General features: G+C 44.8%; 2 protein-coding genes across 2 annotated transcripts; both read right to left on the minus strand.

The window, feature by feature from the left end:
- Window positions 1-39,076: 39,076 nt before the first annotated feature.
- negr1 (neuronal growth regulator 1) lies at window positions 39,077-364,767 on the minus strand. The gene is made up of 8 exons (XM_056277000.1): window positions 364,601-364,767; window positions 256,246-256,484; window positions 180,636-180,761; window positions 145,418-145,549; window positions 107,836-107,956; window positions 104,024-104,172; window positions 87,890-87,931; window positions 39,077-39,177 (listed from the first exon to the last, which is right to left on the minus strand). The coding sequence occupies exons 1-8, from the start codon at window positions 364,765-364,767 to the stop codon at window positions 39,077-39,079; spliced, it is 1,077 nt and encodes a 358-aa protein (XP_056132975.1).
- A 124,310-nt stretch (window positions 364,768-489,077) lies between these two features.
- On the minus strand, window positions 489,078-520,042 carry vtg3 (vitellogenin 3, phosvitinless). The gene is made up of 28 exons (XM_056275933.1): window positions 520,003-520,042; window positions 519,421-519,441; window positions 519,147-519,305; window positions 516,939-517,183; window positions 516,648-516,809; window positions 515,061-515,209; window positions 514,829-514,979; window positions 511,913-512,070; window positions 510,725-510,890; window positions 510,419-510,544; window positions 509,452-509,670; window positions 508,361-508,578; window positions 502,560-502,657; window positions 502,350-502,474; window positions 501,737-501,838; window positions 501,378-501,497; window positions 500,488-500,677; window positions 500,277-500,364; window positions 497,663-497,848; window positions 497,253-497,391; window positions 496,153-496,321; window positions 493,714-493,823; window positions 493,521-493,604; window positions 492,308-492,517; window positions 491,360-491,505; window positions 491,006-491,144; window positions 489,609-489,722; window positions 489,078-489,494 (listed from the first exon to the last, which is right to left on the minus strand). The coding sequence occupies exons 1-27, from the start codon at window positions 520,040-520,042 to the stop codon at window positions 489,615-489,617; spliced, it is 3,828 nt and encodes a 1,275-aa protein (XP_056131908.1). The 3' UTR covers window positions 489,078-489,494; window positions 489,609-489,614.
- Window positions 520,043-541,133: the final 21,091 nt, after the last annotated feature.

Genomic DNA, 541,133 nt, shown 5'->3' on the forward strand with positions numbered 1-541,133 from the left:
ACAGTGTCAGGAGTGATTTGCAACAGAAGAGTACCAGCAAGAGTTAAAGGGAAGGTTTACAAGATGGTTGTGAGACCAGCTACTATGTATGTTATATGGTTTGGAGACAGTGGCACTGACGAAAAGACAGGAGGCAGAGCTGGAGGTGGCAGAGTTGAAGATGCTAAGATTTTCATTGGGAGTGACGAACAAGGACAAGATTAGTAATGATTATATTAGAGGGACCGCTCAAGTTGGACGGTTTGGAGACAAGCAAGAGAGGCAAGATTGAGATGGCTTGGACATGTGTGGAGGAGAGATGCTGGGTATGGAGGATGCTGAATATGGAGCTGCCAGGGAAGAGGAAAAGAGGAAGGCCAAAGAGGAGATTTATGGATGTAGTAAGGGAAGACATGCAGGTTGCTGGTGTGACAGAGGAAGACGCAGAAGACAAGAAGAAAAGGAAACGTATGATCCACTGTGGCGACCCCTAAGAGCAGCAGCCGAAAGTAGTAGTAGCAGTAGTAGACTGTCGTTAATAATTAATGAATTGATCACAGAAAGTAGTGAATATTGGTTATCTCCTTTGAAGTTCAAGACAGGGGTGGCACGGTGGCGCAGTGGTTAGCGCAGTCGCCTCACTGCAAGAAGGTCCTGGGTTCGAGCTCCAGGGTAGGTCAACCTTGGGTGGGTCGTCCCGGGTCGTCCTCTGTGTGGAGTTTGCATGTTCTCCCCGTGTCTGCGTGGGCTTTCTCTGGGTGCTCCGGTTTCCTCTCAGTCCAAAGACATGTCAGTCAGGTGAATCGGCCATACTAACTTGTCCCTAGGTATGAGTGTGTGTGTGTGTGTGTGTGTCTCGGCCCTGTGTGATGGCCTGGTGGCCTGTCCAGGGTGTCTCCCCGCCTGCCGCCCAATGACTGCTGGGATAGGCTCCAGCATCCCTGCAACCCTGAAAGCAGGATAAGCAGTTCAGATAATGGATGGATCGATGGAAGTTCAAGATGATGATCATCACATTCCTGACATTGAAGTTATAGCGATATCATCCCATTCTCCTGAACCGGAACTTTTAAATTCAATTAATTTGCACATACAAGGATTTAAGTCACCCGAACAAAAGGAACACAATACAGCCTTGTGAAGGTTGAAAGACAACGTTTCTAAAAATAACGACATGGTGCCAAGCTGGTTAAGGATTTCAATATTAAAAGAGGATCCCTCCTGGCCCCTCATTAGCGCTGTGGGGCACTACTGGCAAAGCGGCATAGATTTGATCCCACCAGCAGAACATCTTTTACTCAGAGACTGACATTTTCCACACACAGCCCCCCGTAGGGAACGTTCATCAAAACTGGCAATTTATCAGATGATAAAATAATGACAACAATAATTAGATTAATTCTTGTGACGGTGGCCTGTGCACATTGAATGCTGAATACCATGTCAACACCATCTCTATTTGATGTTTTCAGGCTGATTGTTGTCGCCTATGTCAAGAACCAAGCACCACAAGAGTTTCCCGAGGTCTTGATGAATTAATAACTTTGGCCGCTCAAGCAGAGTGGAGTTTTACTTCTCTTTTTCATGGTGGTGCACTGCTAACAACAGCTCTCTTGTCTGCTACAAAACATTAGCCATCAATTAACTTGTAATTAAGACTGATCTGAGCTGGGGGCCCATAAGTAAAGACCACATTACAGATTCACTCCAGTTGACTAACTCTCACATAGTGAAAAAAAACAAAACAAATGAATTGGTATGTCAGTGTGTTAGCTCAACAAACCTAATTTCATTGACCAAAACATTTCATTTTTCAGTGAAGATTACCCCTCCAAGTGTGATGGCAGTGTCTATTTCTTTGAGATTCAACATTGATAAATATGCACGTAGCTGTGCCAGTGACTACTGTAATATAGCTATAGAACAAACCTCATTCTCTTTTCATGGCAAATAAACCCCACAAATAGACCGCAATTGACAGAAAATTTGTCGCTCTGTCAGTTTTTGTTTGTGCTCTAGAGAGCTGGTGTAATGATCGGAAAATATCCACCTTAACAATTTCTGTATGCAAATGTCTGTTTGTACGGCACAAATTGCAAATAGTGTAGGTATCATCACAGATGACAGTGGGTGTGCCACTACATGACCTGTCTGAAGTAGTTTGTTTTCCGCTTCTGCCCACGGTAATATCACCTCTACTACCAGACAGAGACATTCAGCCAGCCCAGCACCAATGGTGCTCCATCCCCGCTGTGTTAGGTCAATTATTTGTGTATCTCCACTACAGGTGTACCTACAACATGCTATGAATCATCAAGGAGCTTCAAAGGTGGTGTAAATCATTTATATTGTTTAGGTGTCAAGTGAGTAGAGCAGTGGTTGTGTCAGGAAGGGCATCTGACGTAAAATTTTGCCAAATCATTATGCAGACTGAAAAGACCGCCATTGATGCTGTGCTCTCAGAGGGTACCGATCGAAACTATCAAATCTGCTGTGGTGACCCCTGGGAAACAGGGAACAAGCTGAAAGAAGAAGTGTCAAGTGAGTAGAGGTATCTATTCACAGTTTCAGGAGACACAAGGACCAACTGGCACTTGGCAATGGTTTGCAATCGGTGGATGAAAAGAGTCAAATGGAGACGAGACTTATGCACCATGACATGGCTAAAATCAACATCTCCCTGATTATCTGCATCATAATTTGATGCACACAGATGTTACGGCCGAAGATCTCGCTGATGCGCTCGACTCTGCCCCGCAGCGGATATTGTAAATTATCGCCTGTCAAATTGGTGACATTTTAGCAGTGGTGCCTGATGCGATGGCAGTAAAGATATGAACCGTGGGTCGTTCGGGGGTAAGAGCTCTGCTGCCATTCGAAGCCCCCACCAGCCACCTCAGCACCTGCTCCACATCAAATCCCCCCCACCACCACCCCACCTCCACACTGTTCATCAGCGGCCCCCATCTTAAGAAGGGAGATCAAAATGTGAAAACAGTCGCAGGATGTCGTCTTGAGCGGAGATCGGAATTCAGATAGGCTCGTCTGTAAATGCAGCATGTCTAATCTGCTCCAGGCCAGATGTGTTTGTCAAAACAACAGTCAACAAGCTCTCGGTGCTGAAGGCAGCCAGTTCGTCTTACAGGGAGGAGCTGTGCTGTCTCACTGGAAAACACACACACACACACACACACACACACAAAAGGTCTTACAGCAGCTCAGGCACCTGAGTGGAGTTATAACCCACCTGTCAAGTGTGTACATTTGTGTGTTTGTGTGCCTGCCCTTTTTGCAATATAGGCCCATGGACAAGTCACATGTAATTAGAAGATATTTATCGTCCGACACATGCAAATGTCAAGAGAAAATAACCTCGCCGCGGAAGAGTGTTAGTATCACCTGTGAAAATGTCAACTTCTAGCATGAGGAGAGGGAAGGCTTGTGATGGGAGAGCGCAGAGTTGTGACTGGTCTAAAAGCAGATGTCACATGTTTCGGATAAAAAAAATCCACTGAGGGTCGCTTGCTTGGTTTAATTGGCTGGTGTATTTCATCTGAAATGTGTCCTGAGGGAGACATATCAGGGGAGATGTAATATGCGACACAATATTTCCATAGGTTCGGTTTCCCAGAAAATAAATAAATAAATAAATGAGTCTTAGTTTTAGAAAACAGAAAGGTGCTAGAAAAATTGTGGTGGAATATTTGTGCAGTGAAAAAAAAAATTGACAATGAAGTTGTAAGGAAATGAGAAAACATCAGCCAGATGCTCACGCTGCCCTCAATTACACCAACAAACGGCTGGTTTAATTTTCCATTTTCTGTGGGTGCAAGCCTTATATTGTGCTTAAAGCTCTCATTAATCGCTTAATAATTGCTTCAACTTAACCTGCAAAATACCATTGTGTTTATTTTTATATTTGTTCTACAGTTGCTATTATCCAGGCTTTTCATTATTATTAAATCTTACATAAGGCGTTGGTTGGCAGTGATTCATAAAAGCATCTCTGAAATAAAAATACATGGATCAGGTAAAATCACTTGTGCTGGAAATATTACTATTTACTGCATTTTCATAAATCCTTGCTATCTTTTTTGCAGCAGTTTTGCTGAATATATTAGATGTTACAATGGCATTTATACGGTTGAGAGTTATTTGTGCGTCTCTATCTGATAAAGGCATAAGTGGAGCCAAGGGGTGGCCGGACTTTAGTCTGGGGTGGCCACTCCACACAACACCGCTTTTCAGGCAGAACTTTTTTGCTGAACCCTTTCTTTACGACCGTTGTTCACATACAGACATATTTTAACAGCACAACCAGCCCCTATGATGAGTTGTTGCCTCAAGTGAAGGAGTTCAAGTATCTCGGGGTCTTGTTCATGAATGAGGGTAGGATGGAGCGGGAGATTGACAGGACTGCTGCACCATATATTTTGCTATTTTTATATATTCTGCTCTGTTTCTTTTAATTAATCAGTGTTTATGGCACTTTTATTTATTTATTTCACTAACTCAATGTTAAACTTGTTTGTACTTTTCTAGAATTTGCCCGTACTTTTATTTATCTATTTTTTGTGCGGGGAGGAGATTTTGATTTCATTGTTTTATTGTGTGAAGCACTTTGTGTTACATTTGTTTGTATGAAAAGTACTATACAAATAAAATCTGATTATTGATTTATTGATTGATTGATGCGGATGTTGTACCAGACTGTTGTGGTGAAGAGAGAGCTGAGCCGGAAGGCAAAGCTCTCAATTTGCCAGTCAATCTTTGTTCCAACCCTCACCTATGGTCATGAGCTTTGGGTAATGACCGAAAGGGTGAGATCGCTGATACAAGTGGCTGAAATGGGTTTCCTCCGTCGGGTGTTTGGGGTCAGCCTTAGAGATAAAATGAGGAGCTCGGACATCCAGAGGGAGCTTGGATTAAAAGCCGCTGCTCCTTCGCGTCGAAAGGAGCCAGTTGAGGTGGTTCGGGAATCTGATTAGGATGCCTCCTGGGCGCATTCAACTGGGAGAAGACCCTGGGGTAGACCCAGAACTTGCTGGAGGGACGGCATGACCAATCTGGCCTGGGAACACCTTGGGATCCCCCAGGAGGAGCTGGAGGGCGTTGCTGGGGAGAGGGACATCTGGAATGCCCTACTTAGCTTGCTGCCACCACGACCCAACCCCGGAGAAGTGGCTGATGATGAGATGAGGTGAACTACCCCCTATTCTTCCACATGTAACCAAGTAGTTCTCTTGGAGGCCTTCTAGCTAGCCCCAACCCACTGCCTGCAGCCTGAGGAGAGAACTCTGCAGTATAATCACAGGTAAACTTTTAACAAGTAGAAAGATGTGTATTCACTATGGTTTAAATTTATCTTGTTTAGTGTATCTTATGGCTGAGATACATGAGTTCAAGTAGATGTGAGCTCATAAAATTTATTACCAGTATTTCAGCCAGAAGCTATAAACAGCCTCACAGTGTCAGTTTTCTGGAAAAGGAAATATTCGGTTTGAAAAAGTATGTAACAGCTCCAATGCGGTTTTAAAAGAGCAACCATTTCAAGCAAGGCTGCCAACTTTCAATGCTGACTTGATGCAAGATCGTTTTGGTCAATCTTTGTCCATCACATTTTTGGCGAGGGGTGCATACAAGTCAATAGAATTTCTTTTTCCACACATTCATGCTAGTGTGAGATGGGGCTCAAATGCATGTCTCACATTCATTGTCTAAAAGTTTGCAGCCAAATGCTATGCAAAATAATTTAAATGGCTAACTTTGATAGTACTTCCCATAATGTTAAGGTTACTATATTTTGACCTGTCAGTAAAATGAAGAGGACATCTTCCTACGTCGGTCAGTGTTGCAAGAAGCCAAGTAAGGAGAGAAGGGAGAGTGGTGCATAGAGGGAGATGCAGGATGACAGTGAGACAGAGTCAGACTGTAACAGAGAAGAGCGGAAGTGGACTTACAGGTGCAGCACACCACCTGCCTTATGCATTTAGCTACAGTACCTCTAGAATTCTGCCTTCAACAGATGACGTGGAATATACATGTCAAAGACATGTAAAAAAGTTCATCACCGTAAAACCTGGCATGATGACGATTTTAACTTATGTGTCTTCATCAATAGATGAGCAGCAAGAACTCTGGCGTTCAGGCTCATGTTAAGGAAGTTGCAAAGCAGGCCTTGTATGTCAACTGTAATGCTCGTTGCCTTAATCTTGTTCTTGCTGTCAAAGCAGTCCCAGAAGTTGAATGCATACAAAGTGGCCCAACAATAAAAAAGAAATGTATGATGGGGCACCAATGGAACTGCAAAAGCTAAGCGACACAAGGTGGGCTTGTCATAATATTCTTGATAGACTGCCTGCTGTTATGTGTGCTTGAAGAAATAAGATGAAGAAAATTGTAGTGATAGGTCAGTTGAAGCATGAGGCCTGCTAGCTCAAATGGGCCTGAAGTTCATAGGACTTCTGGTAACTCTGACTGGGCTTTTTTGTGAGGCAAGATGCCTTTCTGATGCTCTCCAGTCCCCACACCTTGATTTAGGTTTAGCTGTGGAATTAGCTGAAGCTCTTGTAGACTCTTAAAGACTGTACGGAGAAACCTACTTTGAAGAATGCTGGAAACAAGTAGTACATTCTGCTGAACAATGCAATACTGACAGAACCTGCACCCAAAAGAAATAAAATGCAAAACAAAAGGCTGGATGGACATAGTGCGATGTCTCAACTAGGTGGATGTCCTGTGCACAACAAAGACAATTTCATGCAGGGATATTTTACCTTGTCCTTGATAATATTGTAGCAAATTCGGGGGGCAGCTGGAAACCACCGCAGCCGGGACGCAAACCCAGGTCTCCCACAACACAGGCGACGACGTTATCCAGTCGACTAAACGGTCTGACCCATTAGCCAATCAGCTAGCGACTCTACTCATTCATGATTGTTACAATACCCCGCCCCCCCTTCAGGAAGCGAATCCCCACGCTTCAGCATATCAGCTTCCTCACGTCTCTGGGCGCACGCGCTTCCAATGGCGTCACGGTTTCACAACAATCAGTCGACTAAAGGGTCTGACCTGTTAGCCAACCAGCTAGCGAGTCTAGTGATTCGTAATCATTACAATATGCTCATCAAGATGTCGCCGGGGATGGCAGCCTTGGTACAGTGCTCTCTAGTACTTTTTTGTTTTTGTTTATTCTGTGTCTGGTTATTCAGTTACTTTCACTAGAAAGTACTTAACTAGAACTGCTTAACATTAGGTAGTTAACTCCAGACTGTTTTTCACCAAGTTTCACAAACCCAGACGGTTTTTTAAGAGATCTTTGTTGGAGGAACAGTGGCTCTCTGAGACATGAGAGTGACGCAGACAGGGGAAGTGGGCCAGTGTGCTGGTGAGGCTCCAACAGCAGGGATTTTGATCTGCACTACCAACAATTCATCTGTCGAATTTCCATTCCATGCCCAAAAAAATTACGAGCTGCTTCTCCTCAACAGGACGAATAAGGGCTTTGCACATTCTGCTGTCCTTTGTTTCGATTAAACCTGGCTCAGCGAATCCATCCCTGATAGTGGATTGCATCTGCCGGGCTTCCGCCTACACCAAGCGGATCACGTTACGGCACTATCGAGGAAAGCGAGGGGTGGAGGAATTTGCTTGCATTGTAACATGTATGAAGTGGAGAGAGAAAGGTTACAGGATAAAGTCCGAGAGTCAGGATGGGGGTGGAATCTGATGGGGATACTGGAAACAGGAGGAGGAAGAGGGGATTAAAATCACCAGGAAGGCACTCTTTACGTTCTTAAGTGACACATGGTTGATAGGTAGAATTTAAGAAATAAGGTAAAATGACATGATGTTACACACTCTTGTACAGTAGGTGGCAGTATGCACCTTAAGGTTGCTTGCGATCCACCAGTAAACCGACAGAAGAACAGACATCACAGTGTTAAGTAAATACTGCAGCCCGAACTTGTAGTAGTTACTTATAAACTGGAAGCATCACACAGATTACCTCAGATACACAATCTGGTTTTATTAAAGGCCGATCATTTCATGACAATATACGGCTTATGCTTGACTTACTGGAATGTAACCATTTGATTGAAGGAGAAGGTTTTATTTTATTTTTATTTTACAGGTTTTATTTATTTTATGTGTCCGACATTCTTCTGTTGTTGTGAACCGTCTAGTGTGTTGGTGGAGTGTACTGTGCCTGTCACGTCTCACTCTCAACCTTCACCGCTGTGCTGTCTTTACCACCCAGGCCAAGTCCTTCATGTTAAAGACATCACAGAAGATTGTGGGAGCTGTGCTCCCGGACCTGTATGCTGTGTATGCTGGCCGCCTACAGAGAAAAGCCAGCAACATCAGCAAAGACGCAACACACCCAGGTCACTGTCTGTTCGTTCCCTTGCTATCGGGGAAAAGATACCGCACCATCAAAACCCAGACTAACAGGCTGAGGAACAGCTTCTTCCCCATAGCTGTAGCCTCCCCACACACACACACACACCTGCCTATAGCTGCTGAGGACTAACTGGTACTAAAGCCGCTGCAATATGGACAACTATGTGCAATAACCCTGTTCACTATTTTGAACTTTAAAAGCCGCTGCTGTCTTTTATTGTCTAATCATCATTTTTGCTACCTTACTTATTTTTACTACCTCACTTAGTTATAGTAAATGTTGTTTGTTCTTGTTTTTATCGTGGTTTTTTTTATTTTATTTTTTTTAATCATTTACATTGTCTAGTGTTGCTGGTCTGCGAGTCACCAAACGAAATTTTGTTGTGTGTACACAATGACAAAAGTATCTTATCTTATCTCTTATTCATTCATTCATTCATTCATTCATTCATCATCAGCCGCTTTTCCGGGGTCGGGTCGTGGTGGCAGCAAGCTAAGTAGGGCACTCCAGATGTCCCTCTCCCCAGCAACGCCCTCCAGCTCCTCCTGGGGGATCCCAGGGTGTTCCCAGGCCAGACTGGACATGTAGTCCCTCCAGCAAGTTCTGGGTCTACCCCGGGGTCGCCTCCCAGTTGGCTATGCCTGGTAAACCTCCAAAGGAAGGCGCCCAGGAGGCATCCTAATCAGATGCCTGAACCATCTCAACTGGCTCCTTTTGATGCGAAGCAGCAGCAGCTCTACACCAAGCTCCTCACCCTATCTCTAAGGCTGAGCCCAGACACCGGATGGAGGAAACTCATTTCAGCCGCTTGTATCCGTGATCTCACCCTTTCTGTCACTACCCAAAGCTCATGACCATAGGTGAGGGCTGGAATGAAGATTGACTTGAGAGCTTTGCCTTCCGGCTCAGCTCCTTCTTCACCACAACGGCCTGGTACAACAGCCACATTACTACTGATGCTGCACGAATCCACCTGTCAATCTCCCACTCCATCTTACCCTTACTCATGAACAAGAGCCCGAGATACTTGAACTCCTTCACTTGACGCAACGACTCATCCCCAAACTGGAGGGAGCAATCCATCATTTTCCGGTAGAGAACCATGGCCTCAGACTTGGAGGTGCTGACTCTCATCCCAACCATTTCACACTCAGCTGCAAACCGCCCCAGTGCGCGCTGGAGGTTGCGTTCTGATGAAGCCAACAAAACCACATCATCTGCGAAGAGCAGAGATACAATTCTGAGGTTCCCAAAACGGACGACCTCCTCACCTTGGCTGCGTCTTGAGATTCTCTCCATGAATATCACAAACAGAATTGGAGACAAAGGACAACCTTGGCGGAGCCCAACACCCACCGAAAACGTGTTTGACTTTCTGCCAAGAATGCGGACACAGCTCTCACTTTGGTTATACAAGGACTCGATGGCTTGTAGCAACTGTCCCGGTACCTCATATTCCTGCAGTACGCCCCGCTGAGTGCCCTGGGGTACACTCTGTGTTCTTATCTCTTATCTTTTCCTAATAATTCCCACAGACTTCGACTCCTTTTTGGCCACAAAATCAATTTGTTCTTTCCAAATACATTTTTCATCAACTATTACTTCCAAGAAGCAAGCGAAAGGAACTCTGTTGATTTTGTTGCCCTCAATAAAGAGGTTGGCTTCATCTATGTTATATTTTTTTCCTCGTTACGTTTATCTGTTGTCTTGTTTCACCACCGTTTATTGTAAAGCGACTTTGAGTGTTAGAAAAGCGCTATATAAGATTGATTTATTTTTTTATTTATTTTTTATTTTTTTTAAGCAGGCGACACAATTGAACACAAATTTATTTTTAATAGCTTAGAACTATTTGGTTTTGGAGAAAACTTCATTAATGTGGTTAAACTACTTTCTAAGGATACTAGTAGTACTGTCTTATTAGCACAAAGTACGTGTCCAAGATTCTCAATTAATAAAGGAATTAAACAGGGGTGCCCCATTTCTCCTTTGTTATTTCTCGCAGCAGCGGAAATGCCCTCTATTATTAAAAAAAAAATACAGATTTTGAGAAGTTGACAGTGTTAGACAAACACTGGCAATTAGCCAACTGGCAGACGCCACGGCCATATTCATGGAAAATAGTGACCAAATTCTAAAAGTCCTCAAAAGAACTGATTTTTTTTCTAAGGCATCTGGCTTAAATTAAACCTTAAAAAATGTGAATTGTTGCCAATTCATTATTCCCCACTAGCTACAATTCACAATATCCCTGTTAAATCCAATGTTAAATACCTAGGCATACAAATTTCTAAGGATAATAACACTCTAGATAATCTCAACATTTGGAATACTTTAGATAAATTTAAATCATATTCAAATCTCTGGTCTCAAAAGGACATCTCTATTATTGATGGAATTTTCCTCACAAAAACGGAATGCCTTTCAAGATTCATTTACCCAGCCTATTCGTTGTCACTCTCCCAAAAAATGCAGTAAAGTCTATAAACCAGGCTAACTTTAATTATATTTGGAATAGGAAAACACACTACATCAGGAAAGGAATTATGGTTAAAAGATATGAGGAAGGAGGTCTTAAAGCCACTGATACAGACTGTATTAATGGCACTACTAAAATTAACTGGCTAAGATCATTTTTGAGAAATGAAAACACCATGTGGTTCCACATGCCAAACCACATATTTAGGAATTTAGGAGGCATTAACTTCCTCCTTAGATGCGACTATGACCTAAATAAGCTACCCATCAAATTATCTGCCTTCCATCAACAGATATTGGAAACTAATCTACAAGCACAATTTTAGTCCCCATAACACCCCAGTATGGAATTGCAGGTATGTTTTACTTTATTTTTTAACACCCCATTATGGAATTGCAGGTATGTTTTACTTAGAAATAATTTTTAAAAAATTGGCTAGAGAAAGGAATATGGTCTGTGATTCATCTGTTGGATAATACTGGAAACATTGTACCCTTTGAGGGTTTTTGTTCTAAATTTAACCTAAATGACAGAAGACAGTACAACAATGTTATCAAAGCAATCCCCCTATCTATAATTGTGATGTCTTATAACTTATTTCAAAACAATGTAAACCCGAATCTTCCTTTGCTTTCGGTGAATGGTCACAATATCACCAATCTAAAACTACCTAATATCACAATCCGGCAAACCTTTATCGAAGAATTCCATCCATTCTCATCAAACACAAACTCAATTCTACAATTTTTCTCTAAAAAAGAAGCTGAGAGTTTGAGATCAAAATTCTTTACGTTTCCTATTGCACCAAAAGCAAAGGTATTTCCCTTTCAAATTCACAATGAAACATACCCCTCTGCAGAATTTTTAAGGCGTCGATTTGGTTTAGATCGCAACAATTGCTCATTCTGTGATGAACACATAGAAACAACTGATCATCTTTTTTATGAATGTAAATTTGCTAATACTTTTTGGGAAGATTTGCATGATTGGTTATGGCCTAAATTTGTTAATTTCTCTAATCTAACAAAAAAGAATGTTTTGTTTGGTATACATGTAAAAGATCCAACACATGACCTGGCAATCAACACAATCATCATCCTTGGAAAAATTTGTATACATAAAAATAGATTCATGAAAACAAAAACAAATTTCTATATTTTTCATATGGAGCTGTGTCATACTTTTTATTTCTGAAATGTATGGAGAAGAATGCAGTGATAATTTGCAATTTAGTTGAGAAGCTTGACCTTGCAGAGAACTCCAACTCCTTCCTTTTTTATTTTTTTGTTAAATTTATTTAAATTTCCATTATTTTCCTTTATTTTTCTTCAGTCTAACCTCTCGTTATATCCGTTTGTTTTGTATGTGCTCATTTTAAGGCTTGTCTGTTGTCTGGATAATTGTCTAAGACACTGTACCATGCCACTGTGTGTTGTAAATTTGCTAATAATAATAATAATAATTTTAAAAAAAATTATAAACTACAAGCCATTTTATTCACCACTGAAGTTTTCATGCTTCATCCTTTTCAGTGTTTACAGCCCACCCCAGGCCAGTGAATGGCGCACTGCAAACCCTGGCCGATCAGATTACTGGTTTGGAGGAATAACAAAAAAAAAAAAAAACCAAACAATCAAAAAACAAAAACATACAGACTCACCTTTAATAATCCTTGGGGACTTTAACAGAGCAAAGTTTAACCACAAACTGCCATAATACAGACAGCATATTAATTGTCCCAACACGGAAACTAACACACTGAACCACTGCTACACAATTCTTAAAGATGCATATGGCTCTGTTGTCCTACTCTCTTCGATCGACTGGTGCACTGTTTGGGTGTCTTCCTGGCTTTGACAAACACCCAGTTAGGATAACCACACTTAACCAGGGCCTGTTTAATGTGGGATTTCTCCCCTTCCCTGGCTGCTGTGTCAGTGGGGATGTTGTCAGCTATGTGGTATAGCGTCCTGATGACTGATGGTTTTGGTCGTTATGCCACTGTATTGTTTATAAGGGTGGGGATATCTGCAGTCAGTTGAGACTGAAGATGTCACTTAGATGAGTGATGAAACATTTCTCTCAATAAACGTTGTGTCCAAATGAACCGATTCACCTTTCTGTGACATCTTAAAATATTGCATTTTCCTCTGGTAGCATCCAGATGTGGGCCACTTCAGGCAATGATGCGGCACTGATGGCCTTCTTCTGGCCGTGACAAAATGGATATGTGCCTGAAGTGGCCCACATGTTTAATAGCAAATATGGCCCAAATATGCCAAATCAAATCTGCACCTTTTTGGCAAAGATGCGGTGCTCCCAGCAACATGTAATCTAGATGTGACCCTGAAGTGACCCATGTGGTAAATGGAGAATATGGCCCAAATATCACAAAACAAATACAGGCCACCTTTGGCAAATATGTGGCACATGTGACATTGCTACGGCTTGGTTCTGGCCCAGATCTAGCAAACATGAGTGGACTGCCAAAGTGCCATCACTCTACGCGGTATGGACCCAGATAGCAATTTTAGTGGACTCAGATAGCAATTTTGCTATCTGGGTCCACTAAGAATAACAATAATGTCAGCTTTTTTTTTAATCTTCGCAGACAGAAACTTGACAATTACGTGACGTGGACACAGGGTACACCAATATTGGCTATAAGTTGAAATGTTGTATGAAACGTGTAACTGTCTCAGAGACATGTTTCATTGAGATAGGGCTGCAGTTATCAATTATTTTAGTAGTCGAGTATTCTATCAATTATTCCATCGATTAATCGAGTAATCGGATAAAAAACCCTTTTGACTTATTAAAGAGCGATAGTAAATATACAAAAGGAAAGAAGCTAGGTCTCTTAAAATGAACAACTACTTTGTCTTTTTAAAAACATTTTATTACATTTTATAGACAAAATTTTATAGGAAATAACAGTAATGCCAAATGTAAACAAAAGATATACATGTAACTAAGGCACAAATCAAAATAGCCTTTACTGTCTATCTTCTTGGAAGGCAATGTTGCATTTGTAGGAGGCAAATAAATAGCTTTTTAATTTTCTTTAGTGCAACTAATGCATTTAAGTGCCATCTTGTTTTGTAAACATTTTTTGAAATGTAAAAACATAAAAAAAACAGTATAGGCAATTGTAAAAAAAAAGGTATACATATAAAATAAAAATCTTGGAAGGCTTTGTTGCATTTGTAGTTGGCAAAAAAAGTTCTGACGGGATCTTATCTCCTGAATGAGGTACATATGGTGTGTGTGGTGGTGGTGTGTGTCTGTGTGTGACAGAGAGAGAGGTGCATGTTCTATTTTACAGCAGCCAAATCTCGCGCATTCAGCGTGAGACATGCTAGTATAAACTCCATCTCACGCCAAACAAATGCTCCCGTTTAGATGAGTTTTTGTCAGTCTTCGTTAATCTCACTCCTAGTCAGCCTTGAAAGTTGGCAGCTATGGGCGACACGAATGGCTTTCACAACAAGTTTTCCCTGAGCTAAACTAAGCTAAATAACGTACGGAACACAACATAACTAGCTTCCATATTGATTTATGTTCATAACTAGCCAATACATACAGCCACATCTATGTTCTTCACTAGCATTCATCTCAACTAGCAATCATGTTAATTTGCACTAAAAAGATAAATTTAAACATTACCTTGTGTCGGTTCCGCCCTGAGACCTTGATGCATAGATGGGGTGCTTTCGGTTAAGGTGCTGCAGCATTGACGATGTGCTCTTATGGTACGCTAGTTCGGTTTTGCAATGTACACATTGCGCAGTGTATTCGGCTTTGTTTAAGTTGAAATGATCCCACACTTTGGAGAGTTTTGGTCTCTTCTTTGGGCCCATCTCTTGAGCAACTCCTCCCGTACTCTCCATCCCACCAACTATCAAAACACGTAGACGTAGCGCGAGCACGTTGTGCAACAGTAATAATTGTCCGTTCTGAACATGGTGACCAATAAACAGTAGTTTCACTAAACGAAGCGTGAATTTTTGTAATCGAATTACACGATGAATCGTTTCAGCCCTACATTGAAATGTTTATGTTTCTGTAATAAATTCATGGTTATTGAGTTCATCCAGCCATAAAAAAAAACGATTAAAATGTAATAAATAAGTGGTTAAAAGGGGTAACATTGATGTATTTGAACTATACCGTGGTAAATTAGTGTTTAGTTAAAAAATAAATGTAGTGCCCTTTATGCGAGGTTTATTTGAAGTTAGAGTGTAACCGGCCATGTGACCTGAGTTTAGTTAAGGGCATAGCCGTTGCATTATGGGTCAGAACCAATGTGGATGCAGAGGAAAGACATTGCCCACAAATTGTGATACACGTCCAGGCACGCAGGGAGATGTTTTAAGTAGGGGGGCTGCCAACTAAAACGAAAAGTATTGTGGCGAGCTGGTGTGGAAGAGTGAGTTGAGAGGCAGGGATCTCTTTTTAATTGCAACTCCCGTGCCCCGTACACCACACGACCCCGGGTCCATCCATATCCGAACTGCTTATCCTGCTCTCAGAGTTGCGGGGGTGCTGGAGCCTATCCCAGCAGTCATTAGGGGGAGACACCCTGGACAGGCCGCCACACCATCACACACACACACACACACACACACACACACACACACACACACACACACAGGGACAGTTTAGTATGGCCGAGTCACCTGACCTACATGTCTTTGGACTGTGGGAGAAAACTGGAGCCCCCGGAGGAAACCCACACAGACACGGGGAGAACATGCAAACTCCACATAGAGGATGACCCGGGACGACCCCCAAGGTTGGACTACCCCAGGGCTGGAACCCAGGACCTTCTTGCTGTGAGGCGACTGCGCTAACCACTGTGCCAGCGTGCCGCCCTGGGTACAACCCTGGGTGTGCTCTTTTATTCATACCAGCCAGAACATACCAGAACTAACAACAATGTAATGAGTACCCCCCCCCCCATGTCCCAAGTGGTGACATCAGTCCCAGTCACGGTCCTACAGTCAGTTAGTCAATAAGCAGTCTCCTACGTAGTCTGAGTCGATCCCCCAAAACAACAACACAAGAATAACCACACTGTTTCGCTTGTAAGGTGTGTGTGTAGCAGATTTGGAATGGCGTGTTTACTCACTTTATTATTAAAAATGTACATTCCCTGCAGCCCTAGCCAACTGTTTAAAATAAAGTTATGTTTTAGGAAAAGTTAAGCACAATGTTGGGTCTAAGCTGTTACACAGCCACCTGCCACTACTGGGGGGCTGCACCCACCACTAGGGGGAGCTGCAGCCCCCCCCCTTCCCACGCTAATTTACATGTCTGTGTCACTTGACAGCGTGGTGTCCCTGGCAGAGCTCAGGTTGTCTCTGGATGCAAAGTGAGCATCAGAATGTCTCCGTTGAAGGACGTGACCTTGGCAGATGGAATTGTTGGTGGTGCACAGCAGTTGTTTATAAGACTGCTATCAGGGATTTTGACAGTAAGAATGATAATAAAAAAGCAACCAAAAGCACTGAACACGGTGCGTGAGGCCAGCAAAGGAAGTCTTCACAAAGAGTTGAACAGACAAAAAAAAAAAAGGTGCCAGGGATGTCAAAACATCAACTTGTGGCAACTTGTGACTTTGTGAACAACATAAATCACTGTTAGCGGCACTGTGAGAAGACTGTAAATCTCCCTCTCGCCTGTGTCATCAGAATGGATTCGGCCCTCCTCTGTTTCAATACTTCCAGCCATTTTTTTTCGCCCCTTTAATAGCATGTCATTCATTTCAGAGACATTTTCCTACACGGGGAGGCACCCAGTTAACAGAAGGGAAAAGAAAAGCCATTAATATTGATGGCTTCCTAATCAACAGGAAGCAACCGAGGCACATGCGGCCATGAGTCATTTTCTCAAACCCCCTTCATCACCCAATGAACACAATTATTGTCATTGTCTACCATTTACAGCCAGCTTGCTGTGTGCAGCACCACGTCTGATGCCTGACAGACTGGCAGCCTCGGTCTGACTTGCTCAGATCCGCCGATTCAGTCTTGGACGCCTGAAGACAGAACAAGTATCTGTCCAAGCATCACACAGCTTAGTTTGATCGGAAGTACGATTATTTCATATTTTCACTTACATTACTCTATTTGAGGAGGGATTTTAAAAGAGGATCTGCACACTTCCGGATCCCACCGCTGCCACCAATGTAACCGAGCATATTTCCGCCGGGTGCTCCAGTTTCCTCCCACAGTCCAAAGACATGCAGGACAGGTGAATCGGCCGTACTAAATTGCCCCTTGGTGTGAATGTGTGCGTCTATGTCGGCCCTGTGTGATGGCCTGGCATCCTGTCCAGGGCCTCTCCCCACCTGCCGCCCAATAACTGCTGGGATAGGCTCCAGCATCCCCGTGACCCTGAGACCAGGGTAAGCGGTTTGGATAATGGATGGATGGATGGATTTTAAAAGAGAAGTCCTGTCTGTGTTTTGGGTATGCTGTCTTAAGTGGTGAGGCAAAGCAAACCCAACATGACAGAAAAGCTGGTCTTATCTCAGCAGGGCATCTTGAGAGAGGCTCCTCTCCATCGTGTTTGTTTCCCGGCCCGATGCACTCGTTAGTTCCCGCTTAGTTCATCCTCATTTAAGAATCTGGATGCCCGCTGAAGCTACAGCACATCTCCTGAGTAAGGGGATACATTCTTAACAGTTTATCAGAGCTCTCTCTCTCTCTCTCTCTCTCTCTCTCTCACACACATCTGTAACGACACATCTAGATGGACGTTCATTTTCTCAACACGTTTGCGGGGGCGGGGGGGGCATTTCTAGTGTACATTATGACAGCGGCGAGGACTGTTTATCAAATACCTTTCAAATCACATGGGGCTCGAGCCTTTGTTTGGCAACTTTGAATAATATACGAGGCGTCGCACAGGGCGGCATGCGGTGCCATGCTTTTTAATGACTCTTTTTTTTCGTGGGCTGCGTTTGAAGTGTCTCACAGCTCTGAAGCCGTTTGCTGTGGTCCAACAGCTAGCTGCAGAAAGACCAAAAACAAGACTTGATTATCGACGCCTCGACGGGGGACGCTGCTTGGTAAAACTGTACAGTTGTACTGACAGGAATGTATCAGCCAGATCCAAGAAGATGAGAAAATTAAAAACCTGAGGAGGCGACAGGCATAACAAACAGGTGTAGTGAGGACACTCTCTCTCTCTCTCTCTCTCTCTCTCTCTCTCTCTCTCTCTCTCTCGCTCTCTCTCTCTCTCTCTCAAGATGAGGAGCCTTGTGGGTCTGCACCGTGGCCTTTCCTCCACTTCACATAAAGTGACAAATTGGCATTAACCAGATAGTAAACTCTCCTGGGAAAGTTTATGCTTGACTTGGTTATCAGATCTAAAATGGGACACGGGACCAATTAACGACCTTTCCAGGTTATCTTCTCTGTTGATCACAGGAAGAAGAGTTAATCCCGTCTCCACACAAGACAAGAACTCTTTTCCGCAGAAGCGAAAAGAACTTTCTCATCTCATCGTTGGTGAAGATGGAAGTTGTGTATTCGATGATAAATACATTTTCTCTTAGGACAATACCTTGAGTTAATCAATTCCAAGTTTCATTTTCTCTCTCTCTCTCTCTCTCTCTCTCTCTCTCTCTCTCTCTCTCTCTCTCTCTCTCTCTCTCTCTCTCTCTCTCTCTCTCTCTCTCTCTCTCTCTCTCTCTCTCTCTCTCTCTCTCTCTCTCTCTCTCTCTCTCTCTCTGCGTTCACATGCAGAGTTAAAGTCAGGTACAGTTATAGCTCGTTTAGGACATGTAATTGGACTGTCGTTGTCCCAGTATACAAGAACTGGGGGAGAATCGATTTACTGGCGAAGTACGTCCGACCCCGGTACAGTAGGTGGCGATATGCCCCCTTTCAGCTGGTTGCTACTGCACCTTCTTCCGGTTGAACTATTGCGTCACATACCAAACAAGCGACAAACAAGTTAGCAAGTGGCAAGCAGGTTCCATGTCGAGTGGTGAGAACATGGACAACTTTACAGTCTGTCCAGAAATGCGTGGTTCTCACTCAAGCACTTGCCATGTTGATATTGTTGATACTACGCTGTTCGACTTCCGGGTGAAAGACCGCTGCGGGAACTATGGATCATGCGCAGAATGCGTAGGCCAGTTCGAGGCCGATTAAAGTGTATACATGCCAGAGTAAATCGATCCCCAACCGCATTATCTAGGTGTGTTAGTCCGACTTCGAGAAATTCGAATTAGTATGATTTCAGTGGGACTAACACGTTTACATGTATTTGAAAAGTCAAGTTTTAGTCCGACTAACACAATAAATCGACTTTTTCTAACATCATGTAAATGTACTCACACACACACACACACACACACACACACACACACACACACTCCCTCAAGCCCCCTATCTGAACTGTGCCATGGAAACTTTATATTAGAGTCATAAATTTCAGCATTCCTGGCCTTCAGTATCAGAAGCGCCGTAAGTGGGTATAATGTTATGAAGATTCTAAGGGCGCCAGACTAGAGGGGGTGCCACAACGGTGCTCAAAAATATTGAAAGGAAAAATAAATAAATCAGTTTTAAAAAAGTAATTCTTCAGAAGTGTTATTAAAATGACATAATGATTTAAAACGTACATTGAAATGGTTTGTTTGTAAAAAACAAAACAAAAAAAAACAATCCAGTTGACAGCATCTGTTTTGAACCCCGACCCTCGCTCCCCCTAAATGGTTTAGTCCACCTCTCAGTTTTGTCGAAGACCTCTCTGATTCGCGATCCACAGGAAGGAGAGATCCGCAGCAAAGAGCCCACAGGTTCAGTCTGGGCTATGGTGGTGTCACATTCTTTTTTGTTAAGAGCATTTTATATGTAAATTTGTCAAACTAAGAAGATGGGCCCCTTATTGGAGAAGCTGTTGATGAGGGGATTGTTGGGCAAGCTGGTAGCATGGGATGAAGGGAGATGAAGGTGTTTAATGTTTAGAGAAGTCAGGAAAATAATAAAATAATTATTTGATTAATTAAATAAATAAAGGGTGCTCAGTCATATTCTTTATAGGGGTGCAAAATCCCTGACGGCACCCCTGTGCAGTATAACACTTCTTTGTTTCAGTACATGTCTGAATTGATGTGAATTAACTCTAACCATCTAGTAATCCAGCTAATATTACTCAGCAAACAAGTTCATGAATGATGATCTAATGCCCCTGACTACCATCCATCCATTATCTGAACCGCTTATCCTGCCCTCAAGGTCGTGGGGATGCTGGAGCCTATTTCAGCAGTCATTGGGCGGCAGGCAGGGAGACACCCTGGACAGGCCACCAGGCCATCACACACACACACACACACACACACACACACACACACACACACACACACACACACCTAGGGACAATTTAGTATGGCCAGTTCAAACAACTTACATGTCTTTGGACTGTGGGAGGAAACCGGAGCCCCCGGAGGAAACCCACACAGGCACAGGGAGAACATGCAAACTCCACACAGAGGACGACGTGGGACAACCCACCAAGGTTGGACTACCCCGGGGCTCGAACCCAGCACCATTTTGCTGTGAGGCGACCGCGCTAACCACTGCGCCTTCGTGCCTACCACTTAAATTGACTGAGATATTCATTTAAGATTTTAAACGCGTTTCTACCATTTCACCAAACTGCCATCTAGTTAGGTCTTTCGGGTCAAACGATATGCTGTTAACTGTGTTTTATTAGTTGATTTCATTGTTCACATTTAGCATTTTACTCATAGATTCTTATGGAAAACACTACCATACTTGTAACCTCGTCACTTTGTCAGAACCACGGTCGCAGAAAACTAGTGTCATTGGATTTCATTCACAATGCATTTAGATAAGATTATATTGTTTTAATAGCCACACAACCAAGGCCAGTGGAATTTGTTTCTGGTACATGTACATAAACTCTGCAGCACAATACATACATGGACAACAGCAGACACTCCACATTTCATCCATCCACTATCCAAACCGCTTATCCTTACTCAGGGTCGTGGGGATGCTGGAGCCTATCCCAGCAGTCATTGGGCGGCAGGCGGGGAGACACCCTGGACAGGCCGCCAGGCCATCAATCCATCAAGTTGCATTTTATATAGCGCTTTTCTAGCTGCAACAGCCACTCAAAGTGATTTACATTTCTGGTCAAATCTGAATTTCAGACACCTGTTACAAGCCGTTTTCTGTACAATCGCTACCTATTTCGTATGCGTAAGACCACCAAAATGTGATTTACAACGATTAACTTATGCACACGTGTATTACAAAAAGATTTGACATGGGCCGTTTGAGACTACTGACATCAAGCAGAGCAGTGACCGACCTTAGTCGGTATGCAGATAATGGCTTGTCGACAGCAGTGGAATGGTCACCAGAAACTACAAAGTTATTTTCCTGCACCGAACATTACCATTTCCATTATTACCATGTGGGAATGAATCAGAGCCTCTGAACAGCACACGGGCTTTGCACATTAACACGGCCGAATGGGTCTCCATGTTAACTGTTCCAATAGATTTAATCCTTTCAGTGCATGCCAGGCTAACCACGTGCATAAGAAGCGGTTGTCACGCAACAAGTCAAACAGACAGAGGAATGGATGACGTCGCTGACTAGTGAGCCACTACTGCAGCAGTGTCGTTTACCGGCACTTGCTACCATCAGCATCACCGTTGGCCTAACATGATATTTAACATCCTGTGACTTTACAACTATATCATTCATCACTGCTTGATTTTCTAGTAACAAAAGATGTGAGATGAGTATTAATCTTAACAATACGAATGGATATTTCTCCCAAATTTACTGATTACACTGCGGCCCTATCCACGTGTCACTTTTTCTTGCATAGTGGCTGGGCAGCTTGCTCACACACTCAAACTCAACGGCCTGTGTCGTTTAACCATCACAGGGCTAAATAGTGTGTGAGAGTGTAGCTGAGAACTATGGCCTACACACCCTCTCTTGAGGCCGTGTAGGCCATGATGACAATTATGGCCTACACTGCCTGGTGAGAGGCCATGTAGGCCACAATTCTCATAATTCTCAGCTACACTCACACTTTAAAACCCTGTGTGTGTGTGTGGGAGGGTGTGAACACGCCACATATCACGAACAATACAGTTACACAACAGAAATAACAAATATATTACGCACAACAATTAGCGGGGTGATAGTATTGTAGCGAATTGGGGGGGGGGCAATCACAGGAGCTGCTGCAGCCGGGACGTGAATCCGTAGGCCCCGCACCGCGGGAGACACCGCTAACCGCTCGACTAAAGGGTCCGACCCGTTAACGAAGGGCCAACGTGTCTACTTATCCATGCACGTTACAGTATGCATGCCAATGGTGTGTGTCAGGAGGGGACTGTAGGGAGGCATTCAATGAGTAGCTAACCGTAGCTAACATAGCCATGTCTATGTAACGTTAGCCCACAGAGGGTGCGTTGCTGCCAACCAAGCTTCATGCCAATGATAGAAATCATTAAATACGGGAAATGTTGCTATGCTACATTTAAAAGCATTTCAGTTAAAAAGGGGGCATTAATGTCAGCTTACCTCCATGTAGTGCAACACGCAATCCTCTCTAGTCGAGTGAAAGAAGCCCTTTCATCCTCGACTGTTAGCTAGCTAGCTAACATACCGCTTCTTCTTCTTCGTCTTCTTCTTCTTCGTCTTCTTCTGCTTCTTCTTCTACCACTACTTGTTTATTGGCGGTTGGCAAACAACGAATCGACGCATTACCGCCACCAATTGGTAGGGCGTGTTGATCAAAATGTCTTAGTTACAATATCCCCCCCCCAAAAAAAAAACAAAAACAAAAAACAAACTCAAATCTTCCCAATTAAATTAGTTACCTGGTCGCCAGTGGTCAGATGAGCATGAAAACCACGGACCAAACAAAATGCACACGCATTTCCTGGGTGGTAGGCCTAAGTTCGTACCCTTCTTCGTGTACTTAGTAGGTAGCTGTAGCTTCAGCATCTAGCTTAACTTGGGTCGTCAGGCTCGTCCGTTAAAATATGTGAAAATTGTCTTTGAAAACTTGAAACATTGAAAAATGTCTTTACTTAACCAAACCCAGTTTTTTGGCAAGCTTGTTAGTAGTGCAGTGAATTTAAGGGGGGGGGCAGCCCGGGACCGCCACAGCCGGGACGCGAACCCGTATCTCCTGCACCGCAGGCGACAACGTTAACCAGTCGACTAAAAATCTAAACACGTGTTTGCTACTTATCCGTGCATCTTACACTACCCCCTCTTTCGGAAAGCGCGACCCACGCTTCAGCATTTCAGCTCCCTCACGCCTCTGGGCGCACGCACCTCCGATGACCTCACGATCTCACCATCCCACTTCTGACACCAGTGCAGCGAATTCAAGGGATCCGTACTTATTCGTGTACGTTACACTACCCGCCTCCTTCGGGAAGCGCATCGATGGAAGGAACCGCCTCAGCCAGGACGCGAACCCGTAGCTCCTGCACCGCAGGCGACAACGCTAACCATACTGCTTTTACACATTTTTACTTCTTTCCCAGGACTCTTCTTAAGTCTTCTTTATTTTCCAAGTTCCTTGAAAGGCGCTGTACAAAAGTAGCTAAGTTGTTGTTGTTTTCCTATTTTTCTACTTTCTTTTTCTACTTAGTATTTTGTGTTTTTTTCTACTTAGTAGTTTTGTGGGTTTTTTTCTTTATCCCACCAAGTTGTGCGCAATTCAACTTTATTATTATTTACATGTTCTTGAAGCAAGCCTCAGTTCCGTATCTCCTCTCAACTGAGTAAGCGTTGATCCTTTTTGATTACAGGGAAAACCTCACGTGTGATAATTTTTTGGAAGTTTTATCATCAGACCAATGAAATTACCTTCGGATTATTTTCACTGAGTCGGATCTTTTTTTATTATGAAAAAACATGCATGACACATATCTTTCTTTCTTTTTTACATATTGTAGCGAATTGCGTTTGCCCCCCCCCCCCCCCCGAATTCGCTACATTGGCGTCAGAAGTGGGATGCGCGCGGACGCGCTTCCCGAAGGAGGGGGTAGTGTAACGTGCATGGATAAGTAGTCGAGCGGTTAGCGATGTCTCCCGCGGTGCGGCACATACGGGTTAGCGTCCCGGCTGCAGCAGTTCCTGTGGTTGCCCCCGCCCCAGAATCCGCTATAATATTTACACAGGTATATGCTCAATCACGAGAACAAGAAGAAAACGCAAGATACAAGACATTCAACTAGAGTTTAACACACAGATAGACAAGACAGAAAAATAGTGAGGAAAATGAGTCGGATCAGTTTAAAGTCAGTGAAGCAGAATATTATTCGACTTTTGCCCAGACGAACCAACGCAGCAAAGATCCCCTTGCCTAAGAACCCAAGGAGAACCCTAAGGACCTCCAGACATTCTTCTGCCCAGGAGCTACACAAACTTCCAGCATCGGACTGTTTCCCCCCAGGGATAACCCAGACAGCTTTGCCCTGGGTACACTACATACAACCTGTAGTAGGGTATCAGCTGAGAACTGCAGCATCCGGACATCGTTGCCAGGCAACCTCGACTCCCGCGTGGGTTCATCCTCACGCCTGCGTTGCCTACAGACGGCCTCCAGTCAGACGGAGTCATCTCTACAGCGACGCTTCGGCTCAAGTGGGCTCGAGTCACTTCTGCTACCTTTGCGAAGAGTTGATGTCAAATAGTAATCTACAGTCTTCATTTTGAAGCCTTGGAAAGAGTTTGATCATTTTGGACCTTTTCTGGTAGTTCTGGAAATCGCATACCCTCTCATGCTTTCGCCAAACGGAGTGATAAGTTCCATTTGTCATTTGAAAGGATTATTTCATTCACCTATTCGATTTTGAGTTTCATTCATTCATTATATTCATGGTAGGACAGCACGGTGGTGCAGTGGTTAGCGCGGTCACCTCACAGCGAGAAGGTCCTGGGTTTGAGCCCCAGGGTAGTCCAACTTTGGGGGGTCGTCCTCTGTGTGGAGTTTGCATGTCCTCCCCGTGTCTGCATGGGTTTCCTCCGGGTGCTCCGGTTTCCTCCCACAGTCCAAAGACATGTAGGTCAGGTGAATCGGCCGGACTAGATTGTCCCTAGGTATGAATGTGTGTGTGTGTGTGTGTGTGTGTGTGTGGGCCCTGTGATGGTCTGGCGGCCTGTCCAGGGTGTCTCCCGGCCTGCCGCCCATGACTGCTGGAATAGGCTCCAGCATCCCCACGACCCTGAGAGCAGGATAATCGGTTTGGATAATGGATGGATGGATGATTCATGGTAGATATTTAACTATTAATAAATGTCTATTATTGAAAGTCATGACGCAAAGATGGAAATCTCTGTAAATGGGGAATTCACAACTTCAGATTTGAAACTGACTGATTTGGTTTTATCTTAATTCCTTACGTCCTGTAGGTGGTGCCCCCAAATTCATAATGAGAGCATAATCATATCATGGCTATTCATCGCTACACAGCTGATGGCCCCCGGCCTTGCCTGCCTGCCAGCCCTGCCAGCTGTGTTGGTGTTAATGACCAGCCGGGTCACTCTGTGGTGCAGATGGACAACAGAACCACTGGACTGGTGTGAAAGCGCAACGTGTCAGCGAGTACAATGAAACCCTTTCAGTTGGAAATTATATGTTAAAAAAAACATCCGACAGAAAATGAGGCCTGGGTTGGTGCGTAATTGCAGCCCGAGCTCCAACGTGATGACAGATCTCTTCGCCGCAGAGTGGAAAATGATTCCCATTTGACTTTGACCCACAAAGAAGTAGCAATCTCCATGAAAATCCCTCCTGTTCCAGCTCCTTTATCTCTAATCCATTTGGAGCACCGAGGTTGACTCTAACATTAGGCTTTAAAAAATGGTAAGTGGGGATTGATATTAGCATTAATTTTTGAGGCATTTCAGATAGCCTCTGTAATTATATGCACATCCGAATCAAAGCACTCAGTGGCCCTCAGTGGCAGCATGGCCCTTAGCAGAGATGAATTGGGTACAGAGGCAGTCTGGCACATTTCAGACACGTCCACTGCAGAGAGAATAATTATCGCATCTCCACCTTAAGTCAAGTCGATTTTATTTGTATAGCCTATTATCACAAATTACAAATTTGCCTCGGGGGGCTTTACAGCAATACAACATCCTGCCCTCACATCAGATAAGGAACAACTCCCTAAAAAATAGCAGCTTTAATTGGGCATATTTTAGTGTTTGCTTCAGGCCCTGGTTAGAATCAGAAAACACTGTTGTATGTACCATTGCTGCCATCCAAAGTAGTATTGTACAACTCTTGAGATGTTTGCTGGTAACACAGTATCACAATATCTTTGTACATTTATATTTACTTATTTAACAGACGTCCTTGTCCAAAGCAACTTACAAGAGAGTTAGCAGTTCATAGATACATTTGTGCATCTCCAACAAGCATCATAGAGTGTCATAGACTGTCCAGAGGGAGGAACAGGAGAATCAAGTTACAATTAGATGTGCACTGGCACATAAGCAGTATCACAGACACATCGAATGCAGGAGTGCATGTCATGTCATGTCATGTCATGTCAAGTCAAGCCATGGCATGCCATGTCATGTCATGTCATGTCAAGGCATGTCAAGTCAAGTCATGGCATGCCATGTCATGTCATGTCAAGGCATGTCAAGGCATGTCATGTCATGCCAATTGCAGGTAGCAGACGGGCACCACAGTAATAGAAGACACCTCAAACACTGCTGTGCAAATATGAACACAATAGTTGTCATTTTAATTTACATTAGCGGTGATGCCAGCAGAAGCACACCTAATGGGCATCACATTAGGCTCAGGAAGACAAGTTTTCTTCTTTCTTTCCTTGCTGCAACAGCACAAAAAAGAGCAGTGCTTCATGTGTAGGCTTGCACGTAGATGGCACCATAGAGTGCCTTAGACCATCCAGAGGGAGTGACAGGAGAATCGAGTCACAATTAGATGTACATTGGCACATAGCAGCATCACAGACACGTCAAACCCAAGAGTGCATATCATGTCATGTCATGTCATGTCATGTCATGTCATGTCATGTCATGTCATGTCATGTCATGTCATGTCATGTCATGTCATGTCATGCCATGCCATGCCATGCCATGCCATGCCATGCCATACCATGCTATGCCAGCTGCAGGTAGCAGACAGGCAACACAGTAATAGAAGACACCTGAAACACTGCTGTGCTAATATGGACACGATAGTGGTCATTTAATTTACATTAGCAGTGATGCTAGCGGAAGCAAACCTAGTGGGCATTACATTAGGCTCAGGAAGAGAAGTTTTCTTTTCTCTTTCCTTGCTGCAACAGCACAAAAGAGAACGGTGCTTCATGTGTAGGCTTGCATGTAGACAGCACCCAACTTCTATATGAAAATGGGCTGGACGTTACTGTGTGTTGTGTCTTTGCAGATAAAGGGTTTGCCCACAGTGTTGCCCTTCTGCAGATTTCTTGGCAGGACAAGATAGCAGGCACCCTATGAGACAGACGTGTGGTCTCAAAAGTATTAATTACAGCTAAACTCAAGGCTTTGTTCATACGGTTAATATGACGGGGCTGGTGGCTTGTTGGCTCAACACACATGATGGACTTTAAATGCGATGGGAGCAACATAGCATATTTCAAGCGCTGAAATGCTATATTTGCAATCACTGTATTCATTTTCATTTCTCTTTATTCATGTGAGCCTTGGGGGCTGTGGTGCACGGGTGCTATTGACAAGCAGCACACAGAAAATGAAAACATTTTGATGAATAACACAATTTCTGCCATAAATGATAGGCTGTGCAATCTGGTGCACACCAATTTTGATGTTGCCGTCTAAAGGAAGCTTCCGGGTGAGCTGCCTGTTGAGGTATTATCAGGCCTGTCTGTGCCGCCTGACCATTTGCAGTTTTCTTCTACTTCCTATCTATGGCATTGTGGCTCCTGTCCCCTCGTTGCTGATTGGATTTCCATTAGCCATGCTTGCTAGGTGCAGCGGTGTGTAAGGAGTGCCGTAGAAATGCTCCTCCAATGTAAAGAGGTTGTATAATAACGTGATAGAGGGATTTTATTTTTATATTTTTAAAGATGTTTCTGGAGTGGGGGGTCAGCATGTCTGTGACAGCTCATCTTTCCGCCCAATGTGTTTGTGGCTCCCATCTCGTCTGGGGATGCAGACTGTTGGGATAAGAATGGAAATATGAGGAGCCATCACCCTCACAGAGATTGAGGGTGTGGAGTTGGCAGAAGGTGGAGATTTCAGTTCAAATGCAACCATCTTTTCAACTTCGCCATTTGTTTGCCATTAAGATGAGAGAAACTACATGAGAATATTAAGCAAAAATAATCTTTCAAGAAAACTGAAATCAAGCTTGAAATCTTCAAAATCCATTAAAAAAATTTATGAAATGAGACATCTGTGTTTAGGGAATCTGATGATCCTTTATCCTCATATTAGGCTGTAGTGTTATCTGACTAGTCGCGGTTCTCTCCCCAGTCTCCGAAATGGTCTTCTGGATGGATTAGTGTGGGGAAGCAGGGCAGGCTGCATGGCCCGCTGCCTCATTAGTCTCAGTTTGCAGGTGTTGCAGATGTCTCACGGCCCCCGAGGCCCCGCTGAGTGCCTGCCCTGGTTTGCGCAGCGGAGAAGACGGAGAGCTGAGACCAACCCCGTCCATCTCGGTGAGCTGTGATGGGGTCACGCAGTAAGCCGCTCCGGCCCAGAGGTTAGTTGCTGGGAGCAACAGATGGAGATGCAGTGTTTGAAAGGGACACGGGCTCAGGGTGTTGGTTTTTCATCTTGTTAAGGCAGTGGGGCAGACGCAACCCTGAAGTAGGCATCCACTAGGCACACTATCCCGGTCATGTGAAGAACTCTAACGCCAAACATTTGTATTGCACTACATCTTGGCGAAGCTGCAAATGTGTACACTGATTGGGTGTTCTTTGCATGGCTACAACAGCAGCATCTGTGCACTCTGGCATGTATGCATTCATAAAGGACTGCAGCCATATCGAAAGTGGAAATTGTATTATATATGTGCATTTTCCACCAGGATTTCCACCTCCTCTGGTCGGTCGGGGCACCTGTTTGGGGGGGGGGATAGCATGATCCTCCCACGCGCTATGTCCCCCTGGCAAAACTCCTCACTGTCAGGAGAAAAGAAGTGGCTGGCAAGTCCACATGTATCGGAGGAGGCATGTGGTAGTCTGCAGCCCTCCCCGGATTGGCAGAGGGGGTGGAGCAGCCACCGAGATGGCTTGGAAGAGTGGGAAATAGAATATACAGCAGAGGTGTCTAAACTACTTTCTAGTCCAGTATTGTAGCACACAAACTGGATTCTGAGGGCTTTGGCTGACAGCTGTGCAGAATAAAGACGTGACAAAGTGTTTATTCCTTGTCTAAATCCTCATTCCTGGATAAATAACAATGTCATCAGTAAAAAAAAAAAAAACCCCGAAATGAAACATGAAAGAGCACATGCTTGTTCCCATGAGTTGTCTTGTGAAGTGACAAAGTGTGAGGGCACAAAGCCAGCCAGTTGGCCATCTAGCTTGTCACAGTCGGCCTAATTGCTGTGTTACAGCAAGGATCCAACTGAGACAGAGGTCTCATTATGTCGACTTTGAATCGCAAATACTTTGCAGATTCTCTCCACCAGTCTTCAGCCGCTGTAATTTATCGTTCCATCTCTGAGCAGAGCAGTTCTGGATCATAAACTCCATCCTCTCACATTTGCATATTCTCACCGTGGGGTGCAGTGCATTGCATTACCCAGGTAAGAGGGGGTTCAGCAACCCGAAAAACTTTCAGGCTCGGCCAACTGCAAGGACACTGCATTTTAATCAAGGTGACCCCAAATGTGGTCCAGATCCAATGAACTGATGTGCGTTATTGTTCCAGAGTGTGTTGTCATGACGATCATTGTGGGCTTTAATTACTGGGACACATGGAGTGAGGCTGTGGACTTCATCAATGCTGTGTTACACTGAAAACTGGTTTGTCAAGGATGAAGTGAGTAGGTGGGCAGGGGCAATTAGACTGCAGAGCTGCTTCCACTCAGCTCTCATCTCAGAGGAGTCCTGTCCTCACATTTTGGTTCCAGTCACTAATTCACACGCTGAATTTAACCACTTGTTATCCAGGCAAACTCCGGTGGCATGACGGGCTTTCTGGCTGAACAGCTGTTTTAAATGTGGTAGTGCATCCGAGACATCTAGTCTGCAACCAAAGACACCGAAGTCCGCTAATAGTCCTCAAATGTTATTGATCGACTTTCCACTCAAGGTGTTCCTCACCTTACTCCATCAATGCCAACAGATAATAACCCCCCCCCCCCAAAAAAAAACAGTATAAGGTTGGGTATGATTATTTTAGGTGTAAAATATTTATTTATTTATGTATCCCCCCCCCTTTTTCTCCCAAATTGTACTTGGCCAATTACCCCACTTTTCCAAGCTTTCCCGGTCGCTGCTCCACCCCCACTGCCAATCGGGGAGGGCTGCAGACTACCACATGCCTCCTCTGATACCTGTGGACTTGCCAGCCACTTCTTTTCTCCTGACAGTGAGGAGTTTCACCAGGGGGATGTAGCGAATGGGAGGATCACGCTATCCCCCCAGTTCCCCCTCTCCGAACAGGCACCCCGACCGACCAGAGGAGGCGCTAGTGCAGTGACCAGGACACATACCCACATCCGGCTTCCTACCCGCAGACACGGCCAATTGGGTCTGTAGGGACGCCCGACCAAACCGGAGGCAACATGGGGATTTGAACCAGCGAACCCCGTGTTGGTAGGCAACGGAATAGACCGCTACGCTATGCCATAAAATATATATTTAAGCATGGTTATGTAAGCATTGTTGGGGATGTGATTATAACTAAAGGGATGTGACTCTCTAATTCCCTGAATTGGCTACAGCAGCCCTGGGTGCTTCCATCAAACTGTGCAAAATAAAGATGCAGCTCATCAAGCAATGGGGAATATTTTGTACGGGTAATGTGATGCCACTCACTGGCCTCTCATTGTGAAACATCTGACCGGATATGTGAGGGCAGTTTTTCATTACACATTACCAAATGTCTGTTCATGTGGCTTAAATCATCGATTTCAGTTTGCTCATGGCCAAAGTTTTATGAATTGACAGCTGCTATTATTACACATTGGCCCTTTTCCTCCAAGGCAGGCGTAGTGATTTGCACATATTAAGTTTGCACCACATTAAACGGGTGCAAACTCAATATGTGCAAATCCCGGGCCCTTGGCATGCTTCTCTTAACGGTGTCTTTATGCATGCTCATATTGATCCTATTAAAGGTCACAACAGTTCAAATCAGTCAACACTAGGTATTCTACAATTCCATTATCAGTTGCCATTTATTAGTATCAAACCACTGCTACAAAATTACATCAAACATGATGAAAATGGACTTGCATACGTGCTCTACACAATGTCAGCTTCAAAGTAATTAAAGTACATGAAATCTGTTCTTTACTTGACAAATATCAATATATATTTATATATATGTATGTATATCAATGCCACTTAAAGCCATAAATATCAACCCAGTGAACTAGAGCCTATGACTGTACATCTGTATCCCTGCGGGCTAAAGAACCATCGCACACATCTGATTCAGGGTTTCCACTGCAAAACTTCTCATCACAGTCTCTCAGCATCATTATATGAGAATTGAATAAAATAAAACGAAATAAAACTGAAAAGTAATCCATACAAGTACTTTCGCCAAGGTATGCCATTGCCCCGAGCGAGGCCATCTGTTGTTAGGAAGAAGACACGAGGATGGATTGTAGATAGAAGAGAGACGACGCTAAACTTGATAGTTGGAAAGAAAATGGTCTCAGAAACAAAACGACTGTTGTCAGTTTTATTGTTCCTGCCACACAAACTACCAGCCAGGCGATATATCCATGTTCCCTCTCCATCAGAGGAAACCCGCAGGTCCCGAGTGGCGAACTTGTGCTACAGGACACGGGTTTTGTCACGTCAGGCAGTGTTTAAAAAAAAAAACTACACAATCTGTCTTCTGTGGCATTCTTCCAACAAACAAACAAAAAAGAAAGAAATGGGATTGCTTCTGCTGTTATCCATGTAATGACATTTTTACTCCACCAATCTACTCCCTCCTGTTTATGAAAGGGAAAATTGTTTGAGAGCTTCGGGTACAAAACCCTTCACCCTGGCGGTTGGGCTCCGGGTGGAGATAGCGTGCTATTAAAGCCGTGGCATTATCTCCGGCTCTGCGGCGCTGACTGGCACCTGATTTTCCAGCTCACTGGGAATAACAGGGGACAGGTTGACAAATACTTTACGGAAGCTCCTTTAACACCGCACTGTCATCCTGTATTGGCAGCTGCCAGGCTGCGTATCGGTAGAACGAACTGGGAGACGCGTTAATACTCGTCACATATGCAGTCCAGACCTTCTTACTGTACCCTCAGGGCCAAAGGCAGGAGGTTCCAACAAAGACGTCAATTTCAAAAACCTGATCTTTTTTTTCTTTCTCCCCCCAGCTAGCACAGAACATGGACTTTTCAAAACGGGTTTTATGGGAAGTCAGATGTTTTTTTCTTGGGTTTTGACAAGAGGAACATTTCTCACCTGCTGCTGAGCAGACGCGCTCACCAGGCTGGAGGTCAGCTCTTACCACACACACAGGCCTTTTGATGCACACAGCTCAGTATGCAGCTCAGGGAGGTGGACGGCGAGGGCCAGAGCCAGGCAACAGCCCTTATGTACGGGCGACCGAATCTCTCCGTTAAAACCCGACAAAGGCACAGGGAGGATTTTATTAACCGGAGGGTCAGACAGATCGCCTCTCCCTCCCTTCACTCCCGCCGCAGATGCCTTTGTGAGGAGCCAGGCCCGAGTGAAAGGGAAGGACTGTGGCAGCATGCTAATCATTGCTCCTGAACCGTAGCACATCTTGCCATATTTTTTTGCTGCTGGCTAAAGCAGTTCTTTATATTTATCTCTGGAATAAGGGACGGACCATTGCCGGTGCTCAATGACTGAGTCACAATGGACAGCAAAGCCCCCCCTCACTTTAATGTGCCCTCTTAAGGTCAAACCATAAAACATCCCCCCTAACGGGCTGGCAAATGGAGCCGTGTTATCCTCGGCACACTTCAATTTGCAGCGAGAGAAGATCTTTATTTCTTACGTAAAGGAACAGCTTATCACCAAGACTTGCTTATGCATGGTGCCCCCCCCCCCACTTATCACCACCCCGACCGTCTTCAGGGAGCGTGGGCACTGTCGGTGCGGCAACACAGCCGGATTTCACACACCAGTCTTTGCACTCGTACAGATTCCTCAGGACTGCACACCACATGCAGCTCAATCTGAAAAGCTGTCACAAATATTTCTTTTCTCAAAATAAGTTTGTGTGTTTATGTCGACCTGCTTGGACCAGCAGCCATGTGCAGCTCACCCCATCGCCACAATTCAGGAAGTGTCACTCAAGTTCTTCATTGACAGACCCACGCACCTCCTCAACACTGAGCTACATGTCTGGGATTGCCTAAAATTTCTGGCACTCCGTCCATCCATTATTCACACCCCTTATCCTGCTCTCAAGGTTGCGGGGGTGCTGGAGCCTATCCCAGCAGTCATTGGGCGGCAGGCGGGGAGACACCCTGGACAGGCCACCAGTCCATCACAGGGCCCACGCACACACACACACACACACACACACACACACACACACACACACACACACACACACACACACATAGGGACAATTTAGTATGGCCAATTCATCTGACCTATATGTCTTTGGACTGTGGGAGGAAACCGGAGCACCCAGAGGAAACCCATGCAGACACGGGGAGAACATGCAAACTCCACACAGAGGACGGCCCAGGACAACCCCCAAAGGGGGACTGCCGCGGGGCTCGAACCCAGAACCTTCTTGCTGTGAGGCGACCACGCTAGCTATGGCACCACAGTGCCTCCGCTCTGGCACTCGTTAAGTCTTAACTGCACAAAACCTCCACATCTGATGTACATTTTTAAAAGAAAGTTAATACAGGAGAACAAACACAAAAGAAACTAATGTGCGTGAATGGGATTGAACCCTGCTGCAAAGTATAACCCACACTGCATTGTTACTCTTAATGACACAACACGCCCATCGTCCGTTTTCCTACCAACGGCCTTTTAGTGCTGTCGTTTCATCTGTCATTTTATGCAAATTTGGGGCCCGCTTTTGAAAATGTTAGACTCATGTGGTTCAAACACACGGCGAATGAAGACTAACAAAAACGTTATCTGCTAAGTGTCCCTACATGCAGAGATGCTGCATGGCCGAGATAAAAGATGAACCGGAAGACGGCTCTCACATGACGCAGCTGATTTCCATCATCACATCCCCAAGGTTTCAGCATGCACTGCAGGATTCGCTGTTTAACTGACAATCAGGGTACTGAACTTATTATTCAAATACCTCTAAGGCACGTATAGCACTGTATTTGTCCTCCGTTGCAGACTCTGCTTAGACAACAGCTGTCTTCTGACCAACATGCTGCTTTGCTTCTTGAAATCAAAGCATTTGGCATTTAGACGGACCCGCACTATCCGCACATTGGATGTGTTTTCAGGGAGCTGCATTGAAACCGGCTCGGGCACAACACCTATAAACCCCCCTGGGACAAGTCAGGGCTCGTCCTGGCTGTAATTGTACGACTATTTAAAACCCTCTCCCCTGAAATGTGAAAGCTGAAGGGAATTTGCTGTCCTCCCTCTGCTGCGATGTTGAGGCGAGGCTCGTCTCCTGAAGGAGACCACCTCCTCCGGGTGTCACGGCCTCTTCCTGACAAAGCGATAAATCAACACCTTTTCTCTGATCTGGAGGAGATGGGTCATAACCGCTGCAGTCTCAAGTGTTTTCAGATCACTGAATTACTGTGACACCAATGCCAATTCAAAAGCTGATATAAACTCCAAAGACCCGGCCTTTTCCATCCCCAGTAGATAACTGATGGGTAGGAATGGATGGTGAAAGAATGGTGTACGTTGGTCTAAGTCTCCAGAAGAATACTGGAAAACTCTGAAGTCCGTTACTTGGTTATGCAGATGTTGGCTAGCATGACCGTGACAATAGATCACTTTACATAGGATTAACCATCAGACCTCAGTCCAAACTGCATGCTGTGTTGTGTCCTAGTGAGCGGGCTATGGACTGACAAGAAGTGTCCTAGTGAGCGGGCTATGGACTGACAAGAAGTGTCCTAGTGAGTGGACTGTGGACCAACAGGAAGTGTCCTAGTGAGCGGGCTATGGACCGACAGGAAGTGTCCTCGTGAGTGGGCTGTGGACCGACAGGAAGTGTCCTAGTGAGTGGGCTGTGGACAGACAGGAAGTGTCCTAGTGAGTGGGCTGTGGACTGACGGCAAGTGTGATGCTGCACAGCTAAGGTCTACCCATACCTAAGACAATGATGAGTATCGGGTGTGTGTATGAATATGCAGAATAGTATCCAGGAGTAGCACGATAAATCCCTTTGAGTGCATATTAACTCAGATATGTATGTATGTATTATAACATGAAGACTTTTATTGCAAATTATAGTGGTTCGATAAAAGGGACTTGTTATAATACCATTATGCTGTCTGATACAGTGCTGCTTGTTTTTTTACTGTGTTCTGTAAGGTGTCCTTGAGTGCTCTGAAAGGCGCCCACAAATAAAATGTATTATTATTATTATTATTATTATTATTATCTTCCAAGATAATGAACACCCAGTACAGTATTACACATTGAATGCTAGCATGGTCTTAAGTGCTTAGACGAGTGGCCGACAGGAGTCCATGCTGGCACTAATGGCGCCACAGTAAATTTGACTCGAAAAAGTTGCAGTTTCTTTACTTAAATATCACCCGCTTGATTCAAAGGAAACCGGGGACATGGAGCCTGGCGAGCTGCAGCAGGCGTGGGTTTTAGTCCAGCTCCGGAGACCAAGGTAGCTTTTTGGAAATTGTCTTCCCTTCGTAAAAAGTGTGGATTATTTGTAAAATGGCCACCTCAAAAAACACAGGGTTCACTTCGACATGCAGCACAACCAAACTCTCTGCACATCTGCAAACACGCGCGTGTGGAAACTAAGACTACACACCGGCTCTACAGACCAAAGGTTCCTACGGTTCTCCAAATATACACACGTCGACTCGGTTCTATAATACTGTTATATTGGTTCACACCTTCTCTGTTTCAAAAAGTAGATAATTAGATTGCAAACATTGGTTGTTTTTTTTAATCTATTTGTTTGACAAAATAAAATAAAGTTGACAGCAGTCATGGCATCTAAATGAACCTGACAACATTATAAACTATGCCATACTGTGCCTCATTCAGACATATTTCACATAGTCAGCTTTACATGTTTCAAATGTTTTTTTTCTTTACATCGTTTTCACAAAGCAAGAGAATAGATATACTTCAGACCCATGTTCAATATACCTTAACATTTAAACAAGATCATATGGTGCAGTATTTTCATAAGTCATAAAGAAGCCCACAACAATTCCAATACGAAACCAAAAAAAAGAGAAGCAAAACCAAGGGGAAAGGAAATAAAATGGTTGAGCAGACTGCAAAACAAGTCACCGGCAAAACGGGAACGTAATGACAGTGTTTGTGCTTTCAGACTTCTGCTGCGATGGCTATTTAAGTTCTTTACCGGTCTGCAGGTAAAGGTTCACGTGAAGATGTTCTGCTAACCTCCGTATCATCAGGAGCTGAGGCCTCCTGTCTGAGGGTGATATGTGAAATGATTTAAAAAAAACAAAACACAAACTGTAAAATGTAGTGAAAAACACTGTCTTCATCAGGTGCAGTTGACTTGTTTGAAAACACCTGTAGGTTGTTTCATTCAGTAACATCCAGTTGAGAAGATAAACCGGATGCTGTGTTTTTAGGTTCAGTATTGTGAATGTTGGCAAGTCAAACAGACGATGTGCGTTTGATCGAGACTGGCTAATGAGAGAGCTACTGGAGATTACTAACAAGCCCGACTACCATCCTGATGGAAGCTAATTCAATGTCCGTGGTGCTATTAAGGCATTAATACCGTATCTCTCTGCAGACGGTGGGTTGAGGACACGTGGAGATGGTCGTGCCACTTATACGGGCTTTAAAAGTCATCCCTAACCATCACATCCATGCTGAGAGGTCTGACGAGGCGGGACGCCTGTGTGTGTGTGTATGTGCAGAGACATATTTGCTTTGTTGAGAGAAGACGTGGTTTGAAATGATCTCACCTGCTTCACGTGACCTTTAGAAATGGCTTTGAATACATTGGGCTATTAAACTCATTTATCTGCACGGCGCTGTTAGCACCGTGGAGACGGTGGCCATGTTCGTAGTGATGAGCAAGAGCATGTCTGCAACCAATTACACTTCATTTTGTGCACCGTCACTCATAATTAAATACAGCAAAGTTCTGCCTGGTGAGTGATAGCGCTTGTTCATGACTGCAAGCTGACTGGAGAGCATGTTCTCCTCCACGGCTACCCTCTCCTGTCCCCCCCTCAGTCACTGGTTTTACTGCATTTTCACATGACTTGTTCAGGTGGACCTCAGATATTTCCCTCTGCTGAAAGTCACTCGTTAACTCAAGCCAATACAGGGGGTGAGGTTTCCCTTGAAGGGGCCGTTTGGAAGATGTGAATGAGTGAAATAAGAAGGATGAATAAGCGATGATCATCAGCGTAAAAAAACCCATCAAGTTAGATGGTAAAATGCCATCGGTGTACTGGACCTTAACACAGTCCATCACCTTGTGTATGCATGGCTGACCTGCCGTCGCTCACAACAGAAGGAAATTAGTCTGAAGAAAGCCAGCGGAGGCTCCGGTCCTGGAAATGTGAACAGGAACATCCAGCTTAAAGATGGAACGGCCATTTTCCCTGCTTGGGACACCTGTTGTTATAATACACGTTTGTTTTTTTCTTTTCCTCAGCTAAACTGTGGTGACATTAATGTAAAAGGGCTTTCTTGAAACCAGGGCGGAGGTGTAATTCTTATCTAAGTCTAGAAATATGTAAACAGGTCTACAGCATCCCTCCATCCATCCTGTACAAAGAGCCAAATGGTGGATGTGACTGGACAGTAACCGTTTCTGATCAAATGAGGAGAGCTGGTCCCACACCTCCAACAAAAACCTACACTATATTAAAATAGACGTGTACAATACAGTATAGTTGCTACGTTTGTTGCCGGCCTTATCCAAGACATCGCAGGCTGGCCCCCACGCTGCTCCTCCATCTATTAAACCATCACATCCACATAGCCCCCAAAAACCCTGCCACTTTTTGTTCTTTCCTTCTCCTTTTTCTAATGTTTTTCTTTCTTTTCTTTTTTTTTTACATACGTTCCATATTCATAATTTGTATTGTTAGGAATCTAAATATATGTCTTTCCTTTGTTCAACAACCCATAATACATTCAATACTGAATACGACATTGGTATGGTAATTGTGTGTACTTGAGAGACTTGGCACAATTGATTTCTTTTTAGCCATTTACAAAAAATAAAATAAAAAACCCAAAAAAAAGAACAAAAAAATAATAAAAAAATGAAACTCAATTTAGTGCCATCACCTCCCAGAGACAGACAAAGAGAAAGAGAGACAGAGAGAGAGAGTGAGAGAGAGAGAAAGAGAGCAATAGGAGGAAAAACAAGGGGGAAAGAGAGAGCGAGAAATGGAGGGGAGATCGGGTGAATGAGCCCATTTAAGAGCTTTCAGGGTTTTTGATAAGGGAGGACAATGAGCACTGATTCACAAAGTGGTCAATCATTCAGAATAGATAAAAAAGAGTGAATGATAACAATAAAAAAACCCAAACATTTCATATCATAGTATTTACATGATGAGAGAACGTTCACTGAAAAGCAGAGAGAGACAGAGAGAGAGAGAGACACAGAGAGAGAGAGAGAGAGAGAGAGAGAGAGAGAGAGAGAGAGAGTGAGAGAGAGAGAGAGAGAGAGGGAGGGAGGGAGAGAGAGACCAACACAAAGTGACGCTGATTATTTTTCTCCTCTGCCCTCAAACAAGCTGTACCAGATTGGACTCCAGCCATCAGCAATGTCAAAAAGGATTCAGAAATGCTTGAAGGGCTCTTTTACAGTCATTGTGTAGGGGGACGCCTTCCTTCGTTAGTACACACTGATGAAGGGGGAGAGAAGCAGCACCAGGAACCGGCAGGCCAGCGGGACTTGTGCACTTCCTGTGCTCCCATAGGGCGCAGTGTTGGGGGCTGCAGGCAGAAAACAAAAGAAACTGATTAGATATGATGGAGCCTTCGCTTCACTTCACACTTTTCTGAAAACCCCACCGCGACCGGTGCCATCATCACCCAAATCAGCCCTCCTGATTAGGGTTGATTTTCTCCTAGTTGAGGGAAATTATTTCATCAGTACTGTGTGATGCGGTTGCGGTGCAATGTTCTAAAATGTTGTACGGCACACGTTAGACGGCGTCATGCTAGTGTGATTGGTTCCTCTTTCACATCAGTAGAGGACAGATGAGGGCTCCCTGCCCTGCTGTCCACTGAGGGCTTTGTTTCCTGCTGTATGTGTTACTCTGTCCAGTAGACAGCCTAGTGATATGAACAAGTCCCCATAGAGGACAGAGAGAGAGAGAGAGAGAGAGAGAGAGAGAGAGAGAGAGAGAGAGAGAGAGAGAGAGAGAGAGAGAGAGAGAGAGAGAGAAAGAGAGAGAGAGAGAACATACTTTCATTTGTTAGGGCCACTCTACCTCCCGCTGTCTTCTGGGATAAAGCTTTACACTTCCACCTCTCAACAAACACGCGCACACACACACAGACACACACACGAGTGAATCCATACACACAACCAGACACACACTTAAAGAAACACATACATATGAAAATAGAGTGCCTTTGCAAAAGAGTGACCATACAAAAATGTGTAAACACAAACACACACACACACACACACACACACACACACACACACACACACACACACACACACACACAGCTGTACCTGGGGAAATCATGCAGTTCACAGCCACTTCAGCATACTGCTTATTTCTACATCCATCTAATTAGTTCACTATGCAACGCTGATGTGGACCATCACAAACACACATCATATGCACGCACGCACACGCGCACACACACGTAAACAAGTTTCGTTTCTGATGAACATGAGTTCACAGCTCTTCCTCTTCTTTCTGTAATGATGAGGTGAGGCTGAGGGTCCCTGCACGTGTTAAGTCCAAACTGATAATTACTGGCCCACCACGCTCTGGTCTGCGTGTCATACATTTATTCAGCACGACTCATCAGTCTGCTGGCACACTGTTGTCCCCATGGTCAAACTAGTGGTGAAACACACACAGAACTTTCCAGTTTTCTTTTTGCCAACACAACAGCTGGTGGATAACAACGTCCCTGCGCCGAACGACACAACATTTTCACAGGAGACAATTCCTGGTGTCATCTCACACGACCATGCTGTTACCTGATTGCATCCACCTTTATCTTACGGCTGTGCTTTCCTACAATGGTGGAAACTGAAGCCCCCACCCGTAGATGGAACAGCGAAAACAAAAAGGAGGTGGGTGAAGAGAGGGAGAAAAAAAAAGAGAAAATAATACCTACGAGTTTCCTGGGGGGAGGGTCACCGGGGAAACGATTATGGGTAATACTTCCGGTGTTCGGCGGAAGCAGTATCAGAGCGGCGGCAGATTTGGCTTGAAGAAGTGTTAGCTATTGCTGTTCATGTTTAAAAAAAAGACGATAAAAGTTGCTAACCTACATAAAAATGTCGTTACGGAGCGCGGGGACAACATGTGCTGTTCGTGGCTGTACGTACAACCAGACGAAACTTAACAAGTGGCTTAAACATGAGCGCTTCGACCATAGGCCTGAAACTAAATCAGACCGTTCCTATCAGCGATGGTACACTTTCCATCGCCTCCCACAAGACGGTTATTCTCAATCACGTGACCTTTTCATTGACAACGAACAGCTCCGCCATGTTGGAGTACAGCTAGACCTTAGCAACCAGTTTACGCTGAAGTTCTCATTGTCGAACTGTGTTTACAAGAACGACATTTTAAGTGAAAATCGGACAGACGTATGGAAATAAAACATCGTCGCTGTGATCCACTCTTCGAAAAACCGTTTGCAGAATAAATATTTGGCTACGTTTACACGACAAAGGCCTTGCTAAAAACGGAAAAGTGTTTCCTTTGCGTTTTAAAAAAAGTCCCGCGTTCAGACGACATAATACGATCCGCATGCACACGGATCCGCAAAAGACGACTGAAAACGCTGTAGTATGCATGCCAGGCCAGTAGGCGGCGGTGAAACTTAGCAGAGATAACAGTACAAACACAGCTCGGTAATCCGCCAGTTTTTTTACCCCCCCCCTTCTTTCTCTCCAATTGTATTTGGCCAATTACGCCACTCTTCCGAGCCGTCCCGGTCGCTGCCCCCCACCCCGCCGATCCGGGGAGGGCTGCAGACTACCATATGCCTCCTCCGATACACGTGGAGTCGCCAACCGCTTCTTTTCACCTGACAGAGAGAAGTTTCGCTATGCCCATTAGCTAAAATGCTAATGCTACTCATGCCTGTACATTGGAATGAATTTTGTCAATTGCAAATGTCAGTATAGACAGGTCAATGTCATGGTGTACCTTTTAACGTTACACTGAAATAACAAAGTTTTTTCAGTCTAGTTTATTTTATCATACCATTCACCATTTTGACTATGTCAAAAAAGTAAAAAACAAAACAACACAAAAAGCTGAAATCGCAAACCGTGTTCCTGCGCTCTGGTTTCTGTGGGTGGGTCTCTCTCTCTCCCCCTCTCTCTTCATCTCTCCCTCCACGTTTCTGTGAGCGTCTCTGTCTCTCCCCCTCTCTCTCTCTCTTCATCTCTCCCTCCACATCTGTCTCCACATCTCTGTCTCATCTCTCTCTCCACATCTTTCTCCTCATCTTTCCTCATTTCTCTCTTGCCCCCTCTCTGTTTGTCGCCCCGCAACCCCCCCCCCCATCTATGGATGGGAGCGGAGAGAGCACAGGATAATGACACAGTTTTCCTGGGCTTGCGAGAACGCGAGCTAAGAGCTGTAACCATGGCAACAGCTCCTGTCCTGCTCAGCCAGTCCAACCGTTGCAGGGTCTGAGTGCATTGTATTGTGCTGGCAAAACCATTTGGTGTGTGTGTGTGTGTGTGTGTGTGTGTGTGTGTGTGTGTGTGTGTGTGTGTGTGTGTGTGTGTGAGGGCTGTTGCAATGTCAGATTTTCTGCAGACGATTATGGCAAACACATATCATGATACTGTTAAAATCACAATAAGCAAAGAAACATTTTGACAAAATATTTAAATTGTCAGATTTTTTGCCCTCAGCTTGTGGTGTGTGTGTGTGTGTGTGTGTGTGTACATTTTGCGCAAAATAAGCACTGTGAGCTCAGCTTCATATTTGTCCACCAGCTACTGGGACTGTATGTTACCTGTATATTATCCATAAGAGAACACACAGGTCCTGTACAGAGATGTTTGTATGGGATGTCATGTTAGCTAGCTGAGTGTGTCTGTTTGTGACTGTGTGTGTGTGTGTGTGTGTGTGTGTGTGTGTGTGTGTGTGTGTGTGTGTGTGTGAGAGAGAGAGAGAGAGAGAGAGAGAGAGAGAGAGAGAGAGAGAGAGAGCGAGAGAGAAACAGAGAGCAAGAGAGAGAGAGCGAGAGAGCAAGAGAGAGCGAGCGCGAGAGCAAGCCGCGAGTGAGGGCGAGAGACAGTGTGAGAGAGAGCGAGAGCAAGGGTAAGAGAAAGCGAGCGAGCGCAAGAAAGTGAGAGAGCAAATGAGAGAGGGAGAAAGAGACAGAGCGAGAGATTTTTGATTTTAAAAAGGTGCATTTATTCAGAATACATTACAGTCCGACAGCTGATACTCAAACATAATCATCTCTTTATAATCCAGCTCATACAAAAAAAAAACAGTTTCGGGGGGGGGGGGGAGAGACCATTAGTCTAAACAAGTATTTGTAAAAACAGAACTTCAAAATAAAATAGCCCAACATAAACACAAATTCACCTTAGGGGGTTTGCAGCAACACAACATCCTGTCCTTAGACCCTCGCATCGGATAAGGAACAACTCCCTAAAAAAGACCTTTAACGGGGAGAAAAAATAGGAAGAAGCCTCAGGGACAGCAACAGAGGCGGGATCTCTCTCCCAAGATGGACAACATGCAATGGATTTTATGTATACACAACTGACATAACAAATAAATAAAATAAAAAGAAAACCAGATCTTCATCAACTCCCACTAAGCACACTATCACCCCAAGTTCGGGAAAAAAGGCCATGTCTGTGTGGATGCTCTGCTCCCGTCGTAGGCCCTCATCATCTTCAGCTCTTCTCAGACAGTTTTTTATGTTGTAGCTTTAAAAGGTCTCTTGTGCAGCACGTAGACCTCATGTTGAGCAGCTGAGCTACCATCTTGGGGTTGTTGAGTCCCAATCCTGCTGCATCCACTATGTGCTGTAGGGTGATGTTCGTAGTGAGAACTAGTTTCTGGGAAAGTCCTGGAGAGCACCAGTAGTGGACAACCAGCCTGGCTCCATGAATCAGTGGCTCCTCCGGCAGCAGTAAGAGGAAGATCGCCCAGTGCAACACACTCATTAACCAAACTCGTCTTAAACATCATCAATGAGTTGCCATTTTACTTTCCGTACAAGTTTTCTCAGTCTAAAGATTTCCTGGTCAGTAAATATGTTTACCACCAAATCTCCTGTGATTTTCATAAAACATTTGACTAAGTCAACGAACAGCTGCAAGTCTGGAAAAATAATTTTCCAACTTGACCATCCTCAAACCGTTGGTGACGTAAAAACGTCCTGATTTTCAGGAAAGCATAGCTCCCTTCGATGTCCACCTGTGTACAAGGAGTGGAAACTAACTCACAGTCACTTTCTTCTGTGTCCTCCTCAGATGAAGAGGATGGCTTTTTACCTTTTGAAACCCTCTTTGCTTTTAACGTTTCCTGTCTACCCTCTGTGGGCTTCCTTTTAAAAGACTTTTTTGATTTTATTTCATCATCCAATAGCATCTCTTCCTCTTCCCCAATTACAGAATGCCACTCTAATAGCAGTCTTTTGTATTTGCTTCTTCCGACCACAATTCAATTTGCTATACTCCCTGTACTCACTTTTCGTTTTCTTTTCTATTCTGTTCAACCTCCCCTACCTGCTCATCCTGGCCATCAACTTCCACCTGCTCAAGTTCTGTTACCTTCTCATTGTGATCAACTTTTTTAACCTGCCAACCTACACACCTCCCTCTCCTGCCTGCTCAGTCCGTCCGTTTTCCTTGTGTTCTCCAGCCTCGGTCTCTTTCTGTTTCACAACCTGGTCTATTTCTCCTGCCCCTCACTCCCCGGCCTCCTGTCTGCCCTGTGCCGACTCGGTAGCACCATCTTCAGTCGGAGATGTGCCGCTCGTGGCGGCATCGGGGGACATTGGTGGCCCTTGAGGATCAGACCTACCCTCACTCCTTTCAGGACAAGACCTTATTAAATGTCCCTCTGACCCACAGCCAAAACATTTCATCATGCCGGATGTAACAAAGACAATGTAGTCAAATTCATGGATCCTGAATTTAAGCTTCAGATCCAAATCCTCCGCATTATTTTTCAGAATCATGAAACCTTGCCTCCTATGGGACACATGTTTCAAGTGAGGAGACTTGCAACCTGTGGTGTATTGGAGTGCTCGATTGTGTTGGACTGTCACCACTACTGAGTTCTGTAATACACTGGTCGAGCAGCAAGAGGCATGTAACAACAACTCTCTGCCACAAGTGTGGAAGTAAACATGAGCCCCGTCAATGCCCAGCTTATGGTGCAGTGTGCCACAAATGTGGTAAGAACAATCATTTTTCCAAGGTGTGTAAATCAAGCACTGAAAAAAGCGGCAATTACAAGACAAAGACAGTGCATAATCTAGAAAGTGAAATTGATTCCTTATATATAGGCATGATTGGAAAATACAAAAACAAAGCAGCCCACCACGCTAAAGGCACTGTATGGTGTGAAACAGCCACGGTCAGAGGCGTAGCAATTAACTTCAAGTTGGACACAGGCGCCGATGCAAATGTGCTTCCTATGCGCGTATTCCGGCAGCTACCAGGTCCCGTTCAGTTACAGCCCACAAAGACTGTGCTGATTGCTTTTGGTGGTGCACGACTACCCTCAGATGGTGTTGCATCTCTAGATTGCCGCACGTCTAAGCATACGGCTATATTGGACTTCCATGTGTCTAGCCGAGCTGGCAAGCCAATCCTGGGTGGAGATGTGTGTGAAGAGCTGCAGCTGGTGAGAAGAGTCGAGGTGCTTGCAGTGGAGTCCCCACAACCAGCAAAACCTCCGGCCACCAAAGAGGAGCTGCTGCAGAGGTATGTGGAGGTCTTCACAGGATTAGGCGAATTTCCTGGAGTTCCTCACATACACATTGACCCCAGCGTCACGCCTGTGATTCACGCGTGCAGGAACGTACCACTCTCCATCATGGACTCACTAAGAGAGACACTCACAGACTTGCAGAACAGGAAAGTCATAACTCCTGTCAATGAACCTATAGAATGGGTGAACAGTCTTGTTGCCACAAAGAAAAAAAAATGGTGCGCTAAGGGTATGTTTGGATCCTTGCAACCTGAATGAGGCAGTCAAGCGTCAACACTACTCCATTCCTACACCGGAAGACGTGCGCAGCAGGCTAACAGGAAAATCCATCTTCTCCATCCTAGATGAAAAGGATGGATACTGGCAGATCAAGCTAGATGAGCCGTCGTCTAAGCTATGCACCTTCAACACGCCGTGGGGCTGGTTCCGCTTCCTCAGACTCCCATTCGGGATCAAATCGGCCAGCGAAGTGTTTCAACAAAAGAACTGTGAGACCTTCGGCGATATCCCAGGTGTGTACATTATAGCAGACGACATGATCATTGCAGCGTCATCAGATCGGGAACACGATGAAATCTTGCAGAAAGTAATGGAGAGAGCCAAGACCGCACATGTGAAATTTAACAGGGACAAGATCCAGTTTAAAGTTGATACTGTAAAGTACATGGGACACGTCATCACGGCAGCAGGACAGAGCTGACGACACAAAGATCAAAGCGATTGTCAACATGCCAACTCCGGAAGACAAACAAAGTCTCCAACGTCTGCTGGGAATGACAAAATTCCTAGCGCAATACATACCAAACGCACCACAGCTCAGCGCTAAAGGCACTAAAGACCACCCTCACACAAGCCCCTGTGCTGAGATACTACGATCACAAGCAGCCTCTCACTCTACAAGCAGACTCCTCAAAGGATGGACTGGGAGCCTGTCTGATGCAGGACGACCGCCCAGTGTGCTATGCCTCACGAGCGCTCACCGACACAGAAAAGAGGTACGCACAGATAGAGAAAGAGTTGCTCGCTATAGTGTTTGCTGCTAAGAGATTCCACCAGTATGTCTACGGCAGACCAGTAACTGTCCAGTCCGATCATAAGCCTCTGGAGGTCATCATGCGCAAGCCGCTGAGCAAAGCACCTGCGCGACTGCAAGGTATGCTTTTACAACTGCAGAGGTATGATCTGAGTGTAACATACACACCAGGCAAGCACATGTACATTGCCGATACACTCTCACGCGCTACAGCTAGCAGAGAAGGTGACCATATTGATGAAAACCCTTGTGATGAGAGAGTTGTGTATGCCTTGGATGCCTTGAGCGAGGAAACACTCAGCCAATTAAAGAAAGCAACGGCAGCAGATAGCGTGCTGCAAGCTGTGTGTGAGAAACACAAGAAAGGCTGGCCCATGAAAAAGAAAAGTTTGGACAGAAAACTACACGCCTACTGGGCAGTAAAGGACATTATAAGCATGGAAGATGACATTGTCTTGGTCGGAGACAAAATCATCATACCCCAGAGCTTCAGGAGCACGATTTTGGAGAAGCTGCATCTTGCACACCAAGGAGTGCAGCACACAAAAGCCAGAGCAAGAAAGTCTCTCTACTGGCCTGGCATGGCACGAGATATAGAGGCAATGGTGGAAAAGTGCGTGCAATGCCAGCAGCTACAGCCCAAACAGCAGGCTGAGCCACTTATGCCGCATCAGGTCCCAGAACTGCCATGGATGAAAGTCGGAGCTGACATCTTCGAGCTACACGGTCAGTCATACCTGTTGTTAGTTGATTACCTAACCAAATATCCTGAAGTGCTCAACATATCTGACAAAACAGCATACACAGTAATCCAGAAGATGAAGTCTGTGTTTGCCAGACACGGGATTCCTAGGGAGATAGTGAGTGACCATGTCCCATTTGCCAGCTATGAGATGAAGTCATTTGCAGCTTCATGGGAGTTCAAGCTCACACACTCCAGCCCAGGTTTTCCCTCTTCAAATGGCATGGCTGAGAGAGCCATAAAGACAGTGAAACCTGCGCTGAAGAAGGCAATGCAGACCGGCACTGACCCACATCTGGTGCTGCTGTCACTGAGGAACACACCGGTGACAGGACTGGACGTATCACCTGCACAAATGTTGATGGGGAGAGTTCTACGAAGCACACTTCCATGCTCCAGTGCTGTGCTGACACAATCAGTCCCACAGCACATTCACAGCAAAATCCGGAACCTGCAGTTCCGCCAAAAACAACGTTACGACCAGTGTGCAAAGCCCCTGCCAGTGTTGACCCCAGGAGACACCGTACACATGCAAACACGGCGCGGCTGGGAGCCTGCCGTTGTCATCCGACAGCGAGATGAACCACGGTCCTACACTGTGCAGACACCGGCTGAGAGGATGCAAAGAAGGAACAGGCGACATCTGAGGAAGATACATCCGAGCCTATTCAGAGACACGGACAGTGATGAACATTTTGACTCAGAGGTACAACCCTCACCCTCACAAGCGCCGGTGCCAGTCGACTCACCACCACATGACCTGCCACCACACGACCCTCCTCCGGTGACTACAGGCAGTACACCCACATGCTACACAAAGTGCGGCAGAGCAGTTAGGCGCCCTGCCAGATACAATGACTCACCTCAGGGTTCTTTTGTGTGATCATTCAAGTGTTTATTAAGAAAAAGAAAAAAAGAAGGTGAAACAAAGAGTACAAGGTGTGTTTAACCTGAAATGTTGCAAGATTGCTGAATGTTCAAAATGTTTACATGCTAACCACCAGAATGTGAAAAGGAAATGGTTTATGTTGTTTAATGAGAGTCATCTGTCATTTAAAAAACATGCTTTAGTAATCATTGAAGTATGCAAGTAGAAAAGACTTGTTCAGTGTTAATGCCATAGTGTTAATGGTTCGGTAAAGGGTCTACTGTTGAAGTAACTGATGAGTAGGCCACATCTCAGTTGGAAAAGAGGGATGTGGTGTATTGGATCGAGCACTCGGTGCTCGATTGTGTTGGACTGTCACCACTACTGAGTTCTGTACTACACTGGTCGAGCCTAGTAGTGTGTGATGTCTCCGTCAGTAAAGATCAGACTTGTGCCGCATCCTCGTCTCCGTGTACTTATATATATTAGAGATTAAGTTAGTAACCCACGAATAGTAACACTACAATAGTGTACATAAGAGAAGTCACAACACAACCCGAAGAGACCATTTTTATTGGGGAAACTAGCTGTCCGTATCTTGCAAGCTCCTTCTCCAAAGCTGCATTTCTCATGAATGGGGCAGCATTAGAAATGGTGATTCTCATGGCAGGATTAACCAGGGGCAGAACGGGAGTCAACGTGTTCTTAATCACCGCACCGCTGTCCACCACCTGCTTGGCTTTATCAACACTATTGATAAACATGACTACAGCACTGTTCATTCTGGATGTTGATTTTATGCTTCCATGTCCCACATGTTCACCACCGCGAGGCAGCACTCCTCCACTGAGCATTCGACCACCGGAGCCACTTTAATCGCACGCCGGCGTATCAACTTTTCAAACACCGTTCTTGCACCTCCCACAACGGCCATATTGCTCTGCTAAGGGTGGTAGCACCACTACCGGAAATAAAACAACTCCACTTAGACCTGTCACCGAAAAAACCTAACTAAAAGACAACAGAAAAAAAAGCACATGAAAAGGACAAGACGGATAGAAAAAAAGATCGTTGTGGATACTCGTTTATACCAAAGCAACACGCTGCTACGCCGCGCTCACTCGCACTTCCACTCCGCTCCGAGAGAGGGCGAGAGAGAGGGCGAGAGAATGTTGGTGTGTGTTTTTGAGTGTTTGTGACAGTGTGACTGTGTGTAGGAGAATGTGTGTGTTGAAATGTGACAGTGAGTGAATGAGTGTGAGTGAGTGACAGTGAGTAAGTGAATGAGTGACAGTGTGTGTGTGGATGTGAGAGAGTGCGTGAGTGAGTGTGTGTGTTTGAGTGAGTCAGTGAGTGTGGATGGGGTGGGGGTGGGAGGTTACAGATCATACCTTTTTTCAAGCCCGAGTTTCTGATCTGATCAACAACAACAAACAGGTGCCCGTGCAGCAGGCAGTGCAATAATCCCATTAATTTCCTGTACACCACTGCTGTTCTAGCCTCTTCAGGCAGCGCACCAGGTAATTACTGCACCTCTGCTCCGACTGATGAGGACTGTGCTGCACGCTGCAGCCCAACAATAGCTACAGCCCAGGGCTACACGCTAGCTGTGGAGAGGCTACACCTCTCCACAGCTAGCATGACTGCTCCGTGGGGCAGGGGGTTGATGATGTGTGTGTGTAAGGTGTGTTTGTTTTGTGCATGAGTGTGTGTGCATGTAGCGTAGAGTTTGTGTGTGTGTGTGTGTTTGCAGTGTTTGATTCTGCTCTCATTTAATTTCCCCCTGTGTTTTTCCTCTAAAAGCAGAGTCTCCATTGTTTTGTCTATGTAGGATGTAAGTCACCATTTTAATTAACTTCCCAACCAAGAAATGCCTGCAACACCATTTTCACTGCTTATTAAAATGAAAGGGACGGACAGCACAGAAAGGGGACGAGAGAGAGAGAGAGAGAGAGAGAGAGAGAGAGAGAGAGAGAGAGAGAGAGAGAGAGAGAGAGAGAGAGAGAGAGAGAGAGAGAGAGAGAGAGAGAGAGAGAGAGAGAGAGAGAGAGAGAGAGAGAGAGAGAGAGAGAGAGGCACACACAGAGAGAGACAGAGAGAGAGTGAGCGAGAGAGAGACTCATACTACCAGTCGGTCAAACGAGAGGGAATCTGCAACAGGTGGAAACTCAAAATAAAAGAGGAAGAAGACCCTGATAGTGTCTTAATAACAGTCAACATATATAAGAACGTGACTGTTATGGTGCAGGGTGATATCAGATATTTTGAGAAAGACTTCCAGTCTATAAAAGAGAGAGCACAGAGAGGCAAGACAACTCCCAATCAAACACCCTTCCCTGAGACAGACACAACCAACACTGCCTCTATGCCTTCCATCCAGGAGAGTAAAGTCAGCACCTCTCTTCCCAGTTGCACCAAGATGGTGGAACCACCTGAAAGAGAGCATGATGCCCTCTCCTACTCAGATCAAACCCAGATCCTCCGTACCATGGCCCTCCTGAAGGAACAGTTCACTCAGCTGGAGGTTGAACTGGTGGAACTCAGGGAACAGGTGAACAAACAACAGCCTGGTAGTCTAGAGGAGCTCCTAGCCAGCAAGACGAGAGCGAGCAAGCGAGAGAGCGAGCGAGAGAGAGAGAGAGAGAGAGAGAGAGAGAGAGAGAGAGAGAGAGAGAGAGAGAGAGAGAGAGAGAGAGAGAGAGAATCCAGAGCAGCACCTCTCTGGTTTAGAAATTAATTGATGTACATGAGCTACGATGAGGCAGCAGGATCTGAGACAATACTTCACAGAGGGACCAACAGTGTCATGGTGGACGGACACGGGGACGAAGACGAGCGGTGCTCTGAGGGGAGAGAGGAGCGAGGGAGATTAGCAAAGATGAAGCTGATATGCTTCAATTACTGTTTTGCAATACAGCCGAAATGAAATAGTAAAACCTCCCCAGCCCAACCCAAACTCATATACTCATATCATATCATAGAAGAGTAATCCCTCTCTCTCTTTCTCGAATTTTGAATTCAAATTCTCTCTCTCTCTCCCCTCTTTTCTCTTTTTGCACTCTGGAATGAAGCCATCCGCTCAAAATAGTATCACCCATGTAAGGCGAATGAGCCAGAGCTCTCGCTCTCTCTCTTTGCTCATCTCAGTGTTTCCTCTCCCTGTATCTCCCTCTCTCTCAGCACTTACAGCCAACAACCCACGTATCGTATGTTGACCAAATGCTTAGGCCCTGAACCTCAACCTCTGTTGAGACGGCGAGTCCTGCAGAAGCATGTGAGGCTGACACCCCACGCAGGGGTTTGTTTCCCACACACAGCTTCCTTATTCAACGTTGTCATTCACAAAGCCATTTTTTCTCTCTCTCTCCAGGCTTCAGAAGTGGCTTTCCTTCTCGTAAGAGTTGTGAAAGCACATGTTCCGTTGAAAAATCATCCACTCCATGTTTATTTGATATGTTGTTGTATTTGGTTGTGATAGAGTTCATAACTCAAAATATGTAAGTGTCAGTGACACACACATGGTGGTCAGTTGGGGTCAAGTATGACTGCCCTCCCTCTGGGTCCTCAGGTGGGCATAGAGGCCGATCCTGGAGCCGCATAATGGAGGGATGCCTGCATGTGACAGCATTTTTCATGGACAGGCTGATGCGCTTCTAGCCACCACACTGTCCTTGGCAGAGTCCAATGGCATGGAGAACCAAGATGATTAAGGACCACCCTCTGTTGCAGCCTTCATCTGCCCTCACTGCTGTTGTGACCTGGAGACATTTTCCACCAGTTCCGCTGTTGAGGTCTTTATTGGATTGCGCTTGGTCTGGAACCTCCCCCTTGACCTAGCCACCTTGGGTGATCCTACCAGGAGCCAAGCTCTGGACGACATAGCTGTTGGGATCACTGATACATGCAAGCTTCTCCACCACGACAAGGTGGCGATCCAGGAGAAGACACACACTCACGCACGCACGCACGCACGCACGCACGCACGCACGCACACACACACACATCACTACTGTCCCTGACCTCTACGTGACACTGAAGAGGTTTGTCAGCCAAGACAGACCAACAATGTCCAGAGCCTTCAGCATCTAGCATCTCAGGGCAAATCTCATCCACACCCGACGCCTTGCCACAGAGGAGCTTCTTAACTACATCAGAGACCTCTGCCACGGATATGGGTAGGGCTTCCCCCGAGTCTTCAGACTCTACCTCTTCCACTGAGGACGTGTTAGCCAGGTTCAGGAGCTACTCAAAGTTCAAAGTGTTCTTTCCACCGCCCGACAACATATCCCGTCCGGGTCAGCGGTTCCCCTCCCCGGCTAAACACAGCCTGAGTCAAGCCCTGCTTCCCCTTCCTGCATCGCTGGATGGTTTGCCAGAACTTCCTTGAGGCCAACTGAAAGTCCTCCTAAATAGCCTCGCCGACTCCTCCCACACCCAAGTCTTTGCTTCCGTGACTGCTGAAGCCGCAGCCCTTCTGGCCTCCCGGTACCTGTCTGCTGCTTCAGGAGACCCCAGGGCCAACCAAGTCCAAAAGGCTTCCTTCTTCAGCCTGATGGCTTCCCTCACTGCCGGTGTCCACCAGCGGGTTCTTAGGTTGCCACCTCGACAGGCACTGATGGACCTTTTGACCACAGCTCATACCTGCCACAACTGCAATAGAGCTTTTGAACATGGCCCATTCAGACTCCATGTCCCCAGCCTCCCTTGGTATGCATGAGAACTTCTTCCGAAGGTGGGAGTTGAAGACCTCACAGACAGGGGCCTCCACCAGACGTTCCCAGTTCACCCTCACTACACGTTTGGGTTTGCCAGGTCTGTCCAGCAGCCTTCCCCGCCATCTGATCCAACTCACCACCAGGTGGTCATCAGCTGACAGCTCTGATACTCTCTTCACCTGAGTGTCCAAAACATACGGCCGCAGATCTGATGATACGACCACAAAGTCTATCATCGATCTTCGGCCTAAGGTGTTCTGGTATCAAGTACACTTATGAACTACCTTATGTTCGAACATGGTGTTTGTTATGGCCAATCCATGACTCGCACAGAAGTCCAATAACAAGGCACCGCTTGGGTTCTGATCGGAGAGGCCATTCCTCCCAATCACACCCCTCCAGGTTTCTCCATCATTGCCCACGTGAGCATTGAAGTCCCCCAGCAAAACTATAGAGTCCCCAGGCGGAACCCTGAGACACCAACCAAAGACCCCAAGAAGGCCGGATACTTCAAACTGCTATTCGGTGCATAAGCACACACAACAGTCAGAGCCTTCCCCCCAGTGACTCGCAGTCGTATAGAGGTGACCCTCTCATTCCCCGGGGAGAACTCCAACATGGCGGCATTCAACCGGGGACTTGTGAGTATCCACACACCCACCCGGCGCCTGTAACCTTGGCCAACTCCAGAAAAGTAAAGAGTCCAGCTCCTCTCCAGGAATTTGGTACCAGAACCTATGCTGTGTGTGGAGGTGAGCCCAAATAGATCTAGTTTGTACCGCTCCACATCCTGCACCAGCTCAGGCTCCTTCCCTGCCATAGAGGTGACATTCCACGTCCCAGTCGATACCAGAAGTCGGCATGCCCTGGTCCCCGCCTTTGCCTGCCGCCCCGCCTGCATTGCACCCTACCCCAATGCTCATCCCCACGGGTGGGTCCATGGGGTGAAGTATATTTGTATAGCCCAAAATCACAAAGTAGTCTTGAAGGGCTTTACAATCGAGTTGAGGGTGTAAAGATAAGAAAAACTTTATCAGGAAATAAATGGGAGAAACCTCAGGGAGAGCAAAGGAGAAGCGATTTTTCTTCTAGGATGGACAGACATGCAATAAATGTGGAATAAACAGAGAAGATAAAAGTAACAGGGGTGGGGGGAAGTTCAATGTCCTTGACCATCAATCAGCAACCTGCAGTCATCCCCTCACATGGTTCCTCCAGAGGACCTCCCATGAGGCACTCCTAAGCCCCAACTCATCTTGAACACACACTGCTGAATGTCCACCCAAACCCTCCACATACGCATGGGCTGATCGGAGTGTAAATACAAGACAGTGACATTTAAAATGAGGCTTCTGTGCCTTCAGAAGGACATGGTATGATCCAACAGCTTCAGTAATAAGCCAAACACTCTTCAGCCCACCATTGATGAAAACACACCAAACTCCCATCTCACATCCTCTCTACTCTGAGCACTCAGCCATTTTGGTCACAACAACCATCAACTTGTTCATCCAGTAAAGCAAAGGACGGCGGCTCACAGGTCCGTCGTGTTCAGAGCTCATCGGCCTTCACGTCCTGTTCTGATAATGACATGCTGCAGGTCCACAGAGCACTTGTTTGCATGGCCCTCATAGCTTATTAGCCCCTCCAACCGTTTACATTAGCCCCGCTAATGAAAAGCCTCCATTAATAAGATGGCCTTCAGAGATCGTTTACCCTACACCGCCCCTAGCACCCTGCGGATCCAACTTCACCTCCCTCCATCCTTCCCCCACCCACATCTCTCTCTCTCGCTCTCTCTCTTTTGCTCTCTCTCCACCACCACCCCCCTCGCCATCTACCTGTGGGTTATCAACAACCAGCAGAATGGCTTTCAGGGAAGGACACTAATTAATTGTCTCAGCATCGATATCCAGGAGAGAGAGAGAGAGACTGCGAGCGAGAGAGAGAGAGAGAGTGAGAGAGACATACAGCACATCTTGCTGTGAGCTACATCTTCATTTCACATAACCTGAAAACTAAAGAACTCAAACAGAATTAATATGCTGTTAAACCAATGACTTGAATATTGTCTCATTTTACACTGCCCCTATATTCCCTTCCTTCTATAATTCTGTATACATATTTCATCATTTCCGTATGAATTTCGTTTACGTCTATTTATTTCTTCCTGTTAGTTTATTAATGTTTCATGTCATTGTTATTTTGGCAGAATTGTACACTGACATTCATGCCAATAAAGCCCTGCTGAATGGAACTGGGTTGAACGGAATGAGCGATAGAGAGGAAGAGAGGTACGGGTAAAACAGGGACACAGAGGAACCATGAAAGAGCTTGAGCGAGAGAGGTAGAGCGAGATGATGAGAGAAGGGAGAGAAAGTGGGGAAAAGAGAGCGAGATTGAGAGAGAGAGGTAGAGAGACGATGAGAGAAGGGCGACAAAGTGGAGGAGAGTGCGAGAGCGAGAGAGATGATGAGAGAAGGGAGACAAAGCAGGGGAGGGAGAGAGAGAGAGAGTGAGAGGGACGATGAGAGAAGGGAGACAAAGCAGGAGAGAAAGAGAGAGAGGTTAGCGGAGAGGTTCGTGAGAGAGCCTGGGGGTTTGGGTGGAAGGCAGCCTCTGGCCTTCAGCTTGACTTAATCAGCGTCTCGGCAGGGCATCCGGACAAATGAGAGAATACAGCCCATCAGCCCCTCCCCACACCAGCAGGGCTCCCTTAGCACAGCCCATCAGCCTCCATTCAGCCACAGTGAACGCTGAACGTCTAATGTGTGCCGTTGTAGCGGGCAGGAAGGCCGCTCCAGCTCACGGTGTTCTCCCAGAGAACCCGAATTCTGAGCGACCCGTACACGAGCTCACTAACCCGACGATCCAAGGACACACTATGCAGGAAACCAATGAGCTTGCAAATGAGGTACTTTATATGCACTCAGGGTGGATACATCTGCATTTTAAAACTGTTTTCTAAACTTTCCCTAGCAGTGTTTTTTTTTTGAGTTTTTCTTCTAAATTTAGAGGATAACTCCACGTCGACCTGCTCCAGGAGTACACAAAACAAAGCAGTGCAGTATGGATTGATAGTTAAAACAAAAAGGTTTTAATCAGGGCATTTCCAAACGCATAATTACCATCTGACTTTGACCGCTCCTGCTGAATCTGTTAAACTTTACCGGCTTAATGAGATGCGAGGGGATGCCAACAAATGGCAACAGCATTTAACTCAGTGGCGGCTGGTGCTAAAACATTTTTTTTGGGGGGGGGCGCAATTTACCTTGGCACAGCACACCTGACAGCTGCTTTAATGTCCACACAGTCACAGAGTTATTAAGAAGGACAATGCAGCCTATAGATTTTATCAGAGTTCGTAGATGGTGGATGATTGACAGTCGAGACGAGGCATCGTGGTGGGTGTGAACATGATTGACAGCCACGAGAATTTTCCAATCACATTAACTCAAAAAACATTAACACAATACCAATTTGCTGCCAATTAAAGTGGGAGTGTCTGGGGCGCACAGAACTGCGCCCCATGGAAACTCTGAAGAAACCAGTTAGACAGCAGCCTCAGGTCACCTGCTCGCCTCAAGTCTGAGGGCTTACATAAGGTATCGTTTGGCCGGCGCCCCTCACCCAGGAAGTATATGTATTCAGACAGAAATCAACCAAACACCATTTGGAACCAATATTTAATGGCTGCTGACAGGCGCTCACAGACTGAAAAACACTATTATTATTTCATAATCATTTGCATTATACAACTAAATTATATTTAACATGTTTAAGTAGATTTTAATTTCTTGATATTTGAAGGGGGCGGCGCCCCAGTGCCCTGTACTGGCCAGCTGCCACTAGTTTAGATGGAACAAGTTCTCACACAGCCAGTTTCTCTCTCTCGCCTCATCCCTCTCTCTCTTGCCCCCTGTCTCTCTCTAATAATCCCTCTTTCTCCCCAATTGGCTCCCTCACTTTTTAATGCTTATCGGAGCTGTATTTGTGAGCAGGTCCTGCTCTGGAGTCCAAGGATTCTGCTGAGTCAGGCAGCACTTAGTTATTGCACCCGTGTAGTGACAGCAGCCGTCCGGCCTGTTATGAGGAATCTCTCCCGGGGAAACCAGCGCTCCTCTCGCATCTCCATGAGCCGATCTGTCAACACAGCCCGGCCGCGTCACTCCCGCCAGGAGGTGAGAGTAACCCTCTCTTCTGACCTCGCCATCCTGCCCCAAACCCCTCTGCCTTACCTCGCCTCTGAAAAATAGCAATTCCCCACTGTTATGTATGTCCGATTATGATAAGGCAACTCCCCCTTTATCCCTTTCCATTATGGTGCCGATAACAGAGCTGGGCTGAATGTAGAGGGTTAAGTGCATTTTCCTCTCGATGGATACGAGATAACTTTATCACTGCAGCCTGCCCGGTTATCTCGGCTCACCTGGGGCTAGTCCGACCTGACTGGAATATGATTCCCCATGTGCCATGTAGCCCGCGCGCAGGGCCACAAGGTGCAGCCAGGGCTTGGCTTGGATGGGCGTTTACGGAGAGATCCATATTTTTTGTTCATATTTGCCTACACCCCGCTGTTAAATGATTTCTCCTCTGATCAATTCTGCGGTTTACAGAATTTGTCGGACCAGAAAGAACAGAATCAATCGCCTAGCGATTAGCACATGCAGTGGATTATTACGAGCTGAGGCACTTTGCATAAGCCTTGGTGCTGCATGGAGGAGTCACGACTCAGTGGCAGCACACGCCATATGTTTACATTAATTATTGTTGCCTGAGAGAGGTGTGAGCCCATAGGCTGTGTGGATGTCACACATGAAATATTCCTTTATTACAGCGAGACAAAACCCCAGGCCCTGCAGGCATCCCGGTTTCTGCTCTCCACCCTGTTGGCTTGATGGCCGTAGAGGGGTGCATAGAAAAGCTATGGTGTCCTTAGCTAAGAGCCGATCATTCGAGAGAGTTTTTATAGCAGCCCCCCAAGGTACTGGGGACATTCCCTCTCTGTAAACAGGGAATACTAAACAATCTGTTTGGTCTTAGTTTCTGAGCACCTTCCTTTGCTAATTTACTAACCGAGGGAACTACAAAAATGCGTAACATTTCAAAGTCCAAATCATGAATCATGAATCAGGAACATTTGTTTGTCATTTCATTCCATGCACCTACGCACATGAAATGAAATGAAATACTGTTTCCCCCTGCCCACAGCAGTGCAACACAAAGACAAAAACATATCAAAACTACAAGAACACCTATAATCCAAACGACAAAAAAACTACAAAAACACATACTATATCCAACAAATTAAAAAAATACATATCACTGTCCAAGAGAGCAAACACCAGGATGACTGTCGGATTGCCAGTCTGCATGGGCTAGCAGTTAGCCTAGCCTGCCTCGCTTCCGCATCCTGTCAGACCACCCTCGGCGTTTCCTCCTTGGGCACAGCTCCAAGAAGGGCCTTGGTCCCTCGGCCCACTGGACGCCGCAGTCCAGGTTCCCCCAGCCGATCCAACACCAGCTCTCCCAGCCAGACACCTTTGACACACCTCCCCACACACCACACAATGACACCAAAAACGCAGTCAACACTAGGCGAGGCTGCCGCCAGACCGCCCTCGGTGTTATCGGTACTGTCGGTCTGCATAGGCTAGCAGTTAGCTTATGCCCCTTTTCCACTGCATGGTACCAGCTAGACTTAACTCAACTCTACTCGCATTTTTTTTTGTTTTCCATTGGGCAAAAGTTAGGGATAGTACCTGGTACCAGGTACTATTTTTGGTACCACCTCTGTCAAGGTTCCAAGTGAGCTGAGCCAATACTAAAATAAATAAATATAAATATATTTATTTAAATATAAATAAAAACTTCTATAAATTAAATATTTAAATTCAAATAAAATATAAACAAAAATATAAATACAATTTATTTATATTTATTTAAATACAAATAAAATCTGACCACTGATTGGTCAGAGAGAAATTGAACAGCTCTGTTTATAACCAGGAAATGCCAAGGCCAGTCTTTCAAAACTTGTATTATAGTTGATAATCTATCTATGTAAAAATTTATTTGTTGTCAGTGAATCTCTTAGTTACACTAATATTGTAGCACACATTTAGAGTTGGTCTTGTTGATTTTTTTGAAAATGAAACACTCGTGTGGGACGCTAGTAGACAAGGGAGGAAAAACTACTCAACACGCCCGCATGTGACCAGCGGGGCTTCGCTGTGAGGGCATACTATCTGCAGTGGAAAACGAAATCCCAAAAAGTAAAGCGAGTAGTCAAATAGAGTAGAGTCGAGCTGAGCCAGTCCCGTGCAGTGGAAAAGGGGCATTAGCCTGTCTCACTTCCACATCCTGTCAGACCGCCCTTGGTGTTACCTCTTTGGGCACAGCTCCAGGCAGGGCCGTGGCCCCTGGGCCCACAGGATGCAGCAGACCAAGCTCTCCCAGCCGATGCAGCACCAGCTCTCCCAGCCATCAAATGAAAACACAAACCTAGACGCAGACGTGGACAAAGACACTGCATGGACGGTACCGAGTGAGGCTGCTGTAAATGTGAATTCTTTGCAAAAGAATTGCAAAGGAACATTTACACCCTTCTTAAACATCTTGACACTATGCTTGCTGCTGTTACTGCTGTGGAGAGCAGAAAGAAGATGAAAAGGAAAAAAAACCCCAAAAAACTTAATGCTGACGCGACCCTCTTGACACTTGTGGCTCTGGGAGACTGCAGCCTGGAATGAGAATGAATCCCCATTATACTGAAACTAGAATACTAATTATGGAGCTGTTAATTAATTGTTAAATAGTGCCCGTCTGTAGCCCTGGAGATGCGCTGCACTAATAAGGCTCTAAACTAAGTCGCTAATGTCAGAACCAATAGATCGGGGCAGTATATTTAGTGTTAAAGGGGTATTTGGACATACTGAACTGCACGCTTTCAGAACAAAGGGACAACAACCGTTGAATGGTAATAGATCTTTGGGTTGCTCATGAGAAATACAAAACAGCAGACGATGAGTGTCTACAGCAGGCAAGGCAGACAAAATCAATTTTCAGAGAAATGTCTACAAAGGGGGGGGGGCACTGACTGTTATCTACCCCCCCCCCCATCCCCTCCGCAAGTAGACCTTAGCCTTTCTTCTGTGGGCTTATCCACTCTGGCATGCCCACACTATCAGCCCGGCACTTCCACCGCTGCATAAATACCACAGCCGTCCGCCATGACACATGCACTTTCCCTGCGATGTGGGATCGTCTGTCTGGTCGCTCTGTCCCCCTCGCTGGCGAGTACTCCACCCTAAACCTTTGTATTTCCAGTGTTTCTTTTTTTCCTCCCGACAAGAGGTCAAACTTTATTGATTGGGGGTTTCTGAGGGAAATACGTCTGTGTTTACTGACAGAGTGGACAGGTAGACTGACCCTCAGTTCGACCCGGCCGGGTACACGAAACCAGCAAATATCGACGGTCCTGCTAATACTCACATGGCCATCGCTGACGGAGGAGCTGATCGGAAGCATCCTTCATATGCATATCCATCAGAGTTCTGCTGACTCACCCGTCACTGTGTCCACGGTGGATGTGAGCACGGGAAGTCATTTAATTATGGTATATTCATACTGTTAGAAGCAACTACGTCTGGGGGGCCATGCAGGAACACAAACTAGCCTGACCAAAGGGCCTTATGCCAATCTACCAGAGAGGGTAATTATCAAAGTGCTGCCAGCAATCTGAAAAAAAAAGTCTATTTAAGGATTAATAACCTCCAGAATCCAATTACTGACTTCCCCTATCGATGTTAATTTCTCTGGTGGAATGTGCAAGGCAAAAGAAAAAGAGACAAAACCCACAATAAACCCACTGGGATGACTTGCATTGCTGGGTGCTGTTTCCAATCAAAGATGTTATCCGAACAATACAAGGCGAGCCCCCCCCCCCAAAAAAAATAAAATAAAAACATGATTGCCTACTAAACCCACAGAGAGCATTAGACGACATGTTATGTCAGGTAACAAACGACTATCGATTTCAACACACGCTGTCTCAGTATGATTCATCACAACTGTCGTGTTTCGGGCCAACAGTGTTTAGCTACTTGTACGCTGTAATTAAGTGATTTTTCACTTTGAAAACTGAATTAGTCAACCTACAGCCAAGCGGACGCCAAAACTCTTCACTTCTAGTGTTACTTCAGTTTTTGTTTGCGTTATTGTCTCACCACAAATACACTTAATGGTGGTATTTTATTCAAAAACATACTTGAATCGAAAGTTAAATCCCTTACCACTAGAGTCTTTTGCAGGAGTATCTTCAATGTTTCAATTCAAGGGGCAAATATATCAGGAATCAGGAACACTTTGTCATTTCATTTCATGTACGGAAGTACATGAAATGAAATGAAATATCGTTTCCCCCATCCCACAGCAGTGCAACACAAAGACAAAAACACATATCCAAAAATTACAAGAACTTAAAAACACACATACTAACTAACAAATATATCTAAACTAACACATATATCTAAACTAAACAGGAAAAAAAAATCACTGCCCAAGGAAACGAACGCCAGCCAGGATGACTGTCGGAACTGCCGGTGCGCATGGGCTAGCAGTTAGCTTAGCCTGCCCTGCTTCCGCATCCTGTCAGACCGCCCTCGCTGTTACCACCTTGGGCGCAGCTCCAGGCAGAGGCCGTGGTCCTTGGGCCACAGGACACAGCAGACCAGGCTCCCCCTGCCAATCCAATGCCAGCTCTCCCAGCCAGACACCCTTGACACACTTCACCACACTCCACACGACAAGACCAAAAACACAGTCAACGCTAGGTGAGGCCGCCGCCAGACCGCCCTCGGTGTTATTGAAACTACCGGTCTGCATGGGCTAGCAGTTAGCTTAGCCTGCCCTGCTTCTGCGTCCTGTCAGACTGCCCTCAGTGTTAAGGCCCTGACACACTAGGCTAACTCAGGCCGTCGGTGAGCATCTGTGACACTAGTTTTTGCGGTGTGTCCCACACCGTCGGCACAAGTCGGACCCCTATAGGCAGCTTTTCGGCCGATTCAGCATCTTGAATCGGCGGAGCCCGTCAGTGAGAGAGATCACTATGATTGGCTGTTCAGCTTAGCGAATCAGTGCTAAGCTAGTGAATCAGGGCCGTCGGCTGTAGTCTTTGCGGGATGTTCAAGTGCTACTTTTTGGCCCAGTCGGCAGGCGACATGAGGCGACGCAACATTCAGCCTTTGTTGCCACTAGTTGGTTTGGTGTGTCTGGGCCCTTACCTCCTCGGTTGCAGCTCCAGGCAGGGCCATGGTCCCTGGGCCCACAGAATGCAGCAGACCAAGCTCTCCCAGCCGTTCCAGCGCCAGCTCTCCCAGCCATCAAACGAAGACACAAACTTAAATGCAGACGTGGACAAAGACACTGCATGCACAGTACTGGGTGAGGCCGCCACAAACGTGAATTCGCGCCGCCATCTTCCCACATTGGTACTGGGTGAGGCTGCTGCAAATGTGAATTCGCACAGCCATCAGAAATATAGGATGAATATATTCTTTCTTGGGGAAAATCAACCTGTTTTTGGTGTGAGCTGGGCAGACAGCAGACAGTTCCTGTTCACCTCAAAACCCACATCAGTCACCAAAATACCACCAAACAAAGCAAAGGACACATTATCCAAATCTAATCTGGTGACCAATGTGTACAGGCCAAAGAAGTAAACAACCGTGGTGAGAGAGCAGATTTCCTCCCATCATGCCTTTTGCTTGGCATTGTCACCTCACGGCAAAAAGATCCTGGGCTCGATCCCAGTCCTTCCCAGTTTAGAGCTTGGCATTCATGTGGGTTTCCTCCCACAGGCCGAAGACATGCACGGGCAGATGAACTGGAAGAACATATGAAGTGTGTGTGTGTGTGTGTGTGTGTGTGTGTGTCTGTCCTGTGATGAACTGGCATCCTGTCCAAGGTGTGTCCCTGCTGTGTGCCACAAATATCCCGCCCCTCATGACAGTGAACTGGTACAGAGAATAAATGAATGAAGGAAATACAGATCTGTAGCCGAGTGGAGCTTAATCCTAAACACTAACCCTTCCCATGCTGGATAGAACTGAACCAGAACTGGGAGGCAAAATGGCATAATCCTCTCTTTCCCCATTTAAATCTTCTTAGAATAAGTGGCTTGGATTCCTCAGCCGTGCTAATTAACAATGTCAGTGCTGACATGCCTCTGGATCCGGCACCATCGATAATCTCTTCTGTGTTCTGGTGACAAAGCAAAGTGGGACATGTTGAAATAATGACTCAGGAAGCCGGAACAGCCTGGGGGCTATGTTGGAGCACTGGCTCCTGGGATCATTTTGCCACAGGCGACGTGTTCATTGATCCATCTTCATCGTTACTTAGCATGGGGGGGTAATCTTCATCAAAGGCTTAAGTAACTCATCGCTCCAACGTGGGTCCTCATGGAGATGGAGACTGAGAATAAGGAAAGTATGGGAGTGTGTGTGTGTGAGAGAGACAGAGACAGAGACAGACAGACAGACAGACTCCACCACACCCACAATTATACTATTCATTGGTGGACCTTGACCATTAATTGCATACTACTTCAAACACACACACACACACACACACAGCACTAACCACCTCTTACATACATTTGGTAGAGAAGAGGGCTTTGGCTCGTTTCCACAGCATGAAGGAGGTCAACAAGCTTCCACGTCTAAGACAACCCACCTTATTTAGCAGCCAGGCATCCAAGCCGTTTCCCAGAAAGAGAATGGCATTTCTGAATGTCAGGGGCGTGCGCTCATTGTGGCGAGGGGTGGGGGTGGGGGGCATGATTGGCAGCAATCATGGAAAAAAGGGAAAAAACTTTTCTTTTCTTTTTTTAAGAAAAGATATCATAATTTAAGCACCTTTTAACAAATGCCCATAATACATTAAACACATAAATTAATACAACTAAAAATAGGTTAACTCATAAACAAGCAACTGACAGGATTAGTCTAATGTTACATTTTAAAACTCTATGTTCCATAATGTATCAGTACAGGTTGGCAGGTTTGCAGGCAGCAGTCGTAATATCTTTGATCAGTATCACGCAGAAGGCTTGGAATTCAGTTAACTACACGCTTTTCTTGTTTTTGTTTTTAAGGTTTAAAGTCATTGCAACTGCCATGGATATACGTAATCCCCCCCCCCAAAAGTTCCACCAAAAACCCATCCAGTGGGCAACGTTACCGCAAACCAAAATGTTACAGGTAGCAGCAGTGCCAATGCTAATGAAGGAGCAGAGGAAATGGGAACAAATCTTCCATGGGATGCTAGCTACAAGGATCATGGTGATGCTAGCCACCACCAGGTCGATGGTGATGCTAGCTCCCAGGAGAATGGCGATGAGGCGATGGGAACAAATCCCCCAACGGATGCTAGCTATGAGGATCAACAGGTCGATGGCGATGAGGCGATGGAAACATCCCAAGAGCATGAAAGCATCGGGGGTGAGTACGTACATGGATTGCCGTTCTCCAAGAGTAGAGTTGCTTCGTATTGTCAAAAAAGGACCCTGTCAGCCTGTTATCACGTTTCCAAAAACGGCAGATAAACGCTCATTCCAAGCTAGCTGGTATCAAATTCCAGAAGCTCAACAGTGGCTGGAATACTTGGAAAAATGCGGCTGAATGCTTTGCTTTGCATGCAGGTTATTTGCATGGAGTTTAACCGCATTTAATGACGCTGCTTTTATAACGAGAGGTTGTGCTAACTGGAAAATGGGGTTGCCAAAAAAAAAAACATGCAGTAGGGGATCAACATAAAACATCAATGTCTCAACTCAACTCAGTCATTTCAAACGAGAAGAAAAGCACGTAGACTTAATGTTGAGCCAGGCATTAACTGAACAGCACGAGAGACACAAAACTGAAAATGCCGTACACTGAGCAAAACAGGTGTACCCTTCGGAGGCCACGATGAACGAGAAACGCCAGAGAATAAGGGAGTTTTTCTGGAGACTCTCACAATCGCGCACTGCAAGTCATAGATGAACAATTTGGCCCAATAAGGGACACATTAGGCACTATCCAACAAAATGCAACAAAATCAAATGTGTCATCAAAGGCAAAGGCGTTGATGGTGCAGATGGATTTCGAGTTCATTCTCCTTCTGTTGGTCTTTATTGACATCCTGAATTCGCGTGAGTTTCACCAGTGTGTATGTACAGAAAGAAACCCTGGATTTTGTGTGTGCTCTCGGTGCGGCTCAGAGCTGTCTAAATGTCATACGAAGCATGAGAACAACCGCGAAGTTTCACGACTATTTTCTGAAAACAGAGAATGGAGCCACTGAACGCTGAATAGACCCACCACCAACACAGCGTAAAAGACGTCCTCCTAAAACTATGGACGCATTTTACGGTGCCACCAGTTCACCCCACAGCGTCGATACACTGGAGGATGAATACAGTGTATAACCTCATTTCCCTTCATTGTATGCAGCCATCAGGGAGATTGAGAGGAGACTTGATCAGAAAAGCACAGCGATTTTCACAGCCGTGTCTTCTTCACGGGGAAGCGACTTAAAACACCAGAGATTACCGAGGGGAACGAAGCCCTCATCAAACTCAACACAGAATTCCAGTGCAAAGTGCCAGAAATGGAATACGAACCGTTGGTGGGGCACTTGGATCGTCTGCCCCCACATGAGCGAGCAGCAGACTGTGCCAGCTTCCCTGACCTGTTGAAGTTATGCAAAATGCAGGAAATGGATTTAATTTACCCAAACATGTTTGACCTCCTGGTGCTTTTAGCTACCATCCCCATGTCGGTGGCAACAGCAGAGCGATGTTTCAGTGCGAAGAAACAGGTGCTAAATAGGCTTCGCAGCACTATGACTCAAGAACAGTGGAAGCCGACTTGACCAACGCACTCAGTTTGGAGGAATCAGTGGATTGCTTCATTCAACGTCCTCGTCACATAGACTTCTAGACTGGTGAGTGTTACTATTATTTTTTTAAATAGGTCTACTGTTTCAGTGTTCGTTTTTATTATTTATTTTCCAAATGTGTATTTATCTGACAAATTAGTGCTTTTTTTGTTTTATACGCAATCTGATCTTATGCATTATCATAATACAAAATAGGTCTAACTCATGCAACGTTCCCAACAAATAGCCAGTTCTCTATCTAACCCACCCAGCAGATGGTGTTAGTATACAAATTCTATTAATAATGCGATAATATACCAATGTACTACTATGCCTTTCATTTAAAATGTGAGTACTTACTAAACAAAAGTTAAATATGCTGTGGTTTAACATAGTTTGTCTGCACCCCCCCCCCTCCCATGAGAGGTTTATTTCAAATTCCTGCACACGCCCCTGCTGAATGTCATGACCTTCTCTCGCGGGGATGCTGGAGCAGCCTATTCCAGCAGTCATTGGGCGGCAGGCAGGGAGACACCCTGGACCTGAGAGCAGGATAAGCGGTTAAGATCATGGATGGATGGATGGATGACCTTTTCTAAACGCCTTTAAAAACCTTCTCAGTCCTTCAGGTGCGACCTGTCAATAGACCTGAGAGGAGGAGTGGTGGAGGGATGGAGGAAGATGAGGCGGTGCATGTACTGTGCTCCTCGCCATGAGCTGCCCGCCCGAGCTCAGTGCATGCTGGTAAAGACCTCAGCCGTGGAGCCAGATAAGGGCTAAATGGGTAACGAACAAGGTTGGATGGATGAAATCGTATGAATAGACATGTGGATGGATGGATGGATGTCAATGGGAGTGTCATCAAAAACTGTCATCTTCTGCAGCAGCTTATTAAGTCAAGTCAATTATTATTTAAAATATACAAAAAATATATAATACATATGTAAATGTATATATTTATAATATATTAAATATATTTATAATACATAATATATATACATATTATTTTATTATTATTTAAAAGCCAGATGACAGTGGCTGATGTGTGTTTATAATTTGTCTGTTTGTGTGTGCGTGTGCGTGTGTGTGTGTGTGTGTGTATGTGTGCCTGTGTTTTGTGTGTGTGTGTGTGTGTGTGTGTGTGCGTGCGTGTGTGTGTGTGTGTGTGTGTGTGTGTGTGTGATGGGGTGAGTGTGTGTGTGTGTGTGATGGGGTGAGTGTGTGAAGGCCAGTGGCTCTGCCTCTCCGGGCCTCTCACACATAATTTGTCTGCCAGAGTAAAACAAGATTGTGCGGCTCAGCCGGTCACACTTCATGAGATGTGGGGATGGAAAACACCGAACCTGACAAAAGACCTGAAGAAGAAGAAGAAGGAAAACAGCAGTTTGATCAAAAGAAACCAAAGAAGAGACCGGAGAGATGTCAGAGATGTGTCTAAGGTGCTATTTAAAAATAGAAAATAAGGACGTCCGGGCGGCGTTAGCCATCTATTCCGTTGCCTACCAACACGGGGATTTCTGGTTCAAATCCCCGTGTTACCTCCGGCTTGGTCGGGCGTCCCTACAGACACAACTGGCCGTGTCTGCGGATGAGAAGCCGGATGTGGGTATGTGTCCTGGTGGCTGCACTAGCGCCTCCTCTGGTCGGTCGGGGTGCCTGTTCGGGGGGAGAGGGAACTGGGGGGGGGATAGCGTTATCCTCCCACACGCTACGTCCCCCTGGTGAAACTCCTCACTGTCAGGTGAAAAGAAGCGGCTGCCAACTCCACATGTATCGGAGGAGACATGTGGTAGTCTGCAGCCCTCCCCGGATCGGCAGAGAGGATGGAGCAGCGACTGGCACAGCTCGAAAGAGTGGCGTAATTGGCCAAGTACAATTGGGGAGAAAAAAGGGAAAAAATAAAATAAAATAAGATGAGGATGGTGTGTGTGGATCCATTCAATCGGTAACACCGTATATTTTGGAGGGCGAGAGGAGCAGAGGAGGAACTGGGCGGGACTGGTTCAGCTGCGCTCGCTCTGTGGACAGGAACCGCCAATGCTGATGAGCGGTGAAACCTCCTCCAAGACAGCTGAACTGAGCCTCTCTTCCTATCATACAAACACACACACACACACACACACACACACACACACACACACACACACACACACTCTCTCTCTCACACACACACACACACACACATGCACTCTGTCACACACATACATACATACACACACAGACACACATGCTCATGGATGATCTCTCCAAACCGAGTCCAGAGACCAAACGCTCTCCATCACACTGTAGATGACCTTGGGCCTGTGCGACGGGGTGGGGCGCTTGATTTCCGTCACAGCCGTAACCGGATGAATTGCAAATCAAAGACGGAGAAAGTCGCATCTTCGCCGAACGCAAGGGCACTTTCACGGCTGTCTTGTTTGCCGGAGTTTCAAAATTGAAATATTCGGTGTTTACCCCGCTCTCGAACCCCTCCCTCCCCTGCTTGATTTGTTTTCGAGGAGGCGAGATCACACTAACCAAAGTCACGTGCACACACCTGCCAAGCGCTCCCTGTTCTGCTGTCAGCTGGGGTCAGGGGTCGTCCGGCAGCGATCCCTGCAGCGGGCTGTTTGAAGTGGGAATGCAGTTTCACGCAGATAGAAGAAGAAGCCGGGGAAGCTCGAGTCTCATTGCGCTGACCGGGTAACTTCCTGTCATGTTACCCCTCATCACCAGGGGGTGATGAGCACCTTGTGAGAATGTTGTGTCAGGCTGGATGGGGAAATTTCTATCATACTATGTATCCCACAAAGAAACTTCTGGAACCGGCTCATCAGAGAACGACTTGGCCAAACCCCCTCCCCTTTCTCCCTAATTGTACTTCGCCAATTACCCTATTTTCCCAGCTGTCCCGGTTGCTGCTCCACCCCCTCTGCTGATCCGGGGAAGGCTGCAGACCACATGCCTCCTCCGATACATGTGGAGTCACCAGCCGCTTCTTTTCACCTGACAGTAAGGAGTTTCACCAGTGGGACGTAGCGCGTGGGAGGATCACGCTATTACCTCCCAGTACCCCCCCCCCCCCCCCCCGAACAAGCGCCCCGCCTGACCAGAGGATGCACTAGTGCAGCGACCAGGACACATACTCACATCCAGCGTTCCTACCTGCAGACACGGCCAATTGTGTCTGTAGAGATGCCCGACCAAGCCGGAGGTAATGGGGATTCGAACGGGCGATCCCCGTGTTGGTAGGTGTAACCGAGCATATTTCCGCCCGCTGCGGGATTCAATCCGGGGACGTACTGCACCACGAGGCGACATCGCTAACCGCTCGACTAAAGGGGGCCGACCCCCTGACCGATCGGCCAGTGAGTCTGTAGTTCACAGTAGGCAACGTAATAGACTGCCACGCCACCCGGACACCCGTGACCAAAAATGCTTTAAATAAAGTTGATGCTCTTTCTGCCATTGCTTTCTAATTTGAGGAGAGAGTGATATTTGGATTGACCACTTCCTGTTTTTCCGTCTGTCATTTGGACCCGAGTCGCCAGATGGCTTTGATGATTTAAAACCTGGTCATCTTCAACAATGACAAACCAAACCATACAGGGAATTAGAAAAAAAAAATCCTCTGAAAACTTCATCTCTAAAGTTTGGAACTAATCCTGTTGCAGAATTACAGCTGGGTGGTTGAGGGTGGGCGATGCAGAAATAGGCTTAAATAATAAAACACCAGCAGTTCAAACGCAACTCCATATCCTCGTGTCTCCGAAATGGCTCCATATAGTATGTATGTGGGGAAAGAAATCCCTGAATAATAATTTCTATGCAAATTTGTCAGCCCAGGGTTTGAGCCGGGGCTGCTCGTGGAGACTGTGGGCACAGTATCTTTACTCTCCAGGCTGCTCCCGGCACCAGTGTCAGTCAGGGTCTGTCTGTAATGGCCCGGCTAATTACTGTGTAATTTCCAGCACTTATCGTGGGACGACATATAGGCATCCTACGCTTTTCTAACATTGAAATTCAGAGGGAGAAGTTATGCCAGAGGTTAGACTGCTGAAACACTATGTGGGATGGGGGTGGGGACGGGGGTGGGGGGGCAGACTGAAACCTACCTGGGGTACAAAAACATGAAAACAGCAGCAATCGACAGAAAGCCTGGTGCATACAAGTTACGAGCATCTTCCTGTGTATAAAAGAGGGAAATATTGTATACATTTTTTTTGATATACTTTATTGAACCCCATAGGGAAATTACGCTCTGCATTTAACCCAGCCTAGCTGTGTAGCTAGGAGCAGTGGTCAGCCGCCGTGCAGCACCCGGGGACCAATGCCAGTTCTTCTTTCCATTGCCTTGCTCGGGGACACAGACAGGAGTATTAACCCAAACATGCATGTCTTTTCTAACGGTGGGGGAAACCGGAGCACCCGGGGAAAACCCACTGCAGACGTGCAAACTCTACACAGAGGACGACCTGGGATGATCCCAAGGTTGGACAACCCCCGGGGTTTGACCCCAGGACCTTCTTGCTGTGAGGCAACCGCAGTAACCACTGCACCACAAACAAACAAACAAATAAACAAATACATAAATAAATGTGGCGCAGTGGTTACCGCAGTCGCCTCACAGCAAGATGGCCCTGGGTTTGAGCCCCGGGGTAGTCCAGCCTTGGGGGTCGTCCCAGGTTGTCCTCTGTGTGGGGTTTGCATGTTCTCCCTGTGTCTGCGTGGGTTTCCTCCCACAGTCCAAAGACATGTAGGTCAGGTCAATCAGCCGTACTAAATTGTCCCTAGGTGTGAATGTGTGTGTGTGGGCCCTGTGGTGGACTGGCGGCCTGTCCAGGGTGTCTCCCTGCCTGCCGCCCAATGACTGCTGGGATAGGCTCCAGCATCCCTGGGACCCTGAGAGCAGGATAAGCAGTTTGGATAATGGATGGCTGGATGGGAGGCGACTGGCCTGTCAGCTGCCACAGCGGCAGAGGATCTACAGCACATGTGGATGTGTTTCTGGGGCTCTCTCTGCTGGAAGTAGAAGGACCATGCATGGCGTGAACCTCTGGTCTCAGGGCTTTGTGATGTCTGACCGAAGCGTTAATGGAAGCTGGAGTCCGGGGTGGCCCAGCCTTCAGGTAAAGAAGCCCACTGTGAGGGGAAGCTGAGGGTAAATTAATGTTAGTAAAGACGGCCTCCCGCCAACTGAACTCTGCTCCTGAAACAACCTGCTTTCATCACCGAGCTCTCATGGGCGGCGATGGCGGCGCGTCCAAAGCCTCGTCTCCATTATTAAAAAAGCTCTCTCTCTCTCTTTTCTACTTAAAATTACAGCCATTTAACTTTGGGAAAGAGTGCTCGCGCCAGACAGGGCGAGGCTCGTAGCCCCCTGCTAAGTGTGAACCTGCAGCAATTGACAAATTGGCCAGAAAGCCATCTTTCGTGACTCACCGCCCGGCCCCTACTGTAAGAGTGTGGCTTTCTTCAATCATCCTCCTTAATGCACTGACCATTAGAGTCTGTCCAGACAGAAAAAATACCCTGGTGTCTCAATTATAGAGGAAGAGTGAATCTCCACGGCAGCCTTTACGTGACCATAAAAGGAAATGACTATCCATTTTCTGCTCCGGCTCTCACGCAGCCGGCAGACACTTCTGCTCGTCGTCGGGCACGCGGCACCGCATCCCTCCACCTGGGTCATCCTATTAATCACGCCAACCCGTGCGACAGGAGTGCCAATTAAGACCGGGGCAGGAAAAGAAAGATTTAAATGGGCAAACGGCATTCTTCTCTGTCCCAGTAAGGGCCTTTCCCCCCCCCCCCACCCCATACACACACACACCTACACCCCTGACGCCCTCATTTGCCACTTTGTAGTCTCCCTAGTTTCGAGGGAAAGATTTAAGTATGACATCCATGGAAGAGGAAGATATTACATGACCTGCCGAGTGCAACGGTGAGAACGTAGGATACAGGCGATGGGAGAAGGGACGGCGGAGAGGGGATTGTGAGCTGTGGCAGAGACCGGGATAAGGGTAACGTTTGTATTCCAAGAGCTGATATGGGAGGTGGGGAGGAGCAGAGAGGAGATTCACAACAGGTTAAACAGCCGCCGACATTATTGTCTGCACTAATGTAGAAAATGCCAACCGGCAGCGGAGCTGCAAGGAAAGTTTTGGATTGTGTTATAGTTTTCGTTCCTCCATCTCCTACAGCCAATTAATTGATGTTTGTGTGTGTGTGTGGGGGGGGGGACTGACAACATGCCTCAGCTTGCATTTAATGGCCAGCGCTCCTGAGAAGATGCAGAGTGGGAGAGATCATCAGAGAAAAGTGAGAGCGGTGCATGTGGGAGCGAGCGAGGGGGATAATGGAGTGGAAGAGAGAGACAGTGGAGAGAGACAGCGAGAGAGAATTGAGAGAGAGAGCGAGTGACAGAGCGAGAGAGTGAAAGCTAGAGAGAATTACAGAAAGAGCGAGAGAGAATCACAGAGAATGAGAGCGAGAGAATGAGAGCGACGGAGAGAATTACAGAGAGAGAATGAGAGCGAGCGACAGAGAATGAGAGCAAGCGAAATAGAATGAGAGCGAGAATGAGAAAGCGAGCGAGACAGCGAGAATGAGAGAGCAAGAGCAAGAGAATTGAGAAAGAGAGAGAATTACAGAGAGAGAGAGAGAGAGAATTACAGAGAGACAGACAGAATTACAGAGAGACAGAGACAGAATTACAGAGAGACAGACAGAATTACAGAGAGAGAGAGACAGAATTACAGAGAGAGAGAGAGAGAGAGAGAGAGAGAGAGAGAGAGAGAGAGAGAGAGAGAGAGAGAGAGAGAGAGAGAGGAGAGAGAGAGAGAGAGCAGTGTGTGGTCAGTAGAATTATCTGCTGTTTGGGGGGAGGAGGAGGAGGAGGAGGAGGAGGCATTGCCATCTGAAGTAGAGTCTGACAAACAGGTGAAAACGAGAGCAGGAAATGAGTCTTTGCAGGGGGGCAGCAGGGAAGAGAGAGAGGGCAGGGGCCCATCAAATATGGATGAAGACCTGTCTATGTAGTTAAGGTTGGAGGAGAACCACGAGCTCAAGATGTGTTCAGAATGCTGCAGGAGGCCACACATTACTATCACACAGGCACTACGCTCTGAGATCCACTGTTAATATCACTGTAGTACTTTAACAAACGTCTTATTTTTTAAATTTCAGTAACAAGTACTGTTGGTGCACGGCCCAAACGGGCTGAAAGGCACATCCACACATAACCCCGTTTGCCTAAACTGAACCAACATACCAAGACGGATTTCGCTGCTTACAGGAGCTGAGACCCATATGGCCGAGGCCTTGTCAGAGGGACCTGCTAACTGCTAGCCTACTACCTCGGTAAGCTAGCCCAACTCCCGGCTATTTCTCTAGTCTTGGAAATCAGGCCTTCTTCCTTGGAACTCAGTCCTTCTTCCTCCCTTGTTTCCATCTTTTCTAAACACTCCAGGTTAGGACTAGCATTGCGTGTTTAACTTTTAACCCCTAGACCCGACTAGTCCGTAACACTAATGAATATATTCTTTCTGTTTTTCTTGGGATTTGCAGTTAAAACCAACCATGTAAAAATCCCCATCCAAACCACACACCGACTGGACAGGGGACATTTCTCAGCTCGTACTATACAAGACATTAAAGCATTAGTTTAATCTGCAACATCGCCAACAATTAATTAACGAATTCACACATGCCCGAGTGTTGTGGAAGAGGGATTCTATGGAGCCCCCCCTGGGGTCAGCAGAGAAAATAGAGACCCGTGTGTAAATCTGTACTCGCGGTTTAAAAACCTGTGCACACGGTTTATAAACTGTGCTCTCGAATTCACAATCTATGCCTTCGAATTATGAAGTTCTGTAAAGTTGGAAATATAAGGGGCATCCGGGTGGCATGGCGGTCTATTCCATTGCCGATTAACATGGGGATCGCCGCTTCGAATCCCCGTGTTACCTACGGCTTGGTTGGGCGTCCGTACAGACACAATCGGCTCTGTGGGTAACTGCAGTCCACTGACTTCTGGTGTCTACTGCAGCGGTCATATCAGTTTCCTGTTTGTTGGCGTGTGCTACTGACAATAGTATATTTGTTTTTGCAATGCCTGCAAGATTTACGATGGAAAAATGTCAATTATGCGGATGAATATACTCATAACCGTGGACGTAACTTGGTAAGGACAACTTGAAACTTTTCAGCACCTACCATTTGCTGGTAGGTGCAGGTGAAAGTTTGTCGACAATTCTGTGCATGTTGTTGACATTTATCCATAGCAAATCTTTCAGGCATCGTTAAAAATATGCAACTGTCAATAGCACACGCCAACAAACAGGAAACTGGTATGACCGCTGCAGTAGAAACTGGAATTCAGTGGACTACAGTTATGCACAGAGATGATTGGCCGCGTCTGCGGGTGGGAAGCTGGATGTGGGTATGTGCCCTGATCGCTGCACTAGCACTCCCTCTGGACGGTCGGGGTGCCTGTTTAGGGGGGAACTGGGGGGGAATAGCATGATCTTCCTACGTGCTACGTCCTCCTGGTGAAACTCCTCACTGTCAGGTGAAAAGAAGCAGCTGGCGACTCCACATGTATTGGGGGAGTCTGCAGCCCTCCTTGGATCGGCAGAGGGGGTGGAGCAGAGACCGCGACGGCTCAGGAAGAGTGGGGTAATTGGCCGGATACAATTGGGAGAGAAAAAGGAGGGAAAAAAACAAGTTGAGAATATATTCACAGATTCGAACTTCCCGGACCAATAACTCACAAGCGAAATGTTGTTAAAAAACAAACGATGCCTCTTTAGTAGTAAGATAAACAATGAGCTCCAACCTAATTTTCACCAAAACGAGCCGTCCTCCGAGCTGAAAAAATAACATTGGTCTCTGTGTACAGCCGGCTGTGAGATGAGTGTTCAGGGACCATCTAAACTGTTCAACACTGAAAAGAGATACTACAAAAATATTCAATAATTTCACTCTTACAAATCCCTTCACACACCAATGGCCCCCTGCTAGTTATACTACAACACTTTGTAATTCACTTTTTAATCCTCCAAAGTTATGCAAAAGCCCCCCCCCCCCAAAAAAAAACAACTAAGTGTTGGCGTATAACCAGCAGGAGAACATTGATGTGTGAAGATTTTGGGGACACTACACTGTATACGAGTGACGTTATTGAATATTTTTGTAGTATCTCTTTTTAGTGCTGCACTTTTTAGACGGTCCCTGTGCACTCGCCTCATGTTATTTGTCCAGCTCGGAGGACAGCTCATTTTGGTGAAAATTAGGTTGTAGTTTGTTGTAAGAAAGAGGCATCATTTCTTTTTTTTTTTTTGGAGTTTTCCCCCTTTATCTCCTCAATTGTACTTGGCCAATTACCCAACTCTTCCGAGTCGTCCCGGTCGCTGCTCCACCCCCTCTGCCGATCCGGGGAGGGCTGCAGACTACCACATGCCTCCTCCCATACATGTGGAGTCTCCAGCCGCTTCTTTTCACCTGACAGTGAGGAGTTTCACCAGGGGGACGTAGCGCATGAGAGGATCACGCCATTCCCTCAGTTCCCCCTCCCCCCCAAACAGGTGCCCCTATTGAGGTGCTAGTTCAGCGACCAGGACACATACCCACCTTTGGCTTCCCACCCGCAGACACGGCCAATTGTGTCTGTATGGACGCCCGACCAACCCAGAGGTAACATGGGGATTCGAACTGGCAATCCCCGTGTTGGTAGGCAACAGAATAGATCACCACGACACCCGGATGCCGGCGTCGTTTGTCTTTTAACAACATTTCGCTTATAAATTATTGATCCAGAAGTTCGAATGTGTGAATATATTTCCAACTTTACGAACTTCATAATCTGAGAGCATGGTTTACAGCTCTGTGGGCATGGATTTGTAATTCAAGGGCACGGATAATGAATCCGAGAGCATAGGTTATAAAGCGTGCGCATAGAATTCTAAACCGAGGGTTCAGATTCACACATGTAGGGGGCCTCCGTAGGATTCCTCTCCTGGTACTCCATCAGATGTTTCTCCTGGCAAGGTTTGTGTGTGTGTGTGTGTGTGTGTGTGTGTGTGTGTGTGTGTGTGTGGAGGTTTTCATCTGAATCAAAGGTCTAACCATAGAGGGTGCCGTTTATTGTTATTTACTGCAACTAATTTTTTTCTGAATGCGTGAATCTAAAGCCTTCTGAGATTGGAACTGTGTTTTAGGGCTACACAAATGAAAATGATTTGCTATACGATATCACGTTTCATTTCATGTACTTGCGTACATGAAATGAAATGACGTGTTTCTGATTCCTGATAAAAGTAAGTATTGTAGCGAATTCGGGGGGCAGCCGGGAACCGCCGCAGCCGGGATGCGAACCCGGGTCTCCCAAACCAGTTGACTAAAGGGTCAGACCCCTTTAGTCGACTCGTTAACGTAGTCGCCCACGGTGCGGGAGATTCGGGTTCACATCCTGGCTACGGTGGTTCCCGGCTGCCCCTCGAATTTGCTACATTGGTGTCAGAAGTGGGATGGTGAGGCCGTGAAACCACTGGAAGCACGTGCGCCCAGAGGCGTGAGGGAGCTGATATGCCTCCCGGGGTGGGGGGGGGGGTTAGTGTAATGATCACGTATGACTACACTTGCTAGCTCCTTGGCTAACAGGCTGGACCCTTTAGTTGACTGATTAATGTAGTCGTCCGTGGTGCAGGAGAACCAGGTCCGCGTCCCGGCTGCCCCCTGAATTCGCTACAGTATGCTTTAAGGCACTGGTGCAGAAAGCCAAGTCTTCACACACACTGTCACCACTGATAACGACAATTAAATAAATAATAATACGTCTCAGTTTTATGCCCACACCATGACTAATATTATGCAAACAACCAGAGCCTGACTACCAACCAGCCAAACAGTGCTCACGGTGCTTCCTCTGATTAACAGTCACAGAAGAAATTACAAGCTGGTCATACAAGGCAACTGTACATTATTCTGCTATGATACCAAGCCAACGGTTTTCAGGACTAGAAAGCACATACTGTTGTAGTATGGTAATACAAACACAGCCACAAGAAACGGGCGCTGTTGATCAATTCAGTTAACTGCGGCTCCAGCTTTAGAAGCACTAGCACACTTTGGTGTTTGAGAGGATTACAGCGCTGTGGAGCTGGAGAGCCTTATCAAATCTGAGCTAATCTATGAATTTAGAAATAACGCTGACTGGATCTCATAGCTCTACTCTATAGCACATTATGAGGAATGCTGTATATGCCGTCACTAGAGGCCTCTGTCCTCCGCTAGATATATAATTCAGATTTGATAGAGAGAGGGTAGGATGCATGATTTATTCATCTGAAAGCAAGACTTGTTCTTCTGAACTTGTCCATACAAAGGAAATGCCTCCCAGCTCCACTGGATGAGACGCTAGGACGCACTCAGTCCTGTTTACTCTGTCCAGGATCCTGGTTGTCAAGTATGATGAATGATGTACTTTGTGCTCATCAGGCTTTTCCAAAGATAACTATGGCTGTTCCTGGCCGGCAGAACAGAGGCTCTTCCTCTTCCATAATATCTCATTAAGTAGGGATTTCCTGATCACATTTTTATTTTCACCCAATCTGATCTGAGTCATTTAATATTACGTATCTGACAATACCGATTCCCAATCCGAGATTTATATTTTACTACATAATACAGCTGCAAACTTCAAATACATTAGTTAGTCATACTACTCCAATCTCAGCAAGGCTTGACAGGCTAAAAGCTGACAATCCAATAGCATCACAGATGTCTATAAATGGTTTTCATTTATTTTTTAACAAAATACTATAATACTGAAAGCAATTTCTTTTACAAATGTAAAAGCAATAACCAATAAGAAGGGATGTTCCAGAGAGTAATGTGAGAACTCGTCCATTCATCCATCTATTATACCAACCGCTTATCCTGCTCTCAGGCTTGCGGGGAAGCTGGAGCCTATCCCAGCAGTCATTGGGCAGCAGGCGGGGGGACACCCTGGACAGGCCGCCAGCCCATCACAAGGCCCACACACACACACACACACACACACGTCTAGGGACAATTTAGTACGGCCGATTCACCTGACCTACATGTCTTTGGACTGTGGGAGGAAACTGGAGCCCCCAGAGGACATGCAAACGCCACACAGAGGACGACCCGGGACGACCTCCAAGTTTGGACTACTCCGGGGCTTGAACCCAGGACCTTCTTGCTGTGAGGCGACCAAATGATTTTTTTTAACTGTCTTTCTATATTTAGCCCTGTTGAACAAGCTGGGTTACTTCCACCTTGCCAAACACTGGCACAGCAGGTATTACGAGTGTCTGTATGACTACTTTCATTTTTCAATTGCAGATGTTTCACACTGCAGATGCAACGACCACGGATAACTAGACTCACTGGCCCTTGACTAATAAGTCAGACCCTTTAGTTGACCGGTTAACGTAGTCGGCTGTGGTGTGGGAGACCCGGGTCTGCGTCCTGGCTGCGGCGGTTCCCGGGCTGCCCCCCGAATTCGCTACATTGGTGTCAGACCGTGAGGCCATCGGAAGTGCGTGCGCCCAGAGGTGTGAGGAAGCTGATATGCTGAAGTGTGGGGACCCGCTTCCTGAAGGAGGGGCGTAGTGTAACGACCACAGATAACGGGTCGGACCCTTTAGGCAACTAGTTAACATAGTCACCCGTGGTGCGGGCGACCCGGGTTCGCGTCCCGGCTGCCCCCTGAATTCGCTTCACAGACCTTGTAAACGCTTGTTGTTGTTGACTTGTTAAAACACGTGTCTCGCCGCAGCGTGGTGTGGATAACCACAGTTTACGACACCAAGAGGAAGTGACGTGAGGCATCTATACAACCTATACGACAGTTGACGCAGATGGGGCGTGAGACGATAAAATAAACAAAGGATTGGAGTTTAATAGGGCCTTATACAATTGATTCTCATCAAATAAAATGTGTCCCGATAACAATCTCTCAGATTGGCTTGGGACATCCCTACTTATAAGTCTGGTAAAAAAAAAAAGAAGAAAAAAAAAAAGGTGATGCCAAAACAAATTAGCTGTGGGTCATCCACTCTCAATCCAGCATGTGTTCTGTGGGATCTCAGAGAGGAAGACAAAAATAAAAACAGAAACCCCCCCCAGCTTGAAGTAAAATCGGATTCTCGCCCCTTTCTTTCTAACCGAGCATCCAACGAGTCCGGTCTGGAGGGATTTACCAGGCTACCCAAACAAGAAAGCGATGGCAGCTTATCAGCGGGCTATATTCCGGTGCACTGCATATTTCATCAGTGTGGTTTATTTATACCTCTACTAGTTCACCGATGCTGTGTGCACTGAAGCTGTCAGCAGTCACCACACTGGTTGCCACAATAAGCCAGCCTGCCAATCATCTCCAGCCCTCGAGATGCGCTCCAGGTGGCCTCACTTGCTGAGCTCACGGCAACGCTGTCGACACCGGCTTCACATGTATGCAGAACCGGCCTCCTCAGCCCCCCCCCCCCCCCCGTTGTTCAGGGAGGCACTTATTTGGCAACAGTTCACTTCACATCTAAGAATGAGACTTAATCCATAAAGTCTACAGTACCTACAACTGAGGGAGGAGGAGATATACGGGGGGGGTGTTCTGGGACAGTTTCTGGGAAAAGCTTCTGCTGAGTGATGCTTCAGTTGCTCTGCCATGGCTGGTTTTTAAGGGTCAGGGTTACCGCTGTGTAAAGATAACACAAAAGGAGGTGGGGAAGAAAAAAAAAGTATAGACGATCCCCTCATAATCTGACAACCGGTTCTATTGGACTGTCCCACGGTATCAGATCGGCTGTGTGCTGGGCTAAAAGTGCCTGGATAGGACAAAACCAGGTTTCGTTATAATGGCAGGATATGCTCGACAACGTTACGTAACTGGGTGACGAGCGCCGACTGACGCGGGTTCGTCTGATCGACTGCATCTGAGGTGAAACAAAGGGCAGCCGGATGTATCCGGCTCATTTAATGGCATCCGAGGAATCCAATATCAATCTTTAAGAATCAGCGCTCCCTTGCACAAGGTCGGGGAAAAAAAATCCTGATGAAAATAAGGAACACTTTACACTCGCCTTCAAAGTCAACTGTATCTAATGAATGTGCCTCTGGCTTTCACCTCCCGGGTAATCAAACCCGTCAGTAGGTTGCACGTGCTGAGGGGCACGCACTGGTCAGGTTGACCAGGTATTTCACTCCATAATCAGTATTTCAGCGAGCTGAGGGCGTACCATATGCTGGACCATATGTTTGCATACATTACACTGAGTTTAGTATGCACTGCTACGAGGTCCAAGAGAAGGAAGATGCTGCCCTTTTGGAATGGGAAGAGAGAAACTGTTGGTTTTACAACAATATTTACTGGGCGACCAGGTAGCGTGGCAGTCCACTTCATTGCCTACCAACACGGGGATCACCGGTTCGAATCCCCATGTTACCTCCGGCTTGGTCAGGCGTCCCTACAGACACAATTGGCTGTGTCTGCGGGTGGGAAGCCGGATGTGGGTATGTCTCCTGGTTGCTGCACTAGTGCCTCCTCTGGTTGGTCAGGGCGCCTGTTCAGGGGGGAGGGGGAACTGGTGGGAATAACATGATCCTCCCACGTGCTACGTCCCCCGGGCAAAACTCCTCACTACTACTACTACTACTACTACTACTAATTTCGGCTGCTCCCGTTAGGGGTCGCTACAGCGGATCATCCGTTTCCATCTCTTCCTGTCCTCTGCATCTTCCTCTGTCACACCAGCCACCTGCATGTCCTCCCTCACCACATCCATAAACCTCCTCTTTGGCCTTCCTCTTTTCCTCTTCCCTGGCAGCTCCATATTCAGCATCCTTCTCCCAATATACCCAGCATCTCTCCTCCACACATGTCCAAGCCATTTCAATCTTGCCTCTTTTGCTTTGTCTCCAAACCGTCCAACCTGAGCTGTACCTCTAATATACTCATTCCTAATCCTGTCCTTCTTCATCACTCCCAATGAAAATCTTAGCATCTTCAACTCTGCCAACTCCAGCTCAAACCTCGTGTCTTTTCATCAGTGCCACTGTCTCCAAACCATATAACATAGCTGGTCTCACAACCATCTTGTAAACCTTCCCTTTAACTCTTGCTGGTACCCTTCTGTCGCACATCACTCCTGACACTCTACTCCACCCACTCCACCCTGCCTGCACTCTCTTCTTCACCTCTCTTCCGCACTCCCTGTTACTTCCCCATTTCTTACTCCCCGTTACTGGGGAAACTCCTCACTGTCAGGTGAAAAGACGCAGCTGGCGACTCCACATGTATCGGAGGAGGCGTGTAGTAGTCTGCAGCCCTCCCCGGATCGGCAGAGGGGGTGGAGCAGCGACCGGGATGGCTCAGAAGAGTGCGGTAATTGGATGGGTACAGTTGAGGAGGAAAAAAAAAAAAGGGGGGGGGGACAAAAAATAAATAACAAAAAAAACATTTACTTTATGTATTTGTGCTGTTACTGGTTACACGAGGGTCTGTCTGCTTAAAATCGTCATTCTTCAAGCCGGGCAGGGATTATTATTAGTGATGAAGTGGATATGGCAAGCATATTTCCATGGAATTGTTTCTGATGATGTGATTTTTGTGCTGCAAAGATTGCAACTGAGAATAACTTCTGCTTGATGTGACAGCAAATTGGGACCAGTCCCAATAAACAAAGCAAAGATGCAGTTCCAGTATCTGAGAAGAATAAAATGAAATTGAAAGTCAATATTTGCTCCCGTTGCAAGACAACACAGTAAACCATATGCACGTTGTGGAGCTTTTTTTTGTTGTTGCCCTTTTACACGGAGACGTCTCGGCTGAAACGCTTGAACAACTAAAACCTTTAATTTAAGGTGTTCCTTCAAACCCCTCACCCTTTTATCACTGTTAATTCCCACTGAGCCAAACATGAGAAAAACCTTTAAGTCCAGAAGGAATTAAATTTTGATGAATGCAGCAAAGGATGGAGTATATATATATATAAGGGCTTATGTTGGGACATGCACAACAGAATGTCTGAAAAACAGGATGAGACTTTTTAAATTTTTTTTTAAATAGATTCAATCAAAATAAGGCATTACATGGTTTCAAAGTGAGGCTCGATGTGCTCATAAGCTCTTCCCAATTACGGCGTTTAATATTTACAAAGTGACGGCCGAGAGAGAGTTCTCACTCAGAACTTCAGAGGAACACGCCAACTTGTTTGTTTCTCTGCGAGGGCTCCGCGTGCACGCCGATAGCAACAAAATGTGCCCTGGGGTCCCACTCGTACCCACATCAGATAACGAAATAAAGGAGCGAGAGAGGGAGAGTGTGGCGTAACCTTGTTTAAAGTTATCCTGCAAAGAAGACATTATTCCCAGTCTCTGACATAAATTAGCTAGCTACCCTTTGATTAGAGAAGCCTTGCGAAAATGATTTGATTAGCAGAGCTCCCTGTGCCCTGGGGAGCAAAGTGAGTGACTTTGGGATTTTGGGGGACATGGGGAGAATACTAAATAAGGTAGAGAAACACTTTGATGTTGTGGACCTTGACTTATGGATGATCTATGACCTACCCCGCTCCTAAAATCAATAAGAAACTGGCATTCACTGAGCTGGTCGAAGCCCAAGTGCAACACTGCTGTGCGCAAAAAGACACTTTGGATTCCTTCTTGTCTTGTGCATGCTCATTAATCCAGGTAGGGAAATCACAGAAAGATGAAGTTCATCTGGACACCACATTTATTGAGAGAAATGTTTTATCAGTCATCTAAGTGACCTCTTCAGTCTCAGCTGACTGCAGGTATCCCCACCCTTATAAACAATACAGTGGTATAACGACCGAAACCAACGATCATATTCAAATATGGGCGTGACCATTAACTAGAGTTTCAATGGCCATGTGTACTAGTCACAGAGGATTGGGGAATAGTTGAAATCACAACATGGTAAGATGGAGACAGATTTACTCTTAGCCCCCCCCCCCCCATTGGTTCAGGGATGGTTGTTCCCTCTTCACCTCTTTTGCCCCCTTTCCACCACATGGTACTGGCTCGACTCGCTTCTGTGTCGCTTTCCATTACCGTAACAGTACCCCCTCAGTGTAGGTTTTTGGTACCCGCTCCAGTTTTTTTGGAACCTCGACAAAGGTGGTACCAGAAAAGTGGTAACAGTTACCAAAATGCTGTTACTTTCCAGTAATGGAAAAAAAAAAGGGCGAGTCAAGTAGAGTCAAGCTGGTACCATGTAACGAAAAACGGGTATTTGACTCCCCATTAAAACCAGTGTTCCTCCTCAACTGACTGCAGGTATCCCCACCCTTATAAACAATACAGTGGCATAACGACCCAAACCAACGATCAGTTTCTTATGCAAATATGGGTGTGAACTCAGGGATAATTTCATTTCATGTACGGAAGTTACCAATTAACCAATTAATTGATTAACCAATTAATTAATTAATTAATTATCTTAGCCCCCTTAACTAATTAATTGGTTGGGGGGGGGCTAAGAGTACATCTGTCACCATCTTACAATGCTGTGATTGCAACTATTCCCCTATGCTCTATGAATAGTACACATAGCCATTGTAATTCTCGTTAATGGTCATGTAATTTGCATATGAAACCGATCACTTGTTTCAGTCGTTATGCGACTGTGCTGTTGGGTGAGTGATGAAATGTTTCTCCCAATAAGCATTGTGTCCAGATGAACTGATTCAACTTTCTGTAACAGACTCCTCCTTGTTTCATTTCATCGGCCAAATAGATATGGCATGCCTCGTTTAAGCAGGACAACATATTGAATTAAAAATCACAGACTGGAGTCCTTTTAAAGGTTGTTCTATCATGGCTGCCCTCATCAGACGGCGGATCAATGTTTTATGGCCTACTCCAAGACATTACCAAGACGCATAAACCTTCATGGCCTCGTTTATCACAGCCTCCCTCCCAAAGCTCCATGCCGAGCCTAGTTTGGGGAAGTGAAGTGGGTTCAGAAGGAAGCTTCCACTACATATGCCAGGCACCCGAGACTTATGACATCAGAGTCACCTCTGCTGTGATTATTTCACTTGATAATGCGGGAAACGGGGGAAACAATGTGTCATGAAGATTATCCAGAGCCATAAAAAGGGCAGAGGACAGGATTAATGGAGGTGTTAAAAAAACATGTGCATCGGCTTCATTGTGCATCATCTTCATCGCTTTAGTGTTGGGAGAGCCGTCTGCTTTGTTTATTTGGGAGCTGACACGACACTTGGGAATCAGAAAGATTTGTACACATTATGTATAATGCATGTAGTATTTTTTCAACTGATAGCACTAATCTTGCAAAGACAAGACATGTGCTTGGGTGCAGTGTTAGGAATGATGTCTTCACGCTGTCAGGTGAATTGTGGGAAATAAACAGAAAACAAATCCTATGGGAGTATATCCCATTATCACAGATCCATATTTTGCTGGAATGACAGTGTGGTGTCATGCCAGATGCTTCGGAGTGTTGGAGCAGTGTGTTATATTTAGCTAAACACATACAAACCATATGCTAACGATAAAACATGCCAAACACCTTCTGATGTCAACAAATCTGTGGTAGTGCCTCTTCAGAAGACAGGCGGCACCAACTTTCATGGTGCTTGATGATGAAAAACAAAATGCTGTCAAGTTGCTATGACAGATGGTTTCTATTTTTGTGTTTGTGTGGCTTACTGACAAATGTGAACACGAGGATAAGCATCAGAGTAAAAACACAGAAATATTCAAGTTAACACTAAATAATGTACAGTGAAGACATTAGACACACTTATTGCACTATTGTTACTGGACGGATGCTGCTACTGATGATAAAATGTTGATAATAATGGACCTTATTACGAATGACAAAGTTATTTCACTCAAATCTGTCTACATATATAGTATACCTTCTTCATCTATGGAGGAAATGTACAATATAGATGGCTTAAATGTGGGAGGTTACAGCTGACTCTAATGGCAGGGTTTAAACAGCAGTTTACCTAATCACCACCACCAACCACTTCCAACAACAACAACAATAATGATAATAATAAATACATTTGTTTGCATTTGTATTAATCAAGCTCCAACGTGCTTTCACCAAGGAAGCTAAACAGATAAAGGATATAGATATAGGGGCATATATATCACTAAAACTACCGGGATTTCACTCCTACCCAAAACGACCATGGGCGGTCAAAATGACTGCCGATTTTTAAACTCTATATTCTGTCAAGATAAATACCCAACTGAGATATTAATGCATTACATATGTTAGTATGTCTGTTAGGAAACGACCTACACAAAATTAACATTTTAAAAACTATAATACTATTTTAAACAATTTAAACTTCAGAGAGACATGGTCAAACTTGAATAGCAAAATTGAAAAAGTGAAAATATTACCTGAAAAACAAAACGGGAAACACATATTGCTAATCTAACAAACGTAACAAGGCCTACAAAACATGAAATGTAAAAAAAAGAACTGAAAATATATATTGAAACAGTCCCAAACAACGACCGGAATTTAAAAACTACTAGAACGACCGTGGGCAGTCAAAATGACAGCTTTTGAACTCTATATTCTGTCAAGATAAATACCCAATTGAGATATTAATGCATTACATATGTCAGTATGTCTGTTAAGAAACTAACTGACACCAAAATTAACATTTTACCAACTTTTAATACTATTTTTAAACAATTTAAAATCGCCGCTGTCCAACGCCTGTAAATACTGCAGCGCCTCGCTGGTAGTCATGGTGCGTCTGTAACGGCGTCTGTAACCAGACATGTTGGCAATAATCAAAAATCAAGTTTAGACTGTTACTCTGCACTGGAGGACGCTAGTGTGTTTCTAGGACAGAGCAGTACTTCACGAAGGAAATGACGCGACCAACACACGTCATAAATAGTGACATGACACACACCATGATGTGCAAATTACGAGCCGTCTTTTTGTTTTCAAATTACTTAAATTACATAATTAAATTTCATAAATTTAAATTACGTAATTTTTCAAATTACGCACAGTCATTTTGACCGTTCATGGTCGTTTTAGCTAGATTGTATAATAACTTTTTTTGTGTGCAATTGATCTAAAACTCATTTTGATGCAAATATATGCAATTTTAGGAGCATTCAGGGAGCGGCAGGTCTGTATCTTTTTTTCCACAAAATTATTAAAATTTGAAAACCCAAAACGGTCAGAATGACTGCCTTGATCATATGTATGTATGTTATATATACTCTTTGTTAAAATAAACACTCAATGGTAGGGAAAGTACTCAACAAGTAAGGAGCAAAATAATCAAGTGAGTAGGTATAACTAGTGTTCTTGACTCCCCTAACAGCCACAGCTTGTCAGAGTTCACGCAACAAAATCTGGAGTCCATATTCACCTCCCACAGAAGAAATGACATCCAGACAGAAAACAAACCACCATCCTTCAAATAGCCAGCTAATGGAAGAGTTCGTGGAGAGAGTACTCTGTTTAACACGCAAAATGAAACAGATTTTATTGCCTGAAAATGTAATTTTGGCCCATCTTAAAAGATACTTGATTGGTGAAAGTAGAGATTAAAGCATGCCTATCAAACCAGTTTTCTGTTCTGTGAATCATTTTCGGTCATTTCCACCTGATCAGTGAGCTGAAACATGCCATGCCGCGGGGGATGGAATGAATCATTCAAATGAGAGACTAGACTTTAGTTCTCTATTTACGGGGGAACATATCCCCCACCTTTTTCACGGGGGAAATAAAAGCAGATAATTGTCTGTTAAAAATAATTAATCGACGTGATTAAACGAGGTTTGGGAAAGAATACGTTTGCAGGGATCTAAAAATGATCCTCTTTGCCAAGCTTCACAGCAAGGGCTCTATCAAAAAATTAACTTCAAATACAATTTGGAACTTGGAACAAAACAAGAACAGTGGGACGTTGAGTTAGTTTATCTCTGTGATTGATACTGCTGGTGTTCCTCTGGACCATGAAATTGTCATTTGTTCTGCAAGCATAACATCAAATGAGAGTTCAGGGCAGAGCCAGGGCTGTTTGCTGCTGCCGAGCTTATTTTTACTTGCAATCTGACGGAATCTCCATGGGTAATTATATTTGGCTCAAACAGATAGGTAAAGGATGCAAGGTAAAGGCGTGCTTAATCCAAGTCAGTGTCTCCATATAATATAATGGCAAAGAGCTGTTCCATCTATTGGGAAGGATGAGAACTCACAGAAACGCTTAGTAGATTCATCATGCAGTGTCGATCCTCATGTGATTATTATGCTGTGAGAGTGGGTATGTGTGCATTTATCGAAGTATGAATACTTTTTGCATGTCTGCACCTTGGTGTATGTATGGCAAGTGTGACCACGCAAGCGAGGGCTTAGAGTGTGTGCATGTGCAAACAGCATTAAGCAAAATAATGTAACCGACATGAGAGATTACATTCTGCAACTTGCTTAAAACCATTAGAGAGGGAGAAAAAACGGCCCGGCAGAGAGGATTACTCTGAGCTGGAATGTGAAAGCGGCAGAGTAGAGTGTGTGTACGTGTGTGTGTGTGGGGGGGGCAGTATTAACAGTGTGTAGCGCTAGCAACAATGCTAGCAGGAAAACAGGTTGGGAAGGGCACCAACCAGTTGTGCCAGAAGGCGAAAGATAGAAACACAGAACTGGAAAGAGAGAGAGAGAGTTAGAGAGAGAGTTAGAGATAAGAAGGGGAAAGCAGTGACTCCATGTTGCAAATGACACACCAGCAAGGGCCTCCCCCATCAGCAAAACCCTGCTTTTCATGCACACTGCACTTAGCCAGCATTAAGGAAGAAGAGGGTGATGGTGGTGATGAGAGAGCCAAAGAGAAGAAGCATCAGCCCTGGAGGCACATGGAACCGTTGGTTTTAATGACGCCTCAGCGTGGCGGACGGGGAGGGAGGGGTGTTGCGATGAGATAGGATGTTTACATGGGTGGAAAAAAAAACAAAACAAAAAACAGTAAGTCAACAGGACTAGTCCAGCGGAGCTGACCCAAAATTAACAGAGAGAGGGAAAAAAATGTAAATACAAAAAAAAGAAAAAAGACATTCAGTGAAGCTGTACACCCAGCAGGCATCCAAGCCAGCCAATCAAAGGAGAGGAATTGAGATGGAGGCGGAGCCTTGGGTTGGGGTTAGTGTGAGACAGTGGACTTCTCTGCTGGTTTGGTGTACAGCATGGTGACATATACTGACCTGGGCTTGAGACAGCACTAGAGGTGGTGGGTTCAATAATTGCTACAGGGAGGGGGGAGAAAAAAGGGGGAAGAGAGAGGGGGAGGGGGAGAGGACATTCATGTATTATTAACTGAATGGAGACGCAAAAGAAAAAGAAAAGAGAGAGCATGCAAGGAGCAAAGGCCGGGGGGAAGGAGACAAACACCTCCCCATGCACTTGGATGGTTGTCTCTTCGGAGAAGATGCTAAATCCGCATGCTTCAACACGAGCACTCGGAGAGCGAAAACGTTTGCCAGACTCATTCCCCCAAAACAACATCCCCATCCCTTGACAGTCCAGTCTTTATCTCCCTGGTGGGGTAATAACTAAAAAGTCAATTTCCGGGAGAAAATGTGTGTTAAAGCTCACAGGGTTGTGAAGCATCTAAAGCTGCGATCACACTGGACGCGTTTTAACACAGTGCACTGCTTTTTTTTGTGTGCTTTTTTCCCCCCCAACAGCCCTGATCTAGATCCTATTGGACGTGTTTTCGGCAGTGAGAGGCGTTTACTGTTGCTAGGCAACCATAGAGTCACCTGCGAATTACATGTGTGCCAGCATTAGCTGTAAGTGAATTGGCTTCACGGTCCCAGTCTGATTACCTGTCCAATTCATCATGACCTCTTATTACTGCTAAGCAACATATTTATGGAGCGGCGGACAGCGCTTGCTTTGGCTCTTCTGAAAAGTGAAAAGTCAAAGTGGCTGACTGAGCCAGCGGTCAGTCTGGTTTTCTTTACTGTAATCCATTCAGTTGAGGAGGCCCCGCCCCTCTGCCACCCTCATTGGACAGTAAGGGCGGCTGGTGCTAAAAAAAATTTTTTTGGGGGAGGGGGGGCGGTGGTGCGATTTATCTTGGTCCAGCACACCTGACAGCTGCTTTAATGTCCACACAGTCACAGAGTTATTAAGAAGGACAATGCAGCCGACAGATTTTATCAGGGTTCGTAGACGGTGGATGACTGACAGTTGAGATGAGGCGTCGTGGTGGGTATGAACATGATTGACAGCCACGAGAACTGTCCAATCACATTAGATCAAAAAACATTGAAACAATATCAATTTGCTGCCAATAAAAAGTGGGAGTGTCTGGGGCGCACAGAACTGTGCCCCATGGAAACTCTGAAGAAACCAGTTAGACAGCAGCCTCAGGTCACCTGCTCGCCACAAGTTTGAGGGCTTACATACGGTATGGTTTGGCCGGCGCCCCTCACCCAGGAAGTATATGTACTCAGACAGAAATCAACCAAACACCATTTGGAACCAATGTTTAATGTCTGCTGACAGGCGCTCACAGACTGAGAAACACTTTTATTTCATAATTATTTGCATTATACAACTAAATTATAATTAACACGTTTAAGTAGATTTTCATCTGATATTTGAACGCGAACGGCGCCCTAGCGCCCTCTACTGGCCAGCCGCCACTGTTGGACAGTAGAAAAGAAGTGGCATCAACATGAGACATTTTTTTCTGCTCATCTGAACATTTTTCAGGCGCCGAGGGTGCTTCTGCAAAAAAATGTGTGGCGAACGGGGCACAGAAACGGTGTATGACCTGAACCCGTAGAAAAGAAATAGAAAAAGGCGTCTCTCACTGTCAAAACGTGTCCAGTGTGACTGCAGCCCAAACTGCTTTTACGAACTGAAACGTGACGTCATCAGTCCTCTCTAGTCTGGGATGATTTTCCAGACGTCCCACCGTTCTTTTCTGTGAGAAGTATTTTGCCAAAGAGAGTTAGACATTTCAGAGTGGAGAGAATTCTATTACCAAAATCTAAACGACCCTTCCTCTGCCCAGCGCCCGCCTGCTCAGTGAACGTTAAGAGGATCAACCCATCTGGTTGTGAGATATCGTACCGACAGACAAACAAAGACAGAAGCATCGTCTCTTTGGTGGCTGCACAAAAACCTCCCCTGAACTACTCCTGTCCCACTGAGCACCTGACATTTGTCTCTTTTGATGGTGAGAATGAGAAATAAAACTGGAAACGGGAGGGCCTCCGGGTAGTGTAGCGGTCTATTCTGTTGCCTATCAACACGGGGATCGCCGATTCGAATCCCCGTGTTACCTCCGGCTTGGTCGGACGTTCCAACAGACACAATTGGCCGTATCTGCAGGTGGGAAGCCGGATGTGGGTGTGTGTCCTGGTCCCTGCACTAGCACCTCCTCTGGTCGGTCAGGGCGCCTGTTCGGGGCAGAGGGGGAACTGGGGGGAATAGTGTGATCCTCCCACCCGCTTCACCCCTCTGGTAAGACTCCTCACTGTCAGGTGAAAAGAAGCAGCGGGTGACTCCACATCTATCAGAGGAGGCATGTGGTAGTCTGCAGCTCTCCCCGGATCGGCGGAGGGGGTGGAGCAGCGCCCGGGACGGCTCGGAAGAGTGGGGTAATTGGCCAAGTACAATTGGGGAGAAAGGGGGGGGGGGCTGGAAGCGGGGAAATCGAGAGCCTGTCAAAACTCTGAACTCGAGACGATAGACCGTCTCTCTCTTTTTTTGTTTTTTATGGTGTGGGGGATGACACCGAGCTCAATTAACACCCATAATTTCCTCTGCACCTGCCGGGCACGTCTTTAATCACATCATTTTAATTCGATTTTCATTTTTAATAGATTGGAGAACAACTCTCTATCGTGTCCTCAATTTTTGGGGGGAGCGAGCCCACTGAATTCGTAGGGGGACTTCAAGTCTCTCCTTGGTCTGAGGAGAGAACTCACGGTCCCAATCTGATTACCTTATGAACTCATTCCAGGCTCAGCCCCCGGTGGCATTTGGGAGATGAAATAATGCGACATCTCCAGAAATGTTCGCTCCAATGTGTCGAACTTACGAGGGCTGGGGGTGTTTATAGAAGTACTGCAGCAGGCACGTCCGGTACCCTTGTGAGATGTAGACGTGCACTTTAAATGCCACATAAGATGACTGCTTACAGTCCACTCCTCTGCTTCCAGTATGTTCTGTCTGATTTAACTGTATGTCAGGATTCTAGTTCGGGGCAATTCTGTACATGAATATGAGGCGAGCGGAGGCTGGATCATTTACATACTACTACTTTCGGCTGCTCCCGTTAGGGGTCGCCACAGCGGATCATCCGTTTCCATTTCTTCCTGTCTTCTGCGTCTTCCTCTGTCACACCAGCCAGCTGCATGTCCTCCCTCACCACATCCATAAACCTCCTCTTTGGCCTTCCTCTTCTCCTCTTCCCTGGCAGCTCCATATTCAGCAATGATCATTTACATAATGGTTTCTTTTTTTGGGGGGGGGTGGTTGTTGATTCCCCCCCCCCTTTTCTCCCCAATTGTATCCGGCCAATTACCCTACTCTTCCGAACCTTCCTGGTCTCTGCTCCACCCCCTCTGCCGAAATGGGGAGGGCTGCAGACTACCACATGCCTCCTCCGATACATGTGGAGTCGCCAGCCGCTTCTTTTCACCTGACAGTGAGGCGTTTCGCTAGGGGGACGTAGCACGTGGGAGGATCAAGCTATTCCCCCCAGCTCCCCCTCCCCCCTGAACAGGCACCCCGACCGACCAGAGGAGGCGCTAGTGCAGCGACCAGAACACATACCCACATCCGGCTTCCCACCCGCAGATATGGCCAATTGTGTCTGTAGGGACGCCCGACCAAGCCGGAGGTATCACGGGATTCAAACCGGGATCCCCGTGTTGGTAGGCAATGGAATACACCGCTACGCTACCCGGAAGCCCCGAGGGGAGGAGGGATTTTTCCCCGTTCCTCCCCAGTTGTACTTAGCCAATCCACCCCACTCTTCCGAGCCGTCCCGGTTGCTGCTCCACACCCTCTTCCAATCCGGGGAGGGCTGCAGACTACCACGTCAACTCCGATACACGTGGAGTTGCCAGCCGCTTCTTTTCACCTGACAGTGAGGCGTTTCACCAAGGGGACGTAGCGCAGGGGAGATTCACACTATTCCCCCCAAGATCCCCCTCCCCTCAGAACAGGTGCCCCGACCGGCCAGAGGAGGCGCTAGTGCAGGGAATAGGACAAATACCCACATCCGGCTTCCCAACCGCAGACACAGCCAATTGTGCCTGTAGGGATGCCCGACCAAGCCAGGGGTAACATGGGGTTTCGAACTGGCGATCCCTGTGTTGATAGGCAACGAAACAGACCGGTACACCACACGGATGCCCCTACATAAAGTTTCTATATGGTGCAAACGCCATGTAGCTGCACCCAACTTTTCCATAAGTTTACAGGGAGGGGCGCCCGGGTAGTGTAGCGGTCTATTCCATTACCTACCAACACGGGGATTGCCGGTTCGAATCCCTGTGTTACCTTCGGCTTGGTCAGGCGTCCCTACAGACACAATTGGCTGTGTCTGTGGGTGGCAACCCGGATGTGGGTATGTGTCCTGGTCAATGCACTAGCGCCTCCTCTGGGTGCCTGTTCGGGGGTAAGGGGAACTGTGGGGAATAGCGTGATATTCACACGCGCTACGTCCCCCTGGTGAAACTCCTCACTGTCAGGTGAAAAGCAGTGGTTAGCGACTCCACATGTATGGGAGGAGGCATGTGGCAGTCTGCAGCCCTCCCCGGATCGGCAGAGGGGGTGGAGCAGCGACCGGGACGGCTCAGAAGAGTGAGGTAATTGTCTAAGTACAACTGGGGAGAAAAGGGAGGAAAAAACAAAAATAATAATAAGAAGTTTACAGGGGATGCACGAACTGACGAACAGAACTTCATGTTCTTGTGTTTTAAGAAAGCCTATTTAAACTTCCCACAGACAAACATCCCACCTGTTCCAGAAAGCTCCACGGAGGAGGAGGAGGATCGAATCTGTCACAAGGGAAACCATGGCAGCCATTATCACCATTCACTCTGCCTTCGTCTATACTGACGGGAAGAAAAATAAAAAAAACAGACTACGCTCTCTCCTTTCTGCTGACGCAGTGGGGAGCTGTATCTAGGCCACGCAACAGCCCTCAGAAAGCAGCAGAGCTTCACTTTAATCCACTTACACGGCCACGCAGTGTGGCCGTGTGAACTGCAGGGCGGACGGGGCGCAGCATTGTCCACCCCGCTCTCCTCCGTCGGAGCTCCGTGTCGCTGCTCTGAAGGACCTTTAACAACCGCATAACCGCCACGTCGCTGTTCAACGGGACGTCACTGTGCTGCCAACACAGTGACGTCCACTTTCACTCGATTTCATCATTCCATCTGAATGGGAAAACGTATATATGGATCAGCATTCCCACATTAAACGGTGTGACTTCTCCCCCGGTTTATCGGAGGGAGGACCGGGTGAATTAATTTCTTCTCCCACAGATGGTTTCCCTTTTAAGTACACTTGGGGTAGAAGATATAACCCCCGCCCCTTCAAAGAGGCAGGCGTACGCTATCTGACTAATACAAGGGCATAAATTCACCAGTGGATCATTTTGCAAGCGTTCAGACACTCCTCCATTACCGCGGAGCATATCTTTTGACAAGCAATCTCTCCGTCACCGCACCAGACAGCCAGGGACTCGACAATGCAGCCCATCATTTGTTGTACAGTACACGGCAGCCGGCCTCTCCCCAACCCGCTCACCGCCAAGATAAAACACATTATGCTCCCGAGCCACTTCATCTCGGCAACCGATAATAAACATCCTCGTCATTTTCCGATAGAAGGACGGGCGAGGCAGGCGTCTGATGTGACATGATCTACTGAAGTCTGTATTTATGCACAGAGCTTCACCTGACATGCTTGTGTAGGCTGCAGACTGCTGGGGGGTAATGGATATCAAGATGTTTATGGAAAAGGCAGGAAGAGGAGAGGGGGAGGTCCAGGTAGCGTAGCGGTCTAATCCATTGCCAGCCAACATGGGGATCGCCAGTGCGAACCCTCGTGTTGCCTCCGGCTTGGTCAGGTGTCCCTAGAGACACAATTGGCCGTGTCTGCGGGTGTGAAGCCGGATGTGAGTAGGTGTCCTGATCGCTGCACTAGCGCCTCCTCTGGTCAGTCGGGGTGCCTGTTCGGGGGGGGGACTGGGGGGAATAGCGTGATCCTCCTATGCGCTACGTCCCTCTGGCAAAACTCCTCACCGTCAGGTGAAAAGAAGTGGCTGGTGACTCCACATGTATCGGAGGAGACGTGGTAGTCTGCAGCCCTCCCCGGATCAGCAGAGGGGGTGGAGCAGCAACCAGGACAGCTCGGAATATAGTGTAATTGGCTAAGTACAATTGGGGAGAAAAAAAAGGGGGGGGACCATACCCCCCACAGAGCCCCCCCCCCATAGCTTTCTTTTATTTTCTGTCTGGCCCACCTACCTGTATTTTCTTCTTTTTTTTTGATCCCCCCATTTTCTTCCCAATTGTATCCGGCCAACTACCTCACTCTTCTGAGCCGTCCCGGTTCGCTGCTCCACCCCACCTGTCGATCCGGGGTGGGCTGCAGACTACCACATATCTCCTCCAATACATGTGGAGTCGCCAGCCGCTGCTTTTCACCTGACAGTAAGGAGTTTCACCAGGGTGATGTAGCGCGTGGGAGGATCACGCTATCCCCCCCGAACAGGTGCCCCGGCGCTAATGCAGTGACCAGGACACATACTCACATCCGGCTTCCTACCCGCAGACATGGCCAACTGTGTCTGTAGGGACGCCTGACCGAGCCGGAGGTAACACGGGGATTCGAACAGGCGATCCCCAAGTTGGTAGGGAACGGAATAGACTGCTATGCCACGCGGACAACCCAGCCCATATTCTCTATGGCCAGTGTTCACACAGGACCACAATGTATGAAAGTAAATAGGATAAAGAAAATAAGAATAAATAACCAAATAATAATCAAATCAGTCAGTCACATTTCTGTTTCTGTCTTAACCAAATGAGAAAAAAATAACTCCTCCAATGGGCTGAGATAACTTCACTTGTTTTCTTTGCAAATCAAGTGTCAAGTTTTTCTTGAATCAGGTCATAATGTTGGGGGGGGGGTAGGATTTTAAAGTATTGTAACGACCACGGATGACTAGACTCGCTAGCCCGTTGGCTAACAGGTCAGACCCTTTAGTTGACTAGTTAGCGCAGTTGCCCGTGGTGCAGGCGACCCGGGTCCGCATCCCGGCATGCGGCGATTCCCGGCTGCCCCCCAAATTCGGTGTCAGAAGTGGGATGGTGAGACCGCCAGGCCATTGGAAGCACGTGCACCCAGAGGCGTGAGGGAGCTGGTATGCTGAAGCACGGGGACGCGCTTCCCGAAGGAGGCGGGTAGTGTCACGACCATGAATGACTAGACTCGCTACCCTTGGCTAATGGGTCGGACCCTTTAGTCGACTGGTTAACGTAGTCGCCCGTGGTGCGGGAGACCTGGGTTCGATTCCCAGCTGCAGCGGTTCCCGGCTGCCCCCTGAACTGGCTACAGTATTGTTACTTCATGGAAATACTCAGAAGAGCTCAAACTCTTTGGTAAACCAGTGAGATCATCACATCTCTTCTGGTAAACCTTTCCTCTTGTTTTCCAGATATTTACCACACCGCCCGACTAAACGACATGTTTTGATGGATATTCTTTTCAACCTAGACATTATCATGCGGCTCTTACTGCTTCTCCACCTTTATGCGACGCAGCAGCAGGTGTTAAATATTTCATTAACTTATGGGCCGGATCATTTGTTATTCCTCCCATGTCCTTGTTAATGCTGCTCTGCCTACACATCACTCTGTGTGTGACCACTGTGCTTATCCATCCAGGGACGGCCATTTGCATCCCCAGTGGGTGGGGTGTGTGTGTGTGTGTGTGTGTGTGGGGGGGGGGTGAGCCCCTGTGTCTGCTGGGCTGTACGATGACCGTTACGTAACAGCACCAAATTTTATTATTTTACTTTCTATTGGAGTCTGGAATACGGCGTGTTAGGTTGCAGGAACATGGACATGGGGACATTCTCACATTGGGAAAGGGGACTTTGCGTACGGGTGGCATGGTGGTCCATTCTGTTGCCTACCAACACGGGGATCGCTGGTTCGAATCCCCGTGTTACCCCCGGCTTGGTCGGGCATCCCTACAGACACAATTGGCCGTGTCTGCGGGTGGGAAGCTGGATGTGGGTATGTGTCCTGGTTGCTGCACTAGCGCCTCCTCTGATCGGTGGGGGCACCTGTTCGGGGGGGATGGGGAACTGGGGGGAATGGCGTGATCCTCCCAAGCGCTATGTCCCCCTGGTGAAACTCCTCATTGTCAGGTGAAAAGAAGTGGCTGGTGACTCCACATGTATCGGAGGAGGCATGTGGTAGTCTGCAGCCCTCCCGGATCAGCAGAGGGGGTGGAGCAGTGACACGGATGGCTCAGAACTCAGATAGCAAAATTGCTGTGCCCCAGACCCGTCCCACACCCGACTTTCATTTTTCTTTCATCCAGCCAACATACCGCATGGAATGATGGCACTTGAGCGGTCCGCTCCTGTTTGCCAGATCTGGCCCAGAACCAAGCCATAACAATGCCACATGTGCCACATATTTGCCAAAGGTGGCCCATATTTGTTTTGTGATATTTGGGCCATATCCACCATTTACCACACGGGCCACTTCAAGGTCACATCCAGATTACATGTCGCCGAGAGCACCGCATCTTTGCCAAAAAAGGCCCACATTTGATTTGGCATATTTGGGCCATATTTGCTATTATACATGTGGGCCACTTCAGGCTCACATCCATTTTGTCAGGGCCAGAAGAAGGCCATCAGTGCCGCATCACTGCCTGAAGTGGCTCACATCCGGATGCTATCTGGAAAGAGTGGGGTAACTGGCCAAGTACAAATGGGGAAAAAAAGTGGGGGGAAAAAGTAAAGAAAGGGGAATTATGTACTCTGCGGTTTCTTTTTCAGAGGGATACTGCAAAAGAACAGTTATTTTAGAAGTGCATTTTGTCCACCGCTTTACATTGACTTCATTCAAGTTTTCAGTAGATGTGACAATAATCAGCATATTTTACAAATGATCATCCATAACAACTCTTGAGCAGGTTGGAGATACTTCTCGTTTTTGCAGGTGCACGGACTCCATCAGTGAGGCTGACTGAATACTGTGGGAGACCACCTGGCTTCATGACTGATGGAGTCACAGCAACAGAAACAGGACCGCTGTGTTCATGTCAAAATCAGCTCGGTGTACCAAAGTGCTCAACGGCATCTCTTCTCCCCCTCCCCTCTGCGGGTTCAGTGGCGACAGGCTTTCACCGAAACGGCGTTATCGCACACCAGCTGGGTCGTGCAGGATCCACCTCTCAGCTCCAATTTCCCCCGCATCCTCGCTCCACCACTCAGGCACAGTCAACCCTCACCGGTACCAAACAAACACCGCCGACAACGTACGCGGCAGCTGAGCAGACGTGTCGGAAATGACACCTACACAGGTGCTGATTGATAAGCGTGACAAATGAACATGGCATTCATTAACTGACCAGCCGGGGGGGGGCAGTGGTGGGGTGGTGTTTCAGTAACGAGGAAAGGGAGAGTCGCTTCCTTCTTCCCCCATCGGTGTCTTCCCATTACGGGCCAGAAGGGAGGAGGCGGGGGAGAGGAGAAAATGAAGGCGAAGTGCAGGCTGGTGGTTATGGTGGTGGAGGGGGGGGGATCTCCCCCAGGGCTAAGCAGCGGTGGGCTGGGGGTGATAAGAGCTTGACCAATTAAGCTGGATGACTCCTGTGAAAACTGAAGTGAGCGGCCTCGCTCTTTTTGCTCGACTTCAAGTCCATCTATCACACGAACTGGGGAAGAGGAAACGGGGATTGTCAATTTTAGGAGGCACACGCCACAGCCCGGTTCATATGTATGTGTTGTGTGTGGAATTGTGTACCATTACGCACACCTCATATTCTTGTGTTTCCATGTTCTATTGCTTCCATATCGTATTATGGCATCACATATGATATATGTGACGACATGATACATGACACTGCACACAAACCTGTGCTTCTTTATACCATGTGGAAGGACACATGAAGTGAATGTCTGTCTGTCTGCTTGTCTGTCTAGCCATCCACCCCTCCCTCCATCCATCATCCATCCATCCATCCATCCATCCCTCCCTCCAACATCCATCATCCCTCCCTCCATCATCCATCCATCCCTTCCTGCATCCATCCCTCCATCCATCCAGCCTTCCTCCCTTCCTGCATCCCTCCCTCCATCTGTTTATATATTTCTGTATATATATTTTGTAGCACGTCCATTTGGTGACCATAGCCGTCAGTGTTTTGCAGTGTGTTTTCTCCGTGTACGACATGGGGCTGAAAGCGAGATATTCTGCCCGGCTGTTCAGAAACGCTGCGCTCTCTGAAAAAGCAGTACAGACTTTCATTTCAGGATAATTCGTTTTTTTGTCCCTGTGATGAAAAGCTTTTATTTTGGCCAGAGTTTTCTGACATCCGGCAAAGGGAGGAATGTGTAATTTTATTTTCCACCGTTTTGATTTAAGCTGAAAATGGATTGTTTTGTTTTATGTTGTAGTTACTGCAACACACACACACACACACACACACACACACACACACACACACACACACACACACACACACACACACACACACAAAAACATCCTGCCAAATGACACTTTCAAATCTTGATTTAAAATCCCTCTCTGTACTCATCTGAGGAGCTCCCTGTCTGTGTCGTTTTGTCTGTTCTTTCTATCCTCTCTTTTTGTTAGAGATATTGTACAGCACCGTGGTCAACACTGACTTTTTTTAAATATGCTGTACTGCAAGTAAACTTTCTTTTTTTTTTAGGCGTCTGGGTAGTGTAGCGGTCTATTCCGCTGCATACCAACACAGGGATCGCCGGTTCGAATCCCCGTGTTACCTCCAGCTTGGTCGAGCATCCCTACAGACACAATTGTCCGTCTGCGGGAGGGAAGCCGGATTGGGAATGTGTCCTGGTCGCTGCGCTAGCGCCTCCTCTGGTTGGTTCGGGGGCGGGGAACTGCAACAAGTCCTCCAACCCATACCACCACATAGGTCGTTTGTCCCCTAATACGACCCACATGAGCGTTTCCTAAATTAGCGCCCCTACTGGAGGCAGGAGGTATACCACAGATACATTTCGCCTGTGTGCATTGTGGGTTTTTAAAACAATGTGAGAACAATAGAATATGTAGTCAGTGCGTTTTTGTGTCGTCTTGCCATCTAGTATAGCAACTAAGATTGCTATTGGCAGTATGTTTACCTATGAATAACGTTATAAGAGCTAACTTAACGTTAGCCAAAAGTTAGAACGTCAGCTAGTGTGGACATTATAACTGCTATCTGACATTAAACTTTGCTTTTACTAATATTCGTTCTCACGATAGCTTATGGAAGGAGATCGCTTATTGTTACAGGGAAAGTAACGTATTATAAGTATGGAGGACTGCGAGGAAGTAGCTTAAAACATAACTATAGGTCGTAATAAGCTGCTTGTACAAATGACCTACGGGGTCAGTTTTTGGTGGAGGACAGTCTTTGGGACTGGGGGGAATAGTGTGATCCTTCCACGTACTACATCCCCCTGGCGAAACTCCTCACTGTCAGGTGAAAAGAAGCGGCTGGTGACTCCACATGTATGGGAGGAGGCATGTGGTAGTCTGCAGCCCTCCCCGGATCAGCAGAGGGGGTGGAGCAGCGACCGGGATGGCTTGGAAGAGTGGGGTAATTGGCCAAGTGCAATTGAGGAGAAAAAAAAACCTTTCATTTTTTACAAGTATAGCCTGCACTAACATGAGCAAAATTTGATAGAACATAGAGAAATTTCTACTCACTGTTTAAAGTTGACTGACAGATTTTTTTTTTTCAAGAAATTATTCCACCGGTTACATATTCCAATATTTTGGTGGCCTTTACTTTGTAGATGTTGATTTGCATCTGTCTTCTGTCATAACAGGAAACTGAGTGGGGTGCTTCACCCCAGACTCTTCTGCTTCCTTTAACTAAGGACCGATCCAGTCCCTCAGACAGCCCGGTCTCTTCGCTTTGTGTTGTGCCATCTAACTCTGACCATCACCACATGTAAGCTGACAAAAATGACAACGCCACATCCCCTGAAGACAGACACATCCTGACTTCTGATGACTACCTTTCTGCTGCTGCTCTGTGAAGTCTGCTGTGCTTCAGAGGCTCTTTGGGGGGAAAAAAAGAGAGAGAGAAGCTGTTATCTGGATTCTTGGCTGTGTTTTTTAGATGAAATGCGAGTGGTGCTGTGACAGGATGAACTCTGAACTCTGCCTTCAATTGTGGAAAAATGAACAAAGCCACTCCATTTTGAAGACGCAAGATCTTCTGAGTCTCTATCTACCTCAATATTAAGGCGATTTCATTACAGCTCAGTACCTTCACAGTTGTTTGGGATTGTGAACAATTGCGGCGGCTGACCCTCTGCTCTCCTATCGCTCAATTCACTGGTGACGGTGGCCATTTTATTTCTGAGCAGAAAAGCACACAGTAGAAAAATTTGAGCCAAAATAGCTAAAAGGAAAAGAATGAACGGCTGCCAAGAACAACAGGAAGTAGCACGCAAATTGGTCACCTTGTTTTTGCCCCGAAGGAACCCAATTTGTGTTTCACTAAAGCTTAAAACGATGGGCTGAAAATAGTATTTGGCTGAAACAGACCATAATCCCTGACTAATGGCTTAGCAGCAACAAAACTCCACAAGACTGTTACAGTTTGACAGATGTGAACGTCAAACCAAGCAATGATGGTCAGGAAACTCCCATCTGGCTCATGCCACATTGTCCTGTGGCCAGATTCACTGAGACACATGCCAGGCCAAAACCTAAAAGCTGGCTTATTTCATTCCTTCCTTATTTATTTATTTGGATATTCTCCCCTTTTTCTCCCCAATTGTACTTGGCCAATGACCCTATTTTCCGAGCCGTCCCGGTCACTGCTCCACCCCCTCTGCTGATCTGGGGAGGGCTGCAGACATGTCTCCTCCGATACATGTGGAGTCACCAGCCACTTCTTTTCACCTGACAGTCAGGAGTTTCGCCAGGGGGACGTAGCACGTGGGAGGATCACGCTATTCCCCCCGAACAGGTGTTCCGACTGACCAGAGGGGGTGCTAGTGCAACGACCAGGACACATACCCACATCCGGCTTCTCAGACACAGACACCGGCAATTGTCCCTTTAGGGACACCCGATCAAGACAGAGGTACCACGAGGATTCGAACTGCCGATCCCTGTGTTGGTAGGCAACGGAATAGACTGCTACGCCACCCGAATGTCTCATTCCTTCCTCATTTAGCTAGCTGTCTTGGGAAGGCTGCCTCACAGGGAAGGCAGGTGTGCTAGCTTCCTGTGGGAATAGTCTTTCCAAAGTAACAGCTCACCTCATTACTGCTAATGGCGAGCTTTTCTCCGACTGATTCAAACTGATTCCGTTAGGCGTAGACAAAGTGGATTTGCACCAATGAAGGATAAGGACCCGTTCAATGGACTGAGGATCTTAACACTTGTTCACAAAGACAAAAGGGCTCCCTGAAGAAGAGATAACCCTTGCTTGAACTCATCTTAATTAATGCATAACTTCTAAACCCTGTGCGCAATGCAAACGCCCTGAGAAATTAGCATACGGGGGAGTCCTTTAGCATGTAGAGAAATTCATTATCTACCGGAAATACGACAAAAAATGATTGAGACCGGAGAGGGAAAACTGTCCAACAAAACGTCTTCACTGCAAATGTAAAACCACACACGCTTGGCGCTGCTTAAAATTCAACCCGGTGTGAGATGTTTTATCAAATATGCATGACCCCGTCCCCGGGCCCATCTCCCTCATCAATAGCTATCGACTGGTGCTAAAATAGCAGTTCAAAGTCACCGGGGGTGAATTCCAACCTCTGGGTTTGGCTATTTGCGTGCGCAAGCCACAGAGAGCAGCGAGACGACTGGTCGCCATTTCTCATTAAAGGTCGACAACGGAATCAGCCGCTCCTCTATTAGAGAAGATTATGAGAGAGCGAGAGCGAGAGCGAGAGAGAGAGAGAGAGAGAAAGAGAGAGAGAGAGAGAGAGAGAGAGAGAGAGAGAGCGAGAGAGAGAGGGAGAGGGAGGGCAGGTGATGGATACACAGAAAAAGAGAAGGCTAGGGAGAGGGCTGGAGAGAATGAGACATGAGTATTGAGAGAAAGAAAGGGAGGGAGGAAGGCACAGTAAGAGACCACAAAGAGAGTGAGAGAAAAAAGAGAGAGAGGGAAAAATAGAGAGAAATCAAGATGGGAAGCAAGAGAAAGAGAACAGAGAAAAGAAGAAGGCCAAACCGGAGGTTTGTGGATGTGGTGAGAGAGGACATGCAGGTGGCTTGTGTGACAGAGGAAGACACAGAGGTCAGGAAGAGATGGAAATGGATGATCCGCTGTGGCGACCCCTAATGGGGGCAGTCGAAAGTAGTCGTAGTAGTAGTAGTAGTAGTAGTAGTGGTGGTGGTGGTGGTAGTAGTAGTAGTAGTATTAGTAGAAGTGGTAGTAGTAGAAAGAGAAGAGCGAAAGAAAGGAGAGAGGGAGGGAGGGAGAAGGCGGGCAACAGAAGGGAGAGAGAAAGGAGACTTGTGACAGCGCAGTTGATAAACATTGAGAAAAAGAGAGGGTGAGAGAAATATTGAGAGTGAGAGGGAGGAAGACAAGGTAAGAAAAACAAGACAAAGAGAGTGAAAATGAAAGAGAGAGAGAGAGAAGGCTGGTGAGCTGGAGTTACATAAAATGTGAAAGAGAGGGAGGAAGGGTGAGAAAGGAAGAGTGAAGGAAACAGAAAAAGAGGTTAGGTGTGAAAGACCAAGTGGGAGAACAAGTATAGAAATGGTGAGGAGAGATAGAGGCACCAAGAGACACGGAATTAACTAACCGGTGCTAACCACTGAGCGGCACGGTGGCCCAGTAGTTAGCACTGTTGCCTCACAGCAAGAAGGGTCCTGGGGTCGAACCCCAGGACATCCCGGGTCCTTTCTGTGTGGAGTTTGCATGTTCTCCCCATGTCTGCGGTGGGTGTCCTCCCACCATCAAAAAGACATGCATGTTAGGGTTAATACTCCTGTCTGTGCCCCTGAGCAAGGCAATGGAAATAAGAACTGGACTTGGTCCCCGGGCGCTGCACGGCCCACTGCTCCTAGCTACACGGCTGCCCACTGCTTCCAGTGTGTGTGTGTGCTGGGATGGGTTAAATGCAAAGGATGAATTTCCCCACGGGGCTTTATAAAGTACATCTTAGCTAATCTTATCTTAATCAGGGTTATTAGAAAAGAGAAGCGATACAGAAAGAGAGGGAATGAAAGAAAGAGGAGGGGTGCCACGCTGCCTCCACCATCTATTCTGGGGGTCTTTGTGCTGCTTTGCTGATGTCACATTAGGATCATCCGTGTGAGCATGTGGGCCGAGCCTTTGATGCCGTTCTTTGTGCATACACAAACTGCAGAGCGCCGCGCTCCTCTGCCGATTGCCAGCACTACAAACATATCTTTTTGTACTGGCGGTCCACGCCCTACGAGGGGACAGCGATCTCATCAGAGGGTGCAATGCAAACTCGTGAATTATTGAAGCCACCTGTTCATATTTCATCACTAAATATATCAAATGGAATTTTCCTCAAACCTCACAGCGGGGAGAAAAAGAAAGGGTTGGAGGGGTATGCCCTGCACCACACCCCCCACCACCATCAGTTCATTTTATGCTTTTTTTTTGGCCTACATGTATGCATGTGCACTGAAGCACAACACACACACACACACACACACACACACACACACACACACACACACACACACACACACACCTATAATATGTGTATATACACATACAAGCATGCTAACAGTATACACACACACACACTCACATGTAGCTGTGCTCTCATCTGAACATGGACAAACATTCATTGCTAACAGGAAGTAAGGACCAGCCATGTGCTGTGTGCAGGTCGTGTTGTCCCTGTATGGACACCCTTGAATAGGCAGCATGGCCTCAGGGATAGCTTCCGCTAAAGGATTTAGTTTTCTTCTTTAGGGGGCTGAGGGTGAGAGATTGCCACGTCGGTAATGAAAACAATTCACTCCCACTTGCATCACAAGACACAAGTTTCACTCCTCTGAGTGTCTCACCACTCACCACTGTTAGTCACATATATACGGTTAGCGACGCCAACTTACGAATGAGAGGCACGCTGGCGTTGGCCGTCCCGAGCATGTTGGAGGCGACACACGTGTAGTTGCCGTAGCGATCCTCTGTCATGTTGTTGAATGTCAGCACTGATCTGGAGTTGATGTTCTTGATGTCAATACCCTGACCCCTCATAATCCTGAAAAACCAACCACAAACAGCAAATGAGGCTTTTATCCCCCAATGCCCACACCCTTACCCATCTACCCGCCGACCCCTTTTCCACCCAAATGTCAAAGTGAAAGCCCAGGGAGTTAAGGAGGATGCAAATGATTAGCACCCTTGCTAGATCTTTGGGTGAGTATAGTCCTTCACGGCACTCTTCAGCAGATCTATTTATCCCTCAGCGTGACGTGCCTTCTTTTGAAGAAGGATGCTTGAAGGACTGGTAGGAGGGAGGGATGACCCCAGGGTGAGTGTAAACCAGCTGGGCGCCACTCGCCGTTCCTTGTTTTGCTCCAGCTGTGGTTGACATTGCTATAAATCCTGTTCCCAACAGTGTCTGACATCTGTGCTGTGAAATAATGTCGAATTGTTTATTTTGCTGGCCGTGGCGGTCTTTAATAATCTGTAGAGGTGAAAACTCACACTGAAAAAGCATATGCTGCCTGTCCCCTGTTGTTAGTGCTGTGCCTGTTAAGGCTGAGTACATCTCCGCTTGCATAACTGCTGTTACGGCCACAGTGTTGTGTTGGTTTTAAATGGCGGACAGCTTCCAGTGTGAGGACAGGTTTCTATTTTAACCTCACTGCAGCACCCCGTTAGCCTTGGCATGCCGGCACTCTGAGTTGAACGCCACGTGGGACCTTCTGTCCGGCAAATCTCTGAGCCTCTACTGTCCCCGCTCCCAGTGATGCCCTCAAATGTTAGCCCAACGGTCACTGATAATCTCTGCAGGAGTCAGCAAGTGAGCTCGCCTCTTTGCCACTATGACATGAAGCGAGTCAGAGTAACCCGCCCCCCCCCAGACCTGAAAGCCATGGCACATCAGAAGAGAGATTTGCTTGTCAAGCTGTCACATTAGTTCATATATACACCGGGTGGTGGCACCAACACATTTATAACATGGCAACAGCCATGCATAGCCAAAATGCACTGGGAAGCCCATGTGTCACTTACTGCTCAAAGCGATTCAGTGACGGATTGGCAACAGGCAGCATCCATGTCCTTCAACAGAACCATGCAAGTCAGTTTACTTGAGTCCTTTTCATGGCAGGAAGTTAAAGAGGAAATCCATACTCTGTCACGTCAGAAGTCATAATGGAGGAGCAAGCTCTTGAATTAAGGAAATGCTAGAATCGTGCCAGCATGCCTCCTTAGCAATTTGAATAAATTGAATCCAACCCATAATTACAATTAGCACAGTGTGAGCTGATGACTAAAACTGTGCTCACTAGGAGTGGGTAAGTGATTGGTAATGGGGATAATTTGAGTTTTGAATTCAAGAACTGAAATTTGAATCTACACTGACTGATGTATGTGCTGTGAATGATTTAAGCCAGTTGGCTGAGTTACGGGCGGCATGGTGGCGCAGTGGTTAGCGCGGTCACCTCACAGCAAGAAGGTCCTGGGTTCGAGCCCCGGGGTTGTCCAACCTTGGGGGTCATTCTCTGTGTGGAGTTTGCATGTTCTCCCCGTGCCTGCATGGGTTTCCTCTGGGTGCTCCAGTTTCCTCCCACAGTCCAAAGATAAGTAGGTCAGGTGGATTGGCTGTACTAAATCGTCCCTAAGTGTGAATGTGTGTGTGTGTGTTTCGGCCCTGTGATGGCCTGGCGCCCTGTCCAGGGTGTCCTCCCGCACAATGACTGCTGGGATAGGCTTCAGCATCCCCGCAACCCTGAGAGCAGGATAAGCGGTTTGGATAATGGATGGATGGATGGGCTGAGTTACATGAACATTTCATCAGGATGCAAGTTGAAGATGAGGCAAAAATGACATCTGTTGTTGGAGCACTTCTGCAGTTGCACCGCTCCCCGAGGGCTGGGTGAATGGGATGCCTAACAAATGCATCTGAATAATACTTCCACATTTACCCATTCATTGCACAGGGCAAATTGATTAAATGGCAAATGATGTCAAATATAAACATGGAATGTTTGGCTTTCAGATCACAAAACTTTCTGAATCTGTAAGGCTGTGTTTTTCATCAGACCTCCACGATATTATAAGTATTTAGAAATAAGTCTCAGGTTTTTTTTATTTTTTGTACTCCTCCCCCCTTTTTTTCTCCCCAATTGTATCCGGCCAATCACCCCACTCTTCTGAGATGTCCTGGGCACTGCTCCACCCCCTCTGCCGATCCGGGGAGGGCCGCAGACTACCACACGCCTCCTCCGATACATGTGGAGTCACCAGCCGCTTCTTTTCACCTGATAGTGAGGAGTTTCACCGGGGGGAAGTAGCACGTGGGAGGATCACGTTATTCCTCCGAATTCCTCCTCCCCCCAGAACAGGCGCCCCGACCGACCAGAGGAGGTGCTAGTGCAGAGACCAGGACACATACCCCACATCCGGCTTCCCACCCGCAGACACAGCCAATTGTGTCTGTAGGGATGCCAGACCAAGCCGGAGGCAACACAGGGATTCAAACCGGCGATCCCCCTGTTGGTAGGCAACGGAATAGACCGCCATGCTACCTGGATGCCCCCATTTTTATTTTTTCAAACCTGCATTAAATGTCAGATTGGAGAGATCTGGCACATCAAGACATTTCAGATGACTTGAGGTAGCTGAGATAGTTTCAGATCACTCCATCTATCTTCTACAAACTGCAGACAAAAGAGGATGTCATATGTCTTAGTTACTAAAAACTGTCTCTTTTCTGGTGAAATGGAGACTGGTTTCTTGGAGAGAAAGCCAATACAGCTTTCCAAGACCAGTCATTACCAGTCCCCCTGCTGGCCTCATATCATAGACACTGGCTTAATTAGGGGCGGCACGGCTGTGCAGTGGTTAGCGCAGTCGCCTCACAGCAAGAAGGTCCTGGGTTCGAGCCCCGGGGTAGTCCAACCTTGGGGGTCATCCTCTGTGTGGAGTTTGCATGTCCTCCCCGTGTCTGCGTGGGTTTCCTCCGGGTGCTCCAGTTTCCTCCCACAGTCCAAAGACATGTAGGTCAGGTGAATTGACCATACTAATTTGTCCCTAGGTGTGAGTGTGTGTGTGTGTGTGTGTGTGTGTGTGTGTGTGTGTGTGTGTGTGTGTGTGTGTGTGTGTGTGTGTGTGTGTGTGTGTGTGTGTGTGTGTGTGTGTGTGTGTGTGTGTGTGTGTGAGCCCTGTGATGGACTGGTGGCCTGTCTAGGGTGTCTTCCCGCCTGCTGCCCAATGACTGCTGGGATAGGCTCCAGTATCCCCGCGACCCTGAGAGCAGTGTAAGCGGTTTGGATAATGGATGGATGGCTTAATTAGAGTCCAAAACACTTGATTTAGAAATGACATTACACCTCTTAAGTAACGACGTCAGTTTCTATCCTTCAGCACACACCCAGATTTCCAACAATTTTTAAAACTTTGCTATTGCAAACTCAAAGCCCACAGGCATCTATTTCATCTAACTAAGACACTTGTGACATAATTTATGTCGAGAAATATCATGAAGTGCATTTTCCATCAAATTGAAATCCCATATTTAGGTGATGAAGTGACGAAGCTGTGCGAGGTCTGTCTATTCCAGGAACTAGTCTTGGCATTGTTCCTCAGACCCTGAACAGGAGAGAAGAAGCTTGTACAGCTGCTGGTGTTCTCTCTGCTTCTGAAGGCTGCGATGAAATGACAGAGACCATCAAACCTCAGAACCGGGCCTTACCTCTTCTCCCCTTTGTACCACTCGAATGTGGGGACGGGCACGGCGGTGGCCTCGCACCTCAGCTGGGCTGTGCGGCCCAGACCCATGCCATTGCTCTTCATCTCATGGATGGATGGAGCAACTAGGAAGAAGAGAGGAGGAGAGGGGGAAACATGCTAGTAGGCAACATGACAATCGCAAAAAAAAAACAAAAAAAAACTCAAGTTCAAAGTTCATCCAGATGCAGCGGACTTGAAAAATCCATCATTCGGTGCCATGGTAAACACTCACGTTTAATGTAAACTCAATATTCATGGTCTACAGAGGGAACAGCAGTCAGGAAAGGAACGGGGCATCCATCCCGAGCGTTCGAGAAATTAAATGAAATGCACTGCATGGTGATAACACTGCTTAATGGAAGTTCAAAGGCTCGGCGGTGAATGCAGGTTCTGTGAATCCAAAATGAGTCTCTTTCATGTGCCGAGACACGGTGTAAATCTCTGCACCAGTGTCAGGCAGGCGGCGTTAAACACGGACGCCCTCTCCGGCAACACGGGCCTTTTGTACTTCAAATATTTACCCTGCTTATGGCAAGGCGGCCTTGAAAGAAATTAAATTATTGCACCGGAATTATCTAGAATTCCGACAAAAGCATTCGGTCGAGTCCAATGTGTGTTCGGACAAAAGCTGAGAGACAAAAGAAATCCGTGTGCTCTCCCCCGGCAAGCAGGATCACAGGAATGAAAAATAACCTACATCCCTTTTTTCCCTCCCATTTTCCACTGGGATTCATCAGCCCTTATCAGAATAACATTAAAGTGGTAAGAGAAAGATTGGGCCAAAATCATCACATTATGTGTTAGACAAAGGGCGAGCCCTGTCTGGCGTTAAGTGGCAGAGCTGTTCACACTGCTGCATGCAGACCACACTTCCCTCCCCGCGGCGCCGCTGCAGGTTCGGTATGATAATGCTACAGGTTTACATGGCATAATGATGGAAGATGTGTCTTACAGCCTGCTGTAAGAGTCCGTCAGACTGCTGTAATGTTCATGCCAACGCTTTTATGAATTAGAAGAAAAAACATCGCGCCACCAGATAACTTCTACTGTGTCCGTTAAGCATGTGTGTACATGTGGCACATACAGTGCCACTGTATGAGTCAGTCTAAACTCGTTCGCCCAATATGGCAGCCTGAGCAGACGCTCTTTGCCACTGCTCGTCTGTTGTCGGCTGGATTTGCTGTTGTTTTCTTTTTTTGTCTTCCTCGCCTTTTGTATGTCTGTTTGTTGTTTAAGTCGGAGAGTACCGCTGGCGTTGTGTGTGGCTGCCGCTTCTCCCACCGTCTTGTCTTTCCTCTCTGTCCCCGTTTTTTCGGCCCTCCGTGCTAGCCGCCTAACTAGCTAACTGGCTAACCACCACTCGGCTAATGTTAGCTTTACGTGAGCTCTGACCTCCTGGCTCTGCACGCTAGCTTGCAGATCTGGCTCCGTCCCCCAACCCCCTTGGATTATTTATTTTATTTTACCTCGGCAGTGGACACTAACCCTCTTTGGACCATCATCAATTGGGACTAGCATAATCTGGGCATCACCATCCCTGGCGGCACTCCCCTTCATATCGTGAGTAGCTAGCCCCATCCCATCCGTGTTCTGCGCTATCCCTGCTATGCTTCCAACGTTATTAACCCACCCGTCTCATGGAACCAATACTCTGCCCGCTTCTGTTTTTACTTACATTACCCCCCTTATTACGAATACATAGAATACACTGGTTTCCCTTTTTATTGTCTCCCCTGATTCCTCCTCCTCCCTTACATTACTCCCCCGATGGACTCCTGTGCCTCAACAAAAACTACCGGCTATCCTCTATTGCACGCACTTCCGCTGCTGCCATTATCTTCATCGTGGCCCCAGACAATCCTGCCATCTACATCCTTCCACTAACCCCAATATCCAATCAGTATCCCACATCTAAACGCTATGTTCCCACCGCGCCCCCCCTCCACTGCACCTCCCCGCACTGCTAACCTGGACAACCTCAGACCTCTCCAGCATGCCCCCACTACATTGCCCTATCATTCGGTCAACCTTGCCCTCCTTAACACCCGATCACTAAATAACAAAGCCCTCATCCTACGTGAAATAATCCTTGATAATTCATTTGACTTTCTCCTGCTCTCTGAAACCTGGCAACAACCCGACGACTTTTCCTCCCTCAACGAAGCGCACCCCCCGGTTTTGGCTACATCTGCAGACCCCGTCCCTCCCGTCGTGGAGGTAGCCTTGCTGTTGTACTTAATCGGAATTTCAGGCCCACTGAGCTCTCACCATCTCATCATTTGAATTCCTCGCCTTTAAAACCTGCCCAATGACTGTCATTCTCATCTACCGGCCACCCACACCAAATCCATCTTTCCTGTCTGACCTCTCTGAAGTCCTCACAATAGCCTCATCTCTCTACTCACACTTACTACTGCTTGGTGATTTTAACATCCACATTAATTTACCCAACTGTAAGTCTGCATCAGAATTCATCACTCTATTGGACAATTTCAACCTCACCCAGTGCATCATTTTCCCCACCCACGTCAAAGGCCATATCCTTGACCTGGTCTACTCTGTCAATCTACCGGTACACAACATCCATTCATCCCCATTTCTTCTGTCAGACCATAATCTCATCCAGTTCACTATTCCATCCCCAACCCTTTGGCCACACCGCCTCAGAGAAATAACATTCCGTAATACTAAATCTATCGACCCCCTCCAACTCTCTGATCTACTCTCCACTGCTCTCCCCCTGGAACCAGCCTCTACCTCACCTGATGATCTCACCAGTCACCTCAGCGCCACTCTGTCTGCCTCCCTCAACACACTGGCCCCTCTCAAAACAAAAACAGTCTCCTTCAACACCTCTGCACCCTGGTTCACACCTGAGCTCCGCACAATGAAACAGACTGCCCGCCAACTGGAACGACTCGTCAAGAAAACATCTCACTATACATCAAGAAGCCCACAAACTCCACCTCTCCGCCTACAAAGATGCCCTCACTGCCGCCTATTTTTCCACCCTCATTAATGATTACAACCGTAAACCCCGCACCCTCTTCTCCACTGTGAACAACCTCCTCAAGCCCTGTGCCGATGCCTTCTCCAACTTTACTCCTGAACAATGCAACTCATTTCTCAATTTTTTTGCAGACAAAATCACCGCTATCAACAAATCACTGTCCCCTGCATCTGACTCGGCAGCCCCTACTCCGGCCCCTCTTCTCCCCATTCCTCTCGACCTCCCTACCCCTCCCCTTGATTGCCGCCTCTCCCGGTTTGTTCCAGTTGCCCCTACCACTATGTCTGAACTCATCAGCTCATCAAAATCCACAACCTGTTCCCTTGATCCCCTCCCTAACACCCTACTGAAGAAATGCCTCCCTGCCCTATGCCCCTACCTCACCAACCTTTTCAATTCCTCACTGTCCCATTGGAATTGTCCCCTCTGCCTTCAAAACTGCCGCTGTCACCCCAATTCTCAAGAAACTCGGTCTTGATCCATCCTGCCTCAACCACTACTGGCCAATCTCCAACCTCCCCATCCTCTCAAAAACCCTGGAACACATTGTCGCCAAACAACTCCAAACCTACCTATACACCAACAACCCCTCCAGTCCGGTTTTCGCCCACTCCACAGCACTGAAACGGCACTCCTTAAAGTACTCAATGACCTCCTCACCTCTGCTGAAACTGGAGCCCTTAACATCCCCATCCTGCTAGACCTGAGTGCAGCCTTTGATACTGAGCCACAACATTCTGCTCACCAGATTGAAAGATGTTGGTATTGAAGGCACCATACTCAGCTGGCTCAAGTCCTACCTCTCCAACAGGTCACATTTCATCTCACTTCACAACCACTCCTCTGTTCCAACCACAGTCACACAAGGTGTTCCCCCAGTCCTAAAAGACCTCCACTGGCTACCCATCTCCTACCGGATCAATCACAAAATCCTGGTTCTTACATATAAAGCACATCACAAACTGGCCCCCCCACACCTCACTGACCTCCTCTCCCCCTACCAACCCTCTCGGTCCCTCAGATCCACCTTGGCCTCCCTTCTCTCTACCCCCATGTCCAACCGCCGTGGCTCTGGTGACCGAGCCTTCTCCAGGGCATCTCCCAGGCTCTGGAACTCACTCCGCCAAATTATTAGAGACTCAGAATCCCTCCCACTCTTCCAATCCCATCTCAAGACACACCTCTTCTCCAATGCCTTCTTGTGCCCCCTGTCCTCTCATCCACCCTTAATCTGAGTCAGACTAAGGACGGAGAACTCGACCTGCTGCCCCCTCTTGGAACTCCCTCCCCAAGCACATCAGACACTGCTGCGATCTGCCCACATTCAAGTCATTAATCAGGACTCACCTCTTCCGACTTGTTTTCATCTGTGATTTATGATGTTTGTTTTTCTTCCCCTTTTGTATCTGTCTAAGTTGGAGAGTACTGCTGGCATCATGTGTGGCTGCCACTTCTCCCTCTCGTAGCCCCCCTTCCCATCTACCCCTGTATGTCTGTGTTATGTTTATCTGTTGTCTTGTTTCACCCCGTTTATTGTAAAGGAACTTTGAGTGTTAGAAAAGCTCTATATAAGTTTAATTTATTACTATTATACAAAACAACCACAATTGAGTTGAAGGTGAGAACGGTTGTCCTCCTCAAAAATAATAAAACGGGCTAGATGAAATATGGGGAAAATTTCTCAGTGTAGACTGTGAATGTCAACCCCCCCCCCCATTTTCTCCCCAATTGTGCCCGGCCAATTACCCCACTCTTCCGAGCCGCCGATCCGGGGAGGGCTACAGACTACCAAATGCCTCCTCCGATACATGTGGAGTCGCCAGCTGCTTCTTTTCACTTGACAGTGAGGAGTTTCATCAAGGGGGACATAGCGTGTGGAAGGATCACACTATTCCCCCCAGTTCCCTCTTCCCCCTGAACAAGCGCCCCGACCGACCAAAGGAGGCACTAGTGCAGTGACCAGGACACATACCCACATCCGGCTTCCCACCAGCAGACACAGCCAATTGTGTCTGTAGGGATGCCCGACCAAGTTGGAGGTAACACGGGGATTCGAACCGGCGATCCCTGTGTTGGTTGACAACGGAATAGACCACCATACCACCCAGATGCCCACATCATTTGTCAACAGATTGCTGGGAGTGAAGGGGGTTGTATTGACTTGCGCCACCTAGCAGGCAACAGATTGTTCGCTCAAGCCTGGTCGCAATATCCCGTGTTCAAATCCATCTCTTTTTTTTGTGGATTTTCCCCCCTTTTTCTCCCCAGTTGTACCTGGTCAATTACCCCACTCTTCCTAGCCATCCCAGTTGCTGCTCCACCCCCTCTGCCGATCCAGAGAAGGCTGCAGACTATCACATCTCCTCCGATACATGTGGAGTCGCCAGCCACTTCTTTTCACCTGACAGTGAGGGGTTTCACCAGGGGGACATAACGCGTGGGAGGATCATGCTATTCCCCCCAGTTCCCCCTCCCTCCGGAACAGGCACCCCGATTGACCAGAGGAGGCACTACTGCAGCGGCTAGGACACATAGCCACATCTGGCTTCCCATCTGCAGACACGGTCAACTATGTCTGTAGGGACGCCTGACTGAGCTGGAGGCAACACGGGGATTCAAACCGGAGAGTCCTGTGTTGGTAGGCAACGGAATAGACCGACATGCCACCCGGATGCCCCTGAATGTCAACTTTCAAAACTGAAAAATACATGTTTGACAGAGAAAGATGTGCATGTGCACTTGTTTGTGCTGAAGTGAGAACGTGTGCACAAATTCACATGATTATATATGACGTGACCAGTTTATGTAATCATATGAAACATTTGAGTAATCCATCCATTATCGAAATCATTTATCCGGGTTGGGGGATAATGGAGCCTATCCCAGACACCCTGGACAGGCTGCCAGTCCATGACAGGGCCCACACACACACACACACACACACACACATACACATACACATTCGCACCTAGGGACGATTTAGTATGGTCGATTCACCTGACCTACATGTCTTTGGACTGTCTTTTGACATTTGAGTCAATAAATTGTAAATAAGGATTTTGTATTTTTCTCAACCAATTGAATTGGAAATGAAGATATCCAAATAATAATAATAATATAATATAATAATTATAATAATAATTTGGATAATGAATGATTGAACTGAAGATATTGGGTCTGCTTTACGCCAATCTTTACAACAAGTAGTGATGTAAACAAACCTTACAGCATCAGAAAACATTAGAAAGTCAGATTTAGTTGTTGTTTAGCATTAGTCCTTGTATGGACAGACCTGTCGTAGCAGCTTCCAGTCCTGTGTTTTACATTTTGGTAGCAGGGTGACCTTTTGGTTTACGTCTGAATTAAGGATTGTACCTTTAAAGACTATGTTCCCATACATCTCCCCATCAAACCTGTTGGGGTGAGCCATGTTGGGTGTTTTGGGTAAACCATCAGGTACCGTCTCCTGGGACCTGTCTGTTGGCTAGCTTCTCTCTCAGACTCTGGTTCAGAAGATAGGCCAGGTTGTGGTTTTAGTCCATGGGCCAGAGCCCAAAATTTCCTATTTCGGTACACTCAAGGTGGCAAAATTTACTTATAATTTTTGAAAGGATCCATGTCTGTAGATGATATTTTGGTATGATAACCATTCCTGAGTGGCAGCTGTATCACAGTTATCAGCTCATGAAGTTAACCACCCCCTAAAGTAAATTGCATTTTAGACGCTGGTGCATATCCTGGTTTAGCCTCATGGTCAGGACATTTTTCAATGTTCTATAATATTGTCTTTGGTATCATTTTAAAGGGGACCTTCTTAGCTTTCATTCAAGCCCTGTTGTGGATATTTCTCACAAATATAGAGGTCACTTGAGCTCTTCAACCCGTCAATAACACACATCTTTCTGCAATGTTCGCCTAAACTATATACTTTCTTTTAGCCCTGTGGCATCTAGGAATATCAGGGACACAAAACACAAAAACTGGAATACTCACAGGACTGTAAAGATTCAGGAAATGTATAATATACCCATACTATTTCATTGTGTGAGGTGATTGTGAACCTTAAATTAGAAGGGCATTATTACTAAGAAACTAACTAGACCAAAGCCAGTTAGTCCATGGGTCAGACCAGATATCGATATCACCCAAGGTGACACAACTTCACTGGTGCCATTTTATTTGGTACACTAACAGAAGTAAAATAATACATGATAACCTTTCCAAATGAGCAGCTATTTCATTTTTCTTTCAGGAAACCTGTTTCTGTGCCTCTCACGATTGTGTATTTGCCCAGATTTTTACAAATATAGCATTTCAACACCCCTGGTACTGATTAGCCTAGCTTAAACTCTGGGACAGTTCTTAGTTGGCCAACAACCAAGGATAACCAGTACTGTGTACTTCCATTCATTGTGCTAAGCTAGGCTAACGTGCAGCCAGATAGCTTTCTACTAAACACATATAGAGGAAACTGGTATCTATCTTTTTGTCTCACTCTGGAGAAGATTGTAAGCTAATTTCCCATAATGTTAGCATGTTCTTTTAATGTATATGTTAATATGATTAGTTAAAGTGGCTACGAGGAACTTTCATCTTGTGTTGATTTTAGCGGCCTCATGTGGACAAAATACAGCTGTTGCATAGCAACTAGGTAATGTATCTATTTGTGGCTATGTAAGATAAATAATGGTAATATGACGCTGGTGAAGCAAAGTAAACTTTGTTTTAGTAGTGTTCATACACCTAAGTTACATGTATTTGTTTGTATGTGGCAGGTGAAAACTGACTGAATATGGCCACTGGTGAACAAGCAAGTTTTTACCCAATACCAAAGCGCCCACGGGTGGAGTGCATTATCCACTGTTCCGATGATACAGATAAGCTGGTTTCACTACAAAGTGTCGACTCATGGAGAACTCTGCTCAGGGCAGCTCAGATACGAAATCATGCACCAGTTTTGAAACTGGCAAAAGACATTCCTGAGGGACAGATTCCAGCAATCTACTACCACAGAAAGTGTTGCAGTATCTTCACTATGAAGCAAATTCTTGATGGCCTCCTTGCAAAAGAAAAGAAAAGTTGTGTCTCTGCTGAAGAGAAACAATCTAAGAGAGTAGCTCGACATGCTCCAAGTACATCTAGGACTTATGATGCACAGTGCATATTTTGTCAGAAAAACAGCAAATATTCCAAGAGACAGAATACGAGAGAAGTACTGGTGCAGTGTCGAGAACTGCGAGCTGATGCAAAGATCAGGAGTGCAGCCACAAAGAAAAGGGACAGCAGAATCCTTGCCATTGTGAGTAGAGACCTTGTAGCCGCTGAAGGGCACTACCACAGGTCATGCTATAGACTTTACACCAAAGAAGAGGTTTCCAAAGGAGAGGTTGCCAGCAATGAAGATGATGATGCTGCAGCCCAGTATGAAGCTGCTGTGAATAAGGCATACAATGAGCTGTTCCTCTTCGTCAGGATGGAGCTTTTTGGCAATCCTCAAGTGATGACAATGACTGATCTCTTTTCTAGACTGGTAGCTTCAATGAACTCCCAAGGCATTGCCCAAGTCAAGGAATCAACCAAGAAGCACATAAGGCGAAACCTGGAGAGTGAGTTTGCTGGAGCCTTGCAGATATTCCCTGATGAGAAAGGAAAATTCCTCCTCTATCCCGATAACTTGTCCATGAGGGAACTTGTCAAAGAAAATCAGTCTCTCAAAAGGGAGCTGCAGACCCTGAAAAGTGTCAGTGCACAAGATGTTATAGCCAAAGCAGCCATCAAATTGAGAGCAGACATTAAAAGTCCAACACCAATGTTACCAACTTACAATGCTGGACAACGGGTAGGGCCACCACAAAGCAAAAAGTCAGATGCCGATACTGCAGCCAATACTAAGCTTGCCAGAGAGAAAAACCTTCTTTGGGTCCTAGCACGCATGTCACAACAAGAAGAACAGTCAGTCAGCAGCTGGACAGGCTTCAACATCCTGACTCGAGGAGAGATGACGGTCATCCCCGACAATATAGGCTATCTGCCTACCATCAATGCTCCAGCGACAAAAATGTCTACTGTCAACGAGGTGCTTAACCAGTCACTGAGCATCATGCAGTGCTTAGGCCTGAGGAAGATTGTCTGTGTCTTTGACCAAGCCCTGTATGCGAAGGCTGTCGAGATCACATGGAAACACCATGACAAGTTCCATGATATCATCGTTAGGCTTGGGGTATTCCACACCATCTGCACACTGCTGGCAATAATAGGAAAGCATTTCCAAGATGCTGGACTCAAAGACCTCTGCATTGAGTCTGGCATGATTGCAGAAGGCTCAATTGCTGGTGTTATGGATGGCCGCAAGTACAACAGGGCAGTGCGACTACACAAGCTCCTGTATGAGGCTCTCATGCGACTGACCTTGAATGGTTTCCTGTCCTGGTTGGAAGAAACTCACAGGAATGACATGGTTCACCTGAATGAGACACTGAAGACCATTGACAGCCTTAGGAAAGAAGTCTCACAACATGCTTTGAAGGAGGTCCTCGAGAACAGCTCTTGTACACGCATCATGGATCTATTTGAAGTCTACCGTGAGTTCCTTAGAGGTGGAAACGGCAGCCTCTCGAACTTCTGGATGTCCTATTTGGACATGGTTGAAATCTTGTTGGGGCTCATCCGAGCATCCAGAGAGGGAGACTGGATGCTACACTTGGCTAGCATTCGAGCAATGATCCCATGGTGCTTTGCTTATGACAGGATGAATTATGCACGCTACCTCCCCTACTACTACGCCCAGATGTCTGAGCTGCCCATCACACACCCAGATGTGTACACAGAATTCATGGAAGGAGGCTTCTCAGTCCAACTGGGCTCCACCAATCCCTTTGGCCGAATCCCTGTTGACCAAGCTATAGAAGAAACGGTGAACAAAGACACCCAAACAGCTGGAGGGACAAAGGGATTCAGCTTGAAGCCAGGAGCTGTGACCAAATATTATCTCACAGCTGAGTATAGAAGCATGTACCTCAGACAGCTGAGAGACCTGACAGGTCAAGGCAGGTGCAAATGGTCTCATCCAGATCTACAGAGTCCAAGGATCAAGAGAGATGAAGCAGATGTCCAGTCTCTCATGGACCTTATGGAGAATAACTGGCTCAATCCTATGTCTCCTGATGAGATTGATTTGGTTAGCCTCTCCACTGGCAACATGGCTCCACCTGATGTGACCATAGATCTCTTGAGAGCTCTTGAGAAAGGAGAAGAGGCCTACCAAGCATTCCAACAAACAAGGTTAGATGCAGACCCACCACCTGTGAAATTCCACGACAAGATGACCAAGCAAAGTCTGAAAACATTCTCCAATGTCAGCACAAAACAAGCTCATGGAAAGAAAGCACAGGATGTGGTTCTGAAGGCAGATAGAAACCTTTTCAGTCACATGATCCTGGTGGCTGAAAGCAGGAAGGTGAATCTGAAGGATGTCCTTGCCTACCCATTGGGCCCACTACCATGGGCACTGGCAAATGCTGATGGGTCCTTACGAAAAACAAACAAGGCTGCACTTGCCAGAGAGCTTGAAAAGAATGTATCTCCTGCAGAAGACATCCCAATCCCATCTACTTCCATCATTGATGGGATGAGCCTGGTCCAAAAAATGAATGGCAACAACAAAACCTTTGCACAGGTGGCAGAGTCAGCCTTGACCCAGGTCCTCCATGAGGGAGCACAGAGTGGGAGGATTCATGTTGTTTTTGATGTCTATCACCAGACTTCGATCAAAGATGCTGAACGACTGAACCGGGGTGGAGACATCACTCTCCAGTACAAGAATCTTGCAGGGGGACACCACGTCCAGCAGTGGAGAAAATTTCTGTGCAGTTCCTCCAACAAGACCAGTCTCATCAAGTTTCTGGTGGAAGAGTGGAAACTCCCACGATACAGAGCTATGCTGCATGGCAAGGTGTTGTACATGACCTGTGAGGAAACCTGCTACAAGTTGACAGAAGATGGGTGTGAGGAAGCAGCAGAACTGCACTCCACACATGAAGAAGCTGACACCCGTCTGCTCCTGCATGCATTGCATGCAGCAAATGCGGGCTCAAAGTCAGTTATCATCACAGCTGAGGACACTGATGTCATGGTGCTTTGTCTTGGCTTCCAGAAGGACATCACCTGTCCCATCTACCAGAAGTGTGGGACTCAGAACCGCACACGGTTTGTCGACATCACCAAACTGGCAAGTTCACTTGGAGACAGCATCTGTGACAGCCTAATTGGCTTACATGCCTTCACAGGCTGCGACACTGTCAGTGCATTCGCTGGTCGAGGGAAGCTGAATGCCCTGAAGATAGTGAGAAAGCACACTTCCTGCCAAGAGACTTTTAGTCAACTGGGACAGACATGGAATGTGAGTGATGAGCTGTTCCAGAAAATTGAGCAGTTCACCTGTCGGATGTATGTTGCTAATAGCAGCACTGCTGAGGTGAACAAACTGCGTTACCAGCTCTTTTGCACCAAAAGGGGAGAGGTTGAGTCCAGCCAGCTGCCACCATGTAGAGACTGTCTCTTTATGCATGTTCAACGAGCCAACTATCAGGCAGCAATATGGAAGTGCTGTCTGCAGGCTAACCCTGTGGTGCCAAGCCCTACTGAGTATGGATGGACAGACGATGAAGGCAAGCTGGCCATTTACTGGATGCGCTCCCCACCTGCACCAGATGTGGTCTTGGAAATGCTAACATGCAAGTGTGTGCATTCATGCAAAATGCCAAGCTGCATGTGCCTGTCAAATGGACTTCCATGCACAGACATGTGCAGGTTACAGACCTGCAGTAACCAAAAACAGCAGGATGGTCCAGAACTGGACTTTGAACTTGGGGAGTCAGATGATGAGAGAAACGAGCAGTTTGATGAATGACAGTGTGATGATTCTGATGGTATTACTGTGGTAGTAGTCTATTGATGCACAGGATGTTGATTCTGGACTTGGTTACCCAGAGCTTGATAACAATAATGTAACCATATTCACATATACCCATTACCCTACCCATTACCATTATATATACCCACTAATGATATGGGATTACATGTATCATTGACTAAGTATATGTAAATGTCAATGTTGTTTAAAATATTAAAATAGTTCATTACCTCACTATGGTATTCCTTTTTATCATGTATTTTGATTGTGTATTTAAACAAATGTATAGAGACCAGTTTGTGACCAGCTGGCTTTGGTCTAGTTCTCATTTAAGGCTCACAATCACCTCACACAATGAAATAGTATGGGTATATTATACATTTTCTGAATCTTTACAGTCCTGTGAGTATTCCAGTTTTTGTGTTTTGTGTCCCTGATATTCCTAGATGCCACAGGGCTAAAAGAAAGTATATAGTTTAGGCGAACATTGCAGAAAGATGTGTGTTATTGACGGGTTGAAGAGCTCAAGTGACCTCTATATTTGTGAGAAATATCCACAACAGGGCTGGAATGAAAGCTAAGAAGGTCCCCTTTAAAATGATACCAAAGACAATATTATAGAACATTGAAAAATGTCCTGACCATGAGGCTAAACCAGGATATGCACCAGCGTCTAAAATGCAATTTACTTTAGGGGGTGGTTAACTTCATGAGCTGATAACTGTGATACAGCTGCCACTCAGGAATGGTTATCATACCAAAATATCATCTACAGACATGGATCCTTTCAAAAATTATAAGTAAGTTTTGCCACCTTGAGTGTACCGAAATATCGTCTGGCCCATGGACTATTTGAGGCCCAGGCAGCTAATCTCATGAACTGAATTATGTGAATCCAGTCCCGCTTCCCAAAGGCCACATTGCCATGATGAATAACTGAAGAATGAATAAATAAATAAAGAATGGCGTTGAACATCCAATCTGATGCGCTAACGTGGCCAACAGAAAGCCTAGTCCAGGGGCAGGCTGACATTTACACACCGTCACTGAACATGTGGGGAAAACAATCATAATCATAATAATAATCATCATTCTCAGCAGCAGTTGTGTCCAGTGAGGCGGGTTCTGGGTTAATTCTGAGCGGCTCTGCGTGGAGCTGTGTTCTGTGCACGTGTTTTTTTCCTGCTCGTGTGGGTTTCTGTGCATGTCGGACCAGCTGGAGGCTCTAAACTAGTTGCACATATGAACACTGTATAAGTACTTGTGTGTGTGGGCTCTCAATGACAACCTGGCCAGGTTGTCTCCCTGCCTCCTGCCCAGTGCATGCTGAGAGAGACTCCAGCATCTGCCTTCTGCCCACCCCATGACCCTGAATTGTATTAGGAAGGAAAAGAGAGGAGCATCTGGGTAGTGGCAGTCTATTCCATTGCGTACCAACACGGGGATCGCAATTTCGAATCCCCGTTTTACCTCCAGCTTGGTCGGGCATCCCTACAGACACAACTAGCCGCGGCGGGAAGGGAAGCAGGATGTGGGTATCTTTCCTGGTCGCTGCACTAGCGCCTCCTCTGGTTGGTTGGGGCGACTGTCTGGAAGGGGGAAGTGGGGGGAATAGCATGATCGTCCCACGCGCTACGTCCCCCTTGTGAAACTCCTCACTGTCAGGTGAAAAGAAGCAGCTTGCGACTCCACATGTATCGGAGGAGGCATGTGGTAGTCTACAGCCCTCCCTGGATCGGCAGAGGGGGTGGAGCAGAGACCGGGATGGCTCGGAAGAGTGGGGTAATTTTTTTTCCCATTTCACTTCATTATTATTTATTCCACTCATGGTAATGCACAGCTCCAGACAGAAACATAATCAAACACAAATCAATTTACACATTCCATGATTAAAAAGGAGCAGGGAAAAGAATATCTTATTTTACCTGCCCCTTACTCAAACCTAAATAAACAACAGAATAGACGGTCTGTCAGTCAGTTACTTAACAACTAATATGTACAGCAACATGAGAAATGAAAAAGAATCAAAAAGCCATACACAATAATTCACCATCAACTGAAAACCCATTACCTAACGACTCCATATTGTCTAATTATTCTTTCCTTATACATTTTCTTGAACTGTAAGATATTTATACAACCCTTCAGATCGTTCTCAAAAGAATCCCACAGTTTGACGCCACATACCGAAATACACATCTGCTTTAAAGTACACTGCTCAAAAAAATAAAGGGGACACCTAAAAACACAATATAGACCTCGATGAATGAAATATTTCAGCTGAAAATCTTTATTTATTAGACAGAGGAATGTGTTTAGAGCAAAATAACCTAAGAATGATCAATGGAAATCAAAATCATTAGCCCATTAAGGTCTGGATTCAGAATCATACTCAAAATCAAAGTGGAAAATGAGAACATAGGCTGATCCAACTTCTGTGGAAATTCTTCAAGACGATTCAAAATGAGGCTCAGTAGTGTGTGTGGCCTCCACGTGCCTGTATGCACTCCCTACAACGTCTGGGCATGCTCCTGATGAGACGACGGATGGTCTCCTGAGGGATCTCCTCCCAGACCTGGATCAGGGCATCGGTCAACTCCTGGACAGTCTGTGGTGCGACATCGCGTTGGTGGATGGTACGAGACATGATGTCCCAGAGGTGCTCGATTGGATTCAGGTCTGGGGAACGTGCAGGCCAGTCCATAGCATCAATGCCCTCGACATACAGGAACTGCTGACACACTCTGGCCACATGAGGACGAGCATTGTCATGCATGAGCAGGAACCCAGGGCCCACTGCACCAGCATATGGTCTGACAATGGGTCTGAGGATCTCATCCCGGTACCTAATGGCAGTCATGGTACCTCTGGCTAGCACGTAGAGGTCTGTGCGGCCCTCCGAGGATATGCCTCCCCAGACCATCACTGACCCACCGCCAAACCGGTCATGCTGGAGGATGTTGCAGGCAGCAGAACGTTCTCCACAGCGTCTCCAGACTCTCTCACATCTGTCACATGTGTTCAGTGTGAACCTGCTCTCATCTGTGAAGAGCACAGGGCGCCAATGGCGAATCTGCCAACCAAGATGTTCTCTGGCAAAGGTCAATCGGGCTGCACGGTGTTGGGCTGTGAGCACAGGCCCCAATTGTGGACGTCGGGCCCTCATACCATCCTCGTGCATTCTGTTTCTCACTGTTTGAGCAGAAACCTGCACATTAGTGGCCTGTTGAAGGTCGTTTTGTAGGGCTCCGGCAGTGCTCCTCCTGTTCCTCCTTGCACAAAGGACCAGATAGCGGTCCTGCTGTGGGGTTGTTGTCCTCCTGCGGCCCCCTCCACGTCTCCTGGTGTACTGGCCTGTCTCCTGGTACCTCCTCCATGCTCTGGACACTGTGCTGGGAGACACATCAAATCTTCTTGCCACAGCACGCATTGATGTGCCATCCTGGATGAGCTGCACTACCTGAGCAACTTCTGTAGGTTGCAGATACCGCCTCATGCCACCTCTAGTGGTGAGGGCACTAGCAAAATGAAAAACTAACCAAAGATCGGCCAGAAAAGATGAGGACAGACAAATGGTCTGTGGCCACCACCTGCAAATCCATTCCTTTTATAGGGGTTGTCTTATAAATTGTCTAATTTCCACCTGGTGGAAATTAGACAATTTACCAACAGGTGAAATTGATTCACAAATCAGTGTTGCTTCCTAACTGGACAGGTTGATATCTCAAAAGTGTGATTGACTTGGAGCTACATTGCATTGCTTATGTGTTCCCTTTATTTTTTTGAGCAGTGTAGTATGTGCATACTGATGTTTAAAATTACATTTCCTTCTATGGTCCTCGTCCTCTGAACTAAAAACAAATAATGTCTGTAGATCTTCTGGTAATACTCTGCTTTTTGCCCTGTACATAACTAACAATGTCTGTAACTCAAATAAATCTTTAACTTTCATTAATCCTGACTTAATAAACAGTCCGTTGGTGTGTTCTCTTGGGTCCACTTTATGAATAATTATTACTGCTCTTTTCTGTAATATAAACAATGGCTTTATGTTGCTCATATACATGTTGGCCCACACTTCCACACAGTAACTGAAATATGGCAAAATAAGTGAACAGTACAGAATTCGCATTACCTCGCTTTACATATGCTATGAGATTTCCATGTCAGTTTGTCATCCATTATTACACCCAAAAATCTAAACTCAAGATACTCTTTCAACATCAACTCCATCTATAGACAGTACAACATTTTCATCCCTTTTCTGTTTAGCAAACATCATAATCACATTAGTTTTGTTCAAATCTAATAACTTATTTTCATCAAACCATCTTTTCAGTTTCACCATTTCATTTACAATGCTTTCTGCTACTTTTTAAGCCATCTCCTGAACTAAAAAAACGAATGTCATCTGCAAACAAAACAAACTGCATTATTTTTGACACTTCACATATGTCATGGATATATAAAATGAAAAGTTTTGGCTCCAACACCGAGCCTTGTGGGACTCCACATTCAATCTTCATGCACTCAGATGTATTGCCAGCAAACTGTACAAATTGTTTTCTGTTATCTAAATAACTGCTTAACCAATTTAAAACTACTCCTCTCACACCATATGCATGTCATTTAGCAATTAATATGTTGTGATCTATTGTGTCGAATGTGTTTTTTAAAATCAATAAATACACCTATTGTGTATTTCTTACATTCTATTGCTGTTGTAATCTCTTCCATTATTTTCATTAATGCTAAAGATGTTGATCGAGTTGTCCGAAAGCCATACTGACTCTCACTCAGCAATTTATTCTTTTCAAGAAAAGCATCTAATTTTTATACAAACAGTTTTTCAAGCACCTTGGAGAATTGTGAAAGCAATGACACTGGTCTATAGTTAGTAAAGCTGTGTTTAGCTCCCATTTTAAAGTGGAATAACCTTTGCTGTTTTCATTCTGTCTGGAAAAATACCTGTGCGAAAAGAAAGATTAACGATATAACTTAGAGGTTTGATTATGCAGTCAAAAGTATATTTCACAATAATCATGTCGATCCCATCACTGTCAGTTAATTTCTTGTTTTTGGATTTTGCTACAATGGATCTAATTTCATTTTCACTCACCTCTCCTAGAAACATAGACTGTGTCACTTTACTTCCCCCATTCCGGCCACCTTCTTCTTGCCCATCATTATGTTTTTTTTAATGGAATTTGCAAGATAGGCCCAACATTAACAAAAAAGGAATTAAATTCCTTTGCACCTCATTCATGTTTTTTATAACCTTATTATTGTCATTGATGAAATAATTAGGCAGATCTGTAGACATAGTTATTTCCGATTACACGGTTTAATATTTTCCAAGTACCTTTAATGCTATTTTGATTTTCTTTTGACATTTTTTAATAATATTCTTTCTTGGCTTGTCTCAATATCATAGTCAACTTATTTTGTAAACCTTATATTGTTTTTCAGCTGTCTTTGTTCTAAATTTTATGAAGTCTCTGTAAAGTTTATTTTTCTTTTTACAAGCGTTTTGAAGCCCTTTGTTAGCCAAGGTTTTTTATTATAGCTATACATTTATGTTTGCATGGTATTATTGGACAATGTAAATCATACAGTGATAAGAAGCTCTTTAGAAATGTCTCATATGAAGCATTTACCTCTTCTACATACACCCCTTTCCATGCTTCTTTTAAGAGGTCATTCCTGAATTTGTCTTTTGCTTCATCGGTTCTTACCCTTACATATCTATAGAAATCTTCCTCCTAATTTCTCTTTATTTGACAATCATATGTTAGAAATACAGGTAAATGGTCGCTTATGTTGTTTATTACTAGGCCAGTTTTAACATTATTCTCCATAATATTTACATTCTACTGGGCTTGGTAATCAAAGGGTATAGCCCTCTGCTATATAATGCATCCAAAAAATCTGATGTTTTATGTTTAGATACATTTAGAAGGTCAATATTGAAATCCCCACAGATTATAAATGTTTTGCTTTCATTTCGCCTATTCATTAATTCTTCCATACTATCTTTAAACATTCCTACATTTGACCCTGGTGTTCTGTATACACAAGTGACAACGATATTTCTCATCCTTTATATACCAAGTCCAGTTGCACTTGATTAAATTCCTTTGGATTCTCATCCTTTCCATTTCAATTTCCACAGCTATGCATTCCATTCGGTAATTGGTCAAGTACAATTGGGGAGAAAAAGGGGGGGAAGAAAAAAAGGAAGGAAAAGAGAATGAACTGATGAATATTAATGATGATAATAATATAATTATGAATATGATAATATATATTAATAATGATAATAATGATAATAAAGATAATTCATCATTATCATCAATAAAAATGTCCTTGAAACAACAAAGACTTGAACTGAATGGAAGAACTCTTTGCTCCCTCTTTGGCGATCCACGTCCACCGAGGAGCCTGCAGCTGGCGATAAATTGCCATGTCATGTCTGGAAGTGAGCTGTGGACTATATACCTGACAACTGAGCCTTTGAGAGCCCCCTGTCAGTCAGCCTTGTAGCTCGTGTTCAGGGCAAGCCTACCACCTACGGGCCCTAAAGCCCTTATTTTCAACTGCGTTTGGAGGTCTTCCTCAGATAGGACCTGAATTGAGGAGTACCGTGTCTGTCTCAGGCAGTATGTCCTTCTCCCTGCTCCACCTGGGATCTGGCTCCTGTCACAGGAAAATGAGGACAACTCCATCCCATAACCACAGCTGAGCAGTCTGCTCCTACTGAGCTGAATAACTCCTTCATAGTGGGATGTATTCTCAGTAGCAAGGTGATGCAGCATGGCCTTTATAACCTCTCTCTCCGTACCCCTGACTCGGCTAGATGAGGGAGGATGTGACAGGTTCACGTGGAGGTGAAAGAGATCAGTGTAAGTGTTTGTACAAGTGATGTGTGATCGTCCATGAGAGCTGTGTTCTTTAAAGATGGATGCATTTCCACCAACCATCCCCATGCAGCTTCCTCACACATTCTGAGCATGCTTGCTTTCTGACGATGCATATCTGTGTCAATTATGCTTGTGCCTCCGCTGTGACTGGTCATGGAGGCAGAGGCAGACTCGAGATAGAGCATCAGAAGTCTGGTGACACCAGGCTTCTCCTGGTCATTCATCACTGCAGGGAATGTTAACGGCATGCTGCGGGGGTGGGGTATGGCCAGAGCCCGACTGGCTGGTTTATTGTGTGTGTGTGTGTGTTCAAGTTTGTGTGTGCATATGGGGGTATAACTATCTATATATGTGAGTGTTCCTGTGTGTGTGTGTGTGTGTGTGTGTGTGTGTGTGTGTGTGTGTGTGTGTGTGTGTGTGTGTGTGTGTGTATGTACGCGCGTGCCCATGCATGTGGCTGTGTGCATATGGGGGTATGACGATCCATATACATATGTGAGTGTCCCTGTTTGTGTGGTGTGTGTGTGTGTGTGTGTGCACATGCAATATCCACTCAGAGTACCGTGAAGTATGTGTATTGTGGTTTTGTTTACTGAGGGTGAAGGCCTCTCTGGAGCGTCAACATCTGTGTTTTTTCCATCTCGCTACAGATGCCGGATCTGCGGCTCTGTGGAAGGCCTTGGTTTTAATTACAAATGGCATCAGCCGTAAGCACACCACTGAGACAGAAAAGAAAAGAAATTGCAGACCCTGCCGGCATCATTGTAGAGCGCAGCAGCAACCTGCCACAAGAAACCAGTGTGAAGGCTGCTCACGACGCTGTAGCTGCATCGAAACCAAATCCCATTGTTCAGAAAGTCTCACCTTCAGAGCGTCAGTCAATACACAACCACACTGTGCCCCTGAGAAAAACCCCCACAACAACATGCAGATAAAACCAAAAACAGCAAGAGAAGAAAGCTTGCAGACTGGACTCTTCTGCACTGGCAGAAATCAAAGCCAGTAACAAGTATGACAAAAATCAATGCAATATGCCATCCGTTAGAAGCTCGGCGAGCACTCGTAATCCTCCACTGGTGTCATTTTGCTGGGCATTGATTATCGGAGGCCTCTGAATGCTTCACAGCGACCTATCTGTCGCACGGCAGTTACTGGAGCAGCGGGCACAATGGCCCGGGCAGCCAAGTCGATTCTTAAAACCCCCGCACATGAGGCTCAAGTCTTTCATGTTAAAAGCAAGAAAAGGAACCGGCACAAAAGGGTCTCTCTGTCTGGAGCCCCTAGAAAAGATGGAAAAGCTCCTTTCATGTTTGTTTTGACTGTGAAAATGCAGCCATTTTGTTATGCTCCCTTTCAAATTTATTACCAATTGGATTAATACCATGGACCAATGACTTGCCAAACAGAACGCTGTACATTCTGGATTAGTCCCAAAGAGTCTTTTTATGGTTAACTTGGATTAACTGTCTTCTATCCAGTGCTGTGCACTTAAGACGTTGGCAGGAGCAGCTAGAGTAAAACAGTAGAGAGAACAATGAACATTTATTTCCATTTTACTGAACAGACGAGCCTTCAAAGCTTCCTTTTATGAGAAGTACAATGAGAATGATGGCTTACCGAGTTCTAAGTACCGAGTACCTCTAATAGGAAAACTCAGCCTGGCGGATTCTGCTCTGCAAACCAGACAAAGGTTGTAATTGTCCTTTGCAATACTCCAACTGCGGCAATATTTTGGGAGAGAGAAAAATATCCTCATCATATTGTGGGTGGTCCAAAACGCAGGGACTTTATATGCATAACAATAATATCAAGTCCTTGGCAGCAGGATCTCTAAAGATAGATCATGGCTGTAAAATCCATCCCAACTCAGTTATTCCAGTTCCAAACCTGCTGGCATGTCCTATATCACCATATAGTGTGCAATACCACGTCAGGAGTTGGAGAGTAATGCAAAGCAGTGCTCTAAAAATCATGAAGGCCCAATAATCCAGGTAATTCACTGTCTGGAGGAAGCAGTGGAGGTGCTGTAAATCATGCTGCAGGCTGCAGTGAGTCCAACAGATGGGGCTTGAGGAGGGGTTGGAGGGTACAGGAATAGAACAGGCACACAGGTGGGGGCTGCAGGGCCCAGCCGGGTGACAAATTGCCCATCGCCGGTCGATCATAAACAACTTCCATTGCATTTACATTACGCAGTCATTGTCACCAAAACAAAGATGATGTAGCTGAATCGAACAGCTTTAAAAAGAGAGAGGAAATGAGCATGTAAATGATGAACCACAGCGTTTAACCTCTGTGTCTACTATTAATGGGTGGTGGCGGTGGGTGGGGGGGCACGGTTTGTTTGGGAAGCATTCCACTCTGCTTTCGAAGGCCCAAGTTTGCCTTTAGCGGAGTTCGTCTCGTGACAATTAGTGATTAATTGGTGTGCTTCTAAACCAAATATGATTCACTTAGCTGCAAACTATTGTTCGTCAAGAGAACCCGGGCAGGCTTTTTAATTAAAATATCAATTAATAACCCTACCTCTTCAGCCAGATTTGAAAATGAGTTTTCCTTGCAATTAAGAAATGGACTCATCAACGCATGACTTGTCAGCTTTCACGGGGAGACTCTGCTCCCCAACGCCATCTGCAGGCTTCATGGTCCAGTGTGGGTTTTTTGTGTTGGTTTTTATTTTTTGTTCTTTTGTTCTTTTGCCAGTCATAAACGTTTTGTCTGCCAGGATTTATTAATTCATTCAGGATTTCTGTTCACTGGAGCTATAGGGACATTTTGTTCTGCCCTCCATACAATGCAAGGCGTATAAATAACTAGCTCAGTGTGTGGGGCTGCCTGGGTCTCACATCACCAGGGGGATCCAGTCCATTGCCGGTCGTACACACTCTATGCAAAAGGTACCCACCCCCACTGATCCTCTTAAAATATGTGAATGAGAAAGTGTGATCGGTGTGATGAAGCGCGCATGCTACCGTGAAGGATACATGGAAATATCGTTAACACGAAACCCCGAAGGGTGCTCACCATGTCAGCCTTAACTGTGTTTACCGACAAGGCATCCATATTAATGAACATACACGCCAGCAAGGCTCTTATGTAACTCACACAGCCAGTGCCGGGACGGCATGTTGGAGCTGGTCCTCTCTCCTCATTGGTGGGGAGGGGTTGGGATGAGAGCCAATAGGAAACTGCTGGCCATGCTGAAAGCCACATTAGTGGGACAAGAGGTGCTGGCAAGAACATTTATTGAGTAGAAGCTCGAGATTCACTTCATTTTTAATTCCCCGCGTGCAGCAAGGAATCTAATTAGAAATCAAGATGAGCGTTTTGGAGGGATATGGAGAGATGGATTTAAATCCAAACAGCTTGAGGGGACTGGCTTTATTTAGGACTGGATCAGAATAAAATCGGAGAAAGACAACTCTTTTGAATTACGAGCTGTGGTTTTCATTGGAAAACTGTCAACCGGTGCAGCTGTACAGCCTCTCCCTGATGTAAAAAGACCCCTGAACAGCAGATCTGACTGACCTGAGCTGTGTACCGCTGTTCAACATTTGCCCGTGCATCGAGGTGGATCCACGGCAGGTGTGCACACACGCACACGCATGCGCGCGAACACACACACACGCGCGCTAAGAGATAGCCTAGACTTAAGTGAATCCTGGCCGCCTGTCCAGGGTGCTGGGATAGGCTCCAGCATCCCGCGACCCTGAGAGCAGGATAAGTGGTTAGGATGATGGATGCATGGATCCTCTTTGATGCGCTTTATTGCTGGTGTATTTGAAACAACAGCTAATCTGCACACTTCCAAATTATTCAAGTTTTTGTAGCCTAGTTCATTTGAATGGTTGGCGTCTGGTAGGTCTTTTTTTTTTTTATTTTCCCCTCTTTTTCTCCCCAATTGTACTTGGCCAATTACCCCAGTCTTCCAAGCCGTCCCGGTCGCTGCTCCACCCCCTCTGCCGATCCGGGGAGGGCTGCAGACTACCACATGCCTCCTCCGACACATGTGGAGTCACCAGCTGCTTCTTCTTTTCACCTGACAGTGAGGAGTTTCACCAGGGGGACGTAGCGAGTGAGAGGATCACCTCCCCGGACAGGCGCCCTGACTGAGGAGGCGCTAGTGCAGCCACCAGGACACACACCCTCATCCAGTTTCCCACCTGCAGACACGGCCAATTGTGTCTGTGGAGACGCCCGACCAAGCTGGAGGTAACACGGGGATTCGAACTGGCGATTCCCGTGTTGGTAGGCAACGGAATAGACCGCCACACTACCCGAATGCCCCCAATCAGTCGGATTTTTGGGGGGGGATCCCCCCCTTTTCTCCCCAATTGTACTTGACCAATTACCCCAGTTTTCCAAGCCGTCCCGGTCGCTGCTCCACCCCCTCTGTCGATCCGGGGAGGGCTGCAGACTACCACATGCTTCTTCCGATACATGTGGAGTCACCAGCCACTTCTTTTCACCTGACAGTGAGGAGTTTCACCAGGGGAACATAGCGCATGGGAGAATCACACTATTCCCCCCAGTTCCCCCTCCCTCCCAAACAGGCACCCCGACCGACCAGAGGGGGCGCTAGTGCAATGACCAGGACACATACCCACATCCGGCTTCCCACCCACAGACACGGCCAATTGCGTCTGTAGGGATGCCTGACCACGTTGGAGGTAACACAGGGATTCGAACCCGTGATCCCCATGTTGGTACGCAATGGAATAGACCACCACACCACCTGGATGCCCCGGTCTGGTAGGACTTCACATCTTCACCGCAGCGGCCGGATGAGGAAGAAGAAGGCAGGTAGTGTTGAGTATGAAGAAGTGAAGTTGTTGTGTCTAACCAGCGGATATGACAGAACAAGCTGGTAGAAGAGCTTTACCGACAGATAGTACTGCATCCATAAGTAAAACTCAGGTTTGGAGGTGGGGAAGGTGCTGACACAACAGCACCGCCAAGTCCAACTCACTCAGTCTGAATGGAGCTCAAACAACACTCACCTCACCAACACCTACACGAGTCAGAAGCAAAATGACAATCTGCAGGGTTGCAGCTTTAAAACATGTACGACAAAGCACAGTATTCATTGTACTGTATGAACACACACACGCACGCATGCACGCACGCACGCACGCACGCACGCACACACGCACACACGCACACACACACACACGCTGCTCTGCTGGCGTTGTTTACTTCCTTGTCATCAGTTGATGTTGTAATATTGCCAAGTCATTGAGATGCGAGGTGTGCGTCTCCTCACCACAAGTAAACAGGTTAAGCACATTATTTACGAGAGACGGTCACGACTCTCCCAAAGAGCTGTGTCGGGGGAGCAGAGGAGCATGTTGGGGGTGTGTGCGGCAGGACAGGGCTGGAATATGAAGCAGCCATAAGAGGAGAGAGGAGCCGTGGGGGGGCGAGGTGGTCACTGCGAACAGACAGACGGGGCGATGTCAAGCATCAACTCACATTCACTTCCTGCATTTTAATTAGGCTAAGAAGCCTATCAATTCTATAGCTGTAATTGTTTATAGCAGTTCTACTATGCGTGCTCATAATTAATTAAAAACGATTACAGTTTTTGCTGGCCAATTATACCGCAGTTAGGAAATAAAGTGAGGTTCCCCTTTGATCAAAAAAAAAAAAAAAAAAAAACCCTCAGCTGTGAAGAACTGAATCAATGAGCATGTGAGGGAATTCATGAATGGGTGGAAGGAGCTGTGATCATGTGAGTGGTCAGTGGATGTGGAAACCCGAATCGGTCTACGAACATGTGAATTCATACATTTATGAGTGGATCTAAGAGTCAGTGGGTCTATGAACAGCTGAGCAGCTCTATCAACACTCCACCCATCCATCCATCCATCCATTATCCAAACTGCTTATCCTGCTCTCAGGGTTGCAGGGATGCTGGAGCCTATCCCAGCAGTTATTGGGCGGCAGGCGGGGAGACACCTTGGACAGGCTGCCAGTCCATCACAGGGCAAATCCAAAATTAAGAGGATGAGCGGACGGACGGATAGAATAGTGGACGTAATTTGATATCTACAACTTGAAACTTTTCACCCGTTAGCTGGAAGGTGCAGGTGAAAGTTTGTCGACAATTCTGTGCATGTCGTTGACAGTTATCCATGGTAAATCTTGCAGGCATTGCGAACAATATGCCATTGTCAATAGCACATGGCATCAAACAGGAAACTGGTATGATCGCTGCAGTAGAAACCGGAAGTCAGTGGACTAGTTATGCACAGAGCCGACTGATGGTGAAGCTCTAATGCATTCTGGTTAAAGCTGCTTTGACTTTTTCACTGGTTGTTTATAAACCTCCATCTGATTTTGATGCCTCTATAAGTACACCGTGATCAAATGAGACCATCAGTGAGAAGATAAGATATTGCTATGTAATGATTCTAAATGCTCGTCTCCAGGTCGGATTCCCTACAAAATCTGACAAAACGGTTTATGGCACACAGATGCGATACACAGCCACAACTACACACACCTTAACTTGTGGCTGTGTATCATGTAAACAGCTGGTTCACTAAAATACCACTACCACCCTAATATTCACATTTACACACACACACACCAGTGTATTGTTTAGATAAATACTTTGCCTTTATCAGGAATCAGGAACAATGTATTGGCATTTCTTTCATGTACTTGCGTACACAAAAGAAAGGAACTTCCGTTTCCCCCAGCCCACAGCAGCGCGACACAAAAGACAAAAACACACGTTCCAAATTTCCCAAAAACGACACCACCAAAAACACACAAAAACAGAGAGAACACAGCAAAAAACAAAAAAACACAAACAGTTAACAACACAGTCCGCTCAGTGCAACACAGTCCAAAAAGTCCAGAGAATGAATGCCAGCCAGGAGGACTGTCAAAACCTCCGGTCTGCATGGGCTAGCAGTTAGCTTAGCCTGCCCCGCTTCTGCATCCTGTCAGACCACCCTGTGTTTCCTCTTCGGGCACAGCTCCAGGTAGGGGCCGTGGTCCCTGGGCCCACAGGATGCAGCAGACAAGGCTGCCCCAGCCAGACACCTTCAACACACCTACCGCACTCCACACGACGACACAAATACAGACGCAGACAAAAACACTGCACAGTCGACACTAGGCAAGGCTGCCGCCAGACCGCCCTCAGTGTTATCTCGGTGTTATGGGAACTGCCGGTCTGAATGGGCTAGCAGTTAGCTTAGCCTGCCCCGCTTCTGGATCCTGTCAGACCGCCCTTGTGTTACCTCTTCGGGTGCAACTCCGGTCTGGGCCCACAGGACGCAGCAGACGCCAGCTCTCTCAGCCATCAAACGAAGACAAAACAAACTTAAGACGCAAACATGGACAAAGACACTGCATGGACCGTACAATGTGAATTCGCACCGCCATCTCCCCACTTGGTATGGTACTTATCACTTTATTAGGGTACTTTATCACTTTAAACGCCTTCCTAAGAGCATGCAAAGTCTGTTGTGTTGCATTTCTTATTTACAAAATGTGTTGTATGATTAAAGCGAGAAGGTTGGCTTAAAAAGAACAGGAAGGATTCGAGATGGATATTCCAGAATATCCCAGGGCACATATCCATTTTAAAAAATGGTGCAAATCCTTCTTACCCGTTTTTTTCTGACTTGTCATGCAGCGTCATCCTGACTGTTGCAGGGATGCAGCGTGAATGACAAAACATCTGGCGGGCTTTCAAAAGGCTTTAGTGTAAGCACATGTGAGGCGCTGACAGACGCTGCAAAACATGACAGCTGGTGGTCCGTGTACTTTCAAAATGCATGACAAAAGTTTGTACAAACTGTCAAATTGCATCTCATAAAATGAGAGGAATGGAGCTTTGTAGCTGTGGAGCTCATCATTTGTAAATCAGTCAAGACTGCTTTTCCTTTCATTCTTTGGAAAAACATTGAAGCATATTTTTCTTCACGAGTCAGGAAGGTGGAGTATGGCAGACTGAAAAGCTGCGAGATGGATTTGACTCCAGCTTGGTCGGGCGTCCCTGCAGACACAATTGGCCGTGTCTGCGGGCGGGAAACCGGATGCCGGTATGTGTCCTGGTCACTGTACTAGCGCCTCCTTCAGTCGGTCGGGGCGCCTGTCCGGGGGGGAGGGGGAAATGGGGGGAATAGTGTGATCTTCCCACGCACTACGTCCCCCTGGTGAAGCGCCGCACTGTCCGGTGAAAAGAAGCGGCTGGAGACTCCACGTGTATCGGAGGAGGCATGTGGTCGTCTGCAGCCCTCCCCGGATCGGCAGAGGGGGTGGAGCAGCGACCAGGACGGCTCGGAAGAGTGGGGTAATTAGCCAGGTACAATTAGGGAGAAAACTGGGGCAAACAATCCAAAAAATAAAAAAGAGATGGATTTGAACACAGGATATTGCGACCAGGCTTGAGCGAACAGTCTGTTGCCTGCTAGGTGGCGCAAGTCAATACACCCCCCTTCACTCCCAATAATCTGTTGACTAACATGCAGTCTCAGCAGGGAACTAAATAATCTGACTAAGGTGCACATTGGTATAGTGATATATGGTGTTTACTTTTAGCATAATATATAAATATTACTGCAGCACAGTGGCGCAGTGGTTAGCGTGGTCGCCTCACAGCAAGAAGGTCCTGGGTTCGAGCCCCAGGGTAGTCCAACCTTGGGGGTCATCCCGGGTCGTCCTCTGTGTGGAGTTTGCATGTTCTCCTCGTGTCTGCGTGGGTTTCCTCCGGGGGCTCCGGTTTCCTCCCAAAGACATGTAGGTCAGGTGAATCGGCCGTACTAAATTGTCCCTAGGTGTGAATGTGTGTGGGTCAGTGGCGGCTGGTGCGAAACATTTTTTGTTTTGGGGTGGGGGCGCAATTTACCTTGGCGCAGCACACTTGACAGCTGCTTTAATGTCCACACAGTCACAGATTTATTAAGAAGGACAATGCAGCCTATAGATTTTATCAGGGCTCGTAGATGGTGGATGATTGACAGTTGAGACAAGGTGTCCTGGTCGGTGTGAAAATGATTGACAGCCACGAGAATTGTCCAATCACATTAGATCAAAAAACATTAAAACAACACCAATTTGCTGCCAATAAAAGTGGGAGTGTCTGGACTGCGCCCCATGGAAACTCTGAAGAAACCAATTAGACAGTAGCCTCAGGTCACCTGCTCGCCACAAGTTTGAGGGCTTACATAAGGTATCGTTTGGCCAGCGCCCCTCACCCAGGAAGTATATGTATTCAGACAGAAATCAACCAAATACCATTTGGAACCAATATTTAATGGCTGCTGACAGGCGCTCACAGACTGAAAAACACTTTTATTTCATAATTATTTGCATTATAAAACTAAATTCTATTTAACATGTTGAAGTAGATTTTCATCTCTTGACATTTGAAGGGGGAGGCACCCCAGCGCCCTCTACTGGCCAGCCACCACTGGTGTGTGTGTGTGTGTGTGTGTGTGTGTGTGTGTGTGTGTGTGTGTCGGCCCTGTGATGGCCTGGCGGCCTGTCCAGGGTGTCTCCCCGCCTGCCGCCCAGTGACTGCTGGGATAGGCTCCAGTGTCCCCATGACCCGGATTCGGCTAAGCAGCTAGGATAATGGATGGATGGAGGTGCACATCCCCTTAACAGCAAACACATGCAAAGACTGCACCGGCACTTTGCTGCATGTAAAAAGCTCGTCTGCAAACACATGAATGGCTAACCTGTGGAGATATCATGACACTTTTCGGTCATGATATTTTGATAAAGGAATCCATATATCGTCATTTATTTAAGGGGAAGCAGAAGTGGACCTATACCTTGGGGGGGAGGATAATACCACACTAGCCTACAAAAGGAGGTCAAATGCCTCTGTGATGTCTCAGCTGAAAAAGTGTTTGAAAGAGGAGCAGGGTCTTGCTGTTGTTATTCTACAGTGGTAGCAAGTTACAGACACCTTCATTCTAATACAACGAGGGCGCTTCATTAATTAATCAAGCCGTGGCTTTTTATCTGCGGCGGAGGTGGTTCCACGGTGGTTTCTGCCTCATTCATCCCTCTGACTAAGGCACCTAGATGTGATATTAATGCCTTTGATTCAAACTGTGCAGGGAGATTTTCAGGCAATAACATCACAAACCCTGCAGCGGAGATGAATATGTAAATTCGGAAGTGGGTCAGGGATCAGATTTCATCAGGTAAAGTCGCCGCTGAAATATCCTTTAGGCAAGTAGGGGCTTTTCAGCCAATCTGATTTCTCCATGACCTCCTGGATGGTTGCCATCACTCAGGTCTGGCTTGATAAAGGCTCTTGGTCGCCATCCATTCATCACAGGAACAATAAAGAGTGCAGGGAAGACTATAATTTAATTAGCAATACCCTGATCAAGGAAGCCTGTTGAGTATTGGAGGGATTCAGGCGGTGGATTTGCGAGGCGGTTGTAAGGCTGCTGCTTGGTGATTGGTTGCACCACGGTGAAACGGCTTCAGCGAGCAAGCTTCTGACTCATCATATCATGTGAGACCAAATGTTAGGCACAGCACTAATAAACCTGCAACATGCCGGAGCTTAATTTTATCATCATTATGTCGGTTTGCTTATTTTAATTAGTGGTCATAATCTGCAATTAGCCCAGAGATCAACTGCACTCTTGCTTAAAAAGCTGCTGCTATTTTGAAAAGGGAAAGAAGTTATTTGGCCATGTGTTTAATTAAACCCTTGAAATGTCAGTGCCATTCACTCCTATGTTGTCTTATTAGGTGGATAAAAGGGAAACAGTGCAGACAGGATTAGCTCCCTTTAGGAATCAGGAACATTTTAATGCCCCTTTTCCATTACATGATACCGGCATGACTCGACTCGCCCTTTTTTTTGTTTTCCATTTCTGGAAAGCATTTTGGTAACTGTTACCACTTTTCTGGTACCACCGTTGTTGAGGTTCCAAAAAAACTGGAGCGGGTACACTGAGGGGGTTACTGTTACGGTAATGGAAAACAACACAGAAGCGAGTCGAGTCAAGTTGAGCTGGTGCCATGTAGTGGAAAAGGGGCATTTGTTGTGTCACTTCATGCACTTGTGTACATTAAATGAAACGAAATGCCGTTTCCCCCAGCCTACAGCAGTATAACACAAAGACAAAAACACGTCCAAAAATGACAAGAACACACATATCCGAACCAACACATATATCCAATCTAAACAACAACAAAAAATCACTGTCCAAGGGAACGAACGCCAGCCAGGATTACTGTCCGAACCGCTGGTCTGCATGGGCTAGTAGCTAGCTTAGCCCGCCCAGCTTCCGCACCCTGTCAGACCACCCTCAGTGTTTCCTCCTCGGGTGCAGCTCCAGGCAGGGGCTGTAGTTCCCGGGCCCACCGGACGAAGCAGACAAAGCTCTCTCGGCTGATCCAGCGCCAGCTCTCCCAGCCAGTAACCCTCGACACACCTCCCTGCACTCCTCATGACGACATCAAAAACACCACAGTCAACGCCAGGTGAGGCCGCCGCAAGACCGCAGTCAGTGTTATCAGAACTGCCGGTCTGCATGGGCTAGCAGTTAGCTTAGCTGCCCCGCTCTCCTAGCCGATCCAGCGCCAGCTCTCCCAGTCATCAAATGAAGACAAAACTTAAGACGCCGACGTGGATGAAGACACTGCACGCACGGTGCTGGGTGAGGCCGCCGCAAATGTGAATTCGCGCCGCCATCTTCCAACACCGGCACCAGGTGAGGCTGCTGCAAACACGAATTCATGCATCCATCTTCCCACACCGGAATGGGAAATGGCATAATGGCATAACTTCATGTAACTGCTATTAACAGGAAAAGGTTGTGGCAGGATCGGTGACTGCGATCGCCATGAGAGTAAGTCTGACTCCTCCCACGGCAAATCACCCGAGAGAATCAGAGCCTTAATAACTAGCCCAAACCACATGAAATCCAGACATCCACACGACAACTTGACACGCATCACTACTGCGAGCCAATTTTCTGTCAAAACATTGTGTGGCAGCAGGTTTTTAAGACTTTATTTCCATGACAGTCTTCTTTCTTCTTGTTGTTGTTTTTAGTGTCAGATTCGAGACTGTGCAGCTGGGGAAGTCAAATTGAAACCTTCAAAATCACCCAGGAGAACCCTCAATAGGCTGAGTGGCTGAAAATGGTTCCTTTCAGCCAAAATGGAGCACACCGCAAATGAGAGACAGCCTTTTGTTTACCAAATCAAATGCATGCTGGTGTGGCGGGTTATACTCTTTGGCACTTTGCTTTCTTTTATGTCATTGTCCTCTCACCTCCTGGAGATACTTAGTGTCATGTAACACCGTTATCCTCATTTTCCATTCGGCACACCAATCCCTCACCGATTCCCCAGGGGCCTTAGGAGCTCTGTGAATATACACTGATGTGCAGGAGGGGAGCTTGAATGATAGATTGGGCCGGGGCCTCGGCTCATCCCTCTCCCTCTGATGGAGGGAGGATTGTGCCCGGGCTTTGGAACGGCGGCGCGGAGTGGCCACCAGATGGCCGAGCCCCCTTGTCCTGCTGTGGCTGTATCAACCGCTCCAATGGACAACCTCGATTCATTCATTCTGCTGCCTTATCTTTGTAAATGAGTCCATTTGTCACAATTCTCAGAGTATGACTGTCTCTATAGTCCCCACACATGGTCCACCGGCAGGCGCGTCCACACACACAGACCAACAGGGATCAGCCTCGTTAAGATTTTAACGGTACTACTACTCCTACCGATACCGCTTATTGATCCAGTACTTTAACAGTGCTCTTATCATTCTTTTTTATTTTTTAAGAGAAAAAAATAATTAAGAACAGGATACATGTCGTTTTTATTTTCTCATGCCTGAACAGAGCATTACTTTTAACCATAACCCATGTGTGTATAATCTAGTTAGCTCCATGTGGGCTCCAGGCTGCTAGCATACATAACACACCTGAGGTGGATGGACAACGAGAGATGAGCTACAAGCTAGGCAGTCCAAAACGGCATTTCTCTGCCTGTATTTGATGCACTTCCTCTACATGTTTGGAAAGACTGCGTGTGTTTCTGCCCTTACATGCAAAAGACTTGTTGCACCTGTGGCAACGAGCATTGTCAGCATCGACTCTACCGACGTACAACCAGACCGACTCTACTGACGTACAACCGGACCGACTCTACTGACGTACAACCGGACCGACTCTACTGACGTACAACCAGACCGACTCTACTGACGTACAACCGGACCGACTCTACTGACGTACAACCGGACCGACTCTACTGACGTATAACCGGACCGACTCTACTGACGTACAACCAGACCGACTCTACTGACGTACAACCAGACCGACTCTACTGACGTATAACCAGACTTTTATCTGTTTAGTTCCTCTTCACTACCGTCACTGACAGCAGGCTCTATGTGTGTGTGTGTGTGTGTGTGTGTGTGTGTGTGAGAGAGACAGAGAGAGATAGAGAGAGAAAGCGATAGAGCGAGAGAGACAAAGAGAGCGAGAGATAGAGAGAAAGAGCGAGAGAGATAGAGCTATAGCAAGAGAGAGAGAAAAAGCGAGATAGAGAGAAACAGAAAGCGAGAGACAGATAGAGAGAGAGCAAGAGAGACACAGAAAGGCAGCGATAGAGCAAGAGAGAGCTACAGAAAGAAAGATATAGATCAAGAGAGATACAGAGAGAGATAGAGCAAGAGAGAGAGAAAGAGTGAGAGAATGAGACAGGCAGCGAGAGCTGGCCCCGCCCCTAAGCTCACACATACGACAGACTCTGAGAGAGAGAGAGAGAGAGAGAGAGAGAGAGAGAGAGAGAGAGAGAGAGAGAGAGAGAGAGATATGTCTTCCTGGACCGGGAACAGTGAAAATGAATCATATGTTATTGCAAATTAGAAACGGAGTTGGGGAGAATAAAGGTGCAAGATAACGTTCATGTAGCCTCAATTAATTGGAAATTTATTTTCTTAATTTCTCCAATAACGATGGTAGAACTGTTAACGTCGGAGTTTATCGATACTACAGTCTGTAATAATTTAGCACCGGGGCTCATTTAATACCGGGTTTTACATACCAACCAAAACATCCAGTAGAAGAAGCACGAATTCAGAGGAGAGGGAATGTACCAGCACCATCCCACATAGAATACAATATTCTGGCACAAGGATGCTAGAGCCGAAATCTTAACATTAGGACCTTATTCAGTTCATATGCATGTCTCAAAGTTAACATTTTTACTATGTAACATTTAAAATGACAAACGGCACAATAAATACAGGGCCATCGTGTTTGAGGAGCTTGCCAGGCCAGAAAATTCTGACTCGGTGGAGCCATGTGTCGGCCGTAGCTTAAACGGAGCATCAGCAATAGTCAAATATTTACGAGCAGAGGGGGAGATAGCGCTGAGATTTATTGTCAGTGTAGACACAGACAGCCCCCTTCACCTCGCCCAAACTAATTATTGCTGATGGATTTTGAATTAGGGCTTGTCAAGAGAAAACAGAATATGTGAGGCAGGGCTGCAGCGAAATCACAGCTCCTCCAGGACCCTGGGCCTTGATCTGTGTTGGGTGTAAAGCATAGTACTAGCAGAGACAGTACTTTAATATGGACCTACCCATATATAAACACATGCACCTACACTACGATATCCACATATGACTTCCATGTCAGGATCCATGGCATTTAAAAAACTGTGTTGTTGCTACATTATCCCTTTCTTCGTTATTTCCAACTTCCAGGGGGAAGAGATATTGTGCTTGGGCTTCCAACAACCTGTAGGCTGTTCCACATGTTATCATGAACTCCTGTATATTTTTACAAGGAGCTAAAAAGTAGGATTTTTTTTATCCCTCCCGCTTTTCTCCCCAATTGTATCTGGCCCATTACCCCACTCTTCCGAGCCGTCCCAGTCTCTGCTCCACCCCCTCTGCTGATCCGGGGAGGGCTGCAGACTACCACATGCCTCCTCCGATACATGTGGAGTCACCAGCCGCTTCCTTTCACCTGACAGTGAGGAGTTTCGCCAGAGGGATGTAGCGAGTGGGAGGATCACGCTGTTCCCCCCACTTCCCCCTCCACCCTGAAAAGGCGCCCCAACTGACCAGAGGAGGCGCTAGAGCAGCAACCAGGACACATATCCACATCTGGCTTCCCGCAGACACGGCCAATTGTGTCTGTAGGGACGCCCGACCAAGCCGGAGGTAACACGGGGATTCCAACCGGCAATGCCCATGTTGATAGGCAACGGAATAGACCACTACGCTACCGGGACCCCCCCCCCCTCCCAAAAAAGGTAGGATTTTAAGGTAAACTTTATTTATCCCTGCAGAGAAAAGGAAATTACCAAAAATACTGAACTTATTAAGTGGGGATGAGAATCAGCACTTTATATCAATTATACCACTTCAGACATCCTGTTGTTAAACTTTAGTGGCACAGAACTCGAGTGTACTCAAAGAAGTCTACTAAGTATCCCGTGTACCTATAACCCGAGGAAAATGATTTCCTCCTGCAATACAGAGCCATGAAGAAGAAAGAGCAGAGGGTCAATGGAGGGAGGGAATCTGCAGCACTGCCAACTTCAGATAACTGTAGGCACTGGTCCGGTGAGACAGATAAATACTCTCTCAACGCCTGACAAAATACACTCCCCAACCCAAGCAGTGCCCTGGTGTTCAACTGCTGGTGACGCTGCCCAACTGTAAAAGCAAGGCGGCTTCATCTATTTATTCACTTTGAAAACTTGATTCCACAAAACTCACTCTTGGGGCACTCACAACTGCTGCATTTTAGCAACTACTCCCAAAAAATAGTTGAGTAGTCGATTAATCGCAGAAGATATATCATATTTTTTCACCCAATAACAACGATCAATTCTCGTCAAAAAAGGTCTCAAATACAACCAGTAAACAGTTAACTAATGTGGGCGGGACCAACCTGGGGCTGGATGAAATAGCAGAGCCTTCAATTGGTTCTGAGAGGCCGTTTACAAACCAGCCACAATCTGATTGGACTAAACCCCCAGCATGTTTGTCTAAGCTGGAGATACTGCCCCCCCCTTTTCTCCCCAATTGTACTTGGCCAATTACCCAACTCTTCCGAGCCGTCCCGGTCGCTGCTCCGCCTGTCTGACTGCAGTAACAACCTGACTGCTTTCTTGCAGGTGTGACCGTGTTCTGGTGACCTTATGCTGAGTGCATCCATGGTTGTCATGGTGACGGTGTGAGCAGCTGTTGAAAAGCCTGAAAGACTTAAATTATCTTAAATTGAATGTTCAATACAGTATATATTCGTCTGGTCCTTTTTGTCCTACTACTACTACTACTTCTACTACTTTTGGCTGCTCCCGTTAGGGGTCGCCATAGCAGATCATCTGTTTCCATTTCTTCCTGTCCTCTGCATCTTTCTCTATCACACCAGCCACCTGCATGTCCTCCCTCACCACATCCATAAACCTCCTCTTCGGCTTTCCTCTTTTCCTCTTCCCTGGCAGCTCCATATTCAGCATCCTTCTCCCAATATACCCAGCATCTCTCCTCCACACATGTCCAAACCATCTCAATCTTGCCCCTCTTGCTTTGTCTCCAAACCGTCTGGCCTGGTATTATTAAAACACTCAACAGCTTGAGCTGTCCCTCTAATATACTCGTTCCTAATCCTGTCCTTCTTCATCACTCCCAATGAAGATCTTGACATCTTAAACTCTGCCACCTTCAGCTCCACCTACTGTCTTTTCGTCAGTGCCACTGTCTCCAAACCTCATAACATAGCAGGTCTCATGGTGTCGCCAACAAGAAGCATTCAAATTTCTTGAAGTTACTTTTAATGTGGGGAAAAACACAGATTAGCATAGCAGTTAGCGTCTAATGAGGAAATTGACATTATAACGTTACAGGTTACATTAAAGAATATGGGTCACTTTCCAATTGAGGATAACGGTACAAAATACACCAGGTTCCGTGTTTTCGTCATTTATTTACAAAGCCATCCAGCATGCCGAATTTCGCCACAAGAGGACACTGTTACATAACCTCACATGAACAGGAACAACTTTTGGATCCGTGGAAACATAAAATCCGGGTGGAAAATCAGTTTAAACCGATCTGCTCCTTTTAAAAAGTCTGAGCATTTTTTGGTGAAAATCGCTAAAAACCAAAAACGCTGAGTCTTGAAAATACAGCTGCACAGCCGGCTGCGGTTTGTTTCCCACATTATAAGAAACGTTACGAGAGGTGAATGTGGCTTGCTGAGCACAATTTAACTTATGTAAATGGTCAGCATAGATTTGAACACAGATGAGTGTGTATTTAAAATTGATTAAAGTAAAATTAAAAGCTTTTAGGAGGATGCTATGAGTTTTGTTTGTGTTTTCAACAGCTGCCATCACTGAAGTCACCGGTTAACATGGTCACTCATTAAACTGAAACACAGGGATAGTGGTAGTCTTTCCTTCTCTAAATACCATAAGTTCTGTTTATTTAACATGGCATAATGTAGAAAATGATTGTTCAAAAAAATCCATGTTCAACAAATCTATGTTCCACCTACCCACAGCGCCCCCAGTTGCATATCTGCTGTAGCTGCATTGCCACTGCTTTATTACTGCACAGTGCTAAAACCACACATGAACGATTAGTCTGTAACTAACAATGCACAGTGTCGACTAGTGGTCTTGACAGTCAGCCAGTTGACTATTCTGTGAAACCCCTACTCACTCCACACATCTCCTCTTTCTCCGTTAAGAATGTCCCTCTTTGTCGGCCATGTGCGCTATACGTACTTGTGAATATCTCCTTTGTCATGGAGCATAAAGACATTTTTGAATTGCCAAAGCCTCTTTTCTTCTTGAGCCCTTGTCTCAATTGAGCTGTAAAATGACTGGCCTGTGAGATTCCTCTCAAAGCCAAGATTGTTAGAGTAAGGCTTTACATTAAAATAATGGCTACAGGATACCATTGAATACCAAAAATGAACTCAGAGTCATTCAAACCCAATGGCAATATGAGTATCATCTGAATCGAGATTGTTGGTTAAGAAGCGTTGCATTTGCAGAACTCTGGATAGAGAGAAAAAAAAAGGACCAATGTTGAAAAGGCGCATAATTAGCTTGTAATTTGCCATGTATGTTACAGAATCTTCCCCTATCGATCCATCTGTTGGTGCCTACAGTCATCTGACTGATGAGCTTGGACAACAGTGCAATTCAGCACAGGTCATAGACACTACAAATACCATGAATAACTGTGGAGGAGTGAAGCACTTTAAAAAAAAATGAGAGAAATGGTCAAGTGATAATTGCCCGCCGACCCCTTCCACTCATGCTCTGAGCTGCTGATTTCCATGTGACCACAACGTCTAAAGCCCTGTATCATTCATTAAGGCCCAGGATCCTCATTATTGTCCCCTCACACTTTTGAAAGACTCATTACCTGCATAATGGAGTAGTCCGTACAAGAGCCAGACCTTTCCTTAGCACGAATTAATCACCTCCCCTGCTCTGACAAAAAGGGAATTCTCTCATTAAAAATTGAGAAACTTCAAACTCCGGCTCCCTACTTTTTCCAAACTTTTTTGAACTGAAGAGGTTGTGGTTCTGCGTTGGTAAAGAAGGCTTTCCATTGAAGGACGTTTAGGGGCATGCTGGAGATTGCTCTTACGCTTCTTTCCTATTCCTGTCAGCCCATTATGGAAGAGAGGGAAGGTAAAAAAAGAGATATACTTACAGTTGACTGTGACTTTCACTGTCTTGGTGTCAGGAGAGGCGATGTCGTTTAAAGCACTGCACTCGTAGTCCCCAGCTTGGTCCCTTGTGATGATGGTGATGTTGAGATATTCACCACTGTCCTGCTTCCTGGCTGGAAATGGAAAAGCGCAGTCAGTAAGGTTATATTTTGATAAGAATCAGGACAAATCGTAAAGAAAGAAATACATATACTGTCGTCAGTACCCTGAGAGCAACATTTTACAATGACACAACAATACACTGTTTTGATAAAAAGATCTTATCCTAAGAAAATATTTGAACTGAAAACCATCCAGTTGAGCAATAAGTATAATACAATTAGATATTCCAGTGAACTCTTCAAAACTTTTCTGGCAAACTGCAATAACAGTGGATTAGCAGGGCATCAATCCATCCATATTGGCATTAGAAAGATTTTTTTTTTAACTTCCAGTCAGTTTTCATTCACTCAACTACACGCCATGCAGTTAACCCCATCTCCTGGAGCAAAGTTGTCTCACAGCTATATGCACATATTACTTCTTTACAGATGACCGTCAATGGTGAAGTCATTAGCGACAGACACTATGGTAGGGTAACAATGCTACCAAGCAATTTTTTTTCTCAAGAATATTTTTATTGAATTTTAAACAAGCAAACAAAATACACACAGAAAACTTGTGGCGCGCTCAACAGATAAGTCAAGTTTACCAATACATCTATAATAGAGGAGCATATATAGCAATCTTGTCCCAATCACCCCTCGCTCAGACTAGCACCATCTACAAGCCAGGATTCCATATTATAAAAGGGTTCCTTGGGGTAATATAGGAAGGTGCTGGAAGTAGGGTTTTATATTTATAAAGAAAGAAATGAAAATAAATAAGTAAATAAAAAAGGGGGTTTGGAAATTGATAAACCTTTACAGCTTATATTACTGACAAAAACCAACAGAGAGACAAAAGAAAACAAGGGACTAAGTCTTTACTATGACTGAAAGTTCTGAAAGTATTTCAGGAAAGGTCCCCACACCTTTTGGAATTTTTTTGTTTGAGTTACATACTTAGTAGTGGATCTTTTCAAGGTTTAGACAGGACATATTGTCCCTCAGCCATTGAGCTTGGGTGGGTGGGTGGAGGGCAGCATCCATTCCTCCATCTTAGCAATACTGCACATCTGTCCAAGAGAGGCGACGGACAGTGTGCGGCATTTGATTGGAATCAGCACACGTTATCCTCTCCAGTGGTTCCAAAGAGGGTGACCAGTGGGTTGGGTTCTAGGTCAAAATTCAGGATTAGGGATAAGGTTTGGAAAACGATCTTTCAGTGTTTTTCCAGGCTACGACACGCCCAGAACACATGGATCAGGGATACCTTACCTCCTCTACGTTTGTCATAGCAGGGATTCACATCTGGGTAAATACGAGATGGTTTGGCTTTGGACAAAGGGCCCTGTGCACTACTTTAAACTGTAACAAACAGTGATGAGCACAAAGGGATGTTGAATTAACCAGCTTGAAGATTGAATCCAAAATATAGTTCCTACAGTGAAAGGTTTAAATCCTGCTCCCAGGCAAATTTGATTTTGTCGAGAGGGGCATATCTTATCCCTACCAGCTTGTCACAGATAGTTGATATTAACCCTTTGCATAATGGATGTAAACAAAGAAATGTGTCAGTGGTGTTCGTATCAGCTGCCCCAGGAACATTTGTCATCTGAGAATGGAGAAAGTGTATGATTTGCATACAGTGCATCCAGAAAGTATTCACATCCCTTCACTTTCCCCACATTTTGTTATGTTACAGCCTTATTCCAAAATGGATTAAATTCCTTTTTTTCCTCATCAATCTACACACAATACCCCATAACGGCAAAGCGAAAAAGGTTTTGTAGAAATTTTTGCAAATTTATTAAAAATAAAAAACTGAAATATTGCATGTACATAAGTATTCACACCCTTTACTCAGTACTTGATTGAGGCACCCTTGGCAGCGATTACAACCTTAAGTCTTCTTGGGTATGAAGCTACAAGCTGGCACACCTATATTTGGGGTATTTCTCCCATTCTTCTCTGCAGATCCTCTCGAGCTCTGTAAGGTTAGATGGGGAGCGTCGCTGCACAGCTATTTTCAGGTCTTTCCAGAGATGTTCAATTGGGTTCAAGTCTGGGCTCTGGCTGGGCCACTCAAGGACATTCACAGACTTGTCCCGAAGCCACTGCTTTGTTGTCTTCGCTGTGTGCTTAGGGTCGTTGTCGTGTTGAAAGGTAAACCTTTGCCCCAGTCTGAGGTCCTGAGCACTCTGGAGCAGGTTTTCATCAAGGATCTCTCTGTACTTTGCTCCATTCATCTTTCCCTCGATCTTGATTAATCTCCCAGTTCCTGCCGCTGAAGAACATCCCTACAGGATGATGCTGCCACAACCATGCTTCACTGTAGGGATGGTATTAGCAAGGTGATGAGAGGTGCCTGGTTTCCTCCAGACGTGACGTTTGGCATTCAGGCCAAAGAGTTCAATTTTGGTTTCATCAGACCAGAGAATCTTTTTTCTCATGGTCTGAGAGTCCTTTAGGTGCTTTCTGGCAAACTCCAAGCGGGCTATCATGTGCTTTTTACTGAGCAGAGGCTTCCGTCTGGCCACTCTACCATAAAGGCCTGATTGGTGGACTGCTGCAGAGAAGTTTGTCCTTCTGGAAGGTTCTCCCATCTCCACAGAGGAACATTGGAGCTCTGTCAGAGTGACCATCGGGTTCTTGGTCACCTCCCTGACCAAGGCCCTTCTCCCCCGATTGCTCAGTTTGGCTGGGCGGCCAGCTCTAGGAACAGTCCTGGTGGATCCAAACTTCTTCCATTTACGATTGATGGAGACCACTGTGTTCTTCGGGACCTTCAAAGCTGTAGAAATTTTTTTGTACCCTTCCCCTGATCTGTGCCTCGATACAATCCTGTCTCGGAGGTCCACAGATAATTCCTTTAACTTCATGGCTTGGTTTCTCCTCTGTCATGCACTGTCAACAGTGGGACCTTATATAGACAGGTGTGTGCCTTTCCAAATCATGTCCAATCAATTGAATTTACCACGGGTGGACTCCAATCAAGATGTAGAAACATCTCAAGGATGATCAATGGAAACAGGATGAACCTGAGCTCAATTTTGAGTGTCATAGCAAAGGGTGTGAATAATTATGTACATGCAATATTTCAGTTTTTTATTTTTAATAAATTTGCAAAAAATTCTACAAAACCTTTTTCACTTTGTCATTATTGGGTATTGTGTGTAGATTGATGAGAACAAAAAGGAATTTAATCCATTTTGGGACAAGGCTGTAACATAACAAAATGTGGGGAAAGTGACGGGGTGTGAATACTTTCCGGATGCACTGTATACCTGAAAAAAAAAGGTATTTGGTAGGTTAAACTTTTCAGAAAGTTGTTCAAATGATGCGAAACTGTTTATGATAAAAAATTCTTTAAAGTGTTCAATACTCCTTCTGTGACATTCTTGAAATGCAGAATCAACTGAAGAAGTTGGAAGAGATGGTTGGATAGAATAGGACATGAGAGAGAAAAATCATGAAAACCAAATTGTTTTTTGAACTGAGCCCTCACTCTCACGGTGTACCAGATAACTGGGTTATCAATTGATTTATTTTGGGGAAGAGGGAGTGAGGATTCAAGAAGTGCTAAATTGGAAAGGTTTTTGACCCGAATTCAACTCCATGATGGACAGTCACCTTAGTTATGAAAGTGTGACCAAAACGTAAGGCAGCATATATTAGTGACCCAGTAATAAAAGCAGAAATTAAGCAATGACATGCCTCTGTAGCTTTTAGATTTTTTTGAAGATGGACTTTATTTAGTCGAGGGTGCTTGCCCTTCCATATGTAGGAGGGTATAACTGAGTCTAGTGAGTCAAAAAAGGATTTGGGAATGAAGGTTGGTATACAGTGCATGCGGAAAGTATTCACACCCCTTCACTTTCCGCACATTTTAATAAATACAGTGGTGTGAAAAAGTGTTTGCCCCCTTCCTGATTTCTTATTTTTTTGCATGTTTGTCACACTTAAATGTTTCAGATCATCAAACAAATTTTAATATTAGACAAAGATAACACAAGTAAACACAAAATGCATTTTTTTAATTAAGGTTTTTATTATTAAGGGAAAAGAAAAATCCAAACCTACATGGCCCTGTGTGAAAAAGTGATTGCCCCCCCCCCGTTAAAACATAAATTAAGTGTGGTTTATCACATCTTTGGAAAGCTGAGTTCAATTTCTCTAGCCATACCCAGGCCTGATTACTGCCACACCTCTTCTCAATCAAGAAATCACTTAAATAGGACCTGCCTGACAAAGTGAAGTAGACCAAAAGAGCCTCAAAAGCTAGACATCATGCTGTGATCCAAAGAAATTCAGGAACAAATGAGAAACAAAGTAATTGAAATCTATCAGTCTGGAAAAGGTTATAAAGCCATTTCTAAAGCTTTTGGACTCCAGCGAACCACAGTGAGAGCCATTATCCACAAATGGCGAAAACATGGAACAGTGGTGAACCTTCCCAGGAGTGGCCGGCCGACCAATTTACCCCAAGAGCGCAGCGACGACTCATCCAAGAGGTCACAAAAGACCCCACAACAACATCCAAAGAACTGCAGGCCTCACTTGCCTTAGTTAAGGTCAGTGTTCATGACTCCACTATAAGAAAGACACTGGGCAAAAACGGCCTGCATGGCAGAGTTCCAAGACGAAAACCACTGCTGAGCAAAAAGAACATAAAGGCTCATCTCAGTTTTGCCAGAAAACATCTTGATGATCCCCAAGACTTTTGGGAAAATACTCTGTGGACTGACGAGACAAAAGTTGAACTTTTTGGAAGGTATGTGTCCCATTACATCTGGCGTAAAAGTAACACAGCATTTCAGAAAAGGAACATCATACCAACAGTAAAATATGGTGGTCTGGGGCTATTTTGCTGCTTCAGGACCTGGAAGACTTGCTGTGGTAAATGGAACCATGAATTCTGCTGTCTACCAAAAAATCCTGAAGGAGAATGTCCCGGCCATCTGTTCGTGACCTCAAGCTGGAGCGTACTTGGGTTCTGCAGCAGGACAATGATCCAAAACACACCAGCAAGTCCACCTCTGAATGTCTTAAGAAAAACAAAATGAAGACTTTGGAGTGGCCTAGTCAAAGTCCTGACCTGAATCCAGTTGAGATGCTGTGGCATGACCTTAAAAAGGCGGTTCATGCTCGAAACCCCCCCAATATGGCTGAATTACAACAATTCTGCAAAGATGAGTGGGCCAAAATTCCTCCACAGCGCTGTAAAAGACTCATTGCCAGTTCTCGCAAACGCTTGATTGCAGTTGTTGCTGCTAAGGGTGGCTCAACCAGTTATTAGGTTTAGGGGGCAATCACTTTTTCACACAGGGCCATGTAGCTTTGGATTTTTTTTCCCTTAATAATAAAAACCTTCATTTAAAAACTGCATTTTGTGTTTACTTGTGTTATCTTTGTCTAATATTTAAATTTGTTTGATGAATTGAAACATTTAAGTGTGACAAACGTGCAAAAAAATAAGAAATCAGGAAGGGGGCAAACACTTTTTCACACCACTGTAAGTATTCACACCCTTTGCTATGACACTCAAAATTGAGCTCAGGTTCATCCTGTTTCCACTGATCATCCTTGAGATGTTTCTACATCTTGATTGGAGTCCACCCGTGGTAAATTCAATTGATTGGACATGATTTGGAAAGGCACACACCTGTCTATATAACGTCCAACTGTTGACAGTGCATGTCAGAGCAGAAACCAAGCCATGAAGTCAAAGGAATTGTCTGTGGACCTCCGAGACAGGATTGTATCGAGGCACAGATCTGGGGAAGGGTACAAAAAATGTTCTACAGCTTTGAAGGTCCCGAAGAGCACAGTTGTCTCCATCATTCGTAAATGGAAGAAGTTTGGATCCACCAGGACTGTTCCTAGAGCTGGCCGCCCAGCCAAACTGAGCAATTGGGGGAGAAGGGCCTTGGTCAGGGAGGTGACCAAGAACCCGATGGTCACTCTTGACAGAGCTCCAGCGTTCCTCTGTGGAGATGGGAGAACCTTCCAGAAGGACAACCATCTCTGCAGCACTCCACCAATCAGGCCTTTGTGGTAGAGTGGCCAGAAGGAAGCCTCTGCTCAGTAAAAAGCACATGACAGCCCGCTTGGAGTTTGCCAGAAAGCACCTAAAGGACTCTCAGACCATGAGAAACAAGATTCTCTGGTCTGATGAAACCAAGATTGAACTCTTTGGCCTGAATGCCAAACGTCACGTCTGGAGGAAACCAGGCACCTCTCATCACCTTGCTAATACCATCCCTACAGTGAAGCATGGTTGTGGCAGCATCATCCTGTAGGGATGTTTTTCAGCGGCAGGAACTGGGAGACTAGTCAGGATCGAGGGAAAGATGAATGGAGCAAAGTACAGAGAGATCCTTGATGAAAACCTGCTCCGGGGCGCTCAGGACCTCAGACTGGCGCAAAGGTTTACCTTTCAACATGACAACGACCCTAAGCACACAGCCAAGACAATGAAGGAGTGGCTTCGGGACAAGTCTGTGAATGTCCTTGAGTGGCCCAGCCAGAGCCCAGACTTGAACCCCATTGAACATCTCTGGAAAGACATGAAAATAGCTGTGCAGCGACACTCCCCATCTAACCTTACAGAGCTCGAGAGGATCCGCAGAGAAGAATGAGAGAAATATCCCAAATATAGGTTTGCCAAGCTTGTAGCTTCATACCCAAGAAGAATTGAGGCTGTAATCGCTGCCAAGGGTGCCTCAACCAAGTACTGAGTAAAGGGTGTGAATACTTATGTACATGCAATATTTCAGTTTTTTACTTTTTAATAAATTTGCAAAAATTTCTACAAAACCTTTTTCGCTTTGTCATTATGGCGTATTGTATGGAGATTGATGAGAAAAAAAGGAATTTAATCCATTTTGGAATAAGGCTGTAACATAACAAAATGTGGGGAAAGTGAAGGGGTGTGAATACTTTCCGGATGCACTGTATATTGACAAAGATATAAAAATTTACGGAGAACATTCGTTCTGACCGAGTTAATTCGGCTCACCTGGGATGTAGATAGGGGTGAACACTGCGTTAGGCACTGTTTTCCATCATTTAACGGAGTAAGGAATTTTTTTTTTAAAAGACATGTTTTCTTGTGACTGTAATACCAAGTTGAGTAAATTGGTTTTTCACAATCTTAAAAGGGAGGTTAGTATACGCTAATATAAGTGCCTCTTCATTCACGAGGAAAAGCTCACTTTTGTGTAAATTTAGTTTGTATCCTGAGAACTGACAGAATTGGGTGAGTAATGATAGCATAGGGGGGAAAGAGGTATCTGGGCTTGATATGAAAATAAAAGGGAAACTTTATGCTCAACTCCCTTCCTCCAAATCCCTGAAATATCCTCACAACGACGGAACGCAATTGCTATGGATTTATGGCCAGATCAAAAAGTAGTGGGCTTAAAGGGCACCCTTTACGAGTTCCCAGTTGGAGGCTGAAAGGTTGTGACTGTTAAGAGTTGGTGAGGATTTAAGCAGTAGGGCATAAATAGAATGTTTTTATCCATGTGATAAAACTTGGTCCAAAGTCAAATTTTTCTAAAATTACAAACAAATAAAAAAAAGTCTCCATCATCAAAAAAAGACAAGTATGATAGGGTTAATACTCCTGTCTGTGCCCTTGACCGAGGCATGGCAAGACGAACTGGAGTTGGTCCCCGGGTGCTGCCAAGTGGCCACCCACTGCTCCTAGTTACACAGCTAGGATGGGTTAAATGCAGAGTATAACTTCCCTACAGAGATTAATAGAGTATATCAAAATAAATAAACAAATAAAAATACATCCACTCCACGCGGTCAAATGCTTTTTCCACGTCTATAAAAAGGACACATTCAGGAATTGTGTCCGACGGTGAGTACAAATTATCAAATAGATGTATATTAAAGTGGGAGTGGTGGTTCTTAACAAAAGCCAGTTTGATCTTCGGATATGATTGATGGTAGAATGTTCTCTAATCTACAGGCTAGAACAGTAGTGGCTAACCATGTGCCATGGAGAGCCATGTGTATGCAGGTTTTCATTCCAACCCAACTCCACGCCAGGTGACTTCACTGATACATTCTTCCTCTTTGGTTGAAGGGTCGCTAATCAGTGAAATTACCTGGTGTGGAGTCCATCTGGAATGAAAACCTGCATACACATGGCTCTCCATGGCACATGGTTAGCCACCCCTGGGCTAGAACTTTAGCTAAGATTTTGGCATCTATGTTTAATACAGAGACTGGCCTATAGGAGGAGCACTCTGTTGGAGCTTTGCCTTTCTTTGCAACAAGAGTGATTCATGCTTTTTTAACGATGCTGGAAGTTTACATTGCTTAAATGAATCAGAGAGCACTGAGCTTAGTTCACGTGTAAGCAATGAAGAAACTAATTTCTGAAATTCAGAAGGGAACCTGTCAGGTCCTGGGGATTTACAGATCGCAATGAACAGATAGCTGCAGCTATTTCTTCCTGTGATATAGGCTAATCTAGTCTCATTTTGTTGTCAGGGGAAAGCATAGGGATGTTAAAACGATTTAAGAAATTCTCTCCTAAAATGTTATCATTTGGGAATTCAGAAGTGTAAATAAAAATTCCTAAATGTGTCATTAATTTTGGAGTGAACCGAGGTGATGTTGCCATTATCCAACTGAAATTTTGAGATGTGTCGTTTTGCTTTGAATCCTCTCATCTGACCAGATTTGTCACTGTGGAATAAAATAAACTCTTGCTCTCCAAAAGTTGGCATTCAACTGGATGTGTTGAGAGGATGTCAAATTTGGTTTTGAGTTCCACTCATTTTTATATAGTACTGGGTTTTTAACTTGAGTGTATTGCTGATCTATGTCTTTAATTTGATTGACTAGTTCTAGTTGTTCTTTATGGGCCACCTTTTTCATATGCACAGTGTAAGAAACAATTTGTCCCCTAAGGTAGACTTTCAAAGCATCCCAAACAATTAGACTGGAGGTTTCAGGTGAGGTATTTGTTTTGTTTTCTCTTTTTTTTTTGACTTTCCCCCCTTTTTCTCCCCAGTTGTATCCAGCCAATTACCCCACTCTTCCAAGCCGTCCTGGTCACTGCTCCACCCCCTCTGCAAATCCCGGGAGGACTGCAGACTACCACATGCTTCTTCCGATACATTTGGAGTTGTCAGCCACTTCTTTTCATCTGACAGTGAGGAGTTTCATCAGGGGGATGTAACGTGCGGGAGGATCACGCCATTCCCCCCAGTTCCCCCTCCCCCCTGAACAGGTGCCCCGACCGACCAGAGGAAGCACTATTGCAGCAACCAGGACACATACCCACATCTGGCTTCCCACCTGCTGACACGGGCAATTGTGTCTGTAGGGACGCCTGACCAAGCCGGAGGTAACATGGGAATTTGAACTGGTGATCCCCATGCTGGCAGCCAATGGAATAGACTGCCACGCCACCCGGACACCCCTCAGGTGATGTATTTGCACGAAAGAAGAAGGTTATCTACTCCTCCATAAATTTCACAAAGTCATAATCTGACAGAGGTCGAATTAAAATGCCCATGTGTTTTTATCTGAGGTAGGCAAGGAAGGGTCATAGATAGTACAACAGGGGCATGGTCTGATATCACTATGCTCTGATAAGCACAGGAGTGGGCCAATGGGATCAGTTGATTGTCAATAAGAAAATAATCAATCCTAGAGAGGGCATGGTGACCATGTGAGAACAAGGAATACTCACTCTGATTTGGATGGAGAAAGCGCCACAAATCAGAGACAATTTAATTGGATAGGAAGGACTGACTGAATAAGTGAGGCTGACTTACTTATTTTGTGAGGACTGGGAGATCGAACCAGCATGGGATCCAACCATCAGTTGAAATCCCCACCAAATATGAGAGAGTATATGCTCAGATCAGGTAAGGAAGAGAAAAAAAAATGTTAAAAAATCCCCCACATAATCCACATTGGGGGCATACACATTGGCAAACTACCTTTGTATTATACAATTTCCCCCAGACAATGATATAATGACCTTTTGTATCTGATATTACATTGTGATGCTCAAAGGGAATGTTTTGGTTAATAAGAATTGAGACAACCCCCCCCCCACCCCCTTTGCTTTGGCCTGGAAAGTGGAGTGTAAGTACTGCCCCACCCATTATGACACGTGGAGAGAAATTTATGTTTCTTGTAGAAAAGTAATTTCTGTTTTAACACAAAGGACACAAAGACAAAGAACACTATGGAACCCCCCCCCCAAAAAGAAACAGCACACGATAACACAACAATATAATGTAATATGGGTGTGTCAGCTTTTCCGCAACCTGACTGTCTGTGGAAATAAACTATAACTGAGATGGGTGGTGTGTGATTTGATGCTCTGGTAAAGTTTTTTAGATGGAAGGAGTGAGAACAGACCATGAGCAGGGTGGCTGGTGTCCTTAACAATGTTTTGGGCTTTCCTTTTGCAGCAAGTGGTGTAAATATTATGACGTTGTGGTAGTTCCATGCCAATGATTTTTGCTGCTGTCTTTACAGTGCTTTAAAGCAGTCTGCAGCCCTGAGCAGTCAGGTTGTTAAACCACACTGTGATACAGCCTGTCAAGACAACCTCAATGGTACTGCGATAAAAGTTCATAAGAGTTTTGGTACTCATACAAAAACTCTTGCAACACCTCAGAAAATAAAATCCCTGCTGTGCCTTCTTCAGGATGCAATTGGTGTTGAGAAACCTGTCCCTGTCATTGTGTGTGGTTTCACTGTGTTAAGAAAACCTAAGAAAACCACCATTGTGCCAGTACCTAAGAAAACACCTGTCTCTTTCCTTAATGATTACCGACCTGTTGCTTTGACCTCCATTATTACGAAGTGCCTGGAAAGATTGGTTATATTAAATATAAAATGTAACATTGCTGTTACCCTTGACCCATTACAGTTTGCCTACTGTTCCAACAGATCTGTAGATGACACTGTCTCACTTGCTCTGCATACTGCTTTAGTACACCCTGAAAAGAAACATTATCTATGTCAGAGTGTTTATTGATTACAGCTTTGCTTTCAATACAATTGTACTGGTGTTGAAACTCAAGAGGTCCTGGTCTGGGCAACTCTATCTGTAATTGGCAATTTGATTTCCTGACAGGCAGGCCCCAGACTGTGAGAATAGGTAAAACATACTCATCCACATTAGTTCTTAGGACCAGTGTGCCTCAGGGCTGTTGTCTGGGTCCCCTATTGTAGTCAGCTTACACACAAATGTGTTGTCAAATATGAGAACAACAGCATCATTACATTTGCACACGATACCACAGTGATTGCACTAATAAATGACAGTGATGGGAGGGCCTATAGGAGGAAAGTGGAAGATTTAACCATATGGTGTCATGATAACAACCTCTCTCTAAATGTCAATAAGACAAAATAACTCATTGTTGACTTTAGAAAGAGCAGAGAAAATCATTATTATTTCCATCAATGGGCCATCTGTTGACAGTGTGGGCAGTCTTGTTTTTTTTTTTTTTGCAATTAATGAATTAATCATTTGAGTCATTCGTCGGGTAAAAATACCAAACATTTATTGGTTGGACATTTATAAATGTTAAGATTTATTCTCCCGCCACTGATTTGTAGGTCTTGGTTTGTTACAAAGGGTGATTGGGCTTTTATTGTTAGAGCCCCCACAATGTGGAACTCTCTTCCTGTCGAACTAAGACAATCAAAGTCTCTAGCTTCTTTTAAATCTCGTCTTAAAACTTTGCTTTTTATGAAAGCTTTTAAAAATATTTGTCATTTGTTTTCATATATTTATATGGCTTTTATTTTTACTCTTACTTATTTGTTCTTACTTATTTTTGCCTTGTCTGGTTTGATTTCTTTGTAAAGCACTTTGTAACATTGTTTTAAAAAAGTGCTATATAAATAAAGTTATTAATTATTATTATTATTATTATTATCATTAAATGAATAACAGAAAGTTGAACTAGTTCATCTGGACACAACGTTTATTGAGAGAAAGATGGCAGACTGCAGAATTAGCCTCAGATGCCGACAGAGCAGCATTACACCTAAGAGCCTGCAAATGAAATCTTCAGTCAAGGGCCACCGAGCTAACAAAATATCCCAGAAGACACAGAGACAGCAGTTGAACAAACGGGTGAGACAAACTAATTTTACCATCGATGCTTTGAAAGCCAAAGAGGAGCAGATCCAACAGACTCACGCCGTGTCTAGCACTAGAACGACCAAGACGGTCATTATGACCGTTTGGATTTTCAAAGTTCAATAATTTTGTGGAAAAAAAAAGATACAGACCTGCTGCTCCATGAATGCTCCTAAAATTGCATACACTTGCACTGAAATGAGTTTTAGATCAATTGCACATAAAAAGTTATGATAACATCGACCTAAAACAACCATAAGCAGTCAAAATGACCGCAAGTAATTTGCACGTGATCGTGTGTGTCATGTCACTATTTATGATGTGTGTTTGTTACATCATTTCCTTCGTGAAGTTCACTGCTCTGTCCTAGAAACACAATAGCGTGCTCCAGTGCAGAGTAATAGTCTAAACCTGATTTTTGATTATTTCCAATTATTTCAGACGCGCCATGACTACCACCGAGGCATTGCAGTATTTACAGGCGTTGGACAGCGGCCATTTTAAATTGTGTGAAAAATAGTATCAAAGTTGTTAAAATGTTAGTTTTGGTGTCAGTCGTTTCTTAACAGAAATACTAACATATGTAATGCATTAATATCTCAATTGGGCATTTATCTCGACAGAATATAGAGTTTAAAAACCGTGGCGGTCATTTTGACCGCCCATGGTCAAGTACCGGTCTTTTTTTGGTATTTGGTTCATTTCAGTTCTTCTTTTACATTTCACGTTTTATAGGCCTTGTTATGTTTGCTAGATTAGCAATATGTGTTTACCATTTTGTTTTTCAGGTAATATTTTCACTTTTTCAATTCTGCTATTCAAGTTCGACCATGTCTCTATTAAGTTTAAATTGTTTAGAAATAGTATTATAGTTGCTAAATTGTTAATTTTTGTGTCAGTCATTTCCTAACAGACATACTAACATATGTAATGCATTGATATATCATTTGGGTATTTATCTCGACAGACTACTACTAGTACTTCCGGCGGCTCCCATTAGGGGTGGCCACAGCAGATCACCCGTTTCCATTTCTTCCTGTCTTCTGCATCTTCCTCTGTCACACCAGCCACCTGCATGTCTTCCCTCACAAAATCCATAAACTTCCTCTTTTCCACTTCCCTGGCAGCTCCATATTTAACATCCTTCTCCCAATATACCCAGCATCTCTCCTCCACACATGTCCAAACCATCTCAATCTTGCCTCTCTTGCTTTGTCTCTTAACCGTCCAACTTGAGCGGTCCCTCTAATATAATCCTTCCTAATCCTGTCCTTCTTCATCACTCCCAGTGAAAATCTTAGCATCTTCAACTCTGCCACCTCCAGCTCCGCCTCCTGTCTTTTCATCAGTGCCACTGTCTCCAAACCATATAACATAGCTGGCCTCACAACCATCTTGTAAAACTTCCCTTTAACTCTTGCTGATACCCTTCTGTCGCAAATCACTCCTGAAACTCTTCTCCAACCACTCCACTCAAACCTGCCTGCACTCTCTTCTTCACCTCTCTTCTGCACTCCCCATTACTTTGGACAGTTGACCCCAAGTATTTAAACTCATACATCTTCGTCACTTCTACTCCTTGCATCCTCACCATTCCGCTGTCGTCCCTCTCATTCACGCATAGGTATTCCGTCTTGCTCCTACTGACTTTCATTCCTCTTCTCTCCAGTGCATAGTTCCACCTCTCCATGCTCTCCTCAACCTGCACCCTACTCTCGCTACAGATCACAATGTCGTCCACAAACATCACAGTCCACGAAGACTCCTGCCTGATCTTGTCCGTCAACCTGTCCATCACCACTGCAAACAAGAAAGGGCTCACAGCCGATCCTTGATGTAATCCCACCTCCACCTTGAACCCATCTGTCATTCCAACCGCACACCTCACCATCGTCACACTTCCCTCATTCATATCCTGCACCACTCCTACATACTTCTCTGCAACTCTTGACTTCCTCATACAATATCACACCTCCTCTCTCGGCACCCTGTCGTATGCTTTCTCTAAATCTACAAAGATACAATGTAACTCCTTCTGGCCTTCTCTATACTTCTCGATCAACATTCTCAAAGCAAACATTGCATTTGTGGTGCTCTTTCGTGGCATGAAACCATACGGCTGCTCGCTAATCGTCACCTCTCCTCTTAACCTAGCTTCTATTATTCTTTCCCATATCTTCATGCTGTGGCTGATCAATTTTACACCTCTGTAGTTGCTACAGTTCTGCACATCACCCTTGTTCTTGAAAATCTCGACAGACTATAGAGTTTAAAAACCGGTGGTCAATTTGACCACCAATGGTCATTTTAGGTAGGAATGAAATCCCAGTCGTTCCAGTGCTAGATCAGACCACTTTCCAACATGTGATTGAGTTCACGGAGAAGGCTCGTCTAGCTCAACACGAAAAGTCGAAAACCAGGCAGCAAAAGAAGTTCAACCTACTTGCTGCACGCCAGAGTCATTGGCAGAAAACAGGCGGCGACCTCAACGGCAGACAGAGAGACGGACGCCAGAGACACTCTGGCGATGTGGACAAGTGGGTGAAAAATCTGTCTGACAGACAACTCACACAAAAAAAAAAAAGAAAAAGAAAAAAAAGAAAGACGTCCTTCCTTGGTAAGGGGCTTAACTTTGCTGTCATGCCAAGGAAAATCCCGCTAGTGGAAATGATCGCAGCCAGGGAATCAGCGATCCGTAACAACTACATGGACCCGGAAGCAAAGCAACTGCGGACTAAAGTTTCCGTCTGTCTAAGCAATGTGAAGGCACTACCGCAGTGAATGATTTGCTAGCTTGCAAAATACAATTGACTTCTAGTTTACTTTCAAGACTCGTACCTGAATACATAATGTTTTGGTTTTGACATTGTCACTGCCCGATAGGACTCAACCGTAGACATGAGTAGTGAATGCAAATGTCTGACTCAGATCGGGCAGCGACGGAAAGCAGCGGTGGTCGAGCGAGCTAGAGAGAGAATGAGGAGAGTGATTCACGAGAGCAAGAAAACACATTTTTCAAAGGTTTTTAATCACCGCAACCACGTGAGGTTCTTCATACAGTCGTAACTGTGCACAAAAGATGTTAGGCTGATTTGTCCAGTAGTTTGCGAGATTAGCTGCAGACAGACAGACAGACAGCTAGAGAGACAGACAGACAGAGAAAGAGACAGATGGAGAGACAAGACAGACAGACAGACACACACACACACTAAATACATACTCCCCTCCAGACTGCTACCTGGTGGAGATAAATATCAGAACAATAGAATGTGAAAATTATCATTAGTTACAGCTCTACTACAAATCAAGTTAAAACATGTATAACATCACAGTTGCAGCCGTCGCTAGTTCACAAAAACCTCAAACATGTCTCCTCCACCTGGCAGGATATTAAAACCTAAAGCAACTTGCCTTGGGACATTGGTAACACTGAATAATAAAACGTGTTAGCCTGTAGTCATGTCTGCTGTCTACTGGGTGTACAGTCCATACCACGCTAATGACCAGCAACAAGGCTCCTGCAGGCACATGTATGCAACTGTTAGCCATCTGAATGTACTATTGATATGTTAATTATCAAACTATAATATTTTATTTTTTTCCAGCTTGGAGAATGTTTATCCATTTATTCAACTCGTCTCTGTGGCAAAGTGAAAGAAAGCAGCAGTGGTGTTGCACGGTTATTGCCGACAAATAGAAAGAAAAAAAATCAAATCAGAATGCTGACAATGAAACCAATTTGACGGCTGTGCTTGTCTAATAAATGGCAATCTCAGCAGGTAGCTCTGTGGCTGTATTAGAGCAACTGAACCACACACGGATTCTCCCCTGACCAGAATTAATCTTCGGTGCAGTAGTGCTCAGTGTGAAATTTATTTATATTCATCCCTCTCCGGAGGGGGTGACGACTGGTGTGGGTGAAGATGTATGGAGCCGGGTGAAGGGGACAGGATGTAGCAGAGTGCACAGTCAGGCGGAATGCAGCTTAACATGCTGATCAGACGGCCCGCGGAGGCTAGACGCTGACTCAGCCATATTTCACGCCGGATGACTGGTTGATCCACGCTTCAGATATGGAGATGCAGTCATTGTCTCCGCCATGTTTTCTTTTTTTTCTGGACGTGAGTTGAACACCTGTTTAAAAAGCACTGCTTTTAGCTACAACGCTGGTGCCACTTTTTTTTTCTTTGGGTCCCTCCCCCCTTTTTCTCCCCAATTGTATCCGGCCAATTACCCCACTCTTTTGAGTCATCCTGGTCGCTGCTCCACCCCATCTGCTGATCCGGGGAGGACTCCAGACTACCACATGCCTCCTCCGATACATGTGGAGTCGCCAGCCGCTTCTTTTCACCTGACAGTGAGGGGTTTCACCAGGGGGACGTAGGACGTAGCACGTGGGAGGATCACACTATTCCCCCCAGTTACCCCCCCCCCCCCCCCCCCGAACAGCCCAGATAGAAAAATTGTTGTGGCCCAGACCCGACCCACACCGGCACTTTCATCCAGCCCACATACCGCGTTTCGAATGATGGCACTTAGGTAGTCCGCTCCTGTTTGCCAGATCTGGGCCAGAACCAAGCCATTGCAATGCCACATGTGTCACATACTTGCCAAAGGTGGCCCATATTTGTTTTGTGATGTTTGGGCCATATTCACCATTTACCACACGGGCCACTTCAGGGTCACATCCAGATTACATGTTGCCGAGAGCACCACATCTTTGCCAAAAAAGGCCCACATTTGATTTGGCATATTTGGGCCATATTTGCTATTATACATGTGGGTCACTTCAGGCTCACATCCATTTTGTCAGGGCCAGAAGAAGGCCATCAGAGCCAGGTCACTTCCTGAAGTGGCCCACATCCCGATGCTATCTGGGAGGCACCCTGACTGACCAGAGGAGGCAATAGTGCAGCGACCAGGACACACCCACATCCGGCTTCCCACCCACAGACACGGCCACTTGTCTGTAGGGATGGCTGACCAAGCCGGCACTACCCAGAAGCCTTGCTGGTGTCACTTTAACTGCTAACTATTAAATTATCATCAAAAACCAATAGCTAACTATTCAATACCATCAAAAACTTGAATGACTCCTCGAGGGGGATATCGATCGAGGTTTTCTCTCTGTGGTCCCACTGCTGTGACGGGCTCGATAGAGGCCAAGCCTCAGGACTGGGCAACTTTGGCAACATAAGCAAATACAAAAGCCGGGAACAATTTCAAAAACAGATTCGGACAAACAAAAAAAAAGGAATAAGTACTGAAATAGTCAGAAAAAACAAACCCTTTAATATGAGCAGACGGTGTTAAGACGTAGACATATAACCAGGACATTGTGTTCATTTCCACCTGGGCTTCGGCCCGTGTGGGTTCTTCGTTCCATGCCTGCACTCGGAACATGACTAGATTCAAAACATCCATTTTGTTGAGTGTTTTAATAATACCAGGACAGACGGTGTGGAGACCAAGCAAGAGAGACAAGACTGAGAAGCAAGAGGGGCAAGATTGAGATGGTTTGGACATGTGTGGAGGAGAGATGCTGGGTATATTGGGAGAAGGATGCTGAATATGGAGCTGCCAGGGAATAGGAAGAGGAAGGCCAAAGAGGAGGTTTATGGAGGTGGTGAGGGAGGATCTGCAGGTGGCTGGTGTGACAGAGGAAGATGCAGAGGACAGGAAGAGATGGAAATGGATGATCTGCTGTGGTGACCCCTAATGGGAACAGCCAAAAGTAGTAGTAGTAGTAGTAGTAATACCAGGACAGACATTATGGGTTTTTTGTTTCACTGTGCGTGGTCTCTTTATAGTATTCTATAGGCTATGCTAGTACTCATAGCATGTCTACTTTAGCATAAGGTCTACATCTACCTCAGACATGTCTATAAGTAACCTGCTAACAACAATTTCAGCATCTTATTTTTTTTTTTTTTGGTTTTTCCACCTTTTTCTCCCCCATTGTACTTGGCCAATTACCCTATTTCCGAGCCATCCCAGTCACTACTGGGATGGGGGACGTAGCACATGGGAGGATCACGCTATTCCTCCCAGTCCCAGTCCCCCCGAACAGGCGCCCCGACCGACCAGAGGAGGCGCTAGTTCAGTGACCAGGACACATATCCACATTTGGCTTCCCTCCCGCAGACACGGCCAATTGTGTCTGTAGAGATGCCTGACCAAGCCGGAGGTAACACGAGGATTCTAACCAGAAATCCCTGTGTTGGTAGGCAACGGAATAGACCGCTACACTACACGGATGCTATTTCGGCATCTCTGATATATACTCTGCTCCATTGCTCAGTACACTGAGAGCCACGAAACCAGAGTCAAATTCCATGTTTGTGCAAACCTACATGGCCAATAAACATGATTCTGATTCTGTTGGCTAATGAAAGAACTGAACAAGTTCATCCCGACTACCTCGCTTCTCTTTGTAGATTTTTTACAGCCATACAGCCAGTTGTATGACTGTATGATACAGGGCCCCTAACGCACTGCTCAATTGTTTTTTAAGTGTATTGGAGACTTATGGTAGACCGTGTACTGAAATCCTCTGTCTGCACTATAGACTTTCTTCTAAGGTAATGAAATTGAAAGCACTGACCCATGTGGCAAGAGTGCTTGATGCCTTCCAATACCATTCAGCATCGGTTGGAGCTAATGGGTCCAGTTTCCCAAATAAAGCATGGGGAAACTTGTTCAGATGCAGGGCCATTCATAGTCGGTAGTTAGGACAACCGTTGTGTCAGGGGGTTGAGGACGCTGAAAATACTCAGTATCACAAAAAACAATGTTAAAAACTGTATAAAAAGGTGAGCGCCTGGGTAGCGTGGTGGTCTGTTCCATTGCCTACCAACACAGGGATCGCTGGTTCGAATCCCCGTGTTACCTCCGGCGTGGTCGGGCATTCCTACAGACATAGTTGGCTGTGTCTGCGGTTGGGAAGCCGGATGTGGGTATGTGTCCTGATTGCTGCACTAGCATCTCCTCTGGTCAGTCTGGGGAGGGGGAACTGGGGGGAATAGCGTGATCCTCCCACATGCTACGTCCCCCTGGCGAAACTCCTCACTGTCAGGTGAAAAGAAGTGGCTGGCGACTCTACATGTATCGGAGGAGGCATGTGGTAGTCCGCAGCCCTCCCCGGATCAGCAGAGGGGGTGGAGCAGTGATCGGGATAGCTCGGATAATTGCGGTAATTGGCCAAGTACAATTGGGGAGAAAAGGGGGAGTTAAAAAACTGTCATCCGGGTAGCATAGCAGTCTGTTCTGTTGCCAACCAACATGGGGATCGGTGGTTCGAATCCCTGTGTTACCTCTGGCTTGGTCGGACGTCCCTACAGACACAATTGGCCGTGTCTGTGGGTGGAAAGCTGTATATGGTGGGTATGTGTCCTGGTCACTGCACTAGCGCCTCCTCTGGTCAGTCGGGGCCCCTGTTCGGGGGGGGGGACTGGGGGGAATAGCGTGATCCTCCCACGCATTACATCCCCTGGTGAAACTCCTCAATGTCAGGTGAAAAGAAGTGGCTGGCGACTCCACATGTATCGGAGGAGGCTCCACCCCCTCTGCCCCGGATTGGCAGAGGGGGTGGAGCAGCAATGGGGACGGCTCGGAAGAGTGTGGTAATTGGCTGGATATGGGAGAAAAAGGGAAGTAAAAGAAAAAAAACTGTATAAAAAGTAATATTACAATTAAAATAAGGAGTTAATTAACAGTATTATGTATAAAAGCTATGTTTGTTTGTCATTCTCTCTTTCAGCACTTAATCAGCCCATTATGCTCAGCTTATCAGCCATGTGTTTGCTTGTCTTGCTGTAACATTAGCTTGAGCTGGGTTCAAGGAAAATCTCCCATTCAACTTGTCCATGGTCTGGTTTCTCACCAGCGGGATGAGATCAGATGAGATAAGAGAGAAGAGATAATGTCATGATGATAAGGTAATATGGACTCTGGTGGGGACATCCGCTCTCTGCCTGACCCTCACCACAGAGAAGGAACGAGGCACGGTCAGGAAAGCGGCCGCCCCATAGATGGTGGGGATTCAGCATCGGGCTGCGTTAAGCCCCACAACACGGGGGCTTTGGCCTCCAGCGTCGATACAAAGAGCAGTTTATCTACTCACTAGGCCAGCGTGCCGCTCAGATGGACGTCATGATAAGATGAGATGAGATGGGATGTTCAAAACGCAGATGTGACAATTCAAGTCAACTGACGAGCCGTGGTCAAAATGTCCCTGGGTCATTGAGACTGGTCATTACTGGATATTTTTATTTTCTCATATAACTGTATTGTCCTTCTGCATTAACCTCTCCTGCTGTGCAGGGGATTTTTCTATTCTGTATGTCACTGATGTCTCCATGGAAGGATTTAGACAAAGGCTAGGACGCCGCCCAAGACTCTCAACACAATTTCACAGCTCGCCTGTAAACATTATTAACTCGGTCAATATCGATGGTGGAATCAATACAAGAAAATGAAAGGCTTTTCCCCTCTGACGGCACCCCGTGTAGCTTGTATGACAGGGACGTGGGTGAAAAATAGGTTTAAAAGGGAGGGACCCGCAATTTATTATGTACTTTTTCACCCGTCCATCTGTTTGAAAATGTGGTTCAGAGGGGGGCAAACAGTATCACAGCATCACCTGACATCTCAGGTATTCTGGATATTTATTTGCATATACTCTTGATAGTATTTGTCAGTGTAATATTTTCAGTAATTTGAAACACATACATGCAAACATACACAGTTGCGTAACTAGTTTCTTTTGCTACTTCAAACCTTTTGTACTCATCCACGTAGATGTAACTGACGTGTACTGCTTTCAATCACTTAATACACAAAATCCAAATTTCTAGTGAACAGAGAAAATCAAACTCTTCTAAACTTTTGTTATCCTGTTTTAATGTTATATCCTTTTTATATATCACAGAGAAATCACATATATAAACATCTATTTTTTATGAAAAGTTTAATAATTTTTACAAAAATTTTGATTTTTTTATGAATCAAAAATTTATACTACGAATGTATTATTATAATATTTATTTAGGTATAAATATATGTATTATAAATAATAAATTTATAATTTTTCATTAATTTATTACTAATAATATATTTATTATAAATAATAAATATACCTATTTATGAATAAATAAATATATTTATTATAAATAACAATTTTATAATTTATTCATTAATTTATTTATTATTAAAATTGATTTTTTATAAATCAAATCTAAATTTTTCAAGAAGAAATCTCTTCCTGATATTTCTCCCATATTTTATTTCCTGATAAAGTTTTTATTGTGGATGTTTTCCCCATTAGGGTCTAGGGTCCAAGGATAGAGGGTGTCGTATGTCGTATATTGTACTGATTGTAAAGCCCTTCGGGACTACCCTGTGATTTTGGGCTATACAAATAAACTTGACTGGACTTGACTTAAATATCACTTATCTAAAAGAAATTGTATTCTATATCCAAGTGTCACAGTGAGCAATGCATTCATTCAATTACCTTGTTTGTACAAATTTCCCTACATATGCAGATGCCTACAAAGTGCAGCTATGGATGCTGTCTTTATACGTGAGTTTAGGTGTTGCAGAGGCAGGCAGGGTGTCAGCAGGAACGCTGCAGGTGGCTACGCAGCTCTAGATTACTACAGCTCAACTAGGCCACCCATCTTTATAGAAGCCTACTCCCGGTTGTCTAAGTGCTGTTATCTGTCATCTGGCACCTTCTCAGAGCTTCCCATTTATCCCATTTTCACCAAACTCCAGTAAAAACAGTTAATCGAGCTTGTAAAAAGAAACTCATTTTGTTGGAGTCCCTAAAGGAAAATTTTGCTGATGGTTTTTTTGCTCTCAGCACTTATGGGTATTATAGTCAACTGAAGCAATAAAATCTGCACTGTGTATTATATTGAGAAATTGGTGTTGTGCAACTCAGAGCGCTTCCCACAGTGCCTACATCTACCAGAATACATTGTGCGCTAGCTTCTGTATCATCGTCCATAATTCCTCTGCATTCATGTTGTGGGACGTCATTTCAACTGCTGGAAATGTGGCTTGGCCAAGAGAACGAGTATGTGTTTTTGAACAGTGTCTTTACTGTACTTTAAAGTGGCGACTTGAAACCCAAGATAACCTCCACTGTAGTTTTTCTGTCAGCCAACTGACCTCACAATACTTCACTGGGTAGGCGGGGCGGGGCGGGATGGTGTGGGGGCTGTTTCACTGCAAGCCCAGAGATACAGAGACAGAGACGACGAGGAACAACTGCAGGAGTTTTCATGTTATTCCTGGTGCAGCTAAAGACGAGGTTGAAAATGGGTGAATTTTCCTTTTAAAAAGTATTTTGCCCTGTGATGGCCTGGTGGCCTGTCCAGGGTGTCTCCCCGCCTGCCACCCAATGACTGCTGGGATAAGCTGCAGCATCCCCGCGACCCTGAGAGCAGGATAAGCGATTTGGATAAAGGATGGATAATGGAAGTATTTTGCATTTCCCACTAAATCCAGTGTAGGAGCAGGTCTGAACAATAACACACCCGCGTTTACCAGTACCCTGCAGTGATAACCACAGGTGGCACCGAGGCTTCCAAATAAACTGACGGAGCTGAATAATGCCAATTTGCATTAGCACAAGACCAGTGAGAGCTTCACAGCCTCTGTACTCTTTGTGGCGTGTCATGTTGATGACAGCTAAAAAACATCAACGTACCAACACGGGGATCGCCGGTTCAAATCCCCGTGTTGCCTCCAGCTTGGTCAAGTGTCCCTATAGACACAATTGGCCGTGTCTGCGGGTGGGAAGACGGATGTGGGTGTGTGTCCTGGTCACTGCACTAGCGCCTCCTCTGGTCGGTCGGGGTGCCTGTTTGGGGGGGAGGGGGAACTGCTGGGGGGGGGGATAGCGTGATCCTCCCACGCGCTACATCCCCCTGGTGAAACTCCTCAATGTCAGGTGAAAAGAAGCGGCTGGCGACTCCACATGTATCGGAGGAGGCGTGTGGTAGTCTGCAGCCCTCCCCGGATCAGCAGAGACCGGGACGGCTCAGAAGAGTGGGGTAATTGGAGAAAAAAAAGGGGGGGATCCCCCCCCCCATAAAACCATCGACGAATGATGTACTGAGATGGTCTAAAATTTTGTCAGGATCTATAACAAGAAAAAAAGACAAGCTGGAAGATTAATAAAACTGTCAAACATACTGAAGTCTCATGTAGGGGCGACGTGGAATAAATAATACAGGAACAACAGTGTTGTCAAACTGCTCTATGAAATGTGCCTCTGGTCCAGATCTACTTTCCTCTGCTAGTGATCAACTGAGCACACACACTTCCTGAGTAAAGGGCTCGGTCCTACCCGAACAACCAAATCCAAGTGGATAAATAATGATTTTCTATTTTATTTCCTTTTTTTTTTTATTAATGGGAACACGTCCCTTTTCTAAACTTATTAGGACATAGTCTTGCCTGATAAATGAAGACAAAAGTGCCCCCCCCCCTTTTCACCCCTATTGTATCTGGCCAATTCCCCCACTCTTCCGAGCCATCCCGGTCACTGCTCCGACCCCTTTGCTGATCCAGGGGAGGGCTGCAGACTACCACATCTCCTCTGATACATGTGGAGTCGCCAGCCGCTTCTTTCATCTGACAGTGAGGAGTTTCACCAGGGGGAGACAGACATCACACGTGGGAGGATCACGCTGTTCACCCCAGCCCTCCCTCCCCCCTGAACAGGCGCCCCGACGGACCAGAAGAGGCGCTAGTGCAGCGACCAGGACACATACCCATATCCGGCTTCCCCCCTGCAGACATGGCCAATTGTGTCTGTAGACGCCCGACCAGGCTGGAGGTAACACGGGGATTCGAACCGAACCGACCAGAACAGAACCGAACCGAACAGAAGTGTTTTTATCATCTTGCCCAGGCTGCACCAATATATATATATTGTGTTTTTGTGAGGGAAGCTGGATGTGGGTAAGTGTTCTGGTCGCTACACTAGCGCCTCCTCTGGTCGGTCGGGGCACCTGTTCGGGTGGGGGGGACTGGGGGGAATAGCGTGGATCCTCCCACGCACTATGTTCCCCTGGCGAAACTCCTCACTGTCAGGTGAAAAGAAGCGAGTGGCGACTCCACATGTATCGGAGGAGGCATGTGGTAGTCTGCAGCCCTCCCCGGATCGACAGAGGGGGTGGAGATGCAACTGGGACGGCTCAGAAGAGTGGGGTAACTGACCGGATAAAATTGGGGGGGGGGATCTCTGACATGCCACGTAAGTGTTTACGAGGTAGAAAAGCTTCTGTTGTGTAACTCTGGAAGATGTCCAGGAGCTACTGTGTGGTGGTGTGTGATGAGAGATCCTCCAGAGACTAGCAGCAGGTCCTCACACCTGAGGAAGCCTTAACATCCAGCGAATTAAAGAAATCACAGAAAGGTTAATTCTGTAGTCGGAGCTGGCCCTGTTTCACAGCCATCAGAGATCATCAGAGTAGGCAAGAGCAGCCACGAGTACATACCTCCCCCATGGCTGCAGTAGGTAGATACTGAGGGCATCGCTGAGGGATTTATTATAGCATAGAGCTGAATTTATTATATATCAAGTCCTCGGATACATTCGTGAAAACAGAGAACTGGCATTGTGAGATACTCCTTTCCAGTCCACGTACAAGATGTGGGCCAGAACTAGCATAAACATGCAGCAGAACAACACTTTTTAGCTGGCCTGTATTAAAAAACAAAAAACAAGAAAACTACCCTGTTTGTCTGCCTTGACATCTAACCTCGCCCAGTTCTCTGGCTGATAACGGGTGAGGATGGAACCGGTCCGAACAGTCCCTCGGTCATGTCTGACCGCACGGGTCGCCACCTCCCTCCTGACCCATGAAGGTATCTTGGTGGTAGCCTCCGTGTGGAGATACTTAGCCACATGAGGCCAGGGAAACAAAATGAGAGGCAGTGGAGATGAGGCTTAGACTCTGTGCGGTTCTGTGGTGGAAAAAAAAAAAACAGCAACGCCAGGTAGCATGTGGACCAAGAGTCATGTCCAAATCAATGGTCATACTGACCCTCCTCCTCTTTAGGCTGCCAAGTTTGCTTCAGTTTTCACAAGTAATAGTTTCTTTTTCTCCCCAATTGTACTTGGCAAATCACCCTATTTTCCGAGCTTTCCCGGTCACTGCTCCACCCTCCTTACCGATTCGGGGAGGGCTGCATACTACCACATGCCTCCTCCGATACATGTGGAGTCACCAGCTGCTTCTTTTCACCTGACAGTGGGGAGTTTCACCAGGGGGATGGGGAGATGTAGCACATGGGAGGATCACGCTATTCCTCCCAGTCCCCGCCCCGCGGAACAGGCGCCTCAACCGACCAGAGGAGGCGCTAGTGCAGCGACCTGGACACATACCCACATCCGGCTTCCCCACCCGCAGACACGGCTGATTGTGTCTGTAGGGACGCCGACCAGGCCGGAGCTAACATGGGGATTCAAACCAGCCATCCCTGTGTTGGTAGGCAACGGAATAGACTACTATGCTACCCGGACATCCACAAGTAATATTTTCTCACTGTAAATCTCTATTGTGAGATAGCAGAAAAAAAACCAAAAAAGAAGTAAGCCATATTTGCAGGGAGGAACCGATTCACATTATTTTGTTGAGGCCTGTGACTTCTCAAGTCACTCTCAGACAAAGTCATGTAGTCATGTCTCTGTGGAGCGTCTCTTTAGTCGGCAGGCCTCCACAGCTGCACAAGGACGCGTTAAACATGGCTCTGACTATGATCTGACTATGGAAATTCTGTGTGCAGCTCTCAACTCTTTGACCCCCCCCTCCCAAACCCCCACTGTGCTGAAAACATGCCGGGGTGTCAGCAGTAAGCAGCACATCATTTCCATTGAACACCAGGAGAAAGAGAAGAGCGACTTCTGGATGAGAAATCCCCGGTGAACAACACCAAAAACACCTGCTTTGTATTTCTTAAAGAGCTGCCAACATGCAGTATGCCACAGCAGACACCTCTCAGAGAACGGAGCCTGCAACCTGCATGGAGATGTACAACCCCTACCACAGACTGCACACCAGCACTGAGGCTGTCTACAGACAAAACACTCATACTGCTATAAGCTGTTACAAGACGGGGTTCAGACCTGAACAAGTTTTCTGTTAAATCTGGCTTTAGCTAAGACAGAACTAAAGAGAGGAGGGAGAATTCAAAGCCATCTGTCGACTTGGGGAGAGCGTCCTGGTCTGTTCCTTCATGGTGTGTCTGTTTCCTCATGGTGTGTCTGTCCCCTCACGGTGTGTCTGTTCCTTGACGGTGTGTCTGTCCCCTCACGGTGTGTCTGTCCCCTCATGGTGTGTCTGTTCCCTCACGGTGTGTCTGTTCCCTCACGGTGTGTTTTGGGGAACATTTACTTCATGTATGTGAATCAATAGCTAACCAACGACATAAATGCAGTCAATAACCACAGCTTCTTGGAAACAGAGAGACAGACAGACAGAGCAAGAGAGAGAGAGAGAGAGAAAAAAAAGATCACTTAAATTCTGGATGCACCTTAAATCAAGTCCCCGAGACATATTGCAATTTAAAGCATTTCAAATCCAAGAGCTAAGAAAGAGTCCTCTGCTGGTTCTGAACATAACCTGTAACCACTAACATGGATGAGTTTCAGACCAGCACTGCTAACCAACCACAGTTTAGAGTAAACCAAATCATCAGACAATGCAGAAACTCACATCTGGAACACTGGGGCACAGGCACCAAATTACAACACAAATCAGAATGTTATGGGGCCCTAAAAACAGAATACAAACTGGCCGATTATCTGTCCTCTGTCAGAGACAATAAGCAGAGACACATCCTTACCAAGCACAGGCTCAGTGACCACGGTCACTGAGAAGGGCAGACACAAAACATCTTGGCTACCAAAAGAGCAAAGAACATGTGGTCACTGTATGGCAGGTGAGGTCGAGACTGACATGCAATTCCTCCTAAACTGTGAGAAATTCCAGAACATAAGGGAACAATACCGGGAGAAATTTGAAAACCAGATTCCAAATTTTCTACTCCTGGATGAGAAAGAACAATGGCCACTTATTTTAGGAGCGGGCCAAAATGCACACCTTGCGGCACAATATGTGTCAGAATGCCTTGGCTTAAGGGTCAATGATGACCAAAACACTGTCAGTTGCTGTCAGTTGCTGTTCTATGGTTCTGCCAGTTCTACCTATTCCTTTTTCCTTTTTTTTTCTTCTTGGTACTCTGTTGACCTGTTTTGCTGTCACCTGCTTTGGCAACATTGTAATTAATGCAGTCATGCTAATAAAGCATCACTGAATTGAACTGAATTTAACCGAATTGAATTGAATTGAGAGAGAGACAGAGTGAGAGAGAGAGAGACAGAAAGACAGAGCTAGCGAGAGAGCAAGACAGACAGACAAAGTGCAAGAGAGAGACAGACAGAGCGAAAGAGACAGACAGGCAGATAGAGGCAAACAGAGAGAGAGAGATAGACAGACAGACAGACACAGACAGACAGAGACAGAGACAAAGAAGAGAAAGAGAGAAAGACAGACAGCCAGAGACAGACAGACAGACAGAGAGACACAGATAGACAGAGAGAGACAGACAGACAGAGACAGACAGACAGACAGAGACAGACAGACAAACAGACAGAGGAGAGACAGACAGGCAGATAGACAGACTGACTGACAGAGACAGACAGACAGACAGACAGAGAGAGAGAGAGAGAGAGAGAGAGAGAGAGAGAGAGAGAGAGAGAGAGAGAGAGACAATTGAATTGAACTGAACAGAGTCAGAGCGAGAGACAACTGAATTGAATTGAGAAACAGACAGAGAAAGCGAGACACACAGACAGAGACAGAGAGACAGACAGACAAAGAGAGACAGACAGACAGACAGACAGACAGACAGACAGACAGACAGACAGACAGACAGACAGACAGACAGACAGACAGACAGACAGACAGACAGAGAGGAGAGGCAGGCAGACAAAGAGAGACAATTGAATTGAATTGTGAGACAGACAGACAGACAGACAGACAGACAGACAGAGACAGAGAGAGAGACAGCGGGAGAGAGACTGATAGAGCGAGAGGGAGAGAGAGAGAGAGAGAGAGAGAGAGAGAGAGAGAGAGAGAGAGAGAGAGAGAGAGAGAGAGAGAGAGACAGACAGAGAGTGAGAGGGAGAGAGAGAGAGACATGTCCTGGCCAGGTGCTATCAAGGGAAACAATCAAATTTCAAATTCAAACTGTACTATTTTAGTCAGACGTTTCCAAAGGTCACAAGCATCTATCCGGCGGAACCAAATCTCGGTGGAAAAAGCTTATCAAAGCTATTTTGCCTGGCCGGCCAGCTAACCAACCGGACAGCACCGGAACAGGCTGTGTGAAAGGCTATTTTACTCTCCTCCAAATGACCTATGGCTGAGTGGTCAATAGCCACAGCAAAGTACTCTGTACCTAGGCAATACATCGCAATGTCTCCGTGACATGCCAGCAATGGTAAACTTTGCGAATAAGGTTAGGATGTCAGGAGGTAATTTATTAATAACAAAGAGGCCCCTGCTGGTCCAGCAGCATGAGGGCCGGGTGTAAACCTGCATCTGCACCAGAAGCATCATTAATGCTGGCGGTTGCTCTGACTGCTCGCTGTTCATCTATCAGTCATCACTGGGTGGCTGTCATTGAAATTGTGCTGCAGACACTAGATTTGGTTGTGCCCCATCGCCTCTCATGTTTGTAGTAGAGACATGATGGCAAGAAGACATACCTGTCTGGACATGCTTGGTGCTTCAGCACTTCATCACTGTATCTAACTAACTAACACAGCATCCTAACTGAATGCTACATGAGTGAGTGTCACTGTTATTACTGTGGTGAAATATTTATTCTGGTGATTTCTTGGTTTCTAACCACCTTCATCTTCTACTTGTCCGGCCGTTGAACTTACCCCGGCATTCTAAATACTTTTCCATCTGTCCAGCAGGTCGGTGTGTTGTCATGACTACAGTCTGGAACTGATCGATGTGGACTTTGAGTGATAAACTTTTTGTAGATAATAACACTTTTAGAGGTGGCACGGTGGCGCAGTGGTTAGCATGGTCGCCTCACAGTAAGAAGGTCCTGGATTCGAGCCCCAGGGTTGTCCAACCTTGGGGGTCATCCTGGGTCATCCTCTGTGTGGAGTTTGCATGTTCTCCCCATGTCTGCGTGGGTTTCCTCCGGGTGCTCCGGTTTTCACCCACAGTCCAAAGACATGTAGGCCAGGTGAATCAGCCTTACTAAATTGCCCCTAGGGTGTGAATGTGTGTGGATCTCGGCCCTGTGTGATGGCCTGGCGGCTTGTCCAAGGTGTTGCCCCGCTTGCCACCCAATAACTGCTGGGATAGGCTCCAGCATCCCAGTGACCCTGACAGCAGGATAAGCGGTTTGGATAACGGATAGATGGATAGATGCTTTATTTTCTATTGGAATGTGCTAACTGGCTGCAAGCGACGCAACGGTTTGAGTCGCACTTTAGTCGGACGTCCTGTTTCCATTTACTTCCTGTTGTTCGTGTTGAAAAGCACTGTGTCATAGCCGAGGAAGGTATCCAGTCTGATCTAGAGCACAGAGCTGATGGGTACGTAGTTTGTTTACATGACGGCTTCAGAGAGCGTTCGATGGGGCGTGATAGTTAGACACTCGCTTCCAGTTAGGCCGCGGTGTATCAAAGCTAACCTCAGCTCGACTTCAAGTCAACAGTCGGGACGCTGGCATCGTGCTGCTTTCTGCTACCGCGGCATCGGCCGCCCCACACGCCCAGCTCTCACTGAAAATGAATGACTGCCAGCTGCTTTTGCTGCACCGGCGCTTGGTTAACTGCTGGTGTGAGTGCAGGGTAAGAGTATTTTTTTAATCATTTTTTAAATATTTGTTTTAATTAAGCAAGTTAACCAAGCACAAGATCTTGCAGGCACCAACAGCTAATGAAAGTATCTGCAGGGTGGGCTTCCAGGTGGCGTGGCGGTCTATTCCGTTGCCTACCAACGTGGGAATCGGCGGTTCGAATACCTGTGTTACCTCCGGCTTGGTCGGGCGTCCCTACAGACACAACTGGCTGTGTCTGCAGGGGGGGGAAGCTGGATGTGGGTATGTGTCCTGGTCGCTGCACTAGTGCCTCCTCTGGTCGGTCGGGGCACCTGTGCGGGGAAGCGGGGGAACTGGGGAGAATAGCATGATCCTCCCACGTGCTATGTCCCCCTGGTGAAACTCCTCACTGTCAGGTGAAAAGAAGCGGCTGGCGAGTCAACATGTATCGGAGGAGACATGTGGTAGTCTGCAGCCCTCCCCGGATTGGCAGAGGGGATGGACCAGTGACCGGGACGGCTTGGAAGAGTGAGATAATTGGCCCAGTACAACTGGGGAGAAAATGGGCAAAACAAAAAAAACAAAACAAAAAAAATCAAAAAAAAAAAAAAAAGTATCCGCAGGGCTGAGAAGGGCTGCGTGTACACCTACACAAATAAAGGCCAGTGCACCCTCAGAGTTTTTATTAGAGTTGAGGCCCATGCCCAAGGGCAGGTCAGCTGCCAAAGCTTGGGTCAGGGAGAGTGTGTGCCATATTTCACCAGTTGGCCCGGGAGTGGCCCCTGTAATGCCGACTGGCGACCCGCCACTGGCGGGAGGTCATTTCCTCTAACACACCACCCCTGCCTTCCCAATGACTCCACTGTCTGCCATGTTTTTACTCGGGAAACTCAAGCCGCTTTGCATAAAGGCGGCAGTGTTGCTGTAAGCACAGTGAAGTTCAAGACAAGAGACAAGAACTTGGCACTATTCCCTCTATCAGCAGCATGTCAACAAAGATGATCTGTCTGTTGTAAATACTGGCTGCTGTCAGTATCTTTACCACTGAAGAATACCCACTGACTTCAAATGCACACATATTAAGACAGATTATCCTTTCAATAAACCCTTTATGGCCACACTTCAGTGGATGCATGCAGTTTATTATTAGCTGTCAGCTTGGCGGTTGGCAGGGAGGGGGAAGAGGGGGAGCGGAGGAGAAAAAGGCGAACAAAACAGGCTAACAAAAAACAGTTGGAGAGGGAATAGGGAACTTGACAGTCAGTCAGGGCAATTTATCATTCTGTCAAACTTCACTGACTGCTGCTGCTGCTGCTGAACTATCAGCAGTTCACAACAATCTTCCACCAAAATGGCCGAGGAGGCCGAGGCCAGAGCACAAAAGCTGCCGTGAGGACATTTTGGTCACTGCGGATTTATTTCACCTGCTTGGGTTCATGTCAATAATATCTGGTGATCCTGCCGAATCGCAGGTCCAATGTTGAGCTTCATTATATTGAGATATTACTTATGCACAGGATATGATCTAACAATCCTTGTGCCGTTCTCCAGATTGAGTATTCACGTGAAAGACAGATGCGGACATGCATAGTTTAATCTGAGAATATACATCAACACAAGTTAACGTACGTTTTTTTTTACATTAGCCTGACAACATTTGTTGGGTCCCTTAACTCTTAGGTTAACTGTTATGTTAACAACTAAAGAGCAACTAAACTCTATACCCCTTTTTTTCTGGCTGTTCCCCCCTTTTTCTCCCCAATTGTACATGGCCAACTACCCCATTCTTCCGAGCCGTCCCGGTCGCTGCTCCCCTCCCTCTGCTGATCCAGGTAGGGCTGCAGACTACCACATGCCTCGTCCGATACATGTGGAGTCGCCAGCCGCTTCTTTTCACCTGACAGTGAGGAGTTTCTCCAGGAGGACGTAGCACGTGGGAGAATCACACTATTCCCCCCAGTTCCCCCTCCCCCCCAAACAGGAGCCCCCATCGACCAGAGGAGGCACTAGTACAGCAACCAGAACCAGGACACATACCCACAACTGGCTTCACACCTGCAGACACAGCCAATTACGTCTGTAGGGATAGCCAACCAAGCTGGAGGTAACACAAGGATACGAACCAGCGATCCCCATGTTGGTAGGCAACGAAATAGACTGCAATGCTACCCAGATGCCCCCAATAACACTTTTGTGAGTTTGCTACCATATAAAGGAGAAAACAATTTGTAAGTGCTGGGTCAATCTTGGTTCCAAGTGATGTTAGCATAGCAGTGTAAACATAGCTGCAAGATAACAGAATTAATGGTGAGTCCGTTTGATTTAGGTGTGCTTATGAGCCAACATTGACAAAACTACTGAAGCTCTACCCAGAATTCCCTCATTCAATCATTATCTATTGCCTATGTAAGAAACACTCGATAGTGCACATTATAGGGAGTAACAAAATGGAGGTTTTGGACACTACTGAATCATCATTTTGCATCTTCTTCTCGTCCCTTCATGCCATATTTGACAGTGAAAAGATGACTGGGTGAAGGAGAGGTGAAGTATTGTATTGTGGTATTTTAAAGATGAAGTAGTGTACATGCATTGGATGGTAGATCTTCTGTTGCATTGTGGAAATTTCGAGGATGCTAAATGGTGAATACATTTTACAGTTAAAATTTAGACACTCAAAATGGGGAAAGGGTGAATTCAACTATACGGCAAATAGGGGGCAATTTTGGACACGGATTGACTGTTGTCAATGCTGGCTCAATAGCAGACTTAAATCTAATGGGCCCATCATTCATTTTACTAGCTGCAGCCGTGTTTATCCCGCAATGCTAACACCAATTGGTTATGACATCAGTCCAGCACTTATAGATGGTTTTTCACCTTTAGATGGACGCAAACTCATAAAACTGGTATAGCGTTCAGTTGCTCTTTAAATTCAGTCAAACTTACACTCCTGAAGATTGTTTTGTTCTTTTTTCTCAACATACTGAAGTCAGGAGGAGGGGGAAATGGGGGGAATAGCATGATCCTCCTACACGCTACGTCCCCCTGGTAAAACTCCTCACTGTCAGGTGAAAAGAAGCTGCTGGTGACTTCACTTGTATTAGAGGAGACGTGTGGTAGTCTGCAGCCCTCCCCAGATCAGTAGAGGAGGTGGAGCAGCGACCGGGAAGCCTTGGAAGAGTGGGATAATTGGCTGGAAACAATTGGGGAGAAAAGGGAAGGAAAAAAAAATCCATCCATCTATTATCTAAGCTGCTTATCCCAATCAGGGTCGCAGGGATGCTGGAGCCTATCCCAGCAGTCATTGGGCGGCAGGCAGGGAGATATCCTGGACAGGCCGCCAGTCCATCCCAGTGCAACTACATTTATAACCTTTTTTTCTTTTTTTTAACTATAACAAGCTTAACCATGTCATGTGATTAAAAAAAAACCATACCTATGCCTATGGTAATACTTGGTAATTGCAGTGGTGTGTGAAAATGCTAAGGTTCATTATAACATTTACAGTTTACTTTAAGTATAGCGCTCCAAATGCTGCCTCAGGTTGATGTTGCTTAACTTGTCCGAGCAGATTTTCTGTCCTGCAAAATCAATTGCGTTACATAAGGAAGCTGATTTGCCCATTACAACCTTCCATTTGTACCATAACCTTCAGATAAATCACTACTCCTGCAGGAACCGAGTCAAAGAGCCCCTGCCAAATGACCTCTCTTTAGATATCCAGGGACACATGTGTGATTATGTATAGCACCAGACCCTTTCCTTTCACCAGCATATCATTCCTTTCAATGGCATACTTCAAAATGTGGACACTTCCCCGGATTGGCAGAGGGGGTGGAGCAATGAACGGGAAAGCTCGGAACAGTGGGGTAACTGGCCAAGTAGAATTGGGGGGAGAAAGGGAGAAAAAAAAACTGTGGACACTTCAAAAGCAGAATGAGGAACTGCCACTCAGGCTCTTCTGAACCCCCCTCCCCACCCCACCAACACAATTCAGGTGAACATGCCGGGGATGAGGATTTGACAGCCAGTCATCCTCAGTGCTATCAGATAAACACGATGTGTGCAAACACAATGTGTGCGCATCCATTTGGATGAAATCGAGGAAGGAAACGACCTTCGTACCAACAGCTTAATTCTCAAGAATGAGGATTTCCAGACGGAGGGTTTGTCATTCATAGCACTTAATGGTGTGTGTGCTCCCGACTTAATGGTGACCCAAAAAACAACAAAGACATTGGTTGTTAATGCCCCTTAAACAGGTGTTTGTGAGCTGCCAGAGTGAGACAGATCACTCCCGGCAGGGCTGAAAATTGCGACGTTTTAAATAGAAATCTCTAATCAGCATCTCTAGATAGCATGGTGCAGTTCCACTGAGAAAGGAATGCAATACATTTTCTTTAAAGAAATCCAGTACGCAGCTAACACTCTCTTCCTCCGCTTATACTCTCCATATTTTTTTTTTGATTTTCCCCCTTTTTCCTCCCCATTTGTACATGGCCAATTACTCCAGTCTTCCGAGCCATCCTGGTCGCTGCTCCACCCCCTCTGCCGATCCAGGGAGGGCTGCAGACTACCACGTCTCCTCTGATACATGTGGAGTTGCCAGCCGCTTCTTTTCACCTGACAGTGAGGAGTTTCGCCAGGGGGACGTAGCGCATGGGAGAATCACGCTATTCTCCCCACTTCACCCTCCCCCATGAACAGGCGCCCTGACCGACCAGAGGAGGCGCTAGTGCGGCGACCAGGACACATACCCACATCCGGCTTCCCACCCGCAGACACAGCCAATTGTGTCTGTAGGGACGTCCGACCAAGCCGGAGGTAACACGGGTATTCGAACCGCCGATTCCCATGTTGGTAGGCAATGGAATAGACCACTATGATACCCAGACACTCATACTCTCCATATTTCAGTTATCTAAATGGTTCATCCCTCCATCCATCTACCCATCGATCGATTCATCTGACCACCATACCATCTCCTTCCACTTCTCCCGCCTTCATACACAATCCATACAAGCCCTTTCTCAGCCAGGCATTCTTCCATCCATCCAGTCATTCATCCGTCACTCCCTCCATTAGTGTGAGAGGTGAAGTCACCTAATGGGGTTATGTGTCTCCAGGAAATGGTGGGCTCCGGTTTCCCGCTGGCTGTGCAGATGAGCGACACGTTGCTGCCCTCATTTACCACGACGTCAGAGGAAATGTCATATATCTTGGGAGGAACTGCAAAAGAAAGAACAAGGACGAGAGGAGAGAAAAAAAGGAGAGAAACAAGATTACCATTTTAAATCTGCAACCTCAGGTTCAGCCGTCGATATCATTCCTGGTATAAACGGGCAGAATAATATTGGGTTTTTTCTCCCTCAAGCAGAGGGAAGAGTAATAAAAGGTCAGGTGCGTATTTAAAATAAGTGAGGTGGTTGGGGTTTTTTTGTGATTGGGGTTGATCTGCTTCAGTTTTGGGTCAACAGTTAAAATCTATTGCTTTTTTTCCCTTTTGCCCCCGTTTTTCTTCCCAATTATATCCGGCCAATTACCCCACTCTTCCGAGCCATCCCAGTCACTGCCCCACCTCCTCTGCCGATCTGGGGAGGGCTGCAGACTACCACATGCCTCCTCCGATACATGTGGAGTCGCCAGCTGCTTCCTTTCACCTGACAGGGAGGAGTTTCACCAGGGGGACATAGCGCATGGGAGGCTCACGCTATTCCCCCCAGTTCCCCCTCCCCCCCGAACAGGCACCCCAACCGACCAGAAGAGGCGCTAGTGCAGCAACCAGGACACATGCCCACATCCGGCTTCCCACCCACAGACATGGCCAATTGTTTCTGCAGGGACACCCGACCAAGCTGGAGGTAACACAGGGATTCGAACCGGCGAGCCCCGTGTTGGTAGGCAACGGAATAGACCACTATGCTACGCGGACGCCGTAAAATCTATTCCTAAATGAATCCCCGCCCCAGGTGAAGTCTTTTGGCAGCCATAAGTATTTCATAAAATCCGAATAAGCCGTCAGAAAAACACAGTGTTTTGAATGAGAGAAGTGAAGTTCATTTCAACTGAGGGTGGCTCATCAACAGTCCCTGCTGGACACCACGTTCCATCATAATTGGCAAGTTTCTGGGCACTTCAGTCCTCTTGCAGCTTTGCTGCTGAAAGTGTCTCTATTTAGACTGTTCACAACACACAAAGCCTCCCAAAGACTCATTCAAATGCTTTAAAATAGGCACAAAGCATGCACGCCCTCACGCGCACACACCCATACACACACTTTTAGGGGACACTATCTTAATCAGAGATTGGTATCTCTGAGTGAGTCTTGGTGCAGTAGCTTCTGCTATATCAAACGCTCCCCTTAGTTATCCGGGCTTTGAATCCAACCAACTTAACCCCTGGCTGCCTCCGCTTAATGGCTGCTGAAAGCTGTCAAAAGGAAAAAAAAAAATCACCCATTTCCCCAGTTCCCCTCCAGACCCGGCACCCTGCCTGATTTTAAATTGTTCAGTTTGGCTGTGGCCAACCCCCCACCCTTCCAGTACAGAATCTGGTGCTCCAAGCAGGTCAACAATGAGAGCAACCCTCCCCCCCTTTTAAAATAATTTGAAAAATTTTCTCCCCAATTGTACCTGTCTAATTACCCCACTCTTCTAAGCCGTCCCGGTCACTGCTTCACCCCCTCCGCCGATCCGGGGAGGGCTGCAGACTACCACATGCCTCCTCCGAAACATGTGGAGTCACCAGCCACTTCTTTCCACCTGGCAGTGAGGAGTTTCGCCAGGGGGACATAGCGGGTGGGAGGATCACCCTACCCCCCACCCCAGAACAGGTGCCCCGACTGACCAGAGGAGGCGCTAGTGCAGCGAGCGGGACACGTACCCACATCCAGCTTCCCACCTGTAGACACGGACAATTGTGTCTGTAAGGATGCCCGACCAAGCCAGAGGTACCCTTTTTTTTAAACATGGAATTGAACGTTTTTAATCTGTTCTCCTCTAGTTGACTTCACGTTTGTTTAGACGTCGTCGTGAATAAGGAAAGCTGATCCACTTGTGTGGAGAACTTTTTTGCTGATGAGCTGTGTGCTGAAAAACTGGGAAGTTACCAATGTCTGCATATGATGTAATATCCCAGAAAACTGAATAAATGATCGCTGAATGCACCAGCGCGAGCCCGTATGACCCAGATTGCATGCATGTAATGGCACACCACAGGTGCTGGAGGGGAGAATAGCCTGTAGGGTTGAAAGAAGGTGATGGATCATTAGATCAGTCAATCCTTTTATCACTGGTACCATTTAGCTTGGGGAGAAAAAATCTCTTGATTCACAGGCTGCATTATCCTACAGTCAAAGAAGTAAAAAAGTAATTCTCTCTGCTCACAAAACCAAACAAAAGTGCGACCCCCAGCGATACGAGGGAGGGCTGGAGAAAGCATTCAAAGCGGAGGTGTTTTGTGTTTGGTGTGGCAGTGGAGGTGGTGGGTGGGATGAGGGGGGGGTGGCCGACTTTTTTTTTTTATATATCAACAGATCTGGATCTAAATGAGATGAAAGTGTTGGACCTTTGGCGGGAGAGGACCGGAGGCGATGTTGAATCTAGGTTATTGCTTGTCAGACTCCTGTGTTTACTTGCTGTAGGACCCCACTGTTGACACATCTCCTCAGTGTCTGATAGCACAAAATTGAAAATGTTGGAGTTGTCTGCTGATCCTATCTTTGCTTGGCAGGGACTGAGAGCTTTTCAAAGGCTTGACTGAGGAGCCCCAGGTCTTTCTGACTGAGATCTAGTGTTCAGCTGAGACGCTTTCGTGCATAAAACATTGCCGACTCCTGGAAGAAATGCAGAAAAGTTATGGTTCTGAAGGAAGAGCTCAATAAATAATGGCTGAACTTTTAATATCTAAAGATGTGCCAAACTTTTATGTCTTCTACGTAGGGCTGTGTGAGGAAAACTACACAGAGATTCATCCCACAGACTACCAGTTATGATCCCCAAATCCATGTTCAGGCTTTAAAAAGTAATAGTGCAGGGCTCCATGCAGGTGTGTGAGCCTGATCTCCCCTGAAGGACACATCCACTTACATATCCAACTATCATGGCAAAAAGGCAATAAAAATTCATTAACATAGCAGACATCTTGTTTTTTCCCCCTTTTTCTCCCCAATTCTATCGGCCAGCCGCTGCTCCACCCCCTCTGCCGATCCGGGGAGGGCTGCAGACTACCACATGCTTCCTCCGATACATGTGGAGTCACCAGCCGCTTCTTTTCACCTGACAGTGAGGAGTTTCACCTGGGGGACGTATAGTGAGTGGGAGGATCACGCTATTCCCCCCAGACCCCCCCCCCAAACAGGCGCCCCCACCGACCAGAGGAGGCGCTAGTGCAGCTACCAGGACCAATACCCACATCCGGCTTCCCACCCGCAGACACAGCCAATTGTGTCTGTGGGGACGCCTGACCAAGCTAGAGGTAACACGGGGATTCGAACCAGTGATCCTTGTGTTGGTAGGCAACGGAAGACATCTTTACTTTCTTAAGCAGCTTAAGAAATACTGGGTTAACCATCAGCTGCTCGTTCTGTTTTACTCTGCCATTATCGAGGCCGTCATAACATCTATTATAGTATGGTACAGCGGCAAGGACAGTCAAACACAGAAAAAACTGCAGTGGGTTGTCAACAAGGCATCCAAAATCATAGGCAATCCACTCCCCTCAGTTGAACCTCCACATACTAACTAGACTGTAAAGCGAGCAAAGAAGATCACCTCTGACCCCTCACATTCTGCACATCACCTCTTCCAGCTCCTTCCCTCAGGGAGGCGCTACAGGTCACTGTCCACTAAGACTAAACGCTTCACAATTAGTTTTTCCCCAGCCATCAGGACTCTGGATTCCTCCCAACAGTCCCCTCCTCACACACCATTGGCATAAACACCACCATTCACCTAATTGTTATGCGTGATATGTTTATTTCTGTTACTGTGTAACTGTATTGTTCGTGATCATATGTGGAGTGTCTATTGTTGTCCATGTATGTATTGTGCAGCAGAGTTTAATGTGTACCAAAAACAAATTTCACCAGCCTCGGTCGTGTGGTTAATAAAACAATCTAATCTAAATCTTGTTTTTTGATCAAATCTGCTAACTTTTATTTGAAAGGGACACTACCACAGACCTTTTCCACAGAAACTGGAAGTAGGCAGGTGATGCATATATTGATTTCATCTAAGAGGCTGTGACAGTTGTACAGTTAACAGTTAGCTCGTGTAAATAGTTTAAGCAGAAATGATTTAGAGTACCACTCTTTTATGTTGCGTTCAGTATTTGATGGATAAAATGGACAACAGAAGTCATGCTTTTTCTGGCTAAAAGAATAGTCTGCATCATGATATATTCTCTGCACCATTTCACCTTATCACCTCTTATTTCGCCTGTATATAGTCAATCCTTGTGTATAAATGTGAAGATTGTTGTGTTGTTGTGTTGTTATTCTATATTAAGTACACCGAGAGAGCCACAAAACCAGAGTCAAGTTCCATGTAGTGCAAACCTACATGGCCAATAAACATGATTCTGATTTCTCTGCCCTGAGTGTGTGTAGCAACCATTTTCTTTGGAAAGATGTCTGCAAAGAACACTGAATGTTTCAGGAGAGGAGGAACTACAGAAGAAATGCAAAAATGAAAAGGCTGTACTCAAGCTCCCACAGCGATCCTCCCATAGTGACCAGGAGTGTACTGACTTACTAAACATTTTGGAAAAGTACCAGCCAAGTTTCACTTCTGACTACAGACCACTGAAGACGGGAGCAGATGGAAATTGTTTATATCGTGCCACTTCCTGCTGTTTGTTTTGCCTCTGAAGTCTATCATACACTTCTGAGAATTCCACAGGTTTTACAGAATTTTATTCTATAGGTCAGCTATTTTGAGTAGCAGTGTGTTTTGCAAATGCCAGCTAGTGAGCAGCCCCTCCTCTTTCTCTCAGTGTACAGCCTGTGCATTGCACAGAGGAACAGAGGCCTACTTTCCACTAGCTAGCTGCTTTTAATGTAGGTTAAGATAAAAATCATGGCAAGTCAAAGCAGTTTGCTTAAGTTTGACACAAAAAGACGTGGGCACAAGCCATGCTGGCATGCCGTAAACCACAGCGCATGAGCATCGAACAACGCTCATGTTCACGTTCTTTAGTTGCAAACGTTCATCAAAAACATGAACACGTTCAATGTGCTCATGCAAAACAGTGTGTGTGTGTGCCATGTTTAACTATCCTAATGGGGACCAAATGTCCCCATTAGGATAGAAAAACCAGAAACTACCTAACTTGTGGGGCCATCTTATGGGGCCCCACAAGTAAAAGGGTCTATTTTAGGGTAAGGACTTGGTTTTAGGGTTAAGCTTAGAATTAGGGTTAGGTTAAGGTTAGGGTAAGAGTTAAGGTTAGGCATGTAGTTTGCGTGGTTAAGGTTAGGGTTAAGGGCTAGGAAATGAATGTAGTCAATGAGGGGGCCCCACAAGTATAGTTTTGCAAGTATGTGTGTGTGTTTGTGTGTGTGTGGTTTATGTGACTGCCATGCCAGGCTATGTTCAAATGTGTCTTGCTTGTGACCAGGACAAGATGATCTCCAAAGCTCCCCTTCCCGGTTCTTTTTTTTTTTTTTAATTTATTTCTGATTTTTCCCTTTTTTCTCCCAATTTAGTGGCCAATTGATCCCTATTTTAATTCAAACACCCATCCTCGTATTGCATGCGTTCGCCAACTGCATCTCTCCGGCCGGCAGTCTCGAAGGAGACGCCTCCCCACTTTCGTGACAAGGCGAATCCAAGCCGAACCACTGTTTTTCCGACACACACAGAGACGCATTCACATGACGAACACAAGCCGACTCCGCCCCCCTCCCGAAGACAGCGTTGCCAATGATTGCTGCTTCATCGAGTCCGGCCATAGTCGGATCTGACGAGACCGGGGCGCGAACCCCAGTCCCCAGTGGGCAACTGCATCGACACCAAGCCGATGCTTAGACCGCTACCCCTTCCCGGTTCTGACCATGCACAGGTCGCTGACTGGCCATGACTTACACACAACGCTTGTTCCATTTGCGCATGGCAAAAGAGCTCTCCTCTCCCACACATTACTTAATCCAAATATAGACTAATTACAAGGGTAGCCCCACCACCAAAATTCAATCATATTAGAGACTTGCTGTCATTCCCAAATTCCAACTTTAATACTTTGAAGTTGTCCATGGAAAATTGATAAACTCATTATCTAATGATCTGAACATACTATACATCAGATTTACATGAGGAATTTTTAAAAAAAAATATTGAAATTAAATATAATTTAATAACAATAATTTCATTATCAAATTTAATTAGTAAAAACATATATATTGGAATTATATCCATCCATCCATCCATTATCCAAACCGCTTATCCTACTCTCAGGGTTGCGGGGATGCTGGAGCCTATCCCAGCGGTCATAGGGCGGCAGGCAGAATAATAATTTAATTAATAATAAATACATATTAAATAATTAATAACTTAATAATATTATTATATACTATACTTAAGTATATACAATCATATTATTTATATCCTAATGCCCTGTGATGGCCTGGCGGCCTGTCCAGAGTGTCTCCCCGCCTGCCGCCCAATGACTGCTGGGATAGGCTCCAGCATCCCCAGGACCCTGAGTGCAGGATAAGCGGTTTGGATAATGGATGGATGGATGGAACTTAAACAGTCCAAACATAGGCGGTGTGCATGTAAATCTCTTTTTTAGTCTGGACCTCAATCCTGACTGAGCTCGCTCGAGTCCCCCTGTTCCAGCGGTGCTATATGGTGTCGGTTGTCGTGAACTCCAAGGGCTGACAAAGCGGTGGTGGTAGCCATCGGTGCTGGACCCTCCTTTGACCCAGAGCCCAGGAAAACTGACCCGGTGTTCCCCCAGTGTCAGAGGCCCTGTGTGTACCTCTGTCCATACGCATGATTAATGATGTTGGTGCATCTGTCAGCTGTGTGAGTGTGTGTGTACATGTTTAGCTATCATGTGTGGACCAAATGTCCACACAAGGATAGCAAAACCTGACAGCACGTACCTTGTGTGAACATTTCAGAGGTCCTCACAAGGAAAAGGGTCTGTTTTAGGGTTAGGACTTGGTTTTAGGGTTAGGGCTGGCCGTGTAGTTTGCATGGTTAAGGTTAGGGTTAAGGGCTAGGAAATGAATGTAGTCAATTATTATGACTAGTTGATGACTTAATTGATTATGACTAATGACTATTGCAAACTGTTCTCTTCTCTCACATGTCTTTTCTCTCTCTCTGAATGATGTCTTCTCCTTTCTCTTTTTCTGTGCTTGAATAGTGTCATGTGAGTCTCCCTTGTGTGCACGTGCAGTCGGTTCTCTCCGAAGTTCAATTTCTTGTGCTTGACTGAGACATGGCAGCAACCTAATGACTTTTCACAGCTTAATCAAACTGTTCCTCCTTGGTTTGTGTACATCTGCAAATCCTGTGCCACTGACAGGGGTGTTCTCATGATACTTAACAGTGAAAAGTGTCTTCTATAACTGTGCCTGTGCATGTTTTACTTGAGTCCACTACCCTACAAATGAATGGGCCAATTCCTACTATACTAGGCACTGTTTATCGACCACCCAAGCCCAATAACGATTTCTTAAATTAATATTCTGTTTTTCTAACCTTATGGTCTTTGTCCCCTAATATAGTATTGCTGTGTGATTTTAATATACACAAGGATACTGTCAACAATACCCTCACAAGGGATTTCACATTATGCCTAGACAGTTTGGGATTAGAGCAATATATTGATTTTCCTACACACTCCAGAGGACACATCCTTGATCTGATTTGCTGCTCTGGTGTAACTCCTCTTAATTGTAATGCACCTGATTTGCCCATTTACAACCACAAGTTAGTGTCTTTCAATGTTAACATTACCCAAAAAAGATTTAATGCGTTCCATCTCATTCCATAACATTAAGAATATAGATTTATCTGCTCTTTCTAGTGGAATTGATAACCTCTCCTGCAAAGATAATTCATCCATCCCATATGAACTGGTCTCTCATTACAACAATGTACTTTATCATCTTTTACATGGTCTTGCTCCTTTAAAAACCTGGTCTACTTCATTTACCCATTTTGCCCCTTTGTTTACACCTGAATTATGTCAGCTAAAAGCTAATGGCCATCGCCTGGAATGCCTTTATGTGAAAACTAGCCTTATTTTTGATAAAGACATGTATGAAAACCCACATACTTCATTATAAGGAGGCTCTTTCCACAGCTAAATTGTCCTATTATGCAAATTGAATTAGCTCAAGCGAAGTGAGCACTAGAGTCCTGTTTTCCATGGTAAAAAATATTTTACAACCACTGGACATTCTTGCATTTCACCTGTATTCAATTGCTCACTGTAACCCCTTCATGACCTTTTTTGATGACAAATTTGAAAACATCCACCAGCAATTGACCTCTTCGAACAATACTACATACAGTTCACCTTATTCACCCTTTTATTTTCCCCTCTTTTCTTCACCATCTAGTTTTAAATTTGCAACTGTTGCTGTAATATCTGGTCTAATTCATAAATCCAAATAATGTACCTGCCAGTTAGACCCCCTTCCTACTCATTTAGTAAAAGTCTGTCTACATTCTCTGTCCTCTTATCATACATTCCTCCGTTATTTCAGGTATTTTTTCCCTTCATCTCTCAAAACAGCTGCAATAACTCCAATACTCACCTGGTGAGTATTGGAGTATAACCTGGTGTAGACCCAAAAAATGTCAATAATTTTCTCCTAATTTACAATTTACAATTTCTCTCTAAAATACTTGAAAGAACAGTTGCGGCTCTGGTACATGCTCACTTGACTGAGAACAAGCTGTTTGAACATTTCAGTCTGGTTTTCTTTCCACTAACAGTATAGAGACAGCCTTGGTGAAAATCACCAATGATCTGTTGATGGCACCTGACTCTGAGCTCTTAACCATACTCGTCCTTCTTGATCTGAGTGCAGCTTCTGATGCCATCCCACATAACATCCTCCTAGAGAGATTAGCTTCCATTGGAATCATTGGCACCTCTCGCCTGGTTTAGGTCATATCTCTCTGGTGACACTCCAAGTTTGTCCAGCTTAAAAAAATTAAGCTCACAGTCCTTTTCTGTTACTACTGGTGTTCCCCAGGGCTCTATTTTGGGCCCCCTCCTATTTATTATTTACTTTTTACCTCTTGGCCACATTTTCAGGGAATTTGGCATTCAATTTCACTGCTCCGCAGATGATATCCAGCCCTATCTATCCACCAAGTCTACTTCCACTCTTCCGCCCACTTCCCCTTCCGACTGCTTACTAGAAATTAAATCCTGGTTTTCATACAACTTCCTCAAATTTAAAGGTGTTAACACCAAGGTTCTCCTTGTAGGTGCTAAAACTATTTTGGCTAAACCTGATTGTCTGCGTACTTCCACCTAAACAATATTAATCATCTTCGCCCGTTGCTTCCATCTAACAGCACCACCATTCTCAATCACACCCTGATTACAACCCCTATTGACTACTACAATTCTATCTTCTTTGGTCTTGCTCTCAAGTGTCTTCATAAACTTCAATTGGTCCAGAATTGAGCTGCCAGTATCATTACCAGAACTCCTTCCAGAACTCCTTCCATAGATCACATCACTCCTGTTCTTCAGCAACTTCAGTGGTTCCCTGTTAAATATCGTATTGAGTTCAAGATTATGCTTCTCACCTTTAAGGCCCCTTAAAGACATATTTTTATGAGTGTGCTTATACATGATTTGTGGTTTGAATTTTTTATTTGTTCATCTCTTCTCTATATATATTTCTTCTAGGCCTAAGCTGTGCCCTATCTTGCGCCGTTAACTCTTGCTGTAGATAATTCGATGGACAGAACATCTGTCAGTAACTCCGACTCACTGATGTGTGGGGAGGACATGAGGTTGGTGCCATCTTAAACCTGTTTTCTTTTTGCAGTAATAAAACCTGCCAATCAAAGACCTTTTTGATTTACATCTAATGAGCATTACATTTGGACCCACATGTCTCAATTCAAATGTTTTACTTGTTTTTGAAAGGAAATCTTACTTGTTTTCAAAAGATCTTTACTGTAGAACACCAGTCTATATCATAGGTTGGTTCCTCAAGGATTTGATGAACAATTTGGAGTTGATGATAACTTAATTAAAAAATATTTACGGTGGCGCCCGGTTAGCGTAGCGGTTTATTCCATTGCCTACCAACATGGGGGTCGGCGGTTCGAATCCCCGTGTTACCTCCGGCTTGGTCGGGCGTCTCTACAGACACAATTGGCTGTGTCTGCGGGCGGGAAATTGGATGTGAAGAGCGGGGTAATTGGCCAAGTACAATTGAGGAGAAAAAAGAGAAAGAAAAAAAAGATATTTACAGAGTTAGGCTATACTCAGAGGACAAATTAAAATGAATCATCTAATGGTTGGGGTTACCAGATGCCATACTATTGTTCTTCCATAATCTGTCCCAGTTATTTGTCTTGTCTGAGGTGTCTTGGTGAGATCAGTCATCCAAATTTTCAGACCACTCAATGTTGATGTTTGTGGTGTTGCTTTTTTGACAGTGACTCATAAACAGCCGCTCTCTCTGAATAAACAAGTTATGATGAAAAGTACATAGGCTAACATATATACACGGAATATATATTTATATATATATCAATACAGATGCAGGAAAAAAGTTTTAATACATAGCACACAGCAGTACAGGCCTGTACTGCTATTTATTAAAACCTTTTTTTCCTGCATCTATATTGATATTCCGCTCCTCATTAGTTGAGCACTTATAACAACATCATTGATTGTTTCGGGGAAAAAAACCCGCTATTTTTTTTATATATAATCCAGTTAGTCAAGTCATCAGCTGTCAATTGACAGCTGATGATTGCTTATGGCATGAAACAGGCTTGTACTGTCTCATAAAGAATTTACTTGACTCACTGGATTATTTTGCTCCTTATTTGTTGAGCACTTTCCCTACCATTGAGTGCTGCTTTTAACAAAGTTTTTTATATATATCAACACAGATACAGGAAATTTTTTTGATGCATTGCAGTACAGGCCTGTTTCATGCATCGTGCACTCATCATCTGCTAATGTGGTTAAACAAAGAATCATACAGTTTATGTTGTCCAGCGTCACGCCCCTAATTTCGATTGGACAGCAACCAATCAGAGGAGAAAACATTCAAACTATAACAACCAATGGGGTAGGTACTTATGATGCACAGCAACCAATGGAGGGGTAGAAAACATTACAACCAATGGGTTAGAAACAACAGTTTTAAAGAATATAATATATTTAAGCCGTTATATTTGGTCATTGGTGGCCAGAAACATTAATTATTCAACCACCTGGGAAATCTTCTCAAAGAACAGGGAATATTCAAGCAGCAGTAAAATGTGCAATCTATGTCAAACTGAAAAATATTTTATCATTTGCAAACCAGAAATATCCACACTGAATAACAGGAATGAATTGGCCAGCAGTTGCAGACATAGATATAAGCACCTATTTTGTTATTATACATAAATTATGCCAATAGACAAATACCAACCCCCCCCCCCCCCCCCCATTGGACTGTTAGCGATCACGTGTTTTTGAATGTCGCACCTCTCCCTTCCCCATTGGGCGTTGTGCATGTGATGTGCATGACAAGGAAGTAAATGGTATGTTCTTTCCTCAAGTAGCTTTATTGACAGCTGATGATTGCTTATGGCATGAAACAGGCTTGTACTGTCTCATAAAGAATTTACTTGACTCATTGGATTATATATATATATATATATATATATATATATATATATATATATATATATATATATATATATATATATATATGTGTGTGTGTGTGTGTGTGTGTGTGTGTGTGTGTGTGTGTGTATAATATATATTCATCCATCCATTATCCAAACTGCTTATCCTGCTCTCAGGATCACGGGGATGCTGGCGCCTATCCCAGCAGTCATTGGGCGGCAGGCGGGGAGACACCCTGGACAGCCCGCCAGACCATCACAAGGGGGAAAAAAAGAAAAAAAAGAGAGACTCAATTCAATTAATGTATGAGAGTATGAACCTTAGTCGGGAGAAATGTGGGGAAATGAATTGAGAAAAACTCCAAATAGAGCAATAATTTTTTTAAGAAATGTGCTGGATCCCATGAAGTTAAGGTGCCAGTGTTATTTCTGATAAGTTACTGTTCCACGCTTGGTCACTCGAATGGCAGAATTGCTTTTGACTCTTAGAAAAACATTTCATTTGAAACACTTTTCAAGGTTTAACTCCTGGCCAGAGGTTTAACGGGAGGAGAAACCAAGCATATATATATATATATATATATACACTCACTGGCCACTTTATTAGGTACACCTTGCTAGTACCGGGTTGGACCCCCTTTTGCCTTCAGAACTGCCTTAATCCTTCGTGGCATAGATTCAACAAGGTACTGGAAACATTCCTCAGAGAGTTTGGTCCATATTGACATGACAGCATCACGCAGTTGCTGCAGATTTGTCGGCTGCACATCCATGATGCGAATCTCCCGGTCCACCACATCCCAAAGGTGCTCTATTGGATTGAGATCTGGTGACTGTGGAGGCCATTTGAGTACAGTGAACTCATTGTCATTTTCAAGAAACCAGTCTGAGATGATTCGAGCTTTAGGACATGGCGTGTTATCCTGCTGGAAGTAGCCATCAGAAGATGGGAACACTGTGGTCATAAAGGGATGGACATGGTCAGCAACAATACTCAGGTAGGCCGTGGCGTTGACACGATGCTCAATTGGTACTAAGGGGCCCAAAGTGTGCCCAGAAAATATCCCCCACACCATTACACCACCACCACCAGCCTGAACCGTTGATACAAGGCAGGATGGATCCATGCTTTCATGTTGTTGACGCCAAATTCTGACCCTACCATCCGAATGTCGCAGCAGAAATCGAGACTCATCAGACCAGGCAACGTTTTTCCAATCTTCTATTGTCCAATTTTGGTGAGCCTGTGCAAATTGTAGCCTCAGTTTCCTGTTCTTAGCTGACAGGAGTGGCACCCGGTGTGGTCTTCTGCTGCTGTAGCCCATCTGCCTCAAGGTTCGACGTGTTGTGCGTTCAGAGATGCTCTTCTGCATACCTCGGTTGTAATGAGTGGTTATTTGAGTTACTGTTGCCTTTCTATCAGCTCGAACCAGTCTGGCCATTCTCCTCTGACCTCTGGCATCAACAAGGCATTTTCGCCCACAGAACTGCCGCTCACTGGATATTTTCTCTTTTTCGGACCATTCTCTGTAAACCCTAGAGATGGTTGTGCGTGAAAATCCCAGTAGATCAGCAGTTCCTGAAATACTCAGACCAGCCCGTCTGGCACCAACAACCATGCCACGTTCAAAGTCACTTAAATCACCTTTCTTCCCCATTCTGATGCTCGGTTTGAACTGCAGCAGATCGTCTTGACCATGTCTACATGCCTAAATGCATTGAGTTGCTGCCATGTTATTGGCTGATTAGAAATTTGTGTTGACGAGCAGTTGGACAGGTGTGCCTAATAAAGTGGCCGGTGAGTGTATATATATATATATATATATATATAATATATGTATAAAATGTATCACATATTACATCACAGGTTTAATATATGTCATTGAACAAATGTGAGTGGGCACACACGCGCACACACACACAAATGCAACCCCACCCCCCCCAAAAAAAAACACTAACCATGCAAAAAACTGCATACTAAAGTTATTAAATAAGTTTAGTTTTGGTTGCTGGATTTCAGTGCTGAAACATTCGGGGCTCCATGCTGCGAGGCGGTACACTGAGATAGGCCACTCAACATGGAGGACTGACAGAGGGTCCAGTGGACCACTTGGCAACTGGCAATTGAAATTGGAAAGATTTACCCACTGATGAAAACTGGCTGAGCAGCGGAACATTTCCAATTACAGACTGGTTCTGAGTGTCAACTAGCATCACACGAACTACTTTAAGTCTTTATATCTTGTTTAGCAAATGCTTACTATTGATGCCATGTCTTGCATTGATATTGATATGAAAACGTTTCAAATATGTGTGAACTATTGTATGCACTTGTGTTCATGCCTCTGTGTGCCCACACGTGAGTGTGAGTATATGTGTGTATGGGTAATTAGCCTTGAGAGTGACTATGAAATTGCCTCCTACTCAGCAATCCTTTATAGCTTATCTCACTACACTCGGTTTCAAAGGTCAGCATGGCAGATGGTGCAATTTTCCCCCCCTTTCCCAAAACATAACGACAGTGAACACAATCTAATCTCCCCATAAAGCAGAGGACCATATGCTTACGTGACTGATCCTAGTCCTCTAAATTCTGTGATCACAATGCTCTCTGAAAGATTTGCGTGAGACCACCTTAAAACAATCACAGACCCTAACACGGGCCCTGGGTTTCAGCCTGCGGAAGCTGGACAGAACCGGATCAACCCTGGTTTAAACAGTAAGCAATATGGATCAGAAGGATATAGACATTATCAGCAACCTGTGCACAGATGATGAAGATGCAGTTCTGCGCTGTCACCACAGATGTTATGGACTTCCAGGTCCCTCAATAATAACAAGTACCCCCCCCCCATACACACACACTCTTGAAAATACACACATAAATATTATTAAATATTCCGAATCCAGTGTATATTCCACTTCTGGTGTGGGAAGATGGCAGTGCGAATTCACGTTTGTGGCGGTCTCACACAGTACCATCCATGCAGTGTCTTTGTCCACGTCTGAATTTAAGTTTTGTCTTCATTTGATGGCTGGGAGAGCTGGCACTAGATCGGCTTGGGGAGCCTGGTCTGCTGCGTCCTGTGGGCCCAGGGACCACAACAGCCCTGCCTGGAGCTGCGCCCGAGGAGGAAACACCGAGGGTGGTCTGACAGGATGCAGAAGCGGGGCAGGCTTAGCTAACTGCTAGCCCATGCAGATCGGCAGTTACGATAACACCGAGGGTGGTCTGGCGGTGGCCTCACCTGGGTATAACTGTGTTTTTGGTGTCATCGTGTGGAGTGCGGGGAGGTGTGTCGAAGGTGTCTGGCTGGGAGAGCTGGTGCTGGATCGGCTTGGGGAGCCTGGTCTGCTGCGTCCTGTGGGCCCAGGGACCACAACAGCCCTGCCTGGAGCTGTGCCCGAGGAGGAAACACCGAGGGCGGTCTGACAGGATGTGGAAGATTAATGACATTGTCAAGATGTGGTACAATAATGGGGCCATGCACCTGAAAAATCCTCAATTTTTAATCTTTATTTTCTTTTTCAGAATCAGGAACATTTATTTGTTGTTTCATTTCATGCACAAGTGAATGAAATGAAACAAAACATAATTTCCCCCAACCCACAGCAGTGCAACACAAAGACAAAAACACATATCCAAACACTACAAGAACACAAATATCTAAACTAACACATATATCTAAAGCAAAAAAACAAAAAAAAATCACTGTACAGGAGAAAGAACACCAGCCAGGATGACTGTCGGAACTGCCGGTCTGCATGAGCTAGCAGTTAGCTTAGCCTGCCCCGCTTCTATGTCCTGTCAGACCGCTCTCGGTGTTTCCTCCCCAGGCTTAGCTCTGGTCAGGGCTGTGGTCCTTAGGCCCACAGGACGTAGCACACCAGGCTCCCTCAGCTGATCCAACGCCAGCTCTCCCAGCCAGACACCTTCGACAAACCGCCCCGCACTCCACACAACGACACTAAAAACACAGTCAAGGCTAGGCGAGACCGTTGCCAGACCGCCCTCAGTGTTATCAGAACTGCCGGTCAGCATGGGCTAGCAGTTAGGTTAGCCTGCCCCACTTCCGTGTCCTGTCAGACTGCACTTGGTGTTTCCTCTCTGTGCGCAGCTCCAGGCACGGCCGTGGTCCCTGCGCCCACAGGATGCAGCAGACCAAGCTGTCCCAGCCGATACAGCGCCAGCTCTCCCAGCCATCAAACGAAGACAAACCTAGACACAGACGTGGACAGAGACACTGCATGGACTGTACTGGGTGAGGCCGCCACGAATGTGAATTTGTGCTGCCATCTTCCCTTACCGGTACCGAGTAAGGTCGCTGCAAACGTGAATTTGTGCCGCCATCTTCCCTCAGCAGTACTGGGTGAGGCTGCTGCAAATGTGAATTTGCGCCGCCATCTTCCCACACAAGTACTGGTTAAGGCCACCGCAAACGTGAATTTGCGCCTCACACTGGAAGAGGGAGTCATTTTAATCATTATTTTCTTCCCTCTGCATAATGTAGGGCTCCCATGGTGCAGGAAAAACAGACAAAATCAATGCAAAAAAAAAAAAAAAAAAAAAAACCAACAACATAAAAATGGATTTCGGCTATGAAGATGGAAGTGTGTGGAATTTGGAGATTCGGGGAAGATTATTACAAAATGTGTGAACATATTAGGAATTTAAAGTGACACCCGTCGCTCTCCCGCCTAGAAACCTATGGCGCTTCTGTGTTTATGCGCACATGAGTGTCCGCATCACAACGTGCACACATCAGTAAACACACGTGGGTTTGTTGAATGCAATAGAGGAAAAAAAAATGGTGACGCACCCAGCATCACAAAACATCATATATAACTAAGACTCACATCCATTTTGCTTTTCTTTTAATTATTGTCATTAATTACATTAACTGTCTTACAGTTAAAATCGGTAGAGATAAATATGAATAAAAGATAATGAAACAGAGCAAACCAAAAATGGTAAAATAAATAAAATGGCGAAAAAAAATAAAGAAAAAGGATTTCATAGGGCCCCGGTGATTTGCACTGTGTCCTTAGTCTTGTCTGTTGTGTCTGTGTCAGAAGCAGAACATCCTGACCCCCCCCCTCTCCTCCATGCCCTGGCCTATTTCTCTTCCATGTCAATTCATTAACGGTGCTGCGACTGTCAGGTTTGCCCATTGCTTTCTAGTATCCCCTTCTACTGCTCTGCGGGCTGAAGGGGGAGGTGGGTGCCTTGGATGATCCAGGCAACATGATCTCCCTCGGCTGCAGATGCCCCCCGGTGAATAAATAAGCCACTAATGACACCACCTTCAATTACGGAAATGCTTACAGCCGCACTATTAAAATGCAATCTCTTTTTTCTTTAAGTGGTGGTGGTGGTGGGGGGCCAGTGCCAGGTCCATTCTATGAATTTCCGACAGGCTTCTCAAGGGCCCCACTGTTGCCATCGAATTTCAGGACCCCATTATTGGTTCCACCTTGCCAGCCAGCGAGCTCCAATTACAGTGAGGAGGCATAGCCTGGCTTCCTGTCTCCATGGAGGGCACAGTGAGCACCGGAGAGGGTAAGAAGCAAAGGAACGAGAGACAGAGAGAGAACAAAAGAAAGTGTGTGTCTTTCTTTTTTTTCTTGGTCGACGACTGCTTTTTAAACTCCTTCCAAACCCACATCCTATGCTTCCGTGAGGCAAGGTGAGGTACTGTAAGTGCCATGGGCGGCTCCCTAACCTGTCCAAACACAATGGAATGTAATGGTGTTATTATGAAGCAGACTCTTAGCTGATCGGAGGACAGAGTCCTTCATCAGCAGCGTGCAGCTCTCTGAAATTGGATTTTGGACAGATTTGAGAGTTGTGGTTTTTTTTTTTTCTTAAGTGGAGATGAAAAGAAATCCTCCTGATATCCCTGAAAAGCTTCTCACATTCTCAAAATTACCCTGCTCTAAAGCCCCTCTAAATTGCAGGTTGTTAGGGGTGTCAATGCTACAGGTGCATCTGTAAAATGTACCTGTGTTCCACGGGTTTTAATATATGTCTCGGTAATGAGACAGTTCCCACCAAAGCTATTCCTAGAGGTTTTCATTTCCCCCTCCTCGCTGCGGGCTGTAAAAACGAACTAACTTCCAATCCCTTAATTAGATGTCAGACACGGAAACTAAACATAAACACTGACAGATTATATTTCTCAAAGGGATTACCTTCATTTGCGCTGTCATAAGGCAGGCGCTGATAATGCACCGCTCTTAACTTTGGGAAAAGTTCTTCAGCGTGAAAAAGGTGGATCTGTTGTTATTGTTGTCTGCTGGTATCGCTTGTAGCAATGAACCCACAAATGACAGCAGAGGGATCACGTGGTGTTACATGAAGGCAAGAATGGACGAATCGAGAAAATTCTGTGAGAGACGGATAGTCTATGTTTGTCCCAGAAAGTTAAATCCGTTCATCTGGACACAATGTTAAGTGGGAGAAACGTTTCATCGCTCATCCAAGGGACCTCTTAGGATGAGGATGTGCACATCGTTTATAGGGAGGAATGCTGGTTTGAACAGGGAGTCAAAGAGGCCGTCTATGTGAAGAGGGAATGACCATCCCTGAAACCCGGAGGGGGGGGGGGTCTTAAAATACTGTGATTGCAACTATACCCCTATCCTCTGCGAATAATACACATGACCATTTTAACTCTAGTTAATGGTCACGGCAATTTGCATTTGAAACTGATCGTGGGTTTCGGTTGTGATGCAACTGTGCTGTTTATAAGGGTGGGCACACCTGCAGTCAGCTGAGACTGACAAAGTCACTTAGATGAGTGATGAAACGTTTCTCCCACTAAACATTGTGTCCAGATGAACTGACTCAACTTTCTGGGATTTCCTTGCCTGGATTACTGAGCATGCATCAAGACAGTCTATGTTTGTGTGCGCTTGTTTGCCTGCATGTTTACAGGCATGTGTGCGCAATACAGGTGTGTGTGTGTGTGTGGGGGGGGGTTTGCCTGAAGTCAGCAGCCTCAAAGAAATGGTGTACATGCTTGACCACAAGCGCCATAAAATGTGTAAGTCACTTGAGCTTCAGCCTCCAATATGACCTACCACTCTTTCTCATAATGTTATTAAACACGTCAGTCTCAATCATTTCGAGTGGAGAAAACACAAAAAGCCAAACACTAATAATAAAAAGCAATAAAAAAAATGTTCAGAAACAGGGATGCTTACTTTTTTTTTCATTTATTTGGGCCCAGCAGCAATGGTGGAGGGGGTGGGGTGGGGTGGCTGGTGGGTGTTAGGGTAGTGCTGTGTCCGTGCCAACACATAAAACCTCATCAACCCTTATTGCTTGTCTGTCTTTGGTAAGGCTTTGTGTTTCTTAAAACCTTCTCTTGTCTCAGATGTTGGATGCGGTAATAAAAGACCCGCGGTGTGTGTGCAGAAAAGGGCAAAAGAAAGCTAACGGCTTCATTCTGGACGCAAATGGATTCCAGGCAACATACATTAGGACATAATTCCATAATGGCTGTGCCGGCTCTAGCACATGGGTAATTTAGGCATGTGCCTAGGGGCCCCTGGGTGCGAATGGGCCCTCCGTGATGGGAGGGGGGGTATGCATTTTTTTTATGTCAGGCTCCACAGAACTATGACACAAGGCTTGACCCATTCTCTTGATCTTGATAATTATCCAATTAGAGTGAAATAAAAGCTCTTTCCAAGATAATTAAGTCTCATGATAAATAGTTTTATTGGTGAGATGGCTGGGCAAGTGGTGGATGGTGAATAAATGGCAATGCACTGTATAGACTGGCTAATGATCAAGGTGGGTGGACATAGAGAACATGTGGCTTATATTGCACAGATTTAAGATCCGTTTTTCTTAAGCCAAGTCAAGGTTAAAAACAGTGGAATTAATTTTTACCTGACCCACTATCAGTTAGTTTGGTTGTATCAGTGAGAAGTGTGCGGGAAAAATTACCAAGCAGCAGAAAATGGATGGCGTTAACCAAATCCCAGTGGGGCTGCCAAAAGAAAGAAAAGAAAGGAAAAGGAAGTGAAAGAAGCGACCATAAAAAATATCTCATTAATGAGTGTCCTTTTTCAAAAAGCTATACAAAGTGAAGAAGAGGGCACTGTGATTGAGGATGTCAAGCTAGCTAGTAGTAACAATAGCCTGGACACATCTATCGTCAGCTGCAGCAATGCACAGCCTCAACTAGCTAGTAATGAAAACGTTAGCCTGGAAGCCTCTAGCTTCAGCAGTGATGCACTGCCTCAGCTAGGGGTACAACAAGATAGGGAACATGACAAAAAATGGTAGAAGAAATGGACAAAGACGGGGGATGACCAAACAGTGGAAAGTAACGTTACTTCAAGCTCATTTGCAGTGGCAGGTCCCATCATTTATGAACACCCTGCATTATGGGGATCAATTACAGAATAGGTCCGAAGGGAAATTCTAAGGAGAGGGATTTCGGCCTTCCAGAATCGGGCCGCCAAGTATCCAGCATCCCAGAGGGGGAACGAGGCTGGCAAGACACGTTCTCCCACTTACGATGCACTGAAAAAACACTTTCACAATGGTGAAATTGTACCATAGGAAAAGATTTTATATTCACCATCCATCAGAGCAATTATTGCTTTGCTTGTATAGTTTCATCAACACATTCCAACATATTTGTTGCTGGGTTTACTAACTGGAAACATGAAAATGCAATGTGAATGCTTCACTTGGGAGAGAGATCAAAGCAGAAGGCCAGTGCTGGAAAGCGGTATTAAGGCATGTAGCTGCCATCATTAAGCTCTTGAGTGAAAGGGGTTTCTGTTCCGGGGAGCTGATGAATTTTTGGAATCACCACACAACAGTAATTACCTGGGAATTCTACAGCTGATCGCACAGATTGATCAATTTTAAAGGAACATTTTCAAAAGTATGATTAGAAGGGCTGTGGTAGGATTACATACTTGTCATCAACTATTTGTGAAGAATTTATTGGCCTAATGGATGTTAAAATAAAGCAAGCAATTGCTACAGAACTACAGCAAGCAAAATATTTCTCTGTTATAGTAGACTCTACACCTGATATGTCTCATGTGGACCAACTGAGTTTTTTGTTCTCATTTGTGAGTGAGGAAGGGAAAGTAGTTGAGTGATTTACTGGATGTGAACCAATTCACAGTCACACTGGGTCAAGTCTGGCTGACTGTGTGATGAAGATGGTCAGTGATTTGGGGCTGGATCGATCCAATTGCCATGGCCAGGCATATGACAATGCATCAAATATGCCGGGGAAATCTAATGGGTTGCAAGCTCATCTCAAGAAAAACAACCATACATATATACATTCCATGCCTGGCACTTTCATTGAATTTGGTTGAAGTGAACTGTGTCGAAAATAGTTGTCGGGAAGCAAGCCAGTTTTTTAACTTACTGCAAACACTATATGCTTTTTGGCCCACTTCCACCCAACGATGGAATAAAGTTTTCACTACCGACATCACACTGACACTAAAGTTCCTCTCCAGTAGAAGATGGGAGTTGCAGAAGGGACTCCACAAGAGGGGAGTTTTATGGATGTGGTGAGAGAGGACATGCAGGGAGGGGGCTGATGTGACCAAGGAGGATGCAGAGGACAGGAAGAGATGGAAATAGATGAGCCGCTGTGGCGACCCCTAATGGGAGCAGCTGAAAGTAGTAGTAGTAGTAGATACTGAAATAAGAGGGGCAATACAGATGTTGGTGTCTGACAATGAGGAGACACGATGTGAGGCCACTGCACTATGTACCAAGCTTGGGAAGCTGGAGACTGCGCTGATGACGATATTTTGGGACACTGTGTTGCACCAATTCAAGCTTAAAAGCAATGGCTTGCAAAAGAGGGAAATGGACCTAATGACCACTGCGCGTCTTTTGGAATCACTGCGCACTTATGTTGCATCACTACGAGGGCAATTTGCCAACTTTGAAACATCTGCCCAGGCTGTCTGTGTGACACAGACCTACCAGTACGAGACTCACCACATGAATACAAGAAGAGCCTTAAAATCATAAGGCAGCTGACAATGAAGTCATTCTCATTGGGAGTAAAAAGCTCCAAGTTGAGAGATTCAATGTGATTATTGACAGTTGGCTCTCAGGACTGAACAAACAGCTGGACAGAAATGGTCACTTTGGTATCCTATTTGCCATGGACTGTGATGACACTGATCTCCGGAAATGGGTTGATGCTTTCTCCTTTTCATATCCAATTGACCTGGACAAGGCCTTAGCTGTTGAGTTGATCCAGTTTATGTCTTTTGTCAGCACCGAGCAAGATAAGACTCCTGGAAACCTACTGCAAGTTGTGCTGAGGAATGGACTGCCTGTATCCAACTGCGAGGGAGAGAGGACATTTTCACAACTGAAACGGATAAAAATGAATTCAGAACAACCATGGGTCAGAAAAGGCTTTCAGTGCTCTCTTTGATGGCCATTGAGTCTGAGCTCGTCAGGTTGCTGGATTTTGAGGATTTGATCACAGAGTTTGCAAAGAAAGAAGAACTTCTGAAGGTAACAACCATTTGATTATGCTGTCTGTGCATTGAGCAGTATTATCTGTTATGATTGTGTGTTGCTTTATATTCTGTGGATGAGTTTGTGATATGCTGTTTGCATAATGTGTGTTGCATCATTGTGGTATGATGTTGATATATTGTGTTGGAGTCCATTTGTCAAGTTCATGATATGTTGGCTTTTGCATTCTGTGTGACGTTTTCTAGTTCACTTAGTGAGCCTTATTTTGAAACCTGCATTCAGCTGCTCTGTGTGATTAGCTTAGGATGGCATTGTGAGCCTATTCCTAGTCAGTCACATTATTATGTATCAGTAATAATTGGTGTGCTGTTTGCTTGGGTGGTTTTCCACGAACACAAATATTGCCATAGTAGAGTCATACACTGCCTTGGGATAATTCAATCAATTGTTTCCTTGTCTTGTGATTTGTGAGTGAAATGGCAGTAACTGTATAGGCACACCCGCTCAGCTGGACTGGTTATTCAGCTTTTGACCAATAGGTGTGATTATGGGCTGGTGGATTTGACATGCCAACTTGACTGGAAGCTCAAAATAATTAAGGTGGGGTTAATGGCTGGGGTGGGTGGTGTGTGTGTGTGTGTGTGTGTGAGAGAGACAGTGGGGGGAGGGGGTTTATGAGCGTCAGTGCCCAGGGGCCCCTGGGGGTACTAATCCAGCCTTGCATAATGGTATCGTTAGAGGTGATGAATCGGCAATTTAGCCTAATAATGTACTGAGTGATTTCGCCTGAGAAGAAACTGTAGGAGGAATGTGAGAAAGAAGCAACACACCACCGCACAAGCTTTTGTCTCCACCATGTTGTCCAACGGGAAGCTTAGATGATCCGAACACCTGTTGTTTTCTTCACTACAGGTTCCATTGGTGGTATCTGGGGACTCTACTTGTTTGGGTGTAACCCAGTTATAATTGTTACCACTAAGTCTCTATAAGCTGCGGCACCCTGGGAGATTTGACAGGGATGTACTTGGTGCACGACACCTAATGCCGAATCTACAGCCACTACAGCTCCTCAGTTTGTAACCCTCAAGTTATATTCTTATCTTAGTTTATTTTGATGGCCCACTTTCTTTCAGCTCAAAGCAGCGTTCCTATTTATCTCACAGTGGATGTGAGCTGGCCCTAATATTGTCCTAATAGGATGGTGACAATACCCTAGTGACGATAGCCTTGGAAGAGAGAGAGAACATCTCAACATTCTGGCTCAGGGCCTAGATAGAGCACTGCAATGTGCAGACCTTTACTGTGCCGAATCTCAAAATGGTTATAACAGTAGCCAGAGCGTCAGTGTCATTAGATATTTACTCAAGCAGTTTTTGCTGTCAAGAAATGTTAGTTAAACCAGAAAGGGGGTATTTTCACTAGATATACATGTCTGGATCGTTTTTGATTAGCTTTCTGTGCATACGAGGATGCTTGGATGGTTGTTGTGTGGTTTATTCGGCTCTTGGTTCCAGTTGTTAATTGCATTCCGCAAAAATTTTCATTTTGCAGAAATTCAAGGCATTATATTGAATCCATGAAAATTAAACAGAAAATAGTGAAACATATTAATGATGAAATATTATGAAACTTAACTTTGTCTGCCAAAAAGAATATGTGTAGATACAGTATCACTATGACCAGCACTAGTAATTAGCCATTAGTTTAGCATAATACTCGTGTCTTGACCTAATGGTGCAAAAATAACGTGCTTCCACAAATGTCAAAGCTAATACATATGATGAGCTATTGCCAGTGAGGGTAATGATGCAGAAACAGCAATGATTATAGAGAGCTTGTTGCCAATTTCATGCACTTCTGAGGAATTCCCAAATTAAGGGAAATCAATTGATGAAAATGAAATTTTCGAAATACCTTGTGAAAGGCAATTAATCTTGAACGTGAGAGCTGCACTGGGCATGTAATTCAGAGATAAGCTATCATTCACTTATTGAAATAGCTCCTAATTTATTCATGCTAATCAGTGCCTTTCAGCCCCAGCATCTTGCTTATGATAAACAAAATTCCACCGCATAGGCCACATTCCTTTCATTCTCCAAGACGATCACAATGGCTTTTCAATTAGCTGTGTGCCTTTGATAGGTGTAATCAAGCACCAAGCTTATTTTCAATCTAAATGCCTCAAAAAGAAACTGCAAGACTGGACGCTGGTTTAGCAGCATCCAAATAACCGTCCCATTACCAAACTACCATCTCTTATGGGTGATCAACACTGTGAGCTCTCTGTGAGAAAGTGTGCTTGTACGTATGTGAAAAGGATGATCTGATCTGAGGACACAAAGCCCCGTCTCCATCTGTTACCATGCCTTGATGCAGTGCTAAAGGTCTAAGTTCAAACTACAGAGTGTGGGTCGTGATTAATGGGAGGAGAGCAGTTGGCAGCTAGCATACAAAAACTGCTGCCATTTTAGTACAAGGAGAACTGGACTTTACAGCCGTTTGGCTCTGCACTTTTCTTGCTCTCCATTCGTCAGTTTGTCATATTTAGAATATGCACCACAGTGTGCCGGGCAGACGGAGAGACTGGGGACCTTCTCTGCCAAAGTTCTCGATGTTTTTCTGAAACATCTGTTATCAAACAAGATTGAAGACTGTGATTCATGATCAAACACATTAAATTAGGGAAACTCAAGAGGTCAAATTCACCAAAACAAACATCCTGAGAATTTGCCATTCTGATCTGGTCTAATTAAGATGCAATTCCAAAGTAAAACCATGCTATGATTTTCAAAAAAAAAAAAAAAAAAAACAAGTGTTCATTTGAGCACATTCATAGAATACAGGGTGTCGCTGATGAAGCTGAAGACACACGAAAGCACTCTTAATAAACACTATGAAACTGTGATAGAATTAACCAGCTCATTTCACATTACTCTATTTATTTAGTGATGGAGGTTTTACTCAGTGCTCTTAGTGGGCCGGTACTCAACCAGTACACAGTACCAGCAGTTCTACATTTTACTCTTTGGTGTTCCATGACTTTTTCTTGTGCACCGGCACATCTCACAAGCTGCCGGTACTCTTTTCTGCCCTCTCCATATCAGCTTCTCTGGGCGGTTCATTATCAGAATCAGAATCAGAAATACTTTATTCATCCTCGAGGCAAAATTGGGTCATATTACAGAAACTCGCGCTCTAGTAAAGAAAAACTAACAAGATACAAGATAACAAGAAAATAGAAATAAAAAGAAATAGAAGATAAAATAATAATAATGACCCTATATAAAATGCATTACCCAGGGGGCACAAGGGGGGGCTACATGAGGTCACCTGTTCCCGTTCTCGCCTGCCTGCTTTTCTTTGTCGGCGGCTAGTCTAAATAACATTACATTAACCTTACAATAATAACCTGAAAGACAACTGGACATAGAGCGTGGTGATGCAGAGGTGCTTAGTTTGTGCAACACACTAAAAGTAGAGTGAACAGTGGCGTAAGGTAGTTATGAAGGGCCCCGGTGCATGTTATTGTGACGGGCCCTAGTGCAGGCTAGTTACTAGTTATGAAGCACAAACACACCCCATATATATATATATATATATATATATATATATATATATATATATATATATATATATATATATATATATATATAACCAACACTGTGCTGGATTTTACAGTGTAATGAGTTACTCGGGTTATTGTACTGGGAAAGTAGAGCAAAGAGAAAGCTATCAGCACCATGGACAGCTCTCTGACATGAGGTAAGTTGGACAGACTGTCAATCAAACCCACAAGTCAGCTGATCCACCTGCTATAGCTGGAGTGTATACATAATTATATCTGTTATTAGGAAGTTATGTAGGTAAAAACACATCAGCAGGAGTGTTGCTAGAGAACTAGCCTATAAACTACTGTAAATATGTATACTAGATGTACACTAGATGACTGGAGCTAGCGCTGCGTGTATTTCTGACACGGACAAACTGGTTCTGCAGTCGGTTTAACCAGCTGCTGGTTGCTGCTTCACAGAACAGAAACTCGTTCATCAGCTGATCTCTCCAATTGACATGTCAGGACAAATCCTTGTTGCTGGTGATGTAAACTTTCAAAGAAGTAGCAATGAAGACATGCATCGATGTGTCATTACTGCTATTCAACATCTACTGCACACCTGTCGTGTACTGCTGTCAATCATCTGTTGGAAGTATTGTTGTATGAAGTATTATTTTCAAGGTTGCTCTCCTAATCATGCAATAATTGGAGGAGGGAAAATAATGGACCGTCAGGCTATGTGTGTGTGCGCGTGATTATTAAGGACTACATCATATCTAGCTTGCTATCCTGATGTTAGCATGGTTGTTGACACACCACTGAGGTCAGTGATGCTGATGCCAGCCGAACTGCTGACTTGCTGCCAGCAGGGGGGTCATCTGTGGGCTGGCGACTGTTTATAAAAAAGCCAAAGGAATCTCATTTAGGGAGCTTTGCTACCTTCTCCTGTTCTTTTCTCTCACATCTTCTGCTCGCTCGGCTTGCAGATGTGCTAAACTACATTCAGATTTATGTCCAGATTCAGTTTTTTTCTTGATTTTGGTTAATTTAATCTTGTTTTAAGAAAACAAACAAGATTAAATTGACCAAAATCAAGAAAAAACTTGAAATAAGCAAAATTATCTGCCAGTGGAATAAGATAATTCAAGATAATTCTACTCAATATTGGACTTACTGTACCAAATACAAGATATTTTCACTTGATAAGATTTCAATTTTTGCAATGAACACATTTGTCGGAGCCCCCCACCCCCCAGTACAGCCACACTGCCTGCACTGTCTATAATTATTCCATTGGAAGAGAAAGTATCGGATTTCACTGAGAATACAAGGAACTAGGGGCACCCTGGCCTGATGACTTCATTGCACCACACACTAAAGTTAGTGTACATAGTCAAATATTCATTCGTTCATTCATTATCCAAACCACTTATTCTTATTCAGGGTCACCTCACAGCAAGAAGGTCCTGGGTTCAGGCCCCGGGGTAGTCCAACCTTGGGGGTCGTCCCGGGTCATCTTCTGTGTGGAGTTTGCATATTCTCCCTGTGTCTGCATAGGTTTCCTCCGGGTGCTCCGGTTTCCTCCCTCAATCCAAAGACATGTAGGTCAGGTGAATCGGCCATACTAAATTGTCCCTAGGTGTGAATATGTCCGCTCTGTGATGGCCTGGCGGCCTGTCCAGGGTGTCTCCCGCCTGCCGACCATTGACTGCTGGGATAGGCTCCAGCATCCCCATGACCCTAGGTAGTCAAATATTTTTCACTGTAATAACTGAAATGGTTGTCCCCTTGATTAAATACATTTATGTTGTGGACATCAGCAATATCTCCTAGTATCTTTTATCCAGTGTAGAAATTCAGAATGTAATAATGATTTGCTGGTACTGGCTGATACACACGGCAACATGTGAATAAGGGGGGGGGGGGCTCATCTCCATAGCTGAATGCCTACAGCTCATACCACATGACTACATGGTCACAACATCGCTGGTTCAATTCCCGCCAGAAACCTTTGTTGCATGTCATAGCCCTCTCTCTCCCTCATTTCCTATCTACCTCTCCACTGCCACAATCTAATAATAAGGTAAACATACCATTAAAATAATCTAAAACAAAGCAGAAGAAAACATGTGGATAAGGACACTGGCACTTTCTTTTTTTCCACTTCAAGCACTTTACTGAAATTCTCTGAATTCAGTTGGGGGAAATATACATCTTTGAGCCTTGTTGAGCAAAGCAAATGACATTGTCAAGACCAAAGTGCCCTTGATGATATTCACTTGGCTCTTAAAAACCTGCCAGTAGGGCTTCTTGGGGAGCCATCACCATTGGAGCGATGTACAAGGTCCCGTCTCAGGTCATCAATCTGTGATAGCAGTCAGATAATGCCTTGAAAAATTGATACATGTCTCTCATTGGGTCCAAAGTGTGCCTTGACTTCTGGGACATACAGTCCAGCAACCAAAGATGTTGTTTCATGGGAGGATGTAAACACAGCCATCTTGTTTGTTAGACTCGCTTTCTCATTTGCTCACTCTCTTTTTGCACTGGTTTGCTCTCCCTCTCACTATTTCTCTCTCAAAGCCTGTCACCTGAATGACATGACAAATAGTGCTGCCAAACAAGGGACGGTTTAAAGGAAGAGCAGATTTGTGATTATTCTCAGGTGGTTGGTTTGTGTGTGTGTGTGTGTGTGTGTGTGTGTGTTATATGAGAGGCTATGTAGGCCATAATTCTCAGCTACACGCTCTCACCCAGTAGCAAACCCTCTCACAGTTTAATAGTGTGTGTGAGAGGGTTTGATAGTGGGTCAGAGTTTGATGCTTGCATTTTTCACACACACACACACACACACATATATATATATATAAAATCCAGTGAGTCAAGTAAATTCTTTATGAGACAGTACAAGCCTGTAATCCTCACTGGATTATTTTGCTCCTTATTTGTTGAGCACTTTCCCTGCTGTTGAGTGTTTCTTTTAACAAAGTATATATATACATATACACACACACACACACACACACACACACACACACACACACGCACACACACACACACACACAATATAAAGAAATCAATGAGAGGCTACCTAGGCCATAATTCTCAGTTTACACTCTCTCATGCAGTATCAAACTTCTCACACACTATCAAACTCTAATACACGATCAAACTCTGTCACACACACTACCAAACCCTCTTACATTTTGGTAGTGTGTGAGAGAATGTTTGATAGTGTGTATGAGAGGGTTTAATAGTGTGTGTGTGAGAGTTTGAGCTTTGCATTTTTTGATGGGCTGGAAATACTGAGTCAGTTTTTCCATTTCTCATTGGCTCACTCACACAGTATGCAGGCACGGTTCAGGTTTTGAATGTCCAACATCTATCTGCTACAGATAGCATTGGTGAACTTTGATTATTTCTGAGAATAAGAATGCTCTATCCATTAGATTGTGTTTTGCAAGTTAGTTGGCTAGTTCAGGTGAAGGGAAATGAAAACATGTTTACATTTTTTTCACGATATCACAATGTCTTCCAAGATATTCAGAGGCAGACATAGCATGGGATCATACCACATGGCTCTGGAAAGACTATACAGGGAACTTGAACACTACACAAGGACTAATTCTTTTTTCCTCTCGATTATTTCAATCTCCCAGGATCCCGGGAAGAAAGGACTGTGAAAAAACACTGGAGGGCATATACATGTGTTTTTGTTCCCTATTAGCTGAAAATGGACAGATATCGGCTTTTCAGAGACCTCTCCTGGTTTCCTCTGTCCCTTCAACAGTTAGCAATGGACATGCTGGTCGCCACCGACACAATCTACCACTTGGTCATATTGCTCACTGGACTGGGTGCAGGCTGCCTCATTTCAGTGATGGTGTTGGAAACCACCCTCATCTTGTGATGAATTTAAAATGTTGGACAGCAGCTGAATAGAATTTCCCAATTCCCTGCTTTGATTAATCGTGCCAGCCATTTTGGATGAACCATGTGGAAGGGGGATTAGGGAGGGCTCTACACATGAAAATAATTTAAACTAATCAGGAATGGTGAAATTAATTTACAAGTGAGAAACTGTGAACATCAACCCTCAGACATTATCAAGCCCTCTCTCACACGCTAACAAATTGTGTGAGAGTTTGATAATGTGAGGCAGTTAGATAGTGCAGGAGAGAGAAGGTTTGATAGTCTTGATGCATGCTCAATAATCCAGGTAAGAAAATCAAAGGTTGAATCAGTTCATCAGGACACAATGTTTATTGATAGAAACGTTTCATCACTCATCTAAGTTACCTCTTCAGTCTAAACTGACTGCAGGTATCCCCACCCTTATAAACAACACAGTACAATACAGTGCCCAATGACTGAAACCAACTAACAGTTTCATATGCAAATATGGATGTGACCATTGATCATGAGTACTATACACAGAGAATTTGGGATTGTTGCAATCACAGCATTGTAAAATGGCGACAGATGTATACCGACCGAAAGCAACGACCAGTTTCATGATCAAATATGGGTGTGCCCATTAACTAGAGTTTTGATGGCCATGTGTACTATTCACAGAGGGTTGGGGAATAGCTGCAATCACAGCAAGATGGCGACATATGTACCCCCCCACCTCGGTTTCCCCAACCCTATTCCCCAACCCAACCCATGCTACATATCTGCCTCTGAATATCTTGAAGACATTGTGAGATATTGTGAAAAAAAATGTAAACATGTTTTCATTTCCCTTCACCTGAACTAGCCAACTAACTTGTGAAACAAAAACAAATGGATAAAGCATTCTTATTTCCAGAAATAATCAAAGTTTGTGGATGCTATCTGTAGCAGATGTAGGTTAGGACATTCAAAACCTGAACTGTGCCTGCATACTGTGTGAGTAAGCCACCGAGAAATAGAAAAACTGACTGACAGTATTTCCAGCCAATCAAAAAATGCAGAGCTCAAACTCTCACACACATTATCAAACCCTCTCACACACAATATCAAACTTTCTGTCACACACTACCAAACTGTAAAGAGGTTTGGTAGTGTTTGTGAGAGTTTGATCGTGTATTAGAGAGTCTGATAGTGTGTTGTGAGAGGTTTGATAAGGTGTGAGAGGTTTGATAGTGTGTGAGAGGTTTGATTGTGCGTGAGAGAGCGTAGCTGAGAATCATGGCCTAGACAGCCTAAATACATGTGTGTGTGTGTGTCTGTGTCTCAGTGTGTGTGTGTGTGTGTGTGCATTGCTTTGTGTGGCCCTTTGAGCCTGCCTCAGCAAACAAGCTGGCACAGTCATCCACTAATGGTGCCCAGTATTGACTGGTTTTCTGCAGGATCTATCTCTGGGGGGGTTGGTAGAAAATGACTTCAGTCCAAACAATGTGTAGGTAATACAGGGCAACTCGTACCCAGGGAGACCTCCGAAGAGGCCAGCATCATGAATATTCAATAAATCACCAGTTACTGAAAAGCCCTGAGCATGTACCATGTGGAATACAGATGCCAGGGGTTGTATGTCTATTTATTGTAACTATGGCACACTGATTGCTCAAAGAATGAGTCATACAATGTACCAGTTATTCGCATCAGCTTAAATAACGTCGGATGGATGTGTCTTTGGTAACAATTCCTCTGCTTCACCAATCTTGACACACAAATAAACCTGACCGGGAGATGCCCCGGTGAAGCGGGAGACCTCTGTAACCGAACATCGACAGCAGAATTTAAGTCAAGAGAGCTGAATGATTGAGGATGTGCCTCAGTGCCGGTTAAGTGCTCTCTCAGAACCAGATGAATTTCAGGCAAGAGATGGTGAGGCGGCTACCTGCTGTTGGCGGTCAGTCCGAGTTGGGTGTGATGTATGCGGCGAGTGCTTCAGGGCCGGGGCAAGCTGTCTGTGATATTTCCACCTGTCCATGATATATTTTTTCAGCCCAATTAAGGCTGGTTGGTGTATCTTTGAAACAGCGGTCAGTGCTTTTTATACCCCGCACTCCAACACCACCCCCCGTGAATCGGTTTCCACAGCCACTCTGCAGCTGACAAAGGTTGTATCGAATTGTAAACATGCAATCACACCCGAGAGCACAGAGAAAGCAAATGGTCTACAATACTAAGTCTGGTGCTTAAGGTTGAGATTATAGCAACGAAATGATTGTTCGATTAACCAATTAGTCCATCTACAGAAAACTAATCGATTGACATTTCGCTAGTCAATTAATTGTTTGAGTCATCCATCAAGCAAAAATAAGAAACATTTGTTGGCTGCAGTTTTTTAAATGCTTTGATTTGCTTGACTTTTCCCTGATTCATTTCATTATGAAATGAATAACAGATTTTGTTTTGGCTGTTAGTCAGACTAACGATGACGAGATGGCAACCTAACAAAGTGGTGCCAGGAGAATAATGTCTCTCTCAACGTTGACAAACCAAGGAGCTGATTGTGGACTACAGGAAGAGAAGGGGGAGGCTGGACCCCATCACCATCAACAGGACTGCTGTGGAGAGAGTCAAGAGCTTCAAGGTCCTCGGTGTCCACATTGCTGAGGACCTCACCTGGGATGAACACATCAGCCATGTGTTGAAAAGGGCACAGCAATGCCTCTTTCACCTCAGGCGACTGCAGAAGTTCAGCATGTGGCCCAGGATCTACGGGCCTTCTACAAAGGTACAACCGAGACCATCCTGACTGGATGCATCACCGCCTGGCATGGGAACTATACTGCCCACAACCGCAAAATGCTGCGGATGGTTGTGTGGATGGCCCAGGACATCAGTGGATGTGAGTTTCCCTCCATCCAGGACATTTACAATGGATGTTGTGTCAGCACAAAGCCCATAGGATTATCAAAGACCCCAGCCACCCCAAATGTGGACTGTTCCAGCTGCTATCATCAGGCAAGCGGTACTGCAGCCTCAAAGCCTGGACCAGTAGGCTCCGGAACAGCTTTTCCCACCAAGCAACCTGGCTTTTGAACAAGGAACATTAAAGACACCAACCCTGGTGCCGGACTGACTGGTACTGACCTATGGTCTTCAGGACTTGCTATTGTTGCTCCTGTTAGGGGTCGTCACAGCAGACCATCAGTACACACACGCGTAGCTTGGCATACACAAACACACACAAATATGCAAACAACTACACACACATATGCACATTTATTAAGGCTGGGCCCATACACACACACACACACACACACACACACACACACACACACACACACACACACACACACACAGCACCGTACATACACCACACACTATTTATTATTATTATTACTGCTTTTTTATTTTGTTTTGATGTTATTTTATTGCTATTACTACTGCAGCGTCTAGGAGCCGAGACACAATTATTTTACTTTCTTGTACTTGCATAATGAGATGTAACAATAAAGGATCTTAAATCTTAATAAACAGTTTTGACACTTCACTTGGAAACTCAAGATAGGCATTCATTCATTCACAATTGACTTATAACAAAAGTTATTAGTCCAAAAAAATTATTGATTAATCAATTATGAATATAATCATTAGTTGCAACCCTAGTTGGCAGAAACAACTGCGAAGTCCAACAGTTGGAAGGGGAATGTGATTAAATATTCAGTATTACTACGTCCCATTTACGTATATTGGAACAGTTTGCTGTGCTTTAGTAGCCCGTGAACAAGACAAACCTGCAAGCTCATGTTTTCCATTTGCTCTGGCATATATATGTCTGGCCACCCCCCCCCCCCCCGGTTCAGACAGATTTCCAGCTGACATTGCTCGGGTCAAGCCAATCGCAACTTTTTACCATACCAGCCACTCAGAATTGCTGCACCTAGCCAGATCGCAGCCAATTTCACCCATTGAAACTGATTGAACCTGTGGGGATCAGCCACGGATCTGTATAGGCCCTGTTATGGACCAGCCGGTAATTCTCGGCAGCTGTGCTTGTAACCAATATGGGGTGGGTTTGATACGATGATGTACAGCCTTATTTTTGTTCCCATCCACATTCTGGGAACACTGCCTCTGATTGGCTAGTACTTGTTTTTGTTTTTTTGGCCTTTTTCTCCCCAATTGTATGTGACCAATCACCCCTCTCTCTGAGCCGTCCCGGTCGCTGCTCCACCACCTCTGCTGATCCGGGGAGGGCTGCAGACTACCACATGCCTCCTCCCGACACATGTGGAGTCGCCAGCCACTTCTTTTCACCTGATAGTGAGGAGTTTTGCCAGGGGGCGTAGCACATAGGAGGATCACGCTATTCCCTCCAGTTCCCCCTCCCCCCAAACAGGCACGCCGACAGACCAGAGGAGGCGCTAGCGCAGCGACCAGGACACATACCCACATCCGGCTTCCCACCCGCAGACACGGCCAATTGTGTCTGTAGGGATGCCTGACCAAGCCGGAGGTAACACGGGGATTTGAACCGACGAGCCCCATGTTGGTAGGCAACGGAATAGACCATTGCGCTACCTGGACGCCCCCTGGCTAGTACTTGTTGCCTCTGTTGGTTAGGTTGGTTAAGTTGAGGTGATGATTGGGGTGGGTTTAGGGATAGGGTTAGCCAGTCAGAGGCAGAGTAGGGGTGAGTCTTCCCGGAATGTGGGTGGGGAAAAAATAACGCTGAGGTACATAGGATTGCCATTGGCTGCCACTGATGTGGAACAGTCTGTTGAATCTGCTATCACAATAGTATTAAACAAAATGGATGGTATATTTTCTCTAAAAGAATAACAAACAACCACACTTGAAGCTTTTGTTGATAAGAACGATGTGTTTGCCGTACTTACGACAGGGTTTGGTAAAAGTTTAAGCGCTATGTCACATGTTTCATTGCTCAGATTGGTTGTAGGTCTATCCAACTGCATCCAGAGGCATTTTGGTCTGTGCCCATTTATAAGGCCCCTTTAAATAGAAAATGAACTGAGAGAAGTCAGACTAATTAGCATTTGCAAATTTCTCTGGATCCAAGGTTATTGTTCCATAACAGTGAATTAAATTTTCTTTCATTAAAAGTCAAGTCAAGTTTATTTATATAGCACATTTAAAACAACCACAGTTGAACCAAAATGCTGCACAAGTTTAAAATACAATATAAAATAAGTGACACAAAAGGTGTGGTAAAAATAATCCAAGGTTGACGTCCTAACGAACATCCTATCAAAAATCCTTACAAGCCAAAATCGAGTGATAAACACTAAAGCAATGTGGTTTCTCCAAGTATGATAAAATACAAACATACTGCACCAAATTCAAATTTCATGCAACATATATTATTTTGGTAAAAAACATTTGTTTTCCTGATACTGAGTGAAATGGTTAAGTGACGTACGTATCTCTGCCTTGGTATCGGAAGTGTATTGACCAATCATGCTAGAATAGGTGGCGATTTCTACAGAAACATGCTTTATTAGCAAGTTGGTAATAGTCCGTGTGGGGAAAAAAAGAGGCAGAATGCATTGGCCATAATGTCGTCTGGACATAAAACACCTACAAAAAGTATCGATGCTTTTGCATTGTGTGGAGAAACATTCAACTCCTGTCGACTACTTGTGAAACAATCTGGTCATAGACGTTGTCTCTCAGCACCAACTCCATTATCACGTCTCAAGTTGATAATCCACCGGTAAACAATGGATGAGGAAGTCTTCATAGGAGATGGATGCAAGCACCCAGAAGCTACACGGGAAGCCCCAACATACTGGCCATTGTCACCAGTGTGAATTCATCTGGCAACGATTTAGGTCTGGGTTCCTAACCTTAATTTGACCAATACCTAACCTTAACTTAACAAACACGACAGTTTGTCTGCTAATCCTTAATGTTACACCTATGTGCAGTACAACTGCATAGACAGTAAATTGACATGAAGGGGAATTGAAGATAATTTGATAATTTTCTGCTGATAAAAGGTCTATTAAGGTGCATTTTCTGCTTTTGGAAATAACCCAGCCACTGACGATGCACAAGCCAGTGCATTCTTAGTGCTGGTCCCAAGCCGAGATAAATGGGGAGGGTTGTGTCAGGAAGGGCATCCAATGTAAAATCTTTGCTAAATCAAATATACAGCTCATAAATCAGATTTCCACACTGGATCAGGCAAGGCCTGGGTTACCAATGACCGCCATCGGTACTGTTGGCCAGCAGGGTGCCGTTGGAAACTATGCTATTGTTGGGCAAAGGAGAAGGAGAGAGGGAAGGCATGTCCAGAGGCAGCAGAAAAGGGGGAAGGGCAGGAGTGTGGAGGTGAGAGTCAGAACTTTGAATTGGCACTATGACTGGTAAAGGGAGAGAGCTGGCTGATATGATGGAGAGAAGGAAGGTAGGTATACTGTGTGTGCAAGAGACCAGGTGGAAGGGGAGTAAGGCCAAGAGCATCGGAGGTGTGTTCAAACTCTTCTACCATGGTGCGAATGGGAGGAGAAATGGGGTAGGGGTAATTATGAAGGAAGAGTATGCCAAGAGTGTGCTGGAGTGTGTCGGACAGAGTGATGAATATGAAGCTAGAAATCGAAGGTGTATTGTTGAATGTTATCAGCGCATATTTCCTGCAAGTTGGGTGTGAGATGGAAGAGAAAGAAGAATTCTGGAGTGAGTTGGATGAAGTGGTGGAGAGTGTACCCAAGGAGGAGAGGGTGGTGACTGGAGTGGACTTCAAAGGGCATGTTGGTGAAGGGAACAGAAGTGATGAGGAAGTGATGGGTAGGTATGGTGCCGAGAGAAATGTGGAAGGACAGATGGTGCTGGATTTTGCGAAAAGGACGGAAATGACTGTGGTGAATACATATTTCAAGAAGAGGGAGGAACACAGGGTGACATATAAGAGCGGCGGAAAGTGCGCACAGGTGGGCTGTATCTTATGTAGAAGGGACTGGAGACTGCAAGGTGGTGACAGGAGAGAACATAGTTAGGCTTCATCGGATAGTGGTCTGTAGGATGACTTTGGACACCAAGAAGAGGTAGAGTGAAGGCAGAGCCAAGGATCAAATGGTGGAAGTTGAAGAAGGAAGACTGTTGTGTTGTGTTCAGGGAGGAATTAAGACACGCACTGGATGGTAGTGAAGAGTTGCCGGATGGCTGGGCACCCACTGCAGAAATAGTGAGGGAGACAGCTAGTAAGGTACTTGGTGCGTCATCAGGGCAGAGGAAGGAAGACAAGGTGACTTGGTGGTGGAATGAGGAAGCACAGCAAAGTATACAGAGGAAGAGGCTGGCAAAGAACAAGTGGGATAGTCAGAGAGAGATAAAGAAAGTAGACAGGAGTACAAGGAGATGCAGCGTAAAGTGAAGAGAGAGGTGACAAAGGCAAAGGAAATGGCATATGGTGAGTTGTATGAGAGGTTAGACACTAAGGAATGAGAAAAGGACTTGCAGCAATTGCCTAGACAGAGGGACCGAGCTGGGAAGGATGTGCAGTAGGTTAGGGCAATCAAGCACAGATGGAAATGTGCTGACAAGTGAGGAGAGTGTGTTGAGGAGGTGGAAGGAGTAATTTGAGGGGTTGATGAATGAAGGAAATGAGAGAGAGAGATGGTTGCATGATGTGGGTATAATGAATCAGAAGGTGTGGTGGATTAGCAAGGAGGAAGTGAGGGCAGCTATGAAGAAGATTAAGAGTGGAAAGGCAGTTGGTCCTGATGACATACCTGTGGAGGCATGGAGATGTTTAGGAGAGAAGGCAGTGGAGTTTTTAACTAGATTGTTTAACACAATCTTGGAAAGTGAGAGGAAGCCTGAGGAGTGAAGAAGCATACTGGTACTGATTTTCAAGAACAAGGGTGATGTGCAGAACTATAGCAACTACAGAGGTATAAAGTTGATTAGCCACAGCATGAAGATATGGGAAAGAGTAATAGAAGCTAGGTTAAGAGGAGGTGATGATTAGCGAGCAGCAGTATGGTTTCATGCCACAAAAGAGCACTACAAATGTGATGTTTGCTTTGAAAATGTTGATGGAGAACTATAGAGAAGGCCAGAAGGAGTTACATTGTGTCTTTGTGAATTTAGAGAAAGCATATGACAGGGTGCTGAGAGAGGAGGTGTGGTAATGTATAATGGAGTCGGGAGTTGTAGAGACGTATGTAGGAGTGGTGCAGGATATGTATAAGGGAAGTGTGACAATAGTGGTGTGTGCGGTTCGAATGACAAGATGGGTTCAATGTGGAGGTGGGATTACATCAAGGATTGGCTCTGAGCCCTTTCTTGTTTGCAGTGGTGATGAACAGGTTGATGGACGAGATCAGGCAGGAATCTATATGGATTATGATGTTTGCAGATGACATTGTGATCTGTAGCAACAGTAGCTTGCAGGTGGAGGAGAGCCTGGAGAGGTGGAGGTATGCACTGGAGAGAAGAGGAATGAAAGTCAGTAGGCGCAAGACGGAATACATATGCGTGAATGAGAGGGAGGACAGTGGAATGGTGAGGATGCAAGGAGTAGAGGTGACGAAGGCATATGAGTTTATATACCTGGGTTAAATTGTCTAAAGTAATGGGGAGTGCGGAATAGAGATGAAGAAGAGCGTGGAGGCAGGGTGGAATGGATGGAGAAGAGTGACAGAAGTGATTTACGACAGAAGGGTACCAGCAAGAGTTAAAGGGAAGGTGTACAAGATGGTTGTGAGACCTGCTATGTTATATGGTTTGGAGACGGTGGCACTGACGAAAAGACAGGAGGCGGAGCTGGAGGTGACAGAATTGAAGACGCTAAGATTTTAATTGGGAGTGACGAAGAAGGACAGGATTAAGAATGAGTATATTAGAGGGACAGCTCAAGTTGTACGATTTGCAGACAAAACAAGCGAGGCAAGATTGAGATGGCTTGGACATGTGTGGAGGAGAGATGCTGGGCATATTGGGAGAAGGACGCTGAATATGGAGCTGCCAGGGAAGAGGAAAAGAGGAAGGCCAAAGAGAAGGTTTATGGATGTGGTGAGGGAGGACATGCTGGTAGCTGGTGTGACGGAGGAAGATGCAGAGGACAGGAAGAGATGGAAACAGATGATCCGCTGTGGCGACCCCTAACGGGAGAAGCCGAAAGTAGTAGTACTTCTGATTTTGGAAATGATAAAACTCCAATCACACGAGCTTCATTTTGATGTAAACAAGCATAAATATGCATTGAATGAGTGGAAAAACTGTATCATTCACTGTCGATGAAGCAGCTTGAGGCAGTACATCAGAGTGAAATTACACATTAGACTCCTTTGTTCTCCAGTTTCTAGAGCACCTTCAGGACCCCTTTGCTCATGTTTACAATCACTGATTGGAATATTAGATGCCATGAGAATTACATATTTGTATTCCTCAACAAAGTGTTCTTCCCTGCAGGCTGCTTTTTCAAAAATTACTGTCTTCTACTTGGATCCATGACTCATGGGCCCTACAGTTTACATCACAATCTTAATTATTCATCCATTCACTCTCATTCACCTGCTTCGTCCATCTTAGGGCTGCAGAGGGCTGGAGCCTTTCCCAGCAGGCACTGGGTGCAAGAAAGGAAGGGTGCCAGTCCGTGTGTGCAATATTTGGTTTCCTGCAAATTACATCTCTTCTGGCAGAGCTGTACTGCTATGGAGCAGGTCCACAGGTGGATTGTGGAATGCTCTCTCAAATATGGGGGACAGCTGCGAAATAAGCAGGCTTACCTGATGAATAAGCAGTCACGGACCAACAGCAGCAGTTGCTACCATGGCGCAGTGGGCCAATGGGTGGCACTGGTAGACCTATAAAAAGCTGTAAAGGCCCCATAACGGCACTGTGACAAGGTGTTTGAAGGTCACCTTTAAATAGACCTGCTGTACACTGGGCAGCAGCAGTGTAGTACCTGTAGCTGGCGGACAAGACAAACCGTCTAGCCAACGGTAGCTTCAGCACAACAGGAGGCATGCTGGAAACTCTAGTATCTGGTCTCCTGTACTGTGGTTAGAAGGCAATGGTAAACCACTGTCGATTATTTCCCGAAAACCCAAAACATGCTTAACAACATGAAAGCAATGGCGGACAGTGGTTGAGCATATTTTTCGGCGGTCAACATCATAGCTGACGATGCCCAAAGAAAAAATTACGTCTATATCCAACTGAATGTTCACTTACTCTTTGGTCTGTAAAGAACCTACAGCCAGTTTCCATTTAAACTCCAGATTGAAATTACTTTATTCTCCATTAATGTTGTATCTCTTCCTCCTCTAGAGAAGTGACGTGTGCCGAGTGGCTGACCTTTGTCCCCACTTATTTTAATTAACCAGAGCTAATAGCAACTATTTCCACCACAAGGACTAATGATATCATGCATGAGCACAAACACTCAATTGCCTGAACGTCCACGAGCACACATCCTCACAAACACGAATACTCAGTGGAACTCATATACACACACTCACATAATTGAGGACAGGAATTTATAGACATGGAGAAAGTGATTTGCACACAGGCGTACACATTTACACAGAGCTTAATGTGCACGTGCGCACATACACACACACACACACAAACACAAACATGCACAGAGGCAAATGACAGTGATTAGTGGTTCGCTAAATATCAGGGGCCATAGTGGCAAATCTGTCCTTGTGAAAATGCTCACACTTGTGCAGAGATACATCTTCCCCCTAAATATCGATGCCAGCAATGTCATCTTCAAGAAACATCATTTCCCACCTGACCCTGAGACCCCCCCCTTTTCTCCTCAATTGTATCCGGCCAATTATCCCACTCTTCTGAGCCGCCCTGGTCGCTGCTCCACCCCCTCTGCCGATCCGGGGAGGGCTGCAGACTACCACATGCCTCCTCCAATACACGTGGAGTTGCCAGTGCTTCTTTTCACCTGACAGTGAGGAGTTTCACCAGGGGGACGTAGCGCATGGGCGGATCACACTACCCCCCCCAGTTCCCCCTCCCCCCTGAACAGACGCACTGACTGATAAGAGGCACTAGCAGTGACCAGGACACACACCCACATCCGGCTTCCCACCCGCAGACACAGCCAATTGTGTCTGTAGGGACACCTGACCAAGCTGGAGGTAACACGGGGATTCGAACCAGGATACCAGTGTTTGTAGGCAAAGGTATCGACCGCCACGCCAACCGGAATCCTGTGACCCTCTTGATAAATGGCCTTGAGGGCACACAATTTAAATATTAAAAGTGTTTTCGCCTTTCACACGTGATACCACGTCCTAGGCTGTTCCAGTGGCATCTGGACACTGCTTGGCATCCTGTGCATCATATTCTCCATATATCTTATAATTCCATTATAATTCTGTTATCCTCTTTCAATGTTGTATTGTGTAAATTGTGTAAACACAACATCCATTGTACGTTGTCCGTCTTGGGAGAGAGAGCCCTCCTCTGTTGCTCTCCCTGAGGTTTCTTCCTATTTTTTTCCCTCCCTGTTAAAGGTTTTTTTTTAGGGAGTTGTTCCTTATCTAATGTGAGGGTCTAAGGACAGGCAGGTGTGTTGTTGTAAAGCCCCCTGAGGCAAGTCGAACTGGAGTTGGTCCCCGTGCAGCGCCCGGGGACCAACAACATGATAGCAATGGCGGACAGTGGTTGAGCATGTTTTTCGGCGGCCAACATCATAGCTGATGATGCCCAAAGGAAAAATTACATCTATATCCAACTGAACCAAAGAGTCGGTAAACATTACACTTGAACATTACATTACCAGTAATAAAATAAATAAAAACATATATATATATATATATATATATATATATATATATAAGCATCCAACCACTCTTAATATTGATATCTTTATTTTTCAAAAGTCACACCAAAATTTCCCGTTTGTTCCAAAAGTGGAATGACCAAGCGTCTCCAAGATTTGCTACTACTACTTTCAGCTGCTCCCGTTAGGGGTCGCCACAGCGGATCATCCATTTCCACTTCTTCCTGTCCTCTACATCTTCCTCTGTCACACCAGCCAGCTGCATGTCCTCCCTCACCACAACCATAAACCTCCTCTTTGGCCTTCCTCTTTTCCTCTTCACTGGCACCTCCATATTCAGCAAACTCCAAGATTTGCTGCCATGCTTTATTTGACCAACTCAAAGATGGTATAATTGACTATCCTGTGTACTCAAGTGCATGTAAATGCAGCCAGACTGCCTTGCTCGAAAACACGTAAACGGGATGGACATGATAGGGGAGGGTAGAATGATCTGATTTGTGAGGTCGTTTGTTGACTTTAATATTCCCTGTACAGCCCTTCCATAACCTAGATATTTAACCCCTACTTAATGCAGGGGCACCGCACTAACTGGCCACCCTTGCACCCTAAACACCGGATGGAAGAGAAATTTCCCTGAGGGGATTCAGTACAGTATATCATTAGAAAGATTCTGCTCATTCATTTTACCCAATAACAGGATAATCTCTGCAGCCATCAAGTCAGTCAGCAGCCACCTCCACCAGGATCCCTTGCAGTCTTCAGCTTGACTGTCTGAATGAACTGGACCAAGACAGTCATTAGGGCCGTTTTGGATTTTCAAAGTTTAATAACTTTGTGGGGGAAAAAAAAAGATACTGACCTGCCGCTCCCTGAATTCTCCTAAAATTGCATATATTCGCATTAAAATGAGTTTTAGATCAATTGCACAAAAAAATACGATAAGATCTACCTAAAACGACCATGACCGTCTAGTAATTTTAGTAATTTGTGTGTGATCGTGTGTGTCCTGTCACTATTTATGACGTGTGTTGGTTGCGTCATTTCCTTCGTGAAGTTCGCTGCTCTGTCCTAGAAACACACTAGCATCCTCCAGTGCAGAGTAACAGTCTAAACGTGATATCTGATTATTGCCAACATGTCTGGTTAGAGACAGCGTAACAGACGCACCATGGCTACCACCGAGGCGCTGCAGTATTTACAGGCGTTGGACAGCGGCCATTTTAAATTGTTTGAAAAACAGTATTAGAGTTGTTAAAATGTTAATTTTGGTGTCAGTTAGTTTCTTAACAGACATACTAAAATATGTAATGCATTCATATCTTAATTGGGTATTTATCTTGACAGAATATAGTTTAAAAACCGCGGTGGTCAAAATGACCGCCCATGGTCGTTCTAGTAGTTTTTTAAGTTCCGGTCGTTGTTTGGGACTGTGTCATTATTTATTTTCAGTTCTTTTTTTACATGTCACATTTTATAGGCCTTGTTACATTTGTTAGATAATATGTGTTTTCCGTTTTGTTTTTCAGGTAATATTTTCACTTTTTCAATTTTGCTATTCAAGTTCGACCATGTCTCTCTGAAGTTTAAAAATAGTATTATAGTTGTTAAAATTTTAATTTTGGTTTCAGTTAATTTAATAACAGACATACTAACATATGCAATGCATTAATATCTCAATTGGGAATTTATCTCGACAGAATATAGAGTTTAAAAACCGCGGTGGTCAAAATGACCGCCCATGGTCATTCTAGGTTGGAGTGAAATTCCTGTTGCTCTTGTGTTAAGAACTGTAAAAGAAACGTTGGAAAGGCAAGAGAGAGACAGGGCACTGTTTTGACGGGGGGGGGGGTCTTAAATTATTGAAATGGCGACCTGGTAAATGGATCATGTGTGAGTGGACGACAGGGAGGATTGACAATATTTCCAACAATGTTCCAGCTGGAAGCAGACACTGAGGACTAAACCGGTTTCTTCACGTCAAAAGAGTCTTGAGTGGTTTAACCCGTGTATTCACACAATGCAATTCATCCTTAATTAAGCACAGAGCAAGGTACAGCCAAGTTGCAATTACACTTCAACTTTAAAGTATTGATGGAGCCATGCCTCGAGAGCATTCTCAACATTAAATGAAAGGAGAAATGTCGCTGAAAAGGTGTTCATTTCCCAAATTAATTTAGAGAATGGCAGAGGAGTGCAGTTGACTGGAATTTATTTTCCCGAATCGGCCATGAGGAAAGGAATTCTATTAATATGCGCCCGGTAATTGATGAGAGTGACAGAATCACACTATATCAGGTAAAGATTGGGATCTGTTGGTCCTTTTTATTCAGTGCTCTAATTATACGCTGTCAGTATCCAGACATCAAAGCAAGACGGCACCGAGGACCCGGAGGTTTAACCCTCCAATCTTCTCCTCGCAGAGCGAGACTGAGCCACTCTTTTAATGAGTGACACACTCCGCAGGCGTGGGCGTCCGCTATTCGCTGTGGATCTCTGCTAATCCATATTAATGTCCAGAACGTTTTCATCATAGTCAGGATCATGCCCCACACTTAAAAGAAAAAACAAAACCTTTACTGTGAAGTACTTAATTCCGAGAGCCTTGTGCTAAATTCAAGTAAAAAAAAAAATCCCACAAAGTTGCATCACCTGAAAGTCATCCCATTCGTTTTTACGCTGTATGATCTCAAGATGTCATTGTATGGGTGGAAGGTCCAGTACACAGGTGGAGATAAAGAGCATGTTTATTCACAGCATGTAAGATTGATGCAACAATCCAATACTCTGCATCTCTCGCAGTGAATTTCCCAACATCCGGAAGTTTTTGGCCGTGGGTAATGAGCCCAGTTACGTGGTGCCAAAGCTAATGTCCGTGGATGCGGGGGTGGGGGGAGGCGTGGCTCCCTCTCTTTCTCTGCTGTGAGAAGATATTCTAAGATGAAAGGTGCTGTGCATATTTAATACATTATCACATCTGCAATCTTAATTAACAGAAAACAGAAAGAAAACGACCACTGAAGAGGAGAGTAGCCATGTGGTGATGTGTAGGAGGGCGGGCCGGACCTGATACCAATCTCCCATTCTTCCCGAATCTCCCATCAGATGCTTGTCAGGGGCGACTGGAAATGGGTCAGCGTACGCATGTCGGACATGAATATACTTTGTGGACTGGTGGCGTAGGCAGAGCTAAGCAGGGTTTTAGTAATAAAGCAGGTCCACGAGGACCCTGTCCTCCAATCACATTCAGTGATTATTCATTGAAACTCAGATTTATTATCAGGAATCAGGACCACTATTTGTCATTTCACCTCATGTACTTGCGCACATGAAATGAATTTCCCCCAGCCCACAGCAGTGCTACATACAGACAAAAACGCATTCAAGAACTACAAGAACACACATATTCAGACTAACACATATATCCAAGCTACACAAAAAAAATATCACTGTCCAAGGGAACAAACGCCAGCAAGCATGACTGTCGGAACCACCGGTCTGCATGCGCTAGCAGTTAGCCTAGCCTGCCCTGCTTCCGCGTCCTGTCAGACCGCCCTCGGTGTTACCTTCTCGGGTGCAGCTCCAGGCAGGACTGCGGTCCCTGGGCCCACAGCGCAGCAGACCAAGCTCTCGAAGCCGATCCAGCGCCAGCTCTCCCAGCCAGTAAATGATGACAGACTTAGATGCAGACGTGGACAAAGACATGGCATCGACGGTACTGGGTGAGGCCACCGCAAATGTGAATTTGTGCCACCATCTTCCCACACCGGTACTGGGTGAGGCCACAGTGGCCACTGGGAAAGTGAATTCGGGCCGCCATCTTCCTTATATATAAAGCGCTTTTAACAAACCAAGCTCATGCAGAAGCTTTACAAAATAAAAGAATAGACAAATAAAAATAGATGAAAATTTGGATAAAAACCATAGCCCAGAAGACCATCTTGAAGGGAAGAGAGCAAAGAGGTTGATGTGTACATATGATATGTACAGGAAGAAGAGAAGACCCCTGGCAGCAACTATACCGCATAATTAACATCTAATGTTTAAATTTCTGATGTTGCTGATGTTGTTATTTCTGGGCAATTATCTCCATTCAGCAACTAAGAAAGTGGATGCCATTCCTCTGAATCTTGACAATTGAAATATTTAAGAGGAACAGGGAAATTGAAATGGGGGGCAGGAGGGTCCTGGAGTGATAAATCTCCTCAGCAGCTCTGTTGAGCCTAATCCGGGATTTCAGAATTGTGTCCTCACCTCCATACAGATCCCAGCTTTTGGCTGAGAAAATTAAAATTATTCTTTGTTGAACTGTAAGACGTTTGTTCATATTTTGCGTTTGAAATTAAATTCCAGGACAACCAACAGCTTTATCATCACCCCTTACTGTCGGTGTGATAGCGTAGCAACACAACAGCTGCTTTCTGTGCTGAGTCACGTCTCCTGTTAAACTCCATCAATACATTGCTGGACATATCGGCTAGCACGAGTTCTGTCACATTTCTTTATTATATTTCACTATTCCCACACAAGTCATCAGGGTACTTCTTTTTTTTTCCTTCAATTTTTCTCGACAACCCAACAGCAACAACTTATGAAATAATGTGTTTAGGATGTGCCCTTTCACTGGGAGTCAGGCCTCGGCCCTGTGATGCCCGAGCAATATAACATATTTAGACCCCCGCATCACCCCCTGCACCTCCTGGGTGCTGTTTAATGGCAATAAAAGCGAGGGAGAGAGGCACAGATGCAAAAGTCTAATTTGTTGAGGTGACACGGGGGTCTCCAAGGAGGATAAATGTCACACACAGATTAAACGATTTTGAGACTGTGTGTGTGTGTGTGTGTGTGTGTGTGTGTGTGTGTGTGTGTGTGTGTGTGTGAGAGAGAGAGAGAGACAGCGAGAAGAGCAGTCAGTCATATCTAACATCACACACACACACACACACACACACACACACACACACACACACACACACACACACACACACACACACAATGTCATTTCCATAACCATCCACACATCCATTATCCAAAATGCTTATCCTGCTCTCAGGGTCACCGGGATGCTGGAGCCTATCCAGCAGTCATTGAGTGGCAGGCGGGGGGAGACACATCCTGGACAGGCCGCCAGGCCATCACAGGGCCGACACACACACACACATATAGACATTCACACCTAGGGACAATTTAGTACGGCCAATTCAACTGACCTACATGTCTTTGGACTGTGGGAGGAAACCAGAGCCCCCAGAGGAAACCCATGCAGACAAGGGGGGGACATGCAAACTCCACACAGAGGACAACCCGGGACGACCCCCAGGGTTGGACTACCCCGGGGCTCGAACCCAGGACCTTCTTGCTGTGAGGCGGCCGCGCTAACCACTGCATCACTGTGTCATTTCCGTAAGCAATACCCTTTAACAGAACATCATGTAGTGGTTTCACATAAAGTCTTGCAAACTACGGATTTCTGCTTTTTTCTGTCAAACTTCTAGAAAGCTTGGGTGCATTTGCCCTGGGCTTAATATCAAGTTTTGGTTCTTCCATGGAGAACTTGCTGGGTACCAGACAAACTGCACACATTTATTTTTATTGGGGGGGATTCCCCCCCCTTTTCTCCCCAATTGTATCCGTCCAATTACCCCACTCTTCCGAGCCGTCCCGGGTGCTGCTCCACCCCCCTCTGCCGACCCGGGGAGGGCTGCAGACTACCACATGCCTCCTCCTGATACATGTGGAGTCGCCAGCCACTTCTTTTCACTTGACAGTGAGGAGTTTTGCCAAGGGGACATAGTGTGTGGGAGGATCACGCTATTCCCTCCAGTCCCCCCTTCCCCCTGAACAGGTGCCTCAACAGACCAGAGGAGGCACTAGCAGTGACCAGGACACACACCCACATCTGGCTTCCCACCCGCAGACACAGCCAATTGTGTCTGTAGGGACACCTGACTAAGCCAGAGGTAACACGGGGATCCGATCTGGTGATCCCCGTGTTGGTAGGCAAAGGAATAGACCGCTACGCTACCTGGACACCCCCCACTACACACTTATCATGTCATGGGTTTGGTTCTACTCCATTGCTTAATTTAAGTTTCATGTAATCCCCCCTTCTTCTTGCTGTCTTTTTTTATGCGGTCGTACCCCAACTGGTCTTCTCAGGTTCAATTCCCGACCTGCCACACCAGCAAAAGCATCTTTGAGCAAGACACTTTAATTCACCTAACCGGGGAACGTTGAACTAGCTGGCTAACCAAATAAAGACACAGCGTCATAGATAGAAAACACATCTACTGTGTGACTTTGTTGTAAACCGAATAATACGGTATCATTATCTTACTTTGTAATTGGAAGTAGATCTAGTATCAACCCAAATGTTTAATTGAACAGCTAATGTTACATATTGTAGTGAATTCAGGGGGCAGCTGGGAACCGCCACAGCTGGGATGCAAACCCGGGTCTCCGCACCATGGGCGACTGCGCTAACCAGTCAACTAAAGGGTCCGATCCATTAGCCAAGGGCTAGTGATTCTAGTCATCCGTGGTCGTTACACTACCCCCTTCTTCTGGAAGTGTGTCCCCACGCTTCAGCATATCAGCTCCCTCACACCTCTGGGCACACGCAGTTCCAATGGCCTCACAGTCTCACCATCCCACTTCTGACACCAATGTAGCAAATTCAGGGGGCAGCCGGGAACCGCCACAGCCAGGACGCAAACATGGGTCGCCGGCACCACGGGCGACTCTGCTAACCAGTCAACTAAAGGGTCCGGCCCGTTAGCCAAGGGCTAGCAAGTCTTGTCATCTGTAGTCATTACAATATTATCTGCATCATGTCCTTACTGGACGCTTAACATTGACATTGTAAAACAGATGCTTTTGCAGTGACCCAACAGAGCCAAAGTTAGCTCGTCTGAATCTCATTGCTTGCTAACCAACAACCCAGAAAAGCAAGATGACACATCACAAACATCTTACAACTTTTATCTAAAGACTGATTTGTTTGAGCAGGTTAAAGGTGATAGCGAATGTCTTACTTGTATCTCTGTTGAGATGTAGCTCTGTCAGACTACACGATTCCAGCCCGATTTTGACATGATTTTGTAGTCGCCGACAAATTTCCAGCATCAGGCCCGATTATGAACGTCGGGAACGACTAACGGGTGTCTTTACCCCATGTAGTGTGACAGAAGCAAAGAACAGTGATGTGCCATCTGGGTCGCCCCATGACACCCCAACAAAAAGTCTAGCATGTCAGAATTTTTTGTATTTTCCTGCCTAGTTTGACATCTCCTATGGCGTGTTCTTTGACGCTGACCAATAGGATGATCGAGTGGTCTCTGGTGCACATGACAAAGAGAAAGCGATGCTGCTGTTAATGCTGTCAGGTGGAACGACGAAACCGAGGGAAGGTTCATTGAACAGTGCCAACAATACCTCTGCCTTTCTGACGTTTCCTCGAGGGAGTACCATGGCAGAGTCAAAAAAGATGGGCTGAATGCTGACGAGAAATTGCGGAGGCACATCAGCAATCCAGTGAGTAGCTGGTTAAATTATGCTAAGTTATTATTCGCCATTAGCACTAGCCACAACAGAGTCTACAATAATTTTTTCTTTCTTTTCTTTTTCATTTTGGACCACAAGACTGCCAGCATGACACACAGCATTTCTGTCACCATGACTGACTATTTCTTGACCCTCCTCCCCGACGACCTATGAACTCCCACAATGTCGTAAAAGGCAGCATACGATGATTGGTCGGGGTCATACTTTTGGTGTTGCCAGTCTCCCGGCCAAGACACTGTAAGAATGTATGGCACCATGATTGCCTAATCTGACATTGTGACCCTTGTGAACGACAAAATTATCGTGTAGTCTGATCCGGGTTTAAGAGAGAATGGTGGTGGTAGTAGTGGTGTTGGTGGGGCAGAAAACAAATACCTTGAAAGAGGATTATGTTAATCCAAAAAACAAAAACAAAAGCAAACCTTTAACGTTTCACAACAGCATATATTTTTAGATACACTCACAGATTTTTTGAGGGGTCACACCCTCCCCCAAATGTGCACACATGGTACAGCTAAATGTGGACAAAACGTCAGTTTGTCAGTACATTTCAATTTTCAAGTGTTTTGTCTGTGCCCAGATGCTCCAGTACCATTTGCCAGACAGTAATAGAGTAAAAAGTTTGTGGCTAGGATGGCTGCGGTCCCCAACTATCTGCTGGGCTTTCTTCCTGCACCTCTGTGTGCATGGCTGGTAGCTCAATCCTGGTGATGTGCTACACTGTTTTCATCACCCTCTATAGAACATTGCGGTGAAGGGCGGTGCACCTGCCATGCCAGGCAGTTATGCAGCCAGTCAGGATACTCTCGATGGTGCATCTACAGAAGTTGCAGAGTATCCTGGAGTTCATGCCAAACTTTCTCAGCCTGTGGAGGAACAAGAACCCTCATCTCACTGCCTTGACGACAATGCAGGTGTGGTGTGACCAGGTCAGGTCAGGTCAAGTCAATTTTATTTGTATAGCCCAGTATCACAAATTACAAATTTGCCTCAGTGGGCTTAACAGCAACACAGCATACTGTCCTTAGACCCTCTCATCGGATAAGGAACAACTCCCTAAAAAACCCTTTAATCATCATCGCTGATGTTCATCTAGAGGAACTTGAAGCTGCTGACTCTCTCCACTACTGTCCCACTGATGTGGATTAGGGTGTGTCCTCCCCCCTGAAGCTTCCTCAAGTCCACTATCAGCTCCTTAGTTTTGCTGATGTTGAGATGGAGGTTGTCGTCCTGCCATCATGTAGTCAGGGCTCTCACCTCATCTCTGTAGGCTGTCTCGTCATTTTCTGTGATCAGGCTAAAGACGGTGGTGTCGTCAACAAACTTAACAATGCTGTTGGAGCCGTCTTTGGCCACACAGTCTTGCGTGAACAGGGAATATAGGAGGGGGCTAAGCACACAGCCCTGGGGGGGTTCCAGCGCTGAGAGTCAATGTGGATAAGGTGGTGGTGCCCATCTTCATTACCTGTGGTCTGCCCATTAGGAAGTCCAGCATCCAGCTGCACAGAGCAGTGTTGAGTCCTAGGTCTCTGAGCTTAGTGACACGCTTAGAGGACAAAATGGTGTTGAATTCTCAACTGTAGTCGATGAACAGCATTCTCACATATGACATAAGTGAGACAGAAGTGGTCCATGAGGTGCTAAAAGAATCTTGTTATTTTTCTTTTTACTCCCATTTGTATATTTGTCAGTCTGAAAAATACAATAAAATAATAATTCAAGTGAAACATAAAACAAAAATCAACCTTTTGTTTGAACTGATAACTTGTCCCGGTGGTGCCGTTAATGAATGCAGTATGTTTAGACTGGAAAACCAAGAATAAGTCATCTCCTTTTCCTCGCTGGTCCTCTTTCCCCCTTCAGCGGATGAAAAACAGCAAACTCCCAGAAGCCTCGGGAACATGACAGAACTGCTCCCCTGCTACATCTCATCTGTAAAGAAATCCCTCTGTTCTCTATGAGACTCGCGCTGTGTACACAAGCATCGCTGTGTGACAGGTAATGATTCACCATGCGCAGAGAGATTTGACAAAGCAAATAAACAAAAGTACAACATGGGGTGAACTTATAGCTACTGTGTCTTAATAGCACGCTGTGGCCACACATAAATAGAAATATGACCCAGCGGTAGTCGATGTAATGAATCATGGGCTTAACTTTAGCAAGTGGCCTGTCAGAGACCTGACTGTGGACATTCATCAGCTGGAGTGACTCATTTGTACAGTGACATACTTCCTCACTGCAGCCCACACAGGAAGTGGGCCCATGTCACTGGTTCCTAACCTGGTATTTCTCATGACTCAATGCCAGCAGATTGGACAAAAAATTCATTATCCATGAAAAAAACAGCTTTGCAACAGATGTAGAGATTTATTTTAGATCTCTACAACTACTTTTGGCTGCTCCCGTTAGGGGTCACCACAGCGGATCATCCGTTTCCATTTCTTCCTGTCCTCTGCATCTTCCTCTGTCTCACCAGCCACCTGCATGTCCTCTCTCACCACATCCATAAACCTCCTCTTTAGCCTTCCTCTTTTCCTCTTGCCTGGCAGCTCCATATTCAGCATCCTTCTCCCATTATACCCAGCATCTCTCCTCCACACATGTCCAAACCATCTTAATCTTGCCTCTCATGCTTTGTCTCCAAACCGTCCAACCTGAGCTGTCCCTCTAATATAATCATTCCTAATCCTGTCCTTCTTCGTCACACCCAATGAAAATCTTAGCATCTTCAACTCTGCCACCTTCAGCTCCGCCTCCTGCCTTTTCGTCAGTGCCACTGTCTCCAAACCTTCCCTTTAACTCTTGCTGGTACCCTTCTGTCACAAATCACTCCTGACACTCTTCTCCACCCACTCCACTCTGCCTGCACGCCCTTCTTCTCTTCTCTTCTGCACTCCCCGTTACTTTGGACAGTTGACCCCAAGTATTTAAACTCATACACCTTCATCACCTCTAGTCCTTGCATCCTCACCATTCCACTGTCCTCCCTCTCATTCACACATATGTATTCCGTCTTCTCCTACTGGCTTTCATTCCTCTTCTCTCCAGTGCATACCTCCACCTCTCCAGGCTCTCAACCTGCACCCTACTCTCACTACAGATCACAAGGTCATCCGCAAACATCATAGTCCACGGAGACTCCTGCCTGATCTCGTCCGTCAACTTGTCCATCACCATTGCAAACAAGAAAGGGCTCAGAGCCGATCCTTGATGTAATTCCACTTCCACCTTGAACCCTTCTGTCATTCCAACCGCACACCTCAACACTGTCACACTTTCTTCATACATATCCTGCACCACTCCTACATAATTCTCTGCAACTCCCGACTTCCTCATACAATATATTTTGTTAACTATCTTTACTTCAGCATTCCTGGAGCAGCCAGGGTTATATGTAAATATCTTGCTCAAGGGTACTTCCACAGATATGGGAATAAAAACAGGGGGTGACCTCACATGTAGAGTTAGGCTGTATATGGATATAATATGGATCTGTTGATGTGAGACTGGATGTGTTGTGGGATTGTGGCTGTAATAACATGGTGATATAACTTAAATGTTGTCATTCCCTGGTCTTAAAGGCTGCATTAAAGTGATAAAAATTTCTGAACTTATTCCAAAATATCACATTATCAATATGGAGGTATTCAGTCAGAAATAGCTTGATATTTGATTTTGTCAGTATCACCCAGCCCTACTCTCATGCCTCAAGGCCATCCAGCATTTCCACACTTTCCACTGTTTCTGATATATATATATATATATATATATATATATATATATATATATATATATATATATATATATATATATATATATATTCTCTTATCCAATGCCATTCTTTTGTCTTGGCTTTTTGTCTTGAATCTTTTTGTTGTGGTTTGTTTATTCTAAAGGGTGAGGTGAGAAGGTGGGCGGGTAGGAGGGTGTTGGTGCTCTCTAAGCCCCTGTCAGATTTTCTGATTTTTATCAAGTTCGATTCACAGATTTTAACCTGCAACTTTTCTCTCTGCACCATGCTAGCACTGTATTGTTATTTAAGCACTATGCTTCCACAGAGGAACTGAACTAAGACCAAATTAAGTCGTCCAACCTGGAAACAAACTTCACACAATGCATTCGATGTCTTAAAATCTCATTTTTGTTTTAAACTGTTCCCTACATAAACTGGTGATTGGTGAGATACAGAGTATGAGACTTATAAATAATGAAACATAATGAAAGATCACAGGGAATAGATCAGTATAAATATGGCTTTACAGTGGATCAAATAAAGTTAGTTTTATTGACTGAACCCCTAAAAGCAATCCCCTATCAAATACAGCTTTTTCATTATTGTTAGTCGTTTGTTGGATAAATGAGTCAAAAATCGTTACAAAAGAGGGCGTCCGGGTAGTGTAGTGATCTATTCTATTGCGCACCAACATGGGGAGCGCCAATTTTAATCCCCGTGTTACCTCCCGACTTGGTCAGGCGTCCCTACAGACACAATTGGCCAGGTCTGCGGGTGGGACCCCAGATGTGGATGTGTGTCCTGGTTGCTGCACTAACGCCTCCTCTGGTCGGTCAGGGTAGCTGTTCGGGGGGAGGGGACTGGGGGGGAATAGCATGATCCTCCCACGCGCTACGTCCCCCTGGTGAATATCCTCACTGTCAGGTGAAAAGAAGTGGCTGGCGACTCCACATGTATCGGAGGAGATAGGTAGTAGTCTGCAGCTCTCCCCGGATCGGCAGAGGGGGTGGAGCAGCGACCGGGACGGCTCGGAAGGGTGGGGTAATTGGCCGGATACAATTGGGGAGAAAAAAGGGGGAAAATAAAAAAATTAAATAAAACAAAATGCGAATTTCAGAACCGCAATAACTCTGTATTGACATGTCTCAACTACCTTGTCACGATGAGATTTAGGAAGTATTTCCTGTTGTGCTTCAGTTTAGTTGCCTGTTCGTTCTTCTCTTTGGATCAGACGATACTTTTTTTTTCACATAACCCGGATCTGTGTTCAAACTGGGCCATTCCAGGATCTGGATCCTAATTTTTTTACCCCCCCCCCCCCTGCCAGTCCATGGGTTGATTTAGCTCTGTGCTCTGGACTGTTGTCATAACTGAAAAATGAAATTGTGTTTTAGCGTGAGGGTTTTTTTTTCTGTACAGAAAAGATTTTCCTCCAGAATATCCTGGTATTTCAAGCTATTCATTTCCCCCTCTATCATGACCAATATCCCCATCCTTATTAAAAAGTTACATACAACCCCATAAACCCAATGCTGCCTTCACAATCAGGCTCAGCTGCCCAAAGTGTTCTTCTATTGACAGATTTCTTCTGGTCCTGTGCTAAATATAACCTTTCAAAAACAGAGACCAGAAAGTTCAAGCTTGGTTTCATTAGACAACAACACACTTTACATCATGCTCTTAGAGAGAGAGAGCGACTTTTTTGAATAGTTAAGACGGTACTGAATATTCTCACTATTAAGAAGAGGTTTGCGGGACATCAAGGTGGCGTAGTAGTCCATTCTGTTGCCTACCAACATGGAGATTGCCGATTCAAATCCCCTTGTTACCTTCGGCTTGGTCGGGCGCCCTACAGACACAATTGGCCATGTCTGTGGGTGGGAAGCCGGATGTGGGGAAATGTCCTGGTCGCTGCACTAGCGCCTCCTCTCGTCGGTCGGGGCGCCTGTTCAGGAGGGAGGGGGAACTGGGAGGAATGGAGTGATCCTCCCACGTGCTATGTCCCCCTGGTGAAACTCCTCACTGTCAGGTGAAAAGAAGCGGCTGGCAACTCCACGTGTATCAGAGGAGGCATGTGGTAGTCTGCAGCCCTCCCCGGATCGGCAGAGGGGGTGGAGCAGCCACCAGGACGGCTCGGAAGAGTGGGGTTATTGGCCGAATACAGTTGGGGAGAAAAAAAAGGGGGGGGCAAAATATAACAAAACAAAAACAGAAAAGAGGTTTTCATCTCGTGCTTGTGGAGTTGCGAGATTCTGCCATATAGTCCTGGCATTGTTTTAAGGAAATTCTGGGTAGGCCTCTTCCAAAAGGGTCATAGTATAAATCAGATCAGTATCCATAATTGGACTACCCAGCACTTGCGAGAGGGCGTTAGCGTGTTGCTTTGGGCCTAGGTCATCACATTTATGTTACATGCGTCAAAGCTTCGTGTCAGTCTTTTGTACAAAAGTATGAAACAGATGGACCTTGTTCTGCTCCACCAGTATGAAACCTTCCGTGTCATCACCACTATTTTTCATTTGATTATTCTGATGTTTATCAAGGCAACTAATTGCATATGTATTTGTCTTAGTCTAGATAGATAGATACTATATTATCCTTCCTGAGAAAGTTTGTTCACACAACCTGTACATTATAATATAAGCTTACTACCACCGAACATCCATCCATTCCATTCATTTTCCAAGCCGCTTATCCTAATTAGGGTCGCGGGATGCTGGAGCCTATCCTAGTAGTCACTGGCCGGAAGGCGGGGAGACACCCTGGACAGGCCGCCAGTCCATCTCAGGGCCGACACACACACACACACACACACACACACACACACACACACACACACACACACACACACACACACACACACACACACACACACACACACACACACCTAGGGACATTTCATTTAGTCCAATTCACCTGACCTACATGTCTTTGGACTGTGGGAGGAAACCGGAGCACCCGGAGGAAACCCATGCAGACACGGGTTTTCCTCCAGGTGCTCTGGTTTCCTCCCACAGTCCACATGCAAACTCCACACGGAGGACGACCTGGGACAACCCCCAAGGTTGAACTACCCCGAGGCTCAAACCCAGGACCTTCTTGCTGTGAGGCAACAGTGCTAACCACTGCGCCACCGTGCTGCCCCACTGTGCCGCCACCGCCGCTGCCACCACCACCCCCCCACCTCCAAACATATTATCACATATGCATACATGCATATATACTCACAAGAGTACACAGGCACTACTCCATACTATAAACAAATGTGCATATTCGGTGGGATATGGGAGACATTGGTACAGAGATACCTGAAAAGACTTTTGGTGGGGTATTTTGTTTAAAGCTGCTACGGCGGAGGGGATGAAGCTTCAGCCAAAGCAGCTTTTCTGCAGACTTATGGAGCTAGACTGACGACATGGAAGCATAGGAGTCTCAGAGCACAACGGCCCATCTTGATTCACTCCATCATGGAAAGGCAGCAAAAAGCTCACATGATAAGCCTACATGTCTTTTCACTCTTTGTTGATTTAACAAAACGGCCTTCCTTATTTTGCCTGATCTTTCCAAAACTTTGGTCATCATATTAGTGAAAAATGTACATGCAAACTGGTTAGGGGTGAAAAAGGTGAGAAGGATGCGTGAGCAGAGAAGTACGCATACCCGCTAGGGGGACCTGGGGGTATGGTCTCCCGCAGATTTTTTTTTCTTTTTTTGAAAAATACACTAAATACTAATTTCTGATGTATTTTATGACTCCTCTGGTGCTGGTCACAAGCTAACAGAATTACAAGATTGAGCAAAATAAAGCACAAAGTACTAATTTATAAGTACAAATATATACTGACATTTACAAAGAAAATTAACAAAGGGCAGCCCCTCCTGGTACACAATTACAACTATTTTCAAAATACTCTCCATATCCATTCTGTGCCACAAACCATGTCAAAATATGAAAAGAAAAATTACAAATGTGAATATGAAAGAGTATCCTATGCTCTAGGACTGGTGGGGGGGGGGGCAGGGCTAGAGTGGTCTGTCCTTATTTTTTTCTTCTTGGCCTGGACCAGTGTCCCAACGGCCCGCTTTCGCTGTTTCCCATATGCCTCAGCCTTGCCCTCTTCTCTTCAGCCATCTGCCTTTATGTAGGAGCCAACAATGTTTATTTATCCTGTGTTGCTTATTATTTGTTTAGGCTGCACACATTCTTTTTGGTTGCTATCACTTCCAGTAATTAGCACGTGAGTGTGGTTATACATTATTTACCTGTTCACTTGTAGGCTTTTAAGTAGAGGTTTGGGTTGGCATCAAGGGCTCAGCTCTTATTTTATTACACTCTTACCTCTCCAACAGAACTTTTTCTGTTGTTCTGGGTAAATCTACGTCCTCAATGGCTCAGTTGAGTTGGCCAGGTTATTTCAAAATCATGATGTGTTTTATTTTTATGCTGATGACACTCAGTTATACATGCCACTAAAACCCACAGATTCTAGCAGCCTAGCAAATCTCACAACTTGCCTCTCTGACATCAAATCCTGTATGGCCCAATTTTTTCCCCCTTTTTTTTTTAACGATGGGGTCTCAGGTTTGAGGTCATTCTGTTTGCCCCCCCAAAATGCCCTTTTGGTACTAATCTTGGTGGTGGTCTGTCAGGTAGTCTTTAGCAGGCTGTTAGGAATCTTGGGGTAATATTCGATGCTAACCTCATTTTTGATTATCAAATCAAACATGTTCAGTCATGTTTTCTCCAGCTCAAGGTAATCCCCCAAATTAGGTCATTTTTATCAATTGCTGATCTACAAAAAGATGTACATGCTTTTATCTATTCTCGGCTTGATTATTGCAACACACTTTATCCTGGTATCAGCAAGAACTCCCTCCATCGTCTGCAGTTGGCACAAATGCCGCTGCTCGGCTCATTACTGGGACAAAGAGGCATGACCATATCACTCCTGTGCTTGCCTCCCTACACTGGCTTCCTGTTATATTTTGTATTGATTTTAAAATTTTATTGCCCACTTTTAAGGCCTTAAACGGTCTTGCTCCTACATACATTTCCGATTTACTGACCTGGTATACGCCCTCTCAACCATCAAGAGCCGCAGATGGAGCCCTGCCGGTTATTCCCAAGTCTCGGTTTGTCACAAAGTGGGGTCAGGCTTTTGCTGTTAGAGCCCCCACACTATGGAACTCTCTTCCTGCTCCCTTTAAATATCATCTTAAAACTTTTCTCTTTATTAAAGTTTTTGTTATTTTTTTTGTATTTGTTTTATTTGTTTATACTGCTTTTGTTTTTACTCTTACTTATTTGGTCTTCTTGTTATTTTTGCCTTGTGTGGTTTTATTTATTTGTAAAGCACTTTGTAACATTGTTTTAAAAAAGTGCTATATAAATAAGAATTATTATTGTTGTATGACAGGATAGAGACAAAGAGGATGAATGGGGCTCCAATATTTTCTGTTGACTGCCACGTCACGTCACATCAGGTACAATTTAGTCTTGGTTTATTCATTCCAGTACAACAATTGCTTATTAGTCTTTTTTTGTTTTAATTAATAAGCAGTATAAAATGCATTTGGACTTCCGTATGGATTTGTATGAACACATCACAGTTGCGAACCTACTTAGCCTCTTAGCGGCTTTTTCCATTGATAGTCGCTACACTTCAGCTGTCCTGAGCACTGCCAGATGGATGGCAGCCGTACCTGCTCTGCTGCTGTTGCTTTTCTAGCAGACTGCTGCCGTTGGCATTTGTCAGTGGTTCCATGTCCTTACAGGGAGTGCGGTCCACTGCCCCGTACCCGGAATCCTCCCTTAACAATGTTAGCTAGCTTGCTAATATTTCTTGTTTTCTCCAATTTGATCTCTTACCTCAGGCTTTCCGACTTGCAGCTATTTTAAGGTTTACAGTTGAAACCTTCTCTGTAGTTTCGTGGCTTCGTTTCGGCTTTTTCACACAGCAGCTCACAGACTGATGGTCTGGGCTTGCGCTCTACTGTGACTAGTGAATTGATTGGCTGCTGCCTTTTGTTGCCAGTCGATGCACGCGCATCCAAATGCTCATCCACAGCATCAGATGTTCGCGCTCCATTGTCTTTCTATGGAAGTCGCTTTGGGTGGGTAGGCAGGATCCCCCCCCCAATTATTTCTCAGCGGCTCTGCACGAATAACGTAGGTGACCTATTTTGGATTAAAAATCGCGAATTTCGCTGAAAGGTGACAAGTCTGCATGCCCGTAAAAAGCTAATAGGAGTTTTCTGATCATGTCGCTTTAAAATAGCTGGTTGAAAATCATATATATATATTTTTTTTCAATCAATTGGCCCACCCACTAACTCTTGGTCTCCTGCATAGGTTAACAGAGCAAATGCCTTGCAAATTCATACAACTCATGATCAGTCTTTACAAACATATCTGAGCAAGCTGTTTCATTTTCATTTCCTATTATGACTTTAATTGTTTTGAAAGACTTTGCCTTTTAACTTTCTTATATAATTGTTATTATGGTTGTCGTTTAAAAAAACATCGCAAGAGTCATGAAGAGACAAATGTTTTTTTTTCTAGATGAAGCCATCTAGAAATTGTTTTGTTTAGGTTTTTAGATCCTTCCTGAAATTTTAGAGGTGTATGCACGTTTGTGACACAGTGAACCACAGTCACCCACAAACGACTTCTCTGAATCACTGTGCAGAACCATTCACATGCACATACGCACAAGCATCTCCCGGCCTTTACGCGCTACAATGTGTGAACTCTATTTCACTGTGTACTCTGGGTCTCCTGGCAGCTTTCCTTATAATCCTCATTGCACAGGCCTCCATCTTGGAGGGATGACCAGATCGCGAGGCAAGATCCTGGCTTTGTCCTTTTTCCTCACACTGGCTTGGTTTCAGCTGTTTTTGTTTCGCTTTTTTTTAAATTTCCCCCCCTTTTTCCTCCCCAGTTGTACTTGGCCAATTACCCTACTCTTCCGAGCCATCCCAGTCACTGCTCCACCCCCTCTGTCTATCCGGAGAGGACTGCAGACTACCACATGCTTCCTCCGATACATCTGGAGTCGCCAGCCACTTCCTTTCATCTGACAGTGAGGAGTTTCATCAGGAGGATGTAGCATGTGGGAGGATCACACTATGACCCCCCCCCCCAGTTCCCCTTCCCCCCCAAACAGGCACCCCGTCTGACCAGAGGAGGCGCTAGTGCAGCGACCAGGACACATACCCAAATCCGGCTTCCCAACCGCAGACATGGCCAATTGTGTCTGTAGGGACACCCAACCGAGCAGGAGATAACACAGGGATTCGAACCACAATCCCCGTGTTGGTAGGCAACGGAAGAGACTGCCATGCTACCCGGAAGCCCTTGGTTTCAGCTTTGACTGTGTTCCACGTCATATCAAATATCTCGGAAACCGCTTTTATATCCCACCAGAAATCTGAAAATGTAAAAAACAAAATGTGGACTACCATTTTCCTCACAGCATAAAAAAGGTACTGCTGGTAAAATCCTGAAGTCACACCAAATGATTTTAGGTGCAAGAAAATTAGGTTGGCACATACTTTAGAAGGAGGTTAATTACATTTTAACAAAACTGTGACCCTCATTAATAAGCGGTGAGCAAACATTACACAGACATTTTAGTTTTCTGCTTTTGGCGCATCTTCAGAAACTTGGCAGGGGGTTTTTACCTCAGTGTATCTGGTTAGTAAATACAAACGGTGGGGAAAAGGTGATTTAATGGGTTGTATTTTAGGCCTTAAGGCAATAACACATCTAGAAAATGTTTTATTCAGTGTTATGTGTTAAAAATGTTATGCAGGTCTAAAAAGCTTTAATTTTTAAACTCTTTAAACAAGAGTTTATAAAGGGCTTTGGTGAGTCATACAAACAATGTTTTCATTTAAGTGACAATCTTGTATGATTTACATGCAAATTAATATCTCTTTTGATAACTTTCTGTCACCATCATATTTAAGATAATGGCAGGAGTTTCGTCTTCTCTGTCATAAACACTCTGAACAAAATACCTTGGATAAAAATTTTGTATCTGTACCCACGTCCCTCTGAATGTTGTGTACATATAAATATCCATTTCTGGTATGGGAAGATCACATTTGCAACAGCCTCACCCAATACAGGTGTGAGAAGATGGTGGCGCAAATTCACGTTTGTGGCGGCCTCGCACAGTGCCATCCATGCAGTGTCTTTTTGCGTGTCTGCGTCTAAGTTTGTTTTTTCGTGTGATGGCTGGGACAGCGCACGCTGGATTGGCTGGGAGAGCTTGGTCTGCGGCATCCTGTGGGCCCAGGGACCACGGCCCTGACCGGAGCTGCGCCCAAGGAGGAAACACCGAGGTCGGTCTGACAGGATGCGAAAGCGGGGCAGGCTAAGCTAGCTGTTGCCCATGCAGACCGACAGTTCCGATACCACAGAGGGTGGTCTGGTGGCAGCCTTGCCTAGTGTTGACTGTTTTTGGTGTTGTCGTGTGGAGTGCGAGGAGGTGTGTCGAGGGTGTCTGGCTGGGAGAGCTGGCGTTGGATTGGCTGAGGGAGCCTGGTCTGCTGCGTCTAGTGGGCCCAAAGACCGCGGCCCTGCCCGGAGCTAAGCCCGAGGAGGAAACACCAAGGGCAGTCTGACAGGACGCAGAAACAGGACAGGCTAAGCTAACTTCTAGCCCATGCAGACCGACAGTTCCAACAGTCATCCTGGCTGGCGTTCATTCTCCTGGACAGTGATTTTTTTTGTTTTGTTTTTTTTAGTTTGGATATATGTTTAGTTTGGATATATGTGTTAGTTTGGATATATGTGTTCCTGATTCCTGATATATGGTTGCAGTATTTAGTTTTACCTGTGTATCATGTGTGAAAGTATGAATTTGTTATTACACATGAAGGTACACTTGTATGTTAATATATGTACAGGCTGGAGCAACATACTGCCTCAAGAAAGAAAAAAAAACAATCTATTGTCATCTAACAAGCAGATATGACAGAACAAGCTGGTAGAAGACCTTTACCAACAGATAGTACATCATTAAGTCAAACTCAGGTTCAACCAGGTTTTATGTTTGTTTCCGTCACAACAGCCCTGCTCACTCTCATTCATTGTAAATGGAGCTTAGCCACTCACCTCACCAACATCTACATAGGACACAGTTACAGTAAAACCTGTAGATTCAGGACTGCAGCTATAGAAAATGTGCCACCGTATCAAAGAATAGTTGGGGTAAAAACAAAAACGGTACATAATAAATGAATAAAAATACTGTAAAAGTGAAATCAAAAGTAGGGATGCACAGATAAGGATACTGGTATTGGATATCGGGCCTATAGCAGGCCAAAAGTGTGTATGAGTATCAGTGATTTTACTAAAATCCGATACCAGAGGCCATGAGTAACATGTCATAAATAAAAGTAAAATGTCGTGATTAACTTCATTTTTGTCACTCAGAAGCTTGTATGTCCTTAATGGTGGAAAAAAACCAATTCTGTCTCATTTATTTTGCTCACCCGCCTCCAAACTAATGGTCCAAGTTTGCACTTTTCAGCAAAGGTCATGGATGGGACTGGCTCCTTTGAGGTGGTTCGGGCATCTGATTAGGATGCCTCCTGGGCGCCTTCCTTTGGAGGTTTTCCGGGCACGTCCAACTGGGAGGAGACCCCGGGGTAGACCCAGAACTCGCTGGAGGCCCTACATGTCCAATCTGGGAATGTCTTGGGGTCTGCCAGGAGGAGCTGGAAGGCGTTGCTGGGGAGATGGACATCTGGAGTGCCTTACTTAGCTTGCTGCCATCGCGACCTGACCCCGGAGAAGCGGCTGATGATGATGATGGTCATGGATGGGATTAGTACTCGCTATTGGCCAATACTTGAAGACTGGGATTCAGAACTGGTATCGGCAGAGAAAAAGTGATATCGCAGCATCCTCAATCAAAGATAAAAAGAAAAATTTTTTAGAAGTGACTTAGTCTGAATAGATGATTCTGACTACTAGTTTACATTTCCTGACCCTGGTCAACTCCAGCCTAACATTTCTAACAAGTCTTTTCCAGGGGGCTTAAATTTGCGAGAGGTGGACTGTCTCATCACATCCCTGTTTTGCAGAAATCCCAACATGCAACTCTGTAGAACTGTAGACAACAAAAACAACAATAACAACAACGAAAAACATTTACGGGTCAAACAGCTTGCCAGCTTTCTACAGCTGTAGGTTGCATCCGTCAGAAATTATGGGTATTGTAAAATGTCACATTGGGCGGATGGTTGGATATGCCAGCTTTGGTTTGATTGTGAGCATATGGCTGGTGGTGAGAGGCAGCCATGATCCTACACAACCCTGGCCTCGTTCCCACTACACAATGTTCCCGACGAAGCCTAAAGGAAATGAAAGAACAGCACGGTGCCGTTCTGACACCGTAGTCAGCATTACTGCCTTTCAAAGACGTTCTCACTGTTAAATATTCAAATACAGAAACAACTAAATAAACACTGGCTAGGACTGAGGTAGATACATAAAGTAGTATGCATTAAAATATTTACACACCAAGTTTCTGCTCAATTTACGGTCCTGTTTTTTTACCGTAGCCGTCATATTCCCTGTCGTCGCTAAATGTTTCTGCACTTTTGCATGCAAAAAGATAACTTTCCAGCATTGTCACATTCACCTGGAGCTCAACACATGAAATCTCATCAATCTTTAAAGAGAGACTGACATGCCCTTTCTGAACACATTTTTTAACATTGGGAGTTTGAATCATAACCGAAAACAGGTGTGGTTTTATGAATTAAAAGCTATTGGCTACTGTCTTCCTGGGCGGCCGTTTGGGTGTGGCTCGGTGTTTGCGTGGGCGGTAGTTTTAGGTAGGAGTGAAATCCCGGTTTGGATTTCTAGATTCCGGCAGCTGAGCAGGCTCGCTACAACCACATTACATGCTGTGGATTAGTGTGGGCCATTAGCCAAGCGGAGAGCATTGGGAGACCCTCACCTCACTGTAGCTTTCATCTCACATCTTCAGGAACCAGGAACACTTTATTTGTCATTTCACCTCATGTACTTGCGCACATGAAATGAAATGAAATGCCGTTTCCCCCAGCCCACACAGCCCACAGCAGTGCAACATACAGACAAAACCACATCCAAGAACTACAAGAACACACATGTTCAAACTAACACATATATCCAAATTACAAAAATAAATAAATCACCGTCCAAGGGAACAAACACCAGCCAGGATGACTGTCGGAACTGCCGGTTTGCATGGGCTAGCAGTTAGCCTAGCCTGCCACGATTACGTGTCCTGTCAGAGCTCCCTCCGTGTTTCCTCCTCAGGCGCAGCTCCAGGTACGGGCCATGTTCCCTGTGGCAACCGGACGAAGCAGACCAATCCAGCGGCAGCTCTCCCTGTCAGACACCCTCGACACACCGTAACCCGATGGCTTCACGCCACTGTCTCAGAGTTTCGGGATCTCTCGGAAGGGAGAAAAGGTTAACGCCGGGGCTGGCGCCGGTGCTCGGGCATCCACGGCCCACGCATTTTACATGCAACCACGGCATGGTGGTAGGCCTACGGCAGGGCAATGCAATACAATTTGGCCAATATTATGTTCCATGATACGAATAACTGTTAGATTGACAGATGATAGATATTTAGATAGATAGATAGATAGATAGATAGATAGATAGATAGATAGATAGATAGATAGATAGATAGATAGATAGATAGATAGATAGATAGATAGCAATACGTCGTAACAAGATCGGTAATAAAGTCTCAGTAAAATAGCACAAACTCGAGCCAAGTAGCTAGCAGGAGGGGGTGAAAGAACAGTTTCTCCATGGTTTTATAGCATCTCACTATGGACACACCCTATATGCAAATTGACTGGTGTCTATGTATCCAACGGCACAATTTGCCATTGGACACCATCTACAGTCAATCACAGATCTCTCTCTCAAGTGGCCACAGACGCGCTGTTTTGGTCACTGAATTTCTTCGTGGTCACATTCCAACTCGGAACATAGCCTATCAATAGGAATTTTCAAATTTTGCTGTCAGTATCACTTTAAATGAGAGGAAGAAGAGGGCTAAATAGCACTGGACAAGTGCAGAAATAATCCTGAGCTCACATGCTACCATTGATGCTTCAGTCAACAGCACTGAAGCAGGAATTGTGAAACACAATGCACCAGAAAGACACCACAATTCTCCTGATGCCACAAAGGAAACCAAACATTATAGATTTTTGATTTTTTTTTTGTGGAAGATGGGGCGGTACGGTGGTGCAGTGGTTAGCGTGGTCACCTCACAGCAAGAAGGTACTGGGTTTGAACCCCAGGGTAGTCCAACCTTGGGGGTCGTCCTGGGTCATCCTCTGTGTGGAATTTGCATGTTCTCCCCGTGTCTGCGTGGGTTTTCTATGGGTGCTCCGGTTTCCTTCCACAGTCCAAAGACATGTAGGTCAGGTGAATCGGCCATACTAAATTGTCCCTAGGTGTGAATGTGTCAGCCCTGTGATGGGACTGGCAGCCTGTCTGGGGTGTCTCCCCGTCTGCTGCCCAATGACTGCTAGGATAGGCTCCAGTACCTCTGCAACCCTGATTCGGATAAGCGGCTTGGATAATGGATGGATGGATGGAATCTGGCAGATCAATTATGTAGTCCAATGCCAGCCATGGCACGTAGTAAAAGTACTGTCAGTGCAGTACACTTCCAGTGTGCGAGAACAAGATAAGAAATGAAAGCCTGGTCCGCGATGGTGTAGCGGTCTAAGCATCGGCTTTGTGTCGATGCAGTTGCCCACTGGGGACCGGAGTTCGCGCCCCGGTCTCGTCAGATCCGACTATGGCCGGACTCTATGAAGCAGCAATAATTGGCAACGCTGTCTTCGGGAGGGGGGCGGAGTCAGCGTCTGTGTGTGTGTTGGAAAAAGCAGTGGTTTGGCCTGGATTCGCCTTGAGACTGCCGGCCGGAGAGATGCAGTTGGCGAACGCATGCAGTACGAGGTTGGGTGTTTGAACTAAAATAGGGATCGATTGGCCACTAAATTGGGGGGAAAAGGGAAAAATCTGAAATAAATTAAAAATAAAGAAGAAATGAAAGCCTACAGTTTTATCAGGAGTCCTCTGATCTTAAGAGACAAACTATTTTCATTTTTTCAACATAATTAGGGCTGTCAAAATTAACATGTTAATTTGTGCGATTTGAAATATTTAACGCGTTAAAAATTAATGCAATTAACGCAGCTGCATTTTGTTTACTTCCTGTGGTGCTGTGTGAAGCCTGTTTCACGGGCATGTCTGGGGATTGGGTTGCATATGGTGCCAATACGTCCTGTCTCATATCGAGTCCAATTCATGACTCGTAATGCAGAGGGAGACCTGTCCGTGTCCGACTCTACTCCTCACTGGACTGGTACGGTGTGTAACCTTCATATCCTCTTCCTCACAGCAGGAGGTTTTATTTGTTCTCATCCCTCAAAGAGAATGTCAGATATTCTACTATGCTGGGCCACTGGGGTGCATATGCGGTTCTGTGACGAACACGTAATGAGCGTCATGAATTCACGACACTTAAAATTCAACTGGCACTTGAACACGGAACACACTGTTTGTTGCTAATTATCATTTACGTTAGTGGATACAAAAAACTATTGCCTTCAAAGATGATATGAAATTTTAATGGCATTGATGGTTTTGACATTCAGCTGGCCCTTTAACATATAGGCCTGGATTTTGTTGCTATTTCTGTTGGTGCTTAGAATATGCCTTCCAAGCTGACAGTCAATGTTGATGGTCTTGATGGTTTTATTGGAAATCTGTAGTTCGCAGGAGAGAATCTTTGCTCAAAGTTAAAAAGATGCCATTAAACAACAGTATTTGAATTTAAATATACTTCCTTTGTGTTAACTCAACATTAATTCCAAAATTTTATATTTAAACATCCGTTAATCAAGGCTTTAGTCTTGGCGTCCAGGAGTGTGGCGGTCTATTCCATTGCCTACCAACACGGGGCTCACCGGTTCGAATCCCCGTGTTACCTCCGGCTTGGTTGGGCGTCCCTACAGACACAATTGGCCGTGTCTGTGGGTGGGAAGCCAGATGTGGGTATGTGTTGTGGTCGCTGCACTAGCGCCTCCTCTGGTCGGTTGGGGCACCTGTTCAGAGGGGGGGACTGGGGGGAATAGCGTGATCCTCCCATGCGCTATGTCCCCCTGGTGAAACTCTCCACTGTCAGGTGAAAAGAAGCAGCTGGTGACACCACATTTATTGGAGGAGGCATGTGGTAGTCTGCAGCCCTCCCTGGATGTGCAGAGGGGGTGGAGCAGCGACCGGGACGGCTCGGAAGAGTGGGGCAGTTGGCCAGATACAATTGGGGAGGAAAAAAAGAAAAGGAGGGGTTTAAAAAGCTTTGGTCTTAAGAAAAAAAAAAGATTAATCTCGATTAATCACAGCAAATTGTGCGTTTTAAAAGATTTTTTTTTTATTGATTGACAGCCCTAAATAAATTAAAATTGCACCAGCAATGAGACATGGAAGGCCCATATTCAACAAGAACTATACTTTTGGGAAATTGTATTTGAAGACCGTTGTAAAATCTACAACTGCCAGGATTTTAAACTCTATTCTGATTTTGTGGACGATGGATCTTTAGGAGCATTAAATCTATTTAGCGTTACCGTGTTGATGTTTAAGCCAACATTCACTCACCAGATGCTAAGTATTACTGACCCATATGGTATTAAAGTGCCAGTGCCGTAGTAGAATACGGCTTTTTAATCCTTCATGGGGACAGCGAGATGCACTTTGCACACATATGCACTCCTGCCATAATCTGTCAACTGCTTCATCATCTACATCTCTATGCAGGTTCACACGAGCTGAATTCCAAGCTGTTATTCAGCTTCTTATTCCCTTGCATTTGCCTGAAACTATGGCGGATTTCCTTGCGTCATAGCTACACAAGGTCTGTAAACATCTGACAATGTAAAAAAAGAAAAGTGTCACTTCTCCCAGCATCTCCCACAACCAGAGTCAAACCTGCTTTCTGAACGCAGTCTGCCAGCTCGCCCTTCACATGCTTATTTAATCCAAACAGTGTTTCACTCTGTCACCTCCTAAATACCACTTCCCCCTCACACGAAAGGTCCTCATCACCTGCAACACAGTTTTTCCAGAGGCACATTGATATTCTTAGGTGTGAAAACCGTTTTAACAAGGTTTTTGAGTAGTGAGTGCGCTGCAGGCGGAGAGGGAGACGTATGGATGCACAACAGCCCATCGCCCCGCTGTGAACGGGTGCATTTTGTGTGGAGAAAATTATATAAAATTGTTTGCATTTAATTTTCAAGTCCATTTCATTTAATGGTAGAAATGCTGACATGTAAAGGTGCAGGATTAAAGAGGCTGTAGGGGAGAGAAACCATTAAAATTGCTTTTACAAGGTTGTAACATAGTATCTCTTCATTCTGTTTTCTTTCATCTTTCTAGTGTTACTGTGATGGAATGATGCAGGTAACTCGTGTGGAGTCTCGTGATTCTGTCAAAAACCAAACAAATGTTGAAAAAAAAATGCCAGCTGCATGAGTCATCTTACACTGCAGAAAATCTAATGTAATGTAGCCAGACATCCGTCTCACGGAGGTCTGCAGAAATTCAAGAACAAAACTTGGTTAACCAAGTTTTGTTCTTGAATTTGAACCCACTGGGCTGTCATCACACCCAAGCAAGAGAGCAGGGAGCAGAGCCTAACCCATGCGTTGTCCTGACATCAACAACTTATTTGCTCAATGTTTTGGAAACAAAATGGGCTCAGACGAGATGACAACTGCACAAACTCCATCTAAAGCATTACATGTTTGCCACTTTTGCAACTAATCTTTTCATTTTAACAAGAGAAATAAATACACTTTGTTTGAAGGTCGAGCGGTGAGTCTAAACTCATCCATTATTGTTAGCATAGCCAAGACAAAGAAGGAAACTAGTTTCTAACCAGAGGTGCTGGTGTTTTCAGCTGGGTTGGGTACCAGCTAGTGTTTATTACAGTTCCTCACCTGTTTTCCACACATCCTAAATGTGATCACCTATCTCCTTCCCTGATGAAGTTAGCTGAAGTAACATGTGGGCCATACTTATTCCGTATAATACATTATCTCTTCCCATTTTCATCCAGTAGTGTAATTTTCTCTTCTATCTAGCCCATCCATCCATCCATTTTCCAAACCGCTTATCCTGCTCTCAGGGTCGCCATTGGGTGGCAGGCGGGGAGACACCCTGGACAGGCTGCCAGTCCATCACAGGGCTATCTAGTCCATGACTATGCATTTATAATGCCTGTTTTTTTGAGTAAATATGAAAAAAACTTGGACATTAACTAACAAATGGGCGTCTGAGTGGTGTGGCGGTCTATTTCGTTGCCTACCAACACGGGGATCGCCGGTTCGAATTCCCGTGTTACCTCTGGCTTGGTCGGTGTTCCAACAGAGAGAATTGGCCGTGTCTGCGGGTGGGAAGCTGGATGTGTGTATGTGTCCTGGTCGCTGCACTAGCGCCTTCTCTGGTCAGTCGGGGCGCCTGCTCGGGGAGGAGGGGGAACTGGGGGGAATCGCGTGATCCTCCCACGCACTATGTCCCCCTGGCAAAACTCCTCACTGTCAGGTGAAAAGAAGCGGCTGGCATGTGGTGGTAGTCTGCAGCCCTCCCCGGATCGGCAGAGGGGGTGGACAGCAACCGGGATGGCTTGTAATTGGCCAAGTATAATTGAGGAGAAAAAAAAAAGGGGGGGGGGTTAAAAAAAAACTAATACATGTAAGTTATCATGGCTAGATTGAATAAAGAAATGGTCTGTGATTCTGTCACTATAGCAACTTAAACAAGTCACACGGCACTCAGGATTAACTGCTGCAAACACCCACGTGTTTTTTCCTTAAAAAAAAAAAGTTTAAGATGATTCTCTTTGGCAATTTCCTATAATTAGGACACATATAACCTTAAGTAAAATAAGAAGCAGAGACACTCAGGAGGTTTTGTGTAGCTGACCACATTAGGAACTTGGGAAAACAGGTCATACTGCAACAAAACCTTCCAGTGTGACTTCTGGTGAGTGCTTTAAGATTTCTCTCATTATGAGTAACAGATACAATCACAGTCTGACACGCCTTAATTCAGATGTAAACCAAAGGGTCGCCCCACTACTACAATACAAACCACAGACTGGCAAGCTGCCGTCACTCCCAAATTGATTGACAGGTCTCTTAATACAAGGACTAACACTAAACAGCAACTAAATCTGAGTTTTCTAATGTTTTCTGACATTGTAAAAGGTTTGTTCACGTCAGTAAATATTGCAGAAAAAGGCCCATATTTTCAATTACCACCAGTCGAGAAGGACACAGAATAATTATTTTCCATTTATAACTCAAACTCTTCAATATGTGTTCATATACCTTACTTTGGTATACTCAAATAAATCACAGATTGGCCCTTTAAGACTGAGAACAGGGTGTCTGGGTAGCGTAGCGGTCTATTCTGTTGCCTACCAACACAGGGATTGCCGGATCGAATCCCCGAGTTACCTCCGGCTTAATTGGTCGGGCGTCCCTACAGACACAATCGGCCATGTCTGTGGGTGGGAAGCCGGGTGTGGGTATGTTTCCTGGTCACTGCACTAGCGTCTCCTCTGGTTGGTCGGGGCGCCTGATCATGGGGGAGGGCGAACAGGGGGGAATAGCGTGATCCTCCCACATGCTACGTCCCCCTGGTGAAACCCCTCACTGTCAGGTGAAAAGAAGCGGCTGGTGACTCCACATGTATCGGAGCAGGAATGTGGTAGTCTGCAGCCCTCCCTGGATGGGCAGGGGGGGTGGAGCAGCGACCAGGACGGCCTGGAAGAGTGGGGTAATTGGCTGGATACAACTGGGGAGAGAATGATAGAAACCTTAATGCCTGACGAATACTTTTCTGTAAGAAACATTATAAGCGACCCCATCCAGCTGCAGTGCATGCATCAGGTGCTCCAGGGAGGTTTAAAAGGACACTCAGTATTAGCGAGTAAATACTCGTAGCCTCGGTTCTGAAATGAATCTCGCATTAATGTCTTATTTTTCCATATCTAATTTGCATTCTGCACTGTCATAATCGGACGTTATTATCCCTCCCAACATTTTCACAACACATCTCACGTACAAAGTCACTGTTCACATCCTCAACATGACATGTTCGCTGATGCGGTGGTCCTCAGTGAACGAGCAGGGAGCTGCTGCAAGAGACACAGCTGATGGACACTTTGCCTCTTTAGGGGTTCAACCCAGCGACCTCTGGGCGGTGGGAAAGTCATTCAAAGAACAGCTGGCGCTTGGAAAATTCGGGAAGTACTGAAATAGCAAATATCATTATATTAAAATATAGTAAACACTCACTTTGTGTGCTTTTTTGCTCGATTTCCATCTCCAATCTGCATACATTTGCATTTGTTTAGTTAAAATGAGCTGGGCCAAGATGGCGTCAGTGTAAGACGCGCTTTTATACAGCAGACCATCACTTAGTGCAAAACTTGGAAGTTAAAACAACTGAAAAGAGCTGTCTGATGAAGAAGTGGCTCCAAGAGAACTTTTTAATACGCTTCTGACCAAATGTTTGCTATTCTATTTGTGGAATGTGTGCTTGCTAACATCGCTCACTCTTGCTAGCTTAACAATGATAGCAATGATGTCTTTAGAGATAGACAACATTTCACGGAGCAGCACGTCCCCGTGCTGAGTAGCTTCTTCTCTTCTTACTAGCAAGACACCATTTTCCTCGTCAAAGTTACCCGCTTTATCGAATTCTTCTGACTTCTCAATGATTTCCCCCCCTCTCATTTCTCTCCTATCAAAGTTTTCTAGTAGGGGGGTTATTTTAAGACCGATTGAGTCAGAGCAAATAACTATGCATCCATCCCGAACATGGCTTCACCGGAAGTCCCCAAAAATGCCTCTTTAACTCCATTTTGGCACACACAGCTGCACTTTGTTGGTTGTGTCAATGGTCTCATCGACTTGTATGGACACGAAAGGGGCTACATTTACCTTGTTCTGTCGAAGGTCATTTTGAATAGTTCGATGTTCCGGAAGACACTGGGAAAACTTCAAGATGCCTCGCCGACCGCTGGTCTTTCTCCGCAATGAGGTTTAAGAGCTCCACATTTCCCTGGGGGGGAATAGCGTGATCCTCCCATGTGCTACGTCCACCTGGCGAAACTCCTCAGTGTCAGGTGAAAAGAAGTGGCTGGCGACTCCACATGTATCGGAGGAGACATGTGGTAGTCTGCAGCCCTCCCCGTATCAGCAGAAAGGGTGGAGCAGCCACCGGGACGGCTCGGAAGAGTCGGGTAATTGGCCGGATACAATGGGGGAGAAAAATCCCCCCCATCGGGGGGGGGGGATTACATTAACATTCCATTTAGTGTTTCCTCTACATTTCAGATGTTCTGCTCCAGGTTAGGGACTTACAATGAGAGGCCAGGTCGAGGTCTTCATGCCTCACTTAAGGACATTTCCAGGATTTATGATTGTCAGGATGAGTCTTTTCTCAGTCAGAAACCACAGACATCTGTTACAAGACATGACAGATAGCACGTGCAACTACTCCCATTTATTCAAAGGTGTGCTCTCGAGCTGGAAACCGTAAAGCACCAAGTTTAAATAGTCTATTCAACCTGGTCATAATAGCCTCTCGAAGGTCATTCATCACACCACACCATAACAACACCGGTCAGAGCGATTTTTTTCACTTTTTTTTTCTTTTTTTCTTTAGGTTATGGCGTCATGCAGCAGTATTGAGTAAACCATTTGTCTCTATGATGTTTGAAACCAAATTATGTCATTGTACTTTTTTTGCATCTCCTATGAGTCATTTAAATTTTCATCGGCAGTTGTTTTAAATGAGGTGAAATAAAATGCTCCTATTTTGCCGAGTTGCTTGATGATGAATTGTAGCGGATAAACGGTGTCGCTAGGTATATTATTTTCCACAAGTCTGGTGCCTGTTTAGCAAAAAGATGATAAGATGCGACAGTTCAGACACCGAACTCCAGAAAGGACATTCACGCACTAAAGAGAACAGAAAACCAAACTATCAAACTGACTGAAGAACTTGCACTACACCTGGATAACAGAGGTTACACCGATGTGTGTCTGACCCTCGACATTTTTTCTTTTTTTGGATCCCCCCCTCCTTTTTTTTCCCAATTATACTTGGCCAATTACCCCACTCTTACAAGCCATCCCGGTCACTGCTCCACCCCCTCTGCCGATCTGGGGAGGGCTGCACCACATGCCTCCTCCGATACATGTGGAGTCACCAGCCGCTTCTTTTCACCTGACAGTGAGGAGTTCCACCAGGGGGACGTAGCGCATGGGAGGATCATGCTATTCCCCCCAGTTCCCCCTCTCCCCTGAACAGGCGTCCTGACCGATCACAGGAGGCGCTAGTGAAGCGACCAGGACACATACCCACATCCGGCTTCCCACCGGCAGACATGGCCAATTGTGTCTGAAGGGATGCCCGACCAAACCGGAGGTAACACGGGGATTTGAACCAGCGACCCCCGTGTTCTTAGGCAATGTAATAGACTGCTTTGCTACCCGGACACCCTCCTTGACACTTTTTCATGTCATTGATATTTGCATTGTGGTGAGCACATTCCCGCTATGCTTTTTTCTTTTCTTTTTTTTTTCATTTTGATGTACTCTATTGATCCCCGTAGGGGGATTACACTCTGCATTTAACCCATCCTAGCTGTGTAACTAGGAGCAGTGGGCAGCTGCCGTGCGGCACCCGGGGGCCAACTCCATTTTGTCTTGCCCTTCCTCGGTCAGGGGCACAGACAGGAGTATTAACCCTAACATGCATGTCTTTTTGATGGTGGGGAAACCGGGGCACTCGGAGAAAACCCACCGCAGACACAGGGAGAACATGCAACTTCACACAGAGGATGACCTGTGACCGCTAAGGTTGGACAACCCCAGGGTTCGAACCCAGGACCTTCTTGCTGTGAGGCGACAGCGCTAACCACTGCGTCACCATGCCACCCAAAATTACATGGAGAAAAAGTAATTCCTCTTTTCAGCACAGAAAATGGCATACATACATCCATCCATTCCAAGCCGCTTATCCCAATCGGGGTTGCGGGATGCTGGAGCCTGTCCCAGCAGTCACTGGGCGGCAGGCGGGGAGACACCATGGACAGACCGCCAGACAATCACAGGGCCCCCCCCACCCATACACACACACACACACACACACACACACACACACACACACACACACACACATTCACACCTAGGGACAATTTAGTATGGCCGATTCACCTGACCTACATGTCATTGGACTGTGGGAGGAATCCGGAGCACCCGGACGAAACCCATGCAGACACGAGGAGGACATGCAAACTCCACACAGATGACGACCTGGGATGACCCCCAAGGTTGGACAACCCTGGGGTTCAAACCCAGGACGTTCTTGCTGTGAGGCGACAGCACTAGCCACTGCGCCACTGTGCCGCCCAAATTTACATGGAGAAAACATAATTCCTGTATTCAGCACAGAAAATGGCATACAAATCACTTTTATCTAAATGCACTGAGCTTGCATCTGCTCCCTGCTTGCAGGCTCATTGATTAGGAAAAGGGTAAGAGCGAGGATTGTGGACAGTTCAACGACTTTGGAAGGCCCTCACGCGATGCTGAGAAATAAATGCTGGAATTAATGCACTGAACAGAATATAATCCGATGTCTTTTTTTTTCTTTTTCTTGACAACTTGATTGATGACCTTGCATGCTATTCATGCCTTCAGAGCCAATTTGGCCTTGACTGCTGCAAGTCTTCACATCAGCCTGTTTAAGGATACAACATGGCATTTGCAGGATTGATTTCTGATGGGGTTGTGTTCCCATTTTTGCAGCCTGATGCTTTGGTGCAACAATGTACAAACTCTTGCTAAACCAGCTAGTTTCCAGCACAAGTGAAATTATCCTGCTTCTGCCAAGCGATGTTGTCAATTAGCCGTCTGCCCACATATCAAACAGCCTACACTGCTCCCCATGAGACACAAACAGATTTATCAACCTTGTTAGATTTGAATGGAGATGAGGCACCAATTTGCACCACCTTGGCAGAGCCCAGTTTGATTAGAACGCCAAAGTTTTACACCATTTGTGAAGTCACTATTGTGACATATGTCAACAGCATTGAGTTATATTTGACAGAAATTTGCCCAATTTCACAAAAGCAACCCTTTGTTTTTATCGTTAGCTGTTGTGGCCAATTCCTGAGGTTTCATTAGAGCTACGTTGCCTACCTCCAGTTATTTTATCCGCAAGATTCTTTTTCAGCATGACATTGCCCACAGGCACAGAATGTACCTGACACCAAGGTGATTCCACTGCAGCTGAGCAAGTTTTGTGTTCAGATGACATGTTTCAGTGTTAGACAAAACAATATTTCTTAGACACTCGCTGTTGTGCTATGAGTAGAATGAGAGACACTTTTCATATCCCAGATGGTGCTGGAAACACCTGTGACCAATAGCTGCACCCGGACAACAAGAGAACATTGTCAAAACCCATATGCTGAACCGTAGTGACTACATGATCCGTATAATCGGTAACAAACGAGATGTTGGGTGAAAAAAAAAATTACAGTTTTTCAAGACCACAGTGAAACAGATGGACAGAGATGACGTTACTGTGGGCCATTACCCTTGAAGTATTGAATCCACTGATCGAGTGTCCAAAAGCATGGCGCATGCAGTCAGGAAAATTCAATCAGCTTCTCGACATTGCTTAACATCTGATTTATGTGAACACACACAAACACACGCACAGGACGGCAGACACATTACAAACCTTTTACAATGAGGTTGAGGAGCTTCGGTCGCTGGTTCCGCTCACTCTGAATGGAGCATGTGTACTGGCCATCATCAGTTATGTCCACTTTCTGTATCTGCAGGCTGTACTCGTGTTTGTCCCCCATGCCAGACACGATGGACAAGCGCGGGTCCATGGACCACTTGTCATTACCCGCAAATATGATGCTGGACCGATTCAACCATGCTCCTTTCGAGATCCCGTCCAACAGGTAGCACCTTAAGGGTAGAAGAGACAGTTTGGTGAGGATTCAGATGATGGGAGTTTGATATTTCTCTTCTTTCGGTTGTATACTGTGTTAGAGTTTCACCTCCAGTTAGCCTATATTTGACCCTATAGGTGTCGTGACGTTTTTGCAGCATGAACGCCATGGCCAATTCATTCCCATGTGGTTTGTTATTGTGGTCGGTACTCAGATCTGTGTTTTGGAGTATCAGTCCATAAATGAACTCCGACCCTGATGCCCCAGTCACCCATCTCTTTTTTTTTTCTTTTGTGTTGATTTTCTCCCCAATTGTACTTGGCCAATTACGTCGCTCTTCCAAGCTGTCCTGGTCGCTGCTTCACCCCCTCTGCCGATCCAGGGAGGGCTGCAGACTGCCACATCTCCTCTGAAACATGTGGAGTCGCCAGCCGCTTCTTTTCACCTGACAGTGAGGAGTTTCACCAGAGAGGGCGTAGCGCGTGGGAAGATCACGCTATTCTCCCAAGTTCACCCTCAACTCTGAACAGGCGCCCCGACTGACCAGAGGAGGTGCTAGTGCAATGACCAGGACACATACCAAAATCTGGCTTCCCACCTGCAGACATGGCAAACTGTCTGTATGGAAGCCCGACCAAGCCGGAGGTAACATGGGGATTCGAACCGGCGATCCCCATGTTGGTACACAACGGAATAGACCGCCACACCATCTGGACACCCCCCCATTATAATCTTTTAAATTGAACCCAGTTCAACAGAAGAAAAGCATAAGTTGTGAGAGTGGTTAAAGAGAAGCCCAACTTCACACTGTAAAAGTCCCAGTGTACTTCCCAGGTATCCTCTGACAAAGCAAGGCAAACCTATAGGCTTTGATAAAAATGCAGTTTTACTGTCTGAAGGGAATGTTGGCACTGCTGATGCCCACTTTTCAAGACTAGTGTGCCACTAACTGGTGAGCTTTTTGCAGCCACTGAACTGTCAGATCACTACAGTGCTCCTGCCAGCTGCAGTGGACATGAGATATGTAGTTGTATTGTCAGTTGTTCGCCAAACATCAAAGTAATAAATATAGGCAAGATCTCCCTCTTCCCAAGTTTACATGCTACCAAGGTTAGGATGTCTTTACTTTTTCTCTCCCTCTCTTTTTTTTCCTCTGTAAACTGTGCATCTAACTTTTGAATCACTAGCTTATTCGGTAATGTTCTCCACTCACTACCTGAGAGCTGTGTAAGCAGGGCTGTTTGGAGGAGAGGTGGATAAAATCAGATTCTGGTTTTGCTTGGATTCAGATCAATTGCTTGACCAAAGGGCCTCGTTAAAACTGCAGTTAAATCAGATATTTCTCAAATATGGCAAGTGATCAGATCAGATTTGTGAGTCCAGACATGACAAACCTATCTACATAGGTTGATATTGTAACTACATAGGCATGAGTAACTACGTACACTGGTGACGTGGTTCAAGTCAAGTCAATTTCATTTGTTTCATTTGTATAGCCCAATATCACAAATTACAAACTTGCCTCAGGGGGCTTTCCAGCAATACAACATACTGTCCTTAGACCCTAACATCGGCTAAGGAACAACTCCTTAAAAAAAAAAAAAACCTTCAACAGGGAGAAAAAATAGGAAGAACCCTCAAGGAGAGCAACACAGGAGGGATCTCTCTCCCAAGACAGACAGAGGTACAATGAATGTTGTGTTTACACAATTTACAGAATACAACATTGAAAGAGGATAACTGAATTATAAGATATATGAAGAATGTGAGGAGGAGGATATCAAGCAGTACTCAGATGGCACCGGAACATCCTAAAACCTGAGCTACGTGACCAACATCACAAAGTAGACCTGACAGGAGGACAGACTACACATGCACACAGGGGACTCACATCACACCATTAACAAACATGGGGGAAGAGACAAGAAAAGACATTAGTCACACATCGGGTACAGAAGGTTACAACATTGAAACAGAATAACAACATTATATGGTTTTATAAGATCTATAAGGAGTGTGATGAGAAGAATGCCAAGGAGCATCCAAGTGGCGGCCACTATCACCATGGAGACCTGGCAGACGGACAGACTCCACATGCACACAGGTAAGACTCACAACACACCATTCACATATTTGGAAGAACAGACACTGTTATGTAAGTGAAAAAAGGCAGTCTTGGTGGTTTCTTTAATGTGCTTATCAAAGGAAAGGCTAAGATCAAATGTAACACCAATATTTCTGGCTGCCACGCTTTGTGAAATTACAGAGTTTTCGAGTGTTTCTGTTACTTGATCAAATTCGTGTCTGTGTCAACGACCAGCATCTCAGTTTTATCCGAATTTAAAAGCAGGAAATTTAGAGACATCGAACATTTCACAGAGGCCAAGCAGGCCTCTAAATTAGTACTCTGAGTACAATCGTCAGCCCTTATAGGCACATACAGATGAGGATCATCCGCATAGCAATGGAAATTTATTCCATGACTATGTATAATTTTGCCAAGAGGTGAAATATCAAGAGAAAAGTTGAGGGCCAAGAACCGAGCCCTGACGTACGCCATATTTAACATCAGAGAATTTCGATGTAATCATTATTACAGCCGACACTGATTTCTTCTAGATAAGTAGGCCTTAAGCCAGGAGAGAGCCAGGCCAGAGGCACCAAATTTACAATTTATTCTATCTAATAGTATATAGGGATCAATGGTGTCAAATGCTGCACTGGGGTCCAGTAATAGAAACACAGAGGTAGAATCAGAGTCCATAGCATGTACAAGATAATTTACCACTCTGGTCAGAGCAGTTTCAGTGGAGTGACAGGCCCTGAAAGCCAACTGAAAGGGTTCATATGGATAGTTTTCTTCTATATGGGTTGAAAGCTGTTGATACACAACTCTCTCTAGTACTTTAGAAAGGAATGCAAAAATTAGAGACTGGTTGATGGTTATTAAGAGACCCTGGATCGAGGTGCAGTTTTGACCACAGCTATCTTAAAACTGCTGGGAACAATGCCAGTAGTAAGTGATAAGTTAACAATGTCTACTAGCATTGTTGGTCCCAGGAAAGGCCAGAGGTCTTTAAAAAGTTTTGCTGGTAAGACATCAAGTAGGCAAGTAGTTGGTTTGGAAGCTGATATGAGCTTAGTCAAAGTATTAAGAGAGACGGCCTCAAAAGCAGTAATACCAGGGACTATCTGTGGCTCATTGCAACAATATGAATATGGTAAGACATGCTTCCGTGCCATCATCTCGCCCTCCAAACAATTGTGCTGTCAAGTCGTGGTGCAGAACTCCTCCGTCACACCCAGTGACAGAGGAGGTTCGTATACATTGCGATGTTCCGTGCTGCACTCATGGCAGGCACTCTGGATTTGAAGTCGTCGTTGTATGTCGCGTTACGAGTGATGTAAAAGACAGTTTGAAATCTGATTTCATGGCCAGAGCGTCCAGACTGAGTTGCATCTGTAGAAATCTGATTGGAATCGCATTTCAAACCATGTCCAAATGTGGTTTAGATCCGATTTTTAAAAATTGCATTTCATGTGGGTTTTTTTTGTTGTTGCTGTCCATACTTTCTAAAAGCAATATGGATACAATCTGAATATGCCACACACAAAAAAAAGTATTTGGGCAGGCAGTCTGAACAAGGCCATGGTGTAACTCTTACATTGTACACCTTTAAAGTATATTGCACCTGGGGCAACAGAGCCTTCTCCATAGCTGCCCCCTCCCTCTGGAACTCTCTCCCCAAACACATCAGAAACTGTACTGATCTCTCCATGTTCAAATCATAAATCAAACCTATTTTTTCGGAGCTGCTTTTAATGTATGATTAATGTTGTATGTTACATGTTTTAGATGTGTTGTTTTTATGTTTATTTTATCTTATATAAAGCATCTTTGTGTAACTTGAAAAGCGCTATACAAATAAAATGTATCATTATTATTAATCATTATCATTATATTCTTTTTGGAATTTTTGCCTTTGTTGGGTCAAGAAGTAGAGAGCAGTGTTCGGGGTAACTTTCTTTATAACAAAAGGGTATAGTGACAACTGTCATGCATCGGGTGACCAACGACGGTTCCAGCTAGCGATAACCAGAATCCGAATTGTCTTTATAGGCCAAGTATGTTTGCACACAAGGAATATATACGAGGAATGACTATATACAGGTGAAACCATTACAAACTGTAAACGGGAAAGAAATGGTGCAAAGAAGTGAAATGTGTAAGGAGTACTGAGATAAATATTAAACGGCTAAAAAAAGTTGCTTTACAAATACATAGTTGGTGGATTTTTTTCTTTTATCATGTACAGTATACAGCCTGTTCAGATATACAGTAGTGGGTGAAATATTTTGCACATTTGTATTTTAGACTAAAATAAACCAACGACATCACTGAAGTTACACGACCGGTCGGCTGACCAAAAGCATCACTGGTAAACAGGGAAGAGGGAGTTTCCCTGTCGGCCATGAATCGGTGCAGCAGTTCGCATGCTAACGAACATAATATATTGCTACTCATGGGTACAATACACCTTATTGAGAGTGTATATATATATATACACACACACACACACACACACACACGCTAAAATATGATAGAGAGGCAGAAGCAGATAGTGGCAGTAAAGTCAGCTATTTTAATAAGTTGAAGAAACAATATATGATTAGGCTATATAAATGTATAAACAATATATGAACACATTATATATCTACAGTATATATAACAATATATGTTATATGTCAGAGAAAATGAAAATATATATAAATCCCCGCCCCAAACCATATTTACACATGTACAAAGTTGCTTACATAGGTGACCAGTACATTACACACAATGGACAAACGTAAACACTGACAACAACACAAAATATTTACATGTGAGGGTAGGAAATATACAGTGTGTGTGTGTGTGTGTGTGTGTGTGTATAATAAAGTGGTATAATACTGTAATAATATCGTAATTATATCCAATAGTACGATGTAATAATAAAAAATAAATACAGATACACATATATATTTTAAAGAGAGATACATATATAAACAATGTAGCATAACAATGTAGGGGAAAAAATAAAAGTTGCTAATTAAAGTTTGACATGAAACCCCTAAAACCCTTGAAAGAGAACTGTTTTGCAGAGTTTCTTTCTCGTGCTCCCTTTCTGCAGGTCAAGAGAGGTGAGTTTTGCAATGTGGTGCAACCTTATCTTGAGAAACACAGACACAACCAAAGACAACAAGTTGTAGTGGTGGTTGTCGATGCCAAACTGTCTCGTCAATGTGTTCCCCAAGCAGAAAAACATCCTCCATGCCAATCTCCTCTCGGACGATGTGGGTGACTGTAGACAGCTTTGGAGTTTGCTTTGTTGCAGCTTGGCGAATCACCCTCTCTGCAGCTCTCAGCACCTTATAATAATGATAATACATTATATTTATATAGCGCTTTACACAGTGCTCAAAGACACTTTACAGAACAGAGAAAATAAGAACAAAGAACAAAGCAACTTTAATATACAAAGATTAAAATATTTTTTAAAACAAGATAATGAAATCAAACCTTCACTGTGCCTTGTGATGGAATCACTAGGCCGCCGCCCGCCGTTGTGTTTCAGGGCTAGAAGGTGGCAGGCAGCTCTCGTCACATGATGATGGGACAGCAGCATCTCTGACAAGGCTCGCACGGCACACATCACAGGACAGCTTTCGCACTATAACTTTTTTAAATAACTGCGTATCGCGCCAATTTTTTGGGGAGAAGGGAGAGGTCTTATAAACACACACACTGACTTAATTGCATAACGTCTTGTTTTGTTTCCTTTGAAAAAAGCTCTGTGCTAATTTCGCGGCGTGTTACTTTCGGCCCGGTTCTCCCCTATCTTACTGTAGCGAATTCGGGGGACAACGCAACCACAGGAAGTGCCGCGGCCGGGAAGCGAACCCGTATCGCCCGCACCGCAGGAGACATCGCTAACCGCTCGACTAAAGGATCAGACCCGTCCGCCAGTGGCCAGCGTGTCTTCTTACCCATGCACGTTACATTACTGTTGTTAGAATGGATTACATGTGAATAATACAGTCTGTGTCACCTGTGTAAAATTCGCTGGTCAATATAATACCAGTAACGTTAATATTGTTTTATTTGTACAATAGCATTCTTTTGTCAGTTGTAAAGTTAGTGTTACGGAATACGACTTATAAAGTCTCAGTTCATAGCCGGGTGAACACCGGCACTGAGCATAGCCTAGCTAGCTGGCTACGATTTCGCAGTTGGACATAAATACAGTACAGTAATATTATATTCACAAAATACAACCAATAGTGATGTTCAATCTTACTTGTGAAAAGTAATCCCCCGAGCCCTGTTTCCGACGGTCCGTCGATTGGAGCAGGAATATGCTGAACAGTGTTCTGGCATCTTTCCCAGTCGTGTATTCTACTGCTAGGCAACTCGTAGGATGACCGGTCCAAGATGGCGGCCGTATTTCTCGCGCCCCAACAGCCAATGCGGCGTCTACTCTTTATATGTCTATGGGCGGCGCCGTATCCCAGTGCACCGCCAAAAAATATATCCCCCGAAGAATGTCCTGTTGCCAAAATTAGCAGTCAGACTCTACAGCTGTGTCCGAAATCACTCACTCGTTCACTACTCCCTACTCCCTAGGGAGTTCTGTGTAGAGGACTATATAGTGACCTCATTGGCAAAAGGAAAAAACACTTTCGGACACTACTGGGGTCATTTTCTCCGCGCCGTTAATTACGGCATTGCTGTCGCACAATTAAAACGTGCCAGATCAACATGGGTGGACCGCCCAGTAGCTGAGGTTTTTTGCTGCGCTACTGTTTAGCCTGCTGGTTTATATGCAGCCACATTAAGACTACTGCCATAAATAGACATTTAAGTGTCACAGCTAAATTCATCGTAGAGAAGGAAGACAGAGAATGGGACCTGAAAACGAAAGACGTCTGCAAGCCATAATCTTATATGTAGTAATACAGTGAACGCCGTCTGCCTGATACCCCAGATAGCATCCGGATGTGGGCCACTTCAGGCAATGATGAAGCACTGATGGCCTTCTTCTGACCCTGACAAAATGGATGTGAGCCTGAAGTGGCCCACATGTATAATAGCAAATATGGCCCAAATATGCCAAATCAAATGTGGACCTTTTTTGGCAAAGATGCAATGCTCTGCAACATGTAATCTGGATGTGACCCTGAAGTGGCCCATGTGGTAAATGGTGAATATGGACCAAATATCACAAAACAAATATGGGCCACCTTTGGCAAATATGTGGCACATGTGGCATTGCTATGGCTTGGTTCTGGCCCAAATCTGGCAAACAGGAGCGGAAGGCCCAAGTGCCATCATTCCACGCAGCATATGGGCCGGATGAAAGTGTCGGTGTGGCACCGGTCCGGGCCTCAGCAATTTTGCTATCTGGGTCTGCTCATCAGTTAGTCCACCTTACAGGAGACTTACAGGAGGAGACCGGTGCGCTGATGGAAGGTCAACAGCTACAACGCACGAGAAAAAAAGAAGGTAGGTGTGCTCACTTTCTTTATCACACACTGGGTTGTTTTCACAGTTTACATCCATCGGTCTAATTCCACTATCAATAACACAGACGGCTTTCTTCTAAACTTTGTTTTTTATTATTTTCATGTAAATGAGGACACAAAAGATAACAATAGATGACAAAGAAAACATACAATAAACCCCCAACCCCACCAGCAACGACTGAATTAGACACTATCACAGCAATAAAAAAAACACCTAAAGCTAAAAAAAAGAAGAAAAGAAAAGAAATTAAAAAAGGGGTGATTTCTCTGGATGTTGGTATGAGGTAGAATTGGGTTCTTGGGGAGAGTGGAGAGGGAATTAGACTTGGGGCGTCAGCAGAGCAGGGAGCTCGCCAGAAGAGAAGAGAGAATAAATGGCTTCCAAATAAAATGAAATTTCTCTGCCTTGTTTTGTTGTGTTGTGTTGTGTATAGCTAATCTTTTTGAGATGCAAGCAACTCATTAAATCCCTCATCCAGTGTATATGAGAAGGTGGTGGAGTGGACTTCCAGGCCGTGAGGATCGACCGTGTGGCGATGAGGGTGGAGAAGGCCGGGGCATCTGTCTGGGAGGTGGAGAGAGGAACATTTCTGGGTGAGAGGCCAAGAAGAGCAATGAGTGGGAACGGGTCCATGGTGGTTTTTTAATGCTTTAGAAATCGAGTCAAAAATTGACTTCCAGAAAGTTAATAATGTTGGGCAGAGCCAAAACATGTGAATCGATGTAGCTGGAGCCTGCCTGCATCTATCACATAGAGAAGGTCGATGTCAGGTTTAATTTTAGATAGCCTGACCTTGGTCCAGTATATTCGGTGGATGAGCTCGAGTTGGATAAGACCATGATGGGCGCAGATGGAGGAAGAATTCTGTCTAAAACTTCATCCCACTCATCATCCGGAAACTCATGATGGAAATTGGTCTCCCACTGCTGTCTTACTAACAGATCTGGAGATGGTGTGAAGTTGTGATAAGGTTGTACAGACGGGAAACAACCCCTTTGTTGGGAACACTGGTCTCCAGTAGATTTGTAGGAGGAAGCAACGGAAAATCTTGTCCTCACAAAATCACGAATCTAAAAATATCTGAAAAGGTGAGTTTCGGGAGCGAGAATTTCAGGGACAACTGAGAGGAGGCAAACATTTTATGTATATACAGATCTTCAAAAGTTGTAATCAGAATCAGAAACACTTTATTTGTCCTTCCATTTCATGCACTTGCACACATGAACTGAAACGAAACATCGTTTCCCCCAGCCCACAGCAGTGCAAGACAAAGCAAAACCACATATCCAAAAACTACAAGAACACATATATCCAAACTAACACATATATCTAAACTTAAAAAAAAATTCACTTTCCAGGAGAACGAACATCAGCCAGGATGACTGTTGGAACTGCCGGTCTGCATGGACTAGCAGTTAGCTTAGCCTGCCCTGCTCCCGCATCCTGTCAGACCACCCTCGGTGTTTCCTCTTTGGGCGCAGCTCCGGTCAGGGCCGTGGTCCTTGGGCCCACAGGATAGAGCAGACCAGGCTCCCTCAGCCGATCCAATGCTAGCTCCTTTGACACACCTCCCTGCACTTCACACGATGACACTAAAAACACAGTCAAGGCTAGGCGAGGCCGCCACCAGACCGCCCTCGGTGTTATCGGAACTGCTGGTCTGCATGGGCTAGCAGTTAGCTTCTTAGCCTGCCCTGCTTCCACGTCCTGTCAAATTGCCCTCGGTGTTTCCTCTTCGGGCACAGCTCAAGGCAGGGGGTGGTCCCTGGGCCCACAGGACACAGCAGACCAAGCTCTCCCAGCTGATCTAGCGCCAGCCTTCCCAGACATCAACCAAAGACAAACTTAGACGCAGATGTGGACAAAGACACTGCATGGACGGTACTGGGTGAGGCCGCCACAAACGTGAATTCTCACCGCCTTCTTCCCACAATGGTACTGGGTGAGGCTGCTGCAAACATGAATTTGCACCGCAATCTTCCCACACCAAAAGCAGAAAAAATATAATACCTATAATGTGAAGGCATTATCACTTAGAGACAGGAAAAACTGGGTTGTTGTTACAGGGAGAGAAAACTGGAGTTGCTTGAAATCCGTAGTGGCATTTAAACTTTCCATAATTGCAGTGATTGACTAACTCAAACTGCTTTTTAAAACGAATTTTAATAATCCCTCAAGTCTTGTGTCTTCCATCTTCATCACATAGGTAGTAGTCACAAAGGTGTCGTTTTGTGCCTTCATATGGAGGTAGATGGATGAACAGATACAATAGACAGATAAACAGATAGACAGATTGACAGATAGCACTACATACAGCCCACAAGGGTTTGTCAACAAAAACAAAAAAATACACTGAAAGCTCCCTGACACTCTTTCTGCCAGTGAAGGCCAAATTGACTGATGCCTCTAGAGGAAATGATGTTCTAATCAATCTGAGAGCAAAAACCCACTGAAGAAGAGTTTCGGAAGATTCAGTCCATGTCTACAGAATGATTGCCATCAAGGACAACCGGCTGCTGCAGCGCCACCACATCCGCCCCAACGCTTTTCTTCCAATTATAAAATTACAGTTCCATAATGCTGTGATTATCATCTGCAACCATCATCATTTTTTTTAGTTGCGAACGATGATGTCACTATCTCCAAATCCACCCTATCTAAACACTTTTCACGTTTAAGAATGAGTAATTTAACAAGTGATCCCATCATTTCTCATGCTGTGACCTGATTACGGTGGTTGAAGGGTGGATGTAACAGATAACAGTTGTGGTTGAAGGCTGGATCTAACAGATAACAGTCGTCATATCTTTGGGAATCAGATCTTCACAACCCTCCAGACATGATGACTGAACACAAGAGGCCCATTTGTTATTTCCGTCATTGATAGCAGCAACTCAAGTCAGTTAATGCCATACTTTTCTGCTGTGAGAGACCATGTATAATTGTATTACTGATGCAACTGATAGGTATAATGACAGCACAATAAGTTGACTAGTAAAATCTATAGAAACCCACTTAGAATATTGGCATATTTATGACTAGCCAATTACAACCCCCTGTGTGGAAATGTATGCACCCTTTCGATACCAGACATTCCTTCATTCATTCATAGTCTATACTAGCTTAATTCAGGAGCCTATCCCAGTAGGTACTGGGCAGAAGGAAGACAGACACCGTTAGATACCAGTCCATGACAGAATCCCGACATACACTCACTATGAAATGAAATGAAAGCCCCTTTATTCGATATTGTATTCTTACAACGAATTGTATTTTTACAGCAAATGTGTTCTCAGCATTCAACCCATCCTATTGTATAGGAGCAGTGGGTAGCTGCAGCACCTGGGGACCAACTCCAGGTCTTCTTTCCATTGCTTTGCTCAGGGGCACAGGCAGGAGTATTAACCGTAACATGCATGTCTTTTCGATGGTGGGAGGAAACCGGAGTACCCGGAGGAAACCCACACAGAAACAAGGAGAACATGGCGGCACAGTGGTTAGCGCTGTCGCCTCACAGTAAGAAGGTTGTGGGTTCAAACCCCGGGGTTGTCCAACCTTGGGGGTCATCCTAGGTCGTCCTTTGTGTGGAGTTTGCATGTTCTTCCCGTGTCTGTGGTGGGTTTTCTCCGTTGCTCCGGTTTCCCCCACCATCAAAAGAAACATGCATGTTAGGGTTTATACTCCTGTCTGTGCCCTTGACTGAGGCATAGCAAGACGAACTGGAGTTGGACCCCAGGTGCCTGCACGGTGGCTGCCCACTGCTCCTAGCTACACAACTAGCAAGGGTTAAATACTGAGCTTAATTTCTCTACGGGGATGATTAAAGTATATCAAATCAAAATCACCAAAATCAAACTCTACACAGAAAAGACCTGGGATGGCCTGGGGTTCGAACCCAGACCTTCTTGCTGTGAGGCCACAGTGCTAACCACTGGGCCACCGTGCCGCTATCAAACCTTATGCAGTTTTAAGACTCTAGTTCACCTCATGTGCATGTCCGGATGGTGCACTTGTGCATGCTACTGTGTAATGTAAAAATGTAATGTTACTGGGTGCTAGTAGTACCTACAGATACTGAAGTACCCACAGGAAAACGTCACATACATGGGCTGGGATTGAGTCCAGAAACCTCTTAATGGGGATTAACGGTGCAAGCCGCTAAGTCATTGTGTTGCCAAACACCAGAAAATATAGTTGAAACAATGCTGGCTGTCAACACCACATGTCGATCATGTTGTGTAGCTACTTTTGACACTGAGGGGTTCATTACAGGCAGTTTTGAAAGTTAACTGTACTTGGAGGCACACAGCGATTCAAGGTAGGGTCGGAGAGCAGACGTTCTGTTCTCATCTACCCAACTCTCAACCACTGAAAAGGCATCACAAAAGGTCACAAACTGAAAATAATGAGCAGAAAAAGTGGGCCGATGTGTCACTGTTTAGCTTTGTCAACATGCCATCGAGACTGCCAGCACCAGCATTAAAGCCACCATGGAAATCAGATTGGCACACAACATGAAGCTCTGTGCCTCCAACACTGACCAAATGTCTGTAAAGGAGTGGCTGGAGGACGGTGGTCTGGTCCTGGCTCGTGTTGCCCAGACGAGGCCGTGTCCCAGGGGCATTACAACAAAAACTCTGGTGAACAGTGGAGAATGGGCTGTTATGAAGCCAGTACAAGCGGTTCAGGGTCCGTTCCACGTGGGCTGAGCTAACCCTCTGATCAAGCAGTACAGCGGTGATGCTGCTCGCCTCAAGGCAAGGTTTACTGGCGAAGCCCCTGGGCATATTTTATTCTTTTTTCAGGATCCACACTAATATAATGCAGACACGCCAGGGCCAAAGCAATTTTTATCAAGGTAGCTATTCCTAGATTTACTTCTACTTTTATTTTCAGGCAATGACTAGGCCTAGAGGATACAAGTTCAAATCGTATTATCAACTCTCTGATGCTTATCTTCTGTGCAAGACTTCAAATAATCTGAGTAAAACAAAACAAAAACCAGTGCTCGGAAGCTGAATTCATAATCTGAATTTGTGGAGTGGCGTGCACACTTAGGCAGGCTCAGCAGACCGGAGAACATTGCCCTCAAGTAACTCATCATTTAACACGGTTCTTCTCCTTACGTTGAGGGTTGCACTTATTTCTAAATGATAAGAAATCTGCACGACATTCTTAGATTTCACTCCAAGCTTCATTACAGCCTATTCCAGAATACACTCTGGAAATGTCACTAAACTCAACAGGCTTTTTCATTCAATCTTCCCGTTACTAAAATAGCTTATTCTGAAATTTGAGTATCAGACGCAGCGAAAGACACAGCAGCAGAGGCTCGCTGCTGATAATGACAGAGAGAGAAGCTGTTGCAATTACGCCGTGTTGTCAGCTCACTTTATTCCCTGTTCTTCCCGACTCACCCCCTCAAAGTGCGCTCTCTCTCTCCGAGCCAACATGAGGCAGATAACACCTAAGGTGGGCTTTTCTTTCATCAAGGCCCTCCTTGAGGAGCCTGATGGGTAAACAGACTTCCCGTGGTTTCTACAAATCTAACTGCATTATTCTGTAGAGCTGGAAGTGTGGCTTTTGAGGCAGCTTTTCACCTAAACTCTGCAGTAAGTGAGGCTTTTGTTTGTCCCATGCTCCTGACAAGTGATTGCAAAAGAGACTGGCTCATTACAATCTTTCCTATTTTTCTAATGACTGGGATTTCACTCTCACCTAAAACGACCATGGACACTGGTTTTTAAACTCTATATTCTATCAAGATAAGTACCCAGTGGAGCTTTTAATGCATTGCATATGTTAGTATGTCTGTTAGGAAATAACTGACACCAAAATTAACATTTTAACAGCTATAATACTATTTTTAAACAATTTAAACTTCAGAGAGACATGGTTGAACTTGAATAGCAAAATTGAAAAAGTGAAAATATTACCTGAAAAACAAAACGGAAAACACATATTGCTAATCTAACAAACGTAACAAGGCCTATAAAACATGAAATGTAAAAAAAAAGAACTGAAAATAAATACTGAAACAGTCCCAAACAACGACCGGAACTTAAAAACTACTAGAACGACCATGGCGGTCAAAATGACCGCCCACAGTTTTTAAACTCTATATTCTGTCAAGATAAATACCCAATTGAGATATTAATGCATTACATATGTCAGTATGTCTGTTAAGACTGAAACCAAAATTAACATTTTAACAACTTTTAATACAAATTTTCAAACAATTTATAATGGCAGCTGTCCAACAGCTGTAAATACTGCAGCGCCTCGGTGGTAGTCATGGTGCGTCTGTAACGGCGTCTGTATCCAGACACGTTGGAAATAATCAAAAATCAAGTTTAGACTATTACTCTGCACTGGAGAACACTAGGACAGAGCAGTGACCTTCACGAAGGAAATGACGCGACCAACACACGTCATAAATAGTGACATAACGCACACGATCACACGCAAGTTGCGAGCGGCCATTTTGACCGCTCATGGTCATTTTAGGTAGACTTTATCATAACTTTTTGTGTGCAATAGATCTAAAACTAATTTTAATGCAAATATATGCAGTTTCAGGAGCATTCAGGGAGCAGCAGGTTATTAAACTTTGAAAATCCAAAACCATCAAAATGACCGCCTTGGTCATTCTAGTGTTAAGTAGCACACAAAACAGATTTATATAACAAAACTCTGTGGGTGGGTGTGTGCAGTGCATACAACAAGAGAGCGGCAGGGTGATGTTTGAGCACCTTTCATGAACGGATGATGAAACAACCACTCATTACAGTATGGCAGTTATTAAGAGGAGCAGACTGTAATCCATTTAACTCATCTTCGTCAGGCTCATTGACGGGGAGCCAGCACTGACACCGGGGCATCGCTCTGACCCACATTCCTATTTGCTTTTGGAAAACTGTTTCTAAGTCAAACAGTTTGCTGCAATGTAAATATTCTTCCTGGCAGCGGCCTCTCAAATCTCGCCTTGCAAACGTATTCCGTCTCACACTTTGGTAGCTCACATTAAGCAGATCACACACACACACACACACACACACACACACACACACACACACACACACACACACACACACACACACACACTCAGCATCAGAAATGAACACAGGTTTGGAGGGCTCCCTTTGTAGCGTGAGATTTAGTCTTACATAACACTTACGTAATAGACACCCAGGACATTAAAAGTTTTACTGGTGTGGACCCTTCCAGGCTGCACGCTTCCTACCCTCATAACAAGAAGACAGAGTGAAAAGTGGATTAACATTCATGTTGGTTGTGGAATAGACTCAGGAATTAGAAGATGCAGCTTCATCAGAAGGGAGGAAGCTTCCCAGCTCAGCCCGTGAGCTTAAAGACAAAATAAAGTAAATATGTCTGCATGTAATACAGTAGCCAATGTGGTACACCGTGCTGGATTCCCTACCTTGTTCAAACTCATTTAAGTCTCTTTATGTTTTCCCCCCTTTTTATTTTTTGTTTTTTAGGCGAGATGCTTTATAAACCCCATGAGGATTTTTGTCTCCCCCACACAAGTTCCCTTTTCTTTTTGTTCGTTTCTTATCACCATTTGCAGTGTTTTTTAAACCCTTTCTACAAATAAATCAACTTGGCTGGCAGCAGAACAGTCGGACTCAGCCTCCATACTGAACCGCTGCTCGCCAAAACCACATCACGCTTCCCAAACAATGTGGGAAAACCACTTGGAATACTGCACAGTCCTTACTGTTGAACCAGATAGCATCCGGATGTGGGCCGCTACAGGCAATGATGCGGCACTGATGGCCTTTTTCTGACCCTGACAAAATGGATGTGAGCCTGAAGTGGCCCACATGTATAATAGCAAATATGGCCCAAATATGCCAAATCAAATATGGGCCTGTTTTGGCAAAGATACGGTGCTCTCGGCAACATGTAATCCCTGAAGTGGCCCGTGTGGTAAATGGTGAATATGGTCAAAATATTACAAAACAAATATGGGCCACCTTGGGCAAATATGTGGCACATGCAGCATTGCTATGGCTTGGTTCTGGCCCAGATCTGGCAAACAGGAGCGGACAGCCCAAGTGCCATCATTCCATGTGGTATGTGGGCTGGATGAAAGTGTCGGGTGTGGGATCCGGGCCACAGCAATGTATCTGGGGAAGTGGGATGAGCAAAACACTGTTGCTACAGCACGGCACCTGATTTACACACAACGATTCTGTGGTTCTCTTCATAGAAGAGATCGCTTGACCCACATGCATAATGACAAGTGTGTTTTGAAGAGCATAATGATTCAGCCATCAACTCTCTGTAAGAGGAGAGCCTTTTGATCATCACGTCAGGGACAAATGCTGCGTTCCACTGCTGTTTACACAGAGAAACCCCAGCAAGTGGACTGGTTTCCAGGAGGTTGGGCTGGCCAGCGTTCACCTAACCGTCCTGCACGGCCTTCCACATTAGGAACCGCTTCGTCAGAGGGAGCGGGGCCAAACGGTCTGCTGGACCAAAAGACCAGGCTCCCCCAGTCAATCCAACACCAGCTCTCCCAGCCAGACACCCTCAACACACCTCCCTGTACTCCACATAACGACACTAAAAACACCACAGTCAATGCTAGGCAAGGCCGCCGTCAGACTACCCTCGGTGTTATCGGAACTGCCAGTCTGCATGGGCTAGCAGTTAGCTTAGCCTGCTCCGCTTCCTGTCAGACCACCCTCAGTGTTCCCTCCTCAGCCACAGCTCTGGGCAAGGCCGTGGTCCCTGGGACCACAGGACACAGCAGACCAAGCTCTCCCAGCCAATCCAGTGCCAGCTCTCCCAACCAGACACCCTCGACACACCTCCCCGCACTCCACACAATGACACTAAAAACACCACAGTCAATGCTAGGTGAGGCCGCTGCCAGACCACCCTCGGTGTTATCGGAACTGCCGGTCAGCATGGGCTAGCAGTTAGCTTAGCCAGCCCGCTTCCGAGTCCCATCAGACCACCCTCGGTGTTTCCTCCTCAGCCACAGCTCTGGACAAGGCCGTGGTCCCTGGGACCACAGGACGCAGCACACCAAGCTCTCCCAGCCAATCCCGCGCCAGCTGTCCCAGCCATCAAACAAAGACAAAACTTGGATGCAGACATGGACAAAGACACTGCATGGACAGTATTTGGGTCAGGCCGCCGCAAACGTAAGTATGGGCCTCCATCTTCCCAAACCAGTACTGGGTGAGGCTGCTGCAAATGTGAATTTGTGCCACCATCTTCCCACACCGGAAGCTGAACATCTGATGTTTTATTTCAGAAAAATTACTTAATTTCATTTCATTTTATTTCTTTTTCATTTATGTTCAAATGTAGTACGCTTTGCTGTGTGTGTGTGTGTGTGTGTGTGTGTGTGTGTGTGTGTGTGTACGTCATAACAGTGAAGCTCAGTGAAGTGTATTGAACTGAACTGAGAGACAGACAGACAGACAGACAGACAGACAGACACATCTGGGTTCAGCAGTTTGACTTAAGCCTATGAGACAGGCAGTAGGCTGCATGTGTTATGGGGCACTGTGACTTCCGCGATGCAGAAAGTGAGGAAGGTATCACGCAATGAGACAAAAAAGGAGAGATAAACAGAGAAAGGGAGAGAATGAGGACAGAGTGCTGTGCGGCACACGGGCTTTTAATCGCTGCAGTAATCCTGTCGACTGTGGTCGGTGGGACACATCTGAAACCCTGCAGCCGTAATCCACACGGAGTGGATGCTGACAGCAACACCGAACACCCCGGACAAGGAGAACAGCACCAGAAAACACAGGAACACAAAGTGTCATGGCGGCAAAGCACTGCTGTTGCTGAGACCAGGAAAGAGAGAGAAGACAGTGAACTGCAAAAGAGCCTTTATGGTTACAGACACCACCAGGAAAAACAATTTTAGGTATTCACAAGAACTGTATTCACTCAGGGTTTTATGGGAGGGAAGGAGACAAAAACTGCCATCGAAATTTTTGACTAGGAACCCAGCCTACAGCTTTAATAGAACGACCAAGGCGGTCATTTTGACGGTTTTGGAATTTCAAAGTTTAATAATTTTGTGGGGGGAAAAAAGATACAGACCTGCCGCTCCCTGAATGCTCCTAAAATTGCATATATTTACATTAAAATTATTTTTAGATCAATTGCACAAAAAAAGTTATAAGATCTACATAAAACGACCATAAGCGTTCAAAATGACAGCACGTAATTTGTGCGTCACGGTGCACGTCATGTCACTATTTCTGACGTGTGCTGGTTGCGTCACTTACTTCGTGAAGTTCATTGCTCTGTCCTAGAAACACACAAGCGTCCTCCAGTGCAGAGTAATAGTCTAAACTTGATTTTTCATTATTTCCAACATATCTGGTTACAGACGCCGTTACAGACACACCATGACTACCACAGTAGTCATGGTGCAGTATGTACAAGCATTGGACAGCGGCCATTTTAAATTGTTTGAAAAATAGTAAAAAAAAAAAAAAATAGCCCTGTGATGGATGGTATCTCCCCGCCTGCCGCCCAATGACTGCTGGGATAGGCTCCAGCATCCCCGCGACCCTGAGAGTAGGATAAGCGGTTTGGATAATGGATGGATGGATGGATGAAAAATAGTATTATAGTTGTTAAAATGTTAATTTTGGTGTCAGTTAGTTTCTTAACAGACATACCAACATATGCAATGTGTTATTATGTTAATTGGGTATTTAGCTTGACAGAATATAGAGTTTAAAAACAGACCGTCATTTTGACCGCCCATGGTCGTTTTAGGTAGGAGTGAAATCCCGGTCATTCTAGTTAAAGATACTACAGACCCCTGTCTGTACAATTAAACCATCAACATGTTATTTACATTGAATCAGGCCTTTCTCCTCTTAAATTTTTCTTATCTTTTGGCAAATAACTACATAGCCCCTTTTTAATGAAGTCACTAGTGTGGATTATTTACTCTGTCCACAGGCAGTCTCAGCCACGTGCTATGTGGACCATGTTCGGCATGCAGGCTGTCATTCCCATCCAGCACCACACCAATCGATTATTCCTCCGTTCTCTGGTTGTTAATCCAGTGAACTCAGAAGGTGCTGATAGACTCAAGAAGACTCGACTCTTGTTTGGTTTGGTGAGAAGGTGAAGTGAGAAGCGGGACAGGTTGCATCGTTCAACATCATTTTGTCTCTGAATGTTTTGATGTGTCAACACTTCCAATTTCCTGATGATCTGAAACAGCCGATAGTTCTGCCACTAGTCGCTTTTTGGTAATTAAGTCTCCAAGACAGTCTGAAAAGTCACAACATCAAGCAACAAAGGGACCAAGTTGGCAAAGTTGTATGAATTTTAAATGTAGGTCCGTTTGGGACTTTGGCCATTGTAACTACAGAGGACTGGGCACCTGGGTGGTGTGGCGGTCTATTCCGTTGCCTACCAACACGGGGATCGCCAGTTCGAATCCCTGTGTTACTTCCGGTCGGGTGTCCCTACAAACACAATCGACTCTGTGCATAACTGTAGTCCACTGACTTCCGGTTCCTACTGCAGAGGTCATACCAGTCAAGTCACCTTGTGGACGTAACTTGATATGTACAACTTGAAACTTTTCGCTCGTTTGCCGGTAGGTGCAGGTGAAGGTTTGTCAACATTCTGTGCATGTCGTTGACATTTATCCATGGTAAATCTTGCAGGCGTCGCGAAAAAATGCCATTGTCAACAGCACACGCCAACAAACAGGAAACTGGTATGACCGCTGCAGTAGAAACTGGAAGTCAGTGGACTACAGTGGGAAGCCGGATGTGGGTATGTGTCATGGTCGCTGCACTAGCGCCTCCTCTGGTCGTTCAGGGCGCCTGTTCGGGGGAGAGGGGGAACTGGGGGAATAGCGTGAGCCTCCCACGCGCTACGTCCCCCTGGTGAAACTCCTCCCTGTCAGGTGAAAAGAAGCGGCTGGCGACTTCTCGTGTGTCGGAGGAGGCACATGGTAGTCTGCAGCCCTCCCCGGATCGGCAGAGGGGGTGGAGCAGAGACCGGGATGGCTCGGAAGAGTGGGGTAGTTGGCCAGGTACAATTGGGGAGAAAAAAAGGGGGGGGGACTATGGATGACTGCTGTTACTGTAGTACTTTGCGTCTCTGTACACAGCAGTCCCACACCCCTCTCTGTCAAAACAAACCCTGCTCACTCTCAGCATTGCTGTATTGAACTTTTTGACCTCTGCTTGAGGAGCTTGCACAGCTGAACGGCTTCCACTTGTTGCACGTTTTGAGGAAGCCTTCGGTGCAGCCGACACCAGCCACAGTCTGTAACTGGCAGAGTAAAAAACCCAACAACCCGTCATCTCTCCTGAGCTTTGACAGAAGCTGCACGTGCAGCACCGTTTCTGCACGGTTTCCCTCGTCCCTGGTGGTCCATCTCCACCTGATATGAGCAAAGTTTCACACCACAAGTCTCAACACTAAAACTAATTCATGTACTACAAAATAATAATAATAATAAATCGCTCAAAGCCTTAGAGGAGTAATCTCTGGATTAATTCACATTTATTGCTTCTTTATTTTGTTTTGAAAATGCTGATGTTGACTGAATAAATTCAATGTCATGTGAATGAAAATGAAGAGGTCTTATGAAGTTGTTTAAATTGGAATACTGAAGGGACAGAGAAAAGCCTTTGCACAGTTCTTCCCTTCACCCAGATAGCAAAGAATCTTTAGCCCAAATATGGCCCACATCCGCAGTTATCTTATGGCCCACATTTGGCCTTGAATGACGGCGTTGACTAAGGGTGTGTGGTTGCCGCAACTCAGCCACGCTTGGGCCACATCTGGCCCACATAGTATGTGCTGTAACCCAAGTCAAGCCGAGTTCATTACATTTGGGCCATGTCTGGCCCACACAACACTTGCCCAAATCCAAGTCAGGCCCGGCTTATGACATTTGAGCCACGTCTGGCCCACACAACAGTTGCCAGTGCTGTAGCTGAGCCATAAGTACCAAAAGTGCCCAAGATTAGGCCCAAATGTGTCTGCTAAATGGGATGAAGGAGTATGACAGCCTTTACAGTGAATGTGCATGGAAAGTGTGTGAAGTCACGTGTCTGCGCCTGTAAGTGTGTGCATCCATCCATGCAAGTGTGCATATGCATGCGTGTGTGTGTGTGCCCCGGCATCTAAGTGTGTGTCTATATATGTCATATATGTATATCTATACATGTGTGTCTTTTTATGTGATACTCTTTGTGCACATTTGCACAAATTTTGCACCCTTTGTGCAACTCTTTATACACATTTCTGTGTGTGTGTGTGTGTGTGTGTGTGTGTGTGTGTGTGTGTGTGTGTGTGTGTGTGTGTGTGTGTGTGTGTGTGTGAGCACGTGCATATGTGTGTATGTGTGTGTTGAGATTGTCCTCCACCAAAAAACGACCCCATAGGTCGTTTGTACAAGTAGCTTATTACGACCTACAGTTACGTTTTAAGCTACTTCCTTGTGGTCCTCCATAATTATAATATATAATATGTTACTTTCCCTGTAACAATAAGCGATCTCCTTCCATAAGCTCTCGTGAGAACGAATATTAATAAAAGCAAAGTTTGATGTCACATAGCGGTTATAATGTCCACGCTAGCTGACCTTCTAATTTGTGGCTAACGTTAAGTTAGCTCTTATAACGTTATTCATAGGTAAACGTACTGCCAATAGCAGTCTTACTTACTATACTAGACGGTGAAACAACATAAAAACGCACTGACTACATATTCTATTGTTCTCAAATTGTTTTAAACACCCACAGTGCACACAGGTGAAAAGTATCTGTGGCATATCTCCTGCTGCCAGTAGGGGCGCTAATTTAAGAAACCCTCCTGTGGGTCGTATTGGAGGACAAACAACCTCTGTGGTCGTATGGGTTGGAGGACTTGTGTGTGTGTGTGTGTGTGTGTGTGTGTGTGTGTGTGTGTGTGTGTGTGTGTGTGTGTGTGTGTGTGTGTGTGTGTGTGTGTGTGTGTGTTCTAACAAGTGCCAGCACTCCGGGCTTATGTCTGACACCCACCCAGATTCTGGTAGTGTACATGTCATGCCTGAGAAGTGATGAGAAGCTCTGCGATCAAACACAAAGGCCTGCTACTGTTCCATTATGTGGTAAACAAATAGCTGATTGTCTGCAGGAAAATTCTTGGGTGAACTCAGACGACGGCCCAACAGAAGCACTATTTACTGTCAGACAGCACTGCTGTGACAACAGTGTTGGCTTAGTAAGTCACTGGCATTGAATCCCGTCCACGAGGAAGAGACAAAAGTGTGAAGAGAACTGTTGAATGCTGGCACACACTCAGGGTGCCGCTACGCCTACACCTCAGTTGGTTCAGTTCCCTATGGTCAGCCATCTTGAAAAGATCTGAGATACTCAAAGGACTTAACAAATGAGATTTATTGGTAAACAGTTCCCAGATAGCATCTGGATGTGGGCCACTTCAGGCAGTGATGCAGCACTGATGGCCTTCTTCTGGCCCAGACAAAATGGATGTGAGCCTGAAGTGGCCCACATGTATAATAGCAAATACGGCCTAAATACGCCAAATTACATTACATTACAGTCATTTAGCCGACGCTTTTATCCAAAGCGACTTACAATAAGTGAATTTAACGTAGGAAATCAGGAGAACTACTAGTCATCAAATGTGGGCCTTTTTTGGTAAAGATGCAGTGCTCTCAGCCACATGTAATCCGGATGTGACCCTGAAGTGGCCCGTGTGGTAAATGGTGAATATGGCCCAAATATCACAAAACAAATATGGGCCACCTTTGACAAATATGTGGCATATGAGGCATTGCTATGGCTTGGTTCTGGCCCAGATCTGGCAAACAGGAGCGGACTGCCCAAGTGCCATCATTCCATGCGGTGTGTGGGCCAGATGAAATTGTTGGGTGTGGGACGGGTCCGGGCCACAGCAATTTTGCTATCTGGGTTCTTACTTTAACTTCCAGCACCTTTTACCGTCTACTCATGAGGATCAATAAAGTGATAAATGAGTCAGAGTTCTTGCGTGCATGCTGCAGACTCAAGGACGCATCTGAAATCCCTTCAGTCGTTGCTGTTTTGCCTTCAGTGCAAATGCTATTTATGCTTTTGAGCAATGAAATTATTTCCATTCCAGCATTGAAAAGTTTATCATAACTGCAAGACATTTACAAATGTCTCCAAACTGATTTGACTCATGTCAGCTGTGAGCCAGGTGACACGCTCCACATCCACATCCGCATCCGCATCTACATCCACATCCACATCTACATTCGCATCCACATCTACATCTACAGCCACACTGCTGCTCTGCACCAGCTACACGTCCAAGCAGATTATGGCTATAAGCAGGGCGGCACAATAATTGTAAATAATCGGATATCAGGTTTTAATGTTTACACAATGAATAACCATGTAAGTCGGTGATATTGAAATGTTTAAGTGTTATTTTCAATGCATCTGAAAGCGTGTTAAAGCTATATTCTGCAATTTTTCTCTCTTAATAATTCATTATTCTATCCATTTGGAAGGTGATTGTGATATAGTGGCTGTAGGAGGCAGAGAGAAACAGACCTGCTGACTCTGATGTTCTTGGACTACAAACAAGGTGTGGCAGGACTACAAACAAGGTGTAGTAAGACTACAGACTAGGTGTAGCAGGACTACAGATTAGGTGTAGCAGGACTACAAACCAGGTGTAGCAGCCATTGTGGCTGGTGTGGCATCAGCTCAGCAGTCAACAGTTCCCACCCTTGTAAAAATGGTTCCTGGGACCAAAACTAAAACAGACATCCATCCATCCATTTTCCAAGCCACTTATCCTAATGAGGGTCGTGGGGTGCTGGAGCCTATCCCAGCAGTCATAGGACCAATATTATAAATAACAAGTTTGCAATAAAGAAATTTGGTTTCCTGACATCGAAACAAGTAATCGTGATTAGTAATGGTAATCACAGCATTTTGTTAAAATAACCAATCAATTAAGTTGCATTTCATATAGCGCTTTTCTAGCTGCAACAGCCACTCAAACTGCTTTACATTTCTGGTCAAATCAGAATTTCAGACACCTGTTATAAAAGAACACAAGCCGTTTTCTGTACAATCGCTACCTATTTCATATGCGTGAGGCCACCGAAATGTGATTTACAAAAAGATTGGACATGGGCCGTTTGAGACTACTGACATTAAGCAGACCAGTGACCGACCTTAGTCGGTATGCAGATAATGGATTGTCAACAGCAGTGGAATGGTCACCAAAAACTACAAAGTTATTTTCCTGCACCGAACATTACCATTTCCATTATTACCACGTGGGAATGAATCAGAGCCTCTGAACAGCACACGGGCTTTGCCCATCAACACGGCTGAATGGGTCTCCATGTTAACTGTTCCAATAGATTTAATCATTTCAGCACATGCCAACCAGTACTTTCTACCATCAGCGTCACCGTTGGCCTAACATGATATTTAACATCCTGTGACTTTTTAACCAACTGCTTGATTTTCCAGTAACTAAAGATGTGGGATGAGTATTAATCTTAACTATACGACTGGTTATTTCTCCCAAGTTTACTGATTACACGGCGGCCATATCCACGTGTCACTTTTTCTTGCGTAGTGGCTGGGCAGCTTGCTCACACACACACACACACACACACACACACACACACACACACACACACACACACACACACACACACACACACACACACACAAACTCTACGGTCTGTGTCGTTTAAAAACACAAGGCGAAACCAATAACAGCTCAACACCACATTAGCCAATCTTTTATAGAAGTTGTTAATTACTTCTATAAAACTACCACATGGACTGCTACTTGACTCCACGTCAGAGTGCCAGGGGAGCTAGCAGGTTAATTAGCCTTAAATTCAAGAGTGTTTTTGTCAGGTTAGAACGGGAACAGCCACCCAATGCTGTTTTATTATTTTGGGAGCGTCTCTCAGCCACGGGAGGTTTAGCTGAATTCTGTTTGGAAATAAAGTTGTGCAGTTGTTTTGCTGACGAACTGAAATCCTCGTCTCCGTCTCCGTTTGTCACCGGCAGGCAACACTACAATCTGGATTGTCATTCTCATTGTAATGAGCATAAATGAATAGACTCGCTAGCCCTTGGCTAACAGGTCAGACCCTTTAGTTGACTGGTTAACGTTTGTGGTGGTTCCCGGCTGCCCCCTGAATTTGCTACATTGGTGTCAGAAGTGGGATGGTGAGACCGTGAGGCCATCGGAAGCACACGCACCTAGAGGCTTGATGGAGCTGGTAGCTGAAGTGCGGGGATGCACTTCCTGAAGGACGGGGGTAGTGTAATGACCACGAATGACTAGACTCGCTGGGACCTTGGCTAACGGGTCAGACCCTTTAGTTGACTGGTTAACATAGTCACCCATGGTGCAGGAGACCCGGGTTCACATCCCAGCTGCAGCGGTCCCCGGCTACCCCCTGAATTCGCTACATTCCCAGATAGCATCCACATGTGGGCCACTTCAGGCAATGATGCGGCACTGATGGCCTTCTTCTGGCCCTGACAAAATGGAGCCTCAAGTGGCCCACATGTATAATACCAAATACGGCCCAAATATGCCAAATCAAATGTGGGCCATTTTTGGCAAAGATGCGGTGCTCTCGGCAACATGTAATCTGGATATGATCCTGAAGTGGCCCGTGTGGTAAATGGTGAATATGACCCAAATATCACAAAACAAATATGTGCCACCTTTGGCAAATATGTGGCACAGGCGGTATTGCTATGGCTTGGTTCTGGCCCAGATCTGGCAAACAGGAGCGGACCGCCCAAGTGCCATCATTCCACGCAGTACGTTGGCCGGATGAAGTGTGAGGTGTGGGACGGGTTCAGGCCACACCGATTTTGCTATCTGGGTTGCCACAATGGTGCAGCTTAAAGTGAAAGTACACCATTAGTCTTCCAACAGAAAGTTTACTCACGGACAACGTTATTGCCCTGCCATTACTAAAATATGGCCTCTGACTTTTCACACGAACTTTACTTTGTGAAATGTTGAATGCAGAGTAGAGGCGTGAGGGAAAACTCAACAAATAGGCCTGTAGTAATAAACAGGACTGTAACCTTGTGTGTGTGTGTGTGTGTGAGTGTGTGTGTGTGTATGTGTATATGTGTGCCTTGAAAACAGCATTAAAACCTGTGTTGGCAGGGCGCTCGGTGGGCACTGCCTCCGTGCATGACTAATATGAGTGAAGGCTATTGAGCAGTTGACTAAAAAGCACGCTGCTCCGTCCCTCCAGGAGCCCGTCAGCCGGCTGTAATTACTTCTGGATGCAGAGACCACCAGCCACGTATCTCCCAAATCAAATTACCCTGTCCTTCAAAATCAATGACTCGACACCGTGCGCCCCAACATCCCCACTGCTCGAGCCTGCAACAGCCTCAAAAAGGGGGAAAAAATACCTTCCGACAGGAAAGATAAAAATGGCTGAAGTGGCATGTTTGAGTTGCTCTTATAATTCAACTGCAGTCCTCCCTGGGAAATAAAAAGAAGAAAATAATCAAGATGGTTTGATTTGTGGCTAATGCTGCTGTTGTGAGTCTGTAATGCCTGATTCTGGCATTTGACACTCCCCATAAAGTGTGTGTGTGTGTGTGTGTGTGTGTGTGTGTGTGTGTGTGTGTGTGTGTGTGTGTGTGTGTGTGTGTGTGTGTGTGTGTGTGTGTGTGTGTGTGTGCTGACTCTCCACGGCACAATGAGAGAAGCAGAGGAGGACAGGTGGATAAGGAGGATCAGAGAGACAGACAGACAGGAGAGAGAGGAGAGCAAAAGAGAGAGATGGAGAGAGAGAGAGAGAGAGAGAGAGAGAGAGAGAGAGAGAGAGAGAGAGAGAGAGAGAGAGAGGGGAGTGAGAGGAGAGGAGAGAGAGATTAGAGAAAGAGAGAGGACAGAGAGGAGAGAGAGAGGAGAGAGCGACAGAAGAGAGAGAGAGAGTGGAGAGAGGGGCGAGAAAGGAGAGAGAGGAGAGAAGAGAGAGAGCGAGAGGACAGTCAGCCCCAAAACACCCTTATCGGATCACAGTAAAATTACTCTATACATTAGAAAGATAGGAACAGACCCTCGTGCAGCAGAAACCAGTAAACTGAACTAAACAAAACAACCTTATAGATGGACAAACAATAGCAAGGATGACTACCAGAAAGCAACCAGACATCAAACAATTCAATCCCAATTACACCATTTTCTGTCCACATCATATCCCCACAATAGTGGTGGCCTGAATCGGGCTGTACAAGATATCAACAACATATTTGACAATGCGGCAGATGTATCCAATCTGAAAAAGCTTCAGCATCTCAGATCAAAAAAGTCAGCCACTGAAAAGTGGTATGACCCAGACTGCAGGCATCTGAGAAAAACACGCAGAAGTTTATCAAATCGAAAACACAGACAACCTGTCAACCCTGAGCTGCACTATCAATATTACAGAAGAACACTCAGAACTAAAAGGAACAGCATACAGCAACAACTCAACGCAACTGAAGAGTCTATGGACTCAAATAATTTCTGGGGAAAATGGCACTCTTTCAGCAAACCACACAAGGAAGAATTTGCTACTCAAAATGGTGAAATATGGAAAAAACACTTTGAAAACCTGTATAGTACAGTTACTCTGAATTCAGCCCAAGATGATCTCCTCAACAAGCTACAAGCCGTAGAAGCAACCATTAAAGACAATCAGAACCCTTTAGACTACCAAATTACCAAAGTAGAGCTATACAGGCTAAGATCCAGACCCTACAACCAAGGAAGGCCAGTGGTCCTGATGGTATTTTAAACGAAATGCTGAAATTTAGCAACCATAAGTTCAACATTGCCGTATTAAAATTATTCAACCTCGTTCTGAGCACTGGACATTTCCCTGACATCTGGAGCAAGGGAATTGTCACACCAATCTTTAAAAATTGAAATAAATGTGACCCGAGCAATTCCCGAGGCACATGTGTCACTCAGTAGCAACTTGGGGTAGTTATTCTGCAGCATCCTTAACAGCCGACTGCAAGACTTCCTCAGTGAACATAATGTCCTGAGCAAAAGTCAAATCGGTTTTACACCACAACATCGAACTACAGACCATATCTATACCCTCCACACTCTCATCAATAAACATGTACACCAAAACAAGAACACAATTTTCTCTTGCTTTGTAGATTTCAAAAAAGCATTTGACTCAATTTGGCATAACGGTCTGTGCCTGAAATTAATTGGAAAAGGTGTAGGGGAGGGGGACATATAATAAAATTAAAACAATGTATACAAACAGGGTCCGACATTAACACTCGCCACCCGCCAAATGCAAGGAGATTTTCTGATTGGCGAGTAAATCTCAGAAGCCTGCCCGCCACATGGCGAGTAACAACAAAAGTGAAACCCAACCACTCAACCCCCCCCCCATCTCTCTCGCGCTCTCCTTAGCAACAGCAATAACATAGCAACAACAATAATAGAAATGAACCAATCAAAGTGCATTAGAACAATAACATAGCAACAACAATAACAGAAATTAACCAATCAAAGTGCATTAGAACAATAACAGAAATTAACCAATCAAAGCGCATTAGAACAATAACATAGCAACAACAATAACAGAAATGAACCAATCAAAGTGCATCAGAACAATAACATAGCAACAACAAAAACAGAAATGAACCAATCAAAGTGCATTAGAATGTTGCTAGACGCTACTGGCGGGTAACATTACGCACACTCGAGAGGAACAACGACAGCAGCACCGTAAAACTCGGTACTGGCCTACTATATTCTTTTAACTGACGTTAGCGAGCAACACCAGCTACGTGGCGATATTTAGAAGGCGCAAAACCACCATCAGAAAGACAACCATGCGCCGAAGAGGAGGGGGAGGAAGACACCATCACCACCAAACCGAAAAAGGAAAGTTTAGTGAAAAGTGGAGGCATGACGATAAAGGAGCTGCGCGAGGCTGGCTGGAGTATAACGCACAGGCCGTGATAATGAGTTGCTCCGTCTGTCGCCAGGATGCCAAAAACCCGCAGCAACTCATTTGTCATCGGTAAGAAGATAATGAAGGTAGAAAACATCAGGGAACATGAGACCTCCAGGTGTCACATTACCTGTATGAAGGCCTCTCGGGCTCAGGCGGAGCCTGTCCTCGCAACATCCTCCGTAAAGGCGCCAACAGCCATGTCCGAGCAGACCAGCATGAGAATCTCTCCGACTTCCAATGGATGTGCGAGTAAGTGAATTTAGTTGTCATCTCAAAATACCTTTATACAGCGTAAACAAAGTGCTGGCTGTAGCTAACGTTAGCCAGCTAGCACTAGCATTTGACACCTAGCTTGCACTAACGTTAGCTGTGTGCTAGCCTCAACACCACAAAACAGGTTAAAACTGATTGGCGGTCAGGGTCCGCGGTGGTGTAGCGGTCTATGCATCGGCTTTGTGTCCATGCAGTTGCCCACTGGGGACCGGGGTTCGCGCCCCGTCTCGTCAGATCCGACTATGGTCGGACTCGATTAAGCAGCGACAATTGGCAACGCTGTCTTCGGGAGGGGGCGGAGTCGGCTTGTGTTCGTCACATGAATACGTCACTGGGTGTGTCAGAAAAAGCAGCGGTTCGGCCTGGATTCGCCTCGTCGGCGAGACTGCCGGCCGGAGAGATGCAGTTGGCGAACGCATGCAGTACGAGGGTGGGTGTTTGAACTAAAATAGGGATTGATTGGCCACTAATTTGGGAGAAAAAGGGAAAAATCAGAAATAAATGTAAGAAAAAATTGATTGGCGGTCCAACCTCAACTCAGACACACTCTCGGATCTACTGATGGTGCAGCTGTCATCTCCTGAGATCAGGGAGTATGACCCAACCAATGCTGTTAATCTGTGGCACCAAGACTGTCAGGAGCAGGAGGCCAGACTTCATGGACGGTGCAAAGAGAGTGGCTGCTGTAGAGTGAGAAGTAGTCTGGAACTATGGATGGGCATGTCGAGCACTCAAGTAGTTATAATAATACTGCAAATAAAACATTAAATCATACTCGTAACATTTTATCTTTTAACCATTGACCAATTTTACATAAAATATTTTTGCTTCAGATCTGCTCTTGTCACAGTTTTAAAAACTTTTATTCAACAAATTACCTTATTCTCTCATTGATATGTACTGAAAACGTATGTATGGCACAAAAAAGGCTACCAATTACTTTGGCCGGTAAAAAACATGATTGGCCGGTAGATTTTTTCATCTACCAGTCCCCTTGGCCGGTAAGCCAAAAAGTTAATTTCGGATCCCTGTATACAAATAATAAATGTGCTGAGAAAATTATCAATATGGAAACAGGTTTTTTCCCCCTGTAGATCAGTGACTGTGTGTTCTTTCAACTCCAACAGCCGGGAAGAAGAGATGTAGTTGACCGTCATCACATCAAAGCTGTCCTCCTCCTCAGCTTCCCGAGCAGTTGAGCTTCTGGGAGCTCGAGACAGTGTGTAGGGGTGTGAAACAGGGCTGCAGTCTCAGCTCCACCCTGTTTAACATTTACATTGATGAATTGGCAAAATCTCTAGAACAATCAGATATCCCTCGTCTCACCCTCTCTGACACAGAAATTAAATGCCTACTTTTTGCAGATGATCTAATATTATTAGTTCCATCTAAGGAGGCATTACAACAGCAACTGGATCATCTGCAAAACTTCTGTCAGATCTGGGCTCTGACAGTTAATTTGAAAAAAAAAACTAGAATTATGGTCTTCCAGAAACGACCCAGGTGGCAGGGAAACCCAAATAGGTTCTTGTTAGGTTCCACTGACATAGATCACACACACAACTACAAATATTTGGGACTAATAATGGCCTCTACAGGAAATTTCAATCTCGCTATTAATGGTCTCAGAGACAAGGGAAGAAGGGCTTTCTATACTATAAAAAATTCTTCAAACATAGACATACCTGTTAGAATATGGCTCAAAATATTCAAATCGACAATTGAACCAATTTTACTATATGGTAGTGAAGTGTGGGGTCTTCTTGTAAATCAAAACTTTGAAAAATGGGACAAACATCCAATCGAAACCCTGCACACTGAGATTTGCAAGAGCATTCTCAGAGTACACAGGAACACGCCCAACAGTGGATGCTGAGCAGAACTAGGCAAATTTCCCCTGTTAATAACAATGCAAAAAAGAGCAATCAAATTCTACCAACACCTAACAGCAAGTGACCCCAACTCCTACCATCACAAAGCTCTCCATCACCAAGAGGAGAACAAAAAGAGGAGTCCCCTCAGCCAGCTGGTCCTGAGTAACAGTGCAGCCAACAGCACAAGTCATCAGGACAGCCCTCACACAATCTGACCCAACCAAATTATAGCTAAAGAAAAAGAAAATTACATTAACCATTGGACATCTATCACAAAAACTCAAAGCAAACGTCAGTGTTATTTGGCTCTAAACAGACAGTACACGATGGAAGAGTATCTGACCACCATGACCGATCAGAAACCAAGGAAGACATTAACTATGTACAGACTCAGTGATCACAGTTTAGCCATAGAGACTGGCCAACACAGGCAGACCTGGCTGCCTAGAGAAGACAGGCTGTGTCAGCTCTGTCCAGAGAGACAGGTGGAGACAGAGCAACACTTCCTGCTTCAATGCAGCACATATGAAGACTTAAGAACAAAGTTCTCTACAAAAGTTAAATGTAAATTCCAAGACTTCGACACACCCTCTGACCAGACCAAAATGCAACATGTACTTGGGGGAAATAGTGTAAAAAAAAAACAACCAAGTATCTGCTATGGCACTAGCAGGTGAGACCCCCAGGCCTGAAAGTGTAAAATCAGCTACTAGGGCTGAAGCTGATAAACCCTCTCAGTAGTCACTTGCGTAATGACGCTTCTATGCCAAACCCAAATGGCAGCATAGCAGCTGATACAGCAGGAGATGAAGGAAGGAGCATAAACTTATGGAGAAAAATAATTAAAATTGGAACCTGGAATGTGAGAACTATGAAAAGCATGGGGAAGTTGCTGCTACTTACAGGGGAGTCGAAAAGGCAAGAGTTAGAGATAACAGGACTGAGTGAGGTAAGGTGGACTGGTGATGGGCATTTCACTACAGATTCAAGCACTATAGTGTACAGTGGAGGAACAAAAGGACAAAATTGTGTTGCAATCATGTTGCTGGGAGAAGCAAGAAAATGTCTATTAAGTTACAACACAGTCTCAGATCGAATTGTACTATGCAGAATCAACACTAAACCATTCATTACAACAACTGTGCAAATATATGCACCAATCTCGACACATGCAGACACTGAAATTGAAGAATTTTATAAGCAGTTGCAATCTGTGTGACTCCATCAAGAAAAGCGAACTTATTGTGATAATGGGGGACTTCAACGCCAAAGTTGGAAAAAAGCAAGGAGCAGAATATGGTATAGGAACATTTGGACTTGGAGACCTCAATAGAAATGGCGAACATTTAGCAGAATTATGTGAAGCAAACGAGCTTCTTCTCACTAACACAACGTTTCAGCATCACATAAGAAGAAGATATACTTGGGTATCTCCTAATGGAGAATGCCAGAATCAGATAGAGTATATCGTTATTCCTAGAAAATGGAGGTCATTTGTTTTGGACGCCAAGTCTAGACCAGGAGCTGATTGTGACACACACCACATTCTGGTGGTGGCTAAACTTCGACTCAGACTGCTCAAGAAAAGGAACCAAAAGCCACCTATCAGGTACAATTTAACTCCATTAAAATCTGAAGATGGTGGCACGGTGGATAAATTGTTTGGATAATGGAAGGAAAATCTGAAGATACCAAAGCAAAGTTCAAGATTGAAACGCAGAACCGTTTTGAAGCTTTATTGTCAGAGACACAGGAACAGGCAACTCCTGAAGAGTTGTGGTCTAGCATGAAAGAGGCATGGCATGAAACAGCAAGGAAAACTTTGGGAAGAAGACCACGCAAAGGACGGAAAACATAGATTAGCGAAGAGACCTTAAAACTTGTTGAAGAAAGATGTCTGGCAGAGCAACAATAAAGTACTATATCATTCTCTGGCTGCAGAGACACAGAGGAAGCTTAGAAAAGATAAAAACACCTGGCTAAAAGAAGAATGTTTGAAGATAGATAAATTTGATGGAGAAGGAAAAGCAAAAGAACTCTTTGAGAAAGTCAAAGCAGTGAAAACAAACGTTTTCAAACCTCATCAGGCGTGCATAAGGGATAAGGATGACAAGGTGCTGACTGAACCCAGTGAGACACTGAACAGATGGAAAGAATATGGAACTAATTTGTTTAAAAACCTGATGGAGATAGTCCGCAGTGGTGTAGCGGTCTAAGCATCGACTTTGTGTCGATGCAGTTGCCCACTGGGGACAGGGGTTCGCGCCCCGGTCTCGTCAGATCCGACTATGGCCGGACTCGATGAAGCAGCGATATTGGCAACGTTGTCTTCGGGAGGGGGGCGGAGTTGGCTTGTGTTCGTCACATGAATGCGTCTCTGGGTGTGTTGGAAAAAAACAGTGGTTCGGCCTGGAGTCTCCTTCGAGATTGCCGGCCGGAGAGATGCAGTTGGCGAACGCACGCAGTACGAGGGTGGGTGTTTGAATTAAAATAGGGATCGAGTGGCCACTAAATTGGGAGAAATCTGAATTTTTTTTTTTAAATCTGATGGAGAGACCCTTCTCAAATGTATAAATTTTGATGAATCAGAGCCGGTTCTGCTTCTTTCGGAGGTGGAAAAAAGCCATCTCTAAATTAAAAACTAACAAGGCACCAGGCGTTGATAGAATACCAGCAGAGCTTCTGAAAAACAGTGGTCAAGCAGCTATAGTAGCACTACACCAGCTGGTTTGCAAATTCTGGAGTTCATGTGAATGGCTGAAAGACGGGAGAACACAGGAATTTGTCACAATTTTCAAATCTGGATGCAGCAAAGACTGTGCAAACTGTTGCACAATAAGCCTCATTAGTCACGCAAGTAAAATCATCCCATCCATCTTGTTGGACAGAATGATAAACAAGATGGAATCAGAGATGTGAGATGAGCAAGCAGGTTACAGACAAGGAAGAGGGTGTGCAGAAATGCTGGTAACACTGCAAACACTAATTAAAAAGGTATCCAACACAGAAAATAAGGCAATGCTGATTTTCATTGAGTATTCAAAGGCATTTGATTCAGTAAGCCACGCACAGCTCTTTAACATCATGCCGGTGTGTTTTTAACATCATGCCGGTTTCCCTAGACACCTCGTTGCGCTACTTCAAGGTCTATATATTGGCCAGACAGCAGTGGTGAGATGGAATGGTGAGAACACAGAAGCGTTTCCAATAAAGAAGGGTGTACATCAAGGTTGCATTGTATCACCACGCTCATTCACACTATACACAGAACAAGTGATGTGTGAGGCAGATATAGATGAATATGGAGTGAGCTTAGGTGGTTATAAGATAAGCAATCTTAGATTTGCAGATGACACAATACTAGCAGCTGATGGACAGCAAGATCCAAACGAAATGTTGAGTCGAGTAAATGAGGCAGGGAAAAAGAGGTTGCTCAGTTTGAATGTGAAAAAGACAAAGTGCATGAAAGCGGGTGAATAAGATATTGCAATCTCAGTAGATGTACAAGATGTAGAACACCTAGACAGCTTCAAATGCTTGGGTTCAGTCAAGAAATATGATGGTGATTGTACGGATGACATAAAAATCAGAAATTACCCTAGCAAAGAAAAGAATGATGGAGATGGTACTAATATGGAAAGATAGGGGAATAAGAAAAGAAGTGAAAGTCAGTCTATTTAAAGCACTCGTCTGGCCAGTGTTGTCATACAAAGCTGAAAGTTGGACATCGAAGAAAGCAATGGTAAACAGGATTGAGGCTGCTGAGATGTAGATTTATCGTAGGATGCTTCGAATAAGTTGCACAGAGAAACGAACATATGCGAGCATCTTTAATGAATTCGGAACAAAAAGAGGACTGATGGCACATATAATGAAAAGAAAGCTATCATTATTTGAGCATATGTCATCCACGTGGAAGTAAATTAACAAAGACAGCGATTTTGGGAACAATACCAGCAAAGCGCAAGAGAGGCCGACCAAAAAGGCAGTATCATGATGACATCAAACAATGGCTTAGTCTGAAAAAATTGGAGGCAACAAGATCAGCTCAGGACAGAAAGAACTGGAGGAGACTTGTTTGGCAAACATGTCATCCTGATGGTGCTGGCAACCCTCTCTAATGAGGAGGCCTTGAAGAAGAAGCATAGATGCAGCAAGATATGTCAGGTCATGTCACAGCCTAAGAGACAAGCAGCACAACACATGACAGCTGTAGTCTCCTCACAACTCATGCGCCACCTTTTGATCTACTTCTGTTATTGTTATTGTTTCTTTATTGATCGTTACAATGTTGTATTGATGTTCATTATTAGTGTTACTGTGTACTGTCCACATTGTATTTTGATGCTTTGGCAACATTGTTTTAAAACTTTCATGCCAATAAAGCCCTTTGAATTGAACTGAATTGAGAGGAGAGGGAAGAGAGAGAAGAGAGAAAGAGGAGAGAGAGAGGAGAGAGAGAGAGAGAGAGAGAGAGACGGAGATTGAGGAGGGACAGCTACAGCAACAATAGCTGGAGTGGAGACGAGCTGATGTGAAGATGGCAGATGATGGTGTTTCTGCAGTGTGTGATGGAACTGGGTGATGGAGTCGGATGATGGAGCTGGATGATGGAGCTGGATGATGGAGCTGGGCAGAGCGGTGCTAGCATCACCCCAGACAGAAACACCTCTGCTCCAGGCCGCTATAGTAGCACAAGTCTCTGGGGAGCCTATTAATTATGCCTCATTTCATTTCAAATATGTTTTAATGTGTGCGCAGATGAACACAGTGCCAAATAACTTATCACAGATAACTCATCACAGATAACTTATCACAGACCAGATAACTTATTAAAGATATCTTATCACAGATCACTCATCACAGATAATTTATCACAGATAACTATCACAGATAACTAACTCATCACAGATGATTTATCACAGACCAGATAACTTATCACAGATAACTTATATCACAGACCAGATAACTTATCACAGATAACTTATCACAGACCAGATAACTTATTAAAGATATCTTATCACAGATCACTCATCACAGATAATTTATCACAGATAACTTATATCACAGACCAAATAACTTATCACAGATAACTCATCACAGATAACTTATCACAGATAAATCATCACAGATAACTTATCACAGACCAGATAACTTATCACAGACCAGATAACTTATCACAGACCAGATAACTTATCACAGACCAGATAACTTATCACAGATAACTTATACCACGGACCAGATAACTTTTCACAGATAATGTATCGCAGATAACTTATCACAGACCAGATAACTTATCACAGATAACTTATATCACAGACCCTTCACCTCCATGACTGCAGCTATGTATTAGAGAGGAGGAGCACCAAGTAGAAACCCACCCAAACAACATGGTGAAGAACACCTGGAAACACCTGGAGACTGCATGGAATATTCACTGTGTACACACACACACACACACACACACGCACACACACACACACACACGCACACACATGCAAATACGAACGCAAACGCGCGTGCGCGCAAACACATACGCACACGCACGCAAAAGATACATATATGTGTTAAAGTAGCTTAATTATACTTGAGCTTTTACTCTATAACCTGTGTATACTTCTGTGGTTTTTGCATGTGCGTATTTCGGTGTGTGCGTGCGTGTGTGTGTGTGTGTGTGTGTGTGTGCTCAGTTCCGGAGAGTGATCGCTGTTCTTCTGCTTTGTCGTGTTCCTGGCCACGTCCCTGAGCACGCCACGCGCACTTCCAGCATCTGCTGCCTGCAGCCCAGACACCCGTTCTGAGGTCGCCTGTCCGCTCCGTGCACCACTGTTACCGCTGCAGAGCTACTGCCTGGGACTTCTCTCATGGCACACTGGGGACGTCTGTCTGCCTCAGCCATCTGGGCCCGAAGCCCCCCCCCCCCAGTTTTCTCTTTCCCTAATCTTCTCCAGCGTGTGCACACGTCTCGCCTACTCCCCGAACACGTTTTCAAGCTCGCACGTACACAACTACACGCGCACTCACACACGCGCAGTGAAGAGACTCATTATGGCACTCGATCTACGAGCAGCGTGGAGGAGCCACATCAGTTACGAATGACAGCTCGACTTCATAGCACGAAGACGTCTCCGCGGCGCGCGGTGACGCTTCATCCGGGTGACAGCGCCGCGTGCTCCGAGTCAACTGCGAGGAAAACGCAGCTGACCCTGTAACCTTCAAAACAAATAAGAAAAGAAAAACAAAGATCTGTCTGGTGAAAAGAGCATATTGCAAGCACGCTCCAAAAGCTATCCTTTGGACTAAAAAAATAATAATCATAAACTGGAGCTAGAGCAGGTGCGGCACGGTGGCGCAGTGGTTAGCGCGGTCGCCTCACAGCAAGAATGTCCTGTGTTCGACCCCCGGGGTAGTCCAATCTTGGGGGTCGTCCTCTGTGTGGCGTTTGCATGTTCTCCCCGTGTCTGCGTGGGTTTCCTCCCACAGTCCAAAGACATGTAGGTCAGGTGAATCGGCCGTACTAAGGTGTCCCTGTGTGTGCGCGTGCGCTTGCGCGTCGGCCCTGTGTGATGACCTGGTGGCCTGTCCGGGGTGTCTTACCCGCCTGCCGCTCAGTGACTGCTGGGATAGGTTCCAGCGACCCTGAGAGCAGGATAAGCGGTTTGGATAATGGATCCATCGATCTAGAGCAGCCCGCCAGTCAGACACGTGATCCGCCTCAGTTCAGGATGGGTTTGTAGTGGAAAATGTTATCATCATAATCAAAGCAGATTTTACACGATATCTATAGAGATCACTGTTTACATATGCAAAAATACCACGTTTAAGAATCCAACTTAACGTTCATCACATTGAACTGTTTGATACTGTGAAGTAGTGTAACGACCACGGATGAGTAGACTCGCTAGCTCGTTGGCTAACGGGTCGGACCCGTGGTGCCGGAAATCCGGGTTCGTGTCCCGGCTGCCCCCCGAATTCGCTACATTGGTGTCAGAAGTGGGATGTTGAGACGGTGAGGCCATCGGAAGCGCGTGCACCCAGAGGCATGAGGAGCCGGTATGCGAAGGAGGGGGGACGTGTAACGACCACGGACGAGTAGACTCGCTAGTGTTAGAAGTGATGGGGGTTATATTTGCCTTTTTCCCCTCTTCCATTTCTCACATACTTGGACTGGTTTTCATTGAGAAGGGATTGGAGGCATGGATAAGCAGCGTTTATAAGTGGACGTCACCGTGAGGTGCTGGCGCATCCCGTGGAGTTAACTAATGCCGGCAGTTTGCATACATGCGCCTCAGGATACGCCATTTTGAGCACGCTGTCCAGGACACTACAAGTTCACACCTTTCTAGCTCAACACCATCAACCTAAACTGAACTAACCTACCAAGACGGAGTCCGCAGCTTACGAGAAGTGAGACCCATATGGCGGAGGCCTTGTCGGAGGGACCTGCGAACTGGTAGCCTGCTACCTCGGTAAGCTAGCCCACCTCCTGGCTATTTCTGTAGTCTTGGAAATCAGTCCTCCTTCCTCTTTCTTCCCTCGTTTTGCATCTTTTCTACACACTCCAGGTTAGGACTACTATTGCATGCTTAACCCTTGACCCCTAGACCCGACTAGTCCGTAACAGTAGTCCGTTAGCTACGGGGTCTGATCCTTTAGTTGACTGGTTAACGTAGTTGCCCGTGGTGCGGGAGATGCGGGTTCGCGTCCCGGCTGCGGCGGTTACCGGCTGCCCCCCGAATATTCGCTCGAATACTTTAGTCACCTTATTTTATGATACATTTTAGGTAATAGATTCTGGCTATCATTAATGTAGACAACAAAACTGCATCACGATATGAAAATATCCAGATTTCATCCTGATACAATACTACTGGAAGACAACAAACAATAGTATTTCATTAATGCCCAGTCTTGGTGTATAATTAACAAATAAATCATTTTAACAGTCAGAAAACCTCTTACACAACCCAGCCTATCAGTCTCCAGGTATCTCACCTGTCACGCGCGCGCGCACACACACACACACACACACACACACACACACACACACACACACACACACACACACACACACACACACACACACACACACACACACACACACACACACACACACAGACACACACACAGTTGCAGAGTAAAGAGTTAATGTTCGCAGATGAGCCGCTCCTAATCCTAGCTGCCTCCAGGGCAACAGTAAAGCCACACCCTCCCCGTCCACACCTCACTTGCTATACCTCCTCCACAACCAGCTCCTATGCTGCTGCACTTCTCTATTACATATTCACTGGTACTCTGAAGTGTGTGTGCATGTGTTTGAGTACTTGCATATGCATTTGTGTGTGTGCGTATTTGTGCATATGCACATGTGTATTTGCATGCATATACTTTAGTAAATTTGTGCATGTGTGTGCGTGTATTTTGCACACATGTGCGCAGCTGAACTGTCCCATGCCGTCTGCCACCAGTGAAAAGTCAGGCCTGGTAGAGCACCGGGGAACAGGGAGGAGAGTGTAGTTGGTGGGGTGGGGGATGGGCGAGGGGTGGAGGTCAGGGCAGGACGTGAGGTGGAGGAGCTCTCTGCCTGTTAGCACTGCACCACCAGGGCTTTACTGACGAGCTCACAGCAGTCCCCCCCCCCCCGAACATGGGCCCTGACCGACCAGAGAAGGCACTAATGCAGCGACCAGGACACACACCCAGGTCCGGCTTCCCACCCCGAGCTAAACAAGCTGCAGATAGTGCAGAACAGAGCAGCACGTCTTGCACCCAAACGCACCGGGATCTTGCCTGGTTGAAAGTAGAAGACAGATTAACATGCAGTCTTCTACCGTTATTCAGGAATATAGCTGTGTCAAAACAACCCTACTGCCTGTACTCAAGAATAACTTTTTCCCAGGACAGACATGAACATGGAACAAGACAAGTTGGCAGGGGTCACGTTACAACTCCTCAACCCAGAACAAATGAAATGACAATAACTGCTATGTACAGGGCCATTTCACAACGGGATAGGTTGCCATACGTTATTACTCAGGCAACAAGTAAAGAAAGTTTTAAAAAGCAACTTCAGAGGTTATTTTTGGGTACAGACATACACAATGTCTAAAATGTGTAATACATAACTTTTTATATTTTTATTCTGAAATATGTAGCTCAAAGCAGGTGGTAGGAGCAGTCTGTGATAGATGCTACTGTAAGTGTGTGTGTGTGTGTGTGTGGGGGGGGGTTATGTGTTTGGCTTCTCTAATAACGCTGGTTGGGGTGGGGGATGAATGGAATTTAGTGATGCAGTTGTGTTTATTTATGTATGCATGCATGTATGTGAAAGCATGTGTATACATGGAGGTTGTTGTAGGATGTTTTTAATGTGGACCCCAGGAAGAGTAGCTGTTGCCCTGCGTAACAGCTTAAGGGGTCTAAATAAAAAACAAACAGAGTAAAACCAGGCAGAACAGCTAATGGGGATCTAAATAAACATAAACATAAACCCGCAGACAGGGCCAGTGGGCTCTGTGCATAACTGTAGTCTACTGGCTTCCGGTTTCTACTGCAGCGGTCATACCAGTTTCCTGTTTGTTGGCATGTGCTGTTGACAATGGCATATTTTTCATGATGCCTGCAAGATTTACCATAGATAAATAAATGTCAACGACATGCACAGGATTGTCGACAAACTTTCACCTGCACCTACCAGCAAACGGGCGAAAAGTTTCAAGTTGTACGCCAACAAACAGGAAACCGGTATGACCGCTGCAAATAGAAACGGGAAGTCGGTGGACTACAGTTATGCACAGAGCCGACTGTGTCTGTAGGGACGCCCGACCATGCCGGAGGTAACACGGGGATTCGTACCGGCGATCCCCGCCCAGATAGCATCCGGATGTGGGCCACTTCAGGCAATGATGCGGCACTGACGGCCTTCTTCTGGCCCTGACAAAATGGATGTGAGCCTGAAGTGGCCCACATGTATAATAGCAAATACGGCCCAAATATGCCAAATCAAATGTGGGCCATTTTTGGCAAAGATGCGGTGCTCTCGGCAACATGTAATCCGGATGTGACCCTGAAGTGGCCCGTGTGGTAAATGGTGAATATGGCCCAAATATCACGAAACAAATATGGGCCACCTTTGGCAAATATGTGGCATTGCTATGCGGCATTGCTATGGCTTGGTTCTGGCCCAGATCTGGCAAACAGGAGCAGACCGCCGAAGTGCCATCATTCCACGCAGTGTGTGGGCCGGATGAAGTGTCAGGTGTGGGACGGGTCTGGACCACGGCAATTTTGCCATCTGGGTTGTTGGGTTTTCGGCTGAGCATCAGTGCATTGAGGTCTTTTCATATAGTAACTATTATTTCACCACAGCACACAGCATTTCACCTGAGCTCCTGCCGGGTGGACGGTCTCTGTGGACATCACATGTGTCGGCTGTACATTAACAGATGAAAGAGATTTGTGCAGCACAGCGGTGGGTGTCAGCTGATGTCAGGCCATCAATGGCTGTGTGTGTGTGTGTGTGTGTGTGTGTGTGTGTGTGTGTGTGTGTGTGTGTGTGTGTGTGTGTGTGTGTGTGTGTGTGTGTGTGTGTGTGTGACACTGAAAACGCTCTGCTGTGTACGTCCTCCGTCAGAAATGCGGTGACAGCCAGTGTTTGTTGCTGCTTTCCTGCAGGGATTTACACCCCCCCCCAGACAAAATAAAAAATAAAACAACAACCCCTCCTTTGTTGTGATGTGTTCTGTCCACAGCGCAAATGGACAATCCTTCATTGTCAAGGGTTTCTGGAAGCCCTGCACCGTCCGATAGGTGCGACGGCATTCATCACTCTGACAAAAGGAAATAAGCAATTGCCACAGCACTTAACTGGTTCCAGTCATCTGCAAATACTGGAATAAATACCTGGACGGGAGGAGGAGAGGAGAGAAGAGAGAGAGGAGGAGAGAGGAGAAGTGAGAAAAGAGAGGGAAGAGAGAGAGGAGAAGAGAGAGACGAGAGAGAAGTGAGGAGAGACAGGAGAAGTGAGAAAAGGGAGGAGAGACAGAGGAGAGAAGAGAGAGGAGAAGTGAGGAGAGAGAGGAGAGAAGAGAGAGGAAGAGAGAATAGAGAGAGGAGGAGAGAGAGGAGAAGTGAGGAAAGAGGAGAGAGAGGAGGAGAAGAGGAGAGAGAGAAGTGAGGAGAGAGAAGAGGAGAGAGAGGAGAGACAGAGGAGAGAAGAGAGAGGAGAGGAGAAGTGAAGAGAGAGAGGAGAAGTGAGGAGAGAGAATAGAGAGAGGAGGAGAGAGAGGAAAAGTCAGGAGAGCGAGGAGAAGTGAGGAAAGAGGGGAGAGAGAAGAGGGGAAGAGAGGTGAGGCGAGAGAGGAGAGAGAGAAGTGAGGAGAGAGAAGAGGAGAGAGAGAAGAGAGACAGGAGGGCGAGAGGAGAGAGAGGAGAAGTGAGGAGAGAGAGGAGGCCCCTCTGGGCTCCATCAGATTTTACATGCACTATTTGTGCTTACTGTCTTTCTTGAGGGAAAACTCTTCTGTCTGTCTGTCTGTCTTATTGTGTTAACACACACACACACACACACACACGAATCTAAACACACACACACACACACATGAATCTACAAACACACAGCTATGGGCCTAGTACACACACACACACACACACACACACACACACACACACACACACACACACACACACACACACACACACGAATCTAAACACACACACACACACACACACACACATGAATCTACAAACACACAGCTATGGGCCTAGTACACACACACACACACACACACACACACACACACACACACACACACACGGACGGACGGACGGACTTGTTTTCACTCGGTTCAGAGGGAGATGTATAATTCTGTTTTTCCTCTTTTTCTACAACCTGGCTCTTATTTTCATAGTTTTTTCCATCGTTCATATCAGTTATGTTCATTCAGTAGATGTTGGACATGGATCACCACCGGACTCGGTTTTACAGCGGTGTCTTATGGGACAAGCTAACAGGAGGGTTTAAACAACAACCCCACTTAGTGTGTCAGTCAGACTGAGTCCATGACTGTCCATCATCTATGACATCTCTATGGTGCTGGCCGGCTAGTTTCTGGATGGTTACTACTACCTATGGTGAGCATAGGCGGCTACTTCCTGCAGGCTGAACCAGGAAGTAGATCAGCCATGTCCTCCGCCATTGATCATACTGGACATCTCACATCATAACTTTTAACCTTGACTTCCAAATACCTGGTTTAGATAACTGGGTTAAATTGGACTTGTTGAGGGTGGCACAGTGGTTAGCGTGGTCACCTCACAGCAAGAAGGTTCTGGGTTCGAGCCCCGGGGTTATCTAACCTTGGGGGTCGTCCCGGGTCGTCCTCTGTGTGGAGTTTGCATGTTCTCCCCCCCGTCTGCGTGGGTTTCCTCCGGGTGCTCTGGTTTCCTCCCACAGTCCAAAGACATGTAGGTCAGGTGAATCGGCCATGCTAAATTGTCCCTAGGTGTGAATGTGTGTGTGTGTGTGGGCGGGCCCTGTGATGGACTGGCGGCGTGTCCAGGGTGTCTCCCCACCTGCTGCCCAGTGACTGCAGGGATAGGCTCCAGCATCCCCGCGACCCTGAGAGCAGGATAAGCAGCTTGGATAATGGATGGATGGACTTGTTGAACCATGTCTGACACTGCTGTTCACTTGTCCCATAAGACACCGCTGCAAAGCCCAGTCCAGCGGTGGTCCATGTCAGACATCTACTAAATGAAGCTGGTGAGTAAAATGACATCATAACTGATATGAACGAAGGAAAGCTCTTACGAAAATAAGACCTAGGTTGTAGAACACCGTCATTATACTTATAAACACAGTGTGACTGGCCTCAGCTTCCTGCGTTCCCCGGCGGCCCCCTGCTGTTAGCTGGACACGACAGCGGGGCAGTTGGGGTGGGGGTTGGGGGTGTGTCTTGTGATTACTGGTGATGCTGCAGGTTGCAGCTGAGATCAGTGCTTGGCTATTGATCGGGGGAGAACTCAGAGGAGTTGTCAGGCAACGGGCAAAAAGCAAAGTCTTCGTCGATTTCCTATAAACGACTCTCATATGAGTGCTATTACTCTGGAATTTAAGATATTTTGCAGTGCGTTTGTGTGTTTGTGTGTGTGTGTGTGTGTGTGTGTGTGTGTGTGTGTGTGTGTGTACGTTTCTGGCTGCCTGTTTGTATATTAGCAAGAGGAAGGGAAGGTTGAGATGAATGGAGAAATTCAATGAGCAGCTCTTCTGTTTAAAATTCAGCACCTGTGCGTTGGCAGCGTCTGAAAACTCCTCAGTTAAGCTAATGGCTGCTCCATTTGGCAGGATTATGAGCAGCTTAGGGTCTCTCCCATCAACAGCCTCTTTGATTCATAACGCTGATTTGAGGAAGTAATTTTACCGATAGAGCAAATACTCCATTCTAAATTGTCTAAATCACTCCAAGGTCTCCGTAAGAAGATGTCGGTGAGAGTGAAATGTGTTTCGGATGATTAAGGTTATCCTTGTTTTACAGTGCACTGTGTTCTCTTGTTTGGGGTTGACGTGAGGACACTGGAAAGTCAGGACGGAGTCAGGAAACCAACAGCCGGGACATTACGAGGCATTTTCACTCTTAATGAAACTCCACAGACGGCACAATATGAGTGAGAGACACACTGATTTCAGTTCTCCGTGCCGAGGCCGGTGCACTTAACTCACTGGAGTGAAAAACAATCCAATTCCTCCACGTCGACACACTCGTTCTCCGTCTGAAACGGGCAGCCACACAGTTGGAGGCCGTGACCGGTGCAGGTAAGCCGGACCCATCCATGTGACTGGAACAAGGAATGGGAGGCCATTTTAATCTACTTCCTTACACACTGTAACTTCCTTTAGTTTTGCAATGTTCCCAATTGCACCGGTTTTATTTTCAAGTGTGGACACTGATGGATTATGGGAAGAAAAGTGCTTTGGCCAATTTGTTTTGTGGATGAAAAGCAGCCACGAGTGCCTATCTAGCTAGAGTGCACTGAATGAAAAATATGTGAACGATTTAAATCCGTTCGTTTACTCATTGTCTGTGCCAACTTAATCTAATTCAGGGGAGTGGTGGTGGTGGTGGTGGGGGGGTTGGGGCTCTCCCAGCAGGTCTTGGGTAGAAGGCAGGGGGACATTCTGGGATGTAGTCCATTGCAGTTAAGCCCACACACAATTTAACACACACCTTTCACACCTACGTGCAACAGAGTCAACCACACACATTACTCTGTAGGACAAAATCTGCCGCAAGACAGCAGATGGTCCACGCACTAAATCCCTTGTTATATTTTTCCCATTAAAAAAAAGAAGAAGCTAAATCTCCCCAAATAAGTTCTGCAGGGTGAAGTCACTGACCAATTTTGCTCTGAGTCAAATGCTGTCTTATGGTAGCACTCTTCTGAAGCAATAATGTTCTCACAACAACATCAACATCAGACTGAGGCCGCTGTGTGATGTGCCATGCCGGCAAGGAATACTGTGGATGGCTACCGTTTGTGTTTCTAGTAGCGTTGGTGCAGAAATCAAGACTAGCGAGTCCCAAAGAAAAACTACAATAACTACAACAAATGACGCCATGATGTAACAACGTCCACCTACGTTATGCCCATGTGACGTGTCTTCGCCACTGACCACGACAGGCACATTTTTGCTTTGTCACCTTCTGCTGGGATTGTTGCAATGGAGTCCTGTCTGGGGTACCTAGCAAATCCCTAGACAGGTTTTAGTATGTGCAGAATTCAGCTGCCAGAGTGCTCACCTGCACCAAGCCCTGGCAACACAACACTCCTACCCTTGTTCACCTTCACTGGCTCCTGGTCAAATCCCGCATTTCCTATAAAATCCTCCTCCTCACCTATAAATCCATCCATGCCCATACCCCCCAGTACCTATCAGACCTCCTCAACCCCTATATTCCATCCCAGAACCTGCGGTCTGCAGACACAGGCCTGCTTTCCATCCCCCACACCAGCCTGCGGACTTTTGGGGATAGAGCCTTTAGTGTGGCAGCCCCCACCCTTTGGAACTCTATTCCAGCAGAGACCCGTAACACTGCTTCTTTGAACAATTTTAAAAGGCTACTGAAAACCTTCCTTTTTACTAAGGCCTATGGTCTGTAGTCTTTTGATCTTTGTTTTAATCTTTTTTTTTCTTATCTAGTGTAACGCGTCCTTGGGTTCTTTGAAAGGCGCTATACAAAACTAGATTGTTGTCTGTTTTCTGATGGAAAAACACAAACAACTGCTGGTTGGGATTTCAGTGCATGCTGTCGGATCATTGCAGGACGTAATAATGGTGTCGTAGGAGACCAGCAACATCAAAGGCTATGCATTTCTTGCTGTTAAAACGGGTAAGGATTTGTAATAATAATAATCATTACACTTACATAGCACTTTTCTAGACACCCAAAGTGCTTCACATTGAAGAGGGGAACCTCACTTAAACCACCACCTATGTGTAGCACCCACCTGGGTGATGCACGGCAGCCATTTTGCGCCAGAACGCTCACCACACATCTTGAGGTGGAGAGGGAGGAATCATTGAGCTAATTACACAGGGGGATGATTAGGTGGCAAGATGGAGAGAGCCAGATAGGGAATTCTGCCAGGACACCAAGGAACCCCCTACACTTTGTGATAAGTGCCATGGGATCTTTAATGACCACATTGAGTCAGAACCTCAGTTTTAACGTCTCATCTGAAGGACGGCATCTCCTACAGCACGGAATCCCCATCATTGCACTGGGATTTTTTTTTTTAAGACCAGAGGGAAGGCTGCCCCCTTCTGGTCCAACAACACCACTTGCAGCAGCAACTCAGTTTTCCCGGGAGGTCTCCCATCCAAGTACTACCCAAGCCCATACCTGCTTAGCTTGTCATTCAGCAGAGCTAGGGTACATGTTGATATGACTGTTGGGCATACCAGCACACATCTCACCCCCTTCGTGATCCATCCATCGCTGTCACCTCCTTTGCTGTTTTTAACCAGTTTGAGCTTGTAGCTCTTTTGCTGAAACTCAGGGAGCTGAGTTCCGAGTCCCCTGCATGTTTCTGTCTGAGTGTTTTTATTAGTCATATGAAATCTTCAGCTTCTCCTGCAGATGTTGTACCCCTCACCTTTTAAAAGAGTTTTGAGACTATTGTACGAAATATCCAAAATATTATGAACAGCATTCTTACTTCAAGTGTTGTACTAGCGAATTTTAAACAGGCAAGTAGTGCAACCATTGATCAAAAAATCCAATCTGGACACCTCAGTCTTCTCCAATTTTAGACCAATCTCCAAATTCCTGTTTCTTTTGAAAAAAATTGGAGAAAGTTGTACTCATACAATTGCAATCTTTTTTTAGACATACATGGCATTCTTGAGGGTGTTCTAATGTGGTTTTAAAGCCCCCCATAGCACTGAATCTGTACTTTTAAAAGTTTTTATGATCTTTTATAAGCTACTGACTCAGGGGATTCCACCATTCTTATGCTTTTAGAGATCTGACAGCTGCAGTTGACATAGTTGACCATAGTATCCTAATCTCTCACCTGGAGCATTGTGTAGGCATTAAAGGTACTGCTCTGGAGTGGTTCAGATCTTACCTGTCTGACAGAAGTTTTTCTGTCAGCCTTGGTGACTGAATCCTCCACAGCGCCTCTGCCTTGTGGAGTCCCTCAGAGTTCTATTCTCGGGCCAGTCCTATTTTTTTCCTTTGCATGCTCCCTTTTGGGTCCATTCTTAGAAAATATGGCAAGTCGTTCCACCGTTATGCAGATGACACTCAAATGTACCTGCCTTTGAGACAGAACGATACAGACTCTTTAAAACTGTTGTTGGACTGTCTCAAAGACATCAAAGCCTGGATGGCCTTAATCTTTTTAAACTTTAACAAGATTAAAATTAAAGTCCTGATATTTGTACCAGTGGTGCCTGTGATGCCCCTCATATGGATCTGTGTTCCTTGGATCCATTTGTAAAAATCTACTGCAAAAATCTGGGTGTGATATTGGACAGTAATTTTAAATAAAAAAAGCACAAATTCAGTGGTCAAATCTAATTTTTTTCAGCTGAGGCTATTATCTAAGGTCAAGTCCTTTTTTATCATTTTATGATTTTGAAAGGGTTATACATGCTTATCTCATCCCAACTTGACTACTGTAATGTCTTTTATGTTGGTGTTAGCCAGGCCTCCCTCTCACACTTGCAGTTGGTCCAGAATGCAGCCGTTTGTCTTTTAACAGGAACACACAAGCAGAGCACATTTCTCCTGTACTGTTCTCCCTTCACTTGCTCCTTGTAGGTTTTAGAATTGACTTCAAGATTTTATTATTTGTTTATAAATAATTAAATGGGCTAGCTCCAACCTAACTCTCTGATCTCTTCCAACCACACATCCCATCAAGGCCATTCAGGTCAACTGACCACTTGCTTCTGGTTGTCCCAAGCTCAAGGTTGAAGCATAGGGGAGATTGTGCCTATCTGGTTATAGCCCCCAAACTCTGGAACAAATTGCCTCTGTAGTTTGGGCTGGCCCCTATACTGCATGTGTTTTAAATCCCATCTTAAAACACTTCTCTATTCCTTGGCTTTTAACTTGGTATGAGAGTTTTTGTCTTTTAACTAATCTTGTCTTTGTGTTTTTATTGTGTTTTATGGTTTTTGCTACTTTGATTGTATACAACTTTGGTCAAATGTTGCTGTTTTTAAATGTATTTTATAAATACACTTGATTTAATTTTACTCAAAGATGTGTCAGCAATAACCTGAAAGATAATGTTCTATCACTGTTTCTACCAGTCCAAGGCTCTCCATCCCCAACAGCTCCGGTGGAGCTTCTCACTGTCCTACAGCTCGCCACTGGTTTGACTGGGTCGATCCCAGATGGGAATGTTTGTATCTGCCAGAATATGAAGTGTGGCATTGATCAATAAATGAAGGTTAAAAGAAAAAGAAAAACAGGTAAAAAAGATAATGTGTAAGGCAAGCATTTCAAATGGATGCCGCTCGACCCTGGCAAATTTACATGTTCCCAGAGAGCTGGAAAATAAACACTGACCAAATGTATGATAGCTATTTTGACCTATTTAAACACACAACGAGCGTTTCGGATTTCAGACACGTTTGAAACATCCCCCGTGGCCAGCGTTGTGAGAATGAAGCAAATTATTGTTTGACCCTAAAAAAAGCAGAATGTCCAAGGACAGTAAGGCTATGGTGTACAACTTGAGCCCAGCTCCTGTTCACTACTGCAGAAAAATTGAAAATTAACAGCACACATTGTTTTGTGTGTGTGTGTGTGTGTGTGTGTGTGTGTGTGTGTGTGTGTGTGTGTGTGTGTGTGTGTGTGTGTGTGTACAGCCATCATTCAAGAACATGAACAGAATTGATCACTTTCCCTATAAAAGGCCTGTAACACAGAGACCTTGTAAAAGATAATCCCGGGGAGCTGAATGCAGAATCACAGCTAACAGAGTTGTGAACAATCTGTTCCACAATAACAAGGATCTTCTCATTGTCAGGTGTTCACCAGCAGTCTTCAGTGCCAGCGGAAGTAAATAAATAAATAAACGAAACAAGCTCTTTCACCAACACTGAGAGGAAATTATGGAGGCTGCAAAATAAACTCAACACACTAATCCTCCGACTTATTAAAAATGTAACCAATCAACCGAGTGCAGCGGCGCACCATCACAATTTGGTTAATTCAATAACCTTCCAAAGTTCTGATCAATTTTTTTTCTGTAGCCTTAATCTCCTTAATTACAAAACCCATCAAAAATACCGGAGAAAATTGCTTCCCTTGCTTGGCACGTCCGATCAGTTGTGTTATGTCATCGAAACATGGGCAGCAGTGGTGGCACGGCTCCAAACAACACAACGGCAGCAGATTGGCTGGAGTACATATTAGCCATCATCATGTTGTTATCTAAAGCCTATTACGTGATGGATTTGGGTCTGGCTCATGTCCGCCAATGTGGTGGGGGTGGAGGGAAGGGGAGGGGGGAGGCATTGGAAAGGCATGTCTAAGTGAACAGGTTCATTAAGCCAATGTAAATTGCCACAGCATCTGGGACTGGGAGGATCTTGGCAGCCGGGACAATAACGGTAGAAGAGAAACCGCGAGCAGAGAATCCATCTCATTCCTCTCCTGGTGTGTCATTATTCTGCCTGGCTGCCTCTGCGTGCTCATTACCCACAATGCATATGCTCAGATGAGACAAACAAACAGCGTGGGATTTTTTTGGGGTGGGGATGGTGGTGGTGGTGCGGGGATGATGGGGCTCAGAGTAAAGCAAACTCATCTTGTCCAAAAGCCACAAGAAACAAAAACACATTCTCCTCACAATTTGTGCATGTGTGCGTGTGTGTGTATATAGTATATATAGCATATATATATATATGAAGGCCACAGGGGAAAAACGATCAGAGTCACAATTTTGACTTTTAAGAGTTATTGCCCTTCACCTACTCCCCAAGCGCCGTAGTTTCTTCCCACAAATTATTAACACCTAAAACAATCAAAGTCCTGAGTTAGACACACTTTTTAAAAACATGTATAATGAAAGAACGATCAATGTCCAATGTGTACAAAGGAAAAACGATCACAGTGTCACTGGCCAGGTCCTGATTAGATCACATGACCAGATCCACAAAAAAAAGATATAAAATCAAACCACAAATTTTATGTGAAGTCTGTGAGAGCGTTTTGAATCGTTAAAATGTTCTCAAAAAAAATTGTGACTGTGATCGTTTTTCCCGTGGCCTTCATATATATATATGTTTATGTGTGTGCTCCTACAAATCATTGTTAACGTGGCCCAACTTATCCATGTGTGAGATCACAACTGAGCTGCTCCATTGACGTTTCCCCCACCTCAATTCAATTGTGGTGGGGGACTTTATACCACTGTAACCTGAAATCTGTGCTACCAACATTTTCAAAATGTCACCTGCCTGACGACAGGCAGTAAGATTCTCGACCGCTGATACTCAAAGATCAAGGCAGCTTACTGGTCTATCCCACGACCTCACTTTGGGAAATCCGACCACCTTTCAGTGCTCTTGCTTCCTGCCTACAAGCAGAAAGTGAAGTGCGTGCAGCCCACTGTGAGGACAGTACAGTGCTGGACAACAGAACACAAATCCTTTAAGGATTTTTAACTTTAAGGATTCAGCGTCAAGTTTGGATGAGTACACTGAATCTGTCACTGGCTACGTTGGATACTGTGTGGATAGCTGTATCCCAGTACTCAAAGACAGTTGAATCAGTTCATCTGGACACAATGTTTATTAAGAGAAACGTTTCATCACTCAATTAAGTGACCTCTTCAGTCTCAAGTGACTGTAGGTATCCCCACCCTTATAAACAATACAGCGGCATAACAATCAAAACCAATGATCAGTTTTATATGCAAATGTACTGCTTTAGTAGACCTTGAAAAGAAAAATACCTATGTCAGAATATTGTTTATTGATTACTGCTCTGCTTTTAATACAATTGTACCATCCAAACTGGTATTGAAACTCAGAGGTCTTGGTCTGGGCAACTCTTCCTGTAATTGGCTATTTGATTTCCTAACTGGCAGGTCCCAGACTGTGAGAATAGGCAAGACATACTCATCCACATTAGTTCTTAGGACCGGCATGCCTCAGGGCTACTGTCTAGGTCCCCTACTGTACAGTCTGTTTACACACGACTGTGTTGCCAAATATGACAACAACAGCATCATTAAATTCACAGATGACACCACAGTGATTGGACTAATCCAACAGTGATGAGAGGGCCTATAGGAGGGAAATTGAAGATTTATCCATATGGTGCCATGATAAAAATCTCTCTTTTAATGTCTATAAGACAAAAGAAATGATTGTTGACTTTAGAAAGATCAGAGGAAATCACATTCCAATTTCCATCAATGGATCATCTGTTATAATTGTGGACAGTTTTAGATTTCCCGGTTTACACGTCACAGACACCCTCACATGGTGTCTCAACACCAATTGCATCCTGAAGAGGGCACAACAGAGACTGTATTTTCTGAGGCGTCTCAAGAGTTTTGGTATGAGTACCAAAACTCTTATGAACGTGTATCTCAGTACCATGGCGAGTGTCTTGACAGGCTGTATCACAGTGTGGTTTGGCAGCCTGACTGATCAGGACTGCAGACTGCTGCAAAGCACTGTAAAGAAAGAAGCAAAAATCATTGGCATGGAACTACCACATCTTCATAATATTTACACCACTTGGTGCAAAAGGAAAGCCCAAAATGTCATTAAGGCCAACTGTGATGCTTATGGTGGCAAGTGCTGGTTGACAACACTGCTGCAATAGTGGCTCACTAGTCAGCAATGTAATCCATTAGTCAGACAACCGATTTTTTATGCTTGTGGTTAGCCTGGCATGTGCTGAAATTATTAAATCCATTCGAACAGTTAACATGGAGACCCATTTGGCCATGCTGATAGCAAAGCCTGTGTGCTGTTCAGAGGCTCTGATTCATTCCCACATGGTAATAATGGAAATGGTAATGTAAGGTGCAGGAAAATAACTTTGTAGTTTCTGGTGACCATTCCACTGCTGTCGACAATCCATTATCTGCATACCGACTAAGGTCTGTTACTGGTCTGCTTAATGTCAATAGCCTCAAACGGCCTGTGTGAAATCTTTTTGTAATACACGTGTGCATAAGTTAATCATTGTAAATCACATTTCGGTGGCCTTACGCATATGAAGTCGGTAGTGCTTGTACAGAAAACAGCTTGTATTCTATTGTAACTGGTGTCTGACATTCTGATTGGACCAGAAATGTAAAAGGCCTTGAGTGGCTGTTGCAGCTAGAAACGCGCTATATAAAATGCAGCTTGATTGATTGATTGATCGAAGGACATGGTCTGTTCTCACTCCTTCCATCTAAAAACTGTTACCGCAGCATCAAATCACACACCACTTGTCTCAGTAATAGTTTCTTTCCACAGACAGTCAGGTTGCTGAACAGCTGATGCATCCATATACACCTTACATTGTTGTGTTATCGTGTACTTTTCTATATTGTGTATATAATGTATGAATTCATGTGTACAGTCTCTAAAGGTCTGTAGTGTTGTTAGTGTTTCTTTTTCATTTTTTTGGAATGGCGTGTCCTTGTGTCCTTTATGTTAAGGCAGAGGGAGCCAGAGCGCAAGGATTTCATTGTATTCCAATACAAACGATAATAAAGTTGAACTTGAACTCAACATATAATAACAAAGTGAGCGCTCCCACCTGGTATACAGTTTCTAATTTAGCTGGGGGTCAGCGTGGCTGATAAGCAGTAAAGGAGCGAAGCTCTTAAATTGGACCGCTGAAGAAGTGCCGCAGTATAAATAAGATATATGGGCTGCAGCCTGTAACCTGTGTGAGTTTTTCTTATCAGTTTATGAAACATGCAATTAGTTGAGGATATCCGCGGGGTTTGCTGGATAACCCCATTAAAAAGAACACGGTGTTAAATATGAAAATCCCTAGAGGCAAACGTAATGGGTTTTTCCATTGACATGCTCTCCATTTGATGGGGCAGAATGTTTTTGTTCATAATTCAGGCTTTATGCACCTTGAGATTGATGGCATCATTTCCACAAAATAAATGCAAATATAACATTTGTCTATCCCAGAGTAGCTGGCAGCTATAACATGTAATGTTCAAGAGCTGAGAGGCCAGTTTGGCTGACTTTTTTTTTTTTTAATTTTGTGTTTGCATGCATCCATTTTTGTCCATGTGTCTGTGCGAATGTGTTTGCGTGTGTGTATTTATTTCTGTTTTAAAGCTTTTCCGTGTCTGTGTGTGTGCGTGTGTGTGTTGCTATATACATTGGCAAGTCCAAATCATATTGGCGCTGTGAAAATCAGGGCTTAATGGAAACTATTTTTAAACACAGCTTAGCCTAGCATGGCTGAACTGAGTGGCGGTTTGCTTTTCCTGCTCCCTCGCCATCAGAGGCTCTGGTCGCTTGGTGAGGGAGCCAAGTCCTTTTCAAACATGGTGGTCTTTTCAGGGCCTCTTGTTGTTATTTTAAGAGATGTGTCGACTGTGGACACTGCCGGTAGAAAGCGGACTGCGTGTGATTATAGCTCTTTGTGTGATATCCGGCTTCTAGGGGGGGAATTTCATTCCTTCGCTTTCCCACCTTCACAAGATTATCCAGCCCCACAAATACACCTTCATATTTGGTGTTGGGCTCCACCTTAAACTCTTCCCGTTGAACCAACCAAGAAGACACTGTTATTGGGGTTAGTTCCAGTTTTAACTCAAGTGATTTTTTATTTTTTATTTTTTTTTGGATTTCCCCCCTTTTTCTCCCCCAATTGTACTTGGCCAGGTGGCACGGTGGTGCACTAGTTAGCGCGGTTGCCTGGGTTCGAGCCCCGAGGTAGTCCAACCTTGGGGGTCATCCCGGGTCGTCCTCTGTGTGGAGTTTGCATGTTTTCCCCGTGTCTGCGTGGGTTTCCTCCGGGGGCTCCGGTTTCCTCCCACAGTCCAAAGACACAGTTCAAGTGAATCGGCCGTACTAAATTGTCCCTAGGTGTGAATGTGTGTGTGTGTGTGTGTGTGTGTGTGTGTGTGTGTGTGTGTGTGTGTGTGTGTGTGTGTGTGTGTGAGAGCCCTGTGATAGACTGGCGGCCTGTCCAGGGTGTCTCCCCACCTGCCGCCCAAAGACAGTTGGGATAGGCTCCAGCATCCCCACGACCCTGAGTAGGATAAGCGGTTTGGATAATGGATGGATAGATGGATGTAATTGGCCAATTACACCACTCTTCCGAGCCGTCCCGGTCGCTGCTCCACCCCCTCTGCCGGTCCGGGGAGGGCTTCAGCCTACCACCTGCCTCGTCCGATACATGTGGAGTCGCCAGCCACTTCTTTTCACCTGACAGTGAGGAGTTATGCCAGGGGGACATAGCACGTAGGAGGATTACGCTATTCCCCCTAGTTCCCCCTCCCCCCTGAACAGGTACCTCAACTGACCAAAGAGGCGCTAGTGCAGCGACCAGGACACATACCCACATCCAGCTCCCCACCCGCAGACACGGCCAATTGTGTCTGTAGGGACGCCCGCAGAAGCCCAAGGTAACACAAGGATTTGAACTGGTGATCCCTGTGTTGGTAGGCAGCAGAATAGAACGCTACACTACCTGGATGCCCCTCACTCTTGGGATTTGACACGTTTCTCCAAACTGAGCATCACACTCTCAGAACCGTTCACACAGCCATATGCTAATTTTGCAAAACAACTTGTTTTCTGTAACTTGTATATTTTCAGTATTTTCACACCAACTACAAAACTACGCCCTCCTCCCGAACTTCACATTCACTTAAAACTGGACATCAAGTTCAAATTTAACTTCGGTTTCAGCAAACAATGCGGCAGACTGAACAAAGAGTTTGAAAGAAGAAGAGTAAGAATGAGGAGGAGGTAGAATGGGTGGGGGAGGAAGAGGAGCGGGAGAGGAAGAGGCCACGTGGTAGGAGAAGGAAAGGAGGTGGGAAGACCACAGGGGAGAGGAAGAGGAAGAAGCAGGAGGCAAAGAATAAGGGTTTTTAAATGAGTGGAGTGAGAGAAACTGTAATTGAGCGTGTCCCACATCTTGGTCTTTCCCCGAGAATGGCCGGCGAGAGAACGGCTTCACTCAGGGGAAATCACTCCAGAGAGAAAACGAGCAGTACCCTCTTCCCAAAGACACGGTGCTGTGCTGAAACAGGGAACCAGTCAACCTTTTTAAGAATGGGCCCATGTTTCCACCGGTGTAAGAACTAAATGATTGTGTAACCAGAATACTTAATGGGGTGTCCGTGTGGCGTAGCAGTCTATTCTGCTGCCGACCAACACAGGGACCGCCGGTTCGATTCCCCGTGTTACCTCTGGCTTGGTCAGGTATCCCTATAGACACAATTGGCTGTGTCTGCAGGTGGGCTGCCGGTTGTGAGTATGTGTCCTGGTCGCTAAAATCACTCTGTTAACCAGATAATGGTTGAATTTTACAAATACAAAACCTTATTAAGAGAATTATATAAAGAATCCACTGATAACACAGTTCCACTAATAACAGAGTCCACTAAGAGTCCACTAATAACACAGCTCTCAAGGTCGCGGCAATACGAGAGCCTTTCCCAGCAGTCATTGCATGGCAGGCGGGGAGACACCTTGGACAGGCTGCGAGGCCATCACAGGGCTCACACACACACACACACACACACACACACACACACACACACACACACACACCTAGGGACAATTTAGTACGGCCGATTCACCTGACCTACATGTCTTTGGACTGTGGGAGGAAACCGGAGCCCCCAGAGGAAACCCACACAGACACGGGGAGAACATGCAAACTCCACGCAGAGGACGACCCGGGACGACCCGCAAGGTTGGACTACCCCGCGGCTCGAACCCAGAACCTTCTTGCTGTGAGGCGACGACGCTAGCCACTGCGCCACCGTGCCGCCTATAGACAATATAAAATAGTGAAATATCGCCTTGAACTCTCAGTAACAGCTGTACTGGTGTGCATTAACAGGTCACAAGTTAGCATCTACCTAGAATGTTCTTATTCTAATCATCACTTTGTCTGTTTACAACAGAAGTGCATATTTTAATCAAATTATTGAAAATTAAACGTCAGTGACAATCTATTATCCCTCATGTGTTTCTACTTTTTATTACTGAGAACTTCCACAACAACAGTGGAGCAGCGATGGATACTGGTGAGGTTATGGTGATCATAAGTCGCTAAACTACCAACTGGCCTTTAGGTGGTGATGAAGTTAAAGACAGAACGGCCTTCAAGAGGAAGATGTGATTGCAGTTCTTTTTTAAGTAGCTTTTGTATTTCAGTATGTGATGTGAAATGACACTTAACTGCTGAGCTGTATTACAGTTGTTTAATAACTGACCACGATGTTTGTCTTTTTAAGTTGTGGCGTTAGATGCATCAGTGTCGATGACGCTTGCTTCAGTCTAACCACAAAAAAAGGAGGAGATGGAGGAAAGTGTTGGTCAGCGTGCCTCCCCCCATGTCCCCCATGGAGACATCACCATCTGATCTCAGTGAAAGCATCGGTGACCCACAGCATTTTCTTGGATTCCTAAGATACAGCGAGACACCTCATGTTTTTGAATTCCCTCACTGATACGCTCATCCCCCAAGAAGAATGAGGCTTAAAAAGACCAGAAGAGATGCAGTTTGTGGACATCTGGATCAACGTCTGATTCCTGCATTCAGCACTGCTGTGTGAGCATCCGGGTAGCGTGGCGGTCTGTTCCATTGCCTACCAACACAGAGATCTCGCTTTGAATCCCCGTGTTACCTCCGGCTTGGTCGGGTGTCCCTACAGACACAATTGGCCGTGTCTACAGGTGGGAAGCCGGATGTGGGTATGTGTCCTGGACGCTGCACTAGCGCCACCTCTGGTCAGTCAGGGGGGAGGGGGAACTTTAAACCACTGTGCTCAAATTCAGATGTTAATGGGCGTCCGGGTAGCGTAGCGGTCTATTCCGTTGCCTACTAACACGGGGATCGCCAGTCTGAATCCCTGTGTTACCTCTGGCTTGGTCAGGTGCCCCTACAGACACAATTGGCCGTGCCTGCGGGTGGGAAGCTGCATGTGGGTATGTGTCCTGGTCGCTGCACTAGCGCCTCCTCTGGTCGGCCGGGGTGCCTGTTCGGGGGGGAGGGGGAACTGGGGGAGCAATAGCGTGATCCTCGCCCGTGCTACGTCCCCCTGGTGAAACTCCTCACTGTCAGGTGAAAAGAAGCGGCTGGTGACTCCACATGTATCGGAGGAGGCATGTGGTAGTCTGCAGCCCTCCCCGGATCAGCAGAGGGGGTGGAGCAGCAGCCAGGACGGTTCGGAAGAGTGGAGTAATTGGCCAAGTGCAACTGGGGAGAAAAAGGGAAAAAAACAAGTACTGCTATGTGAGTTGCTATGTGTTCCCATTCTCTATCTCTACAACAGTTGACAAGTGTTTTTTCCCCCTCCTTCTGGAGATGGAAGGTGTATGACCACAACAAAATGATGCCGTAACACTTCTCCAGGAAAGCCAAAGATGGAAAAGGCATTCACGCTGTTTTGTTTTTTCTTCTCCTGTGTATTGCTGAAGAAAACATTCAATATGATGCTGCTGAACTACTCTGGCATGACAGTGATGACAGGGTTGATGGATAAATTGTGCAGCAGCAGTAAACATGTCTGCGGTTCATTCTGATGCAGATTCAACGTCCCTTACAGTAGTAATGAGTCACACACAGACAAACATAAAAATGTCAGATGAACCCAACTGGCAAACCTACCACATAATAAACTGTGAAATATGATATGTTATAATTTTCCCAAATTGAAAGTAGCGTACATTTTGCTTCGAGCGAAGGAAAATATTTCAACACATTATAGATAAAACTCCTTTAAACCAGCTGTGAGAAAAGGATTATGGGACTTTCTGATAAACAGCTTCACCGTAAGTATTCCTTCAGGGCAATAACTGAATACATTATCTAATCAACAGATGACATGCCGGTGGTTTTGACTAAAATAGATTTTTATAAAAATGTGATCGGAGAAGAAAGAAGCGCTTGAGTTTACAATGGAATAGAGTGTTGAAATGACTCAATTCAAGGGCGTCCGGGCGGTGTTGCAGTCTATACCATGGCCTATGTAACGGGGGCAGTCCTATGCTGTTCTATGCTGGTCAGCCTGCTGCACGCCCGTCACTCTCATCATTAGCTCTGCGTTGTGTTCTATTTTGGGTGGGGCCCCAGGTGTTGTGGGGGGCCCTCAGTCTCTCATCATCATCATCACCATCATGATCAAGGAAGGAGGGGGGACACACAGGACTCTATTTGGCCCACCTCGCCATTTATTTTCTGTACGAAATCACAGGAAAGAAAAGGTAATAGAATGTTGTCTGTCTCATAACATAGCTATAGGACATTCACCTCTCAGCTCTATAGCCAGCGCGAGCTGAATTCTTCTTTCCTTGCGGTTTCAAACCCTTCGACAACCGTCCAGTCCTCCAGCTGGAGCGGTGTTTCTTACGGACGTGGGGGTCGAAGCTCAACCACTGCCCGGACTTCATTCGTGTGCGTTAGAAGGAGAAACCGTCCACGGGACTCCAATGTAAGAAAGGATAAAACAAGTATTTTATCCCACAGCTTGCAGTATTCTCTTACAGGGATACTCAAGGTTACGTTCTCCTCAACCAGCAAACCTGTGCTACGGTAGGAACACGCGTGGCTCGGCTCGATCTCTCCTTGAGACTCCCTCCACAAAACAAAAATGGCCTCTCCCGCGTTCCCTCTTCCGTGTACCCACAAGACCTCTCTCTTAAAGCGACAGTACAGGTATATGACGGTCGTTATAAAACATACATAAAAGTAAATAATGACATAAAATAAAATGTAGTAAACACAAATAACAGCACACAGACAGGATTTGGTGATATTTCATCCTCAAACAAAATAAAATAAAAACATTAATTTTAACCTGGTTACACCTACCAGCACGGAGATCGCCGGTTCAAATCCCAGCGTTGCCTCCGGCTTGGTTGGGCATCCCTGCAGACACAATTGGCCGTGTCTGTTTGTGGGAAGCTGGATGTGGGTATGTGTCCTGGTCGATGCACTAGCGCCCCCTCTGGTTGGTCGAAGCGCCTGTTTGGGGGGAGGGGGAACTGGGGGGAATAGTGTGATCCTCCCACGCGCTACGTAGCTGGCGTAGAAGCAGCTGGCGACTCCACATGTATCGGAGGAGGCATGTGGTAGTCTGCAGCCCTCCCCGGATTGGCAGAGGGGGTGGAGCAGCAACCAGGAGGGCCCGGAAGAGTGGGGTAATTGGCTGGATACAATTGGGGAGAAAAACAGGGAAAAATCCATCCATCCATTATCCAAACTGCTTATCCTGCTGTCAGGGTCACGGGGGATGCTGGAGCCTATCCCAGCAGTCACTGGGCGGCAGGTGGGGAGACACCCTGGACAGGCCGCCAGGCCATCAAAAAAAAAGAAGAAAAAAAAAAGACTCAATTCAATTACTGTATGAGAGTAAGAACCTTAGTTTGGAGAAATGTGGGAAATGAGTTGAGAAAAACTCCAAATAGAGCAATAAATTATTTAAAGAAATGTGCTGGATCCCATGAAGTTAAGGTGCCAGTGTTATTTCGGATATGTTACTGTTCCACGTTTAGTCACTCGAATGGCAGAATTGCTTTTGACTCTTAGAAAAACATTCAATTTGAAACACTTTTCAAGGTTTAACTCCTGGCCAGAGGTTTGACAGGAGGAGAAACCGAGCCCGCTCAGACCGGCCATTAGGAGCCTCGGGAATATTTCTAGGGGGCACGCCGGCTGTGGACCGGAGAGGGCCGTCACCGGTAGAGGAGCCTTTAATTGAAAACAACTGCAGGGCAGCCACTGAAATATGGACGGTAATAATACTGACCCAGGAGAGGCACAAAGTAGCAGGAGCAACTCCTGTAAAAAGGGGACAGGTCCAAATTGAGATCAGCAGGTTAGCTGTGAAAATATCCAACGCTGCAGAATTTCTCTAAAAGAGCATTAGCTTTTGGTTGGCAAGAATAGACCTGCAGAGGTATTAAAAGAGCAAAGTAAGGCAGGAAATATCTCGGGATTTTTTTTTTCTTTTTCATTAAATTTTGTATGAGGCCGGGTTGAACTATTTTCTCAAAAAATTCTTCCAACATGGTTTGGGCCACAACTGACACGTCTGTTCCTTTGTTTGTGTGTGTGTGTGTGTGTGTGTGAGTGAGTGAGTGAGTGAAGGTAATCCTAGTGAGTCAGCGTGCCAGAGAAAGGCTGATTTTACGTTTACCATCCAATTTCACAATCAGATGCTCGGTTTATCACATGAAACCAACATGACATTTTACATTTACCTTTTTGTGCAGTGGATTAAATTCTGGTAACAACTCGAGACTTAATAAAAGCCAGTATGACTGTTTATAGTGGATTTTGTAATCTACGCTATATGGCGTTTGGTGAAGTGATATCAGCATTACAGGCAACTGCCATAGAGCTTATTTGTGTGCAGGAAGTAATGTTCATAAAGTAAAGTCCAGGCTGAACTTCTGCTCTGGGCAAGCCCCCCCCCCCCCCCCACTCCCTCTCTCTCATCTTTCATTCTTTCATTTTTCAGCATTAAAATCATCTTGACAATGATTGTCACCAAAAACAATGAATTGCAGCCAATGCAATCTGGATTCAGGGTTAATCACTCAACAGAAATAGCTACATGCTACTTCATCGAAAAGGTTATGGTATCAATGGACAAAAGGTAGGGTTGTGGGCACTGTTCTTTGATTTATGGAAAGCATTCGATAACCATTAATCATAACATCCTACTGCATGAACTACTCAGCTTCAATTTTTCCAGCGTCTTTCAAATCCTACAGCTCATTTCACTCTCAATTGTCAAAATTGATAATTATAAATCTAATTCCTTATGTCTATCAACAGGTGTCCCACAGGGCTCTATACTTGTCTGGTTTTATTTCTTTTGTAAAGCATGTTGTAACATTGTTAACAAAAGTGCTATATATATAAAGTTATCATTATCATTGCTGGGCCCAACCCTGTTCAGCATGTGCATTAATGATATGCCTTTTATGAGATGAAAATGTGACATCTTAATGTATGCTGATGATAGTCATTTTCACTCATGGTAAAACTGCATAAAAGAGGTCGCAATCAAGCTAACAGATGCTATGTTGAAGGCCACTTCCTGGCTTAACTATGGTTGTCTGCAATTGAATGTGCTGAAAACAGTTTGTATGTTTTTGGGGTTTTTTTTCCAAAAGGCCACAGCGTGGATGTAGAGCAAGATATTCTCATCTCAGGAGAGAGACTACAGGTTGTCTCAGAATACAAGTATTTAGGAGTACATATAGATTCAAACCTCAGCTACAAAACTCACAAAAAAATGATGTGTAAGAAAGTAAAGTTCAGTCTGGCAAATTTCAGGTTTACCAGAAACTTCAACTGAGGCAGTTAAGATATACTTCCACTATGTGGTTCTTTCCCACATCACATAAGTTGGTCTAATACACAGTCTACAGCCTTAAAACTACTGGAACCATTATACAAACAAGCGTTTAAAATCTTAGACAAAAGCCATTCAGTTTTCATCATTGTCATATTCTAAAAAAAGTATAATCTACTTAGCTGGGAAAACCTCATCAAATACAAAAATGTCTGCCTCGTATATAAGGTCCATGCATGGTTTAGCTCCTCCTCCTCTGTGCAGCTTCATCAACTTCAAATCTACCACAAACAGAGCTACTAGAGGTGCAGTTGGAGGGGACTGCACCATCCCACTCAGCAGAACTGCATTTAGTCAGGCCGTCTTCTCCTATAGAGCATCACATCAAGTACCACAATCAATTAGAGAGTCCCTGTCCTATTATCCATTTAAGTGTAATGTCAAGAAATGGCTTATTAAGAACCAAAAATGTCAACACTGATGTTCCTATCCACCTTAAACACGTTTAACGGTGCTGTATATTAACTGTATTGTATGTTTTTTATCACACTGTAGTATGTTTTTAACTTTTGCACATGTATTAATTTTATTATTCCAGGTTGCCCAACAACATCAGACAAAGGGACTGCTGATGAAAACTAGCCTTTTGGCTAACTCGGGTACATTTATATTTGTTTGAATGTTGATTAGTGTACATTGTCCCTTTTCAAATAAAATGAAAGATAAATAAAAATGCAAAAAAGATCAATTTCACTTATGCTTGCTGCCCAATATTTCAAAAAGGCACTCATGGCCCCTGCCCTCTCATATGTTAAGCTCATAATAGCTGATAACCTCAGCTGTCTTCTACGAAGGGTTTTACCTTCATGTGTAGCGATGCAGCGATCGATCGGCTGGGGAGCAGAACTGGCCGATTTTCAGCGTGATCAGCCATGATCGGTGACGGGCCGCTCAGCCTCGGACATGTCTCAGATATATCCGATTCTGTGCCGGTCCCAGCCACACACACCCGCTAAAACATGTCGTTGGTGATAACCGTCATTCACTTTGGGGAAGCAAAATGTGTTAGATAAAGTGTGATACTGTAATTCATTTCCAGTTGGATTTTATTTGTACAAAAAAGGCTCTGTCCAGTATGCTGGAGCACTTGTGTATTTTGAGATGTGTTTGAGAGTGAGAGAAGGTCCTGTAAGCTGGTGCAGCTTTGGAGAAAATGTGAAAGTTATTTAAAAGTCACTGTTTTATTATGAACAGACAGTTGAAGTTACCATTAAAGAAAAGTTACAAAAATGTTTGTGTATGCTGTCAATTATACTGCTTAGAAAGAAAGCTGGAAGCGGCAGGTCAGATGTTTAAAAAAATCCGAAGTCGGCCGAGAAAATTGCAATGGGTGTGTCTCTATTCATTTGAGCTGTTGTCGGATGTTTTAAAATGCCACATGTCTCATTTGTGAGATAAGCCTGCTTTCTACACCTACAAGGTGTCTGGACCTGCCCTGGGTGTGGTCTGTGGGTGTGGTCTGTGACAGCGTCTGACACGTTGTGACAGATGTGTGATGACACACACACACACACACACACACACACACACACACACACACACACACACACACACACACACACACACACACACAGCTGGCCAGGTTGCCACTGTACCATGAGCCTGGTGACGGTTGACCTTGACAGGAAGACAGGACGACCCCATCCTGAAGGAGAGTTTCTGATAACACCCCCATCCATCACCACACCACTAACGCAGCACACGGAGGACAGACCTTCATATCATTACCAAGCACACACACGCACACACACACACACACACACACACACACACACTAGCACACACACACACACATCTAGCACACACATGCACACTCACACATGCGCACGCACACACACACACACACACACACACACACTAGCACACACACACACATCTAGCACACACATGCACACTCACACATGCGCACGCACACACATGCACACACACACACATGCGCACTCACACGTGTGCGCACACACACATGCTAGCACACATGCACACACACGTTAGCACTCACACACACGCACACTCACACACGCGCAAACACACACGCTAGCACACACACACACACACATCTAGCACACACATGCACACTCACACATGCACACACACACACATGCGCACTCACACGTGTGCGCACACACACATGCTAGCACACATGCACACACACGTTAGCACTCACACACAAGCACACTCACACACGCGCAAACACACACGCTAGCACACACACACACACACATCTAGCACACACATGCACACTCACACATGCGCACGTGCACACACACACACACACACACACACAGATAAGTACATATGCACACATAAACAACACAAACTCACAGAAGGGGGGGCCTGAATACATTTTTTTGGGCTTCGAATATTCGGCAACAAGTATTCAAAGGTATTTGAAGCTTCGGGGGGGGGGGGGCTTGGCTTTTTGGATGTCTGGCCAAACTAATTGTAAGTCACATGCTATGACATGCCGCATGCGTAGAAGAGGCGAGAGCTAGCATGCTGCGTTCACACTGACTCCACATGTCATTACTGTGGATGAGAGCTTCTTCTTCTTTGGGCTTGTTCCCGTTTCTCAGGGGTCACCAAAGTGGATTGTACAGTTTCCATCAGAAACCTGTGATGGCAGAGCACAAGTGACGGTCGTTTTTAACCCGGGTCTCGATTGATCCGGTATGGTCTTGTCAATCCACATACTGGTTTGGCAAAATTTTACGTCGGATGGCCTTCCTGACATGACCACTAACCCTGTGGACGGGGGCACAGGTAAAGTGCCGGGTGCCATCCCAGTGTTCATAGACTAGCCTGTCGATGAGAGCAAGATGGTCAAATCAAACAACTCCGGCAAATTACGCCGACAACGGCAGACGCCACAACACAAGAGAGCCAACACGTCAGGCCAGGACTCCGCAGTCTACACCATCTACAGGCCAGCAGCCACTCTTTCAAGGATGAGGATGTGCACATCCTTGAAAGGGAGGAACGCTGATTTGAACAGGGAGTCAAAGAGGCCATCTATGTGAGGAGGGGATGACCATCCCTGAACTGAGGGGGGGTTAGGGTACATCTGTCACCGCCTTACAATGCTGTGATTGCAAACCAAACATTCCCAATCCTGTGTGAATAGTACACATGACCATTGTAACGCTAGTTAATGGTCACGCCCATATTTGCATATGAAACTGATCGTTGGTTTCGGTCGTTATGCCACTGTATTGTTTATAAGGGTGGGGACAGGTGAGACTGAAGAGGTCACTTAGATGAGTGATGAAACATTTCTCTCAATAAACGCTGTGTCCAGATGAACTGATTCAACTTTCTGGGATTACGTGGTTTAATCAGCTAATTTATAAAATATTCAAACAATTTCATAATCATACTACATTTTCAAAATCACATTTACTCCAAAATGGCCGCACAGTGGCCCAGTGGCTTGCACTGTTGCCCCACAGCAAGAAGGTCCTGGGTTCGAACCACAGGCCTTCCCTGGTCTTTTCGGTGTGGAGTTTGCATGTTCTCCCCGTGTCTGCATGGGTTTCCTCCAGGTGCTCCGGTTTCCTCCCACCAGCAAAAAGACATGCCTGTGCCCCCCAGCAAGGCAATGGAAAGAAGAACTGGAGTTGGTCCCCGGGCACTGCAGCTGCCCACTGCCCCTATACTGCAGGGGAGTATAGGGGCAGTGGAGTATATACCCTATACTGCAGGGGAGTATAGGGGCAGTGGAGTATATATCCTATACTGCAGGGGAGTATAGGGGCAGTGGAGTATATACCCTATACTGCAGGGTAGTATAGGGGCAGTGGAGTATATATCCTATACTGCACTGCCCCTATACTGCAGGGTAGTACAGGGGCAGTGGAGTATATATCCTATACTGCAGGGTAGTATAGGGGCAGTGGAGTATATATCCTATACTGCAGGGTAGTATAGGGGCAGTGGAGTATATATCCTATACTGCAGGGTAGTATAGGGGCAGTGGAGTATATATCCTATACTGCACTGCCCCTATACTGCAGGGTAGTACAGGGGCAGTGGAGTATATATCCTATACTGCACTGCCCCTATACTGCAGGGTAGTACAGGGGCAGTGGAGTATATACCCTATACTGCAGGGGAGTATGGGGCAGTGGAGTATATATCCTATACTGCAGGGGAGTATGGGGCAGTGGAGTATATACCCTATACTGCACTGCCCCTATACTGCAGCTGCCCACTGCCCCAATACTCTGCATTTAACCCAACCTACAGGGGCAGTGGGCAGCTGCAGCTTTTAAGAATACAATGTCGGGGCATCTGGGTAGCATAGTGGTCTATTCTGTTGCCTACTAACACGGTGATCCCAGTTCGAATCCCTGTGTTACCTCCGGCTTGGTCAGGCGTCCCTACAGACACAACTGGCCATGTCTGTGGGTGGGAAGCCGGATGTGGGTATGTGTCCTGGTTGCTGCACTAGCGCCTCCTCTGGTCGGGCGGGGTGCCTGTTCAGAGGGGAGGGGGAACTGGGGGGAATAGTGTAATCCTCCCACGTGCTACGTCCCCCTGGTGAAACTCCTCACTGTCCGGTGAAAAGAAGCGGCTGGCGACTCCACATGTATCAGAGGAGACAATTGGTCATCTGCAGCCCTCCCCGGATTGGCAGAGGGGGGTGGAGCAGCAACCAGGACGGCTCAGAAGAGTGGGGTAATTGGCCAGATACAATTGGGGAGAAAAAGGGGGGAACCCCCCCCCAAAAAAAGAATACAATGTCAAATAAAGTGGCTTTCATTTTCATATTCTAAAAACAAAAATACTTAACACATAAAAAAAAAGATAATAATAAATCTTGAGGCCAAGGGCCCCCGTTGGCTACAGGGCCGAGGGCTCGTGGCTCGGTCCTCCGTTGCCCATGCAGTAACCCATCTACTGGTTTTTGCCGTCCTGTCGGCTGAATCGCACAGTTGGATGTTTTTCCTGTGACGTACTGCCAACCGCTGTTTACCGTCTCCCGGAAAAGAAAGAAAAAAATTCGAATACCGACTTTGTCATCAATTATCATGGCAGCGATAGAATGCTTAGAAGCTTCGAACCATTCGGGTCAGCACTACACACACTCACACACACACACCGGGCCGGGCCGGGCCGGCAGAAGGGTGTTTTGCTGGTTTAAGGAAACAGCAAAGTGTACTCTTTTGTCAGCAATTAATGATGTATGGAGCTCAACAGCACTGTGGGAAAATGGTGCCAACCTTGTTTCTCTCTCTTTAATTCTCTGCCTCTTTCTCTCTGTTTATCTCTCTCCACACACACACACACACACACACACACACACACACACACACACACGCACAATACCAGCTAGGTAGTGTGTTTGGTTCCTACTCGAGCTGTTTCCCCCCCCTTCCTTTTCATTGGGCTTTGCTGAGATTGTCTGCGGCTTCAGCGTATCACCTCTGGACAGAGAGGATCTCAATTCCCCAGCAGTACACACTAACAAGAGAGCGTGAATCCTCCTTACAGCATGTAGGTCAGCCCTGCCTTTCATGACTGCCGGCTATAAGAGGAGGTTATTATCACTCCATTCCAGTTTTACACTCCTACCGACGCTCCCAGCTAAAGTGCAGCGTCTCAGTCGGCAGCCTTGCCTGATGAAGGAAGCCTGCCGCTCTCTTGCTACTGTGTCTTAAAGTCGGATCGAAACTCAATATTTTCACAGCATCACTGTTACTTTGTCGTGCATTTTGTACTGTCTCTATTGATTCTTTTTTATAAAAGGTAGAATTTGGTTTTTCTTTTCAAAAGGGCTCCCAGTAATTCAGCTTTAAGCAGTGGATCCCCCCACCCCCGGTACTTATGATGCCATCAGACACTCATTTAAATATAACCAATCAGATCAAATCATTAAATTATGAAACCCCGCACACCCTTACCACTAAATCTTGCTGTTACTTGTCATTCAAGCTCAGCGTTTGAATGAGGACTAGACCTCTACGTCACAGATCTTGAAACTATTGAGAATCGTTATAGACAAAGGTATAGAAAAAAAACCACAATGTTAGTCATTTAGAAATAGAAAAAAATGTGAATGTTTTATTAGCGCGGCATGGTGGCACAGTGATTAGCATGGTAGCCTCACAGTAAGAAGGTCCTGGGTTTGAGCCCCAGGGTAGTCCAACCTAGGGGGTCGTCCCGGGTCGTCCTCTGTGTGGAGTTTGCATGTTCTCCCCGTGTCTGCGTGGGTTTCCTCTGGGGGCTCCGGTATCCTCCCACAGTCCAAAGACATGTAGGTCAGCTGAATCAGACGTACTAAATTGTCTCTAGGAATGAATGGATGTGTGTGTGTGTGTGTGTGTGTGTGTGTGTGTGTGTGTGTGGGCCCTGTGTGATGGCCTGGCGGCCTGTCCAGGGTGTTTCCCCACCTGCCGCCCAATGACTGCTGGAATAGGCTCCAGCATCCTCGCGACCCTGAGAGCAGGATAAGCGGTTAAGATAATGGATGGATGGATGGATGGATGGATGGATGTTTTATTATGACGTGGTCAGAGTGTTTAAACATACAAATTTAAACCTGATAATTGATTTTGGTCCAAATATAAAGCCTAAATCAGCCCTCATTTTGAGTCTGTCTTAGTAAAAAGGATGTACAGGAGTGTGGGTGTAGAGGACAGTGATGTCGGTGTGTGTTGGACTGAAGGTGGCAGTGTTGCAGATTCTTTCAAGTCTACCCAGAGAGTTTAGTTGGCTAATGTCGGTGGGTGGGTCGTCTTTCTACTCGCCTCATATTTTATTGGTCTCACCCGGCGTGAGTCGCCTCTGTCACATGGGTCTCACCTAGGGTTGCCAACTATTCCTTACAACAAGGAATTGTTCCTTATTATATAGAAAATATATACACTACCGTTCAAAAGTTTGGGATCACCCAAACAATTTTGTGTTTTCCATGAAAAGTCACACTTATTCACCACCATATGTTGTGAAATGAATAGAAAATAGAGTCAAGACATTGACAAGGTTAGAAATAATGATTTGTATTTGAAATAAGATTTTTTTTACATCAAACTTTGCTTTCGTCAAAGAATCCTCCATTTGCAGCAATTACAGCATTGCAGACCTTTGGCATTCTAGCTGTTAATTTGTTGAGGTAATCTGGAGAAATTGCACCCCACGCTTCCAGAAGCAGCTCCCACAAGTTGGATTGGTTGGATGGGCACTTCTTTGAGCAGATTGAGTTTCTGGAGCATCACATTTGTGGGGTCAATTAAACGCTCAAAATGGCCAGAAAAAGAGAACTTTCATCTGAAACTCGACAGTCTATTCTTGTTCTTAGAAATGAAGGCTATTCCATGCGAGAAATTGCTAAGAAATTGAAGATTTCCTACACCGGTGTGTACTACTCCCTTCAGAGGACAGCACAAACAGGCTCTAACCAGAGTAGAAAAAGAAGTGGGAGGCCGCGTTGCACAACTGAGCAAGAAGATAAGTACATTAGAGTCTCTAGTTTGAGAAACAGACGCCTCACAGGTCCCCAACTGGCATCTTCATTAAATAGTACCTGTTAGAGCCTGTTTGTGCTGTCCTCTGAAGGGAGTAGTACACACCGGTGTAGGAAATCTTCAATTTCTTAGCAATTTCTCGCATGGAATAGCCTTCATTTCTAAGAACAAGAATAGACTGTCGAGTTTCAGATGAAAGTTCTCTTTTTCTGGCCATTTTGAGCGTTTAATTGACCCCACAAATGTGATGCTCCAGAAACTCAATCTGCTCAAAGAAGTGCCCATCCAACCAATCCAACTTGTGGGAGCTGCTTCTGGAAGCGTGGGGTGCAATTTCTCCAGATTACCTCAACAAATTAACAGCTAGAATGCCAAAGGTCTGCAATGCTGTAATTGCTGCAAATGGAGGATTCTTTGACGAAAGCAAAGTTTGATGTAAAAAAAATCTTATTTCAAATACAAATCATTATTTCTAACCTTGTCAATGTCTTGACTCTATTTTCTATTCATTTCACAACATATGGTGGTGAATAAGTGTGACTTTTCATGGAAAACACGAAATTGTTTGGGTGATCCCAAACTTTTGAACGGTAGTGTATAAATCCCCACGACCCTGAGACCAGGATAAGCGGTTAAGATAATGGATGGATGGATATATGTGTGTGTGTGTGTGTGTGTGTGTGTGTGTGTGTGTGTGTGTGTGTGTGTGTGTGTACAGTGTAAGGCACATTATATTTGTTATGCCCACGCCGCCCCGTCCATCCAACCCCTTTCCCTGTCCCCTGTTCCAAGGAGTTGGCAACCCTAGTCTCACCGTCTCAAGACGCCTCCATATGACGTAGCTGGTGTGCAGGGGGCTGACGGTAATGTGGACGTAAGAAAAAGCATAAATTTGCACCGTCAAAGTTGCCGTGTGATGCGTGTCATGAGGATAATCAGTTCTACCATTCAAGACCTGTACTAACATACTTTCACCACAAACCGATGTAAAAAAAAAAAAATGTTGCTACCTCTTTAAATTAGCCAGATGCTGGATTTTGGCCTGATGTTCCCTGGCTAAAGAATCGTGGTAGGGTTTGCCTTTCTCTAATTAGAGTATTTACTATCATTGGATAAGTGTTGGTACCCCAACGACAGGTGCCATATGGATATTAACATCAAGATAATGTTGTTGGACACAATCTCTGAGTGATGAGGCATTGCACTAATGAAGGGTTCAGACATTACACTATCAAGCTAGTGCTGATGACTGTTTTATGAAGGGTGGATGTCGGGCAGGTTACTGCATGCCATAGACCAAATCACAACTGCAAAGCTGGGTTTTCCAGAGTGCAAAAGCAACCAATTTGGGCATTTGGAAATGGTGAATTGAGCCATAACTGCTGATTTGTTATCATCCAACTACATTCCCACTATCATAACCCCTGTCTCGTTACGTTATGAGAGGCTAGTTTCTGTTTCAGCATGTTGTATCACACGTTCCCGTGGGCATATTATCTTAAGCATTTTTCCACACACGTTTTCTGCTGTAGAGTGGAGGATATAAAAATGAGCAAAAGAAATCTAGAGGAAATCTAACGTGAGGAATAGACTCTGCAGCCTTCCGGGTCTTACACTTGAACCAATGCCTCAAAAGATGTCGGGAACATAGCACAGAAAAAAAGGGCTTCATTTTTTTTTGCCCCTGCGAAAGAAAGGGGCTTTCATTAGCTGATTGCGACCGCATCACAACGGTGACAAAGTAATGAGGGGAGTGGGTAAATGAGAGACATTTTCTGCGATGATGAACTGTCATTATCGTTCTATCTGTCGTACAGTGCAAGGCAGCCCTTTTTGGCAGCGTTACAAATCCGCCGGCTCACACACACAATGTCTGGCTGCAAAAGCCAAGGACGAGCAGTGGGCTTACTGATGGGTGACACAGAGAAGGAAATAAAAAATGGTAATTGAAAGATCTGACGTGTCTAATGTGAGGTTTCTGTCAGAAGTCACAATAACTAATGCACCTCAGTGCATAATTGACAGTATTCTCTGACGCCACTTGGAGACCACACAGAAAGCGGCACAATGACTGATGTTTCACTCTCCACCGAGCAGCTTTGTCAAAATCTCTTCACGCTGAATGAAACCTCAAAGACACCACCCTTTATTGATGATGTCTGCCGTTATGCTAATCATGGGGCTGTTGGTGACATGTTGACCACAGCTATCAAAAATTATTCTGGTCAACAGAACCACCTCTGTTTGAATCTTTTACTTTTTTTTTTGCTTTATAATGTACCATTTACCTAAAATTTTATGTAAAATTTACGACGTAAAATTTTGCGAAATCACTACATGGATTGAATAGACCATACTGGATCGGTCATACAGGACCTTCTTTTTGTTATATATATATATATATATATATATATATATATATATATATACACACACACACACACACACACACACACACACACACACACACACACACACACACACATATTGTTAATCTAACAATCTTATGTTTGTTAGATTAGCAATATGTGTTTTACGTTTTGTTTTTCAGGTAATGTTCACTTTTTCAATTTTGCTATTCAAGTTCGACCATGTCTCTCTGAAATTTAAATTGTTTAAAAATAGTATTATAGTTGTTAAAATGCTAATTTTGGTGTCAGTCATTTCCTAACAGACATACTAACATATGTAATGCATTAATATCTCAATTGGTTATTTATCTTGACAGAATATAGAGTTTAAAAACCGGCCGTCAATTTGACCGCCCATGATTGTTTTAGGTTGGAGTGAAATCCCGGTTGTTCTAGTTAATGCAATCTGTTGTCATTCTTTAGATTTGGCTGACCTTTCCCTCTCACTCTCCTCTCTCACATCCTCCTCTGCCAGTGAGGGAAGGAAAGGTCTAGAAGGAGCCCCAGGCTAGAGTGATGATTGATGACAGACCTCCTCCGGCCCACACTTCCCTGCTGACGCACTCTCACACTGCTACACTTTTCACCACTAATTGGGCGTCCCTGCAACGCTCCCCTCCTCGAGCCTGTGGGGTTCAGGTTTGACCAAGCCACCCACTCCCAGACATATGTAAGCTTTACCGCCCTGATTAAGCATTGCCCGGGGGCCACAGCGGTGTCAGCTTGCCCCGTTTCCAGTCGTGTTTACAGTGCAGTGCACGTTTGCCAGATGCTCGGGCGGGCACCGACAGCCGTAAATATTTAGAAAAGATGAGAACCTGTGAGTACCCTCTTCTGTCCAGGCAAACTATATCTGGCTGCATGACTGGAACACTGCACTGTGATACGGAGCTGGCAAACAAGGGGCCTCTAGGACACTGTAAGGCGAAGAGGCGATAGAGCCTGCAAATCCATCTGGCACCAAGCAATGACAAGGCAACACAATGCAGGCAGCAGACACTTGATATTCCCCAGGACTGGTTTGTGGATAGAGGTGCTCGCAGTTTTTGTCTGTATAGTTTGTTTTCTCCTGACTTTATCGAGGGTGACTTACATAACCTGTGGTATGGTCATGATATATTTATGAAGATGGATATTGACTGACGGCATTTAGATTGAGTGGTACACTCAAGGACACGTCAGCAGTATCCTCTGTGCATGTGTTCTGAACCGAAAACCCCCGGATCATTAATCCATTTAGGGTTTAGGAGTGTGGCAGCAAAGTAAACACCGGCCCCGTGTCCTTTGGAACAGCTCACTAAACAGCACAGCATGCTCAGATCAAGAATATATCCCACAATGCTCAGTATTACATGCACAGGCAATCAGTAACAATGGAAACCATACGGTTGGGAAGACATCTAATAACCGTCTGGTGTATGTTCTCTGGTTTTCAGTGAAGGACAAAGGTTCAGCTTTATGGGATGGGAAATTGTTGCAGCGCACCGAGGCATGACTGATCTTTGCAATTGGTGGGCACGGACTATTGTGTAGGAAAAAAACAAAAACAACCGCTGAATAAATATGCATAATGCGCCTGTAAATCTGATTACAACAGTGAAACAAGTAGTAAGAAACCATCACCATTATTTTCCACACCAAACTCAATCTCCCGCGCGTCACCATCACTAAAACCCTACCATTACCCCTCTTTTTAAATCTCTTCCCTCTCAGATGAGTCTGCGGACTCTTTTATTTCCTACCTGGCCCTCTTTCTTTCTTTTATCCTACCTCTTTGTTTCTGCTGCTTTTATCCCCAAGTAATTCTTAATGTTGCAGTGTCTCTGGGCCCACAGACTGTATAATTAGGGCCCGTCACTTCCTCAGTAGCAGGAAGGAACTGAGAGAGGCTTTGGCATGTCACGTCCAGGACAAAATGGGAGTGTGGATGGTGGTGGAGGCGGAGGCTTTTGAATTCATTCTCCACCCGGCTCTAATCTTGGCTCTAAACGCACAGGCTTCTAAAAAAACAGCAGGAACTAAGAACTCCAGGTAGCTTCCTCGGCGCCGACAGGTCCGCTAGTTGATTAGGCTGTTTTTAAAACCATTTATGTAATCTTATGTAAATCTTTCCCCTCCCTCTGGAACTCCCTCCCCAAACACACCAGAGATCTGCCCATGCTCACATGATCAACCAAAACTCACCTCTTCAGAATTGCTTTTAATGTGTGATTAATGTTGTGTATTTCATGTTTTTGGTGTGTTGCTTTTATGTTTATCTTATGTAAAGTGTCTTTGTGTACCTTGAAAAGCACTATACAAATAAAATGTATTATTATTATAATTATTATTACAGCATGAATTATTCGTCTTCTGTTTTTAGTCCCTACAAAGGAGTGCCTGGATGAATAATTCATGGAGGGCTGTAAACAGTACCCCCTCCTCTTATTAATTGGAAGATAACAAAAAAGAAGAAAAAAGCACATCTGTGGAGTAATTTATTTGGTAGAAATAGCCAAAGCTCCAAGTAGAAGCATCTGAGTTGAGAAGCAAGAACCACACATTAGAGCTGATCAGGCAAATGAAAATCCATTTGCAGGAATCGGCAAGTGCCAGTTTGAAGTGTTTGCTCATGGTGAAGGTTTTCATGCCGTCAACTGGAACATAAAATGGGATTATAAAGTGACTACTTGGTCGACTTGGTGTCTCTGCAGTTTGTCCCACAGTTTTTTGCTTCACTCAGATTGTCAGTCAAGGCTCTTCTGCTGTGTGAAGATGTGACCCAATGATTTCCACTTACTTTAACAATTGCCACAAGAGCTGCACAAGTTTAACACACGGTGTGTAGCTAGGGCTACAGTTTACAGCCCAGGTAGCATTCTGACCAGCTGCATCACTGTCTTGGCATGGGAACTGCAAGGCCTCCGACTACAAATCCCTACAGCCGATAGTGAAGACGACTAGAAAGATCATAGGAACTGCTCTCCCATCCATCCAGGCCACCAATGATGCACGGTGCACCTAGAAGGCCCCCAGCACCGTGAAGGACCCCACCCACCCTTCCCACATCCACTTCACCCTCCTACCCTCTGCCAGGAGGTACTGGAGCATCCATGCTGCCTCCACCAGACTATGCAACAGTTTCATTCCTCAGGCTGTGAGGTTCCTCAACAACCTGAACACTTAGACCTTCCAAAAAAAAAGCATTGCTCACATAACATTTTTTGATTACTGTTTACTGTACTGGCGAGTCACCGTATTGAAATGCAAAGTGTATATGAGGTTGAAATTAAGGGTCTACTACTTCAGCTCTCCTTGGTAACAATTACATCAACTAAGTCCAACTATCCTCCTTCAGTGGGAGAATCTCTCTCATACCAGATTCCAGTAACTGCGTCCTTGGCGGCTGAGACAAATGTCCTGACTGGGTATCTGACCACGTCCCAACACAATTTGTCATTTTTGGCTACAACATAATAGATGTCTTGGATATGATTGAGCCTATACAGTGCATTTCCAAAGCTACGCACATTAATAGTGCGGCGAAACAATTCTTATCACAGATCTGAAATATAGCCACATGATTTGCGTCTGGTTTTTCCATCTGTCAACACCAAGTCTGAGGGGAAAGCAGTCTGCTTCTGGCGGCAGGTGTCATAATGAAGCCTGTCATATTTCTTCCAAAAAGAAACCTTCTTCCGCTGCTCAATATAATTTTTCCATCCTTTGTGCAGGTATTCATATATTAATTCACCTTTCACATGAGGCCCATTTATAATGTGAGCTATACTCAGAATGGGCTCCCTATGGGTAGAAAAAGGCTAGGAATGAATAACTATGAATATAAATTAATAATATTAACTTTTTTTTATTAAATGGATAGAACTTATAACTAGACAGTTATTGGCATTTATAAAGAATACTGATCCAAGTCTAGTTAGCATTTGCCTTGTCCTTTAGATGAAGTGGATATTAGGGGTGTAAGAAAATATCACTACACTTAGGTATCATGATATTAATCTTTTGTGATACTGTACCGATTCACAAAACCACTATATCAATTTTTAATTGTTTACATGTAAGGTTCGTGACAAACATTTTGTGTTGTGTGTAACCCCACGACTGCTAGATAACAGTGTTTTAATGTACGTATCTTCAGCCATTTGACTGTTCAACTCCAACGCAACAACATAAACTGAGACAGGATGTAGCATAAGCACAAACAACACAGGCCTATGAAATCGCAATATATCGCCTTTCTTACAGCATCGCAATAAATAGCGATATATTTAATCATAAGCCCTGTATTGTGATATGTATCGTATCGCCAGATTCTCACCAATACACAGCCCTAGTGGATATTCATCCTTTTTCACTGGTTACAGTGACTTGTAAGTCTGAAAATCCACCAGCTACGTCTCTTGTCCCAGCAAGCTGCTAATTAGTAGGCTAGCAGTCTGTAGCACACCAATGTTGGCTGGCTTAACAGTATGTGCTAGCACTAGTGATCGTTTGCTAATGACAGCCAATGAATTTGACATTTTTCAATAATATCATTGTTATTTTTGTTATGCAAGAAATGAGGAAATGCACAAAAGCATAAGGCAGAAGAAGACTAACTTCTTTTTCAAGTCAAGTAGTCATGTAAGCGGCGTTATAGTGACATGCGCTTGCTAGGTCTTTGCTTTGGAAGGAAACAGAAAGCTAGTTTGCAATCTATGATTGCAATCATTTAATTTTTGTAGTGCATTAATTTTGTTCTTCCATTAACGCTATGTAGGTGTTCATTTACATAAATTAAAGCTATTTGTTTGAGCTTAAAACCCTTTTAAAAAACGTGTTGGGTTTTTTTTCTACATCAACTCATCCCTATTACTGCTGTGTTCTGCCTGTTTACGATAGGCCAAGGGTCGGCAACCTTTACTAACAAAAGAGCCATTTATGACAAAAAAAAAAATCTGTCTGAAGCTGCAAAACATACATCGATCAGCCAAAACATTAAAACCACTGACAGGTAAGTGAAATACATTATCTCATCTCATTACAATGGCACCTGTCAAGGAGTGGGATATACTATAAGGCACCAAGTGAACAGTCAGCTCTTGAAGTTCATGTGTTGGATCTGAGTGACTTTGACAAGGGCTAAATTGTGACAGCTAGACAACTTGGTCAGACCATCTCCAAAATGACAGGTCTTGTGGGGTGTTGCAGGTATGCAGTGGTCAATATCTATATGGAGCAATGGAAGAAGATGGCCTGGTCTGATGAGTCACGTTTTCTTTTACATCATGTGGATGGCCAAGTGCATGTGCATTATTTACCTGGAGAAGTGATGGCACCTGGATGCACTATGGGAAAAAGCCAAGCCGGGGGAGGCAGTGTGATGCTCTGGGCAATGTTCTGCTGGGAAACCTTGGGTCCTGGCATTCATGTGGGTGTTACTTTGACACGTACCACCTACCTAAACATCATGGCAGACCAGGTACACCCCTTCATGGCAACAGTATTCACTGAAGGCAGTGGCCTCTTTCAGCAGGAGAATGCACCCTGCCACACTGCAAAAATTGTTCAGGAATGGTTTGAGAAACATGATGAAGTGTTCAAGGTGTTGCTTTGGCGTCCGAATTCCCCAGATATCAATCTGATTGGGCATCTGTGGGATGTGCTGGAAAAACAAGTCCAATCCATGGAGGCCCCACCTCGCAACTTACAGGAACTGCTGCTAATGTCTTGGTGCCAGATACCAAAGGACACCTTCAGAGGTCTTGTAAAGTCCATGCCTCGATGGGTCAGAGCTGGTTTGGTGGTACGGATGGGGACCTACACAGTATTAGGCAGGTGGTTTTAATGTTTTGGCTGATCGGTGTATTAGAGCCTTATAATGAAGGCATCACAGCCTATTAAGTCTAAATTAGCCTATCTACATTACTAATAGGTCTAAATGAGAATTGATTAAACTCTACCCCATGTGGCTACTCTAGTGAGCCATTTATAATTATTTGCCCTTTAACTTTGCATTTCCATTATAATAATACCATGTTTTGTTGATTTATGAAATTATAGAGCTACAGTAAAGAAAACTGATAACAATTTTTTGTTATTGCTATTGGGGGATGCTATTCCCAACAAAACACAAAACTGAACAAAAGTCCAGTTCAGTGTGAAATCGTCCTCTTCTTTTTTCCTCAGCCATTTACACCAATCAACCCTCGGGCCTGAGCATTAAACACAACAGCTCAGGGTCATTCAATTCATTGACAAAATCACAACTTGCTAAAACAGACGCTTTGTTGCAAAATAACAGCCCATTAAAGGCCAGCGTTCTCACCCATTTAATGCAAATTCTGTTTCTGAACATCACTGCAGATCTTCTCCGTATCAGGGCTGCGCTGCAGGCTCTCATCTGTGAGGCGGAAGCCATATTTGGTTTATGTAGTCCATGCTCAAGGTAGGGAGGCACGAGACTAGCCACCACTATTGAGGTTCGGCAAAGTTTAGAGGGAAAGGCGTTGGCCGTAGAAATAGGCTACGACACACATTTTAGTTGATGAAATGTTGCAACTTTTTTTTATTCGGTATGGAGAATGTATAAGAATCACTTTAGGACTACTACTACTACTACTACTACTTTTGGTTGCTCCCATTAGGGGTCGCCACAGTGGATCATCTATTTCCATTTCTTCTGTCACACCAGCCACCGGCATGTCCTCCCTCACCACATCCATAAACCTCCTCTTTGGCCTTCCTCTTTTCCTCTTCCCTGGCAGCTCCATATTCAGCATCCTTCTCCCAATATACCCAGCATCTCTCCTCCACACATGTCGAAACCATCTCACTTTTGCCTCTCTTGCTTTGTCTCCAAACTGTCCAACCTGAACTGTCCCTCTAATATACTCGTTCCTTATCCTGTCCTTCTTCGTCACTCCCAATGAAAATCTTAGCATCTTCAACTCTGCCACCTCCTGCTCCACCTCCTGTCTTTTCATCAGTGCCACTGTCACCAAACCATATAACATAGCTGGTCTCACAACCATCTTGTAAAGCTTCCCTTTAACTCTTGCTGGTACCTTTCTGTTGTAAATCACTCCTGACACTTCTCCACCCACTCCACCCTGCCTGCACTCTCTTCTTCATGTCTCTTATGCCGTCCCCATTACTTTGGACAGTTGACCCCAAGTATCTAAACTCATAATGCCTTTGTCATCTCTACTCCTTGCATCCTCTCCTTTCCACTATCCTCCGTCTCATTCACGCATGTGTATTCCATAAGAATCACTTTAGGCCTACAACAATGATAAGAGACTTCCTTGCTCCAGTTCAAAATCACGATTTTCAGCTTTGCAACTGTGAATGCATTTTTCACCTACCATACCATTTGACCCAGTTGTTTATGAATTATGCAAAGTTCTTATGGCCTAGTCTCATTTTAATATTCCCAGAGATCTGTATCAAGCTGTTAATTTATACATGCATTGAAGAGATGTCATCAGTGCATCCCTTTTATATTGTCGTGTTAAGAGCGTGTCCATGTAAGGACCAGGGAGACATGATATATGTCATCTCACTGATTTTAATGAACTTTTTTTTAAGGAATGTTTGATTTTAACGTTCCTTGAAAGGCACTATTCAAAACTTTGTTGTTGTCGTCGTCGTTGTCATTATAAATCTGCAGAAGACTCTCTGACCCACCTTTTCTGGACATGCCCAAAACTGTACCATTTTTAGTATTGCATATTCAAGTGGTTTGGCCCTGTGAAGACCTGGCGGCCTGTCCAGGGTGTCTCCCTGCCTGCCGCCCAATGACTGCTGGGATAGGCTCCAGCACCCCCGTGACCCTGAGAGCAGGATTAGCGGTTTGGATAATGGATGGACAACCGTTATTCATTTCCACATAATTTTTGTCAAAGCCACAGGGAGCCACTGGAGAGGGGCAAAAGAGCCACATTGATCATGAGAGAGGATGGAGTTAACGTTGCACAGGTGAGCAGTCCAATGAGATTAGCTGTAAGGTTTGCCCTCATCTGATAGATGACGCAGTGGACATGTCAGCGTGTTTGTTGTAGAGAGGCATTCAGCAGGAGGCAGAGGAGATGGGGAAGGAAGAAAATGCACATGAGTTCCATTGTGACAATGTCCCACCCCTATAACCCCCACACTTTTAAAAGTGCTGCTCCACCCCTGCTATTTCACCATTTAACAGTTCATTATTTTCTCATCAGACCACACAATCAGAGTCTGACTACACAAGCTGGAAGCGGCAGAGGGGGCGTTATGTGTTAATCATTGTTCGTCGTCATCAGGTAACATCATCATGGCATTCATGAAGCACAAGTCCTCAGGCGTGTCTCTAGATGGTAACCCTGGCAAGGTGGCACAGTGGTTAGCGCTGTTGCCTCACAGCAAGAAGGTCCTGGGTTCAAGCCCCGGGGTAGTCCAACCTTGGAGGTCATCCTGGTTCGTCCTCTGTGGGAGTTTGCATGTTCTCTCCGTGTCTGCGTGGGTTTCCTCTGGGGGCTCTGGTTTCCTCCCACAATCCAAAGATATGTAGGTCAGGTGAATCGTCCATACTAAATTGTCCCTAGGTGTGAATGTGTCGGCCCTGTAATGTACTGGTGGCCACCGACAGGCGATGTCTCCCGCCTGCCACCCAATGACTGCTAGGATAGGTTCCAGCATCCCTGCGACCCTGTGTAGGATAAGTGGTTTGGATAATGGATGGATGGATATCACCTCTGAACAATTCTACGATAACTACCAAGGACGTACTGACAGAAGTTAATTGTATTTGGTTGGTGTCTTGTATTTATTTCTCATCCTGGTAAGGGATGAGAAATTCTTGCATCCATTGCCATTGGTTTCTTGTGATATAAGCAGTCTAGGAATTCAAGTGATGCTTCTGATACTTTGACATTTTATTGCTCACTTTTACAGGCTTTAAATGGTCTTGCTCCTACATACATTTCTGATTTATTGACCGGGTATACGCCCCCTTGACCATTAAGCTCTGCAGACAGAGCCGTGGTGGTTATTCCCTGGTCTCGGTTTGTCACAAAGGGTGATCAGGCTTTTGCCATTAGAGCCCATAGAACACTATGGAAGTCTTTTCCTGTTGAACTAAGACAAACTAAGTCTATAGCTTCTTTTAACTTTTCTCTTTGTAAAGCTTTTTCAAATGTTTGATGCTTTTGTTGTTGCTGTTTTTAGGGGTATTTTTTCTCCACTTTTTCTCCCCAATTGTATCAAGCCAATCACCCTACTCTTCCGAGCCGTCCCAGTTGCTGCTCCACCCCTCTGCCAATCTGGGGAGGGCTGCAGACTACCACATGCCTCCTCCGATACATGTGGAGTTGCCAGCCGCTTCTTCTCACCTGACAGCGAGGAGTTCCACTAGGGGGAACGTAGCATGTGGGAGAATCACGTTATTCCCCCCAGTTGCCCCTCCCCCTTGAACAGGCCCCCCGACCAACCAGAGGAGGCGCTAGTGCAGCGACCAGGACACATACCCACATCCGGCTTCCCACCCACAGACACAGCCAATTGTGTCTGTAGGGACGCCCGACCAAGCCGGAGGTAACATGAGGATTCGAACTGGGGATCCCTGTGTTGGTAGGCAACAGAATAGACCACCACGCTACCCAGTCGACCAATGTTTGTTTTTATTTATTCATACTGTTTTATTTTTACTCTTATTTGTTCTTATTCTTATTTTTGCCTTGTCTGGTTTTATTTCTTTATAAAGCACTTTGTAAGATTGTTTTAGCAAAGTGATATATAAATAAAGTTATTATTATTATTATTCTGCTCACACATCGTTAGTGGCTGTAGATTGAAGTAGCAGCTTAGCACCTATAAGCGAAGGCGAAGAGGGAACTGAGTTGCCACAGCTGCTGTTCTATGCACATTGTTCCCAGAGCCATCATTCTCTATCTCATATCGTTTTCAACATAATTACTTCATTTCAAAAGTAAATCCTGAATTGGTTCATTACAGGTTCCACTGTTTCCCCCTCCTTTTTTCTCCCAGTTGTACTTAGCCAATTACCCCACTCTTCCGAGCTGTCCCGGTCGCTGCTCCACCCCCTCCGCTGATCCGGGGAGGGCTGCAGATTACCACATGCCTCCTCCGATACATGTGGAGACATCAGCCGCTTGTTTTCACCTGACAGTGAGGAGTTTCACCAGGGGGACGTAGCACGTGGGAGGACCATGCTATTCGCCCAGTCCCCCCCCTCGAACAGGTGCCCCGACAGACCAGAGGGGGCGCTAGTTTAGCGACCAGGACACATACCCACATCCGGCTTCCCACCCGCAGACATGGCCAATTGTGTCTGTAGGGATGACCAACCAAGCTGGAGGTAACGGGGACTCAAACTGGCGATCCCCATGTTGGTAGGCCAGAATAGACCGTCACGCCACTTGAAAACCAGCCACTTTTTCTGATATATCCTTATTGTCCTTGTAAAAACTGGAACGTTATGCCTGTTTATCTTTCCATTCTGCAGTCATGGTTGCACACTCTTTGCACAAAAGCTTAAAACAAACAAATAAATAAATAAAACTTTAGTAATGCAGCACTGACATACACACAGCCCTGATGTAGAGTTTCTTTCAATCACAACATACTGGAATTGTGACTAAGTTTGTGTTGGGTTCTGAATGCTATAAATTTTTCTAACAGGTAAATTTGGACATGTTTTCTAAGGCTGGGAGTTTCTTTCCCACCAACATCACCAACACTGTCCTGCACCAACACGCTCATATAAACCACCTCTTATTGTGTGTGTGTGTGTGTGTGTGTGTGTGTGTGTGTGCGGTTGCTTGAGTGCTATTTAATAGATCTACACTATAAAAGCCTTGAACAGCAGGGGGGAAAAAAAGCCTTTCTGCTGATATCCATAAGCTCTCCTTCTGCTTCAGCCTTTGGCCTGAAGAATTCAGATTTAAGCCTCCTCACTGGAGGCCAACTGTTTTGCACCTCAGGAAAAAGACAGGTTTGCATTGGCCACAGTGGCTTTGTAGTTCACCCTGTGACCTGGTTTGTGCTCCTCCTTGAGGAAGTGGCATGGTCTCCCTCTTTTCACAAGAGCTTTTCAAAGACATGCATGTCAGGTGAGCAGGGTTATATGAGAAGTGTCAGCAAAATGAAAAGATTTTGTGGTAACTGGTGGATCAAACTGGTGGGGTGGCACGGTGGAGCAGTGGTTAGCGCAGTCGCCTTACAGCAAGAAGGTCCTTGGTTCGAACCTCGGGGTAGTCCAACCTTGGGGTCAACCTCTGTGTGGAGTTTGTATGCTCTCCCTGTGTCTACGTGGGTTTCCTCCGGGTGCTTCGGTTTCCTGCCGCAGTCCAAAGACATGTAGGTCAGGTGATGCGGCCGTACTAAATTGTCCCTAGGTGTGACTGTTTGTGTGGGCCCTGTGATGGCCTGGCGGCCTGTCCAGGGTGTCTCCCCACCTGCCACCCAATGACTGCCGGGATAGGCTCCAGCATCCCCGCAACCCTGAGAGCAGGATAAGCGGTTTGGATAATGGATTGATGAATGGATGGTGGATCAAAGTATAATATAAAGCAAGGTATATCTTAACTGAAGTGCAAATTAATCTGCAAATACTAGGAATAAGACTGCTCAATAATGAGACGGGGAGGACTGTCAACTCATTTTAGAATATAAAATCTAATATTTAATAACATTATCTCTGAAAAAAATACTCATGTATGTAAGACAACTGACCACCTAGATAACTGAAATATATAAATATGAGGTTTGCTACTCCTAAGCATTTATGGGGTAATGGGTATATTTCCATATGCAGAAAAGTAAGAACTAACAGCCACAAATACAAACAGCCACAAGCGGCGATTCTGAGGTTCAAGCCAAAACAGACCATTAGAAGCTGAAGGCATCACTTAATCAAAAATATCCACCAAGTTTGGTGATGTTTGGACAAACTGCCATGGATATATAGCCACGCCCACATCCATGTTTGGAACTGGTGGCGCCCCCTATGGAGCAATTTCAAAATACAAATCTTACACACATGGTTCAACATTGTTATGAAAAATATCCTGTGAGTTTTGTAATGATTGGACAAACAATTTCTGATTTTAGTCTGGTTTGTGTTATGCCATGCCCATTGTTTGCATTTGTAGCACCCTAGCGGCAGATTTGAATGAACCTTTTGGGGTATATTTCAGGTACTTATCTGTACATATCTTGCAAGTTTTGTGATGATTAGCCAAAAGGTTGTTGACTTTGGCCTATTTATGTGTGAGCCACGCCCTTTCGAAGTCCATTGGTCAATATCTTGAAAACTACATAAGATATCAACAAGATTTATGCAACTTTTAATAGGCTTGGTCCAATAATTATCCACGGAAAAATTGGTAGCGATCGGACCTACAGTTCAAGAGATGTAAAAATTGTGTTTCTTAACAAAAATCATAATGGCGGAAAATCTAGTTGGCGAGCTTTAGAGGTTCGGGGGGGCAAATTTGTAGAGTGAGTACAGATGGATGTCTGTACCAAGTTTCGTGTAAATCGGATTTAGGGCGTAGCAGTTATGACTTTTCAAAGTTGACATTTGATTACAGCGCCCTCAACAGGCCGATTGGGGTCCTATTTCTCCGGCAACACTTGCCCTCAATATCCAATCAATGGGCAAAATGTCATGCCAAGAAAAGTGCAAGACACACACACACACACACACACACACACACACACACACACACACACACACACACACACACACACACACACACACACACACACACACACACACACACACACACACTCTTGCTCGCTATCCTTGTGGGGCATCCTCATTGACTCCCGTTCATAGACATCCACTCCCTAACCCTTACCCCTAACCTTACCCTAACCCTAATTCTAGCCTTAATCCTAAAACCAAGTCCTTTTGAGGCCCCATAAAATGGCCCCACAGGGTAGGTGGTTTCTGGTTTTTCTATCCTAAAGGGGCCATTTGGGCCCCATTGGGTAAGAAAAACGAGCACACACGCATGCACGCACACACACACACACTGAAGTCTCACAATAGCAGCATCTGGTTTTGCACATACAGTTAAGCTGGACACTACTGGCAATATGGCAAACCATAGAAATGGGTCTCACCAACACAGACACATTTGAGTTTTGAGCCCGGCAAGAGGCCATAAAAAACAAAGCCAGCAGGATTATCCGATTCCGCCTTTTTTTGAAAAGCCCGTCTGCTGGTGACCTTACCGGCAGGAAAAGGAAGGTGAATATCATGAAATCAAAGTGGCGTTCACACAGCAGAGAGAGGAAGGCAGCAGAGACGGCGTGTGGAAATCAAAGCCCACACCTGGTCTGAGGTTAGCAGGCTCACACATCCACAGCGAGGCCGGCCAGCTGGTTTAGAGTATCAGGAATATTCAGTAGATACCAGAGACTGATGATTGCGTGCCTCAGGAAGTTCTGCTCCGGCACCTCGCTGTGTTAAAGTGCTTCACACAATCACCCAAGATGTTAACTCACATGGCCCCCTGAAATGTCACCATCCCAAGTGCCCCTGGCACACGGCGGAGAGACTGTAACCATTAAAATGTTGCCTTATCTACAAAGTCCAATTCTTTGGGAGATCCACAGGCTGAATGTTAATTAGCTTGGAGCTGTAATCTGCCTTTTCATTTGGTTCTTGGAGATTCACAAGCAATGGAAATAGACTCGGGCTTTGTCACAACAATTTGTGTTTGTCATGTAAAGCTTTATTGCACGTAAGTGTAACAGGGTTGAAGAAGATAGTTAACCGTCTCTCCTGATTGAAAAATTAGCCCTCCAATTCAAACCTTTTGAATTGCCTCAGTTAGCATTAATGTTGTCTCTACTGCTGAGCACAATCTTTGAAACAAAAACGGAGGAGGATTTTACTTCTTGCTGCTGTTAAAAAGGCAGATTCTACATTTCACATAAGACACTGGTCCCGAATTCGGGGGACAGCCTGGGAACCACTGCAGCCAGGACGCAAACCCGGATCTCCCGCACCATGAGGGACAATGTTAACCAGTCGACTAAAGGGTCCGACCCTCAGACAGGGGTGCTATGATGGCCTGGCGGCCTGTCCAGGGTGTCTCTCCGCCTGCTGCCCAATGACTGCTGGGATAGACTTCAGCATCCCCCTGACCCTGAGAGCAGGACAAGTGGTTTGGATAATGGATGGACGCACATTGGTCCCCTATCAGGTCCTCTGGTAACACCAGCACTGCCGGTTTTCTTTTCTATCAGGTGGTTCATTACATTCACCTGTTCCAGGAGTAAAACCTCCCTGTTTGGAATCTAGAATAACTGGAACAACAAGTGAATGTAATAAACTACCTGGCAGAACAGAAACGCAGCAGTACTGGCAGTACCTGAGGACCTGATTGAAAACCACCTAGCTAATAGAAGGGTGTAAGAAAATATCGATGCACATAAGTATCGAGATACGATTCTTCACAATATCGTATCGATTTTCAAAAACGCAACATCAGTTCTTAGGATCACACACAAAGACATGTCAGTCCCTCTGCAGTTTCATCTCTGACCACTAGGTGGCAGGTGCAGCTGAATTACAACAACAGCAGACGTTTTCAGTGTCGCACTAGCTATGCCTCTGATTACAATCTACAATTTCATTTAGCAGATGCTTTTATCCACAGCAACCTATGTCCGAGAGCTGATAAAATACGAGCAAGGATCTGGCCAGGACAGAACAACACGAGGAAGTGCCATAAAGCTAGGTTCGAGTCCGATAGGACGTACCGTTAAGGTCAATATTATTAGCCCCCTTTATGAAATCAAACAAAACCCTTAACTTTTCCATGGAAATGACCATAACCAAAAGTGTTTATAGTTTAATTGCTTCCAAAAGAACAAAGACAAAATCTCCACTAAGCTTGATTAAGATATTTTACTGATGTGCTGAATTGAAACAAGAAAAAAACAAAAATGACAAGGCCAAAATTATAAACAATTAACATTCAATAGTGTAACCTTTCTTACTCACAACTGACAACAACCTCTTATGGTAGTTCCTAACTAGGTTGGCACATGTCTCTTGAGGGATCTTAGCCCATTCTTCCATGGCAAATTGTTCCAGCTCGTCCAAATTGCGTGGTTTTCGAGCATGGACATTAACCTTGAGCCCCCGCCACAGATTCTCAATAGGATTGAGATCTGGGCTCTGAGAGGGCCACTCCAGGACCTTGATTTTGGTGTCCTTCAAAAAGTTTTGGACCAACTTGGATGTATGCTTTGGGTCATTGTCTTGCTGGAAGACCCAGCAGCGACCTAAAGCTAGACTGGCAGCAGATTTCTTTACATTATCCTTGAAAATGTCAACATAATCTTCTTTCTTCATGATCCCATGCACCCGAACAAGGTTCCCTGTGCCTGAAGCAGCAAAACAGCCCCACAGCATTATGCTCCCACCACCATGGTTAACTCTGGCAACTGTGGTTTTAGGGTTGAAGGCCTCGCCCTTCCTTCGCCAAACAAAAGCAACATCCATGTGCCCAAACAGTGGTTAGCATGGTCGCCTCACAGCAAGAAGGTCCTGGGTTCGAGCCCCCCGAGATAGTCCAACCTTGGGGGTTGTCCCGGGTTGTCCTCTGTATGGAGTTTGCATTTTCTCACCATGTCTGTGTGGGTTTCCTCCAGGTGCACCGGTTTCCTCCCACACTCCAAAGACATGTAGGTCAGGTGAATCGGCCGTACTAAATTGTCCCTAGGTGTGAATGTGTGTTGGCCCTGTGATGGCATGGCGACCTGTCCAGGGTGTCTCCCCACCTGCCGCCCAATGACTGCTGGGATAGGCTCCAGCATTCCCATGACCCTGAGAGCTGGATAAGTGGTTCAGATAACAGATGGATCGATGGAGACAATAGCAGTGAGCTACTAAACTAGACCATAACATTTCAGATCAGAGTAGGGGTAACGCCTTATCACTGGACTGAACCGTTTTTTGTTTTTTGGGGGGATTTTTCCTCAGTTTTCTCCCCAATTGTATCTAGCCAATTACCCCACTCTTCCGAGATGTCCCGGTCGCTGCTCCACCCCCTCTGCCGATCCAGGGAGGGCTGCAGACTACCACATGCCTCCTCCGATACATGTGAAGTCACCAGCCGCTTCTTTTCACCTAACAGTGAGGAATTTCGCCAGGGGGACGTAGTGCGTGGGAGGATCATGCTATTCCCCCCAGTCCCCCCCCGCATAGGTGCCCTGACCGACCAGAGGAGGCACTAGTGCAGCGACCAGGACACATACCCACATCCAGCTTCCCACCGGCAGACACGGCCGATTGTGTCTGTAGGGATGCCCGACCAAGCCGGAGGCAACTGGACTGAACAGTTTAACATGCAAATGATCTGGTGACATAAATGGATTTGCATGTTGGGAATTCATTGCTAATAGTTTACTTGTATTTGGACACGAAAAATAACAAAGATAACCTTGGTATGTAGCAGGGTTAGACTCAGAAATGAAGGTAATCCACTAGTGTCTCCTATCACCAGCTCTCCAGTGTATTTGTCCTAATTTATGGGTTCACATTCTGAATAATAAACTAAATTTGTGCTCTAAAAGACAAACAATATGAAACTGTAAGCTAGAAGATAATAATATCTGGCAATTAACAGGCCGTGGTATACAGTGTCAGTTCAGTACAGCACAGCTTGGGCTAGAAAAGAAGATGGGTTGTCCTCAGGCAGGTTTTTTCCAAGACTCCAGGCCCTGACATTGGACTGTGGGAGGTAATGATACAGATTCACAAAAAACACCATTGAAACGTTGCAAATGAATTCATCTTCAGTGACGCAAGCCGAGGCTTCACTGCACAGCTCTGCTATTGTTTTGTCAAACACAAGTGAGATTCCTCCTTCACAGTGCCGGGGCCTCCGAGGAGGAGCGAGCGCTGCAGAGACAATGGTGACGTTTTGTGTCCGAAGGACTTTTCAGTGGGGTCACTTTGTAGATGAACATGTTTGTGTTAGGCGGCTCTGGAACTGTCTGGGGAGAGTCTTGGGTATCCGGCCTCAGAAACCCGCCCAGGGACACTGATGGCTCGATAAGGGCTGATAGAATGCTGGCTGCCGTTAATTTAGCTCTTCAAACAGTCACTCGTTGATACTGATCCTTTTAATCAAGCACAAGGAGTTGATTACGGAGTATCACTCAGAGCGATGGAAGGCTACATCAATATGCAGTGTTTTGGAAAAATTATTATGAAGGAAAATTTGAACATTGGGAAGTCTGTTTACGGAGGATAACAGACACTGCATTTACTGGAAGAGCACAATCATATTATTCAATACCTCTGCATTAGCAGCTTAGGAACTAATAAAGACTTGGGTGACAGAATAATGGAGAAAGACTTTCAATTTACCAGAGAGACTGAGATAGAAAGAGGGACGGAGTGAGAGAGATAGACGGGGACGGAGATGGAGAGGGAGAATGAGTGAGATAAACTGAGACAAGGAAGAGTGAGAGAGAGAGAGATGGATGGTAGGACAGAGAAGACAGACGCATGGAAAGATCAAAGTCCAATTATGAATTGCAAAACGCTCCCCCGAGTCTAAAATTAGACTCCTAATGACTGGCCGCCTCACAGATCAGTAGATGAATTCACTGTTCGGCATTAAAACCGATCAAGTCAATTTGCCCGCCACGCTTTGGTTGGGACAAAGCTTTAGAGACTATTAAGGGCAACAGAACTTTAACCTGCGTGTCTGTTCTGATGCCGCCATCTTGGTGTCAGAGGCTGCGTCTCTTGCTGTGTTCACAATAAATCAGAGTCAGAATCATGTTTATTGGCCATGTAGGTTTACACAAGCATGGACATTGACTGCGGTTTCGTGGCTCTCTCGGTGTACTTAACATAGAATAACAACACTACAACACAACAATCTGCAGATATATACACAAGGATTGACCTATACAGGTGAAATAAGAGGCAATAAGGTGCAATGGTGCTGAGAATATTCATAAACAAGTTCTATGTGAATTACTTTTATTTTACCTCTTGTACAAACAAGATACAGTTCGGAATAGTTACATCAGATCATGGGTTTTGGTAAATGTTTCGAAAAAACATACCTTAATATTGCCATTTGGGTTAAGTATACTTAACCCCTTAACCCCAAAAGGGATTAAGGGGTTAAGTGTAGGAGTAGTACCTTTCCTAGATGACCTTTCGTGACATCCTAGACTGGTCTCCATACACCCCAGTATCATGTGAAGCGCAAAATATAGCCTCTCCATGATGAATGACCGTCCATGCGTGGTGAAGAGCCACACCCTCCTCACAGTAATCCTGTTAACATTGTCAGGAGACAACAGAGCAGAACACGGCGGAGTAAACCTCAATAATAAATCCTGCTATTCCTATGGGTAGCAGTAGTCCTAGGTGCATTTATCGATAGACCGATGTTATGGACCAGGGGACATCGTGGCTTTGCATATGATCAATGCATCTTGACAATGGAAAGGCACAAAATCTCAAGTTAGCGAAGAACTATAGAAGTGGAGATGGAGTAGCGGACCATGCTTTAACCAAACATGTGCAACTGAAAACCCTATAGGGGCGTCCTGACGGACGACCTAGGTGAGGTGAGGTAATATTGCCATTAGCAGGGCTGTGTAATGGCAAGAAATTGTTGATACAACTCATGTCACGATACAAGTGTCACCATTCAATATAATATGATATATTTTGATACAACAGACACAGTGATATATCAAAATATTTTTTCAAAATTTTAGAAAATGTCTTGATGCATGCTCAATTATCTAGGTAAGAAAATCAAAGAAGGTTGAATCAGTTCATCTGGATACAACGTCCATCCATACATCCATTATTCAAACCGTTTATCCTGCTCTCAGGGTCGCGGGGATGCTGGAGCCTATCCCAGCAGTCGTTAGGCAGCAGGCATGGAGACACCCTAGACAGTCTGCCAGGCCATCATATTGACAAATTTCTGTCAATAAACGTTGTATCCAGATGAACTGATTCAACCTTATTTGATTTAGAAAAATGTCAAAGAAAACACCTCATCATGCATCAAATTAGAGTAATCAGTCATAGGTAGTGTGACTGTCTAATGTTGTGATTCAGCCATGTTACAATACTGCCCCTGCCAATTAGTGGTCAGAGATGAAACTACACAATGAAGTAGCAACACTGACACAGTTCTTTGTGTCATGTTAAGAATCAGTGCAGTGTTTTTGAAAAACAATGCTGTATTGGGAAAGATAGTATCGCGGTGCTCAAGTGCATCAATATTTTCTTGCATCCCTACTCATTATTCTTTTAATCATATTATTGTCCCCTATGAGGTAAGGCTGTGTATTGGCGAGAATCTAGTGATACAACACGTATCCCGATACAGGGGTTACGATTCAATATATCGTGATATATTGCGATACTGTAAGAAAAGCGATATATTGCAGTTTCATAGGCCTGTGTTCTTTGTGCTTATACTACTTCCTGTCTCAGTTTACACTGTTGCATTGGAGTGGAAGAGTCAAATGGCTGAAGATAGATTACAACACTTATCTAGCAGTCATGGGGGTACACACAACACAAAATGTTTGCCACAGACCTTTACATGTAAACAATTAAAAATCAATATAGTGGTTTTGAGAATCGATACAGTATCACAAAAGATAATATCACAATACTCGAGTGTATCAATATTTTTTACACCCCACTATGAGGCCAAGTTCTGGTAGACCAGCCAACACGACAAGTTGCCCAAATCTTTAATTTTAGATAAATCTTGGGGACTGGCGTGTATCTATTGACTAGTTTTTTTCTTTGAAAACAAACAATCTCCAAAGAAAAAAAGCTGTTCTGGCTGTATGCTGGTTGAGATTGTAACAGCTATTTTACAGTAGGATAGTCCTGGATTTGAGCCCTTCTATGTGACATTTACATGTTCTCCAGGTGTTCACATTGGTTTCCTCCCACAGTCCCAAACCCCCCCAAACCATGCAGAATAAGTGATTAGGAGACTTTTAATTAGTTGCGAGAGTGTGTGTGTGTGTGTGTGTGTGTGTGTGTGTGTGTGTGTGTGTGTGTGTGTGTGTGTGTGTGTGTGTGTGTGTGCTTCCTGTGTCGCTTGATGCCCTGCTGGGACAGTCTCCAGCCCACTGTGACCCTGAATTCCATTAAGTAGGTATAGAGAGTGAATCGATGAGGATTTAATGCAGTTGAGCACTGAAATAATCCAAGTACACTACAGCAGCAATAATTCAGTGCAGGCACTTGGTGCACTTCAGAGCCAAAGTTTAAACCACGGCTTTGCGATACGTTGACCTGACTGAAATTAGCTGTGGGTTGTTCTTGCTTGACACATGTATCATGTATAGATTATAACGTCACAGTAGTACATTGCAAATGATAAATTACCTAATTTTAGCCTTGTTATTTTCTAGAAGAATGACAGACCAGCTGCCAACTTGTAGAAGAGCCTGATTAAGCGTACAACTGAACATCGCATCACAGCAGACTTTTCAGTGACCAAAAACCTCCATGTGTCTAGTGGTTGGCTTTAGTGTTGTGCATTACCGAGAGGCGAACTCTTCAGATTTGAGAGGACTGTTCAGATTTCACCAAAACACACCTAGACAGACTAATTCTTCACTGTATTACTACACAGCGACCAACAGTGCCATCTGCAGAAAACAGAAAAGAATGAGCGTGGTTAGCTTGTTGCGAATCTAAAAGTACGGGGTAATTAACCAATACCATCATCACCATGGCCATCATCATCAATCAGAAAACAGTTACGGTATAACCTCCTCACCTCCCTCACCTAGGTCATCCGTCAGGATGCCCCAAAATTAGGGTTTTGGTTGCACATGTTTGTTTAAAGCATGGGCTGCTACTCCACACGCAGTTCTATGGTTCTCCGCGAACTGGAGATTTAGTGCCTTTCCGTTGTCAAGATGCATTGATCATCTGCAAAGCCATAATGTCCCCCAGTCTATAATATCAGTCTATTGATGAATGCACCTAGGACTACTGCTACCCATAGGAATAGCAGGATTTATTATCGAGGTTTACTCCTCTAGATCCGCCGTGTTTTGCTGTTGTCTCCTGGCAATGTTAACAGGATTACCGCGAGGAATACAGTATAAAATATACACTCTAACCCCCCCCCCCCTTTTTCTCCCAAATTGTACTTGGCCAATTATCCTACTCTTCCGAGCCGTCCCGGTCGCTGCTCCATCCCCTCTGCCGATCCGGGGAGGGCTGCAGACTACCACATGCCTCCTCCCATACATGTGGAGTCGCCAGCTGCCTCTTTTCACCTGACAGTGAGGAGTTTCACCAGGGGGACGTAGCACGTGGGAGAATCACGCGATTTCCCCCAGTTCCTCCTCGCCCCCGAACAGGTGCCCCGACCGACCAGTGGAGGTGCTAGTGCAGCAACCAGGATACATACCCACATCCAGCTTCCCACCCGCAGACACAGCCAATTGTGTCTGTAGGGATGCTCGACCAAGCCAGAGGTAACACGGGGATTCGAACCGGCGATCTCCGTGTTGGTAGGCAACGGAATAGACCGCCATGCTACCCAGACACCTGTATTTTTTTAAAGGTAACTGAATCAGCATGTTACAAATTAAGCAGCAATATTTTTGCACAAAGCAAATCATACAAAACATGTTCATAAATATGAGGACTCTTAATGAATCAGCCTCACGAATTAAGCTTTTGTTAATCTCTGTTCCCTTAAATCCCTGACCCCTGATGGAAACCAAAGGCACCTCTGTGCTCAGTGGTTGATTTGCTCCACTGCCTCTTCCACCATTTACTAATAATTACCAATGCAGTCTTTCCAATTACTGAGCTCCAACAAATACTTCCAGCAGCCTGCAATCCACACACTCATTATACAGATGACAGACAAGGAGGGGGGGAAAACAACAACCAAAACCTGCTTTAAGCAACTCCAATTAAAATTCTTCAGCCATGCCAACATAGAACCAAATGAATTATGACAACACCTCCTTTAGCTACTGTAGAGCAAACCCAACTGAGAGAAAGCAACCATCGTAAAAAACATATGAGAAAAGCAACCGGAGTGACTAAATTACAGATCAACGTCACAGAGCGAAAGCATCATAATTAAGAGTTTCTTCATATGACATTTGCCTTCCCTGAAAAATGAAGTAATTAAAATATTCCAGGCCTTAATCTGCTGGAAAAACAGCAAAATATGTGTGGCAAATGCATATTGTCTTCCTAATCATAGCAATTATGACGTGTGCAATAATGGTGAAAATGGATTATTATTAGAAAATCGAGTTTATTACTGTGGGACTTGTCTCTGCTATCATTTAATCCTACTTATTAAATGGGTCTGGAATAAAACAACTGCAGATAGCTTCCCCTCAGGCTCTGCTGTTTGGAAATTTGTTGTATATGAGTGAGAGAGAGAGAGAGAGAGAGAGAGAGAGAGAGAGAGAGAGAGAGAGAGAGAGAGAGAGAGGGAGCGGTAGCATGAGAGAGGTAGAGCAAGAGAGAGTGAGAGAGACAGAGTGAGAGAGAGTGAGTGGTAGAGTGAGAGAGGTAGAGCGACAGAGGAAAAGAGAGAGGTAGAGTGGTAGAGAGCTAGAGGGAGAAAGGTAGAGAGAGAGGTAGAGAGAGGGGGAAGAGTGAGAGAGGTTGAGAGAAAGGTAGAGAGAGAGGTAGCATGAGAGATAGAGAGAGGTAGAGTGAGAGAGGTAGCGAGAGCGAGATAGACAGAGAGGTAGAGCGAGAGAGAGGTAGAGTGAGAGTGGTAGAGAGATAAAGTGAGAGTGTAGTAGAGAGAGAGCAAGAGAGGTAGCAAGAGAGTGAGAGAGGTAGAGAGAGATAGAGTGAGAGAGGGGGAGAGAGAGAGAGAGAGAGAGAGAGAGAGAGAGAGAGAGAGAGAGAGAGAGAGAGAGAGAGAGAGAGAGAGAGAGAGAGAGAGAGAGAGATTGATTTGAACACATGGAAAATGGAAACCAAAACCATGATGCCCTTCACCGGCCCTGTTATCCCTTTAAAATCCCTTTTATGGGAGAAACTGGATGAAACTGTAGCCGTAGATACATTGTTTGTTTTAAATAACTTAGAAGATCAGATGGGTGGGACTTATCACATCAGCATGAGTCAAAACGGCCGGAGAAGAGTGATCCTCCCACGTGCCATGTCCCCCCTGGTGAAACTCCTCATTGTCAGGTGAAAAGAAGGGGCTGGTGACTCCACATGTATCGGAGGAGGCATGTGGTAGTCTGCAGCCCTCCCCGGACTGGCACAGAGGGTGGAGTAGTGATAGGGATGGCTCGTAAGAGTGGGGTAATTGGCCAAGTACAGTCAGGGAGAAAAAGCAGGAAAAATCAATCAATAAATAAATAAATTGCATGTTTTCCAGGACAAAAAAAATTCTCAGTATTGTAAATCTGATGAGATAAAACAAAAAAACCACTAATGTTGGATTTCTTTGAAGGACAAGAAAATCCCTTCAACCAGATGTGAAATCCCTCTGAACTGAATTTAATTCACAGAAGAGAGGTCATCCCTAAGATGGCACATCAACACATTCCAAGATATTCCCACTGGATTCATCCCATGTTTATCTGTGGCTCCCCGAAGCCGCGGACCCCATGCTAACGTGTAGAGAGGCTCTCAGAAGCTAATGACTTCACCCGAGTATGAATCCCAAGAGAACATCTCCCATGGTTATGATTCGTTCTCCCCTCTGCTTCCAATTCTCCTTGGAAATGAAACGACCAAGGACCAGATTGTCTTGGTCACAGTCATTTAGTATGGGGGAAATTGTCAAACGATCAGCCTTATCGTTCTCTGCGCTGCCTCTAGCTAGCATGCAAGGGATATCTTTGCCTTTTGATATGGATATCAATCTGATTAAAACCTTGCAATAACGCACTAGGATGATTGATTGAGACACGTATGATGTTGAAGTGCCACACAGATTTACAGGCGGTCATGCAATATGGATACTTGGCCAAGTAACCGGCAGAAAAAAAGAAAAAAAATCACAAGTATGCTGGAAGCTTATGAAAGTGAGGTTAAAGTGGCTCTATGCTCCAAATGTTGTTCTGTACTGTATCACTACAACTTCTCTACGGGGCTCTTTTTGTTGAAGTTCTACCCATAGACAACACTGAGACTTTCACATCACATCGGGGGGGGGGGGGGGGGGTTCTATGGAAGCAAAAGGCCGAGGATATCAATGCAGCAGGAACTGACTCGAGGAAGAACAACATTATACAATGTTATCAACATAGTGGAGCTAATTATGATGAAAAATAATGACAGGCAGACTGATTGATTAAAGATTTCAGTTGAAGGGCCTCTTAGGAATCAATTCAGTCAGCCGCCTCTGATAATAAGGGTCTACAAATCAAATGCTGACATATCGGTGTTTATGAACCAGTGAATATTTGATCCAAAACTACAAAAATTAGTTACACTAAATGATCAGCAGGCAAAGTAACAAAAATCCCTCAAGCTAAATTATAAACAGTTGAAATTAACAAATGAATATCCCATCAAATCACCCTTTATCAAGTAAATTAACAATTCATTAGTCTCAATTCCCCTGCACTTTCTTCGCCTGTATTTTAAATTCATATTTCATTTCATAATAGGGCTGTGTATTGGCGAGAATCTGGCGATACGATACATATCACAATACAGGGGTTACGATTCAATATATCGTGATATACTGCGCTACTGAAAGAAAGGCGATATATTGCGATTTCATAGGCCTGTGTTCTTTGTGCTTATGCTACTTCCTGTCTCAGTTTACGTTGGAGTGGTAGAGTCAAATGGCTGAAGATAGATTACAACACTTATCTAGCAGTCGTGGGGTTACATACAACACAACACGTTTGTCACGAACCTTTACATGTAAACGATTAAAAATCGAGAAAGTGGTTTTGAGAATCGATACAGTATCACAAAAGATGATATTGTGATACTCAAGTGTATTGATATTTTCTTACCACTGTATTTCATAACCTTATTCATCATGTCATTTTATTTTTATTTATTTTTAAATTTTTATTTAACCTTTATTTAACCAGGAGGATCCCGTTGAGATTACAAACCTCTTTTTCAAGGGAGACCTGGCCAAGATAGGCAGCAGCGATGAGAAAGCACAGTTACAAAATCACACAGTTGCAAAATTACACATTTGAAAACACAAACAAAAGACAAAAAAATTGAAAAAAAAAGTAAATTATGTTGCTTTCACATTTATGTTGCTTTCACTTTTTTTTAGGGTTCTCTAGACTAGATTAAAGGCAGTGTAGTCATTTGAATGATATATGATGAGATGTAGAAAATGGTAATAATTGATAAAAAAAAATCAGGAATCAGAAACAATCTATTGTCATTTCTTCTATGTACTTGCATACACTAAAGAAACAACATTTCCTTCCCTCCAGCCCACAGCAGTGCAACACAAAAGATAAAAACACATATCCAAAATGTCCAAAAAACGACACTACCAAAAACATAAAAAAACAGAGAGAACAAAGGGGAAAAAAAACACAAACAGTTAACGCCACAGTCCATCCAGTGCAAAACAGTCCGAAAATTCCGCTGTCTAGAGAACGAAAGCCAGCCAGGATGACTGTCGGAACTGCCGGTCTGCATGGGCTACCAGTTAGCTTAGCCTGCCCCGCGTCCGTGTCCCGTCAGACCGCCTTCGGGGCTTCCTATTCGGGCGCAGCTCCATGCAGGGACGTAGTCCTTGGGCCCATCGGACGCAGCAGACCAGGCTCCCTCAGCCGATCCAACGCCAGCTCTCCCAGCCAACACACCTCCCCGCACTCCACACGACGACACAAATGCAGACGCAGACAAAAACACTGCACAGTCGATGCTAGGCGAGGCCGCACCCAAGAACCACCTCGGAGTTTCCTTTCGGGCGCAGCTCCGAGCAAGCCATGGTCCCCGGGCTCACAGGATGCAGCAGACCAAGCTCTCAGCCGATCCAACGCCAGCTCTCCCAGCCATTAAACGGAAGATCAAAAGAAAAACTTTCCACGATGACAGACGCAGACGTAGACATGGACAAAGACACTGCATAGTCAGTGCTGTGTGAAGCCGCTGCAGATGTGAGTTCGTGCCGCCATCTTCCCACACCGGAAATGCTTTCACTTTTATCCCATCACTAGTTTTAATCTATTCTAACATTTCAATCTCACCATTACTTGACAACTTTATCGGCAGTCTTTTACTTCATATGTATAATTTCTCCAGCATCCCCGCAACCCTGAGAGCAGGATAAGCGGGTTGGATCATGGATGGATGGATGGTATAATTTCCACTCTTTAATTTACAAACCTTTTCACAGCATCCAGTCTCATCGTTTCACTGTAGTGACTCCGACAGTTCTCAGAGGAAACGGCAGACAGGTCAACGCCCGGCAGCGTTGTCCTGCACAGCTGTCAGACAAGCTCGCATGGGCCTTTGAAGAAATACAAACATCTGGCAGGACACGCGTCGCATTAGCTGTGAGATGACAGTGTTATCTCTGACACTGCCTCCTAAAGATCATCACATCAAATCTCTGCTTAAGTTGTGTGATGGAGCCCTGCCGACAGGAGGAAACAAGGGGCTTAAACTCATTTGATGAACATATGCATTGAAAATGACAAGGGGGGCAAACAAGTTTCGGTGTTCCTTTTAAAACTAATCTTTTTCCAAAGCCAACCTTTTCACTGACACCTGAATAAGCTTCTGTTTCCCGACGTGGCAGACATCGCCTCTGAAAATTCGTGCCAAACCACAACATGTAAAAACAATTTGCCTCAAACTTAACCTGTTATTTCCTGTGCAATCACTCTCTGTCGAGTTTCATTTGGAGACTTATAGCTTTTCTCAGGAATACAAACACTCCTTTCAGATACGTCTGTAAAATCATTCCGTATGGATGCTTACAGCTGGGAACTGCCAAAAGTCCTACTTTCATTTTCCACACCAAATCATTTTGTGTGTTCGTTTTAATTCGGGCAATTATAAGCATCTTAGAAAAAGGCTTCAAAACTCAGCATTGCATCCATTTCCTTTAGGGGATTTACATTGAGAGAGCATTTCCATTTGGGGCTTTAATTCACGAGTGCACTCAATCACTTTGGTGCTAATTGAAACATATTAGAGGTAGAAATGCTAAATAAATTTCTGAAAAAGAACAATGGATTGACTTGGCTGATAAATAATGACTATGGATATACGCCATTTGGAAACGGCTCATAGTGTGCAACATGGAGTTTTTAATGGATGCTAGACACACAAAATAACTAGGCTACAGCTGAGGCTGCTTAGTGAAAACCAGGAGGGGAGGTTAGAGTGGGAGAGGTAGAGAGACAGAGACAGAGAGAGGTAGAGAGAGAGAGTGGTAGAGTGAGAGAGAGGTAGAGAGAGCGAGAGGTATAGTGGGAGAGAAAGACAGATAGCGAGAGAGACAGGGACAGAGAGGTAGAAAGAGACTGGAATATAGAAAGCTACATAAACCAAGATAGACAAAAAGAGAGAAAGACAGAGTGACGGAGATTGAAAGTGACAGAAAGCTAGAGAGAGTAAGAGACAAAGAGGTAGAAAGCGACAGAGAGAAAGAGTGAAATCAAGAAAAAGAGAGAGACAGGTAGAAAGTAGAGGTCGACCGATTAATCGGTTTGGCCAATAGGATGTTTTACAAACTATTGGGATCGGTGGAACTTGGCTCCATTACTGGCTGACGGCTCTGCGGCCTCCACCGGTCACACGGGGTCATCACCGTTTTGCATGGAGGCTCCATACACAAAGTCAAGGTAATGTCATTGTGTGCCTGAGATAATTTATATTTAAATGAAAGTTAACTTTATATAAGACAGCTTTAGTCACAAATTATGAGCATGGTAAGGCTGTTGGTTGTAGTATGGCATTATTTATGCATTAGGCTGAAGATAACTGCTGCTCCGCCGACAACATGCTGTTTCTGTTTTGCTAGCAAGCTAGCCGTAAGTGTAATTCCAGTAAAACTGTGGGCCAATGGCCATATCTGATCATTTGAGGGCCACTTTCGCCATCTGTGTGCAAGTGATTACCTCTTGATGATAATTTAAACAACTGTTAAAGACCCTATTACTTTATTGATTTTATGAGACTTGGAGGGGGGAAAGCGCTGGCACCCAGTGCGCTAAATGCACGACAGATTTTACATTGTGTTTTTCGATGTAAACTACATCAGAGATCATTTTTTTCAGAAAGCAATTCTCCACTCAACGAAAAAAAACCATCAACGCATTATTCTGGCGATAGGGTTAGAAAATGTGGGCTAAACCTTTGTGGTGCTGGGGTAAACTTTGGAACTTTTACAGCAAGGATGACAAAGTGGCATTCAAGTCATAACTGACCCGCTTTCAGTTTATTTCTCCTAAATAAAATTCTTACTCGAATATGCAACACAACACTGACTACATTTATATGCACAGTTAAGTCGAGCTAGGGCTATAGCTCGATTAGGCCATGTAATTGGACTACTGTCATTGTCCCAGTATACAAGAAGAGAATCGATTTATTGACAGAAATATGTCCGACCCTGGTACGGTAGGTGGCGATATGCCCCCTTTCAGCTGGTTGCTATTGGACCGCGGGAACTATGGATTATGCGCATAACGCCTAGGCCAGCTCGGGGCTGATTGAAGCGTATACATGCCAGAGTAAATCGATCCCCAACCGCATTATCTAGGTGCGTTAGTCCGACTTCGATGAATTCGATTTAGTACGACTTCAGTCGGACTAACACGTTTACATGTATTTTAAAGGTCCAGTTTTAGCCGCACTAACACTTCGACTTTTTCTAACATCATGTAAACATACTGAGTAGTATCGGCTCCTCGTCCACAATACAACAAGACAGGGAGGAAAAGAAACCATTCAGCTGTTACTGTATTTACCAATTTGGCGTTCTCTCTTCCAAATAATCCAGCCACGTAACAACCCATTCATGAAATGAAATCGCACACTTTAGGATCCTTACCCCGTGAATATGCAGGAACATAAATGGTTTGTAAGAGAGGCATTCAACAATGTAACGGGACGCGCCTCAGAAGTAATCCTGGCCAGTCATAAACCACAGAACAGCGCATCACCCGTCATAAACAGAAAATATTCCAACGATGTAATCCATTAAATCAAGCTTAAGGTTATTCTGTTATGATTAAATTCAGAGCAACAAAAAACTGGTTTATTAAAAACGGTGAATGCAAAAGTAGCCAACTAGGCTAACTGTGTCTGTAATAGGACCCAATTTCCCCCCGGGATTAATAAAGTATTTCTGATTCTGCGGCACAGTGGCGCAGTGGTTAGCATGGTCGCCTCACATCAAGAAGGTCCTGGGTTCGAGCCCCGGGGTAGTCCAACCTCGGGGGTCATCCCGGGTCGTCCTCTGTGTGGAGTTTGCATGTTCTTCCCGTGCCTGCATGGGTTTCCTCCGGGTGCTCCGGTTTCCTCACACAGTCTAAAGACATGTAGGTCAGGTGAATCGGCCATACTAAATTGTCTCTAGGTGTGAATGTGTGTGTGTGTGTGTGTATATATGTGTGTGTGTGGGCCCTGTGATGGCCTGGCGGCCTGTCCAGGGTGTCTCTCCGCCTGCCGCCCAATGACTGCTGGGATAGTCTCCAGCATCCTCACGACCCTGAGAGCAGTATAAGCGGTTTGGATAATGGATGGATGGATTCTGATTCTGAAGTCATCATCATTGGCAGTCCCTCGAAGTGAGTATGACTGTCCTTTATGGGGGACGCCTGTGCGTGACTTTGTCTAATATGGGGAGACTGGTGCACAGACAGCTGCCACACGGTCCTTGACAGATCTGGGTCAGGATCCAGTGGCATGGAGTCCAAGATGACTGGGGGCCCATTTCTGCTGCTGCCTTCATCTGCCTTCCCAGTCATTGTGATGCTTCCCTAAAGTCAGCCATCATCCTCCGCCTATTCCACCGCTGAGGTCTTGGTTGGATTTGTCTTTGTCAGGAACCTCCCCCTTGACCTTACCACCATGGGTGACCCTACCAGGAGCATAGCTGCAGGTGGCATTGCTCTTGGGATCTCAGGACCACGCAAGCTTCTCCACCCTGACAAGGTGACAATCCACGAAGTAGACAAGGCTAAGTAAAGCACGTCATGCATGACAACACCACAAACTCTGACTGATGTCGTGGTAATAAAGGGCTAATTCACTTTTTAAATCAATTATGTCAGCTTCTTTGATATAATCCTGAATGAATGGACTGCATTTATATACTGCTTTTCTAGTCTACCGACCACTCAAAGCACTTTACAGTGTATGCCTCACATCCACCCATTCACACACACATTGGAGGCTGCCATGCAAGACACCAACCTGCTCATCAGGAGCAGTTAGGGGTTCAGTGTCTTGCTCAAGCACACTTCCCCATGCTCTCTGGAGGAGCCGGGGATTGAACCAGCGACCTTCTGATTACTAGACGACCCGCTCTACCTCCTGAGCCATGCCGCCCTAAATATATACTTGAGTTGTGTCTGATGAATTATGTAGTGTTTTTGCACCCCCCCCCCAAATATAGGCCCAATTACCTAGAAAGCTTCTGTGATGATCACCATTTGTTTCTAACATTAGAAAACTTAACTTTATCTGAAAGGTTTCATTCGAACAGTAATCTAAAGAAAACTGCAGTGTCATTCACCCCATATTAAAGTTGGCTATCAGCTTTTTGCTATCCAAACTATCGTTATTATATCAATATCAGCCTTTAAAAATGCATTATGGGTTGACCATTAGCAGAAAGCGCGATAGAGAGACAGCGGGACAGAAGTGAGACAGAGACTTCAGATATCCAACCTATTGAATCTGATGTTGCTCCTGTTCTGAGGGAAAAGTGAAGAGTGCATGTGACGGTGGCTGATGATGAGCCTTTGAGATCTCACACAGGTAAAGATTCCAGGTTGATAGGAAACAAGGCACTCGAAGCAAAAGATTGCAGGGCATGCACTTCGGAGATAATTCAAAGGTCGTTAAGATTGTCATTGCGTGATGGGCAAGTGTCACTTACAATAGATTTTGCTGGTTGAAATAAGCCTCGATATTGAAATTGTCTCCTTTCCTGCTTCAGGTTATTTTTATTTTTTAATTTTTCCAGCGGCAGTGGCACAGCGTGTCAAACAGTCGTCCGACGGCGATTAGGCGGCTTTCAGCCTCCTGCCAAGTGGTAATCCAAAGGAGCCCAGACAGGCTTTGGACAATACACATCAATGATGAGAGCTTCAAGTGCACACCATGGAGCAGGTTCGCTGGAAGTCTGGGGAGAGGTAGCTGGCATGAAAGGCTCCTTTAATATGCTTTAGCTTGTCACCCTGTCAGCTGAATTTCATCAATGGTAATGCAAATGGATGACAGTGTAATGAATCTTATGAATACTTCAGTATAGCCAGCTTTCTGTTGGGCATCAGGAGACAGGCCCCCATGCCGGAGAGTGGTATGCTTTCAGCTGCTCCAAGGGTTGTATTGTAAGGAAGACCCTTTAACGGGGGCCTATGAATGTTGGAATTTGAAGAAAAATCTGTATATTCAGCCAAGATTTCCCTCCATCACAGACTGTGAGACACTTCATCTTTGTCACATTTGGGCTGCAGTGACAATTATGTAGGCTCAACTTCCTGGTCCTTTTTTTTCTTTTCTGCTACTTTTATTAATCCCTGTGGGGCAACTCTTTCCCTGCATTTATTTGATTTAATTCAACCTAACGGTGGAACAGCGGCGCAGTGGTTAGAACGGTTGCCTCACAACAAGAGGGTCCTGGGTTCGAGCCCAGGGTAGTCCAACCTCGGGGGGGGGGGGGGGGGTTGTCCCAGATCGTCCTCTACGTGGAGTTCTCCCCGTGTCTGCGTGGGTTTTCTCCAGGTGCTCTGGTTTCCTCTCATAGTCCAAAGACATGTAGGTCAGATGACTAAGCCGTACTAAATTGTCCCTAGGTGTGTGTTTGTCTGTCAGCCGTGTGATGGCCTGGCGGCCTGTCCAGGGTGTCTCCCCACCTGCCGCCCAATGACTGCTGGGATAGGCTGCAGCATCCCTGCGACCCTGAGAGCAGGATAGGCAGTTTGGATAATGAATGGATGAATGAATTCCATCATTTAATATTACTACATGAACCAAGAGATTTCCTTCAGATAACAAAGGGTCTATTGTGGAATATGGACGCCAGATGCAGCATTACAAACTCAAAGGCCCAAATAAATAAATAAAAAAAGGGTTTTCAATGACAATGTCCTGATCAAAGGTTACAGAGTTTGACAGGGCGTGTTGAGCTCAGGAGCGGTGAAAACACAGCAACATTGTTTTGACGGCAACATTGATCGCTCTAAAGCTGCAGTACAGATAGCATGCTCAAGGACTCTGCCGTTTAATCAGCGCTGACAGATTCAGGTGTGCCCCCAGATGTGTCATTGGACAAAACAACACAAACAAACCAAAACAAAACAAAAACAGACACGGGTTTATTCCAGATGACCGTACGAGGCTGATGGCAGGTGTCTGACATGTTCAGAGAATGCCGCATTTACAAGATATCCCGAAACAAGCTGCGACTGCTCTCCCTCTTGCCCAACTTCTACCCTCTGTCTCAACTCAGAGCTGCCTAATTAAAAAAGTGCTGAAATGCAGAAAAACCAAGACGATGTTTCTCAGCCACCACTCTGGTTATGGTCTGTGTGAAGGAGATAACAAGTCCAACTCTTCTCTCTGCCGTGCTCCCAGGAGTGTCAACAGCCACTTAATATTCCTCCATTACCGTCATACCTATGGCAGCCTATCTGTGCTAGGGCAGGGGAGAGCCAGGCCTTTAACTCGATGGCGTCTTTGGCACCAGTATTTATGGCAAATGTCAAGACCTTTCAGGGGGTCATAGAAACAACACATTTCATAATAATGACACATCACACCCTTTGTGGCGTCGGCGAAGCCAAGACACTTAGAAGCCAACGCAATTGTGTAGGCCCAGAGAGGATTTTCATCAGCTGGCCCGCTGACACGAGGCAGTGATGCTACATTTATACGAATACCAGACTTTGAAAGTAGTGACAGGTCAATTTTGCACCATTACAGAGAATAAGGGCTCTGGTGCGCCCCTTATTTTGCGGCTGAGGGCCAACTGTCAAACTAAATAAAAAAAATAAGCTTGATTCATTGTCTTACTTTTAGCATGTACACCAACAGTCTTGCTATTCTCTGCCTTAAAATATAGCTTGCTCTGCGCTACCGCTTCCCCCATCTACATGTTGCTCGGTAACCATCGACATCTTCTTGTATTATCTTCTCAAATCTTTTTATATCTGTCTCAAAAGACATATGGGATCAAAACAGTCAGTGGATAAAGTGCAGAGTTGCAAAATAATAAAGATGAAGGCCGGGGCCATACTTAAACTGATCCTCAGCCATGTGGAAAAAGATGCCCATGTTAAAAGATTTGGATCTGCTTAGGCTAAATTTATAGTCAGCTAGCTCTGAACTGTTGATTACAGCAGTTTATCTATGCGGAAGAGGCTGCGGCTGATACCTTGTTTTCGCTGACAGAAAAGGGACCTTGTCTTTTCATCCAACTGTCCCCTTAAATTCTCAGCCAGATGACTCACTTACTGGAAAGAGTCAGGGTTCTTATCCGACCGAATCTAAACAACATCACACCAGTAAGTGATGACGAGGATAGCTGTGCACACAGCTGCTTGGTAGCACACTTCCAAGTGCCTTGCACAGATTACCATCACTTGCAAAAATGCAGCGCGTGCATGAAACTGGTATGCCATCATGCACACACGCACGGGGCAGGGGAGACATCGCATAACCCACTTGGAACACAAGGGGTCTTTGTTGGGGCCACCATTAGGGAAGAAGGCAGGGCTTTTCAGGTCATTAAAAAGGATGACGAGGAAGACGATGCACATACAGACCGTCCCTTTCCCTACAAATAGATCAAACCCTTTAATTGCCATTGTCCAGCATGAACCAGGGTGCTGGGGGAGAACAATTATGGTGCATTCAGAAGTGAAGAGGTGGAGGAAAATGACAGAGTGGACACACCTATTCTAAAATCCACAGGCAGTGACTAACTGTGCTTCTGGGTTTGTCACCATTTCATGACGCTCATATTCCCTGCCCACAGTCAGCTTCAGGGCCACAGCAGAACATGCCTTCTAATGGGCTGGGGTCTTGACGATACAAATGGTAAAAAAAAATATTTTTTTTTTAAAACAATCAGCAGAGAAAAAAAACCAGGCAGTTTTCTGCTTGCAGCTCCTACATGATATAGCTGCTGCTTTGATGCCTGGTTCCTCAAAACAGGAGGAAAAAAAAGCCCTGCTGTGCTGTATAAAAAGATTTAATTGCCTTGTTTTATTGGGGTTTGAAATTTTCGGCAAGTAACAGCATAGACTGTTAGGTGCAAACTAGAGAGGGAAGTAAAGCAGCGTGAGGGCTTCAAATCTCCATCAGGTCAAGAATGTCAAATGTACCAAATTCATACCATTGAACTGGCCACATCCACATGGAACGGGGGGGGGGGGATCACTGAATTTGAAAACATAGCCCACAAATGATTATGGCTGAATTACCACATTAATTATCTCTGAGAACCATGCATGGGAAGTACCTCTGAGAAGGGTCTCCCTTTCCATTTCCTCCATTTTCCAGTTACTGAAGCAGTGACCCGCTTGTGGAGAGTGGCGCCCTATTTAGGAGGGGCGGCAGGGCGGCTGGTGGTAGAAGGAGCCGACACTTGTTTGTTGAGCTGATTCATAGCACACGGATAATCTCTGGCCCAATGAACCATCGGGATTCAGGCACAGCTTCCTACAGCAATCACAGCCAACCCAGATTGACACCAGGGAATTAGACTTCCTCTCTAGGGAGAGCGACAGAGGCGTAAGTCGGTTTGACGGGACGGCCCTTAGGCGCTGAGGCAATATGGTAAAAATAGTGAGCTCCTCTTGGCTGTTGCTAAGGTAATTCAGTGATGAGGAGCATTACATCCTCAGCCTCCCTGACAATATGACACTCATCTCCATAAAACCACCGATGTCCCCGGGCCACAGGAGGAAAGCGGAGACAATCTGCATCTCGCCAATGGATCCTAAGCCGACAATAACATACAAGCCAAGCTGATTTCAACTTCGCAGGGAAAGCTGATCCGCCCCCCCCCCCCTCAACACCCAGTATTTCTTAAGAGTCAACAGCCCCACAATTCACATTCAATTGGGGCGGGCCTACCGTCTTAGCATCTGTTAAGATCTGACAAGCAGGAGGCAATATTTCTTTTGACAGCTGAGCGTGGATTTGTAAATCTGTCAAATCCATGATTCCACAGCCAGAGTTATGTCATCCACTCACATAATCCTATGTTTTTATTACAAGACCTCCATGATGTGAAGTGACTGATGACCCCCCCCCCACACACACACACACAGACACAAATTGATTTTTCCCCCCAAAGTAAATTATCTGAACAAAATTCAAGGATCTCTGTAACGATGCATGGATCCCGCTAGTTTCAGTTAAGGTTTAAAAAGTTGAAGGCAATTGATTTGATAAGACTACCGATAAGGTTATTTTCATCACCGTTATTTTCAGGCTTTTGATCGGAGCATAAGCGGTGGGATTTATCAACGCACGTTACTAAACCAGAAGCTAGTGGAGGGACTGGTGTAGCCCAGCATGGCCGTTCATTTCGCTCCAGACGAGCAGGTGCAGATGGAAGGAGAGTCGCCGTGCCGATAACACGAATCCTGCAACAAACAGCTGATAGTTTTCAATTAGGCGAATTGGTAAGAAACCCTAAAACCAGTACGGTACATTTACTGCAGCACTGAAATCTGCCCGGTCTAAAGATCAAGTGGAACATCTTCCCAACACAGCCGACAGAGTTAGTTTCCTGACACGCCGTCCCGACAGCAAACCGCTCCCGCCGAATAAAGCGCAGGAAAGCTCATTCGGATAAAACTCACAGATCCTTATTCTGCTGGACGTTTCTCAGCAAAACTTGAACACCACCACCACCGCCACCGCCTACTCGCAGAAACTGCGCCCTGCGTGCTTACCGCCGCACGGACTCGTCCTCCGCCCTACAGCCGGAACAACGGAGCACGGGAGGAGGCAAAACAAGCGCCCCGAAGAGTGACCCTCTTGTATGTCTGTGGAGAGGGGGGCGGGACAGTTTCTACGATTCAGACTTTGGACAAAGAAGACTTAAACAAACTAGAGAATACAAACTTGAAAATGTTTGGGTTTTTTGGGGGGGGGGGTTGTTTCGGTTGGAGAATGGCGCACTTGTATAAAACGCTGAGCGAACATTTCGGGGGAAGAGGAGGATGGGGGGGGGAAGTGAAGTTGTTTTCTGCGTGTTCCTACCTCAGTAAAGCGGTGTCTCCCTGCCTGCTGACCACACTCTCCACGGAGGAATAGTCCACCGTCTGTCCCGGCAGGCAGGACGGCAGAAAGCAGCACAGACTGAGGATGACCGCCGTCAGCCGCTGACCGGAGACACACGCATCCTGCACCGCGACCATTATGTCCATCACAGCCGCTCTAATGTTCTCCGCCAGTCTACTTCACAGAGGGGAAGAACAAACCTCGACGACAGTAAAAAAATAAAAATAAAAAAAAAAGACGCAGATTTATTCCCGCTATTTCCACTCTTTCCGGTTGGGGAGATGCGCTCCGCCGTGCCGTTTCCAGCGTCGCTCGATTTGTCGGAGCCGCTGTGGAGGGACGTGCACTCTCCGGCGGCGCGCGCACCATCTAGTGAGGAGAGAGAGAGAGAGCGAGCGAGAGAGAGAGAGGGGCAGGCGCTGGAGAACAGGAGCGGGCCTAGGAAGAGACCCCCCCCCCACCACCAACAGCACCCCAACCACCACTTCCACCCCCGCCCCGCCTTAAGGCTCGCCAGTCTGTTGCCATGCGGCCGTTTCCCGGGCAACCCGCTCCCACCGGCCGGTGATGGAGGAGTTGAAGCGGGTGGATATCGATACAACAACCCGACCCGAGAGCAATTAAAGGTATTGATCCGCCGCTACTGAGGACCGGAGGGGAAAGAAACTTACTGGTAGCCATGGCGCACAGGGAGGTGCGGGGGTCATGACTTTTGCTTTTGTTTTTTTCGCGGTCCAGTCTTTTACAAACTAAGTCAAGTCGGATTTTATCAGTACCCCGTAGCGCTGAATCACAAGTCAGTCAGAGAGCGCGTTGAACTCACATAAACCGACATTCACCAACACATACAAACAGAATCGGTGACAATGTACAGCACCAGCTATCCCTCGACACTTAGTTAGGACAAGAAGAAAAAAAACTCCACAAAAATGTCAGGAAAAGAAATGGGAGAAACTTCAGGAAGCGCATCGGAAGAGAGATTCCGCTTCCGGGACGGATAGCCAATCACCAATAACCACTCAACGAGACGCTTTAAGACTACAACCCGGAGGTTATGGCAAAACAATACAGAATATATATGATTACATAAAATATATACATACATATATAACGTTGTATGATTCTTTGTTGAATCACATTAGCAGCTGATGAGTGCGCGACGCACAAAACAAGCCTGTACTGCTATGCATTAACACTTTTTTCCTGTATCTGTTGATAAATACATATATAATGTATATATAGATATGTGTGTGTATATATACACATATATAATATACATATATAATCAATCAATCAATCATACTTTATTTGTATAGCACTTTTCATACAAATAAATGTAACAACGTGCTTCACACAATAAAACAATAACCCCCCCCCCAAAACGGTCAGGTCAAACAAAAAAATTACAGACAAATGTACATATATATGCATTACGTATATATAAATATATATTGATATATGTATGTGTATATACATATGTCTAAACATTAAAGGTATACATATATCATATATAGATATATGTATCAATATATGTATACTATACATGTATTATATATGTATATATGTGTATATATATATGTATATATATGTATATATACACACATACATACATACATAAGATACATAAAAATGTGTGTGTGTGTGTGTATGTATAATCCAGTGAGTCAAGTACATTCTTTATGAGACAGTACAAGCCCGTTTCATATGGCATGAAACAGGCTTGCACTGTCTCATAAAGAATGTACTTGACTCACTGGATTATTTTGCTGCTTATTTGTTGAGCACTTTCCCTACCATTCAGTGTTTCTTTTAACAAAGTTTTATATATATATATATTAAAGGTAGGCCTAGCTTTAAAGCTTGAAACCTTTTTGATGAATTTCCATTTTGGCTGGGTGTCTTGGCAGTGCAATTGTGCTTGAAAGTAGCAATTTACTGTAAAAACAAGTTTTGTAATAAACAGTGTATAATTATTCCTGCCACCATGCTAAAAACGGCCCAGGGCATCTCCACTGTTTTGCAGCAGAGCCGTGGACACGTTGCCCCAGCTGGAGCCTCTGGCCTTACCCTACATACACGCACGCCTAGCACAGCAGTAACCATGGAAATGACACACTTTCCTCCGAGCTGACATGTGTGACACTTGCATGATCCCGCTCAATCTCAGCAGCCGAGACATGATGACTCGTTAGCCTGTATCTCATTAACATAATGTTAAGAGCAAGTCCCTGTGGATTTACACGGGGAAGATAACAGAAATTAAGAACAATGGCGACAAAGAGTGCACGTTCTTTAAAGGTGACCAGCGGTTAGCTTGAGCTTTTTATTTTCACATTTGTACTATTCCTTACTAAAGCTCAAGGGGAGAGAATGTGATGTATGACTTTATCCAGAATATATCCTGGAGCAGCTGTACGGACAACTGAATTGTACTCTATATTTCCCATACGTGGTGTGTCGTATTTCTCTGAACTCTTGTTTTTAGTGTTTTTATTATAATTTAAATTAGATCTACAAAAGAATACTCAGTACAGTAGACAGACATGGCTGAACTTTCTAACCGGAATGAGCTTCATGTTTTTGCATGGCTTTAGTAAGAAATCAGAAATGCCTCCGTGAATTTATGTAGTTTCTGCTGAGGCATCCCCCTCTTCCATCTTCCCGTTTTCATCTACAGAGCAGCATGTCACCGTCACATCACAGGAAACCAGCTGCGGACCCGTGGCGCTCAGTACACACCTGTCACACAACCATTACGTAGGATGTTATGAGGGATACCATGCACACACAAACGTCAGATCTATATAGAGAAAGAAAAGACACACACCAAACAAAGGAACACGTGCAGCGGGATGTTTCATGCGTTAAACCATGCCGTACATTACAGACCACCACCCACATGAGGGATCAGGGTCCATATAGCTGAGGCTCCCTCTACTGTTAATAACCACAATAATAATTGAAACACTGTATTTACCTTTTGTGACTGATGTAATGTTTTCAGAATATACACAAGGTTATTGGTTTGTTTTTTGTTTTTTTGTCCCCATTCAGTCACAGTGTTGAGGTTTTTCCCTTCAGCTTACCTCAGAACAAGTACCTCCCCATGCATGAACGCTGTAATTACACCATCTCCATTCAGTGATGTGCTGTGCAGATGGGCTCAGAACAGTGGCAGCCTCTAATACCCAACTCCTAATAACCTCAGGAATTAAGGATCAGATGAAAGAGATCAGACGTCAGACGATCGCAACCAACGGAACTGTTTTGACTAGTGGATGCCTTAGAGGTTCCTCCAGTTTTCATATGCCATCACCTTTTTTTAAAGGCCGAGTGAAATTAACGCTGGCTATTGAGCTGCTTTGATAACCAGTGAATGAGGTGACATGATTTGATATTAGTCATTTTACTGTAAAGAAGATGTTTCCCTGATGTATTTTAATATGTAGATGTAGTTTACAGTGTCATTGTCAACCCAGCCACTGGGGATGCACAAGCCAGTGCATTCTTAGTGCCGGTCCCAAGCCCGGATTAATGAGGAGAGTTGTGTCAGGAAGGGCATCTGGCGTAAAACCTTTGCCAAATCAAATATGCCGATCACATATGCGTGAATGAGAGGGAGGACAGTAGAATGGTGAGGATGCAAGGAGGAGAGGTGACCTTCGAAGGCATATGAGTTTAAATACTTGTTGTCAACTGTTCAAAGTAATGGGGAGTGCAGAAGAGAGGTGAAAAAGAGAGTACAGGCAGGGTGGAGTGGGTGGAGAAAAGTATAAGGAATGATTTGCAACAGAAGGGTACCAGCAAGAGTTAAAGGGAAGGTTTACAAGATGGTTGTGAGACCAGCTATGTTATATGGTTTGGAGACAGTCGCACTGACGAAAAGACAGGAGACGGAACTGGAGGTGGCAGAGTTGAAGATGCTAAGATTTTCTTTGGGAGTGATGAAGAAGGACAGGATTAGGAACGAGTATATTAGAGGGACAGCTCAGGTTGGAGGTTTTGGAGACAAAGCAAGAGAGGCAAGCTTGAGATGCTTTGGTCATGTGTGGAGGAGAGATGCTGGGTATATTGGGAGAATGATGCTGAATATGGCGCTGCCAGGAAAGAGGAAGGCCAAAGAGGAAGTTTATGGATGTGGTGAGAGAGGACATGCAGGCGGCTGGTGTGACAGAGGAAGATGCAGAGGACAGGAAGAAATGGAAACGAATGATCAGCTGTGGCGATCCCTAATGGGAGCAGCTGGAAGTAGTAGTAGTAGTAGTAGTAGTAGATCTTTTTTTTATTTCATTCTTTCATAATAAACACACTTGAAAGTGTTCTCCTAAATGTGTGAATCACAATAATCTAGTAATTATTCCTACCACTGGTAGTGGTGAAATGTGCAACAAAGTACCTAATAATCTACAGAACCAAACAGCTAATGTTATCAAGAATGTGGCCACATATCGTCCAAAGCATTGGTTGCCAAAACTGTCAACAAGGTGTCTAATTCCAATTAATCTTTCACCTATTGGTAGCTCTAAAGTTCTGCCTACTACTGATCACTTCCACAAGATGCTTAAATTTGGTTTCATAAAAATCAGATCACTGTCTACCAAAGCCTTACTAATAAATGATCTGATTCTTGAACATAGTTTCGATATAATTGGGTTATGTGAAACATGGCTGAAACCAAATGTCTTCCTTCCTTTAAATGAAGCTTCCCCACCTGACTATACTTATGCCCATGTAGTTGGGGCAAATAAACAAGGTGGGGATGTTGCCTTAATATATAAATCTATTTTCAATCTGACTTCTATACTCGAATCTAAATTCCAGTCTTTTGAGGCTCTTGTTCTTGGTCCATCTCCCTCAGCCATGAATAGACTCAGCTCAGTCCAAATTGTGATACTCTATCGGCCTCCTGGCTGTTACTCGTTATTTCTTGAAGAATTTGGAGAATTTTTCTCAGGCCTTGTTACTCACTCTGATGAGATTCTAATTCTTGGTGATTTCAATATTCATCCGAATGAGGTTTCTGATCCTCTAAGTAAAGCCTTTCTGGCACTAGTTGATACTTTTGGGTTCACTCAGTTTGTTCAAGAGTCGACTCATTGCAGTGGTAACACCCTTGATTTGGTTTTATCTAAAGAGATAGCTGTTTCTGATCTGAATGTCTTGCCAACAACGTCTGCTGTGTCAGATCATTTTCTCATCAAATTTGAAGCTTTATTGGCCTGTCCAGTTAATGTCAGCACCGATATAATTGCCACTCGCCATACTGGTCCCTCCACTGTAGCTGCATTTGGCCAGCAGCTGCCTGAAGTTTTGGATCCTTTCACTGTGGTAACTGACTCTGTTGAAAATTTCACTAGTGACTTAAATGTGGCCCTCTCTAGTCTCCTCAATTCAGTTGCACCTCTCACTACCAGAGCTAAGCGACTAAAGAGGCCTACACCCTGGTTTAATGATGAGACACGGGCTCTTAAGCGGACCTGCAGGAGACTGGAACGTAAATGGCGAAAATCAAAATTGGAAGTTTTTTACCTATCATGGCATGAGTGTTTATTGAAATACAAGCGTGCTTTATCTACTGCAAAAACAGCATATCTCTCTCACTTAATACATATTAATAAAGATAACCCCAGATTTCTCTTTGACACTGTATCTAAACTTATTAAAACTCAGCCGTCTATTAGCTGCTCACCATTCACAGCCCATGAATTTCTAGATTTTTTCTGCAATAAGGTTGATGAGATCTTAAACAAAATTAGTTCAACTCCATCTACTCCTGCAGATCCTGTCTTACTAAATTCATATCTACACAATGAGTTACTGACAGTCTCAGTTATTACAACTTTTGAGACTATCACTTTTGATACTTTGACTAAGTTCGTGTCAGCTTCTAAACCAACTACTTGCCTACTTGATCCCTTACCAGCAAAACTTTTCAAAGACCTCTGGCCTTTTCTTGGACCTACAATGCTAGACATTGTTAATTTATCACTTACTACTGGCATTGTTCCCAGCAGTTTTAAGACAGCTGTGGTTAAACCTCTACTTAAAATACCGCACCTCGATCCAGGGTCTCTTAATAACTATCGACCAGTCTCTAATCTTCCATTCTTCTCTAAAATACTAGAGAGAGTTGTGTATCAACAACTTTCGACCCATATAAAAGAAAACCATCTATATGAACCTTTTCAGTCGGCTTTCAGGCCCTGTCACACCACTGAAACTGCTCTGACCAGAGTGGTGAATGATCTTTTACTAGCTATCGACTCTGATTCCATTTCTGTGCTTCTACTACTGGACCTCAGTGCTGCCTTTGACACCACTGATCACTGTATACTATAAGACAGATTAAATTGTAATTTTGGTTTCTCTGGCTTAGCTCTCTCTTGGCTTAAGTCCTACTTATCTGGAAGAACACATTGTGTCTGCTATAGTAATATTATATCAAAATTTTCTGACGTTAAATATGGTGTGCCTCAGGGCTCAGTTCTTGGCCCCCTACTTTTCTCTCTTTACATTACACCTCTAGGCCAAATTATACGCAGTTATGGAATAAATGTCCATTGCTATGCTGATGATACTCAGTTGTATGTGCCTATATGGGCTGATGATCGTACTCAAATGACTAACTTAGAGGCGTGCTTGGCTACTGTGAAAAACTGGATGTCACTTAACTTTCTGCTTTTAAATTTGGGTAAAACCGAGATGCTGGTCATTGGCCCTGCTAGACACAGACACCGATTTGATCAAGAAACGATAACAATCGACAACTCTGTGGTTTCACAATGTGTGGCAGCCAAAAATCTTGATATTACGTTTGATCCCAGCCTTTCCTTTGATAAGCACATTAAAGAAATCACCAAGACAGCCTTTTTTCACTTACGTAACATAGCTAAAATTCAGTCTTTTCTCTCCATGGCTGATGCAGAGACTCTAATACATGCATTTGTTTCATCCAGACTTGATTACTGTAATGTTCTGTTTTCAGGTCTGCCACATTCTAGTACTAAAAGTCTTCAGATGGTTCAGGCTGCTTTTGCTAGAATCTTAACTAAATCTAGGAAATTTCACCATATTACACCAATTCTTGCCTCCCTTCATTGGCTTCCTATCCATGTTAGATCAGAATACAAGGTGCCTCTGCTGACTTATAAAATCCTAAATGGGCTTGCCCCATCGTACCTGTCTGATCTCCTTAAACCATACATTCCATCTCGAGCTCTTCTTTCTCAAAATACAGGGCTCCCGTGTGTACCCAAAGATAAAAAGAAGTCAGCTGGTGGCAGGGCCTTTTCCTATCGGGCTCCGTTCTTGTGGAATAACCTGCCTGCTGCCATCAGGCAATCAGAGTCTGTTGAGTCCTTTAAAATCCAAACTTAAAACTCATCTTTTTGCCTTAGCTTACAATTAGTTGCCTTTAAGTTGAATGCTTCACAACCTATACTGCATGGCGGGTTGGTTTTCTGTCTCAATGAATTTACCAACCACTGTTCTGCCGACGAGATTATAGAGTATAGATTATGACTAATTTGATGACTTAATTGATAATGACTAATGACTATTGTAAACTGTTCTCTTCTCTCACATGTCCTTTCTCTCTCTCTGAATGATGTCCTCTCCTTTCTCTTTTTCTGTGTTTGAATGGTGTCATGTGAATCTCCCTTGTGTGCACTTGCAGTCAGTTCTCCTTCCAGGTCTCCGTGGTGATGGTGGTCGCCACTTGGACGCTGCCCGCCATTCCTTTCCTCACATAATTTTTTTTTACATGATGATGCTGGTTGCGTGGCTTGGGTCCTGGACTGTTCCAATGGCGTCTGGACACTGCTTGGCATCCTGTGCATCATATTCATAAATTTTACAAGTCCATTACAATTCTGTTATCCTCTTTCAATGTTGTATTATGTAAATTGCATAAACACAACATCTATTGCATGCTGTCCGTCTTGGGAGAGAGATCCCTCCTCTGTTGCGCTCCCTGAGGTTTCTTCCTATTTTTTCTCCCTGTTAAAGGTTTTTTTTTAGGGAGTTGTTCCTTATCCGATGAGAGGGTCTAAGGACAGGATGTTGTGTTGCTGTTAAGCCCACTGAGGCAAATTTGTAATTTGTGATATTGGGCTACACAAATAAAATTGATTTGATTTGATTTGATTTTTGATTCATTACAACAGACACTAAAAGCCTATAAACAAATAAGACTCGGCATATCCAACAAGCAAAAACACATTAAGGAAAAAAAGTTCACGCCTCATCTGTATCGTCAAATCCCCTGAATTCTTCATCCTCGTGTTACCATTAAACAATTCTGCCAACTCAGAGGCAAGATGAAGGGGTACGTCCTCCTCTGCCATTGGCATCCATTCCAATCATTCCGGCCTTTTGGAAACCTGACAGGATGGTGTCGGTTGTCACTGCAGCCCATGCTCCGTCAGTCCATCCACAACATCCTTAAAAGTTGCATGACGCACCCTCCTAGTAGTAGTAAGCAAACAAGCAAACAAGCAAAATTTTATTCATATAGCACTTTTAAAAAACATAGTTAAAAATTGCTTTACACTCAATACACAAAATACGAATAAATACATAAAATGAATTGAATGAGTATAAAACATGGCATAGGTAGTGACAGACCAAGCTAAAAACGAACCAAAACAGAAGGCAGGGGATGGGGATCTATAAAAAGGCTTACCTGAAAAGATGGGTTTTTATAAGCCGCTTAAAACAGTCCAAAGAATCAGCAAATCTAATAGATTGGGGAAGATTATTCCAGAGGCTTGGGGCTAAAACTGCAAAGGCGTGATCACCTTTTGTTTTGCAGTTGGAGTGAGGGATGGATAAAAGACCGAGGTTTGAGGATCGGAGTGGTCGGGAAGTGGAATGAGGAATGAGAAGATCAGAAATGTACCTGGGGCAAGATCATGCAGTACTTTAAATGTAATCAATAAGATTTTATAGATTGTTCTGAACTTTACGGGAAGCCAGTAGAGGGATGCAAGAATAAGGGTGATATGGGACCTACGGCTAGTTCTAGTTAGTAGTCTATCAGCTGCATTCTGAACCAACTGTAGATGATTTAAAGTAGCTTGGTTGAGGCCAGAGTAGAGGGAGTTACAGTAATCTAGACAGGAGAAAATGAAAGTGTGAATTAATGTTTTGATATCCTTAAAAGACAAAATATTTTTGATTTTTGCAATATTTATCAGCTGTAGAAAACAGGATTGGATAAGCTTAGTAACATAGTGATCGAAAGACATTCTGGTCAAAGATGATACCAAAATTTTTAGCGGTAGGTTTGATGTTTGAATGAAGTGGACCAATAAACTGATCAACTGCAGTGGCAAAATTCTCGGGACCGATTAAGAGAAATTCAGTTCTGTCAGGGTTTAGATGGAGGATATTAAGGGACATCCAGTCTTTGGTGGATGCTAAGCAATCATGGGGTGAGGACAATTGATTCAGGTTATTGGGTTTGGCAGAGAAATAGATGAGTATCATCGGCATAACAGTGGTATGACATGTCTTGAAAGTGACTAAACAAATGACCCAGAGGAAGCATGTATAAGGAGAAGAGGATTGGCCCAACGACAGACCCCTGAGGGACTCCACGCAGTAGGGGAGCTGACGAAGATACAAGATTGTTAATACAAACATTAAAATATCCATTAGTCAGATAAGAGCAAAACCAATTTAACGCTGTACCAGAAATGCCAACCCAGTTCTCCAACCTATCAAGTAAGATGGCATGATTGATGGTATCAAAGGCAGAGGTTAAATCTAGAACAATAAGAACAGAGTGTTCACCTTTATCAGCATGCATAAGAATGTCATTGGATACTCTTAGCAATGCAGTCAGTACTATGCTTGTGATGAAAGCCGGATTGAAATTTATCGAAAATGTCATGATCCTCTGTCAGCTGCGGGATTTGGTCCGCAACCAATTTTTCAAGGACTTTGAATAAAAAAGAAAGTTTGGAAATTGGTCTATAATTCTCTACCCTTGCCGGATCAACAGAAGGTTTTTTTGAGGAGAGGCTGAACACAGGCAATTTTAAAGTAGTCAGGTATAGATCCAGATGTGAGTGAACAGTTGATGATAGAGAGCAGGCTGGGACCTGTTGTATTTTGTTGTTGAGTCTTAAATAATATGAGACGACTTATGGAACCTTTAGTCTCCAAAACACAACAGGACCTAAGCCACGGAGTCAAGTCAAGTCAAGCAGGTTTTATTTGTCCCCAGAGGGGCAATTGTTGTGTAGCAGCAGCAACTTTAAACACACGAACACGGCACAGAACACATAAGGCAAATAAATACAAATACATACAAAGCAATGCAACAGTAAACAGTGTTAGAAGTGTTTTACCAAGGTTGAGCTGGTATTACCTCTTACTATTGGAGTTTAGCAGTGAAATGGCTGTGGAAAGAAGGAGTGTTTGTATCTATTGGTTTTGACTACTGGGTATTTGAAGAGGGAACCAGAAGTTAAGGTCTGAAACTCTAGGTGCAGGGGGTAGGTGCTGTCAGACAGGATAGATTCTGCTTTCCTTAACAGTCGCTTGTTATATAAATCAGATTGACTTTAATGTTGGGTTCCTGTGATATTGCAGACCTTGATCACCTTTGTTGGTTCATTTTTCTGTTTAGAGAGGCCTACCATCTGATAAAAGAAAAAGTAATAACCAACTCAATAAAATATCGGTAGAACAAAGTCAACAGGGACCTATCGACACCGAACTTAGCCAGTTTCCTCAGACAAAAAAGGTGCTGCTGGCTTTTTTTGCATAGCAAATTGGTATTACAATCAAAGTTCAGCTTGTTATCAATTATAGTCCCCAAGTACTATATATATGTATATATATATATATATATATATATATATATATATATATATATATATAAGCCCAAGGGACGATGGATTTTAAACATTTTGTCGGAACTATATCACAGGGACTGGAGGAGGGACGCAAAAGGTCTACAGTATTAACAAGGAACTGTAGAGAAACGGGAGCAAATTCCAACATTAAAATCAGATGGCTGAAAAGGGCAGGGGGGGTGACAGTGGGAGTAAAATTGGACCTTAGACCATTGATCTTGTCAACAAAGAAAGACAAGACATTTTCAAAGTCATTAGCAGAACAGGCGGAAACGGTAGGAAGACAAGGATTCAGTCTGATTGATAGTACTAAACAGAAACCTAGGATTATGTTTATTACTCTCAGTCAAGTCAGAGAAGTAAGCAGCTCTCGAATCTTTAATAGTTTGATTCAATTTCAATAATAACTCCTTTATATGGAGTTGATGAACTTCAATTATAGATTTTTTTCCATATGTGTCTGGCCTTCCTATATTCCCTTTTTTTTATGGAAGTTTTCATTGATCCAAGGGGTTGTGTTAATAACTGGGGAAGCCCTGGAAGTATATGGAACCGAAAAATCAAGGGCAAATGTACACAAATCATTACACCAGCTAACTTGGTCTTTAATGTTGGTGAAGTGAGGAGGGCAGCTGGCCAGACTGGAAAAGTAACTAGAAAACATGGCTGCTGAGTGCTTGTTAAAGATGTGAGGGTTAATTATACGTGTCTGGGGTAGTGTAGTAGGTGGTAAAGAAGCATCAAAGGTAATACAATTTATGGTCAGAGACAAAATCAATTTTATTCAGGGAATTAAGAGACAAATTCAGGGTGAAAACTAAATCAAGGGTGTGCCCATGGTTATGTGTGGGGCCAGGGACATGCTGCACAAGGTTACAAGATTTAGAAATGTTTCAAAAAAATCTATGAAAAATTAGTTTAAAGGATTATCATACAGCAAATTGGGTTGTCACACACAATTTTAAGTTAAGATTTCAAAACTATTAAATGAACCAAAAGTAATAGTAGTAGTAGTAGCTTACATTGTCATTGTCGCATGTAACAGTGAAACATTGTGACATCCCGCCCTGCTCCCTAGGTTGTTTTTGCTGGTTCCTGTCGATCATTCATTGTTTCTTGTTTTACTTTGAAGTCCTCACCTGTCTTGTCACATCAGTTCCTGCCCCTGCTTTGCCATCAGCCAACCCCGTATAGTCCAAACCTGTTCCCAATTCCCTCATTTACTGTATTTAGTCCATGTATTCTCTCTCGGTGCCAGTTCGTCTTTGTACCCGGTGTCAAGCAATCCAGCCTGTTTTTCTACTGTGTTGTTTTCCTGGTGTTGCTTTCTTTTACCTGACCTCACCTTTTTCTTCTCCTTGCTGGAGGTTGTTTGCCTGTTCTCACTGACTACCCGTGGACCAAACTTTTGGCAAGAAAAACAGTTTTTGATCAATATTCTCTCTCCAAGTTTTGCAAGTGAGTCCTGTTTGCACCAGTCGTTACAGATATAGGCCACAGAATAACAGCTCCCTTCTTCTCTGATTGTGGTGTACCGGCAATTTATCTATACACTGGGACCAAAGTTATAATGTTTAAAATGCAAACTAAAGGTGCACCCGGGTAGTGTAGTGGTCTATTCCGTTGCCTACCAACATGGGGATCAGCGGTTCGAATCCCCGTGTTACCTCCGGCTTGGTTGAGCGTCCCTAAAGACACAACTGGCTGTGTCTGCAGGTGGGAAGCTGGATGTGGGTAAGTGTCCTGGTTACTGCACTAGCTCCTTTGGTCGGTCGGGGCATCTGATTTGGGGGGGGCACTGGGGGGGAATAGCGTGATCCTCCCACGCACTACATCCCCCTGGTGAAACTCCTCACTGTCAGGTGAAAAGAAGCAGCTGGCGACTCCACATGTATTGTAGGAGGCATGTTGTAGTCCGCAGCCCTCCCTGGATCGGCAGAGGGAGTGGAGCAGTGACCGGGATGGCTCGGAAGAGTGGGGTAATTGGCTGAATACAACTGGAGAAAAAAAAGGGGGGGAAAAAGCAGACTAATAATGTGGTAGCATATGGTACTAATGTTCACTGTTTAAAGTTAATGATGGAGACTTGTTTAAAAAAACAAAAACCAAATGGCTTTGCCTAGAATTAGTGTGGTTGGTTCCTCAGTCCGACTCGGGTTATAACTTTGGCTTACGTACATGGGTCTTTACTCAAAGTGCTGTGTAGGGAGAGCTTAAACACTCTAACTTTATGGGACCGATTTAACAATGCTAGTACAACATATTGAAATCTGTCGTTTCCTGGAGTAGGTTTGTGCACAGTCATTTTTCAGCGGAAGTGATTTGGTCGGCCATTATGATAATGGACAGCAGCCATCTGAGGAGTGTGCCAATCGATCAAAGCAAACAAAGACTGGAACCGGAATGCAGGGCAGCTCTCCTAAACAGATCTCCTGATGCGGGGCCTTGGTTTAAGGGACATGAACTGATGAAAACTTCACTTGCCATTAGTATATGTGCAATACACATATACTATTCACTATTCATATACTATTCATATACAATTCACAGACAAAACATTAATATGACAACTTATTTTTCTGCTCCGAAAACGTTCTGTAACATGAATATAATGCATGTCAACTAGTCTCAGAGGAGTCAGACATGACTATGGCACCTCATGAAGAAAATGCACACACATGCTTATGTATATGGCCTCACGAGACTTGTCAATATATCCAGTCATTTTCTGTTGCATGTGTACAACACATTTCAGGAATCAGGAACAATTTATTGTCATTTCTTTCACATTCTTGCGTACACAAAAGAAACAAAATTCCGTCTCTCCCAGCCTACAGCAGTGCGACACAAAAGACAAAAACACATCCCAAATTTCCCAAAAAAACTACACCACCAAAAACATACAAAAACAGAGAGAACAAAGCAAAAAAAAAAAAAAACAAACAAAAAACCCCCCCACAAACACAAACAGTTAACAACACAGTCCACTCAGTGCAACACAGTCCAAAAATTCCACTGCCCAGATAACAAACGCCAGCCAGGATGACTGTCGGCACTGCCGGTCTGCATGGGCTAGCAGTTAGCTTAGCCTGCCCTGCTTCCGCATCCTGTCAGACTGCGCTAGGTGTTTCCTCCTCGGGCCCAGCTCCGGCAGGGCTGTGGTTCCTGGGGCCACCGAACGCAGCAGACCAGGCTCCCTCAGCCGATCGAATGCCAGCTCTCCCAGCCAGACACCTTTGACATACCTCCCCACACTCCACACGATGACACCTAAAACACAGTCAACACCAGGCGAGGCCGCTGCCAGACCACCCTTGGTGTTATTGGAACTGCTAGTCTGCATGGGCTAGTAGTTAGCTTAGCCTGCCCTGTTTCCGCATCCTGTCAGACAGCCCTTGGTGTTGCCTCCTCGGGTGCAGCTCTGGCAGGGCCGTGGTCCCTGGGCCCACCGGACGCAGCAGACCAGGCTCCCCCAGCTGATTTCACCTCACGATGTGCTTTAGTACTATTAGAGATGGTTAAGGTTAGAACAGGTTAGGCATTCGAGATAGTTAAGGTTATAACAGGTTAGGTACTAGAGATAGTTAAGGTTAGAATGGGTTAGGTATTAGAGATGGTAAAGGTTAGAACAGGTTAGGTATTAGAGATGGTTAAGGTTAAACCAGGTTAGGTATTAGGGATGATAAAGGTTAGAACAGGTTAGGTATTAGAGATGTTTAAGGTTAGAATAGGTTAGGTATTAGAGATGGTTAAGGTTAGAACAGGTTAGGTATTAGAGATGGTTAAGGTTAGAACAAGTTAGGTATTAGAGATGGTTAAGGTTATAACAGGTTAGGTACTAGAGATAGTTAAGGTTAGAACGGGTTAGGTATTAGAGATGGTTAAGTTAGAACATGTTAGGTATTAGAGATGGTTAAGGTTGGAATGGGTTAGGTATTAGAGATGGTAAAGGTTAGAATGGGTTAGGTATTAGAGATGGTTAAGGTTAGAACGGGTTAGGTATTAGAGATGGTTAAGGTTAGAACAGGTTAGGTATTAGAGATGGTTAAGGTTAGAACGGGTTAGGTATTAGAGAGGGTTAAGGTTAGAACAGGTTAGGTATTAGAAATGTTTAAGGTTAGAACAGGTTAGGTATTAGAGATGGTTAAGGTTAGAAGGAGTTAGGTATTAGAGATGGTTAAGGTTAGAACAGGTTAGGTATTAGAAATGTTTAAGGTTAGAACAGGTTAGGTATTAGAGATGGTTAAGGTTAGAAGGAGTTAGGTATTAGAGATGGTTAAGGTTAGAAGGGGTTAGGTATTAGAGATGGTTAAGGTTAGAACGGGTTAGGTATTAGAGATGGTTAAGGTTAGAACGGGTTAGGTATTAGATTAGAGACGATTAAGGTTCAGCTAGGGTTTGGTGTGGTTAAGGTCAGGTTCAGGGTCGTGGAGTTCAACTGTTAAGCGTTAGAATCAACATTGAGTATAATCAAGGTTAAAGGTAGATGTGAGTTGATGTCCTCTATAAAGGTCATCCCTCATTGTTATAATTACATTGATGGTATCTGGGGACCTGCTCACATGCTGCATGTGAAGGTCTGTCTGAGAGGATTGTCACAGGGTCAAAGGATCCAAAGTTTTAGAAACACATACAAAGGGGTATATTGCAATTCTGAAAAATAATGTAAAATGCTTGTTTGAGACCTTTGTCTTTCAAGCACAAAAAAACAAAATTCTGGTGTCCATGTCAAGATTACAAATTGGTACCTTGTGATCCGATTTCCAAAATTTGTGCATCTGGCACTGTTGTCATGTTGAATTGAGACAAACCAGAGGAGGTTTTAATTCTAAGTACCCTTGAATATATGAATTCTCAATAAATTCACTAATGACATGAATTATTCATTCCTATTTTGTTCAGCATCCGCTCGTTCAAGGGAATGAAATTATCATTTTATGGTGGAGGAAATCCAACAGATAACCAGACATCGGATGGGTTAAAGCAACATTCCAACACTGTAGCAGAGCTAAAGGTGTCTTCTTAGAGGAGCCCATCCACATATCCACACATCTACACAACCACACATCTACGTCTCTATCTGTGGTGAAGTTCCACATCTTTGCTCTGATGCTCCTGCAGCTGAAGGTGGAACCTTTCTTTTGGGAGACCCTTGTTTCACGGGAAAAATTAAAACCAGCTAGTGGCATGCTGTGAAATTATCTCACTGGTGTCCTTTCAAATAAAGGTGAATGGGCCTTACTGTAGAATCCACAGACTGAACTGCAGATGGTCTTCAAAGTTGACGTGGTTCAATAAAACCACTCAGATCTTCCTCTTTTTCCAGAGATCATCCGACGCTTGTGTCTCTTGCCGTTGACCTTGCATCGAATGTCGGTAGAGCTTTTGCTCCCATCTCTCCCAAACTTTCTGTCCTTTCTTATAGTCCATGTTTAAAAAACGAAAAACAAGCTACTGAAGGTGAACTGACTATCTACTTCTTTTTGTCTTCTAAAAAAATCCAACCCATCTTCCACCCCCTATTGGTGGTTTTCAGGTCTATGGAGCCGTGCCTCTTGTGGGTGTACTGAGTACAAGAAACCCAGATATCAACTGGCAAAATTTTAGAGGACACCATCACAAAAGACGGTCTGCTTTTCAATGAATTGACCCATTTTGGATGAAACACCAAGCAAAGAAAACCTTCCTGCCCGTGTTTTTGCCCTGAATTCGTCACATAAGACATTTCATTATGGGATAGTTTAACAACTGCCACTTGTCTGAGCGGGAAGTAATGCAATAGATTTTTCAAACCGCACCTCCCTGTCCAGGTCCAAATGAACATTTATAACACAGATCTAGTGGGCAAAACACCGTCAGAATGAACAATAGGTTTTGATATATGTAGCCCTCCGGCAGTGATTTATTTTGGGCTGTTCCTCACATCTGCTCCACCTGCGTGGGACAGAACCTACAGCACACGAGTCAAAACTGATTTGTACTCCCGGAGAGACACTTCCACATCTCACATATGGTTGATAGTTCAGCGAGCAAGCTTTCCTGATTCATTAGATTAAATAGAAAATAAATAAATGTTTTTGTTTTTTATACATATATATATATAAAAAAAGGACAGCAGCTAACCCAGGAGCCCCCAGTGAAGCGCCCGAGATGACGTTTCCTCTGGACATGAAGCAAAGCCAGATGAGTAGACTCTAAGAGGGGAGGGGGGGCAGGGGGGTTCAGGTTGGGGGAGGGGGGTTGTTAAGAGCTCATCTTGTCACAGGGTTTGTTGAGAATAAGCAGCGCTGGTACGATATCCTTGTCTATTATCAATCTCCTTGCTCGTTCTGAAGCAGCTGGCTGCAACAGTCGAGGGCCCAGTTGGCAGGATGTGCAGCGGCCCACAGTGTACCAAACACGCTCTGGGCTACATGATAATAAGATTCAACACCTTTTCTTTTTTTATGCCTCATACAACCATGTTCTTTACATTGTACTGTGCCAGCTGTTTTTTTTGGGGGGGGGTTCCCCCTTTCCTTCCCAATTGTACCCATCCTATTACCCCACTCTTCCGAGCTGTTCTCGTTGCTTCTCCACCCCCTCTACCGATCCAGGGAGGGCTGCAGACTACCACATGCCTCCTCCGATACATGTGGAGTCACCAGCCACTTCTTTCCACCTGACAGTGAGGAGTTTCATCAGGGGGACGTAGCACATGGAAGGATTACGCTATCCCCCCCCCCCTCCCCAGTTCCCCCTCCCCCTCAAACAGGCGCCCCGACCAACCAGAGGAGGCGCTAGTGCAACAACCAGGACACATACCTACATCCAGCTTCCCACCCACAGACACGGCCAATTAATTGTGTCTGTAGGGACGCTCAACCAAGCCAGAGGTAACATGGGGATTCAAACTGGCGAGCCCCGTGTTGGTAGGCAACGGAATAGACCGCTACACTACCTGGACACTGTACCAGCTGTTTGGTTTTTTTTTTAGTCACTGCATCATGTGCACTCAGGTGTGCAGTACAATAAAGCACTCCTAATTCTGACGTGGGTTCAACAAACTGCAGATTTTGGCGGTGTTTAACTTGATAATGCCCCTTTTTGATGATATTGATTGATATATTTCGCTGTATGTGTTTGTGCATTGCTGCAATTGCATATGTGAGAACAATGGCTGCTATTTCGCAAGGCCATTAAAATGATCTGCCAAGCTCTGCATGTGTGCAGGAATGAGACTAGCACACTTTGCAGTACCCAAGGTTTCTTTTCTCATGTTCTGCTCAAACACCAGCCACGGGCGAAGCAGCAGCTCCTGTTTGTTTCCTTTGATTGTGTAAGTTAGCATGGCACGGCTCCCTCTTTTCAGAAACCAAAAAGTTTTTTTTTTCTTTTTTACACCAGAGGAATGTTTATTCTCTTTGCTGACATGAGAAACATCAGATCCTTGTTCTCTGTGAGAAACCTCTGTGAGTGCTTTAAACTGCAAAGGCAGCAGTTACGATTCTCGGGCTGAGTGATCGGATTACAAAATATTAGTAGCCCTGATTAGCAAATAATTCTTGTTTTAAACTGTGTAATCTGATTACATTTTTGTTTTTCAGGGATTAAAGTTAGAGTTTAGCACCTTTCATTGAACAGTTTGCACATTCCCCCGATGTTAATTTGAGTTTCCATTGATTGATCCGGGGCGGCACGGTGGCGCAGTGGTTAGCGCGGTCGCCTCACAGTAAAAAGGTCCTGAGTTCGAGCCCCAGGGTAGTCCAACCTTGGGAGTCGTCCCGGGTCTTCCTCTGTGGGCAGTTTGCATGTTCTCCCCACATCTGCGTGGGTTTCCTGTGGGTGCTCTGGTTCCCTCCCACAGTCCAAAGACATGTAGGTCAGGTGAATCGGCCGTACTAAATTGTCCCTAGGTGTGAATGTGTCGGCCCTGTAATGGAATGGCGACCTGTCCAGGGTGCCCAATGACTGCTGGGATAGTCTCCAGCACCCCCACGGCTCTGAGAGCAGGATAAGCGGTTCAGATAATGGCTGGATGGATGACTGATCCGGTTTCTTCTCAAAGTCTGTGAACCTGCTCATTTAGGTCGCTACATTTTTTAAGACTCTGAATTGTCCACAATAACGAATAGGAGTGTGGGTGATTGTGTGTGGGTTCTTTTGAAGAACTCTCCCTGCCTTCTGTCCAAAGCCTGCAAACAGACACCAGCCCCACCAAGACCCTGTACTGGATTAACAAGACATCGAAATAAATCAATGAAATTTACAAGTTGAATAAAGAGAACAGCACAGAAGAAGGTTCGCCGTCTCTGACCCACTTCCTGAAGCAGATCCTGAGCTCGTCTCAGACCATCTATCAAGACCCTTTTGAGAAAACAGTACAGATATAAAAATGATTTTTACTGCTGTAAATTTGAGTGAGGCAATTGCAATGAGTCAGAAGATGCCATGCTTTATGTTTTGCTTTGCCAAATCTTGTGTTAGCCAGGTGTAAGGATGCGACAGTATTAAAATTTCATTATGGTTATTGTGACCAGATATCCCGGTTTTCGGTATTATCATGGTACTGTTAAAATGTGTTCAACATTTTTAAAAACTGCTAATAAGCACTGAAAACATTTCACCAAATGTATTTTATTGGGGCGTTCAGGTCTATTCCGTTGCCTACCAACACAGGGATCGTCGGTTCAAATCCCCATGTTACCTCCGGCTTGGTCGGTCGTCCTACAGACACAACTGGCTGTGTCTGAGGGTGGGAAGCCGGATGTGGGTATGTGTCCTGGTCGCTGCACTAGCGCCTCCTCTGGTTGTCCAAAGCAATTGAATCGAGTGCAACTGGACTTGGTATATATCCGTGAAGATGTTTCGCCTCTCATCCAAGAGGCTTCCTCAGTTCGTGCCTCCTCTGGTTGGTCGGGGTGCCTATTCGGGGGGAGGGGGAACTGGGGGGAATAGCGTGATCCTCCCACGCGCTACATCCCCCTGGCAAAACTCACTGTCAGGTGAAAAGAAGCAGCTGGCGACTCCACATGTATCAGAGGAGGCATGTGGTAGTCTGCAGCCCTCACCGGATTGGCAGAGGGGGTGGAGCAGCAACCAGGACGTTTTGGAAAATATGGTAATTGGCCATGTACAATTGGGGAGAAAAAGGGGGAAAAAATCCCCCCCCCCAAAAAAGTATTATATCAAAAAACCATGGTTCCCAATCTTTTCACCATGGCGCAGCTGTGATCTACAGACCAGTTACTCAGGTCAGGCAGTCAATCACCAGTTCAACATATCTTTTCAATAATAGTCCAAAGACTCGTGCCCAAGACGGTGTCACGGTCACCCAGTGGTTTGCACTGTCATCTCACAGCAAGAAGGTCCTGGGTTCAAACCCTGGGGTTGTCCAACCTTGGGGCTCATCCCAGGTCGTCCTCTGTGTGGAGTTTACATGTTCTCCTCGTGTCTGTGTTGGGTTTTCTCCGGGTGCTCCGGTTTCCTCCCCCCATCAAAAAGACACGCAAGTTGGGGTTAATACTCCTGTCTGTGCCCCTGACCGAGGCACGGCAAGACGAACTGGAGTTGGTCCCTGGGTGCTGCACAGTGGCTGCCCACTGCTCCTAGCTATACAACTAGGATGGGTTAAATGCAGAGCATAATTTCCCCAGGGGGATGAATAAATTATATCAAAGTCAAAAAAAGAAAAAGAAGACCCACCACTACCTCCATGGAGTTCAAGTATCTCGGGGTCTTGTTCACGAGTGAGGCTAGGATGGAGCGGGAGATTGACAGGCAATCTTCGTTCCAACTCCCACCTATGGTCATGAGCTTTGGGTAGTGACCTAAAGGGTGAGATCGTGGATACAAGTGGCTGAAATGAGTTTCCTCCGTAGGGTGTCTGGGCTCAGCCTTAGAGATAGGGTGAGGAGCTCGGACATCCGGAGGGATTTCGGAGTAGAGCCGCTGCTCCTTCGCATCGAAAGGAGCCAGTTGAGATGGTTCAGGCATCTGATTAGGATAACTCCTAGGTGCCTTCTTTCGGAGGTTTACCGGGCACGGCCAACTGGGAGGAGACCCCGGGCTAGACCCAGAACTCGCTGGAGGGACTACATGTCCAATCTGGCCTGGGAATGCCTTCGGATACCCCAGGAGGAGCTGGAGGGTGTTGCTAGGGATTGGGATATCTGGAGTGCCCTACTTAGCTTGCTGCCACTGCAACCCGACCCAAGAAAAGCGGCTGAAGATGAGATGAGACTACCTCCATGCTCACCACATGCAGTGGGTGAGCAACTTGCTAAAGCCGATGAGGAAGAACGAGGAATCTTCCAGCCATCGTCCACATTGATTTTTTTCAATAACAGCAGGTAGCTAATGTCCATCCATCCATCCATTATCTTAACCACTTATCCTGCTCTCAGGGTCGCGGGGGGATGCTGGAGCCTATTCCAGCAGTCATTGGGCGGCAGGCGGGGAGACACCCTGCACAGGCCGCCAGGCCATCACAGGGCCGACAGGCGCACGCACACGCACGCACGCACACACACACACACTCATTCATTCATTCATTCATTCATTCCTAGGGATGGCCAATTCACCTGACCCACATGTCTTTGGACTGTGGGAGGATGTTGCATTGTCTTGTTTAGGACTGAGCTAACATTACAGAAATACAACTTAAAGTTGAAGACTACTATAGGCTTACTGTAAAAAAAAAAAAAAAGCCCGGGCAAACCATCGAAAGGCTGGTTGAAGAACAAACTTTTTTAGATTATGTTCTGTGATTGAAAAGATCTACAGTGGGTACAGAGGACGCACCGTGGCCGCTGTCCATGACACCATCTTGGACTATTATAATGTATACTTCAGTGCTGCTGATAGACTCATGTATCACTCTTATACTCGCTATAGAGAACAAGCTTTATGAGCTCTCAGCATTGGACAGCTTGCGCAGAATATATAGTGATTTATACCTATTTAGCATAGTCATGAATTAGACAGCTTCATGCAACAAGTGAAGTTAGACGTCTATCTGAAGTACTAGATTTAAGCCATAGTCAAAGTCACGGTTTGTGCAACTAGCTCCTGTACTTCCAAAGGATTATCTTGGAGTTTGGGGGGGGGGGGGGGGTAGCGTAGCAGTATATTCCATTGCCTACTAACACAGAACTTGTAGGTTTGAATCCCTGTGTGATATCCGGCTTGGTTGGGCACCTCTATACAGACACAATTGGCTGTCTGCGGGAGGGAAGCCGGATGTGGGTATGTGCCCTGGTCGCTGCACTAGCGCCTCCTCTGGTCAGTCAGGGCGCCTGTCCGGGGGGAGAGGGAACTAGGGGAATAGCGTGATCCTCCCACGCGCTACGCGCCCCTGGTGAAACTCCTCACTGTCAGGTAAAAAGAAGCGGCTGGCGACTCCACATGTATCGGAGGAGGCATGTGGTAGTCTGCAGCCCTCCCCGGATCGGCAGAAGAGTGGGGTAATTGGCCAAGTACAATTGGGAGAAAATTTTAAGATAAAAAAACAACAAGAAAGGATTAGCTTGGAGTTATTCTGAAAGCACCTTTCCACGGATGATGGATTTTTTGCTTTGAACTGTACCACCAAGCCCTGAAATCCTGTAGGAACAGCCACTGTTACTGAAATAATCAAAATCACTTTTGAGTCGACTTCCACTGATCACAGGTGGAAGCTAGTTAGCTTGATGCGTGTTCTGTAAGGTGACTGGTTTTACCTTATAACAAGTTGTAAGTAAATCTAAGGAGGCATTCTATTACTTAAATTAGTTATTTTAATGTTTTAAGATGTCATCTTCAGATTTTTATTTTCACTTGGATATTTTGGGCTATTGTGTGTAAATAAAAGGTGGGACAAACCTAACTCATTTGTTTTTATTTTCAGGGTAAAAGGAGGCAAAAAAAAATCTAAATGGGGAAGTGATTTTCTTTAACCACTGGATGCTCCTTCTTACCTTGTCCTTCTGTTTCTCGGGTTTTTGGATCCCTAACGCAATGAAAACATCCTGTCATGGACCCACAGTGCATCGCATCGTGCCGTCATTTCATTCATTTAGTGTGGACCCCATTAAAATGGCTTTCACATGAGAAACAGTGGGCACCAGAGTCTGACTAGGTTGATGTGTGAGAGAGTCAACATGAAGTTCTCCCACCTGTCAAAACAACCTGTACTTAAAAAGTTCATGAAATCCAGAACTGCATCAACACCAAATCATTGCACGGGAAGGAAGGAGGTGCAAAAGAAGAGAAGTCTGTCGTTGCTCGTGAAGCTGTAAAAGGTGCTTTTAACATATTAACAAAGCCCTGTTTCCCCAGTGATGGAAGAAAACGCTTTAGCGGAAATGGACTATGAATAAATCTGCTGCAGCCTTGCTACCACACAAAACATTCGCTGCTGTAACAACATCAACTGCTACTTTCCGTCAGGTCTCCTCGAGAGGAGGCGGCTGCAGCGCCGGTAATTAATGTCACTGGCAAAATTCACAGTGTTTATTGCATCCATTCTGCTACGGAGGCCAGCCATCGCTGTAGCAGTCAGTCAGCCACATGCAAATATACAGACAGGAAAAGGCAGCAAACAAGCTTGGGTGGAAAAACAAATTAACGGTGTTTTATTGCATCTTGGTTTTTGAAACAGCAGCATCCGTTTACTGCTGCAGCCTGCTCTCCATTCTCTGTCAAGTTAAAAAAATAATGTCAAAGAACGTTGAATCCGTTCATCTGGACACAGCGTTTATTGACATTTCCATTCTCACTTAGATGACTGATGAACCATCACTCACCTCTGCAGTCTCAACTGACTGCAGGTAGCCCCACCCTTATAAACAATACGGTGGCACAACGACCAAAACCAACGATCCGCTTCATATGCAAATTGCCATGACCATTAACTAGAGTTACAGTGGCCATGTGTATTCACAGAGGATTGGAGAATAGTCGCAATCACAGCATTGTAAGATGGTGACAGATGTACTCTTACTCTTACTGTACTCTGAGGGAGTCAAAGAGGCCATCTGTGTGAAGAAGGAACGACCATCCTTGAACCAAGGGGGTGGGGGGGACCTAAGAGTACATCTGTCACCATCTTACAATGATGTGATTGCAACTATTCCCCAATCCTCGGTGACTAGTACACATGGCCAGTGTGACTCTAGTTAATGGTCACGCCAATTTGTATATGAAACCGATCGTTGGTTTCAGTCATTATGCCACTGTACTGTTTATAAGGGTGGGGATATCTGCAGTCAGTTTGGACTGAAGAGGTCACTTAAGGCCCAGACACACCGAACCAACTAGTGGCAACGAAGGCCGACTGTTGCGTTGCTTCATGTCGCCTGCCGTCAGGGCCAAAAAGCAGCGCTTGAACACACCGCAAAGACTAAAGCCGACGGCCAACTAGCATGTAAGTTCTGCACTGATTCGCTAAGCTGAACAGCCAATCAGAGTGATCTCTCTCACCGACGGGCTCCGCCGATTCAACATGCTGAAACGGCTGAAAAGCTGCTGACAGAGGTCCGACTAGAGCTGACGGTGCGGGACACACCGCAAAAACTACGGTCACAGACGCTCACCGACAGCCCGATATTGGCCGACGGCCGACCTGGTGTGTCAGGGCCTTTAGATGAGTGATGAAACATTACTTTCAATAAACACTGTGTCCAGATGAGCCGATTCAACTTTCTGTGATTTTCTTACCTGGATTATTGAGAATGCATGAAGACATTAAACAAGAATAAACAATCGAGACAGCAGTGGCCACGTGACAAGAGCGCTTTGGATAGTTTCCAAATTAAGCCTTCTCTCTTCAGACTGAACAAGGCAGAGGTGCAGTACATGCAAAGTATGATGTGCGAATGTTTGCCCCCAAGCTCAAATGTCTGCCATGAGCTCAGGGCCTTTGCATTATTAGACCACCCTGCCAGCTCAGATTAGAAAGCAGGAGCTGATTACTAATTAAACAATGTTCCATGGAGGGTATGCAGGGTTTTATTCAAACTGGACTCCACCCCATCTGGTTTAACAGTTTAGTCCTGTTGTGGAATCCAGTTGTAATGAAAATCTGCATACTCTCTCACACAGTAGAATACCACTGTTTTACTACTACTACCACCACTACTACTACTACTACTACTACTTTTGGCGGCTCCCGTTAGGGGTCGCCACAGCAGATCATCCGTTTCCATTTCTTCTTGTCCTCTACATCTTCCTCTGTCACACCAGCCACCTGCATATCCTCCCTCACCACATCCATAAACCTCCTCTTTGGCCTTCCTCTTTTCCTCTTCCCTGGCAGCTCCATATTCAGCATCCTTCTCCCAATATACCCAGCATCTCTCCTCCACACATGTCCAAACCATCTCAATCTTGCCTCTCTTGCTTTGTTCTAGAGTAAACCTTCAAATAGTGAAGTTTTTCCTAGTTTTGTATCATGCAGTATGGCTGGTGATCCCGGTTACGCTTACTGTTCCTCCACGTTTCTGTCCTGCACGGGGCTTTTCACTAATGAGTGCAATGGACCAAATAAATGCAATCATCTCTCAAGTGGAGCTCTTCAATCTGTTGAGAATAGAGGAAAACAACCTGAAAACTGAAATATCAAAGCCATTTCCAGCCCATAAAAGCTAAGAGCTGTGATTTTGACTCCGGCTGTGCACTTGTCCATGGTCTGCCCTGTGTTAAATATAAAATATATTGTAATCATGATATAAATCATTCATCCGGTGTCTATGGCATTGTAATTTGCATCAAGGTCATGGGGGCTAGAAAGTGTATTCCAGCACGCAGTGTTGGATGGAAGGTAGACAGATACCATGGGAAAAAAAAGTCATTCACACATAATGCAAACCTCAGAGAAGCCGAGAGTTTCTATTTAACGTGTGTGTTTGGACTGTGAAAGGAAACCCAAGTGAACACAGAACATACATACTACACACAGAGAGGCACTCTGCTTTTATATAATGAGATACGGAGCGGACAAAGTAAGAGGATGACGCATTCAAAAACGCAAGGTCCTTCAGATGGGCAGATAACTCTAATGAAGTTATTTGAAGGACAGCTCCTCCAGACAGCACATTAACAAAGACCATAAGCCCCCCACCCCCCCGCCAACCTGAATGATACCACTACTCTTTGTACCACTGACTTAACCACCGTCAGCACTCAGTAAGACACTCAAACACAAGAGCTGTATCAAACATGAATAACGGCAATGTGAGTCTACTCTGGTAATATGATTGATTGTAAATCCCCATGGAAAGTGAGTTGCATAGATATTATCTATAAAAAAATATATATAGCGTTTTTTCCGAAGCCGTCAATGGTGTTGAGTGCTCACCTAATGAGGAGCGGAATATCAACATGGATACAGGAAAAAAGATGTTAATGCATAGCAGTACAGGCCTGTTTCGTGCGTCTCGCACTCATCAGCTACTCATCAACATGCATTTGTGGGATGAGCAGCAGAGCTGAGTATGTGGGTTGCGCCCATGGAAAAGTTGCCAAATCTTCTCTGCCAATGCCAAACAGCTTATTTTGCTGTTGCTATTGACTCTTGTGTTGAGCTTCTGGTACCCCAGGTGCTGACAATCAGGTGCCTGATATAAGATTTATTGCCAAGAAGCATTGTTACAACAAAGAAATAATCTACCAAACACAAATGTCCTTACTTTTTGTGCTAAGTTTATATATATATATATATATATATATATATATATATATATATATATATATATATATATATATATATATAGCTTTTTTTCCCCGAAACCGTCAATGGTGTTGTGAGTGCTCAACTAATGAGGAGCGAAATATCAACAGGGAAACAGGAAAAAAGATTTTAATGCATAGCAGTACAGGCCTGTTTCGTGTGTCTCACACTCATCAGCTGCTAGTGTTTTATTCACCAAGAATCATACAGTTTACGTTGTCCAACGTCACGCCCCTAATTTCGGTTAGACAGTGACCAATCAGATGGGGAAATAACAACAATTGGGGAAGGTACTTATGATGCACAGCAACCAATGGAGGGGTAGAAAACATTACAACCAATGGGACTGGGGTTTGTTTTGAAAAGCATTTAGGGGCCAGGGCACTGTTGAAATTGCGTACATTAGAAATATAACAAGGTAATTTACGTGAATTATATATAGGGGTGGTGTTAGGGCACAGTTGGAAGGACAGGCAGTTAAAATATTAAAAAAATATATATTTAAAAATATTAAAGAAAAACTCGCCGCTCTGATGGCCGAGCGGAATAAACCGCCGTTCTTGCAATCCGCTCGTCATGTGGCTGGGAGGTTCGTATCCCGGACTCGCCGTAACCGGTCACGGCCAGAGCATCCACGGGGTGAGGCATTCATTAGGCCACCCTTACCCGAGGGATACTGGGTGTAGCTTGGTGTAGTGTTCGGGGATTCGTCGTTCGCCAGCGACCCCTCTGACCCATCCGGGCGCCTGCAGCCAAGCAACTGAAAGCAATCTCCCTACGCCTCCTTCGCGGCCTGAAGGTAATGCAATCCATGCGAGGCTTCAGCGTGTAAAATAGCGAGAGTAGCTGACACGAATTTGAAGGAAGCTGGTGTTACGACTACCTCCTTCCTATGAAAACGTGAGCCAGGGGAGTTATTCGACAAGAGTTCCGGACATATGCCATAGGGTTCATCGGGTGGGATAGGGGGAAAAACTAGTAATAAATTTAGGGAAAAAAAAACTCTAATAAATGTCATATGTGTATCATCTAAAGGGGGGAGGGGAATAATAAAGACGTTTTACTTTGGTTACAAATGTAACGACCCTCACTTGTGCAGGTGTTCGTGATAGAGATTCAGACCAGGGGTTCCTAACAGTGGCTTTTATTGCCTGCATTCACAAATAAAACAACAATCCATGAGATTTCTGCTGCAACGCGACTGCATACAAGTCTCCAGCGGAGATGGTCTAGCTCTCTCGTGCATGAGCTAGCAAACAATGTTTCTCCTGGCTAACCTCATGCGTTGCATAGCATACTACACTTACATGGAAATCAAAATGCACAACTCATTAATCTTCGTGTAAACAAAAGTACAAAACAAACCAAACAAAAGGACAGACAGCACTGGCACAGCGCACTGAGTGATCGTATAGTTTTAACATAGAAATTCTTGACTCTTGCAATATTCATAACCAAGTTCTTGCACATTTACATTATACATAAACCACGTACCTGCATTCACAAATAAAACAACAATCCATGAGATTTCTGCTGCAACGCGACTGCATACAAGTCTAAATAGCATAAAAACCAAAATAAGAACAATGCTCTCCATAACGCACAGCGCAGCGGGGTTGCCGCCAAAATTATACTTTAACTCGGTTAAAACACTTACAAATCACTTTCTATCGTTACTTTTCGAGAGCATTAGTTAGTACAACTTATATACATTTATATCCAACCCATAGTTTGCAAAGAAAACATGTTCATTTATTAAAATATCAAATTATTCACGGAGTGCTCCCAAAGCCTGCTTACCTCCAGCGGAGATGGTCTAGCTCTAAGGTACGGATAGCGCAAATGCCCAAAATGTGTCAAAGTGAGAGTAAATAGACAAACAGTCGCGCAGTCTCATATTTAACCTTAGTGAATGCGGTACAACATCTGGGGTTTACACAAACCATCAAAAAGCATTGGATTACAATAACATGTTAAAATACAAATTTTGGGAGAATTCACTTTATCTGAGCGAGGTCATTTTCAACTCTGTTACACAAAGGAGTTTTTTTTTTAGTGTCTACAACTGGTGGCCAATTCATTTCTATTATTCAAGGCGAACATAACACCACCCCAATATATAATTCACGTCACCTTGTTATATTTCTAATGTATGCCATTTCAACAGTACCCTGGCCCCTAAATGCTTTTCAAATCAAACCCCAGTCCCATTGGTTGTAATGCTTTCTACCCCTCCATTGGTTGCTGTGCATCATAAGTACATACCCCATTGGTTTAGTTTTAATATAATTTTTTCCCCTGTATCTGTTGATATTCTGCTCCTCATTAGTTGAGCACTTACAACACCATTGATGGTTTCAGAAAAACTCTCTCTCTCTCTCTCTCTCTCTCTCTCTCTCTCTCTCTCTCTCTCTCTCTCTCTCTCTCTCTCTCTCTCTCTCTCTCTCTCTCTCTCTCTCTATATATATATATATATATTAATACCATCAGTGTGGAGGTGTTTTTGAAAGAGCTGGGTCTTTAGCTTCTTCTTAAAGATGGAGAGGGACTCCGTAGTTCCAGGGGAGTTTTGTAACTACAGAAGAGAAGAGTATCCGCCTTGTATCCGCCATCTCACCCTTTTGGTCATTACCCAAAACTCATGCCCATAGGTGAGGGTTGGAACGAAGATTGACTGGTAAACTGAGAGCTTTGCCTTCTGGCTCAGCTCCCTCTTCACTACAACGGTCTGGTACAACATCCACATTACTGCTGATGCTGCACCAATCTGCCTGTCAATCTCTCGCGCCATCCTACCCTTACTCATGCACAAGACCCCGAGACACTTGAACTCCTTCACTTAAGGCGATAATTCATCCCCAACCCGGAGGGAGCAATCCACCATTTTCCAATAGAGAACCATGGCCTCAGATTTGGAGGTGCTGACTCTCATCCTGGCCATTTCACATTCAGCTGCAAACCACCCCAGTGCGTGCTGGAGGTTAGATTCTGATGAAGCCAACAAAACCACATCATCTGCAAAAAGCAGAGATGCAATCTGAGGTTCCCAAAATGGACACACTCCTCACCTTGGCTGTGCCTTGAGATCCTGTCCATGAATATCACAAACAGAATCAGAGACAATGGACAACCTTGCTGGAGTCCAACACCCACCGAAAACGTGTTTGACTTTGTGCCGAGAATGCGGACACAGCTCTCACTTTGGTTACACAAGGACCGGATGGCTTGTAGCAACTGCCCCGGTACCCCATACTCCCACAGTACCCCACACAGAGTGCCCTGGGTTATACAGTTGTAAGCCTTCTCCAAGTCCAAAAAAACACACATAGACTGGCTGGTCAAACTCCTATGCCTCCCTCAGCACTTCCGCAAGGGTAAAGAGTTGGTCCATTGTTCCACGGCCAGGACGTAATCTGCATTGTTCCTCCTGGATCCGATATTCAACAATCGGTCAGAGCATCCTTTCCAGCACCTTAGAGTAGACTTTCCCAGGGAGGCTAAGCAGTGTGATGCCCCGATAATTGGAGCACAACCTCCGGTCCCCACAACCTTAACTGCAGTGTAAATAAATCGCTTTGGAATAAATTTAAATTTAATGCATTTTTGCATATTTTTTGCTCTTTTAATAAGTGGTATGTGGTTTACTCCAGCCTCATGTAACCTTACACATAATACCACCACCACAAACAACAACAACAATAATAATAATAATCAACAAAAAATAATTCTGGTATTGGTATCGGCAGATATCGAAATTCAGGTATTTGAATCAGATTCGGAACTGGAAAAAAAAATGGATCAGTGGATCTCTATTAGGGATAGGGTAAAAATATCAGGGTGGGTCACAGAATCTGATGGATCACCAAATACGGTGTAACACCAGCTTAATGAAGGAACAACAATGTCCACCCATTCTGGGCTGTTACCGTTACAGAATGGCAAAGTGGAATAATGGCATAACATTCCCGCCTTAACAGGCAGGGGTGAGTTAGAAAACGGTGTCTTGTGGTGACACACAATTGAGGGTAGATTCACCAGGGGCTGCTGCTCCTTTAAGGCAGACATTCAGAATGCTGACGTAGGCACTGCTTAGAGTTTCTGGAGTGAGCCATGTGTGCAGCAGCCTAGTAGTTAGCTGGTTGTCACGAGAGATTGCGCTGTATCGGTGTTGTTTTGTGTGGCGAGTAAACGGGATTGACTCGACTCGATCTCTCCGTCTCCTCATTCCTGCACTCCCACAGTCTCACTGACACTATTATTGGGAACCACAATGAGGAATGAAATAACAAAGTCTTAAAATTTAAACTCTGAAAAATATTTTCTGAGTAGTGTTTTTGCAAGATACATTTTTACTTTTACTACTTGAGTAAACATTATCATAAAGTAACTATACTTTTACTTGAGTACTGTTTTTGTTTATCCACCACAGTGCTTGTTAGACAAAACAACTTCACTTCTTCAAACTCAAGTCTACCTGCCTTCTTCTTCCACATTTGGCTGCTATGGTGAAGATGAAATATACTATGCATCCTGTCATTTTTCCTGATAAAGTTCTACCAGACACCAACCATTCAAATCAATGAAAAAAGTATTCAAGATTTGGATATTTGTGTATACCTATTGTCTCAAATACACCAGCGATTGAATGCATCATAAACACTTTTTAGCATGTACATCTTCACTATTCTAACATTAAGATCTAATTTTGCTTTTTTTATTATCATTGTTGTTTAGTTTGGTTGATGTCAGTGATGGCTGGTGGTGATACTGGGTGGGTGGGCTAACAAATGCATTATACCCATCAACAGTCCACTCTGCAGCCACAGCAGCATCACATCAGAGATACCAAGTTACAGCAACAACACTATAGACGGGTTTCCTGTTTAAAAACATTACTGGGTGTGTGCGCAGCCAGGGGGCAAAATCGCTTTGGTAGCTCTCAAAAGATTATGAGATCTTTTGAGAGCTACCAAAGCGGTTCAACGATGAAAATGTTGAACATTTTCCACTCATCGTTTCGGCGGGTTGCGCAGTTTATTGCACGACAACTGCGCGTCATCTCTGCTATATCTGAGCTCTATCTTGATTAAAATCTCTGCGGTGTAGCTGCTTTCTGCCCCCTAGTTGCGCACGCATCTCTGTGATAACGTCGCACGGAAACCCTCCTATACTTTGTTATAACAAGTGCTCTACAACAACACTATAGAGATGTGCCCAAAAGAATGGCCTGATGCCGGAAAACTTTTTCTGTATCCGTCTTTCTCTTTTGCACACACACACAAACACACACGTTTTGTAGGTAGACGATCGGTATACCTCGGAAGTCGGAAGTTGTTACGAAGCAATTCTATTGGTCAGTCGGTTAAAGGGTCCTTCCAGCCTACTTTGAACGGTAACTGTCACGTGGGCGGCAAAGTAGTAGTACTAGCCAACGGCACATTAACCCTAACCCTAACCTAATCATTATAACACTTCCGGGAATAACACTTCCGGGGTATACAGAGCATCTAGGGTATACCGATCGTGTACCTAGTGTCTCCTTTAAAAAGCTAGCATGGCGTTAACGTGCCTGGTCGCATACGTCATACGTGATGCGCAGCTGCGGGAGCGTGCTGGGTCCATAACCTGTTGGCGCAGCGAAAGCTGCTAAGACTGTGCAATGTACGCATTTAATGTTTTACTCGAAGAGTCCCCCTGGTTTCATTTAAACTGGGTTTTTTTTTTACTGGTGGTTGTATTAACAACTCTGTTGCGTGTATTTGTTGTTCTTGTTTGAAAGATATATTTGAATGCTGAATATTGTATCTTCTATACAACTTGTTTAATTAAAAAAAAAACCCTGCTGGCGCAGCCATTTCCGTGTGGGATAAACTGTTTAGGTTCTTGTTTTAACGGAGGCAATGACACACAATAGCTCAGGCCACACTGTCTCCGTTAAAATCAGAACCTACGCAGTTTATCCCACGCGGAAATGGCTGCGCCGACACATGGGAAACAGAAAAGTGAATTCGTAGCTACACTTGTCGTTAGCCAGCCCTTTTGGTGAAACCAAGTTACACAAACTTACGATTTTGTCGTTTGTCCTTTTGTGTTATTTGAAGATCATTTGGATGATGTGTCTGTCCCCCAGTCTCTCCAGAAAATGGATGATAAAGTAAATAATCCACCTTGTTCATGCTAACACCCGTGCCCACCTTCCTCTCCTCACTGTACGTACCGTCACACTGTACGTCCGCTGTCATTGGTCAAGTCAGCGGCCTGAGGGCTGAATGAATTTAGCCCAAATGAACAGCAAATCAAGGGGGCGTGTCACGACGCCTGTCACTCAATACGAAAATGAATGGAAGCTGATGGTACTGTGTTTGGGCTGTAAAAAATAAGCCCATTTAGATAGATCCTGTGTTTTTCTTCTAACTATTTGGTGCTGTTGCTGCTCTAGGTTCCACCAAAATGTAAAACAATCTTTTTTTAACAATATTTTTCTCATCTTTATTGCAAAAGCTTAGCGCTGGTAGCCAATTTATACCAGCCGTCCCTTGTTGATGCTCTCATCTATTGTACTTTCAGCCGCACAACTGCAACAATTCCATTCCCCCACAGGGTCAATTAAAGCACTAATCCAGCATGAAGTTCAGACTTCCAGAAAGCCCAATTATCATTGATATTTTTATTCTGAAAAATACTGAGTGAAATGTCTTTGTGCATGCTCAATAATCCAGGTAAGAAAATCAAAGGAAGTTGAATCAGTCAAAATGTCTTTATGCATGCTCACCGATAGTGGCCAACTTGTATAAGTGGAGAAGAGGGCCCTGTTGTCCTATCCGGGAAACCACCTAGCCATTGGTTCAGATTTGTGGATGACACCTGGGTTAAAATTAAATCTCAGGATGTACCACATTTCACTGACCACATTAATTCTGTGGGCAAACATATCAAGTCCACCAGGCAAGATGTGAAAAATGACAGGTTAGCCTTCTTAGACTGAAATTGCAATTGGTGATGGGGACATTTGATTGTTGATGTTTACCGTAAACCAACATATACTGATCAGTACTTAAGGTTTGACTCTCATCATCCACTGGAGCACAATCTAGGAGTCATCAGGACGCTGTACGACTGAGCTGACAACGTCCTCACCGACACAGTGGCTGGGGAAAGGGAGAAATCCCATATTAAACAGACCTTGGTTAAGTGTGGTTATCCTAACTAGGCGTTTATCAAAGCTAGAAGACGCCCAAACAGTGTACCAGCTGATCGAAGAGAGGACAACAGCTGCCTACTCGTAAACCAGTGGTGATTTCGTAAGTGGCAGGAGTGTCAGAACGGTTGAGATGCATGTTTTCCAAACACCACGTCTCAGTTGATTTCAAACCCCAAAACACGCTGCGGCAGAAGTTGGTCCACCCCAAGGATCGGGTCCCCCGGCACAAACAGAGCAATATAGTGTACGTTGTTAAGTGCCAGGAGGATTGCTGAGACTTGTACATTGTGGAAACTAAACAGACGCTGGCTAAGAGGATGACACAACACAGAAGAGCTAACATGTCATGCCAGGATTCCACAGTCTACGTCTATCTACAGGGGCGGACGGGGAATGAAAAATGGTCCTGGACGTTTTGACTCAGACCGGCTCACCAACACCCCCCCTCCATACAGCACCACCCACACAAACCATGCCACACTTTATATAAACAATATTACTGAACAATATTTATAACAATACATTTATTAAAAAAGATGAAAATGTAAAATAGAACAAGGTGAACATGTTGCTCTTAGGAGGCTGGCTAGATGGAACATGTTTTGGCACAATGGCAGCAAGGTGGCAAGAATCTCTGGAACCATCTGACCAGTAATCCAAAGGAGTTGAATCAAGTGCAACTGGACTTGGTATATATCCGTGAAGACGTTTCGCCTCTCATCCAAGAGGCTTCTTCAGTTTGTGCCTTTCTACTAGACCAAGCTAGTCTGACTGGCTGGTGATGAGACTCAGAATTTATCCTCTAGGAGTCGTTGTCAGAGCTATTGATGTGTCCATGGCTCTTTGTGATCCGATGTTTACCAACGCCCGTCACTAGCAGAGCCATAGATATGAGTGGCTCTTTTGTGTACCGATGTTTGGCCGCGCCCGTCGCCATCGGAGCTGTTGATTTGTATTTGTTTAGCAGCGACGGTCGTTGGGGGTGTTAGTTTTGACTTCATTGTTCAGTGGTCATGCGAGTGGTTGGAGCCGTTAGTGACCAACTGTTGTTCTTGGAGGCTAGGCTTCTTGAGTCTCCTGGGTAGAGATGAAGGACGGCATTGTAAGTGGGAGATAGGTGGTGTCGCAGACCCCCTCCTCTGTTGAGGGATGGTTTTTCCATTTCGCAAAGATGGCTTCCTTTACCCCTCTCTCAAACCATCTATCTTCTCTGTCCAAAATGTGTACGCTGCTGTCCTCAAAGGAGTGTGTCTTCTCCTTTAGGTGTAGATAGACTGCTGAGTCTTGTCCTGAGGAGTTTGGCCTTCTGTGTTGGGCCATCCGTTTGTGTAGTGGTTGTTTGGTTTCTCCTATGTATAGGTCAGTGCAATCCTCATTGCATTGTACAGCATACACCAGATTGCTTTGCCGGGTGTGTGGTACATGGTCTTTGGGATGAACCAATGAGAGGCGAAACATCTTCACGGATATATACCAAGTGCAGTTGCACTTGATTCAACTCCTTTGGATAACCATGACCTGGATGAATGAGAACATTCACAGACATGTTGCGGAACAATTTGGGTCTGACACCCTTAAAATGGTGAGGGAATATATGAAAGGATGGCTCGGATGATTGCAGATTACAGAAACCACTTGCGATTCAATCTGAGATGCAGACAACACAGGCTCATACCCACTAGCCTGCGCCTGTGTACCACAATGAAAGCACATAGAGCAGCAGACAGAATTATAGAGAAGGCACAGAATCAACTCCTGAATGAAAGAGTACTATTTCCAAATCGTCTGTGATAGTACACATGGCCATTGAAACTCTAGTTAATGGTCACACCCATATTTGCACATGAAAGTGGTTGCTGGTTTCGGTCGTTATGCCACTGTATTGTTTATAAGGGTCAGGATACCTGCAGTCAGTTGAGACTGAAGAGGTCACTTAGATGGGTGATGAAACGTTTCTCTCAATAAACGGTGTGTCCAGATGAACTGATTCAACTTTCTTTGACTGTGTGAAATGGAAAGTATCAAATAAAGATATTTGTATGTGGTGATGAAGACGCACGTGTTGCTTGCTACGCATGCTGTAGGTGAAAGACAAAAAAATTCTGAAGAATAGAAGTTTGTATGATAAATAAAAATATATCTGTCAGAAGGACTGAAGGAACATATAGACATTGTTAGACGTGTGTTCAGGTTGTGTATAAGAAATAATGTCTTTTGCCATAAAACACCTTAAATGTCAACGAACCTGAGAATTTAATTTCTTCTTAATCTGGTTTGATATTTACTAAGGGGAAAGATTAATTGGGTTTTGGTTTTAAATGCGTTATTTCCATCCGCAATTATTCGAAACATCCACCGGTGACCTTTTAAAGGTTTTTCTTAACTGAAACGAAAAAGGTCATTAAAGATAATCAGTTAACATTGAATGCTTCAAGGAGCCATCAGGTTCAAGGTTGAATAATTCTGTTTTATTTTCGTTCAGCCTTTGTTTCTCCGGGGTTACTCAGCTTAGCGCATATGCTGGTTTTCAGCAACGCCCTCCTTCATATCCAGCTACACATTTACATAATGTACAGGCACGATGACACAGCCTGCATACTGACTGCTGAAGTGTTGACCCGCTAGGAGTCAAATCTTACTTTTCATAATCACAATCAAATCAAATCCAGAGGGATCAGATCTACACTTCCTAAACATCACAACAGTAATAAACAATAATAATAATAATCATTATTATTATTATCATACACATTTCCTTTAACTTCATGCCATAATACAACATAATAACTGGGCCCCAAGGTTAGAATGAGGTAGAAGTCTATTTGATGGATAGTGCCTTTCTTAGGATATGAGATGTTCCAAGTAGTGCGATCTTCTGTAGTTCTTGTATTCTGATGTTACCCGGGATCCGTTGGGTGTATTTCTCCATCCCTTTTTTTTACAAGTCCCAGGGCTCCTATCACTACTGGTATTGTTGTGGTTTTAATTCTCCACATTCGTTCAGTCTCGATTTCAAGGTCTTTATATTTCGACAGTTTTTCAGTTACTTTTACTGCGGTGTTCCTTTCAGTCGGGATGGACATGTCGATGAGTAGGCAGCTTTTTTCTTTTTTGTTCTTGATTATTATTATTATTATTATTATTATTATCATCATTTTTCTCTTCCTCTTCTTTCAGCTTGTTCCCTGTTTTCCAGGGGTCACCACAGCAGAATTTCTAGTTTCCATCGGTACCATGTGAGGGCACAGCACCAATGGCGGCCGATCTGGTATGTAGCCTCGACCAATCCAGTATGGTCTTGTCAATCCGAATACTGATGTGGCTAAATTTTACATCGGACGCTCTTCCTGACACAACCACTAACACTGTGGAAGGGGGCAGAGGTAAAGCGCTGGATGCCATCCCAGTATTCAGGGACTTGCGCTCATGTGTGTCACTTAAAATAATAATTAATGATTAATTAATAGGCTCCCGCATCCCCGCGATCCTGAGAGCGGGATAAGCGGCACAGATAATGGATAGATGGATAATAATTAGTAATAATTTATAATAATAATTTCAATTTAAGAGATCCTTTCAAAGTTAACAAGAGAAAGAAAAAGCTAGGCTAAACAAAAAAGCTAGGCAAAAAAGCCAAGCTATATAATTACAAATAAAAAACTAGGCTGAAGTTCAACAACTGAGTCCATAGACGTCACTTTAGTTAGTTACTTAGTTAGTTAATTAGCTAGTTAGTTAGCCAGTTTAGTGTTTATTATCATTATTTGCGGCACGGTGCAGTGGTTAGCGCTGTCGCCTCACAGCAAGAAGGTCCTGGGTTCAAACCCCGGGGTTGTCCAATCTTGGGGGTCAACCCAGGTGGTTCTCTGTGTAGAGTCTGCATGTTCTCCCTGTGTCTGCGGTGGGGTTTCTTCGGGTGATCTGGTGTGTCCCTGACAGGCATGGCAAGAAGAAGTGGAGTTGGTCCACGGGTGCTGCAAGGTGGCTGCCCACTGCTCCTAGCTACATAGCTAGGATGGGTTAAATGCAGAGCGTAATCTCCCTATGAGGATCAATAGAGTATCTCAAAATCAAAATCAAAAATCAAAGCATGCTTAAATAAAGAAGAAGACACAGATGAGGAAGTTTAAGTTTGTGTTTGAGGGATTTAAGTGAGCCGAAACAGAAGTTTCAAAGTGTTATTTGAAAGAGCAAGGGGCTACTGATACAATAAAGATGTAAGAAAGTACGGATACACTTGAGTATCATGATATTATGTTTTGTAATACTGTATCGATTCTCAAAAACGCCGTTCAATTTTAATTAATAGTTTACATGCAGATTTGTGACAGAAAGTGGTTCATTTTGTACTGTGTGTACCCCAGACTGTTAGATAATAGTGTTGTAATCGATCTTCGGCCATCTGACTCTTCCACTCTAATGTCACAACATAAACTGAGAGAGGAAGTAGCGTAAACTCAAAGAACACAGACCTATGAAATCGCAATATATAGCCTTGCTTAAAGTATTGCAATATATCGCAATATATTGATTCTTAACCCCTGTATCGTGACACATACCATATCACCAGATTCTCGCCAATACACAACCCAACTAACTATACAACAGCGCAAATGATCTTTCAACACAGCAAATGAAAATCTGAAACGGGTGAACTATTAATTTTTACGTGTTTGACTCAAAGAATAAGGGAACAAATCTAAAATCTTGCTGTGCCCCCATGCACGTACAGTCCACCATGGCTGCACACAGTCAATCTAAACTTATACATAAACACAGTTTCATGAAAAGAGGAACGTTTCCTGTTTTTTTCCCCCCCCCACCCTCTTGGAATTAGCCTGACCCATTTGAATGCAGATCCAGAGATATTCACAGTTGTGAAAACAGTCAGTTCTTCTCAATACAAAATGTGACCTTCATACCAGTCGGCAGGAAGTTAATTTTACATCTCATTGAGAGTTGTGTTTCAGAACTGCCTGGCTACCCTGCAGACAGCTGTCATGGAAAAGTGGGATCTTCATAGCAGGTTTTAATCTGACTGACCTTCTGGCACAGGAAAATAGATTACCAAGCGCACCTCCAGAGCCTCTGCTGCGACTACCTGCACTGCTCTCTGCATACAAAAAAGGAGGGCAGAATCATCGGCTGTTAGTCACTGTGTGCACTGTAAGGGTTTTGTACTTTTTTTGTTGTTTTTTTTTATGTGAGAAAAATTAGTCTGTGCTCTCCCAAAACTAGTCCATTTAATTGTAAATCACAAGCCTGGAAGTCCAAATTAAACTTGAAAATATATCCAACAAAAGAAGGGAGTAACTAGATACATGATTAACTTCATAACTTTTCATTGTGGCCCAATCCAAATTCCCCCTTGGCCCTACCACTTGGCCCTACATCATGGTGAGGTCAGACTCCACCATGGTGGCAGCGTACTTGAACAGACAAGGGGGCATCAGATCCCCAGTCCTGTACAAGATGACGGTCCCCATCCTGACGTGGGCAGATCTCCATCTCTGTTCCATGTTCTGGGGTCTCTCAATGTGGAGGCAGACAGGATGTCCAGACGGGGGCCCACTCCAGGAGGAATGGAGCCTCTCCCCAGACATAGCCAACCAGATCTAATGTTGGTTCAAGTGACCGTTGGCCGACCTGTTTGCAAGCAAGCCAAGTGGTCCCTGTGGTTTCCTCTGACAGTGACCGACACCCCCGGGTTGGTGGTAGACATGTTAGCTCACCAAGTGTGGCTTCTCAGACTGCTGTAAGCTTTTCCACCCCTGTGGCTGATGATGCAGTTGCTTTCAGTGATAGTTGTGGTGCCGGAGAGCCCGGGCACCAGATGGTTTCCATACCTGGTTCAGCTGTTTGTGGTGGGTCCGTGGCCATTGCTGGACCTACCCAGGCTCTAGAACAGACAGAGGGTGTGATCCTCTCATGTCCAGTTCTGGGATGGTGCCTCGAGGTTTGTAAGTTAAGAGGATGAGGTTGAGCAACATGGGCCTCCCTAAGACGGTTTTCACAACTATTCAAAATGCGCGTGCCCCTTCCCCTTCCAAGGCTTACTGTACACACTGGCAGATCTTTGCAGTCTGATGAAAGGCTAGTTACCTCAAGCCATGTTCCTGACCTTTGCAGGATTTGTACAGTTCCTACAGGACCTGTTTGATGGTGGCTGCACTACTTCCACCTTGGGGGTGTTTGCAGCAGTGATGATAGTGGGCCATGATGGGTTTGGCAGTTTCACAATCAGTAATCACTCCTTAGTCAGGCGCTCCCTGATGGGGGTCCGTAGGCTGAGGCCTCCTACTCAACATTTTGTTCCTCAGTGGGACCTGCAGACAGTTCTGGATGGGTTAGCTGGTCCACCATTTGAGCCGCATGGTCAAGTGGACTTGGAGCTTTTATCCATCAAGATGGCTACTCTCTTGGCTCTTACTTCAGCCAAGAAGGCAGGGGATCTGTATGGTTTCTTGGTACATCCTTTCTGCATGTCTGTCAGTGACAACAAGGGGTCGTGGGATTGCGAATTGCGTGCAACCCCATTCTTCCGGCCGGAGGACGGTTCCTCATTCAGGTCGAGGGTCATCATCTGAGAGCATTCTTTCCTCCTCCTCATGCTGACAAGGAGGAGGAGTGACTCCACACCTTGTGTCTGGTGAGGGCTCTTTGTTGCTATGTGGAGCACTCTGCGACGGACAGGAAATCTGAATGACTAATCTTCTGCCATGGCAGTCATGCTCCAGGGGGCCCTGTGTCAGCGCAACGGCTTGCCCACTGGATTTGTAATGCAATCTGCAAGAGTTACGATGCTATGGGCCGCCCCGCCCCTGTGGGCCTGAGGGGGCATTGCATTCCTTATGGCGCTTTTCAAGGGAGTGTCAATGGAACTCATCTGCTATATTGGGAGAAGGTTGCTGAAGACGGAGCTGCCAGGCAAGAAGAAAAGAGCAAGGCCAAAGAGGAGGTTTATGGATGTGGTGAGGGAGGACATGCAGGTGGCTGGTGTGAAAGAAGAAGACGCAGAGAACAGGAAGAGATGGAAACAAATGAGCCACTGTGGCAACTCCTAACGGGAGCAGCCGAAAGAAGATTTTTGTAGCGACAGTGTCACCCACCCAGTGTCACCCACCCAGTGTCACCGTAGGTATGAATGTGAGTGTGTGTGTGTGTGTGTGTGTGTGTGTGTGTGTGTGTGTGTGTGTGTGTGTGTTGGCCTTGTCATGGCCTGATGGCCTGTCCAGGGTGTCTCCCTGCCTGCCGTCCAATGACTGCTGGAATAGGCTCCAGCATCCCCGCGATCCTGAGAGCAGGATAAGTGGTTCAGATAATGGATGGATGGATGGAGTGTCACCCATATTAACTCAGGTATGTGGCATCTGGGCATCAATGTCTAGCTAATGACTAGTCCATGTGTGTATTTGTGTGCGTGTTCTGTGAGAATCTGCCCGGGTGCAATGTAGCAGTGAAAACATGGTATAGAATTGCATTGATTTGGGCATTCTCTCAATAAGCAAGTGGAATGGATTTGATATTGAAACACTGACACGGATAGACTGATGCACTGATTTTCAACATGGTAAAAACATGGTAAAATTTGGGGGGTCTAAACTAAGTTTTTAAAAGTCCCACCCTCATATAATAGCTGCGATGCCCATGAATCATTGTGTGAAAACCAATTGAATGTCCACTTTCCTCTTCCATGTCAAGAGCCGCTGGACGCTGGACTCCACCATCAGTTCGCTAGCTTGATAGACTCACAGAGGAATAACGAGAAATGATCCTGCAATGCTTTGATGGTAATTGCGGCCTCATGGTGCGATGAATTTACTCTATAAAAGATAAATTTATAAAAAAAAAACAACTGTTGAGAGATCGCCAAACACGATGATCTTCACATTTGTCTCCTTTAAGGCGAGCGCTCAAAATCAATCAAAGTCTCTCCCTGCCAGTACGTAGCCTCTCCAACAGCAAGCCCTATGTAGTGCCTCCTCGTGGCAACACATGGTAACTGGGTACACCTTGGACCCTGGCTGAACTACAATGGACTCTGAGGTCTGGCCCCTAGACGTGCGGTACGCAGGCCTACCGGGGTGTGGATATTCCCTGATGCCCCCGAACCAGCCCCCAGCTATGGGTTAAATAGTGCCACTGCCTAGTGGATACCTTGGGAGAGGAATAGGCTACAGGAGTAAACCCCTACAGAAAATCAATGTCTACAGTGCTGTTGTTTTTTGTTTTTCTTGCCCTTTTGTATGTTTTTAAGTGGGCGAGTACTGCTGGCGTCGTGTGCGGCTGCTGCTTCTCCCTCTCGTAGCCCCCCCTTCCCATCCACCCCTGTATGTTTGTGCTGTGTTTATCTGTTGTCTTGTTTTATTGTAAATCGAATTTGAGTGTTAGAAAAGCACTATATAAGATTGATTTATTATTATATTATTATTATTATTATTGTTGTTGTTGTTGTTGTTGTTGTTATTAACACAAACAATTTAAGCATGAAAAAATGCTTTGATTTGTATGCAAGTTACTCAAGTGTTTATTGTTAAGGTAACATCAGTAAATAAAGTTAATAGTACTAATTCCATTCAGTCCATTGAATTTCAAACTAAGAAGTAACTCATATGTACGTAGCATTTGTCCAAACTTATTAAAAATGTGTTAATAGAATTCATCTGAATTAAGTAAGACTAACTTCAGTGGATGCTCTTCACAGAAATGTTACCACTTACGTTTCATTTAATCCGTTTTCTTCCAATAAATTACATTCTAGTTGTGACAACTTAAAAACTTTGTTGTACGTACTCAATTAAAAAAAAACTTGAGGAAACCGATTGCCTTAAACCTTTTAAATTAGATTAACACAATACAAACACACTGACCCAATTTCAACAGTTTACTTAGTTGAATGCTGAACGATCATAACTGAATGCATAACATATCAATGTTCACACCTCTCCAAAGGTAGTTTACTCCTCCCCACTGTTGTGAGGATAGAGGTGATTGTGCCAGCGCGGATATAAAATGCTCCCCGGTCCCCGGAGGAGGCCCCAGTTCCCCGGAGGAGGTCCCGGCTCCCCGGAGGAGGTGCCAGCTCCCCGGAGGAGGTCCCAGCTTGGCGAGGTCTGCTGCCACTTAAGGAGAAATAACGGCATGAGCGAACACGGATTTGTGAGGCCACTTGTGTGGAAAAACATGATTGTTTGGGCGCAGAGTAGAGTCCAAAAAGCTATTGTGCATGCACCTCGAGAAGATCTGTGAAATCCTGTAGTGGTGGAGTCCACCATATTAACTAATCTATCCATCTGTCTCTGTGAGTAACCAAACAAATTATTACAGCGCTAATCCCAGATCATTGATGGTAAATGAAGCCTAATCTACAGAGAATGTAACTGAGGCATCCTAGATGAATGTGTTTGCCTGGCACAGCGTCGGGTTGACTCCTAACATTAAAAATGTCAGGCTCTGTGAGAGAGGACGGCAGGGTTTAATGAGATTGTTAAATGATTGAGATCATTGCTCCTGGTGAGACAAACGTTAATGGTTTGGTTTCTGTGGCATTCACAAAATTTCCTTGACTGAGGCTGAGAGCGTTCAGAAAGGCTGCAGAGCCTCCACATTTGCATTCCCTTTTCTTCTTCTCTGGATTGACAGGAGGTTGAAAAGTGGACGTGTCTTGTGGTCCCACACAGCTCAGCAGGAAGAGCGTGACCGTGACAAATGGGGGGGGTGGATTTGGTACCCTGGGGTCGCCCGTGCTGCAACTGTATGATGGGCGGGGTTAACCAAGGAGTAATTTAAATGTTTAAAGACATTGTAAACGGTGTCAAATGTACTAGCCATTCAAACAAAAATCAATGGCGTACCGAACTGAACTGTATATTTTTGTCCCCAAATTCTCCCTAAATAAATGATAGGCTAACACTTAACCCTCTCAGTTCATGTATTTTAAACTGATTATCATAGCAAAATGTTTCAGCAATTGGATACATTGCATATATTCATTCTGAGCAATGCTTCATCACTTATGCTGGTTTTAAATTTGCAAGGAGAACCTTGTTTATAAGGCCTATGAAATAGCCTGTGTCACCGAACAAATATTAAATTTGGACAGTTATTGCTAATTGATTCAAATTGGTGTTGACCAAAAAGTAACACGTGCATGTAATTTATAGAAAATGTAAGTAAAATGTCATCCTGGCTCAGATGTCATCTCGATTAACAACGTCCTTGTCAGGTGTTGGGCAACCAGGGCAACCTGAAGAGAAATGGGCAACTGGAACAAAACATTTATAGACAAGCACCAGGACTCTGGAACTGATGGAATACTACTATAACAGCAGACCTCTGGAAAGAGGCTATATGAAGCAAATTTAAGAACTGTGGACAAGTAGAAGACCTACTCCCACACTGACTCAGAAGCGGCTAGTGGCTCAATGCTCGAACATCAATAGAAGGAAGCTACTATTCACAACTTGAGATGGAGAGGCTCCAACAGGATGACTATACAATTCAGCATGCTAAATGGCTGCCCAGTAGGCAGGCGATACATGAGGATAGACACCAACCAGCTGAAACAATCCTACCAGCCATGATAGCTGAAGCTACTGAGGTTCAAATGAGAATCATGGCCAGATGGACCAAAGACAGTCAACCCCCAGGCATGGCCTCCACTACTCAGTGACAAAGTACCATCACAAAGCTTGCTTGCGGGTGTGAACACAGCCTTATGCAATATCTCAACTGTCACCATAACAGAGACCAACGAGCTTGTACATGCCACTGCAACCATAATCCAGGAGAGGCTTGGGTACAGGATTAAGAACACAGGTCACCAACAGTACCCTCCATGGGAGAGAAGGCTGGAAGCCAATATCAAAGCAGCATGGAGAGATGTTAGCCAGTTAATTTTATTGTATTTAATGTAAGGTGACTTTGAGTGGTCTATGCACCTACGACAGATCACACCGACGAGGAGATCGAAGAATTCTATGAAGAAAATGAAAATTGTATCAAGAAAAAACAAAATAAAGATATTTTGATTGTGCAGGGTGATTGGAATGCCAGAGTACGCCCTGAGACACACACGAACTGGACAGGAAAAGTTGGGAAATTTGATGTGGGAGAAACTAACAAGATAGGTCTCAGACTACTAGAGTTTGCGCACAAACAACAACTGGTTCTGGCAAACACGCTCCACCCTCACAAGAACTCGTGGAAAACTACATGGCACTCACTGGACGGCATAAACCACAGCCAAACAGACTACATACTAATGTCGAAAAGGTTTCAATCAAACATTGTAAGAAATAAAACAAGATAATTTCCTGGAGCTTATATAGGAAGCGACCACAATTTAGTGATGATGACCATCAACATAAAGCTGATAAAGCAGAAAAGAGAAAAGAATGGTAGAACCAAATATGACCTTGAAAAACAAAAAATGCAAACGTTAAAGACGAATTCCAAGCCAGAATTGGGGGACGTTTTGCTGCTCTCCAGAACTTAGACAATGTTGAAGAAGTGACCGAAAAGTTCTTAGAAGAAATGAAGAAAGCTGTGCTATAAATACTAGGTAAAAAGAAGTCCAATAAACATCAATGGATTCAAGATAGAATGTTGAAGTTATGCGACAGAGGCCACGAAGCCAAGGCTCTGAAGTACAGCTCTGAAGAATGCAAGGAGGAATACAGAAAATGTAACAGACGTGAAAGCTGCGATGAAGAAAGATAAGGAGGAATGGTTTGAACAAGAATGTCGAAGTATTGATAACAATCTGAGGCACAGCAACAGTAAAACGGCTTTCCAAACAGTAAAGAAATTAACTACAGAACAAAACGTAAAGACATATGCTATTAACGACACAAATGGAGAACTGATCTCAAGACAAAAAAGCGATTGCAAAGAGGCGGGTGGAATACTGCAGTGATCTTTACAATTTTGACCTCAGTGAAAATCAGGAAGTATACAACCAACTGATAGTTGATGAGAACAAAGGCACAGAAGGCGAAGATCACATCTTAAGGTGTGAAGATGAAGAAGCCATCAAACATCTGAAAAACAACAAAGCACCAGCAGCACACAATATACCATCGTGTCTTTTCAGCGTATTCCTTAAAAAGATCGTCACCAATGCTATGGAGGGTTTTGAACCAACTCGCACAATCGGCGGAAGAAAAATCACCAACCTTCGCTTTGCTGATGACATAGATCTAATTGCCAGCAACAAGGAAGAACTAGCTGAAATAACTAGAAGACTGGGCAAGGCAGCTAAGGAAATGGGTATGTTGAGCATTACTCAAAAAAGCAAAATCATGACAACAAAAGATCACCCGAGGAGGGAGACTTAAGAGATTGAAGAGGAGAACATGGAAATTATTGTTGGCATCGAAAAACTTGAGGAAGTCACATCTTTCAAATAAGTCGGATCCGTGATTAATGAAGACGAAAGGTCGGGAAAAAAAATTAGAAGCAGAATCGCTATCGCAACAAGCACAATGACCAAGTTCAACACGATCTGGAAAGATAAAAAACTTGGAATGAAGTCAAAAATGCAACTGCTCCGCACCATCATAATAGCAACTCTTCTATACGGTGCAGAATTCTGGACCCTAACAAAAGCTATGGAGAAAAAAATACAAGCCTTTGAACTTAGAGCATATAGAAGAATGCTGCAAATCCCATACACAGTGCACGTCACCAACATTCAAGTGCTGAACAGAGTTAAGGAAGCTATTGGTCACCATGATAGTTTACTGACAATGGTAAAAAAAGGAAATTAAACTGGTTTGGGCACATTTGCCGAACGGAAAGGACACTTGCAAAGGACATCCTGCAAGGCCTGGTAGAAGGGACTAGGAAGAGAGGGAGACCGAGAAAAACCTGGGTAAATAACATCGTAGAATGGCTACAGATGAGCGTAGTGGAGGCGGGCAGAGCTGCAATGGATAGGGAATGGTGGAAGAGACTTGCTGAGGTATCAACTGTGCTCCTACGACTTCCATAGCTTATGGAACTGATGATGATGATGATGATGATGATGACTTTGAGTGTCATGAGAGATGCATTTAAATAAATTATTTATTATTATTATTATTATTATTATTATTAACAGAGGTGCAAAGGTGAGATGAAAGACATGCCCTGGTTGAAGAAGTACAGCAAGATGTCCATCAGTGAGGCCCTGGAAACTGCCAAACAAAAGCTCACAGCTCTGGCTGCAAGTCTGAAGAGGTACACCACAGAAGCGGAAGCCAAAGGAATAAATGGCCTGTTCCTCAAAGAACGATCCAAAGTGTACTCACAACTGCTCAAACCTTAAAACTATTGGCTGATAACCTGCCTCTCCACAACATGGAAGATCCTGTCAGACATCATAGCAACTAACCCGAATGGGTACATGAGTCAATATATGAGTGAAACTCAGAAAGGAACTGGAAACAGCACCAGAGGGTCAAAGCATCAGCTACTGATTGATAGTAGAGTCACCCAAGACTCTAAGACCAGACAGACTAACCTGAGCACAACCTGGATTGACTACAAGAAAGCCTATGAGTCAATGCCCCACACTTGGTTACTGGAGTGCTTGACACTATACAAAGCCAACAGAACACTAATAGCCTTAATCAAGAACTCAGTGCAGCAGTGGAAAACAAAACTAGAAGCCAACTCAGGTAACCATCAAATGTGGCATATACCAAGGTGATACACTATCCCTGCTGCTGTCCTGCACAAGCCTGAACTCCCTCAGTCGTCTAACTGAGAGGGTTCAGGATCATCACAAAGAGTGGATATGGATACAGGTTCATAAGGGGAGTTACCATCAGCCACCTCCTATTCATGGATGACATCAAGCTGTATGGCAGGAATGAGTGAGACATTGACTCGCTTATCCACCTCACCAGGACCTGCAGCGATGACATCAGGATGTCATTCAGACTGGACAAGCGCGGTCAAATGGTGGCAAAAAGAAGAAAGGTGGCAAACACTTAAGGGGTTAAATTTCCAGATGGCAGGATAACAGACATACAGGACAGTTACAAGTACCTGGGTATTTCACAGGCAAATGGAAACCATGAGGAGGCAGCAAAGAGGTCAGCTACAGCCAAATACATCCAGAGAGTGAGGCAGGTCCTGAGGAGCCAGCTCAATGGGAAGAATAAGATCCTAGCCATCAACACATATCCTCTACCAGTCATCAGATAACCAGCTGGAATAATAAGCTGGCCAAAGGAAGGCCAGCAGATAAAAGCCACAGATATCAGCACACAGAAACTCCTCACAATGCACGAAGGGTTCCACCTGAAGACTGTATGACAAGTAAAAAGATGGGGGCCGAGGTTTAGTGAGTGTTAGAGCTACTATCCAGGATGAAACAAGGAACATCCTTGAGTACATCAGAAAGAGGGTCCCCCAGGACAAACTGCTGAGTTAGTACCTTAGGCAGCAGAAGATAGAGTGTGGAAGAAAAAGAGGAGGTATCATGGAAGGTCAATACATCCCATGGAGGGGCCATGGGATGTATTGAGAAATGATATCAAAGAATCCTACCAGTGGGTAGAACAGGCTGGACTCATAGCAGCACAAGAACAGACAGTCAGTACCAAATCGATCAAGGCAGGGGTCTACCACACCAGACATGACCCAAGATGCAGGCTGTGCAAAGATGCCCCTGAGACAATCCAGCACTTTGTAGCAGGGTGTGAAATGCTAGCTGGGAAAGCGTACACTGGAAGGCATAACCAAGTGGCTGGGACAGTGTACAGGAATATCTGTACTGAATACAGACTGGAAGTCACCAAGTCCAAATGGGAAACACCACCAAAGGTGGTTGAGAACGGCAGAGCTAAGATCCTGTGAGACCTCAAATTCAAGACTGACAAGCAGGTGCTGGCTAACCAACCAGACATTGTGGTGGTCAACAAGGAACAGAAGACAGCAGTAGTGATCAATGTAGCAATCCTGAGTGATGGCAACATCAGGAAGAAAGAGCATAAGAAACTAGAGAAATACCAAGGGCTGGGGGAAGAACTAGATCGGATGTGAAAGGTGAAATCCACAGTAGTCCCAGTAGTAATAGCAGCACTAGGGACTGTGACCCCCAAACTGAGAGAATAACTCCAGCAGATTCCAGGAACAACATCTGAGATCTTTGTCCAGAAGAGTGCAGTCCTACGAACAGCGAAGATACTGCACAGAAACCTGAAATTCCCAGGCCTCCGGTAGAGGACCCAAGCTTGAGGAGGACACACACCACTCAAAAAAGGGTGAGAGGGAAAAATTGTTTTTATATTTATACTGATGAATTCTTCTTTCTGAAAATACTGACCATGTTAATAGTTGGTTGGTTGCTGAATGATGACACAACATTGATGAAAGGTCAGAATTCACCCACCTTTTGATTTATAACTACATCACCGAATATAATGTGTTGTGAGTGTGGTTGAGTTGAATAATCACATTCTGTTAGCAACCTGTATGTACAGCCATCAATTCAGAATGATAACAGGTGAACTCTTCAGACATCTTGAAGGAATTATTTTGTGAAACTTCATATTTGAATAATCGTTCAGCAAATCTGAAATATCGTGGATCCAGTTGGTGTTATTATTTTATCAACCAAAGTCTTAACGAAATTAGCATTTTTTCCCCCTACCTTGTTGTATCAGATGTCAGATGTTGATAGATCAGTTTGGAACAAAACTCGTTTGAACTATTTGATTAAAGGTTTTATAACAAATTAATTCTGTCCAATTTTTTTGTTATATCTTCAGATGGACAGTTAACAGACTGTCCACAGCCTTATCTGCCTACTGATAGAATTATTTTAAGTTTTACCCCCTCCCTGTCAGCATTTTTTGTTTCCCGGGGCCAGTATATCTTTAATTGAACCTGTTCGCTGTTTAATTGGACATCTTTTCCTCATCTTATATCACAAATCACGATTTAATAGATACTTTTGAACTCCTTCATCTGTATAAAATTACCCTCAAAACTCTCCGACTGCCCAGCTGAAACTGCAGGATAAGCCAAATCACACTGTTGCAATAGGTGAGAATTAGATGGAAAAGTTTCTTAAGAAATAGTGTGTGCTGCTCTCAGTTTTAACGAGGACACATTCTGAGATTCTGACATTTCCCTTCCATCACAAGGAAGTTATGTGCTTTGTACAGAACAGAACAGATAGAAATCTCCAGTGTAGAAGTCCATTCAGTAAGTTTTCATCGATGACCACTCTATATATCATTATTATTCTACCATTAGTCACTATATAATGTCCAAATGGGCAAAGCGAACCCACTTTGACACCTGACCTGGTAGACCACAACCATGTGTTGAAACAGAACAGAATCACTTTATTTTTCTAAGGGAATTTCATATGTAGTAGATAAACATTATAAGCATAAGAATTAAACAAATCAGGCGTCCGGGTAGCGTAGTGGTCTATTCCGTTGCTTACCAATACGGGGAAGGCGGTTCGAATCCCCGTGTTACCTCCGGCTTGGTCAGGCGTCCCTACAGACACAATTGGCCGTGTCTGCGGGTGGAAAGCCGGATGTGGGTATGTGTTCTGGTCGCTGCACTAGCGCCTCCTCTGGTCAGTAGGGGCACCTGTATGGGGGGAGGGGGAACTGAGGGGAATAGCGTGATCCTCCCACGCACTACATCACCCCTGGTGAAACTCCTCACTGTCAGGTGAAAAGAAGCGGCTGGCGACTCCACATGTATCGGAGGGGACATGTGGTAGTCTGCAGTACTCTCCGGATCGGCAGAGGAGGTGGCGCAGCGACCGGGACGGCTCAGAAGAATGGGGTAATTGGCCGGATACAATTGGGGAGAAAAACAGGGGGGAAATTTAAAAAAAGAAAAAAGAAAAAGTATTTAACAAATCTATTTTACCAATAGATTATACTTTTGATAATTATTATACATAAATTGTATAAAGAAATTATGCTAAAATATTATTATACTTTTATACTCAAACATTACACTAATATACTAAAACACTTAATAATATTCTACTGATCCAAACATACTATACTAAGTAACACTAATATACGTAACTAATACTATTAAAAGATACTATTATAGATTTATACAAATGTAAATGTACTATGTAATAAAATTCACTACCAACCAATCACGATCACCCCTGCTGAGGGTGGGTGGGCTCCTATTGGTCCATGCAGTTCACTGACTGATGTGTCTGCTGCTGATATCGCTGTTATGGTGCTCACCCGTCTCTATTCCACCTCATACCTGTCTGGATTTACTTGATGTACTTTTTGTACTCTACTGGGAGATTTGTTCTCTGTGTTTTTAAGAGATATAGTGCACTCAAAATGCAGTCTGTGCAAACAAGCGAATCAATTTTTCACCAAAGTTTAAAATAAAATCATATTTCCATTACAATGCATTAAAGAGGCACCACGTAATCTTTTGGGTATCTTTTACATCAGTTGTCGGAAATACAAATGAGGGGCTTTTATGTTCTTTATTTCATGGAAAAAATACACATGCATTTAGTTACAAGCCATAGCTGAAAAGACTATCGCAGAAAAAAGGAGCTATATGTTCACAGACAAATTACAGTAAAATTGCTTCACTTTTATGCATGCCATATAGCAATCCCTATATTTTCCTATAGGTTTGGTGTCTGTTGGCAGACAAAATGTATAGAGAATATAATGCATCTATAGGAAACTGGTCTTAATGGTGAGTGTGTCATTATCCCATAGACATCACACCATGTGACCAAAAGAAATTTAATGATGATGTGCTAAAGTTAAAAAAGTGACCTGCTGCCACTTTAAATATGTAAACTCTTCCAAATATGCTAGTTTTTCTGACTGAAGTCTTGACTCTATTTTTGCTTTCACAGCCTTCATGATAGGGTCAGCGAAAGAACAGTTCTTCGTTCCAGGGTTTTGCTCCATGTCAAACGTGTGGACATCTATAAAGACTGGGACCTGAACCCGAGTGCTCTGGGTTTGATGGAGTCAGGCCCGCTCGCTGGGCGCATATATATATATATATATATATATATATATATATATATATATATATATATATATATATACACACACACACATATATAGAACAAAAATATAAACGCAACACATTTGTTTTTGCTCCAATTTTTCCATGATTTGAAATCAATGATCTAAGACTTTTTCTATGTACACAAATGGCCTATTTTTCTCAAATTTTGTTCACAAATTTGTTTAAATCTGTGTTAGTGAGCGCTTCTCCTTTGCCAAGATAATCCATCCACCTGACAGGTGTGGCATATAAAGATGCCGATTAGACAGCATAATTGCACAGGTGTGCCTTAGGCTGTTCACAGTAAAAGGCCACTCCAAAATGTAGTTTTATCACACAGCACAATGCCACAGATGTCGCACGTTTTGAGGGAGCGTGCAATTGGCATGCTGACTGCAGGAATGACCACCTGAGCTGTTGCCCATGAATTGAATGTTCATTTCTCTACCATAAGCCGTCTCCAAAGTCGTTTCAGAGAATTTGGCAGTACATCCAATGGCCTCACAACCGCAGACCACATGTAACCACGCCAGCCCAGGACCTCCACATCCGGCATCTTCACCTGCAAGATCGTCTGAGACCAGCCACCCGGGCAGCTGATGCAACAATTGGTTTGCATAAGCAAATAATTTCTGCACAAACTGTCAGAAACTGTCTCAGGGAAGCTCGTCTGCATGCTCGTTGTCCTCACTGGGGTCTTGACCTGACTGCAGTTCGTCGTTGTAACTGACTTACAAATGCAAATGCTCACCTTCGATGGCGTCTGGCACTTTGGAGAAGTGTTCTCTTCATGGATGAATCCCAGTTTTTACTGTACCGGGCAGATGGCAGGCAGCGTGTATGGCGTCATGTGGGTTTGCTGATGTCAACGCTGTGAATAGAGTGGCCCATGGTGGCGGTGGGGTTATGGTATGGGCAGGCATATACGGACAACGAACCCAGGTGCATTTTATTGATGCCATTTTGAATGCACAGAGATACTGTGACGAGATCCTGAGGCCCATTGTTGTGCCATTCATCCACCACCATCACCTCATGTTGCAGTATGATAATGCATGGCCCCATGTTGCAAGGATCTGTACACAATTCCTGGAAGCTGAAAACATCCCAGTTCTTGCATGGCCTGCATTATCACTGGACATGTCACCCATTGAGTATGTTTGGGATGCTCTGGATCAGCGTATACGACAGCGTGTTCCAGTTCCTGCCAATATCCAGCAACTTCGCACAGCCATTGAAGAGGAGTGGACCAACATTCCACAGGCCACAATCAACAACCTGATCAAATCTATGCAAAGGAGATGTGTTGCACTGTGTGAGGCAAATGGTGGTCACACCAGATACTGACTGGTTATGTGACCCGCCCCCCCCCCCCCCGCATATCTGTGAAATCCATACTTCAGTGCCTAATAAATGTCTCTTTTCAAGATAAAACTACACATTTTAGAGTGGCCTTTTATTGTGACCAGCCTAAGGCACACCTGTGCAATAATCATGCTGTCTAATCAGCATCTTGATATGCCACAACTGTCAGGTGGATTATCTCGGTAAAGGAGAAGTGCTCACTAACACAGATTTTAAAAAAAATTGTTAACAAAATTTGAGAGAAACAGGCCTTTTGAGTACATAGAAAAAAATCTCGGATCTTTGATTTCAGCTCATGTGAAATTGGAGCAAAAACAAGTGTTGCATTTATATTTTTGTTTTGTGTGTGTGTGTATATATATATATATATATATATATATATATATATATATATATATACACACACACACACACACACACACACACACACACACACACACACACACAAACAATTCTCTGACATCAAATATGGTGTACCTCAGGGCTCAGTTCTTGGCCTTCTACTTTTCTCTCTTTATATTTGACCTCTTGGCCAAATTATATGCAGTTATGGAATACATTTCCATTGCTATGCTGATGATACTCAGCTGTATGTGCCTATAAGGGCTGATGATCATACTCAAATGACTAATTTAGAAGCCTGCCTGGCTGCTGTGAAAAACTGGATGTCACTAAACTTTCTGCTTTTAAATTCGGATTAAATCGAGATGCTGGTCATTGGCCCTGCTAGACACAGACACCAATTTGATCAAGTAATGATAACAACTGACAACTGTGTAGCAGTGTGGCAGCCAAAAATCTTGGTGTTACATTTGATCCCAGCCTTTCCTTTGATAAGCACATTAAAAAAAATCCCCAAAACTGCCTTTTTCACTTGCTAACAGCTAAAATTCAGACTTTCCAGTCCATGGCTGATGCTGAGAATCTAATACATGTGTTTGCTTCATTCAGCCTTGATTACTGTAATGTTCTGTTTTCAGGTCTGCCACATGCTAATACTAACAGTCTCCATATGGTTCATAATGCTGCAGCTAGAATCCTAACTAAAACTAGGAAATCTGATCATAATTTGATTATATTACACCAATTCTTGCCTCCCTTCATTGGCTTCCTATCCATGTTAGATCAGACTTCAGGGTGCTTCTGCTGACTTATAAAATCCTAAATAGGCTTGCCCCATTTTAGCTGTCTGAGCTCCTTAAATCATACATTCCATCTTGAGCTCTTTGCTCTCAAAATACAGGGCCCCTGTGTGTACCCAAAGTTAAAAAGAAGTCAGCTGGTGGCAGCAGGGCCTTTTCTTATCAGGCCCCGTTATTGTGGAATAACCTGCCTGCTGCCATCAGACAATCAGTCTGTTGAGTCCTTTAAATCCAAACTTAAAACTCATCTTTTTGCCTTAGCCTACAATTAGTTGCCTTTGAGTGCTCCATAACCTGTACTGCATGGCAGGTCGGTTTCTGTCTCAATGAATTTACCAACCACTGTTCTGCCAACGAGATTATAGCGTATAAATTATTGACTATTGCAAACTGTTTTCCCTCTCTGACATTTTATCCTTTCTCTTTTCTGTGTGAATGGTGTGATGTGCATCTCCCTTGTGTGCACGTGCACTCTGTCCTCTTCCCAGGTCTCCATGGTGATGGTGGTCGCCACCTGCACACTGCTTGGCATCCCCCTCATCACATTTTCTTTTTATATACCTTATAAATCTGTATAATTTTGTTATCCTTTTTCAATGTTATATCCTTCTCACTCAGATGTGTGACTCATCTTTTTTTCTTTCTTTTTTTTTTAACATGGTAATGCTGGTCACATGGCTCAGGTCCTGGGCTGTTCCGGTGGCGTCTGGACACTGCTTGGCATCCTCCTCCTCATTCATTCATCCAATGACCGAACCGCTTATCCTGCTCTCAGGGTCGCGGGGATGCTGGAGCCTATCCCAGCAGTCATTGGGCGGCAGGCGGGGAGACACCCTGGACAGGCCGCCAGACTGTCACACAGGGCCGACACACGCACGTGTGTGCACACACACACACACACACACACACACACACACACACACACACACACACACACACACACACACACACACACACATTCATACCTAGGGACAATTTAGTATGGCCGATTCACCTGACCTGCATGTCTTTGGACTGTGGGAGGAAACTGGAGCCCCCGGAGAAAACCCATGCAGACACGGGGAGAACATGCAAACTCCACACCCGGGATTACCCCCAAGGTTGGACTACCCCGGGGCTCGAACTCAGGGCATTCTTGCTTTGAGACAACCACGCTAACCACTGCGCCACCGTGCCGCCCCTCCTCATCATATTCTTCGTATATTTTGTGATTCCATCATAACTCTATTATCCTTTTTCAATGGTGTAGTCTGTAAACTGTGTAACCGCAGCAACGATTGCACGTTAGCCATCTTGGGAGGGAGACCCCTCCTCTGTTGCTCTCCCTGAGGTTTCTTCCTATCGTTTCTCCCTGGTAAAGGGTTCTTTTAGGGAGTTGTTCCTTATCCGATGCGAGGGTCTAAGGACAGGATGTTGTGCTGCTGTAAAGAACCCTGAAGCAAATTTGTAATTTGTGATATTTGGATATACAAATAATTTTTTTTATTTCTTTTAATTTTGAATTTTTTAAACTAGATTTAAAAAAAAAACTAGATTGTTTAACACAATCTTGGAAAGCGAGGAGGGAGAAGAAGCATACTGGTACATTTTCAAGAACAAGGGCGATGTGCAGAACTGTAACAACTACAGAGGTATAAAGTTGATCAGCCACAGCATGAAGATATGGGAAAGAATAATACAAGCTAGATTATGAGAAGAGGTGATAATTAGCGAGCAGCAGTATGGTTTCATTCCATGAAAGAGCAGTACAGATGTGATGTTTGCTTTGAGAATGTTGATGGAGAAGTATAGAGGAGGCCAGAAGGAGTTACATTGTGTCTTTGTGGATTTAGAGAAAGCTTATGACAGGGTGCCGAGAGAGGAGGTGTGGTATTGTATGAGGAAGTCAGGAGTTGCAGAGAAGTATGTAGGAGTGGTGCAGGATACGTATGAGGGAAGTGTGACAATGGTGAGGTGTGCGGTTGGAATGACAGATGGGTTCAAGGTGGAGGCGGGATTACATCAAGGATCGGCTCTGAGCCTTTTCTTGTTTGCAATGGTGATGAACAGGTTGACGGACAAGATGAGGCAGGAGTCTCTGTGGACTATGGTGTTTGCGGATGACATTGTGATCTGTAGCGAGAGTAGGGTGCAGGTTGAAGAGGTGGAGGTATAAACTGGAGAGAAGAGGAATGAAAGTCAGTAGGAGCAAGATGGAATACATATGTGTGAATGAGAGGGAGGACAGTGGAATGGTCAGGATGCAAGGAGTGGAGGTGACGAAGGAGTATGAGTTTAAATACTTGGGGTCAACTGTCCAAAGTAACAGGGAGTGCAGAAGAGAGGTGAAGAAGAGAACGCTGGCAGGGTGGAGTGGGTGGAGTAGAGTGTCAGGAGTGATTTACGACAGAAGGGTACCAGCAAGAGTTAAAGGGAAGCTTTACAAGATGGTTGTGAGACCAGCTATGTTATATGGTTTTGAGACAGTGGCACTGATGAAAAGACAGGAGGTGGAGCTGGAGGTGGCAGAGTTGAAGATGCTAAGATGTTCATTGGGAGTGATGAAGGAGGGCAGGATTAGGAACGAGTATATTAGAGGCACAGCTCAGGTTGGATGGTTTGGAGACAAAGCAAGAGAGGCAAGATTGAGATGGTCTGGACATGTGTGGAGGAGAGATGCTGGGTATATTGGGAGAAGGGTGCTGAATATGGAGCTGCCAGGGAAGAGGAAAAGAGGAAGGCCAAAGAGGAGGTTTATGGATGTGGTGAGGGAGGACGTGCCGGTGGCTGGTGTGACAGAGGAAGATGCAGAGGACAGGAAGAAATGGAAACAGATGATCCACTGTGGCGACCCCTAATCGGAGCAGTTGAAAGTAGTAGTAGTAGTAGTAGGGCTATAAAAATAAAATTGACTCGACTTAACACACACACACACACACAGACACACACAGACACACACACACACACACACACACACACACACACACACACACACACACACACACACACACACACACACACACATTAGAACTCTTTGACACACTTAAACACACCAAGGTCAACAAAGATCTGCTAACCTTACACCACACATTTCTTAGTAGAAAATGCAATTTCTTACATTATGGCTTCATCTTTGCCTCGTATACTGCCATCTTCCCCATCTTATTGGATGCAAAGTGCTTTATAATGGCATTACTCTTTAGCCAGTTCACACTTAATGGCAAGTATTGCCATTATCATTACTTATATTTAGGATGAATATACCTCCTAAACATGGAGATGTTTAGGAGAGATGGCAGTGGAGTTTTAACTAGATTGTTTAACACAATCTTGGAAAGTGATAGGATGCATGAGGAGTGGAGAGGAAGCATGCTGGTATGGGTTTTCAAGAATAAGGGTGATGTGCAGAACTGTAGTAATAGGCCGGGAGCCAGGACCAGCCCTCAGGATGTTTTCTGCTACCTTTTTTTCACTATTATTTCTTATTAGCCTATACCTCGGGCCATCAGAAGTTGATAACGAGCACCCCCAAGTCGGCCCCGTTTGGCCACAGGGGGCCAAAAACCCAATTTTTGGGCCATGTTCCTGGCGAAATTATGTACATGCAAATATTAAGGTACTACAATGGCATAAATAGTCATACAAGAATGAAATTTGGCAGAGAGTATCCTGATACATAGGGGGAAGCAGGAAAATATGATTCTGGGGCTTGTTGCAACTCAATTTTAAGATATCATCCACACCATCCCCAAAAAGACAAAAAAAAAATACTGTCCGCCTGACAAATTATCATCAAAATGATTATTCTTCAGCACTTTATGGTGAATATGTATGCCTCACTTGTGTATAGACAACTTCCCTAGTTCTTAAGCTTCAATTTGAGCCAGAGATGACCTTTCTATTTCAGAAATTACTCTTGCTGTGGCCGAAAGTCTTCTCTATACCTCAAATCAGAGAACATTTAATTTTTTAGTCACTGGCATTCCAAATGGGGGTAAGTGCAATTTATTGCATTTAACAATATGTTCATATGTACTGCTTACTACTGCTATCTGATGTGAACATGAAAAGTGAATACTAAAGAACCTGTAGGTAAACAAATGCTTTTAAATGGTGTCTCATAGGCCTATAGCAATGGGCCTATAGGTCCAAAGCAATGCACTCAAGTAGAAGCCAACCACCAATAGAGTACAGTAAACATTTTTTATTATAATATATCTTTTTTTAGAAAACAGATGGCTTTCATTTTATTAACAACAATGAAACATTAATTCCTACCCTCTTACCCCATCCCATCCCACTGTCCCCAAAAAAACTACACAAAATATAGGCAAAGGGAGAAACAACAACAGAAGAAGCCAAAAATTCACCTTAAAAAATAAAAATAATATCAAATAAATCATAATTGGTGGTTCACTGGGATAGTGCGTGTACCACAACACTAGTTCCTAACGCATCAGCATGGGTTTGAATCCAGCCCACTTCCATATGCTGCATGTCCTCCCTTCTCTCTTTCCCCACTCATGTCTCTTTCAACTGTACTATCTAATAAAGCTGAAATCCGAAAAAAATCTAAAAAAATAAAATAAAATCTAAATTGGATTTGATATCTTAATCATCCCCATATTCCTCCTCTTCTTCATCATCATCCATGTTAGTGTGTATTTCCTCAAGGTCATCCTCATCTGTCCCCTCTTCTTCCAAGACATCAACAAGGGCCTGGGGGATGACGTCACCCTCAAACCACAGAGGTTCTAGCTTGCCATCGTCATTTACATGAAACCCATGGTCCAAAGGGGATGGGACTTCTGGGTGGTTTTCATGAGCCCTTTTCCAGATTCCTACTTGGTAGTTCACTCTCTTTATGTGCTGCAAAAGGACTCGCTTGCACGGTGGAAAGGTGGAAAGGTCAATAGAGAGACCTTGTCGCAGCTCGAGGCTTGAGCCACATATTTTCTTGACCTTGACCTCTCTTGCCTCATCAACCTGCTTAACTCGAGGACCAAAGCCATAGAGGTGACAGGTGAACTCTTTGGCACCACTGAGGACAAGCTCATCAAGCTCCCAAGAGTTCCCCACTGCAGCAAAGATCTGAATGAACTTTGAATTCTGATTCAGAATCTTGATCGGTCGCACCTTTCCTTTGCCTTTGAATGCTGAAGTGCAGTCAGCACCAGTGAAGGCATGCAAGGCCAGCAGAGCTGAAACATGTTCTTGTGAATAATTGTCAGCCAGCTGGTTGATATTGATCAGCTTATTTCCCATGTCAAAGATGATGTCAACTGTGAATGATTTGGCGTAGTAGAGGAGAATGAAGAAAATGTCAGAGTCTTTTGCTCTGACTCTGACTGTTTTGATGTGAGGCATTTTGGTTTGGAAATAATTTATGTAGAGGATCACCCTCACATCAGTTTCCTCATGGTTTGAACAGATCTCAGGTAGAAGTTCTTTTGATATTACTCCAGCATGACATTCTATTTTGAAAGCTTGACCAGCCTCTATGAAGATGACAGGCCTTCTGAGGATCTCTTCCATCATATCTGCAGAGCTCCAGTGCTCGAGAAGTAAATGAATGAATGATTTCTTGTTTTCATCATTTGTGAGGAAAACGTTCCAATCTGCAGGCCGATGAACATTCAGACCACTAACTATGAACCGTTCCCCACAACCTCTACGATCCCTCTCAGCTGATTTTGGTGAATGAAGACGGTCTGCATAAGTGTCTGTGCTGAATACTGTTTCAGCTGCAGCAGGTAGACATTTGAAGGTGCGCTCTGATATAGTCTTCATTGTCCAGGGCACATCGTTCATGTAGAATGAGGAGTTTCCATCTTGAATGAGAGCACATTGGCTAGGAGAGGGGAGCTGTGCATTCTCAGCATCTTTGATCATGTAGTTCATTCCTTGTGCCTTGTTGGTTTTTGCAAAGAAGCCATCGATTGTTGAGATGGAATATGGCGTCAGAGTCAGGGGATAGCACATCAGATCAGAGATGCTGATTTGTGACCTTAGTAGCTGTGATTTGGTGAAAATTTGAAAGATAAATCCACTTGTAGCCTTATAATGGATTACTCTCTGGTTTGATGCCGTAAGCTTCCTTTTAGGTGTTGTGGAAGACACTGTCTTAAATTTGTTTCTCTTGATAGGATTAAAAAAAAGGACTTTCTTTGTAAGAAGACGATCACGGATGAACTCTTCTTTTTGAGTTTGGCCATTTTTCAGAGCATTCAGCACATCAGAGCGCACCTCTTCTGGCATAGCAGCACCTGAAGTCAAACTTGTCAAGGGTTGAGAAGTATCAAGCTGAAATGGGTTGATGAAACTCTGAAATGCTTCTATTGTTCGCTGCACTTAATCCTCAGACCGATTGATTTCACATGGTCTTAGATCTCTTTGCTGCTTCTCTGAATGCTCATCTTGGCTGCTAATCATATTCCACATGGCCTCTACAAACTCTCCTTTAGCATGGGCAGTCAGGATGTGACATTGGCTGGCTTCATAATTGCTGGTGATTCCACAGATTCCAGCTGAGTATGTTCCAGAACCCGAGTTTGACTTAAGCCATTTCATAGCTGTCTCCTCTATTGTTTTGTCAACGTGGCAGCGGTTGCCTGGGATATGTGATCTGGCTACACTGATTGCTCCAGCGCGCAAAAGTTTCTCTGAACCAGGATGTGTTTCCTCAATGTGTTCAAGAAAGCATCCAAAGTATGTGAGGAATCTAGCATAATTCTGCTGATCTGAGCAGAAAAAGAGGTCTGGCATGATGTTTATGGCAGCTTCGTACCCATCATAGTCATTCATTTTGATTGCGCTGTTCATTGACAGGACAAGCCAGATGCAGTCCATGTATTCCATCCAAAACCGACCAGTTTCTCCCAGCTCCCCCTTTCTCACTCTTTCTCTAAATGAATTGTATTCTGTTATGTGGTGAGATATATCAGCCGATGATAGAACTTCAGTTAGAGTAGATTCATTCGGGGTATGTTTTTCCAGAAAAAATGTACCTTCAGCTGAGAGTGCTCCATGAGTTTCCAGATACTTGTAACAGAGGAGTCTTTCAAGACCTTCTAGCATCGACTTCTGTGTGTTCATAGCTCTGTCCCAATTCTTTCCATCAGTGACCCCAGCCACAGAGCCTGTGGTGATCAGTTTCGCTTCCAAAGCCACTTCGACCCATCCACTCCCTTGACAGTATCTTCGGCCTATACGTTTCAAGTAAGCTCCACAGCAATGGAATGTACCAATGAGGATGATGTGCTTTTTATATTTTTCAGGTTCATTCCATATTAGAGGGTAGGCTTTCATGCAAACACCTAGGTCAAATGTACTGATGGTGTACTCTTGTCCAGCTTCAGAGGATGCGACTTGGCTGCATCTAAGGCATTCTTGAATGGTTGTCAAGTCGGTTATGGGAGCATTGATCATGGGATAATACCCAATTGTGGTGAGGCATTTTAGAGAACGGCCAGTAACAGACACCCAACCTGACAGACCAGGGATGTGCTGATCGCCGGAGTTGATTTTACGAGCAATGACCCAAATTATATCACTATCTGATGATTTTGAGTGGTATGTGGATGTGTTATTTGAATTGGATGACTACAAGTTAGCTGGTTCAGATCGTTTCTGCTTGTAGTAAGTTGGCAACTCCTGAGCAGGACTTTTAAATGATCGTTGTTTTTTTTGGAGGTTGAGTGTTCGGATTAGTGTAGGCTGACTCTTGTGTAGGCTGTGTTGTGGTCAGGGCTGCTGCATCTGCACAGGACCCTTGATCTTGCAGGTAGATGCCTACAGCGGTATGAATGGACCCTGCCCCATATACATCTGATACTAGCTGATCAAAATTGTCCCAGTCACAATGGAAGACTGCTCCATCAGGTTGTCTCTTGATAACATCTGAGTTGCTGATTAATGAAGCACTTTCCATAATTGAATTTGCCAGAGCCGTTTCAAGTTCTATTGAGTATGTGTAGGACTCACAGTGGCCAAGTCTATTTATCAGAGTGGTGATGCTCTTGGATCAGAAGAGATGGCGTAGTGTCATACATAGTAAGATGTGTTTCTTCATCTTCCATTGACCTGCTGTAACTGCTCTGCAGATGTCTTGAGAAATTGATGATGCCAGATTGTCCTCCCGATATGATGGCTTCCTTTCACCGCAGATTAGGTTTAAAACAAATTGGAAAACCTCAGAAGGAATCTCCTCTTTTGGGTCAGGGAGATCCTGAGCTCTAGGAGGCCAAGGGAGTGGTTCGGAATTTTTGAAGGCTTTTAGGATTTTTTTGTGAAGATCATGGCTGATCTCTTTACTCCAATCAGTAATTCCCATCTCATAAGCTGAACGCACTGTCGTCTTCATAGATTCTTTGGGATGTACAAAACACTAATGTGTCTTTGTATGGGCAAGATGAGAAGTTGATACTATCTTTGAGATCAGGACAGCATTCGATTTTTAGTCTCAGGTTATGGCTTGTTATCTGAGCAGGAGCTTCTTCTCCAAATTGTCTCAAGGTTTCATTATACAAAACAGTAAGATGAGCAAGTTTCACAACCTGACCCTTTTGAATAACTTCTGTTTTTATATGAACATACACCCCATTGAAAGCTTTACCGATCATTCCCTTCTTTGTAGTTATTTCATCCGCTGCAGCTGTAGTGTCAGGCTGAGGTGCTCGCTTTACTAAGTACTGCTTGCGACAGCAGTCATGAAATTGAGCCTCCTTAGAAAATAAATCTACTCCCTGGATTTTGCACAAAAAATCTTCATCACCTAGTTCCATAGCTTTTTGCTCAATATTTTTGTATGCATTTGACTGGAATTTCTGCAAGCTATATCTATTGCCAGAAGCTTGCTTCACTGTGCCACTTTTGCAGAATATGCAATAATTTCCAAACAAAACGGAAGAATCCACATGCTCACGTGTTGGTCTAGTAGCGTATTTTTCTGCTTGACAATTCCTTGCTAAAGCATGGTTAGCATTACAGAAAAAAATGCGTCGACAGCTTTCATGATACCCACAATCAGCAGATAATCATCAGGAATTGAGTCACAAACATCTGGCATGCCACCACAGTCGACGTTTGTGTCAAAAGTTTGTTTTTCATGTCGTGGATTTCAGTAAATGCATTACGTGGATCAGCCTTAGAAGAAAACGCTATAAACTTAACATTTACTGTCCCCTTACAACCATGCAGAATGCAATTTCCCAGAGGTGACTGGGGCGGTGGCTGTTTCTTCTGCTTTGAAGAACTCTGGCAAGGTGTCCAGTCTTCATCATCTTGTCGTCTCTTTGGCATCTTGACTGATTCATATACTGTAACAATGCAACAATCTTAAAATCAGTATTGCAATAATGAAATAGGGAGTACTATTCAGTGTGCCAATTCACATTGATTCAAATATAATGCTTTGCATTACAATTATTTCTCTTATCACCTCAAATGTGCAGACTGATAGTATTCCAACTGTAGCTACAACACACCTCATGAATATTGCAACCTCGCTAGCTTGATTGCAAAATTTTGCTTGCTAGCTTGCTAAAACTAAAGAGACTAGCTTAAATCATGTTAAGGTTGTTAAATATCAGTTTAATAAATATTCTAATCATTGTTACAATGCTTAGTCACTGGTCTAGAACCTAATACATACCTTCAATCTGTGGTGGCCTTGTGGTATTCAGGCTGCTTCTGATACAGCCCACAGTTACCATGGCAATGGAAATTATACATATCTGCCTTTTTCATATTTGAGGTACTGTAGGCCTATAGTGAAGACTTTCGGCCACAGCAAGAGTAATATTTGAGATAGAAAGGTCACTTGGGCTCAAATTGAAGCTTAAGAACCAGGGAAGTTGTCTATACACAAGCAAGGCATACATATTCACCATAAAGTGCTGAAGAATAATCATTTTGATGATAATTTGTCAGGCGGACAATACTTTTTTTTGTCTTTTTGGGGATGGTGTGGGTGATATCTTAAAATTGAGTTGCAGCAAGCCCCAGAATCATATTTTCCTGCTTCCCCCTATGTATCAGGATACTCTCTGCCAAATTTCATTCTCGTATGACTATTTATGCCATTGTAGTACCTTAATATTTGCATGTACATAATTTCGCCAGGAACACGGCTCAAAAATTGGGTTTTTGGCCCCCTGTGGCCAAACGGGGCCGAGTTGGGGGTGCTCGTTATCAACTTCTGATGGCCCAAGGTATAGGCTAACAAGAAATAATAGTGAAATAAAGGTAGCAGAAAACATCCTGGGGGCTGGTCCTGGCTCCCGGCCTATAACTACAGAGGTATAAAATTGATCAGCCACAGCATGAAGATATGGGAAAGAGTAATAGAAGCTAGGTTAAGAGGAGAGGTGATGATTAGCGAGCAGCAGTATGGTTTCATGCCACGAAAGAGCACCACAGATGTGATGTTTGCTTTGAGAATGTTGATCGAGAAGTATAGAGAAGGCCAGAGGGAGTTACATTGAGTCTTTGGGGATTTAGAGAAAACATACGACAGGGCGCCGAGAGAGGAGGTGTGGTATTGTATGAGGAAGTCAAGAGATGCAGAGAAGTATGTCGGAGTGGTGTAGGTTATGTATGAGGGAAGTGTGACAGTGGTGAGGTGTGCGGCTGGAATGACAGATGGGTTCAAGGTGGAGGTGGGATTACATCAAGGATCGGCTCTGAGCCCTTTCTTGTTTGCAATGGTGATGAACAGGTTGACAGATGAGATCAGGCAGGAGTCTCCATGGACTATGATATTTGTGGATGATATTGTGATCTGTAGCGAGAGTAGGGAGCAGGTTGAGGAGAACCTGGAGAGGTGGAGGTATGCACTGGAGAGAAGAGGAATGAAAGTCAGTAGGAGCAAGACAGAATACATACGTGAATGAGAGGGAGGACAGTGGAATGGTGAGAATGCAAGGAGTAAAGATGACGAAGGCATATGAGTTTATATACTTGGGGTCAACTGATCAAAGTAACAGGGAGTGCAGGAGAGAGGTGAAAGAAGCGAGTGCAGGCAGGGTGGAGTGGGTGGAGAAGAGTGTCAGGAGTGACTTGCGACAGAAGGGTAACAGCAAGAGTTAAAGGGAAGGTTTACAAGATGGTTGTGTGATGTTATATGGTTTGGAGACAGTGGCACTGATAAAAAGACAGGAGGTGGAGCTGGAGGTGGCAGAGTTGAAGATGCTAAGATGTTCATTGGGAGTGACGAAGAAGGACAGGATTAGGAACGATTATATTAGAGGGACAGCTCAGGTTTGACGGTTTGGAGACAAAGCAAGAGAGACAAGACTGAGATGGTTTGAGTGGAGGAGAGATGCTGGGTATATTGGGAGAAGGATGCTGAATATGGAGCTGCCAGGGAAGAGGAAAAGAGGAAGGCCAAAGAGGAGGGTTTTTTTTTAGATCCCCCCCCCCTTTTTCTCCCCAATTGTACCCGGCCAATTACCCCACTCTTCTGAGTCGTCCTGGTCGCTGCTCCATCCCCTGTGCCAATCCAGGGAGGGCTGCAGACTACCACATGCCTCCTCCGATACACGTGGAGTCGCCAGCCACTTCTTTTCAGCTGACAGTGAGGAGTTTCACCAGGAGGATGTAGAACGTGGGAGGATCGCGCTATTCCCTCCAGCCCCCCACCCCGAACAGGCACCCTGAACAACCAGAAGAGGCGCTAGTGCAGTGACCAGGACACATACCCACATCTGGCTTCCCACCCGCAGACACGGCCAATTGCGTCTGTAGGGACGCCCGACCAAGCTGGAGGGAACAAAGGGATTCGAACCACCGATCCCTGTGTTGGTAGGCAACGGAATAGACCGCTACGCCACCAAAGAGGAGGTTTATGGATGTGGTGAGAGAGGATGTGCAGGTGGCCGGTGGGACAGAGGAAGATGCAGAGGACAGGAAGAGATGGAAAAAGGTGATCCACTGTGGTGACCCCTAACGGTAGTAGTAGTAGTAGTAGTAGTAGTAGTAGTAGTAGTAGTAATAGTACATATCGCTGATGAACATGATTATTGCTGCCCCCCCTAAAGGCTGGGCGCCAGAAAGCTTTACCCTTTTCCTCCTTATGGGCTGCCCTGGATGGACTGTCTCATTCCCTCTGAGTTTGTGATCTCAAACGTTAGAGTCCAACAAAGGAATTATGTCACAATCATCTCCCCTCTGTCTCCCATCCACACTGGTTAGGTGATGACTGTGTGCTAATACAATACAAATCTGTAGAATACCAGTGAGATGGTCTGATTACTGGAAACATTTTAGTTACCTTGCCCTGAAATTTAAATGTTAGCTTCTTTAATGGTATTTTTTGCCAGAGCTCATACAGCATTTAATAGAAGCTCTGGTACTTCTGTTAAACCCACAGACGACAGCACCTCTAAACGTGCTCAGTGGTGCACAGTGGCTGCCTCACAGCCGGAGGGTCCATGTTTGTTCAAGTGCATGTTTTATCGATCGTGAAGGAGGTCAGCTCATTCAAGGGGCCTGACTTGGTGTGATACTCACACAGACCACACATGGGACATGACGAAACAACCTACAGTAAAAAAGACCCAAGTGTATAAGAGGAATATTAAGTGGGCAATGAAAGGGGGTGAGGCAATAACAGTCTTTGTATAAAGCAATAATAAGAAAAAACAAAATTATAATAAAAATAATAGTGCAATATCAGCATAATAGAAAACCAACTACAAATGTACAGTAGGAAGATTGCATGAGTAATACAAGCTATCAGCATAAACTTACGCACATTAATATATTCAGAAAAGAGTATTGAATCCTACCCTTCTGAGAGGGGTTGCATTTTCTCCTTGTGCGAGTCAGATTAATTGGACATTTTATTTTATTTGTTTTTTTGGGGGGGGGATTTTCCCCCTTTTTTCTCTCCAATTGTACTTGGCCAATTACCCCACTTTCCCGAGCCATCCCGGTTGCTGCTCCATCCACCCCCTCTGCCGATCCGGGGAGGGTTGCAGACTACCTACCATATGTCTCCTCCGATACATGTGGAGTCACCAGCCGCTTCTTTTCACCTGACAGTGAGGAGTTTCACCAAGGGGACGCAGCGCGTGGGAGGATCACGCTATGCCCCCCAGTCCCCCCCCCCCATCCGAATAGGCACCCCGACTGACTAGAGGACGCGCTAGTGCAACGACTAGGACTCATACCCACATCCGACTTCCCACCTGCAGACATGGCCAATTGTGTCTGTAGGGACGCCCGACCAAGCCGGAGGTAACACGGGGATTCGAACTAGCGGAATAGACTGGTACGCTACCCGGATGCCCATTAATTAGACATTTTAAACTAGCCATAGGTGTGCGTGTGTTTGTCTTTTCCTGGTTATCTTGCTGCCCTGCACTCAATGCCTATTTGGACAGAATCCAGCCCCATCCCATCCATCCATCCATCTATCCATCCATCCATACATACATCCATCTATCCATCCATCCATCCATCCATACATCCACCAGCCCCATCCCATCCATCCATCCATCCATCCATCCATCCATCCATCCATCCATCCATCCGTCCATCCATCCATCCATCCATCCATCCATCCATCCATCCATCCATCCATCCATCCATCCATCCATCCGTCAATCCATCCATCCACCAGCCTCATCCCATAGAAGTCAAGTCAAGTAGAAATAAATTAAGTGAGAACGAATGGACGAAAATATGGCTATTCCTGAAGAAAATTACTCACAACATCACATCAAAAATATCCCATAGCAGGAATCATTTTACCCGAGAGGGCGTCATATTTCTGAACGGTGGGTACTCCTATTTTGGTATTAAATCTTTAGTTTATTGACATAAAATAATAATTGAAATGAAATCCAAGCTACGGTGGAATTCAAGGGATTTATTTATTTCGGTTACACTTTATTTTAGGGGGTCAGAAATTACCTAGTAATAAGGTGGTAATTATCACGTAATTTCTTAGAAATAAGGTTGAAATTACCTTGTATTTTGGGTTAGGGTTAGGATTAGCTGTAAAATTACCTATTACTAGGAAATTACAAGGTAATTTCAAACTTGTTTCTAAGAAATTATGTGATAATTACCACCTTATTACTAGGAAATTACTAGGTAATTTCCGACCCCCTAAAATAAAGTGTTACCTTTATTTCCCTCATTGGTACAGCTTGGTTTATTCTTTTGGAGAGAAAACAACTTTGAACAAAAGCAACTAGAAAAATAATTGCCATGTGGCTCCTGCAGAAGCCATATCCCAACAATATGAGGGTCATTTGTAGTGGAGGAACCCGGGAGTGAGAAAGGCCAGAGGAAATCAATAAAAACAGGTAGAGCATAATGACAGAGCTCTTAAAAACTGTAACATAACAGCGCTTATTGCTCTAGCCTGTCACAACTCTGCCGGTCCCCCAAAACACAAAATGAAAAGGACCAATTTCTGTTCTACACGGAAGCTGCAATGCATTTTAAGGTGAAGCTTGGTCTTCTCACCTCACGTAGATCTTAATGGATGAAGCTAATTATGAACGTCACCGCTTCTCAGTCCTCTCTAAAATTCCGGAAACATCACAGTTGGTGATTTTTGGGATGTGTTTGCCAAGTTTGGCTTCCTCTGGGTAACGTATCCGGGGCAGCTATGACCGATGTGCACTTGGAAGTCGTCCCACAGCTGCAATTTATCCAGTCTGTGTGATGAACTGGGAGCTCTCCACCCACTGTACGTGTGTCAGGCAGCAAGAGCGAGAGATGCTGCGGTGACAGATATGGAACCAAAATAGCATCGTACATATCTAACCAGCTACATATGAACACACACACACACACACACACACACACACACACACACACACACACACACACACACACACACACACACACACACACACACACACACACACACACACACACACACACACACACACACACATGCCCAATTCTGCAATTTCACATAGCTCCTCGATTTTCCTGGACACACTCCTACGCTGGTGATTCTCCAGTGGAGAATTCAGATGTGCTCTGTGTTACCTTATGAAGTGTGCACATATGGCAGCTTGCAGGCCGCGGGGGTTAAGTTCAGGTGCACGCGCCCACGGAGGGACGGCTGACAGGAGGGGGGTTAGATGGGAGGGGCCCCTTCCTTTTCCGTCTCAGGGTGACGAGGCCTCTCCTCCACACCTTCGTATCTCTCTAATGAGGTGATCAAGTGAATGAATGAGGCATGAAAGCAGACACGCTGCCAGGCCCGGTGCGCTCCGAAGACAGTACTCCACCCACTTGCCCCTCTCATTTCTGGCCACAACAAGGACAGGGATGAGGCAATTTCTGCAACATGTCTGCAACACGTTTATCGGGCCCATGTGACATAAGTACAGCCCACACGAGCGGCTTCAGAAACACCACTGAGGACAGTTTGCTGTTGGTCACCCTAGTCGAGATGAGCCCGATCATTATCACACAGCGGCTCTCGCACCGCGGTAATTAAGGCGGAATGGCTCGACTGCTGCATGGAGGGGAACCTGCAGACGCACACGCCAATAAATAATGAAATAAGTATTATTCCCGCTGACCTAACTCCAATACAAGTTCATACAATGTAGAAAATGAATAGTCCCTCTTTTCTTTTCTCCAGTGAATAATGCCAAGAAACAAAAGGGCCCCATTCATTTGGACCATTCAGCCATGTGAATGTTTCTATTTCAGCCAATTCTTTGTCATGCAAAGGACCAGAATCACAGCCTCACTCCCGCCGTGCGTGCGTGCGTGCGCAGTCGCGCTGACAGATACCAGCGGTGCCGAGTCTGCGCCCGGAGGATTTATTTGGAGAAATTTAGTTCAGACAAGTTATTTTAGCAAATGTACTAAGCCGAGATGACTTCTTTCAAATGAAGACGGAATGGGGAAAATGACGGGGTATTTTGTCCCCACGATGTTATTGTGATTGCCTGTACCGCATAGGTCTCATTGTTAAGCTAGACAGCTAATCTCAGTGAGACAGAGGGAATTTCAAAGCCGGTGCCATGGAAGCGTTTTCCTGTTTAAGATAAGGAAATGACGGCCTTTTCAATTACCTAGTCTGATCTGCAATAAAGTCGTCATTAAATTGGGATCCAAGTACGGCCTTTTTTTTATTTAAAGGTATCAGATTGGTCAGTTTAATTCTAGAGTCAGGAAAATTAACACATATGGTACGTACATCTTATCACACACCTTCTTCTTCTTTCCGCGTTTCCCTTGTTGGCCAGGGGTCGCCTCAGCAGATCTTACAGTTTCCATCAGGACCCTGTGAGGGCCTCGACTGATGCGGTATGGCCTCGTCAATCCGCATACTGGTTTGGCAAAATGTTACGTCAGTTGCCCTCCCTGACACGACCACTAACCCTATTATATGGACGGGGGCACAGGTAAAGCACTGGCTCGTCTTATCACACACCAAGAGGTATTAATTAATAATATTAATGGGTTTGAGTGACTCATGCAATATTAAATGTGGCTCAGTGAGATACTGACAACATTTCAGACCTATTAGCTAGTTTCATCTAAAAAGATGGTAACACTTTATTTTGGGGGGTCGGAAATTACCTAGTAATTTTCTAGTAATAAGGTGGTAATTATCACATAATTTCCTAGAAATAAGGTGGAAATTACCTTGTAATTTCCTAGTAATAACGTGGTTACAGGTAATTTTACAGCTAACCCTAACCCTAACCCAAATTACAAGGTAATTTCAACCTTATTTCTAAGAAATTACGTGATAATTACCACGTTATTACTAGGAAATTACTAGGTAATTTCCGACCCCCTCCGACCCCCTAAAATAAAATGTAACCAAAAAGACCAATGATTTCTGAAATGTGCCAATCAAGAGGTTGTGACAAGGTTCAGGCGTAATTCAGCCAAGTCCTGACAGCCAGAAATAGCTTAGCCTTTTTGAGCCACAGGTTCCCGGTATGGGTGAAACCAATGGGGGTGTCTGGGTGGAGTAGCGGTCTATTCCGTTGCCTACCAACACGGGGATCGCCAGTTCGAATCCCCCTCCGACTTGGTCGGGCGTCCCTACAGACACAATTACAGCCAGTTGTGTCTGTGGGTGGGAAGCCGGATGTGGGTACGTGTCCTGGACGCGATATTATGAACCCTACATAGGCCTCGCCAAAATCCCGTTTCTGGCTTTGTCACGTGTGCGCCACCGTAGCAACGCGAAAATATGTTGTTATGGGGTTAGCGCTCATCAAGGAAACGCTGTACACCCACAATTTAACCTGTCTAAGTTATCCACAATCAACATTAATATAATACCAATAACGTATCCAAGGAGCAGAGGCAGACCTTGTAACCTAAAATTGTTAGGTTAGTCAACTTAAGGCTATTCTTTCCCTCACAATCATAATTTCAACCCAATCGACAGATATGACTGCATGAAATGGCGAGTGGGTTCGAGATAGCAGTGTAAAGATGAGATTTGGACTGTGGCAAATCAATACGGTAACAACAGTGAATTATGACTGCCACAATATGGGGTAACATGGTGAGCAAAACAATCAAAACGAATATTTTCAAATGTTTTGTTGGTTCATCTTTAAATAAGTGTCAGCTTATTACACTACACTACTCTTAAAAAAATACTTGCACCTAACCTCGAGCTCTTTTGCTTTCTCCTCTGCAATCTGAGTGGGCTTGCAAATCTGACAGCAAAGAATATCTGCCATTTCTGTAAAGCAAAAGGAAGTAGGGGATGAGCAGACAGAAAGTGTGTGTGTGTGTGCGTGCGTGCGCGCGCGCGCGTGCGTGCGTGCGGGTCGAGAGAGAGAGGGGGCGAGAGAGATAGGAAGGGACTTATGGGTGTGCAGCGAGGGGAAGTTCATCTGGAGTGCGCGTTTTGGCATGTTAAACCTCACTTTCCTTCACAAAGTCAACTCTACTTGTGCAGTAAGTTAGCTAGCTGGTAAATAGTGAGATTGCTTTTTATACACAGGTAACAACTTACTGATCAGCTTTCTTAAATGTGAGAAAGTCTATTTATTAGATATATGTTCATTTTCAGACAACTAACGTTACTTACCTCCGTTCTGTTGTTGACAGCCAGCAGTCCAAAATTACAAAAGCAGCCAGCTGTCCAAAATTGCGAAAAATACAAAATTACAAAATTGAAGGTAGCTAACGTTAGCTTTGCTTCGCACCGAGTTGATAGTTGATTGTTTCCTTAGCAACGCAGCGGAAATCCGGCGTCCGTTCGCGAGATTTGGGACAGGGTACGGGATTTTGGCGAGGGCTATGTAGGGTTCATAATATCGTGTCCTGGACGCCGCACTAGCGCCTCTTCTGGTCGGTCGGGGCACCTGTTCGAGGGGGAGGGGGAACAGCATGATCCTCCCATGCGCTACGTCCCCCTGGTGAAACTCCTCACTGTCAGGTGAAAAGAAGCGGCTGGCGACTCCACATGTATCAGAGGAGGCACGTGGTGGTCTGCAGCCCTCCCCGGATCGGCAGAGGGGGTGGAGCGGAGACCGGGACGGCTCAGACAGTGGGGTAACTGGCCAAATGCAATTGGAGAAGAAAAAAAAACAAGTCTTCAACCTGCTGAGAATTGTCTATGTCCAGAGAGCGGACGCTAAAACAGTTACAGCAAATCAAGTGATACTTCTGAAGATGAATAAATGACTCTCCTACCATTAATATTATACTGCAAAACTTGTCTGACTGAATTACAATCATTGGACTGAAACTCTGACAGCGATATCATGTTTCAGGACAGCTGAAATATCACACACATAGCACCTGTAAGCGACACAACACCAATAACAATAAGCCCGGCACGAGTTTATCCACCCTTTGGCGCACCGACACCGTCTCCGGGCCTTTTCACCGCTCCGCGTGTTATCTTCCAGTCGTCCTACAACACGACGCAGAGTAGCAGGTCAGTTCAAGGCTTCGCTCCGCCCTGTTCTCTCTCGCTCTCCCTCACATAGAAAGAGAAGTTTATCCCACACAAGTGTTCTTCATAGACCACATGAACCGTGGCTCGTCTGAATAAAAGTCCTAACTATGATGCCTCCATTCACTCGTGCAATATTAGATATGTAACTCTGACATTTACTTAAGTTCAATTGCATATTTTAGTTAATGAAAGTTTCCTGTGTTCTGAAATTCGTAGGTTCGAGCTCAAGCTCAAATTTTGTTGCGGGTCAGTCAAGTCTGTTGTTTGCACATACAAGGGATTAGGTTTTAATCATATCTAATGAGGAATATTCCCAGATAGAAGAATATCCATCCATCCACCCATCCACCCACCCACCCATCCATCCATCCATCCATCCATCCATCCATCCATCCATCCATCCATCCATCCATCCATCCATCCATCCATCCATCCGCTCATCCTGCTCATGGGATACTGGAGCTTATCCCTGCAGTCATTGGGCGGCAGGCGGGGAGACACCCTGGATAGGCCACCAGGCCATCACAGGGCGCGCGCACACACACACACACACACACACACACACACACACACACACACACACACACACACACACACACACACACACACACACACACACACACACACACACACACACACACACACACCTAGGGACAATTTAGTATGGCCAATTCACCTGTCCTTCATGTCTTTGGACTGTGGGAGGAAACTGGAGCCCCCAGAGGAAACCCACGCAGACACGGGGAGAACATGCAAACTCCACACAGAGGACGACCCCCAACGTTGGACAACCCCGGGCTCGAACCCAGGCCCTTCTTGCTGTGAGGCAACTGCTCTAACCACTGAGCCACCATGCCACTGATTTGGTGAGGAAAAGATTGGGGATAGTAGTGGCGACAGTGGCTTGGAGGTAGAGCAAGTCTGGTAACTGCAGAGTTGCTGGTTCTATCCTCGGCTCCTCCTTGCAAAAATGTCGAGGTATCCTTCAGCAAGGCACCTACATCCTAACTGCCCCCAGTGAGCTGGTTGTTACCTTACATGGCTGACACCATTTTTGGGACCCTCTTAAAAACAAGACGATACATCTCAATGGTTTTATCCTGATATAATATATTTCTTAACACCACTGTTGGTTTCTGCGTGTGTGTGTGTGTGTGTGTGTGTGGGGGGGGGGGTTGAACGTGAGGCATTCATTGATTGTGAAGCACTCTGAGTGGCTGTTGTAGCTAGAAAAGCACTATAAAAATGCGATCTAGTTAATAATTATCATACATTTTACTATAGAGCCTTTGCACAACTCAAGGACACTCAGGGTAAAAGAACAGTAACACAAAAGGAAAATGAGAAGCTAAACAAAAGAATAAGACAATAGGGGGTATAACAGAAAAACAATACCAACATTACAATAATAGGAAGTTAAATGACATGTGGCATCTTGCTGCTCATTTAGTCTAGCAATTACTGGCGGCCTGTCCAGGGTGTCTCCCCGCCTGCCGCCCAATGCCTGCAGGGACAGGCTCCGGCATCCCGCGACATGAATTCAGATAAGCAGCTTGGAAAATGGATGGGTGGATCTTAATGTACAGAATGCAAACAGCAGGAACTAACAATCACAAACAGGTTAAAGCTGCATAAAGCCAAACTCAACGGCTCTCATATTAAATGCTGCTCTGGCTGGAAACAGGTCAAGACATAAATGAAGGTCTTGGTTTGTTGGGCAGCAAGTTGCAGAGCAGTTTGTTCCCCAGAAATAATGACTTTGTGCTAACACTCTAATCTGTCAGTCCCAACACTTGGAGAGGCTGTGTGTCTCATAGCCCGCTGAACAGATCGGTGGATTGTCGGTAGCCAAGGCAGAGACAGCAGACCGTATCCTTGTGTTGCCACCAGGGAACTGCGGAGAGGCTTAGACGTATTAACTAAATCCTTCTACTTACGCAAACAAACTGGGGAATTGTCAGAAGCGAGACGCTCTCAAACACAAGAATCAAGTTTATAGTTTGTTCCCCTTCTGGGTTGCAAATATGGGGCTTTCAAATGACAAAGGCACCTACGGTGTTTGCACGGTGTTTGTTTAGACAGCGAATAAATGACACTATAGTGTGCAAACCTCTGGTTGCAGATAACACCCTTCCTCCTCTGCATTCTGGGGGGAGGCAGGAGTGGAAGCACTCAGCTGCAGAACGCCGACCCGGCAGCAGGACGGCGGGAGAGCTCAATTGATATTCCTCCTCAAGCTGCCTCTCAGAAGGCTGGCCTTCATAAATAATATGATAACGGAGTGTTTCCAGGTCTGCTTATGTTAGCCGTATGCCAGGAGGGGAAGACAACATGGGCTCTGGGAATGACCCGGGGTGAGCGTCAGGGCTTGGCAGCTGCCAGCATATCCTGAAGTGGCTGCATTTCTCCACGAGCCGGCCGGCGGTGAGAGGAGGAGGACTGTTGACAAGTTTAATCACACTGTGTCAGACCTGACAACTGCGAGAAGGGGACTGTTAAAATGGCCCTGACAAGGGCCCATGTTTATGTAGAAACCACAGGGCCGGAAACACATAATTTATACCTGGCCCGGGTTCTGTCGCAGGAGCTCTCGGGTCCTTGTTTAAGCAGGGAGGATCTTAAACCTTGTGTACTCACTGAATCCTCAAAAACAAGCTCCCACTTGCTCTCCTACCAGATGGGGGTAAAAGAGCGAAGAACATCAGATTTAATAGTGATGCGAGGTGCCAGGCTGGGAAGCTATCGGTTCAGTGTTCCTGCAGTCGCAGCACAAAGAGATGCCTGGTCCTTGAACGAAACGGAGACGGAGGCACTTGAACATAGTGTGACTGCTAAACTCACTGTTCCTGCAGAGAACAGCTGCAACAACACATTCTGACATCTGTATGTTCACCCACAGCACAACGTAATGGCATTTTATCTCTTTTGGTTCATCATGACGGGGATAAGAATGATGGCAGTTTATGGACAATTCTATAATCCTGAAGACATCTCTGTCCTCTCCCGCTCTCCTTTTCTCTCTCTCTCTATCTTTGTTGCTGTCTTTTTGTGCATATCTCTCTGCGTCTGTCTCTCACTGGTATTCTATCACTCCTGCTTGCAGTCTTTCAATTGATTCACTAGTTTAACTGTTAATCTCTCTCTCTCTCTCTCTCTCTCTCTCTCTCTCTCTCTCTCTCTCTCTCTCTCTCTCTCTCTCTCTCTCTCTCTCTCTCTCTCTCTCTCTCTCTCTCTCTCTCTCTCTCTCTCTCTCTCTCTCTCTCTCTGTTCCTGTCTCTTTCTGTATGTCTGTCTCTCTTGCTCTCACTATCTCTTTAGCGGTCTTTTTTATGCCTGCCTCGCTCACAGTCCCCCTGATGATCCATGAGTTAAACTGATTTCTTCACATTTTGTGCTCACAGGGGAGATTTTGTTTCAGACGCTGGAAATTTCTGTCGGTCGAAGATGTTTCTCTGCGAGGAAAGCATCATCAGAATGCCCTATCGGGTGCTGCTCGGATGCAAGGAAATGGTACAGTAAAAATGGTCAGCTTGGTGTGTGTGTGTGTGTTGGGGGGGGGGGGGTTGATGTGTGCTGTAATGTAATGCAGGCCAGAAGCCTTCTAGGGTGAGATCAGTTTTCCGTTTCCTTGCAATATATTTACTGCTGTGCATTTGGACACATCTGACCACTGCTGTGCACTCCAACACACACGTATTTTGAACCTTCAGTAGTCTCAATACATTCCTGAGATGGCTCTAGCACTTATCTGTTCCATTCCCCCGATCACTAGGAACATTTTTCAGGCCTTTGCGGGCTTGTTTTACAGAATATTTCAAAGATGAGCAGTTGCTGGGTCCCATGCTGAAATATCATTACAATTCCAGCAGCACTTATGTTTACCATCTCAGAAACTCCATTTTTCACATCTACTCCACAGAGATATTGGTACTGAGAGATAGCCTTACTGCTTTTTAAAGCTACACCTCAATATACTAACTGTGGATCACATGCAAGACTTTATGGCTTACTGTGCACAGCATATACTGTATATATGACAAAATTAGATAATTTCAAATAGAGTCATTAATCAATATACGGCGCTGAATCCCAATAAGCGGCCAACCCATTAGCACTTGTAACAGTTTGAGTCCGTGTTTCTTGGTTGAGGTAGCTTGGAAAGTGGGAAAGAGGAGGATAGTCAAAAACTCATATCCACACAAGTACTGGGATTCCACGAAGCTTGTCGTTTATTACTACACATCAAGCCCGGTTGTATGGCCACTATTCCATCACACATGAACAAAACAGAGGCCACACTTTATTTTGATCTCATTTCACACCGTACACTGGACCTATGCCATAGACTGCGTAGATGTAAGATGTACTCCGCGCTCTCTAAGGTCCTTGACTAAACAGAGCCACTTCACCAGCTAAGTCACAGATAACTGCCCTAAACCAAGAACAAGGCCTGTGTGAAAAAGCGCAAAGTTGACCATGTATACCGTCAGTTCAAATCTGATTGGACTGATCCGTTTTTTCTTTTTTAATTTTACCGGACCACGCCAACGCCAAACCTACATGCTTGATATGCATGCAGACCATAGCTGTCTGCAGCACAGATAATCTTAAGCAGCACTTCAACACTATGCATACTGCCAGTTTTAATGCCCATTACCAAACAAAATCAGATCATCACAAACGAAAAAATAGTAAATATGACAGCATCAAATCAACATCGGCACAAGAGAGCAAACAGCTGCATCATTGCATGTTTCATGGAACCTTGCAAAAGCTAAGAAGCCATTCGCTGATATTGAGTTGGTTAAAATGTGTGCAATTGATATATGGTTGGCAAAGTTTTAAGTTATGATGGGGAAAAACAAGAAAACGGTTGTGGCGCTATTAAAGCAGGGGCCACTGTTGGCTAGCACAGCAACAAGAAGAGTAGAACTTTTAGCAGAGGAGTTTTTTTCTAATCTACTCACCGATTTGAAGAAACCAGAAGCCACATCACTAGCGATAGACTCATCCTGTGACCAAACCGATATGGAACAGCTATCTGTGTTAGCACGATTTTTAGGTGAGAAGACCTTTGGGAAGAGCTGCTTTCTTTGCTTACTCTGCCTGGGCACACAACTGGGGAAATCACCTTTAATGAATTAACACCGTTCTTTGAGAAGAATAGCTTGGATGTGAGCAAAATTGTGTTTGTCATCAGCAATGGGGCTTTGTCAATGGTGGGACAACACAAGGGTTTGGTAAGCAGGCTTGCCGCTGTTATACCGGTGTAACCCTGTGGTTAAATTATAGGCCTTAGATATATTACATTGCACTATTAGATAAGAGTTTGGCCTATGTTTGTTATTTTGTATACCTTTTGAATATGAATAAATTATATTGTTGATATTGTTCTGCAAAACAGTTGTTTACCAATGTGAAATGCATTTGCTTTAGTGTTGAAACTTACAATTGTTGTGATTGGTTGGCTGTGGAGAGAATACCTTACCTTGAATGTGATTGGTTGAGAGGGCAGCGGAAAACGTCAGCACGAGCAAACTGGACGGGGAGGAGGAGCTCTCGTCCCTTGTGTGAGCCAAACGGAGCAGTTTGATGTCGAGTTGTTATATGCTATTTTGCGGTGAGAGAAATGTAATTGAAGTTTAGTGAACAGTGATGTGTGCGGGTGTCTGACCGAGACCCATCCCGGGAACTGTTTGTGTGGATTGGGGAGACAAACTGACTACTCGTCAGTCCCATATGCGGACCCAGCGACGTTACGGAGCGAGCTAGCCAGTCGGTGTTCGTTGCTAGCACAGCCAGACGGGCGAATGGACTGGATGCGGTAAGGGGCTCTCCCCACAGTGAGTCGGGCCATCTTCTAGTTTAGCGAAGTAACGTTATCAGTTACAGTGTAGTGGTGGGTTCATGCGACCATCGAGGAACGCAGAAGGAGTCGTCTGTTGCCGTGTTGTGCTGCCGAGGCGAGCGCACGGTTCGACCGTGAGATGGTGCTAACGGCTAACTAGCCAGTTAGCTATAGGATGGCTGCCTGCCTGACGTTCGCTGCTGTGCTGCGGTGAGAAGCGCGAGACGAAGAGGAGCATTCATTGTGAGTACAAGCCGGATGTGCGGGCTTCCAAGGGGAGCGAAGAGGGCTGTTTATGGTCCCAACGTACCCGATAAAGAAACAGGCCTGCAACTGGGGGTTGACTTTCTTTTATTTTATTGCCGGCTTAGTTATAGGGTTATTGAGCTGTATGCTAATGTGTTGGTCTGATTCATTTGTGTGTATATGAATGCAGATGCTTGTTAGCCGTTGAGGCTTATTACTTTCATTCATTCTAATAATTATTACTCATAATACATTTGTATATATAATTCTATGTACCTGTGTGAGTGTGGATTATTCATGTGTGTTTATTCCTGTGGTGTCTAGGCTATGGTAAGTGACATGTTGAGACAACCTTAAAGGGCTAGTCCACCTTTTTACTGGAAGTAACCTAGTGACACCCAGAGATGTGTAGACCATAGTATATAACCTTAAAGGGCTAATACACCACATTTTAGAACCTTAAAGGGCTAGTCCACCGTTTTAATATAAGTTACTCGGTGACACATTGAGGTGTCTAGACCATGTTAGATTGCCTTAAAGGGGTCATATGCCATATTTAAGTGCCTTAAAGGGGTAGTCAACCTTTTTAGTTGGAGTTACCAGATGACACTGTAAGATATTAAGAGCCTTTAGAACATACTTTAAACACATAAAAAGCGAAGTTACCATACTTCAATAGTTAATTGGATACCGAGTTGTATAGAGAACTCAGGAGCATTGTCCTTGACAGTTAAAAGGGATAGATAGCACTACACCAGTACTCTTAGCATTTGCTTGCATTATTCACACATCAGTGTTGTGCGCTAAACTGTGAGGGGAAATGAAAGAGACCTTGATGAGACTGGTAAATTTCGTTCGAGAGAGTTCTAGTCTGCAGCATCGCCATTTCAGAGCATTGCTGGAGGAAATGTCAGCAGAGAACACAGGGATCCTTTGCTGCATAATGAGGTTTGCTGGCTGAGAAAAGGCCCTGTGTTGGAGAGGGTGTGCAACCTCCGTGATGAGCTTGTGTCATTTTTATCTGACTGTGGAGCCAAAAAGCCCACAAATATCAGAGGTTTTTAAGTGGCAATAAGGTGATATTAAATTTTTTTTGTGTGTGTGACATGTCTCATCTAAATCACCTTAATCTGCAAGTAAAAGGCAAGAATCACACTGTTGCGGACATGCACAAGGTGGTTGAAGCTTTCTGGTCAAAGCTGATCGTTTTGGAGACAGGCATTCACAGGAGAAAGTTCCACCGTCCACATCTGCGGGAACATTGCGAGAAGAACAAAATGAGGGAGGATCCAGCGATGAAGTAGTTCATGACGAACCTGGCAGAAAACTTCAAGGAACGATTTGAAAGCTCCCTTAAACTCTCAGGCAACATTCTCCTCTTCCTGAGACAGCTGTTCTCCATTTCGGCTGACGGCCAGTGGACTGCAGAGGCCAAAAAGCTGGTACCTTCCTTCCATATATGAGGCAACACTTCAGATGGGGGTCTTGGAGATGAGAACATCTGATTTGCTCAAAAGCTTTGCTGGTAAAGGGTCAAGTAGGCAAGCAGTTGGCTTAAAAGCTGACAGGAGCTTAGTCAAAGTATCAAGAAAGATAGTCTCAAAAGCTGTAATAACAGGAACTATCAGTGACTCATTGTATAGATATGAATTTGGTAAGACAGGATCTGCAGGAGTAGCTGGAGTTGAAGAACTAATTTTGTTTATGATCTCATCAACCTTATTGCAGAAAAAGTTGAGAAACTCATAGGCTGTGAATGGTGAGCAGCTAATAGACGGCTTTATAGTAAGTTTAGATAGAGTAGAATACTCTTTATTAGTCGTTTTGTCCATATACACAAATGAAATCTACTCTCTGCATTTAACCCATCTTAGCTTGTAGCTAGGAGCAGTGGGCAGCCACCGTTCAACACCCAGGGACCAACTCCAGTTATTTTTTTGCTAGTGCCTCAGTCAGGGACACAGACAGGAGTATTAACTCTAACATGCTTTTTTTTATGTGGGGGGGAAACCGGAGCACCCGGAGGAAACCCACGCAGACACGGGGAGAACATGCAGACTCCACACAGAAAGAACCTGGGATGGCCTGGGGTTTGAACACAGGACCTTCTTGCCGTGAGGCAACGGCGCTAACCACTGGGTCACTGTGTTGCCCATACAGCGTTAAAGAGAAATCTGGGGTTATGTTTCTTAATATTGATTAAGTGAGAGAGATATGCTGTTTTTGCAGCAGATAAAGCACGCTTGTATTTCAATAAACACTCATGCGAAGACAGGTAAAAAACTTCCAATTTTGTTTTTCGCCATTTACGTTTCAGTCTCCTGCAGACCCGCTTAAGAGCACGTGTCTCGTGGTTAAACCAGGGTGTAGGCCTCTTTAGTCACCCAGCTCTGCTGGTGAGAGGTGCAACTGAATCGAGGAGACTAGAGAGGGCCATATTTAAGTCGCTAGTGACATTCGCAGTAGAGTCAGTCTGTACAGTGAAAGGAGCCAAGACTTCAGGCAGCTACTGGCCAAATGCAGCTACAATGGTGGGACCAATGTGGCAAGTGGCTATTACATCTGTTACAATTACAATGTTAAATTTCATTTAGCAGACACTTTTATCCAAAGTGACGTACATCTGAAAGTTAATACAACACAAGCAAGGATCTAGTCAGGAGACATCAATGCAAGTAAGTGTAAAAAAAAAACTAGGTTCAAGTCCGATAGGACACAGATGTCAACAGGCAGTGCACAAAGGCAATAAACAGGGTGCATAGAAGCGATTTTTTGTTTTGTTTTGTTTTGTATTTTTATTAATACCATCAGGTGTGGAGGTGTTTGTGAGAGAGCTGGTCTTTAGCTTCTTCTTAAAGATGGAGAGGGACTCAGCGGATCGAATGGAGTTTGATAAGTCGTTCCACCACCGGGGAACTACAGAAGAGAAGAGTCTGGCTAGTGACTTAGGGCCCCATTGTGGTTAGGGTGACCAGATCCCAAGAAACCAAATGTGGGACAAAGAGTATGTTTGTGTGCCGACATTAACTGGTCAGGACAATGATGCTTTGAATATAATGAGAAAATTATTGGACACAGCGGAGACAATGGGCCCCTGTGCAATGACGCCTATGCCATCCCCAAACACAGGTAACTCAAATAAAGCAAATGGCACATTTATAAAACACACCACTTTGGGCCACAAATATGAGACCAGTTAAATCCACCTTTAATAGTGTAACGATCATGGATAAGTAGACTCGCTAGCCCTTGGCTAACGGGTCGGACCCTTTCGTCGACTGGTTAACGTAGTCACCCATGGTGCGGGAGATCCAGGTTCGCGTCCTGGCTGTGGTAGTGCCTGGCTAACAAAGATATAGGCTAAAAAAAAACCAGTGACCGCAAGACGTTATTGACATGAACGACTCACTCCAACTCTATGGTGAGAAATGAAACGTTAATAACAGCAGCTTCATACACAAGCTCTGGCTTAGGGCCCCCCCCCAACCACTTGGATCCCTGGGCCTGTGCTTGGTAAGCCCATTCGGTAGTCTATCCATGTGTATCATGGTTTTTGAGGGCTTAAACGATCGCCTCATTAAACTGTGTTCACAGCCCATCAATAAGTTTCAGTTAAGTGCTAAGTTTGTCAATACTGAAGCAATTAGTGAAGTTTCTGTCTGTATGATTCTAAATGTTAAAGGACAACGTGACAATTAGGTCTGGGTGAAAAAATACGACAACAAAAAACATGAATCCATCCATCCATTATCCAAGCCGCTTATCCCTACCGAGGTCACGGGGATGCTGGAGCCCATCCCAGCAGTCACTGGGCAGCAGGCGGGGAGACACCCTGGACAGGCCGCCAGCCCATTTTTTCTCAAGTGGTATTTCATTAACTAGCTCATCCCACTACTTAATCGGAGGGTGACAAGAGACGTCCCCTTGGGCAATCAAAGTGGTTGGAAGCACACATCTTTGCTTCTCCAGTTCTGCTTCCCCTGCCTACCCATTCATAGCCTTGTTAACCATTTTACGTCTTGTCTGTGATGTTTCTTAGCTGATTAGCACTGCTTTGATAGGGTCCATTTATTTCAGAGACGAGTTAATGAGGCTTTGACGAGACAAAACCTGACAGCATTCGTCCAGTTGCCAGGCGCTCCCCCCTCAATTGGGGACAGTGCCAACATGGGGGTGGGAGGGGCATGACGCTGGAGGCATCGGGGTGAAAGCACTTGAGAGCCCCCGTCAAGTCACTTCAGTCACTCGAGATGTGGAAAATGCCTGAAGGAGCAGGAAGAGGGAAGTGTGTCATCGGGAGACTGTTAGAGGGAAAAGCACATCAGAGAGAGAGGAGAAAAAGAATGCCAGTGAGTGACAAGCCAAAGGAAAAAAAAAGAAAATTGGACATTTCATTGCCACCCTGACAATGACTCCCGGGAAGGGAGGGAGCCACGGAGGTGGAAGGTCTTGTGGTGCTTTTGCAGGGAGAATCTAGCTCATGTCAGTGGGCATCAGAGCTCTTGTCAGAAGATTTTAATGTCACCCTTAGCCTCTCACCTTGATTTTATTTTCAGAATCACCCCTACCATGTTTTCTGTGCCAAGGCATGTGTCCCTAATGGGGACCTGGTGCTCCGTGGGCTTGAGGAGCAGAGGGGGCTGTTGAACTGTAGGTGTGACACAGCAGATGGAGGGAGCTGTGGGGGACTACACCAATCTTTCAGTCCCACAGCGAGTCCCCCTGAGCTGTGAGTGGAAAGTGACCGCAGCAATTAATCCATCTCCAATGCTTTTTATCCTCCAAAATATTATGCCTCCCAGGGAGAATGTGTACTGAAGGGCACAAGTAACAGCAACATTCATTTACTTTTTTTCTACTTTCTGGAAGGAGTGGGGAGAGAGCGACTGAGCAGGAATGAGAGTGAGAGAATGAGTGGAGAATGGTGAGTGAGAGAGAGACAGAGAGAGATAGGGAGGGAGGGAGGGAGGGAGAGAGACAGAGAGAGAGAGAGCGAGAGAGAGACAGAGAGAGAGATAGGGAGGGAGAGAGAGACAGAGAGAGAGCAGGGCAGACACAAAAAATGTTGGCTACCAAAAGAGCAAATAATATGTGGTCACTGTATGGCAGGTGAGGTCGAGACTGACATGCACTTCCTCCTAAACTGTGAGAAATTCCAGAACATAAGAGAAAAATAATTTGAACATTTGAAAACCAGATTCCAAATTTTCCACTCCTGGATGTGAAAGAACAATGGCCACTTATTTTAGGAGAGGGCCAAAGGCACCTTGCAGTACAATATGTGTCAGAATGCCATAGCCTAAGGGTCAGTGAGTGACCAAAACACTGTCAATTACTGTCAGTTGCTGTTCAAGTGCTGTTCTATGTTTCTGCCAGTTCTCTCTATTCGTTTTTCCATTTTTTTGGCACTCTGTTGACCTGTTTTGCTGTCACCTGCTTTGGCAACAGTATAATTAATGCAGTCATGCTAATAAAGCATCACTGAATTGAACTGAGACAGACAGACAGACAGACAGACAGACAGACAGACAGACAGACAGACAGAGAGAGAGACAGAGAGAGATAGGGAATGTTTTTGTTTATTTACCAAATGCTCTCATAAGTTTTGCAAATTTCAAACCACCTACCTACTGGGGAAATGTTTTAGGTCCACAAAAGGAAATGGGTTAGGTGTTCTGGGCTAGGGGTCAGGTTTAACGTGACGTTAAATTCAGATTTTAAATTGGATTGTTTTCATATCATCTTAGGGTTCAGGTTTGCTTTATGGCTGGGTGGAGGTTAATTTTAGAGTTTGGGATTTGGGAAATAGGATTTTGAGATTTTTGTCCCCATAAATATATATAAACGTGTGTGTGTGTGTGTGTGTGTGTGTGTGTGTGTGTGTGTGTGTGTGTGTAAAGGAGTTCATGGTATTGGTGTTCCCCCCACCATACCAAAAATGTAGAGAAAATATACAGAAGCTTCCAAGCAACTGGAGGAGCTAATCTTCTTCGAGCAATGTATTTTCAAATTGGATGTCTCTGATGGACGAGCCCTTATGGATCAGACCTCCAAAAGGCTTCAATCTTCTTTTCTCCAGTAATTGAGATGTGAGCGAAGTACAGGGTAAAAAAATTGTGCTTTCTGCTCACGGCTGGAGCTCACCATCCTAATTCTTGTTTTACCCGCAAGTGGTTCTGCATCCCATCACAGGCAAAGCTCAAAAATTGGTCGAAATAATCACATTTTGCTGAAAGCCTCCTGGCTATTGCCATTTTGAAATCAGTTCAGATCTGAGAGGTTGCACAAAAATTTCCATGTTGCATCATGGTAGAAATATCAGATCAAAGGAGAAACGCATTCTTAAATCTGTCTCAGTAGATTACCGTTATGCACATGTGTATTATCTCACTTAGAACAAAGGAATGGTGGGCTGCGCCGGACCCAGACAGAGCAGAACTTCACAGCGAGAGGACCGGTGCTTGGCAGACCTGCCCAGGGAAACAGAATAAGTTTAAATTTTTTCAATTTGCTGCTGCATTCATTCATTCATCTTCAGCTGCTTCTCCAGGGTGGGGTCGCAGTAACAGCAAGCTAAGTAGGGTACTCAAGGCGTCCCTCTCCGCAGCAACGCCCTCCAGCTCCTCCTGGGGGATCCCAAGGCGTTCCCAGGCCAGATTGGACATGTAGTCCCTCCAACGAGTTCTGGGTCTACCTCGGGGTCTCCTCCCAGTTGGCCGTGCCCGGTAAACCTCCAAAGGAAGGCACCCAGGAGTCATCCTAATCAGATGCCCAATCCACCTCAACTGGCTCCTTTCGATGTGAAGGAGCAGCGGCTCTACTCCAAGCTTCCACCGGATGTCCGAGCTACTCACCCTATCTCTAAGGCTGAACCCAGACACCCTACGGAGGAAACTAATTTTAGCCACTCAAACTCATTACATTGCTGCTGCAGTCACCACAGAATTTTTTCTTTTTCAGTACTTTTGCCATTCGTCTGCATTCGAGTCTGTTAGAGGGAGGTGACCTGTGGTCATCGAGGAGTGGCGCGAGGGAGAGAATGAGGTGGGCTCTCAAAGGAAGGCTTCAAGGCTTTCAGTCCAGTAAACCTTTTTGCAAAGACAATTAATCTACATGGAATTTCTGTTTCCAAAAGACTTATCTTCTGTGTCGCCTGATGAAGCTGACCCCAGCATGACTTACTCGAGTTTTTCAGGTCTAAGAAATTGAAAGCCTTTCTTCTATCAAAAGCACTCCCACCAACGCCTCATAGACTTAAGGGAACGGGGTTAGGCCTTTCTAGTACTCTATTTTATGTATGTACAGCACATTGTAACTCTGTTTTGAAAGGTGCTATATATATAAATTTATTATTTCTGAAAAACTCTTGGGGGACATTTAAATGCAGCGCATTTGACAGATGATTTTCACTTTTGAAATCACCCTTCATGTACAGATTTTGCTGGTTAGTAGAATAGGAGATATCACTCTGTCCTCCACCTAATGTGCTCAGTAAATTTCAGTGTTGGCTGCCTACATGGGAATGATGGGATTCATCAGACCTTTAAAAAGATAAATCTGGAATCATTCACAAGTGCTGATGCCAGGTGTGTTGTGGCGGTATTGTATTGGGGATCATGACCTGCTCGAGGGTTGAACTGATTGATTTTTTTAACAGCTCTGACTGCTGATGCTTCATTGACCTTTGCTAGTCGGAGATCAACAATCCAGGCTGACTTTTGATCCTCTATTAGACTGCCTGCTGTTGGTAAATAATGAATAACAGTATATGTTACATAAAGATCATATGACTTGTATGCTTAATAATTAACTGAACATTCCCACTTTTCAGGAATCAGGAACACTATATAAAACAAAATAGCTTCCCCCAGCCCACAGCAGTGCAACAGAAAGACAAAAACACATATCCAAAAACTACAACAAGTTCAAGAACACACATACTAACACATATATCTAAACTAACACATATATCCAAACTAAAAAAAACAAAACAAAACCAAAATCACTGTCCAAGGGAACGAACGCCAGCCAGGATGACTGTCAGAACTGCCGGTCTGCATGCGCTAGCAGTTAGCTTTGCCTGCCCCACTTCTGAGTCCTGTCAGACTGCCCTCGGTGTTTCTTCCTTAGGCGCAGCTCCAGGCAGGGGCCATGGTATTTGGGTCCACTAGATGCAGCAGACCAGGCTCTCCCAGCCAGACACCCTCGACGCACTGCCGCACACTCCACACGACGACACCAAAAACACCACAGTCAATGCCAGGCGAGGCTGCCGCCAGACCACCCTTTGTGTTAATGGAACTGCCAGTCTGCATGGGCTAGCAGTTAGCTTAGCTGCCCCGCGTCTGCATCATGTCAGACCACCCTTGGTGTTACCTCCTCGGTCATAGCTCCAGGCAAGGCTGTGGTCCCTGGGCCCAAAAGATGCAGCAGAACAAGCTCTCCTAGCCGATCCAGCGCCAACTCTCCCAGCCATCAAATGAAGACAAAACTTAAATGCAGATGTGGACAAAAACACTGCATGGACAGCACTGGGCGAGGCCACCACAAACGCAAGTTCGCACCACCATCTTCCCACACAGGTACTGGGTGAGGCCGCCATCTTCTCACAGCGGAAGCAGAACCTTCAATGATGTTGTGCAAAATACACCCATTGCACCTTACAGGATACTGATACCAGCTCTTCTTCTTCTTCTTTTGGCTTGTTCCGTTTTTCAGGGGTCATCACAACAGATTTTACAGTTTACATCGGTACCTTGTGAGGACACAGCACCAATGGCAGTCGTTGTTAATCCAGGTCTCAACCGATACTGTATGGAGCCTCAACCAATCCGGTGTGGTCTTGTCAATCCGCATAATGATTTGGAAAACTTTTATGTCAGAAGCCCTTCCTGACAGAACCACTAACCCTATGGATGGGGGCACAGGTAAAGTGCTGGATGCCATCCCAGTATTCATGGACTTGTGCCCATGTCTATCGCCATACCGATACCAGCTCACAGAGGGGGAAAAATTGCTTATTAATTTCAATATCAAGGCTTCAAAGTTGTCTTCCTATTTAAGATACTCAAAATTTGCTGACAAGGTTACACTGTATTGAGAATATTGATTACTTTGCCATTTTCATAATGGATGCATATTTGTATATGTTTGTGTACCAATAGGCACAATGTGAGTTTTCATTCCACTGCACCTGGCTGATTGCTCAGGGGTTTTCCCCAACAGGCCCTGAGGAATTTGAGGAGGATTTATTTCCATATAAACAAATATGGAAATGCAATCATACATGTTTTTTCTCTTATTTTTTCAAGATCACTTGGAATGAACTATTTGTTGTTTAAAATCAAGTTTGAAATGTATTAAACAAATGAATTGTGCATCACTTGCAACCACTATCTGCCCCATCTCAGAGTCCGATTCACAAAACATATTGCGCAAATGATATTACAGTGAAAACAGCCATGAAGTTTTGCATCTGATTGCAATTATCCATGTGCCAAAGTGTAAATGGTATATTTTTGGGTCTGGTTCCCAGCTGACTGTTTTTGTTTGCTGCTCTGCTTGCTTTTAACTTTAACTTTTAACAACTCCTTGGGACCATTGGATTATTTTAATTGATTTTATGGTGTGCCTCTATTATCTTGTGCATTTTATTCAATCATGGACTCCTGCACTGACTTGATTGCATTGAAGCCTCCGATTCTGTAGTGCTGAAGCTGTATGAGGTGAGACCCTTGCAGACTGAACACTCAGCTAATGGGCTAATGGCTTATTTTAGGAATTGTTAGCTGCTTCTTAGCACACCCACACAACGGTGGAGACGGGAGGTTGTACTCCAATTATTAGGGCATCACATTGCTCTGCCTCCATGGAAAAGGCTACTCTAGGGTGCTGAAAAGGAGGCTCTGACTGATTGTCGAACCTCGGATCCAGGAGGAACAATGCGGAGTCCATCCTGGCAGTGGAACAACAGACCAACTCTTTACCCTTGCGGAAGTGCCGAGGGAGGCACGGGAGTTTGACCAGCCAGCCTACATGTGTTTTCTGGACTTGGAGAAGGCTTACGACTGTGTAACCCGGGGCACTCTGTGGGGGGTACTGCAGGAGTATAGGGTACCAGGGCAGTTGCTACAAGCCATCTGGTCCTTGTGTAACCAAATTGAAAGCTGTGTCCACATTCTTGGCACAAAGTCAAACAGGTTTTCAGTGGGTGTCAGACTCCACCAAGGTTGTTCCTTGTCTCCGATTCTGTTCGTGATATTTATGGACAGGATCTCAACGCGCAGCCAAGGTGAAGAGTGTGTCTTTTTTGGGAACCTCAGAATTAAATCTCTGCTCTTCGCAGATGACATGGCTTTGTTGGCTTCATCAGAACGTGACCTCCAGCACGCACTGGGGTGGTTTGCAGCTGAGTGTGAAATGGCTGGGATGAGAGTCAGCACCTCCAAGTCTGAGGCCATGGTTCTCTATTGGAAAATGGTGGATTGCGCCCTCTGGGTTGGGGATGAATTGTTGCCTCAAGTGAAGGAGTTCAAGTATCTCGGGGTCTTGTTCATGCGTGAGGGTAGGATGGAGAGGGAGATTGACAGGCGGATTGGTGCAGCATCAGCAGTAATGCAGACGTTGTACTGGACCGTTGTGGTGAAGAAGGAGCCAGGAGGCAAAGCTCTCAATTTACCAGTCAATTTTTGTTCCAACCATCACTTATGGTCGTGAGCTTTGGATAGTGACCAAAAGGGTGAGATCGCGGATACAAGCAGCTGAAATTAGTTCCTCCATAGGGTACCTGGGCTTAGCCTTAGAGATAGGGTGAGGAGCTCGGACATCCGGAGGGAGCTCAGAGTAGAGCCACTGCTCCTTTGCGTCGAAAGGAGCCAGTTGAGGTGGTTCGGGCATCTCATTAGGATGCCTCCTGGGCGCCTTCCTTTGGAGGTTTTCCAGGCACGTCCAACTGGGGGGAGACTATGGGGTAGACCCAGAACTCGCTGGAGGGACTACATGTCCAATGTGACCTGGGAACATCTTGGAATCCCTCGGGAGTAGCAGGAGGGTGTTGCTGGGGAGAGGGACGTCTGGAGTGCCCTACTTAGCTTGCTGCCATCACAGCCCGACCCTGGAGAAGCGACTGATGATGAGATGAGATGAGATGATCTGCTTCTTAGTTATCTTTTTAACGTTTTGACCCACTGATCTGAATCATCGTTTACCACTTTATCCCAGTTCCATTGGTTTTACAAGACATCCCTGGTTGCTTTCCTATTGATTAAAATTTCCTTACGGATCCAGCTACTTGCTTGCCTAGGGTTGTTTTTAGCCTGGTTAGCTTAGCCACGAAGCTAAGCTAAACAATTATGCCAACTTTGCCCTGTGAGGACTGTGTGCTACTCGAGAATGCAAACAGAAAGATCGCTGACCTTAAAGAGAATGTTCGACGGCTTTTTAATGAACTGCATAAGAAAGGTTCCGTTTTGACAAGATTCAACATGGCTTCTGGGCAGTCATATTGGATTGTTTCTCTCAGTGCAACCATCCAGAACACAGTTCTGTGGGATCCCTCCACTTGTCTAATGATTTCCTCCTGGTTGACACCTAACCACCAGTCATCCTGGGCCGAAGTAGTAGTCCACAGTCGCAAGAAAGACTTGGACGGGGCTGCCTGATCCCTCCCTTAAGCCTCTCCAACCACGACGTGACCCTGTCTAATGACACTCTAGTCCACCCAGCTGATGTTTCTGTGGTGTGAGAAAGGAATCTTTGTCGGGTACGACAAGAATAGCCCAGCCTACATGGTCTATTATCCTAACAATGGGAAACTGCAGAAGCACAGACAGGTTAAGTTTGTGACAAAAACGATTGCAGAGCAGCAGACACAGACTGGCATGACACCTGATGACGATGACTTCGAGGTGCAGAATAGGGCTAGCAAGACCAGGCAAAATACTGATGTGAGTCCAGGATGTACTCAGAGCCAGGTCCCAGTAACTAGGCCTGAGGTGAACAGCCAAACACAGATGGGCGAGCCCAGCCATGAGCCTACATGATACCGAAACCAGGTTATTTAAGTGAATAGGTATCTGATGAGGAGCGTGACGATCATGTACTGACGAACATAGATTACTGTTACAGACTGATGTGTAATGTACCCCTAACATTCAGGGAAGCGGTAACCTCAACTAACTCAAAGGAATGGATTAATGCAATGGATGATGAAATGCAATCGCTCAGAGAAAATGACACATTTATGCTGACCAACTTACCTGAGGGTAAGAATGCAATGGGGCGGGGGGTAGATGGGTATATGCGATTAAGAACGATGTTGACAGATCTGATAAATACAAGGCACGGTATGTAGCTAAGGGATACATTCAAAAAATGGGTGTAGACTATGAGGAGACATTTTCTCCTACTGCTAACTTGACCAGTATCAGAGTGTTGATGCAAAAATCAGGAAAACCTGATTTTACATCAGATGGATGTCAAAACTGCCTACCTACATGCACCAATAGATTGCGAGATTTTCATGGAACAACCAGAGGGTTACGAGCTGAAATCTAGTGCAAATTAAAAGTTGGTGTATAAGCTAGAAAAGTCATTATATGGGTTAAACAGTCAGGCAGCAACTGGAACAAAATGTTGCATGAGTATCCGAGCGAAAATGAGTTTTTGCAAAATCCAGCTGATCATTGTGTTTACACAAGGGAAACAGAAACTGAGAAAGGGATAATTATAATATGGGTTGATGACTTGATTATTGCTGCCAGTGATGAAAATGCACTGAAGGTTGTAAAGGAGATGCTTACAGCAAAATTCAAGATGAAAGACTTGGGTAAATTGAAATATTTTCTTGGTATCGATCTTGACCAGTGTGATAAATGTGTGAAAATGTCACAGAAGAGGTATGTAGAAAAAATGTTAGAAAGGTTTGAAATACAAGATTGTAAACCTACAGCAACACCATGTGAAGAAAAATTGAACTACACTAATGATGCAGAAATGTTGAGTGGTGCCAGAAAATACAGAGATAGTAGGTAGCCTAATGTATCTGACTACATGCACGAGACTCGATCTAAGTTTTGTAGTAAGTAAACTGTCACAGTACTTTACTGAGCCAACAGAAGAGCAATGGATTACTGTAAAACATGTACTGAGATATCTGAAAGGCACAATTGACAGAGTTGTGTTACAGGGAATGTGATGATGAGAAACTGTGGCTACAAGCGTACAGTGATGCAGATTGGGCGGCTGACATAACTGACAGATGCAGCACAACTGGTTATTGTATAAGCCTAAATGAAAATGGTCCTTTGGTTTCTTGGAAAACCAAAAAGCAGCCCACTGTTGCACTGTCCACTTGTGAGGCAGAGTATGTGGCGTTAGCTGCAACTACACAAGAGTGTATGTACCTAGTGCAACTACTAGACGGTATTGACAGACGTCAGTACACACCACCTAAGGTCTATGAGGATAACCAAGGTGCAATAGCGTCGGCAAAGAATCCTGTAAGCAGACAGTGATGTAAGCACATTGACATAAAGTATCACTTTGTAAGGTCAACTGTGAATACTGGAAAAATAAGTCTGGAGTATTGCCCAACAGACCAGATGGTAGCAGATGTGATGAGGAAACCCGCAACAAAATTTAAGTTGATTAAGTTTGCAAAGTTTATGTTTGGAGAGTAACCACATAAGTGAAAGGTTGCATGATGCGAGGTAAAAATTCTTAAGATATTTTAAGTTAAGAAGATGAACAACATGAGAGCAAGTGGGGGTGTTGACATATATCAAATAAGTGTGCTCTCAATTGTAGAAGTAAATCTATATTTTTGTATTAACACATAGGCAAACTTAATGAGTACATGCGGGTACTGTATGATGGACAATGATAACAGCCAATGAAATGCTTTCTATGTTGATTCCGGTAAGAGGAGAACTGACGCCCCACTGTGTATTTATTCCTCCGTAGAGTTAGCATTTGTTTTGGTCTAGCACTGGGTGTGCACGCCAGAATCGCTGAACAATTCAACTCTGACAACAAAAACCATAAAATAAAATATAGCTCTTTAAAGTAACAATTAAAAGAGAGGGGAAAAAAGTATGTTCCAAGCTGAAAGTTCCAACTTATGCTTCATAATGTTAAAGGGTCCGAGCGCAACGAGTTCAGTCCCTTGTCCCTATGCGTATGTTGATCCAAAGAGTTCAGTTTCTTTGTCCTTGAGTGTGGGATGTACTACTACTATTATTACGTCTACCCGGGTAAAGCTAATAGTGTGTACGTGTTCTTATCTGGTGTCTTGAATGAGCGAATCGAGCTAGTCTAACTTCTTCTGTGGACAGATCCCAGGGTAGGTCACACCGCTTCCACGACCGTCCACAGTCTCACTGGGCTGAGCTCGCCATCACAGAATCATCCAGAATCTATCTGGTAGTTCAAAAACCAACATACATACACACATAGTTCAGAGTTCCAATAAATTATTCTGTTCTCTGTTCTTTTTCTAACATGAGACCTCATTAGCTTCTTTTCTTCATTTAGAACATCTTACAACATTAAACCAATGAATAAAGAATATACTGTGGCGGACACTAGGGGCTATGCCTCTCACCCAGCAGGACTGTGAGCTGGGGGCGTGGTTTACGTTCCCGGGCTCGCCGGGGCAGGGTTGTTCCTGCTGCAGTTGGTTTTTGGAGTTGAGGAATAAACATCAAACTCGCCTTGGTCTCATGTGTTTTTCCTCATTCCTGCCACAATACTTTGATTACAGTGAGACGAATGTCACAACAAGTATTCTCTTTTTAAACACTTTTTTACCTGAATCATTTTAACTCTTTTAAACAACATTTTAATATGTTTAACTTTAACATGAATATGAATTGAATTATCACTACTAACATGTACCTTTTAATAACCAAAATCAGTTAAATCACATTGTAGTTGTACCACAAATCATTAAAATGTTCAAACCGAATGGTTTTCATGTCAACAAAATAAGCGAAATGCACCTTTCACTCTTCATCATGCTATGCTATCCACTAATCAGTTAATAGCTAGCTTGGCGATTATTAGGCATCAAAGTACATTGAAAACATTAGACAACATTCTCATAACCCCAACTGTTTTTTTATGAAAAGTATCTGAACATGAACAAGTATCAGTGGCGAGCAGTGACCTTCGAAGCTGGGTATGCTACCTCGTCCCCACCCCCACCCCGGGTACGCACGCACGAACGACCGCCCGCCCACTACAACCTCCTCCCACCACTGCAAATGGCACGCTCGCACCCCTCACTCACTCACTCACTCACTCACACACAACCTCTTTGGTAACGTACCTCCAGACTGTAGAAAGCTGGGCGAAGTTAGACACACGGGTGGTTTCATCAGTTAGTATCGCTACAAAGCTTGCGTCTTTGATTTCAGATTTTATTTCATTCAGCAGCACATTCCCCACAGATTCCATCAGATCATTTTGGATGTGGCTTGACATGCCAGAAAAGACACTGCACGTCTCCAAATGATGGGCTAGCCTCTCATCATATTTCCGGAGTAGGTTGACGAGCTCAATATAATTACTGTCCGATCCTTCCCCCTCTGAGTGCCCCCGGAATGCCTGCTCCTGGGTTCCGAGGTACACAACGACGTCCACGAGTCTATTCGCACTCCCTCATTCAACTGATGATCGATTCGTGTGTTGCCAAATGTCTGACGTTTTACTAGACAACGTACATATGTGTGCAGATGCACACTCGTGTTTGATTGCTGTATGGAGATTGTTTAAATCGCCATAACCTGCCGTGGTCCAGACTGTGCGTTCTGTAGAAAAAAGGAGACGAAGGCCAGTTTGAACTTTATTCCTCAGCTCCAAAACCAAACTACAACAGGAACAACCCTGCACCAGAGAGCCCGGGGACGCAAACCACGCCCCCAGCTCACAGCCCTGCTGGGTGAGAGGCAGCCTAGTGTCCGCCACAACATAACCAACAGAACAGTTTGCTAACCTCTGGGCAGCCAACTAGCTATGTATGTTTTTCGTATGTGGTAGCTTGAAAGTGACGGACGAAATTCTTCGTTGATTTTGTGATGCCATGTTTGGGAGTTGGACGTCCTCCTGCAATAATCATCTTTTTCTCATCAAAAGTCCTCCGGGAAAACTGGACAGAACGTAACGATTCCATAATATGCGAATTGTCGCTCATATTGACAAGTACTGAAACGTATGGCGGTGAACTAACTGAGCAAGACAGACAATTGCCAATTTACAGTAACTAGCTCGCTAGATAGCAGTGTTGCGCATGTGTTTCCGGATATGCTGGTTCACAGCCAGCTTTTCTGCCCACACCAAACTCCCACGCTCAGAATATACTTTCATCACAGAGCGCACGCACGAAGAAAGCTGACCGCTTGGCAGCAGGATAGATGTAGGGATAATGAAGTAAGCTGAACGCTTGGCAGCGGGATAGATGTAGCAGACTGCGGTGACAGAAGCTGCCCCCCTCACATTCACAGCTGGGATTCTGATAAAAGAACAGCTTATTAGCGTCTATATATGGAAATAGTCAATGATGTAGGGGTAGTGGATGATGTATGGATAGTGAATCAGGAAGTGCAGTGGATTAGCAAGGAGGAAGTGAGGGCAGCTATGAAGAGGATGCAGAGTGGAAAGGCAGTTGGCCCTGATGACACACCTGTGGAGGCATGGAGATGTTTAGGAGAGATGGCAGTGGGGTTTTTAACTAGATTGTTTAACACAATCTTGGAAAGTGAGAGGATGCCTGAGGAGTGGAGAAGAAGCATACTGGTACGGGTTTTCAAGAATAAGGGTGATGTGCAGAACTGTAGCAACTACAGAGGTATAAAGTTGATCAACCACAGCATGAAGATATTGGAAAAAGTAATAGAAGCTAGGTTAAGAGGAGAGGTGACAATTAGCGAGCAGCAGTATGGTTTCATGCCGTGGAAGAGCACCACAGATGCGATCTTTGCTTTGAGAATGTTGATCGAGAAGTATAGAGAAGACCATAAAGAGTTACACTGTGTCTTTGTAGATTTAGAGAAAGCATACGACAGGGTGCCGAGAGAGGAGGTGTGGTATTGTATGAGGAAGTCGGGAGTTGAAGAGAAGTATGTAGGAGTGGTGCAGGATATGTATGAGAAAAGTGTGACAATGGTGAGGTGTGTGGTTGGAATGACAGATGGGTTCAAGGTGGAGGTGGGATTACATCAAGGATCGGCTCTGAGCCCTTTCTTGTTTGCAATGGTGATGGACAGGTTGACGGACAAGATCAGGCAGGAGTCTCCATGGACGATGATGTTCGCAGATGACATTGTGATTTATAGCGGCAGTAGGGTGCAGGTTGAGGAGAGCCTGGAGAGGTGGAGGTATGCACTGGAGAGAAGAGGAATGAAAGTCAGTAGGACAAGACGGAATACCTATGCATGAATGAGAGGGAGGACAGTGGAATGGTCAGGATGAAAGGAGTGGAGGTGACCAAGGCATATGAGTGTAAATACTTGGGGTCAACTGTCCAAAGTAATGGGGAGTGCAGATGAGAGGTGAAGAAGAGAGTGCAGGCAGGGTGGAGTGGGTGGAGAAGAGTGTCAGGAGTGACTTGCGACAGAAGGGTAACAGCAAGAGTTAAAGGAAAGGTTTACACGATGGCTGTGAGACCAGCTATGTTATATGGTTTGGAGACAATGGCACTGATGAAAAGACAGGAGGTGGAGTTGGAGGTGGCAGAGTTGAAGATGCTAAGATTTTCACTGGGAGCAACGAAGAAGGACAGGATTAGGAACGATTATATTCGAGGGACCGCTCAGGTTGGACGGTTTGGAGACAAAGCAAGAGAGGCAAGATTGAGATGGCTTGGACATGTGTAGAGGAGAGATGCTGGTTATATTGGGAGAAGGATACTGAATATGGAGCTGCCAGGAAAGAGGAAAAGAGGAAGGCCAAAGAGGAGGTTTATGGATGTGGTGAGGGAAGACATGCAGGTGGCTGGTGTGACAGAGGAAGACGCAGAAGACAGAAAGAAATGGAAACAGATGATCCGCTGTGGCGACCCCTAACGGGAGCAGCTGAAAGTAGTAGTAGTAGTAGTAGTAGATTCTGGGGAAAGTAATTTCATCTCAACTGATATCTTTCTTCAATATTAATAGTGTTTTTAACAGTTTCCACTCTGGTTTTAGAGGGCTTCATAGTCTCAAGACAGCTCTTGTTATGATTACTAATGACCTACTGCTGACTGCAGACAGAGGTGACTGCTCGATTTTAGTTATTTTATACTTAAGTGCTGCCTTTGACACAGTCGACCACAGAATCTGTATCCTCTTACATGGATTGGAGATTTGGGTAGCCATCAAGGTCTCAGTTCTTAACTTATTATGTTCATACCTCTCCAATAGAAATTTTTCTGTTGTTCTGGGTAACTATTTCCTTGATGGCTCAGTTGAGTTGTGGTGTCCCTCAAGGCTCAGTTTTTGGTGCACTTCTTGGCCAGGTTGTTCAAAACTATGTTGTGTTTTACCATTTTTATGCTGATGACACTCAGTTTTACATGCCACTAAAACCTACAGGGGTAATAGTTCCTGGTAGGGTCTCCTAAGGCAAATTGGTCCCAGGGGAGGGGTCAGACTAAGAGTGATTCCCAAGAGACCCAATGAAAGTAAACCAGTAGAGCTACAGCACCTTGCTTGGAAAAGGGAAACTGGGGCCCCCTCCTGGAGCCAGACCTGGGAAGGGAGCTCGCTGGCAAGCGTCTGGTGGCCGGGTCTTGTCCCACGGGGCCGTCTGGTGGCCGGGTCTTGGCCCATGGGGCCCAGTCAGGCCCAGCCTGAAAAAACAACATGGAGACACCACCCCGTAGACATGCGGGGATGAGCATTGGGGTAGGGTGCAATGCAGGCCGGGTAGCAGGCAAAAGTGGGGGACTGGGGCATGCCAACTTCTGGCATCGCAGATTGGTCCTCGGGATGTGGAATGTCACCTCTCTGGCAGGGAAGGAGCCTGAGCTGGTGCGGGAGGTGGAACTGTACCGCTAGAGATACGTAGTTGGGGTCACTGCCACAAGAAGTATGGGCTCTGGTAACAAATTCCTGGGGAGGGGCTGGACTCTTTACTTTTCTGGAGCTGGCCAAGGTGACAGGTGCTGAGCGGGTGTGGGGATACACACAAGTCCCCCGGTTGAGCGCCGCCGTATTGGAGTTCTTCCCGGGAATGAGAGGGTCGCTTCTATACGACTGTGAGTCGGTGGGGTGAAGGCTCTGACTGTTGTGTGTGCTTATGCACCGAATAGCAGTTTGGAGTATCTAGCCTTCTTGGAGTCTCTGGGTGGTGTCCTGGATAGGGTTCCACCTGGGGACTCTATAGTTCTGCTGGGGGACTTCAACGCTCACGTGGCCAATGATGGAGAAACCTGGAGGGGCGTGATTGGGAGGAACGGCCTTTCTGATCGGGACCTGAGTGGTGCTTTGTTATTGGACTTCTGTGCGAGTCATGGATTGGCCAAAAAAAACAAAACACCATGTTCAAACATAAGATAGTTCATAAGTGTACTTGGTACCAAAACACCTTAGGCAGAAGATCGATTAAATAGACTTTGTGGCTGTATCATAAGATCTGCAACTGTATGTTTTGGACACTCAGGTGAAGAGAGGAAGAGCTGTCAACTGATCACCACCTGGTGGTGAGTTGGATCAGTTGACGGGGAAGGCTGCCAGACGGACCTGGCAAACCCAAACATGTAGTGAGGGTGAACTGGGAACATTTGGCGGAGGACCCTGTCTGTGAGGTCTTCAGCTCCCACCTTCAGAAGAAGTTCTCGTGTGTATCACGAGGGAGGCTGGGGACATGGAATCTGAGTGGGCCATGTTTAAAGTCTCTATTGCAGATGCAGCAGGTAGGAGCTGTGGTCATAAGGTCATCGACACCGGCGGTGAGGCAAGCTGTCAGGCTGAAGAAGGAGGCCTTTTGGGCTTGGTTGGCCCAGAAGTCTCCTGAAGCAGCAGACAGGTACTGGGAGGCCAGAAAGGCTGCGGCTTCCGCGACCAAAAACTTGGGCGTGGAAGGAGTTCGGCGAGACTATGGAGGAGAACTTTCAGTTGGCCTCAGGGAAGTTCTGGCAAATCATCCAGAGACTAACTTAAGTTTCTGCCACAGCATCTCGATGGGGTTCAAGTCAGTACTTTGACTAGCTCACTCCTAAACCTTAATTGTGTTTGTTTTGAGCTATTCTAGGGTGGACTTACTCTTGTGTTTTGTCCAACTGCATAGCCCAATTACACTTCAGCTTCAGATCATGGACTGATGACCGGACATTCATGGTTCCTTCAATGATGGCAAGTCTTCCAGGCCCTGAGGCAGTAAAGCATCCCTACACCATCATGCTACGACCACCATATTTAACTGTTGGTATGATGGATGTTCTTACGATGTAATCAGAATCATAAATTATTTTATTGCCATGTGCATAATATGCACTTGGAATTTAGCTTGGTGTTGCTGGTACAGAGAATAAAACAAGATAAAATAAAAATAAAGCAAAATAACTACGTGAAAAAAAAATATTCAAAAGCACACACTCATACTATGTATATGTAGGTTTACCTGTGGGTTGGTTTATTTGTGTTTCCATCTGCCTATGAATCCCTCTGTGTGTGTGCAGGGGGGTGCATGTGTGTTTCTGAGTCTGTGTGATGTGTGAATGCATTTGTTTGTGCATGTGTGTGTTTGAATGCCTATGGCGTTTGCCATTGCAGCTGTGAGTGTGGGTCTCTGAGATTACCTATCCATGTCTGATCATCCGCTTCAAGGAGCAGGGCCATAGTTAACTTGTCAATGCGTTGTCTTAAATCACAACCACTTTACCTATGCTAATCTTTTCTGTTCATTTTAAGCAGACATGACAGCAGACCAGAAGTAATGCACCCAATAAAGTGCAAATTGTTCACATTTGTCAGGATGTAAAAAAAAAAAAATTAAATGGAGAATTTTCTCTGTTTATGTTACATGGTGACACAATAATTCATTATGCTACTTCTGATTAACAGTGTGTCAAATGATAGTGACTTGTAGAATATACATTTGGTTTCATAAAAATCATGATATTGTGTCCTGCCTGTCACAGTTTTTACGTTGCAAAATGTATTGTATCATGGCTGTTCAATTAATTTACCTTTTAACATTTTATGGAGACAATTCAGACAATCTTCAAGCCGGAGTAAAACTTAGCCACCCATGGTGCAATGAAACCTATTCAAGAGGGGTGTTAACGTCCAATGATCCTTCCCTCTGACAAAGCCTATAATGGCCACTATAAACAGACAACAACAAAAACATGTTGGAGCTTTTCTGGGCATTGTAATGTGGCTGAAAAACAGAAAATTTGGTCATTATCTGAAATTGCCTGCAAGGTGATACGGGATGTATTTAGATCAAAAACAAGAGTCAGTACTTGAACATGGGCCACTCTGCCACCATTTACTTCTGGGAGTAATTGTTAATGGACAGCAAAACAAGACGAGTACATTCTGTTTGGTCCAAAATCCTTTCAGGTCTCGTTAGGAGTCCTCTACAATGCTACCAAAATACACCATGTATTTTCACCTGCATACTCACCCAATTTAGCGTAGATAACTTAATTATGAAACATTATGGAAAATGGCGGCGCGAACTCACCTTTGCGGCAGCCTCTCTCAGTTCCGACCATGCAGTGTCTTTATCCATGTCTACGTCTGTGTCTGAGTTTGTGTCATCGTGTGAAGAATTATGTCTGTGATCGTCGATTTCGTTTGATGGCTGAGAGAGCTTGGTCTGATGCGTCCTGTGGGCCGAGGGACCAAAGCCCTGCCTGGAGCTGCGCCCAAAGAGGAAACACCGAGGGCGGTCTGACAGGACGCGGACGCAGGGCTGGCTAAGCTAACTGCTAGCCCATGCAGACCGGCAGTTCCGATAACACTGAGGGCGGTCTGGCGGTGGCTTCGCCTAGCGTCAACTGTGCAGTGTTTTTGTCTGCGTCTGCGTTTGTTTCGTCGCGTGGAGTACGGGGGAGGTGTATCAAAGGTGTCTGGCTGGGAGAGCTAGCGTTGAATCGGGCCCAGGGACCACGGCCCCGCCTTGAGCTGCGCCCGAAGAGGAAATACCGAAGGCAGTCTGACTGGACGTGGAAGTGGGGCAGGCTAAGCTAACTGCTAGCTCATGAAGACCGACAGTTCCGACAGTCATCCTGGCTGGCGTTCGTTCTCTGGACAGTGACATTTCTGGAGTGTGTTCCAAATTTACTGAATGGACTGTGCTGTTGACTGGTTTTTTTTCTCTTTCCGTTTTTGTATGTTTTTGGTGGTGTCGTTTTCTTTTGGATATGTGTTTTGTTTTTGTTTTTTTGTCTTTTGTGTTGCACTGCTGTGAGCTGAGAGAAATGAAATTTCGTCTATTTTGTGTATGTATGAAAGTACATGAATGAGATGACAATAAATTGATTCTGATTCTGATTAACACTCTTAGGTCAACCTAAGAGTGTTAATGTTGCAGAGTGGCTCAGTGAGTGCACCACTCTGATTTTATTTATGGGAGCTTACGGGGGATAATAAGTACTTGAATTACGATCCAAAACTGTATGAAACGCCAACCATGTACACATATATGATTTTTAAACCCTTTTCTATTACTTTTAACTCATTTGCTTTTGTTAATTTATTTACTCTATCACTTTTCTTAAATTTTGTGTTATATATGTCACAGTGAGCAAAAACAGTCTGATGGTTTCTTTGGTTTCAAACATCCAACCATCCATCCATCAGTTATCCGAGCCGCTTATCCTGCTTTCAGGGTCACAGGGATGCTGGAGCCTATCCCAGCAGTCATTGGGCGGCAGGCGGAGAGACACCCTGGACAGGCCACCAGTCCATCACACACACACACACACACACACACACACACACACACACACACACACACACACACACACACACACACACACACACACACACACACACACACACACACACATCACCGATGAACTCTCTTCCAACTCTTCTGAAGATAGAGATCTTCCCTTATGAACTCTCCAGGTGGTGGTGCAATGATTGACGACTTCATTGTCAATATATGGTTTGGAGATAGGGGTTCTGGTCCCAATGGATCATTGCAGTTTTCTGTGGTCAATGGTCGACTATTCACTATAGCCATCACTTCGTATAGGAAGGTTCTTAATGAAGAGCTATCTAATCTTCCAGCAGACTGGTCTAGGATGGATGTGAGGACACTTCTCACGGTACGTATCTGTCTCTCCCAGACACCGCCCATGTGACTGGAAGCAGGTGGGTTCAAGACGAAGCTGCACCCTAGTTCTTTCACACATTCTTGCTCTATCCCTTTCATCAATTCCTGGAATTCATTGCGTGCACCCACAAAGTTTGTGCCTTGGTCACTTTGTAGCTGACTTACATTACCCCTTATAGTAATAAAGCAGCGCAACACATTAAGGAAGGCATCAGTGGAAAGGTCATCCAATACCTCAATGTGGATGGCTCGTGAACACATGCAGGTGAATAGGAGCCCATATCTCTTCAGTTCTTTCCTTCCATCTTTAACATAAAATGGTCCGAAACAGTCCATACCACTGTACGTAAATGGAGGGGTAGCTTTCATCCTTTCAGGTGGAAGGTCGGCCATTTTTTGTTCTTGATTACACTTTCTGAATTTCCAGCATTTAATGCATTTGAAGATGAGGGATGACACTTCACTACTACATCCCAGGATCCAAATCCCATTGGAGCGTATTTCATTGATGGTCATTCCACGACCCTGATGTTTAACCTTCTCGTGGTAGTGCTTTATTAGCAGTCGAGACACATGATGTCTTTTTGGGAGGATAGCTGGGTGTTTGACATGGGGATGGAGTGCTGCTTGTGTCAATCTTCCTCCCACCCTCAGGATATCATGGCTATCCATGAGTGGGTTTAACTTGTGCAGCTCGGTTGACTTGTTCTTTTGTACCCTTTTCTTTTGTTTTAGAGACTTGATTTCTTCACTGAGTTTCTCAGTCAAATCTGACTCAAAGACCTTGACTATATCTGCCAGAGTGATAATTTCCTTGACTTGGGTTCTATAAACAAACTGGGTCTCAGACTTGAGCTCAGAAGGAGGCTTGGTAGCTGGTAGAACTTTCTTTACGATGATACGGTGGCTCACACCGATTTCATCTTCATGCTCATGGTCAACGTCAGCGCTGCTGTAGCCGATAATGCTCCAACCCAACACAGACCTTTGTGCGTATGCTTGGTCTTCATTGCCAATGGTGACATCTCTGGGAAGTAAGGCTTGGGGACAGTTATAGCCGATTAACAACCCTACTTTGCAATCGAGCTCAGGAGACAGTTCATCTGCCAGATGTTCTAAGTGAGGCCAGGACTTTGCAGTTGTGCTTGTGGGTATATGGGATCTATTTGCTGGTATATAATCCCTGGTGTAGGTTGTTGGGAGTTTGATTTTAGTGTCAGAGCTGATGCCTCTTGCACCTTTTGGCTGTTCACCACCTTTGTTTTTGATGTTATCGTGGACACTTTGAGTTTTACTGGCTCTTTCTTGGCGCACAGTCTCTCAGCCGCATCCTTCAATATGAAGGTTGTCTCACTGACTATCAAGCAGAGCATACACTAGAACTTCCTTGTCTGGTTCCATTGTCGTAGAGACAGACTGGAACAATTGATGAGGTATGAGTGCTACTCCTCTCTTGAACAACTCGGTTGGAGGTAGCTTGCTGTGTTTCTATTGATTTAGACTCTTGGTCTTTGTCTCCTTTGTTTTCATTTGACCTTTCTTGTTTGTTTCTTACTCCTTGTTCTTGGTCTTTCTTCCCACGATCTTGATGTAAGCATGTCAGGTGGCGTTTTCCACATGAGTCACACACACTCCTGGATGTACAAGCTTTGGAGTTATGGCCGATCTTAAGGCAGCCAAACATAACTTCTCCAGCTGTACAAACTTAACCCTTTCTTCAATTGGTTTTTCCATGATCTTGTGACATCTATAGAGAGTATGGCCTTTCTTCTTACAGAAAATGCACGTGATGCTTGTCTTCTCACTTGTACTCGTGGTGAAAGTCTTAGCACTGAAATTGTGATTTCGTTGATACTTAAGACTGTTCTCGTTCTGTTGGCTTTGATCTTTTTTGGTCAGTTGGCTTTATTGCTTGTAATGATGTGATGGGCTTGCATGCAATCCGAGCCTCTATGTTGAGAAATCTTACGAAGTATCTGAAGTCAGGGAACATTTTGTGTTCATCTTGATACATCATGACGGCTCTATTCCAACGTGAGCTCAACCAATCCAGTAGTTTGACAGCAATCTTTTGGTTTTCCACACAGTCGTTGAGAGTTTGTAGACCTTGAACATATGGCATGGCTGATTCAACACTGCTAAGAAAATCTACAAACTCATGAAGATTTTCGCTGTCTTCGGGTCCAATTTTATGCCATGTGTGTATCTTGTCGTGGTATGACTTGGCAACTATGAATGGATTAACAGATCTGTCCTCAAGTATGTCCCAGGCAGCACGATAAACTGTTTCTGTTCCTACAAGGAAATGTCCTTCAATAGCTCTCTTGGCTGTGCCACCAACATACTTGCGTAGAAAGAAGAGCTTTTCTTGAGTTGGCAAGTTCTTGTGATCAATCAGAGTACAGAAAGAAAGTTTCCAATTATTATACTTGAGAGGATCTCCTTTGAAGACCTCAGGTTCTGGGATTGGAACTCAAATAGCTGTAATTGCTTCAGCAAGTGTTCTCAAAAGGTCATTGGACGCTTCATGAGAGGTAGTAAAGGTGACTGCTTGAGTGGTAGGAACGTGGGTGAATGGGGCTTGTCGCATGAGCAGAGGTGTAGTTGGAGTGGTGGCTTGATTCGCAGGAACTTGAGTGAATGTGGCTGGTTGTGGGACAGAATATGAGGTGTACATAGAGGGATATGGGAGAGAGGTTTTGGTGACTGTAACCTGATGTGGGTGATGGACTTGAGTGGGCTTGGCTTGTTGAGCAGGAAGAGCTTGGGAGACCGGTGCTTGTTGAGAGGGAAAGAAGGGGTCACTTAAAGGGTTAAGCGTGAGTGGTGGGTGGAGAGATTCTGAATAAACTTGCAGTCTTGCTTGTGCTGCATTGTGCCTTTTTAGTTACTCCAGCTGTTCCACTTCTTTCCTTTTCCCTTCCAGTTTCATTTTTCTATCAGGACTTTCTGCCATGAACTGAGCTCTTTTTTTAGCACTCTCTGCTTCAATTTCCCTTTCTTCAGCTTCTCTTTTAGCCTTTAAGATTTGATCTTCCACCTCAAGTCTTTGTATTTCTTCCACTTGTTGATGTTGTGCATTCATTATCTTTATCACCTCTTGTGTAGCCGCAACTTCAGCTGCTGCTTGTTTTGCACTCAGTGACAGGATGGAAGAGTGTCTGGATGCTTTGGAAGAGGGTTTTGACTTACTGGTTTGAGCTGAGTAGACACTGGACACTGTGTTGTCAAACACTGACTTAGCATCAGGCCAAGGTATGTCTTCTGAATCATTACCGCTGCAGAAACGTTGAGCCCTTTTATTTGCAATTGTAGTGAATGCCTGGCATGCGTCATTCATTCTCCGAATGTCAGGTTCAGGACTTGAGATGGCTCTTATTTCGAGGTAAGTATTGTCAATGTCAACTTGGATGGTGTTGATTGCATTTACAACCTCATCAATCAGATCGGCAGCATCATTATTCTTGATGGACTGTTTCAAGCCATTGATGTGATACTTCCATCGTCTGTACATCTTTACAAAATTCACGTTTAGATCGCTCAATTTGTCATCTAACAAAGCTTTTCCTTTGTCACTGAGCTTTCGTGTGCGTACGCCTCTTCTGATGTCAGGAGGCTGTTGTGTGTCATCCGCACCAACCTAAGATTGTGTGTCTTGTACTGTCACTTCAACTTGCTCACAGGCATCAGTTTGTTGTGATAGGGGAGTCTGCTCTGCATCAGCATCTTCTTGAAGGTCTCTATGGGTGACCTCTTCAGTTGGCAGAACAGTACTTTCTTTTGTGTGTAACATGTTAAATATTCATGGTGTTAAATGGGTTGAAATTTGAATGAAATGTATTCTGTTCTCTAAATATGTGCAAATATGAAATTAAATGTTATGTTGAAAATGAAATGAAATGTAAATATAAATCCTTTGGATTACTTTTGCTTAACCTTTGCATAAATGCACATCAAACACTACAGTGTCATAATAACACACTTAGAATCAATGAGTAATACAATGGCAAATAATAAAGTGTAAATAATATTGGCACAGTCTAAATATGAAAAACTCACTTGTATGAAATTGTATACAATACTTTGACGTTAAACTTAAAATATCTTAGACTTTAATCAACTTGGAGAACGATTAATTTACTTACCTACTCAGTCTCTTTGATTCTTACTGGATAATCAATTGCAGGAAAAAATTTCACTGTTGCTTTAAGGAAGAACACAGATGAAATGTCTGCGTGATAGAAACTTAATGGCAGTCAACAAGTACTTGCGCTACTTTCAAGACACCCTCTTCAACGTGCTTGCTTGTGTAGCCTTGTCCACTTGCACCTTGGATTCATATGAAACAGTTCCAAATGTGGCACCTTCTTTTACCGCATGCGGCCTGCATGACATGCATGTGGCCTGCAGCTAGTCCGTCTTCATCTTGGAGCCTTCACCGATGCAGTGAAGTGTTCTACTATGCCGCCCATTGATTGGATGCAAGATCCCAGTTCTTTTTACTGATGTTTTATTTACACCATTGAACTAAAAGTGCAGACAGACAAAGAAAAAACAACATCAGCTTGTACAATCATAAGGAAACTAGCACTGCTTAGCACTGCAGCTAATACAGCTAAAGAAAACATAAGCTAATACTAACCACTTTAGCCTGCTTCTCAACCAACGGCAGAGTTATCTTGGATATTCCTCCCAGGCAATCTTCTCAGTCCAAATACGATGCTTGAACATAAACTTTTCTTCAATCTTACATGCGCTCTATGTAACTGTAGTGAAAAACTACAAAGCATAGAGTGACCAAAAAAAAAAAAGAACTCGCAAGGTTACAGTACTACTACAAGCGCTTCTTAGTTCTTGTGTGAAGTTTACAGAATTAACGGGCACTACTTAGGGTTTTGAGAATGTCAAAATAAAGGCAAGTATTCCAAATAAAGCACATAGAACGGCTGCAATTACACTAGATGTTCTGTTAAAGTGATGAAGAAACTGTTGCCATGCAACCAAGTTGGAGGTATTTGTTAAGTGTCAATATAGCTACTGTAGCCAGGTGCCTTTTTTTCAATAAAACCATGTTGCTGGAATGGAAATAATGCATTTCATTTTTTTATTCAGTGTGCAGAGGCTGTTCATTGTCTGGGGTCTGTGTTAGCAGCAAACCTAAAGCAAAAAGACATTAAAACTGTTAACTTCATTTGTTTATTTAGCTCAAGTCATATCGTCATCACAATATTCAACGATGTTATCGTACATCGCATGTTTTCCTAATATCGTGCAGCCCTAGATCCTCCCACGTGCTACGTCCCCCTGGTGAAACTCCTCACTGTCAGGTGAAAAGAAGCGGCTGGTAACTCCATATGTATCGGAGGAGGCATGTGGTAGTCCGCAGCCCTTCCCAGATGGGCAAAGGGGGTGCGCAGCGACTGGGACGGCTCAGAAGAGTGGGGCAATTGGCCGGATACAACTGGGGAGAAAAAGGGGGAGGGAGGAACAGTCAGCTGGTGGCAGGGCCTTTTCCTATCGGGCTCCGTTCTTGTGGAATAACCTGCCTGCTGCCATCAGACAATCAGTCTGTTGAGTCCTTTAAATCCAAACTTAAAACTCATCTTTTTGCCTTAGCTTACAATTAGTTGCCTTTAAGTTGAGTGCTTCACAACCTGTACTGCATGGTGGTCTGTTTCTGTCTCAATTAATTTACCAACCACTGTTCTGCCAACGGGATTATAGCGTATAGATTATTGCAAACTGTTCTCTTCTCTCATGTGTCTTTTCTTCCTCTCTGAATGATGTCTTCTCTTTTCTCCTTTTCTGTGTGAATGGTGTGATGTGCGCCTCCCTTGTGTGCATGTGCAGTGGGTCCTCCTCCCAGGTCTCGATGGTGATGGTGGTCGCCCCCTGGATGTTGCTTGGCATCCCCCTCGTCACATTTTCTTTTTATCTGTCTTATAAATCTATATAATTTTGTTATCCCATTTCAATGTCATATCCTTCTCACTCTGAAGTGACTTTTTTTTTGTCTACATGGGGATGGTGGTCATGTGGCTCAGGTCCTGGGCTGTTACGGTGGTGTCTGGACACTGCTTGGCACCCTCCTCATCATTTTCTTCATAAGTTTTATTATTTCCATAATAATTCTGTTATCCTCTTTCAATGCTGTATTGTGTAAATTGTGTAACCACAACATTCATTGCACGTTGTCCATCTTGGGAGAGAGATCCCTCCTCTGTTGTTCTCCCTGAGGTTTCTTCCCATTTTTTCTCCCTGCTAAAGGTTTTTTTTAGGGACTTGTTCCTTATCTGATGAGAGGGTCTAAGGACAGGATATTGTGTTGCTGTAAAGCCCGCTGAGGCAAATTTGTAATTTGTGATATTGGGCTATACAAATAAAAATGACTTGACCTTCAGCACATATACTTCACATCCTAAAAAAAAACCATCTGATTCAATCCATGTACCTCCAGCAGACCCACACAGCATCAATCAATAAATCAATCAAGTTGCATTTTATATAGTGCTTTTCTAGCTGCAACAGCCACTCAAAGCGCTTTACAAATAATATAAATACAAAACTTCAAATCACAATTACTGAAGGTTATGTTTCCAAAGGATTACAATTCTAAACTAATTGACCTTCCTACACACAGCCGTATTAATTTACACAGGGATACACAGCTATATTCATTTACAATGGGTAAGGTCTGCAGGGCGGCTGCGTCTTCAGCTTCTTGCTCAAGAGTTCATCAAAAAGGATGAATCCTGGGGCGTCCGGGTAGCATGGTGGTCTTTTCCGTTGCCTACCAACACAGGGATCGCCAGTTCGAATCCCCGTGTTACCCCCGGCTTGGTCGGGCGTCCCTACGGACACAACTGGCCGTGTCTGCGGGTGGGAAGCCGGATGTGGGTATATCTACTGGTTGCTGCACTAGCGCCTCCTCTGGTCAGTCGGGGTGACTGCTCGAGGGGGAGGGGGAACTGGGGGGGAATAGCGTTAGCCTCCCACGCGCCACGTCCACCTGGTGAAACTCCTCACTGTCAGGTGAAAAGAAGCGGCTGGTGACTCCACATGTATCGGAGGAGACATGTGGTAGTCTGCAGCCCTCCCCGCATCAGCAGAGGGGGTGGAGCAGCGACCGGGACGGCTCGGAAGTGTGGGGTAATTGGCTGGATACAACTGACAGTTGGGGAGAAAAAAAAGGGGGGGTGAATCTTGTTCTTTAACATTTCAGACTCTCAACCCCCTTCAGTCAAACAACCATGTGGAACATCCATGTTCCCCCGCCTGATGCTCATACGTATGTGTATCTTCATTATATATGTTAGCATGCAACAGTCACATACTGCAAAGCGTATGAACACCATTCAGCGTCATGGAAACAATGTGATGTTATCTGAAGGAAGAAAATAGGAGATGGGCATTGAACTCTTCACACCTTATCATGTGTTAAGGCATTGTTCTCAAATGTTTGCATGAACACATGAACCCAGCCACTGAGGATGCACAAGCCAGAGTATTCTTAGTGCCGGTCGCAAGCTCAGCTAAATGGGAAGGGTTGCATCAGGGAGGGCATACAGTGTAAAATCTTTGCCAAATCAAATACGCGGCTCATAAATCTGATTTCCATACCGGATTGGTCGAGGCCCGGGTTACCAATGACTGCCACCAGTACTGCTGACCAGCAGGGTGCCGGTGGAAATGATGCTACTGTTGGGCAAGGAAGGAGAGGGGGAAGGCATGTGCAGAGGCAGCAAGAGAGGGGGAAGGGTAGGAGTGTGGAGGTGAGAGTCTGAACTTTGAATGTTGGCACTATGACTGGTAAAGGGAGCGAGCTGGCTGATATGATATAACATGCATGGACACACGCTCACGCACACGCTCACGTGTTTCAGCATGTGTGTGTCTGTGTTGACATACGTATATTAGCTTCTTTCTGTGTGTGTGTGTGTGTGTGTGTGTGTGTGTGTGTGTGTGTGTGTGTGTGTGTGTGTGTGTGCATGCATGTTTGCATGTCTATGTGCGTGTTTGTGCCACATTCATTGTGCGTTAGGGACGTAATGCATATGCACTGTTTGGAAATGCACAGAATAATGAGCCTTAAGAAGATAAGAATGACATCCAAATTGTTTATTTATTTGGATGTTTTACTCCTTTTTTTGCCCCAATTGTACTTGGCCAATTATCCCATTCTTCCAAGCTGTCCCAGACGCTGCTCCACCCCCTCTGCTGATTCAGGGAGGGCTGCAGACCACCACATGACTCCTCCGATACATGTGGAATCGCCAGCCGCTTCTTTCCACCTGACAGTGAGGAGTTTCGCCAGGAGGACGTAGCGCATGGGAGGATCACGCTATTCCCCCCAGTTACCCCTCCCCCCTGAACAGGTGTCCCAACCAACCAGAAGAGGCGCTAGTGCAGAGACCAGGACACATACCTACATCCAGCTTCCCACCCGCACAGGGACTCGATCTGGCAATCTCCGTGTTGGTAGGCAACGGAATAGACCACCACGCTACCCAGACGCCCCGCCAAATTATTTTTTTTATTTTTTTGCTCGTTTGTCTTTTAATGTGCAGATCCATCTGTAAGTTTTGATCCGATGCATTGCTATTAAAAATACTGGGGGAAACATGAACATAGTTCTACACAAACTGGACCCAAATTCACAAAGTCTGCCAACTGCAAAGTACACAGTGCCATGAAAAAGTATTTGTCCCCTTCCTGATTTCTTCTATTTTGCATATTTGTCACACTTAATTGTTTCAGGTCTTCATACAAAATGTAATATAAGATGAAGAGAACCAGATTTTTTTTTCAAAATTCTGTTTTTAAATGATAATTTTATTTAAGGAAAAGGGTTATTCAATGCCAAGTGACCCTGTGTGGAAAAGTATCTGCCCCCCTTAGTTACCCAATCACCCAATTAAACGAAATTAATTGATTACTGGATTCAATTAGAGCAGACACACCGAGGCGTGATTACTGCCAGCCTTTTGAATCTAAACTTGACTCTTAAAGAACCTCAGCATCCATGTGACGTAGGCTACAAGGGCTCAACCAGCAGCACACTATGCTGCCATTAAAAGAAATTCCAGATGAGATGAGGGGAAAAAAAAGTTGTTGAGATATATCAGTGTGGAAAGTGTTACAAAGCTATTACTATGGCTCTGGGACTCCAGAGAACCACAGTGAGAGCCATTGTCTCCAAATGGAGAAAGCTTGGAACAGTGGGGAATCTTCCCAGGAGTGGGCAGTCTACAGAATTCCTCCAAGGACACAGCGATGACTCATCCAGGAAGTAACAAAAAAAACAACAACAAAAAACAAGAAAACATCTTAAGGTTCATGACTCAACAATAAGAAAGAGACCAGGCTTAAATGGAATTCGTGGGAGTGTTGCAAGGCACAAACCACTGCTAACTAAGGGAAACATTATTGCTCGTCTCAGATTATAAAAAAAATCCCACTGATGACCCCCAAGACTTCTGGGGTAATATTCTGTGGACAGAGTCAAAAGTGGCACTTTTTGGAAGACACTGGTCCCTTTATGTCTGGCGTAAAGCAAACACAGCATTTCACAATAAGAACATCATACCAACAATCAACCATGGCGGTGGGGCGTTTGGGTAGTGTGGTGGTCTATTCCGTTGCCTACCAACACGGGGATCGGTGGATCGAATCCCCGTGTCACCTCCGGCTTGGTTGGGCATCCCTACAGACACAATTGGCCTTGTCTGCGCGTGGGAAGCCGGATGTGGGTATGTGTCCTGGTCGCTGCACTAGCACCTCCTCTGGTCGCTCAAGGCGCCTGTTCAGGGGGGAGGGGGAACTGGGGGGAATAGCGTGATCCTCCCACGCGCTACATCCCCCCGGTGAAACTCCTCACTGTCAGGTGAAAAGAAGCGGCTGGCGACTCCACATGTATCGGAGCAGGCATGTGGTGGTCTGCAGCTCTCCTCGGATCGGCAGAGGGCATGGAGCAACAACCGGGACAGTCCGGAAGAGTGGGGTAATTGGCTGGGTACAATTGGGGAGAACAAAAAAAAAAGGGGGGGGGATAAAAACAAAACAAAACATGGTGGTGGATGTGTGATGATGTGGGGATGCTTTGCTACAGAATGCGGTGGCAGGATACATTCAGAATATTAAAAGTAAAACTGACTTGCGTGGACTCCGGCCTGCCGGGTGCGACTGTAATTGAGGGTAAAGCTTACCGGTCGCAATCAAAGAATGAGAAACCTCATCAACTAATTCTGAAACACATTCTGGACCAATTGTACTCTTGCACTGTAGGGTAAGTTAAATATTTCAGCTATTATTGGTATATTTTTAATAATCCAGTCAACATCATCATATTATAGTGTTGATTTTGGCCAAGGTTCCCCATGGCATTCTTTTATCCAGGCTTTTTCTTGGGTCTGTATGGGCTCCTGGGGGTCGCAGGGCGGCCAGGGACATGCCCCGGGGCCGGGGGAACCGCCCCATGATTTTTTTTTTACCTTCGGACCAGAACCGGTATTTTCAACAAAATAAGGCAAACGAGATGCCTCCGTAGGCGGTATGACTTTTCCTAACGGCTGGTCCCCACCTGGAGCTCACAGAGGGGGAGAAACGTTTAAAATAGGCCGGATATGGGGAGGTCAGACTGGCCAGAGACCATCCCAGCCGACCCTCCCCGCGGGTCTTTATGCTCTGAAATGAAAGGTGGAACCTGGCTAACCTGTGACTAGCATAACAAAGTTATGTTAGTGGGCCAGCTATCATTAGCTATCATTAAATTAGGTATCTCTGGCCACAGACTAAGCTGGTTATGTTCATCAGGTACATTCATAAAGTTATTTTGCTAGTCAGTAATACGTTGATATGTTGATAATGGTAATAATCATTGTGTGGGTAAAAGTAATAGTAATAATGCGTTAGCTGTATTAGCTATCAAAAATAGCTAGTAGCAAGCTTAGCTTGGAGCAGACAGGAATCTATTGCCGACATTGCGCTTCTTGCGTTCTGGGTTTCGGGAAGGGAAAGAAAATTACACCCCCCCCCAAACTTTTCAGATATCTAGTATCCAATCTGTAGACCCCACAGACACACTGTTTCAGCATTTTGCCGTCTGTCTGAAAGCTTGATGGACCTCCCTACATAGAAACCATTGCTAACGTAGGATTGGACAAGCACCGTTCTTGGGGCGGTACTTTGCGAAAGGTCAATTGGGGATGTGGCTGTGTTCAGAATTAATCAGTCACGTTCAAACTCACGTTAAATAGTAGTTAGCATACACCTGCCATTAAAGTGACTGTGATTACCCCAAATAAAGTTCAGCTATTCCTGTAGGATTTTCCTGACATCTCCTTGGTTGCATCCAACTGCAAAAGCCATGGTCCACAAAGAGCTTACAAAGCATGAATGTGATCTCATTGTTGAAAGGTATCGATCAGGAGAGGGGTAAAAAATAATTTCCAAGGCATCAGATATACCATGGACACAGTGAAGACAGTCATCAGCAAGTGGAGAACATATGGCACAACAGTGACATCACTATGCACAGGACATCCCTCCAAAACTGATGAAGCCAAGGCTAAAACTGGTCAGGGAGGCTGCCAAGAGGCCTACGGTTGCTCCTTACATGTGACAACAATCTCCCTTACTCTTCATACTATGTCTGGGCTATGGGGTAGGGTGGCAAGACAGACGCCTTTTCACACGAAGAAAAAAAACCAACATCTAAACCTGGCTAAATTTTATAAAAAAGATGCATTCAGTCTCACAAAACCATGTAGAAAATGTGTTATGATCTGATGAGACCAAGGCTGAACTTTGGCACAATAACAACACAGCACATCACTAAAAGAACAGCAGACCCACAGTGGAGCATAGTGGTGGCAGCATCATGCTTTGGGGCTTTTTTCTAAAGCCGGAACTGGGGCTTTAGTCAAGGTAGAGAGAATCATGAATAGCTCCAAATACCAGACGATTTTGGTGCAAAACCTTCAGGCGTCTGCTAGAAAGCTGAAGATGAAGAGGAATTTCACCCTTCAGCATGACAATGACCCAAAGTGTACATCCAAATCAACAAAGGAATGGCTTCACCAGAAGATCAGCATTTTGGAATGGAGCCAGAGTCCAGACCTGAATCCAATGGAAAATCTGTGGGGTGAACTGAAGAGGGCTGTGCACAGGAGATGCTCTTGCAATCTGACAGATCTACAACTGTTTAACAAGGAAGAGTGGGAAAATATTGCCAAGTCAAGATGTACCAAGCTGACAGACTCTTACCCCAAAAGACTGAGTGCTGTAATAAAATCAAAAGATGCTTCAACAAAATATTAGTTTAGCCAGCCTGTTTATTTTTTCCTAACAAGTTTTGTTTTTCACTTTATGTTTATACATTGTAATTTCACATGAAATAATGACGAAGGTGGTAATTTTGACCGTTATGGATTTTCAAAGTTTAATAAGTTTGTGGGGAAAAAAATAGACCTGCCACTCCCTGAGTGTGCCTACATTGCATATATTTGCATTACAATTGGTTTTAGACCATTGCAAAAACAAAAAATAAGTTATAAGACCTACCTAAAGATAAAAACCCAGGTGAGATATTAATGCATTACATATGTTATGCATATGTTATGCATATTAATATGTCTGTTAGGAAACGACTGACACCAAAATTAACATTTTGAGAACCATAATACTATTTGTAAACAATTATAACTTCAGAGACACATGGTTGAGCTTGAATAGCAAAATTGAAAAAGTGAAAATATTACCTGAAAAACAAAATGGGAAACACATATTGCTAATCTAACAAACATAACAAGGCGGCACGGTGACGCAGTGGTTAGCGCGGTCGCCTCACAGCAAGAAGGTTCTGGGTTCGAGCCAAGGGGTAGTCCAACCTTGGGGGTCGTCCCGGGTCATCCTCTGTGTGGTTTGCATGTTCAAATTGTCCCTAGGTGTGAATGTGTGTGTGTGTGTGTCGGCCTGGATGTGTGTGTGTCGGATGGCCTGGCGGCCTGTCCAGCGTGTCTCCCCACCTGCCGCCCAATGACTGCTGGAAATAGGCACCGGCATCCGCGTGACCCTGAGAGCAGGATAAGCGGTTCTGATAATAGATGGATGGATGGACAAACGTAACAAGGCCTATGAAACGCGACCATTTTAAATTGTTTGAAAAACAGTATAAAAAGTTGTTGAAATGTTAATTTTGGTGTCAGTTAGTTTCCTAAGAGACACATACTAACATCTGTAATGCATTAATATCTCAATTGGGTATTTATCTTGACAGAATATAGAGTTTAACCCATGTTGTTCTAGTAGTTTTTAAGTTCCGGTCGTTGTTTGGGACTGTTTCAATATTTATTTTCAGTTCTTTTTTTACGTTTCATGTTTTATAGGCCTTGTTACGGTTGTTAGATTTGCAATACGTGTTTTCCGTTTTGTTTTTCAGGTAATATTTTCACTTTTTCAATTTTGCTATTCAAGTTCGACCATGTCTCTCTGAAGTTTAAATTGTTTAAAAATAGTATTATAGTTGTTAAAATGTTAATTTTGGTGTCAGTCGTTTCCTAACAGACATACTAACATATGCAATGCATTCATATCTCAACTGGGTATTTATCTTGACAGAATATAGAGTTTGAAACGCGGCCGCCAATTTGACTGCCCATGGTCGTTTTAGGTAGGAGCGAAATCCCGGTCGTTCTAAAGGTGGAAAAAGATCTGATATAATTTATCTTGGTTTTTTTTTTTTTTCACATCGCAAAAACCTGCCATTGTAGGGGTGTGAAGACTTTTATATTCACTGTATGCAAAAATAGATGAAATCCGGAAGGGGCGAACACTTTTTTCAGATTACTGTAGGCCTCTATCTTGACCGGCCTTTCTACACTCAGACTCTTCTTTTGGCCCCAAGTAAGTAAACATATAAATACACAACTGCTTTTTTATGTCAGTATGATTGTAACAAGGATTCCCTGAAAGAATTTTGTTTTATGACTAGATTTACTGACAACAATGCATATTTCCCTTCCTGGTTAAAACCAAGCTTAGCACCTCAAACTTGCGTGCCTATGGCGATTGTGTGTTTTTGGGGAAGCTGTTCTTTTCTGTCTATCTTTATTGTATAAAAGAAAATGCCTGTGAACAGATGTATAATACAATCTAATAACAGTAATAATTTACTTCTTTTTTTTTACTTCGTCCCTAATTTCAGCGTTTAATATCCCCCAAACGTGTTGGTTTGGGGGGGGGGGGCATCATTGTCAAATGCTACAAGTTCATAATTTATCATTAAAGAAGTTGCCATGTACATAGTGAAATTATGTTATTTGTTATTACATTTTGTGAAAAAGTAAATAAGATGAGGGTGCAATAATTCATAGAAAATGTAACCATCAAAAAAAAAGTTTTTCAGCTTCTTCTGGTTCGGACCACACCCACTTCTAGTTCCGATCTGAATACGGACACAAATACAATAGAGATATTTTGTGCACCAAAACACATACAAATACAGTTAATCATGTTGCGGTACACTCCCAGTATGTGTGTTTGTGTGTCTTTTTGTGTTGGTTTTTGTGCTCGTTTGTGTGAGTTGTGTGTGTGTGTGTGTGTGTGTGTGTGTGTGTGTGTGTGTGTGCACGTGTATGTACATCTGTGCATCGATGCTTTTGCTTTCAGTATGTGTGCACGTGTGTGTGTGTGTGTGTGTGTGTGTGCGCTCCTTACAGTACGTGTGTGTGCACTTCCATGTGATGCAAAAGCTCATGACATCAGTGGAGACTCCGATCCCCTTTTATCGCCTGGAACCTTGAACTCGGGAGGTTGCCATGGGAACAGTGCTGCACACGCCACCTCCCCTTTGCAAGAGATAAACAGGAGGTGCATAGGACTCCACATGACGAGAAGCCATACACTGCCTGCCTGGTGAACGGCCAGAGCACTCCATCCCACACTGCTCTTCTCGCAGTAACAGCCCCTCCTAGCTCCATCATCCAGGGTCTGCAGGCAAAACAACAATGCCACCGATCGATCAATCAGTCAAATCATATTTATACAGCACGTTGCATAAATTAGAATGCAATACAATGCAGTTTAGATGGAAGTACACAAACAGAAAGAAGAAAACAGAGTGAATAAATTCAAACCTCGTAGAATAGTGAAGAGGATATAAAAGAATGATAAATAGAACGACATGAATCAAAATAAAATGGAGTAAATTAGGACATACGCAGCCCATAATCAATCAGCAGCAGATTAAGAGCTGGAGAACAAAAGTAGAAGAGGTTGCTCTCCGGGTGACAGCAGAGTGAAAAGTCTTTTGAATAAAAGTTGGCGTGATTAAATAGGGAACAACAAATTTAAAGATTATACTCCTTTTGTTATTTCAAAACACATGCAGATGGATGTGTTATATTTGTGGGCTTTGTCTTGCCTGCAGAGGTTCTGCTGCATGTGCCATGTATAGAAAGCTGTGATGTGCACTGTGTGGAAGTACACAGGGTGGAAACTGTCCTACATACATACAGTATATCCATCAGCTGTGACGCGCACCAGGGGACCGATACACGGTGATCGCCTGGTGGATTGATGCACATTTTACTTTATTCCCTGGAATGACACCCCTCCTGATGTGAATATCTGGGTCAAACGGGGAGACCAGAGAATAACGCTGATCTACACATTACCACATTAACGTTTCACCACAAGTAAAAATAGAAGGCTCCGCCACAACAGGTCCATGTACTTCAGGCTGGCTCAACACTGCCCCCTGCTGGCCTTCTCGTTTAACGACTCGCCAGCCCAATTTTAATGAAACCAAAACTGGCAGAAAGGCTTTATTTATCACATGGAAAATTTTAATTGAATCGAGCTGTTCCGCGAAACTATTATCATGACTGAGCAGTCAAGAATGACAAAAAACGCAATACGTGTGTCAAACAGAGGGATGGATATCCAGAGCTGTGATGTGTTCTGCCTGCTGTGTAATCACTGAAATATTGTGTTTGGAGAGCAAGATGCTCGTGGCTTTGCTGCCGACAAGCCAGTGTTTATCCAGCTTATGCCAAACGAGAACAGATCTCTAAACGTGTGTCTGTTATCCTCGCGGAGGCACACGGCACACACACGTGGAACTGCAAACACAGCTTGGATGTTTGGTAAACCGAATTCAGTGATGACGCCACTGACCCATGAACAACCCGGCGCCGTCCGTGAAGCCTCTGTTTTGAGTTGGTGGGACTCCTGGAATGGGCGGCAGATGTGTTGGAGTGGTTGGCCTGTGAAACAGATCATCTGGAGAGCATACAAAGAGGGACAACCGTCACACAAACGGTAGCGGGACTAAAGCACTGACCACGAGCTTGGAAATCAGGACCCAGGAACCGTTTTATTGCCCTGTCTTTCGTGTACTTGCGTACACAAAGGAAAGGACATTTCCCCCAGCCCACAGCAGTGCGACACGAAAGACAGAAAGACACAGCCAAAATTCCCAAAAACGACGCCACCAAAAACATACAAAAAAAAAAACAACACATACACACACAAACAGTTAACAACACACACTGCATTCAGTGCAACACAGTCCACAAAATTCCAAAGAACGAACGCCAGCCAGCAGGACTGTCGCCACCGCCGGTCTCCATGGGCTAGCAGTTAGCTTAGCCTGCCCCGCTTCCGCGTCCCGTCAGACCGCCCTCGGTGTTTCCTCTTCGGGCGCAGGGCCGTGGTCCTTGGGTCCACCGGACGCGGCAGACCGGGCTACCCCAGCCGATTCAACGCCAGCTCTCCCAGGCAGACACCTTCAACACACCTCCCCGCACCCCACACGACGACACCAGAAACACAGCCAACGCTAGGCGAGGCCGTCGCCACACCACCCTCGGCGTTATCGGAACCGCCGGTCTGCATGGGCTAGCAGTTAGCTTAGCCTGCTCCGCTTCCGCGTCCCGTCAGACCACCCCTGGCGTTACCTCCTCGGGCGCAGCTCCGGTCAGGGCCGTGGTCCCTGGGCCCAAAGGACGCAGCAAACCAAGCTCTCCCAGTCAAACCAGGACAAAACAAAACTACACGCAGACGTGGGCAAACACCCCGCATGGACGGCACTGGGCGAGGCCGCCGCAAACGCAAGTTCACACCATCTTCCCACACCGGTGCTGGGTGAGGCCGCAGCAAACGTGAATTCGCGCCGCCAGCTTCTCATACCGGAAGCGGCAGAAGTGATTGGCAGGTGATGCCTTTGGAAATCAGACGGAGAAATGTCAGCAATGAAAGAGAGAGTCGAGAGTTTTGGGTCTGTCTGGACAACCAGAATTTACTGCCCCTGCAAAAACAAACAAACAAACAAACAAACAAACAAACAAAACAACAAACAAAAAATAGTATAATTGAAGTTTATTTTATTAAGTAAACGTAAAGTTCAAGTTCAAGTAACGTTCAAGTATATGTACTAGCAGTATACTTGTAAGTATTTTTTAAGAATAATTTTGTTTAGTAGATCTCTGACAAGTACTTAAAAAGTAAACTGAAAGTATATTCGCTGATTTTTAGTTTAAAATAAGTATACTAATAGCACAATTGAATAATCTACTTTTTTGTAAGGGTGGTCTTATTCCGGTCAGCCTCGATGACACTGCTATTTGCATCACATGTCCCATACTGCACCTCTCCTGCTGATATCCACACGCCTGTGTAGTTTTATGTACAGTCCTGTTTGTGTGATTGGCAGAAAAAAGATTTGCTGAAAAATGCATATTGGGCGTTTTCTATTGTATTCAGCTCCAGTTGCATCCGTTTCTGCTACCTGCTAGTTTTGTCTAATCTAAGGTATGCGTGATTGATTATTGGCCCTGCAGAGTTGTTCCTGAAGATGCACGTTGTCCCCCTCCCTCAATACACGTTTTTGTCTCGGGGAAGAATAATTGTGTTTGGTTTAGTCATTGATTTATTTTTCCCCTCTTCCAGTGGCGTAACATTTGCTTTCTTTGTTCCATCTCTGCAAGTGCCTCTTCCAAATGGCCGAGCTCCAGGTCCACACTTTTCTCTCAGTCGACCCAAAAATGGTCGCATGAACTCCTTCCTGGCTTGTATCACAGCTGCAGACTGGCGCACTTCATTCCGGATAGCCCTAAAAGATGTTCCTTTAGCAGGCCAGCCTTAATGCATACACTGTCTCTAAGCATAGCTCTTATATTGATTTGTGGCATCATCCATCTGAATTGTAATTAGTATCCTTGCATCTGTTGATGACCCATCTGTAGCACACTTTACACTGTTTGCACTTGACACGACACGCACTCTTGGTTATTTTACGTCTTTGACAGGGATTTGTGGCATTGTCCTGCTAATTTGTCATTCCAATATCCTATTACTCGCATCACTAATGCTGATCGATCTACAGATTGCACACTTGCATGAATTGCACTTGACGGGCATATTGGCTGTGATGTGATTACCATTCAGGGCTGGGAGACGCCTGCGGGGTGACATGTGACATGGTAATTGCTGACTCTCATAAGTCACGTTGGGGAGAAGCGTCTGCGAAATGACAATGTGAAGACAATTTAGACGCTCACCTCTGATAGCACCATTAGATCATGTGTGTTAGTGTTATACAGCACACTTGTGGTTCTCAATTAGGTCCTCAGGTACCAATTGAAGTCAATTTTATTTGTATAGCCCAATATCAGCAACAGGAACACTTTGTCATTTCATTTCATTTCATGTACTTGATATGACATTGGGCTATATAAATTATATATATATATATATATATATATATATATATATATATATATATGATATGATATGATGCACTGTGATGGACTGGCGACCTGTCCAGGGTGTCTCCCCGCCTGCCACCCAGTGACTGCTGGGATAGGCTTCAGCATCCCCACGACCCTGAGAGCAGGATAAGCGGCTTGGATAATGGATATGATGTGATATGATATAAAATGATATGAATATGTGATATCGGGCTATACAACTAATTTTTAAATAAAATAAAGTACATAAAAAATAAATAAAATTAAATAAAAAAATAAATGAAAATTAAAACAAATAAAATTAAGTAAATAAATTTAAATAAAAATTTATAATTTGCGATATTGGCAATATCCTGTCCCTAAACCCTCACATCGGATAAGGAACAACTCCTTAAAAAAACCTTTAACAGGGAGAAAAAATAGGAGGAAACCTCAGGGAGAGCAACACAGGAGGGATCTCTCTCCCAGGATGGACAATAGATGTTGTGTATTCAGAATAAAACACAGTTTTACCACCAGGGCTGCTGGTTATCTGTTCTACCAGGTACTTCATTACATTCACCTGTTGTTCCCGGTCTGAAACTTCCCCGATGGGACGCTTGAATGACCTGATGCCCTGACTGAGCACCACCGCAGCAGCAGACCCCCCCCCCCCCACCTCAGTCCACCTCTTGCTAGTGGCTGATGTCCACCATCCAGGACATGACACGTGTGTCCGCAAGGACTCGTGTTCACTAATGTGCCCATCTCCTAAACAACAGCACATTTTAAACTTGAAACTGTAACTATATAAAAATATTTCAGACAGGATAGCTACCATGCCTCGCATACTGCACTGCTGTTAGCTGAGTTAATGGACATCTTCACTGCTGAGCCAACAATGCTGCAAAACACGTCAAAAGCAATTGGAGGAATTCTGCAGAGCGATTAAATTAAACGGTTTAAAATCTTGTTGTTATTCTGCATTCCAGTGTCAAGCTGGTTTATCATCTCCGGGAAGGATGGAGGCATTCCTCCCCTTCAGAGCTTCTGATTTTTTCCTTTTTTTGTTTTTGTTTTGTTTTTTAGTTTTCATTTTGGACTTGTGTGATCCATCACTGCAGCCCAGAGATTTATCCCCTCCCCAAAGCGTCACCCTGCCAGCTCGTGTTGATTCTGTTCTACATGTCAACATCCCCACCCCGGGTCTCCAGCACTGCACAGACACACACACATCTGGAAGTTTGGTAAACACTGTCCTCTAGTGCTCACACACACACACACACACACACACACACGCACGCGCGCATGCACGCACACCCCAAAACAATGCTGTGGCTTGTTTGACCTTATTTGTGTCCATGGTGACCTTCCATTCCTTTAGAAACCACTGTATTCATAGCTTTTACGTTTTACTCTGAGAACAGGATGCTTTATATTACTGGTGTCAGATATTAGGGGGTCTTCTCACGTGATTGCTTGTGCAGACAGAATGACCTTTTGTCACTGCCATGAAATAAACACAGAGACTCGAAACGAGACAGTTCTTTCTGGAGCAGATATGGACTACTGTAATAGCTACAATTGCTCAGAGATTTCTGCAGCCGTGCCGTTATTATCACCCATCATCAAATGGCTTTTAGGGCCGACTGGTATGGTGTCCCTAATGAGGCATGTCACAATCGGAGAGCGAGTGGGAATGACGGAGAGAGGAGGGACCGTTGTTCCTCCTCCACATAAGGTGATTGTTCATTTGCTAATGTTTTTTCCTTCATAGCTGGTTTCACCTGGCGATGTCAAGTCGCCACAAGGTGACCGTCCTTGGTGCTTGGTGCTACTTGAGGCGATATCGGGCCTCGGGGTACGCTCACAACAGATTTGCAATCAGCTGGTCAATTGGCACTTGAAAGGCTGCAAGATATGGGAGATGTAAATGGGACATAATGGTTCTGTGGTAATTGTGCTCATCCCGATCAGCCTTTGATGACGATTTCTTCTCTGTGCAGTTGCACACCATCTGGGGGAATCGGTGCAAGCAGGGGACGAGCAGCCAGTGGTAGCTGAGACGCTGGTCTCTAGTTAGAATGCTGTCATTAGCTTAAGCTGGTGACACAACCCATTTGCTGTTGACTAAGAGTTGTGCGATTTAGCCTATCCCGGTAAGTGAGTGCCTTTCATTAATTTACTGTCATTATTTGTAATCCTGGTACATTCAGAGCCCTACAAATGGCTTCACACCAATTACTTTAACATGCAGGCACGGTCGTCCAGACTTGTCACACTTTTGATGACAAAATGACACCGGTCAGTCCACACGAGACGGGAGGCGGTGCTGTGTGGGGTGAAAACAGTGGATTTAAATGGCACGGTGACACCGTGTGTGCTGTTGACAGGTCGGCCAATAGTCCATCTGGATTGGTTGCACAAACAAAGCAGGTCATGCAGACCTTAGTAAACATCAGTATGCTTCAGCGAGCACCCTCTGAACAGGATGAACTGTATTTCACAAACAGACCAAACCATTCTGAGATTCTCCACCCACGTCCGCTGTTATCGACCACATGATTTTTAGAGCAAAATAGGACTTTAAGAGGACGGGTCTGTTAACCACACAAACTTATCAGACATTTTGGATTGTGGTGCCAGTTAATTTCCTACCCTGCTGCTCGATGCTGCACGGAAGATGCAGCAAACCCTCATCTGCTGCTCCCCAGCACACACCCCATGCTGCGTGACTCTCGCAGCGTTGTCACAATATTTACACGTTTCTTTATTCAGAGAAAATGCCATGATTCTACTTTAAGGTCGTGCTATAATGATGATTTCAAGAGGTTTAATCAGTAATGCCGACTTTTGCATACCTCAAAGGAAAACAATCCTGATTTTCAGCATCATCTCAAGTCAGATGTTGTCGAGACGACACTCCGTTAGCAGCCATAATACTGACCAGTCTGCTGTGTGTTTCTGAAACACCCCCAAAATTACACCTGACCCCGACATCACTGCTGGACAATCCATGAATGTGAAAATGCACTTACTGGTTTGCCGACAGGCTACGTTGTATGTGCAAATGTAAATATGCATGCTACATACATGTGTACAGCGTAGCATGCATCACACAGCAGTATCACATGGAGAGGAGAGGCAGAAAGAAAACGGCCAATGCTGCTCTGCATTTTAATCCTGGCATCTGTGGCATTTCACAAAAGTTATGGATGAGCACGAAATGGATCCTGATGACGTTCGCTTCAAGGTGACGAAGCAAAACTTGCCAAAAAAAAAACATTTTTGCTGGAAGATGCAGGACTATTTAAATACAGTATTTTGGGACACGAAAATGAATCTGGAATATACTTCTCCAAAAGGAGGGTGTGTTGAAATATTTACAAGCTAACAAAGAAATAAATCAGGACGTTTACAGATTATTTCCAAACCGCGGCTACCCCACAGATTACTGATACATCTTTGATGCTTATCTCTGTGGTCGACGCCGCAGGGAGGCTTCAGTCGCTGTGTTATTGTCACGGAAACGGTACACCTTGCTCCCATCTGGCTTATGTTGTCTTTCTGAAACACAAGATAAATATTCTTTAAAAAAAAAAAGAGGGAAAGGAAAATTAAAAATTCAATAAGAAATCTCTCTCTCTCTCTCACACACACACACAAACATGCAGGTCATTTAAAGTGGCTGGTGTAGCTCACCTGGCTTTATGCATGAGCGTTGGTGTGTAGTGTTGTGTTTCTCTCATACGGCTCAACGTCCTCGTAACAGGGGATTGGGACTGGAACAGGAATACCTTGGCGGTACACCGTATACTGATGACCACACGCATGGACGCATGCACACGCACGCACACACACACACACACACACACACACACACACACAACAATATTTCAAACTAAAAGTATATAGTGTTATTTCAGAGTACAGATGGTGGATATTCTCATTGTGAATCCTATATAGCAGAGACATCCATCCATCCATTATCCGACCCGCTTATCCTGCTCAGGGTCGCAGGGATGCTGGAGCCTATCCCAGCAGTCACTGGGCGGCAGGCGGGGAGACACCCTGGACAGACCGCCAGGCCATCACAGGGCCAACACACACACACACACACACACACACACACAAACACAGACATAGGGACAATTTATTTATTTATTCTTTATTTTTCTCCCTGATTGTATCTGGTCAATTACCCCACTCTTCTGAGCCGTACCGGTTGCTGCTCCACCCCCTCTGCCGATCCGCGGAGGGCTGCAGACTACCACATGCCTCTTCCAATACATGATACATGTGGATACAAGCCGCTCCTTTTTACCTGACAGTGAGGAGTTTTGCCAGGGGTCATAGTGCGTGGGAGGATCACACTATTCCCCCCAGTTCCCCCTCCCCCTCGAACAGGCACCCTGACTGACCAGAGGAGGTGCTAATGCAGTGATCAGGACACATACCCACATCCAGCTTCCCACTCACAGACATGGCCAATTGTGTCCGTAGGGATGCCCGACCAAGCCGGAGGTAACACGGGGATTCGAACCGGCGAGCCCCATGTTGGTAGGCAACATAATAGACCACTACACTACCCGGACCACCTAGGGACAATTTAGCATGGTCGAGTCACCTGACCTACATGTCTTTGGACTGTGGGAGGAAACCGGAGCACCCAGAGGAAACCCATGCAGACACGGGGAGAACATGCAAACCCCACACAGAGGACGACCCGGGATGACCCCCAAGGTTGGACAACCCCGGGGCTCGAACCCAGGACCTTCTTGCTGTGAGGCGACCACGCTAACCACTGCACCACCGTGCCGCCTACAGTAGAGACAATATTTCACATATGTCAGTCACCGCCTTTAACCATGAAGCCAACTGATCTTACATATCCCTTGCCCCATTATCTGTTTGCATAGAAATGTTTAATTCTTATAGACAATATATGTCAGACCTGGAAACATACTTGCAATGCTTTTCACATATTCTGTTATGTCTTGGTGTCACAGCTGGAAACACATCTACTCACATTCCCGGGACGTGAAAATGTACTCGCCAAATAAAACAGATTCTAATTCAAAATTAGATTCTTCTCCTACCTCTGGGAATTTGATTTTCATATCAATGCTGTCTGCAGAGGCAGCCACGACAGCGGTAGAGACCTCCTGCTTGGGGTTCCCGTCATGTCGCTGGTAAAACCTGAGGAAGAACGCCATGCCTGGGATGTAGCGCTCCAATCTGGTGAAGACAGAAAGCCCGAGCGTGTGTCAAAACTTCACACCGAGAGAATACTGCCATCCCACTCAGTTTTTGTAAAACACGGTGAAGTGCTTGAGTTGAAATGGAGGTCTTCCACCTAATAATCCTCCTTTCCTTACATCCTCCTTCACCCTCATCTCCTCCCCCTCCACCACATTCCCTCCAGAGCTGTACCACCTCCGCCACAGGCTCACCTTCTGCCTATATCTGCCATGTATTCTGGGATCTTGGTCCACTGCACTTTGGCCTTCAGGGTTGGTTTGGAGCCAGGCGGGTGTCTGGTGGAAGCCTTGAAGGACATCTCATAGGGCTGACATTCGGCCCCCCACCTCATGTGGGCCTGGCCCATACAGAGGTAATAGATAATGAGAGGTCATCTACATTCAAATACTATTACATATTCAAACAGCAGTGCCTGAATACACTGAAATAAATGAAATGTTGGATTTATGTAAAAACCTAATGTCAAGTGATTCTATACAACTGTGTTAAGTAAAATCTAAGCAACTTGATTTATTAATATGTCCTCAAATAATTAAAATTTACTCAAGATTTTGAAGTTAAACCAACGTTTCATTTTATGCTGAGAAGAATCCACGTGCACACACACTCGACCACACTAACAACTATCTACATGATGAGGAAACACTGCTGCTGTCCTCTTTTTTGGGGGGGGGGGGTCTATCCCCCTTTTTCTCCCCAACTGTACTTGGCCAATTATCCCACTCTTCCAAGCCGTCCCGGTCACTGCTCCACCCCCTCTGTCGATCCGGGGAGGGTTGCAGACTACCACATGCCTCCTCCGATACATGTGGAGTCGCCAGCTGCTTCTTTTCACCTGAGTGAGGAGTTTAACCAGGGGGACGTAGCGCGTGGGAGGATCACGCTATTCCCCCCAGTTCCCCCTCCCCCCCAAATAGGCATCCCGACCGACCAGAGGAGGTGCTAGTGCAGTGACCAGGACACATACCCACACCCGGTTTCCCACCCGCAGACACGGCCAATTGTGTCTGTAGGGACGCCTGACCAAGCCGGAGGTAACACGGGGATTCGAACCAGCGATCCCCGTGTTGGTAGGCAACAGAATAGACTGTTACACTACCCAGACGCCCTGCTGTCTTTCTTTTAAACTGTACATCTACCTTGGCCTCAGTGTGGACCTTATCAACAGTGGCATCCATGCACATCTTCCAGTTGGCATCTTCTGCGACCTGGGACACGATCAGCTGGACATTCGCCATGTTCATCTCGGGAGTGTAGTACACAGTGGCATCATAACCTCCGGGTTTCAAGTTGCCGCTGATGGCCAGAGCTTCCATACTGAACACAACTTCTGGTGTGGAGTCCTGGTCCTGCAGAGTGGATTACAAATCTGATGATTTGCTTGTACCAGTGGTTTTCTAGACATGACTACATTCCCACCAAAAAAAATTGTTCTGCAAAAAAGTACGAAAAGCTGTAGAGACAAATACCAGAATATTGAGGAAAAAACTCTACCTTCAGCACAATCTTTTATGTATGCTTCATGTGGAAAAGTTGGATCAATGTAGAGATTATGTGATAATAACGGACTGAAACATGACTTTTGGATTTTTTTTCTGCTGACCGTTTGAACCTTCTTTATTTTTTTTTTCTTGAAAGTCTTTGATGATGTAATGCTGAACAGGGAAGTTGTTTATTCATTTGAAAATCAACCAATGAAAAGGGGATTTATGCTCCAATCTATCCGTTATCCAAACCACTTATCCTGCTCTCAGGGTAGCGGGGATGCTGGACCCTATCCCAGTAGTCATTGGGCAGCAGGCGGGGAGACACCCTGGACAGGCCGTCAGACCATCACAGGGCTCCACCACACACACACACACACACACACACACACATATTCACACCTAGGGACAAGGTAGTACGGCCGATTCTTCTGATCTACATATCTTTGGACTGTGGGAGGAAACTGGAGCACCCGGAGGAAACCCATGCAGACATGGGGAGAACATGCAAACTCCACACAGAGGACAACCAGGCACGACCCCCAAGGTTGGACTACCCCAGGGCTCGAACCCAGGACCTTCTTGCTGTGAGGGGACCGCGCTAACCACTGCGCCACCATGCTGCCCATGGATTTATGCTCATTTCAGTTTTGTTTTTTGTTTTTGTTTTTATCTTTCCAACATTTGCCGAAAAATCACCAAACAGTTGATAGTAAATATAGCTCCAAACATTGTCTCACCCAACCATATGGTATCAAAAACCAACCAATCGTGATGCGAGATAATTTCACGTACTAAAACGCCTTTAACCTGAGAGAGTGGGGGGCTACTCAGTGAAACCAGCTGTTGGTAGTACTTCAACATATACCTCCGTTATGGAGGTGTCACGGTGGCTGTGATGGGCCCTTCTGGCACTGCTGGAGTTCGAGTCGGAGGACTGGCTGGTGGCTTCCTGAAAAGCACCCAGACTTTAACAATTAGCAAAAGCTGAACGGAGGGACGACAGAATGGAACTGAACAGGTGTCTTGGGGAAAATCCCCAGACAATCGGAGCCAAATACCTTGGAAAGGTTCCTCAGTGTCTGAATCAGTTGGAGAACACTTGCTGGATGTCTGCTTGGTCCAGTGCTGAACTCAAAGTGGATTTTGTCAACTGGTTTGACTGTGGGGACTGTTGTCAGAAGAGGAAGATGAAGGTTACTGCTGAAAGATAGTACATCTTTCTCATACGTGACATGTTAAACATGAACAGAGGAAAAAACACACGAGTTCTGAAAGAGTTGGTTTGATTATGTGGATTAATGTGTTAAGAGGACGAGGTAGGTTTTAAAATAGATGATAGAGATAGGCGTCTCGTTGGTGACACGATGATCTCCGTCAGTCAAAAGAAAACAACAGTGTAGTTAAAAACAACTGCTCTGATTGTGTGGACTGAAGATGAAAGCAGGTGGGCTAAGTCGGTGAAAAGATCCACCAATCAATCAGTCATGACTTGAAATGCACAATTTGAACATCACATTAGAGAACAAGTTAAAATCAAAACAAGTACAAACGTACAAACAGTTAATTATACACAGTTAAGAGAGAGAGAGACAGAGAGAGGGAGTGTGTGTGTGTGTGTGTGTGTGTGTGTGTGTGTGCGTGTGTGTGTCTGTCTTCTCCTGGATCTCCAGCTTGTTGTGGTGGAGAAGCTTGCATGTACCAATGATCCCAAGAGCTATGCCGTCCGGAGCTTGGCTCCTGGTAGGGTCACCCAAGGGGGGAGGTTCCAGACGAAGCGTGATCCAACAAAGACCTCAACGGCGGAACTGATGTCTCCAAGTCACAATGGCAGTGAAGGTTGATGAAGGCTGCAACAGAGGGTGGTCCCCAATTGTCTTGGTTCTCCATGCCATTGGACTCTGGCCACCCCCTGCCAGGGACCATGTGGTGGCTGCAGGTGCATCAGCCTCTCCACGTAAAAAGCTGTCTTGTGCAGGCGTCCTCAGGACAGTCATACTTGACCTCAAATGGTCGCCGATGGTGTGTATGCGTGTGTGTATGTGTGTTTAGGGGGTGTGAAGACGAGTGACACATATCTCATGCAACATTTTAAATGAGGACAGATAATTTTCTTAAGTATGTTTGCGTTCATCTACTGGTAATGCTTTTAAACGAGTAGCTGTAAATAGTGAATGGTATTTGAGTAATATGGCACTTTTAAGCTAATCATCGGCAGTCCCTCGAAGCGAGTATGACTGTCCTCTGGAGGACACTTGTGTGTGACTTTGTGTAATGTGGGGAGACTGGTGCACAAACAGCCACCACACAGTCCTTAACAGATCTAGGTCAGGATCCAGTGGCATGGAATCCAAAACGACTGGGGGCCCATTTCTGCTACAGCCTTCATCTGCCTTCCCAGCCATTGTGATGCTTCCCTAAAGTCAGCCATCATCCTCCGCCTGTTCCACCATTGAGGTCTTGGTTGGATTTCTCTTTGTTAGGAACCTCCCCCTTGACCTTACCACCATGGGTGACCCTACCTACCACCATGGGTGACCCTACCTAGGACTCTATCCTGAGAGCATAGCTCCAGATGGCATTGCTCTCGGGATCTCAGGACCATGCAAGCTTCTCCACCCTGACAAGGTGACGATCTATGGAGACAGGCTAATACAATACACTTGTGAACATTAGCAGACACTTAAAAATATCAGTAATTGTCTAATTTTATAATAAGCATTACAATCATGAAGGGTAAAGTTAGTCACAAAGTCCTAAATGGTTTAGGACAAATATTTTTTTTTGGGGGGCCCTTTTCTTCCCAATTGTACCCGGCCAATTACCTTACTCCTCTGAGCCATCCCAGTCACTGCTCCACTCCCTTTGCTGATCCGGGAGGGCTGCAGACTACCAAATGCCTCCTCCGATACATGTGGAGTCGCCAGCCGCTTCTTTTCACCTGACAGTGAGGAGTTTCACCAGAGGGACGTAGCGCGCGGGAGGATCATGCTATTCCCCCCAGTTCTCCCTCCCCGAACAGGAGCCCCAACCGACCAGAGGAGGCGCTAGTGCAGTGTTACCTCTGCAGACAAGCCGGAGGTAACACGGGGATTCGAACCGGCGATCCCCGTGTTGGTAGGCAACGGAATAGACCGCTACGCTACACCCAGGACAAATCTTTTGGTCTGGGCAGTCTATTCTGGGAAGTGTGATTTGAGAGAGGTTAAGTTTAGATAAAAAAAGGTAAGAAGACACTAGATACAACATAGCAAACCCTATAAATAAGATGGTAATTAATTTTGTAAACCATCTGCTAATGTCAACAAGTGTGCTGTAAGTGCCCCCTCACTCATTTGTCAGTCCACATTTGCAGCTTTTCATTAAAAGGCGTTGCCCTGCTGTTCACTGGGCTGAATTTATGTCAAGCACAGCTGCACATCACCGTACATTTCCAGCACATGACTAATGCATCAAATGATTTAACCGTTTCTACAATGTAAAATAATTTTTTTAAATACCTGGGACGATTGTGCATGCCATGTGGGTGTAACCCAGGAAGTAGTAGAGCGGATATTCATCGAGGTAATACATTCTCTTCAACTCAGAATCCAAACAGAGACCAACACCATAAGTGTTGCTCTCAGCACAAAGCTTGGTGGCCGGGTGCCAAATGTTTGGCATTACGCCCTGTTGGATTAGAGGAGAGCACAGAGACGTCAGCTCCTGAGTTCATTAACTGGAATTCACCTGAAAACTCAAAAGATTTCCATCGTAAAAAGTCATTATGCGTCAGTATTCTCAAAGCAATTTCCTTTTTGTTACATATCAAAACACAAATAGAAAATTTTTGCAAATGGGGGGGGGGTAATCCCACCTGTTTCAAATGTAGACATTTCTGAGGAAGAATGAGTAAAATATGCAGAAATATGGAAAAAGCTAAGCCAAATATGGCAGATCACTTCTAGCTTTATCAAGAGAAGGGCATTTGATCAATTTAGAAAAAAAAATCAATTTATTTTTTATTTATTATTTTTTAACTTTTTTTTCTCCCTTTTTCTCCCCAATTATACTTGGCCAATTACCCCACTCTTCCGAGCCGTCCCGGTCACTGCTCCACCTCCACTGCCGATCCGGGGAGGGCTGCAGACTACCACATGCCTCCTCAGATACATGTGGAGTCGCCAGCCGCTTCTTTTCACCTGACAGTGAGGAGTTTCACCAGGGGGACGTAGCACGAGGGAGGATCACGCTATTCCCCCCAGTTCCCCCTCCCCCCCGAACAGACGCTCCGACCGACCAAAGGAGGCGCCAGTGCAGTGATCAGGACACACCCACATCCGGCTTCCCACCCGCAGACATGGCCGATTGTGTCTGTAGGTACACTCGACCAAGCCAGAGGTAACACGGGCATTCGAACCGACGATCCCCATGTTGGTACGTAATGAAATAGACTGCCACGCCACCCGGATGCCCCCCCCCCAAAAAAAAAAATCACTTTATTTTGGAAAAAAGATTTCACAAGACTGACTTTTCTCTTCTCCACTTTTCTTTGGGATAAACTATATTTTAGGACTCAATACTACATCAGAAGACTAAGATAGTCATAATTTCCATGTACCTGGAATTCCTCAGATTTCACAACAGTTGGGCCCATTCGAACAACCTCGTTATTGGCGTCCATGGCGTTGGGCATCATCGGAGTCATCTTGCCCTTATCTGGCACCTCAATATTCCTGGACACTGAATAAACATTGGAGCTGTTGGATGGAAAGGGAAGAAGAATTCTTCAAGTTTAGAATACAATATTAATAACAGAAGGAAAGAAAACGATATGATTAATCTTACTGATTTATGGCAGTTTTCAAAACTAAGACAGATAAAATTACACCTGTTAAACAACGAAAGATGATATAGTAAAAGCAGAAAAATAAATCTGAAAGCAATATGGACTGGAGGGCATTTCAGAGATTTTTAGAATATTCCATCAGCCCTATTTATGTGAATAAATAACTGAGCTTCTCAACGTACTTGACTAAGATGACTTCAAACGCTTTACTGAAAGTAGGGAAGTCCACCTCAAACTTCTTCTCTCGGATGTTCACCTTTGCCGAAAACTTCCACGGGATTTCTGTGATGATTTTACTTTTCAGCTCGTTGCCACACTGGAACAGGTCTGTGTTGATGCCGTGGAAGACCCAAAAATCTTTGACGCAACTATGAAGTGCAAACAAAACAAACATTAAAAAGCTGGATTCAGGGGCGTCCGGGTATTGTAGAGGTCTATTCCGTTTCAGTAACAAGGATAACTGGACTCAGTTCCTGCACACAGAACTGTGTTAATACACGGGGGGTCCCCTTTATTTTCTCCCCAATTGTACTTGGCCAATTACCCCACTCTTCTGAGCCGTCCCGGTCGCTGCTCCATCCCCTCTGCTGATCCAGGGAGAGCTGCAGACTACCACATGCCTCCTCAGATACATGTGGAGTCGCCAGCCGTTTCATTTCACCTGACAGTGAGGAGTTTCACCAGGGGGACATAGCGTGTGGGAGGATCATGCTATTCCCCCCCAGTTCCCCCTCCGAACAGGTGCCCCGACCGACCAGAGGAGGCGCTAGTGCAGCCACCAGGACACATACCCACATCCGACTTCCCACCCGCAGACACAGCCAATTGTGTCTGTAGGGACGCCCGACCAAGTTGGAGGTAGCACGGGGATTTGAACCGGCGATCCCCATGTTGGTAGGCAACAGAATAGATCGATACGCTACCCGGATGCCCCAAAAGCCTCAAAGTTAGCTGAACACCTCAAAAAAAAGTTCATGGCCTCTTCACAGGTTCTGTTTTTTTGATAATATAATCTTGTTCCAGTGAGATATACATGCCTGAAGGTAGTTATGGTATCTATGTCTGTTTTGACTGCTAAATACATATGTGGCACCTATCCCTCGTTTATTCAGGGAAGGGCCCCGAGTTCTTTAACTCACTTAACCCAATTTACATAAAGACTACTTAAGCTATCGTCTTGTTGTCCTGTTTCTCTTTTAACTTTTTGTCTTGAGTATCTAATTATTATTAACCGCAACACACTTGACTACGCCGGACCTGTAACCATAAAGAAGGAAGCAACCACACAGTTTAAGTGTACCACTTCTGGATCAAGTCTACCAGATTCACCTTTAATTTAAAATAAACACTTCTGGCATAAATAACCAGACCTCACAATAGAGTTAGCTTTGTAATAATAATGATTACTTTTATATAGTGCTTTATCTCACTAACTATCGAACTCACTTCGACTACCACCAATGTGTAGCACCACCTGGGTGATGCACAACAGCCATTTTACCAGAATGCTCACCACGCATCAGCTTGAGGTGGAGAGGAAGGAATCACTGAGCCAATTACACAGGGGGATGATTAAATAGCCAGATGGAGACAGCCAGGTTGGGAATTTTGCCAGGACACCGGGGAATGACCACAATGAGTCAGGACCTCGGTTTAACGTCTCATCATCTCGGGCTATGCAGATAAAATTGACTTGACAGCACTGGGGCATTGGGATTATTTTTTGTTTTTTAATTCGGACTAGAGGGAAGACTGCCCCCTACTGGCCCACCAATACCACTTCCAGCAGCAACTTGGGCTTTCCCAGGAGATCTCCCATAGCTGCTTAGCTTGTCATTTGGTAGAGCCAGGGTACATGTTGGTATGGTTGCCAGCAAAGTTTTGAAAATAATAACTTCCCATTTACTTTAAGAAAATTATGAAATTCAAATTATGAAATCTGTGCAATAAACTCAAGTTCCAATGTCTCTGTCGGGGAACCAAGGTAGTGGCAGCGTATTACCACAACATATATCCATCTAGCCATCCATTATCTGAACCGCTTATCCTGCTCTCAGGGTCGCGGGGATGCTGGAGCCTATTCCAGCAGTCATTGGGCAACAAGCGGGGAGATACCCTGGACAGGCCGCCAGGCCATCACAGGGCTGGCCGACACACACACACACACACACACACACACACACACACACACACACACACACACACACTCATACCTAGGGACAATTTAGTATGGCCAATTCACCTGACCTACATGTCTTTGGACTGTGGGAGGAAACCAGAGGCCCTGGAGGAAACCCACGCGCGTAATTTTTTTTCGTACCCGTTTTCCGGGAACTCTGCCTCTGATTTGCTAGTACTCATTGAGAGAGCATTCACCTGGATTCCGGGAAGACCCGCCCCTACTCTATCTCTGATTGGCTAACCCTAACCCCATCCTAAAGAGTAATAGCCAATCAGAGGCAGAGTTCCCAGAAAACAGGTACGAAAAAAATCCTGCAACCCACGCAGATACGGGGAGAACATGCAAACTCCACACAGAGGATAACCCGGGATGACCCACCAAGCTTGGAGTACCTCAGGGGTCGAACCCAGGACCTTCTTGCTGTGAGGTGACCACGCTAACCACTGCGCCACCGTGCCGCCTACATGTTCATTACAAGCCTGTTTCATGCTATAAGCAATCATCAGCTGTCATAGAGAATTTACTTGACTAACTGGATTATTTTGCTCCTTATTTGTTGAGCACTTTCCCTACCGTTGAGTGATCCTTTTAACAAAGTTATATATAAGAAATACCCAACAAAACCATCAGTCTCCAGGGAGATTTCAGAACCCAGAAGTTCCCCAAGATGTTGGGCTAGAGGTGGCTTTAATCCTGCCTTGGCTAAAAAAAACAGAGGAAAAAGCAAATATGAAAGTCATGTCAAATTAATCAAATTATTTCCTATTTGCAAATGGTGATTCTATTTTCTAAGTCATTCCTATCCTTGAAAAGTTGAGTCCTTACCATTAACTGTGATGCCATTGAGAGTTGGGTAATACTTGCTGATCTCCAGTGGCAGACCCAGGGTGGTGGCTTGGAAATAGCGGGTCTCAAAAATGAGAAAAGCCTTGGTCTTGTGCCACGAAATACCGCTCTGGAGATTTTCAATCATCGACCAGACAGGGCTTTCTTTACCGGCAAAAGGACTGACAGCCTGTGCAGAAATCCAGTAACAGCAAAGCAGCGTGAAACAGGTTGGAAACAGCAGGTCCTTTAGTTAACTGATCAGAGTGAGTTAGGGACCCCGATCAGCATATCCAAACACTAATAGGGCTATAATTAGTTGTTGCATTCAGGAAGAAATTGTACATTTCATTTTTATTTGGGTCACATGAGCACAATTCCAATTTTGTTGTAATCATTCTTTTTTTAAATTTTTTTTTAGGATTTTTCCCCCTTTTTCTCCCCAATTGTACTTGGCCAATTACCCCAATATTCCGAGCCTTCCCGGTCACTGCTCCACCCTCTCTGTCTATCTGGGGAGGGCTGCAGCCTACCGCATGCCTCCTCCGATACAGCCGCTTCTTCTCACCTGACAGTGAGGAGTTTCACCAGGGGGATGTAGCGCGTGGGAGGATCACACTATTCCCCCCAGTTCCCCCTCCCCCCAGAACAGGTGCCCCGACTGACCGACCAGAGGAGGTGCTAGTGTAGTGACCAGGACACATACCTACTACATCTGGCTTCCCACCCACAGACATGGCCAATTGTGTCTGTAGGGACGCCCGACCAAGCAGGAGGTAACACGGGGATTCGAACTGGCGATCCACATGTTGGTAGGCAATGGAATAGTCCGCTACACCACCCGGACGCCCCTGTTATAATGATTCATTTTAACGCCCCCATTGTCCCACCTTAATGACGCTCTGAATGACGTCTTTGTTCAGGTCAGCAAAGAACCACTCTTGTCCAGAGGCACGTGAGTAGAAAGACAGGACAGGCCTGTCATTGGGCAATGTCTCCCAGTCTTGGAGCTGAAAATGTCATCAGTCAATCATTCAACCAAACTAAACATGCTGCGACTAAATGATGATACTGTAATACTGCCAAGCCCACCCAGCTAAATTGAGATTTGAACAAAAGGTTTGCTTAGTTTTTAATCAGGAGGTAGCGTTGACTCATTATCTGTCATTTGAATGATGAAAGAAACAGTAATTGTTGGTACACATTTTAAGAAACCTGATACACACTAAAATCTCAACCATGAGCTCACCTTACTTAAAACAGCCATGAAGTCACTGAAACTTAGATCTCCTTTGTATCCTGGAATACTAGACCTGAACAGTTCCTTAATTCCTTCAGCACGGATGCCTAACTTTAGGATGAAAAGGAAAAGTGAATGATAACCACATCCATCCATCCAATATCCAAACAATTTATCCTGCTCTCAGAGTCACAGGGATGCTGGAGCCTATCCCAGTAGTCATTGGGGCAGCAGGCAGGGAGACACCCTGGACAGGCCGCCAGGCAATCACAGGGCCAACACACACACACACACACACACACACACACACACACACACACACACACACACCTAGGGACAATTTAGTATGGCCAATTCACCTGACCTACATGTCTTTGGACTGTGGGAGGAAACCGGAGCACCCGGAGGAAACCCACGCAGACATGGGGAGAACATGCAAACTCCACACAGAGGACGACCCAGGATGACCCCCAAGGTTGGACTACCCCAGAGCTCAAACCCTGGTCCTTCTTGCTGTGAGACAACCGTGCTAACCACTGCACCACCGTGTCACCCATGATTACTACATGATAGAGAAAAAAACATGAACCCATCTTGTTAATGATGTGAACTTCAGCTGTACCTCCACCAGCTGCAGAACTCTACCAATGAAGTAGAATTTCCCTTTCATTGTTATCTCTGAAGGGAACATGCTTGTTGCACTTCTCAGCATGAAGGCTTCTAAGTCCGAACCAATTAGGAAGTCATCTAGAATAAAAAAAATAAAAATTCCTTAAAAAACTCCAGAGAAAAACTTACAGGCCTGGATACTCGACGGTTCATTCAAACATACCGTTGAACCAGTCCAAATGCAATTCTTTGCTGTAGTGAAGGCTGAGGCGACCAAATTTAGGAGCCAGGATTTTTACTGCTACATTGCACGCTGTTGAGCTTTGGAAATGAGCAGAAAAAAGAAGATTGTGAGGATAAACATTTTGAATGCTGTATAGTCATATTGCACATTTGTGGTGATGACATGTGTAATGAATGAAAGATGTTATTATTTTGAAGGTCCTGTCACTTGTTTAACTTGACCTACTCACGGGTGTACGTGCAGTGCATGTGACGTATACAGGAAGTTAGACGCTCATGTTATGAAGGTTGTATGTTGAACGAATGCTAGTAAAAGATACACAGTTAAGAACCTACGAAGTCGGCTCATTCTTGAATTATTCTTATGTCAGTAAGACAAGGCGTCTACGGACATTACATGGTGTCAGAATAGTCTGTGTATCTGAACACGAGCGGTCATGCCGAAGTTTAATCCGCCGAGTGAATTCAAGTTTGACTGCCCCGTTGAATGGCCGGAGTGGAAACAACGGTTTTCCGCGCTTCAGGCTCGCAACAAAGCTGGATAAAGACGACGGGGAGATTCAAGCGAGTTCACTGATTTATGCAATGGGAAGCGAGGCTGAAAAGATATTCAGCTCGTTTGACTTCGCGGCGGAGGGTGATAAAGTGGACTATGATATCGTACTGAAAAAGTTCGACGACTACTTTATTCCCCGCCGTAACATCATACATGAGAGGGCGTGCTTCTATCAACGTAGCCAGCAGCCAGGAGAAACAGCGGAGATGTACATCCGGACATTGTATGAGCTGTCTGAACACTGTGAGTTTGGGGACAAGAGGGATCAACATATCAGAGATCGTCTGGTAGTGGGCATAAAAGACAAAGTGCTCTCCCGTCAGTTCCAGCTCACAGCGGACCTTACTCTGGTGAAAGTCATTGAACAAGTGCGCCAGGCGGAGGCAATAACAAAGCAGCTCAGCCTCCAAGCTAACCAACCAGAGGCCCAGCTGGCTAACGTCAATGTTGTCCGATGGCGGGACGGACACCAAAAGAAAAAGGGTGGACAGCATCATGGTGGCAGCAGTCCTGCAACCAACAAAGTAGATGAATGCGGGAGGTGCAGCAAGACGCAGCACACTGATGAGCGGAAGTGTCCTGCAACGAACAGTAAGTGCAACAAGTGTCATAAAAAGGGACATTGGGAGCGTGTATGTCACTCTAAAGCGGTGAGAGAAGTCACTGAAGAGGTTAAACAGCTGTACTTTCTGGGAGAAGTTGGCAAAGAGAGCAGTCAGGAAGATTGGACTGTTAGTTTAACAATAAGGGATGTACCAATAATCTTTAAAATTGACACGGGGGCTGACGCTACTGTTATCAACCAAGGGACATTTAAAAAGCTGAAGCCAAACATAAAACTGGGACCTCCTGACACATGCTTCATAAGCCCAGGTGGAAACATCAGCTGCATAGGACAGTTTCAAGCCACAACCAACTACAAGCAGAAACAATACTCCTTTCCAGTGTATGTGATCAAGGGGAGAGGCAGCTGTCTGCTGAGTCGTCCAGAGGCAGTGGAGATGGGTCTAGTGAAGCGGATGAATGAGATCAGTGGAGTTTTCGGTTCAAGTGGACTGCTGAAAACAGACCCAGTGAAAATAGCTCTGGTGCAGGATGCCCAGCCATACGCGGTGCATACAGCCAGACGGATACCGCTGCCACTTGTACCACTGGTTAAGAAAGAACTGCAGCGCATGGAAAATGAGGGCATTATTGAAAAAGTGACTCAGCCCACAGAATGGTGCGCCGCTATGGTGCCGGTGCTGAAACCGAACAAGAAAGAGGTTCGCTGCTGCACTGACCTCAGGAGGCTGAATCGAGCGGTGAAACGTGAGAAATACGTGCTGCCCACTATGGAGGAAATAATGCCAAGGCTCGCAGGGTCAAAGTTCTTCACAACGTTGGATGCAGCAAGTGGGTTTTTACCAGATCCCCTTGCATGAAGACAGCAGGGGGCTCACCACTTTCATCACCCCATTTGGGAGGTATGCTTTCTGCTGCCTTCCATTTGGTATAACGAGTGCTCCAGAGATTTTCCAGAGAAAGATGGCGGAAACTCTGACCGGGCTAGAGGGCACAGAGGTGTACATGGATGACATCCTTATACATGGAGAGACTGAGGAAATCCATGACCGGCGCCTAGCAGAGGCGCTGGGGGTCATTGAAACAGCAGGTCTCAAACTGAACCAAGCGAAATGCAAGTTCAAACAGAAACAAGTCTGCTTCCTTGGTCACGTTGTCGATGAGGCAGGCATCAGACCTGACCCGGACAAAGTGACCGGAATAGAGAACTTTCCTCAGCCCCAGAACGTGACGGAACTCAAGAGGTTCCTCGGGATGGTGAACTATTTGGCAAAATACGTCCCAGAGCTGTCCACTGTAGGTCAGCCGCTTTATGGACTGCTTAAAGCAACGACAGAGTGGCTGTGGGGACCTGCACAGAACACAGCATTCCAAGACCTTAAAGCAGCACTCGCCACCGCCCCGGTACTCACCTTTTATGACGTCACTAAGGCTACGGTGGTGTCAGCAGATGCCAGCAGCTACGGGCTGGGGGGCGTTCTGCTCCAGCAGCACGGGGAACACTGGAAGCCCGTGGCCTACTGCTCCCGACGGTTGAGTGACGCAGAGACAAGGTACGCACAGATCGAGAAAGAGTGCTTAGCCAGCGTCTGGGCATGTGAAAGGTTCGAGAAGTACTTGTTTGGGCTTGACAATTTCAGACTTGTCACCGATCATAAACCACTAGTGCCTCTCATGAACAGCAAAGACTTGGAGAATGTGCCCATTAGGTGCCAGAGACTGTTAATGAGGCTGATGCGTTTCAATGCAGTGGCTGAATACGCACCAGGCAAAACGTTAACTGTGGCTGACGCACTCTCCAGAGGCCCAGAGCAGCGCTACGGAGATGGTGCTTCTCATGATGATGTTGCGGCGCACATCGATGCCATCGTGTGCCAGGTGCCTGCCACACCTCAAAGGATGCAGGAGATAAAACAGAGCACGGATGGGGATCTGCAGCTCCAGACAGTGTTGGGCTTCATCAGACACAGCTGGCCTGAGTATGTCGATAAAGTGCCGGAGACAGTCAGAGACTTTTATCAGGTGAGAGGGGAGTTATCTGCGGTAGATGGTTTAGTCATCAGAGGCAGTCGTATCGTCATTCCCACAGAGATGAGGGAGGTGATCTTAGAGAGAATACACGACGGGCACCAGGGGATAGTGAAGTGCAGAGAGAGAGCTAGCCAGTCAGTGTGGTGGCCCAAAATGACGGAGCACATTACAACAAAGATACAGCAATGTCAATTCTGCAGAGAACACAAGAACACACAGAGAAAAGAGCCTTTAATGTCAAGTGAGCTCCCATCCAGACCATGGCAGAAAGTTGGCATAGACCTGTGTGAGTACAAAAAGCAAAACTACTTGATAGTGTCTGACTATTATTCCAGGTTTTTGGAGATCCTAAATCTACCAACAACTACTAGCAGTCAGGTTGTAGCTAGGCTGAAGGCTACATTTGCACGTTTTGGTATCCCTGAAAATGTAGTTAGCGATAATGGGCCACAGCTAGTTTCAGAAGAGATGAGGAGGTTCAGTGAGAATTATGATTTCATCCATGTGACTTCAAGCCCACACTACCCCCAGAGTAATGGACAGGCAGAGAGGGCTGTTCAGATAGCCAAAAGCATATTAAGACAGGAAGACCCTCTCCTCGCCCTGTTGACATACAGAGCTACACCCTCTTCTTCCACTGGAGCCAGGCCAGCGGAATTGCTCATGGGTAGGAGAATCAGAACCACCTTACCCACATTGCAGCATAACCTGAAACCGGCCTGGCCTAAAGAGGAACTGATCAAAACCGCTGACGCCGCAGCCAAATCGAGGCAGGCTTTCTACTACAACCGCAGGAACGGCGTGCGGACACTGCGCCCACTGAACTCGGGTGACGCAGTACTCACCAAACTTGATGGACAGAAAACATGGACAATGCCAGCAGTTGTTCACAGTCAGAGCTCCACTCCCAGATCCTACATAGTGGAGACCGCTCAAGGTGAACATTACAGAAGGAACAGGCGCCACCTGTTGGCCACACCCAAAACACTCACCTTTGTCAGCAGGGATCCTGACCATGTCACTCCAGGGGAGAGTGGAAACACGGATGAGTCCCGAGCAGCAGAAAGGCCAACTTCCACACCACATGTTACTCGCTCTGGCAGAGTGAGCAAGCCAGCAATCCGGCTGGATTTGTGAGGTGTATGGACTTGTGTACTGTGGGAGATTTTTCTATTTTTTTTTGTGAAAAGGGGGGTGATATACAGGTTGGAATTAAAATATAAATATTTCAGTTGAGTTATGGACTCTTTAAAGCTTACACCCCAGGCCTGTCAGTAAAATGTTGGACACTGTAAATCAAAGATGTTTGATGTCTTTGCTCTTTCTGTTTTACAGTTGCTGAAAGAAAGAAAATGGTATTATTTTATTTGTCAAATAAAGCTACGGTTAAAGTCAGCAGTTGCTAAACTGGAGTTAAAATTGTTGGCAGTAAATGTTCAGAGAATTGTTTAGAAAATCATCTTAGAGGGGGAGATGTAATGAATGAAAGATGTTATTATTTTGAAGGTCCTGTCACTTGTTTAATTTGACCTACTCACGGGTGTACGTGCAGTGCGTGTGAAGTATACAGGAAGTTAGACGCTCATGTTATGAAGGTTGTATGTTGAATGAACGCTAGTAAAAGCTACACAGTTAAGAACCTACGAAGTCGGCTCATTCTTGAATTATTCTTATGTCAGTAAGATAAGGCGTCTACGGACATTACAACATGGCTTTTAACAATTGGTGCAGAGGATTGTAGGAGATGATAGGAAACTTTGCAGCTGAGATTCTGAGAGTCATAATCTAAGTTGAAATAAAACAAACTTTTTTTTTTGGATTTTCCCCCCTTTTCCTCCTCAGTTGTATCCAGCCAATTACCCCACTCTTCCGAGCCATCCCGGTCACTGCTCCACCCCCTCTGCCAATCCGGGGAGGACTGCAGACTACCACATGCCTCCTCTGATACATGTGGAGTCGCCAGCTGCTTTTTTTCACCTGACAGTGAGGAGTTTCACCAGGGAGACGTAGGGCATGGGAGGATCAAGCTATTCCCTGCTGAACAGGCGCCCCGACCGACCAGAGGAGGCGCTAGTGCAGCGACCACGATACATACCCACATCTGGCTTCCCAACTGCAGACACGGCCAATTGTGTCTGTAGGGACGCCCAACCAAGCCGGAGGTAACACGGAGATTCGAACCAGAGAGCCTCGTGTTGGCAGGCAACTGAACAGAATGCTATGCCAGCCGGATGTCCACAACAAACAATTTTGACAAAGCTTTCTATTCCCTTTTATCAGTTGGATCATCAGAATCAAAATCAGAATACTTTATTCATCCCTGAGGGGAAATTGGGTACATTTATGAAGAAGTTGTGCTAGAAAACACAGTTATCTTAGATACAGCTAAGGGATAGATATAGCTAGCTATGAAAACAAAATCCCCAATCGATGAAGATTAAGCCTCATCAACTGCAGATTTGATGAAGCTTAATAGCACTAAGGTAAAAAGGGGCATCCTTATTTACCGATATGACCTTTCCGTAAAAAGCAGACGTAGAAATGAATTAACGTGTTAGAAATATGATGGATGGCAACCAACCAAATTCACAGGAACCAGATTAAACTCACAGAAAGCAGAACAAACTCACAGGAAGTGGTTGTCTGGAGTGCTGGATCTGGCAAAGCTTCTTATGTAAGAATAGGCAAAACTGGCGACCTGGAGGTCTTTCTCCTCCAGTAGGTGAGCGGCCACAGTGGAAACCACAACCATCGGAGGTTTGGACTCAAACAGGATCATAAAGGCCAGTATGCGGATTTCAGTGGGGAGTTCCTTCTGCATGAACAGGTTCATGGTGATGTCCCGGACCTAGAGACAGGAAGTAGAAAACTGATCTCTTAATCTGTCCTTCTGACCTCTGGCCTCCATCTCTGACCAGGGGCAAATTTTCCTTTCTGTTCGCTCCATTGCACAGTATGAATAAGGAAAGTGTAGACTTCCACCTGCTGACCTGCTAGCTGCAGGTTTCTCCTGGGTGACGTGCATGCGGAGGCTCATGCCATTTCCCACAGATTCACATACAGCGCCACAGGTGCCGGGCCCCCTATGCTCCCTCAGCCTTGTGTTCCCTTAATGGATTTCCCCTCTGATTTAGAAACTATTCACTTGAATTTATGTACTTTCAGTCTTTGATTTACAACTTTTAAGTTGTCAATTCTTATTGCCTTTTCTATCATCTTCGGTGATTTTGTTATGTGCTTGTGTGTATGTGTTGACGCCAGGGTTATGCAGGGCAGAGGGAACATAGATGTGATCCCCAGGTGAGCCATCCAGGAAAAAGTCATTACATGTAATGGTAGGCAACTTTACCCCCACCGGCTCACAAGCACAGCAGGAGCATTTGTCAATTTGTTTCCTGCGATGCCCAGCCAGCTGAAGTCAATGCCAGGGCTCAAACTGTGAACCTTAGCATTGAGCTTTTCATACCAAATGCATCATACTAGCCGGCAAATAATGCCGTTCCAAAATCGAAGTGAAATTTTACATTTGAAATCTATTTTCCCAAAGCTGTAAGGAGCCTGGCAGTTGTTTCCATCATAAAGATAAAATGCATAAACACTCCTTTTGTGCCATGTTGTGTGTACGACATCGTGGACATTGGTAAATCTAGTTCTCTGCACATGTACATGTATGCATATATACATGTTTGAAACATATCTCGGTCCAACCATATGTTCTTACACTGTGAGGGTCTCTGGCAGCAAGGAGCCGCAAGGATTGCACAGCGGCACTCAGCACGTGGGCAGGGAGCTCCACGGGCATGGCAGCCACTCCGGGGAGGAAACGCATGATGGTTTTAATGCTGGCGGGGTGACCTGCGTTCCCCAAGGCTTTCAGGGCGATGACCATGTCTTCGTCGCTGCGCCTCCTCAGGGCATCCACGGCCATGTCCAGCAGAGGCTGGTATAGATGTGGAGCAAATGGACACCGGTATTACAAAACAATTCAGCTTGGGTTGATATTGTACGCATTTATTTATTTTATTTGGGGGGGGGGTATTTTTTCCACCGTTTTTCTTCCCAATTGTACTTGGCCAATTACCCCACTCTTTCGAGACGTCCTGGTCATTGCTCCACCCCCTTTGCCAATCCGGGGAGGGCTGCAGACTACCACATGCCTCCTCCAATATATGTGGCGTCGCCAGTTGCTTATTTTCACCTGACAGTGAGGAGTTTCACCAGGGGGATATAACACATGGGAGGATCACACTATCCCCCCCCCCCCCGAACAGGCGCCCTGACCGACCAGAGGAGGCGCTAGTGAAGCAACCAGGACACATACCCACATCCGGCTTCCCACCCGCAGACACAGCCAATTGTGTCTGTAGGGACGCCCAACCAAGCTGGAGGTAACACGGGGATTTAAACCGGCAATCCCCATGTTGGTAGGCAACGGAATAGACCGCTACACTACCCGGATGCCCGATATTGTAGACATTCATCTGATGTTCTTGTTCAGGACTTGCTTTCCATCAAATTCAAATGCAGCAAGAGCATTCATTCAGTTCAATATCAGCATCTCTTGGGGCATTATCTTACACAGCTCAGCATCTGACTCAATCTTTTACAGTAGGGTCGGAAAAGTATGAAGTCTACATTCAGCGGCCATGAATGTTCAACACAAACAGTTTCTTATTTTGTTTCATTACCTGAACTGCAGATACCGGACACGGTGTGTTATAAGCACAGTGTTTATACACCAGAGAGCCATAGGAAAGCACCACTGTGTGCCAGAGATATATATGGGATTTACAAAAGGGCATGGTCAGGAACTCCTGTGGAAAATGGAGACAATAATTTCAGTTTATGAAACCTTCTCCTAAATTTTGCATGGTACATATTTTCTACTATTTTCTCATTTACTTCCTTTATGTACAATTCAAGACAAGAAAGGTTTGGGGCATGTGTCCATCCATACTTTACAGGCTAATACTTCTTTTGTAGTGCGAGCTCACTTTAGCCATCTCCACCAGCTCAGGAATGGGCGAGAGATGTTCGAACGACAACAGAAGTGTTTGAAGAGCTTCAGAGGAAGACACGTCCTCAGCTTTGAACCTCAGTTCCAGAAACTTGAGGATTCTGGCATCGTTTATTTCGACGATCGTGTTCAAAAACCATCGTCTGTCAACCACAAGGGATAAATCTTAAATTAGATCTAACAGAAACAGTCTTCTCACTCACTGACATCTGATGAAGTTGAGTCAAATGATCTTTTTTTGTCCAAAAAAGCCAAAACAGAAATATTTAAATATTGAGATACATGGGCACTATGATGTAATGTGAAGACAAAACTAAAGCACATGGCTGGCATGAGCAGAAAAAGCAAGCCACATCGTGTTCTAGTCAATCATGTCGTTGCTGCTGTTACATTTGTCACATTACCGCTTACATTTATAAGTACGTAGTCACAGGAAGTTGAACCAGTTCATCTTGACACAACGTTTAGTGGAGGAAACGTTTCATCACTCATCTAGGTGACCTTCATCAGTCTGACTTAGATGAGTGATGAAACATTTCTCTCAATAAACGTTGTGTCCAGATGAACTGATTCAACTTTCTGTGATTTTCTTACCTGGATTTTTCTTTGTCTTTTTTTGATTTTTCCCTCTTTTTCTCCCCACTTGTATCTGGCCAATTACCCCACTCTTCCGAGCCATCCCGGTCGCTGATCCACCACCCCCTATGCCGATCTGAGGAGGGCTGCAAACTATCACATGCCTCCTCCGATACGTGTGGAGTCACCAGCCGCTTCTTTTCACCTGACAGTGAGGAGTTTCACCAGGGGTACATAGTGCATGGGAGGATCACGCTATTCCCCCCAGTTCCCCCTCCCCCCCGATCAGGCACCCTGACCGACCAGAGGAGGCGCTAGTGCAGCGACCAGGACACATACCCACATCCGGCTTCCCACCCGCAGACACGGCCAATTGTGTCTGTAGGGATGCCCGACCGGAGGTAACACAGGGAGTCGAACTGGTGATCCCCGTGCTGGTAGGCAACGGAATAGACTGCCACGCTCCCCGGACGGACGCCCAAATTATGTATTTTATTAATTCATTATTCTTTGTGAACCAAAAGGAGCAAGGGAATTCATTTATGTATTCATTTTTTTCTTTCTTTTAAAATGACAACTGAATACTCGCCTGTGTTCTGGGTTTCCTGCAAACTGCTTCCACATCTCCTCCAGGCCTTCAAATGGGGTGGCACGGAGCAGCTGGTACACTTTCATCAAGTCCTCCGTTGTTGCGCTGTCAAGCCGGTAGATATTCGCTTCGGCCAAACGCTTGATGAGTTCAATAATCTGAGGAGAGAAGTAAAATGTTACCGAAGCTTCTGTTTATCACCAATCCTGCTTCCAGTGAGGGTCTCTGCCCGGCCCGGCTCGGTTCTGGTTAACACTAGAATGACCAAGACGGGCATTATGACCATTTTGGATTTTCAAAGTTTAATAACTTTGCGGCAAAAAAAAAGATACGGACCTGCCGCTCCCTGAATTCTGCTAAAATTGCATATATTTGCATTAAAATCAGTTTTAGATCAATTGCACAAAAAAATGTTATGATAAGATCTACTTAAAATGACCATGACCACTCGTAATTTGTGCGTGATTGTGCGCGTCATGTCACTATTTACGACGTGTTTTGGTCGCATCATTTCCTTCGTGAAGTTCATTACTCTGTCCTAGAAACACACTAGCATTCTCCAGTGCAGAGTAATAATCTAAACTTGAATTTTGATTATTGCCAACATGTCTGATTACAGACGCTGTTACACCATGACTACCATCGAGGCGTTGCAGTATTTACAGGCATTGGACAGCGGCCATTTTAAATTGTTTAAAAATAGTATTAAAAATTGTTAAAATGTTAATTTTGGTGTCAGTTTCTTAACAGACATACTGACATATGTAATGCATTAATATCTCAATTGGGTATTTATCTTGACAGAATATAGAGTTTAAAAACCGTGGCGGTCAAAGTGACCGCCTACGGTCGTTCTAGTAGTTTTTAAGTTCCAGTCGTTGTTTGGGACTGGTTCAATATTTATTTTCAGTTCTTTTTTCACATTTCACGTTTTATAGGTCTTGTTACGTTTGTTAGATTAGCAATATGTGTTTTCCGTTTTGTTTTTCAGGTAATATTTTCACTTTTTCAATTTTGCTATTCAAGTTCGACCATGTCTCTCTGAAGTTTAAATTGTTTAAAATAGTATTATAGTTGTTAAAATGTTAATTTTAGTGTCAGTCATTTCCTAACAGACATACCAACATATGCAATGCATTCATATCTCAACTGGGTATTTATCTTGACAGAATACAGAGTTTAAAAACCGGTGGTCATTTTGACCGCCCATGGTCGTTTTAGGTAGGTGTGAAATCCCGGTCGTTCTCGTGCTAAACTGATAAACAGGTCAATGGTCTAAATCACTTGGCTGCCCTAAAGTGGTTCTTATGTAACTGGAAAAATATTCTCCATACACATATATGTGCCTCATCTATGTTACTGATGGTGTATGGAGCACCTCAAGGCTGACTTATCAAGTGGATATGGATCTCATACATTATATATGTTTCCTCGGGCTAACATGTTTGTCAGTTCACTGCTGTTCTCACATTTCAGCCATTGCTGCATCATTGCTTTAGACCTTGAAGCAATGGAGAAAAAAAAACCTACTCAATTTTTCCAGTGTTTAACGCTCTAAATTCCATCCATTATCCAAACCGCTTATCCTGCTCTCAGGGTCGCAGGGATGCTGTAGCCTATCCCAGCAGTCACTGGGCGGCAGGTGAGGAGACACCCTGGACAGGTCGCCAGTCCATCACGGGGCTGACACACACACACATACACACACACACATCTAGGGACAATTTAGTATGGCCGAATCACCTGACCTACATGTTTCTGGACTGTGGGAGGAAACCGGAGCACCCGGAGGAAACCCATGCAGACACAGGGAGAACATGCAAACTCCACACAGAGGATGATCCCTAAGGTTGGACTACCCCGGGGTTCGAACCCAGGACCTTCTTGCTGTGAGGCGACCATGCTAACCACTGCGCCACCGTGCCGCCCATTCTTTAAATTGTCCATTTAAAAAAGGAAACAATTGCTTTTACAGAGATTAAGTTTTGTTCTGAAACGAGAAATCTGTCTGCTGCTCTACCGAGAAGACGCTGTTATTCCTAAAATAGCAGACCATCTTAAGGAGCTGTTTAAAGGACCGTTCGCTATCACAGTTATTTGGGGGGGAGATTTAAAAAAAAACTTTGGCTCAATCCACTATTATTAAGAAACTTTGACTAAAACTTAAGTTAAATTTATTTGAATGACTTAAAAACACTTGATAAAATTAAATCGCTTTTAAAAGCGCACAGCTGCCTTTTGTCTTCATTTATTGCCCATTGCCATATTTATCATTTCTTTCATGTTTCTTCATCGCTGGTAAATTTTGAGTTTAGTGGGTGTCCAGGTAGCATAGCCGTCTATTCCGTTGCCTACCAACATGGGGATTGCCGATTTGAATCCACGTATTACCTCCGGCTTGGGTCGGGCGTCCCTACAGACACAATGGGCCGTGTCTGCGAGTGGGAAGCCGGATGTGGGTATGTGCCCTGGCCAGTGCATTAGTGCCTCCTCTGGCCAGTCAGGGTGCCTGTTTGGGGAGGGGGGTACTGGGGGAAATAGCGTGATCCTCCAACATGCTACGTCCCCCTGGCGAAACTCCTCACTGTCAGGTGAAAAGAAGCGGCTGACGACTCCACATGTATGGGAGGAGACATGTCGTAGTCTGCAGCCCTCCCCGGATCGGCAGAGGGGCTGGAGCAGCGACTGGGACGGCTCGGGAGAGTAGGGTAATTGGCCAAATGGTAATTGGGAAAAAAAGGGGGGTGGGTCTGACTGCAAGCTCCAGCGTTTTTACTATGGGGTTTGACATTTAGCCTCGATTGCTTGCCCACGTGGGCGGGTTTAGAGATGACATCCACTTTGCATCCCTATGTCAAATGAACACAATCATATTGCTAATTCATTGCTCAAGAAGACTAAATGGGATAAGTTTACCTTGGGCACAGGGTCCTGCAGGTTTTCCATCACAATGGGGATAATGGCCTCCTCACTGGCAAACTTGTAGACCAAGCTGCCCTTGTTCTCCAAAGGACCGACAGAGGGGACTCCATTGATGTCAGTCACGCTGAGCAGCACCAAGTCCTTCCTGCAGGAGAGAAAACGTGCCATACAGCAGCCAATTTGTACAAGTACTGAGGATAAGTGTGCTGACAGTTTGTCATCTTACGTGGCTTGCATCTTGAAGTTGCCCCCCTTCACATTGAAGGGGCTGAAGTGCTGTTGCTCTGTGGCGTGTGCCTTGGTGATCTGCCCTCCTGCCGCTGTCGGTTTTACCGTGTACACATACTTCACGGTCGTGAGCAGTGACTCACCTCGCTGGAGTGAAGGCCACAAAAAACAAAAAACAAAAAGATCATCGACTCATCTCAGACCCATAGCATTTTTGAGAGTTTGCCACTATCGAAAGGTAAAAACAGTCTTTACACACTTTAAGTGCTAGGTTGATCTTGGGACCAAGTGATTTAAGCATAGCCAGATAAACACATATGCAGATAATAATGATAATAAATATATTTTAAATGACAGTATATAAATATATGACAATAAATGATAATGATGATAATGAAATAATGATGGGCCCGTTTCATTTAGGTGTGACATTGACCCAGCACTGTATCGTAATACCCCCACTATGGCCATGGTACCCATATTTAGTATACTACATTCAAATGTTGGTAGTATGGAAAATACAGTATACTAAAAACCCCAGAATGTATACCATTTTCCCTGAAATATCTAATATGAATCAGCTGGACACAATTCCTGAAGTAAATTGTGATTTTGCATGGTTGCCATGGTGGTACTGGTTGCGCAAGCTGTATCCACCTGCCTTCACTTCTGCTGACTGACTGAGGATAGTATAATAGATGTACAAGCCATACTAAACATGTTTTAATGGATAGCAAGTACTAAATAGTATGTCGTATTGTTAGCATATAGTATATTCTATCAGTATGTAGTATGTAGCATGTATGTAGTAGGTGGGTGGAGAAGAGTGTCAGGAGTGATTTGTGACAGAAGGGTACCAGCAAGAGTTAAAGGGAAGGTTTGCACGATGGCTGTGAGACCAGCTATGTTATATGGTTTGGAGACAGTGACACTGACAAAACAACAGGAGGCAGAGCTGGAGGTGGCAGAGTTGAAGATGCTAAGATTTTCATTGGCAGTGCGAAGGAGGACAGGATTAGGAATGATTATATTAGAGGGACAGCTCAGGTTGGACGGTTTGGAGACAAAGCAAGAGAGGCAAGATTGAGATGGTTTGGACATGAGTGGAGGAGAGATGCTGGGTATATTAGGAGAAGGATGATGAATACGGAGCTGCCAGGGAAGAGGAAAAGAGGAAGGCCAAAGAGGAGGTTTATGGATGTGGTGAGAGAGGACATGCAGGTGGCTGGTGTGACAGAGGAAGATGCAGAGCACAGGAAGAGATGGAAACGGGTGATCCGCTGTGGCAACCCCTAACGGGAACAGCCGAAAGTAGTTGTAAATGTAGTATGTAGCAGAGTATTTGGACACATTCAATAGTGTTGTAAATGCTGGTTCATAGGCACATAAATCAAACTGAGCCATTGTTAATGTTATTAGCTGCAGCTGTGTTTATCCTGCTATGCTAATATCACTTGGTCCCAAGATCAGCCCAACACTTATAGATGGTTTTTCCACCTTTAGATGGTAGCAAAAGTGTTATAGGGTTTGGTAGCTCTTTAAAACACCACAGTGACATGTCCGGGTCAAGGTGAGATAAACAGACCTGTTTAGATAGACTGTCTGTGACAGCGGTCACCATTCCTCTGTACATGGCCGCTTTCTCCCGGCAGTTGCTGAAATCCACAATCTGAGTGACGATCAGGTCTCTGGTTTCGGCGTTCTCCTCCACAGCATAGCTGCTTTGGCACAATCCATAGATGCCAGTCTGCCAGACAAAATAAAGCTTTATTTGGTGCACGTTTTTTTCCCCAGGTACTCTAAAGATTCTCATTAAAAATGAAAATTCCCAAGCACTGGGACAACCCATGGTCAATCATGACTGTTTTTCACCTACCTCCTCAAGCTCATACACTGTCTGGGTGGTCTTGATGCTGACTTGGAAGAATCCCAGGATGCCCCTCACGATGTTGACGATGGTGTTCGGGGTTTCAGCAGGAGCAAAGATGTCCCCAACATGTCCGCCTGCAAACTCAAAGGCGAAAGGTTTCGCGAGGTGGTCGGCGATGCGCTTGCTGAGCTTTGGTGAGGCCACAAATGAATCCTCTCCACGGAAACCGTTAAACTCCGCATAGGCCAGATCTGACACCTTAGAACAAATAAGATAAATAAAATGCACAATACACCACCTCTGTGCTTACTGCAAAGCCTGTATTTGTAGCTGTATATGTATAGGTATCATATACGTATGTATATGATATTGATGAGAGATGTTCTGCTCAGGAAAAGTTTTGTTTGTGTTGTTTCTGTTGATGCCCTTATGGAAAAAATGTATATGTATATTTATAAAGTATAGTTAAGTATAAAAATTATACCAACATTGGGGAAACTGAAAATGTAGTTATAGCTATACAATTGTGTTAATCTTTGAGACTAAATTTGTGCAATTTTTAGCTCATAGAAGTATACTTGTAAGAGTAAAAGTTAACCAAAAGTATACCTGTATACCTAATAGAAACAGAAGAAGAATATGGAGCACTCCCCTGGATCCCAAGGCTCACAATATTAAATATTATATTATATTATAATTCATCCATTATATTATATATTATATTACTATTATATTATAATATACTATTAATTTATTTTATCATTTTAATATTAATATAATATTCATATTAAAAGCTGGGAAGGTGCTCTTTGGTAATGGGATTATCAATAGAATCAAAAAACCCTAACCCTGAGTGGACCAAGACACTCTCCCTTAGATAAAAATGCCTTTATTATTGCTGCATGGTTTTACTGAAAAGAACTGAATGTACATGTATACTGTTGGGCTTGATATGGAAACCCTCAGCTGACTCGCACACTTACTACAAATACAAACTGTTCTTAAAAAAACAAACAAACAAATTCAACAACTCTAAATTACAAGTAAAATGTAAGCGTGCTATTCTCAAGTCTACCTTTTACAAGTACAACAAAAGCAAAATAAAACTACACTCGCTCATGTTTAGTTTAAAAGAGGTATGCCCTCCCGGATCGGCAGAGGGGGTGGAGCAGAGACCGGGATGGCTCGGAAGAGTGGGGTAATTGGCTGGGTACAATTGAGGAGAAAAAGGGAGAGAAAAAAATAAAATAAAATAAAGAGGTATATTAAAAGTGTACTGAAGTAAACTTTGTTCTGCAAATGTATTTGGGGTCAATTGTCAGGATTGGGAACACTTTCTCTTCCCTAACAAACTACTGATAAAGTGCCGTTGAGCAAACCTCCTAAATTTTTGCTGCACCACTTGCCATGTTCAGTGACTGCACAGAAGTTCGTAGTTATATTATATATTGTAGTTATATTATATATTATGTTACACAGGTATATAACACAGGTGTGCATTGCATACCGGCAGGTTTGTAAGGTATAGTGAAAGAAAACTAGATGTTCTTTTGTGAGCTTGTAAATGTTGTGAAACTTCTTACATTCATAGCTAGAATATGGGACCAAACCTGCAAATGAAATTACTGGAAATATGAAAAGTTGATTTAAAAATAAAATGAGTTCTTTTATATTATTGTCCATCCATCCATTATCCAAACTGCTTATCCTGCTCTCAGGGTCACGGGGATGCTGGAGTCTATCCTAGCAGTCACTGGGCGGCAGGCAGGGAGACACCTTAGACAGGCTAACAGGCCATCACACAGGGCCAGCTGACACACACACACACACACACCTAGGGACAATTGTGTATGGCCGATTCACCTGACCTACATGTCTTTGGATTGCGGGAGGAAACCGGAGCACCCGGAGGAAACCCACGCAGACACGGGGAGACCATGAAAACTCCACACAGAGGACGACCCCCAAGTTTGGACTACCCCGGGGCTCGAACCCAGGACCTTCTTGCTGTGAGGAAACCGCGCCAACCACTGCGCCACCGTGCCGCCCCATATATTCTTATAGAACTTGTAATACCCCTATGACGGGATAATTAAAGGTTAAAAAACATGTTTTCATCGGACTGTGATTAACTTCGGTTGTTGAGCTGGAATTTTATCTCGTTGAAATAAATCACTAATTTTTCCTGAGTACAACACATCCCAGTGATTTAACTTCCTACCTGAAGCATGTATCTCTTATCTGAGATGCCAGTGATCTGGACCTTGCACGCTATTCTGATGCCAGACTCCGCCAGGTTGGGCAGTCCCAGCCCAAAATTCATCATTCCTTCATATCTGTACTCATAGCGTTTGGCTGGGTCCAGATGTGGCTCTGAAACCAAAAAGAAAGAAAGAAAAAAAAACAACATTTACTGGCTTTTTCTTTTCTTTCATTCTTTAAAGAGAGTTCATTTTATTTGTTTGTACAAGATTTAAAACAGACTTACCGTAACTTAGAGTTTCACATGCTGATATTGTGATAAAGAAGAAAGTTAGTACCATCATCGTAATAATCACTTTCCAAAAGACTGGCTAGATTTTTAAAGACATTACTGCGGGGCCGTTTTTGATCACGCCTTTCTGGCAAGTCACGTTTTCAGGATATGAAAAAAGCATCTTATCTTCAGACTCGACGAAATGCTTTTCTAGCAGAGTAGCTTGGGTTCTTAGATAAAATACGACATGATAAGAAGAAATAAGATGAACTGAAGTCATACAGCAGCTGCAGACACGAAGACAACACAATGAAAAATAACACGTCTTCTGTGAAATAAATCCATGCAGATAATGAATAGACAGTGTCAGTTTAAAATAATCATCTTAAAAATCTTATTAACATTGCCCCTCCAATAGAACTAATCAAGAATAATTGAGAACGAAGGTCATAAAGAGCCGAGATTAAGAATAAGAAGTTCTGCAAGGTGAATGTAGACATATGAATCATTCTCATCTCATAAAGGTTCTTTACATAAAACCTTCCTTTCAAATCAAAACATGAATTAAAGTGAAGAGACGGCATGCAAACGTACAGGCCAGGGCCAGCAGCCAGCAGAGGAGGAATCCCTGCATGGTGGATCCAGGAGTGAGAGCCAGCGTCTCGGACATGTCCCATATATACCGTCCCCCGCAGACACACGGGGACAAAGGTATGTTCTAGCAGCTCCTGTGTTACAAGCCAGGCTGACCACGCACCATGTCAGAGTGACATGAGTGAGGTGTGAAGGACAACATGGAAACTCATTTAACCCCTTCTTCACTTTACCCCCCACCCCACCCTGTCGTAGGTACAGGGCCAACAACCTGCAGTTTTGTTCCGTCTGCATAGTGGATTTAATAAAGTACCCGTCCATGTGTGTACTCACGATGAACAGTAAATGTCATTTTATACACACAAAAACACACACACACATATATATATATATGTGTGTGCGTGTGTGTGTGTGTGTGTTAGTACCTATGTAACTGGGTCTAACTGTATAGAGCAAGGGTGCCCACAATTTTTTGACTCGTGAGCTACTTTTAAAATGACCAGGTCAAAATGATCTACTCATATTAAAAATAATAATGAAAATATTCAATACATGTTTTACATATATATGAACATTTATATGCCATGTGTGTATTTATATACATGTTGTTTTCCATATACAGTATTGCAATGGATTTGCATTTATATTGAACCTTACAAAGGCAATAATCATAGCAAGCATTTGCTACTACACTATGTTGAAATTGCATCACTGCATGAACCTTTACAGCTGTGGTAAATAGATTTGTGATCTCTACCTCTCTACTCTGAGGATGACCTGCACTGGAGGGAGTCAGACAGGGTTGCATAGTTCGGACAGTAGCTGCTGGTAGCCAGCCTCAAGCAGGCCTCCAAATGATCATCTGTCATGGTGGAACGGTATTTGGACTTGATAATCTTCATGTGAGGAAAGGCTGACTCACCCAAATAAGTAGAGCCGAATAATGCCGTCAAGGAGGTTGCACATTTCCTCATGTTTGGGTACTTGTCCTCTGTAAGTAAGTTCCAAAACTCTCCATGCGCCCTGGACTTAAGCTGAATGTCAGCCTGTACTGTCAGCATCTCATCCTCCACTGCAGACGAGTTCAGGTGAAACAGTGTTGCCATTTTTGAGACGAGGGAATCCACCTCTGTATCTTCCCCACATGGGTAGCACATAAATGTAGCGATTGGCTCAAGCAAAGCAAAGTCTTGAAACCGTTTGTCAAAGTCTGACCGGACATTTTCAATCTGCTCTGTGTAGCATGCACTGTCAAGTTGCGCACACGCCCTCCCTTGCTTCTCCAGCTCTGCTGCGAGGTTTTGGAAGTTTCCCAAATCACGGCGCTGCAACTTTGAGGACAGAAGTTGCATTTTCCGTTTGAAAGTGTAACCTGCACGACAGGGGAATGGGCCTATGCTTGCGCAGGGACAGTTTACAGTCTAATGTCTAAGTTCAGTGGAGATTGGTGTAGGTTTTTTTCTAGACCGGATTCTAGTACTCACCCCAAAGACAACACACACACTCGTGGGTATAGTTTACAATAAAAAAACCAATTTATTTCAACAGTTCAAAGTAAAGTTATTTCAATATCAATACTAAATTAGATGTGTTATATATATATATATATATTTTACTCTATTATACTTTTTAAAAGTTCTTCCTAATATTCTATTTATTGTCTATATCTATCTATATTCTATTTTATACCCTTCTAATATATTACTTATGCAGCCATATTCTACACTAACAAATTAAAGAAAATAATCCAAAATAAAGTATGAGTGCACTCAAAGAAAATAATAAAGAAAAGAAAAGGGGGAATGATTCAGTCTTCCAATCTGTGCAAGGTGCAATGTCCAGATCCTACCACAATCACAGCGGCAAGTTAATGTAGAGGCGATGATGATGAATCCAAATCCAGGGCGATGATGGGGGCAATCCAAAGGGGGTATCCAAGGGTTCCAAAAGGGTGTAGCAAGGGGGGTTGTTCGGGGTACTAAAAAACCAGTCTGCACAAAATTGTACAGATTCCTTATTAATTGCAATCTCTATCAAACAATTACAAACAAAATAAAAATACCCAAATCTAGAGTCAATTCTCAGAATTAAATCATTTCCTACATATAACTAATATGCGGCTGAATGACAACAGCCTATTGCTGTAAGAACAGTTAAAAACAATGTCATCGCAGCCAGGCTGCGGCACTATCAACGTGAATTCACGTCTAGCTGGCTGCTATGGGTTCCATGCATGCCATGTAGCCCGAGTTGGCTCGGTGGCTAGTGGCAACTGGAGCTTACAGTTTTTTTTTTAACAACAAGCATATTATTATATTAAAATGTCTAACATTCCTACATCAAATAAACCCTATGGACCGGGTGTCCTGACTGGTTTTAAAGCTCTGAATCATATTGGAACTGCTAAGGATCATAGATATACGTTTTAGCTGGGTTAGCTTAGCTTAGCAACCAATGGAAAATTGTCAGTCTTTAGATTTCAAGATTTTAAACTCTTATCTCACCAGGATTCCAGCAGCGTACAAAACACAAGAGAAAAGAGTCTTCCTTCTTCCTTCAACGGGAGATCATCTGTCTTTGGATAAAATCAAGATATCCTACGTAAATGGCTATGATTACATGGAACACAGAAAGCTGTTTACTTTTTAGCTTTGGCTAGCGGCTCACCTAGGAAGCTTCGTGGGAGGGATCTTTTTTGTCGTAGTTCAAATGTCCTGTAGCTCAAATATCCGTAGTTTAAATATCAATAATTCAGGTATCCATAGTCAAAGTTGTCCGTATTTCTAAATATCCGTATTTCTCTTCTCTATTGTCGACGGTTGTTTGCATGGTTTAAACTCTGTAGCTCGTGTGCCTCCTAGAGGCTACTCGTGGAACTTACATACGTCACAGGGTACATGTAATCATGTGGGTTACATTCTCCCCCTCTAAACCGCATCAGTCTCTGCATGCGTCTAAACACTGTATGGTCTTGCAGAGGGCACTCTAGAAGAATCAGGGACATTTCTGCCCAAACTTTCGAAAAATGAGGCCATGGCTAGGACTAAAGGTCTTCCTAGTTCACCATAACAGAGTCTCTCAGGGGGGATGTCTTTCTCTGATAGATCTTCTGATCGGTTTGCTCTCAGACGGGTTTCCGTCAGACAGGTCAGCCTGGCCTGTCACACCAGTGGGCGGTGCACTCTCGGGTTCAAGTGGGTTGTTTTCAGGTGAACGTCCTTCAATAGGTCCAAATTGAGGTACAACAGTAGTAGATGATGCGGGGTCTCCCTCAGGTAAGTGTCTTTGAACAGGTTGAGAGAATTCATCTGTGACTACTTCTGTCTCACGCCCAATTGGTTTCTTTTCAAGTAACTGATTGTGAACAGACTCAGGGGTATGGGGTACTTCACTAAGGAGTGGACTATCAGATTGGGAGAACTCCGACGGACTTGGATTCAACCCGACTGGGTTCAACAGTTCCGTGGCACGTGCTAGAGGGGTGGCCTGTGTGGTTGTCCTAATGCTTTGGGGAAACCTTGTGGAGATCTGTGGATAGCAATCCTAATCCTCGTCACTGCTGGGCATATCTGGGTCAACAATATTGTCGTGCCTGGTCTGCTGCGAGACTGTTTCCCTGCGTCTCAGCCTCCTTGTTGGTAAGTTTGTGTCAGGTTCTGAGACTTTATCTGTAACAGGTAGAAAGCCGCAGGGCAGAAGAAGGTCTCTGTGAAGGGTATGGTGTGGACCTTCACCCTGTTCTTGCTTGACGACATACACTGGGCCATCTCCCATCCTCTTCACCACAGTATGGACTTCCTTTTCCCATCTGTCCGCAAGTTTATGTTTTCCTCTTAAATTGACATTCTTCACCAGGACTCTATCTCCGGTAACAAGTTCTGCGGCTCTGATCTTTTTATCAAACCTGGCTTTATTCTTCTCTCCCATCTTCTTACGAGCTTTCAGAAGCAAGTGCATAGCTGTCTTGGAGGCGCTGTCGAAGATGTTTAACATACTCTGAATGCGACTTGAATCCAATTTGGTCTGGTGTAAGGCCTAGAACCAGATCAATGGGTAGTCTTGGCTGTCTACCAAACAACAATTCATATGGAGAGTAGCCTGTGGTGTCATTTTTCGTGCAATTGTATGCATGGACTAGCGGTTTGACAAAGTCCCTCCAATGATATTTATCCTTGTCTTCTAGTGTCCCGAGCATGCTGAGAAGGGTCCTGTTAAATCTCTCGACAGGGTTTCCACGTGGATGGTATGGCGTGGTTCTGATCTTTTCGGTTCCAATCAGACAGCACAACTCCTTGATGGTGTGGGATTCAAAATCTCTCCCCTGGTCACTGAGAAGGCGACTTGGAAAACCATACTGTACAATGAAGTTTTCCCACAGTGTTTTGGCAACCGTATTCGCCTTTTGGTCTTTCGTGGGGATGGCAACGGCAAACTTGGTGAAGTGATCCGTGATGACGAGGATGTTTCTAGTGTCCTTACTATCAGGCTCAATACAGAGGTAATCCATACACACCAGTTCAAGGGGATAACTGGTTTGTATATTCTCCATATGAGCAGCATGCTGGGAATTGGCTTTCCGCCTTACGCATCTTTCACAAGTCCTACACTTCTGTTCAACAGACTGAAACATCTTTGGCCAGAAAAATCTGGAACGAACAAGATGAAGGACACGCTGAGCGCCAAGATGACCGACTTCATCATGAAGGCCTTGCAATGCTCTTTCTCTGTGGCTACTAGGCAGCACCAGCTGATAGATCTGATTCCCATGATCAAGACATTTCCTGAACAGTACTCCATCTATAAGCTCTAGTCTATTCCATTCTCTAAGGAGCAGCTTGACTTCTGACAGTTCAGAGGACATCTCTTGAAAAGTGGGTTTTCGGTTTCCTTGAATGAAACTGATCACACGTCTGATAGATGGATCCTGTCTTTGAGACTGATACCAGTCATTGTGAGTCATTCCAGGGAGGGTGCCTTGTCCAGAGAACACAAAGTCATCAGGGATGGCAGAAGCATCTAAAGCTAAGGATTCAGCAAGAATGGGGAGTTCTGGCTGCAAATAGTCAGCCAAAGTGGTCACAGAGTGGCGTTGACATAAAGCAGACAGCATGTCACCAGAAACAGTTTTGCTTTCTCCATCCAAAACCCTTTGCTTCAGCTCTTCTATCCTCGCTTTCTCCTGCTTGAACTCCTCATCTTCTTCTGACGGACTCTGGGGTCTTCTGGACAACCCATCGGCATCTTGATTGCTGATCCCAGCCCTATACTTTATGGTGAATCTGTAGGTTGACAGAGCGGCTAACCAGCGATGTCCTGCTGCATCAAGCTTTGCTGTGGTCAACACATAAGTTAGGGGGTTATTGTCTGTTAAAACCTGAAATTCTGTTCCATAGAGGTAATCATGGAATTTCTCACAGATGGCCCATTTCAAGGCGAGGTACTCTTGCTTGTGGGCAGGATAGTTTTGTTCACTTCTGGATAGTCCTCTGCTGGCATAAGCTACAACCCTCAGCTTCCCATCGTGTTCCTGATAGAGCGCAGCACCGAGACCATCGCGGCTGGCATCAGTATGCAGGACGTAAGGAAGATTGGGATTGGCGAAGGCAAGAACAGGGGCCGAAGTCAGTTTATATCTATGAGAGTTCTAAAAGCAACGTCACACTCTTCAGTCCACTCATTTCCAAAAGGTAAGGTGGGATTGATGGAAGTCTTGACCCTGTCCTTCTTGTAAATCTTCCCTCTTTTCCTTGGAGCAACATAGCCAGCAGTTAGAGCATTCAATGGCTTTGCTATTTTAGAGTACCCTTCCACAAAACGTCGGTAATATCCAGCAAATCCTAGGAAGCATTTGAGCTCTTTTCTGTTGGTGGGTTGAGGCCATTCTCTCAAAGCAGAGACTTTGCTTGGATCTGTGTGGACTCCATTGGCATCTACAACATGGCCAAGGTATTTAACAGAAGTCTGGAAAAAATGGCATTTTTCAGGGGACAACTTTAGGCCATAGTCTTTGAGCCAGTTCAACACTTTCATCAATCTGGCCTCGTGCTCTTCTAGTGTGTCAGAGAAGACAATCAGGTCATCCAGAAATACTAGTACTTCATTGAGATGCAGGTCTCCAACACATTTCTCCATCAGTCTCTGAAAGGTGCTTGGTGCATTTGTCACACCTTGGGGCATAGAAGCCTAGAGGGCAGACAAAAGCGGTCTTGTGCTTATCTTCCTCTGCAACTTCTACTTGATAGTAGCCTGACTTCAGATCCATGACAGAAAACCATTTGGCTCCACTAAGAGCAGAGAGGGTGTCTTCGATGTGGGGAGAGCATAGGCATCTTTGATCGTTCTCATGTTCAGCTTCCTGAAATCTATGCAGAGTCTTATTGCACCATTCTTCTTCTTGACAACTACAATGGGGGAAGCAAATGGAGACTCTGACTCGCGAATAATTCCAGCGTCTAGCAGCTCCCTTAGGTGTTGTTTGACAGCTTCTCTGTCAGAGGGATGAATGGGTCTGGGTCGCTCTCTAAAAGGGGCCTCATCCTGGAGTCGGATGCGATGTTTTACTGCAGTCGTATGACCATGAGACAAGTCATCAACAGCAAACACCTCTGGCATGCTGTTCAGCTGGTGTGTGATCCGTTTTTTCCACTCTTCTGGAATGGGGGAATCTTCCAAATCAAAGTTGGTGGTGTTACTCTGAGACTGAGGGATGTCAGGCACAGTCATATTTTGGGATTCAGACGGCATCACATACTGTGCTACCATCATTTCAGCTATCACCTGCCTTGGATGCAGTGTGACACTACGATCAGTCACATTTCTGAGAATGACAGGAATCTTGTTTAAAGATCGAAGTGGAGTTTCTATCAAGGAATTTTCAACGAACACTCCACCAGGTAAGGAAACGGTTTCAGGGGATTCGACCACGAAAAGGGAACGTGGGAAATTTTTCTTCACTCTGACATCTCCAAAGACAGACACTTTTCTTCCTGGTGGAATGGTGACAGGATGGCGTCCATGCAACTTAACATGATTGGCTGAAATCTCTTCCTGATGACTTAGGGCAACATGCTGGAACAGCAAGATACAGTCACTATTGATATTGGGCCTTTGTAAGAATTCTCTTCCATGCTTTTCTATGCCACCTTCATATAATCTGTCAAGGACATTGGTTCCAATCAATAGGGGAATCTGAGTGTTAAAATGGCAATTTGGCACAATGAGAACTAATGAAGAGACCTGTTCAGCTACGCCAGTGATGCTGCTGGGGAAGGAGATGAGGGCTTGGATATAACCCTGGTAAGGAACATGTTGGCCACCTGCACCTTCTATCTGGAAAAGAGTCTGAATGGGCTGGATGGGGAGGAACGATAAGTGGTTCAAGTAGAATGTCTCTGAAATGGTTGTTACTTGGGAACCGGTGTCAAGGATTGATTCACATTCTATTCCTTCAATGGAGACAGATGCAGTGCAGCGTGGCCCTACAAGTTCACAGGGAAGGGATTGGCTATTTTGGTATCTTTGTCTGTATCTATTTTTTCTTGTCTGGGTTCTATTCATAATATCATTAATGGGTTTGGGACTCTTATGCTGGTACTTAGCTCCTGAACGTCCCGAAACAGGAGCTGCTACTAGTTTAAAGGCATGGAGGTGAGGGTATGCGTATTCCTGTGAGCTTCACGTTTTTGTCTCAGCTTGGTGTTCTTTTGATGGAAAAGAGCGGGGTTGGGGGCACTCACACACTGTGGGCAGCAATGTGACCATCTCCACCACATTTAAAGCAGAACCATGGCTTGGGAAAACGAGGCGTGTAAATTCGAGGTGTGGAGGCATTCATGACCATGCAGCTGGTTTCAATCTGAGTTCTGTTTGGCTGTGGTTCTTCCTTGATGGACAGGGTTGCAATTTGTTCCTTTAACTCAGCTACCTCATCGCGGAGTTTCTGTGTGTCTTCATTTTTGTTTTCGGCTGGGGCTTCGATTTCATAAACAGTGTGGGCATGCACTGAAGCTTTTGAGCTCCCTAGATGTTTCTTCATCCTATCTAGTTTAGCTGAACGACGGCCTTCTTCTGTCCTAAGCTGATGAAGCAATTCAGGAAATGAGGGTGGGCTATTTTTTTTCTGTTCAAGCTGAAGACCTAAAATCAACGAGTGGTCCCAGCATCCTCTGCAGAACTGTCTTATTAAGTGTTTTTCTGAATCTACAAGTGAAGTTCCCCCTCTAGAGATGACTTTAGTGAGGAGGGTCTGAAGTCTGAATAAATAAATAATCAGATGGCTTCTCTCCAGAATTCTGGTTTGCACTCAAGAATGCAGCAAAAAGCTCTTCTCCATCTTCTACGACTCCAAAGGCTGATTCGATGTGGTTTACGTACGCAACAGGGTTTGCATTGACACCAAGTGGTTTCACCATGTCAGAAGCTGGACCAACCAAACTCTCTAGAACCTTTCTGATTTTTTGTGAATCGGTGACATAGGTGTCACTTAGAAGCAGCTCAACTTGAGTTCTCCAAGCTTCATAATCTACTTCCCCATTTGGCTTTGGAAGCCTACCTGAGAAGGTTCGAATTTTACTTGGGCTACTGTATGGTTGTGTTGACTCATTCTTAATAACATGTTCTACTACTACGCTCTGGATGCTCGGGGGATTAATGATGTCTTCTTCAAGGCTCATTGAATTACGCATGGATGAGTGTGTGGTTGGAGCACGGTGAATGTCAGATATAGATGGCCGTCTGTTACATTCTTGGGTCATGCTAGGCGTGTGCTCAACATCAATGCTAGGCTTAGTGTCTTGCATAGGGCTGTGTTCCGGTAAAGACGTGTTGTCAGTTTTCTGTGATGCTGTAGACCGAATGCGCCTCAGTTCATTTTCTAAGATGGAGGCATAGCCTGACATGGCACTACCACCAATAGCGCTGAGTTCTTCGAGATATTGCTGGGCTAAGTCTTTGCCTATTTCCTCTTGACATATTTGTCTAATTGTTCTGACATTCCATAGAGTAGTTGGATCAACAGGGCTAGGTATAAGGCCAAGGGTATCTGGGGTTATCCTGGTGATTGACTTTTCACACTCAAATTCTATTATTACCCTACCATTAGGTTGGTTGGGCTCATCCACAACTCTGATGCAGGATGAGTTCTTCCCATGTTGTTCGAAGAAGCTTATTATCGTTTCGGCAGAGCTCATTTCATTGACACCTTCAACTAATAAGCAGTTTTGTCCATGGACTTTATACTGATTGCAAAGATCCATATTGACTGTGTTATTTTCAAAATAAAAAAATATATAATCAAGTATTTTATAGAGGTGTGGTCAGTGGGGTAGTATATGGCCTGAAACGCTAATTAACCAATCTCCTGGCTGGCTCGCCAACTTTCTGTAACCTGCACGACAGGGGAATGGGCCTATGCTTGCGCAGGGACAGTTTACAGTCTAATGTCTAAGTTCAGTGGAGATTGGTGTAGGTTTTTTTCTAGACCGGATTCTAGTACTCACCCCAAAGACAACACACACACTCGTGGGTATAGTTTACAATAAAAAAACCAATTTATTTCAACAGTTCAAAGTAAAGTTATTTCAATATCAATACTAAATTAGATGTGTTATATATATATATATATATTTTACTCTATTATACTTTTTAAAAGTTCTTCCTAATATTCTATTTATTGTCTATATCTATCTATATTCTATTTTATACCCTTCTAATATATTACTTATGCAGCCATATTCTACACTAACAAATTAAAGAAAATAATCCAAAATAAAGTATGAGTGCACTCAAAGAAAATAATAAAGAAAAGAAAAGGGGGAATGATTCAGTCTTCCAATCTGTGCAAGGTGCAATGTCCAGATCCTACCACAATCACAGCGGCAAGTTAATGTAGAGGCGATGATGATGAATCCAAATCCAGGGCGATGATGGGGGCAATCCAAAGGGGGTATCCAAGGGTTCCAAAAGGGTGTAGCAAGGGGGGTTGTTCGGGGTACTAAAAAACCAGTCTGCACAAAATTGTACAGATTCCTTATTAATTGCAATCTCTATCAAACAATTACAAACAAAATAAAAATACCCAAATCTAGAGTCAATTCTCAGAATTAAATCATTTCCTACATATAACTAATATGCGGCTGAATGACAACAGCCTATTGCTGTAAGAACAGTTAAAAACAATGTCATCGCAGCCAGGCTGCGGCACTATCAACGTGAATTCACGTCTAGCTGGCTGCTATGGGTTCCATGCATGCCATGTAGCCCGAGTTGGCTCGGTGGCTAGTGGCAACTGGAGCTTACAGTTTTTTTTTTTAACAACAAGCATATTATTATATTAAAATGTCTAACATTCCTACATCAAATAAACCCTATGGACCGGGTGTCCTGACTGGTTTTAAAGCTCTGAATCATATTGGAACTGCTAAGGATCATAGATATACGTTTTAGCTGGGTTAGCTTAGCTTAGCAACCAATGGAAAATTGTCAGTCTTTAGATTTCAAGATTTTAAACTCTTATCTCACCAGGATTCCAGCAGCGTACAAAACACAAGAGAAAAGAGTCTTCCTTCTTCCTTCAACGGGAGATCATCTGTCTTTGGATAAAATCAAGATATCCTACGTAAATGGCTATGATTACATGGAACACAGAAAGCTGTTTACTTTTTAGCTTTGGCTAGCGGCTCACCTAGGAAGCTTCGTGGGAGGGATCTTTTTTGTCGTAGTTCAAATGTCCTGTAGCTCAAATATCCGTAGTTTAAATATCAATAATTCAGGTATCCATAGTCAAAGTTGTCCGTATTTCTAAATATCCGTATTTCTCTTCTCTATTGTCGACGGTTGTTTGCATGTTTTAACTCTGTAGCTCGTGTGCCTCCTAGAGGCTACTCGTGGAACTTACATACGTCACAGGGTACATGTAATCATGTGGGTTACAAAAGCGTTAACTGAGCTGATCATGTTTACCACGCTTTTGTCTTTTCCTTGCAGCTCTAAATTAAGCTCGTTCAACATGTTGGTTAAATCAGTTAAAAACGCCAAGTCTAGCAGCCACTGATTGTCATTAAGTTGCTTGTGTTCCGCATGTTTAGTGATAAGGAGAAACTCCTTAATCTCCGGACAGAGCTCTCGAAATCTCTGCAAGAATCTCCCTCTACTAAGCCATCTCACGTCAGTGTGTAGCAAGAGGTCAGAGTAGTTACAGTCGGCCTCTTCCAAATGTGTACCAAACAACCCTCTTTGAAGAGACCTTGCTCGAATAGAACAGGCGGGTTTGGTTGCCACATCCATGACCTCTTTCATGTTTAGCATTTTTGTGCATAATGCTTGTTGGTGTATTATGCAATGGTAATTAAGGAAGTCCGGGAAAGCATCGTCCTCCCTGCACTTGGCAATAAATCCATTGGAGCGGCCCACCATAGCAGGCGCACCGTCCGGGGTGATTGACACCAGTTTACACACTGGGAGCTGGATTTTATCCACAAAGTTTTTGAAGATCTGAAAAATGTCCTCTCCCCGCATGTGTTCCTTCATGGTTAGTATTGTTAACAGCTCCTCTTTTGCGGTCATATCTTGAAACACCATCGGAATGAAAATGCACAATTGGGCCGTATCACTTATGTCCGTAGACTCGTCCAATGGTAGTGAGAAACACTCGCAGTCCACGATGTCCCTCCAAAGCTGCTGTGTCAAATCATCGCCCATCACTTCACAGCGCCTTGTGACAGAATTTCTTGATAACTGGAGAGCTTTGATTGAAGAAATTTTTTCTGATTTGTTTTTAAAGTCCCGAAACAACGAATCTGCTGCCTCAAGGAAGGCCTCTTTCATCATCTCTCCATCTTGGAAGGCCTTCTTATGCTTAATGATGGAGTGACTCACCCGTAAAGATGCTTCGGTGGCTGCCTTTGCCTTTGAATGCGGCTGCGGGAAAAGTGACTGCTGGGCGATTAACTGCGATTTTAGTTCCCTCACCTTTCTCTTTCTCAGCTTGCTTTTCGGAGGGAAGTCATTGTCATAGTTTTTATGAACAGTTCGAAAGTGCCTCTCCACATTTCCTTTCTTTGGGATAGCAATGCTAGACTGACAGATGAGACAAACGCATTTGGAATAAGACATGGTGAAAAAAAAGTCCTCCTCCCATTCCACATGGAAATGGTACGTTTTTTGTTTCTTGCTAGGTCCGGCTCCCCCACTCATTTTTGTTTTGTTTCACTTTTTAGTAGAGTTTTTTTTAGAGAGTTGAACTAGCTAGCTTGATGCAGTTCTGCATTAGCTCACGTTGTGGGCATGTGAACTCCAAGGTACGTTCGAGAAGGGCTCTGGTTGTTATGGTAACCTAATGTAACAAAGTTTTAGGTTCCGCTCTAGAATCTTTGGTTTTAGGCAACAGCAGACTGGCCGTCCTTTACGTCAATCAAAAGGCAAATGCCAAATGGAGGACAGATGATAGGCTAATGTCTTGGAAAAATAAAAGTTTTTTTGAATGTCATGGAGATCTACCAGCACTGCCTTCACGATCTACCGGTCGATCGCGATCGACGTAGTGGGCACCCCTGGTATAGAGGTACTAATGTACGTATGTATGAAGGTGAACTTTATTTTTAATGTGATAATCTATAATAATCTATCTGTCTGTCTGTCTGTCTATCTATCTCTGTCTATCTATCTGTCGGTCTGCCTGTCTATCTATCTATCTATCTAGTATGTCTGTCTGTCTGTCTATCTATGTCTATCTATCCTATCCATCTCTGTATCTGTCTATCTCGCTATCTACGTATCTATCTATCTATCTATCTATCTATCTATCTATCTATCTATCTATCTATCTATCTATCTATCTATCTATCTATCTATCTATCTATCTATCTCTGTCTGTCTGTATATCTATCTATCTCTGTCCGTCTGTCTGTCTGTCTGTCTATCTAGCTACACTATATGTACAAAAGTATTGGGACACCTGGCCATTATACACCTACAGGAGCTTTTATGACATCCCATTCTAAATCCATAGGCATTAATATGGAGTTGGCCCCCCCCTTTGCCGCTATAACAGCTTCCACTCTTCTGGGAAGGCTTTCCACAAGATTTTGGAGTGTGTCTGTGGGAATTTTTACCCATTCATCCAGAAGAGCATTTGTGAGGCCAGGCACTGATGTTGGACGAGAACACCTGGCTCGCAATCCCCGTTCTAGTTCATCCCAAAGGTGTTCGATGGGGTTGAAGTCAGGGCTCTGTGCAGGCCGGTCAAGTTCTTCCACACCAAACTCACCCAACCATGTCTTAATGGACCTTGCTTTGTGCACTGGGGCACAGTCATGCTGGAACAGAAAAGGGCCCTCCCCAAACTGTTCCCACGAAGTTGGAAGCATAGAATTGTCCAAAATGTCTTGGTATGCTGAAGCATGAAGATTTCCCTTCACTGGAACTAAGGGGCGTAGCCCAACCCCTGAAAAACAATCCCATACCATTATCATTTCTCCACCAAACTTTACACTTGGCACGATTCAGTCAGGCAGGTAACATTCTTCTGGCATCCACCAAACCCAGACTCGTCCATCAGACTGCCAGACAGAGAAGCATGATTCGTCACTCCACAGAACACGTTTCCACTGCTCCAGAGTCCAGTGGCAGCGTGCTTTACACCACTCCATCAGACGCTTGGCATTGTACTTGGTGATGTAAGGCTTGCATGTAGCTGCTCCGCCATGGAAACCCATTCCATGAAGCTCCCAGCGACTTTTACGCACTATGCGCCTCAGCACTCGTTGACCCCACTGTGTGACTTCACGTGATCTGCCACTTCGTGGCTGAGTTGCTGATGTTCCTAAACGCTTCCACTTTTCAATACCACTTGCAGTTGACCGTGGAATATCTAGCAGGGAAGAAATTTCACAAACTGACTCCTATGACAGTACCACACTTGAATTCACCGAGCTGTTCAGAACGACCTAATCTTTCACAAATTTTTGTAAATGCAGACTGCATGGCTAGCTGCTTGATTTTATACTCCTGTGTCAATGGGTCTGAATGAAACACCTGAATTCAACGATTAAGAGGTGTGTCCCAATACTATATATATTCAAAAACACTTTTGTTTTGTTTTTGAATTTTTGAATGTTGTTGCACCTCCCCCTTCTCCATTGGACATTGTGCACATGATGTGCATGATGAGGCAGCACATGGTATGCCCTTTCCTCGAATAGCTTTATTGACAGATGATGATTGCTTATGGCATGCAACAGGCTTGTACTGTCTCATAAATAATTTACTTGACTCACTGGATTAAACATACATACATATTATACATACATATTATATATATCTATATCTGTAGAGGAGCTCAAGCAGGAGTCGTGACAAATTTCTCTTTCGGGTACACAACGTGCACCATTTATTCCTTCTACCATTACAACAACAACAAAAAAAACCGCGCAGCGGAAGTGTGTCACTGTAAACCCGAACCAAGGAAACAGCAGCTGTAAACTAACGTTCCTACTAGCTCAATAAAGGGAATTATGTATCCCCATAACCACTACATATCGTTTCTTTTTTTGTAATGTATAGTAGCTGAATTAAATTAAGAATATGTGAAAAGGGGTAGGAAAAAACAAGTGTATACTTCCTCCTACTCCTTTTCCAGCATGCAACAAATAATCTAATGTAGTATATGGAGATCTGTTCACCGAGTTTGAAGTGTGGCTTTGTCGATCACTTCAGACGTGTTATATCCTGCTTGTTCACATGTTCGAAATAAATATTCATTCATTCATTTATTCAACTATTCGGATCAGTTGCGATTGTTTTTAAAAGCAAAGTAAGTGCACGTTTTTATCGTGTGTAACGTTACTGTTTAAACGGCGGATAAAAGCAGCTTGATAATGGCGACTGGAAAACAGACATGAGCTAAGCTAAGTTTGCTAGCTAGTATAGTCTCGGTTTTTACGCCGTATAAGAATAGCCAGCTACTTACAGCATTCAGGTGATGTATCATGCTTGTTGTGCCACCGTGGTAGGCCAGTTTCAAATCGCGTATTTGGTACACTGCCTTGTTATCACCCGATTTAAAGTGGCGCCACACAGCTGAGTCTTCGCCATTTTGTCTTCCCTTTAAAACGACCAAGACTGTCATTATGACCGTTTTGGATTTTCAGTTTAATAACTTTTTTTGGGGGGGGCGGGGTATTGACCTGCCGCTCCCCGAATTCCACTAAAATTGCATATATTCGCATTTAAAACGAGTTTTAGATCAATTGCACAAAAAAGTTGTAAGATCGACGTAAAACGACCATGAAGTGCTCGTAATTTGCGCGTGACTGTGCGCGTCATGTCACTATTTATGACGTGTGTTGTTTGCGTCATTTCCTTCGTGAAGTTCCTTGTTCTGTCCGTAGAGACACACTAGCGCTCTCCAGTGCAGAGAAATAGTCTAAACTCGATTTTATGATTATTGCCAACATGTGACGGCCTGGCGGCCTGTCCAGTGTGTCTCCCCGCCTGCCGCCCAATGACTGCCGGGATAGGCTCCAGCATTCCCGCGGCCATGAGAGCAGGATAAGCGGTTCGGATAATCACTAGATGGATGGAAGGATGTCTGGTTACAGACGCCGTTACAGACGCACCATGACTACCACCGACGCGTTGCAGTAATTACAGGCGTTGGACAGCGGCCATTTTAAATTGTTTGAAAAATAGTACCTATTAAAGCTGTTAAACTGTTAACGTTGGTGTCAGTTAGTTTCTTAATAGACATACTAGCATATGTAATGCGTTGATATCTCAATTGGGTAGTTATCTTGACAGAATATAGAGTTTAAAAACCGTGGCGGTCAAAATGACCGCCCACAGTCGCTCTTGTCGTTTTTAAGTTCCGGTCGTTGTTTGGGACTGTTTCGATATTTATTTTCAGTTCTGTAAACTACTAATAAGACACGTTAGCCCATAGCTAACGAGTCTGACCCTTTAGCCGAGCGGTTAGTGATGTCGCCTTGTGGTGCAGTACACCCCGAATCGAATCCCGCACCGGGCGAGAAAATAACCGGTTATAGTTCTTTTTTTTACATGTAACGTTTTATAGGTCTTGTTACGTTTGTTAGATTAGCAATATGTGTTTTCTGTTTTGTTTTTCAGGAAATACTTTCACTTTTTCAATTTTGCTATTCAAGTTCGACCATGTCTCTCTGAAGTTGTTAAAATGTTAATTTTGGTGTCAGTCGATTCTTAACAGACATACAAATATATGCAATGCATTAATATCTCAATTAGGTATTTATCTTGACAGAATATAGAGTTTGAAAAACGGCCGTCAATTTGACGGCTCTTGGTCGTTTTAGGTAGGACCGAAATCCCGGTCCCAGGTTCTAGTGTAACGGCCTAGGTTTACTGAAGCGTGACGTGAGAGGGATATGAAAGGGATGTCAGTTAACTGATATATGGAGGGATACATTTCTGAATAGTAGGACCTGGAGCAATAAAGACTGCTCCAGACAGTCACGTATAGACTTCTGGCTTGTCTCTAAAACTCTAAATAGACAGTATTGCAGTCAATATTTTAACAACACCATTAACAGATCACAGAGCTGTAACCATTAGTATTAATTTTTTCTCTGGTGAATATGGGTTAAAACACATCTCCCATTAGAAAATGAAAGCTCCTTATTAAATCACAGCAGTGTAAAAACAAGAGCTGGAAAATCTTATTACTCTCTACTGGAACAAAGCTCAAAGAGTAGGATTTTTTGGAACTAATTGGGAGCTCCTTAAATTTGAAATTTGTAAATACTTGAGGAATTATGGCAGCCTGCTAGCTAAATCCAGGTGAATCTCAGAAGAAGAGGTTATTTCAGAAATTACATCCCTGTCTAATGTCCCACCAGAAAATGTATCTGAAGAGGAGAGATTAAAATTAGCTGAGTTACAATGCAAATTGGATGACAAGTATAAAATGAAAGCAGATGGAGCTTTTGTAAGATCTAGGCAGAAATGGCTAGAGCAAGGTGTGCAGATGTCTGCATATTTCTTTGGTTTAGAAAAATCCCAAGCCAAGCATAATTCTGTCCTGCAGTTGAATATTGCAGGAACAGTTACTGATAATAAGAAGCATATCTCAAAGTTTTGTTATGGATATTCTTCTACTTTATACAAATCTATGTACAATGGGAATGTTATGTCAACATTTTCTAAATGTTTAGATGGTGTAAATTCAATTAGCCAGGAGGATAAGTTAATTTGTGATTCTCCAATTACTACTGAAGAAGTTATAGATGCCAAAAATCATCTGGAATCAGTTCTGAATTTTACAAGCTTTTTTTCTGAGTTGCTAGCTCCATTCTTTTTATATGTATTTTTAGAGAGCATTGCAAAATCTACATTTCCTACCAGCATGACACAGGGTGTAATTTGTCTAAAACCTAAACAAAACAACAACAACAAAAATAAGATTTGCTTATAACTGACAACTGGAGGCCCATTAGTTTACTCTATAATGATTTTAAACTGTTTGCTGTTGTGTTTGCCAAGAGATTTAGAAGTGTCCTGGACTCAATTATAGATGAAAATCAATCTGGATTTATGAGTAACACACATTTCCAATAACATAAGACTCGGTTTTGATCTTACTGATTATTCTGAACTGATTACTGACGACAGTTTTATCTTGACTTCTACAAAGCCTTTGACACAGCTGAGCACCCCTTCGTTTTTTATTGTCTTGAAAAATTTGGATTTGGTACATACTATACTTTTGCAATGCAATGAAAACCCTCAAATGGGAACAGCTCTGTAAAATTAAGTTATGGTACTACTCAAAGATTCTGTCTAGAAAGAGCCATATGCCAAGGCTGTCCGGTCTCTGTTTACCTCTTCCTTATTGTGCACAAGCCTTTTGTCACTATATAAAATCAAGTAACTTAGAGGGTGTCTCTATTGCAGGTAGAAATATTTTATTAAGCCAACTGGCAGATGATACAGCTTTGTTCTTGAAAAATGCTCTGTAGGTAAAACCTGCAATCAAAATTATTGATGTATTTTCAAATGTTTTACGTCTCTGTCTGAATTTAAACAAATGTGAGTTATTTGCTTTAAAATGCTGTGACGTAACCTCTATTGATGATATACCGTTCAAAGAAAAGGTTAATTATTTAGGCATTCTTGTAACCAAGGATCAACAAGACAGACGCACTCTTAATGTTAGTCCAATGATTTAAAAAAGCGGTAAATAAATTTAATCGCTGGTTACAAAGAAATCTGTCATTGAAGGGACGTGTCCTCCTATCAAAAGCTGAAGGTATTTCTGGGCTTGTTTATGTTGCATCCTCTCTTTTCCTTGATAACAAAACCGCCAAAAAAAATTGACCAGTTGCTCTTTAATTTTTGTGGAAATATCGTATATATTACATCAGAAAATCTTAGTTATCAATTATTGCAAAAATGGTGGTCTTGACTTTTTGGACTTCTTTACCTTGAACAATGTGTTTAAGATTAACTGGTTAAAGCATTTTTTTTTAAAATGACTCCTCCATGTGGAACTTCATTCCCAAATTTGTTTTTAACCAAATTGGAGGGCTCCCCTTCCTCTTGGTATGCGATTATAAAATAAATAAAATACCAGTTAAACTGTCAAATTTTCACAAACAGGCTTTATTGGCATGGAAATGAATTTACAAGCACAATTTCTCACCACAGCGTTATTATATCTGGAATAATGGGGATATCTTGTATGAAAATAGGAGTATATTTTTGAAGAATTGGCTTGACAGAAACATCTTTTTGGTGAGTCAGCTGATTACCCCAGAAGGCCATCTTATGAACTACAATGGATTTATCTCTCATTTCAATTTTTTGTTACAATTAAGGAATTTGCTCTGATAAAGGGGGCTATTCCTAATGGTTCTGTAATTTTGTGCAAGGGTTTAGTTCAAGAAGATGTTTATTTGGTTAATCCTGCTGATTCTCCTTGTGGGAAAATGTGTTTCTCACCGTTCTGCAAGAATAATAACAAAGCTATTCACTCTTTGTTTCAGAGTGAGGTTGTCACGAAGCCTTATGTCACTAATTATTGGAGCAACTTTGTTAAGAATATTCCTTGGTCAAAAGTGTGGTCACTGACTCACAAATACTTTATTACTAATAGGATAAGAGAAGTTTCCTTTAAATTTTTACATAAATTTTACTCTGCAAAACATTTTCTCAAGAAATTTAAGGATGATATAAATATAAATTGTTCTTTTTGCTCATCCAGAAACTGTGCCCCATCTTTTTTGGCATTGTCAATATTCTAGGACTCTATGAAAAGATGTTTTAAAGTGCAAGTTTACAAACCAAAGGCCCATTTTTATTGTTTTTTATAAAGGTTTTGAAGAGTACATAAAAAGTATTAATTCTAGTGCCAATAAAAAGGCCCAAAAAACTGTAATGGCATGTGTTTGCTGTAAAATATGCATGTAAATGAATTGTGATCTTAGCTGTTGTGTCTTAAATGTTTTTTTCTTTTCCTTTTTATTCCTTTTCTTTTTTTTTTATCTGGCCTACCCCCCCGGCAAGTTTGTTTGTACTGTAGTCATTTGTGTTGTAAAAATGTGACACGTGTACAGCTTGTTGTTAAAGTCAATAAAGGAAAAAACAAAAAACAAAAATGAGGGATGTCAGGGGCCGCAGCTGAGACATATTTCCACACTTTAACAGTGCAATTAAAAAGTATTAGAATGGGCTGACAAATGTTATTTTGCAGTTCACCTTTATTAACATCATACATTAAGGAAAAAAAAACCCCGAATATCCAAATCCCAAAATTGAAACCGAATACCTACCCAACGAACAAATATCCATATTTAAATATATATAGCATTTTTTTAACCGTCAATGGTGTTGATAGAAGTGCTCAACTAATGAGCGGAATATCAATACAGATTTAATACATAGCAGTACAAGCTTGTTTCGTGCATCGCGCACTTATTAAAAGTTTTTTCCTGCATTTGTATTTTATATAAATATATATATATATACATACATATAAAGAGATAGATAGATAGATGCGTATATATAGATATGGCGACACGGTGGCATAGTGGTTCGCGCGGTCTCCTCACAGCAAGAAGTCCCTGGGTTCGAGCCCCGGGGTAGTCCAACCTTGGGGGTCGTGCTCTGTGTGGAGTTTGCATGTTCTCCCCGTGTCTGCATGGGTTTGCTCCGGGTGCTCCAGTTTCCTCCCAAAATCCAAAGACATGTAGGTCAGGTGAATTGGCCACACTAAATTGTCCCTAGGTGTGTGTGTTGTGGCCTGTCCAGGGTGTCTATATATAGGATAAGCCGGTTGGATAATGGGTGGATATTTATATATAGATATCTTCTTCTTCTTTCGGCTTGTTCCCCGTTTCCCAGGGGTCACCACAGTGGATATGATGATATAAACAAACAATGAAACAAGCTTGTACTGAAATGCATTAAAGTGTTTTCCTACATCTATCTTAATATTCTGCTCCTCATTTGTTGAGCACTTTTATCAACACCATTGATGGTTTCCGGGAAAAAAAATGCTATATATATATATATATATATATATATATATATATATATATATATATATGTGTGTGTGTGTGTGTGTGTGTGTGTAATATAAACTTTGTTAAAAGAAACAATAAGGAGCAAAATAATCCAGTTAGTCAAGTAAATTATTCTCTGAGACAGTACAAGCCTGTTTCATGCTATAAGCAATCATCAGCCGTTAATAAAACTGGAAACAGGCTTGTACTGTCTCATACAGAATTTACTTGACTAACTGGATTATGTGTGTGTGCGTGTGTGTGTGTGTGTGTGTGTGTGTGTGTATGTGTGTGTGTGTGTGTGTGTGTGTGAATATGGGTCTGGTGTTTCTCAGTAGGACCACTGTAACTTAATCCTTGAATTTATTTACAATCAAAATTTGGATTCCAGCATCAACATTCCATGACTGCAGGCCCAAAGTGGTATGATCTCAGTGTGTCCACTGGATGGTGATATTTGCCTTGCTATCCATCTGGCATGCAGCAAGACCAGAATCAGTATCAGAATCAGTGTCAACTTTATTGGCCAAGTGAGCATGCACATGAGGGATTTGACTCTGGTACACAGCACTTGCAGACATCACTCACCCAAAAAAAAAA

Source organism: Lampris incognitus, chromosome 3, assembly GCF_029633865.1.
Source record: "Lampris incognitus isolate fLamInc1 chromosome 3, fLamInc1.hap2, whole genome shotgun sequence".
Taxonomy (NCBI): domain Eukaryota; kingdom Metazoa; phylum Chordata; class Actinopteri; order Lampriformes; family Lampridae; genus Lampris; species Lampris incognitus.

Coding starts and splice junctions, on each gene's coding strand:
- negr1 (XM_056277000.1), bottom strand. CDS start 364,767: ATGGACATAATGGTCGCGGTGCAGGATGCGTGTGTCTCCGGTCAGCGG. Junction 104,173..107,835: donor TGGTACAAAGGGGAGAAGAG/GTAAGGCCCGGT, acceptor TTGGTTTTTCAG/GATTATGAGGGGTCAGGGTA. Junction 39,178..87,889: donor TAGTGCTGTCTCAAGCCCAG/GTCAGTATATGT, acceptor TTCTGCCTGCAG/CCCCCAACACTGCGCCCTAT.
- vtg3 (XM_056275933.1), bottom strand. CDS start 520,042: ATGCAGGGATTCCTCCTCTGCTGGCTGCTGGCCCTGGCCT. Junction 501,498..501,736: donor TCATGGCTGTTTTAAGTAAG/GTGAGCTCATGG, acceptor TGACATTTTCAG/CTCCAAGACTGGGAGACATT. Junction 496,322..497,252: donor TGAAATCTGAGGAATTCCAG/GTACATGGAAAT, acceptor CTAATCCAACAG/GGCGTAATGCCAAACATTTG.